The 508,243-nt window shown below is 38.1% G+C and overlaps 4 protein-coding genes and 3 long non-coding RNA genes across 10 annotated transcripts; 2 read left to right on the top strand and 5 right to left on the bottom strand.

The window, feature by feature from the left end:
• Nucleotides 1-17,008: 17,008 nt before the first annotated feature.
• On the bottom strand, nucleotides 17,009-45,681 carry YTHDF3 (YTH N6-methyladenosine RNA binding protein F3). Its single transcript, XM_054648471.2, has 5 exons — nucleotides 45,542-45,681; nucleotides 43,467-43,491; nucleotides 38,222-38,307; nucleotides 35,308-36,900; nucleotides 17,009-23,598 (listed from the first exon to the last, which is right to left on the bottom strand). The coding sequence occupies exons 1-5, from the start codon at nucleotides 45,563-45,565 to the stop codon at nucleotides 23,575-23,577; spliced, it is 1,752 nt and encodes a 583-aa protein (XP_054504446.1). The 5' UTR covers nucleotides 45,566-45,681; the 3' UTR covers nucleotides 17,009-23,574.
• A 12,279-nt stretch (nucleotides 45,682-57,960) lies between these two features.
• LOC129119607 (uncharacterized) lies at nucleotides 57,961-60,347 on the bottom strand. The gene is made up of 3 exons (XR_013185513.1): nucleotides 60,267-60,347; nucleotides 59,887-60,032; nucleotides 57,961-58,332 (listed from the first exon to the last, which is right to left on the bottom strand). It is a non-coding gene; the product is annotated as an uncharacterized LOC129119607 (long non-coding RNA).
• Nucleotides 60,348-64,981: 4,634 nt separating this feature from the next.
• LOC143695210 (uncharacterized) lies at nucleotides 64,982-66,850 on the bottom strand. Its single transcript, XR_013184261.1, has 2 exons — nucleotides 66,280-66,850; nucleotides 64,982-65,165 (listed from the first exon to the last, which is right to left on the bottom strand). It is a non-coding gene; the product is annotated as an uncharacterized LOC143695210 (long non-coding RNA).
• Nucleotides 66,829-83,244, top strand: TTPA (alpha tocopherol transfer protein). Of its 2 annotated transcripts, none has more exons than XM_054631711.2 (5): nucleotides 66,829-67,119; nucleotides 74,513-74,666; nucleotides 75,874-76,067; nucleotides 79,232-79,342; nucleotides 80,842-83,244. In XM_054631711.2, the coding sequence occupies exons 1-5, from the start codon at nucleotides 66,925-66,927 to the stop codon at nucleotides 80,881-80,883; spliced, it is 696 nt and encodes a 231-aa protein (XP_054487686.1). In that variant the 5' UTR covers nucleotides 66,829-66,924; the 3' UTR covers nucleotides 80,884-83,244. The 2 variants fall into 2 exon arrangements, with proteins under 2 accessions (XP_054487686.1, XP_054487677.1); XM_054631702.2 differs by having other exon boundaries at nucleotides 80,786-83,244.
• LOC129119626 (uncharacterized) lies at nucleotides 78,921-84,032 on the bottom strand. The gene is made up of 2 exons (XR_008534145.2): nucleotides 83,836-84,032; nucleotides 78,921-79,322 (listed from the first exon to the last, which is right to left on the bottom strand). It is a non-coding gene; the product is annotated as an uncharacterized LOC129119626 (long non-coding RNA).
• Nucleotides 83,272-98,049, top strand: GGH (gamma-glutamyl hydrolase). Its single transcript, XM_054631689.2, has 9 exons — nucleotides 83,272-83,641; nucleotides 84,432-84,546; nucleotides 85,953-86,003; nucleotides 89,145-89,229; nucleotides 91,547-91,685; nucleotides 92,521-92,627; nucleotides 92,732-92,822; nucleotides 94,010-94,147; nucleotides 96,273-98,049. Exons 1-9 carry the CDS (start codon nucleotides 83,287-83,289, stop codon nucleotides 96,392-96,394), a joined length of 1,203 nt encoding a protein of 400 aa, XP_054487664.2. The 5' UTR covers nucleotides 83,272-83,286; the 3' UTR covers nucleotides 96,395-98,049.
• Nucleotides 98,050-115,993: 17,944 nt separating this feature from the next.
• Nucleotides 115,994-453,964, bottom strand: NKAIN3 (sodium/potassium transporting ATPase interacting 3). Of its 3 annotated transcripts, XM_054635936.2 has the most exons (7): nucleotides 453,527-453,964; nucleotides 296,684-296,821; nucleotides 287,405-287,485; nucleotides 205,730-205,927; nucleotides 142,666-142,726; nucleotides 120,680-120,763; nucleotides 115,994-116,996 (listed from the first exon to the last, which is right to left on the bottom strand). In XM_054635936.2, exons 1-7 carry the CDS (start codon nucleotides 453,578-453,580, stop codon nucleotides 116,983-116,985), a joined length of 630 nt encoding a protein of 209 aa, XP_054491911.1. In that variant the 5' UTR covers nucleotides 453,581-453,964; the 3' UTR covers nucleotides 115,994-116,982. The 3 variants fall into 3 exon arrangements, with proteins under 3 accessions (XP_054491911.1, XP_054491927.1, XP_054491919.1); XM_054635952.2 differs by lacking the exon at nucleotides 120,680-120,763 and having other exon boundaries at nucleotides 142,627-142,726; XM_054635944.2 differs by lacking the exon at nucleotides 120,680-120,763.
• Nucleotides 453,965-508,243: the final 54,279 nt, after the last annotated feature.

Genomic DNA, 508,243 nt, shown 5'->3' with positions numbered 1-508,243 from the left:
ATTTTCTTCCTCTCACTAGTCAGTTTAGGTTTTCCATGAAATCCAGAGGAGTCTTTGGTGACAGGCACAGCAATACGTGCACAGACCTCAACAAACCTTCCTTGCACCTCTTTGAGTGCCAAAGTTCTATGCTGTTTACACAAAAAAATTGACAATGTGAGTGCTTTTTCATTTTCCCTGGCCAAAGGGTGGGTCAGCTGATCAATACAGATTGGAGCACCAGCAGTGAGTTTTCCTGTGCATTTATTTGGGATTAACTGATGAGAAGGAAAAACATTCAGTTCTGAAAACTCAGGCATCAGCCCCAAAAGCAGAGCATCTTTCAGAGGTCTAGAACTGGTTAAAATTTTTCAATTAAAAATTAAACTTTGTAGATAGAACAAAGTAATAATAATAGCAATAATAGCAAACAATTTACTGCCAATGCAGTGATGTTCTTTTAGGAAAGAATGTAGATTTTGTGATTTAATGAGTCTTCAGAATTTTTCAATAGAACAAGATTGCGCCTAAGGAAACAAGCAAAAAACCCCAAACAAATCTTTGTTCTGTAATCATTAATCTGTAAACTATAACTCTATAAGCTTTAATTTGTAAATTGACACATCTATATTATTTATGCTACAAGAAGATCTAGGTTATGGAGCAGGCTCCTTCTAGCAGTAGGACAATATCGGTAACTACAAAGCTTCCAAGATAACAGAAGAAGAAAGCACAAATGGAGGATCTCATCCATCAGTTGCCCAGGGAATCATCCTGGCAGCAATAGCAAGAAGTTTCTCTGAGCTGCCTGTGTGATTCACACCACAGAACGCAGCAAGTTGCCCTCATTCCTTGCCATGGGCAGCAGGCACGGATGACTCCTTCAAAGCAGGCAGCAGTATAAAGCCAGCTGAACCTCACCTTGTGGTGGAGGTAGGACAAAGACTTGAGCTGCCTGCCTCTGGTCAGCATCAGCCTTCCTGGTCACATCACCTAACAGTACTGTAAAAAGACAGAGGGAAAATAAAGATTTTGAAGGGGGGTACAGAGATAAGATGGCACTATGAAAAGAGAGTGATGGTATCTTTAAGAAAATTAAATTAAAAAATAGAAGGAGATTGGCACCTTAGGTTACTTCAGAGGAAGAAGTTGGTACAGTCACAGTGGAAGAAGTGGTGGGTAGGCTGGGAAGGAGCTGTGAAATGGAGTTTGTGTGCAATGTGCTAAAGAAGTGAAAAAGTCTAAGCAATGGCCTAGGGGAAGAAAAAAATCTTGACAAAGTTGGAAACTGTCCTGCACATTCAAATAAAGTAAGGCAGCAATTCCCATGCCAAAATAGATGTTATAACACACAACATAACAAATTAGAAAAAGTTATGTGTGCAATTGGATTGGAAATAAGAGGGAAAAATTGCAACAATTGGCTGTAACATGCAGGAGAGGCAAAGACAATACCCAAAAATATAGTGCCCTTTATAGGTCTGAAGGAAGGAAGAAAGCAGAGTTGCCTTGAAGATAAAAATGGGTTGTGGAACTGTGGATATATAACAGAAAAGATAGTTTGTCTTCTTTTAATATATTACTCATATCTTTATATAGATATGTGAATGAATAAAAGAAAAATATTGTATTTATAAAAATGCAAAGATTAAAAATATAGACCCTTTGGGGACTTCAATTAATGGTTGGCCATTCTTGAAGAAATATCACACAGGTGGGATGGGGGTGACTGGGAGGAGAAAGCAGTTTGACAACAGAGAGTAAGTTTACAAGTATAGAAATAACACCAGTCTCTGAAAAAATTTAAATATATATATATATATAAAAGAAGGGACAGAGGAATAAAAGCTGAAACTAGTCTGGATTTCCAAAGGACATGTAGTCAAAGTCAGTATTATCCCTGCTAGGAGCTAGAAAGAAATTATCAGGAGATCATGGGAGTTGCTTGCAGGGAATACAAGGGAAAGAAGCAGGAAACTGAAACTAGAACAGAACTAAAAAATAAAATGACAGCAGGTAGGATTTCCAGTGATTTTAGAGAAGTTAAAGTGAAGAGGGAAGGAAAAAACCCAAAAGCTGAAATCAACACTGATAGATCTACAGTCAGAGAGTGAGCAAGGGAAACAGAGCATATAGCATGTAGAGTGGGTAGTTGATGCCAAAATGAAATCTGAGGTATTAATTCACATTCAAGTCAGAGGAAAGCATGGCTTTCTTTTTTTGGCCTATGATCTAGGCAATCTCAAGAGATGAAGCCTTCTCTTTTCCCAGGAGCCCAGCTTCCATTATGAAATATTAAAGCATGTGTGTTATAGAACATAACTAGATAAATGAAACATCATAGAGAAGTAAACAAGCAATATGGCATTGAGCAGAGATCTTGCAAATGAGGGGAGAAAAATATCAGCACTTTCTTTCAGTTTGGGTCTGGAATCCATCGTGCATTTGAATTAAGCATGAAGATCAAAAGTGAGTCTAGTTAATATTTAAAGATATGCTTTGGGGGAAAGCCTTGTTTTTCTGATTATTTGTGACTAACTTTTAATCTTTAAATTTTTTTTATTACACTTTCTGTTGAATAATATTTTAAGCAGTGTATCTTCTGAAGTTCCCCTGAGCTCCAATTTGAATGTGATAAATAACATGCCTCGGAACTCAGAAATTATCTTCCATACTCAAAATATATAAACTTGAAAATGTTACATTATATTTTTTTCCTCCTCTTTTGTGCAGTTTCTTTTTCTTCTTAAAACTTTGAGGGACTTTTTTGGGTGTAATGGAGAGCACTATCTCACTTGCTGCCCATGCAGCTCTATACCTAATAGAAAAACAAGACTCAAAAGTGTAATAAACACTAAAAAGGCTTATCTAGATTAAATATAGTATTCTTTAACCCTTTATCAGCATCAGAACAAGTATGGATTATTGGTTGATTATTTATTTCTAACATCTTTCATTCAGAAGGATCAGCTCACTTCCCAAACTGTGAGGTGCTGCCATTCCCATTCAGAAAGGAGCTAATCTAAGGCCTTAAACAGTGAAGTAATAATGTCAAATCTAATGTAAAAACAGCATCTCATGACATGTCAACTCCTACTCTGTCCATTGGACCACATAACCTGATATCTAACATGATACAATTTACTAGAGGAGATCTTCTATCCCACTTTTTGGAAATTATTGTTTTACTATACCAGTAAAAGGTCCCTACATCAACTATTCAGGAAGCAGCCATCCTCATTGCATATCAACCATATCATTTTTCAAGCAAATAATATGAGATATCTCTCACAACAAGTATAACAGCAATAATTAATATGAAATGCATTATAAACTCCTCAGGAGTTACTAGTTTAGATCTATTGTTTGTTGTTAATCAGAGGAAGAAAACAGATCTCTGAAGGTAGATAGTATCATATTGTGCTTGGCCAACTGAAAGCCATTTAAATGAGAACTTCATTCCTATACTTTGTTTTATATCTATAAATTATCCAGTTGAAAAAAAAAATCATAATTTTTTTGAAGCCAGAATGAATCAAATTAATACAAACTTGGTTACAAGCAAATATTTCTATAATGAACTAACAGCAGACCCTGGGAGAGTGAACAGATCCAAACTCCATTCAACTGCCCCTGAAGTAACAATCAGTCTCTCTTAATAGCACTAAAGTTGTAGGATATAAAAAATTACATGGCCTGAGTAATAACCTCTAAGAAATGTAGTTGCAGGCATCAGTAACCTTTGATATCACTGGCACAGGGGAGCTCTCAGCCTTCCTAAGGAGCAGCACAGGTCTCCAGTCACCAGAGGAACATTCCCTTTCAGGCCTGAAGATCTATTTCAAACACCTAACAGCCAGCCACAGCTCAATATCCACAACAAGTGACATTGTTCACACACCAGAGAAGTGTGTACTTCCATGAGGGACCATACTGTGCAGTGGACTGGTGTGGGATCTCAGCACATCGTTCCCGATGTCCAGAGATGCCAGGAGAACCCTTGGGGGGGTCTCGAAAATCCTGGAATGTTGCCAAGAGTGTTTGGTGGCTTGATTTTGATCCATCCACAGAAGTAACAAGAGTCTGAGGACAAGAGAATCACTTTAGAGTACAAGGTGTAAAAGAGACACATTTAGAGGGTGAGATATAGACTTTAAGGTTTTTGGTACAGGGGGGTTATGGAGACAAGATAGAGAGATCAAGGCGTGTTTTGTCCTTCTTCTTTCTTCTTCTTGTCCTCCATCTCCTGTGATGATGTTAGCATTTGAAGATTAGTTTATAGTGAAAGTGCACTTACTAACATGGGTGAAAAGCATTGGGAAATAAAAGTAAATATTGTGTACGTAGATTTTAGTATAAAAAAACATGACCGCCCCGTAAGTAGTCAGAGAGTGCCTGTGACTGCTTGCAGATCAGACCTCTGTTGAGCAGACAGAAAATTTTGTAAATAAAAAATAATAAACAACCTAAAGACCGAAAAGCTGAAAAATCCAGACTCGTCCTTTGCATCACGTGCCACCCAAGAACCACTCTACCCGTGTCGGGGCAGAGACAGACAGCCGGACCCGACAGACTGGTACTTCTGTGTGTGACACCAAACAATGTTGTCACAAACACAGCCACAAGCTGGTTTGCTCAGCTGTTTGTTTGGTTTGTTGTTTCTTTTTAAAGCCTTCCCAATGAGCAGTTAAGTTGTCACAGTTCATAGAGTGACTTCAACCTGATGATCTCATGAGTGCACATCTGCCCGCAGGAATAAAAGTGCCAAGAGGATGAGTTGTTTATCTCTGGTCCCCAAAGGCAGAGTACAGCTATGAAGGTCAGACAGTACATTTGCAAGAAGTGACAGAGTTTCTGCATCTGCTTCATCATTTCAGCGCCCGTAACTGAGAACTCTCCAGACATGTGAATGGCAACCAGGAGGGCCAAGTGCACATGGGAAGCTGAAGGTTGCTATAGCATATAATACCACCTTGTCATGTGTGTTACTGCGTGACAGCTGGAACTTCAGAAGGTCAACCCATCACTAAAACAAAAAAATCTTGAGAAAGTAATTACAGTGGACAGACATGCAGGGTGCCCCTGCTTTCATTTGATGCTGTGTCTTGGAATTAAGAATGTCACTAGTGGATTGCAGGAAAGAAAGAATGATAGAAACAAAACTGAAGTGAAAGAGAGGTTAATATACTGCATACTGGAACTTTGTCTATTAACCCAAATGTTTTTAAAAACAGCAATCCAAAGTCCTTCACCTTCCTTTCTCCTATTTTTTTATTTCTTTTTAACTTACAAGCTTAAATTAATTGTAAATTCCTATCAAACCAGATTAATAGATGTTGGCATTTTAAACTCAGGAGCTGTTTCAAATCACTGTAAGGATCCATAAACAAAGAATGATGGTCATAATTTTTCTTGGAAGACACGAACATGTCCCACCTTCCAGAAATAAATGAAATAAATGGATAGTTTGAATGAATGAGTGGGAGCAAGAGTGAAAAACAAACCATAAGGATTGTATGAAGGTTGTTTTTGTATAAAACACACTCTTATTCCATAAACGTACAATATAAGATTAAAGGAAAAAAAAAAGTTTTTCTTTTGCAAACCTCATTTTATTAACATTAGAAAAATTTCAAAATAAAAACATTAAGGAGATTAGGAATATCTGTAATGACTCATAAAAGGTCTCAGTGACCTTATGAAAAAATATAATACACTTCTGAAATGATACTTTAATTCAGCCATTATGCATTTAAGTAAAACATTTATAATCTCAATTGAAGACTTAGCTGGTATAACAGAATTTGAAATGTAATTACAATACATAATGCAAATTTTTTAATTTTGATTCAAACAGTGTCTTAGGGTGCAGTTAAAAATATTATTTTTTAAACCTAAAATCTAATGTCCCCAGACTTTTGCACATCCTTTTGGAATGAACAACAGTGGAAAATCTGCTAAGGCAGATAAATTGTTGCTATTAGATTTTAGAAGGATCAGTCTTTAAAAGAACAAGAGCTAACTGTTCCTTCTTTGCTGTCCAATGCAAAATCTCATCAAGTTACAGCTGTAGCAGGTATTAAATTTAAAAAATGAAGGGAATACTCATTCTGTTTTACTCTAAATTTTGATAAGCCTAAATCACAAGCTATTGGTCGTTAATTAAATTTTTTTGAAAATTCAAAGGCAAGAACAAGTCCATGTTTTGATGTTTCAATTTCAGAGGAAATACCCAAGTTCAGGTAAAATGTAAGTCTATGCTTTTATTTTTAAGTCAGTGCCATACTTACAGTAACCTAAGATTCTATAAATGCTGCAAATCTTGCTTTTAATTGTTTGTGATTTCTTTACAGAGCTCCAACTGTGTATAAGATTTCTTCCTGGAAGCTTCATTTTGTTGTTTAGACCAAGGACTAGCAGACCCATCAAAATAAGAAGAATTTCTATTATTTCTGTCTAAAGAAAGCAGTCATTTTTTGTGAGTACAGAAACATTGCCGGATCATACCAAACAACACATGTCTCAGGTGACTGGAATCCTGTTGGCAAGTATGAATTTCTTCCCTTCTTGTGGATCTTTCAGCTCAATTAGCAGCTATCAAACAAGTTAACTTCTTAAGGGAAGAGATAAGAGGTTGAATGCACCTCAGAAACTGATATAAGCAGGACCAGATGCAGATGCAGCACATCACAGCACCACAGAGGCACAGGTAACTCTAAGAGCACCCCAGGGGTTGGGACTCTCCAAAACCAGAGACCAGAAAGCAGAGAAGGAATAAGACTCCAAAACTCTCCTCTTTTCACACCACCTCTGTGCAGCAGCTCATGCCTCATCTCATCTACTCCACAAAGGCTTTCCATGGACCTGGAAGTTGCAGACAGCAGATGTGAATACACAATGCACTTCAAAGAGCTCACATTCTGTATAAAACCTCTGGAAGCTTAGTTTACCATCTGATTTTCTATTTTTTGGGACTAGTGTCAGCACTGACAGGCAGGGAGGTGGCCACTACACAGAAGTGATGGGGTTGGCAAATCTGTCCCTGCTCATGATGGGTTTAGTTCTACAGATGGTAGAGGAGCAGCAGTGCTAGCATGAAAACAACATAAAGCTGCCTGGCTGCAGCCCAATTAGGGCTTCTAGCACATCCATGAACTCACTTCCATTTGTATTTGGTCTCTGGACTCTCATTTTTGTTTGTGTGTATAAGAGACTAGGTTTGCTAAATTGAGAACACAGCCTTTGGTTCCAAGTGCATTTCTGTGTTCAGCTAAACCTCTTTCCACAGATGCCTAACAACCTCCAGTTAAATCTATTATTATTAAAGAAGCAAAATGTATTGAACTCTTACAGATCTATACAGAATTTTGTGCACTGAAAAAATGGCTATGAACCATCATTTAAAGGACATAGCAGTTTCCACTCTTCATATCCAAAACTGAAAACCTTCAGCATCCTTTGATAAGAAGACAAATCTGCTTGCTCCCTGCCCACATAGGCAAATGTTAAAAAAAAAAGTGTGTTGAGGTCCAAGGTTCATTCCAATATCCATGTTTGTCAACAAGCATTCAGTGGCTTTAAAAAGTACACCAGAACAATTGTGAAGGTGAGATACTAAGATAAGAATGATATTAAAATCTCTCCTCAAGTACATGAGGAGTTCAAACATTGAATCAGCATTGCATCTTAGATGTATTCACAAAAAAAAAACAACAACAAACAAAAAGATAACCAAAAAAACCTCAAAACAAACAAACAGAAACCTCCAAAACACAAAAACCCCACCACACCTGTGAACTGAAAAAAATAGCTGTTTATAAAGACTGATGTGCATTCAGAATGTAACTACATGGGAATCATCATGAAGTGTAATGTGAAACTCCTTCTGCTGCTATTCAGTATCAGGTAACAGGTATTGCATGATAGCAGAGTCCTGGTGCAAACTAAATGCAGCAGGCATGGCAAATACAGGGGCTAATGCAAACATTATCACCTAGCTCTGGCTTAAAGCAGCTGTGATCCCTGGAGTAAAACCTAAACTGGCATTGTTCTGCTATAGGCAGCTCACTTCATCTTCCCCCCTCCACTTTCTCCTCCCACACCACAGTTTGTGCTGCACCCTTTGATTCAGGGACCACGTGCTGCAGTGTTTGTGCAGACACCATGTAGCACTGTGAGCTGTCATTTCTTCGTTGTGGTTTCCAGCAGGTAATAGGGAGAGTCAATAATAAGAATTTAAACTCATTTTTCTTCTTAGCCAATTGCCACAGCCTATCAGTTAACAAGATTTCTGAAAATACAGAAAAACATTTTGTGCATACATAGCTTGCTTTTGGGAACTTCTGTTAACATTCTTGCAAAGCCCACACAGCTTCAGGCACTGTGCAAACATATGGGAGTATACAGACTGAAGTAAACACAAAACAGTAGAAAGAAATATCAGTAGATGTAAAAAATGAGGCCAGTAATACAGATTAAAAATAACATGGATTTATAGTACAGATTGTAATAAATAACACTGCATAATCCAGTGGGGGCTTCATGCATTTGACACACTAAGGTTATTGCTTGCTGCACAGTTGTGTTCCCAGAATTTCCTCTAGGAAGGTGCCCAGAACATTAATATAATCAAATATCTGGAAGCATCTCATTACCACAAGTGGCACTAGAGTAAAATGGATTGAACTAGCATGGATTTACACCCCCCCCGTCCCCCCATTCTAATTCCATTAAATGTGAAGGGGAATAATGCTCTAAACTTGAAGTCCCTTTTTTTTCCCTTTAAAACAGAACCAAATAAACCAAATCTCAATGGCTCCCTCTGCTGTCTTGTCTTAGAAGTTTCATTATATTTGTAAATCCTTCTTAAAAACAATTTTTTCCTTCCCCAGTCAGTGAACATCTGGTATTTCCACAACATCACACAGCGTGCCAGCTTTAAAGAGTCAAAAAAACCTTCATCCAAAAGCAAATTTCTCAAAGTGCAATTCAATGCTTTCTTATCAAGGCTGGAATAAGTAGCATCCCTTCATGTTTGCATGGCAGCTACATGTAGCATCGTGAAAAAATGTTAAAGATGGTTTATCATCTTTGTAATCAGCTTTGGGTTGATCTGGATTTAACTGCATAGGTGTGGATTTTGACTCTAACAAAGCCAGACAGTTGCATGAAACAACTGTATCTTTAACAAAACAACTGTAACAAATATTTCAGAGCTGTGGGAACAGTCCCAGAGAGAGAACGTGTTTCTGATAAAACAGAAAATACTCCACAACACATTAGCCAAGCTGGAGAGCTGTACTGCCTCTGGCAAGCATTCTAGTTTGCTCTTTGCCAGGCCCCAGGGGCAGATAATGGTCATTACCTGGCACAGGTGAGCAGCAAAGCAGCAATATCAGGGTGTATTGTCACACAGCTGACAAGGATTTGTCTGCCTCTCAGCATCTCGATAGGAAGTTTAGCAACAAATACTCCATCAGAGACCTAACTCCAAGCCACAGAAGTCAACAGGTCACTCAAAAGAAGCAAAAGCAGACCCCAGGATCTGCCCTCCCACACATAAAGAACTCTGGAGGATATAATTTACTCTCAGCAACATACAAAAATGGAAGATAATAGAAATCTGCAGTGCTCAGTCAAAACACAGAGGTGTCAATTTAAGAGAGAAGCAAAACCCCCCAGTGCTTCACTTTGCAGTCAGTGGAAGCACCTCCCAGGCACAGAGTGTGTGGGGGCAGGCAGCCGAGCAGGGACATCCCCCCCAGCAGCGCTCCCCTCTCCGTGGCTTCCTGGCAGGAGCACACACTGCTGAATGACAGTCCCTCAGTGCCCCCTGAAAGCAGACTTGGTGCCTGAGCTTAATGGAATGACAGCAGAGAATATTTCCACACTAGCCACAGAGTTTGTCTCAATTGCCTCCGTCTTCTTTGTGCTCCGAACCCGATGCCTCTCAGACCGGGAGCTATATTTATCCCTCTCACACAGGGATGTTCTCATGGTGCTAAATTAGGCAGCTTCTGTCACGCCCAGGACCAGCCATAACCCTTCCCTATTGGTTCTCCACATCAGAGTTGTGGGTGCATTTGTGGAGCCCTGTCTAAGGCCAGCACAGATGTACACACCGAAATAGGCACCTCACTCATCTGGTGGTGAAAGCTGAGCGCGCTGGATGTCCCACACCGTACACGTCCACTTTTCACACAGGATGCATCCAAACTGCTGAGAGACAACTTCTTGAACTGCCAGGGTATCACTGATACCTACAGCTTATTCTGCCTAAAGATTACACCCACTGTACCTCAATCCCCTTCCTCCAGGAAACATGCAGAAACCCATCACATTTCCAGTCTTCCCATATTCTTGCCAGCATAAAAACATCCTCTAGATTTCAACTGTTCTTTTCTTTTTTACTTTTTCCCAGCTGGGCTTACTGTGATGGTAGGCTAATTCACCTACAGGAGGGAAGTTTAGTTTATTTTTTAGAAGACATACAAACACTTTATTACTAACAACCTCGTAGCTTGAAATGGCTTTGCTCTCATTTTGCTAAACTAGGCTCACACCTTAAATTCTACCTATCTAAATACAGACAATACGTATAACATCCCAGATTTAACTTGGAGATATACCATCCTAATCTGACAAAAGAAAATCTGAAAGGGTTTTTGAAATTTCCAAAAGTGAAGTTTGCCCAAATAATATTAAGACAGCTCCACATTTCAAACCTCTCAAATGCCTTCAGCTTACAATGATGGTTCTTTGCTATAAAAGTCCATACCCATTGAATGTCAGCCTGGTTTTATTCATCCAGATTGCAAGTATAAATTACTTAATCAGCTTCTTAGAGGCAGATACTGCATACCAGTATCAGGGAAAAAAGCTTAGCAGAATGTCCAAAAAACATTAAAGAATGACTCCTTGTATGGAATTTTGTGTTCTCAAAGACACAGTCATAAGAGTGATATATGTATTACATTCCCTCCAGATTAAATCTTTTTACTCTCATGTTTGCAAGAAGTTGGATCTTTCTTTCTTTAAGCTGGGCCCAGCTGCTACCAGCTTTCTGGTTTACTGGCATTACTTGTAGACTTTCCAGACTGAAGACTTGTAAGGAGCAATTTTCATACAAGAATTGCTGATTACAGAGGGGAAAAAATTTGGCACATTTAAACCTGTCACTTCAATGTATTTGATGCTGGAAAGCAAGAGGGTAGGAGATGAATACAATTAGTTAATGGGAGCAGTGATCAACCCTATTCTCTGTGCTTTTTCAGACAGGGGAGAGAACACAGCCTCCCAAAGCTCCTCTTGCATTTTTTCCAGACTCTGCCTACAGAGCTGGAATAATTATCCTGACTTGGGATCAACTAAGTGTCAGAAAGCCTGAAACAAAAGAAGCTTGTTAAACTTAACAGTATTTGCCTGGTCAATTTATTTCCTCACCCCTTCTAGGTAAAGGAGAGTCCACATTATTGTCATGAAACCATGGCATGAAGGTTAAGGGATGTTTAGTGTTCTACAGAAGACTGAGGCACCAAAAATCCTATCCCCTCCTTTTCTCTAATGCTGTTAATCCACGAATTTAAGGCAAATCTCATTTCAACCCCATTGCAGACACATTGACTATGTCAGATGCATCTTTTTGTTTGCCTACCCAGTGGATGTGAACTGATCCTGCTTTGAACTTCCCAGATGTGATCCAGCTGTGAGTCAGAAACTTGCAGCAGTCCAGGGGTGCTGCTGAGCTGGTTAAGTAGCAAAGCTCTGGGCCAGAACTATGCTGCAGAGGTTGGCACACAGGCAGCAGAGGTGCCTGACACAGCTGACAACTAGATGAGCACTTGCACAGGTAACAATCAATGACCACAATGTATAAAAAGGGCTTTTTCCATCCTAGCTGTTATTCTTTCACAAATAATAAACTCTCTATAGTGGCAGTAAAATAATCTGTGTAAATTACAACGCACTTGAAATTGAATCTCTTACAAAAGGGCTCTACCCTGAGCTGAAGAAAAAAGAAACATGAATACTCAGGGTAAAATCTGTAGAATATAAGAGGTAATACCCAGCAGCATCTCAGCCCTGCTCTGGGAACAGAAGTTCCTGGAGTGAAAACCTGGATTCCTAAGCACTTTTTACCTTATTTCAGAAAGTATTTTCTCAAGTAATTACTTGAGACAGCAAAGGACCCAACTTTCACCTGGGAGTAGGTTTTCCTATGCCAATACGCCTAGGCCCCCACCTGAGCATGATGTAAGGAATCCATAGGGAAGAAGAAACCCAAACCAGTAACTAACCTTACATCAAGTACATTTTGTCTTTGTACAGGGACAGAAGCACTTGATTCAGTGGGAGTGCAGCACCTGCCCCCGTCTAACTCCTATATTTAGTTCTCCTGTAGGTTGCTTTAGAATGCTTCCTCTGTAATACCAAATGCATATAAAGATGGAAACTTTGACCAAATGCTCCAAAGGTAACATTGCTGGAACTGTGAGGTATTTTTCCAAGGGAAAACAGAGTGTGAAAAGTCTGTGGATAGATCTTCTGGACACACCTAGTAATAGAAACTTTCCAACCACATTTCTCTCAAGTGCAGGCTAGATTTCATTTTGCAATGTAAATGTCATTTTGCCTGTAGAATAACAAGCCATTTATCATCTTGATAATTTTTCATATTTGGTTAAAATTTCTTTTTAACAGAGAAAAACCATGCTTAACTTTGTCCTTTTGAGAGAGTTCTCAGTGGACTTTTTTTGTTCTTGCCTCTCAAGTGAATCATATTGCTACTGCAGATGATACAACCGTTTTTTAAAAAATTACATTTTGCTACAGAATTTTCCTTCATTTAAAGTTTTTCTGAGTCTGTTCAAGCTGTGTTGAGCAACTATTTATGTAATCCACAAACATAAAGCAACTGAAATAATTCAATGAACTAAAAATCCAGGAAGGGTCTTGATTCAGAAAGTCTCAGCCAACAGGAGGTTAGGTAAGCATGCTGGAGGCAGCTTCTTTCCTTGCTCTCACACTGCTCCTCTTGTTCTCAAGATTGGTTGTGGTCAGAGTATCAAATTAGCCAGATTTTTGGTCCAACTCTCATATCCATTCCTATTAATTGTAAAAAAAAGGCAAAAAGGGCTGAGGTAGTTTTTAAAATATTTTTGCCACAAACTCCTTGAATTCGTTAAAACCTAGGACTGAAGTGTCTTTTCACACCTCCTGGATCCCAGCTCAGGCAAACAAAAAAAACAAAAAAGAAAAAACAAGACAAAAACAACCAAAAAAACCCAACCAAAAAACCAAACAAACAAAAACACAAAAACAAAACCAAACCAAAAGAAAAAAAAGAATGTCAGTTTTATTTACATATTTCATGCATCTATTTTTATACCCTTTTTTGAGCACAATGTTATGAACACTAAATAAAAAGTGTTGAAAGTAATTTGATTTAGAAAGAATAATAAAAAAAAAGTACGCTGTGCAATTTAATACATCATTTTTTCATCCAATGTCTTGGTGCATTTCTTTAGCTACTGCGGTAGAAGACTCCGATACAGGCATGGTTTTTTTGTGTTAACATTACAGGAAGATTTTAATTTGATCTGTACTGGATATTAGTCTTTGTGACATTACTGGCCAAGGACTTTGGGCTCATCATAAGTCTGTGAAGCTTTGTGATTAAAAAGAACACGGCCTCAAAACTCTCTGCAATATTAGAGCATTCTATACAGATGGTAAAGAGACCTACAAAACCAGATTCAAAACAGCCAACAATGAGCCTTTTATTATTCGTGATGTGAGCTAGATGACAGGGGAAGGCTAAAATTTAATCTTAAACCTCTCCTGAAAAATTTCATACTCAGAGGTTTAGTCTCCCTTAAGACTCAGCAGTTCTTCTCTTTGAAAAGCTGCACAGAGCTCATCCTTCTTTAAATTTTGCTAGCAGATTAGAGGGTAAATTACTTACCAGCCTGGATGTTTTCCTCTTGACTTCCTTCCTCAGGCAGAAGTGATTCGAGGTCAAGCTCTTACCTTTGTGAGGAAAGTTGCAACCAGCAGAGAACTGCAGCCATCCTGGGAGCATGCTCTGGTACTTCCACCTCTTCCCTCCTACTAGTGTGATGGAACACTTGTACTACAATTGTTTCTCCCAGATCAAACTCTAGACTCAAATACCCTTAATAATTATCAGTTTTATTCCAAGACCCCTTTGCAGCCATTTCTGCACATTCTCTATCATTGGCTTAACCTGTACCTGTGACCGTGTTCACAGGGGTTCTTGGATGAGGGAAGAGATGAGAATGTTGACTCCATGTTCAGAAGGTTTGATTTATTATTTTATGATATATACATATAACATTATAACTATACTGAAAAGAAAAGAAAGGAAAAGGTTTTCTCAGAAGCTAGCTAAGCTAAGAATAGAAAAGAAAAGAATGGTAACAAAGGCAGCTCTCCTGGACTCTGTCCGAGATAGCTCGGTCCTTGATTGGCCATTAATTATAAACATCCAAGATGGGCCAATCACAGGTGGACCTGTTGCATTCCACAGCAGCAGATAACCATTGTTTACATTCTGTCTCTGAGGCTTCTTAGCTTCTCAGAAGGAAAAATCCTAAAGAAAGGATTTTTAGTGAAAAGATGTCTGTGACATGTACCTTCTCATTAAACCCTTTTCAGTCCCTAACAGAGACTCCATCTTCATGGTCCTTTCCCTAAGATTTCCATGTATCCCACCACTACTGACTTCTATTTAACCCTTTCCCCACTACACACAGAAATAAAAATATTTGCTGTCAGCACATTCTTCTATCAATCCCCATTTCAACTATCCCCATTTCCTCAGTCTTATTTACAAGTGTTTAAGTTGAGTGACATCCATTTGTGAAATCTAAAGCATCTCCCCTTTGCATGTCCTTCAACTCTCCTGTAGAAAATGTGATTAATTATAATAGGATTATTACATTATCAGTTAAATATAGATGAGTTTATGCCTGCTGGTGGTTGACTAAGTGTAAGAATTACTGTATTACATTTGTGCATTCTAGTTGAGGATCTGTTTCTCAAAAAATACAAAGTGAAGAAATTTGTGCACACCAATGTTTGCAGAAATAAAAGATTTTAAATATCACGTTCAAGATTATCTTTTGACAGCCAAGTGAATATCAATTCCTCTATTAGTATTTTGATGCCAGAATTTAAGAAAAATTAGCTCTCTTATTTAAATAAATCTTATCATAATAAATGACATAAAGGCACAGTACACAGCTATTCTGTTCTGGGCACACCATTATCTCAGTGCTTCATTAAAACATTAATTGCCAGTCTGTAATTGGAGGGTGGGGTTTTTTTCTCCCATTGCTCAGGGAAAGCAAATACTCTGCAGCAGGGATGGTCTCACTTGGGGTCTCTAGTGTCTGTGCCTCAGTGGTGCCTTAAATTTTGAGAAAAAAATTGTAAAAAACACCAAGTTATTTGACCAGAGCTCTGACATGGGCTTAACCTGTTTCAAGTCTCCTTTCACAGGCTTATCTTGCAAAGTGAGCTGCGTTATCTTCTAGGGTCATGCAGGCAGCAGCACCTCAGTTTCAGCTTCTCTTTGCACATCCCTTTGTGAGCTAGGAGATTGCCCCTGAGTTCATGAACTCCGAGCTAATTGTTCACTTGTCTGCATTACACAAACTTTTTCCTGCACTGCTGGTAGGTATTTTTGAGGGATTTGAAGATGGAGAAGTAGGGAACTCTCCAACTTTAAAAAAAAAAAAAATTAACTTCTCCCCAGTGGAAAAAAAAAATCACCCAGATTTTTATACTTGGTAATCATTAGAAGTGTAGATTTAAGGTCAGAAACTCCTTCAATTATGAAAAGACCCCAACAAGCACCAAATATACCCAAAGCCCCTAAGAGAAACTTAGCTACATACTGAACCTTTACAAAAATGTATAGCAAAACTACACATCTGGACAGCATTTCCTCCATTTCCTTTTACCTTAGGCTTTGTTGGTGTATTTGCTCCCTGTAGTTGAAAATACCACAAAATTCATCTGTTTCCAATTTTTTGGAAAGATGTCCCCTTATCCCTCCCATTTGTTTCAACCAAATACACCAACAGCTTATTGCTCTTTTACATACAATAGTTATGATTAATTGAACTGCAAGGAATGGGAGAAAAACATCACAAGAAGGCAGAAAGTCATGGTGTTCTTCCACGTGGAATTTCTGTTGCAGACAAAGCAGGCAGGTTCACTGAATGAGATTTAAGTTCCTCAGCTGCCACCTTACTTTCAGATATAAAGACAGACAGGAAGTGAAAAATTCCCTCATGGTGTAATGCTGCAGAAAAGCTCTGTTTAACAAACTTTCTCAGTCCACCTAAAAAGTCTTGAACACCATTAAGACAGGTTTGGCACAGAGGAAACTAAATAAAACATGCAAGAAAGTTAAGTTGCAGTGTTCAAAACACAGCTTTGTGTGGGAAAACATCAGGTTTTTTTAATGTAAAGCTCATATTTTATTGTCTTGTCATTTAACCAGTATGAGAATAAAAATGATGCGACTCATCATTATAGCCTCCTCCAACTATTCTTCTCAGAAATGAACTAGTAACTGAGTAGCTTCTTCAGATAGCAACTTTTTACTGGAAAGCAAGGTAAGACTGTAAACTGATCTAAGACCAAGAATAAAATCATAATGTGAAGTAAAAAACAGAAGAGAGCTGAGACAAATGGGGGGGGGGGAAAAACAAAACAAAAAACCCACCACGTGCAGATCAGTTTAGGAGTTCAGCTGGACCATGTGAACATACTTAATTTTAATTCTTTGTTCAAAATATTCTTCCAGCTACACTGCAATGAGAATGAAGACCCAACTTTAAAACACTCTCTTGGCTGTTTAATATATTTTATCTCATACAGCTGTGAGTTCTCTTCAGTATTCCAGCACTTCATCTACTTCCCAAGACAAGCATTTCTGTCTCCATCTTTGAGTTTCAGTTTTCAAAAGAACCATCAATACTCATTAGCAACCCAAAGAGCAGATAATGATTGTTATTTATTAACATTTAAAATAAGCATAAATTTCAGTAACTAAAAAAATTCTCTGTTCTGTATGTGATATTCTTGAAATTAAAGAAGATCAATACAACTGAAAGACCAAGCATTATCATCAAATATAAAGTTGAATGGAATACAGATCAAGTTAATAGCAATTACATTACATTAACTTGAAGAAATTAAATACAGTTTTACACATTTTCTGATGAAGCACCACACTCACAAGACCCAGTGAAGCATCTTATGAGAACTGAGCTGCATATCAGTTAAGCATCTGAAAACAAACAGGCAGCCAATTTAAGTTAAAAAAAAATGTAAGAATTTAGTAGCCATTTTTTCCAGATAACTATCAGAAGAGAGGTAAATTTCTCATTCAATGTATTCCAGTCACACACCACAAACACCTGGATTTTAACCAATTTAACAATTCTTTATTTCTGGAAGAAGAGATCCCAGTCCTCTCACCACCTATTTCACAAAGCTGCTAATCCAAACTGATGAAAATCCCATTAGGATTCTTGGGTAACACTGAACAGCAGCTCCATATATTAATGCTTGCAAAATAAAATTTCAGCTTTTTTTTTTAAACAGTAGATCTACAATTACAGTAGATAATGAATGATCCACGACCTTTAATCTCACCTCTTTGCTGAAATGTAATAGCTTAGCTCAAACTAAAGCTAAACCTCCATTTAGCTTGCTCAAATGCTTCGTTTGGAAAATTTTATTCCTGGACTAAGCATGAAGGGAGGATTTCTTTTGTTAACACCTGAGATTCTTTCAGATGTTTGCAGAACAGGAAAGAAAGGATGTGTAAATTCAGAGCTCAAGATGAAAGTGTAACGCTTCACATAAGAGTGCACAAATCAAGAGAGCTTGTGCATATGGAAGTCCATAAGCTCAACCTAAATACAGTCATTGATCTAGAGTACCTTGTTTCATTTTACATGAACATCCACTTCATTCTCAAGACGCACATAAACTTGTGCAGGCAGATGAAAAGTTATGGTATCCCAGAGAGGATGAAATTCAAAGTAACAGTAAACAAAAATTAAGTTTCTCAAGAGTTACAAACTAATTTTACAGGCAAAGGATGTTAATTAAGATGACAAGTGCAAACGCACACAGGATATGCAAACAGTTTATAAACTCTCACTGTTAACACTTTGGTTATCACCAGCACTAAAATTCAGAACAATGTGGATCCTTGTTTTAATTACTGTGTCCTTAAATTCCAATGAAATACTGTTCCTGTTTCCACCTTCTGAATGAAAATGCTGCAGAGTTAACTTTAAAAGATGGCATACACCACATAGGAGACTGAATGAATCCAGTTATAAAAGCAGTATTTCTCTATTTGCATTGGGGCAAACAAGGCAGACTGAGACAAGCTTAACTCAGTCAGAAGAATTCCTCTCTCCAGAGAAAGAAATAAGTGAAGTCAGGAACTTTTTTGTAGATTGTGAAAACAGCACCCAAAGCCAGGCTTACCTTATGGGCATCCAAAGGAAACAGCTAGCACACATACCCAGTGGAGTTTTCACAGAAAGGGTAGGAAAGTGGAAAAGAATGCTTACGTAGATGGGAACAAGAAATTCACTGGCTCTTGAGCTTTGAACTAAGAACAGACTTCTGGAGGAAGATCAGTGAAGACCCACCCATCTGCACTCTGCCTGCAGTGTGGCAGAACAAGTTTATTGTGAAATACATAGTTAAATTGATTGGAGAAGACATCCAACTGGTCATTGACTCCTGTTTGTTGCATTTTCACTTGCAGGAAATACAAGGTCAGAAAAGAACAGATAACACAAACATTAGGCATCTCCTAATATTAATAAGCAGCAAATTTTATTATTAATATTTTGCTTAGAGAATCCTGGACATTGACAGTACCATTAATAAGAATGCTTTGTAATTATTATCAGAAGAGAAATACTGTTGAAAGCCTGGACTAGATACCGATTTAAATTTGTGAACGGAAAAGTTTGTCTTCATCATATTAAAATGCACTTTATTAAAATATGTAAAGTAGAACAGACAGTATATAACAGATGCTTTGAGGAAAGCCTGCCAGATGTACACCAGTATTTGTATATGAGACTAAACTAATTTACTTAGAATTCCTATGACCCATAGAGAAATTCTTTCCTCTCCCATGCTGAACTACACTAAATGTGTCTGGTGGAAAATAGAACAACAAAGGATGGGAACAGGTTGCTCCTGAGGACACTTGCAAACATATATAAGATCCAATGGTCAACTCTCATGTTAAAGTACTCTCATCTATGTCACCACACGGTAATGATACAAATAAAACAAAAAAATCTCACAAAATTGAAACCAGGTTTGCTACACCTAGATAGAAAAGAGCCACTCTCTTAATCTCTTTTAATTTATCAGTAAATTATATGGATCTTCACCCAACAAAAGGATAAAAAAGACATTGAAAAACTTTGTGTATTTCCTTAACTAAATAGAAGGAAAAAATAGTAGAAATGGCTTTGGAAAGCCACTCCTAAATGATGGTTTGCATTTGAATGCCTAGAATTATTCATTTAAAAACCTGTGCTGGAGAAAATTCAAAGACTCCCTCCACTGGATTTTCACTGCACTAGAATCAGGCAAAGTATGTAAAAATCCTTCTGGTGAAAGTCACCAGTAATTTTGAAAAATTAAGGTAACTGTGACTTCTAGAATTCAAAACACGATTGCTTCAACTCAGGTTCAGCTAGGGAAAATGCACTGATTTCATTAGGAATTTTCTAGAATGGCCCTGCTTGCACAGGGAGGTTGGACCAGATGACCCCACTGTGGTCCCTTTCAACGTGACCCATTCTGTGAATACATTTCAATTGTGCAAATCCTCCTATGGAATAGAAAGCAACTTCTAAATAGAACTTGGACTAAACAATGAAAAATATTTAGACTGCTTCCTCCTAAATATTACATTGTTTGCACTTGACCTCAACATTATCTTTTGTTTGGTGCCATAGATTTGTCTGGAATAAGAATAATTTTGGCAAGAGCTTTTGCATCTAAATTTTGCAGACAGTGGACATTGAAACTCCTGGAGTAGCCAAAAAGAAAAAAAAAAAACAGAGAAAGAGAATATGGAGAAGCTAGTAATTCATAAATTAAGCACAGAATGACAAAATACCTGAAGAAGTGAAATTTGTCTAGTTGTGAATGTTGACTTTTTCTCAATCCAAGCCGCTCAAAATAAAGAAGTGCTCAGGTCTTCCTTAAGCAAGCAATGCGCACTTTCAACTGACAGAAATTATTCCTGTCAATTATCAATTGCTGATGTTACAAAGTCAAAGATACCCAAAGGTGAGCAAAACACAATCTTAGTTTGCCCCACTTGTGTTGGTAGGACAAGCTTTTCCACAGCAACTTTCTATGATAATTCTTAGGCTTCCTCAGACTGGAAGAAGTAATCAAAATGGAGAACACAGCATTTCCTCTGTCCTCCTCGTATCACTAAATGTGTGACAACATCATATCTCACTTGTACACTACCAAAATCTTACACTGGAAACAGAATTGGTTGGTTTACCCCTGGGGAGCCTTTGCCACTTTTAAATATTCTGCTGCATCTCTGTCTCACCAACCCCAGGTGTGTAGTTGTAGTGCAGCTAAGTCTATTCAACAGTGGGTACCAGGTTCTGAAAGAACAAATCTCTTCCTCACCCTCCCACCATCTCTCTTCTAAACATCTAGCATCACAGAGAGCTGGCCAACCATTAAAGCAGCAGAAAATGGCTTGAACTGGCTCAGTTTGGATCACAGGAAAACAAAGGCTGGCACAAAGGAGGAGGCATCAGGAACAGAAAAGGGGCTCCACTGATTCCTCCACTAGCAAGTTAGAAAGCAACCATTGTAACACCTTCACCATATTGAAAAATCAGACCAAAAAAGGCATTTCTACATTTATTTGAGATAATAAGCACCATTCCTTTTCTTTCTGGAGGAAAAGAACTTGTGCATAAGGAAGCTGAAGATTAGAAGCTTCACATGTCCATTAACTAATACAGCACTCCACAGCTGATTTTACAATGTTATATACTATTTTTACAGTACTTTATATGCACATAAAATTCCTTTCAATTTCAGCTGCACATACTAAACTCTCAGCAGTCAGCAAATCGGTCGCAACATGACTAACACCATCAGCAATCAAACTCTTCTATTTGTAGATTTGCTAACAATCCTGGAACAGTGTAAGAACTGTCACAGCTCTCTAAATGTGATCACCTCCTTCTCTCACAATCCTGTCTCATCTTCCCAGCTTTCAAAGCCTGCAACAAAGTGATGAACCCACTTGATGCTGAACCTGATTCAATATAAGAGCAGTGCTCATGCTATTAGAATAAAAAAGGCATGGGGTAAGGCAGAAAATATTAACAAAGCCTGCAAAAATATGAATACTGCAGTGAAAGCAAACTAGGGTTGCACATGCAATCAGTTCCTGAATGCTTGACTCCAACATTAGCTTTCTGGTAACTGGGAACTTCTGGGAATTTTCATAAGATAGTTTTGTAACAAAGCAGCAGAAACATGCTGATACCTTGGGGGATCACAGACGAACTACATCCTTTGGACTCACTACACTGACCTTTGCCACTTCAGCTGATCAATGACAGCTGGAATAAATCAGTCCACAGAGGGAAACAAATAGCTATAAAACCTGTTAGCAAGGAACAGATACACATGGAAGCAGTAATTTTTGGGCTGAAGCCAAATTTCATAGGGATTGGTCTTGAAACCTTTGTCTCCTAGTCTCCTCTTAAAATATGCACTTTGCTTATACCTCCCTTATCCCACTTGCTATTTATGACTCATCTATCATTTAAGTGACATTGCTTCTTTACTCCAAAATACAGGAGTGGCCTCCCTTTTGAGCTTCCAGATAACTGGCAGTAAAAATTAAGATTCATATCTGCTACCCTGCAGTCTCTAACATTTAAAATAATGAGCAAGAAGTGTGCACTAAACTTCTTGCATTTGCATGATTGTATGAGTGCAAAGGGCTTAAGAAGAGAGAAAGCAAAAGTCAGCAAAATCATCTGTATTAAAGACAAACCTCTGCTATTTAAGCTCCAGAACTTTGACTGCCAAAATCTGTAAATGAAGGACTTGAAACACAATATAAACATCTGTGCTGGACAGTAAGACATGAAGCATGTTCAAATAATATGTGCTACTGCTATTTTAAGCTGTAAGATATCTGACTTCAACATCGCTGGTCTAAAAAGGGAAAGCTGTCCCTGGAGTTTGGTACAGGTTGTTCAGTAATTTGTACAGTCAATACACCCTCTTAACAGTTTTTCAATATTCTCTTCCAGCAGACAGAATGCGTTGCTATATGAATTGAAACAGAAGATATAACCTTTACAGGTTAAAAATTAGTATAGAATTGGCCCATTTAATATGTACTCTAGAACTTCTTGTCTCATGTTTCTAACAAAAATCATCTTAACACGGTTATCAACATGTCAACTCCATGGACCAAAGTATTCTTCTCAAAATATTTCCAAACAGGGGGAAAAACACCTCGATGTTGGCACAATGAAACAAAAAAATTTGAGAAACAGTATATGCTTGCTAAACAAGAATTATGTTTATTTAGCTAGTGAATCACCTAGAGGAGTAAATTTTCACTTTCATGATAGCAATCTGTCAGGCTTGCAAACACCCAGAAATAGGAATTAAAGATTATTTTAAATGTAGTTATAAAGGTCATAAAAAGTCTGATTTAGACTGAGGTACATTTACTCAAAACTGAGATTCATTGAGTGGTAGCAAACAAACAGTTCCTCAGACAAATGCACTTTTTTTCAGTATACATGTTACAGAAAAAAAATAAAGAAATGTGCATTAACTGGTGGTGTCCACCAAGCTGCATATTAATATTCTCTTACACCAAACAGTTTGAAACAAGGGAAATGTCATTCTATTATAATTTCATGTTACGATTCATTTGGCTAAACTGCAGCTTAAAGTTGCTTTGCCATATTAAAAGATTACTACAATAATTTTCACATGAACATTTAGACTTGAGTTTTACTCCAGGACTAAATATGGCATGATTTGCTTTTAATCTGTTGAATAGCTAAAAACTGACAATTAAAAAAACTACAACAAAGAAAAAATTAAGTTGAAGCAATGTGAATCTCACATCATTGAACCACTTCTAATGGTTAAATGTTAGTATTTAACAAATTCAAAGAGTTAATGAATCCTTGCATTCGTTCGGTCTCCTGTGCCTTAGCTAGGATGCATAAATACAAAAGACAGCAGATACTGGTAAAAGCTTCAGGACAGAAAGTGCTTGACGAAGGTACAGTTCTCAAGTGTGTTTGGTGAGAGAGTATAAGGGCAGATGCACTGATGAGAACCATTACAAGAAGAGTCAATTTCGTGTTAAAGTGTTCAAAGATGTCACCTTAAGCAGAAAAAAGCTTTAATAACGTCTTCTTAGACATATTAGGCATTTCCAGAGTCTACATCATTAGTGTTGTATTCTAGCAGGACATCTCCATATAGTTATTGTTTGTTTCTATTTCTCTCCTGAAAAAAACAAAAACAAAAAAGGACAATCATGTTAATACACACAGATCAACATTATCTGCTTTTATTTCATTACAGCATTTTCATTGCTTCCAATTTAGCTAAATCAGGCAACATACATTCAAGGAAAATGCTTCAATTATTTCCAGGAATATTAAATTATACAGTTTAAGTCAACTTCTTAAAGAGAAACACAGAAGTATACATCAAACTAAAAGGCAAACATGTTCCAAAAAACTGCTATCAATAAAGGACTTATGTCAGTTTTAATTCACTTACAGTGAAATATATTGCACAAAGTGAACTGAGCAAGGAGACCAAGGGACCTACACACAAAGCATGATGTACCCTAAATCTTCTGCTTAGCTTGTCAAAAAATGCTCTACTCTCTATCCATTATATCCCTGAAAAATATGGTATTCCCAGGTATCTCTATCAAAGCCCCATATAATAAAAAGTGCTTAAGATCAAAAGGGAAAGTAACTAGTTGGCCCAACACCTCATCCTCCATACAAATGCTCAAGTGGCAAGGAAAAAAAATATTTTTTAAGAAGGTCATGCATACTTTTTGTAGAATTTACTTTCAGTAACAAAATGAGAAGTCAGTGAAATAGGAATGGCGACAAAGAAACCTCACTTCAATGTGAGCCTGAGCCACAGTGAGGATCACATTAACCAGACAGCCCTCACAGCACTATGAGATGCCACATTAGGCATTTAGGGCTAAAATAACTAATGGCACTGTAACTATCAGGGACGAACAAATCTGCATTCTGTAGTACAGGTTTAACAGAATAAATGCACTTTATCATCATCCTCCATTTTCTCTACTTAGTTCAAGATAAACATACACTTTGGCATTATAACTACCTCCAGGAAAAAAAGAACTGATCAACAAACGATATATTGTTGCCTGCATAATACATCTTCTAGCCTGCATAAGGACACTGTTCAGTGTAAAAACTAAAACCTTATCTTTCAATAGAATTTTCCATAATACCTTTTTTTATATGTACAACTGAGCACATTAAAGAAATATACAAATACCTGCATGGAAGAGAGGTAGGTTCCCATCCCCATTAAAAGATAATAAAAAGTATAAAGTACCTCTCCATATTTTTATTATTATTGCATACTATAAATGGAACAATAACAGCAGGGAAACAAAATAACCCAGGAGGCATTTGAACAGCTATTTCAAAACCACATTGAAATTTTATTATGCTATATACTATTTAAGAAAATTGAAAATGAGCATATGACCCCACATAGATTCTTCCAAAAAGACAGTCTACTGAAAGAAGAAGGTATGTAACATTTATACTGGCTATTATTGGTGATCTAGTCCTTTCCAAGACAGATCTCCAAGTTGTTTCAAGGTGAAACCAAAACAATAAAGCCCAGTCTTGGTCTCAATGAGCAGCTCATGGTCCCAGCAGCTGTGTCTAAGCCTAGACATTAACCAGAGAAGAATATATTTAAAGTGAAAGCAATACTTGCACTACTCTGCTAGAAAATTATTTTTCCTAGTTCAAAAATACGTAACTAATATTTTCATAGTGAGATACTGCTTTTTAAGATTGATAGTATCAGTCATTAATACAAGCTGATATCTTAACAATGCACTCTTGGCTGAAAACAGATGATGACTGACCTCATGCCTCACTATGCATGTAAGGCATGTAAAAATAGCCTGCTCAGGCACATCTCAGATTATTCCTCTAATATTAGCAGACTTCAACTGCAACAACTACACAAAGTGTTGAAAAACACTCATGCAGTAATAAGTAGGGCCCTATGAAACTGCAGTGTTAAAATATATAACAATTTTAAACACAGCCTGTATACAACTGAAATCATCAGTTCCTGTTCATTTGCAAGTATTACACACATAAGCACTGACTCAGGCTGTCTAGAAAGACTCTCTGCATTTCAAACTGCTGTACTATAAACTGACCAACACTATGCTTTGTGAAGCTCTCAACTCAAAACACATTTAAGTTCATAAAAATTCAAAGTAGAAAAGGAATGATACCCTGCATATCCTCTTCCACCTGATGAAATAAAGGAGGTGCTGCAAATTTTACATCTGCTTTGAATTCTAGAGAGGAAAAAAAAAAGGCTTCAAAACATCAGCACATCTTTCCTATAGTCTCAAAATTACATTTTACTACATTTATATTTAAATATTTCAAGCAGACATACAAGCATGATTTATCAATGCAAGTGCACAGTACATTCTTCAAATACTGGTATTGGTGACATTTGGCACTCTGTACTGCAAAACAGAGAGAAAGAAGACCTGATTTACTCAAACCACAGGCAGTGCTATTCCACTCAAAACCAAACCCCTCCCCAGCTACAACATACCACACTCCTGGACCACTGTCTTTTACTATCTCAAAAAGTAGTTTTCCTGGGGGTTTTGAGCATTTTGGTTTTTGAGTTTGTTGGCTTTTTGGGTTTTTTTGTGGTTATAGACAAACTAACAGAAGAGTTTACCTCCAGAAGGTTTCCAGTACCAGAGTAGAAGTTTCCAGCATAACCGCTTCTCCTTTGCCCAATTAATTTCATTTCTTATATTCAGATAAGCAAAACTTTTATCACATCTCTTGCAATGCTCTTGGATGAAAACTTTCTCCTGTATATTTAAGTTCCCTGCTAAAGGTCAACTCACCATGGTCAGACTACCCAGCTGCAGGGGGAGTTTATGAACAGGACATGGAAATTAACTACCATTCAAATCAGGATGCTATGGGAACATACTGGTTGGTTAAAGGTACTTTCAGCTGCAGACCATATGGCCAGCACATTTCACACATGCAAATAACTTTCTGCACAAGCCAAGTAAAGGTGAATCTAAAAACTGCTTCAGCCTTAGAAATGTGCATCAATCTAGTACAAACAAAGCTATGAAATTAGCCTGGTCTGAACTGCTAAGCTGACTTACTTCCAAATTTTAGTTGTCTGAATTCAGAGCATTAATTGAATGATCCCATGCTGAGAAGTAGCTGCAATGTAATTCATCCTCAGATATAATGAAATCTGTGTGCTAACAAAATTTCAAAATTCAAAGCAACAAAAACATTTCCTAATCTGATTTGAAAGAAGGTACTGAGATGCACACAACCCTGACTTTGGGATTTCTATGCTACAAAGAAGGTAAATGAAAAAGCCTCATTTTAAGTAGTCTACATGTAAATGCAAATGTAGCCTAACAAGAAAAAGAAGCTACTACAGTCTTTGGCTGTATTTTTTCCCAACATCCCACAAAATGAAGCTCAAGGTGAGGAAAGGCAGATCTGAAAGAATGACTTTGGCTGATTTTTACAGTACTTGCAAGTGCAAGCATTTCAAGGTGTCCATTTGGAAGCTATCCAGGGTTGCAAATTTACACAGGCCAATTGCAGAGTTCCCACACACCCTCCAGCACTATCAGCTCTAATTGCAAAAAAAAAAAAAAAAAAAAAAAAAACCACAACCCTAACCAAACAAAGTAGAATTTTGCCAAACCTCTGCCTCTTACTGCAATGTTGAAAGTGTTCATGCCTGGAGCTGTCTACTCTGCCCCTCTCCCATGAGGGAGCGTTCTAACAACAGCTTCAGAAGCTGCTTTACTGCAAACTGTGATTTAATCTGCAACTTAGAAGCCCTGCTCATCTGCAATGTAAGCCAACATGTCAGACTGCATTCTGAGAAGTGAGGCACAGGAACTCATCTGCTCTGCCAACTGTGCTGCGTGGGCACAAACACCTGGCAGAGGCAGAGCAGGCAGCTGTAGAGGAGGTGAAAAGAAGCCACAGCAAAGCTCATGAAATCTCATTTACTAATGGCATCAGCCATAATCTGCTATTTATTTCGTTCCAGTGTACCATTAAAGCCAGGACAGCATAAGCATTGACCTTAAAGCTTGAGAACCACAATGAAAAACAGATTACTAGAAAAGTGAAAAATTCCAGAAATTGTTTACTCTGTTTATATCACTGGCTGGTAATATAAACTAGATTACTGAAACTTTAAAGTTGTGTAAAATATTTGTTTACTTCTCACTCTTGAACTCCGAACTAAGAGGGCACATCTCCTCAACACAGAAACTACCTAAGAAACAGATATATATATATATATATTTAAATACATTTCTCTGAGAAGCACTTCTGGGTAGAAGGGAGGGAAGGAATAGATGAGAACGGTCTCTAGAAGTCTTAAATTAACCTAGAAATTTTTCCTGTGCAGATGCCATTCCCTCCCTAAACACTAATTTTTTTCTATTCCTTGACCCAACATGAAAACCACAAGGCACAAATTAAAAATCAAAGTTAACATACAAAGTCGAATAAGCTTTTACAACTTCAGAGTAGCTTCTTCTCCCAGGAAGCTTTGAGAATTAATACTCATCTGAGACCCTGCTGCTGCAGATCAGTTGAACTATAGATAGTATATAAAGGTTCTCAAGTACATAAATATTAAGAAACTCTGCAAAAGCCAGAAAACCTAGACCTCTAATTTATTTATTCTTCCTACTAGTTTTGATGGCATTTTACTTAGTCACTGAAACATACTTGTAAGCATGTTTTCCTATTATAGGAAAAAATTACTGCAAAAAGGTAAATAAATTTAAATTTAAATTTGATCAAACTCATGCACTGTTAGTAGAACATGAACAGACCATATGATTTTATTATGGTAATGATAAAGGCAGTTAAGAAGAAGTTAATCCCCATCTGAAATTCCACACAGTACAAAAGGCAGAGGTGGAGAAAAAAACCCAACTACTTAAAGACACTGTATGATAACACACAACAATGAAAGGCTCTGCAGAAACCAAGCTTGAACTCTATGAGCCAGAAAAGCCTTCCAGTCTTGTCTTCCCAGGCAGATACTTCCAGTGACAGATTAGCTAATTCTAAATACAAGTAGCAGGTGCTTTGCTTCAGCATTGTACATCATTATACACTGAAATACCAGACTTTAATTATCTACAAGACAGCCATTTCAGCAAGATGATTGAAAAAAAAAAAAAAACAACCAAGCCTCCAGATCCTCACTATTATTTGTTAACCATGCTCAGAGTATAACATTGGCTTTTGAAGACTGACAAGAGATAGCTTCTGAGCAAATCTATAGAAATTGCATTTAGTGATGACCTCTGTCCCAGCAAAAGAAGCAGAAAGATGACTGACACCTGGGTTAGTTGTTCTCAGATGCCCAAGGGCAACAGGAACACATTACTTAATTGCTCTGCAAAGGAATTTATGGTAGCCTTGGAAGGGAAATAACATTCACTGCAGGGCTTACAAAATACACTGCAGAAGAATTTCTCAGGCAGTTTTTCTTTAAGCCTCACCACTCATACTCTTTGAACAGATGTAACTCAAACTTCAATCTACCATAAGGAAAAATGAACTTACTTTATCTTGGTTTCCTATTTATATGAAAATGCAGTGAACATGGAAGTTTACATTTACTTTTTACAACTGACTATAATCTGTATGGTATGGAACAAAACAATAATTACTCATCAATATTAACTACACTGCCAAACCTCTGAAAAATTCACAAAGAACCAGGCTTGAGAAACCCATCATCTGCTAAGTTTTGCAATGCTTCATTTCAGGTAGATGAATATGAAGTTTTAAGCAAATTGGTTCTGATATAAAACAAATAATCCTAGTTCAACCGAATCTACAGGAACAGCTTCAATAGACATGCAAGAGCTGTATGTTTTAAAGTCCCATTTTTTCCAGCAAACCACTTCCAGGAATCTCCACTGAATTACTGCTAGCTAGCCCATCTGCAGTATGAATCAATGAAGCAAGGCTGTGAAGAGTCAGATGGGTTGGGACTTTCTTGCAATACAGGCATATTTCTTCCCTGCAAACTGCAGGAAAAGCAGCACTGTTCTAGGCAATTTGTTGTTAATAGAGCACTGAAATCTGAGGAGATGTAGCAGGAAGCAGAAGGCTGCCTCATGAATTTTTACAGTTATATGTGTATACTTAAGGTTCTGCTTCTGCTCTGGAACAAGAGATTTAGAATTTCTCCTTTGCTTTAAAAATCACAACTTAAAAGACATAGCACTGAGAAAAGGTACAACTGTCACAGATCCAGCTCAATTCAAGTTTGAAGTCTTGTCTTAGCTAGGCTAGCTGCCTTAATATTTAAGCAGATAAAGTATTAGACTCCAAAAAGTGACTGGTCTCAGGCTTTGAAGTAAACCATTTGGTTGATATTCCTAGCTTTTCCAATAGGGGTCCCTATTTTACAGGAGAAATTGGTCTTTCCACTCCCAGAGTAAGAGAATCCACGCTGTAAAAAGGACCTTGTAGGCTTGATTTTCAGGTAGTGATTTCAAACAAACACATGACAAGATCTGTACAAGTGTTGCTATGAACTAAGACTGCCTGTGAGTTTAATTCCTTTCCACCTCTTTTATTCAACAGTCCAATATTGCACTTTCCCTCTTGCATCATCACTAGAGAAACACAGGCAACATCACTGCTCAAACTCTTACATGGTCACTCTGTAAGAAACCATAAACATCTCTCATAAACATCTCCCATACTCTTAAAGAATTCTAAACTATACCTTGGAACAGAAACAATGATTCTACCAAATGCACAGAAAACAGGCACACTTGAAATCCCTGTGTCTGTAATAAGAACATGAGGGTCATTTTTAAGATTTTCCAAAAGACTAATGATGCAAAAGCAAATAAATACACAGCAAATAAGCACATCATCATGGAAAGGAAATTCTGGAGCAGCATGCTCAAAATTATTTTAGCACCAAATAATCTTCTCCCATGACCAGGGGTACATATTCATCTTACAGCTAGCAAGAGAGGGGGAAAAAAAGTGTTCCCTGTTTCTACTTTCCCACTTCCAATTATGAAGATGACACTCTTGACAAATATGAAGGTCAAGGAAATTGAAAAATAATGTCCCTTGAAACTTCATCAAAAGCATACAGGAAATGAACATGTTTCTCAGAAGATATTAATTACATAACCCTCTTTTGGATAGTTTCATGTTTATTACATAAACCTCTTCTAAATATAAATACACAAACTTTTAGAAGTTGTTTACTACAAATATCTTTAAATTGCATTAAAAATTTTTGTCAATCACCTGTTTTCCTTAACTGAAAAAATGGACCTATATCTGTTCTTGACATTATATTATAGTAATTGATGTCTGGGAGTTAAGAGGAGGAAGAAGCAGCTACAGTTCACTCTTAATTGATGATTTCTCCCTTGAAGATATTTTTAAGAAATATCAAACCAATCACAATGTCAGCAACGTCCTAGAAAGGAAAGGAGTTACACTGCTTAACGCTGCAGTGTTAATGACATAATTACCAGGGAAACAAAAGTTACATTGATATCAGAATGAAGGGGGGAAAAAAAAACATCACTCCTTTTGAGAGTCAAGAAGTTCTAGCTATGTCAGCATTCCCATTACAAGATAAGTAATACAACAGAAGAAAGCTAAAATTTTAAATGCCTATTTATCTGCCATTTAAGGGCTTCCTGAAAAGTAAAAAACATTCCAAATGCAAATTAGATAAACACAAATATATACTAAGTTATTCTATCTTACCTCATGTATAAAAAGCAATTATTTTTGTGGACTATCACACTAAGAAAACCATCTAAAGCACTCTACAATTACATGAAACCATCACCTTTTTTCCCCACTATATGCTACAAAAGTAGAATTCTCCATCAAAAAGCACCAAAAGAAGTCCTAGGACAACTGGTAATAAGCCACCATCTGAAGGGCAAGGAAGTCATAATCTGCCAACAACTGCATTTTTCATCAGAGTCACATTATATTTTCACCCATATACGTACTGAAGATCAGATGCAAAGCTACTACTACAGATGTTTTTCTTTATTTTCAATACCTTTGATTTTCTAAAATGTAATTATGTCATCTTGAAAGGCATATTTTCAGATTTCTGTTTCATTCATTTAGGTATTACAGCTTTCCGTTGAAAGACAATCAAACATCTTTTTAAATAATATGCATACAAGTGCACATTTACACCACAAAGCAGCAGTTAACTAAGGACAAATGGAATTCCAGATTATTTCAATGTATGTCTGACAGAACTCATGAAAAGCATCACTCATTTCTCTGATCCTTTGGTAAAAGATCACAGCACTTGTTTGTTTAAAACAAGAGTCTGGAACCTGAGCTGGAAGAGAAAGGGAATGATTACTGCACAAGCCCTGCTATACAAGCCCTGCCTCACCCACACCAGGGTTACATCAAACACTACAGTTCTAATATTTATGCTTAAAGAGACTATTCTTTGTCATTTTCAAGTTACCTTTATCAAATGGGAAAGTTGCTATGTTTCGTGTTTATCAGAGACTATTCATTGTACTTTCAGAAGTATACTGCCATATTTTAATAAAACATACTGCTAGGCTATATTGGAAATGAATTATTGATCCCCCTGAGTTGTTAAGATTAAACTTTTACAACCAATTATTTTAAGATGAATTAGCTGTAATGATGAACAGTTATAAAGCAAATTAAATCCCTAAATTATTTGCTGTTTACAATATTTAGATTGCTGGCTGTATGAAAGTTTGTAACCACCTATGCAACAACAAAATATTAACTGAATTTCAAGGAACATGGAGGGGACTACTGCAGCCTGATGCATTTAATATTTTATTAACAGCTATAAGCATATTTTTTATGACCAAAACACTGGAAAAAAAGTGATTGCCACAGCTGCCAAAGGAAATAAACAGGAACTTAATTTACACAGTTCTACAGGCTGTAGAAAGTGCACATATTTAAATACAGCTCCATGAAAGCTTAGCTGGCACTAGGTAATAAAGAGCTATTCAATTAACCACAAACCAGAGCTTACAATACTAATTGGTGCATTTACAGACTTAAATCATAAGAGTTAACAATTGCATGTTTACAATTTAAAGACAGATTACTTGTACACTGTGTGATAAAAGAAAAACCACAGATTTAAAATCAACATTCAATCACAAGAGAATGCTAAAGTTAAACTCTCAGTAGATGTCATTAGTTTGATTTGAACTTCCTGTATTTTAAGTCTATATTAATTTGCTGAAAGCACACCTCAAAAATCCATCTACAAAGAGAAAACCTCATGACTAACCTACACATTCTAAAGCAATTTTTGATAATTAGTTATAAAACCAATTTGTACAATGCCTTAAAAGAGCCAATGGCCACTACTGCAAGTATCTTGACAAGCATGTTTTCTCTCAATAGTGTTGGGAAAGTTAACTATTTACAAAGAAACAGAGGGCAATATTTGAGCCATACAGATACTGAATGTTTCTCTGAAGATATTATTCAAATAGCAATGTTACTTTATTAGTCAAATACCCATCATCACAGTTATGTAGTTCAAGACCTACTAAATGCTGAACTCAGTACTTTGAATTTTAAGTTTAGCACACATAGAAACACTTCCACTAATCTACATTCCTCCTCTTCATTACATTTTGTGGCTTTTACCTACTACTGAGGGAACAAATCCACAAATAAAACAATTTTCCTGAGTTGCTAGGGCATGCCTGAATTATGACTTGTTTGTGACGCTTTTTTTCAACAAAGGAGATATTTTTGAAGCAAACCAGTTATTTATGAAATATCCCAAAATTCTGAAAATTTTGAAAACACTGAAGTGTGAAGGCTACAGAGATCCATTATACATTATAATCTCAGTCCTCCTGAAACATTACAAAATTACAACAAATCACAGAATCAGAACATCTGGAAAGGGCCCATGAGGATCACCAAAGTCCAACTCCTGGTTCTGTGTCCAAGAGTTGCACCATCTACCTGAGAGTATTGACCAAACACTTCTTGAACTCTGTCAGCCTTGGTGCTGTGACCACTTCCCTGGGCAGCCTGTTCCAGTGTCCAACCACCCTCCTTTCCTCTATCTGATGTACATCTTCCCTGATACAGCTTCAGGCCATTCCCTCAAAACCTGTCACTGGTCACAACAGTGACAAAATCAGTGCCTGCCTCTCCACTTGCCCTCATGAGACCATAATAAGGTCTCCCCCTCAGTCTCCTCCAGGCTGAACAAACCAAGTGTCCACAGGTTCTTCTCACATAGAGAAGACCAGACTCTTCACTATCTTTGTGCCCCTTCTGGATGCTCTCTAATGGCTTTATGTCTTCCTTATACTGTGGCACTGAAAACTGCACACAGGACTCGAGGTGAAGCTTCACTAGCACAGGGTAGAGTGGGACAATCACCTCCCTCGACTGGCCAGTGGTTCTGCCAAAGTCGTACCAAAGCCTGAAAAAGTCCAAGTCCTTCCCTTACACTGAATATTAGTTAGGAAAGAAGTCCATCACTCCATCATTGAGATACCATGAAATTTAATGATACTCATTTGGGGCATAATCCATTTTCTTTTTAGGAAAAAAATCCAAAAGGCATCACATACCTAACTGGGATACTCATCTAGCCTCCTAACAACAGAAAACTTTCAACATAACAATTTATTGCAGTCATGCAATAGAACTACAAAATTGGTTTGGGGTACACCTGACACAGTTCTACAGGAGATGCAACACACACCTTGAAGGATTAGGAATCTACAACAGGGGTGAAACCACCACAGTACTAGAAACCTAAGAGAAGTAAGCATTTCACCTGCTTCACAGCTTCTTTATGTGTCAGCTTCAAGTGAACAAATTCTCAAGGCCCTTCGTTAGCATAAACCCTAAACTTTTGGCGGCTTTTATTCCAGCGAGTGGTATGACATGATGAACAGAGAACATTAGCAAAAAACCATACTGATGGCAACCCTCATTTTTGTTGCATATCATCTGACTGGTAAAAACAGATCCTGAAATGTTTCCAACCATGAGACAAATTATATATTTACAGTTACTGGCAAGTCTGGAAAGCAAGTAAATATAGGAAAAGGAAATATTGTGGCCAATGGTGAGCACAAGTGTTAATGATTAGGGAGGGTACACAAGACAAAGTACCCAAGTACTACAAAACTGCTTTAATTAAATGCTTTTCCCTTGTCTGATGAGCATTTCAGGAAATGTCTCCAAAACTAAAGGTTTCTCTACAGGGTTATCACATTTACTCTTCCTTGCAGAAATGAACACTTTTTTTAGGAAATGAACTATCAGAAAGGTCAAAAAATTATTTCAACACTATTCAAGTCACCACTGTATCACTTCTGTTTTTCACAGTTCCACAAAAGATAAATTGAATCAAGGAGAAAACCTGCTCTTCACACCAACCGTGCTGTTAATGGTTCATTAAAGCAGAATTTGAATTAAAATGTTATGTGAAATAAAGTATGCTTCTTCTCTAATTTCTGTTCCTTTTTGTGACATCCAGAAACTGTAAAAATCTAAGCAAAAAGACTTCAGTTACGGATAATGGACTCAACTCAGTTCTCATTTGCATTGAAGAAGTAGAACCTGTCAGATGCCTGCTTATTCAGGCCTACCTTCGTCTTGTGTTTAAACAGATGACTGAACTAATAAACAAGTTACAGGAACTTAAATTTTTCCATTAAGAGCCAGTTATATCAAGTAGAGACTTTGAGCTAGAAGTACCACTTTCTGATTTAACACTTGCAGACAGAAATTCCAGATGAATGAAAAACAAGGTTTCTGAAAACAGAAAAAAAAGAGAGCTACTGTAATGACACTGATTTCTTACCCTACGCATGGCTTCCTCCTCCTCTTGACGCTTCTCGTAATGTGCAAAGTCATCAAAGATTGAGGTGGTATGCTTGAAAGTAGCAATTATTTTAAGCACTTGCTTGGCTTTTTCTAGGGGTACCTCTTGAGTGTCCCTCGAATTGGTAACTGGTTTGTTGTCATTGTTTTCCAAGCGAATATGTCGCAGTTGGTTATTGGGAACGTCTTTGACAAAGATCCATTTGACATCAAACTTCCCCTTCCACTTATCCTGAGACCAGACACCAGCATATGCATTGTAGTCCACAACAGACTTCATCTCAGCCACTCCGCAAAAGTGTCCACTGCCATTCACACTGAAGAGTAAATAGAGTGGGCCTTTGCCATTCAGGGACCGGTAAGCAGCATCCAAGCGCTTATTCCCATGCTCAGTACTACACCAGATAGAGTACTTAATGGAGCGATGAATATCGTCCTCTGAATAACTTTTGATTATAAACACACGTCCGTTCTTCAGATTCCAATCGAAGTCTTTGGGATTGTAGTTGTTTATGGCCTTTAGTTTCTCCAGCACTGGGTGCACTTCCACACCAGAAGGTGAGGAGCTGACGGACACAACACCTAAACCAAAGTTCTCACTACCAGCTCCATTGTTCTGGCTGAAGCCCACACCCCTATTACGAGGAGCTACCCAGCGGTTTTGCAGCTGTTGCTGCTGCAACTGGTGAGGCTGGGCCTGCTGCTGAGGTCCTTGTTGCTGTTGTGGTTGCTGTGGCTGAGGCTGCTGTTGAGGCAGTTGGCTTTGCACCAGTGGTGGTGGTTGAATTAATGGCTGAGGCTGCTGGATTATAGTCTGAGGAGGCAGTACTGGTTGAGCTGGGGGAGCTTTTACCACTGACCCTTTGTCATCCCAAGTTCCAATATTCATGTTGTGTTTTATAGGTGGTGGCGGTACAGCAGGGCCCCCAATGCCCACGTTACCTTTAGGCTTGAGTTTCGGCTGAGGTTTAGCAGGTTTCCTTGCAATTGCAGCCCATGAGGTTGGTTTAGGTGCTGAACTGCTAACTGGGGGCACGCTGTTAGCTGCAATGCTTGTCATACCTGTACTGCTCAGAGCTGAACCTACGGTTTTTGTTACAGCAGCGGTCATATCTCCACCAATTTTCAGTCCAGTCATGCCTTGCTCAATGCTGCTAATCCCAGGCACCTTGCTCAGAGTATCACTGCCAAATCCAGCCTGTCCATCTGCTATGGCTCTCCCAAGAGAACTAGGTGGATAGCCATAGCTGCTGCTGTAAGCAGAGCTTTGCGTTGATTGTCCCTGAGATCCACTTGTCCCCCATGTAGAGAAGTCTGCATTCCCAGGAAAAAAATTAAATCCATGCTGCCCAAGAAATGGAGGGGTATTTCCTAATGCCCCAGGTTGACTAAATACACCATCAGGTATGTAATGGTGTTCACCATTGCTCATCTGTCCATAAGTTGTCAAATATGGCATTGGAGGGTCACCTGCAGTTGACCATGCTGCTTCACCTAAAGAGTATGGAAATCCAATGGATGGAGCATAATAGCTAGGCATGTATGGGTCTGACATTGGTGGATAGCTGTTACTCTGCAAGAAAAAAAATTTTTAAAAAATCAGCAATATTGACAATTATGCTCAGGGGAAAAAAACCTGTAATACAATCCAAAACATTTTTAAGGGTTATATGAATGTATTTGTAACTTTCACCATTCCTCACAACATAAAAGATAAATGAGGTATCTGTCAGATATGGCCATTTCTTCATGAGACCTTCTCAAAGCATTAAAGGGCCCCCTTTTGCTCTGGAACATTATCCTCATGTTTAGCACCTAAGCTAGGTTTAAAATGCCTCCATGCCAACAGCATCAAGAAAATAGCAAGCTACTCTAAAACAAGTAGTTTTTTCTTTAGTTATAAAGGTACATAACTGTATCTTTATAAGAAAAATAGCTGCAACTATGATTTAAAGTTGTTGTATTCTTAGATTTTGTCATATTTCTCACTTCTAATTGGACACTCCAACAGACTAGTACAGTGAGATGGATGCAAGGATCCCTGTTTGTTTCAGGAGTAGCAACAAAAAACAGGTAACACATCCATGCTATGGAGAATGGGCATTAAATCAGTACTACTCCAGATAGACTCCTGGGAAATCACACAATTTATTTCTTGAGACATTTGAAGGACTACCCCTATACGATTTCTGCTAGTTTTTTGTAGAAAAAATTGCACATATCATCCTCTAGCTGATGCCTCCTTAATGCTGTACTTTTAGGGGGAAAAAAAAAGTGAAGGCAAGCAAAAATTCTTAGTCTTTTAATAACTTGCACTCTCTCTCTCTCTCTCTCTCTCTCTCAAGATCACTCCAGTTTACAAACTTTACATAACTCATATTAACTTTCAACTACAGAAGCAATTCACAGTTCTGGAAGTCAAGCCATTAGTGTCTTGGCAGAAGAGCTGTACCAAGCTGTAGTGATACTAAGCTTCCATCTATTATGGCATCAGCTGTGAGCCCACTTTTAAAGGAAACCATGTCCAAGTGGTTAATATATTCTCAGAGCCAATAAAACTGTTGTTTTGGACTGCATCCAAAATGATGATTTTGTTTTAAATGTAAGGGTTTGGTTTTTAGTTCAAGTTTCTTGTAACTGCATCTTTCTGAAGCTAGAGCAGAAGCACAAGAGACAGGGACATGAAAGCATGCTTTTTAACTGAAGCTTTTCCAGAATTCTTAAGAACACTTCATCTGCTTAAGATATCATATGATGAGACAAAGTATGACATAAAATTATATTTCTAGGTATATTCAGGCAAGTCAGTAATGGTAAGAAATATCCCAAAATGAAGTCTGGAAGTCAGCTGAATGTCAAAGTTAACTTCAAGGTACTAACCAATGTTCACTTACCTGATTTGTCTGACTACTTAGATATGGCTCAAAATCATCATCATTTACTGCATCCTTTTGATGAATCGAACCGTTTTGTACTGAAACTAAAAATAAATCTGTATTAGAATAGTCTCTGGAAAATCTATGCTGCACTTTTAATCTAGGTAACATTGCTTAATTGTCTGTACATTGAAATACATATTATTGTTAAGCACCATTCCAATTTAAACAAAATAGCTCATTCTACTGATCATGAGGATCAGATCTAGCTGCAAAGATGGCAGCTAGAACAGTCTACTCCTGACTATTCTTTCCTGGGATCCACAGACATGTGGATGAAGAACTGCAGGCACACCTTATTTGCACAGGCAGTAAATCCAGCATTTCCGGAAGTACCAGACTAAGTGCAAATGTGCAGACCAACCACATCTATAGACATATTCAATAGGTTCAGGGAAAGTTGCAACATACAGCTTTCTCCTGCCAGGAGGAAAGGCAGTTACCCACCAAGACAACCATGAAGGACACCACTACTCAGCTATTTAATCCTGTATTTCCTACATAACTGTACTGCATTAGTGACATCTCTGAAGCTCTGAGGTGACAAAGCAAGACAGAAGTAAAAGCTTAAGTCCCAAAGGGTGATTACAAGCCTTTCCCAACACATATGCCACTATATGCTGGAATCTCCTCCTACCTGCTCTTCTTGGTCTCCTATTACCTTTCATTTCATCTAAGGCATTACACCTACCTGGGATTCTCCAGCTGCCCAAATTACTTGAAGTGTCTCTCTACCATCCCCCAGGCTACTATTCAAACAAAGCCACACTGCACAAATTTCTGCTAAGTTCCACTGTTTCCCAGGGTTCAAAGCAGAACAGGGACTTAAACCAGCACTTTCAATTACACAACCTGAAGATGAAGATCTGTTCTTAAAAATAAATTTACTGGTTATCCAAATGCAACTTTTTTTCTTTTTGTCAAATATGTTCAGTGGGGGGAAAAAGAAAGTCTCAGGATGATCAGTAAGGTGCACTGAAAAATCATGACTGCAGAAGTTACAAGAAAACAGCAGATTTTCTGAAACTTAAAACTGAGTTAGGAGCCAATTTTATGGCTTCCCTCTTTTAGCAAAAGCTTCTGAAAAGCATATACAGCCATGTAATTAAATATTCAACTTCGCTGAAATTAGTTGTTAAAAGTCAGGGGTTTTTTCTTGCTTCATTGGGGGTAGGGGGGTTGCCACCCAAAATTCACATTGTAAGCCAAGTGGTGCTTGAATTTTTTTTCACATTGACTTCAACATCTCTAAAACAAAACTGCCTTCAATGAATGAAACTAGCTGAAAGAAATGACAAAGTAATAGATATAATCACAAGGAATAATCAAAATCCTGGAAAATTTTATTAACTTCAGAGAGCAGTAAAAAAAAGATAAAAATTCATAATTTAACACAGAAGGCTTTTTCAAAGCAATTATCTGGGAAGAAAGCAACCTGTGTCTTGACTACCTTCTTGACGTTTTAAAGGAACACCAGACACTTCAGTTATTACAAATTGGTACACTGCATTTCTATACTAGCAATAGTCAAATATGAGCAGCAATGCTGAGCACAATACAGTTTACAACTGGATAGAACAATATTCCTAATTAAACACCACATTTAAATTAAACATTAGGTGTTGGGGGTTCTTTTACCCCATAAATAAGAGTTTCAGTTCAGGTCATCTATCATCCTGAATTTACACACAATGGTAACATATTAATGAGCTCTCTTTATATTGGAATTCCTCTTTATATTTGGCCCAGTTACACACAGGAGGAAGCCTCAAAACATTTAGTCTATGTCATGTTCACTGCTTAGACTTAACCAAATAGAACAGACAGCACAACTTTCAAACACAATTTTATCATAATGAAAAACATGGGCAGCAGCATACAAGTTTCTTAAAAGCATGCAACCACAAGTAAAGGAATAAACAGATGTATATCAAGACTAGTATCCCATCAAAATTAATCTCCTCCTACTGACAGCTAATCTTCATAAAACATGCATCTGCTGTGTTTATTGTTCCACAGGTATCTAAAGGTCACTGAAGACAGAATTATTTTTGGTCTGACATTACAACTAACATAAAATATTCCTGTCAATGTATTTTCTTTCTTATTCATTCTGTACTGAGATACCAAGTCAGTGACACAAAATATTTCTACAGAGACGCTTTTTCTGGTGAAATAGATACATTTCCCAGTGAAATAGCATCACTGGGAGCACGTTTCTTTAGCTTTTCATTCTAACTTCACATAATGTGTTAATAGTGAAGAATGTAGCCCACACAGACATTTAAAAAGAGCAAATGAATGCCTCATTCCCAAAATCTCATGTTAAGTGTTCCAACTGAACAGGGCAGTGATGAAGAATACTAATTGAAACTAATCTACAGATACTAAAAATATCTGTATCAATATGATGCTAAAAATACTGTATGTTTCTGCAAACACTATGAAAACATACAGTGTAATTAGATATTGGGAAGAAGCAACTCATCAAATAGAGGAATTCAAAGCTGATATTCTTTTAACTGCTACTATCCTTGGAATAGCCACGCACAAAAAATGATACCCAAGGGTACAAGAATAACTTTTTCATTACAAGTCATCACACCTTAACATGAAGCATAAACACTGAGAGAAACATGAAATATTTCATTCTTGTTTTGAACTAATAATTACATTTAAGCCTGCTATGAAACAAAAAATTGTTACACACACAAGTGTAAAAATAAGTCAGCACCTTCCTATGACAGATTTGATACACTGCCATAATAAACAAAAGGGGGGAAAACCAAAAATGAGTCCCATGAGTGCCTTTCGTCTTCACACCCCTGTAAGTCATAATTTGATGGATGCCAGTTCTGATATTTTACGTCAACTGTACAGTAGTTGACAACTAGAATAAGTAAAGTTTCATGACAGGATGATTTACTCATTCAAGCCTCTGAAATACCAACACACATATCTGACACAACAGATAGATAGTTCTACATACTGGAACTTCAGTCCCACAAATTGTGGTTGAAGGAAACAGCACAGCAGTTTATGAGCAATTAGAACAAGGCATCCAAGGCACTTTGCTAGACAAAAAAAATCAGCTACCGACCAATATAATTCTCAGGTCTAATAGTTTTCATTTTAATATGAAACATGTATACACCCCTTTCACTGCTCATTCATTCTCTCATATGGCCCAAGCTCTACCAGACATGTGGACAGCTTTTGCCATCCTCCCTAACATTACTACTCTTCTCTTATGCACAGAACCACCTTCAGACTGGTTTGTTAACTATCTTCCCTCAGAGCTCCTCTAAGCTGAAACCTATCACAACAACTGAAACACTACGGGCTGCTAACATGTGGTCAGTAAGGACTGCTGACACTGACTAAATTCAACCACTTGAAAAAGCCTCTAGCCCAAAGCCAACAACTTGTGCTACAGTGAAGATGTTAGCACAATCTCCTAGACCTTTAATCTAATGCTAAGTCATAACTTAGTTTCACTAAGCAGACATTACACCAAATAATTTAACAGAACAGAGATTAATTGTTCTGTTTCACTATAGTTTTCACTCAGGTCATACTCTCACCAAGAGAATGTATCATAAGTATTCATTATTTAAAAGGACGAACTCCATAAAAATCCAAGTTCAGAAATGCAAAAATCTCTTCCTTACATAGCAGGCAGAGATGTGTTTTGATTCAAACATTCCACAGCAGTGACAAATTATAGAACACAAAAATATTCTAACATAAATAAGCCAAAGTAAAGCTGACTAGTGCATTTTCACACACTGTAACATAGCACCCAAATAGAAATGCTTAATACTTCCAGTCCAAGTCACATATATAGAGTACAGTTCAAAAACTACCTGTGTGATTCTCTAACAGATGCATCTAATTAACCTCACTAAAACTGAGAAACGATAATTCAAAGATTGTGAAGCCACAAACTATTTGCTACAATGAGTCTGACTTTTCTTCTCACTTAAGGGCAACATGGAAGGTTATAACCACAAACTATTTCAAAAACATGAAGTAGTTAATAAGTGCACTTTGGGCAAAAAAAAAAAAAGAATATGAGAGAACAAGTATTTAAGAATGACCAAACTAAGAATGTCTGAGGAGATAAACATGTTCCTTTTTCTCTGAATGCAGAGAAATTAAAAAGAACAGGCCAAACTCAATGAGATCCGGGAACCACGTGCCACCTCACAAGCAATACATGTAACAAGAAGCAGATAATCTGCACGTAGACAGAATAATAGAATAAGTATGCTGTGGATAACATTAAATGACAGCTCACAGAGACCAATTAAATTAGTTCAGATAATGAACTAAGAGGGGCAAAGAGTACCCAAGCTCAAAAAGAAGTTTCTTATCTGCCTAAGTATAACAAGCATATTAACACACAGAGGTAGCTGTGTGCATGCTACTCTATAGCTCAGTTTGCTGAGCAGCTAAGAATTAAATAGGCACAAAGTGGACTGTTTAGGCAGAAAGAAATTCCAAATAGAATATTAGTGAGAAAATAAATTCCAGAAAAAATACTGCAAGATATAATCTGAAATGCAGTTTACAACTGACTTGCCAAGAATTTTAGAGAGAAGAATATTAAGTAGTTAGTAGTTTCATCCTTCTGTGGGAAAGAAATCCCACTGAGTATGGTATTTAAAAACTAAGACTTTGACAGAAACATGAAAAAGCAGAAAAGCAGTACGCCTGTTACAAACACAGACAAAAAATCAGTTACTGGTGCTAAAATGAAGCAAGACTACAAAAATTCTGAGAATAAGGAAGGTGATGTTTTCTGCTCATAGATATGAGTAACTAGTCACATGGTTGCAGTGTAGCAAACTGAGGAAGCTGTTCAGAAGATTCTTCCTGATGATTCTACTCACTACACAGAAAGGCCCAAGGTGTACTGTTAAGAAGAGATTACACAAGCATATCACAAAGGCAGCTAAAAGGAAATAACTATTTAACTGACTTCTGACATTAATCTTTTGCAAAATAACACATTGTAAACTGATGTTCTGCTGTGCCACAGTAAAAGTGCTGGGAAGTAACATTTTGGCACACAATTTAGTGTCATTCTGCCCTGAAATAAAAGACATCCTATAGCTACAACATCTTGCTATGACTGTCAGACATTATCCTCCATAAAAGCAATATTACAGATTTATACAGAAATACAAGGTTAACTTACCTTTATTTCCCTGTCCTTTAGGTCTCTGTATATAGGAAAGTGGGGGGTGGGGGGGGGGGGGAAGCAAAACAAGTTCCGTTAGAATCTCTAATATAAACTTCACTGTAATTCTATTTATTTGCCAATTCTGCCCTTTCCAACTTAAAGATCACTTGAAAATATTACTAAACCATGCTATTATAAAAATGTTGTGACATTAATTAAAATAACATTATAAAATACTACAAAACCAAAACATAATAGAATTTTATTAAAAATATCGAAATAATCTAGGATTTAACAGCATATGAAGATTAAATGGTGATGAAAAGCCGAACAAGTGAATTTTAATTGCCCCGGGGCCTGAAAAAAACCTTTGCAATAAACAGAACTAACACGGAGTTAAAAAAAAAAGGTTAGTACCTTAAGATTACTGCCAATACCCAAATTTCATTATGATTTGTCATCTTTTAAATTGACTGACAGGTACTTATCAGAGAATAACATACAATGCCTTGCTTTTTAGATATACAAAGGAATATAGAGTTGTATCATATGCTGAACTTCAAGTTGTGCATTCCTTACCTAGGCAATTATACTGAGAAAATTATACAGTCTGTACAAAGCTTTCACACAAGGAAATAATTCCTTAAGGAGGATTTTTTTTGGGATTAGTCATTACAAAACACTGTTAATCTGTCATGCACTAAGAATCAATGTAACATTACAAGTTACAGTATCCTTAATTCCGCTACAGCAAGATAAACTAACTTCAAAAAACAAATGCTAGTCCATGAAAATCTAATTCACCTTCTCGTATTACTTTCAACTAAGCAGGAGTGGGTCTCCAGGCTCCATCATTCTCTTAACAATTTTTAGTCCTGAAGAACTCAGTATTCAGAGGTTTGAAATTTTAGGAGGTAACCACCTCCAAGTTACTTTAATGTGCATTTGTCTCAGAGTTACCATAAAACTGTTCAACGCTGCTTCACCTAGAAGTGCACTGGTTAGACACTGTGCTCTCCCAAAACGGGAAAAATCTCTGTAACTTGAAAAACCCCAACAACCTCATCTTTTGGGATGAATCTAATCCAGACACAAAGGCATGCAAAGGCCAACAAGAGACAGAACTAGAAAAAGTTGGGAAGAAGCAGCCTTCATAAAAGACAGAACAATGAAAAGCTAAGAGATCAGTGAGCTAGAAATAAATGCTTAAAGGAAACTGGAGAGCATGCACAGAGACAAAAGAAACAGAACATTAAAGGCACAGAGAGAAAATAAAAGGAGGCAAGGGACTGCAGGGCTAAAAGTTTTGGGGAGTGGCAGAAACCCACGGACGAAGCAGAGATCAAGACAGAATAGCTTCCAGCCAGAAAGAAAGACCAGCAGAGGCCTAGCAAAGGTAAAAAAACAACAAATTCTAAGCTCCGTGAAGGACCAAGTTTAAAAAAGTGCTGCACAGCGCAAAGAGAAAAACTGAGAACTACTGGAAGAAGCGAAGGCCGAGGGAAAAGAAGTCAGAGGCCCGAAGGGAGAAAGGTGCGCGAAGAGAGCGAAAGGCAGGACGAGAAAGGATGCGGTAACGGGGAGCCTGGCGGAGTTTGGGGCGCGCAAGGAGAGGAGCCGGCGCTGGGCGCCGCGGGGAGCCCGGCCCTACGGCGCTCCCGGAGCGAAGAACCGGGATCCGGGGGCCTGGCCAGGAAGGGCCGGCTACCGAGGAGGTCACACACAAAGGGGGCCGCGGGCGGGGGCCGGGCCGGCGGCGCTCGGGGCTGAGCGGCAGCGGCGGGCGCTGCGGGCGGGAGCGCGGGGAGGCGGAGCGGCCCCGGCGCGGCTCAGCGGTTATAAATAGGGGCGGCCGGGCCGGGAGAGAGGCCCGCCATCCCGGCGGCGATGGACAGCCGCTCCCCATGGCGGCGGGGAGGGAAGCAGGGAGCGAAGGAAGGAGGGAAAGAGGAGGCCGCGAACCGCGCCGCCCCGGCGGCGAGGGAAGGTGCAGGTGGCCGCCCTGCCGCCGCCCTCCCCCGCCGCGGGTAACGACGGGGCCGGGAAGGGGAGAGAGCGGGCGGCCGCCCCCCCCGCCCCGCGGGCGGTACCTGGTCGACGCTGGTGGCTGACATTCTTCACGGGGAGCCGCGATCCCCTCGCTCCGCTCCGCCTGGGCCTCGAGTGATTCCGCACGCCGGGGCCGCTCGCTCGCCTCCGCCGCCTCCTCCCCGCCTCCGCCGCCGCCGCCTGATTGTCGCCGCTGCCGCCTGGGCTCGCTGCTGCTGCTGCCGCCGCCGATCGGGTTCCCGCTGGAAGGAGCCGGCCGGCCGGACGCAGCGCCGCTTCCCCCCCCTTGCTCTGGGCTCCGCTTCCCCACAATGGCGGACGAGGCTCCGGCTCCCACTTCCGCTCCGCGCCGCCCTGACCTTCCGCTCCCCCCGCCGCCGGCGTCGCCGCTGACCTTTCCCTTCCCGTCCCCGCCTCCTCCATGTCACGTGCCGCTCCAAGCCGCGCCGCGCGCGCGCGCTCTCCCGCCGCCCAGCGGCTCCAGCGGCGCGGGGGGGCGGGGCTTGCGGCGGGGGTGCCAGTGCGCATGCGCGAGGCGGGCGGAAGGAGCCGGGACTGTTCCCGCCCCCGCCGGCCTGGGAGCGCGCGTGTGGCTCCCGAGTGCCCGGGGAGGCGGCGGTGGGAAATGTGGAGGGTTCTCTCCGATGTGGACGGTTCTCTCCGCTCCACCGCGGACCTGCTGGGGCAGGGCGGCGTGGCGAGGGCGGCGGGCATCCGGCCGTGAGGCGACCCAGCCTGGCTGCCCAGAGTGGCCGTTGCTGCCTGAGGAGGGCTCGGGCGGCCTTCCTGCAGCCGCTGCTGTCACCCATCCTCTCCTGGGTCACAGAATCACTGAATGGGTCAGGTTGGAAGGGACCACAGTGGCGCATGGTCCACACTGGTCCAACCTCCCTGCTCAAACAAGGTCATCCCAGAGCACATGGCACGGGATTGTATCCAGACAGTTCTGGAATGTCTTTAGGTGGGGCAGTCTGTTCCCGTGCATGGTCACCCACACAATAAAGAAGCGCTTCCTCATATTCAAGTCGAAGTCCTGTGTATCGGTTCCTGTCCATTGCCTCTTGTCCTGTTGCTTGGCATCGCCAGGAAGAGCCTGGATCCATCTTGTTGACACCCTCCCTTGAGATACACACTGTTAAACCCCCCTCAATGATCTCAGTCATCTGAGCAGGCCCAGCCCCTCAGCTTTTCCTCATGGAAGACATGCTCTAGACCCTTGAACCAGCCCTAGGTCTCCACTGGGCCGGCTCCAGGAGCTCCGTGCCGCCCTTGCACTGTGGAGCCCAGAAGTGGACACAGCACTCCAGGTTCCGCTGGCACCTGCACAGCAGGTTGTCAGCAGGGTCGAGGGCGCTGCCTGGGGTCAGAGCCCGCAGCTCAGAGCCCGGGCTGTCTGCATGCTCAGGCAGGTGAGCTCACTTTGACAATGCCTGCTCATGACCCTTTATCCTGTGTGAAAGATGTGTATTTTATGATTGGCTTTTCGCAAATATTAAAATGAATATTATATGTGTTTTGTTAGAAAGTTATGCTGTATTAATTTTCTTAAGTAGTGTGTTAAATACAGTTTTAGGTTATAACATAATGTTAAAATAGAAACTATGCTATGTAAGATACTTTTTTTAAAGCGAGGACTCGCACCGAGATAGCAGCCACAGTACACCCAAATCTTTCAGAGAAAATGAATTAATTGCTCCATTATCAGAAGAAATAACTTCTTCCCAGCTCGCTCAGCCCTGAGGATGCCATTAGGATTAATAGGAAGAAGTTGACACTGACCAGACAGAATCCTTTGTTTCAATGGAATTTGTGCATCATGTATGAGATGTATGAATATGCAACTGGCTATTGCTTTTAAGGGTTAATCCTCTGTTAATGTGTGTCCTTTTTCAGGCTTATTTTGCCCAGAAAGAGGTACCTGGACTGTCCATAACTCTTTGTTTTTATTGTCTCATATTGTCCTAAATCCTAATTGTCCAAATGTTTATTACTCTAATTATATTCCTATTTTTATAACCATTTTATTACTATTAAACTTTTAAAATTTTAAAAACAGGTGATTGGCATTTTTCACATCCTACAAACCCCCACTTCTCTGCTCTGCTCCTGCCCAGGTACCTGTGCTGTAGTACAGATTTGGTGGGAGAACACATAATGCTTCATCAAATGCAGTTTTTTTTACCTAGCTGCTTTCAACTCCATCATTAATGAATTACACTGTGATTCAAGTGATGGGAGAAGTTTAGCAATTGTGTAGGGGCTTCCTGCAGCAGCCATCTGTAAAATCCAAGACCACTTCAACAATGCTCCAGGGAGAATTAAGTATTTATAAACTTGAATCAGAAAAATCAGCATTGTAGTTAATATGCTGCTTAAGAGTATATTAGAGTATGATTAGAGTATTAGAGCTGATTAGAGTATATTTTCTCTGAGGGAGAAAATGCCTTAAGTCCAATACAATTGTGCAAACATACCTGTCAGAGCAATGGGAAGGTGCATCCCTCATGACTTTGAATCCAAGTCCCTTTTTAAAACTTGGTTGCATGTGTTCTTTCCTTCTCAAATTAAAGTGTTCTTTTTCTGTTTTGGCTTTTTTTTAACAATTGCACAAAGTGATCTTGAGGAAATAACACTTCTGGATGAAGAGTCAGTTTATAGTGGCAAATAATTTCTTAAAATTGTCAAAATAGGAACATTGTACTGGAAGTTTCCCAGGGTTTGTATATGTAAGACTTGCAGAATGCTCATTTACTCTGTTGCAGCAGAGTCTGTGATTTTGACCACTACCCATGTAGGAACACCCTACAGTACACAGGGAAGCAGCAAGCATGATGTAGGTCTGGATGTGGAAAATAGGTTCTAAAAGAAAAGACTGAAAGAAATGGCCTTGGTTGGTTTAGAAGGAGAAGAATGAGGCTGGGATATCATAAGAAAGTAATCAAATATTTTTATGCATTTCAAACATCAAGGATAAGGACAAAATACCATGGATTTAAATTGGAGCTGGCAAGGTTAAAGTTGATCTTTTATGACACCTGGATGAACTAGTTGGCCTTTAGTAGATCTGCAAATTTAACTTTGGATAAGACACTTAAAACACTATCTATAAGTTAGTCTGCACTCCTGCCTCTAGCACAACAGTTAAGAAGTAGGTGGAACCCTTAGATTCAGTCTTTCAAATCATATTTCTTTCTCTTTTTTACAGTTTTCCTAATCCATAGGCAGGTATGGCACGAGGGGATTTTCACTTCTTAGTGAAGTGTTATAAGGTACATACAGGAAGATTGAATAGGCAGAAGAAAAGTAAACAGTGAGTTTACTGTGAGTCAAAGGAGTCAAACAGAGCACAGGCTCTGGAAGGAGTGCCCACATTACACAGACTCCTTACTGATAGGCTAGGCATTCATTTCTGCCTTTGGTTTTCTGGGGTATTTTGTTGGTTTTCCTGGGATCTTCTATCCTTATTTCATTTAGCCACAGTGAAATAACTTCAGTCTTGGAATGCATTTTGGTGTCGTGATGTTAATACTGCTTTGAGAAATGTGGCTTCTAATCTCTTCCCAGTGATTAGAGAATTCAGATCTCAGCATTTCTTAGGTCATGGGGACTACTGGCCATGGGTACATCACACCAAGTTACATGATGAATATGGCACTGAGAATTCCAGTGGTAATCTTAGGGACCTTAAATTTGACATCAGTAACACTCAAAAAGAATCAGCCACAGAAGTCCATTAGGGAGTCTGGTCCAGTGAAACAACAGCCTTGGAACCATCTGGTTCATAGCAAATTGCCAGTTCTCAAGATTTTATCCTGTGATCCAGGAAATGTGGCTTAATCCTCTATTTTTGGAATCATAAAATGATATTAAAATGCCAGTGTTTTAAATGGTTTTGACCCTCCGGATAAGACAAAGAAGTCTGGAAAGCAAGCAGCCAAAAACTTTAAAAATGGGCATCAGGAAAAGAGAACTCAAATTTACTACTTAACATCTCATTGGTTTTGATCCAAGGCCACTTATTTTATGAGGCTGACAGTTGTTTTTGAATATTTGGAGTTTTAAACAGTGCTTCTTTTGTAGAAGTGCCTTTGAGATAGAGCTCTGGCCCATGGTGACTTAATAACATTTATTTAGTTAAATATTCAATGTAATAGGGAAATAAGTAAAAGCACTATGATTTTTTTAATTCACTTTATCATGGTTGCTGTGATTTGTATGACAAAAGTCCAACATGCTGCAAATATTTCCAGTTTTTGATAATGTTGGTGTCTGTGCTTGCAAGCGGTTCTACATTGTTCCTCCTTATCTATACCATTAGGAATGTGGTAGAGTGAAAATTATCCTTAAAGAAAGTGCAAGTTCAGCAGGATTCCAGTCTGCATTGCAAGCTTAGGCTCAAATGAACCTTTTTGATGGGGAATAATGCAAGCCTCTGAGGACTTACTGGAATGCTCTGTGGCAATTAGTTCTGTAATATTATAGTTCAAGTTCCGGCCTTATGTGGCTCTAGAGACTTTGGAAATATATGCGGTTCATTTTTCAAAATGCTTTTAGGCCTCTTTTTTATCCCCTCTAATTTTCCATCATCCAGTAGTTAGGTTCAGGAATATTGTTTGTGATCTGAGCTGCGATGGTTTGATTCCACCACGCTTTGCCATCAGATTATTGTACTGAAGGTCTGCGTCATCTGTGTGCATGACTTGCAGAGTTGGTGCCAGTGGAGCCATTTCTAGGCCACTCTGCTGGCAGTTTTCTGAATTGACTTAATTGGACAGGGAGTGCCAACCAACAGGAATATTTTCATCAGGACTCCATTTCCTCGTGGTTCTTTGAAATGCATATCAGATGGACATGTGTTCATGACCCTGGAAAGGACTTGGGGCCCTTCAAGAAATGGAGCTCTAGGCTGCAACAGTGCTCAGGAGGAGGACAGTTTTAGTTTGTTTAACCTTGAAATCAGTAGGTCCTTATCAAAGTCTTCCCTGTTACATTCAGCAAAACCTTTTGGATTTTCCCATTACTGCTTTTAGGATAGTTATTGTGCCATCCTAAAAGCAAACTTAAAGGATGACTGCATTTACCATTTTGAGATACCTTTTTCCCTTTAGCTTCACTGGACAAAACCAGAAGAAGAACATTTGTATTTTTTTAAAATTGAGGAAAACTTTATGGTAACAATTTCTTTGGGAATTTTTAGATTTAATACAAAAGTTCTGAAGTGTTCAGAAAATGCAGAGAAGTTTCTCTTCTTAACCATTAAAATGTATAAAAACCACCATGATTTTCTTCTACATCTCCAAGGTTGTCACTGGACTGTAAAACAGGTGCTTTGTCTAGTCTTGGCTACACACAGAAAGTGGCTCCAAGAATCTTAAAAACTAATATTAAACAACAGACAAAATGTAAATAGCCTGCTGCCTCTGTTTCTCAGTTTAGCTGAACTGTAGCTCAGAAGAATTATGAAAATATTTGTTAAATCAGTAGAAAATACATGCTACTAGTATTCTTCTGTTTCTCCTGTCTCAAAAAATATAAAAAATACATCAGTCCATTATGATCTAGTCTTGGTGATGGACCATCTCCAAACAGCAAGCTCAACTATGTGGCCTTCAGGAATCCAATACTTTTATTATTTTCTGTGATTAAGAAAATCTGTGAATGATTCATGAGACGAAGTCAAAGCTCAGGTTGGTGACTGCTGATGAACATGCCTTCCAGAATGTCCCAGTTATTAGCACTCCTCCAACTGTCCCTTGGCTTTAGCTGAGGTCAGAGATTGGAATGCCCAACTTCATCTGGCCTAAAGGATCATTGCATTAATGAAAGTACTCAAAACATGGGTTACAAAGGAGTGACAAACAGCTCAGCTGCAGATAAATAATTTCCCTCTGTGTGCATAAGACTTAATAGTTCTGAGCTATTATATGTAGGAATAAAGATTTTGTCATATATAATTTACTCAGTAGTTATTAAACAACTACATGTTCTGCTCCCTGTGAGAAATTCATTTCTATGTTGAAGTCAGGGCAGGTCTCAGATTCCATCAAGCATTCTTTCACAAGATTTGAACAGTTCTGAATGTATAGTAGCATCTACATGACAGGATGCATGCATATTTCAAAATATGCAACAGGCCTTCTGGAAAATACACTGATCATAAAAGTGATAAAATTATACAGTATGTTAATGTGGTTGACGCACTTTTTTGGGAATGAGGAAATACAAGTTTGCACTAAGGAAAGAATGTCCAGTAAAACTTTGTATGAAAGGACTGCAAAATTGTATGATAGACTGTAAATAATCATAGAATAAAATTACAATTGATGGACAAATAAATAGAAGGTAATAGCTCAAAGCTAGCATTGTGACAAAGTAAAGCAGCTAAATTAGTGTACACTCTCTTTAAAATAGAAATTGCTGCATTTAACCAACAATGTTTTCACCTCCTAGATACTTTGATTTTATTTCCTTTGTTATACAGTATGTTATTTTTAGTGGGCTCCATTATCTGGGAGCATGAGGCAAGACAGAAGCTTTTCACACTGGCAAGCTCTTCTCCACAGAGATACTAATGTATACTAAAGTATTGGTATATTGGATACCAGTGTGTGCTTAATGTTTGGCTTAAGGGAACATGTAACCATATCACAGCAGGCTGTGTCTACAACAATGATTAGTTACTGACAGATCTGCTCTCGTTAGTTCTTATGAAACACAGTCTTAAAAATTAAATATATATGCCCTTTATTACTTACATCCTCTCTGTGAAACCCTTCTGTCCATTAGTCTATTTTTTAGCTTAAGTATCACTCATATTTTGTGTAAAATTAATGTCTCTTACTGCCTTTGCTCCTAATCACTTAGAGCAATCTATCTTTTGGTGTACAAATTGCTCATCCTTATATTGCCAGCTTGAAGCTGGGCTCTGCCATCATCCTGACTACAGCCCGAGGGCTGCAGAAGGTTCCCAGTAGATGGAGTTTATATGGCTGGGTTACTTCTGCTCTGCGTCATAGCACTATTTGGACTGTACTTTTCCCAGTCCATTTGCAAACAGACAGTTCCTACCTGTCTCAAGATATTCCATATGCCAGATCAGAAAAAGCATGGAACTATTGTACAGACACTGCTAGATACCTCCCTGTTTGTCAAAGTATTTTTAGGTGACCTGTACTAAGAAAAGCTTCTCTAGTTCCATTTAGGCTGTGACATTTTTACTCCAGCACAGCTGCTTATATGTTTCATCCCTGTCTCAAGATTTGGCTTTGATGAGCTGTAGGTAAGACACAAAGCTAGTCTTTTAGGAGCCTCACATGCTAGCCTGCTTGCCTGAGAATATGCACAGAGTGCTATTCTCTAGTTTTAGTTTAACTTCATAATTTCCTGATGTTCAAGGAAAATTGTCAGGAACAATTCCATTATTATGTCAAAGATAAACTGTGTGATTTTCACCTCAGACATTATCTTCAAGAATAATCTTTGTAGTTAAAACAAAGTGAGACATAATGTGCATTTGCTGAGACAGTCACCTGTTGCATAATTTTGCTTTGGTACTTATTTTGGAAAAGAAGTATTAAATACATTATGGAAAGGGTGCACAATTTTACCACCTTAATTGTGATTTTTTTGTTTGCCGTGGTGGAAAATACCTGTAAACTTTTCTGAAGTCCTATTCTGCAAGTGACTGCATCATTTTAACTCCTGCACTCTTGATTATTTTATTAGATAAATGAAATGTTTTTTCCTGCCTGGTTCTTCATGTCACAGCAGGGCCCTATTTCTTTTTTCCCCTATAACCTTTACTTTTTTTTTTTTCAGAAATGGCAGAAAGTTGGGTCTTTTTCACAGGATTCTCTGGTTTTCATTCTTGCTCAAGAAGTCCTGCAACTTTTGTCTTTGGTAAAATTAGTGGTTTGGCTCTGCTCCCAGCATCCATACCACATCCCATTCCATTAATCTGAGTTCTAAACTTGGGAAATTTTAATCAATTTTATAACCTTACAGAACTTTCTAAAACCCTTCTCTCAGCAGTGCTTGCATTTTTTTCCTAGATGCCTTTTTGCTGTGAGGTTTGCTTAGCAGTCAGATTTAAGAGCCGTACAGCACAGTGCTGTAGTTGTCAGCTGCTAAGCAGAAGAAGAGGGACTGGAAGGTTATCTCCAGCACTAGCTCCAAGCTCACTTGCTCTGAAAGATCTGGAGAGAATTAAAACTATCCCTCTCTCCAAACCCTGTGTCTAGAGCCTGCTGTCTATAAAGGGATGTCTATGCAAGATGAGTTCTCTGTTAACGGTCTCAGAATGAGACCTGTGAATCAGAACATTTGATATTTTGTGTTTGCACCCCTCTAAAGTAATAAAAATCTGGGAAAGGGAGAAGTTTTGTTTTCTTCGAAATATGTAAGGCCTGCACCTATTTTGTCAGCACAGCCACTCAGCATCCCCAGGATTAAGGTATTTATACCACATTATTTAGGCACAAAATAAATTTATTTATATTTAAATATCCGGATATTTACAAAAGAATACCATGAACAAATAGGCACCAAAATGGGATTCCCCCTTTAGTGTATGTAGGAAGAGTGCAAGTTAAATTCTGTTTTAAAGCAGGGATATCTTGTAATGTACCACATACAGACCAAACCAACTTAGGCAATTTCAAAATAAAGATAAAATTGTGTTGATTGGTAAATAGTACATTCATCATATGTATTCAGTCAACCAATAGTAACTACATTTCCTCATTAATTACAAATGTCTGTTCTTTATCTCTGCTTGTAGCTCTGTGTTACTTACAAGAATGGATTTATTTCCAGTCATGCCTTCCTGTAAAATACAAAGTTAAATCTAGACTCTGAGTTCAGTGTAAAATGCATAAAAGTACTTTCAATATACCAAAGTTAGAACTAAGACTGTTCTTTTTCCCTATATATAGATTAATTGAATGAATAAATATAAAATACAGATGAAATAGCTAATTAGATGATGGAACACATAAGCCATTGGCTATTGTGAGCCATTTTTATTTCAACAGCCTCATCAAAGAGAGATATACAATCCTTGCTATATTTCATTCCAGATATAGAGGCTGTCCATATTTTTAAAGCTTTTCTTTAACTTATGTAACCAAAAGTCTGATCAGCTGCTGGACCAACACCATTAATTCTGGTCCACTCAAAAGTGTTTACAGGGAAGACAGCTCAGGATTATTTTTTTCTAAGCAGTGGTTTTTACTTTCAGTTACGTCACTGATTTCTGTTTTCAGCTGTTTTGATCTTTTGAGATCAGTACCTGCATCTTATAAATGCTCATTCTGATTCTGGCATGACAGGCTTTCTCTTACAGTGACACTTCACAGTATTCTTTCTATTTTAGTTGCCTAGTCATGGCCATTTCTATTATCTGATCTTAACTGCAAGGTCTGGAATTAAGCTCCCTAATTAGACAAGGCACTCAAGGTTTGGTCCCAGTCCTGTGTCAAGGTAAACTTAGTTTACTTTAGGCTGATCACCCATCACTTTAAAGATCCCAGTTTTTATTATTTTCAATCAAATCTCAGTTTCTTGCAACAATAATTCTGAGGTCTTGCAAAAAAATGCTTTTCATAGGTAATATGTAATGCATGAATTATATACATTAAGATGTGCTGCTCAGATCAAATACAGAATTTTAAATAAGTAACCATCCCTCTAAATTAAATCAGCAAAAAGAATAAAAATTTTAACAAACAGTGTATTGAATAATGTTATATTTGTTGTAGGTAATTGCTCAGATAGGACATCTATCAAGTGTCTCTAAGCTTAATATACTGCATTTTAAAAATTATATGCTTACATAATTATATGGCCACATTTGACTGCCTGGTGAACAAGATTAGAAGTACCTTCTTTCTTAGGTTATTTATTTTATTCTTTCTTAGGTTAGTTATTTTCCCGCATTAAAATAATGACTACTCAGTCTTTCTCACTTGCTTCCATTTAGAGGAAGAAGAAGTTTATTTTTCTTTACTCAATAAATTCTGAAAATTGAAGGACATATCCATCTTAATGTTCTGGGCATAATGAATTGGGAAGAGAATGTCCTACACTGAGCCCCAGTAAGAGCCAAATTTTGTGCATACTAAGCAGTACTTGTTCACTTGTATTAACTTAGTGTTTTTCAAGCACTAAATCACTGTTGTGACTTGCTATGAACAAGCAATCAAACAGCAAGTTTTAAAGAGGGGAGGCTGACAGCTGCTATTCATACCTTGAAAAAATATTTTGCTCCTTGCTTTTGTTTTGGTAGCGTTAAAATAGATCCACTAGGTGGTGCTTGAAATACAGGGGCAACTGGAAATCATTGTGACTAAGAAATATTAAATTATAATTCCTTAGTCAACACTCCAACACAAATATTCTTGGCAACAGAAATAAGATTGCTATCCAAATGCTTGGGCTCCTCCTTTTCCAGAATTGAGTTTTCTGTTTCAGAAGTAAAACTAGATGTTCACCATTATGGAAATGTACTGCTCTCCATTATAAATTTCAGTGGGTCTTCACCTTTGGCACCCTCAGAATAGATTGTTTTCCATTAGTATTTTTGGCATTTGAATAAAAAGTTTGTGTCCAGACTCAAAGTGATTTGGATTAGTTCTTTAAATACATTAAATAAAGACAAATCTTGGCATTGCCTGAGTGCTTCATCACTCAGAGGAGAAGTTTAACTTCCAACAAGGAATATAGGAAGACTATTGTGATGTTACAGCACACGGCCAGGGGAAGGGGCAGGAAAGCCCCTATGGCCAATTATGCAGGTGAATTATGAACTATGAACACTATTCCAATTTCCTTGTAGAGACCAAGGCTTGTTTTCTCAAGTTATTCTTTAACCATGTGCTGTGTAATCACACATTCTAATGTAAATTGGCTTTTTTGGAGCTGTAAAAAAAGTTCAGCTTCCCCAGACTTCTTGGTAAGCTATGCACCAAGTCAGTAGCCCAATAATTCTCCTACCTTGCAATCTGACAATAAAAGCTTCTGACAAAATTATTTGCTCCTAACACTGCTTCCCTGTCAAACTGCTGTCCGGTGCCCCAGTGGGAACTTGAAGTCCCTGCAGCTTGCAGGAGAAGCTGTGACACCTGTAGACTTCAGGCCACTCCGGCTTCCTTTCCTGCCTTGAAGGTGAAATTCTGGTGATCCAGGCCTCCCTCAGCATGTGGTTTTGAGGGAAGTGCCTTTAAAAAGGCATTTCTCTGTTTCTTGCAGACCCCAGGAGATCATACTCCTTTAATTCATATGGTAAGGGGAGGGTGGATGGAGGAGAAGGAGGAAACACACTGAACTTGTGCCTATCCTTTTTCCTCGCCTATGCACTTCAGGCAGGTGGCTGAGGACACTCACACCACCTGTTCAAATCTTGCCCAGGGAGTAAGTTGGCAAAGGTGACACCATGAGAGGGATCTGATTGATGGGGCAGGTCTAGGAGGGCTTCAGGTCTGGGATGAGGGAGCTGAAGAACTGAAGTGGGGGAGCCCAATGGGAAACTCAGGGTAAGACTTTGGGTGGGGCAGGAATTGGAGGTTCTGCACTAGGAGTTACTGATGATTAGGAAAATCAAATTAACCACAGCTGGAGTAGTTTAAGAGACACAGAACAAATTTAGAGTTAGTCAAGCTTCTGTTATTCATAGAAAAATTGTTTAAAATTACTATATGAAGAAAAAGCATCTGTGAATTGCCAATTTGAAGAGATTCTAGAGAGGCTGTTATTAAGGTCTCTTAAGGGTGTACATGTGAACCTGGAGAATTCAGACCTGATTACTGCTAAATGCCCTGCAGTGAGATTTCATCTGTCATTTAGGTGTAGCAGTCTGATTTGCTCATGGCCAAAGCGCAAATGCCCTTTTCACTACAAGGGTGGGAAGCAGAGTAAGGTGTACAAACTAGGAAGGGTGTACATGGGAAGCTAACCTTTCACCTTTACACGTCCACATCATGTAAAGTATTTTGCATGTTTAAAATGTAATCTATGAAGAAATAGCCTAAAGATATTTATCTTAAAGAAAATTAAGGATTTGGGTCACTGGAAAGCTATAGAAAAGAAATTAATCAGAAACTCAGCATTTTGTGGACAGATAATTTACAGGACGTGAAAAAATCGCTTAATTATCTGCATTGTATCTTGAAATAATGATGATATCCATAATCTGAAATATGTAAATTAAATGATAGTGCAGCCCTTAATTAATATGAAGTTGATTGTTCAAAAGCTTCCTCCCCATTTTCTTTGCTATTGTAGATCTTAAATGGATGTACATGTTTTATTAAGACACTATTTTCTTTCTTCAGTTTGTTGTTGCTGGTAAAGTTTATCACCAATTTTAGTTTTGTGCCCGAGTGCCTCCTTTTCTCAACTTGCCTAACTGCCAAAATCAAAGCCTCTCTTTTAAACCAGAAGTCATATTTGGGTAGATCAGGTTGTAGATTTTATTCTTTATTTAGCTTATTTATTCACTAAGTTTGTGGTGAGTTTTGACAACTTAGCTCTTATTTTACTGCTTCTGTTTCATTTTCTTCTGAGGGGGCTGATAAAATCCTTGTTCATGACCACGTGAGTCTGCTGCATAGTCAGGGCCAGAACAGTAGTTTGTCATCTCAGCAGAGAGCCAAGAAAGAAGCTCCTGGTTCTGTGGGTCCTCAGAGTAGGAAGGGAGCTACTCCCTGTGCCAGTCTCAGGATAAACCATTTTCAAATCAAGGTGAAGAAGGAGCATACTCTGATGATTTACCTTTTCAGTGTAAATCTACATAACTGGGTGATGTTGGTGTTTTAGAAACATTTTCTGGGGTGATCTGTAAGACAGAAAATGGTAAGTTTACAAAGAAGTCAGTCTGAAGACAGGACTGCCTTAATTGAAAGCCAGGACACACAGCCTTTGCAAATGGGAGAAAATAAGTTTCTTAACTTTTTAAAAAACTAGAGAAATAGCGGGTAAAGATGTCCTAAAAGCATAGTTTCTGTACTTTTTCACCAGGCTCTCTCACAGAATGAAGATGATTAAAGAGGATGAATAATCAAGGTGTTTGTGATGAATTAAACATTGAATATGTAAGGAAAACAAACAAGCAAACAAAAAAGCTGGAGTGAATGACTGTTTCTCCAGATAAAAGGAGGTTATTAACAGGCCATACTAGATAACTGCATTAAGACCGTATTACTTTTGTTTGGAAGCAAAACTTTTTACCCACTCAGTCTAAAAATAGTTTAATATGAGATGGAAATAACTGTTAGAAATCAAAGATGAGGTACCTTATTTCTTTGCTACAGGACAGAGATGACTAGTAACAGTTCTGAGATAGACTACAGTATGTGATCTGTTTTATGCTTGTATTGCCATGATATATATCAAATTATACCTGCCTGATATATGTCAAATACCATTTATTTCTATGCAATTGGTCATGCTTTTTTAGGGTTATCACATCCACTTCTCACTACCAAGACATTTATCTGGCAACTAATATATTTGTATGGCTCCCAGGCTTTCTCTGATGAATGATTAGCCAACAACCTCATCCTCACAGCTTAACCCTTGCTGCTGTGGCAGATGTCATTCTTCTGCCTGTCATTTTGGCTGTACCTGAACATCAAGCTCTTCTGTGTCTTCATTGCTAGATCATACCTTTATTTTTTTTAATAATTCACAGAGTGAATTATAAAAAAAAAAAAAAAAGTGTCCAGGATTGAATTTCTCATTTTCTTACTCACATTATGGTTGTCTCATTTATTGAGACCTTGTTCTGGTTTTGTCAAATTCAGTCTTGCCATGCTCACACCCCACCCACATGGCTGGTATACTGTGCACATCTGAAAGTGTTAGCTCTCTGTGTGTTTCTGTATACTCCAATTTATCTGTGACATCACACCTAAGATCCTTATCCTCAAATTAAAACACTTTTTACTGTGGCTATTTAACCTATGGCATCAGCATTTCTTTAGCAGTGAGTTAGAAACTGGTGCAGGGCAGCTTCTGCCTTACTGTTGGGAAAAGCTCTTAAAAACGAATCTGCTGCTTTCAGCCCCTCCTTGAAGCTCTCATCTAGGCCATTTCTAAGCTTCCCTAGAACTAGGCTGCAGCCATGCAATAATTTAGGCTTCTTATTTTGACTGTATGGTTCCACTGGTTTCTTGTCCTCTGTCTATAATTCTTTTTGTGTCTTTCTTATATGTACATATTGGCTGCCCAAGGCCAGAGACAAACTCATTCTGCATCTGCACAGAACCTAAGAGAACAGAGCAACATCAACCATAGTAGTAGCTCCATCAGTGCATATTATTCACCTTTTTGCATGCTTTTTTTTTAGAATCACAGGTATCTTTTCAGATTAACCACAGCACAGAACTACCTTTCAAGTCCTTCCATGCTCATGCCTTTTATTGAATTTCACTGACACGATGCCAGGTTCTCTTGCCCAGACAGCTGAAAGGACATCACAGGGAAGACTTATTTCATTGCCTAGGGACAGGTCTGTCCTCTGGCTACCTTCATGCACTAAAAGAAAGGAGAACATTAACAGAAGATAGAAATGGCTCACATTGACAGAAGATAGAAATGGCTCATGCATGCTTCCTTCAATGGTGCTGCATTGAGATTATGAATATGATTATTATCAGCAATATAGAAAGCATTCTTTTCTAGTTAAATTTACTGAAGAAAGTGAAGAATAAAAATACCTAATTCATTTATTAACTCATCTGAGTCAGTTAATACTCAGTGATTGCCCACCTGGATTGAAGTTTATATCTCACTGAAGGACTCAAATGTTGTTTCACTTGGCAGGCAAGGGTCAAAGTAAACAGGATTTCCCTGAAAGTAGCAAGAAATTATGATGCAATGTTATTTATTAGCTTTAGTTTTACTGTCAGGGAGATGGGCAAATAATACCCTAATGCTTAAAATTTACATGGGTCAAACTATTTGCACTGCTTAGACTCTGCCTAACTTCTTTATAAGTTCCTAGAGCTAAGCTTCTCAATAGACATAACTTTGAGAAGCCCTATATCCTCCTTTGATACTTTGTGCAAGTTCAAGCACTTTTGAAAATCAAGCCATTCATCTTGGTTTCGCAATAAAACTACTCAGAATAATTTCTTTGAAGAACATATTCCTCATTTAAACTCAAAGCTTTCACAGAGAATTACCAATCTGCATGTAGAGAGATCTGCCAGTTTGGATTGAATTTTTGTCCTGAAATGTCCAATGCTGATGATCTAGTCAGTGCAAATACAGTATCTAAATATCCATCTGACATTTTAAATTCAAATACAAATATTTTGACACAGAATGCTCTCATAGGTTTTGGGGTTTACAATACAAAATGAAAGCAAATTTTTTAATCTTGGAATGCAGTAAATGGATGGTTGCCCTCTGGACAGATTTATTTTCATTCATTATAAATAACTTGTTATTTGAAAAACATACAGAAGAGCCCTTGTTCACAGTTTAAAGAAATAGCATTTTAAAGTTAATTAGTCTTTAAAATCAAATTTTCTGTGAAAAAAAATCCTGAGAGTAAAATATTGGTCCCACTGATGAAATTTGCTTTCCATTTGACTGGGAGAAATTAATTTTGATAGTGAGTCATACCAGTCTTAGTTTTACATTGCCCAACAGACAAAGGTATTACATCTCTACTCCTCATCACTCTGCTTACTTTCATCTGCAATCCTTGCTGCAAATAGTTATCAGCCAGAATTTGCTCACAGGTCCTTACAGTGTCAGTGCACCTTATCTACCACAACATATGCCTCTTTGCTGCACACCCTGCACGTAAAAGTAATGAAAACCAAATGAAGGCCTGCCTTGATTGTGCCTTTGCAACATTTCTCTGACACACTGTACATTTTAACTGGCTATAGAAAATGAGGGATCTCTTACCCAATATTTATTTATTTTTACCACTGCGAAAACTTATACCAACATCGCTTCATCATTGCTGACTGTTTGTCAGCAATCTAAAGCTTTGTTTCCCCAGTGACATTTTTACCAGAGTGTGAATTAGGACACAATGTTGTGATTTTAATTTTTTCAAGGTTTTCAGGCATCATCATTGCTTTTATATAAGCTTTATGAAATGGTAGACTCTTCAAAATCAGTGCCAAAACTCCTATAATCTACCATTTTAAATACAGCAAGTGGGGTTAAGGCTAATCAATTGATACAGCAAATCCTATTAGAGTCATTTAGGTTAGACTTTAACTGTTACTTAGGTTCCTAATTCTCCTTTAATCTGAGTTAAGATGAGGTGCATAAATAAAGTTACCATGCTGGGTCTAGGAGCTTCGGAAAATCCCACCCTCCACCATACAATCAACAGTTTTGTGTATGTTTTCATTTATTCTCAAGGAAATAAATGGGATCACATTGCCTGGCCCTCTCTCTGTCTGTCAGTCAGACTCTGACCTGTCTGTCTCTCTCTCATAACTTTTGAACCCAAGCTAATGTTGACTGCAGACAGAAAGACGAGGGCCCAAAGGTATTTAGTCCTTACAAAGTATAATGCTTGGAGAAAGTCGATCTGCAGCACGAGTTCCACTGCCCTCACCTCTCTCCTGTCCACACAGGCTCACGGGTCAGCCCGTGTGTGGGTCCCAGCCAGCACAGCACCCCTGTCCCTGTCGCTGTCAGGCAGAGGATCTTAGCTCCAGGAACAACCCACACAGAGAAGGCAGCAGGCCTCCACCATCTGCCAAGGATGCTGAAGGAACTTGAAACACTGGTCCACTGGAAACTGGGCCACATTGATTTCATCATCTAAAACCTGTCAATTGCTAACTTGCAACAACCAACAACTGACAGTCACTTCTCAACACAGTTTCTGGAAAAACACTCTCGAAAACCACACATTTCCTCTGAAATTATATCAACAGGCTTTATTTAAAAGTAGTTGTTCTCTGGACTTCCACAACTTTGCTGTCTTGCAAATGGCAAAAAATTTTGACATATCCCAGTGACAGCAGCCATACTGAAGAGCTGACATTGGTGTCTACCCTGCAGAAAGTTTTCCACTCTAAACTGACTCTACGACATGCCACCAGCTGCAGACACATTATAATCCAATTTTAGTTCACACTGGGTAGTATTAGTTCACACTGGGTAGTATTTCTAATCCCTCAGGTTTACCTCATCATGATCCCTGGTGGTCAGCAAAGAGGATGTGTACAATTTCAGGAAGAGTAGAAATGTATCCACAGGCTAGGGTTCTAATGTGGCTTCTCACAATTGGGCTCTTTTGTAAGTAAAATATTGATGCCCAAGCCTGTGAAGCTTTATGCTATCAAGGCAGTGGACAGTGCTTTTACATGCTTATAAAAGTACTTTAGGAAATTCAGTGGAGATGATTGGCCTTCAGCTGGAAACAGAGAAGCTAATGTTAAATGAAATTAAGTTGTCTATGACTCATCTTAAAGTTTTCTATGTGTTAAGACAATACAAATTGCAGGTAGCATAGACCCATTTTTAATTCAGTATATGAAAGGAAAATTATGATAGCAGAGTAGGAGGAAGAGATGAGAGTTAAGGAACCTACACAAGTCTTTTCTCCCCTTATATAGAGTGTGATGCATATTATCACAGCCGTGTGACAGGGCTGGGTCTCTACCGAGTCCTTATTGCTTTCAGAACATGCTCAGACTTCGAGGGGATGTCCATAAACCTGGCAGTGAACAAGCATCACTTCTGCATCCAGTTTGGTGCAGATGATTCATACTCTTGCTACAGCAAGACAGCAGGAACAAAGACTTCATAGCTCAGTCAGTCCTTGAGTGACCCTGCCAGTTCCTGGCCTTCAATGTTTTTCATTATCTCATCACACACTGAGGATTGCAGTGTCTTACAGAGCAAAGTAGGTTTAGTTTAAGTAGAAGCTTGGGCTGTGCTTAAATTACATGTTTTTTTAAAAACCAAGGTGGCTTTGCAAATAGTCTCTTGTGGTGTAAAATGAAAGATAAGTTCTCTGCCCTATACCTACCAGCTGAGACTGCTGAATTACACTACAGAGCAAGACTTTCAGAGGCTGTTACTAAGTCACTGAGTCACCAACCAACCTTGCTACACAGTATGTTACAAGCTTTTGGTCCAGTACAATAGAAAAAGGTTTGACATAGTTTCAAACAATGCTATCAGCACCAGTGAGTAGACAAACAGGAGTATGGGTCATGGAGAAATTAAGACAGAAAATCAGAAGGTATATACTGCAACCAGACCTGCTACACTTTAGGGTTTTAGTGAAAGGCTGACATCTACAGCACTACTATGCTGAAGTATTCTTACGGAATGGATTCAGAGAAGGGTGACACTCCTTTTTGTTCATTTACACTCATTTTTGCTGTACAAATGGTCACCCTTCAGATACAGTCACGAGCTCTCAATTCAATTTTGCTTAGCTTGAAAGATTTAACAATAATATTCCAGTTCCAAAGTACTTTACATGAAGAGATTCCTATGACAAGCTTGAAGTGATATGACTGTCTGCTCTGGATTTCACTGGAAGTTTGCTTGTACAGGACTATTGGTTTGGAGGAATTTTGGATTTTTTTTACCTATACATAATAAATACAAGAGTGATAGATAATATTGTTTTTTCATGCACATGGAATGTCATGTCTCTCTAGTTAATAAATGTTATTGCAATTTGTACCAAATGCCTGTTCACCCTGGAATATGGGATAATCGTGAAGAATTAATACTTGTATTCTCTTGGGAGTATAGGGTTACTTTGCTTTAGCTGGTGTGCACTTCTTTGACTAGATAGGAAAGAGGAAAGAGCAATCTGTTTGGCACCATAAATCGACTCTCCCAATATTTATCTTGATTTCCTGACTCACAAGTCTGCATTTATGTGTTTTAAATATGTGAATTCTTAGTAAAAAAAAAAAAAAAATCAAAGACCTGAAAATTAAACATTCCATGATGTTCATGTTTTCTGCACAAGTTTAAGCAAGTTAACTAGAACATAATTTATAGAGATGCTAACATCCTGCAACCATCAATGTCTGGAATTAAGTGTTCAGCATTTATGTGATCCTAATGAAACTTGTATATTAATGTTAACTTAAGTGCATGTGCATGAAAGACAAGGTCTTTCTATTTATCCATATCATTCACAGAAAAAACATACAACTACGACTGTAGGATTGAAATTCAAAAACCTTTTACAGTTTTTATAGAATCTTGTAAAAGAAAGAAGCACAAGTGCATGTGTATGTTGCAGTCAATCTAAGACAGTTGCCTTCTTGCCTCTTGAGCACTTTTCACAGACCTGTTAAAGTATTATCCGGGTTTTACTTGGATGTAAATATTCTCTTGAAGGACTGCAAATTCCAGCTATCTGTTAAAAGTTATAGGGATATGCCAAAAGGAAACATCAAAGAGCTCCTGTCATTTTCAAGTCTTTTTTATAAGAGTAATCATCCTGGTCCAAGGACACAAACAAGGCAAAGTTTACAAACGGCATAATTTATTTAAACAGAACTTTCAGACACTTGAGCTCTTTTCCAGATGTAATTAAACAAAACAAAAACTTTACTTATAAGCTTCATCTTGCAACAGGTCTTAATTGCTCTTGTGAAGGGTCAAGTATACAACATGCTGGCACCTCTGAAGGAAGCCTTGATGATATCACATCTTCATTGTCAGAGAGAGGAGTTCTCATTAGTCTTACTAATGCAGCCTCATTTGAAGAATTTTCAACAAAACCCTCAAATTTACAGATATTTTTGTAACTGAGTCCTGAAGGAAATCATTGAAACTGCTTGTATAACTCACTTTGTTTATATATGAAGCCAAAATCACAATATGAATTTTGTAGAAAAGCGAGTTAGAAGCTATGAGTTGCTCAGCTGATCAGTCTAATGAAAAGTATCTGTATTCTCTTGCTCTTTTTGTTTTCACAGATGAAGCACTAAGTTAGGAGAATTCTGCGAAGGCAAAATAAGTGCTCAAAAATTATGAAGTGGTGTTTAAAATCGCTGCATGAACTTTCTGTGATTTAGCTTTGTTTGTCTCCTACCACCCATGGCTGGGTTACACATTTGCATGCAAATCTTTCCCATGGAAGCTCTGCCCAGAAACAAAAGGAGTGGTTTTTTTTAAACTTGTTGTTAGTGTCTCCTCCATATTCTGTTCTCTCTGTTTCTTGCTGTATTTCCAGCTTGCTTTTTCTTCTTCTTCTTGCAGGGTAAGCCCACACTTCCTCACACCTCCTTGCCCAGATATCCACATCTAAATACTCTTGACTGCACACCCCTTTCCGAGTTTTTATCCTTTCCTCCAATACTTTCTCCCTGCAAGCTTGTATTCTCTATTCAGTCCCTTGAGTTTCTGCCTTTTTTTTCCTTTTTTTTTTTTTTGGGGGGGGGGAGGGGGGGCAGCAAAAAAAACCCACCCTCCCACTCTTTACCTAACTGCTTTTAGCTAGGCAGATGTTTTTTCACATTTGGAAAGCTGAGGGGGATACCTGTAGACATTTCAGTAGTGTATGAGTCCAAGACATGGTTAGATATTAACAAAATGCTGGTCAAAAAGTAAGTATTAACTGTAGAAATCCAGAAAAGGGGAAAGTAATATGGAACAAAGCTTTGTAAACCTTTTACTAGACTTAAGCATGCCTTATTAATTGTATATTAGATGAAATAAGGCTTTTAGCATAAGTAGGCCAGAGAGATCTCAAAGGAAACCTAATACAAGGAAAAGGTGCTACTAAAAATACAAAATACAATAACAGCAATGAACTCTTTACCTTTCATAATCAAACTCACTGCTGGGCAGCAAAGTTAGACTAAGGCTGAATTCAATTTCACCACCCTTTCTCCTGGCAGAGTGAATATATTTTCATTACTGCATATTAACGTTAAGGATGAGGTGCTCCAAGGCAGTTTTGCACCAGCAGGGATTCCCACTTTACACTTAATTTCCTAGCTGCAATGAAGTTGCAGCATTTTACGATTTAGTACCTAAAGATGGATTATTTTTGCCAAAAAAAAAAATTAAAAGGGGAAGCCACGACCCTCAACACGTTCCAGGGGTCCAGGATGACTCTCCTGCGGCGGGGCTCTCCCTGCCCCGTGGGGCCGCCCCTCGCCCTCCAGAGGGAGCAGGTCCGGCTCACTTTTGGGGCTGGAAGAGAAAAACAGGAGATGGGCTTAAAGCGTAAAATGCTAAAAACCGGTCAAGTCCGTAAAAGTGGAAAAGACAAGCCCGGGAGGGGCAGGGCAGGGGAGGCGGCGCACCTGCCGCTCCCTCAGCCGGGGCCCGGGAGGGCGCTCAGGGGTTAAGCCCCGCGGGGGCGGGAGCAGCCGGGCCGGGCTGGGCCCCGCCGCCGCCGCCGCGCTCCCCTCAATGGGCCGGGGCCGGCGGCGGGGCTGAGCTCGGCTGTGCCGCGGGGATGTCGCAGGCTCCGCTGGCTGCAGGGCACCTCAATGACCTGCCCGACAACTCTCCGCGGGTGCGCGGCGCCGTGTCCGAGCTGCGGCGGCGGGCCGAGGCAGAGCCCGGCCAGCGCTGGCCGCAGCCCCTCTCCGATGCCTTCCTGGTGCGGTTCCTGCGCGCCCGAGACTTCCACCTGGACCTGGCCTGGAGGGTGAGGAGCGGCGGCGGCAGGTCCCGGTGCCCCGGGACGGGAGCAGCCGGGCTCGGGGAGCGCAGCCGCGGCTCGGGCTGTGGCTGCGGGTTTGGGCTGTGGGATGGGTCCGTGCCCTGCGCCGCCGGGTCGGGCGAGGCCGAGCGCGGAGTTCCAGGGTGTAACTAATAATTGCTTGTCACGCGTGTCCTCGGCGCGGCACGGAATCAATGTGCTGGCTCAGCGCGGTATCGGTGTGGTAACACAGGCTGTGTGTGGTAAGCGCGGTACAGTCACTCGCCGATACAGTAAGTGTGATAAGGTCACAGCTCCGATTAGGAAACAGTATCCTTCAAAGGACACCCTTGTCATGATTATCAGGCTCAGGTTACAAGCAGGCGTACTAGTTTCGCTACAGATTTATAATTACTCTAAAACGATGAGTATAAACTTCTTTTTGCTTGGAGTTTAGTCTTTTACAGCACTCCTTGCCGGCTTTAGTAAGTTGTGGTACTTTCCTGGCTCTTTGTATGCCTTTTTGCCACAGAGCAAAAGATATTTAGATATTTTTAATATCTAAAGGCACAGATTGTTATCAGTTCGTTATGTTTTTAAATGAAAGATTGATAGCCGTTAAACCTTTGGAACAGAAAGTATTTCCAAATCCTCCCAGGGCAAAAGCTTTGATTCACATGTGCCAACTGAAAGCTGTGTTTCCATGGAATTTTTTGTTGTTTACACTGCATTGCCCAACAGACTTCACCTATTGGTTTCTTCACCTATTAGTTTCTGACTTCTCTGGACTGTAGATTTTCGAAGTTTACTCACCATAAGAGATGATTGTTTGCATATGGATATATTGCAGGATCAAGGTAGCTAAAAAAGGAAACTGAGAAATCTAATTAGGCCCTTAATCATAAATAGCTTTAAAAACTGTATTTTTGTTCTTTTCATTTTACTCATGACATTTGCATCATAGCTTTAAACCTTTCCTCGTCAACAAAAGAATGACAAGTCAAGTCAGATTCCTTTGGGTTTTATGTATCTTACTTTTACTTGAAGTTCGTGATATTATTTATATCAAAGTTGTGCACTAGCCACTGTAGGACCGTGGTTTTTTGCCTTTTCAAACAAAAGCCATTTTTTTTCCTGTGTTCCATGGTTCCAAAATGCTTAAAGGGCTTAATAAGGACATATGGATTCCTGAATATCCGCTCCTAATTGCATTGTAATTGGTTGTTGCTGGTAATCCTATAGACAGGACAGTTGCACTTCTGAATTTGGCCTGTGTGTTTTTGCACTTTGATGGGATTGTGAGGTGTGTTAGGTAGGTAGGACTAATCTTTGGGAGTGTGGAATCTAGACAAGGTTTAGAGATGGGAGTCTATGAAGTAGCAAATTTCCTATGCTTCTCTTGGGAGTCAGCCCTCAACACTGGGGACCTCCTTTGAAAAAGCTGTATTTTTAAAACCTCTTTAGATTTTCTGGGTCTCCACAGGCTGCTAAGTTTCTGAATTTCAAACCTTCCTTTGAATTAAGAGATTCGGATGTTCAAAACCAACCCATGTTTAATGTTTCTGTCTAGAATTTCACTTCTCCAAGTGCTGTAGCCACTTGCACTTAATCTTCTACATCCTAGCTGGCACCATTTTCTAGAATACTTCTCTTACAGTAAGTGAAGAATAACAGAAGCACCTTTTTTTTTTTCCCCCACAGGAATGTATTTATTGCAATTGGTATATCAAGGCCAAAGAGAACTATTGTGCAAAAATCTCTCATGGTCCCAAGTTGCATATTCATCTAACCCGAGTGTGACTTCACGCAGAAGTTATGTTAGTACTTCAGCCTAGGCAGAGCCCTCCTGCCATCAGTCCTGAGAGTGGCTTTTCCCTCTTGTCCTGATCTGATGTTGCCTCTTGGTGTGGATTTCAGGCCAATAAGATTCTCTATGCCCACTGAGCTTCCATGTACTACTGCATAGTATTTGTAGGGCAGCTATGGGATAATCCAAGTTAATGGCCCTCTCAATGCATATAAGCAAAGGTTGTCCAGCATCTTAGTACGGGCTTATACTTAGGCTTAACTATAAATCAAGAGTCTGGCACCTGACCAGACTGCTTCTTTGATGCATTTCTGGTTAATAATTGACACAGATTTATCTGATTTCAGTTATCAACATTTGGAAATGCTTCAGAAAAGAATAGTCAGGTAGATTGTGTGAAGACATTCCCTTTCTAAATCCTTTATGGTGACTCATAACAGCAATTTTTTCCATTTTTCCAATGGCAATTCCAGACTTGCTTTTGACGATATATCGATATCTCTCATGCTAGAAGAAAATCCAGCGCTGAAACAGCTATCTGGACTTGAAGGACTTGAAGAAGAGATAAAACTGTCTTAATTTCTTGAAGACAGTGATCATTCAGTTAAGCTCAGTAACAGACTATCCTCACAGAATCACAGAATATATTGAGTTGGAAGGGACCTACAGGGATCATTCAAGTTCAGCTCCTGGCCCTGCACAGACACCCTGTCAGAGAGTCACACTGTGTGCCTGAGAGCATTGTCCAAATGCCTCTTGAACTCTGCCAGGCTTGGTGCTGTGACCACTTCCCTGGGGAGCCTGTTCCAGTGCCCAGCCATTCTCTGGGTGAAGAACCTTTTTCTAATACCCAGCCTAAACTCCCCCTGACACAACTTCAGGCCATTCCCTCATGTTTTGTCACTGGTCACCACAGAGATCAGTGTCTGCCCCTTTTTGACTGTACCAGCTGTGTGTGTATGGTTGACTTTGCTGTTATCACCAAAACCACTCTCACTTGGATTCACTAGGGATATGTGAAATCTGGAGAACTAGCATCTCCTTTTGGACATAAATGTTTCTTCCTGTTTTATTATGCATTGCATCCTATAACCCTTGTATAGGACTGACTCTCAGAGACTTTGGAATGCGATCTTTTTGTACCTGAAATACTTTATACTCTGGGGAACAGAAGAAAAGTGTTTGGCATTGAAACTATGCAGAGGGTTTTCATAACATACTATTGTAAGCATCACTTTTGTGACACTGAAAACTCTCTAAATATCTAGGATCCTTTTAGGAGTTCTGGTTGATACCAAGGTGTATAGCCAGACTTTGGTTTTGCATTTGACTTGTGGAGGAATGAGGATTTTCTGGTGCATTCTGCTGCAAGGAAGTCACTTAGGATGACTATGCTGTACAAGAAGTGTTGTTTTCTGTAGTGTCAAACACACTGCTGAGTCTCAGACATTATCCCTGAGGATCTTCACATCATTCAAATATAAATGCTAAGGTGAAATCAGTTACTTGGCTGCTTTTCTTCTATCAATACTGAGGAATTCCTTGAAAAGGATGGAAGAGCCCTTATAAGCTCTCTGAGCTGACTCTTGAGGAAACACAAATCAGTCAGCCAGGCTTCCCTTTGTGCTAAGCCAGCACGTGCCAGTCTTTTCCAGTGACAAGGAACTAATGCACAAAGAATTAGGAAAGTTCTGTGTCTCTATAAAATATTTTAATTTTTTTGTCTGTATATACTGTATGTTTAAATTCTGGGTACATTGGTACAGGCATATATAAAAAGCAATATAAAATACATATGTGTAAAGGTTTGTATTCTGAAATTTGAGCTATGGTTTCTCCTGCAAAGAATGCCAGTAAAAAACACTTTTTCCCCAAGTATTGTGTGCATTTTTACAACTTCTGACACAACAGAGGCCTAATTCTGCCTATCAACCACATTAATATAACTAAATAATTATTAATCAAGAAAAATATAATTAATTTACATATATAGATACATTTGTTTCTCTAACAAGCACAATGTGTTCTAGTTCTTTTGCTTCTAAGTAAAGTACCAAGTTCACTTTTGTTTGTAGGATCTGGATCTTGGTTTAATTGATAACTTTGTAATCTCTAATGTTCAGAAATCTGGAACTATCCCCAACAAACATCAGGGAAAAAAACATCTTAATTAATGCTGAACTAGACACACTGGAGTTTTTCATCCAGCTTTCCCCCCCTTTATCAAGTTATCTTGCATCTATTTTGAGATGCTGAGCAGATGCTAAGTAGGTTATTCCATTTGTAAACACAGATAATTATACATTGAGATGTTTTTCTTGTGTTGTTAAGTGCGTGAGCCATTTTTTATACAGGGGAATGAATGTGTCTGTTTTTCCTGAGATTAGGTTGTTTCATCTGTATCCAACCTGATTGTTATATGCAACATTTATGTTTTACCCTGCTGAAAAAGAATCTTACTTGAAAAAAATTTTACATGAATTTCTGTGCTTAACCAGTGTAAAACTAGAAAACCTCTAAATCACTGCTAGTGTTTGAATTCCTTTATATGTTTAAGGATTACTCTTTTAAGTGGCCATCTGAGACTTGACTATCTCCAGCTGTAAGAAAGGGGTTGCTTACATAAATAAAAATTTACAGAATATCTGCCAAAACTAGCTGTAGATTCCATTGAATATTCTCTAATGCTGATCTTTACTTCAGACTTAAATAATTTTAGGTAATTAGATTAGGTCTTCAAAATCTGAGAACTCTTCAGCACTTCATGATTTTCTTGCCAAGGGAAGCATGTTTTAGGGTTAGCCAAGTTACGTGTCTGAAAGGTGCACCACTTACTTGTGTCATGGAGAGTGTCAGAAGTATTCCAACCATATATTTTCTCCTTAATGGGTGTGCAAGTAGGTAACTATGCCTTCTGTAAGGATCTTGAGTGCATCACAAGCTGAAAATGCCACTCTCTTTCTTCCAAAGTCCAAGAACTTAAATCCTTGTTTCCAACTTAGAAAATGTAAATATCATGAAAATGAGGAGCTATCTGCATTGACTAGACAGGATTATATAGGGTAATGAATTAATGTGTCATTTTTATTCTCATCTTAGATTTGTCAGGGCGATTTCAAAGAGGTGTTTATATATCTTCATGATGTTGTGGTACCACAGATTTTAGAAGAAAAGTGGCAAATTACAAAGTGACAGATGTTTGCATAGTTGTTTTCAGGGTGGTTTTGTATTTTGCTGCTATTTCAGAGTCTGTTTTGGAAAGAGCAAGGAAGAAACATGTTGACATTGCTGTCTGGCACAAAGCAGTTGGGATTGCTCAAACGTTGCCCTTTGTAGACAGACAGACAGTCAAGTGCTGACAGAATGAGATAATCAGAGTACCTCAACAGGCCTATCTTTGCAATTGTAGTGAACTGTTCCACAAATTAACTTACTTTCCCTACTTCCTCCCTCTTTCCTTCACCTTGTTTGTTTTTTAGTTTTAAACCTAAAATTAACCTAGGCTAAAACTGATTGAATGCAGTCAAGAGACTTCTAATAAGATTCTCCTAATGGTTAAATGTTTCTTTCTATGGTGATTGTTTAGGATGAGGCTTTTATCTGGATTTTTTTTTTCACTGACAAATCAAGTGGGATTCTAGCATGGTATATAATTTTTTTTTATTTTTTGGATCTAAATATGTATTTTTAGGCTCTATTTCCTTAAAAATATAGCTAATTTCTAATCAGTGTACCTTGCATTTTTATGTAAATTTTGCTGATAAACAATAATGTTTTATAAATAGTTTCCTCATGGCAATTCACTTGAGAGACTTTCAAAATCATTCAACCTTAATCTGAGCAGAAAAGCATTAAGCTGAAGAAAAAGTATGTTTTATGTAAAATGATACAAGAAGCATAAAAATAGAGGGAAGGGTAGCATTAATTATCTGACATGAGCACGCTGTGAGCTATAAGATGCTGAGTTCCAGGTCTTCCTCTAAGAGTCTGTAGGGATTAATTCAATTTTACTGAAGTTCCTTTTGATCATTCTTCCAATGAAAATACTGAAGAAAATTATACTTGCATATATACAAGAAATTTTTAATTTTTTTACAGTTATATTCTATTAGTTGGACCTGACAGCTCTTTTAACTTTAGTATTTCTGTTGCAAAATATAGAGTAATTGATAAAGGAAAAAAAATTTTCTGTTAATACAAATTATAGCAAATAAAAGACTTTTGATTGATGTTTTCAGTGTAGTGAACACAATTTGTGAAACTGTGCTGAGGATCAGATTGGCTTTTCCTGTTTGATGAAATATAGAAGCAATTTTAAAAGCTAGGCTGTGCATGCCACCTTTAAGATTTAAAGCTACATTTTGGCTTGCCATGAAACAAGGTACTGAAAAATTCTTGTTCTCAGCTACTTTGAAGGTCTTGGGTTAGACCTCTAAGTCAGAGCCATTGAGGAAATTAAAACAAAATATGAATTACTTGTAATAGCTATCTCTCTACTTTCCAAGCTTAGTGATAACCTTAGCAGAGGTGATACAGCAGAGACAAATTTTAGTTGATGAGCAGAGAGGAAGCATTTTAGAAGACAGTCTTGCATAGCTTCCTACTTATGCACAATGTCTTAAATAAATTTTAGTTGCAGAGCATAGTTCATTTTCCCCACAACCACTTAGTTAATATTAAAGGAGAAAAGTAATTAGACTTGGAAGTTAGAACTACTGCATTACCAACATAATTTTTCACGATTCATCTCTAAGATGACCTTTCACAGTGCTGCCTGTAATTCCTCAACACAGATGTTACCTCACAGAGGAACACCTTTAATTGCCTCTTCCTTAGCACTAGTCCATGGCCTTTCAATACACAGCTCTTCCTGTAGAAATGCTGGTTATGGTGCTGCCTCCCAGCCTCGAGAACCAGGCTGACCAAGTCTCTGGCAACAGACAGGATCTCTGTTTTAACCTGACAGGATCTCATTATTTCCACTCTGTGAGAGGGAAATTGTCAAATGTGTAATGGACCCACTACTGTGTTGTATTCTCTCATTTCAGAGGGGTAGAAGAGACCTCAAAAATGTTTTGGGGTATGCTGATGAGCATAACTGTTTCAAATAGTAAACTGGAATTACTGATGACTGTGTAAAAAATAGGGAGGGTGGGAGAGAGTGAGTGAAAGAGAATGTTCCTCCATAAAATTTTGCACATCTAAATTTAAAAAATCCTGAAGGAGTCTGATGAAGTAGCAAAATGAACAATCCTAAAGGATTGTTAGCAGAAAAAAATTTGGTTTAGATGCATTTCACATAGAAACTACAGGGTTTTGTACATCCAGTTTTCTTTCTGACACAAAACGACAACTGCAGTCCATTAATGATTTCACTGGTTCTAAATTCATCATGGTAATTTACTTACTTGGTTGATCCAGTATAGCAACCTTCTGTTTCTAGAAGTGATTTGATTAAAATATACAATTAAATTATAGCTAATTTAATGAATTAAACCTGACTGTGACCACATTTGGAAAATATATTTTTAACTGTGCTCCTCCTATAATAGCTGATGCTTACCTGACATCCACATTAAATTTTTTTTCCAGTTATTGAAGAATTATCAGAAGTGGAGAATTGAATGCCCAGAAATAAGTGCAGATTTACAACCATCTTCTGTTCTTGGTCTTTTGCAAGCTGGCTATCATGGAGTCCTACGGTCAAGAGACCGAGATGGAAGCAAAGTTCTAATATACAGAATTGGTGAGTGACAAAATTGCTTGGAACAGTTTCACACCTGATTCTGACACTGAAGTTTTTGGCCTTTCTTTGTTTGCTTTGTTTCATTTTGTGGTTTATTTTTTTAATTAGCACCATTTCAGCAGCAAATCAAAAATATTTTATGGGTACAACTGCAGGGGTTGATAAAACTAGATCGTATCAGAATATCTTAACAAGAATGGTAATATGTTTATGTTCCTTGCTAGAAATGCATTTATGTTAATATAAAGGTGAATTTACTGAGCTATAACAATTAAATAATTTTACTTATATATTGGTATGGCTAAAGCTGTACAATCCCTTATGAAGAACGTAATTTTCTTTTCAGTGAAATTCTTGTTGCATCAAAAGAATCTTGAAGGTTAAAACTTGTAAGATTATGTGGGTTTTTTGGCTCTGAGTGTCCCAAAAATCATTTGACTTCATGTAAATTGTCAAAGCCATGGGCTAAGACTGTGGTGCTGATGCAGATGCAGCACAGAGTCAGGAGAACACAAACAAAGGTGTACACCTTGTCATATATCAACATTTAGTTTAGGCTGGGATGATCACCGGCCTTTCGTTGTTTACTTGTAGCGAAAGAGCCCTAGCAAATAACACTTGGAAAATGCTTGATGCAACTCCTAAAAGTATTTTCAAAAAGTACATAGTTAGAGCACCATGTCTCTTTATGTTTGTTTTGGACAGAGGCTTTATTTTTGCCAACTTTCAAAGAACTGTCTTATTATCATCAGGTCTGGTAGGCAGTTGTGCCCCCTAAAGCTTTCATCTAAGGCTCATCCCTAGATGAATGCAATTTTTCGCTCAGGCCTCAGAAAAAAAAAAGTGAGATTCACTGAGTTGTGCCAGAAAATGACAGTGCTGAAAAGCAATTCTGTTAATTGATTGGACTGATGATCTGCAGCTTCTGCTAGCATGAGTGTTACTGAATTGTACCTTGTACTGGGTCTGTGGCCATAGGTAGAGCATGCTACATTATGTAGCACCATCTACTAAAAGAGCATCAAAGATGAATGAGAGAGCAGGTACACAAATTAACTTCTGCACTGGCAAAACAGTTTATTTCAGGAACTTTGTTCTTGCTGATTAATTCTTTTTCCTGAGAAGCACATTAGAAGCCATAGGAAGAAAAAATGCAGGTGTATGGGATTTTCTCATGGTAATGCAGGGTAATCTATCTTCTCCTCAGGACAATGGGATCCCAGTTTGTTTACAGCATATGATGTGTTTCGTGTAAGTCTCATCACATCTGAGCTCATTGTAAAGGAGATTGAGACTCAGCGAAATGGAGTCAAGGCCATCTTTGACCTTCAAGGGTGGAGATTTGCTCATGCTTTTCAAATCAGCCCAGCAGTGGCCAAGAAAATTGCTGCTGTTCTCACAGTAAGTATGACATAATGCTTTATGCAGCTTCATTGCTATGATTTCCAATTTTTCATCTCTTCCAAGCTATAGTAAATTTTCTTTCTGTAGGCATTCTCAGACTATGCAATTTAGAGGAACAAAATCCTAAATCAATTACAAGTTGTGCTTGATTTTACCTAAATTTTATTCTTCTATACTGGTAAATGTCCTCTAACTTCTGCTATTTTATAAGAACTCCACCAACCTGTTACAACACAAGAATTTCATGACTGAAGGAGCAGATGAAGCTCAGTTTTGGAAGGATCTCTGTTTGTTATCCTTTTTCATCTCTTCTCTTCCATTCTTTTGTGCATTATCTCAATATTTAAAACATTTATTCCTGTCTCAGAGAATATTAAAAATAGCCTGCACTGTGAGCAATTAAGATCAAGACACTCCTAACTTGTTACCAGTATGGATGGTGCTTATGTGATCATCCATCTGCTAACAACAGAATCTGTTATATTTATGTTCTGCTTGCTTTCTTCCCCACAACATGAGCATTGTTTTGTGCAAATCACTGTTACCTCACTTCCTGTTTTTCACAAAACTTGTCAGGACTTTACTGTCTTTAAGGCTTATTCCTTTCTGCCAAATTCAGTTGAACTTTGCCACTGGATTTGAGAGAAAAAAAAATTAAAGTAAAAAGGGGGCAGAGAATTGACCGCAAGCTACAGTTGAGTCCTATAATCTTATTTTCCTTCAGAAGGTACGTTGAAAGTCAGTTATAATAAAACTGTTAGCCTGTGATGTGGAAATGAGCCAGGGAGATAATCTCTTGCTGTGATTCGGTAGGGTTCATATCTGAGATTCAATCAAAGCTTAGTCATTGAATTAATATCACCAGAACTTCAGATGTTCTTCCTTTCTGATATCTACTGTAAAACTTTATTGAAACCATCAGGTATTCCGAACTTTGCACATCTAGAATAAGAACTCCTGGTGTTATGCAATCTTGGGCCAGTTCTCATGAAAACAGGACTAGTGAGAGTGTTTCGGTTGATTTCTGAGGTAGTAAACATATTGCTGGTAATTTTATTAACCTTGAAATAGAGCAGAAAGGAGGCAGAATAGGATTTGCAAGTACATCTAAAAGTTTCAATCCATTATCTCAAAGCAGGAAATTCTTTGACTATGATATTTCCATCTTGACCTATTTCTGATTTTTTCAAAATTCTACATGTTTATTCTAGCTATGGAAAAGGAAAATTAAAAATTGTGTGTTTCCAGTGTTCTTTTCTAAGAAGAAAAAGAATTTTAATTTTTTTTGTCCCCTGATTCCTTTCCTCACTTTTAACTGGGTTTTTAGATTTTATCCAGAGATTATATTAGTGTTGTTCAATATCATTTAATCATAGAATATGTTAAGTTGGAAGGGACTCATCAGAATCAGCAAGACCAACTCCTGGCCCTATGCAGGACACCCTGAGAGACACACCATGTGGCTGAGAGCATTGTCCAAACACTTCTTGAACTCTTGTCAGGCTTGAAGCTGTGACCACTTCCCTGGGGAGCCTGTTCCAGTGTTCAACCACCCTCTTGGTTAAGAACTTTTTCCTCATATCCAATATAAGCCTCCTCTGACACAACTTCAAGCCATTCCCTTAGGTCCTGTCTCTGGTCAGGAGAGTGAAGAAATCTTCCCTTCCTCTTCCCCTCACAAGGAAATTGCAGACTGTGATGAGGTTTCCTCCTCAGTCTCCTTTTCTCCAGACTGACCAGACCAAGTGACCTCAGCCACTCCTCACACCACTTCCCCTCCAGGCTCTCACCATCCTCCTGGCCCTCATTTGAAGCTCTCTAATAGCTTAATGTCTTTTTTTATATTTTGGTGCCCAAAACTGCACACAGTATTCAAGGTGAGGCAGCCCCAGTGCAGAGCAGAGCAGGACAATGCCCTCCTTTGCCCAGCTGGACATGCTGTGCCTGATGCACCCCAGGACATGCTTAATGCACTCCAGAATATGCTTATAAGTAAAGAAACCTTAGTTTTAACCCAGTATTTTACTCAAGAAATGTGTCTTTAATGTGTCTTTAATAGCAAATTACTACACTGTATTAAGAACCAGAAGTTAATAGAAAGGAAGTATGTACTAAGGAATGGAAAACATAATACGAATAATAAGTGGCATTATCTTGAAAAATCTGATATCCCTGCAGAAAACTGTTCTGTGAAAATCGTGATAGTAGACTTTAAGTATATGATAACCCATAATAACATTAAGTGAAGATACAAGCTGATAATTTTAAGGTCTTTATCATATGTTATATTGAGAAGGAGTGGCACTAAAGAAATGTGTTAGCCTTGGGTTTTTCCTTCCTTAGAGCTATTGAACTAGTGAGGAGATGTGTTTGTGAGAAGTACCATTTTTATAAGCAGAAAACATCTCAGAGGTAGTAGCAGGTGGGATGTGAAGGGAAGCTGTACTTTCCCCGTTGCACAAAGCTTATTTTGAGCATTGCCATATTTTCTTTTAAATTTCAAAGATCTGGAACTTTTAAATGAATGCAAGTAGAATCCAAGCTGGTTTATATTATAAAGGCTGTATAGCAGATATTTTTTTCAATTTCATTAAAACAGTAATCTTGTTGTAAAGCTGAACTTCTGTCTTGGCCAAATTCCTAGTAATTTCAAGGCTTATCTCCAAACTATAAATTTAATTTATTTAACTTTAAATTAGTTTTCAATAGTTTCAAATAGTTTATATGTATTTATGTATTATCCTTCAGGCTGTAAATTGCCAATAAAAACACATAGCTAGATAGCATTTTGTAAATTAGTAGCAGAATCTTGTGAAAAATTGTACTTTAGAAGAAAGGCTGAGCACAAAGTTTGTGTACAATATTTATGTGCAATTTGGTGATAGTTTTATTTTTTGTTTTTCTGTTTGTTTTTAATATTCAATCTCACCTCCTGCTAAGATGAAAAAAATGGTGAGATTTTGCCCTCTGATGGGAGGAGCAAGACATGATTTTTCTAAATGTTGTTCTTAATTTACACTGCTAGAAAATGCAGGAGTTGGCAGGTCAGAAGAAATACTTTAACCTATGAACTAGACAGTTTTTACAGGCCTGTGCTTAGTAATAGAAGTGTTTCAATAATGTTTTCTTTTTCTTATTCTGTTTTCCATGTATGCTGACAGGATTCCTTTCCACTGAAAGTTCGAGGTATCCACTTGATTAATGAGCCTTTACTCTTCCACCCAGTCTTCGCTCTAATTAAGCCTTTTCTCACTGAAAAAATAAAGCAACGGGTGAGTGCACACAAATATTTCTTTCTGCCACAAAACCCTTATATGACAATCTGCAGCACTTTCCTTAGGCTCTATTACTCCTGAGTACTGAAGAGCATAAATAATTTTTGTTTGTTAGTGCCATACAGACATCCAGAATCTAACAGTAAAGCATTTGCAGTTATTATTAACATGAGCGTTGCAAGTGGTGCTGTTATCACTACTCTGAAGAGAAAAAACAGCAACACAAAGAGGTTAAATAATTTGCTTGAGATCACATAACAATTCTTCTGCAGAACTAGAAAGAAGTAGGTCCTGGATTTCCCAGCACTCTGCCTACAAATGATAGAGAAAAATGATCACTGAGCAGTGTTTCATGGTCCAAGCTGTGCAGAATTAGTAGAAAACAACTGTTTAGCTCTGACAGACCTCCAGATTTATGCATCAAAAATTGGTCAGACTTAATTTCTAAGTTTTTTTCCAAATAGCTCCTTAGTTGCTTTAAATAGTTTTGCAGTTAGAGATCTGCAAATAGATTTGTATTTGGGTGCAAAAGCATGCCAAGGACTATGGTTTGTTGCAGCATAGGAAGGATATTGGAGTTTTCAGCTGGCACAAAAGTGAAGTGGTAACAGCAGGACTAAGGTACAAAATAAGCAGCTCTGCCTATTGTTGTTCTGATTCTAAAGCCTCCTTTTGGTTATTTTTTGGTTTGGATTTTGGTTATTTGCATTAGCCAGTGAACGCCAGGACAGTAAATCCTAGAAAAGTATCAAACTGGAAGTAATGAACAAGGCTTCAAAATAGCTACAATAAAGCAAGAGGAGAAGAACCAAACCTACAGTATTGAAAGAGTTAAAGTGGAGCAGTAGTCCAGAATCCAGTTCCAGTTAAAACTGAAAGATAAGGACTGGTATATAGATTCTGTTGAGTATCTTCCTTGACACCTGTCTGAACCTACATACATACTACATAATCTTGTTTTTAAATACATGTGGCAGGACCAGATAGTAATGGCCATGAGCCAGACAGGGCTCTTTTCTTAGAAATTACTGAAGGGGAAGTACAAGATATCATGACAAAACAAATGACCGATATTCCCGTGGTTTAGCTCAGTTTAGCAGTTTGGATGTAGTGCGTACTCTCACCAGCGTTGCTAAACCAGTCTGGAACAAGTGTGTAGTTAGTTTTGGCTCCTGTGCTCACAGCTACATAAAATGCAGTTCTCAGGTCGTAGTCCATCCTTCACCAGCCTTCAGATTCAGAGGAGGACAGAATTTGAGTACCTAGGGGAAACTCACAAGGGTAGTTCCACCTTTTTAAGAATTAATTATGAACAAATACACTTCTTAAGTTAAACCAAGCTGGTGGATTCAGCTCTTGCACTGAGATGCTTTGCTGCCTGTTCTCACTCAATAGTCTAGCATTCATACCCAAGTAAATGCTTTTAATATTTTGGTTTAGGTGTACTTGCATGGAAATAACTACTTGCAAAGTCTGACCGAACACTTCCCCATCAGCATTCTCCCACAGGAATATGGGGGGAAGGAAGTCTCCATTGAAGAGCTGGCCAAGGAATGGACTGACTTCATAATGGCATCTTCAGATTATCTTCAGAGCATTTCTCTGGTTGCCTAGGAATAATCTTAATACAATATTTTATCAATTCTTGAACACTGGAATTGGAAATAAGTTTAATATGTAAATTTCCATTGTGAATGAAACCGGTATGTCTTTGCAGGGCACTCACTGAATGTTGTATTGGCTGCACTTTTGTACTAACTGGAGTCTATCAGTTTGCATGTCTGAAGAGATTAATGAATTTTACATGTTTGTCACACTGTTTGTTATTGAGTAACTTGTATGCCAGAAAGCTGAAGAGTGCATTGGCTATCAGATTGATACTGCTGCTGTTAGGTCTTTGGAGACAACTCATCTGTAATAATGTAGTCCAGAACCCTACACTTAGCTCTTGTATCTTAGCTTGTCAAGACAATACAAAACAAAGAATAGACTGTGCATATGGTAGTTTGTTGCAGAAATAAGACTACAGGGCTCATTTACAAGGAGTGAAGAGGCTGCTTTTTGGAGTGATTCTCAGGGAAAAAAATGCTGTTTTGTTAGTTTGTATCAAATTGAAAATTAGTGTGTCTTCCCTTTTTGTCCTAATTAACAGAGTAATCTTCAAGTTTTATAGAAAAACACCACGTACATATTCTTCAAAGAACAGTGTGCATCAGAGGGAGGAACTGGTAAAAGAGTCATAACAACCTTGAAAATTCTTATTTTCTTTCTTCAAAGTGATACTGTCTATGGACAAGTATAAGCAACTCAGATTATTATCCTTTAATCCCCCATGTAGAGGACTACAGAAATCAAGAGTTTTCAGCTGTTTGCATTATCTGTTTGTTTCAGAGGGTAAAGTAGGTTATCCTTTGCAGATCTGAGCTTTAGAAATATCTGTTGTATGTTTTAAGGACGCTTTGAGGTCACTTTGGACCTCAGCATGGGAGATGCTTGGTATCATCATTTTATTTTCAGTACAGTAACTGTTCTTAACTCTGTTTTGTTTTTGCATAAGCACTACATATTTAAGCATTCCAAATGAATTTTCCTATGAATCCATAAAAATGCTTTTATCTCAGGTAGTTAGAAATTGTAACTTCAGTTATTTTGTAATCTTTAGGACATTGGAATGGTATATCGGCATAGGGAAGAGAAATGAAACTATCCTATTATATTAGAAATGCCTTACTTTAGATTCTAATTCGTAAGGCATTATTGCAAGAGTCATTGGAAACTATTTTTATTAGCAAGAGGAACATTTATGAAAGACCCCTTAGAGTACTTGTTGGTTGTAGCTTCTTCTGCTGTGGTAAGATCAATGCTAGAAATTCTTTCAAAACTGACAGCAAGCTTTTTTTTTCCTTCCAATTTCCAAATTTCCTGAAGTGCCTTTTTAATTTTTCTCTTTCAAAATATTTTTATATGGGGCCTAAATTTAAAGAAACCTTATTCAGATACATGATTATATGAAAATGTATTTGATATATATTTCTTTTTCTCAGATTTTGTGATACTATTTTGTGATACACTGTTTTGTGATACAAAAGCTCTTTAAATAGAGTAGTTCAATGAACTGCAAATTCTTCTTTATAAGAAAATAGACCAAGTAGTCAGCTATCTGGCAATTGTTCAAGTGTATAACTCAAGTTCCAAATAATTTACCAGTTGGAGACCCAAAGCTATTGTCTTAATATTACAGTCCTTAAATTTTAATCTGTGAGTGTAAACTGCACAAAGGAATGAACCATGTTTCAGTGAACAAGAAAATTTAAACTTTTCCTATGAAACCAATTTCTGATTGCTACTGGTTTATGTAGCAGAAACCTCATTTGATTGCATATGTATATGCATATTTAGCTGGGGCTCTTTGATCTTTATTTGGACTTCACCAGCTCTATGCATATAAAGTCCTAAATGTCTTAAAAAATACCCAGATCCTGTTATTAAGTGGTAGCGTGTTTACCTAACTCAGCAGTTAGAGCACTGAGTGCAGTTATTTTTTCCTGAACTGTTAATTATTTTTTAATGTTTACATATTATATAGGAGGTGGGAACTCTTAATTGCCATTGTTGCTAATAATAGGGACACGCTATAATTGGAACATTTACATAATGGATAGTGAAGGTATTTGCATGATGTGCGGTGGTGTTGCAGCTGTAAGCAGCAGCCAACAAAACAAAGGTCCCTACGTACATTCTTTATAAACATCGGGAGTGCCTCTAAAAAAAATAAAGTTCCTGTTAAACGGTATAAATATAATTTACTACTGACTGTAAGCACGATGTAATGCCCAATTTTTAACGTTTTTTTCTCTGTATTAACATACGTTTAAATTAATAAACCCTTTCTGGTCGGACCAGCCTCGTCTGTCACGGATACGAGCGTCGCTTTGGCAGGGATGGGGGCGGCCGTGGGTGCTGTCTGCGGCGGGGCTGGGCCCGCGGCCGGGACTGCATTTCCCAGCGAGCCGCGCAGGGCGGGCCGGCGGCTGCGTGCGCAGGGCGGGCACCCAGCCCAGCCCAGCCCAGCCGGCAGCCGTGCCCGGCGGCGAGCGCTGTCGTGCCGTGCTCCGAGCCGTACCGTGCCGTGCCGGGAGCCGTTGGCCGTGCCCGCAGCCGTGGCCATGGGGCGCCCGGCAGGGCTCGGTGGCGCCGCGGCCGCCGCGCTCCTCCTGGCGCTGCTGCGCTGCGGCTCCGCCGCCTCCGTGGCGCGGCGCGACCGCCCGGCGGGGCGCAATGACAGACCCATCATCGGTAAGGGGCCGAGGGGCCGCGCACCTGCCTGGGCCAAAGGGGAGCGTCCCACGGAGCCGAGGTTTGGCTAGAGCTGGTGTAAGCAGCGTTAGGCTGTTTCCCTAAAAGTTAGGCTTGCCTGAGAGATGTTACAGTGCTGAGCAGTCATAGCAGGGAAGCCGAGTCTTAGTCAGGTAATTGTGTTTGTGTGGTACCTTGTGACGGGGCGCCGTAATTGATGTCCCGTTGTCTCGGTGCCTCGGTGCAGCTCCTCTGGGCAGTGAATGTATCGCTGCTAGCTGGAATATAGGAAATGGGAGCTTAATTAATTAATAGGAGCACGGGTCTTAGGAGGAGCGGCTGAGGAACCTGGCGGGGTTTGGGCAGGAGAAGAGGAGGCTCCGGTGTGACCTTATCGGTCTTTAGCATTGCCAGAAAAAGGCGGCTGGAGCCAGGTGGGGGTCGGGCTCTTCTCGGCAACTAGCAATAGGACAAGAGGACACTCTTAAGCTACCTAGGGGAGGTTTAGGTTAGACATTAGAAGAATTTCCTCACAGAAGGGGTGATTAGATACTGTAATGGACTGCCCAGGGAGGTGGTGGAGTCACTGGCCTTGGAGGCGCTTAAGGAAAAACTGGACATGGCACTTGTTTCATGGTCTGGTTGACACGGTGGTGTTCATTTGTAGGTTGGATTTTATGATCTCAAAGGTATTTTCCAAGCTAATTGATTCAGTGATTTTGCGACTTTTCTTTCAGTATGTAGCATCTGCCATTTAGATGGTGCTAATTTTCTTCCTTGGGCCCTGCAGGGATATTGTCACAGGAATGTCACTTTGATGAGTACCAGCGATTTGGAAGATCTTATATTGCGGCTTCATATGTGAAATTTGTGGAATCTGCTGGTGCTCGAGCTGTGCCTATAAGGTACATTTTTTTTATCTTTAGGAGTGGATAATAATTGCATTATGATGAATTGTATGCATGATTTTAGAGGCACAGAAAGTAGTTCTGCTGCTTTTCTGAGTGTTTATTGCTCCTCAAAGATGATTTGAAGAGGCCACAATTCTCAGAGTTCCAGAAATTAGAATAAAAGCAGAGTGGAACATATACTTTTTAATACTTCTACTTAAGTTGTTAGTCTCTCTTTGAAAAGTTCTAATTTATTTGTTTTTTACCAGTAAAATTGCCTTCTGTAGTTTGCTTGCATGTTTTTTTCAAGTTAGCTATATTCAGTGTACAGTGTAGTGCCCCGCAAACACACATAAATGCCTAGATACATAAATGTAGATATCTTTTTTTTCACATTTTGTAGCCCTGGAATTCAGGGAATCAAGGAGGACTATCAGTACTCCTTTCAGAAAACAAAGTCCAGTTCTGTTCAAACCATGGGTCATTATCTTCTTGTATTATAGTTGTTTGGTGAAAAGTAGCAGGGTAAGTAACAGCTGACAGTACTTCATATCAACGCTGAGCTATAAAATATTAAATGCACTGAAACCAGATGGTAAAATTATAAATTTCCGTTCTTAAAAACAATACTAATACAGCTGCAGAAAAACAAAATAGCATGTATCTACACAGTCCAATAAGAGCACCACTTAAGTGCCTGGATTAGAAGTCAGCATTCCTCATGTAGCTGCTGGAGCTTTCAGAATGTTTGCTGACCAGAAGCTTCACTGCTGAACGGATGCTTCTAATTCTGGCAATTAAGTTACTTGCAGCAAAGCTGAACACTTTCACTTACACCCAACTTATCACACCTCTACAGAAGTGTGGCCATCTGTGCTGGTGTTGGCTGGGGTAGAGTTAATTTTCTTCACAGTAGCTGGTGTGGGGGTGTGTTTTGGATTTGTGCTGAGCACAGGGTTGATAATATAGAGGTGTTTTTGTTATCACTGAGCAGGGCTTACAACAGAGCCAAGGCCTTTTCTGCTTTTTGTGCTGCCACGCTGGCAGGGAGGCTGGGGGTGCATGGGCGTGACCCACTGTTTGCAGCTCTGCCCTTCTTGGGAATCAGTTGGAAACCGGAGTTGCCGGTCTGCAGGAAATAATAACCGTGCCATTCATGTAAATAGTACCTTTTTCAGGTGTCTTGCAGAAGGGTCTCAGAGTACCTGCTCAGGAACTCTACCTGACAGGGCCCATTTATAGTCTTGTGGATTAAGCTGTTTCAAGTGAAATGTTTAGTTTGATTTGTGTCCATTTTACTCTGTTTAAAGCATGCCTTCTCCATATTTTCTGTCAGACATTTCTGTTCAACAGAGATTATATTTTTGTTGTCAAATATATGTATGTAGTATGTGTTCTATAATTATTTTTTGGTGTTTCAGATTGAATCTTACAGATGAAGAGTACGATAAAATCTTCCACTCTATTAATGGGTAAGTCTTGAGTACTGATTTTCTGTTGAAAGGCATGATGGTTCTGTTTTTGAGCTCTGCTGTGTTCTCAAGAACATTGTCTTCTTACTCTCTTGAGAGGTTGTGCTGGGCACTGCAGACATGAAAACAGAATGCATTATTTCATCCAGCATTGTGTGCTGCCTTTCCTTCCTTGAGGAACACAGATAATCTGCAACAGTGCCAAGGCTCATCTTGGCATTCCCTTGTGCTTGTCTGCAGACAGGGAGAAGTGGTATTATAGTATGAGCAATTTTGCAAGCGAGATACTCAACTTCCTCTTTCTTAATTTTTCTGTCTTCCTCATTTCACCTGTCATGTTAATTTTGATGGTTAATAGCACTTGCTTAGCATTTCACCCCTGTTTCTACCCTTTCTTCTCTCTTTCAGTCCATTTCATATCTTCTCTATTATAAACGTTTCTAATTTCCAGTCTCTTCTACTCTTTTCTCCATGTGTGCTCTCTCTCGCTACTTGAATGGTCTGTCTTGCCTGTTGTGACTCTGTGTCTTAGGTCTTTGTTAGAAAAACTTCCTGGTTTTCACAGGATCTGTGGAAACTGGCCACCCCTCTGTTCTTCCTTTTAAAGTGTGGGATAATGTGATCTTGCCTAACAAATTTTATTGTGGACTAAACAAGGTCAAAACCTTTTATGTTTTTTTAGCCTTGTGCTGAAGGTGCACTTCAGAAGAGCGACATCAGCTGATGCTACACTTCACAGCCATGGTGGTGTGTGAGGCCAGAGCATGTGATTGGGCTGCTTGTAGTCATGAGACGAGCATCTTAAACCATGAATACATTTGTTAAGCTTATGCATATAACTAGAATGTTAATCAGCATGAATAGACCTTGCAGATTTAGACTTTTGGCTGTCTGGGAAGTGCATTGTCCTCCTACATCAACATGCCCTGGACACTAAGACTTGGGTCTTTGCAGTCTTGTGCTATAAGTGAATGTAAGACAGTGATGCTTTTGTCTGCTGTGTTCTGTTGTGGGCAAAATGAATAATTTCCTCCCTTTCTCATGGCTACCAGCTTCACTTTGGTTGCCAAAAGGAAACCAAAGTGAAGCTGGTAGCCACGAGAATGATCCACCAATGGGATCTCTCATTGTTTCTACCTCATCACCTTTATCAATGCAGAAGAAAGTGTTTGGAAAGCAGATCCACTTTCTTAATCCTTCTATCCTTGCAGTCAGAAGTCAATTGAGTTTGTGTTATGTAGGTGAGTGAGGATGGTCTATATTTCCTCCTGTGGCCCTCCACTGTCACCTGTTGGCTTCCATGTTGAAACTGTGTGTAAATAACAAAAAGGAGCTCTGGAGGAAATTACTTATATTCTGTGGAAATTCAGAATAAGGAGGAGATACATTGATCTTTCACATTGTTCTTTAGAGTTGGAAATTATTTACTATAAGTGCTACCTTCTTAAAATAATGAAATTTACTATATTAAAAACATAATTTTTATGAATGTACTTCTGAGGTAGGAATTGAAATGCCCAGTGGAAATCATCAGCTCTAACCAGGCAGTGATACTGGAATACACGTAGTTGCATTTCAATCTGCTTATCACAATGTCAGGCCATTATCATTGCTACTTAATGGGTTATTTCCTTTTTGCATGAGCAAAAATGATGATCAGTTTTACTAATTAGTATAGTCCAGGTTTTGGTCTGAACAGGTAGAGGGAATTTCCTACCACTTCCAGGTAAAGATCACCGTATTTGTCTAATTAGATCTCTGAAGAAACCTATAATCTGGCCTGTTTTGAAAATACCTTCAGCTTCATTAATTTTCAGTGTTGACACTGGGAAGTAAAGTTTTTTGTATTTTTGTGACTACTACTTTTCCACCAAATACTTGGTGGATTTTACATGAACCTGTACATGATTCACTTGCAAAAAAAAAACCCCAGTCACAAGGATTTAAATCCATATTTGCTCTGCAAATGCTTGGGATCATTTGAGATGTTATTTGTTTCTAACTGCTTGTTATTATCTCACTGATTCAGATTGCCATTTTCAGAGCACAGACATGTAGAGAAAATCCTACATCTGTTTCAGTAAAAAATCAACAATTAATGGATATGACTTGAGTAAATCCATTGAGCTCCTTCAGCAGTGGATTAAGGAATGCTCACACATCTAGTTTTGTTGGTTCTGCAGGCACTGTTCCAGTTACAGCCAGGAGAGGCTTCCTTTATTTCATGTTACTGTTTCTGATGGTACTTGATTATTTTCCACGTCATCATGTGTACATTTGAATTCTCTGCTAGACTGTGCTGAAAGTTTTTCTTCTCTGGTGTTTTTTGGGGTTTGGGGAGCCACACAGGGAATTGCCATTCCTGATTATATTTTGTGGTGGAAAAAGCTTGTGCACTTTTTTTATGAAATTGTCCGTGAGATTGTCTTCCTTAGCTCTGTGGAATCCTGTGTGACCAAAGGTTATGGTCAAATGTACTTTTCTTCCTTTTTGATAGGAATTTTTTGATCTTTGCTGTCTCCAGTAAGAAGGTCACTATGCTAGGGCCACAATTCTATTTTTCTGAAACTGGACAGAATGAATCAAGATTTGGGCTGGAATTTTGAAGTGGTAGTGAGAGCCAGCTGAGAGTCAGGATAGGAAATGAGAGTCATGGCTTGTAACCCTTTTGTATACTAGCTGAAATCCGTGTGTTTTATGTATTTTCTGTTTAATTTCTTCTTCCATATGTTGCATTAGGCTTGATCTATACTTTGTGATACAGTAACCATTCTTCAGTGGAAGAACACTAAGAACACTATGATTAAGTTAAAGACTGAAATGCCTAAATTTAGCTGTCTGCCTGTCACTAGCTGTCCAAACTCACATAATTAATGGAATGCCAGCCAGTGGAGCTGACAGGGCTGTTCAACCTACCCACCACTCAGGTGTCTGCTCTGGAAGATCTACTTGAATCTCTAGTGACTCTCCTGACTAGATCCCTGCTGTCCATAATGGGAGCTTAGATGCCTGTCTGTAGATTTCTGAAACCTAGAGCTAAATAGTACCCTTAAAACTGCTCTCAGACATTTCTCTGTGTACATTGTCCAAGTTTTGGGTTGATCACTGTTGCTAATCATATTCTTGGATGCTGCCTTTCAGGGTACTTCTTCCAGGAGGTGGTGTGGATCTTAGGACTTCAGAGTATTCAAGGGTTGCTAAGATGTTTTACCACAAGGCCTTGGAGGTAATTACTAAAGAGCTGTTGATTCTTGTTATTATCACTGTTGAGAGATCAAAATGACAAGTTCATATTTTTCATAGTTTTGCATTGTTACTCAGTGGGTTAACTGTAGGCCTGAAAATAGGTAGCTTATTTCTTGCTTCTGCATAAAACTTCTGCATTAATAGCTTGAGATTCTGACTTGTGACACCCACTCCTGTTTTATGTGTGTTCTGATCTTAAACTCCTAAGTTCTTCAGGTTAGAATGGTATTGTTTGTTCATTGTACCTGAGGCTTTATGACTCTGTGTAAACTTGGCAATGAGGAATTGCTTTTCCACCTTTGCTGCTGACTTTCCAACAGCAGGCAGGGAAAGTGCAGCAGTGGCATTCATAGGACCAGTCAGCTGCTGCAATTCTGTAATTGAGCTCCCTTTACTCTTCAGTCTCTGTGGCACTAAAGTTCTTGTTCTTTCTTGTGTGTCTATTTGTGGTGAGTCTTGCAAAGACTGTCTCAGTTTTATGTGAGACGATTTCATTTGTCTTCCTGGAACTGCTCACTATGTGAACTGCAGCCTGTGCCTTGGTATGCAGCACTGGGGCAAGGGTTTCTTGTGGCTTGTTGTACAGTTAGGAAATTATGTTGACATTTCACAATGATGAACTGAATTGCCTGTGTCACTTTATGATCAGAGAGACAGGTTTATTAGCAGATATATGTACTACGAGTGACTGAAAGGCAGAAAATAATATTCAGTTCATCCTAGGTAACCCTTTATAACAAAGGATGGTTTTTCCTTGCTGTTTGTGATAATTTTGTGTTTTGATATTCATCTTTCAAATCTTAATTACTTTAAAATATTTCTAGTTTTACTTATGTAAGGTAAGCTACAGTAGTCAAGAGTATCTTTACAAGTACAGAATGACTGAATTTTATCTTTTGCTAAAACATGAGAGGTCTTTTTCATTTGCAAATGCTCACAATGAGAAATTACTTTGATCTGGCTCTGCTTTAATATGAATAGAGGATATGAAATGCTAATCCCCATTCAAGTCCATAAAATTTTACTACTTAGGCAAAAATCTAAATGAAACACTGTTTTTCAGCTCTTAAATTAGTTTTTAAAATGTGATGTCTTGAGTATTGTTTAATACATGCTTAGCCTCCAGGCCCTAGTTTATTTTAAAAAATAAATGTGGGGGGGGGGTGGGGGGGTGTGCAAAATCTTTGTTTCAGTTGTAATTGGTTTAAAATTGTAGTTTATTTTTTGCCTTCAGTAGTTTTAGTCCTCACTTGCAACTCCAATGTCTGTCTTTCATGTAAGTTCTGTGTCTCATTATACATTAAGGGTGGTCATGAAGACTCTGCAGCCCTATCAGCCTTTTTCCTGTACGTCTTCCTTGTTTTGCTGTGAGAAGAAGTAGCTCTGTGGGCTTTTATTACCATACTGTCAGTAATGCAGTAGGGGAGCATTATTATTCTGAGCCTGTCATTTTAGCTTTCTCAAAAATGGCTTTGAGCAGGAGTTCTTTTGGGGGTGGTGAGTGTGTTGTGGTATGCATAACTTAAAAATGTTTAGAAACAAGTTAAGAAAAACTAGTCAGATTTCACAAAAACAGGAGTTCTGAAACATCCCAGTCTCCAACATATGCTTACTATCAGGTATAAACCATTTAAAAATGCTGACTTCCACTGCATGTATGCACCATGCTTAATTAGGTCACAAGAAACTAGTTGTGTTTTTGGTTTTTTGCTTTCTTTTTTTCCTTTTTCCTATTGTTTTCACACTGACCTGCCAATTTTTATTCTTTTGAAAATGATCGCCACTTTTTACTCTTGCTTAAATGTACATTTTTTCTTTTTGGAACACGGGTCTAAACCTGCTAGCTAAACAATCCTGTAAGTAGGATTTTGAGACCACAGCTATGCTAGTAGTAGGATTAATGTTTTTTTAATACAGTTGTGTGGGCACAGACATTGCAAAGGTCCCTATGTGGTCAAAGTGTGCATTGTAGAAAAGTTTGAATTGTAATGAGCACACTTTCCCTCAAAATGGCGACAGACTCTTCTGTGTCCCTTGTGATGATGGCTTTTTTTTAGAGAAATGTTGCCATTTTGTGGTTTCTGTTTAGGCTGCTCTCAAAATTACTTGTAGAACAGAACAGTCAAATCAGTATCCACATTGGGCTTAGTCTGCTGCTTCAAAACTCATATATATCCTTTAGCCTTCATATATTCTCACCTACACAAAAGCAAGTAAAAACAGTAGGAAGTTCTTGTCAGTCTCTTTTCTGTAGATTTCCATTACTGTTTCCTTATGTTGTTGCTTTTATTTTGTAGGCTAATGATAAAGGAGATTATTTCCCGATATGGGGAACATGTCTTGGACATGAAGAGCTTACATATCTCACAAGTGGTGAAATTTTACTTGTTCACACCAAGACAAATGGTTTTTCACTCCCTCTGAACTTTACCTCAGGTGAAAAATTCGTTACATATCATGTCTGAGTTTTGGTAAGAGGTGTTGTGTTTTGTTCATGATGAATGTTATGGGTGAATGTTTGTGAGGTTCCTGCTGATTACCTTCTGTTAAATTCTGTGTTATTAAGTTGCATTGACTGTTTTTTGTAAAGTCAGTGCAGCTGTCACTTCTTAAGCAGAGGAATGAGCACAAGCCATTTGAAACCAACAGCAGTCAGCAAAAACTAAAGTTGTGGCTCTTTGAGTCATTTGAAAGTTCAGACCTACAAAATGATGTCTGCTTTTTGTTACCAAGTTCACAAAATTCACAGATTCAAAACCTATTAAGCTTGGAGAGCAGGTGAATTTAAATTTTTGAAATCACATCTTTCCTCGTGATGAATAGTAGCATTACTGTCCTATTTGAACAGTATTGAAATCACAGAGATTCCTTGAGATAGTGCTGTGGCACTTGGCAGCACTGGTAAAGTGTGGCCTCTGTTGATACTTGATCCTTCGTGAGTAATTAAAAAAAATGTAGCATTCAAAAATTCTGTCACTTGTGCTCATTGTGAGTGGATAGGCTGCTGAAATGAGTGTCAAAGAATGGTGCTTATTTTTTTCTCTCTCTTAGTGAGAACTTTGGATCCTCTCTGGGTCAAGACCAGTAGACAGTGATAACAGCACATTGGAAATCTATTGTAGTTATTTCACTGATATTTGTTGCAGGATATTCTAAAATAATAAAGATTTACTGCTGAAAATACAGCATTTTATTAAGTGTCTTCTGTCCGTATAAGTCCATCTGAGACCAGTTTTGGTAATAGAAAATACTTTTTTTCTTTTTGTAATAGCTGCAAAAGACAGTAGAATGTTCAGGAATTTCCCTGATGATGTATTGTACGCACTTGCTACTGAGCCATTGACATCAAACTTTCATGTATGGAGCCTCTCCATGGAGGTATTTGTTTTATTTCCTGCATACAGACTTTTTTTTTTGTTGTTAAAACTAGAAATAAATAAGCAAATAACACCTTTTCCCTCTTCCCCCTCTCACTGTCACAGAATTTCACCAATAATGAAAAGCTTCGTAATTTCTATAAAGTTCTGACCACTAACACTGATGATGAAGTGGAGTTTATATCTACCATGGAAGGTAAGGAAATTCATTTCCTTTGGAAACTATAACTGTAACAACCTTGCTCTTTAGGGCTGTTATGGCATGGATGTGAATTGGTATTGCAAGTTGTTCAAATAGCAGGGTGAGCATCAGCCCTGTCAGCGCTCTGGCTGTAAGGAGCATTTCTGTTTGCAGGGATATTTTATCTTTTGAGTGCTGTGAGCCTTACTATTCCTCCCACCCACCATTCCCCTTCCAGATATGCTGTTACACGTTAGCACTGGCATATTTGAGAGCTGTGCTGTGAGCTGTACAGCTCTTGTGCTGCAGTAGTTGGATCCCTGCACAGTGCCTCTGTCAAGCCATGCCTGCCAGCTCCCTGGTGCTCTCTGTTTGCTGTATGGGAAAAGCACTCCAGGCTGCTGAGGGAGCAGCAATATCCCTCATTACCTTAGCAACAATGCTGGTAATTGTCCTCCTCCAAAAGCCTTTTGCATGACTTGTTTTGTCTGTTTTGCACTGGGCTTGCTCAGCTCAGGAAACAAGTTAGCTCTTCAGGGAGTGTTTTATCTTCATGAGTGCACCACTAGCAGCCCTGTTGTAGGACCCAGCTGTCACCAATGGGATTCTTCTGTGTGACATCCTGGCTGGCCTCCAAAAGAGAAGAATAGCTCTTTGATCAGCAAACCTGATTAGGCTAATGACAGGCATCACCGTGCCTGCAAGCAGTTTATCACAGAGCAGTCATCAGCCGCTATTCCCTGGAGGAGAGCTAAGGACTGACTCCCCCAAAATGTATCAGCCTGGGAGCTGCCCTGGATTGACTGGGCGTTCAAGGAGATGTGAGGACTTGGATCTTTCCCATGGAGCTAGCATCCTGTATGGCTGGGAATGCTGTGTGATGCTGGCAAGAAGATAGGAAGCTTTGAGAGTGATATACTTCAAACATTATCTTTTAGTGTGTATATACATTAATTATGAAATTACTAATCAAAAAAATGATGTACAAATATTTTCTTTTGTGAAGTGAAACCCTTCTTTTACTGTATCTCTTTTCCTTCAGTTCTACTATGACTTTAACAGTGTTTCAACTTGCTGTTTAAGCTTTTGTGAAACTGTTAATAAGATATATTTGTAGCTTATCCTCTGAGTTTACTTTGCAGTAAGATTAATTACATGATTCTTAAGGCACACATCCTTACAAGCTTTGTGTTTTGTTGTAGCATACAAATATCCAATTTATGGCATGCAATGGCATCCAGAGAAAAACCCTTTTGAGTGGAAGGATTCTCCAGGCATTCCACATTCTCCATCTGCTGTACGAGCAGCATATTATATGGCTGATTTCTTCGTTAATGAAGGTAAAAAGTTTATTATCTTTAAATGTGGGGGGTGAGAGTGAAGCATTACTGAAAAACTTAGAAGATGACAGATTTCTTTTTCAGCTGTCAAAGTTCAGTACCTCGTAGTGCTTTCTGAGAAGATTATTCTGCAAGCTTTATAGGCTTATAAAACACCAAAGGATACTAGAAATAGAATGGCTTAGTGAAAGTAACATCAAAAGGCCAAGCATTCCACAAACTCTTTTCACTACGCTGGCTCTAAAACATTGTTCTGTGACTTCCTACCATTTCAAAATATCCCTGTAACATTTTGGCCTTTCTTGCACAAAGACAATAAAACAAAAAAAGTACTCCATTCTTAATTCTAGGGCCTTCTTCAGTTCCAAACAGACTTGCAGTCATTCAATGTGTTCTCAGTTTTGCTTGCAAAATGCATACACCAGGACTATAAACAGGGCTTGGACAGTATGGATGTGTCAGAGGGGTTCAATATGTGCCCTACAGTTGTATTCTATAGATTTGAATTTTACAGAGCTGCTAAATTTTTTTTGTTGTTTATACTCTAAGAATCTGGAAGTAACTAATGCATAACATTTTGATAGTTTATGACACTTCCCATCTGTTTGTTATAAATAAGCAGGATATAAATAGAGGAGTGTTTGAAGGAATCAAACTTTATTCCTTAATTTATCCCTACTTAATAATTCTGCTGGACTGTTTTATGAAATTGTCTTACCTCCTTGATGGAGACTATGAAGAACATAATAATTAAGCTGGTTGAGTTTGGTCTCTAGACTTGGTCTCAGATCAAAAGAGTCAACTTAATGAAGAAATAGATAATGATGTAAAAAATGCAATTTGTGCTGACCTGATCAGTGAGAGTGTAGAAATAAAATTTGCATTTCATACAAATTCAGGGTGCTTTTTTGCATAAATTAGTCCTATTCCTCTTTGTGAAAATATTACAAAACCATTTTCATATGGAACTTAGGGCCTGGCAGAATTGGGCTTCTGAGCAGCCTGGTCTAGTGAAATGTGTCCCTGCCCATGGCAGGGGGATTGGAAGAAGATGATCTTTAAGGTCCTTTCCAACTCAGGCCATTTTATGAGATGGCAGACTATGATAAAAACAAGGGGGAAACAGGAGAAAGTAGAGTGTAAGTCTGATTTTAATTTTGTAGTCTAATACTAGAAAGCTGTGTGTTCTCTGGCTTTGTTTGCTACTTTCTCAAGTGTCTGTCTGCAGACTGTACTCCCAATAGAAGCTTACTCAGGCCATTATCCAAGTTAAGTGGGGCAAAACAAGGGCCAGCTCTGCTTGTAAATCCAGTTGAGGTACACTGCCTGTGAGTTCTGTTACACAGGTAGGTGTGCACATCCAAGGAGCTTGTGCAGAGTGCCACACAGGTGTGTCACTGGCTTTTGGATCTACACGCCTACAATTCCAGTAGAGCAAACTTTCTTCAGCCAGCGTTGTCCACCCCCATCTCTTCTACCCAATCCTTAATTACTCTTCATGGCCTCCCCAGTCTTTTGGGGAGGTACTGAGGCATTAGCTGCTCTACTGAGTACTTCATATCATAACTTTGCAATGAGTAATTGACATTTTTAGCTAGTGTAAGGCAGAATATCTTCCCTAACTTTGAAGATAAACCACAAGATGAAAAATGTAAACTGTTTTCAGCCAGTAAAAATATACTCATGTGTGATCACTTAGTAACTAAACCATTCTACTGAAATGACATTTTTATATCCATCCATCATTAATTTTAACTTCTGTAGAGTTGCCAGCTTGATAAACCAGTTGAGAATTCAGTTTTATTGTCCTCATCAGCACAGTCCATGCAGCTTTCAGTAGGCTGATAGTCTCATGCATTTCTTTCAGAGTTAAAGGTTTTTCTGGTAGATACTGCCAGTATCTCATGGATAACTATTTTTTACAGTCTTGGCTTTAAATTCCCCCTCTTCAGTTATAAAATATGCTGCAACCAGCTTTCTGAAGATGTATCTTCACAGTTCTTCACATACCAGCTACTGTAATCCCATTTGTTGCTGTGCTACACAAAATAACTTACTTAGCCAAAATAAATATTGTTGAGGAGGATAACATTAAAATGATCTGTACTTTTATAATGTTTTACAGCCAGGAAGAGCATGCACCATTTCTCCAGTGAAGAAGAGGAAGCAAAAGAATTGATCTATAATTATAATCCAGTTTATACAGGAACATTTTCTGCATTTCAGCAAACCTATTTTTTTGATTGAGTGTCTTGTCAAAGGTGCAGTGTTGTTATTTATAAATGGAATTATTTGCCAGCACTGTGTAATTAAGCTGATATAGTGACAGAAAGCTAGAACAGTTTTCCTTTACAATGATTTATTCTGTGTATCTTCTGCACTATTGAAACATTAATATATAAATTTACATTCAATAACATAATAATCATCTTGGATCACACTTCAAGGCAAGCTACAGCAAAATATATTTTTCTTCCAGGAAAGAGGACTTGACTATGCTTATAAACTTTGAAGTAATCACCTTTGGTATAAGGAAAAGTTTTCATATATTTTGAAATATGAGACTTATCTTTGTAAAATGTTGTGGACTATGATAGCACTAGACTCTTCGATACATTGTGTAGTAAAATCCTGTCCTTTTCAAATGATTTGGCAAATGAGACTCTTGGATTTGTCTTAGATAAGTGTATGCAGCCAAGTTCTTGACAGGGACTCCTTTGTCATTTCAAAAACTGACCAAAATAGTAAGTCATGATAGCAAACAGATTTTTTTTTTGCCTAAGAAGTGCATTATGTCGCATTTGTGAAACTTTCTCTTGTACATTGAGCATTTTTTGGAGTCCTTATACCTTGTGAGGCCTTTGTATCACAAATACGATATAAAATAAGTAAGTTTGGAGGGCGTAGTTCAGTGCTGATTCCACTCTCAGTTCTTTTCAGTTCAGTTTTATACATCCTCCAAGAATTTGTCTTGTTGTGACTGGAGACTCCAGATATGAGATGCAGACACTTTGTATTTAAAAGAATGTAAACTTAATTTTTTTTCTAAGGTGTCCGGCTTTTCCCATAGCTGGGTAGAATTTTCACTTGAAGTCAAGAGGTAGTTTGCCACTGTATTAGTAAACAAGGTAGTTTCTTTCTGTCTTGTTTAATAGTTCTGTGCAGCTAGAATTTAAACAGCAGATGAATGTATATGAGAAACCTGTTAAAGGTGACACAATGTGATAATAGCAGTTGCATGCAATACACCGTTTTCTCTCTGCTTTGCTCCAGACCTGGTGAAAGTTTTGTTCAGTGGTTTTGTGTGTTGTCCAAAAAGGAACTAAGATTAGACAATCAAATGTAATTCTCCTCTCCAGCATAGCTTCCAAACTGTTGTTAACATTGACAAGGATTTGGAGTTTATGAAGAATTCAGGTTTATAAACTTCAGCTCTGTTTTGTATAACTTCATTCTCTCAGGTACCATATCTGAATAAGTCTGGTAAGTTTCTCAGGTTTTTCAAGTAAAACACTCTCTAACTTGTTCTTTATCATGAAACAACTGCATAACAGAATGTGAAATGTATCAGTTAGAAAAAAACTATGAGGAAACATTAACTGTAACTAGCAGAAAAATACTTCTAGGTAATTACAAGCTTAAACATGAGATATTTTTACATTTGTCATATCAGCCAACTTAGTAAATGGTTATCTTTTCTTGCAAGGGAAATGTCTGCAATGGTAGTAATTAGTTCCTAAATGTGTAACTATAAAGAGTATTATGTGTAATATGATGAGAGAAGTTTATATATGATGAATTTATATAATGTGTCTTTCCTTTATATGCTTTCTCTTGTAATGCCTTATTTGATGATATGCATGATTTTTCTGTTATACATGGAATAAACTTTCTTTCAAGCAGACTTGTATTTTTGTCATCTTTTAGATACCACCGATGAAGCACTGACAACAGTCATTGTTTTCTTGTTTCCATCTGTGATAGTCATGAATCAGGAGGTTACAACCTGTATCTGCCTTCTGTGGTCATGCCAGCAAGTCAGGGTCAGGATGAGTGAGATCCATGGTTTGGCACAGACATGCCTGGAGCCCAGGGCTTGAGCTTGAATGCCCTTTAATGTGGCTGCTGAGACAGGGGTAGGAGCTTTCAAGAAGGCTGCCCACAAATCATTCTCACAGAGCAGGCTCACCCAGGGGCAGTGTCAGACCTTGCTCAACACAGGCAGCCAAACCCCCACAAAAGTGGGAAGGAGCTGCAGCACTCTCTGGGTTCTGAAAGCTGTAAACAAAGAAATTTCTGCCTATTCCTTATAATACCCAATATCTTCCATCATGTTCTGCAGCCAGAAACTGCAGAAACCCAGAATTGTCTAGCAGTCACCTAACACCATTTAAAACTTTGTTTTAAGGAAGCCCTCCCCTCTGCTCTGTTGTACAATTTGCTTTTTCATTGCACAGACAGAACTCCAAACACAGTTTTTAGAAATGCTAGAGAAAGAAGAAGAGCCTGTGACCATACTCAGCTTATTGAGCCTGGTGTATGAGCTTAACCAACTTGTTGCTGTGTGGGAGGAACATCCACTGATCAGCAAGGTAACCCTAATATATGTCTTGCAGACCATATTAAATCATCTCTAAGAAAGAAAAGTTTGAAATAGTTTCCTCCTTGGAGTATTCTGCTCTTCCCACTAGATGGCCTCCAAGAACCAGTATTTTCTGTTATTTTGTTATTGGGTGTGGATGTGTCTCTCTAAAGTTGAGTAAGATATTTACTGTACTATGGTATGTAGTGGGATGTTTGGGATGTGGGGGAAGAAGAAGGGAGGAGACAATAGCACTGGAATCTTACTAGCAGAACTGGGCATATTGGCAGGATTCCATGAGAGGGTTTGTGAACATTGAATTAATTCACCTGGGATTAAATTTTGTTTCCAGTGAATATTTAAACCATTCAAGCATTAGCTGGAGGTGGCTGCAATTACATCTGTCTTTCCAGGTGGTTGTTCCTCCCCTTATCTATAGAATCTGTCTTGGTTCCATTTTCTGTAAATATGAAACTAGCTCATGCAGAACTGGACAGACAGTTTAGATGGGAAGAAATGAGAACTTGATCTTAGAAAACCTTTGCCTGGGGGGCAGGAAAGACCAGTTTGAATTCCTTCAGGTAAGGAAGAAACATCCTAAGTGCTGTAAGTATGGAGTTAAAGAATAAGAGGAAGAGCTTGACCCACAAGCTTCATTGTGAGAAAAAACAAATCACAAAACAACTTGCCCAAACCCCCACCACTTTTGGGCTGACAAGCTATGCAAAATTCCCTGGCAAGGTAATGAATCCAAAGCAGAGATTACTGTCCAAGCACTTCTATGTTGAATACCACATTTTTAGGTTAACTTTTAACCTTTACCCCTTTAGCATCAGTGCCACCATATTCATTGCTGTGGATACTGCTCAACCAAACAATATTGAAAGCTGGTCTGTACTGGGGAGATTTCTATAGAAAATAATGATTAATGGCCTGTTAGGTTCGGTGAGGAACCATCAGGAACAGCCTGATGGTTCTTGCCTTGGAACAGTGAGGAAAGTAGGGGGACAGTTTGAACAACAAGGAAGAACCATAAGGAATGATTTCCCATTTATGTGTTAATCCTGCATTGCCCTTATGAGCCAGCAGCCCTGAAAAAGGAATAGCTGTGTGTGTAATCAGGTAATCAGGTGGCTGAAGTCTGCCTGCCAGGGCTCAATCAAGAATGTTTGGGTTTGAGGTGGGAATATGTACACAATGTTACACTTTTATCACAGTAAATAATATTTTATCTGGGGTTGTGTGGGTTCTTTTGGGTTTTTTTTCTACTGTGAAGTTCCCATTCATGTAACTGGTGATGATGTTACCAGAAAAGCTATGGGAATTGGCTAGGGTCCAAGTCCACTAAGGTTTCTAAGTGCCTTTTCAAATTATTATGGTTTGAGTACTTATGTGGAAGACAGATTGAGAGATACTGTGAAGTGATTGATTACCTTTCCTTGTTAGCCTTGTGTCTTTCCCCAGGACAGGCCTCTTCTCTAATCCACTGCTTATTTATAGGGCAAATAGTGAAGTTTATCCTGCCCTGAGCCACCTGTTGATAAGGATACTGTTCCAGCTTTCATCACTTCCTCATTATGTTTAGATCTGTTTCATAAAGTAAGCAGTATGTTTTAAGAGCCAGCTTCCTCTTTTAGTTTTTATATAACCAAAAAATTTTCCAAGACAATTTCATCCAAAAAAAAAGCCTAGACCATTTAAAAATAACTGTCACTATTTGGAGGAGCACTTGAGCAAAGCATTCACTCCAGACTTAAGCAAAAACCCCGTGATTATCTGACTTTCAGAGATGTAGTGAACAAGCATCCTTGCAACTAAGCTTTCTGTATATGAAAAGCAAAAAAGCAGAAAACTCAAAAGGTTAAAAGGGGTAAATTCTAGCAGTTGTTTCTTCTGAGCATCAAAACCACTGGGTTGAATAGTGTGGGGTACTTTTTGGGGTAAAGTTTATTCTCTCCACATAGTTTGGCTGGGACCTTGTTTTGGATTTGTGCTGAACACAGGGTTGATAATTCAGGGATGTTTTACTGTTTTGATCTCAACCTATGAATTTTCTCAGTTTTACTCCTCTGATTCTCCCTGCCCACCCCTCTGTGGGAGGAGTGAGTGTCTGTGTGGGACTTTGGGGTTAAATCACAGCAGCTTGTGACTGTGTAGCTCCCAAGCTGCCTTTGATGATCTCTTTCACTGTGTGTATGCAGGTTTAAGAGCTGATGTCATATGTGTTTGGTTTCTTGCAATTTTCCTGAAGAATAGATCAGCAAGATCAGAAAGACTAAAATAGCAATTTTCTAACTGGAAACACATTAGGAAATTAGTTTCTCTGTGTGACTTCTTGAGGCACTGATTTAAACTGGTTATCATGACCTTAATTCAACTGCAGAAAGGGAAGTTTCAACTTCATATCACTGAAGTTGACCAGGATTTACTCAGCAGGTCTTGTGCTAATAATGCCTAAGGACCTGCTTTTTCAAAAGACAATGGAACATACTAGTCTGATTAATTACTCCATTACTATTGTATTAATTACTAATTTTAATACAGTATTAGTTTTAATTATTAATAATGTTGTTTGCATTATAGAGGAGGCACAAAATAAAGTGAACAGGCCACAGACGATTTCTGAGATTTTTTCCAAAGGAGCCATGTCAGAATGGAAGTACTCCAAAGTTTTTGGCCAAACCCATTCTCACCCTGGATGAAGTTAATTCTTTCCATTCTTGTAGACTTCTAAATTTATTGCTGGCATTTAAACTGTTGTACCACTGATGGAGGACATTTGCAGGATCTAATAGCAGATCTAAACATGTCTTGGGCTACCTGAGCAAAAGAGAGAAACCTGAGTGGCCTATTATCTGCTTTGCTTTAATTTGAGGTATTTGTACTGATTGTTTCTCATTAATATTTGCAACAAGCATCTCAGTCTACCACTTCAACAAAAAGGACCAGTAATTCTTTTGTTTCTGAACTTAAAACCAAAACATTTTCTATGTTCTTTATACCACTAAGCTGAACAGAACAAAATTTTCTCTTTCTAGGAACCAGGAGCTAATTCACTGTTCATTCCTAGGCTCTTAAACTTTACTTGGGTTTCCCATCAAATTCAGGATGAGTTTGTTCCTATCCCTGTAGGTTTCCCACTTAGGTTCTTGCAGACTGTGCTACCTTGTGGCTCCGTAGGGAGTTTAATTACTGTACCAGAATGTCGAGGCAGCAGTTACTACTTCTTCCAGCAACAGCTACCATAATCTTCCCAAATTACTGACTGTTCTGCTTCAGATGCCTGCAAATGGGGGAACTGGCTCCATGAACACACTAGATGTTTGAGCAAGCCCTGTAGCTGCCTGGCCAGTTTGTGTCAGCTGAAGCTCAAGCCATGCAGCCCAAGATGATGCTTCAACATAAATGTCTTTCATTTCCTCTTATTCTTAACTGTCAAGAACCTTGCCTTCCCTTAGTTGTGTTTGCAAAGTTTCCCTAAGAAATCTGTTCAGATTTTTTCAGAATCTGTCAGCTGTTTTCTCTTTGTTTTCCACACCAAGGGAGTCAGGTGCATGAAATTAATTCCTCTTGATTAATCACCAACTCTTTTAACAAAAAGTGAAAGTTGAGATGACTATATACTGTGGCTTTTAAGCTATGCTTAAAAGATGTGAGTGGGGAAAAGTTATCATAGAGATATAGCATGTATCTTTATGCATTCATTTTATTTTAAGAGAAGCTGAATTGTATAACATCAGCATGGGAAATGCCAGTCCCAACAATAACATCTGTTTGAACAGCAGGGCTTGCTGGGCATCTTTTGTTTTCCCAAATTTCTCACTTGCCCATTTTGACTGTAGGGTCCAGGGTACTGTATAATATCCTATCCTTTTGGCAGCCATTCCTGCAAATGCTCAGCATGGATAGTGATGGTCACTCTAGGACTTTGGTGCTAAACTCAGTCTCCCTCTGAGGCTTGGCTGTCTGTGGCAGTCAGGCCACAGAACTGCATGGGACAGGACTACAAGTCACATGCCAGGTGATGTTTGACAAGTCAGGGTTTCACAAAACACCACATTTCTGTCATGCCTCACTCATGTTTGGACAAATTAGGAGAGTTTTGATTTCCCAAGAGAAGAGAAAGCCTGAGGCTCATATCCTGCATTGCCACAACAGTGAGTGCAGACACGTGCTCAAACCATGCCATGTATTTTTGCTGTTCAAAAGGGCTTAAAGTGACATTCAGAAAGGCTATTAGGTGTCAAATAGGGCTCTTTTAAATTCATTCTTTATAAAAGAAAATTAATACCTATGTAACACAATGAAATTACTTCTATGTAGAAATTTTTTTTATATCCATGGGGAATGGTGGTGACCATGATAAACCTCCTGGGCACTATCTGAAATGGAATGCTCACCCATGCAGTGTCATTGCTAACAAAGCCTGTGTATATTTTGAATTCCCAACCTATTTGGTTTCTGGATGACATGAAGCAGATGTCTGCTGGGATCAGTTGAGGAGTGGGAGCATGTTTATACAGTGCCATTAGGGCTAGGGTTTACTGTGAGAAGAAAAAAAATCCTGTTTTAAAAAAAACAACAAAACTGTCTTCAGAACAGAGCTTGATTGTCCTACTCAGTTTTCAGTTACAAGACAGATTGATCCCATATGGTAAATGAAGGTCTAGACTGACATTTTTCTTATGAACTTTGCTGCAGTCCCTAAATCACTACCACACATCAGTTTTATTTCTTCAGCATAGTTTATCTCCTGCTAAGCTTGCCATGACTTCAGTGAAAGTTTTTTTTAACTCATAATGTTGAAGAATATAATGCAGACAGATGGATGATTAATTGTATGAGAAGTAATTAAAATGAAACATGATCTCATACTTTCATGTGTTGCAGAATTTTTGGTATTTGTCTTGTTCTGTGTCCTGCAGAACTTCCTGATAAATTATCATCTAGATACCAAGACTTCAAACCAGACAAGAAAAATTAAAGAGCTTCATTTATGCAATTTGAAATTAGACTGTGGCTCTAAAAAATAAAGGCAATTAAAATTTGGGATGTCTCAGCTGCCTGATTAAGCATCTAACAAGATGCATGACTGACACTCCTCTCCAATCTTTATTTATTTGTTTATTATTAAAAAGCTCCTCAGATGTGTATAAGCCATCTGCTGTTCTCAGATTCTCTGAGCCTTGGTATATTATGCATCTGTAAAGCATTTTCATTTGATGCCATTAACTAGGGAAATTTGAGAATGAAAACTTCCAGTAGAAAAAGCTGATGCTTTCTAGACATTTCTGATAATGGCCCAATCTTTCCTCTTTTGTCCCCAGCATCTTTATTTTGATCATTAAAGCTGAGCTGCAGACTGCTTTGGTGTGATGAATGACACCAGCCAAGCGACAGCAGCCAGGCTGGCTCATTCCCAGCATCTTTGGGCTACTATCCTGGTTATTTCCTCAGCTCAATGTGGAAGCTTCCACCTGGAGATGGGGCCCTGGCTCAGCCACAGGACTGCAGAGCAGCTGGAACCTGGGTCATGGTGTGTTGAACATCATGGTCTAACAGTGACAGGATGGACAGGAGAGCATGACAGCCTATGAGGAGTTTCAGATGGAGGAGGATGCTCTGTCTGTTGGTGTTGGTGTCAGACAACAGCCCAGGGAGGGACTTACTTGGGTGAGCATCCCAGCTGGCTCCCAGCTACACACCCCCTATCACAACTACAGGAAACTGAGCCATGCTTTAGCACTGCCCCTTCTCCTCTTGCAAGGGCAAGGAAAGCCCACAACCCTTCCTGGGCACAAGCAAGCCTGCAGACAGGTGTGGGAGGAAGCCCAGCCTGGGTCAGCTTCATCCAGACCTGCCACACAGCTGGCAGTGAGCTGCCACCCTCTCCTGACTCCTGCTGAAAGCCTTCAGCCTGCTGAAAGCTGCTTTACATTTCTGCAGTAATGAGCATGCTGAGCTTTGCTGAGACAGCTGCTGTAATACAGCAAACACATGGAAATGAGAAGGAATACATCAACACATGAAAGAAACTGGCCCTTAGCTCCTGGATGGAAGCTGAAGCAAGACATGGCAGCTGCAGCTGGTGAACATGGTGTTATTAAAGACACTGGACTTCCCAGCTGACCCTTGTTCTTGATTTGAGCATGTACCTCTGGCTGTCAGTCATCTGCCTGCCTGCCAGTGTCTGAAAGATGGAAATCTCAGCTCTGTGGATGAGGATGGAATAGTTATCTATCATTTGGCCTTCAGTGGTAGAATCTCCTTCCACCAGTAAAATTCCAGGAGAAATCCTGAACTCTGCAGCAGTGAGCCTGCTGTGTAGCAGCAATGCTGTGGGCCCTGAGGGAAAAAGTGGTGGTGAGAAGGCACCACTCTGATGAGTCAGATGTAATTCCACCATACCAGGCCCCATCACATCATAGAAATGTCTTTCTGTGGGGCATTGGCCCTCTACCTGTGCACTGCTTAGCTTCCCCCCTCCATCAGTCAACCCCCTTAGTCCATGGAGGGGAGGTCATTGGTGCCACACAGCAAAGATTTTATTTCACTGAAGAAAAAGGTGAGACTGGAGCATGTAACTTCTCATTTGTGAAGTAGGAAATAAATTTTCACATCAAACCCTGTATGACTTGGGCTTGTCTTTACCTACAGCTGCAGCAGGGCTTCCCACTCACCTTGCAGGAGTAGCCAGGACCTGATGCAGATATGTGGGGCAGAGTGAGCTAGACTCATGTGAAGAGGCAGGTGAGAGTTACAGAAGCTGACAGGTGTAAAGAATAGCTGTGGAGATTATCCAAATGTCTTGCTGGGTCCAGGTCTTGATTTTTATTACTGTCACTAGGGCTGGTTTCAAAGACAATTGCCTATAGCTGTCCAGGGCTGCCCAAATAAGAACATGCATTAATCATGCCATGTCCAAGGTACAGGTGCATTGTAGCATCAGACTTAATTTTACTGTACCAATAGTCTGTATATTCATACTGAACAAATCAAGGGTTTGTTTGCAGCTGGATCAAAGCTAATACTCTAATAGTAATAATGAACCCAAGTGGTGCCAAGCAGGTGCAATTTCTGGGTGGGGGGAAATGACCATGAAGTAGCCCTACACAAAGGATCTCCATAATTTAAATTCAGTTTCACTATATTATACACTTTACACTGTATTTTTTCCCCTGCACCTCTTTATTGCAGTGTGGTTTTTGGCAAAGTCTTTTTGTCTGCTTTGTAAAAGCATTTAATAAATTCTTCTGGGTTTTGTTTGATTTAGCAAAAATAATAAAAGCAAACCTACATAGCACTGAGTTTTTGGGAGGGCAATAGGATATAATGAGGTGCAACTGTAACTGTAATGCATGGAGTACTAGTGCTCACTTTTTGACTAAGCACTGTAGTGGATGCAAAGCTGGGGAGCCTGAGGACTGTGTCAGATTTTCTTATAGTGTTTTCAATCTGCTTTAGGTGTTTGAAAGCACTCTTAACTACAATGAGGACTAGTATGTTTCTTCTTGAATCTCTAAACCTATTCCGTGGGTGGTTTTGTGGCTTATAGTGGTTTCTGTTTGTTTGGGGTTTCAGCATTGTGTTTGTTTGTTTGTTTTGGTGGCTTTTCTTTTTTTTTTTTTTTTTTTTTTTTTTTTTTGTTTGGAAAATTTTTTTACCATCTCTTACTTTTCCCCTGAGGGAAAAAGATACATAGGTAAAACCCAGTCCTGTAAACGACAAGTTAATTTTAGTTCCTGAACTGTTCTATGCTTAATTAGTTCATGCAGCTGAAAATGAATAGGAAAACCCCATACCCTAGAGCTATATGTGTTCATGTATAGCACCTAATATCTTAAATCCCTTCATTTGTCTCTAAAGAACACCCATTAAAGCTGTGTGTGGAGAAAATGGCACAATTTGTTGCATATAATCCGCACACTTAAAAAAGTACAAATATTTTTTATATAAGTGGGCAGCTTCACTGTCAGCCTGCACACACCCATAACATGCCCAGAAATAGGTATCAGAAAACTAAATGCAGTAGAGGAATCTCATTCTCTCTGTTGGTTTCCTGCATACCCCTCTCTGCTCTCTTGTGTTTTCTCCTCTCACAACCCATGGAATTCATCTCTCTGTGACTGGCATATTTTTTTCTCAATTGTCTCTGCTCTCTGAATATGGAATATTCCCTTTCTTATGTCTTCTTCTCTGATGTGTTTTTCAAAATTCTTATCCCTGGCCTGTGCCAGCCTTGCCAAGACTCAGAGCCAACCTGACTGAAAACCATTCTGAGGAGAAAGTGGCAATGCCACAGCCATGGTGGGCAAGGGCTGGTGCCTGAAGCCCTGTCCTGCTCTGGGTGATGCAGAGCCTGACCAGCTGCTGTGCCCTCATCTTTGCCAAGCACAGCTTGGCCCTCCTCTCCAGACTAGACTTGGGGGAAAAGGGGAAAAATGAAGGAATTTGATGACAGCACAAGTTTGCTTTTGGATTGAGGTACAGCCTTGGTCCTTTGTCTTTGCAGCAACATGATCATCTGGAATCAATGGAAATTGAATCCAGAAGCTGCTCTGGGAACTCCCAGCATGGTTTCCATGCTTGGTAGTCAGCAGCTCTGCTAAATGAAATAAACCCAATTCAAGTAACATCCTGTTTCTATGAGCAAGTCCAACACAGCTATTACTATTCTCCTTCCCCAGAGTGTGATACCAAGTGATTAGGTATGACAGTGCAAGCCCCACGGTGTCAACAGCCACAACACAACGAGGGCCATGAGGTTGAGGCCTCACTCAGCAGCAGCAGCGCTGTTTCAGAGAAATCCCAGAGTGTCTGCCATTCCCTTAAAGTGTCTGTGGCAGATCTGGGCTAGTAGAACACCTTGCATTTTCCCAGCACAAAGAGAAAAGGCCTGCATTTTCTTCTTGGTTTTCCAGTTAGGCTTGGACTAACTGGTAACACAGAGTAAGAGCGGTGTTCGAATGAATAGCCACATCTACCAAGGAAGTTGAATCTTCATTCTTCTCCAGAAGGACAAAGACAGATGTGCATACCATTAATTACTGATGCAATGGCCCAAGAAAGTTTTCATCAGTTGTTTTAAATGTCATTATATATATGTCATTATATATAAATGTAATATATCTATATATATATGTCATATATGTATATGTGAGTGCTTTCAGAAGATCGCTTTTGGAGTGTATATTCCAGTCAGCTCCAGGAAGTCATCTGTATGTAATTTGGAAGCAGAAATTGTATTTATTAAGGAGTCCCCACTTCCAACATGCTGCCTAATGTTATGCAAAATTATATGTCACACAGAGCAGATCAAGAGTCATAATAGCTGCACTGGATGAACAAAAGAGACCTCAAAAGGCAGGAAGCCTGTCATGCAATACATTATTCATGGCTGGCCAAATCAGCTCCAGAAGCTGCAAGTAAGGGGAAAAGGGGTTTTAGCTTATTTAATGGTTTATATTATATATATTATATTTATAGCTTTATTTTATTTATTTATTTATTTATTATAGCCTTTTAAAATTTTATATTATATATATTATATTTATGGCTTTCTTTACTCTCCAAAAATTCTGACTCCAGGATCACATTTGCTTTGTGCATGTGCTTAAGCAACTTCTAGAAAGAAGTTTCAGGGTGATTAGATTGTAAGTTTAAAAGCTTACAATATTTTTGAACAAAACCATTTCTATTACTACAAAAACTTTATTAAATTGAAATATTTTGTTTTGCTGTAACTATCAATTGCTTGTTAGCAGGAAATAACAAGGGTTTTTTTTCTGATGAGGCTGGCATTTTAATTTATCTGCATAGTAAGTCATCCTTTAAGAACAGAGACTTTCTGGCAAGACAGAGGAATGAGGAGAATCCCTAAATGTATCAGTAATTTTGTGCTGCAGATTACTGCTCCAAGAAGTGCATTCCTAGGACAAGAGGGATAGAATCCATCCATAGCCTTTCTAGACATATAAATCAAAAGTATTTTATTATCTCTGAGTCTGCATCAAAAAACAGGGCACAGGCCTTTCTTCAATTACATTAATAAGAGTATCTGAATATTACAAATGCAAACAGTGCTAGACTTTCACATTAACTTTTACAAAAATTTTAACACATAAATCTCTTGCTGACAGATAATCCAGGTAGGGTTTCTCTATCACCTCTCAGGGTAAAAGACTGTGGTAGTCTCTTGAAGAGGAGTTTGAAGCTATGTAGTCATTTCTTATGTGTCCTGGATAGGTCATCTTGTTTGTGAGTTAACCAAGTCATAGAAAAAACTCTGAAGACCTAACTTTTTCATGCCTCATTTCCACTTCTCATGATGCCATGTGTCTGTGCCTAAGTAATAATTTTTCCTTTAAATATGCTTTTACTTTATCTCCATTTCCTCAGATGCTCAGAAGCTGACCATACTCTGAATTTTCTGCAGCCAAGTATCTTTCATTGAAAGATCAGGGAAGTAAAATCACAGGATTGGGAAGTACATTTGTTTCACATTCCTCTGATTTTGGGTTGGACTGAGATGCCCAGATTAAGAGCTTAATTATCACAAACTTCATATGAGAGCAAGAGAGATGCAGCTCCTCTCCTCCCGCTCCTTTGCTAATGTTAGGCCACTGGACTGCTAAACTTCAATATTTTGTATAAAGAAATGCCCAAGATTAAGTAAGATTATTTCTATTCATACATGAGCTATCTGAGTCTAACCCATTGATTTTAACAAACATTTTCTCCAAAGTAACTTTAGTGCAACTAAGAATCTGGCCATCACCTAACTGACTGTGCACTCCAGGTCACATCAATTCAGCTTCCATTTCCACTTTGTATAATTTATTCTAATGGAAAAATGTAACCTGGTCTTTGCATGTGAACTCTTGACTCAAGTGAAAATCATATTCTACTGAGGTTCTGGGTGTTTTTTATCTTAGCACTTTAAGGTCATGGTAAAATCCAAATTCAGTAATTAAATGTATGCTATATACATCCACGACTGTAATTTCATGTTAGTTATCCAGTTGTAACTAAACATTATGTCTTGTTGTTAAAGAGGCAAAGAGATACTTCCTGAGTGGATAACAGTGTGTTCTTCCAGATAATGGCAACCTTCTGAAACAAGCTAAACACAGAAACTCCACAGGAGGAGGCATTTATGGGCTAGGACCAGGTCAATATTGAATTATATGTTATGGTAGCAGTATATTTGCAGTAGAGGTGCAAATCCAGCTGTTAAAAGGAGATGTGTTTTACAGCACTTTGTCTTTATATATAATTCAAAGATTTGATTTAGCACTCTGCAATGATTGATCCCAGTGGGACTTCTGACATTTCAGCAATATATACCAACTCAGATGTGCTACCTTTTTTCCTCTGCTGTATTTCTGACCCAGCACTGAGTGTGGTGGTATTTCTGCCAGTAACCATGAGGTGGCATAACGTGCTCAGCAGAACAGCAGCCAAACCTTCCTTTTAATATTTCTTTTTACATCATATTTCTTGGCATATTAGGTTTTAATGGGGAAAGACAGGCTGTAAAATTAGTTGAGCTTTTAGAAACCCTACTCTATTAGAAAAGCAATGACAGAGATATGTATTTGTGTGCTTGTATTTTGTGGTGCTTTTCATTCTAGTAAATAATAACTTTGAAGAGGGTGATGTTAAAAATAAAGATCACTGATCTTTTCCCATTTTGTTTTTTGTTTTGTTTGCTTTCCACTGCAGAGTTCTGCTTTTAGTGTGCTGCCTCTTCTGATTTCTTTCTTTTCCCAATCTCTTTTTCAGTGCTTGCCTGTCCAGGCCTGATTTCTCCTTTCAGATTATTGTGATGAGGTTTGATGAGATTAAATTAGCCACAAGCCTAATTTCTTACTGACTAGGCAGATTAATAGAAGTGCCTTTAAAATCAGATACATATTATACATCTGATAAATATACACCTGTTTAGTATTTCCCCAAGCACACAGTTTACCTTAGGTGAAGTCCTAATTTAGATAAGATCGTATGGGAGTGCATGAATTTAATATTTCATCATCAAAAGCACATCAGGACTCGTTTCTTGAGATCAGCTTTTTGTATTTTGTTGTGGTCAGGGGAGGTCACTGTCGAGGCACAGACACAACCTCAGCACAGCACAGGTGAGCACCACAGCCCAGGACCAAGGCTTAAATGCAGCCCCACAGCACAGCAGGAGAAGTGTCCCATGAGGTTTCCCAGGGCTATTCCCCAGGAGGCTCTGCAGGGTGCAGAGCCCAGGGAGGAGACCTGCTGTGACAGTCACAGCTTGGATCTCCTCCAGAGATGCCAGCCAGTGGCACCAGGATGGGTCCTGGGGGTGCTCCCATGGGTGGGCAATGATCTCCACTGGTGTTATTCTCCAAACCCCCCAATGCTTGGAGGAAAACTTCGTGCAGCAGCCCAGATACATCCTCCCCTAAAATTCAGGAAAAAATTATTTATTTGAATTATAAAGTCATTAGAAACCAAGCCATGACTATTAAAATATATACGTGTGTGTGTGTGTGTGTGTGTGTGTGTGTGTGTGCTGCCAAGAGAAAACCCAGAAATTGCAGTGTGGATTATTAATATGAGATCAAGGTTGTTTAAACAAGCTGTTGTCTTGCATTTGCCCCAGCACTTGAGACTCAACCTGCTTGCCACCCTGATTCTGGCTATGCAGATACAGCAGTATAAGAACATCCCAGTGACATTTTACGAATAGTATGGGCCAACACAGGAAGCCGATTTCCTTGCTCATGTGTAGCAGAGTTCTCATTCCAAATGCATCACGTGCTAGGAGATGCTGTAATCCCTCCTTGTACATGATGCTCTACTAATTGGGCAGGTACCCAATGTTGTGGAAAATGAGAAATTAGATTACTCATGAATCACATGCAGCCAACTTAAAATTCAAGCTTCAGCAAGTCTGCTTGGAACTGACTTACAGGAGTGTTTTGAAAGCATGGTTGCATTTGGGTGGTGTGAAATAAATAGGAAACTGGGACAGAAAGCTTGAAGAAGTGATATTGGGTCTTAGGGGAACAAGCAAAACAAGGAGAATGTTTCTTGCATTCCTGGGATTATTTATGCATGGCTGCTGCTTAGTGAGACTATCTTCAGAGTCTGTTTCTGGTTCTGAGAGGCAATGGACCATGTAAGGGCAGCTATTCCACAAAACTGTCACATCCAGGACTGTGCTGTGTGACTGATAAGCAGGTACTCATGTGGAAGCAGGAATTAAATCCAGATGTTTATTTTGTTTAAAATCAAAGAGAATCATTCAAACTGTGGCTTCTGTGAAGGAAGTGGAAATTATGTCAAGAAACCGTCATTATAAGCAGATAAATAAAGATGGTTTGCCAGCCTGGGGAAAAGGCACAACTTATATGTAGCTGCCAAACAGAAAGCAGTACAGGCTAGATCTGTGTCCTTAGCTGCTAAATAATTATTTAGGGTCCTGAACAGCCTTGTGTCCCCTTACAGTGAAGCAGAGTGCTGCTGGTAATTCTGGGTGATCAGAGCTGACATCCTAGGATCACACTGCCAGCATTCAATGCAGACATAGCTCTAAGGGGCAAACACTGCAGCAGTAGTCTTGATATAAAACATCTTCTTTATAGGCAAATCTTCACAGATCTGCATTCCCTATCATCTATAACACATGTATTAGTTTGCTCAGGAAGCCTCTGCAAACTAACAAACCTTTCAGGCTGATCCCCATTTATGGTTGCAGGGATAGTCAGCTCCCTGGGCAGAGTTAGGAGAGAAACCACTTCTTTAGGGCAGCATTGTTGAGGGCACCCTCCACCTTATGCAGCCCTAACCCATCTGACATGATCTCAGGATGCAACCCAGCCACTCTGCTGTAAAAGTGCTATTGTGGCATGCAACAACATAACCTCATTACTGTGTTGGGCACTAAGAAGGTTTCTGTCAAAATGCCCAGAATAGCAGGCAAGAGATGAACTGATTTGTGAAAACCATCCTGCTGATATTGAAGCTTTAACATGGAAGGAACATTTTCCCAACCTGATTTTTTTTTTTGTCTAAAAGAGCTGCCAGGTTGTAATTTGTTATAATTAAACCAGATGAGGCTGATACTGGAAGGAGGCAAGACAATTAGTTTGGGATGTCAATTTTTGTTTTTCACTGTCAAAGTCTGTTAAAGGACCTTGATAGATTGCTGGGTTGGCCTTTTCAACCTGCTAATCCCCACATGAAAGACAGGCAGGCAGCTGGGTGCAGAGAAACATGTTGCAGTCAGTGTTGAGAAAAAGGTTACATCTGCCAACATGGTGCTTGGAGGTGACAATGGTGTTGCAATGCCTGAGCTGTGGAAAACTGGAGGAAGAGATGAAACTCAGGATCCAAACATGGAGAAGAGTCCTGCATGGCAGCTGTGAATGAAGAAAGCCTGCACTTGAAGTTGTTTGGGCTTAAATCTATTGCATATATTGCATATATTGCATATCGCAATAAATCTGTTGCAATTTATTTGGTGCAGAACCACAGGCTTTTTAGTGACCCAACTATGTGTTCTCAGGTTTTAAATAAGAAAAGTTAGTATTGTCTCGTGCTAACCAGCAACCAGATACCCTAGCTTCAAATTCCAATTTATAATACACAGTAAATACCATTGTCTTGAACACAGAATCAAATAGGTTGGAACAGACCTCTGAGATCATTGAGTCCAAATGTGACCAAACACCATCATGTGAACTAGAGCAAGGCATTGAGTGCCACTTTCATTCCTTCCTCAAACACTTCCAGGGATGGTGACTCCACCACCTCCCTGGCCAGCCCATTCCAATGTCTTATCCCCCTTCCTGTAAGGGAATTGTTCCTGATGCCCAACCTAAACCTCCCCTGGGGCAGTTTAAGACTATATCCTCTCATCCTATCTCCAGCTGCCTAGAAGAAGAGGCTGAACCCCTTTGGCTACAGCCTCCTTTCAGGGAGTTATAGAGAGTCATAAGATCACCCCTGAGACTCCTTTTTCTTCAACCTAAATAACCCCAGCTCCCTCAGATGCTCCTCAAAGACTTGTGCTCCAGACCCTTCACCAGCTTTGTTGCCCTTCCTTGGACAATGTCACCTGCATTCCTGAAAGCAGTTATTGGATAAAACCAGGCATCAATTCCCATGGGTTTAATTGAGAGAGGTCTATTGAATATTATCTATAATAGATAATATTGTATCTTCTAATAATATAAATAATCTATAATATCATACCTTAGCACTAAAAAAACACCCTTCAGCCAATCCAAGCTGTCTTTCATTTTAGACAGTTCCTTCAGATCAAAATTGAATTTCAAAAACCTTCAAATTTTATGTAAAAAAGTCTCTATGGGTATGAAAGAGTCCAACCAATAATTCCACAAATTGTAATATACAATCAAGGTATGTCTGTCACTGCACCAGGCAAAAATCTGTTAATTTCTTGCTACAGTTTTTGTTTTCAGATCCTCAAGACATCAGCCGCTCTTTTAAGAAACTGGTTCAATTTCCTGGCTCAGTCCTTAGTGAACATGTAATGCCATATTTCTGCAGTCTCATCCCCACTTTTACTGTCAGATAAAGTACTGCAGCAAATCTGATTCTCTAAAAAACTGGAATTAAACAGAAACTTGGGAGAAGAAAAAAAAGTCTAAAAGTTTGAAGGACAGATCTTCAGCTGCCCTAAAGTGTAACAGTATGACTCATTAATGCTACCAGAACAGTTTGTAGCAAGTGATAATCTCCAAGGTTTTAAGATTGTCAGCAAATTCTGTTTTGCAGTACAAACCTAGTCATTTCCTGAAATTGCATGGTTCAGTTAGGCTTAAGAAAACTATCCAAGTTTATTTAGAGAGTCAACATTTATTTCCTATATAGCTGGCTGATCTGGGACTCACCTAACACCCACTGAGAGTATGTTTTGCAAAAATAAAGGAACCACTCAAGGCTTCCTACAAAAATGTTCACCGATATGTCCTACAGGACACAGCAATTAACAGTCAAATGCATTTATTATTCTCAAGATTTTTTTTACCCGAACATGTACAGGTTGATTGATACTATTTTGGGTGTCAGTTTAGAAAAGAATGACAGTTTCCTTTGGCATTTCAGTCTGCATTTTGACTGGTCCTAATGAATACAAATTCTTCTTAATCAGGATTGTTCTGTTTGTTAAGTGAAACAGATGGCACACTCACAGTATTGGTAATGATTCTGAGATTTTAAGTGTATTTGGAATATACTGGCTTCTGTCCCCTAGCTAAAAAGTGATAGATATTTCAAATGGAAGAGAACTCAGGTTCTGTCTTTGCAGAATTTTTGTGATAGTTCTGAAGGACCTACAGAAAGACAGGTTTTAGACATGTTCAGACAAATCTGTAGAACATGGTCCAGCAGACATGCCTTGGCAGAAAATCAAACACACACTTCCAAAGCCCTGCCAGAACTGTGTGTTGAGCCTGTGCCATCAATGGGGGTTTGTAGCACTCATTCCTGTTCTTCCCACCTCGTCCTGAGGGCAGCACTGGGTTCAGCTGAAGGCTTTTATTTGTTGTTTATTGAGGTATATCCAGCCCAAGGAACACTAAAGAAGGGTTTTTCTCTAGTTGCCATTTCTTGTTGACTTCGTCTTAATACTTACATCATACTCAGTTTCAGGAAAAGTTACCAAAGTTCAGCTTGTGTTTTCTCCAAAGTCAGTGAAGTCTTTAAATTAACCAGCTGGAAAGCAGGTGGATGAACTACAAGACCCTTGTCACCTGAAAATATTAGACTCTACTTCCATTGTATTTATTAGCATCCCCAATAGCTTCATATTGGTAAATTACACTGATTTTAGGAGGGAAAGAATCAAGACATGCTCTCTTATAGCTCCCTCCTGCTCAGGGAGGGAAAATACACGATAGAAGAGAAGACTGAAAATTCAGGACCTTTTGATTCAGAATTTTGTTTAGATCAGCTGAAGATTTCTTAGGGTACCTATGGAGGAACTTTTTGGGCATCTGCTTAGCCTCTGGTGCGGAGGTAGAGAAATACACATCAGAAGGACCAGCCTTCCTGGCTGTCCCACCAATGAAATGTTTAAGTGAGAAAAGCACAAAACCACAAACAGACTCAAAACCCTCATGATGTTCAATGTTGAGGCACATATGCTCTGCAGAGAGACAAGACTCTCTGGGGCATAGAAATCTACACAGCACTTTATACTGTAATTAAGATGAAAGAAGCAAAGTGTTCTGTTAAAAAGACTGCCAGCTCTCCAGAGAAAATAGTTTTGTGTATCACTTTATGCTAGTGGTGACAGAATAGAAAACAAAATACCACAGTTACATACATGTTCTTTGTCTAGAAGTATTTACAAATAACTTTACAAATTTTTACAGGCATTTTTCAGTTTTGCTTGTCTACTTTTAAATTAAGAGAAAATTAGTCCCCAGAGGATTCTAAGGCTTCAGTTGGTGCCTTGTACTGTACATTCATGCTTGGCTTCTTCCTGGGAGAAGGGAGGAAAGGAGTTTAAAAATGTGCAAATCACAGACATCTAAACAGCCCTGGGTGTAAGGGTTCCTAGAGATGGGCATCCATTGAGCAGTCATCCTACTTCTCTTCAAATCAGAGACAGCTACTCGAGATGGGGCAAAAGAGATTAGGAAAGGAGGAGTCATATATGAATTGTAATAATTAGGTGAGTACATTAGTGCTTGAACATCGGGTAAGAAGAGTCATACATCAATCCCTGCTGCATTCAGCAGTTCAAAAATGCAAGGAGTGGACATTGTGAATTCTAAAGACAGCATTGAAATGATCTCTTGATCACTGTTAGGGTTTGACTCCTGCTGCGTATTTTGGAGTCAAAATTACTGTTTACTGACACAATCTTGACCAGGCACAGTATGATCTTCTCAGTCAAAAAATATTGAACTTTTGAGAAAGACGCACCCTCCTCCTAGTTTTCACAGGTTGTTTTGTTTTCATGCCTCAACACTAAACATTGTAAAAATACTGAAATTAAAAAAGAAAAAAATTTACAATTTACAAGTGTCCATATAAGTAAATTATTTAAAAATTCAAGATCATCTACAAGGATCTACGAAATAACAACGCTGATAATGACACTGAGCCTGTGGGAAGAACAATCCACATGCCGTGAGGAACAGATGTGGTGGGTTTCTTCCTGAATGATGATTCACAAGGTTGGTCTTTTTTTCTAAAATCTGTTTCTTCAGCTACAGCAGCAGAAGTCTTGAGTCCATGTTCATCACTTACTTCGACCTAAAAAGTAGGATATAAGAATTACTCACAAATGAAAATTTATTTTGTGTATCTTCTAATTTATAAGCTGTAAATTCATACAAGTTGAGAGGTTAGTAACAAATGAAGAAGTGGATAAATCTCACGTGGTCAATAATTTAATCAGCTGTGAGACTCACCTATGTGGTCAAGAATGAATGCTGGGTACAAAGCAGTAGCTTTGTACTATGCATACCACAAAATCAGAAAACATTTGGGAGAAGTCCAATAGCTGATAAAGCATATCTGAAGCTCATACAATATATGACATTGATATACATTATATATGATATGTTATATATATATGATATTATATATACACACTTATTCATTTTAGCATAATATATTTCAACAGCATGAGACATATTTTCACCCAGTTATAAAATTCAGATGTGATCTGATCACAAACATGAGCATTTGAGCTGGACTTACACTATTTATAGTCCTGACACATCTGCTGAATCTATGTATTCTCACATGACTCCCAGTAACCATTTTCACTTGTGTAATCTTGGAAGCTCTATGTGGTCTTTCAGAGCAATTTATAGGTGGATAAAGTCTCAGGAGAAGATACAAACAGGACAGGATCACACAGATGCATCACAGAGTGGTGACCTCTCCACTGGCACTGTTTCTCATACAGTGGATCAACTCCACAAGGACAAATTAGTATTGTTCTTAAAAAGGCTAGGGACACCCCTAACTGGAATTAGGGATTCTGGTGTCTGACCAGATAGAGTTGCTCAAAGCTGTAGCAGTTTTATTATATTTTATTATTATTACTACTATTACAATTATAATTAAAATTTTCATTATTATATTAGTACACATTGTTCTTATTACATCATGATTACGATATTACCTTATTAACATCTATTATAATATAATAATTATTAATAATAATAACAACCTCTAATGCAAGCCAAAATGTAGCTTCATATTTTTTCCTGCTAGCCACCATGCTCCTCTTTTTTTCCACACATCAGTACATGAAGAGTTTCTAAATATTACTGAGCGACCTGGCTGCTGATTCTTTGATTCCAACAGGCACAACAGTCTTCTCCATAGTCCATATGCTTTAGTCCCAAAGGACACAACACCATGATAATTTTTCTACTCCCCCTGTTGTCTCCTGCCTTACACACACCTTAATTCAAACTGCATGGCTGAGGGCAAAGATCCTGCTTCTCCTTGTCCCATAACCTAATGGAGTTACAGGCAGAACAAAGAGCAAACGGGCAAGCCATGATCATTCATGTTTGGATTAAAAATTGCTCCCCACGAGAACAAGTTCAAATTTGACTTCTTCTCAGAGGTGAGTAGGAAAACTAATCTTAGTCTTGCTAATCATTAATGATTATGGTAGCACTAAGCAGACATTATACTGAATGTGAGCACTTGATAAAAGCAGACTGTCTTCTGCATAGCTTGGATGAGACCACACAGCCTTGTATTTTCAGTGGGCTATGTTTTTGAATGAAATAAGGGAAATAAAAGGGATGAGAAAAATGGAAATATAGCCAAGTTTTCATCTATAAAGTAACATTTATAAAGGCTTCTCATGTATTTTTACAAGCATTATTCATGTTAATTTCTAAGAGAATTCTAACTCTCAGAAATGGAGTTTTGCACAACCTAGACACCGGAAGTCACTTTTTAGAGATACTAAGAATTTTCAGACTGTATATGACTGATACATACAGCAATTAACTTATCAAAAGAAGTCAAGAAGGCTAACATGCTGCAGAGAGATAAGCATCTGCAAAGTTCTGGCACAATCCACTGACCAAATTATTTCCAGTAATTTGGCTTTTAACTCAGATTTTGATCAGTGACATAATTTCCCTCCCAGCTTAGATAAAGGTCCTCTATATCTTTCAGTACATACAACCAAAACATCAATAAAAAAGGAGACCCAATATAATTTTTGTCCCAGTTTTATACTCCTTGAAGCAATAAAGAGGCCAGAGAGGTCTTCCCAGCAGTACAAGGATACACATTCATAGGAAATGGAAAGATAACTCTTATTCTCCAGTACTGTAAGATCACCAGCAACCTCCAAATCCCTTGAGCTACTTATTGAAAATCTCCTATCAAGAACAAATTATCAGATGCTGTGACTCTTCTACTGCAAAAAAATGCATATATCTTGCAGGAACGGATTTGTAAGTATTTAATGGATATTTCTTATATTCTCTTCTTTAATTACACTAGGTTTGCTAAGAAAGTACTAAATATTTATGCACTTGATGCTTAAAACAAGTCTGAATGCAGGTTTAGAGATTAAAATATTTTATGGAGAGGTGTAAATGCTGCAGGTGTGGCCTTCTTGCTCCTGAATATCAATTTAACTTTTTAGTCTAGCAGCTTATACAGAAGGTTCAAACCCCCATTTTGCAGTCATCTTTCCCACAGAAAATGCAGCAAAATAAACATTTAAAGAAATATTACTAAAGAAATGTAGACTTTAATGTAGAGCATGTACTTAGTCAAAAGTCAGAAGGTTCATAACTTTGTTTAGTTGTCTTAATGTGTAATTTGCTCCTGTTCTAATATACACCATAATTTTGGGCCTTCATATTCTATAATGTTTAGATAAATTTTTAGTAAAAATTTTTCTCTGTTTATTTCCACAAATTGAAAGCTGCATCATGAATAAAATATATTTTAAAAACCTGCAAAAATTAATAAAGTCACGAAGTTCAGGTGTCAAGTTCCAACCCCATACAATTTTTTACCAATTGTCCATTTTAAATTAAAACTCCTAGCACATGCATACATGCATACAGCAGGAAAAACCTTCAACCCATTCTAATTCTGTTAACTGATAAGTAAAATAGTGTCATTAAATCAGTTTCAGTCAATTAGCTGTGTGTGCATTTCATGGTGCATTTAAGAAGCATGAAAGGCCCAAAGGTAAATTTAAAGACAGAGAGCAACATCACAACAAGTTCCAGCCATAAAGAATTTCCAAATTAAAAACTTCTGGTTTACGAATTATACTTTGAAAAGCCATATACTTGAAGTTATGTGAGCTTCTGCCAAAATACATATACTTGTAATGTCATCCCATATCCTAATTTTTTCCAGATAAAAAGAATAGATATGCATTCAACCTTATTCATTAGGTAGTAAAGCAGGAAGAGTCTATGAAAATGATTTTTATGGTTCAAGCAAATAAGTGATGACAAAGAGATAATTAACTTCCAGTGAAATTCTACAGGTAGATTTTAAGTTGACATGTGTTTTTTCAGCAAAACTTTTTCTTTCAGTAGCTGGACAAATGTAAAAACTACTGCTTTTCTATAAATGGGTTAATCTCATTAAGGTTTCTGCAGTCCCAAAATCTCTAAACCAGCTCTTTTCTTGCTAAAAATTCAGCAAGAAAGCAATTCCATCCTTCAGTGAGAGCCTCTCCTTGCGTTAAGATGAGGCACGGCGTGGCAGACATGGTGATTTCTCCTAATCCTTGCTTTAGCGGATACACCATCAATGACAAAGTGTCCTCACTCCAATGTGTTATGTGGATTAATTTTTAATTAAGTTCTAATTAAAATATAATTAAATTATCAGTAATCTGATGCCCAAATTGTTTTAGGAGAAGGTTAGCTTTCAGTTCAGTTCAGTTAGAAGGATTAATGTGGTCCGTGGGACCAGAACCTTACCTACAGGCTTTACAGGCTTTAACTCAACATGTTCCTGGGGGGGCTGTCGGTAGGAGTATGTGTCAAGTCCACCTATGAAATCAACTGAAAATACAACAGTTCCAGAAATGAACAAATGGAAATGAAAATATGTCAACTGAAAAAGAAATGTGGACAAATTATGTTTTAAAAAAAAAAAAAAAAGTTCATGCACAGATTTGCATACAAGAAATAAAGCAAGTAGATAAAGATGCTGTGGAAACTGCCTACAAAAGGTTCCATGCTCTGTCTTCCTTGGGGTCTATTTAGCCCCATGCCTGGAAAGACAGGCAGCAGTTGGTTGAGCAGACATACACCCTCCTACCAGTGTGTGTGCAAAAGGAGCATTCATGGATGTGCAGAGCATGTAAAGAGAAACCACTATGGGGTAAAATAGCTGATTCTCTTTAGGGAAATATCAGTGTATATATACACACACACACACATATATATATATATAATATACAAAATTAGATAATCCCCCTTAAACTCCTTTGTAAGTGTTTAGAAATTTAGTAGAAACAGTTTAGCTTGTGAACCTAATTTCACCTAAACTCTTCAGCCTCAATGGACTTGTAGAAAAGCACAAATAAAAACCAAAGGCATGAAAGTTGAGTTAAGAACAAATAAGTGATCACTAAATACAAAAAAGCAGCAGCATCTTCTCTGGATGAACTCGTGGGGTCAGGACACCTTTACAGAATCCTTCTACTTTCTATGTCAGAAATAATGTGCTCTTGAGAAGTTTTCAGTCCCTTCTATGGTGATAATGATTTTTTAAAAAGACATTTTAGTCTGAGTCTTGTATTTTGTTATTTTGGTAAGATTTTAAGCAGCTCCAATAGGCCAAAATTTCGTTCTATCCTAGAAATCTTAAAAACAGGTTTGTGAAAAAGACTATTCTATTGATTTCAAAGGGCCTTTAGCAGACATGTGCAGAGCTGACAAATCCACAGTACGGTAGGATTCTTTGGTCGCATGGAAAGCAACTGCCTTCACTTGTTATATATATCTGCACATAGACAAATGTCCTAAGCAGAATTTTGATACTCATTATGCTAATTGCTGAATGAGCAATGAATGACAAAGCAGTCCTTTCCCAGTCAATGTGTGCACTAGGTAAACCAACAGAGTGCTTATCCAGGGTGAGGCGATTGGAAAATGAAACTTAGAGATTGACAGACTAATCAAACACCCACTGAAATCTGTGGAAATGCTCCTGTTGATTTCAGTTTGCTTCTCCTTCTGAGTCCAGAAATGGCTGAAAACTGAACTTGATCATACTGAACTGAACTTCAATCATACAGCATTATGCTTCCCCAAGACTGTTCTCTTAAAACTATCTGAGCAGGACATAATGTGCTGAAGACCTTGCCCAGCCCCAGTGCCTCCCCAGCCTATCTGCACCTCCTCTTTCTACTGTATTTCTTTCAGGTCACAGCTCTCTTTCAGAATGTTGTCGCTATACGCTGTAACAAGCATCAAAATTTACTTCAGCACTAGTGGGCTCAAATCCTTACAGAGGAAATAGCTGCAGATCAGCTGTTGTAAAAGTTGATTTTTAAACCACAGAATCACAGAATGGTTTGGGTTGGAAAAGACCTTAAAGATCATCTAGTTCCAACCCCTCTGCCAGAGACAGGGACACCTTCCACTAGAGCAGGCTACTCATCCAACCTGGCCTTGAACACTTCCAGGGACGGGGCATCCAACTTCTCTGGGCAATCTGCTACAATTTCACAATAAAGAATTTCTTCTTAAGATCTACTCTAAACCTACTCTCAGTTTGAAGCCATTCCTCCTCATCCTGTCAGTACATTCTTTTGTAAAAAGTCCCTCTCCATCTTTCTTTTAGGCTCCTTCTAGGTACTGGAAGGCCACAATTAGGTCACCCTGAAGCCTTCTCTTCTCCAGGCTGAAAAATTCAAATTCTCTCAGCCTTTTCTTATAGGAGAGGTGCTCCATCCCTCTAATCTACTTGGTGTCCATCCTCTGGACATGCTTTAACAGATCGATGTCCTTCATTTGCTGGGAACCTCAGAGCTAAATGTTAGATGTCTAATACATTACACATTTACTAAATAATTTTTTTAGAAGAAATCATGTCTGCAGGGTTTTTTTTTTTTTTTGTTTGATTGGGGTTTTTTGTCTTTTTTTTTTTTTTTTAATTGAGCACACATTAACAGAACGAGCAAAAAGAATGTTTTTGAGGCAATTCACCACTTCAGAACTTCACATCATTTGTCTCAGCAATCACAAGAATTATCTGCAATTGTAAGCAGGGAGAGAATTTAAAGTAACTAGCCTTTCTACCAACAAATCTTCTTGAGCAAGAAATGAAGTTGAGATTTATTAATGATTGACAATATAGACATGTCTTTGTTCTGACAAGGAGAATATATTTAATAGCACCATCCAGCAAGTGTGGAGATGAGCTGCTCCAGCCTGTTTAGCTGAGGCTTCCTCTTTTACAATCCAAGATATCTTATGCAGTATTAAAGCTGAAGTTCACCTTAAAATTTATGTGAAGCTCATTCTCAAGGCAAGAAGCTGTTCCACCACACAAGGCAATGGAATGTGCCATTTTTCATTATGCACTCTATTTTATGGCTTATAGCTTTTTAATATGAAGATTCGTCATCAATTATTTGAATTATAAGTTACTTCTAGTTTTAAAAATTAATTTTGATTTTACCTGGTATTTTCATCCCTTATAATTAGTAGTCTTCCAGGACTAAGACCACAAGTGGCCATTAAACATAGAAAATTTAATTTTTATTTTCATTGGAGGTACAGACAGTATTATGTACATTTCAGTGTAAGCAGGCATCAAACATCTTAAAACTTTACATTGAATGAACTTTTGGATGCATACAAACCTCTCTTGAATTGGCCAACAGTAAATAACAGCAACATTTATGTAGGTTTTCAAGAGGAAAACATTGGTTTAGGGATGGTATAAAATGGTTGGTTTTGTTTATTTCTGCCTGGTTAATGGATTATGGATAATTACTGCCATAGATTCACAGGACTACATTAAATAGCTTCAGAAAGTTGCATAAGCCTGGAAGAAAGCTCAATTAATAAAACATGTTCTATACAGTTTTATAGAACTATGCTTTAAATTAAAAAAAAAAACTCAAACCAAACCAACAACCACAGCTTGTCAGTAGTAGGGATATTCAGTCACTAAATAACAAACACCCCATACAGTCCAGTCATTAACTACAGTCATACAGAGAGAAACTTAAAATCCAAGGGAGAGGATTTTTTAGCATCCCACAGATAATAGCAGGTTACAGCAGAAGCTGGTTATTTTATCTGCAGCTGGCTGCAAAACATGATCCCTTTGCCCAGGGAATTGCTCTCTCCTTGTGTCACCTCAGTTTTGTGGTCATGCTGGATGCTTAATGGCCAGTGTGAAATGTTCCTTTAGAGTTCACTACCTGCTGTGCTTGGAAGTGCAAATCAGTGCTGGCTGTCCACCGCAGGCAGTCCATTAAAGTGATGTTCATTCATTCACGGGCCATATCAGAGCAACGGGCTGTCATAATCTGCCTGAGTGAGAAAAGGGCAGGATGCTGCTGGCTGAAGAAAGTGTATCCGCTGTCATCACTAATTTTGAGGGTTATTTTTTTCTAGACAGATGACATTTTGGGTTGCCATACTACTATTTATCCAGTGCATCCACCCATACGCAAGTTAAAATTTGCTTTCCTTTGAAGTTAGCGTAAAAGAATCAGAGCTCAGAAAAAAACAATCCTTTCTCCTTTTCCACCCTCTCATCTGGAATTCAGCTTCTCTGGCAATATCCCATTGACCTGCTGGCAGGCCCTGTGCATACAGCTGCCAGAGCTTGTCAGCTCATTGGTATATTACTAATTTCTTATTTCAAAGTTGGAAAATTCTAAGCATGTCTGGAGGTGCAGGGTATGAACCGAGCAGCAGTATGGCAATAGCACAGTTCTTAGGAGATCCTGCAGTCTCTTAGCCTGGAACACCTTCTATTCATGCTTGCCTCCCCATTTTATAAATGGGAGTAAGCCCCAAAGCTGATGGCTCGAATAGTTGGCACCTTCAGCTGTCCCTTTTCCAAGAGAGAGGCAGACTAGCAGGTGTTCAAACTTATATTTTTATGGAAAGAAGATTTTCTTAACCTCTGGGGTTCCAAATACTATTTTGCACTGAAGTATTTTCTTTGTACTGAGATTTTTTTATTGAATGGCAATATATCAATGCAATTACATTCATTAAGAAAAGACATGCAACTGAGGAGGGTGTAACTAGCAGAAAAGAACAAAAATCAATTAGGAACAGGAAGCAAAACTGGGGGATCGATGATAAGTCAGTGCTACATGCATGAAATCCAAACTTTGGACTTTCCAATGTTTGCACTGGTAGCTTACATAAACTTTCCAGACAAGCATGTTTTTTTCCTGAAAAAAACTGCTTTTTCAATTGCCTTTCCTCCTCAAGAGATCCACTGTCCTTACACCCTTCACTGCACAAGCCAGACTGACCCAGCTCTCTGTCTGGAGCCAACAGGACCCATTTTCCCCTCTTCATACTAAGCCTGAGCACCTGTCTCAAGCCATGTAGCAGAAGAATCACAGATTCCATTGCAGGATCGCAGGAATAGCTTCTCACTTATGTAGAGGACTAAAGGAGGGGAAATGTGTGCAGGACAATTAAGAAAGTGAGAAGAAGAGACATCAGTAATCCTTTGTGGCACTCTGATTGCTCCTCTGTCTCTATAAAGTACTGGCAGATGGTAATCAGGTTAAAACAGGACAAAGTGGTAGAAAATTACTAAGAGACAACCTTTTACTTAAGTTTTTATTACTGGAAGCTAGAAGGGGAACATTTCAATGTTCCACAGTAATTATTAAGATATTTGTACCAGATTTTCTTCTTAGTCTCCACTAGTGGGATAGATCATAATTTTAAAAACTGCTCTACCTTGCAACATATAAGTACCACACTTCTCTGCAGGGCTGCACTGAAAGAAGGATCCTCTCAGAAGCTGCCTTAGAAAGGGCACTGGCATGGAAATTTTATCTATGGTCTTTGCTACTGAACTCTCTCTCCTCACTTTACCAGTGATGTGACATCCAAGATATCAATATCATTTATCCTCCAGGGATATGACTGCCCAGTAAGACAAAGGAAGTATGAAGAAGACCCACAATGTTAGGAAGTGAAAATTGCTCAAACCTTCTTAACACAGACCTCCCCAGTCATTCCAAATCTGAAAGTATCATCCAAAAATCTTCTCTGTGCCATACCTTTGAAAGCTATTTAATACCATCCCATTACTGAAACTAAGTGGAAGGCTGCCTGATTATGGTGTTTGGCTGGGTTTTTTCCCCTAAAAGTAAGTATTTTTCAGTCACTTTCATTTCATTAAGGACTCATGGCCACTACTTGGTAAAAGCCCCTAGAAAAGTATGGTTATCACACATAAGGCATATAGGAAAATATTTACTATCAAGTAATATTTGCTACAAGTTTATTATCACTAATTCAGTATTAAAAAAAATTATATATTATATATATTTATATATATATTTTATATATATATTATATATATTTATATATATATACTTTACACTGCAGGTATGTACAAATTGTTTCCTTTAGGCCTAGAAAACATTCATTTTTCTTGACATGGTGCTATCTGCCAACCCACATTCAAAGTTTAAGTTGATGAGGAGTAGTTTTCCATTCTGCTTTAAAATGTTATCCTGTACTCTCTCTAAATACTTATCAGCTTGGGCATCAACCATCCCGTACATCTTAGAATAGCTGGCTGTGACTTATGTTATGTTTCAGCAATGCAATTCAAGTTAAGTATGATGATACATTTTCTTCCTTTATAGGTCTCTATATTTTTCTGTTCCTCATTTTAATGAAAATGCTAACATCCCTGTGAGAATAGTAATACATGGAAGTTGTATTTAAAAACATTTCAAACAGACAAAGCTGGGTTTTTTCCCCCCTGAGGCTTGTATTTAAAGATGTTATTGCTAGTTCTAGTCTGAGATTTCAAATACAGTGAAGGGTAGCTTTCTTTCTTCATATGACCAAAGTAAAGTGTAAACAATTCTAATTAAAACTTCCTAAATAATTTTTAATACAGTGAGAATATTAGAGATGTAAAATTGGTGAAAATTAGTCTTCACTAATTAATTGTTTTCCCCTTTCTGGTACCCTTTCTGATCTATTCTATGTACCAATTAAACCTGCAATGGAAAAATAAAACGCATAAAAGACATTAAATGTCCAGAAACTACATCTATCAACTACATTCACACAATACTGGGAGAGAAACAAGCCATTGAGTTCTATCCACTAATCCATCCAATCTATCCACTGAAATGGCAACTCAAATATTCCCAAGACTACTGTACAGAAGGCTGTTACAGCTTCAGTCACACCTCCAGACACGTGATCTTCACAATAAATGTGTCCAAGTTGACTTCAAAAGAGACACAACTCTGAATCTGCTTTTTGAAGTTATGCTTTGATCTTTTTTTGGTATTTCAATTCAGGAATCCACGCTATGTATTAGTGTGCCTTTATATTATTGCTGAGTTTGAAGCCATAAACTACAGCGTTCTTTCAAACATGTTCAGTGCAGATCTCAGACTGATTGGAATTGATCTATTCCACTTACAGTTCATCGCTAGGTTGCAGGTTAGTTGTTTTGTTCTTTCAAGTTGGTAGTTTGTTTTTTTTCCTACCAGTTGAGTCCCACAGGGCTCTGTTCCTGACCTGTCTTTCTTTGTATCCATAGAATTTCTTTTGGGTTCAGTTATTTGTCAGTATGATCCAATTATTTACTTTGAGTCAACACTGAAATATTTATACCTGCTTCATTATTATACAACCGAGAATACCACAGCTACTTTTTCTTACCTTAACTACAAGCCACTGATATTTTAGTGTGAGAAATGAATGTTCCCTATTTTTAAAATTAATGCTGAACCTGTTCAACCCTAATGAATAATTAAAGATAAAATTCCTAGAGAAAAGTATTTGCAAGATCAAATACATGACATATTAGAACACGTGACATTTGGAGGAAAGGATTTCTATGTACTGAAGAAAGTTCATGTCATCCATTCACAACAGAACATTAATTTTATTGTTAAAAAGTAGGTTACAGGACTGGAGGGATTCTTCTTATCACCGAGTGATTCTGGGTTTTCCCAGCTTCTCACCTTCCTAGGGATGAAAGGCTGCTTCTGAAACTTGCTACTATCACCCTCTAGGACATGATATTTGCTTCATATGTTTGTATCTTTGTCTCATAAAAAGTGAAGTGAACCGAGGACCTTCAGGAGAGTGTCCATGTTCAAGGCACAGCACAGGGTGCAAGCCAGAGAGGGAAGGAGCTGCCAGCCTGCTCCTCAAGCAGAGACTGCAGTGGGAGCAGCAAACCAGGCAGCCTTAAGAGATGATGGAAAGAACTTGGCTGGCAAGCAGAACACCTGCAAATCAAGAAGCCAGAGATTTGGCTGAGACTCAAATGATCCTCCAACTACATAGACATAGAAAACAATGAAGGAAATGCTATAAGCCCTTCATTTCTGTTCTGTATGATGCAGTAACTTTGAGTTTTTCCATTTTAAAAGCATGCTAGTTTATAATGAAATTAATTCTGCCTTTTATGAGTTTTGTGTTGTGGTATTCTCTGGAAGTTTTCCACAAAGGGAATCATGCACATCCACTTCAAAGGTCTGGCTGACTAAAGCTCTGTCACATTGAGCCCATGTTGCAATTTTTCTTTCCTTTATAACTGTTTTTTATTTGCTTTAAAATCTGCTCAACATGCCTGCCAGTTAATGTCTTTTGCTGTCATCAAGGAAGTCTCCTTCTTCCCTGCCCCCTCCTTTATTAGTAGCTGCCTTTGCTGAGATCCAGGTACAGAGCTACCATCTTTACTTCTAAAGACTTGATATATTGACCTGGCTACAGATGCTAAAACTTGTACTTCCAGTAGCCTGAGAGGTCAGTTGTCATCTTTTTCAAGAGTACTGACCTGATGCTATTTTGCACTTTATGACATCAAACCCATTAACACTATTTAACATTCACTATTTAACATTTTTTCCATTTCAGATGAGGCCATTTCCGTTTCCTCATCCTCCTTTTCATTTATCATCCTGCCTTTGCCCTCATAACTACTGTTGTAATAAGACAGCCATGACTCCATTTTCTTCATGCAGGAAAACCCCCATTTTATTGTATAGGTCATATTCTATAGAATAATCAGAAGGCATTGTGTCAGATCTTATTGATCTTATTGGTTGACAATACATTCACACTTAGTTCATTGGTCAGTACATGGTATTTTGCATATCTATCAAACCTCTGTATTTTAGTTAGTTTAGTTTACATATTTACATTTTAGTTAGCTTACATATTTTCTCTACTGATTCTCATGAGACAGAGCTTATTGTTTATACAGGTGCACTTAGTTTTCACCCTAGGAATAGATTGTTGTGCTAATGAACTCTCATTCCCAAGATTGTTTTCACATGGGAACTTACAAACTACTGAGGTGCACTTAGAAGTGACAGGCCAGCTACTAATTTAGCAGACCAAGGCCTAATTTTATGAGGCCTTTCTTGTATAATTTCTCTACCTGTCTGTGACAGACAACGAGTGACATTCTGAGTAGGAATCCTGCTTCAGCACATGACATTTGCTCCTCTTGGGGGGGGCATTGCATACATTCCCCACCCTGCATCTACACTGCACTCATAGCTACACCTCCCTTAGGGGTGGTCTGCTTCAATCCTTGAGGTGGCAGAACCCAAAGTTCTCTACCACAAACCTCCCAGGGTTTTAGTGTCTTTAGATCCAAATTACCATTTTTCCTCTGCTGTAGTAGTAAGGGACAGGCGTTCGGAAGATTTCGGGCTGTGACGGAAAATTACAGGAATCCTTCTACCCCCCTCCCCATAGATAAGGATCACCCTTAGAATGTAGCCAAACAGGTAGCCCCCCTAACCTATGGATGCCAGTAACTTTCCACTCCATACTAACCCTAGAAAGTGTAGCCAAACCCCTGTCTGACGTAGAGAAACCCCTTAGTCCATAAATACCCTTGAGACCCCTCAATAAACGCCTTTAACCGTCCACCACATTGGTGTTAGCGTCCGTTATTGGCCACAAAGGATCCCAAGGAGGAGATCGCAGTGCTGGACTCTGAAACCAGGTCATCGTGGCCTTCACAAGAAGGCAACACTCTGCTAAGCAGGCAATGTTTCCTCCAGCACCTGATGGAGCCCTCCTCTCACCCCAGCAGAACATCCTTCCCAGCAGAAGCCTGTGGTCCTACAGTGCCTTCTCTGAATGAAAGTCTACAGACTGCAAATGGAAGTGGATAAATCCCTTCAGTGATCTATAGATTCTCAATATCTTCTTCTTTTAATTTTTATCTCTGTGAATGAATACAAATCAACAAGCTCTAGTCTTCTGTTTCTTCTTGCTTTTAGTTTTTCAAAATGAGGAAGCCAGCAAAATAACATTTGTTGATCCAGTATCATGAGAGCCTTTTCCAGCCCCACTAAATGCACTATCAAGTTCTTCTATGGTACCCTCATTCCACCCCAGAATATATGGCCATCAAGCATTTTAGAGCCACTGTGGATATATCTGCTAAGTTTACTACTTAATCACATCCAAGTGTATTCATGAGTACCTATTTTTCTCTGTGAGTGTTTCTCTGCAAATGAGGAAATCTATTGCTCCTCATATTTTTATTGCTTTTTTTCCTGCTCTATCTTCACATTCAAGTCAACTTTCTCATCTCTTAATATTGCTTTTGATATTACCATCTCTGTTACCAACTCAGATTACCAACTCCTTAGCAACCCAAAATTTTTTTTTTCAGCTTTGAAAATAGAGCTGAGAAGGTAGAGTATCATAAAATGAGAGCTTACAATAACCAGTGGTCTTCTCATATATGATGGAGTGAAAAAAGAAATATCACATGTGTTAGAAAAAATGATGGCTAGGAAAATGGTTTTCTCATTGTTAGAAAGTGGCATCATTTCATATTAGGGGAAAGATGAATGTCTGCAGTAGAGTCTGTAACAGGATTAACACTCACTTTGAAGCCACCAGTGAATCAATCTGCTAACGAAAAAGAAAGATAATGCAATACTGCCTTCAATCATAAAAAAACTCTCCCTGAAGAAAGATAAAGTAAAAATACACTTTTCAGAAAACCTTGTAACTAAAATTTCAGTCCTCCAAAACAACAGATTTTTCATTATTAAGGAGGAAAAGAGAATGAGTAGAAATCAATGCCAAGGAATAGGAGCCATCATATAAATGGTGAGAGTCACATGCCACAATTTTGCTGTATCTAGTCTGTGATATTGAGAAAAACACAGATGAACTGAGAATGAATTTCTGCTAGCAAAACCAACTTTATATTTACTGATTCAAGGCAAAAGAATGTCAAATGAAGTTTGAAGTGAGTCCAGCAGTGACCCAAATCACAGAGCACTGGTAAAAGAAAGATTTGTTATGATACAGAGTTAATAAAGCACATCAGCAATACAGACTAAATGCAATAAATATAATGTAGTCTTTTTGAAAAACAGCTTTTCTAGGAGCAGGCAATATATTTTATTTGACCAACTGGCCCACTGGAAAAGCATAACAGCTATATCTCCTGATTTATTAAGACAACACCTCTTGCTCTAAACCTTTCTTATCTAATATACTGAAACCATTAAGGCTGTTGAAATAGCACAACTGGAAAATCTAAAAAGCACAACATATAGACAACAACTCAAAGTTTAAAACAGGAGGAATTAAAAAAAGGTTGAAGTTGTGATGACATCAGAAACACAGTAAAGAGAACTAAAGAAGAGGTAAGAATTTCACAGGATAAAGAAAAGTGTTTACTAGCCATCACCTAAATTATTTTCAATATTTTGACCACAAATCATTCTGAGTTGGAAGGCACCCACAAGAATCATTGGGTTCAGCTCTTAAGTGAATGGCTCATACAGGAATCAAACCTACAACTTTGGTGTTAATCAGCACCATGCTTTGACTAACTGACTTAATAATTTCTCCTTTCTCTTGCTCTTTGACTGTAGATCTTCTAAGAAATTCTTGTGATACTTGATTTACAAGGTTATTTTTCTTGCTTTGATATTGTCAGTAATCATTGTTTATCCCTTTCTCTTCCAAACAAAACTGACAATTTTTCTTGGTGGAAGATGCTGCTTGCCTTCAGATTTATGAGATTCAGACCTGAGATTTTCAAAGATGTATAAAGTGTTAGTTAATTCTTATTCAACTTTTTTCAATTTTGACACATTTTGAGAAAGTAACCGTTACCAAATAAAAGTGTCTTCAAAATTTACCTGACTATGACCTGAAATTCAGGGCTTGGTTCAATGTACTTCACTGACTGCTGGTCAGCCATCTCTTTTAAAATTTATAATACTCACTTTTCTAGATAGCTTGAATATCCTCTAAGGCTATAATGTATGATTACATACATTGGAACCCATTAGATAAAAAGGGACCCATTTGTATGATTTTTGTCATGGGTACTCCCTTAAAACAAGAAACTAGCAGCTTTGGCTTTTCTACTGCTGTATTTCAAAGCTTAGTCTTACTAGAATTGTGAACAAACCTTATCTTCAGGAAAAATCAGTGGCAGTCTCTCTACTCAGGTGGTCTGTATGTATCTGTTTTACTTTTGAGGCTATTATCTGTAAAGAAGAAGGGAGGACTTTTTTTTTTTTTTTCTGAGAAGAAGCCTCACCATCTCTCTTGCAGCCCAGGAATGAGCATAAAGAAAAGGCACTGAGAACTCTGACCACTTATGTTAGCGTTCAGGAACACATAATCATGAAATGATTATAAGCAGGTGCCTCTATTAAAGAGCTCTGGGTGTCAGGGGACACAGACCCAAATCTCATGCTGACACAGTTTCATGCCAAACATGTTTTATATTCTATCATTATATAACTTACATTTTAATTATTAAACTTACATTGTTCTATTGTGTACATTGATTTCATCCAAGCATGGGTTTCTCATGATCCCCCTCAAACCCCTAATATAGTTTCTCATGATTCTTCTTATGACTAAACAATAATTACATCTAATTACTAAAAAAACATCACATTGAACAATCATATCATTTATCATATACTGATTACACAGGTGCAGTTTCACATAATCTACAAACACAAGGCCTAACATTTCCCAGGGTTTACCTGGGAAAGAAAGCCTAACTTTCTTTCTAACTCCCCAAATTTTCTATGATTTTAAAATCTTTTACTATCACTAAAACTGCTAATTCATCTGCAAGTCTGCTGGGTCTGTCAAACAGGTTGAGTTACACATCATATCAGGAAAGCTGTGGGTATAGTTGTCTCAATGAACAGCTGTCCTAACTGTTCATTGCTCACTGAATTCCCAGATTCCTTATCAGTATATAATGACCTTTTACAGCCCAGTGCAGAGCCTGACTAATCCTGTGCCCCCCTTGGCTCAGCACTCCCTTTCATTATGGGGGCACATCATTCGCTCCTGGCTGATGCTTCCCACGCCAAAGGCAGCAGTTATTCCCAGACAAAGCTCTTAGACATGATTTTCTGACTGGGAAATTACCACTCAGGCAGCAGTAACAAGGAAATGGGTATTACTTAAGCTGAGACCCAAAAATTAGAATAACCTATCTGCATGACAGTTGAGATTTGGGAGAGATGGTGTTTACATAGAAGTGCAGCAGTCTGAAAAGTTTATTTTTAAGCTCCACAAACTAAAGCAGACACAAGGCTGCTGCCATTCAGAAATGAAGAAGTAAGAGGATTGCTACTGGAAGTGGAAAATGGATTTGAAAAGAGGTTTCATTTTAATGGAGCAGCTGGATGAAAGGTACAGACAGGAATGGGCACCACTTAGGCCTGTATGTGATGTTGAGTGGAAAGCTCAATAGAGCAACACTGGATGCTGGAGTAAGATTGATTTAACAATAGATGCAATTTAAGAGAAAAGGATAAGGTGCTGGCAACTGGGGGTTGGGATAGCATCCATTTAAGGACTGATTTAATTTCAACAGAATGGCCAAGGAGGTGGAAGGTGGAGATTAAAACAAAATCAATATTAAGTTTGGTTAGTAGAAACTAGAATCAAATGAGCCAGTTAAAAATAAAGGGCATACTGAATATTTGGGATTAAGGAAGCAATGCATGGATTCAAAGAACTATTGAGGACTTCTCATTAAATGATATAACCCCTAAAATCAGAATTATTATTCCATTTTAACAAGAATATTGTTTATTAAAGTAGTAAACAAAAAAAAAATCTTAAGGGAATGTATGATCTCCAGTTTAAAGAAAATTGCATGGTTATAAGTATATTCCTACTTAGAGATAATTCTCTTCTATCACAAAATCACAGACTTCTTGGGATTGGAAGTGACTTCTGAAGATTGTGAAGTCCAAACTCCCTGCTAAAGCAGGTTCACATACAGCAGGATGCTATTGGTGAATAACTGAAGAAAGAGACTCCACGGCCCCTCTGGGCAGCCTGTTCCAGTGCTGTGCCCCCCTTAAATAAAGGCTTTTTTCCCCCCTCATACTCAGGTGGAGCTACCTGTGTTGAGTTTGTATGCACTACCCCATGTCCTGTCACTGGGGACCACCAAGAAGAGTCTGGCCCCATCCTCTGGAGATATCTCCACCCACCCTTGAGATATCTGTATGCATTGAAAAGTTCTCCTCTCATTCATTTCTTCTCCAGACTGAAAAGGCCTGATCACCTCCCTCAACCTGCTGGCAATGTCCTTCCTAATGAGGCCAGGACACCTTGGGCCTCTTGGCCACCAGGGCATTGCTGGCTCATGGGCAGATGTTGCCCACCAGGAGCCCCAGGTCCTTCTCTGCAGAGCTGCTTTCCAGCAGGTCAGCACTCAGCCTGTGCTGGGGCAGGGGGTTTCTCTTCCCCAGGGGCAGGACCCGCCATTTGCCTTTGTTGAATTTCTACACAGTTGCACAAACGTGTGTATGTGTATACATATTTATATATTTTTTTAATATGTGATATGGCATATAATATTCATAAAATCACCGAATCCTAGCATATTTTGGTTTAGAAGAAATCTTTAAAGACCATCTAGTCCAATCCTCCTGCACTGAGCAGGAACATCTTCATCTAGATCAGGCTGCTGGCCTGAAGTTTTGTTTCCAGTGATGAGGTACCTGGCCCTTCTCTGCACAACCTCTTCCAGTGTTTTACCATTCTCATTGTAAAAAATTATTTCATATATCTAGTCTGAATGTTCTGAATCAATGGTGGAAATGCTTAACATTAATTGTATTTGAAAAACAGAAATTGATCAGGTAGTTGCAAACCACTCTCTACCTACCTTTGAAATCAATTCAAAGTTAAGGAGAATCTGTTCATATCTGTGTTTGAACCAAAATATATATATTCAACTACATACCCATCCATATGGATATACATACCCACATACACACATATATACACATGCATATATTTATCAAAACAGGTAAAATTGTTTCATGATGATAGAATACCAATCTGACACATATCTCTGTTCAGAAAATTGATTGTACTTTCTAAAAATAGTACATAAAATCTATTTCACTTTCCTTACAGATATTTCTAAATACTTTACCTGTGCTTCTGAAATCTCATTTAAATGACTACATATAATATATGTGCATATTTCTACAGTCAGAATCCAGAACTGTGGATGGAATTTAGTGATTGCAGCTCTGCACCTTTTGGCAGCTGAACAATCACACAATTCACTGGTATAACAGACATCTTTAAAAAATATTAAATTTTACTCTCCTGAACTCTTCCTCAACTTTTTTATAAAAAGGACATTATTGGAGAACTCCATCTTGACCAAAATTACCAAATATCATTTTAATGTATGAAGCAGAGGGGAATATGCCTCACCCACTGAGCTGTCTGTAGTGCCAGACAGCTGGCTGGCTCTTGGCACTTGGGATTTCCTCCCTCACAAAAGAACATTTCAAAACTGTACTGTGACTTAATCATGACTGCTGTGACCTGCTAATATTCTGGAGAATATCCAATAATATTATGTTTGCTAAAGTGATTGAGATTATTCTTTTCTACTGAATTTCAGGAAGAAATTTCTGACTTGTGCATAAGGGAGGAATTGTGGGAGTGCAGTGGAGGTACTCTTACTATTTGAGTGACTTATCCCCTTCCTTAATGAAAAATCAATGAACTGCTGGCTTGCATGCAGGTGTATTGATTATTATCTCCACAACCTATTCAAGCAACCCAACATTAAGAAATTAATTTTTTACTGAAGATGGACTAAAATATTTTACTGAAGTGGTTTAGAAACTCAAGGGGGATTTCCTCAAGTTATTTGAGTCACACCTTAGAGTAAACAATCTTCAACCAATGAAAGACTGGAATTAGCTTACACTTCATTTAGATGATGCCATTTCCTCATGCTTTGTCTGCACCCTATCTGGACAAACCTTACATGTTGTATCCCACATAAAACATGTGGTACTTTCAAGCAGGTAACCTCTGCTGCTGCTAGAAATACTCCACAGTTAAGACACCTCTTTCTGTACACTTTGCATCATGTATTATTTAAAGACCATCTCTTGGAACAGTGTTCTGCAACAGTCAATGGAGAATACAACTGGAAATGAAGACCATTTTGTACATTTTGCTAGGGGAATGTAAAAGCAGTTACATGAGTATTTTTTTTTTAGATTTGCTTTCCTGTGAGAGATTACTCATCCATGGTTGTTAAGCAGAAAAAAAAAAGGGGGATCATGTCTTTGCTGCAATTTTTTGCCAATAGCCTATCTAGAATCAAGATTTTTTTCCTAGTATTTGTATTTATATTGTTTATTGCTTTTATTTTACACCACCTCAAAGATTTTCCCCTTGGTTGTGTGCATTATATCTATGCATATGTTTCCATATGAATTAGAATAAATGCTTTCTCAGGCAATGCAAGATAACTGAATGTAAAAAAAAAAAGAAAAAATAAAAGAAAAAATAAATTGAAATAGTATGTAGAGGTAATTTAGATAGTGTAACATCCCTGCAGTATTTACTCCTTTATTAAATGCTTCAGAGTTCTTTGGGTTAGTTTAGTGTAGGAGTGAGCATGCATTTTCAGGTAATTCACACACTAAGGCTTGTGATAAATAAAGAGGACATCAATAGGACTGTAGGACCATACAATGTTGTTAAACCATAAAGTCTTGTTAGGACAGAGTTTTATCCTTTATATTTCCACTACAGGAGAAAGTGGAGTCAGGTATAAGTAGGGTAGTAAACAGATGAGTTGGCATCTAATCAACAAACTCCAGCTGGACAGACCTCTAGAGTCTACAGAAACTGCAACCTGACATTTATCTCCATTAAATGTCTGGTGGGACTGTCCTGGGCCACAGCTGAGCTGAGGAAGCCCCCTGGATATGCCTGGTGACATTTCTGGTCATACCACAACCTCTCCTTCAGTTTAGGGTAGGCATCTGCACGATGATCACAGAGGCTGCTGGTAGGGAAGGAGCCACGCTGAAATGTGGGCAGCACCTCAGTGCAAGGAGCAGCAGGAACCACCTGTGGCATTGGCTGGGCTCCCCGGCTTTCCAGATGTTACAGACCACCTTTGATGGTATGTTGGACACTTCATCTCTGCAGGAGATGGCCACTTTTTATTTTTAGAAAATTGTTCAGTTGAACCACAAAATACATCTGGTTATGAACCCACTACTATTCTATTCTGAACATGGCAAAAATACCTGATCCTGTTGTTTTTCCAAAACAGGTGAATTAAAATTCTGGGGTTTTGGGGTTCTTGTCCAAATGAACAGAAAAATGCAAACTGCTTTCAAGCCTTCGAAAAATACTGGTAGTCACTCCCATTTTCCAGAAATGCTAAAGTCAGGAGGATGCTGTCAATATGGCAGCTTATAGTGCTGTTTCTCTGCCTAGCAGTAAAACTTATTATCATTTTAAACATCTGTGTCAAGCATACTCATCCACTGGTCAGGAACAACACATTTTTTTTCCAAGTTATTATGGTTTAAAGGTGACAGTGGTGAGTGCTAAAGCCCAGCGATGACCTGTGCTGCTGTTTGACAAGTTTTGTTAAGTCCTCATTTTCAAGGAGATAATTTAGGACAGTTGTTGACTGGGGATGTTTGATTCTTGTATAACCCAACAGAAGAGTAGTGCAGAATTCTCCTTCTTGGTGGTCCTTGATATTAAACATTTTATCACAAAAATTCTTTTCTCAGAGTGTAAATGGACTCAACTGCATGTACAATTGCAATTAACGTAAAGATTGTAGTAGGTTCCCAAAAACTCCTTAGCTAAGGAAACTTGGATACTTATATATAAAGGTAATCAGATATTTTTAATATTAGCTATTGTTAGCTCGTTCTTCATTCACTTTGCAAAAAAATAGCATATTGATAAGAAATTTATCGCTGCTGGACCTACTGTGTAACTATAAATATTAAATTAAATGTGATATAAAATTCTTTTTCTCTTGTTTGATTACTGAGAATAGATGCTCAATGGTGTGTGTGACTGCAATGCCACATGTCAGATAAGGCAATGCAGTAGTTTTTCAGAGGAAGTAATCTTGCTTTACTTAATATCTTTCTAATGATAGCATATGGAGGGTCATATTGCTACCACAATATGGGGAAACTTGTATTTTGTAAAAACAAATTCATCTTCCTCTCTGTTCTGAAAGTACAGCTGAGCTGTGAACACAACTAGTGTAGAGGACAGACAAAAAAGAATCCTTTTTTTTGTTTATTAATTTTGTTCTTGTGTTTTCATTTAGGGGATAAATCTTCATGGTGAATGGAAGCCCTTTCCTTTATTTTTGCCCATGCACAAAAGAGGTTTAAGTTTCATTGGATTGGCTTTTTGGCATTTCAGCCTCATTTGTACAAAGATGCTGAAATCACAACTGCTGTTTTGTGGCAAACCTTCCCCTCTGATTTCACTGCTATTTCTTTATGTAATTTGTTAACAAATCAGTTTCCACTCCACAAAATCCAGTACACTACAGAACTATCACTTCTGACATGTGTCAGTGTCACATTTATGAACTAGAATTTAGCAGTAGTAGTACTAACAACTGTTTCTTAAAGAAGTCCAGAAACTATTTAGAGGTTTTTTAGGAAAAAAAAAATATTTAGAAAATCATGATTTTTAGCAATGTATTTTGCCTAGTCTCCAGACTCCACTGAATTAAAACAGTAACTCTGACAAGGTGGAAATCAGTTTCTGAGTTCATTTTTAGGAGAAAATGATTCACAAACAGGATAGTGACAGGCTTTTATGATTACAGATTTCACATATTCTACTCCTTCAAAAGGGCTTATAGAGATTGATAGATCTACAAAGAAAGAAATGAAAAAATGAAGGGAAGAGATATAAATAGACTTTTTCATTAGGATGAATGATGGAAGGTAATAACCCCACTACCGTAGTATGGCTTTTACATGTCCTTTTTTTTCCATTCCTTTTGACCTGCTACCATCTTCCTTCTAAGTAAAAGTTAACTACAGGATGAAATGTAGGTAGGGTGAGCAAAAGCTGGAAATAAATGTTTCCTCAAGCATTATTACTGTTCAGAAAAGTGTCCATCAACTGAAATGTCAGGCTCCAAATCCATTTAAGCACTGCATAGAGGCTAAACAGGCAGCTATTATTAATTTTAAGTCTGCTTGATGGGTTTTAGACCAAGAACTGGGGTTAACTCAATGCACTAAATATTGCAGAGTGTATTTAATTAGGGAAGCTTTGACACTCCGACGGCTGAGGATTTATTCTGTGCAAACTACTGCTTAAAATATGATGGAATAGCTTCATCTACCTAAGAAAAAGATCTGCTGCATCATATTTAAGTACATAAAATTGGTCTTAGTTGCAGGTTTTGGACTTTTTTCCTAATATAAAGAGTTTACTTTCAATATGTTTTGAAGCACCATTGTGCTTGCATCTAGAATAATTTTCTGTTCATTATGCTGCAAATTAGCAATGTGAATTTCTCCAGAATAAGTCCTGTTCTTCTCAGCTAATTATCAAACTAAACCATTTTCTTACTGTGATTTAAACAGACATTTCTTTATTCAAAACATATTTGTGGGATTCTTATGAGGGGGTTAACACTTGTCTATAATGTATTTATCTATAAGCATAGAGGGCTCTAAAACACAAATGGGCACTAAGACTCAAAGTGAGATATTAAAGGGCTGCTTATTTGCTTTTGATCCAATTGAAAATCTTAGAAGGTAATAAAAAAGTAGCAAGTCAGAAATTACTTCTTTCCAATTGTTGCAAAATCTCCTAGCTGCATCTATTCCCTTCTTTGCTCCTTTTTTGCATCTATTCCCTTCTTTGCTCCTTTTTTTCTGTCCTTTGTGCACTGCTCTGGCCCCTGCCCCAGGTCATTCTCTGCCAATAAAGAAAACCTATTCACACAAGAGTATAGAAGATCAAATGTAAAGATACAAGTGAAATGGGAAATTTGTCCATTCCTAACAAAGGACATTACACCATATTTTCCAAGACAAGTGAGGTGATTTTCACTTGTAACAGTAGAACACATTGCCATTGACAGTTCTGAAAGACAAGCAGAAATTAAATGCAGACCCCTGAGTCAGTTGAGGAGAATGGGAACTGGGTTAGATCTACATATTGGGTTGCCTTAGCACTTGATGTATTTTATTGGTTGATAAATATGTTACCTGTTCTCCATTCTCAGTGATTTAAATTTCCATCTGTATCGTATGGCTCAAAACCCTCAAAAGACAATTAGGTGGGCTCACCATCAGAGGAAAATGAAGCAGTCCCCATCTCTTCTGAACTAGACATGTTTTCAAAGTGAACAGGGCTATTAACTTGGAAAAAACCCTCTCGTGAGGCCTTTGAATGTGTAAGTCACATGTGGTCTGTAGCACATGACTGCAATTTCCATGAAGATGTATTCTTTCCTGGGAGTTTTGTCTTCCACACATGCCTAAAACAGGGAGTCTGAAGCACACTATAAAGGGCTAAGCAAAGCCAAGAGTAATATAGCATATTTTTGTAAAAAATGGAAGAGTCTGTCTTCCCAGGTATTGATGCACCTGTGCTGGCACGTGGGTGTGGATGTGCATGTACAATTATCCTTCAAAGGCATTGTAGTTTGTGTCTTCCTCATCTGCCTGCAGGCCTCCCCTAACACCTGATGTAGCCCCTCTGTTCCAGACATTTAGTAACTGTCTCATCAACAAAGTTTCCAGCTATCCCTATGAAGCCCTGGCCACTGCCCTGACTCATCACAGCCGTAGGGACAGGAGCAGTGTCTGGATTTCACTGAGCAAAGGCTGTGTTTATGCATCCCAAGCCACAGAGCCACTGTGCTGCTGTGCCATCTGCTGATGCCCTGTGTTACCAGTTCCTGCCTAACTGACAGTTTCCAGCTCTCCTAGGCAGCATTTTCTGGGCTTTTTCTCCCCAAGCCCTACATTTTATTTATGTTTCTTCTCCAAGTGTTCATATTTTTCCTTTACAGCATCCATCCTTATCCAGGCTCCTTTTGCCTTTCCACAGTACAATATGTGCACACCATGCTTATGCCTTACCACTCAATTTTATCTGAGAATCTCTTTGATATATTTTCTTCCTAATCAAAACCTGTAAATGATAGTGTCAAAATAGATTTGATACTAATGTCTGTTGCATTATGATGGAGAACTGAACATTGTACCATTTGTACCAATAGAAAAATATTTTGTTTATAGTCCTTCACACTGTTTTCAATGAAACAATCTGCTTTTCCATCACAGACATGAATTACTTGAATTATGTTTTCAATAAGATTTTCCAAATATTATCAAATACCTTCCTACAAACTTAATTAATTTCTCCTATGATATTAATCCACTAGGCCTATTCTGTGAAAAAACAGAACAACTATGTAAAGATTTATGAATAAAAATTTATAAATAAATATTTAGTTTCATGTTATTTATGCTATAACCATAAAATGCTATTGACATTAGCTCTTTTTTTCCCCTAGAGAGAGCTATTTTACTGTTTACCTCCTCATAAAGAAGAAGTAATTTAAATGATCACACGTTGTTCCTTTTTTTAAATTTGTTCTTGTATTCGCTCCTCTGCTCATCCAATATTTTTCCATTCTCTCTACTGCTTTTACGAATGGCTATCCCAGTCATGTGGGTATGGTGACATCCTCAGAGAATTCTCACAAACACTTTTCACACAGCATCCTACCAAAATGTTCAGCATATTCAGATTTTTCCAACACTCTCTTAATGACTTTTTGAGAAATACTTTCTTAAGGTGTGCACATTTTCAAACTTTTGGAACAACATGAGTACGTATAAAAGGGTTTTATTGACAAAAGCCAGTCAAGAATATGGGGTCAGCATTTTAAATACATGGTCTAGGTGCCTGTAAGCATAGAGCAGGTTTACCTAATTATTGATCAGAGTGATACTGCACACTGCAAATGGCTTGGTCTGTCCTCTCCATTAATTTTACTGCTGATAAAGATGTCATTTGGAAAAACAGATTAAGAGGCTTCAGGAGCTTTGATTCACATGTAAATGTGCATCCATAAAGGCATACATGTCTATATGTATGCAACATGGATCACATAATTTTCATCACTGTGACTGGCTCATGTAAAATGTTCACAAATTCCTATGAAGAAGTTCAGAAATTGCAATCCCACCTCAATAAGTTGTTAGTACCTAAATAAGTATGTCTTTAAGCATAATTGGTTGTGTACATGAATGCCAGATTCTGTCATTTTTCAAACTTTGTTCTTTGCCTTGGTAGTTTAATGCAAGACTAAGTTTCAGCCCAGGTACCTTGGCTCCAGGGATGGTGAGGTGTGTATCAGTACTTACAGCTGTCCTCCTCCTCCATGAAAATACTGATCACGTAACAGGCGTACACAAATCCAATCAGCTGTGTGAAAAAAGAGGAAAGGCCATTGTTAGAACACATTGAAAACTTATAAAGCTGCTACTACAATGATAAATACAGGCATCACAGTTAAATTTTAAAGATATTTACTTCTATTTCCCGAATTTACATATTTCAGTGCAAAGAGCTAAATTAATTTCCTCTCTTTTGTTCATGTTGCATAACTTATATTTTATATATAAATATGCATTTTATAGTTTAAAATATTTTCCTAGTCTCACTGGGATCAGTATTGTTGAATACTACTACTGAGTAATATTGGTGGAAAACATCTATACCTTGATGTTCAGTTGTTATTTACTTTTTGTTTGTTCTTCAATACCTCTGTTCTCACATGGCTTTTCCCACATGAATGTCAGCCTCTATGCACCTCATATGCTTACTAAAATGCCAAAATATTTATTGACTGCTACAGAATTAAGTCATAATAACGCTTCTATGGAATCCACAAGAGATGTCTTTTGGTGCTACATAAAGTATCCCAGTGATAACTGTTAGGCAAAATTTGAAATTGATAGGTGAATTGTCATGATGTAACTGAACAGTAAAACTGGGTTATGATTATTGACATCAGGAAACACCTTATTTGATGTAATTCATGTTAACTATGCTGGAAATGAACAACAAAATCTCCCCAAAGAACAACAACAGTCAAACCATGCCATTATTTTAATAGCAGCACCCATGAGAGCATCCTCCTTAACCCAGATCTGTGTCACTTGTGCCACCAAGAGGAAGGGATTGAGATCTTTAGGATCAAGAAATAGAAACCCCACTCTTTCCTTATCCATATAGACAAAATGTTTTCTTATGAACACGACCAAAGATGAAGAAAATCCCACTGGGCAAGAAAATCTATTAAACTGCACAACCAGACATGTCCAATCTTGAGAAAATATTGTTTGTGCAGCTGTGCACAATTCACGCCATCTGAAAGCCTTGAAAAGACTCTTCATGAGAGATTTCAAAAATAGCCCACAGATTAGTTTTAAGAACACTCCTTTTTCTCTGGTCCATTCAAAAAATCTAATTAAAATAGTTATTCTAAGGATGTCACAGATCAACCATCTGAGAAAGAGGTAATTTAATAGTATCTAGACAGGTATAAGCTCCTTCAGAAGCAGAAAAATCATTCCAACCTACTTTCTGCTTGGGCTGCATGAGGAGCTTTACAAGAAGCTCCAAAAACCTCTCTGCAGACAAAAAGCTTGTCCACACAAGGGAATTCAGGGAAGTTAAGATAAATTAATGAAAGCTGTGAAATCAATGCACATAAGATAAAGTACAATAAATCCCTGTGTGGCCTTTCCCATTCAGAACTAAAGTGGCCCTGGTTCACTGCAGCTTAATCCTTCTCCAAGGGATTAATCTTCCCATGGAGAATTAAGCTACAGTATGCTGAAGCTGAGCTACTTGTGAATGAGGGCTGTCACAGCTTCCTCGCCAGGGCATTCACCTCACTGCTGTTTTCACAGAGTAACTTTAATCCAACTTTTCTCTCATTCTAAGCAGATACAGTATCAGCAGCTTCCCTGACTGCTTTTTGGTGTCCAGTTTTCTGTGTGGTTTTGCCAGAGCCTCTCTCAGGTGAGCAGCACTGATGCTCTGAGCCAGCTAAACACAATCCAGCTCTGGAGGAGGCTGGGATGGATCCATGCCTGAGCTGCCCATCCCCATGAGCCTGGTGCCATGGAGGCTGCAGCAGGATGGGACCCACAGACATGGCAGGGCTCACTTTACCTGCTGAGAGTTGTGTGGGTGGTTAGGAGCAGTCCAACTCCTGCTATTAATGACAATGGGATTTTATGGATCAGCTGCCAGCACATCCAGGGCTAGCAGTGGCTTACAGACTCCTTGACAGATTAAGCACATTTTTTCCTTAAACTTCACAGTTTAGAGCACCTTTCAGGCATGACAACTAAAACAATACAATATAAAGTCTTCCAAGAGATCAAAAGAAAAATCATACCTGAGATGCAGCACTTGTGCCACCTGAAGGTTACATATAATTTTAAAATATTGCATTAGTACTGTGGAAAAACCAGAAGTCAGGTGATTTTCCATAACAGGATGTCACCTGTTTATTTGCAATGTTTCCTGATCACCATTTATGTTGTGCAATTTAACTTCATAAGTCACTTGGGTTTGTTTATTTTTCTTAAAAATGACTAAAATATTTTGAAGATTAAAGCTGCTGAACAAATAATGGACATGATAGGGATGAATTGTAGTACAGGCTGGGGGTTACGTGTTTGTGAAGGAAGATCAAATATTAGAATTTACTCTTTCCCATCATGTATTTATTTTTTCTTATTAGTAGTATTGTGCATTAAATTAACTTTATTTTTATAAATGCATTTCCTTCTTTATATGTACATGTAGGCTCTATATCCATTCATATTATATAAAAACATATCTCTGTAAGTGCTTCCAGCAGATTTCACAAATGTCTAAGATGCTGGGCAAGTGGATAAAGCACAGCAAGTCTCCCACTCTAACAACTAATAAATGACCTGACACAGAAAGTGCTCAAAAAAGTCTTCCAAAAAATGTGGGTCATGACAAGCCTGAGTTTTAACAGTCCTAAGAGTTTACATCCTGCTCTTTTAGTAGACCTTCTCCTTAATCTTTTCCTGCAAAATCAGCAGCCTTTCTCTACTTCTCAGAAATATATTTCTCTATATTCCTCAGCATTAGAAATCACTGCTAGCACTTATATCTTTGATGTATATTTGTTTAAAACACACCATTCCCCCATCTGTTTAGTTATTAATACCAAGAGAAATAAAAAAAGTATATATGCACCCTCTTTCAATTTTGTGGTCTTTTCAATGGGAAAAAAAGATGAGGTGACTAACCATAGCCCTCCATACTCCAACAATATCTTTCTGTAGTTAAAAGTCAGAATGCATTTTTCTGAAAGAATAAAACAACAAGGGGAAAAAAGAGCCCTTTAGCATCAATTGTCAGGTATTGCTGCTTGAGGGGTCAGCAATGCTTGGCTTGTAACTAACAAACAAGTAGTTATAGCTGGGTAGCTGATATCTAGAGCACCATTAACAAGAAGTGAGCAAGTGGGAAAATACTCTTTGACAGATGAGACTTGTTTCCACGTCCTTAAACAGAGTTACAGCAACCACTGTGTGAATATTTTTGTAAATGAATCAATTAAAGCCTCTTATTTTGCGTTATTGATGGGCATGTTACTAAAATATTTATTCCAACAAATTGCTTTTGGTATCTTGATTAACACAGCTGCTGTTTAATTAATAGTGTTATGCTCATGTGAACCCATCTAGCCACCAGGCTAATTGCCAATCTTGGTACTGGAAACGTTGGCTATTGGCCTGGCACCAAGTGATAGACTTAAACGTGTGTTCCCTGATAACCAAAGCAATTATGATGCACATGAGCTGGAAGATTCTTAATTTGGTCATCTTGAGTTGCAGTAATCATTCAAAGGGACTGATTAAGGGGTTGGAACAGGATGTCCAAAGCATCAAAGATCACTAGCACCTGAAAGCATAAATGGGAGCCTCTGTCTTGATGCAGAGAGAAGCACAGATGGCCAGGAGGCCTTGTCTTGACAACACTGAGTTCAAGGTGTGGAAACCTGGGATCCCTGCACTGTACAAGACTCCTTGTCTTACCTGGAGAGCTCAGGCTAGTTCAGTGGCTCAGAAGACACCTGGCAGTGTTATTCTGCAGAAAATCAAGTGGGAAATTGTGGGTAAAGGCTGCTGTCCCCAGCCTTCATCTATACAGTGGTTAGGCTACACACCTTTCTCTAGACAGAATAAGCAATGCATAAAATATTTCAGGGAATCACAGAAGGTTTTGGTTGGAAGGGACTTTAAACCTCTTCTGGTTCAACTCCCTGCCATGGGCAGGAGCATCTTTCACTAGGTCAGGTTTCTCAAATTTCATCCAGCCTGTCCTTGAACACTTTCAGATATGGGGCATTCACAGTTGGTCTTGGCAATCTGTTCAAGTGCCTCACCACCCTCATTATAAAAAATGTCTTCCTTAAATTCAATCTTGATCTATGCTCTTTCAATTTACAACTCTTACCCTTCATCCTCTCACCACAGACCATGGTAAAAAGCCCCCTTTATAAATGGAAAGGCCAAAATAAAGTTTAAATAGCCCCAAGTCTCTCAGCCCTCCAAATATTCTCATGGCCCTCCAAGTGGAGTATCATGAAAGCAGAGTAGAGGGGTAGAATCACCTCCCTTGACCTGCTGCCTACACTTTTTGTGATGCAGCCAAGGGTACAATTGGCTTTCTGGACTGCAAGTGCACTTTGTTGACTCATGTTGACCCATATTAAGTTTGCCATCCACCGTGATCTCCAAACTGTTCTCAGCAGGGCTCCTTTCCAGCCATTCATCCCCCAGTCTGTTCTGCTATCATGGATTGCCCTAAGCCAGGTACAAGATCTTGCACGTGGCCTTTTTGAAGTTCACGTGGTCCACACGAGCCCACTGCTTGGGCCTACCAAGGTCCCTCTGGGTGGCATCTCATCCTTCAGGCCCATCAACAGCACCACCCAGCTTGGTGCCCTCAGCAAACCTTCTGAGGGTGCAGGCAATACTGCTAGGTCAGTAATGAAGACATGAAATAACACTGGTCCCGCTATGGGCCCCTGAGTGATACCACTTGTTATTGAACATTGAGCCATAACTCTTTGGACATAACCATGCAGTATTTTCAGACCCATCAGAATTTTCCTACCAAAAATCTTATTTCTTCAATGACTAGCTGAGAAGTGTTGCTGAATTCTCCAAGTCATAGTGAAGAATAGGCTCAGGATGTGAGAAACAACTGTCAACTAGGCCAAGACCTCAGTGTGGAGTCCACAAAGGGATTTCTTATTAGTGGAACATGGGTACATTGGTATGATGCTATTATTAAGGCTTTTGATGCATAATTTATTTTCTGCTGATATCCTTAGGTAGAAATAAAGTAGTAGTAGTCTCTGTTATTTTTCTCCCATGCAGGCAGCAGATTCTCAAGAGGACCTTAATACTTTAGTCTAACTAAAATCTCCAGGCTTAAGCTATGGACATCTGCATGAAATGTAAATGCTAGTTTAATAGAAGTGAAATTAGATTATGTAATTGTCCATCATTAAACTGAGAGAAACTATTAAAACATGTAAGAAATTAAAAAACTAATCATTTGAGCAAATATATGCTGTGAGATATAATTGCTTTAATAAATGGATATTACTAGAATATATCCTATTAAAAATAAGAATCAAACTGAGTGCAAAAATGTATGTTTACTTGCTAATTAATGTATTTTAATAGTTGCTACTTAATATGGATTAACCTTTTCTTAGGAAAGCAAGGACAAATGCACAATAAAACTAGAGTGATGATTTAAATCAAGGCCATTTTCTGGAGACTGAAATACTTTTTATTAAAATTGATGATTTGGATAATTTTGCTTTAAGTCTTCCTGCTTTGCTTTGTCATCATCAGCTGTGGCCTTTGAATACACTCTCACAGTATGAGATTACTTTCCTACCAGCTTCACATACTACAGTTGCACTGGTTCACAGTAGATATGTGAGTCTTTCCTAAGTGTTTAGGATTACATGAAGCAGAGCCCTGGGCTATCAGGTTAATCTTCAAGGTCAGGTGTACAACAGGTCATTTACCACAGCAAGCAATTACAGCAATTAGAGTTTTGTAGAGATCTCATTGCAACAGCATGGAACCATTCACACAAACAAAATAAATGTACAGTACTCCTGGCTCCAAGAGGATGTGTGTTACAATGTAGGTAAACTAGATTTGGAAGATTTCTCCAACCTGAAAATTGGAGAAAATGGAAACTGTGCTTCACACCCACCCTTGTACACATCCAGTCCACCCACCCTTGTCATGGCACTGAACATGGCTTTTTCTTGACTTCTTTTTTGCTGATGAGAACTGAAAATCATTATTTCTTATTTATGTCTTGGGGTTCTTCAAAAATGTAACTTGGCAAACACAATTCCTTTTATTCTGCAAGATGTTTCACTATTACCTAATTTCCTACAAAGACTGAAGGAATATGAATGGAGAAGAAACTTTTAGAATGGAATCTTTATGCATTAAAAATTTGTAGGATACAAAGCTTGACAAGATGTCTTAAATTTAACTTATAAAATGGAAACTATGTAGCAAGACTGAATTTACTGAACAAAAAAGTAAAAATGCATTCAATTACAAAGCATCCTGCCTATTACCCTGTCTCCTGATTAGCATTTTCACAAGAGTTAACAACTACTGAGGAGAAGTTGAAACATGAGTAGTTAATCTTCTTAGCTACCTATTTGCCACTAACACTTTTATTACTCTGCAGAGAGGACTGTAAACCCTTTTCCTCCATTAAAGACTAGAAAAGTGCTAAATCAGAATGGGAGATACATAAGGGAAACAGGATATTATCCCAGTATCTGTGTGTATCCACGATTCAGCAAGATAGAAATATGAATAGGATTATCAGGCACAAAGAAATCATAACTCTACATATTTTAAGACAAGGACAAAGGAAAAAGATCCAGAGTAACAGCAGTATGTAGTTGGAGCATAATAATAACCATTTGCTACTATAGCATAGAGTTATCCAATTATATGACTTTATACAATTATGCATCCTATCTGCTTGATTATAAACATTTTACCAGAAACATATTGTAAAACTATAGATAATTTCAAAACTGAATGCAATTTTTAAAATAAAAGAACAGATAGTTTCAAAGGTATGTCTGCATTTTCCAGAATTATATTATGAAATGCATAACATTTTACACTGGCAGCAGGGGGAGGCTCAACCTGAAAGTACTCAGAAATCTAAAAGCATAAAAGTGCACAAACAACTGGAAAATTGTCCAGAAAACATAGCAGGAAAAGGTAGCAGAAATAGCTGAAGTACTCTATGCTGTCTGATTTTTTTTTTTTTTTTTCCTCTCCTTCATCTTCCTAAAATCTATTTGATTTGATTTGAATAAAATTCAGGCTGTAGGGGTATTGTCTACCAATTTAATCAGCACAGTACAGAGCTGGTCTGGTCCAACTGTGCCATTTGCAGATGTAGTGGAGAGACCCTAGAGACTACAACTCTGAGAGGCCTTAAAATGTGCTAAGGACTCTAAAAATGGGTGACAGGAACTTGTGGGGACTTTTGCTATATATTTACCATGGAGAAACAATTGAGCAGATACCAAAATGTCTGTTCTTAAAATACATAGAAGTTGTTGTTGGCTAATACTGCAGGAGACAATTCCTCTCGAAAACCATCTAGGTAGAACTGGGAGCCCAGGAGAAAGCTGGAAGAAATTACTTACAGCTGTTAGCTACTGTGCTTTTCGAAGTTCTACCCTGTATTTGCTGTTCTCAAGTCCTTGCTCCTACCATGTCTCTTGGGCTTTAAATTAAAAATTGTATTGATAATCTAATTTTCCCAGGCCAAGATCAGAAACTTTGTACTTGGTCTGGGAATTTATTTCTCCAGCAGCATAAATGGATAACTACCTTGTTACCCAGTTGCCCAAAAGACTTTACCAGTTAAGAGGAGGACTGATGTTATGTTACCAAAATGTGTTCCAGTTTTGTTAGGACTGAGAGCAAGAAGGGAAACATAGTGTGTTCTCTCTCCCCTCTTGCTCTTCAGCTTAGCTATGGGTTATTATCCCTCCTTTGTTTTCGCTGCAAGTCCTTAGAAATAATATTTTGTGTTCTGAGATCTGAAAGATGGAGGATTTTGAGCAAACTGTGTAATCCAATCCTGTGTATAATTACATAGATCACAAAATTTCACCTAGGTACTCTGTTAACACTATGATAATGTCAGAGCAACCCTCACAGACTAGGCTGGGGTACTGGTGCTCCAAGATGAGTTATGGTAACAGAAGTGATCTGGGAACCTTTGTCCTTTACTCAGAGAAGAGATTAGGAATAAACCCCATTAAGCATCAATTCTTATCTATTTCGTTGTCTATTGTGTGATAAAGATCTAAATTTCCTAGTTGGAATGAAAAGGAAGTCTCAATATGTAAAAACACTGAACACAGTATTTAAAAATGACTGGTCAGAACAGTGAAATATATTAATTGTTTGTTAATGATACAACTGGATACAGTGAAAGTCAAAAGTGCAAAATAAAGCCAACCTAAACGTTGAAAGTTTAAGAGCAAAACAATGGAAAGTGAAGGGGATGAGGGTGGTAAGAAGAAAGAGAAAGGAGATCTACATCTGAGCAAACTTAACAAAATCACCAAAAAAGAACTGGATAAACAAGTGAGGCTTTAGATCTAGCTTTTGTCCAGTGTGTAAAGAAAATAAAATTCATCCTAAGAACAGGGTCAGAGTTCTCATATTTAATTTAATAACTAATTAGTTTGTCAGCTGAATAACAAAAACTGAGAAAACCTTTTACATCCAATTTTAAAATAAGCAGGTGAAAAAATGACCTTCCTTCATTTCTGCCAAACTGACTTTGTGTTACTTGTTTTTACATTTTCTAAATACCTGCTTTTATTTGCATTCACCTTTACTTATCAGTGTTAAGGACAATTTCAGAGCTACTTGCAGATCACACTATGTTTCCTACCTTTTGATATGAAATTCAGGTTTGATGGTGTCTTGTAACCCAAAGTATTTCCTAAAGAACTCATCAGCTAATGACTTTATCTCCACCTAAGCTGCACATACCTAATGTCTGCCAGTGACTAAAGCCAATGTAAATCTCTTTGGCAAGTGACAAGGTACTTGGGAAGGTTTTTGAATCCTGGGGAAACTGATTATGCATGCAGGGGGTACAAAAGCAAACTGCTTTTAAAACAGCAGAATATTGCAAATCTTGGCCGTTTTTTATGCTAATACTCCTTTTAAAATTCTTTCACTGCTTATACTGCAATTATGAAAGATGTTCTTTGTTGATAGAATGCCAAAAGATATTTTTCCCTCCTTATTAGATCTGAAGGAACATACTGAGAGTATTATTTCCACTTATTTCTTACAACAGACACAGAGAATGTACTTTAATTCCAACAATGCATTGAAATCTGTAAGAATTACTTCTTTTCTACTGAATAATTTCTTTCCCTTCATGTACAATGTAAATAACACATGCATGAAACAATTATATTACCATAAGGCAATACCCATTTAAAGACAAACAAACTGTGACATGGAAAGAAAAATGTCTAGTTCAAGATTTCAGTGAATTATAACAGTCTGATCCCCACTATTAGCTAAGCACCTTTATAGATATATCTTAAATACCTAATTAATAATAGCTAAGAATGAACATAATATTATCGTGGCTCCTGTTAATCCATAAATATGGCTTAAAATCAAATGAAAAAAATTGCAAAGCTTTCAGTAACAACAGTTATGCCACAGCAGTAAGTCGAGGGAGATGATTCTCTTCCTCTGTTCTTGCAAGACTGTGTCCAGCTCTGGGGCCCCCAACATAAGAAGGACATGGACCTGCTGGAGTGAAGCCAGAGGAGGCTATGGAGATGATCAGAGCCTCTCCTGTGAAGACAGGCTGAAACAGCTGGGGCTACTCAGCCTGGAAAAGAGGAGGCTCTGGAGAGACATTACAGCACCTTCCAGTACCTGAGGGTGGCTACCAGAAAGATGCAGAGGGACTTTTTAGCAGTGGTAGGACAAGGGGCCTGTGTAAGAGTGTTGAGGCAGGGGAACAGATTGCCCAGAGGAGAAGTTGTGGATGGAAGTGTTCAAGGCCAGGCTGGATGGGGCTTTGAGCAACCTGGTCTAGCAAGAGGTGTTCATGTCTATGGCAGGGGATGCTGAATCTGATGATCTTCAGGGTCCCTTCTAATCCAAACCATTCTATGATTCCTCAGAGAAAAACAAAAAGCAATCCAAAAAATAGACCCAAAGCTATCACATCATCTCATACAGGAAATGCTGTATGATCCAATGAATGGAAAGTAAGAATTTAACCTCTACCCTTATCAGCCTTCTCATATTATTGACCCAAGTGGAACCTTCTGACCCAAGTGGAACTTACTTGCAGGAGTGACTGGCACAGAAATGCACCTCAGAAGTAATCTCCAAAGCCTGAATGACATGCAATAGCTTAGAACAGCCATTAATCAAATCACACAGTAATAAAGGCTTTGAATAATAACCAAGAGCTGGTTAAAATTCACAAGAGTGTAGAAATTCATATAAGGCAGCATGAGTGAGCACAGGTTGTCTGAAAACTTTTCTTATAATCTGGTTTGCAAGACAGGGCAGAAAAGTAGCATACAGTGTTTCTGTGGGTATCAATTCAAAAATATTTTTGGACATTGCGTAGTTCAGTGTTCTTTTTCTATTATTATTTTGTTTAATATATGTAGAGAAAATCACACCAAAAAAACCCCTTCTAGGCAAGACCCCCCCTTTCTTGCCTTTTTGGATGTGTTTGTTGAAATACTAGGGTGAACAATAGCAGATGACAGATAGAAGAGGTGGAGTTATGATGATCTTTCTTGATCATCCCTTTGTTTTTCCTAATCAATTTCCATCTAACAGCATATTTAGTAGATGATCTATCCCATGTGTTCTTTTGCTTGTGTATAAATATGCCAGATTTAAACCATAGAACAAATGATTCAGTATTGAGCCACAGTTGAACTGGGTTTCTTTGTCTTTGTAAGGAACAATGCTATAATTAGAAACATGGCAGAGTTTATGTGCTTGGCAGCAAATATAGCAGCCTCTTCACTCAGCACAAACTGTAATTACTCAATATGAGGACATGGGGACAAACATGACAGAATGGTGTAGGATGAAAGATGGTGGAAGGGGAAAGCCACGTCCTTGTTTGATCCTTCCCACTGTAGTTCTCACTATGGATAACATTGTTTAATTCATCCAAGCTGCCACCTGAATGTGCAGAGGGATGTACATAAACACACACACACACACACACACTCACGTCCTTATAATCCTTCGTGGAGTGGTCTGCTGTGATATGTGAGAAACAAGAATACCATAAAAGCTTCAATGTTATCAGTTTGCTCAGGTATTCCCAGTTAAACTGTGTGCTAAAAGGCTTTTGTGCTGGATTCCCACTGGGCAGAAAAGCTATCAAGGACTGCAGTGAAGCTTTGCTTTCTATCAGTGTCTAATGAATTTTCAAAGCCGCTTCTCCAGTCATGTCTGACCCAGTGTGATCTCTTATATCACATGTCCCTGGCACAGTTTATTTGATTGAAGTAGAAGGTCCCTGTATATATGCTGTGGCTTCATGTCTTGCTCACTCCTGTTTCTTCTCCTTTCACTTGACACCACACCCCACTGCTCCCTTGCCTTCATCTGGGCCTGATTCTGCAGCCTGAAGCCCAGGGTGAATCCCAAAGCAGTATTTCCTTCCCAAGGTATCTAAGCTCAGCCTGTAATCTGGCAGCATGCAAATACACAAGCTGCACTGCAGCCATTCTAGAAGGGACTTTTCTCCCTCTATCAGTACAAAACCACCACAAGCATCCCTTTGTGGCCAGTGAGTGTGTCCTCATGTTCCCCATATTTTGTGTGTATGGGAGGCATTTTCTTGTCTTGCCCCAGAGCCAAGTGTCAGGATGTTTTAGCATATGAGAGGTAGATTTGGCCCTAACTCCTGCCATGAGGCTATTCCTGCAAAGAAATGCAAATGCAGCAAGAGAGCCTGCACCTGGCAAAAGTAACTGCTCATTTGATGCCCTGAGTTTGTCCTGACTGGGGACAGGTTTCACATGGAAGTGTCTTTGGACTCCCTGACTCTGGCTCATCTAGGCTGAGCTTCTGGTTACAGTAGGTATTTTATTTCTGGGAAACAAGCTCAGATTTAATTGAGGACAGAGGTGACGGTGCTTATTTGGGTAATGTTCTGGCATGAAGAGAGACTCTGAATTACCCAGCCTGAAGGAGACTATGTCAGGAAGAGAAAATGTTAACCTACTTCTCCTTCTCCGTGCATCCAGAACTGGGATACATCTTTGCCAAGAAATCTTCCCCTTTATATGAGGGACACCAGAGCCTCAAGAGTAGTTTATTCCTCAGTCCTTGGAATAAACTTTATTATACTTGGGGGAATGTGGCATTCACATTCTCTGAAAAAATCCCTTCACCCAGGATTTTTCTCCTGGGAAGCTGAGAAGCCTCAGAGAAAAGGAAAACAATTCTTATCTCATTTGCTTTTACTGTGTTGTGCTCATGTGTGGAATGTGTTTGGAGATTGTTTACCCACAAGTGATTGTTTCATTGGATTCTGGTGTGAGTTGTTTTGACTCTTTAGCCAATTGGTGCCAGGCTGTGTCGAGACTCTGGAAAGAGTCACAAGTTTTCAGTATTATCTTTTTAGCATCCAGTAAGTATCCTTTCTGTATTCTTTAGTATAGTATAGTATCATAAAGTAATAAGTTAGCCTTCTGAGAGCATGGAGTCAGATACATCATTCCTGCCTTTGTCGGGGCATTCCCTGCAAATACAACAGGGGAAGCTGAAGGTATCACCAAAACAGGCACTTTGGGACATCTGGAATACGTTTCTAGGGTTCCTGTGCTCTTGGGCAGGGTGTTTGAACTCTCTTTCTTTTCTTCCTTCCAGGTACAAATAAGTTTAAGCCTACTAAACCCTGCTGTGCAGCTCAGACTAGCTGAATAAATACCTGGGAGGTTAAACTTTATGTCACTCTTTCCCCTGTTGAAACAATTCCCTCATAGTGTGAGCAGAAGTAGAGCTGGCTCATTTAAAGCAAACACACGTAGGTCTGTTTTAATGGCAACTCTCACAGTTCTTTGAAACGTTAACTTTTACAAAAGCCAGTTTAGACCAAAAGGAAAATTAAAGAGAGGCAGTCTGGCTTCTGTAATAAGCAAACTGGCACAAACTGCAATTATTCAATATGAAGACATGGGGACAAACATGACAGAGTGGTGTAGAAGGAAAAATAATGGAAAGGGAAAGCCATGTCCCATATTAAAGCCCTTTGGGGGATAGTTCTATTGATACAGAACACACCTCCAGAAATTTCTTTGACCAGATCCCTAACCACAGCTTCTCAGTAGTTACAGTAGCTGTCATGGAATAAAAACTGTTCATCTCTTAACCTCATAGATGAGAATAGAATAGGTCTGGGCTGTTTCAAATGGAAGGGACCTACAACAATCATCTAGTCCAAGTGCCTGACCATTTCCCTTCTGACCAAAGGCTAAAGCTCATTGTTAGGGGCATTGTCCAAATTCCTCTTGCACACTGACAGACTGGGGGCATCGACCACCTCTTTGTGGAGCCTGTGTCAGCGCTGCACTACTTTCCTAGTCAAGGAATGCTTCCTAATGTCATGTCTAAACCTTCACAGTGCAGCTTTGAACCATTCCCACATGTCCTACCACAGGATATCAAAACTGAAGACAAGATCAGCACTTGCTTGTACACTTGCCCGCCTCAGAAAGCTGGAGAGATTTATGAGGTCATCCCTCAGCCTCCTTCTCTCCAAACAAGCTGAATGTCCTAAGCTCCTCCTCAGAGGATGTCGTCCAGCACTTTCACCAGCTTTTCTGCCCTCCTTTGGGTGCAATCAAGGACCCTCACATCCTTCTTAAACTGCAGGGCTCAGAACTGCCCACAGCACTCCAGGTGAGGCCACATTGATGCAAAACCACAGTGGTATAATCACCTCTTTTGACTGGCTGGTGATGCTGTATTTGATGCACCCAAGGGTGGAGTTTGCTCTCTTGGCTGCCAGGGCACACTGCTGACTCTTCCAGAGCCTGCTGCCAACCAGCCTCCCAAAAAGGATAAGGGTATAAAAACCATGTATGATTTACACAATGCAACAAAGCAAAACAAAAGTCCACTGCAAAATGTTGTAGATGGATCTAAGGGCATTGAGTGACTGGGTGATAAAATTAGAGCTGAAATTCTATGTCAATAAATGCAAAGTAATGCACATAAGGAAAACCAACTGTAACTATACTCATACAGTAACAGCCTCTAAATTTGATATTAGCTCTCAGGAAACTTGTGAATAGTTCATTATAAACCTCAGCTCAGTGCTCAGCAGCAGTCAGAAAGGAGAATCAAATAGTAGAAAGGCAATAGGAAAGAAAGTAGAATACATCATTATGCCACCATGCAAATCCCTTGTGTCCTGCATCCTCAATGCTACACACAGTTCTTTCTCCTCATTTCAGAAAGGAAGTAGTTGAATCAGAATTACAGAGAAAAGTATCAAATATAATCAAAGATATGGGTGGGTTTAGAAAAGGGAGAGATTAGGCAAATTCACCTTTGGAAAGGAGACAATTAATGACAGAATCATAAAAAAAATAAAATCATGAATGGCTTGGAAATGATACAAAATAATTAATCCCACTTTTCATTACATAAGGACAATGGAAAATCAAACCAAATTATCAGATCACAGATTAAGTTGTTGCCTTTCATCGCAAAATGAAGGAAGAACATATTCCACACAAATCAGAAATAAACTATGGAACACAAAGCCCCGAACATGCTGGAAAGATCAGTCCTATAGATGGATCAAAAGCTGTTCTTTTCAGGGAAAAATGTTCATCAAAGGCTGTGAAAAACTAGACTTCAGATATGACAGGGAAGTCCCAGCCAATTTACCCAGTAGACATTAAGCCTTCATCTTTGCTGCACTGAACATGTCAATTTATTACTATTTACATTTGCTAAATTCCGCTGTAAATTTTATAGTTGGAAAATTAGAAGCATGGGAATCTAATGCACACAATGGGAAAAAGATTAAAATATTAACTATAGGTTTAATGTATACATTATAATTCCAGCCCAATATTTGTTGAATTGAAAGGAATAAATTGAAGTCCCTTGCAATCAGGTTTTGAGTTTCATATGGAATGGTTTAGTTAGGTGTGCTGCCTATTCCAGATGAAAAGGAAGACATGATGTTGATGCTTCCACATAAAATATTGAGAATATATATGAGTGATGATCAGCTGTTATGTTAGATTTACTGTTAGGATTACTCTCAGCAGCTCATAATCTAAAATTTCCTTGCAACCTCATTCATTGTGAAAAATATGGGTTGTAATTGGAGCTGGGCCAGGAAATTTTTTTTGTTTAATTAAGACTAAATTGGCTATTAAAAAATGTCAAAATACATAGATTTCATTCTGAAGTCTTTAAAAAGTTGAAAAGTCATATTAATCAGGCAATCTTTACAGTAATTAAAAAAATAATACTTAAGAACAAAAACAAGTGCAAGGAAAAAAACCAAACCTCTCAAATGAAAAGAATGATGTGCTACATTAGTTGTTACATTTCCAAAATACTACTCAGCTCAGTGTGGGACCCATTTTCACCACCATCTCTAAAACTGATGTCAGTCTGGCCAGTACTAAGCTATGAGCTCTTCAATTTTTTTTGATTTTTAATCCATTGTCTACTTACTAAATAAGTTGCAATACATAGCCAGGCTTTTGACAGTGTCACTCACAACATCCTCTCAGGTAAGCTTAGGAAATGTGGGTGAGATGAAGGGACACAGAGGTGGCTCAAGAACTGTCTGAATGGCTGAGTTCAGAGGGTTGTGATCAGCAGAGTGGAATCCAGTTGGAGCCCTGTAGTCAGTGCTTTCCCCAGGGATCAGTACTGGGTCCACTCTTACTCAATTTGTTTATCAATGACCTGGATGATCTACTTGGATGAAACTACCCTTCAGTTTATCAAATTCTTATATAGCTTCTTATAACTATTAAACCTGGCAATTTGGGGAACCCAGTGCAAACCTAATAGATGGGGTTTTTTGCAAATGTTAATATTCTTAGATAAATATTGTTAGCTGTTTTAGAGCACAGCCATTTTGTCTTATGTATGGTTTCCCTAAAAATCTGCATCACTGGGAAGAAAAATATGAAGTATATCTCACATTTCTTCAGAAGTAAGAAGTGCTACTACAAAAAAATTAAAATTTGTATATCCTATTCACTTCCACAAAGAAAGTCCTGAGAGAGGGATGAGATTTCCTTTTGATGTTGTAATACATAAACCAAATAATATCTACAAGAAATAACATTGAATGGGAAAACAGCTTGCTCTACAGCAGCCCTGAACTACTAGAGATGAAAATTCTGGGAGGAGAACAGTGAGACAAGGACATTAAACACCCAGGAACCAGATTGCAGTGATCTGAGATGGAAAATAGTTTCCAGGTCTGTGAAAAAGAGAAGTTCAGGAAAGTGATCCGACTGACTGGAAGAACACACACTGAACAAGTACAAACTTTTCCAAGCAGAAACATAGAAAATGATGGATTTTGCTCAATAACAGTCTTCTGGGTGACCTGCATACAGATTAGCAGAGAAAATATAAAATAACACCAGAAGTGTATAGGGATGAGCTCAGAAAGGTCAAGACAAGCTACAACTAAAAAGAGAATAAAGCATAATAAAAAAATACTCAGTGGCATAAACTAATAAAGGGCAAGCTCAAGTAATGAGCTGTCAAAGCCCTCAGTGATACAACCCTGCCTGAGGCTGCAGGTTCATGTGGCAGCAATAATTATATTCCAGATGGAAACATCTCCTCCAGGACTGAAGGCACAGGTTTGAGAGGTGGATGTAAGGCTTGGCTGTGTTCCACGGCATTGCCTTCAGTGGACTACAGACCTTAGGGTGGCAAAAAATCTCAGTGTCTTTTCTCTTTATTCCCTTTTTCAGCAGAAAGATTACCTGTGGTTGGTGAAGTAATGCAACTGACACTCATAAAAGACTCAGGTGAGAATAAGGAAGAGTATGTTATTGATCATCTGCCTAAAATAGAAAGATGAAAAAATTCAGATGTATTTGTTCTGGTAAATTCACCTCAAAGTATGTAGAAGTCTGGCTAAAGCAATCTCAAGCATGTTAGAACATATTTGTAACAATTTGATAAGAACAGGAGAGGCAAGAGATCAGAAGATCAAAGATTGTACCCAACTCTTTACACAAAGACAGGAAAAAAAGAAGGGAAAGAGAACACACAGAATTCTATCCCTAAATTAATTTACTATAAACTTCCTAAAAAAAAAAAATCAAATGATTAGTTTGTAAATAAACACACTAGTAGAAAGACAAAGTGCTAAGTACTGAATAATGGTATGGTAAGTTTGTTCCTTCTTAGGAGAGATAATAGGCTTTGTAGTTAGGGAATGAGAATCAGATGTGACAAACCTTGATTTTAGTAAGCATTTTGACACTGTTTGACATTCTTATAAGCACACTATGATTAGAATAAAGACTGAAATAGTGGCTTGAAAATTGCACTCAGAAATAGTTACTCATTGTCCTCCACCAAATTAAGAGACAGTTGTTCATGGGGCTCTGTGGAACTCCACCTGGGCCCAGTGCTACCCAGCAGTTTCAGCAGCCACTGGGTTATCTGCAGAGATACTGTGCCTTTCACAATTCCAAATGGAGTAAGCTGGCAGTGGACAAGATGGTGGACAAGAATAGAATTAAAATAATATTGGCAAATGAACCCAAAAACCCCCAAAATGGGTTTGGAGAAAAGTATAGTTCAAGTGAAAATTACTGTACTTGAGTAGGGACATGGAATAACCAATTACCTGAAGACAAAAAGAGGGTGAACAACAGGCTACATAGCAGTTCCACAGAATAATGAACCACACCCAGGCTGTGACTGCATAATATCATAATGTTGGGGACACAAACCTAGACATCATGCTGGGATGCAAAACTGAATTTCAAGATGAATCAGAAGTGCCCTGGAACACAGCAGCAGTGTGGCATCAGATGACAGGTTGTGTGTATTTTGTAGATTGCCCTTCACTAAAGAGAAGCAATCAGAGAAATTGCAGATGAGAATTATAAGGATGATCAAGTATCTAGAAAACATGATCTCTTTGGAAATCTTATGATACTAAATTACACACTCTTTTAAAACTTCTGAACTTGGGAGTCTGCATTTACAGTGCATTGTTAGTTTTTATTGTTCATAGAAAAATGAAGTGCAAAGGGCTTCTTCAGAATGCTGCCACCTAAACCACTCATCAAACAATTTTATTCTAGAAATAATAAGTTACTGTCAGAGGATAAAAATCTTAACAGAGCTTTTCAAATTCAATTAAAACATGAAACAATTACTAATATCAAAAGACTCAAGGCTTTTCTCATTAATATTTTAAAGCAGCATGACAGATTATTTTGAGTATGTCAATAATGATTCATACTTCTCGTTGAGTACCCATTGTAAGGGAGAATGTTAAGACAGTTGAACTGTCTTTTTTCAGACCAATATATGAAAAACATAATTAAAGTCGTTATGAATCTGGACAGGGTATAACCTTGTCTGACAGCTGTAACGAGAGCAGATGAGATGCAAAGCAGAATCTGATTGCTTCAGGTTTTGTGCTGGCTACTATATGGGCAAGATTCAATTATTATGAAAAAAAAATGACACATAGGAAATCTGCCCAAAGCTGAAAACAGAAACAAGCTGTGTGTGGGTGTATTATTCTCTGATGGTGAAGAGATACAACTCAAGATGGGATATTACCTTCCCAACAGGCTAAATAAAACACCACCGTGAACCAGTAAGCACCTTCAACATGAAAGAAAAAAAAGGAAGTAAATTACTGCTGGATGCTGGACTATACATGAGAATGATTCTGTAATTCTTTCTCAGAAACACCTTTGAAACATTGCCAGATAGATGTCCAAATGTCCACACCCACCCAGAAGGTAAATAGATACCTAACATATGCATCTACTATAAATTTATGAATCATAAATTGCTCTGCCAAGCCTCCAGCTGCCACTCCAGGAGGTTGATATCTTGTGGGTGTAACTTCACACCCCTTTACCATACACAGATATCTAAGGCATTTAAAATAGCCTTAGCATTTAAAATAGCTGAAATCTTGGTGGGATAGGACTATGACACTAAATACTTTAATTTAGAAGCCACAAGATATTTTCCCAATGGGGGAGAATTAAAAACTACTGAAACAAGCACACAAACAAAGCTGAAAAAAATAGTGTTACACAGAATGATAATATTTTATAATTGCAACATTTCAACCCAGAAATTTCTGAAAGCTGTATCCATCTCAGATTTCTACAATGGATCAAGAGGTTGCATGCACCAGCAAAATAACAATTGTCTTATCTTTTTGTTAGAAAATGAAATTGTCATTTTTGTAGTAAACAACAGTGAATGCAATTCCCATATAATGTTTTGTTCATTTTCTTATTTTCCCTTTTCACTAAATGCCTCTCCCATCTGTTTCGTAGCCCATGCTGTGTCCTATCTGCATTACAGAAGGTGAATAATCCAGATGGGAAGAATTTTCTTGGCTTATTTTTCTGTCCAAAACCCTGGGAAATTAGATATTTTGACTGATATTTCTAGTTTCTTTTACTGTTAGTTGTAACATTACATTTATCCCAAATACTTTCTAAATATGTTTACTTCTTCTGAAATTTCCTTAGATGAGTTGCACAGAAGGCCAATCATATTACAGTATGTAAAAACTAATTCCCACTGAAGCTGAATTCCTACCTGTGGGACACATTTAATTCAAAGAGAGATTTAATGTGTCTGAAAATCATTTTAGGTACTAAGCTACAAACAGAAACAGATATAAAAATATTTTCATTTGGGCAGTTAGGTAAGCAACTTGTCTAACATGCATTTCCTATATTTTTAATAACATCTTATTAGCATAATGAATCCTTTATGCTAATCAAGTGCTTTACAGATCAAGTTCCATCTATTCAAAATATCCTTATTTTTTAAAGCGTTGAACTAGCAAGAATAAAGAATTATGGTAAGTGCAGTGCATATGAAAATATAACTTTCTCTTAGGTGACTGGCTGCAGTTTGGTCTTCTGCCCAGCTTAGTTGGTTTAACATGACTAATACACAAGAGGCATTAACAGCTTAGCTCACCTTGTTTCCTAAAGTTTTTTTTTATATGCATGATGAAAATTGACAGAAAAAAGACGTATTTGGAAAGAAGAAATATTAAAATATTAACTGCCATGGGAAAGAAGAGATAGTAAAAGTGAACCAGAGGTTGTGTGGGAAAAAAGTCTGCCTAAACCAGAGCAAAATCCTTCATTATATTTTCTCATTCCTTGCTTGCAGGAGGCCAGCTGACTCCACAAAGGGCTATGGAAATAGCTGTGGATAATCTGCAGCTTAGCAAGGATTTCAGACTAACTGTGCTTTCTAATGCTATTGCCTTGCTTATTTTACCCTTCAAAGCAGGATCTACTGGAAAGTTATTTATTTATATTGCATATAGATGGCATGCTTTGGATATTATGGTTAGTATCTTCAGCTGCAGAGCTCAAGGACATACTCCATCATGGTGCTTAGCAATTTTCTGTCCTCAGCTCTCACAAAGATAACTTGTAGTCAAAGCAGCAAGTTAAGACCAGGAAAAGAGAGAGCCCAGGATTTAGGATTTATTTATCTAGATCACCCAGCAGTCAAAGCTCAGCTAAATTCACAGAAAAGCACTTAGGGAAAGCAATTTCTCTGCGTTGAAAAGACGCCTCACTCTAGGAGTAGATCAGCTTGGCAACTCTTAGGAGAGGCACACCTGGGGCTGCTGGGGACCTTGGGGCAGGACAACAAATCTCAGATGAATCCAGCTGCCCTGCCCTAGTGGCTGATTTATTAACAGAAGAATAGGTGACCATAGAAATTGTTTTCACACAGTACAGGAAAAGCTTTTCTATCCCTAAAAATGGTTTACATCTTCTTAAAGATGGTTTACAATGCCTGCTCAAAACCTGTTTGAGCTCTTACTTTTATAGTATATGAGAAGCAAGTGCTTAATAAAAATACAGCCTATTGGACAGTGAGTACCTCAGCGAAATTAAAAAAATAACAAACCTGACTAGATATTGCAGGTGTGGCAGCTGAAAGAGAATTAATTTCTTCAGTGAATAGAAGCCAATACTGAGATAGTATTTATTGGATAAACATGGTAGCATTCAAACATGGGTTTATTGAAATGTTATTCTAATACAGTTTAAGATCAAATGATTCCAGATGGTTAATCTGGAATCCCTGCAGATGGGCCTGTCAGATATACCAAAAGTTTAATCAGACTTTGAACAAACCGATGGGCTTTGAACAGCCTGGAGTCTTGGGGAGAAAAAATCCTTAGGAACAATCACGAAGAGATTGATGAAGATATCTGAATAATAGGCAGCAGCCATTAAGAGCATCAAGAGAATGCTTGAGTGCACTAAATTCAGGCAAAAAGTAACAGCACATAAAAGCAAAGCAACTGTATAATGCATAATGTGTTTCTGAGACAGGAAGCTATGCTTTTGATTTTCCCTACCTGGCTGAGACTTCAAATCTTGAAAAGAAAGACACATACATAAAGGATTAGCAAATACTTATTTTAATACTTTGAGCAGCCCTTACCTTTAGACCAAGATCACAGTAATCACAATCTCTAACACTTGGTTACTGACAAAATATAGCAAATGCCTGTCCCTGTTTTGCTATGGGCAGAAGCTGTTCAAACTAGAATAAGTCCAGAGCAGATACTTTGCCACTCCCTTCCTTTCACAGCAATGCAAAAGTCAATTCTACAAGCACATTGCTAATTAACCCTCATATGAGGTACATAGCTACATAGAATAGAATAGGTACATAGAGCCATAGAGTGTTTTGGGTTGGAAGGGACCTTAAAGATCATCATCCCATGGGCAGGGACATCTTCCACTAGACCAGGTTGCTCAAAGCCCCATCCAACCTGGCGTTGAAGAGTTCCAGGGATGGGATATCCACAGGTCTCTTTGGGCAACCACCCACTGTGTAAAGAAGCACGTGAAAGCACAACTACCGAGTTATTCCCTCCCACTGCCAAGTGTCACACAGAGCAAGAATAAGGACCAAGACCTAGCAGCTTATGCATTTCCATCAGCAAACCACTTAGAGCTTGTCCCAGCTGTTAAAAAGCACAGTGTGTTAAATGGCATCAAGTCAAATAATGGTAACTCATGAACAGAGTTTAGAGCTTTTTTGAGATAGAGGCTCGAAGAGACACAAGCTCTTAAAGTAATAAAAAAAAGCTAGATACTGGAGCTTAATAAAAGCATAGTAGAATAAGAGAAACATAATCTTGATCCCATGTCACATACTAGCCAACATCCCAAATCCCATGTTAGTTAACACAAGCAGGGTTGTCTGTGTTAACTAAATTAATTTCTAGGTGAAAATCAGATCTCTAACCCATCTTCACCTGTTTTTCTTTACTTTAAAATACTTTTGCTAGTACTTCACACTGAATTTTTCCAAAGTGAGGCAGACGACAATCTAATGTCATGACTAATAAAGACACCTCAAATAGTGTTTCTGAGTGGTTTGGAGATATACAGAATAAGAAGCTGTTCTGGCATCAAAGAAATTTGGTTTCTTTGCCCAGATATGCTAAATCATCCCACTGTGCCCTTTATGTTTCACCTATTGCATCAGCAATACCAAGTGAAAGGGTTCACCTCTCTCTTAGGGTTATATCATCCCATCATCACCTGAGGCTTTGAAAACATTTGTATCTCTGTTACTCCCTGAAAGTAATTTCCCTGAAAGAAAGAAATTCTTCTGAGAACAACAGTTCATACTGCTCTGAAAGCTTTGTCTAAGTACCACTTGCACCCAAAGGCTTTTAACAGCATTTTTGTGGCTTTCCAGAGGCTGATTTGAGGTGGTTCCACACCACCCACCTATCCCAGCTCCCCAGAGGAAAATCTCTCAGTGCAGGAACCGGAGCCACTGTAACACTGTACTCCTCCAAAGGCATTCAGGTGAATAAAGATGCATCCATCCCACAGGTAATACTGGCCAAGTTGATGTATCCAAATCCCTAATAACAGCATACAGATGCTGAAGCCCCACAGAAGCTCTCCTGCCCACTGGTAATTATTTCTGCTGTGGGTATTTCTGGCTTCACAGGGTGATTATAACATGTTCTCTCATTATTAGACTTTACAAGTTCCATGTCAGGTCACACCCTAATTCTCCCATAGGTAAAACTCATTCAGAGCAAAATGAGGGATCCTGTGTCATGACAATTACCATCTCAATTAGTGACATTATTACTATGTTCTAGCAAAAGAACAACTGCACTTTACTGCATTAACAGGTGGAAATTTTCGATTCCTAATTAACATTATGGGACAGAAAATTATTAGACTACATCTAGAAAGGTGAAATTAAAGGGTAAGAAAAGAACAGAACTATACTGTAATAACTGTAGCCAGGGAGCCCATTTAAAGTTGTGGACCCCTTTGCAAGGAAAGGAAAAGCAAAAAGCCAAAATCTCATCTCATGGGGAAAAATTTCTGACAGTATACGCTGTGTTCTTCTAAGAAATCAATACTGCATTTGTAGAACAAATTACTTCACAAATGCCAACGTGCAGGTGCACTGTTGGCTCCCTCTGCATTTAGAAACTCAGTCATAATTCACAGTAACAGAAAAAGCCTCCCCAAGCTGCTTTTTCATTGACCATTTAGCCAGTCATGCTGCAGGAATTCTTCTGCCTTTCAGACCCTAAGTCCTTCTATTATCTCCCTGGTTTCCACCCTCCTTACCCAAGGAAATATGATCTGAGGATGATTCACAACATAATAGAGAAGAATGCCAAAATAACAGCTTTTACACAGCCCTTGCAAATAGTGCTGAAACTTCAAAACACAATACTAGGCAAATCTAGAGTCTCTGAAATTCCCAGGATTCCAATGAACCTTTTCTTTTGCATTTTTTTTGGAGTCCAGTCACTCTGTTTTTTAACACTTTTTCTCTCCGTTATATTTTGTTTTCCCTAAGGATTATCTCATATAGTGTTTACAGAATTAGCAGTGGGTTTTCAGAATTTCACTAAATAGTGTGTTTGTGTGGAGGAATTAGTCTCATTCTTTAAAGACTGAAGCTATTTTCCTTTAATGAAGCCTGTTTTCATATTTTCAGTTCTCACAGCTTCACTGCAATGGAGCTAAACAATATGGTATTTCACATGCAAACTTAGCCATGGAAATCCAGAACAAAGTCTTCAAGCTTCATGTCTAGGAATCCAGCAGGTCAAACACTGAGAGGGCCTCAGGGCATTTTCCCAAATTATTTTGCTTTCTTTAATTATTTGTTTGTTTTCTATTTCAAAGCTGATTTAGATTGGAAACTCATCTTTGTCCAGAGTTATTGACAGATACTATAAATACTTTAGACACAGTGGTCAAATCACTAAATAATTATACATTTAAGAAGATTTATATGTATTTTGTAATATCTTGCGTCCTTGCAATAGACATTGCCTGCTCTGCTGAAAAGCCTCTATTGTTGATATGGTGCCAAAGCTGCCATTCAGATTTTGTGTGGCCTCATTGAAGTTGAGCACGAAAGGAGGACTAACAGCCAAGGGACAAGCACAAAAGGGAAAGAACACTTTGGGGATGGGAATAACATAAGACACTCTGTGAGGAGCCAGAATTAAAAAGAAAGTGAGCAGAATACAGTGTTCTGTACTGATTGCAACACTCCTGGCAGCAGACAGATGTACTGAGTGAAGAGCTTCTCTCCCTTTATCATTATTATGGTTATTATTGCTCTTGAAAGGAAATGGCCCCTGAAAATTTATTGGAAACTGATGTGCTATTTCCTTTTCATTAGGTGTTGTTAGTACTTAACCTAAATTACACTTATCACTTAAACTCTCAGCATTTTTGATTTTTAAATAGTATTGCAGAATGTGTTTCGCCTATGTGGTGAATCTGTACAAAAAATTTCATTTCTTGTTTAAACTTCTGTGGGAGTTTGGAGATTAATTGCACCAGGGCCAGGCTTTCATCCACACTCATAACTTCTCTCAGATTCCTCCTTCTTGTTATGCTAACAAAAGCAATTTCTAAAAATAATTTCCCATCTTCAGAAGCAGCTAACTCGCCTTTTCTTGTTAACTGCTTCTATTTCTTTTATCTGACAAGGGAACAAGAGGAGTGATTTAAAGACTTTGGTTGTCTTCATTTATACAGAAAAAAAAGGAAAACATTTTGCTTTTCAGTACCCAGAGTATTTAGCAATGGAGGCTGAAATTACCCAGCCACTTCCATCACCAACAAAGTGAACTCCTCAGCCTGAATCCTCGAATCCTCCTTGTTGTCTCCTGTTTGCCTGTGGCATGATCTGCTGCTCTTCTCTCACCTTTGTGCACACAGGCTGAAAGACTGATGACAGAAATGCTCAGTCACAACAGTTTCAGTTGGTAAAGACCTTTAAGATCAAGGTAAAGATAAGGTTAAAGACCTTTAAGGTCAAGTCCGACTAGACCACTCACTTAGCACTTTCAAGTCCACCACTAAACCATGTCCTAAGTACCACATCTACATGCCTTTTAAATACCTCCAGGAATGGTGAGTCAAGCACTTCCCTAGACAGCCTGTTCCAATGCTTAATAACCCTTTTTGATGAAGAAATTTTTCCTAATATCCAACCTTTTGAGATTTCTGAGCTTTTGAAACAGGTGAAAAAAAATCTTTAATAGACAGCGAAGAATATTTAAGGTATGTCAGCACAAGAATTTCCATCAATAAAACCTGGGGTTGAAGCAAGCTGGGTCAGAACTCTCCAAAATTGGTTTTCCCACCCTGAAAGCAGATTGCTATTGCTATGCCTGGAGGGACTGCTCCTGCTTGGAAAACTGTCCTGGTGTGTGGAGGTTGAGGGTCTCTGTCTGCACTGCACAAGCAGTGATCAGCCATGCAGAGCACTATTCTTGGATTTTCATTCCTTGTTTGTTAGTCATGACCTTATCACATTTTTTCTTTATGGAAACATTAACTGAATTGAAGATTTGGATGGACTTTGATGCTTGACTAATTTTTTTTTTTTTTTTGTCAAATCCATAGCAGATTTATCAATCAAAAAAATAGCACCATTTTCTCCTCTACTTCTTTTTATATCCATTATTACTCTGTTGACAGGGTAACCTGCAGTATTAACCTAAATATCTTTACTTTGAATTGATAACTTTTAGAAAGCACACAGAGATGCTGGAAGTCCTTATGTAAAGGGTACATTATCTCTTCTAATTTATCAGAGCTTTCCTTTCAAATGAAGGACTTATAACCTCAAACAGTCTTCAACCTTCATGCTTTCCTCCCTCTCTATTTTTCTCTACTAAAATATGGATTAAAATCACATTTTTGTCTGATGCTCTTTCATCATGACTTTGAATGAGTGTGAAACTTTCCATGGAAATAAATGATTGTGTTAATTTTCCAACAGTTATTCAGAAAATGAAATTGACTTCATAAGTCATGTCTTGTAGATCTGATTGAGAGTCTATTTTCAGGTAGAAGGGAACAGTCACATTTATTTCGGAGTTCCCCAGGTAAGGCTCTGTTTTTTTTCTCTCCTTAACTCAGGAGAGTTAACTATAAAACAAATATATGTTTTATAACATACTTACATGTTATGATACTTACATATCATATTATGTCATGATACTTACAGTGACTATTTTTAATCCAGTAGATTTATGCTCAGACCTCTAGAATCATAATGTTGCTTAGGTTGGGAAAGACCCCTAAAATCATTATGGTTGCTATTGCTGTTGAAAGGAAATGGTCCCTGAACATTTATTGGAGACTGATGTGCTATTTCCTTTTCATTAGGTGTCCAACCATCAACCCAGCATGGCCAAGTTCACCACTAAGCCATGTCTCTGAGTGCCACATCTACACATGTTGAAGAAGATGTCTCCAGGGATGATGACTCAACTATAACAATTTAATCTCTTGTGTGATGTATGCTTAGAATGGATATTGTACCTGTCTGTAAGGGAGCACACTTTGCTCCTAGTTTTACCTACAGGATAAAAGCAGTTTGGATTCCTTGGGGTTTTTTTTGGTCAATAAAGAAAAGCAGAAGACAGCTGCTTAGTTTTACAGCTCTTGTCTACACTAACATCCCCATTTGTTCTTATGGGAAGATTCATTTTCTTCCTTCCAATCAGAACCAGCGGTCAAATGCAAAATGTGAATGGCACATAACGAAATAAATAAGTCACTGTGTGAGGAGAAATTTGGTTGGTTAGAGCACAGGTCTAGGATATAAGGACAATAATAGAGCTCTAAAAGTGCCATATGGTGACTAAAAGGCTCAATTTGTTTCAGAAGCGCTGCATTACACTAGATAAAAGATCTTTTATATCAGCTTCTTTATATCTCGTCTTTGCAAATCGACCCTGCTTTATTCTTTCACTCATTTACATATTTTTCTGTTGTTAACAGCAAATGAAAGAAAGCTCCAAATTTCACAAGTTCCATAAAAAATCAGATTTATTCTTTACAAGCCTGTAAATCTATGGATAGTCTTAGAACTAGTAAATATATCTGTTACACTTTTGCCCACGACAAATGTAACAAAAGAGGCTGTATTGATGGTGATAAGATTTCTCAATAAAATCAGATTTCAGTAGCATAGCCCAGATGAGATTTTTAAACAGCTAGACTGTGAAATAAGTCACTTGCATTTTTTACTTTCAATCGACGTAATATCAGTTTCATGTATGCATGCTAAAATATGTGTTATCTATACTTCAGATTTACAGAAAATAAGGCAAACATGGTTTTAGGAAAGGAAATTAATATCTGCCTACAAAGAAAAAAAATTACATTGGTTTACTAGTTATGTGCACCCCTAATTTAACCAAAACAAGCTTTATATCTAAGCAATTAACAGGGTTTGCCAGCAACTAAGGACCATGCAGATGCTTGCTCACTCCTTCCTCTTCCCTGGTGGGGAGGAGAAAGGGAAACAAAAAGAGTAAATCTCATTGGTTGAGATAAGAACATGTTAATAACTGAAGAAAAATATAATACTACTAATAATACAAATGACAGCAATAAAATTAATAACAGTAATGATTTACTAGTATCACTAATGTAATACTAACAATACTAATGAGAGTAATAAAGTTAATAATAGTAATAAAAAGGAGAGAGAGGGCAATAAAACTCAAGAGAAAGAAGTGATGCCCAACACATTTGCTCACCACCTGCTGACTGACACCCAGCCCATCCCTGAGCAGGGATTGGTGGCTCCTGGCCAACTCCCCTGGTTTATATGCTGAGTATGATGTTCTAAGGTATGGAATATCCCTTTGGCCAGTTCAGGTCAGCTGTCCCAGCTGTGATCCCTCCCAGATTCTTGTGCACCTGCTCAGTGGCAGAGGATGGGAACCTGAAAAGCCCTTGACTTAGGGTAAACACTGCTTAGCAATAAGCAATTAAAAGAATAATGAGTTACCAACACTGTTCTCATACTGCATCCAAAACACAGCACTGTACGGACTACTGTGGAGAAAATTGCCTCTAACTCAGATGAAACCATGACAGTAATTGAATTCTTTGGGTTTTCATTTCTGTATAAATAGTAAAAATATACATAAAGCCAGCATTTGATATATGTAGGACTTTGCTTTAATCCTCCTTAGCACAAATCAAAGGTCGCTCAGTTAACAACACTAGAAATACATCAGTGTATGTGTGGAGTGAGAATTAAGCCATATTCTCCTTTTGACACAGCTTTTTGGGTTTTTTTCCTGAGGTGTAGTAGTATGTGCAGTTCTCTTGGTAGCAAAGACACTATCTTTGCCAAGGGAATCAAATATATTGTCTGGTACACCAAAAAACCCCTCATATTAATGCAGAATTTATGCTTTAGAGTAGGAATTGGTTTGCCATATACTCCTGAAAACCATAGTAAAGGATAATTGCTATTTCCATTAACTATCTCACTTACTGAGTTACTTGCAGTGGTTTAGAAAGCCAGCAACCTGGACTGATCCCAAAAATTAACAGATAGATGTTTCTTTGATACCCTGGTAGCCAGAGGCAATATTCAGTCCCTTCTGATAGATATGCAGTATATTTTAATGGGATGCTGGCCCTTCTTTATAAAGTCAAGCAAAAATCTGGGAAGTATCCAGGAGAGAAATGAAAACTGTCTGGGAAAATGTTTTGAGACAGAATTGTATCACAAGAACATTTAGAAATAAGTGTCAGAAGCTCAAGCACAAAAAAAACCAGAGTAGACCATAAGGGTACAGAGTATTCTATTCTTGAACAACCAGAGTTCTTGGAAAAAAGGGGAGGAATCACTGCATAGACTTTTGCAGTGAAAGCTGGCCAAAGAAAAATGAAAAAAGAAAAAAGGAGATGTTAAAGAAGACCAACAGAATGTCTCTTCCCTTCCTTTTAACTTCTCTCCTTCAGGTTCATTGCTAAAACAAAACAAAACATCAGGAAAACCTCGCTGTGGTGCTCCAGAAGCACACCCAGTGGAGAATCAAAGAGGGAACTGTTATGGCCTGGGGAGTAGGAGCTTCCCTGCACCATAAATAAATGAATGGACAAAGAGTCATAGAGCTATGTATTTTTCATGAGAGAGAAGATGGACACCAGCATGTAATGAGAGACTGACATTTTATAACATAAAATGTTCTTCTCATAGTTAACTAAAAAATGAGATAGTGAGAGCATTATATGAGAAATATAAAACACGGAGAATACACAAGGATTTTGTTTTAAAAATGCCATTTTTAATACATATATACATCTTGATTTGGAGTTTCCTGTATGCTCAAAAGCACCTGATTTCTGAAAAGACAAATTTTAGTCATTAGCCATAGTGCCTAAATATCATATAAAAAGATTAATTTCTGCCATATAATTTCAAAATTAAAAAAAAATGAAACCCTTGCACAATATCCATTCTTATTTTGTTAAATTCAGCCCAGTATTTTTAATCACAGATTTAAAGGAAAAATATTTCCCTAGGGTTTCATTAAGCCTTGATGCTTAATGCACTACACACACATATGGTTGCTGCCATGTGCTCTTGGCTTGTGTGAGTGAACTATGCTGCACTAAACTGTCATTCCTGACTTTTAATTCTTATTAGTAATTAAATGATTGATTACTTTGAAATCAAACCATTAGCAGTGGTGAAAGCAGGAACACACTGCAATTCATCTGGGAGACCTCTGGAGAGCAAAGGTTTGACCAGGTGTAGGGGAGCATTAGAAGAGCTGTATTTCCAGTGTGCATTACTGAAGTGCCACAAGCCATCACCAGCTTACCCTGTAATTTCCTGTGTTTACTTTGCAGATGTCTAACACATGTGACAGGGAGGTTCTAGTACCCTCCCACACTGGAAAGCTGAGATAAAGTTTCCTGAAATCAGTCAAAGGCATAGCATGTTACATCCATTATTATGGTAAGCAGAAAGTATGGGCTGCTAGGGAGCGCATTGAGTATTTTTAAGCGTTCATTCCAACTTTACCCATTCCCCTTTTTTCTGATGAAACAACTTAGAGCATAATTATCTTGATATATGAAAGGAGAAGGGCTGAACAGAAACAATTATTACTTGCAACACTTGCTTCATCTGCTAGCAGTGGGCTTCAACATCCTTCACTCCCTCACAATATCGTTTAATTCTTGTTTAAACAGAATTAACACTTGCATTTACCACAGTCATGGCTCTCAGTGTGATGATGGCTTTGCAATTTGCAGGCACCCATTCCAGACCTGTTTTCCTTCAAGTCTACTTTATGAACATATTTCTTCTCAAGTCACTATCCAGCATGATTAGAATATACCTAGAGTGGAATAAAAGTAACACTCACACATAATTAGTTTTAGAAGATTTTTCTGTCAGCTGCTGGCTCTCCTAATATATGCATTTATGTGATTCTCCATGTCTCGGCTTTTTGCTTTTGTTGTGCTAAAATACATTTGTATTGACGGACCACATTTGAATTGGATAAGTAAACCCTGTGTTGAAAAGAAAATCAATCTTGTTTGGATTCTGAACACATCACTTTTCAAATAGGAAAAAAATTTCCACAATTAAAGGTGTGCATGAAACCACACAGACAAAAGTACAGACTGATCTTTCAAAATCACGTCCTTTAAATATGTATGTAATAAAAATGGGCCAGTTTTTTCATAGCCACTATCAAAGTAATGAGAGAAAAGAAAGGGATTCAAAATGACCTGTTGAAAAGACGAAGTGATTTCAATTTTTCTGCATCTTCATTCTCTTTTTATGGTGATTTAACTAATTTTGCAGCTGTCCTATGCCTACCCCTGGATTCAAATCTAAGGCTTTTAGCAAGAGTTTAGCCTGTCAATTTTTATCAAGGGCTTCTGAAGTTGCTAATAATTTTTATCACTGGATGTAGACTGCTATTAACATTGAGCCTGGTTAAATGAAATATTCCTGAATTCTAACTGACCATCTCTAATGAGGCTATTATAACTCTGTATTCAGTAGTTTTGCATCCAGTATGCTCTTGATATTCCTAAGGAATTCATTCATTGTGGGCTTTCCATTCAAAAATTCACATGAAAATGAAAGCATGTTGAGGATAAAAAAATAACAGCACTCATTATGAATCAGCTTCAGGTCTACCAGCTGGTCTAATTTCCCTCTATATACCAGCAAATTTAGTTGCCCAGAAAAAATTTTAAACTTTTTGTTTATAATCCTCATTTTGTTTTTAAATGTCATGAACATTTCTCTGGCAGCTAGAACCATATAATTCAAATCTATGAACATAATAAAGGACTATTTACATGAGCAAAGATTTCTAGGACTGAGTCTTCAGCTCCTCAATCCCATCTCACACCTTCCATTGTGTGAGATGGGATTGTTCTGACTTTTCTTCTGACTGTTTCACAGTCAGATTAATAAGAATTATTTCAATAAAGCCTGAGTTTGAGCATGCCTAGCACATCCCCAGAGATTATAAAAAAGCACATCTTCTTTATTTCTTTCTCTGCAGTCCTGGATTACTTAACTCTTGAGGGAGCTCTGGGATGCATTTTCTGTCTAAATGTCTGAATAAAAGTTGCCACAGTGATGTACTGCTAAAGAGGAGAGAAAACATTATTCTTCAGAGCCAAGAGACCTCCTTACTCTGAAAATAGTCTTTAGACCCAAATGCAGTCCTGAGCCAAGATATCTCAGGGCAAAGAAGCAGAAGATAAAAGCTGTCATGACTCTTCCCACATACACTGTGGAGAACCAAAAACATTCAACTTGTTACTCAACTAAAATTCAAGAAAATTAAAGAGGGGCTGTCAAGAGAAACAGCATAGACACTGCTGGCTACAATAAAATGAGCATTTCTCTTCCTCTTCTTAGTGGGAGTTCTAAACATCACAGGCTACTGCCTTGTACCACTTTTCAGCCCTGTCCTTGTCAAAGAGACTCTGCACATCCTACTGCTGCAATCCTACTTCTTTTCTCTACAGCTTGCTGATAAAATGGATGATTCCATTGAGGCTGAAAGACAGAGACGGGGCATGTGTTCTTTTTTTTGTCCCACATTAGCTCCTTTTCTTCTCACAAGTTAACTATTTTCCTTTCTCTAAAAGTATGTGTTAGCTCCATCCTCTCTGCTCCATCCTCTATAACTTCGTACATCTCAAATCATGTGATCATGATGTCAGCTGCATCTTTGTGCCAAATTCAGGGTCTCAGTGTCACCCATACTGTTAAGTCCTTGCTTCTCCACTTGGTGTTCTCATGGTCTCTCCTTGTCCCCACAATTTCTCCTTTCATTTTTGATCCCCATCAGCCTCTATAGTCCCTTACATGCTGTCCACAGTCACAGTTCTCAAACACATCTCTTCATCTATAGTGTGACTCCCTGGCCATGTCACTTTATGTCTCTCTCTCTGTCCCCCTCCCCGTTTTCAGGAATGCTGACACTTCCAAAAGCACAACTTCTGCACCTCTTCCACAGAAAGTACTTTCATATTCCTTTTTTTCAACTACTGTATTATCTCAGTTACTTTGATATAAAATATTAAAGTTGGTTTTGATTAGCTTCCCTTTCCTTCCTTTTATGTTCATATCAGTATTCTTGCACACAAACTAATCTTCTTACTTCTCGCCTTATAACTGTTCTAAATTCCTCTGTTCTTCTCCACTGTTATCTGAAACTGTGTTATGGTTACAGCTTTATTTTTTCTTTGTGTTTTATCAGAACAACAAATCATCCTCTTTTTTTAGTCATCTTGGACCTCTTCTTACAACTATTTATAGGAACAAAAGTGGAGGGCAGTATCTAGAAGGGCAAAGAGTGCTTCCTAAGACTGGAATGAGTAATCTGTCACAGGACATATACAAGAGTGCACTCTCATTAAAAATGTATGTTAATTCCTCAAGCAATGTTCCTCATAGCCTTTCTAACAAAGCAATATTCCTCACAGCCTCTCTAACACAGCCTAAGCCTTTGACTCTTAGCTGGCACTTCTCAGAAAACAGATATTAACAAAGTCTGGCAGTAGCAGCAATGAATAAAAACCAGTAGATCTTTCAGCTCTCTCTGAAGAGAAAATCACTTTTAGTGGCAGAAAATTAGACCTTTATTCTCTCTGGTCCAGAGGGAACTTTCATTTATGCAGTTAAACAAATGGCATATACTTGTCTCCATTTATTGGCAGTATCTCTGCAGGCTTTATCCTTGGGAGACTGGCAGTATTATGCTATTTAAGATTAACTGAGCAAGGTTAGGAATTAAATTAATATGTTTTCATTAATATTTGAACAACATATTGCCACTGCCTATAAGATTATTTGTAGCTCTCTGTGCACCACAATATTATTAATATATAGTGTCTAAATGAAAAACTTCTATTCAAAATGTGTCTGATATTGTGAATTAAAATACATACTGCAAGGTGAATGCATGTAACAAATGTATTATTAAAATAAATGTATATGTGCATTAGCTAATTATTTAATTCACTCTTCCCACCTAGCAGCAGAATGAATCCATTTGTATGACACAATTCCATAAATTAGTCACACCATGAGTAAACTGACCTTGCTTTACCCCACTAAACTCTAGAAGGTTAAAAAACGTATTTTTGCTTGCTGAGAAATTCAATTACTCAACCTCCAAACCCTAGGCCTTTTTATAAAAAGAGATTTATTGTTCTGAAGTGAAGTCGTAACTTTAGTTTTACTCTGTTGGTCCAAAACCAGGCAGTAAATTGGGAGTAAGGCTGAGTGGACTCTCCAGATTAGCAACCATCCAGCCCACTCAGCAATGTTTTTTCAGAGGAAAGACCAGATTTGGTGGTGGTATAGAAAAAGAGATACATAGTTTCTCAAATTATCCACATTATGCTAAACTAGGAAAAGCTAAAAGCAGAGAAAAGAGAATAGCAAGGTGGCAATATGAGCAGGATTAGGAGCCTGAGCTTCAAACAAAAAGCAGCCCAGAACATTCTGAAAATAGCAATCTAAACCATAGCTTTTTCTGATGGAAATAGTTGGAAAGTAATAACCCTAGGAGAGACTAAAGGCATATACAGGTTGTAAACTGGTTGTGAATCTGTGCTGGGAAACAAAGACAGCTAGGATGATCTCATGCTGGATACCCACAAACAGTGTAGGCAAGGACACCAAGAGCCATGTTCTACAGAGCACTGACAAAACCACATCTAGAATCTTCCATCTCAGTATTGGAAACTGCCAGCAGAGAGACTATTTGAGGAAAATAAAGAAATATATGCAGGTAAGAAATAGACTTTTTATATGCAAAAAGATGAAATTCACGAGAAAAGTCCAACCAAGTCTCAAGAAATGGGAACATAACACTTAACTCCTAAATTTATGTCTCTATGCCTATATTTATGACTTACTTAATATATCTTCATTTGGCATAACATCAAGAATTTCTCCTTGACACCTTTAAAATAAAGCTACTTAATAAGAAAAAGCCAAACTTAACACATATTTAAATTTGGCAAATAAACCCACTTTAGTTTAATTTTCATTTTGAGCTGCTGGTGATAATGCATTGTTTAGATGTTGTGCTGACACATAAAAAAAGTATTTCAGTATGAAAAACATTGAAGAAAGAAAAATTAGAATTTTGTCCAAATATATTATGATAGAGTTGATAGAATTTCTTCAGGCTTTCTGCACTTCAGTATATTCTGAGCAAGCCTATGTTTTGCAATTCTTGCAGCTGTAGCATCTTTTCCTGGCTCCAGTGTGTTAATTTGGAGAGGATATCAGAATATTTTATATGCACGTATGTAAGTAAAAATACTTTTAAAACATGAAAGAACCTCAAAATATTTGTGATGGTGAGATGGAGTGAGAATCAGATTTTTTACCCATACATTAAACAATGGGAAATATTATAACCATAATTTAAAAATGGATTTGCCCTGTATCGATGTTGAACAAAAGAACTGGGGGATTTTTTTTGCATCTGTCATTTAAATTGACTGTTAATTTTTACCTTCTCTTGTAAGAGCAGTGACAGAAAGAGGGCAGGAGGTCAGAGCCAACCCAGCCTCTACTCAAGGCAGGACACAGCGAAAAATTGCTTAGATTCACCATTTCCAGTGTGAAAATCAGTGAGGTCATGAAGAGCAATGAGGGTTGCCTAGAATTTCCTGACAGTCCCAGTTTCCTCTGATGACTCTTTCTCAAGGACAGAAAGACACTGGGTTCTGTGGTTTCCCCAAGCACTTTTCTTTCCTAAAGGTGAGAGATTTGCCACAATTTATAGCCATGACCAGAACAAAATGTCAGATGGCTTTAGCCAAATGTTAGGTCATAGAGCAGTGCCTTGGATTTATTAAAGTAACTTAGGGGACATTTTCAGGTAGTGTCCTAGGTCTTTTTTGTTGTTTCTTTTTCATATCAAAGAAAATATCAACTAGGCAAAGTGGGTCCAGTTAGAAAAGCTGCCCAAGTAAAAAAAAAGTCTGATTAATATTGAGCTTATAGAGAATTTCATTTTAATGGCAAAATTTGTGTATGCTCTGAAATACAGGTAACATATTTAAATATAATAATATTTAATATAATATAATAATATTTAATATAATATTTAACATAATAATATTTAATATAATATAAATTATATTATATAAATTGAATAAATACATGAAAACAAACTGCTTGATATCTTGAAGAAATAAGTGTGGATTGCTGATGAAAAGAGCAGGTATTTAATTTTCATCCTAGACTCCTTCTGGAGATTTTGTTAGTGATACTGACTCTTGAGGCAAGTTAATTAGCTGATCAGAGATCTACCCCTTAAAAAGCCAGAAGCAAAGGTCACTTCAAAGGTTTTTCTAAATCATACTCTGGTAGATTTTCAAGGCTATCACATGTTGAATTTAATACTTCCTTTGATTGTTGCAATTCCAACAAAGATATTCAAATTGGAAAAAGAAGTCTTGTGAGATAAACTTGAATGATCTCACAGAAAAGATGCTTTATGAAAACAAGAGCGTGTTTTTGAGGATGCAGAGATGGCCAACACTTAGGGGCATCTTTATCCCTGTGATTCAGGGGTGTTTTAGTCAGTCTCTTCACAAAAACTTCCTGCAGACAATTTCTCTGTCAGTTTGGTTTGGGCAGTAACCTCTTAAATTTCTCCACAAGGTGTTGCCTTGACTGGCCTACACTGAGTTTCTCTTAAGGATTTGTGCAACAAGAAACTTTTGGTTCTTGCCTGTTTTCTGTCTTGACAACTTCATGCTTACAGTCCTTTACCTTCTGAAGGGAGCTGCACTGATCAGGGAACGGTGGCTGCCCTTGGGAAAGGATGGCTGGAATGGAAAGAGAGCACAGTCACACATGTGACAGCGAGTCAGTGGATGGGGAGGGCTAGTGGGAGGAGATGCCCAGCAGGCAGGTCAGGCTTTGTGCCAGCCCTGGGACACAGGGGCAGGTGTACGGCTGAACCAGGATGTCATTCAAATCCATTTGGAATGCACTGCTAAACACCTCTTGAGGTTAAGGTCAGAGGCTGGGCCTCAAAATTTACCCTTTCTTAAAATTTTATTTTGTGAAATTAATGGGTGTTTTTTATCAAACTGACCAAAGCAAAGAACATTTTTGTTTTAAGCATGTATATCACAAATTTACGAAATTTGCAAGTTTAGCAGCAGATGCTGCTCTCTGGTCCTGCTATACAGTGTATCGACACAATATGGAAAACATATTGTATCAATATATTTTTAAATACATGTGGTGTTTATTTGGTCAGGTCTTTTTAAATACTTCTGGTGATTATTTGAACAGAAATAGGCACAGAAAAGTCTGCTAATTTAGATGAAATAGAAAATTGCATTTTCAGCATATATGTTTTTCCCTTGAAAGCAATTTACCAAACTGACCTTTGAAAAAGTTCTCATCCAAAATTAAGCTAAAGAAACTTAATAACCCTTAAACTATTTATCATTTAAATGTCATATTAATCAACCAAGATGTGTAAAGATTATTTTGAAAATAAGATTGCATTAAGTATTTTAAAAATTTAAAGGTTTTCCTCCATTTCATTCTACTCAACAAGCAAACTACAGGTCATAATAATTCTAAAATTCTTGGTATTTTAGCCAGAAAATGGAGGATAAGTTGGCCAACAGAGTCACATTACGCCCTGTAGCAACACAAATATTTATTGTGATTAATTACCGTTGTAGCAAAGCAGAGTTTGAAATGATTTTAAGAAAATGATGTTCCCACTTTTAAAAATCTTTCCATAAGCCTAGAATTCTGAAATAATTGTACAAATGTATATTTTTATGAATATATATACACTATATATAATATTTATGTACCTATATTTTATTATATAATAATAATTTTTATGCATCGCTCTTCTAAGAACTCATATCTGTATAATTCAACCACAAAACCAAAACCCAGACAGAAGGAAATACTAGAATTTTTGAGAGCATATGTTCTTATTTATATAAACCATTTAGGTTAATATGAATTTTTTTCTTTCAACATTTTGGGAGCAGAATTCAGTTGGTCCATGAATCCTGCTGGATTAACCATTGAAACAACTCATGAGAAAGGGTGGCACTTTATAATACCTGCAAAAATATTCCTGCAGAAATTTGCTTTTCTGAGGAGGACAATAGTTATTAATGTCACATTGCAACAAAATTAGTTTCTTATGAAACTCTTCATTTATTTACATTGCTTCTTCTTTCCTGGAGACATATATCAGCTTGCAATATACTCAGGTTGTATAATCCGGTGAGTAATTTGAACATAACAAGCTGAGACATAGGTCGGCAAAGTGCAATGTCCCTCTCACTTTTTCTGCTTGTAAAAGCATTTTTTGAAAAGGTAATAAGGCAGAAAAGACCATAAATGTAAAAAAAGTGCCTGCATGCATGTGAATCACACCTCCAGATAGCACCAATATAATGAGACAAGTTCAAACTGGGATCACTTCCTGGCCTCACTTCCACCTACCTGCAGGTCTGCCTCAGACACTGGTCCACAGGTTCATTTGAAGCATGTAGGTGCTCAATTAGATGTTTTTATGCTGCCTATTAAATTATACAAGGTGTTCCATGCTCAATCCTGTGAAGCACTCATTAGCAGGTGTTATAATGGTGAACAGGCTTGATTGCAAAAGCAGAGGTTGGGCAGCTCGCTCACATTTTCTGAATCAAGCTGATTTTAATTGCCTGCCACAATACACACTTAGTGCCACTGCAATGCCTCCTCCTAATATGGAGAATTAAAGGCCCTGCCAGCTCTGCCCACACTTTCATCTCCCTTTCAGTAACAGCTTCATCAATGGGACATTGGACTGAAGGCAACCAAGGGAAGGCCAGTGCTCCCTGGCTCAAAGAGCCCCCTTAGGAACATGACCAGTCCTCCAGGCAGTGAGATCAGCACAGCTTCGTGCTGCAGCCCTGACAATAGGCTTGGCTCTCATATCAGAAACAGCCAGCTTGACTTGATTTCCCTAACTTGCTCACAGCTCTCTCTGTTGCTGCTTTGCAAGGCTACTTGAGCCTGCTGCAAGTTTTCAGCAGCCTGGAAGCTGCTCAGAGCTTTTTATTTCATTCCATATTTCTCTCAAGCACTTGTCTTCAAAGGGAATCTCAATTACTTCAAATCAGAATGACAGCTTGCCTGAAACACATCTGTGAGTCCTATGCCTCTGACTCACATCCTTGCCTTTGTTCACTATTAACCCTACTGTTATTTGGCTTTTCTTTTAGTGTCTACCTTTCTTGCAACTACCTGTGGCTCAGCAGTGAGCCAGGGAGGACACTGATCTGTGACTAACACCGTGAGCATGGTGGCATACTGTGTTGATAAGTTATGTCAACAGCAGAGAGAGGTCATAGGACTAAGGCACTTATTAACACAATTCTGGCTGCACAACGCAGCACTGGGAAGGGATGACCCTGGCAGTACCTCACCAAGGAAGAAAAGCCCATAAGAGACATCCATGGGACAGACCTCATTGTCTCTGTGCACATCTGGGGATTTTTTTGCTGTACAGCTCCTTAGGGATGTTACTGGGCTCCCTCTGCAGTCAGGTGCTGCTCAACCAGAAAAGCACGGCCCCACAGAGCAAGGGAGTGAGGTAGGAGGCAAACCATGGTGTCTTAGGGTGACTTTATGATGCTTGTATCCCCAGCTGTCTGTTCTGTTTATGCTGGATATTCTGCACCTTCAAGATTGATTCCAAGAGTGAAGGGGAGGGAAAAAGAAATGTAGAGTTTGTTTTCAGAAACTACACTCATTCCTCCACATTCTGTCTCCTATACTGTGTTGTCTGCAGCATGGATAGACAGTGGGAGGGAGCTTTTAACTTTTTTTTTTTAAACTAAAAAGCTTTTTTGCTTTTTAAGTGTTTTTTTTTTTTAGCTAGCTGAGGCAGTGAAGTTCCTCAGACTGTGGTTTTTCTTCTTGGAACTGTTCAAACCTCCTCTGGACTAAAAACCCAGAAGAACACCAGGAGCTCACACCTATGGCCCATCAGGGCCTGGGACGTGGCATTTCCAGGGCTGGAGGGACTGATAAGAGACTGAATGAGCTGAGCCACACTGCACAACTTTCTGAATTTGTCATCTCTTCAGAACAGTGAGAGGTTTTCTTGTTTAATATTAATTTTTTGTGCTTGTGAATACTTTGCTCTTTAAATAAACAGGTTTTTTCTACTTATTTACAAGGAAATATTTTTCCTGAACCGGTTGGGGGAGGGGTCGCTTGAATTTGCTTTCTAGAGGGACCCCATTCAAAAGTTTCCTCCTAAATTTGCCCTAAACCACAACACATGGTCTGCCTGAAGAGGGAATATTCCTGCTTCTAATCCACAGGGTAATTTCAGGCTACATTAGACAGTGCATAACATTTCACACTAATATTTACTAAGGGATGACTAAGGTGATAGTATTTACATATCTCTTACTGGCTCACAACTGTTTCTATTCCCACACTGACCTCCTTAAAAGAGAATCTATACCTCCTGCATGTTTCATTTACAGCAAAAGTAATTGAAAAATCATTTTGCCTCTTGCTGCTATGTATCATAGGGAGAAATGGCATTTTCTGGGATTGCTACACAATGCATCTTTTATATTAAGGAGTCTCTAAATGGACAAAGTGACTCTTAGCAATTACCTCAGTAGTAAAATAATATACACAAGATAACAAGATAACATCTGTTATCAAATCAGCTACTAGATATGAAGAAGGAATCACGTATCTGGAACTTTGTTCTTGCAAGCTACAACCTTTGGTCTGATATGTTTCCAGTGTTTTGTACAACCTTTGTAGGTACCTGGGCTGAAGTCCAACAGGTGCCAGCAGACAGATGTGACCAAAGATTAGACTGTCAAGACAGAAGAGGCCCTGACTCAGGGACACCCTGCAGTCATACCATAAGAGCAGAAGCAACCCATGAAGAAGGAAGGTCACTTTATCTATGATATAAATGAGGCTGAACTCAACCTACCATTTGGTGGGTGAAATTTTTAAATAATGCATTTTGGGAATTCAACACAAATATGACATCAGCAGTTGAAGACTGACATAGTTACCATATTTTCTGCTGGGCACCACATCTCAGGAAACACAGAAGAGGACCTAGAGCACAATGGCAATGATCACAGACTTGGCAATTGTGACTGAAAGTTGCAAGTGGAAGAATGAGTCCAGCTAATCTGGAGAAGAAAGGCTATTTTACATATGATAGTAGTTTTAAATATGTGGGAAAAAAAGAGAGAGAAATAGAAAAAAAATTTCTGTGATCTATTGAATGAAAAAAAGCAGGAGGAAAATGTTCTTCAATTTTAGTAAAAGACATTTAGGTTGGAAAACTTTATAAGAATATTTAACTAGGAAGACTGGAAATGCTGGCATAGCCAGACTTTGCAAACAGATTGCATGAACAACTATAAAAGATGGCAAACATTACTTGATCTTGCCTCAGTGCAAAAGCAAGACCCAGTGATCTCTTTGAAATACCACAGAACATTTTTCACTTATTCAGTAATGTCTTATTAAACAAATATTATATGCTAAATAAACAAATATTAAATTACCAATGGAAACATTGCTAGCAGTAGTAATTTTTTTTTCCAACAAACATATGCAGTGCTGAACCATACTTATAAACATTGCAGACTAGAAAAGGATAAACTGAGAGCAGATTTCTGTTTCCATGGCCGTATGTCAAGGTTGGTTGTTTATTTACCTGTTTTCCCCAGCAGCTATATCTGCTGTAAATTAACCCCACAGACTATTTTCTCATTGGAAAAAGATACAAAGAAGATAATAAGTCAATGTCCATTCATTGCTTTTTCTTAGATAATTCATAAACACCTATTCCAAAGGCTTTCTAGAATTTTGGGAGCTTGAGCAGAGTTTTGACACATATGTCTTTTTGTGAAATGCATGAAGTGTGTTAGGAAGCTAAAAGCAAAATCTGTACATGGTGTATGATAACAGGAGGAAAGAACTAAGGAATTCCTCCTAGGCTGTAGGTGCTAATTACTGCCTATGTGTCTCCCTGACCTACTGATGGATTGGTTGATGGTGGTAAAAAGGGTCTAAGCAAAGCAAATAATTCCTTGTGCATTTCTGAAATTTGTTGTTTCTTTGGAGGTGCCTTTCAAAAAAGGCACCAGAGAGCTCTTTGCAGAAAGGCAACAAGAAAATAGGGCAGGGTGGTTGTTGTTATTAACTCCAGAGCTAATATAGAAGAGGAAGGTGCAAAAAAATGGGAGCAGGATGAGGAGAGCTGCATGGCTGGGTCTGGTAGGGTGGGCTCCATGCAAAGACAACAGGACACCATGGTGTTCACTCTCATTCCTGCAAACCAACACATGGGGCATCAGACTAGAAAAAAATTATAAATAAAAATTGGACAACTCATCTTTTAGTACTTCATATCTGGTCAAAGTAGAGTCCCTACATGCAATTGCAAGACAACTCTCTTCTTTTCTAGTCTTTCTTTTCTGCTGTTGCCATAAATGTTCTTTTTTCCCTTGAATTTAACCTGGGCAGCCCATGAAGTCCCCTAACCCTGGGCACAGAGAAAAACATTTTTCCATACCTGTCCCATTTTGAGCAGTAGGTGGTAGCAGGGTGGGATAAGGAGTCTGAGAGCTCAGAAGGACAAGAAGACAATTAGAACTGTGCTGATGCCATAGTGCTCACCAACCATCTCTTTTAGCCCTTTATACAACCATGTCACTATCACACTATGCTGAATTTAGCCTCCTCTTATCTTTGGGCCTCCAACACAGGCAAGCTGGCAAGCCAGGTATTGTGGGGCACCCATGAGAAGGCATGGACACTGCACCTCACTTCTGGGCTGGGACTCACCAAGGCTTGCTAACAAGAAGGGCAAACCTGAAGTTTTCAAAGCAAGTGTGACAATGCTCATGGAGATGATATTGTAGCCAGATCCAGAAATTATTTATGAAAGAAAAACATGTCAATGAAAAGAAATCCTACCTCATCAACAGGAAATCTGAAGTTCTGACACATCTTTATTCCCACAAGAAATTTTCCTCTTGACTTCCTGAGAGAATCAAGGCTTTTGGCATTTCATCTTAATTGTCCTCTTCTCTATTACAGTCTTTTTTCATATAACTTGAGAACTGGGCTTAAAGCACAGGGCAGAATAACCCATTTCCAGCTAATAATTATAATTTGTACAGTCAAAAAGTTGTGTCTAAAATTTATTTATGTGGAATATTTCCTGAACAACTTTCTGTAATAAAAGCAAAATATGACAGTCTGTTCACATAAGATTTGTAAATGAGTGTGAGAGAAAACAATTTGTAATTACTTATGGCTAGTAGTTGGGCCTTCTAAATATTCTCTCCAATTTAACAGTCCCAGGCTGTGAGTGCACAAACATAGATATTAATGGTGGAAAAGAACCAGAAAATTCTCTTTAGCTGAATACTGTTGTCCTCTCTCTTTGTGATGTACTTCCTAACAAAAAGCCATGAGGAATTTCTACGGTGTCTGTGCATTCCTTTGATGCTTTGTACTTGCCCAGTTCCAAATCTTCAGCATTGCTTTGAGCATATCTGCTCAGCTGAAACTGTGTTAATGACAGCAGGTTTTTTACTGCTTACTGAGATTGATGCCTTCTTTGAAGGCTGCTTGCTCATTTAAATCTTTGCCTGGTAGTTAAAAAGCAGTAGTACATGCCTGTGTGACAGGCATCACTGCTCAGTCTGCTTCATACCACAGGTCTCACTGTAAATCATCACTCACAGACAAGACACTACTAAAACTTGAGTGAATGAATGCTCAGAGAAAATCAAAATGCCAATTAGGAAATGACAAATGCAATGTGTTCTTATTTATTCAGGATTATAACTTCCAAGAAAAATTCATTTCAGTATCTAAACTGTGAGGGGTTTTTGTCACTAAGTTATCCAGAAGAAGATCTGGTAAGTCTCTGATTACTACTGACCATGTCTTGTGCCTGCATGACAGTAGCCCATCATCAGGGAAACAGAGTGCTGAAAGCCATGACCCACTCTCTCCTAAACAGACTACTTATTTTCTGAAATTTATCACTGAGGAAAGCCTAAACACAGTGCCCAAGCAATTGCTCACTGCAAAAACGAAAATAACTAAGAGTGGGAAAAAATAGCTCACAGTATCCTGTGGTGCATACAAGGAGCTTGGCCAGTGCTGTATGGAGCACCCTTCTTCCAGGGCTGTCTCATTATTTCACTCACTGGCAGATGATGCATTTCTTTTTGCTAAGCACCAGCATTGTGCTTACCTGGACATGTAGAAACAGAATCACTTAGCCAACAGTTTCATATCAAAGAGTTCAGTCTGGGAGTGCTCATCACCTTCTGAAGTTCTTAAGCATTTTTTACAAAATCAGAAAGATGAGAGAAAAATTACCAAAGATACCACAAAGGAAGAAAACAATGATAGTCTAATTTGCCCTAGATTGTACAGTACATGTCACCAGAGCAGCAACTAGCAATGCTTCTTAATCTTTTAGCATCCTTCTTTTTTTCTTGAGAAAGAGTAAACAGCAATTAGTCCTAAATATGAACAGGTGTGAGACAGCCCAGTGTCAATTACTGCCTACATAAATGCATAGTAGAACAGTGAAGAGAATTGGAGTATTTCAAAATTGGTATTGAATTAGTAATGCTCTTTCACTTGAGTTCAGACACACTAACTGGAGCTAACACTTAACCTAGAAATGTCAGGCTAGGTTAGGCATGCACGACAGTTCAGGTACTGATATGGAAAGGTGCTTAACACTAACTCTGAAGGAAGGATCAAAATATGTACAAGATATAGAGCATCTGTACTTTCATATACTTTGTGCATGTACTGCTTAGAGTCAGCTTACATGTCTTCTCTAAAGAGCACCCCTGATGTTAGAAGCATCTTCACACATTTTTCACTTTTCTGCCTTCTCTGCGAGTCCTTGCTTACCTTGCCTCCTCACTGTCACCAGCAAAAGCATGAGGCAATGTCTTTTGATCACTCCTGGAGGAGCTGCTCTAAGAGAACAATTTGCTGGGCCTTTGCAATGCACCTCAGGTGTCAGTGCAAGATAACCCTAAGGGATGAAGCCTGCTCTGAATAAACACAGAGTCATAGAATCATTAAGGTTGGAAAAGGCCTCTAAGGTCATCAAGGTCAACCATTGCCTTGGCACTGCCAGGCCCAGAACTAAATTGTCTCCTGAAGCACCACAGCTACATGTGTTTTTCAAACACTTTTCTGGGCACCCTGTTCCAATACTTGACCATTGAGATTTTTTTCCTAATAACTACTCCAAGCTAATAATAATGATCAAAGGATAATCAGAGAATGAACGTGGCTTGTTTAAGAGCAGTTACTGAAACAGGATTCCACTGTATTTCTGTGTAGTCAAGAGAGCAAAAATACTGGACTTTCCCTCATCTCATCATTCCTGCAGACTTTAAGCTCCTGTTCTACAACAAAGATCCCCTTGTTTTTTCTAACTGGTACAATGGAATATTTATCTCAGTCTCATTGTCAGAAAAGTTTTGACAGCTGAGATAATTAAGCTTCAGGCATTATCATACTAGGGAAAATTTTAGGCAGAATGTCTCAAATTTGGTATAATTATATGAGAGCAGAGGACAGTTTGTAAAGCTAGACAGCCTTAATGACAATGATGATCAGGGATGTGCCTACACTAATTGGTCAGTGGTGCAGACCAACAGGCACAGAACTGTATAGTCAAACATTTGTACCTGAGAAGCTCATACCCTAGCTCCACACATACCAGGTTCTTCTGGTTTGATTTGCCTTTAATTTATAGACTGCCTCTTGTCTGATTCATCAGCTGAATGCCTGTTTCTCATGCCTCATGTGGCCTTCAGGAGTTCCTCTTCCAGTTCAGATTCATGCAGAAGAAACCCAGATCACGTACATGGAGATGTCCCCCTGATGTGAACCCCAGCAGAACAAGCTGGTGTGGTTGAGATGTGTCTTGTAAAAGCCAACTCTTGTCAGAAATGAAACACTAACACAAATACATGGTATCAGTACTAAGGGTACCATTGCAGGAGTTATACACCAAATGCTTTCCTCTTCCCTCTGCATAGGCTGGTGCTTGCTGTCATTATATTGCAAAGGTTCCATAGTACTGTCTCCTTATTACAAGAGTTTCCTACCTCCTTGATGTTTCTCGAGGGCAGCTCCTCCAAGCACTGACTCATCCTTCTTATCACAGCAGCCAACTGATTCCAGTTCCCTCAACCAACCAATCCACTCTTTCATAACACTCTCCTGATTGGCTACAGCTGTGGCCTGTTAAAGTCAGGCCTGCTCCTAATCTTTAAAATTAACCCAGCTGCAACTCTTTAGGAGGTAAGATTACTTTCTATACTACCTTTATTGACCTATATTATATCCCCCTAAAGTTGCTAATGATTTTTGCCTATGTCCACTCTTTAGAGTGACGTGACTGATGAGCAGAAGAGAGAAATATCAAAACAGGAACATCAGTGACTTAGCCCTCAGTTCAGAACAACTGACAAATGTAAAAAGAAAGTCCTAAATTTGACAGGTAAGAGAAAAGTGGGAAGGGAGCAAATGCCTTGCTCTGCAAAGAGAGTGAATTAGTCTACTTGATGAATAAAGGTGAATTATAGTAAGGTCAGTGATGGAATCATTGAAATTGCTCTCAGTTTAAAGATATTACTAATAAGTTTGACTTGAGCATAGTCCATGTGATAATATCAGAAATGAAATGAAAGATCCACTTCAGGAACAGAGCAGCTTTGCAGACCATAAGGCTCACAAAGTTGCCAGCTGGCATTCTTAAAGCCATTGTACCTATAAAAATCCAACCAATAAAGTCTAACTTGATTTTTTTTTCAGTTTTATTTATTTGTCTCCTTTACCTTTCACTATGATTATTGTTCAATGTGAACTACTAATTTAAAAACTACTAATCCACAGAGCTTAGCTGATGCTGCCTCAGGTTGAAATGCAAAGCAGTTCCTCCTACCTTACATCCTCTTCAATACATTCTGCATGTATTGGCTTTGAGAATTAGGTGGTCATAGCCTAGTTCATCCTGAATTACACCCCAAAATACTGTGTGTAACTGTCCAGAGAATAGGCATATGTGATGCAGAGCCATGCTGTTAGAAGTATTAAGTAGCAAGCAAAACATTAGGGTTTAGTTTGAACTAACATGGTGCACATTATAAAATCTCCACATGCTGGAAGAAAGAGTAAATCCTCTGTGGTTTACTCATAAATATTTAAAGGATTATCCAGTCCATTGTGTAGTGAATAACCAAATGCATTCTGATGTAAACCAGCCCAGCTCCTGTGTTTATATTGTCTGTCTGATGGAACACAATTACAAAACACTTTTTTAGCATTCAGATTTCTACTTGAGCTCCTTGAGGCACCTAGAATTTGAACTTGGCAATGTAAGACTGCAAATGCCCAGGGACCTGGCATCATACAGATTAGAAGTGCATGTATTCTTCAAGGACAAAACTATATATTGTATAGTTTATACTCACATAAATGTGTTCTTTAAGGGCAAATCAATATATTATAAATGTACATCCTATACTTTTGCTCCTGCTAGGGAATTCTATCACCAAGTAGAGCAAATCCACAAAAACAACTTAACTTTACACTTTCAAAAAAAGGAAAACTGCATTTGCTTTTTATTACTGTATTTTATGTTCAGAATGAATATGGCTCAGGTGTAGGCTTTGAGTTTCAATTTAACATATTCATAACTGGGGCAATTGGCAAGGTCTGATATTTCTGATGGATGTAAATAGTAAAGCTCAGACCTAAATGTGTCTTGTCTTTTCATTTTTTTTTTCTGCTTGTTCCCCAGTATTCAGTTTATTTGCTGTTGAAAGTTCTCTTTTATCAGAAAATCATAAACTGAGCCAGGGACTGAAATGCTGATTTCAGCCACAAATTAGAAACTGAAAAATAAGAGATGAAAGCAGTGGGAAAGGGAGCCTGTACTGTGCAGATGTACTTTCATTTTCAAGAGCCTCTGTTTCCTCAAATGAAAGGCAATTTGACAAAAAAAAAAAGGGGGGGGGGGTAATTCACCATGGAAATGTGCAAAACTTTTCAAGGCAAAGTCTTTGCATATGCTAAAGGCACAGATGATGTTCCATGTAAAGCATTACTTTTATCTTTATTGTTTTGAATATGTTGGATCATAAGAATGGACACACTGCAACTGCCACTTCAAAGCTCTACAGATAATCCCACATCCCACTTGCTTTGTTTGCATATTTAATTTTGCTCAAGTAAAAGCCAAATCAAAGCTCATACTTTCTTCTCTGAAAATTTTCTGTACAACCTTCCTTATTCCTTCAGCTCATCTAAACCAGGCTAAGTTACAAAAAGATTCCAAATCATTTGAGGATATTTCTATTTCCTGTGTCTCTTTCCCTTACTTTTCACGATAAAGTGCTTCAATTTCTCACTGAATGGAAGTCATCAATCTCCACCATGTTCAAAAATTCTTCCTCTGTAGATCAGGGGGCTTCTAATCTGTGGAGCAGGTGTTGGTGTTGAAGCAGGAGCAGCCAGAGGAATGAAATTGTTTCTGATGCATGAGACAGTCATTGTCAATCAGCCTGCATTGCAGGTGTCAACAAAAGCAAGGTCAGACCCCAAGGTGCAGGACATTTTTGTCTGTTCTGATCCATGAGACTGAAAAATGGGGCAGAGAGCAGGCAGTCTGTCCCCAGGTTTCCTATCACCTGTCTGCAGGCTTTGTGGGACGATGAGGTGACTTTCTCAAAAGAGGAAAGAAATAGCTGCAATTGTAAAATGCCTTCATCCAATGAAAAAACGTTTCCAGATGACAGGGAGCAGAGAAGTCCAGCGTCTCTTCATCTGGCAGTTTTCTTCATTCCCTCCCTGAAATCTTTGAATCTCCATTCAGGCTCTAAAGGAGACTCCAAAAGGTAGAGCTCTACTGCTGAAAGCCTTTCAACCCCAAGAAAGAGGTTGAGAATACTTATATGAAAGCAAAAGAGATGGTTTGGAAGGGTTTAAAGATCAAGAACTTTTCAATGTCATTTCTATTCAAAGCATTTCAAACAGCAGAAATATTCAGGTTAGGAGAGCTTTAAGTGAATAAAGCCTTGTTTCTGGATTACATTATTTCCTCATATGACTTGATATACAGTTAAATATGTAATTAGAAATAAATATATCATGATGATACTCCTTTGGTCTTTCATGAAATCTTGCACCCTACATAGCTAATGCATGGATTCACTCCTTTTTACCAGAGGGAATACCCTTTTCATTCCATCTGTAAAACCCTACAAAGAATTGAGTGTCTAGAAACACACTATCTATTGCAACGAGTGCTGTAGGTTCAACAAAATTGCTAGGAAACGTGATAATCCAGGAAACTGCAAAGTCTACAGAATCTTCTCCTTATTTATTGTTTCCTACATAAGTTCTTTATCACTGAGCACCTAGGGACTTTTTTTTCACTCGCATCCGCTTTACAACTCTATATTTCCATTTATTACATTGTAATTATTTCCGGTGAAAAAGGTGGTGTGTTTTAGTGGTGTTAGTTTACAATATTTTAATAAAAATGCATTACTCCCCTATGAAAAAGAAAAATCCCACATCAGCTATTTTCAAGCAGCACCTCTAGACTGAAACTAACGGACCAAAGGAGAAAACACCAGTAACTATAAAATATTCTTAGCCCGGAGGTATGAGAATCTGCCAATTTCAGATCATGAAGAAACAAGCACCTAAGAGATTACAGCCTTATTATCTTTTTTGCTTACAGATCTCCTGTGGAGTCCCATATCCATTGTCTGTGGACAAAACCCACAAATCATTAAAGTAAGAAGATTTTCTGAAAGGCTTAAAACCAAAAGCAAACACCTAACTCTTTCAGGCACTCTATTACAAGAGTAAATTGGACATCCCTCCATGTTTGATAAAGGAGCTGAAGAGTTTGTATGAAATTGCAGGCACATTACCAGGCAGTCGTGTTCCTGTGAAATTGAGTACATTTCCTCAGGAATTCCTGGTGGTGAAGTATGAATCCTCATTAATGTGGGGCTGTGTGTAATCTCACAACTGGCCAATGAAGCCTCTTTACAGTGGACACTGAAAACCAGACAGGCAGTGGGGAAAACAGGGGAAGAGGAATCAGAAAGACCAACACAGTCCCAAACCCAAAACAGCTTTTGTGACTGTACAAACACCATTGAAACGTCCCATTTGTGATGCTGAATCACAAAAAACCCAAGCAAAGAAACTCCACAGCACTTGCTTCCATGAAAGACATGGCAGGAGTAAATAAAATGGGCCAAGGCACAATCCCAGCCACCCCAGGGTAAGTGGTGTGTCTGCCATGGCTCACACCTCAGCACCTATGTTCTCCTTGTCTCTCTCCCAGCACAGACAAAACAGGGTGGGCTCACAAAACAGGCTCCTGGGCACAATCCCTGACCTGTGCTGTGTCCACCATTGGTGGTCAACACGGCCTTTTCAGATTTCAGTAAAGCTTTTGATATTGTCTGTCACAGTATCCTTCTGGACAAAATGTCCAGCACACAGCTGGACTCTCTGACCCTATGAAAAACATGACAGTAATATGCACACACAATGGGAAAAACAGAGGATGATGCTCAAACTCATTGTCTTGCCCTGCTGGGTTCATCAGTCCAGACAGGGCTACTGAAACTCTGCAATGCACACTGAGTGTGTTGTCAGCATGAGGATGTCCTGCTAATATAAGTATGACTGATACAGAAAGCAGAGCATTGGAGGGGAATGGCTAATTGTTCTTTCTAGGACTTTCATAATCCATTTTAGCTGCCAGTGGAAAGATGAGGAGATTAAAAATATTCTGAAGTCTTTTGTGCTTTTTTCCTTGGTATCTATTGACTTCAAACATATTGTAATTAGATAAGATTGCTAGGGAGAGTTATGGAAGTACTATTGTTTATGATATATCATATTATAATATTAATATAATTGCACATTGTACCATATCAATACAATTTTATATTAATATTCTAGCTTGCATTAGAAAAAAATTCCATGGTTAAAAAAAGTAGACTCTGGTATATTCTCTGGTATAACAAGCCCAGATTAAAGTATCATCTTTACATCACTATGTAGGATATGCACAAGAAAATAAAAAAGCTAAGGCAAAGAAAATCTTATAATAGGAATATTTCTCAAGATAATCACTAATTTTTAAAATTATTTCTATTAAATTTTCTGCTTGTAAGGACCTGTCCCACTTTATCTATTGATAAATTGTACCACTGGTTAAAGCTTGGTAGCATGAGGCTGATACGGTCCACATTACCAGTGAACAAGACAACCCAGATAACAAGAATGATTTTTGAAGACTGAAGTGTGTTTAAATGAGGCTCCAGTTTCAGCCCACAAATGAGCATGCTCTAAAAATAACAAATGGAGCACAGATAGTTTTCTTTTCTTTTCTAGTTGGGTTTTGGTCAAGAATCACATTGATGGTTCATTTTCTGCTAACATAGGCAGTAAACTCACTGCCTTCCACAATAAAGGGGAAGTTCAGAATGTGTGCTGAACTTGGTAGGTGCCCCTCCCTGCCCATGGCAGGTAAGAGGGAACTAGGTGCCTTCTAAAGTCCCTTCCAACCCAAACCATTCTATGACTCCAAAAACCTAAGAACCAACGACCCTGTGTAGGGACCGTGGGATATGACATATACATAGTCCCAGACGCTGTCCTGAATTTTGGGTGGGAAAAAGAATTTTGAAGTATGTGTACTGGGGAAGCTGAAGTAAATTGCCATACTTTTGTGCTTTTTTTTTTCTTAAGTAATCCTCTTCTCTATTTGAAAGTTTAAGGAAAAGTTAGTTTCTAAAGTAAGTTAGGTGGTCTGGGGTAGCTGTTATTGCTAATTAGGCCTAAGACCCTTTTCAGGCAAAACAAAATAAGCACATGCAAAAGAAGAGAAAAATCAACACCAGAGCCAAAAAAATTGCAACTGCACCTTCTAGCATAGCCTCTTATGTGTGAGATCAGTAGTGGGTAATGCCAGCATGGCATGGATTTCTGTAACTCACTCCCACTCTTGGACATTTGTATCCATAACAAAACGTAGCAAATTGATTTCAGATGCCTAAAGCAATGAGAGTCATGGCAGGGAAGGAAAATATGTCTCTTTTCATAGTTAAACCAAATCTCACTGAAAAAGTGGTAGAGAAAATAAGAAAAAGTGGAGAAGTAAAGGAAATGCAAAGCTTGCAGTCCAGTTGTGTTCTAGACTCAGCTCCTCTTTGGGCAGGTTTGGAGAGAGCATCTTTATGTGAGGTTACAGGTAGAATCATGGTCCCAGGGAGAGGAAAGGGAGAAGAAGTAATAACAAACCACTTGGGTCTTTCCAGTTCACTCCTGCTTGCCAAAGTAAAAATCAGTATCAAGGGAGGGAAGCTTGGCAATTCCTGGCCATTAGTGGTAAGAGATACCAAGATGAACTTTGTAAGAAAAACCTCCAGGCAATGACGAGGATATTTCAAACACCCACAAGACGTCACTCTTGAAAACTCTTTCTGGGAATCAGTATATTACTTGAATAAGCACTCAAGCTGCTGTCTGGTATAATTGACCAGGATGTAACTTTAGTTTTCTGTGTTGATCTTTATATTTTAATTTACTATTAAAAGATAATATTTTTATATTATGCATGTATGTGTGTGAAGATATCAGGTACATTATAAACTAAATAACAAGATAAAAAAAAATTAAATAACTCATACATAAAAATGGAAACAATCATGTTCTTTTAAGAGGCTGTTTAATTGCCTATCACTTTTTACTGTCATTCACAATGATTATCAATTAATCTACATAGCATTAATTTACATAGGAGGTAATGGAAAGTTAAGCTAGAAAGTTTCACATCACTGAGAATGATTTCTTGAAAAATCTTTACTTATAGTGTAGATTCAGACAGATCCAGCAGATGTATTTCACCACACCTGATTTATTCAATTATCATTTTCAGACTAACATCAGCATTATGGAACAACACTCTTATTCATCTTTCTTTTCCTTTCCTGGGGACAATTGTTTCAACTTAAGCCTTCTACATGGGTGAAAAGAAATGAAATTTGCTTCTCAGGCTTCTACTTTAACAAGATTCTGTCCTTTCGGAACAGTTACTGACATCACATAAAAACTTACAAACTGAAAGTAATTTACATCAGTCTCCCTTTCAAGACCTCTAAAAATCTTACCAATTTAACTCATAAACAAAACAGCAAAGAAATGCCGCAAGCATCCATTTCACTCAGTGTCTACCTATTCTGAACCTTCAGAGTACACAAAAATCCTTATAGTTACTTATTCCTGGACACACCCTCACACAAACTGTCCTTCTCATCTGTGTTTGTTGCTTTTCTTTTGATGGCAAGTCTTGCTTCTTTTGTTCTATAAAAGTGTATTAAAAGTGTCTAACTTGGGCAAGTTAGACCATCACTGAAAAATTTAAACTTAAAAAAAGGCAAATTCACTAGGTAACTCCATGTAACTTACTAATGTAATATTGTAAAGCATCATTTCTTAGGTTTTTATCAACATCCATCTTGCCTGCACTCATGTACAAACTTCTTATTAATCTGAGTATATTGCAGTGGCACCCAAACTCTGCTCCCTGGTACCTTGTCTGTAATCCCTCCCCACTCTCCTTCCTCCACATGGAGCTATTCACACCCCTAATCTGTGAATGAGGAGTGTTGTGGCAGCCATCTCCTTTGGCAGGCTCAGAAGCAGCAGAACTATGCCTGCATCACCATTGCAGCTCAGTGCCTTTTCCTACACAATGTGTCCAAGGATTTTGCATGAACTGGGCTCTTTCCATGCCCAGGACCTTCCACAGGAGAGCTAAGAGGAGCTAAATGTTTATGGCAAAGGATGGAACAGTCCCTTAACAAGTCCACCATGCCCTGTAGTCAAATGGGTCACCAACATGGGTGCAACAGGGGAAAGCACATCCTGAGCTAGACCTCACACTGCTGGTGGGATTCCCTGCTCTGCTTTGAAGAATAAAAAGGAACCAGTTACATTTTTAACAGTTTCCATAATACTAGATAGAAAACAAGGAATGGTCACAAGATGAGCAGATTTATTACAGAATTTGGGCAAGAAGACTTAGCTACAAAAGCTATGAGAACAACATTTGCAGAGAACAGGGCTTTTAAAACTTACTCTCCACTGCAATCTTCCCATATCAAAATCTATTTTCCTAGAAAACCTCATCTGTCTTTCTGTGCACAGCTCTGAGAGTGTAGTGGTTTTGGTTTGCCAATTTGAGATTTCCCAGCCAATGTACCAATTAATGTGATGGGTTCAATGTTGGCTGAATGTTATTCATTCTAGATACTGTAGGGCACCAGACAGAAGTGGGATTACAGGGAGCACACCATGCTTGATATGGTGAAGAAGCTCTCAGCAGCTCCTCTCAGAAAAAAAAAAAATCACATCTGTGGGTGGCTCCAATGGAAAACCAGCACAGAGAGCAAGTGGTTCCATGAGCACATATGCACCTTGACTTCCTTCCTCAGTGAAAATCAAATAATTTCCTCAAATCTTGAGGAGTATGGGTTGCTTCACTGCTTGTTTAGTGAAATCCTTCCCCTGATATCTCCTATTTCCCTAGGAAAAAACAGAGAGCATTGTAAATCACTGGAGACTGCATTTGAGAAAAGAATTCTTTCTGCAGTCCAGTCACATTCAGGCAACAAATTTCAGTGGAAGAGCTAGGCAGTGGATTTAGTACATGATTAAAAGAAAAATGTCCTGTCAGTGAAAGCTCACACAGAGATGGGTTTTAATCAGTGGATATTTTTCCCCCATATAGGAAAGTCTGGGCACATGGGTATCAACTACAATATTCAGAAAGAATCATGCTGCTGAGCAAGAGTGAGCACACATTTATTGGTGTTAGGCTCAGGGAGACTGCAGTGGGAGGGTCACCTCTGGTTTGCCCGTGTCTTTCACACTACATGTGCAGGCTAAGGAAAATAGTAAAACATCTTTACTTTAAATCATATCTGCATGTAAAAATCAGTTAGAGAACTGTGTACTTCGGAAATTAAAAAAACATAACAACATAACCAAACCAAAAAAATCCATCAAAGTCAAGCCTATCCAGAGCTGTCAGTCACCATGTGAACTCTTAGCCTAAAGAAGAAGATAATTTCCTTGGTTGGTTTATCAACTTCACAGCTGGAGCAAATCTGATGCAGCAAAGCTCTTTGCACTGAATTGCAGCTTGGCAGAAAGGCACAAATTTTATTCCACCTTCCAAGTAAACTATCATGCCCTGATTCCCACAGACAGCTGAAAGCTGGTGAGTTTCCTGAGAGGCATGAAGACAAATATCTTAGGAAACAATGTGCTCTGGCCTTTAGAATTTCCAGGATCTTTGGTGTCCCAGTAGCTCATCTAAGAGTTAAAGGCTTCCAACGATATAGTCAAGAAAATTTCCCTAAAGTTCAAAGCAAATACTGCTTTCACTTTTCTTAATGAAAATGTTTGATTTATGTGTTCCCTAAAAAAAGGTTTGGACTGGCAATCTCTGTTACACTTTTCACTTTATTCTCTTACAATTTCCAAATGCCTGGTGCAACATTCAGCATTCTGCTCAGCTCTAAAGATAGTATGTAGGCATACAAGTTTGCTGAGGCACTTTAACCTGTCTTTACCTCCTTCACCACCTCTCCTGCTTATTTGCAGAGGTACTCACTTGTATTGGAATCAATAATCACCATGTTTACTGTGCACTGGGCTGCTGCAGTTCCCTGCTCAGTGCTAGTTCAGGTTAACTTCAGAAATGAAGTCTCCAATGAAGGAAAGTAATCAAAATGAAAGCATCTATCTGAGAATTGCAGTAACAAAGTTGCAGACATTTAGTCTATGGCAGTGTTTCTACCATGGGTGTGGCAATTATGGGCAGAGGTTGAAGGAGGGAAACCAACTATTTTCCAAATCTCCTATTTACTTCCAGTTCTTCTGCACAACTTGCACTGAAATATTAAGGAGCTCCATAAAAATTAAAATAAAAAATTGGGTTTTATTTTTACTATAAATTCTTTTGTGTAAATAAAAGTATTTCAGAATTCCTGTACAGAATTTCACTAGCATTTTTGACAATTCAAAAATTGTCACAGTAATTTTCAATGTTGTGTAAAATGGCAAGCACCTCTATATCAAGTACTAGAAAATATGTAGAACAATTAAGTTCTCATGTAGATTGACTGTCAAGGTGAGAGCACTTATATATTGCTAATACTTGAACTGTTGTCTGCTATTCCCTCAGTCTCAGCCAGCTCTGGTGCAGAAGTTGGCCAAGATTTTTTGAAAAATCCTTATCACAATAGTTAACAAATTAAAATGCAAGTAGCTATAATATCATGGTTTTAATTTCCTTTTAAATGAGCTGCTTGAAAAAGCAGACATCCCTGGATTGACAACTGAGATGAAAAACCACAGATTTATCTTGATCCTGTCTCACATAGCTGCTTTATTGACCCAGACTGGTAATTAGACAAATATACTTGTGTATTTTACTATCTACACACTGACATGAATAATGATGTCTAACTAAATTTAGCAGAAAGGATAAGGCCTTTCAAGAATGTTAGAAAAATAGTGAGAGACTGTATCTGCACTTTCTCTTGGTTATCCTTTCTAAACGCCGAAGGTTTGTAAATGGCAAAGGTGAAATGGGCTGCATGCATCCCTGAACCAACACCACAAACAGTGGAGGAATTGCACAAGGCATAGATTATGATACAAACACAATGACACAACTACAACAAAGCATTGGAGGTAAAGTCATATTTGCACAAGCCTCTGTAGCCTCTTTGCAGTCTGTTTCAGAGGTTGACAACTCCTCTGTAATATTGCCCAGGCTGAAAAAATTCTTATTTTCAATAATCTGGTGATCTCACTAAACTTACTAATAAATCAGTGAGAAGCCAACAGCACCATAACTGTCTATTCACATGGTCAAGAGACAAGTGTTCCTGTAAAATAAACTATATTTTTGGGTTTATTGTTGTTGTGATGATGATGATTATGATGATGGCTGTAATGAAGAACAGGCACATCTTTCATACCCTTTTCTGAAGAAGTTTCGCTCTGCAGCCAATGAAAAAATTAATTTCCACACCACTTTGCAAATTGTTTATTATGAAAAAGAAGACAAACTTCAAAATGAAAAATGTGGAAAGGGTGTAAACTAAAATGAAAGAAAATATGTAATACCTTGAGGACAACTATATTTTACTCATGTAATTCCTGTACCTCTTAACTCTAAATTACCTCATGCTTTTTTATCACATGTGAATATTGACTGGCTTTCTGATTCAATCCCATGTCACTCAAGGAAATGGAACGGGAGCAAGGAACCTGCCTGAGTACTGGTGTCAGCCCCTACAGGGATTTTCTTTAGGGAGCACCATACCTGACATTCTTCCTGCATTCTTTTCTGTCCAATTATAAAAATAGTAGGGCCATAACTAATGGGAAAAAGTGGCTGCTGCAATGCCCCAGAGGAGCCACATTATATATTGATATCATTAAACCTTTTGTTACGTTTAAATAAATATGAACCAAACTGCAGATCTGGCTGACTGAAGGCAAGGGCAAAAGCTGCTTTGCAACCTCTTTTGGAACAATTCCTGGAGCTTTCCCAATGGCACAGAGAAGGTCATCTAAACATCAGGGATAGAGGAAGAGCCATCCAAATCAACCCAAAAAGCATTCAAATTTATGGGTCAGTAGTAAAAGCTTGGTGACCTGAAATACATAAAGCCACTCCAGCACTGACCATGATTATAGTGTCTATAGCTCATAGTCACAGTGTTCCCCTTGATTAATTATTTACACAAGACTCATAACCTCCATTTTAATGTCTGTTGTGCTAAATATCTTTTTAAATTAAATTCTATTTTTCTCTGATGATGATAAAAAAAAACATTTAGGTCTACCAAATATCATAATTAATTCTTATGTTAAACAATCAACATTTGGCAGATTCTTTGAAGACAGCAAGGCAGAAATAATTCACAAAGCAAGACAATTGCATGGAGTCAGTATGAGGCACTGAATGGTGACAGATATTCAGAAATTAAGTCAGATCCTTGCTTATCATTTCCCTATGGCTGTGATGCTTGTGCATACTGGAGAGAAGAAGAGAGATTAAGAACATCAGAAAACTGTGAGGAAAAAGTAAAAGGAATAGAGTCCTCAAAGACAAGAGGATGCAATGACCTTTACAACACAAATGATTTTATTATTATGAATAATAATAATAACTCAAAATACTTGTAATCATCATACCCGGTTAATTAAAGCAGGATAACCTTGCAAATGTATGGATGACAAGACTAAGAATACTAACAAGTAAATTTCTAAAAGTGTTTAGCATCAATTTATATCAATAATTATGAATCTTTTGGGCAGGTAGGGACCATTTTTATAGAAAATGAAGAAAGAGCTTGGGCTGTATAGGGCAGACTACTGCCATCAGATGAAGGGAGGTGATCCTGCCCCTCTGCTCAGCACTGCTGTGGCCTCACCTGCAGCCAGGTCCAGTTCTTGAATGGAGGGGGCAATGAGGATGGAGCCAGACTCTTCTCAGTGATGCCCAGCCCCAGGACCAGGGGCAATGGGTACAAACTGGAACACAGGGGTTCCCTCTGAACACCAGAAAACACTTTTTCAGTGTGAGGGTTATCAAGCCAAGGCACAGGTTGCTCAGGGAGATTGTGGAGTCTCTCTCCTTGGAGATATTCAGAAGCTGTTTGTTCACAGTCCTGGGGAGGCTGCTCTAGGTGCACCCACCTAAGTATGAGGGGGGTTGGATCAGATGACCTCCAGAGGGCCCTTCCCACCCCATCCCTTCTGTGTGATTTTTTGATACAGAGATTGGAATTTTTCTACTAGTGGTAGACATTTTACTGAGCATTCAGACACTGTTGGAAGTTGCTTTAGAAGCCTGCTGCCTCTTAGGGAAAGCATTCAACATTTATAAATTCATGAGTTGAAAGAAGCACTGGGAAGGCATTTTTTTGGGACGTACACTTTAGCAGATGGTGACTCTGCTCACAGTGACCACAGTATCCAGTTCCCAATTTGGCTACCAGGAGTGTTTTTTCTCATATTTCTGATATTACAACTTCATTATATTCTGTAGAAAGTAATGCATTTTTCTATTTTAATGTATGTTTTGTGCTTGGCAGTGTATGTGATAAGCTATCCACCACTGATAACTTTACCTTAAACAGATATGCTCACTGCTTTTTACTTCACTATGGAAAAATTTCAGTTTTGTAATCTCCCTGTATTACATATTTGTCTGAATTTATACATGACTTTGCAAGAGAGGGTTTGGTTTGTTGTTTTTTTTTTGTGGTTGTTCCTCCTCTGTAGGTCCAGCAGGCAGCCTGAGGGTTACAATAATTGACACTCATGAGAGGCAGCAGATGGACCCCCACAAAGTAAACCAAAAGCTTCCTTCAAAATATCCTGAATTTGCATCAACATGCCAAAGAGCTTGCATGTTTTGCATGTTTTTAGGCTTAGGGTTTTCACTTTCTTTGCTTCCCCCATCTTTCAGTGGTCTGGATTTTAGGTTATCCTTCTATACCTTGATGAGAATGGGAGGAAAGCTAACTTCACCTTGTCCAATGCAGCATTGAATGAAGGTAATGTCTCCTGGCCCAGAAACATCTAGTTGTGTCAGCCCATTGCTCTGCCAAAATTTATTAATTTTGCCTCCTCAGCACTGATGAAGTCATGTGGCTGCTAATTCCAGAGTTAGCACTGTGAACCCTGGCTTGGGGCTTCCTGCTGTACTGTGCTAATGTCATGTTAGGTTCTGGGTCTCACACAAATCTCTCTGCAATAACTTGGAGAACTTTTTAAGGTTCAGGCTGTTGAAGCCAGTGTGTGCCTGTCATTTAATACTCTCAGTGTGCATTAACTTTTTCCAAATAACAACAAAAATTGTATGAAGTGTCTTTCTCAAAGATGCTAAGCTGTCACCATTTTGACTGTATTATTAATTTGTTCCCTGAAAATTGAGGTTTCTATAATGATAATCTGCCTTGCATTTTAAAGGTGTTGTGCAGAAGAATTTATGCATCAAAATAATATATATTATGCCCTACAGCAAATAAATATAGATTTTTAAATACAAAATTGACTATAATTATTCTTTACTATTAATTGCATCCCATTCTCTCATACTTCTCTTGATTCTCCCTCAATTTAAAGAAATGTTTAACATCTTCAACTACGAATTACCTACATAGGCACCCAGAATCAGGATGAGATACAAAGTTACTGGCTCATCAATAAAAATATATTTTTAGAAACAACTATAAAGCAGATATAAACATAGCTTTACTGTGTTAAAATTTAATAAATAGCTGTTAAACCTATTTCCTGAAGCAGGGTTTAATGTAGTTGCAGCTGCAGTATTCTCTGCATATAAAACTCATTATAGCAGTTAAAAAAAAAAGTCACCTTTCAAAAATGCTGCTAGTGAGTTATATATCTCAACAGGTATCCAATACTTACCCCTCAGAGGTGTTTCTTCTTTCAGAGCCCTACCAAATGCAAGTGTTTGTATTCCCAGTCATCTGGACAAAGCTTAGCATGATAAAATGATTTGTTATGCCAATGAAGTTTTTTACACTGTAAAATGGTTTGTTACACTACTATTGCTACATAAAATGTTATGAAAATTTAGTAGGTAGTAAGGTCCAAAAAGGAATAGTCTGCTTTTGGGACTAGTTACCAGGAAAAGGTAAAAAAGAATTATCTCATGATCTACATACAGTTCCCCAGTCCTTTGAAAAGACAACCAAAATGACCTTTTAACTAACAACTGAAATTGGTACTCCAATTTGGAAAAGAAGTTATGCATCCAAAATGGATGGGAATTTCCTCAAGTCAGTAATATTCAGAAAATGGAAGGAAACAGCAAATTATTTGATTATCCAGGTGGTGACTTCCGTATTGTGGCATGGTACATGAAATGAGCCTAAATTACAATTCAGAATGGAAACTGAAGTACAGATTCATGGTATGTTAATCACAACATGTCACAGATGGTGTAGCAAGATAAAATAAATATAGATTTTAAATACAAAATTAACTATAAAAACTGGAGGAAAACCTTAGTTTTTGTAAGTATTTCAATTTTAGCATTGTTTATATTAATCAAAGCACTATCTGAAATAGAAAACTATTTAATTCACAGTCATGCCTCATATTAAATTTTAAATTTTGAATTTAATCAAAATTTTGAATTTTTATTTAATCCAGCACAGCAATCAGTCAGTTCTTTAGAAAGAGAAGGCCAGTTACATCTTAAAATTTATAATTATTACAGAATTTCTGTATTTTTAAATTTAGTATTTTTTAGTTTGTATATATTAATTGTGTTTATTCTAATATTTATATTTGTATTCCTGCCATTTGACAGAACTGTACTGCACTGATAAGTGCAGAGAAAACTTCCTGTGATCAATAACCAGCTGTATTTGAAAATAATTTCAAAAAATAATTTTAGATTTAAAAATAATTTTAAATTAACCAGTGAGATTTATTCCACAGATGCCTTTTACTTTCCAAGTGGTAGTATAAACCAGATTGTTAGTAAAACAGCGGCTTGAGGTACTGAACAGACCATAAACTTGCATCCCTTCTGGCTGCTCAGACCAGGTAGCTCACCCAATTAGCAGGTGTGGATTGCAGACTGCACCTCTTGTCCCAGTGTCTAACCCCAGGCCCCTGGTGGCCAGGTTAGGACCATCAGCCATGAGTATTTATGTTCCCAAAATAGGTCTGGGTATCTGGGGTGATGGATCCTGTGTGCAATCACTTAGAGTCAGCCAGTTGCACTGCACTACACACAGCTCTGAAGAGAAAGAGCTACCACTTGTAGGAGATCACACACAGCTCATGCCAAACAACCTGTTAACCACAAGCAGAAGCAACCAAGAGGAAAAACTGTGGCCAAGACTGGGCTGTTGCTCCCAAAGCAACTGATGGAGTCCCAGCACTTCCCTGCCCTGCAAGTTTATACAAATTCTTGTAATTGCATTTTTTGACTGGTGTTGCAACAAACGTGGACAATGGAGGTAGAGTGTTCTGATAATGCAGAGTTCAAGGAGAGAAAAAATAACATGGCTAAATATGAACACATACTTTAATTCCTAATGTTTTTTTGACCTTTTTTCAAGGATCAATCCATATCTCAACTCTGGGAAGAAACTTAGCTATGTATAATGTAAAATACATTTACAATCAGGGCTGAATAAACGGCGTCATTGACTGTGAACTACAGAAAGGTTTGGGTCAATTAATTTTGGGCAAATATGCTTTGTTTTGCTCTACATCTCAATGAACGAGAGCCAAGGACTCAAGTCAATTTCCACTTATCCCAACTGTAGCCAGAATGGGTATTAGGCCTGTACAGAGCTTGAAGAGATATAAGGAAAGAAAGAAGCAGTGCACATTTTAATAATGTGTATATAATTCTCTAATTCAAAACACAATTAAAAATCTCTGCTTTCACAGACATATTTTATGAAAAATCCTTTTGCTAGGATTTTCCTCCTGAGAAGCTGAGAGACTTCAGAAATGAAATGTAAACAATAACTATCTGCTGCTGTGGAATGCAACAGGTGCGTCCTTGATTGGTATCATGTGGTTGTTTTTAATTAGTGGCCAATCACAGTCCAGCCATCTCGGACTCTCTGGTCAGTCACAAGATTTTATTATCATTCCATTCCTTTCCTTTCTAGCCTTCTGATGAAATCCTTTCTTCTATTCTTTAGTATAATTTTAATATATCATTTTCTTTTAATAGAATATATATCATAAAAAAATAAATCAGCCTTCTGAAACATGGAGTCAAGATTCTCATCTCTTCCCTCATCCTGGGACCCTTGCAAACACCACCACACTCTGCAGCCATCCATCACCCACTACACCCCCTTTCCAGGACATGCAACAAGAGCAGGCCATGTGTGAAAGGACCGATGGAGTCCCAGTAGGAGAAGAACCGTGAACTTACAGAGAGGAGTATTTGGATGGCGCTGTGAATGACCTCTAGGTACTGGAAATCAATCATGCAGCCTGTCACAGAGACATAGGAGTAATCCTCCAGGATGCCAGGGGAAGAAGGACGCACCACCCTTCGTATGCAGCCGGGCCCGTGCTCCCGCCACCAGGAGCGGTGCATGGAGATGTTAAAAGTCATGAGATCCGTTTCCTGGGAGGGGAAAAAGCATGAACACATTTGAGTTTCCATATTTAAGGTAAAGAAAGGGGAAATAAAAGAACTTTTCTATCATAAGGGTAATGAGGTAATTATCCTTAATCCTCACCCCAGTAATTCTAGCATGAAAGTAGAACGTTAACGTGGAGAGAAGAAATGGCAAATATTCATTGATTATTTTGCCGTTGTGCACAGGAACTTCTGCCTGGTATAAGAACCATCCTACCAGGTACTGTACAAACACATGTTCCCTTAGACTTATCACCTGAAAAGCAATTTTAATGTTACCTTATTAGAATGTCACTTAAGGACTCTTTTTTTTTTTTTTAAACAGACAATAGAACCAGTTTTACCCCATGGTACTGGAGACAACCTAAATGAAATTTACATAATCATTGATGATTTCCATCACTTGATTCAAATGAGATATCTCCAGCCAAGCACCCTGCTGCTCTCTTTTCTTCCCTCTGCCCTCATGCAGATTACAAACTTCTCAGCTTAGAGTAAGGACCTACATTTGTGAACTGATGTGGGTTTAAAATAAAAGCAGTAAGTTCTCTTCACTCAAATCGTCTTCCAGATCAGATGTTAAACCTACCCAGATGAGTACTGGTTGCACTGTAACCCACACAGGATGTATAATGCCTGTGCATTTTAGTCAACATCATACCACTTCCACGTGGAGCAGTGAAAGCGGCAAACCTACTAATGTACTAAAGATTTTCTAAAAGATAACCTATGAAGTACAAGCAGGAAAATTCATTTGAATTAACAAAACATTTGGTTATTCAAGTCATGTATAAAAAAACCCACATGTATTAAAAAAAAAATGCACTCAAGTTAAGTGAATGACATTTAAATGCAAAAAACACCCAAGCCCCCTCACTGGATATAAATGAGAACTGAGTTATACTGATACTTTAAATAGTTAATTCAGATTTATGTTCTCATGTTTCCCATTCTGAACTCCCAGTAAAAAATGTCTGCAAAATTTTCAGCCATATGTCCACAAAATACCCCTGCCTTGCATACATGACAGTTTGTGAGCACTGCCATGACACCAATTTGCCCTTTGCATCCTACAATGTCCTACAGAATGTCCTGTCTGTGGCCATTTACTTCTACCCTGACCAAAGGGAAATTCAGTCCAGACTCCAGTTGCAGAAGTAGTTAATTTGTTATTTTCCTTTGTTAATTGCCTTTATTCTGGCCACACCTGAAAATTAACATGGGAATTAAATCCTGCCATCCTCACTATATCCTGGTTATCAGTAAGAAATCTGCCTTTGTGATCTGCTGGTCTTTTCTCCACCACTTCTCTACCCCTTAAATACAGAGTTGTTAGATTTCCAAATGCATTATTTCGAGCTGATGAGGCATTTGTCTTTTAACTTTGCATGTCAATCCTTGATACTGGTTCAGAAAATTTTCAGCTGCAACATGAAAACAGCTTGTGAAATAAGAAGCTGACAAACAACACAGTTTAATGAAAATATAATCATAAATATAGAGTCACAGGAAACAGTCAGGGAGGGCTTTCTTTGTACAACAATGCCAGAGATTGCAGTGTTATCAAGTGCTTTTAAAGACTGTCAACTCAAAAAATGCCAGTTGTCAAGCAGCACACACACATTCAATCTAACCTAGCTCAGAAAGCCTTTGCTAAGAAGGAATATGGATTGGTGGGTTAGTGTGTATCAGATATTGTGAGGTAACACTTTGTTATCACAACTGTGGGAATAAGTTGTGATGCCCATGGTGTTGGTGTCACAGCTTCCTTTGCTCTTGAAGGTTTATTTATCCTTTATTGTTTTTTGTCTTTATGTTTTCAAAATTATAGTCTGTGACAGTATTCATACTTGGCTAGTTCACAGCCAATGACAAAATTCCATAGGGAAACAGCTTGATAAATTTTGCCAACACGTGTAAAATGTAACATTTTGCATATGAATATTAGAAACCCTTTATAAATAAAGTCTTTCATTTCTGGAATACTGTTATGTGTGGCTCTTGGGGTGATTAAAAAAAATTGCTTACATGATGGTCATGTTCACATTTTGAGGCTGCTGGTGATTCAGGTAAAAAGGAAACAGAAAAAAAACCAACCAAACAAACCAGCCAACCAAAAAACAAATCAACCAAAAAGTCATCACAGCACTTGCTACCTTTTTAAAAATAAATTCTCATTCAGAAATTCTGGATAAAGTCTAAAAGAGGATATTTTCATAATTACTTTTCACTTTGTGTATTACATCCTGAGCTCTCAAAGCAGGTAAAAGCAGATAATGATGGCCCAGCAAGGATCAGTTTTAGAAATGCAAACAAAACCACTTGGTGCATTAGCTTGACCTCTGAAATATCACTTCACAAAATGGCAGCCATAAGCCATTCAAGCTGATAAATGTTAAGCTGCTAATCAATAAAAGAAAGCCTGACAACAGAAAAATCAATTTTTACTTTTTTTTTTTTTTAGCAGCTGAAACACATCTCACTAACTACTTGGAGATTCTTAATCCGTAAAGTGAGTCAAATGCAACAAGCATTTAAAACATTAATCTGTATCTTTATAGTCATTTACAGAACCATAGAAAATTCAAAGACTCTTTGCTGGGATGTACAGGTTTTAAATATCAGTGAACTCCTGACAATGTTTTGGTATTTGTAAATTCACAGCTTGGAAACTGAGTATGCTGAAAAAGCTGCTGCCCAAGTAGCTTATTTTCAGTTCTATGTTAGATGAAAGTGAAGATTTTTCAGAATCTGAAATCAGATGCCTAAAGTTTTTCAATAGATCATTTACTATCTTCCAATTTTTCATATTTAAAAAAAATTGTAGAAAATGTTTAATCATCAGTGACAACTCAAATGCTTATTTCTTAGGAAAAAAATGCTGCTGCTTCAAAGCAAGAGACTCAATTTCAGGCTCTGTACAAGGAAAACCAAGGTGTCCTTCTAACTAACCCAGCTGGGATTCATTTAAAAGTTGAAATTTCTATCATAAATGTAAAATTGCTCTTTTCTGAGCATGTATCTTGACTTTAATACCATACATCAGCATATAAACTATACTTCCTCAGCTGATAACCTCTCAGATAGACACCATGAACAGAGCAGAACACAGGTAACAGGTATTCCTGGTAAATTGTGAGACTTAGGAAAGTGACACAGGAAAGTGAAATCCCATCTCTACTCCTCCCTTCTTTAGTCAGCATTAAAGCAATACTCCAATCTGTGGTAAGAAGTTTGCTCCTGAGTATAGGATCAGCCCCATAATCATACTTTACTGATGTAGAGTCCCAATTCACTGTCTACAGCATTTTAAGCCTTTAAACTATATATAGGATTTGTGTTGGTTGTCAGCCCAAGGATTAATTTTGATTATTATTGGAAATCATTGCTATGGCAGATGCATTCTTTTAAGGTGAGATGTAATCCCTGTGAATCTGAGTAATGCTGTTTCCAAGTGCTTGGGGATAATGTTTGATTTCGTTATGTCTGCTTAAATTCTACATTTGGTTTCAAGTAGACATTTTCTATTGGGCAGGGCTTTGAGCAACCTGTTCTAGTGAAAGATGTCCCTGCCCCTAGCAGGGAGGTTGGTCTAGATTATCTTTGAAGGTGCCTTCTGATCCAAAGCATTCTGTTAATTTTTTTATTCAATTTTTAGGTGGTGAATCTAGGTAAAATTCAACAAATCATAGCATAAGATGGCTTTTTTTGAAACTACAGAGTAATAGCAGGTATGATGTTCCTTTCATTTATTTGTGTAAAATTTACACACAGTATCTATAACAACACAAAAAATTAATGAGAAATTAGGACTACCTAAAATCACTACTTTTAAGGAAAACAAAAAGAAGGCACTGAAAATCCAGGGAGAAAATCCAATGCACCAAGATTGCCTTGCATACCAAACAAATATTATGCTGTGACATGATTACCACCACACCTATTTGTTCTTTCAGTTCATGCTTCTGCTTTGTGACATGTTATTTTCTATTTCTTTCACTCCTTGCTGGCATTTAAAAATACACTCTTAGGAAAAGTATAACAAAAACAGTGCTTTGAGCAGGATGGAAGAAAATCCCTTTTTCCTTCAGAAAACATCAGTCAACACTTTAAAATGTTATAGACAAGTGAAAGAGCATGAAGGCCTGGCAAAACATAATGTTAGAGATCTTGACTTTGTTGTTGTTTGTGTGGTACCTAGCCCTTCCTAACCCTTTTTATTTTATTGATACATACGATATTGCTTATTATAAATGGACATTAGGCTAAGGCATTAAAAACTCCCATTCCATTTCCTAAGCGTAACAAGGATGCTCTGTTCTGACTTGCTACACATATTTTGTCTAAGCAGAAAGGAGAAAAGATTTTCAGTCAAACATTTGTTCAACAGGTAATAAAAGTTTATATGCATAATGCTAGAAAAGGAATAGCACATTTCCTTGCAATTCCCTAGACCCAATTATGTTTGTAATTAAGATGCAGGGTTCTTGGCAGGGACAAGGGACACACACATTCCTCAGTATCTAATCTCAAGGAGACCTTAATCCTCATTAGATACAAATGATGTGTCCCAGCATTAGAGTGGATTTCATTAATTGTGCAAGTACTTGGAAACATGTCCATCAGCTATTAGCCAAAGACCCTCACTGGCAGCATCACCTTCCTGCTTTTACTTGAAACAACAGGTTCTGATTCCAGCTTGCTCTGTGTGTGACCAGTTACATTCCATCTCCTCTCACTGCTGCTGAACAAACAGTTTTGAAGGCTTGGGCAGACAATATTGAAGAAGACAGAGGCCATTTCCCATTTTCAAATGGGGAATTTTGCATCACTAGCTCCCACATTGTCTTTATTGGGATGACAATTTTTGAATATTGACTAATTTTTTTCCTGCTGGTTTTTAATTTAAACTCTTGCCTCAATGTTACACTGATGGCTTTTACCTATTCCATGAGCTAGAGGTTGAAGGTAGCCCACTCAATAATTGTGGTAGCCCACTCAACTGCTAATGGGATAGGACAATGAACCATGCTGATTCCAGGCTGCTCAAGATATAACACATTCAGCATCTTCACCTCATCCTGAGCACTCTGGAGAATAAATGACATGAAGAACATTCTTAAATTGAAGCTTATGGGTAAACTCTATTGGGGCTATTCATCTGTCTGCACTGGATGTCAACAAGACATAGTAAATTGATCTCTGTGCTAGCAATGCACACTAAACCAGAGCAATCATGTGATACACTTAACTTTATTACCACTAAAAGAGAAAATTCACAGTATCAAAATCTTCAGACATAGACAATGAGGTAACTCCAGCACCATGGGCTGAGAATGGTTAAAAGAGGTACAGAGGCAAAGTAATTTTTGGTTGGTGTGATTAGAGGCTCATGGTTCCCACTGACAGAGATTAGTTCACAGACTGGCATCAGACCATGACTACAGAGAAAGATCTCCATTTTAAGCCGAATTTTTTTCCCCAAATCTGTCTACACTACAATACCTTTTAACCATTTGCCGACAGGCTACCCTCCACATCTACAATCCTCCAAAAAACATGAGTTAAGCTTACCAAGTACTACTTTCTCCTTCTTTTACTACTTTTATTCCTTTAACTGTGGAGAGTGTTGCCAGATTTAATTTTTTACAAATGAACATAATAATTTTGGAAAATTAATTTGGAAATTAGGCAGATGATCTACCTATATTATAAAAAGTTTCCTTGCATTGCTTTATTTACTACATGCTCAGGGATCTGAGTACTCTTTTGCAAAGCAAGCAATTGCAAAATTAGATTTATCAAATTTACTAGAAAAGTGGAATGGAGTGGAATGTCTTTAGAAAGCCAGAAGGCAAGAAGTCAACAACAGAAGCATACTGCTGTCTTCCTCATACAGTCTTAGTATCAGTTGCAAGAAGAAATTATGAGAACTTGCAAGGGGCTGTTTTTGAAGCTTGTTGCTCCTGAGGACGAGCTCCGATCTTTGGCAATATTCAGATCCATGCTCAAATCCCAGCTCAACCTCCCTTTTGTGGCAGTGTGTCTGTCTGAGAAACAGCCCAGAGAGGTAACAGAGAATGGCAGGAAAAACCCTCAACACACAAGGAAAAAGCGGCTTTTTGAGATGGGGGGATTGGATCAATATGAGTCTTACCTACTACTTGTCACAGGAAATTCAACATGAACACAAACAAGTTACAACTGCCCAGAAAAGCTGTTGTGCTTCAGTGGAGTCCTTGACATGTGATTAAGCTGAACATTTAGTTTGAAAATTGCTCTCACCTATTACCTCTGATGATCCAGAGCTATGACAGAACACAGATTTGGAGTGATGCCAAACTCTGAGCACTGCTTTGAGTTTTGAAGACTGAGAATATGACAAGGGTTTGTACAAAGCCAAAGGTTTGTGCAGATTGGTGTGTCCCTCACTCAAGCCATGCCTGATTTTGACTGAAATGAAGAGGCAAGGCAGGACTGAACTGTAACATAGTGAAGAATTAGAAACATCTTTGGCAAGCCATGTACAGCGACCTATTCCAATGATGTAGGAAAATATCTCAGGCCAGATAGATGGGAAAGGTTAAAAAGGCTTGAAACATCCTGGTGAAAAAAAATGGGTGAACAGTATAATATGGGCCATAAAAAAATCTGCCCAAAATGTTTATAAACTACAAGCATTTGAAAAAGGAGTTTATAACATAAAACAATTTCAAGGCTCAGCAAGAACATTTTAGCTTTGTTGTTGCTGTTGCTGGTTTTCAGCAAAATTGCTGAGATCCCTATGGAGTCATTCATACATTTGAAATATCACAAAATTAAAATTTGATCCCTCAAAAATAAGCTGCCACAACTCTTAAAGAAAACTCTTCCCCACACTATCTTATAAAATTTACAATATTTCTTATTATTCTTATTATTTTTCTTATTAAATATTTCTCATTAAAGCAGACAGGACCAGACTCATGTGCCTGAGTACCTCACTATGTTTATAGTCTCTAAATATTCAAGAAATACACTTCTTAAAGAAATGGAGAAGACTCTTGCAGTGTTGATGGAAACTGGATTTTTCTACAGTTAAAATGGAGAGGTCTGGCCTGGGCTGGTCATACTAAAAGTACTAATTCTTTATAGCACTTTTTCTTGTGCTGTGGACACCCAAATATTACAAACCTTGCATGGAGTTTTAGTTTGAATGTCACAATGAAATGCATGGAAATAGAGGACACAGTTTGTGCCAAAACCCCAAAACCCAACATAATCCCATATGAGGAACAGATGCAATGTAGCCTCTAGCTAAAACAGGATTTAACTTTGTTATTATCCAAATAACCATATTTTGTTCACAGTGGTTGTGAACAAAGATAAAACATGAGGATAAATGCATGATTAAGAATATAATGTTGTAACAATAGTACAGTTAATTTACAGTATTTCCCTTCCTTTCTGGTGGGTTATGTGTTTTGTCTGTCCATCTCAACTACAGGAATACAATAACATCTCTTGCTATGCAAGGAGATAAATTCTGTGCTGGAAATACACACACAAGAGCCTGGGTCCTAAATTTAAAGGTTTATCCCAGACTCTGATGACAGTAAAATGCACTATAAAAAGACTTTTAAAAACTCCCTCAAAAATTAAAATCTCTGACAAGAAAAATAACTCGCTGTTTTAAGACTAGCCAGAAAGCTCCTATCTGCACCCAGGAACATTTTTAAAGATTAAAAGGCCAGTTTAAGCAACTGCTGTTGTGTTCTCTGCTTTGCTTGTTCAAAGCAATGCAATTGCTCATGATATTGCCAGCTCTTCTTTTATGACAAGTCTGGTCATGTTCAGCATTTTTGCTAAAGCCTCCATTCCCAAGGACATGAAATTACAGTAAGAAGTTTGTCTTGTGAGAAAGTGAGCTGAACAGGAAAATCTCAAAACTCATGAGCTCTGCTCTAGGCACTTCCACTCTGTGCTGTAGTTTGCACTGTTTGCTGTTTTCCTTAAAGCTGGGTCCTGGAGTTTAGAAGGGAGGCTTCTGTGTCACAAGTTCAGATCACAGCTATCCAGGGCATCACCTGCCATAGTCTCCCATCTTGGATAAACATGGATACATCAGGTATAGGAAAGGGTCAACTTTTTTAATGTTTCAACAAAAGCAATGACCCAAGTACACCCTAATAACTTAAAAGAGGCAATAAGGAATATTATTATATAAATCAAACTCCATCATTCATGGAAATCTTGTAAGAAGATCCATATATTTGGTTTTTTGTGTGTGTTCAAAGGGCAATGAGAAGGATGTGCTAACTCACTCCATCTTTTGATTGAACTCTATACAGCTCATTGCATAAGACTGTCTGCCACAACAGACTGCCAAGAAGTGCGAGTACACACTACCAGAAGCTCTTCTGAAGACTCAGAATACAAAATGAGACAAGAAGCAATAAGCAGCAGAAGTTATTGAGCTGAGAGGGATCTGTTTTCTTACTTGCTTTCATTTCAAAGAAGCACAAGATGCTCTCAGAAAAATACCTTTCCTCATGACACTTTTGTTTCTCTATTTCTTCTCTGAGATAAAGAGTCGTCATATTTTTGCCAGTCCCTCAATTTTTGTGGTGCTGTTTGCCAATGACCTTGGCTTTAGCAGAGCAATCCTTTAATCACAGGCTTCATTTGCATTCTGCTGAAGCAATGACAGTCTCCAAAAAGAATTTGATAGCTTTTTTTTTTTTTAAACAGCAAAGACAGTCCCTAAAGAAACTTTCAGGTCAGATGATGAAACTTGAAATCCTCCCTTTCCCAGTAGAAGTGAAGTACCTATGACTACAGAAAAGAGAATCTGCAGCAGAATTCAGGTAATACAATTCATTTAATCATTTTACATTGTAGGTTCTTTGAAACATTTTCTACATTTACGTAAATATCTAAATATATGCATATAGTTTATTTTATTTATGTATATGCAGTATGCATATATTTATATAGTCATATTTAGCTGTACAAATTAATGACTGAACAGGTTTTCCCATGAACAAATGCCAACTGTGGTCAAAGGCAGCATTACCAATCTACTTCAGCACTGCATTTTCCCCTGATCTTAATCAGATTAATTTAATTTGCAGCTTAATCCACCTGCAAACCTCAATAACTCTCACAGACATTCACACAAAAGAGAGATTTTTTATTTGTTCTCTCAGGAATTTTCATGCTTTCAGAGAACTCTTTCAGAAACAAGGATCCTTTTTTTCTCTGTCATCACCTTTCTATGGGTAAGTCTATAACCATAATAATCAAATTTCTCCAATTCTTTTGACAAGATTAATCAAAAGTATTTGACAGTGTCCAGTAACTTTTGGACAATTTCAAGTTTTCCATGCCAAAGAAAATCAATGGGGTGCTAAACCTAATTTTTCTTTTTCTTTTTTTTAAATACTGAATAAATATCTCACAGAAACTACTTTAATCAATGCAGTTGACTATGATCCCCAGAAACATATTTTTAATTAAAGAGGCAACTATAAAAGTCTCCATTAATAACAAGTCTAGGTGGATTACTTAATGGTCCTTTAACAGATGTTCTATAAATCTGGTCACTTTAAGAGATGCATAAAGTCTCAGGGAAGCCTAATGATCCATTCACTCCTTAACGTCACAGACTTATCTGCAATCCTTCATCATGAAAGTTTTAATATATTCTCCTCTAATAAATAAGAACAAAATGAGACCACAGCAAAGATATAAGACCATATTAATATTTGAAATTATTGTTTAGTTTCACTGTCAATTTTGAAATAATATTAACAGACAAAGAGAAGAAAGATGAACATTTTTTAGATAGACTTGTGAATGATAGGAGGACACAACAGCAAAAGGACAAATAATATTAACATCAGTTTACATATTTACTGAAAACAACATCAAGACTACTATAAGACATTCCTCAAACACACACATATATATGTGTGTGTATATATATATATGTTTATATGTATATATAAAGAATTTCCAGTTTGCCTGAGGGGAAAAAAGAATCGAAATATTGTCAATATCAGGCATTTTTTCTGCAAACCAATGAGTATCAACAAATTCCAATACATTTTGGAAGTCATTAAAGTTTGCTATATATAATAGTAATTACTAGTACCACTAGAATTTTCCCTTTTTAAGTGTTTCTGGTTTTAAAACTGGTTTTAGGAGCAGTGATAAAGGGTGTTAGTGTGACTACAGGAGAAAGCTGAAAGCCTGAGAAACCTACAAAGCTGCAGAGTTGATTTGACAAGCCTGCACATGCATTATTTAATTTCAACAAGCATCTCATTAACATAAGGGATCTACATATATTTGCTGGATTAAGGCCAGCAAGAAAAGCAATAAGAAATACATGAGAGGTAAAGGACAAGAAAGATATGAACATGTGAGCATATTTTTATAGGCCCAATTGGGTATTTCTTGGAGATAATACAGAATTTCTTTTCAGTATAGCATGTCCTATATAGGGTTGTGTGGCACACTGAGGCATAGAGGAAGGTTTTCTTGAACAAATGTGGCATGTTTTGCTGTAAAACTCCAGTGAAGTCTATGAAAGCTCTCCAGAGGTAACTGTAGTGGATTTTAGAATTTCAGGTGTAACTGTTGCTGGTTTCAGAATATGGCTTTATATGTGAATTTCCCTTCCAGTCTCTGGGCAAGGAATATGAAGAGAGTAAATGTTTTTCACATTCACTTTATTCTTCATACGTAGCCAGCTAACATCTATGTGCTTGTGCTGGTTTTGAATTGGATAAAGTTAATTTTCTTCAGAGTGGCTGGTGTGGGGCTTTGTTTAGGATTTGTGCTGAAAAGAGTGTTGATTACACAGGAATGTTTTTGTCATTGCTGAGCAGTGCAAGTCCAGCTGTTTTCTGCTGCTCACCCCTCTCCACCCGTGAGCAGGCTGGGGCTGGAGCTGGAAGGGGACACACTCAGAGCAGCTGAGGCTGCTGCCGTGCTGCCTGGAGCAACTAAGCTCCATGACAGTGCTAAATAGAAAAGAGAAAGACAAATTCACTGCTAAACCTGTCCTGGGGAGATGTTAGATAGGAGAAAGCAGGGAAATCTAAAGATGTGGAGATCTTAAGGAGGATGGGAGAAAGTTTCCTGCCCTTTGATTGCTCCCTGGCTCTTGCAGAATTTCCCACTGCTGCTCCTCCACTAATTACCACTTCTCAGAGCCACAGACTGTGCAAGAGTTTTGCTTCTTAAAGCTCTGCTGAGGGCTGAGAGGATGAGAGGGGATGGCTCAGCTTTAATTGTGTGCTGGGTGGGCACAGGCTGTGGGCATCAAAGCACTGGCAGCTCAGGTGAAGGTGTCTGTGGGGAAGAACAGAAGTCAGCCCCGCCCAGGAATGCTGCCTGAGTGTTGTGCATTTGGATATTGTCTCACAAGGGCAGGGATCAGGAAACACAATGGAAAAGTCTCACCAAATGCCAGCCCCTCTTGGTACTCTTAGGTAATGCTCATGTCTTCAACATCTAAAGCACTGCAAGTCTTAACACCCACACACTTGGTTTTAAAAGCAAATTGCACAGCAGTGATTTGTTCAATCAGCCACTGGTAATGCAGAGCCTCAGGACTTCAGACAGCTTTGGATTGGATCCCTTTAAACATAACTGTGGGACAGGGAAGCACACACACCACAAAACCAGAGGGGTTGGAGATGAGAGCATAGCTACAGAGGCTCAACCTAGAAAACAGATACACCTTCACTGCCCTCCACTGACCTTTCCTGCTTGGCATCAAAATAGATTTTGCCAGCTTGATATGTCCTTTTTAAAAATACAACTACTCATGCAAACACACAGAGGGCATTAAAGCATTCATACACTGTAACCAGGCAGGTGTTTGCACAGCTGGCAGAATGCAGTGGGGAGAGAGTACTTAGCTTTGCAAGTTGGAAAACAAGGTACACACAGGCACACATCTGAACTTGGCAATCCTTTTAAAAACTGTAGCTGTTGTTTATGATTTTTTTCCCTTTCTAACAAGAAAAGTAAATATTATACAGTAAAAACTTAGGAACTGAACATAAAAAAGCGAAATATTGAAATAGAAAAACGTCCCACCCCACCCCTCAAAAAAATCCCTGGATGTTCACATTGTTCTGTTGAATTTTAAATGCATTTGAAATGAAGCAATTTTTCAGCTGAAAATGCACTTCCCAAGTAAAAGTACTATAACCCAGTAATTAAGAGACCATATGTCTCAAAGTTTTTCTCTGAACAGGCTGGCTTTGTAGAAAACACCTTATTTCTCAGAGAGCAAACAATTTGTTTTCCCAGAAATAAAAGCCATAAAAGCTGACAAACTTTATATAGGAATGCGTCAAATAAATTCTTTGGAGTTCTCTTAGTAAAACAAAAAGGAGGAAACATCTCTAAACAAAGAGGTTTGCTTACACTCACTTTAAATGCTGCCACAGATGATTCTTTGGACAATCTTTGATCTCTGAGAGCTCTTCTTGTGTGGATTGTACTAACTCATGAATGAAAAAAAAATTACAGAATCCTTACAGAACAAAAATTTCCTATTAATACAGTATCAGGAAATCATAGAGAAGTAAATCACACACTGTGACAGCCAAAGCCTGGTCACAGATAGGTACTTTTTCAGCTAAATTATTATGATTAAATTGTCATGACTTCCACCACCATAGAAACAATTAATAATGTTATAAGGGCATTTTAACCACCCTTCTTATTGTGATACAGTATGGAGAATAAACCATAACAAGATGAGGAGGCTTTGTAACTCACAGACATAATAATGACCAGTTGTGACCATACCATTTCAATAATTGATTTGAACTAAATTTAACCCCTAACTCTTGTGGTGGCATTGCTGTTTAGCCCAAGCCTTTACTGCCTGTAAAATGTAAGAGTTAATGGCATTTGCAGAGTAGATTAGAACTGGCCATTCACTGAAGGCATGACTGAAGAATTCTTCTGCACATGGTACTTACAGACACTTAAGGAAATGAGAAAGCCTGTTTCATCTGTACCTAACAGCTTCACCAGCAATCTACTGAATTCTGATAGTGATGTGTCAAGTTTCTGGAAATACTAAACAAACAACAAGAGCTCATGTGCAGAGGAACTCAACATTAAACACACATTGTGCAGATGTGCTGCGTGTGCAAGGTCAACTGAATGTTTGGAGTCAGTCATAGTGGGAAATGTTGGACTTATCTGTCTTGAATGGCCAATACTCACAGGTGTATAAGAAATCAGGTATGCTTTTTAGTCTCACCCTACCTTGTTTTCATTTGGTTTCCTAAAGAAAGAACTCTCACAGAATCTCAGGACACACCAATTTCTGCCTCTCCGTCCTTTGGGGCATCTTAGCAGCTATGCAAGTGTATCACATATACTAACTTAATCTCAAGATTTCATTAAAAGAAGAAATCAGAAAGAGAATAAGAACCCTAGGGAAAGTTTGTCTTTTTCTGGTAACAGAGAAATCATAAGAGAGCTTGATGTCGATGCACAAGTATAAAATGAGGCACAATTACTTCTGCTGCTCCGACAGCCACTTACAGTGCGCATTTGCTGAAGTTTCAATAATGTTAAAATTGAATGTTTTTAAGCAATGAAATTATTACTTTTTTGGGAGAATGGCCACAATAAATTGTGAATTGTTATCAAATTATCAAAATACATTATGTACCCTTTAAAAGTAAAAAGAAATTTTAAAAAAACTTTTAAAAAATGGCATGGAGAGGCACAGGCTGATGCATTCAGGCAGGATGTTTAGGGGCTGGACATAGAAGATTCTGTTAGAGCAAGCAAAGCTGAAACAAAACATACAGATTGTATCAGGTGAGAGGTTCAAAATCCTGAAAACTGCTCATGGTTGACCCAAGATCATGAGAAGTACATCTTCCTGGCAGGCCTGGTTATTGCAATAAGAATAGGCAGCCGAAGAGCACGTTGCCATTGAGTTTTATGGGTACAAAAGAATGTCTGAAGACTGAGCTGAAGAAGAATCCCAAAAATGGTTAGAGATAAGTTGTACTGAAAAGTTACAAGGGAGCTCCTCAGGTCTCAGCTTCTTTGTATGTATTCCCAACCAAGAAGGATTGGTAGTTCCTATTTCCCTTTTTGATACCTTAAGACACACGGAAAAAGAAATAGAAGTCCAATCTACAGTTTGGAAGGAAACATAAAAAAAAAGGAAAAAAAAGGAAAAAAAAGAAAAAAAAAGAAAAAAAAAAGAGAAAGGCTGTAAATAGACAATCAGACACAAACAGGTGATCTAATGAAGACAGTAGAGGAAGCTAGGAAACTCACTCCCAAACCTGTAAACAATGCTTGCTATTCTAAAGAGTATATGACTTCAATTTAAATAAGAAAGTGAAAAAAAAAAAAAGGAAAGAAAAAACAGTAGAAGTAAAACCAAGAAGCTGTAGGTTGGAGAAGTGAAGTATAAAGCAAAGCCTTAAAAAAGTCTGAAAAATAATCCACCAGGTTCTGGACTGTCTTGATCATGGGGAACTGATGAATGAGAAAAGAGAGAATATATACAAGAAAGCAGAAGTGCTTAGGACTTATCTAGTTGAGCTCTACTTAACAGCAAACACCCCTTCCTGCCCAGTTTGAAGCAGGGAAGTCATCAGAAGAGAGTTTCTGGTTTAACTCTTGTAATATTCACTTTCAGTATAATTTCTCTCGATTCCTACCATGACTTTTACATCAAACCACATGTATTATCATAAAGAAGCCATCTGGGTCTTCTGTGTCATTATATTTTTTAGATTTATGTCTTGTTCTAGCTGTTAATGAGCAATTATGAATAATTTATTCTTCATTGTTCTATTTTCATAAAACAGGGTTTTTTTGCATATTTTCATCTGTACATAAAACAGCTGCAAAAATTACATAAATCTGGTGAAATGCTGGTCTACTGAAACCAACATATGTTTCTCTGTTGATTCCACTGGGGCTGAAGTTTAATCCCAGATACATTACTTTTGCTTCCACCTCTGCCTAAATTTTCCACATACTATACTGACACTTTGTCCTTGTCTTCCAGACCCTTCTCATTCCCAACTCAGATGCCATGCTGGAATGGTTCTCCTATCACAATCTTTGTTCCCTTAAGTTTTGCCAAGAACCAAAACTAGGAGCTTTTTTCCTATGCTTTTTTAAAATCTAAAGAAGAATGAATGAAAACAACTCATCTAAAAATCAAAGTATTTTAAATATTACTTAAATAAATCAGAGAATTTACTTTCTACCATAGTCCAATATGCAAGCAAACTATATAGTTATGGAAATTACTGCTACAGAACATGACATGAGACTGGCAGTATGGAACAGTATCTCCAGGAAAGAAAGGTTCTCTCTAGGATATTTCCTTGCCTCTCTCACTAAATCTGCTAGAGAAAATGGGCAATTAAAGGCATGGATGCACCTGCACTGGAGTGAATGTGGGAAAGAACATTTAGCACACTAAGAATTTTGGTGTTGGAAATGTAACAGTCAGGGAAGAAGAGCAATAAGGCATGGGATTTTTGTTTGGGAAAGCCAGTAGTAAAAGAATAAGGAACACCAACAGCTGTGGATACTGACAGCATCAGCTGGGTAATTAGCTTCTGCAGCTGCAATATTCCAGGCATTAATGCCATTGCCATTTACAGCCATAGAGTGATTATTAAAAGTTTAAAAATCTCCTGTGAATGAGGTTTAATGTTGCACATTAGACTTCCAGTCAGATAACTACTGTCATCATGTTTTACAGTATTGTCTATTGCCACTAATAATCCAGGTGACTGAACTGAAAGATAAAGTGATCCCAATATGATCTTGTTAATATTTAATCCCTGCCATATTCAGAGAAGTCTGTTGTCCTTTTTGCTTTCAGCATTCAGAATACCATGGTGGATTCAGAATATTTTCACTATTTTTTTGAGAGAAAATACTTGAAATTCGGAAAATGTAAATAGCACAAACATTTCTCCTATTTCAGTATTTGATTTTGTAAAATATATAAATTACTAAGTCTGAAATCATGCCAATGTTGACCAGTTAATCCAGATTCTTCACAGCTCTGCTTATTATCCATTGCTTAGGTTCAGTTTTTATGTGCATTTTGGCTGTCTGAAAAAGGGGACAGTAGCTCTAATTCAGCCTTACTCTTTTGCCAGATCTTGATCAGACTAATTCAGTTCAATCTCTTTGTAGCTACCTATTTCACCAGCCAAAATAATCCTTTGTAATGGAATCTCCTGTACATAATGCACTTCTCAGAGGCTTTTTCTTTAAACTCTCAATATTACAAATAGGTGAGATAGGTGGCACCTGACAGACACCATCTGTACTGACAGGAACATCAGTAAGATGTCACAAGTAAAAAGCTGGAGGCAATGCCATCATTAACACCTCCCTCTTCAATTTAGGAATGATTTTTTTTCCCAGAAGCACAATATGTAAAATAGATTAGCACTACCAGCCAGGCAGGGAAATACCCTCAGTACCATCAGCAATCACATAATTACTCCCACTGCACTACCTCTCAGACATCACAGCAAAAGCCTAAACTTTCAGTTTTCTAGCATGTGGCCTGTTTGCACAGAGTAAATTTGTGCAACAGTAGTGGAAGAGCTTTCTTATTCTTTAAAAATGGCTATGGATTTCCAAGGAAGTGTAAAAAGCATTTGGATAACAGTGTTTGCCTCAGAGGTCTTTTGTGAGTTGTTTATGCTCTCAGTCCATCATCCAATGTTTTCAGTGTTGCCAGTGAGAGTTCAAGACAGAAAAAGAGTGAACACAGCAACTAGTGCTGAGAACCTCATTTTACAATGATTTCTCTGGAAATTTTCCCAGATTTCACATCTGCCCTGGCACAACAGCCTACATTTCAGAAAGTGAATCTCACTGGAGATGCAGTGAGAAAAGCTACACTTACACTCAAGTGGGTAGGCTGCTTTTCTCCTCTCCATTTGAAATATTGTGCCTGCTACTTATCCTTAAAAAAAAATAAAAAATCCAGCTAACTAGTAAGAACAAGAACACCACACTTTAAAAAAGCCACAGGCAGGTCCCCTTCCAGTTCCCAATATTCCAGTTGCAATACCAAGAGCAGAGCAGAAACAGAGCCCTATGACAGACAGAGCCCCAAAACAGTTAAGATGCTTTCTTTTGTTATCTCAGTTCTGAAATATTTTTAGATGTTCCCTGTGTTTCTGTCCTTAGTTGTAATAGGGAGGTGATAGTTAAGGTCAAGACACAAAAAGTTCAGTCTCTGACATTGATGTTTTGGATAACTTTTCTGTATTGCAAATATCAGATTAAGTCTTATAGAATCATAGAATGACTTGGGTGGAAAGGAACCTTAAAAGATCATCTGGTTCCACCCTCCCAGCCATGGCAAGGGCACCTTTCATTAGACCTGGTTTCTTAAACCCTATCCAACTTGGCCTTGAACACTACCAGGAATGGGACATCCAAAACTTCCCAAGGAAATTTGTTGCTGTGTCTCACCATCCTCTTAGTAAAGAATTTTTTTTCCAAAATCTCAACTAAATTTTCTTTCTTCCAGTTTAAAGCCATTCCCCCTAGTCCTATCACTCTATGCCCTTGTAAAAAATGCTTCTTCAGCTCTCCTGCAGTCCCCTTCATGTTCTGGAATGCTGCTATAAGGTATCCCTCTAACCTTCTCTTCTCCAGGCTGAACAACCCCAACTCTCTCAGGATGTTTCCACAGGCAACATTCTCCAGCCCTCTGAGCATCTTCAAGGCCTCCTCCAGACTCAGTCAAACAGGTTATACATTATTATAGATTACTACATAATCCTTGTTATGTTGGGAGTCCTAGAGATGGACATAGAACTCTGTGTGGGGTTTTTTCTCCCCCATGGAATTTAATTTTTAGAATAGCTCCATTACTATTACATTGTAGCCATGTAATATTAAAAAAAAAAGCCAAAGTAAATAATTGCATGACTTTACATAAATCTTTGTATTTATTCCAGACAGCAAAGAGGAATCACTGCATATATGAAGGATTTCTCTCATTTCTGACAAAACAAAAAACAAATATGCAAGGGTGTTTTTTTCTCTCAAAATGTCAAAGAACAAAAGGATACAAGCTATACACTAGCTATATACTAGCTTTATTTTGACAGGTTCTTAAATTAAACTACATAAGTTTGAAAAAAGTGAAAAAGTTAGAGTTTCCAAGACACTTGCAGTCAATTTTTCCTTCTGAAATCAACTCTATCTTTTCCTTCAGAGAAGATAATCCTAGTAAGAAAGAAAAAAAACAGGCACAACCCACAGAACATTTAAGGAAATCCTTGTTTATTGCAGAAGGAATTTTTGTGCTTTGCAGGGGACTACTTCATTATGTGTAACACAATGTGAGGGTGGCCTCTCTTTCTTTATACGGCTAACAGGGACACTGTCTCCATGGACAGCCCTTCCAGTCCTTTCTCTTCCCTGACTCCCCCCTAAGTAATCCTTTAAATGAAAGGCCCACTTCATAACCTTAAAAGAATTTCTAAGAAAACCTACCAAACACCAAATGCTGCCACAGACACTGTAAGTCTCCATCTTTGTCTCATGGTTATTAATTCTAAGTAGAAAATAACTTCTGTATTAGCAACGGGATTTGCTTTGTTCTGCACTCCCATTAAGGCACTGATTGGTGTGTTCCCCAAGGACCAGGGCACATCCTGAATCACTCATGGGCTCAGGTGTGCTGAAAAGGTTATTCAAGAGATCCCAAGGACAAGCACAGTCTCTTCATTCATGTACCTTTGGTCTCCAGTAAAGCTTCAGCCTGTTCATACAGTATGGGACATTATTCTTTAATATGTCTGAGATCTTCCTCATGTGCTGGTTCTGTGCTCTAAATGGCCCATAAGTCAGCCATGTAGGCTTCACTTTAATTTCCTTAAAGTCTTACAGATGACACTTGCATGTCTATGTTACTGTAAGAGCACATAAACCCAGTTGTTGGCAGGCAAAAGACAAGTAGCAAAAACAAAGACAAAAAACCAAGAAAAGTAAAAGCTACCATTAGTTCAAAGACTAAGAAAGGAAAAAAATTCAACATTCCTTTACTCAGCTGGAGGAAAACTGCTGATCATATAGACTGGGGACTAGGAGATTATTTGTTGGTAACAGCTGAAGATTGAATTATGGAAGTGGAACCAATGAAGAGAGTTACTGTTTGCTAAAGAAGTTCCACTTAGTTCAGAGGAAGGTACAAACAGTGCAACTGGGTAGAACAGAAAAAAACAATTAGAATTGGTGATCTGGGAGTAAGGTGTGAACTGTTCCTCATATGACTTGTAACAGAAATGATCAGCTCATATCATAACTGAGCCTTCCCCAATTAGAAGGCAGACTCCAGGGTACCAAATTTTGTGACAGCATGCAAGAAATAATTAACATTGCTACTGGAGAGCAGTGCCATCTGATTTCTGGCTTTCCAATTACTCTATATCAAGCAAATAGCCATTTTTAAAGATTTGAATTAATATTTAAATGGAAGGATCAACCAACACAGGCCTTCAATATTTTTCCTTGATAACAATCTTTTTACACTTAAATAAAAAAGTAGAGGAAGATTTTTTTTTTGTGGAGGATAACAATTTCTGAGTCAATTAATAGCAAGGAGTGTGACAAAGAAAGAATCTTAAGCATCTTAGAGGCAAGAGACCCAAAAAGAGAATTTAGTCTTTCCTTATCAGTTCATTGGTTTAAACTTATGCTTAATTCTACCAATTCTTACTACTTATTAGGTGAATCCAATTTGTAGAGCCATGCAGTCATTCACCACTTATCTAAAGTATTTCAATGGCACAGAGTAGGAGTTCTCTTTCAGGCTATTAAAAGGAAACTAATGAATAGGCTCTCAGGAGAAGAGATCAATCTCACCTATCTTCAGTAGGTCTATACAGTCGAAAAGTTAAGTACCTCATTTCACCCAATTGTCTACCCCTCCTGGAAAGTGAGATGTACCTCTAAAGGGCTCCAGGGTTGTTCCTACAAATGGGTATTTAAAAGAAGTATGATGGGCCTCTGGAGGATGTCTCTCCCTCTTCCTGCTGAGGGTGGAAGGAGCCCACATAATCAACCTAGACTAGTTTGAGATGATTAATCCTCCAAAGTGTTTTGAAATGTAAATCAAGACTTTAAATCCAGCAGACAGGATCTGCACTATATGCATTTACTTAATAAATGTCATTTTTTTTCATCATTTAGAGGCACTGATGAGGCTGAATCCATTTATATGTATAAGTTGCTTTCAAATCCTGGAAGATGGTGTATAATAAGGTGACTACTTCATATTTTTAAATAACATGTTGAAAAGTTGAAATGTAGTAATTTAAGAAGCAGGCAACAGCTTGGCTTTCTTTAAATGCAGTAATCATACCAATAAATTATATTAGCATTTATTAATAATAATATTTTCCTTTAATAAACCAGTTCATTCCAAGTTGACATATCTATCTTTTTTTATTTTAGTGGTGAAAAACTAATTCAATTTCCAGCCTAAAAATAATGCTGTTATGAGCTTTTTGGACTTTGAAAAATGTTGACAATTAGAGGATAAAGAGGAAGAGAAAGAAAATTATTAAGCAACTGAAAAGGCTGTTCTGAGGGCACATTGGAGGAACAGGACATGCTTAAATATTTTAATTAGCAGTTACTCCAAAGGAGGACAATATGTTCAAGTGAATAAACGGGGCTTGGAGACTTTACAGGAATGTAATAGGGTCCTGAGAAAAAAGCCAAAGGGTTTTTGGGAGCACAGAAAGAGGAGCATGCTGGGTAGCCCCCCAAGGCTGCAAGCCCTCCATCCACATTACTTTCAATAGTAACCACTGAAGATTGGGTTAATTTGTTCCCAGGAAAATAAAATGCTGAAAAAAACCCCCATGGAAATGTCATGTCATCTGTAAGAGAAACTTTATAATCCACCTTCACACAGAAAGGACAAAGACCTGAAATTATGTGATATCACAGGATGGCCATCCATCTGTAGTAGCAACAAAAATATCCCCAGTTTGTGGTTTAGAGCTGGTCCAACACCAGATCTCCAGTTCCTTTCAGATTGTTGCAGTGGACTGCCATTCCTTTCTTACCAAACCTGTTGCCTTCCATACAGACCTTACTTCTCCTGGTGTATCAAACATTTTAGAACCCAAAATCTCTGGGTTCTAAAATCTCCCCAGAAGGAGCTTCTGAAAGGAATGGTTTATATACATTTATATTTGTACCATGTGTAGGGGTAAAAAAGGATTTTTTTTGCATACTCAACAACTTATCAGTATCTACAGAATAGCCATTTCATAATTATTTGATTTCTTCCAAACTACAAAATGTGAAACCAACCTGCAATCCCAAAGTAGACATGATCAGTGTACTTCCAGAATAGCTTGGCATTTTGTAGCAAATAACTTATGCTGCATTTATCAAACTGAAAAGAACCTTTCCTCAGGGGTGCATAATCCCTTCTGCTCCTCGCCCTATAATAAACTAGATTTATCCCTAACCTTCTCTTCTGTATAGCATTTTGCAGACCTACTACATGTAGGTTTTAAACCAAACTTGCAAAGATACTGCTTTCCAATTTTCTCCAGAAAGCACTCCTAATGCTGTAAGGAAGTCACTTCCTACATTTCCTTCTTGTACAGCTTCCAGGCACAGAAATCACACCATTAATCTCCATAAAAGCAAAAAAAAAAAAAAAAAAAAAAAAAAAACTTCCAGTAGCCAATATTTTGTGTGTGCCTGTTTAATAGTTGCAGTTACTCTTGCAAGTAGAGTGCCTGAATTGGGCACTTAATGCCAGCTACAGAATTGTGTAAAATGTGAAAGTATAAACCCAAATAATACTCCATGCCTAAGAGTCAGCAATTTTCTCAGTGAACAGGGGACCTTGGATAATGTTAAGCAATATCAATGACAGTTTCCTCAAGTCCAGAGAGGAGTTGGACTTCAAAGAACATGCTACAGAAGATGAATACATGACAGAAAAAACCTTCAAACACTCCTTTAAGAACAGCATGGAAATAAATTATTCACTAATTCACTGCTTTCCTTCACTAACTTTTCATCACTTATAGCTTAGAACTTCCAAAGTGAAATTTGAAGAATGAATAAGGGAAACAATATTAATTTTTTCAATGAGATGCAGTTCTTTTCACTGCATAAGTGAAAAATATAAGTTATAAGCTAACTGAGTTAGCTTATAACTATATAAGTTAAAAGCTAACTGAGTCAACAAAGCTAGGTTGTCCAATAGTCAAACATGAGTTCTACTGCACTCAGACACAGTCAGAAATATCTATGAAACCAAATCAAATAAAAATTAATGTTTTTTCTTAACGGCATCCAGTCTTATTTGCATAGGGATAAAAACAGACATGCATCTGGCAAAATTTCTGCTCTCTTGTGGCAAAAAGTCACATTTTCCTAAGATAATAAGGGTACCAACAATAGTCATCCTCATTAAAAGGTTGCCTTGGAAGAATAAATGTTAAAAAATAATTACACCAAGATAATTGAACTATTCTTACAAAGCTTCTAGAACAGTTCAGAGAAAAGTTCTCATGCATACACAGAAAGATAGATATGATGTAAGGTTATGTTTAGTCTATTGAATCCAGCTCATGGGTATGAAATTGAAATGCAATAGCTATGAAATTGCTTGAGATTAAGTGGCATATATGGTCAGAGCAGTAGTGTATTTCTCATTGGAGTCCAGGCTGAGGCTAAAACTAGAAATAAATGTGGTTCTTTCTCCTATGATTTATTTAAAAAGATCAAAATCTTAACAAATTTCCAAATCAAACAACAAAAAGAGTTCTCGGTTAATTACAGGGAACACCTCATATGCTCCAGTCTGATGAGCGCCACAGCCTCGAGTTAGCTGGCTTTTCCTGGCAGCAGCATCTGTACTCACCATGCTGCTCTTGATACAGAGGCACAAATTGATGTAGTACCCTCATGAAAACTAAATCCTTCAATAATTTCATTAATAAAATAGGAAAGGTACACATTGAGGACTTATACATGTCCTCTTTCTTGATTGTCAGTAGTGAAGCAAAACTAAAAGAGGAGTTCCTCTCTGAGAAAGATGGACTGGAATTTTCCTATGGTTATAGTCAAGATGAGAATTTGACCTTACAGCTACATTCAAAAGAAACCTCTGGAAAACTTGCCCTCTGTTGCCTGTCATCAAAGTTTGAACAAAACCCACAAATAACTCTTTCCACATGGATGCAAACAGGATGATCACTGCAACAACGGCAAAACCCAATACCTGTTTTTTAACAAAAAACTTTCGCTGTACCAGCAGGAATTTTGAAATGAAGGCAAAGCAACTCTGACATCAAACATCAACTGAAATGTCCTTTATCTCCATGTAAATAAGTAAGGTGTAACTCCCTTTAGATGACAAATGACTGAATGAGTACATTGGCTGTAAAGAGTTGCCAGCAGACTTGTGTTCTCAGACCCGCAAACACAAAGTGATGAAAAGTGCCATCCTCAAGTAATCAGGTATATTTTGAAGTTACCAGTAGCATCTTTATATAATCAACACTGTCAGAGATGACATTTATGTAAATTACTTTCTAAATGGCTATTGCAATAAGTAACTGCTGTGCTAAATTTCAGAGAAATTATGGCTTTAATTTACATCACTTGAGAGAATTTTTCCTATCTATTTTTTTCAATGCATGCATAAACATGAAAAAAAAAATCTTCTATAATTCTATGAGAAATGTTTTGTACATCTTGGGGAAATTAACTATTTCTGAAGAACATTTATCAGGCACATATGAAATAATTCAGTTTTTTAGTGATTAATTATCACACAACTTGCAGACTTTAGATCTCATTAAAATGGTGACTTTTAGAATATAGGGAAAATAAAAAGGACTGATAATTACGTACCACTAAGGGTACCGTGTCATCAGTTTTTACAGTATAATTAAGATGATGCTACATTATTGTATAGCAAAGTAAGAGCTGACAGGCAGTGAGGCTGCACAATTAGGATGCCACCTCAATGTTGATGTCAGATGAAAGGCCAAAGAGTAAATAATTTCCTCTCCCAGAAAGATGCACTCCCATAGTGCTGTTTCTGATATGAAATAGGATTTAATTCAATGAGGGGCACCAGACTCAAGTGTCATTGCCCAGGCTATGACTTTTAGTACATTGCAAGCACCAACAAACATTGTGAGGGAGAAATATTTCACAGAGAGAACCATATAGGAAGGGGAATGCAAAATTCTTTTTGAGTACCTCAAGCTGGTTCTTACTTTCTAGCTACCCAAATCTTAATCCTCCATTTCATGACTAAATAATCTTGGTTATCAGGAGTTATTCTGAAACACTGAAGACATTCTGGAACACTGAAAAGTTTGGCTGACATTTGAAGGTGTGGCTCTAAGTCATTCAGATTCCCTCTCATGACTCTGTCTCCAAGAGGAAGCAAAAACTTAAATAAAAAAGAATTTTCCAATTTTCCAAACTAACTTCCTGAACTATGGGCAACTGCACACTAGATTTTTAGTTCAGAAAGGTCCACATGGTTATCTTTTAACTGATTCCTGTATCTATTCACAAAACCCTTCCCAGAGCTTTGTAAAAAAAAATGTAAGACCTGCAGTACAAAATACAAAAACTGATAAGGACATAACTTAGCAATTTTGAGTTAATCATGGCACTGATGTGATTGAATATATAAGTCTACTTGAAGAAATGGCCTTGTATCCAGATTCCTTCATCTTCCACATTCATGGAGGATTTCCCAAATCAAAATTAGGAGATCTTGTGCCATATATGCTATGTTCCTCTAGAGCACTCGGGGGGTTTTGTGGGTTTGCTGTTAATTTTTTATAGACTGTGTTATCAGAGCATCTTTCATTGTGTACTAGATGACACAAACAACATTTTTTTCCAATACAGTTTGCACATTTTTCCTTTCTAGCATTTCTTTGGGGAAAACCGTTTGACTCTGGATCCATACTGGCAAAGGAAGCATCAAAGCTATGTCCCTGTCATGCCTCCTGTCTCTGAAACAAAGATGAAGAATCATAAAGCCAAGAGCAAATCTACTTTATTTTATTGTATACATTAGGATCTCCCAGCTGGGCTCCTGGCAGGCTCACAGAGCAAACCTCAGCTGGGAGAGATTTGGGGCATCTGTGCCTCATCTCATTTATGTATTTATACCTGCCAAATGGTCCTGAAGGCTCTGACCCCTCCTGAAATAACACCCTTTGCTTGCCACAACAGAAAGGTTATTTTCACTTCCCTCTTGTAGCCACTCAGGTTTACTGGGGAGGCAGCCCAGATCTGAAACTGTTTCACTATCTCATTGAGATGACTGTGGATATCAGCACTGTTTTCTTTCAGGAACAGCATGAAACCATTCCAGCTCCCTTTTATAGGAAATGAAATAATCAATTTGGGAGTATTACAAAGGCCTATCACTCCACCCTTCCTGTAAATCCTACAGTTTTCTCTGTGTGCACCATAAGAGATGGAATAACATATAGACATCACTAAGTTTTGGGGCTAAGTGTGCAAATTTTTAATAGCTTCAATTGAGAAAGATAAAGCTGTTTTAAAAGTACAGCTAAGTAGAAAAGTGAGGAGGAAGGAAAAAATAATTGAAGAGAAAGAAGAGCAATGTCACTTCTATTCTACTCACTTGGGTTCTGACTCTTCAAAGTAACAGAATCAAATTAGAAGAGGAGAGAAATAAATGCGAAATAATACCAGGGCAAAGGAAGATGAATCGACGTAGTGGAAGGCTGATGGGATAGGACAGAAAGAGGGCTAGAGCTGAAAAAATGTCATTAGCAAGAAGGAGAACATAGCAGTAGCAGAGAAGTACACAAAAAATGACAAAGGAGAAAACAAAATTGGAAAGGGATACAGAGAGATGTGAGCAGGGGAGAGACATCACTACAGGTAATTCTGGGAGAGCAAATCCAGTCATAAAAAACTTCCTTACTTTCCATGCTCATTGAATAGTTATGAAGATCAGTATAGCTTCAAGATGGACTTTTTAAATCATCCTGCCAAGCACAGAAACACTTTTTCATGCTCTCCTATACTTGCTCACCTCTTCACAAAATTCCATTACTGACATTAGCTGTTAGCAAAAATGGTACTCAAAATTAATTTGTGAGCACATTAAGTTCTTCTCTGTCCTGTCTCTTCATTATCTCACTGCACTGAAGACTCTTCCATGGTGTTTTGTGCACACCTCTATTTGTCCATACTCAGAAAATTTTTAGATAGAGGACAATTTCTAATAGTTTTGGAAGCAAGACAGAAGTAGAATCATTAGCAGACTTATCCAAATTTAAACTTTCAATGCTTCTTTGACTTACTGCCATGTTGTAAAAGTGTATTTAATTTTCTCTCTTCCAGATCTCCAGCAGCAGAGAAGCATGTAATAAAATGCCAAACCCTCCCAAAGTACCTTTCTTGTAATGTAATTTGTCTCTGTAACATTTCATGTGTTCACTAATGATCTAGAAGAGATAGTTTGTTACCAGCAATAAAGTTCAGGCTAAAAGATGTTTCAAATTGCAGCATAGGAAACGGATTTATGTGCAGCTGGAGAGCTGGGAGTATCTTAGAAGGATACTATATAGGGGAGAGAAGATGAGAAGGGAACAAAAGGTCCTAAGAGGGACATTGGGACTGTTAGTCTTGGTCTAGAAGAAATGCAACACTGAAGGAAGAAGGAAAAGACAGATGCCAAGGGAATGCATTATCAGGTAGAGGACATGGCTCCTGCACAGTGGAGTGGAAGTGACAAGTGACATCCTTCAGATCTTATAAAACAGATAAGAAGAAAGGATAGGGGAAGAAAAAAGCGCAGTAGAAACCCACAAAGAGATGTGAAAGAAATTGAGGGGTGTCTCAGTTAAAAAGAAGCCTCCTTGAAGAGAAAGGATTTTAGAGTAAAAGACTAGTCAATCTTTCAAAAATAGACAATAATAGACCACAGATAGATAAATGTTTAGGGGGATCTGTGTCATACAGTATAGAAAGTGAGGAGATGATAAAGATCAGAAACCAAAGCCTAGATATTTATAATGAATTTATTATATAATGTAAATTCTAAGTAAAATGTCAGTCCTTCAAAAAGAGTATTTCCCTCCCTCAGCACATTTACCCAATCTGTGAATGTGGGAAGGTGCTAGTACTTGGCAGAACTTGAAAGGGTATACAAACTACCGGGTGAGAAAGAGGAGTGAAACAGAAATGAAGCAGTGAAATACCTTTTGTAGTGTTGCAGATTCCTAAGGAAAACTAAGAAAATTGGTTCTTAAGATAGCTATCTTAACCAAAAAAAAAAAAAAAGCAGGTCAAAACACTGTGTAAAGAATACATAATCAAAGACTAAGATGGACTGAGGACTTAAATCTTTGTTATGGGACTTGGCTTCTTGTGCAATTTTCATTATTTAATGTCCTCTCAATTTATGTAAGAAACAAAAGGAAAAAAGAAAAGCACTTGCATGCAGAGATACAGCTAGCATGTAGATAGGAAAGAACACAGTTCAACTGCATAAACATAAATACATGTAGAGGGGGGCTTTTTGATCTAAATTCTGGCTCATGGAAACCTGAGGGCTTGAACAGAAAGGCCATTTGATGACTGTCTATAAATTTAATTACTTGGACTTTTCTACTGTAATCTGAAATTTCTTTTTTTTGTTATTTTATTATGTAACTCCATGGTCAAGAACCACATTGCTTCCAAAGAACCAACAATGGCAGAGGGGCACATAAGGTAACAGTTTAAAGTGTGTGTAAACCAAAGACACTCAGGATAAAGGCAGAAAAAATACTAGGATTTTCTTGGCCACAGATAGCAGATCTAAACATCACAAAAAAAGTAACTGAAGAAAACAGAGTATTACCCATAGATGAAAACCATAATTATTTCAGTTTCTTCTGACAATACTGCATCTTCAAAGGCAACACGGTAACAATAATGATAACAGCAACAGCAATAATAATAATAATAATTTTGCTAGAAATTACATTGGAAATTCTGTATCTCTATTGCAGAGCTGAGTGCAGACTAACAGACAGAATCAATAAAAAAAAGAAGGCTGTAAATGCATTGTGCTCCACGAGGAATTAGCAGCACCACAGTGTAATTTGTGGCTGCCACAACAGCAATTGTTTCAGAGACCCGATTCTTGTTTCTTATTCAGAGAACAGAGATGAATTGGATCCAAGGGAAATAAGATTCTCTCTTAAACTAAGAGTCCCAAAACTAATAAACCACACTTTCAAACAAAATAATATCTTTACTGTATATTTTGAAGTCTAGGACTAGGCTTGCACTACTTTTTCCAATCTAGGCTGTGTTGCCCACACATTATTTAATGCACAGGTGGTTTAAAGCTCTGCTTTTAGGCTGTCATAAATTACAGATGCATTTCATCTTCTGGGCACTTTTACATACAACACATTTGTATGGTCATATACATAACTCATAGGAGTTATACACTCACATGTAGGTGACTTAGAGACTAAAGGTTTTGTTTGCCTGTTCATTATTTTAGCTGAAACACCCATAGATTTCAAATTTTAGATAAAAAGATCTTCCCTTTGAATAATACATGCCATACAAGCCTGACCTAGACTTCACAGGAAACATCCTTATCACAGGAAGCTATTTTCCAGGAAGATATTTGATTTACCAAAAGTCTGTCAGTTGTGTATAAAATTGATTAAGAACATACAATGGTGACAGACAGAAGAGGAGTTTGGTACTGCTGGAGTGAGTAGTCCTATGGCACACAACACTGAAACAGGATGCCAAGAAATTTCATCCTCTTTCTCTTTATTAGGTATAGGTCAGATCCCAGGAGGTTGCAAGGATTCATTTCTGTTTCTGTCCTCATGAAGTACAAAGACACTCTATTAGCCTTTTTCCATGGACAGTTTTATCCTGTTACTACAAAATACCAGAATATAGAAGTTTAGCAGGGATACCAGAGATTATAATGAATAGTGTCACCTATTAATAGCTGTTCTGGCAAAAAAAGTAGTATGATGGAGTAAAAATTTATTCTCTGGGGCACACCAGAAGTAAAAATATCTAAAAAAAGCCTAGAATCACAATATTAAGTGGTGTAAATGAACTGAATTTTTAGTAACAGATTAAATCCAATCCTCCCAAAGTCTCTCACTTTAAATGACAAATTTTCCATGCTATAAAATGACTTGAAAAGGCTGAGTTGAAGCAGGACCTGACACATTTTGGAGTGATTCAAAACTACTAGTGTAGAAAGGAAAAGGCAGCTATGATCCATTGGAGGGAATTTCCAAAGAAATAGGGAGGCTGTAATGCAGAGCACTGGTCAGGTCACAAATGTTCAGCTCAGACCACCTGAGCTCAAAAACTGGAGCAGAGGCAAAGATTTATGGGACAGCTCAGGGAAGATTGGAAGTACAGACTGAGAGGAGATCCATTGGAGGGAATTTCCAAAGAAATAGGGAGGCTGTAATGCAGAGCACTGGTCAGGTCACAAATGTTCAGCTCAGACCACCTGAGCTCAAAAACTGGAGCAGAGGCAAAGATTTATGGGACAGCTCAGGGAAGATTGGAAGTACAGACTGAGAGGAGACCAGCAGACTGGCATGTTTAGGCCAAGCAAAATGGAAACTAAAGGGTTTGTGCACTGATCAGGGAAAAAGGAAGGAGTGGAAAATGCTGGTGTCAGGGGCAAGGGGAGGGAGATATCAGCACAAACCCATCTCCACCACTGGGGGCCCTTTAAATAGTATTAATTAGGATCAGAACCCAGAATCTAGGGCCTAGAGAAGATGCACAGGAAGCTCCCAAGAACGCATACAAGCTGAAGATGGTCTGAAAATCAGATCCAGTCCTGGGTACCTTCCTCCCACAACCCAACCACAGGACAGCAACTTCAACTCTTACCATGAATAAAATGAGGCTATTGCAACCTAACACAGCTTTGAAGATCTACACATTACACACACCCCAGGTCACAAAGACTATCAAAGCAGTGAAAGGAACCACCTTAGTACTTTCTCTTTGCAATTATTCAATTCTACATTACAAGTAATGATTTTACGGATCTATATATTTTTAATTAAAAAAAAACCCAACAACAAAAAACCAAAAACCCCCAAAACCTGTTGTCATTATAGTGCAAGAGTTCTATTATCATTACATTGCAAGGGTTCCATAGTGTTAGAGTTTCATACCTCCCTGACATTTCTCGTAGGCAGCTCCTCTAGGCACTGACTCTTCCTTGTCCTCACAGCAGCCAGCTGACTCCAGATCCCTCAACTACCCAATCCACTCTCTTATAACACTCTCCTGATTGGCTACAGCTGTGGCCTGTTAAAATCAGGCCTGCTCCTAATGTCTAGTAATTAACCCAGCTGCAACTCTTTAGGGGGTAAGATTACTTTCTATGCTACCTTTATTTACTTAAATTCTATCCCCCTACAATAACCAAAAACCAACCAACCAACCAAAAAAAAACCCACACCAAAAAACAAAACCCCCAAACAAACAACAAACCCCCCCCCAAAAAAAAAATTGTGGATATATGAATCTAGGCAAAGGGCCCCAGAAGCAAATATACAGAAATCTTCTCAGTTTTTGTTATGGAAGAAAGAGTCATGACATTTCAGATAAAATTAAAATATATCACTCAGAAGACTTACAGGTTATGCAACTTCAGCTTTCCCAGAAACAAGAAGAGAATGAAACAAGGTATCTAAAAGGAAAGCACCTAGTGCTTTATTTTGAAATGTCAAAGTCATATGTTTTACATGGAAGAACCAGGAGAGGATCCATAAACCAGAAAATACTGTTGTTTTGTCCTTTCATGACACCGCTCTTCTCATTTCATTAAAGTGCTCAGAGTCTTAAGACTCGGTCTCTGTGTTTCACCTAATAATATGTGATACTGTCATGGACTCATTTTCCATCTGTGTTAGTTTAGAATGGCACTACTCATTTTTTGACTGAAAATCTCTGAGGACAGAATCTTTGTGATCTTTTTGAAATTATCTGTCTGATATGCTTAGCCTATGCAGAAGTGAAAAGTGCCTCTTAAAATACTTCAAAATCTGTATAGATTTTTCCCCCCATACGCTGCTTTATCATCTTGAAAAGGAGAGGTGAAGGCAGCTCTAACTTCCCACAGTACAGCCACTAGCAAATATAATCCACTGGCCCAATAGTTCAATATCCAGCTCAGCAGGACTTGGGATAGCTCCATCTATCATAGCTCATCTCTTTCCATGTGACTGTTCCAACCAAATGAATGCAAAATAATAATTGTTCTAAGCAGCCAAAGGAAAGAAGATAGTGAAAGCAAAATATAAACTCTCTGGACATTCCAGCGGTTCTTGGAAACGTTTCTCTTTCTCTGTCTGCCTCAAGTTAATTTATTTGCTACTCTTGCAATATTTATATCTATAGTAGAGACATCAGTGTGAACATTGTGTTGCAGGGAACACTAAGACTTTCTCCTCTGAACAGAGATTACAACACAGAAAACATGATTAAGCAGGACTGACAGCAAACTAAATGAATACAGGCAGGCAGATCTTGGTTTCTGATCCAACAGTTGTATGCATAATATTTTTTTCTTTTTCAGAAGATGAGCTAGGAAAAAACTCAACAAAACACTGTCTCTTAAAGGAAGCTTTAAAATGTTGCTTAAATTAATGCCAAAGAGAACGAGAGAACATAACCTTCTATTAAATCTTTTAAGTCTCAGAAATACCAGGGTGGAATATTTACATTTCATCCTGCAAAGGATACATTCTACAGAAAACATTCAGAGTTTTTATAAATTAATTTCACAGCCCCTGTGAAAGACCTGGAAGCTTATTTCTAAGTATAGGAAAGCAACTCCTAAAGCTGTGATCTGAGGTCACCCACAGCCTTTGAGTTCATATGTGATACTGAAAGGCAATTGAATACACAAGCTCTGCATGCTTTGAAGGGATTTATTTAAAAGAAAATCAAGAATATATATATATATATATATATATATATATATGTATGTATTATAAAAGAAATATAAATATAATGTAATATATATAATATAAAATAAATATAATATAAATATACATGTATATAATCAGCACATTTAGTCTAATACAGATGGAGCAATGCAATGATCAGTCTGAAACCTGGGGCTCTGATAGTGTCAGTGTATCTTCCAGTTTCATGAACACTGCCATTATAGCAATATTCAAAATTCTGTTTAAAGGTTAGCTGTTTTAAAGCTGACTTGCTAACTGCTACAACAAGGAGTTCAAGATCTGGGCCCAGAGACTCAGCACCAAACTGTTGTTCAGTTCAGGGATATGAAGGCTCTCAACACAATCAATTTGTATTTCACTGCAATCAGAAATCACTGACTGCTTTACTGACAAAAGATTACAATGATCAATTCCATGACTGCCTTATACAAGTATGCATAAGCAAACAAATAATAAATGAAATATCCAAGTCTTACATCACTAATATTTAGGGAAAAAATACTTTGCCTTTTCTTCTTTTTTGTTTCTCGAAAGATGTTTTACAAGCAGTATTTTCTCAATACAGATGGGACAGTGTTGAAGCCTTTCCTAAAGTTGCAGATTCTCAGCTTAATCTTATCAATTACTCAGAGTTTTCACCTCTTTTTCTTCCAGACAGCCTGTTTAGATGTCTTTCAACTTTGGAATTAGATACAGACACATGCAGAATGAGAATTACCTTATCTATCTGCTGTGTTGTCCAGTGCATATTTTATACAGTTTAAAGTTCAGCTGGGGCAAATTGAGAGTTTTGGAAAGGCAATGCTGAACTATTCCTTTTATAACAGAAAATCCTTGGGCTTGTTCATGTACAGAATCTGACGACCATGAGTCCATTCCAGGACTGTTTATTCTGAAAAGTTATGGATATGCAGAAACACTTTGTGACATCGGGCTGGAATAATCACAGAGAGAAGCAATATGAAAAAAATCATCCCATTCTCACAAGGGCAGCTCAGATTTGTTTCAGAGTTACAAAGCATACTTTCCTCTATAGGAAAGTTTTCCTTTCAAACCTGAGATGGAGTAGTCACAGCAAAGACAGAATTGATACAGGAATGAAAAGGACCAAACACATTAGAGGCCCATTGGCTGCACCTTGTGCAGGAGAGACCATGCAGTTGTGTCTTCCCACTTCTTCCCCTCTCATTTATTCACAGAAACACAGAACAAGTCCCAGCATCATGAGTGGGGTCCAGTAAATCCTTAATAGTATAAATGAACTAAAAAAACCCCCAAAATTCCTTAGAAATAATTAACACAATTCTACTAAACACAATCTTCTTTCTGACAAGAACTTCAATGTTCTCCATAGTGCTTTAAATTTCATAATCTTTAAAAAAAAAAAAATCACAAAACCAACACTGGAAGACAAGCAGAACAGCCATGACCTTCCCTAATGGCTTTTTACTTAAAAGAACTTAACATTTTATTGGAATACATTATTTTACAGCTTCTTTACTTACAGGTATTTGTGTCTGAACCATTTAACTGGAACTTTCTAGAAATAATTCAGATTAGGATGGTTCAGAGATCAGGTCTGGAAATGATGATCATAAGTAGTTTTATAAAAACAAATTGAACTTCCACTTTTATTTACAATAACTGTGAACAGCAGAAAAAGTGCTGAAATGTCATCAGTTTTAGTGGGGCTATTCAGTTGTTTTTCCAAACTGGATGAGAATGATCATCACCTTGGAACCAATTAACACATTGCCATGCTGCTACATAACTGGTATTTTTGGTCATTTATAAAGCCTCAGCCAAATGTTAACTAACTGAGGAATTAGGCCCTTGCTGCCTTGAGCTGACATTTTCTGGTCCCACCCTATGGACAGACAGGAGCTTTTGCACACAATGCAATCTCTCAGTGAAGGCTCAGAGGCTTTTGCTCAAATGCATCTAAGCATAAAAACTGTCACTTATTCAGCCAGAAAGATTCTACCCCTACGTGATAAAACGCAAAATTTCTGCTGGATTTTGATCCAAAAGCCCTAAGCATTGAGAAAATTGTGTGTGATGGCTTTGGGAAGGCACTGCTCCCCATTCTGTTCAGCAGACCATGTAAAGATATCCCCTTCATAAAGGGAAGCTGCTCATGACTGCAAGGAATATCTGTGCTGTAATGCACCATTAAATCAAATTAACCCAATCATCCACCTGCTAAGTGAACAAAATAAAAGAAAATCTCATTCTCAGCATGTTCCTTTGCTCACAATCAGCAGGGAATGGATGCATCATGTGAGGAGTTCCTTAATGTCACCAGTTAGCCTGTAGTTCTTTCAAAGCCAAGCAATGTACCTTGTTTCAAGTGTTTTAGCACATTTATTATGGCCAAATACAAGTTCTTTGTCAAAATTTACTGCAGTGGAAAACCTGTATTTCCTTTGAATGCTTTTGTCTGTTCGCTTGTGAAATGGGATGGGTTTATTTGTACAATAAATAAATAAATAAATAAATAAATAAATAAAAACTACCAAACAAATAGCCTTAAGCCAAAATATTTAATACTGAAGGTGTCACTATGGCACTTTTTAGTTTGCTAGAGTTGTGCCTTTACCCCACCTGGGCCTGGACTTCCATCTAAAACTACATTTTTCTTTATTTACCTCCTCTTCACATCGACATGCTGCACTGGAAACTCCCAAAATTTGCAGGTTCAGAGTGAGGACTATGCTTTTCTTCCTTCCTGACCCAGTATCATGAAAACAAAGCACTATCCAAGCTCTTTTTTTTTTCCCTGTAAGACCAGTTAGTGACTGAACATCAAGGGAATGCGTGTGAAATTGCAACAGGCGCATTATCAGGAAATAAACTATCACCTATGAAAATTGAATCCTAGTCCAGCTTCAGTTTTACAGATTGAAGCATCACATTTTTAGCCCTGCAACAGCATTTCTGTTAATGTGTTCTGACACCAGATGGTTTTATTATTCATATAAACATAGTACCTTTCTTTCTTTGGTAATTTTTTTTATCAATAACAAACGGTTTTCCTATCTGGTGGAAAAGAATTTTATTTTTATAAGAGAAAGGTCTTTTTTAAGGGGAGGGTAGGTGAGAGAAAAATCATGACATAGTGTTTTATATAGGAAAATTTGCAAGCCATTTTCCTATTAATATTGACATCAAATTATATTTGTATCTACACATACAGATGAACTTTCTTGTTTATGATGGTAAAATAGACAATTGTTTCAAAATACAAACTGGAAAAGTGAAAAGAAATCAGGACTGACTCTAGCTGATTTGACTTCCATTGCATTTATCAGGTAAGATTTTGGGGATTAAAATATTTGAAAAGCTGTGGAAGACATGCATTGATTGTTTTTATTACAGTAGAGGATGAAGAGAAGGGCTTTAGGCAGGAGGATAATTTAGAAGCACTGAAGATCACACCAGAATATCAAGTTATTTTTAATAAGATGAAATGTTTCTTGTGATCCATTAGTAAGCCTTGGTTTTGGTTTTGTGGCCATATGTATACATATCAATGAGAAGATTTTTAAAAAATGCAGCAAGGAAAATGGTAATTTAAAATTACATGCTAAGATTTCTGTTTAAGATTAGTTTTTTCTCCATCCTGGTCATTCTATTTTATAACTGTTGGTGATGCAGTAAATTTTGAACTTCAAATGTGGGATAACACAACTATACAGAAAATCCTGACATTCTACCATTATAAGTAATAAGGACATAATGCAAAAACTAATTAGAAAGTATCCAGTAAACAAAAAGTGAAGAAATGTGTGAGTAATAAACATTTTATTGCTCCTCAACAAACAAGAAACATTTGGCCTACATTTCAGCTAAGGAAAAAACATTAATAAAATAGGAAAAGGGACTAAAGTGTGAAAAATATTTAGTGGAACAATTTACTTCTTTTAACACAGGCTTCTTTAAAAATTTTGTATATTTTCAACAGTTAAAATTTTTGCACATACATGGTGTCTCCTAGGATGTGTGTGAAATTTACAGAGGAACATGTTTTTGTGATCAGTGCCGTGGAGGTACAGACTCTACTGACAAAGAAGCAAATCCTTGGCCCAAGGTGATCTGCTATAGCACTGGATAGCAGCATGAAAGGTTAGACTGAAGAACAACACTAAATCATCATCCTTAATGGCTTGAAAATCAGGAAAATGAAAACTGCACCTGAACAGCAATGCCCCACACGGACAGAAAAAGGCCAGAGAACAAGAAGCACCTGCTTTCAAAGAGCACATCAGTAGCCTTTGGTGCAATCTGGGCCACCAAGGACATGGTCTGTAGCTCTGACCTGACCTTTTTGAGGAGCAGCAGCAGGTGGGGCCAGTGTTTTCTGGGTCTGTGGGCTTCTCTGGCTTCCAGCAGTGCTGCAGTTCTTGCACAGTGTGAATTCTCTCCTTTACCCCTGAGCTGGCCTGGCACTCAGGAGTGCAGGTTACCCTTTCTTTCTCTCAGAGTTGTGCTTAGGGCTTGATCCAAAGGGGGAACCTGCTGCCCCAGAGCAGTGAGGTGCACATTCCTGCAGTGTCCAAGAGCTCTCCCTGATCTTAGCTGCTGGCAAACACCAAAGAGGTGTTAGGTACAAAGTTTGGTACAAAGGTTATAGGTACAAAGGTTATAGGTACAAAGTCTATTTTCCTTTTTTGAAGAGGCTGTAAGGGTGTTTGGGAACAACTTTTACATTATTTGTATCACCCAGACTGAATCCCTACAGGAATGTTTTGTCTACATCAAACCTTTTCCTGCAAGAGCAGGTTCACCTGCTTTTGCACACAGGTGTCTGAGATAACACAGGCTGCTTTCTAAAATTTAAAACTTAAGGATTCCTCTACATAAAAACAAGCCACCTGGGTTTTTTTTAATCCTAAATGACCAAGAAAGCTCACTATTTTTTTTTTTCTGCTTTTCAGCAAAACACTGAAGCAAAGGATTTCCAGAAGGTTCTTTGAGGAATGTGATTTTATTGCAGCATTCCCCACTAAGGACAAGATCTTCACCTGTGTGGCTGAAACAGCAGGATATTTGGGGGCTGCTTTTGAATCTCAAGCAGACAGTGCTTATGGATGTCCACACACAGAACTCGGGGAAAGGATTTCATGGAATACAATTAAACAGAGAACAGAAACAAAATCCTTGCAAATGACAGTCAAACTTGAGTAGTACTGGCAAAAAATAAATTGAAAAATTTTACAGAACTACCATCGGATATCTCATGGTACTTAGAACCTACCTGCCCTTTACTCTCAGCCCCTGACAAAAATCTCTCTTAGGATGTTTGAAGCCCTCCAAATAAGTGCAAACACAATGTGCACCTAAAATTTTTTAACTGAGGAAGAGCTTAGAAGTTTAAACTCAGGAGAAAAGACAAAAAACTCTAAAGTGAAAGACCAAAACTTGAGTATGAGCTTGACCAAGAAGGATTTCAGATGGCTCCATATTTGCAGGAATTACTTCCACATTTTCCACTAAATATATTTTCCTCTCTTTGTCTCTCTCATACATTTACTGTGTGTTTTTCATACCTCATAAGAGTCTAAACACATTCAAACTCCTTGCAACACAATAACACATAACACACAAAGAATTATCCTTTATAAAATTTCTATTACTGTAGGTGAGGGTGCTAATCAGCATATGATAGAGGTTGACACAATATTTTAGTTGATAATTAGGATAGAAGCTGGCAGCCAGGACCCAGTATGGGGCTGAGCTATGCTGAATAAAGCTGGATAAGACTGAATGCTGACTGGCAAAGGACACAATGGGCCAGCAGTTCAGATGAAGCTGGGTTTGTGAATAGCCTCCTATATGCCATCCCCTTCAAAAGGTCACTTGCAAGCTGGAGCTGCTCCAAACACAGCAAGGGTGTGCAGGTGATAATTGGTGGCAGAAGACACATGTGTATGTACATATATATCTGTGCACCTGAACTAGACATTTGTTTTTGTATGTAGCATGTAATGCCCTGCAATATATAGCATAGAAAGAAGTTTTAGTTCGTAAATGTTAGATTTCTAGCTCTAGACAGATAGAAATTTCTTTGTGATCCTGCTTCCTGAGGTATAACATAAACTGGGTTTTTGTTTTGCAGCTTTCTGTGTTGCTTTACAATCCTCCTGTTGCATTTGATTGGGTTGAGAAACCCAGCAGCTAATAATAATACCAATTATTATTAGCTTCTTGTTTGTTACATAATATATGGATTTCTGCCCAGCAGGAGGGGCAGGGGCAGGCATCACATGAAAAGACAAAAATATCTTACCAGACTAAGCTCCACATATCTCTACATGACAGGTGAACCACAGGGAAGCAAAACACAGATCCTGTGTGATAAGCAAACATCTCCCATCAGGTATAGATGCATAGATACAGAGATATATACAAGTTACTAGGATGTGCTGCTTTTGTTGTCTCAGTGGTCAAGAGCAAGTTAGGAGATCCCTGTGTAAAACATGCCTGAGCAGCAAATTAATCACAGGCCTCTGGCTCTAATAAATACAGATCACAGAAATCTTCTGCTAAACTCCAAGGATTTTCTACTTTCTTTCACTCCCAGCTTCACAATCAACTCAGCTGCAGGATGGATGGCATGAAGGAAGAGTTTAGAAGGGATGCTGAGCAGCCCAAACATCTGCTTGGGTCTGAGGAAATATGCTGAAAATATCTTCAACAATGAAGATTAAAAATTTAATCTTTGGGATGCCTCATTCTACTAAAAATGAAGACTCACAAAATCACTATGAAAACAGCATATATCATGCAAAGTTGGAAGAGACTTTAAAAATCATCTATTTCCAACCCCCCTGCCAGGGGCAGGGAGGTCCCCCACTAGACCAGGTTGCTCAGGGCCCCATCCAACCTGGCCTTGAACACCCCCAGGGATGGTCAGACATAGCTGTCTGATCAGATCAGTGAAAGCACTGGCAATCATGGTGGATTGTATATAAAAACTACTGAAAAAGGAGATACTTTTAAAATTTTCATTTTATTAATGGGTTTTTCCTATGAATAATTTTGACTTTCTGGAACAATCTTTGAAAGAAAAGTGGGACCTCTTTTATCATGCAAATGTCAATGCAAAAATGAGAACCAAAATTAAACTACAGGTTACACAAAGAAGAAAGAAACATATCAAAGTTGCTCTGAAAAGCTCACTTCTCCCTAGGGAAATTAAACTTGCAAATGTATTCCTTTTCTTTTCAAACATTTGTCCTTCTTTTTTCCCTCTTTTTTTTTTCCTTTGCAGGTGCTGGTGGGAAATCAGGGAAGGTATTCAAATGTAGATTAATTTAAAAATATACATCTGATTGGATACTGTATTTGCTGTGAGCTTTTACTGACTGCAATTCAAAGGTTCAATTAAGACAATAAGAAGAGACTAAGATGAGGCTCTTCTAATAGAGGTCTCTTCTTTCCACAGAGAGCAAAGATTGTTATTTTAAAAGTAAAGTCTTGTACAGCCAATTCCATATGTGCAGCTGAGACACAGAAATCTTTATTTTTAAATACTCTTCCATAAGTGATGAACAAACACATACACATGCACACACAGAGAGAAAACCAACATGTTGCAGACACACGAACATAATCCAATATTTAAATACATATATTCTGCCAACCTGATGCATTAAAATTCTGGCATCAAGTGATTGCAAACATTGGTAAGTATCCAAAAGGATTACTTGCTTTCTTCAACAATACTTACACTTGAAGTATGGGAGAGAGGAAAAAAATTAAATTGAAGTATGGGAGGGAGAATTTTTTTTTCCATTAAAAAAAATGGAAGGAAGAACACACAAAACAATATAGAGAAGGCAGATTTTTCCCTTCATACATTTTTGCTGTGGTCACTGCCTGCATCTCCCTCATCTTGCTGGGGTCTGTTTTGGGACTGACAGGTCTGTGTGCAAGTTCTTTAACTTTTCAACAGTATCCAGGGACAGGAGCTGGATCTCTGGAAGTGCACCCTCAGACAAACTGGGTGCATTGGGTCTGGGGGGTGACCAGATCTGGAAGTCCTCTCTCCCAAAGTGTCCCCAGCCTTCTAGTATGTAATCTGGTGACTCAGAACAGCACCACCACCCTCAGCATCCTGTCAGAGACTGAGTTACTCCTGTGGATTTATACAAAGTGCCACCATCAACATAGGAGAGCAGAGGATGAAAAGGAAAAGTCAGGCTATTGAGAGCCACAGCATTTCCAATGTAGAAATCCCCAAAGATAAAGACATTTTCTGTTTCAACAAGGAATGAGAGCAGCTCTGCACATTCATCTCCAACTGCTTGTCCTTCCTCCAGTGCCTTTCAGAAGCCACATCCACCTAAGAAATCCAGCCAAACAGAAGTCTCTGGAACCTACCATGTCAGCCAGGAATTGAACCCCTGACTTTCCTTTCCAGAACTCTCAGAGCACAGGGAATGTACATTTGAAGTGTCTTCATTTGCTGTGGTGGTGCAGGAGCCCTGAGAAGTGGGGCTCAGCAGCATCCCACCTTGAACCCTAAAGCTGCCTTTACAGCAAAACTCTTCCAGCTGGAGCCACTGCTTAGTGATCCCTGCTCTGTGCCAGAGCTGCACAGCCCTGAGCACCCTTCCACTGCTTCACTATAGCAACACAACTCCATTAAAAATTCACTTTCTAAGTCTCCCCCGTGCTGGTGAAAAGCATAAGACAAGCTAATGTATTCAGAAGTGATGTCTTCAGAGACTATGCTTAATCTCCAGGATTAACAATATTGAATTTCATTATTTTAGTTATATTTATACCAGTAGTTCTTATATTAGAACCCAATTAAACTGCTTTATTCTGAGAAAGGAATTATGAGAATGATGTATTCATAATTTTAATTCTGTTTTCATCAACACTTATTACTATAATGTGTTTTGTTTGTTATTGTTCTTAAAATAATTGGTCATGATGTTTTTTCAGCATCAAGTTGCTTTTCTATTTAGTGGCACTGTTTGTTTAAACCATTACAAGATATGCTCCATGTGCTACCAAGGAGAAATGTCACTGCTCTACATTCATGTGCAGTTGTTACCCTGCAGTTTTATTTTCTGCTACTGAATAGCATCTATGATATTTTTCAAATTACTTCAATTTTTGCTCTTTGGTTTTCTGCAGCAGATTTAAATTAAGAATAATTGGAGAAATACTGGAAAAATATGTTACTTGGATAAACAATTTAAAACTTTTTTTTTCATGTAATTGCCATTACCACAAGCAAGACTGCCACCCTTTCTTCCAGAAAGTCCATTGATTATCACCTCCAATTCAGCAAAAAACCCCCTCATAGAGGTTATAGGTAAAAAGGCAAACAATAATTTCTCTGCACAATGTGAGGTATCTGTGTTAAGGGAGATAATATCCTCTTACTTTTTTTTTATGTTCACAAATTTTATAATACATTTATATACATCTCTATACAGGTAAATGTACAGAAAATATACAGGAAAATATATTTCTATATACAGATAGATGCACATGGGTATCTATCAATATGTACACACATACATGTATACATGAGCCCAAATACAGTGCCTATCATGCATGTAACCCAGATGCCATGGGAAAAGTGTAAAACAACTGCTGGGGCATTTACAAGACAGCAGTGTTTGCCAGAAAAGTAAATAGTTACATGTAAAATGCTGTGCATAGAGGTTTATATGGTGTGTCTGAAAGGCCAAGCCAGGCCTGAGAATGAAAGCATGAAACTAAACTCACTGTCTCCTTTCTGTCTTTAAAGGTTTTACCAATTATTATTAGCTTCTTGTTTGTTACATAATATATGGATTTCTGGCATTCCTTTAGAACACTCTAATGTACATCTGAATTCCTATCTCTTGCTGCTACTTTTGCCCTAGCCATTATATTTTAATGCAACAGTTACTTATTCCAGGCTAAAAAGATTCATAGAAGCCTAGATTCTTCTTTGAAAACATCATAAATTAGCAACAGACATAGGTTTTATAACTTAATTTTCAGCTTTAAAGTTAAAAAAAAGGATTCTTGCTCTTGTTAGGGAATGTAGCTAATGCACCACCTCTATGCTGATGAATAGCTTTTCTTGTAATAGGTAGTTTACATAAAAATTACATGGTGTCTGTGAACAGTAGAATTATTCTAGAATGGAGACAGTTAGAGTTATTTTAATGCATTGGTTTAATACACTTCAGGAGCACTCCTACTGCATGTTTTCAACTAGGGAGGAAAGAGTGGGCAAATTTTAATTGCTCAAACCTAGTTTTAATGTAAACTGGCTGTGCTCAGCTGTACTTCATGACTCTATGGCCCCCTACTATGGTGGAACAATAGCATGTGATAATTACCAATTCTGCCAGAGCACACACAGTCAAACAATATACTTGATAGAATTCCATGACCTTGAGGCTACACTGTCTGTGCTCTCATATAAAATTGTAAATGACAGAAGGAGTAGGAGCTCATCTCAGAAAAGAAAATGACTGCTGCCAACAACTTGCCTCAGCAAGAGGTATGGCTCAACTGGCAATGCTCAGCTGGTGTGTTCATTTGCAAATGTAGACGCAGAAAAGCAGTGTTAGGCATCCTCAGAGAAAGGACTGTCCCGATCTAGGGTGGAAATATTTGCTCATGGCATCAGTGACCAGTATAATCTTTACAGTATAACCACATAAACCATTGGGTGATAGGTCCTCAGCTAAAAAGCATGTAGCCCAGGAGCCCCTCTGGTGTACTTTATGAGCAAGGTGATTAAAACAAAGAAAGTTGAATCCCACAGGAAGAGCAAGAGATGATTCTTACTGCAATGCATCACTGGTCTTACTGGTTATTTGCCAGCAAAAGTTAGGGACCACTGCTTTGGTATCTATGCTGCTCAGGCAAAACACTTTATCTTATTTGCTTGCTCTGTATTTGGCACACTTCATTGCTGAGATCATTCATCAAGGAATTCAAGAATGTCCTGGATTTAACAGTAACTCAGAAGTCAGGCATTTAAGTGTTTGGCTGAAAGACTGTCTATATGGAAGGCTCAGGGGAGACTTTATTGAAACTTTTCAGTACTTTAAGGGGACTTGTAAGAAACGTGAGGAGTTTTAGCAGTTCTTATTGTGTTAGGACAGGGGGTAGTGGTTTTAAACTGAAAGAGGGCAGATCTGGATTAGCTATAAGAAAAATTTTTACAATAAGGTTGGTGAGGCACTGTGGTAATCACATATCCTCTGAACAGAGAGACACAATTCCCTCCCAGGATTTTCCTTGGAAGCTGTGAGAAGCTGTGAGAAAACTCAGAGAAAACAATTCTTACCTTCACTTGCTGCACCTGTTGTTGTGCACATGTGGAACGTGTTACGGAGATTGTTTACCAAAGGGCAATTCTTAGTTGGACTCTGGTGATGGTGTTTTGATTGATTGACCAATTAGGTCAAAACTGTATTGGACTGTCTGGCAAGGGCAAAGCAGTTTTCATATAGTATAGTATATAGTATATAGTATATGGTATAGTATATAGTATAGTATATAGTATAGTATGTAGTAACAATAAAGCAATTGATCAGCCTTCTGCAAGCCTGGAGTCAATGCTCATTATTCCCAGTTCAGGGGCACACTGCTACTATAAGGTACTGCAACAGGTTGCCAAGAGAAGTTGTGGAAGCCACATTCCTGGAAGTGTCCAAGGCCAGGCTGGATGGGGCCCTGAGCAACTAGATCTTGTGAATGGCATCCCTCCCTATGGCAGGAGGGTTTGGAATTAGATGATGCTTAAGGTCCTTTCCAGCCCTAACCATTCTGTGATTCTATGCATAAGGTGCTACTCATATAAGCACAAGACCTGCAGTTGGTGTGAAATCTTTTTTAGAAGTGTAACAAGCATGATTGTTGCCAAGCTACTTATTTTTTTTCAAATGTTGGAAGAAACAAAGTATACAATGAGTCTTTTCTTGGATGATTGCTTTAAGAAGCAAATGATCATTTGGGGATTCCTGCTTTGTTTCTTTCATTTGGTTTAAGTCAAAGCAAAGCAATAAGAATCCTTTTGTTTTTCACAAGATGTTCAAGGAACAGCAATACAGCATCCATTTATAGGACTAAAAATCTTCACATTATTAAGTCATCCACTGTTTCTCATAAATGCAACTCTGGGATGTGCTGTCTTGTATTGGTCAAAAAGATTTACAGCAGCCAGTCAGTTAGTCTTACACCTGTAAGTGTAAGGTGTACATCTGAAAGTACCAGAATGCTCTTGCAAAGAGTATACTCTTGCAAGGCTAAAGATATATAAGGTAACATCAAGACAACAAGCATCTGAACAACCACATATTAGTAGGAAATACTATGTATTACACAATCACGGCTTTATCTCCCCCTATGGCCTATAAACCCAGTAATTTTTTCCCTTTAAGATCATAATGGTAAATGATCTTTCATTCATTTCCTCACTTTAAAGTTCTCAAAAGGAATGCCTGAAAGGGTGACATTACTTTCTTCTCCAATGCCTTCAGTTGTTGAGTTCCACATGATTCAAATTCTTTTCCATAGACTGGGAACCCCCAAGGAGGCAGCAACAGATGAAACATCATTTTACATAAATGCCCAAATCTGCATATTTTTAAAATAACATTAATAATTTTACTTTTCAGCTTCCAAAATCAATATGTGTAAAAAGAGGGTTTTAATTGTAGGAAATACTAAAATAACCTGGGAAGAGAGGGAGTATTTGAGCAAAATAAAAAGACAATCTCATTATTTTGCAGTGACCTGTCTCCACTTGATTTTTTTTGGGTGATGGGTACTAATGAAGCTGACAGTCGACTGAGGGAAAATATTCAGATGAAAACTCTTAAAGAAACTAATAAGAGATTATGATCATTCAAGAGTTCAAACTAGTCATAGCTTTCAGTATTTTGCAATATTTAACCAAACTCTCAATCTCTTGAGTTTTGATATTTTTTAACGTACAAAAATACAATGTACCATTTCAGCTGCAAATAAAGAAGTAGACAAAATTTTAATCAGGAGATTGGAGACTGGGAAGAAAGCAATAACAATGAAGGATTAATAAACCATAAATGATTGACACAGGCTTGGACCTGAAAATCAGACATTTCTTGTGTGAAAAACATTTTTTTTTAAATCCTATTACAAGAAAGTCACCAGGAAGTAATCTTTATAAACCTCAGAGGATGGAGGACAAAGGCTGTGCTACATTAGTAGCTCCCCTTAAAAGATTTTGCTACTTTTGCTTTAATTTTCATCTGAGTTTAAAGCTGGTAATTTCTTTGAGGTAATACTCAAATCAAGCCATTGACAAGAAATTTTAAAATTTAAGGATGAAATGCAGCTTGCCAATGGTGTCTCTAATGCCTCTCAGTAGAAGCACGCATACCTAAGTTAATGATCCCATTATTTCATTACTACCAACCAGAAACTTTCCTTATTGCAGCTTCAATAGACCTGTTGGCACTGTTTACCTGCTCATCTGGGAACACCTTCTGTGCTGGAAGTGCTCAGCAGGCAGCTCTCCTACTCTCTGGCACTTTCAGGGAAGGCTTCTGGACCTGGATGGCTTCACCCTGACACTGATGACAACAGGAATGTTTGTAAACCTTTAATTTCAGTGCTGCATTACAGATCATTGGAGCCTTGGAGCTGTCTGTGGGGTAAAAGTGTATGATGGCTGATCCATGCAATTCCTTGGTATCTGTGTCAATGTGGACAGGACTGTACTGTTGAGGCAAAATGAGCCATTCCCTGTCTCACCTCCCATGCTCTTTGTGATTCAGCAGTCATAAGGTACCTTCTTCTTGAAACTCCACTCTATTTTCTTTTCAGAAAGTCTGCTTATTTTAGCCCCCTGTGTAACCTCTTACCAGTACTTTATCAGTAGTTGAAACATTTATAATATTATTAATATATAATATATTATTATATTTATTCTATTCAAGTGCTCTGCTACCATTGCAGCAGAAGAATGCTTAAGGACTGTACCTTGCTCAAAATGCAAGGATTTATTCTTTGTTATTATAGACATTATTATAGAGGACATCTAGAGATGTGAGAAATCTAAAGGCAAATTAATAGAATTAATATCTTATTCAGAAATCTCATTATTTTTCTGGGCTTGATTCATTACTTTTGATTATCTAGGTTAGCAGTACTTGACCTTACCAATAATTCTGATAAAGTAATGGACTCAAGTCTTTTGAAAGATATCAAAAAACATCTAAATTAATAATTGGTCTTTAAAAATCCTTGGGTCTTTCACAATACAGAATGACAGCAGCATTGCCAGACTTCACTTAAAGGATGCACATACAGTCATTTCACATAGCACAGCCACTCAAGAATTATCTCACAAATGACTCAGACAAAAGCTATTACCTACAGAAATGAACTGATTTGGGTAACAGAGATTACACAGTGACAAAACGGGTGACAATATTGACCTAGTTGGACACCATTCCTTTCCCTGGCTCCTCTGGCTGCCTGCAAGGGGAACTGCCAGCAAGCAAAAGCACTGAGCACACTTAGCCACTGTGCACCAAGTCACACAGCACCTCTGGTTTCACTCTTCCTGAGCTCCCTGAACAAGGTCAGAGTGCTGCTATCAAGGAGAAAAGAAGCATTTGGTGCATAATAAACAGTGTTGTTAATCAAGAGAGAGACTTTCCCTAGCCCTTACCCAGATGCACAGGGCTATAAACAAGCACATGAGGAGTTTTGCTCTTTTTTGCACCCTGTGGGCAAAGCCAGGCTTTGGGGAAAGGAATGGCTGCTCTTGTATCAATTCCTGAAGTGTGAATTTCCCCAGGGGTGCCCTGGAAATGAGAAGCAGTGTTTCATCCCCAGTCCTGACTCACACTGGGGTATTGGGCAGCTGAAGGGAGCCTGCATGCTGTTATCTCTTTTGGGCAGAACCTCTCGTAACGAATGTGTACCAGCAAATATTGCCTTACACACAGTTTAGCTTTGAGATGCTGTGGAGATGCGGAACTAATCACCAGAACAGTCAGGACGTCATCTCTTCCCCACTCCCTGGAAAAAATCAATAGCACAGAATTGTGCTCTGAGACTAATTCAGTCCCATTAAACACCAGTGTAAATATCCATGCTTTTTCCATTTAAAATGCAATTCCAAATTAAATTCAAGCATCAACAATAATGCTTGGATACACAGTGCCCCTAGCAAATACTGCTCACAGCACATCTGCTAATTTTGCAGTAACTTCTGTCCTAACAGTTCTAATCAGCAGTTGAGCAGAGAGGTGAGCCAAGGAGGAATTATAAAATTGAACACTGAAACAATAAAAAATACGCAGATAATAAACTACTTGGTACTATCTGTTGGTCTTGCTTTGTAGGTTTAGTTCAAGAGCTCATCTAAGAAATGCTCAAGACAATTCTGACTGATTGGACCATCAGACTGACTGCATAATATATGGAAATGGGAGGCAAGCAAAATAAACAGTTGATGTCTGAATTTTTCAAACACTACATGAAAATTTGCATGCATATACCTTTTGTAAAAGACCTCCTTGTTAACTGATGATTTCTGTTAAGAAATACATTAAACTGATAATCTTCTGTAAGAAGATTATTAGCTCACAGAAAACTTTCTTTTTTTTCCTTTAGACAGAGTTACCAAGTGTGGCTTCAGTTTTCAGTTTTGCAATGCTGTAGTGACAAGGTTATGGGGTCTGGGTTGGTATTTTTTTGGGTGGTTGGATTTTTTTGTGTGTCCAACACCAGAAAAGAGGCTGTGGCTGGGAAGACCAGATTTCTAATTAAAATAATAATGAATTCTACCACCTGCAGTGATTGCCCTTTTTTTTGACAAGAAAGGGTGTAGTAAGTGATTATTTGTCAGTCCCATCTGATAAATGCATCCAAGAAAGAATGACACAATGCTCCCGTTTTCAAGTGAATTGCACAAATAGGCAAAAAATTGCCAGAGAAATAATCATTTGCACAAATATACATGTACACAGAAAAAAAGCATTTAAAAAAATTCTAGTAGCACACTACAACACAATCCTCTCTGTCATTGACACCTACCATTATTTATTCACAGTTTTTTTTACTATGGAGATGAAAGGATTGCTTTTCTAGCATCTATCCTTCAACAACTAAATCCACAGTAGCAAAATAGTGATAAATATAAATCTCTGAGAAATGTTGCTGTTTTAATTCATGATGTTGTATAATCCTGAGAAATCAGTCTCTATCTGAATATTAAGTTGGACTACATAGCATTCAAAAATCTGTTTCTCTGAGTGCAAGTTACACCTTCATGAAAATTCCTTTGGACCTTTTTTTATTGTCATTATTAACTGCTGGAACAATCTGATCTTTTTACCATAACTGAGTAGCTACTGTATCAATTAAGACTTTGAAAATTTGATTGCCAAGAGCTACTGCCCTGTTTACAAATTTTCCAGTGGGGTAATTTTCCAGATAAAGGAAGATGTTGTCAGTCACTATAAACTACATGGGACCTCATTACTGAGTACAGACATTCCAATTAATCTTAAATACATGCAGTGTCAAGAGAGTAATTAGCAACAATAAATTGCTGTGATTTTTAAAAATAACAATTGCTCCTACATATCTCATTAATGCTTCATAAAACCCAAAAATAGCAAAGTGCATTATTTACTAGTGCTATTTTTAAAGACAGTAGTTCCTTTCTGACATTCATCAGTGAACAACCTAATTTATGGTAAGTCTTTCTACCAAATCCTTCATAGAAGTCTAAAGCATCTCAATTTTGCAAAATCAAGCATAGAAACTTATTAAGTGCAAGAATTAAATTTGTTTAATAAGCCTTTACTTGGCCCCTTTGTGCATCTGCAGTTCGATACAATATTCAATTCTATGCACACATCTTTTTTTCCCCCTTAAAAAATTATGTACTTGATTATAAATATTTGCATAATTATTCACTCCTTCCTTTCATACCTGTTATTTAGCACATAATATTTACTGCAAACAATCTACTTACTTGTACTGGATGTTGATCAAGGAGGCATGCTTTAAATTTGTCTCCATAACTTCCTCGGGATTTGAAAGGGTATTATAATCCCCATTTTACAGAAGCAAGAGCTGATCAAGCAGGAAAAGATTAAGACCAATACTGTTTTCTGCTTTTAAAACCATCAACAAAAACATACACTTTGTTTGTGCAGAACTTCTCCCACTCTCCCTAACCAGTAAATGAGAAAAACGAGGAACATGCAACTAATGACTATTACAGTGTTTGTATCAGGAGCTGTCTCATGCTGTTCCAGCAACAAAAACGATTAGGAGAGGCTATTCATCTATTTGGATGTTGCTAATGGGTTACCCAGCAATAGGAAAAGGTTCAGGGTGAGATGGGTAGAGGAGGTTGCGACAGAGACAGTATTTCCCTGCCCGAGCCTGTCCATTATGGAGTAGCTGAGATATGAAAGAAAAATCTCAACTCTGACAAGGAGAAATCCCAGGGGGAGGTAAAGCTCTGTGCTCACCTGCCTCCAGAACCTTCCCTAGAGCTGCAGGGTGGACCACAAGGCTCATAGAGCCAGGTGAAAAACAGAGCAAAGTGCCAATTCTTTCACTGGTGGCACAAACACAGGCACACCGACTTCTCTGGCCAGTGCCGCAGGTGGTGACACTGGAAGGAAGCAGCACAGCAGCTCCAGCAGCTTACAGGAGCTGGGCAGCACTGCCATGGTCACCACTAGGTCACTTGATGGCCACAGTCAAACCCAATAATAAGATGTGGTTGAGGAGCCTTATTTTTTATTTTTCCAAACGACAAATTTTAGTTGCATGGACTGAGGCTTATGACCAACTTTACACTATTTTGAGGGGAACACACAAGCAGCCTGCCATGCTCTGACTCAAAAGCAGCTCATGGTATCCAGCTGTGAGAGTGGCCTTGCTAAACTGCCAAACTGGGTTGTGAGAAGAACGTCAGATATCACACAGTTAAGCAATATTTTTTTTTCTTCTTAATAGAACAACTGCAGAAGCTGGGCACAAGTAAAGTTGGGTAATATTTGGTGGCTTCAGGCAATAGACACTATTACACATCATCCTTTTTAATTTCCTCCTATTCAGTCACATCTGATCTTGTGGCAGCTGGGCTCTTGCAATTTTGTGAAGACTGGCCTAATGAGAGGCTGAAGAGCATATTTCACTCAATTGCTGAGAGAGAAACCAACCCACTAACCAAGAAATTGATTTGAAGCTTTAATCAGAAGAAATGAGAAAATGCTTCACATAGATGGGCCTATACCACTGGGACATGATTCTCCTATAATTTCAGATTGCTATAAGAGAAATTTTGCAGGCCTCAGCTAGTTTTTTTTCTTTTTTTTTTTTTTTCCTCCTGGGAGCATCTGAAGTCTAGGAAGAGAATACTTAAAATCACAGATGGACCTGTTCTTCCATGACAAATTTTGCGCAACAGAATCTCCAGGAAGTCCAGCTGGTATCAAAAGTATTTACAGAAGTCATTTTCTTAAACATGGCAATTAATGCTCTTCCCTTACTCCAAATTTCTGAAGAGACAAGGACAACATGAAGACCCATAGAAGCACACCTTACAAACTTTAATAATCAGACTGCAAGAAAGAGAAATTATGATAATAAATTAGTTATAGGATCATAGGATACTTCAGGTTGAAAAGAGCATTAGGGGTTCTCTCATCCAACCTCCTGTTTCTATCAGGGTCAGCTATGAGATCAGACCAAGTTACTCAGGGTTTTATACTGTTGGATCTTGAAAAAATCTGTCAAAAGTTTAAAAGATTCTCATAGTCTTCTATCTGTAGAACTTTGAAGTGGAACCCAGTATAGATCATTTAACAGAAAATCTCAACCTCTAACATAAGAGCGAACATTCCATTTGAGAGAAGCCTTCCATGTCTAAGATCTAAAATAGATGGAGGGGTGTGGGGAATATTAAAAGATAATACTCATAGAGCTTTCAGCTTCAGTTCCTCTTCTTCAACCCCGACTTCCCTAGAATAAAGAAAAACATCTTTGCACAGACTTAGGTTCCTACAGTGTTTGATTTGGTTACTTGTAGTAAAAAAAGTGCCAGAAACGAAGATATTTGCAGAAGCTGTTCTGTAGGCACTAAATTTTTAATGCTCATAACAGCTCTGATTTCTATTGCATAAACCCTATTCCATCCGCAGCAAGTCAGATTTCTTTAAGATTTGCTGAGTAAGCTTTGTGTTGTAGAATACAGGCTGCATTCATCTTTGCAGCTATCAGATTAAGTGAAAAAGGGCTAATCCCAACAATAAAAACTCATCAGTAATCCAGTAATGCCTAATAGCACATTTCCTTCTGTGCTGGTTTGTGCTAAGTAGCTTGATGAGAAAATGACATTCAGGAAAATTGGAATGAGACTTTATGCTACTTAAAAATCACAGGATGAAATTGTTAAACACACAGAAATATTTATTGAGAGAGTTAATGCACCTATTTAGCAGAAGCTGAAGGACTTCTCGGAATACATGCCTTTTCTTGGAATTTGCTACAATTTAAGTCAGTCTGCTGCTCACTATCTCATTTTGCTTAGCTCTTATTGTGGATATCAGTATGTAGTAAGTGAACTGAATTAATTAATATATATAAGGGACTCAGGATTTGCACAGTGAGTGTTAATATATAGTAACTAATATAAATTAAAATCTCAGTGTCCTCTGGGAATTTTCCAGGGCAGACTATAAGGGAAAGTTAGATTTGAAACCTGTGTGAGAATTAATGATGCAACCTTATACACTCTTCTTAATACTGTCAAAAAATCCTCAGATACTCAGCTAGAAGGAATATTCCTTGGCATGAATAACACTCCTTTTGTTCTGGAAGCTGATACAAAATAGTAGCTACTGTAGTGTCATTAAAATGTGAATCCTATGGCACTATAAAGCCTTTTCTAGGGTGGTCTCAGCCTTGCATATAATTCCCTTGCAGGCCATTCCTTCTTGCTTGCAGTGAAGTCAAAATAAAGGTGTATTAGAAAAATGTTTTACTGTGTGATTAAGTTATTTTCTAGACCAGCTTAAAAATTCCTCTGTTCTGTCTCCCTTAACTCCCTCTTTCTCTGATAGCATTTATTATTAACTGTGACTCATTTTTTAACACAGGATTTACTACCTAATTTGAAGGTTGAAAAACAGTACAGGGAAACAAAACAGCCACGTGGTACCTCTGTTTTACTACCAAATGTGACAGGAGATTTGTACATCTGACCCTTTCATGCAGTTGCATGATGACCAGGTTTTGAAGCAAAAAGGACAATTGACTCACCCAGTTAGAACAGTGTTATTGCAGCATCCCTCTTTTGGAAAGGGAAAGAGACTCCTCCCAGGAGCTGTTGAAGTATGAAAGACTATTTTGCCTTCATAAGGAGGCAGAAGAGGTCTAGTCATACTTGTTCATTGAAAAGGCACAACCATGTCTCACCAACTTCAACAATTTTCTTTCTGTTGTCTCATAGACTGTCTACTTTCTGTGCTTTTACTTCATTACCCAGAGTATCCATCCAGGAGCGACGCAGAAAATCTTCCTGCCTTTCCTTTTGGCTTTCTCCCCTGTTACAAATGAGGTACTAAATGGAATCAGCATCTTTATATATCTGTTTAGAGCTGAAATAATATATAAGAGCCAGAAAATAAGAAAGTGGCTGTTGAACCCAGCTTGAGAAAGGAGTCTGCAAGGCATTTGAATGGTGGCACTTAATCTATAACACAAATGAAAGATGTGATCTCCTGCAATCTTCTTCCCTCTCTGCCATTTGTAACAGCTGAAAGATAGTGCCCCTGCACTTGGATCCCTGGGAGACAGATCTTACTGACTGAGTGATACACAAGAGTGTCCTCCTCTGACACATAGTGCAGGTATGCCACAGCATAATCCACTATTCCCAGCTCACTAAATGGATGCTCAGTGTCTAGGGTGCTTGACATCTAATATATCTTTTTCAAAGCACACTAAAGCAAGTAGTCCAGTACAGCAGCAACTCTTTTTCTTCCAAAATCTGGGTTTGTATCAGCCCCTAGGAGGAGACCAGCTCCCTTTGGAAGGTTTTATAAAGAATTTGTATGGAATAAAAACATGGAATACTTCTAATTATCTGTTCTTAAGTTCTGTCATGCTGCAGACAGCCCTTGTGACCTAGGCAGTGCCACCTGTGCATTAGCAGATTACACCATGAGCCCCTTTGTCCCATGTTGTGGTTACTTACTCTGATCACTGGTGACTGAAAAAAAAGAAGACACATTTGCATCATCATTTGCACTTAGTTCATGAATCTAGAATGAGGAAGAAATCTCAAAAAAACCAAACTACTGAAACTTCAGGGGAGGTGGGGTCAGTCACGTTTGCTGCTTGATGGCTTTCAGGAAATGAACCTTTTGTTGGAAAAAATAAACAACACAAAAATTTAAAATTTGCTATAGTAGCTATCTGTGTCCTTCCAGAGCACAAAATAGTTCATTCCTGATGCTAAAGCAAGCTTATCTAACTGGCATAAGAGGAAGTACAATACACCTCTCACCTATTTAAGGCACCCCAGACTTCACCTGATGGGAGCAGTGCACAAGGGCTGCTTCTGCTTCCTATAAAGCAGCACTATATACCAGAAAATGGTATTAAAATCTTTAACACATCTTATTCTTTAAGCAAATTTACTAAATAGTTTTAACACATTAATGTTGTATTAATATAGTGAAAATATGTGTCTATGTGGATGATGTGTTGCACATACAATTTTTAATATTTTTTTCCTACTGTCTGCACTGGGAATTGTGCCAGTTAGTGCATTTGAAAAAGGACATTTTTAAAATGTAGTTCATTAGTTTTTGGCCAGTGTTAAAAATGATTTCTTAATGGCTGGGCTCTGTTCCAGCAAATAATGACTCTGTACCTAGTCACACTTCTGTAAGCTGTCCCATATGGATATGGATGATGTAAATAGAACTGAAATAAATAGATTGTTTACTACTTTAGCTTTATCTAGTAGTTTGGATAAATAAAAACCAAAGAAGGTGACAAAACTTAAACTGAATTGCATACAGAATTGTTCAAACACATTGTTCAAATAGCCCTGTTAAAATTGTTTTTATAGGGTGCTCTGTTTACTCCTGGAGAATGAAAAATACCTGTTCTTTAGTGACATTTTAGCCTTGATATATAGAAATAAAGTCACAGACACATAACTATCAGCTTTCTGATAACAATTTGGGGTGGAAAAGAAAGGATTCTGTAATATCATCTTGATATTAATGGCAACTGTACCTTGTTTCTTCTTCCTTCGGAGCACAGTGTCACAGTGGTTCAGCAAGAGTGGAGAACATGGCGCAATAAAGGATGTGTTCACCTCAGATCTCCACATCAGAAAGGAGAATCAGAGACACAAGGCTGTACTTTTAGTCCTGTGAGATGCTACAGAACACATCTGGGTCAAAATGATCAGATTTCAACTAAAGGTGCTGTTTCATTGGGAAATTCTTAGTTTTCGATTTACTTGTCTTGAAAACCATCAGTTACTCCTAAAGGTATTAGTATTTGCAGAGGTGCTTCTAAAAGGCATACAAAGCTCTGCTCATCATAATAAACACTTCATTTTCTAGAATATTGTATGAGATACCCTTACTGCAGCACTGAATTGCTGTCAATATTGCCTCAATTCAGTGTGATACTGAATTTATTTTGTAGCATGAATGCTAAAAAAATGATGATACAGTAGGAAAAACTCTCCTTATATTCCACATTTACGCTTCCCTCAACGAGGTCAGAGATAGAGCTGTAACCCAGAATGTACTTGATGGAACAGTATCACTTGGAGCTATATCTGAAAACTGTGGTCCCAACCATTTTGTCCACAGGCAACAGTACTGACACAGTGAGAAGCAGGCAACATCATCCTTCACTTCCTTTGAAAGCCCAGGTTTTATTTTTATGTTTTTAATTTCCTATGCCCACAAGCAAAGCTGAAAAGTCTTGTACGCAGCACGCTGTGTGTGACCCTAGGATACAGAACAGTGCTTCCAATATTTCCCCAACACCCATCAAAAGATCATTTGTGCCATGTCTTAACTTGCCAATTCCTCTTTGTTTTTCATTTCTCATCTCAAAAGTGATGAGCTGCAATTTTCCATATCTCTATTGTGAAAGAAGGCTAAGAATCAGGAGAAAGAATTAAAGTTATGTACTTGGAGCACTTCCCGCAAAGATACAGCTTGTAATTAACAACTCTAACTCAGTACTGAGAGTACTGAAAAAAGTCAATTTCTCTTGGTGGTTTGGTTACAGTTATCTCTGAATACAGAAAAAAAGGTGTTTTCCTTTACAGCAATGTAACACTTGAATAGTCCTATAAAACAATATAATTACCCTGGCTCAGCTGTAACTTTATCAGATCTATCTGCAGACCCTCAGTACAGTTAAATTTAAGAACAAATGACACACAACTATTGCAAGCACTTTTTGCAGAGTTGTGACCAATTGCTTATCTGAAAACGGATTCAGCTCTTTGGATTTTCTTTTTTTGTTGGGGTTTTTTAATGTTTTGGGTTTTATTTTTTAATTAAAGTTTTGTTTGCTTGTTGGTTGTTGCTGCTGGGTTGGGTTTTTTTTGTTTTGTTTTTTTTTTGTTTGTTTTTTTTTTGGTTTTGGGGTTGTTTTGCATTTCTTTGGTTTTTCTTTGGTTTGTTTTTTGTTTGTTGTTGGTTTTTTGTTTTTTTTTAAGATGCTCTATTGGCTCTTCTCTGGAAATAAAATTCTCAGCCTGTGCAAAGCATTCAGAACCACCCCCACTCTTCTGCTGTGCAAGGCAGGATGGTGTCCTGAAATTATAGAGCAGATGCCTTGGGTGAGAGCCTCTGAGCAGTTAGAATGCTGAAGTGAGAGAAGGAGTTAAAAAAAGAGACAAGGTGAGTAAGGGATTTTTTTAAGATCATAAAAAATACTTAGACTCAAGAGAAGTCCATCATCTTGTCCACCAAATTCAAAATTCACAACTGCAAACCATTATGTGGTCTGTAACATTTGTGTATTTTGTGATATGGCAAAATAACATAAGAGTGGATCACACAATCCCAGGATATGTAACAAATTGCTTAATTTATGAAGGAGATTATATGACAGGACCACAAGTTTGTCAAATCACTGCATGTGGTGACTAAATGTCTTTTATGTTCCCTTTCCTTAATCCAGCCCCCTTTTACTGGTTAGCTCACAAAATGGAGATACCCTTAGCAGGATGTCCCATTGGATGCTACTTGTCCCTGGATTATTTTCTGAGGTATCACCTGGCTGGCCTAGGAAATACCAGCTGGATGTGTCTCACATTGCCTGGGTCACAGCTAATGGATCTGTAATCCAAAGGCCTCATGATACTATACTGTCTCTGAAAAACAGGAAAAAAATCTTCTGAAAACCCTGAGGAGAAAAATAATAAAGCAAATACAGAAACTATGAACTCTGTAAAGATTCATTAAAAATGGAAAAAGCAATGCCACTGAGACAAAACTTTAAATGAGCAAAGTTACTTTGATAGACAAATATGAGATTTTTTTAAAATCTTCTAAGATTTACAAACAGTAAAAAGGTTTGAATGTGGAAAAAGCAACGTAAAATGTACAATAGAAACTTAGATATCATTACAGCTAAAGCTAGTGTGCAATTTCTGCTATAGCAACTTTAAAACAATTTAAAACTGAGGTTTGAGGGAGCTTATATATTCAATCTTTCTTCTTAATCATGTTTTTCAGAAAAAGTGAGCCAAGTATGGAAACCTATTCTTTCACTGTTCAAGGAAAGAATAAGTAGCTCATTTCATCACTTGAGTTGATAGACATAATATTTATCTTTGAGTATACCTACGGTCATAGGCTGTGAAAAATAATTCATATATTTTACAAAAGCATTTTCTAACAGATTCCTTTATTCTGAGTAGTTTATTTAAACTATGTTTGAATCCAAACAATATTTTCTACCCCTTCCAGCTGCTTTAAAATAACATAGTATCATGGATGTTTCCTAAAGGAAGATCACAATATCTCAGTAGTACGCAGAGGTGGGAATAAAAGAGTAATTTCAAAAATGCTTTTTTTATCTGTGTATGTGGCCAGTTATACCTACTGCACTTGACTGCATTCAGCTCTCCTGGGGGAGATTCAAAACATGTAATATTTCATGATGTAAAAACGTTTTCTGACTTAACACTGTAGAGGGATCACTTATCCTTCTAATAAATCCACTCCTGTTTTCTGACTGAAGCTTCTCCTCTGTTTGATTTAAATATCATTACTCCAACAAAAATCTGCAAAAATGAAGCAATACTCATTTTAGTGACCTAAAGGATGCAAATATGAGAGGGTAATGAAAGGTTACACCACTGAGTATGAACTGCAAGGACTGTACACAGCAGACAGAATGAAATGTCAACTCAGATGGGATTTCATCATTGATTTCTGAACTGATTACTTCTTTAGAATTTAACACAAAGCAAAACTATATTATTTATTTTTTTATCATAAAGTCACAACCTAGAAAATGTTACAAAAATAATTGTCTTCTAATTGAAGGCAAATGTCAAACAAGAAAACTAATTTACATCTAACAGAACTTCTTCCTCACAAAACACTTAACAAAAAGTGTATCTTTCATTGGCATACCTGCTCTGGCTCTCATTTCTTGGCTATGCCTGAATTATTTTAGACTCTTAGAAATAGTAAGGCATCTCTTCCATTGTTCTGGAAAAAACCTGCACAATCATCAGAGAAAACTAACTGTACCAAGAAAGCTGCATCAAAATATCACAATACAATATCACTCAAAATATTGCCTATACAACATAACTCAAAATATTGCCTGATGTTCAAAATAAAGAAAAAACACATAATTTTTCCCATGTAAGATATTAATGCAACTGTATAAAGCAAGAAGCTAAAGACATCCAGAGAAAAAGTGAATTTTAAAATCAGCATTTTTTCTTTTCTAAAATCTAACATTAAAATGATTACCAAGCACAGAATCTGTTTATTCCTCACATCATTAGAAGTATTTCCATGATAGGCATCTTTGCAAAAGAAAAACAAGCATGAATTTTAACAAGGCTGCTGTTAACTGTGCTGGAAAACCACTAAGAGATCAAAACCTTACTGCTAAAGACTGGCCTAATTAACCGGCCAATTTCATTACCACAGCTTTTCAAATCTGTGATATTAATTAAGAAACAAAAGGAGACAAATGGCCTGCAAAGAGCTGTACCTGCCTTCTGGCCTACAAATAAGCACTTGCAATCTGTGTAATCGATACCAAGAAACTGGCTGGAATTAATGCCCAACCTCAGAGCTCTCTGCACCAGCTCCTTCATTCACCTGACCTTTCAGGTAAATGTATCTCATGGTTCTCAAATGACTAACTTGCACCTTTCATTATTTTAGTCATTGACCCGGAAAAATGTAAATTTCAGCCTTTCTAGGACCACATTTTGACATATCCATAATTTCAGTATAGAAAAGATGTGTCAATAGCTTGATGGCTGGGAATGGCAACACTCTAGTGAAATTAAAATTATATTCTTCCCTCTCTTTCAGCTGTAACAATAGCAGGGCTGCTGCTCAGCATGCCCCAGAAGAAACTTTACACGTTACATCACACATTTTCTGATATAAAATACCTGAGTAAAATACAAAAGTTTCAAGTCTTCTAAAACTGATTGAACTTTCTTGAACTTCAAATCACCAGAAAAAAGAATGAAAACTTCCAGCAAAGCAACAAAAACAGCTGCCTTAATAAGAACTTGCCAAAAAAAGACTTGCCAATAGATTTTTCTGTGAAGACTATGAGCAATTCAGAAACTTCTCACTCTCAGTTAGTCACATCCAAAAAGCTACTTTTGACAGAGTAAATATAAGATACAATTTCAGATAAACTTTCCCTCTATGTTTCATATATGTAGATGTGTCTGTGAAGTGAGAGCACATCATTCCATTGATTCAAGTGAATCTAATTACAAGAAAACTATCAAGGCTCTTTCTTTTTTTGTTTGTTCTCCTGTTTGTGCGGTATTTTATTTGTTTCTTAAATTTGTTGTTGGATTTTGTTTCCTTTATTTGTTGTTTTTGTGGGTTTGCTTTATTTTATTAATGGTTCAGAGCTGTGCCAGTGGGGGTTTGGACTTGATATTAGGAAGCATTTCTTTACTGAGAGAGTGGTCAAACACTAGAACAGGCTCCCTAGAGGGGTGGTTGATGCCCCCAGCCTGTCAGTGTTTAAGAAGCTTTTGAAAAATGCCATTAGCAACAAGCTTTAACTTTTGACCAGCCCTGAATTGGTCAGGGAGTTGAACTAGGTGGTCATTGTAGGTCCTTCCCAAACAAAAGATTCTATTCCATTCTATTCTAAAAGTAAGCATCAAAATTTTTATATAAAATAAGCATTAACCCCTCCAAACACCAATTTATCATAACTGTAATATAATTAAGGAATTCTAACCCAAAAAATCCTGACTCTGGGAAAAAAGTTTTGAAGACATGATAGCTCATGATCAGGGACCACATTATAACCAGGAATGGTCTCTAGAGAACAATATCTTTAAAGCTTATGCTCCTGGCCCCTCAACCCCTCACAAGCCTGTTCCAGCTGAAACATAAATTTAGTCAGGGATTCCACTAATGCATCTTCTTGATCTTTCTCTCTTCTCCAGAATGTAATATAAGCTTGTTATTTAGGTAGAAAATGCCAATATTGTTTTAATTTTCTATGTAATATACTTCACATAGAAGTATATTACATACGACACTAAAAAAATTGCAATCTGATGAATTTATAGTGTTCTCCCTATCTTCAGACACATGCTTGCATTGTGTACAAAGATTACTGATTGGGCAGAATGAGCAATGGAATTCTTGATCAAGTAAATAACAAACTAAATTCAAATCACTTTATTTGATCACTTTCATGTGGAGTTGACAACCACCACCACATCCTGCTTTTCATTCATAATGTTCTCTTCCATTTTCATAGCAGAACTCCTGAGTTCACACAATGTGCTCAAAGGCAACACATGACAAAACTATTTAATTTCTTCATTAAAACATCTCCTAAAAATTCACTGTATATTTGGTTATTTTCATAAAGATCTTGTAATCCCAAACTACTGAAATTAGGAATATGCTTTTTCATATTTTTTCAGCAGTTTTTTACCTTTTTTATTCACCAAAAAGCATTTTCCCAAGTGAATTGACCCCAGATGACTCATGCCTCTAAAAAATATTTGATCGCAAGATGTCAAAGCAGCTTACATTTTCCAATACAAAAATTGATGATAAAATGCCAGGGTTGAGAGCACTCAAAGATTCTAGGGGAAGATATTGCCTGACATACTCAAACAAAACTCCACAGATAGCAGAAAGCAGTTTGTACAAAGCTGAGTTTTCCACAAAATCTCTTGTTCCATTTTTGCTCTTTTTTATGGAAGCAGATAAAATATGATCTTCCTTGCATCCACTAAAAAACCAAAACTAAAACAAAGTAGAATCAGAAGTTGACGGTAACAAGTTATAAATTATGTGTCACAGAACATTTTAAAGCATCACATTTTAAAACATTGATAGGGAATACCACAAGATGCTGCTCTATTTCTTAATTATGTACAAAAATCCAGGGATCTTCAAACACATCAGTAATTAATAAACATTCACTCATGATTTATTATTTTTTTGATTATGTTGTTTTGACATGTTTTCATTTCAAATGGTAATGAAACTAAAAGAAAAATAGCTTCTCTGCAGGATTGCATTTTATTACAGCATATTTTGAAGCTGTGGATTCCAGTATATTTTAAAAGAATGCTAAATTGACACTAAAAGTTGACTGCACCTTGCTCAGATCAAAATCAGATGTGGTGTGTGTTTAGATTGAGAAACATAAAAGAATCCCAAACTGTATTGTTAGGATGCATTTACTCACAATGCTACAGTTCACTTTTTTAAACCAAGTTCTTCTAAATAAACAGGTTTCAATCAAATTGGTTTTTAAGTCAAAAAAATTTTAAGTCAAATATTTATACATGAGGCAGGGCAATATGGTAGCAATTTAACTTACTGCTTTTTTTTTGTGGTCTTGTTTGGTACTTACAACTATCTGTTTAAATATCTTGTGTTTGTTCATGTCAGGTAACCAAGAACTGCAAAAGGCATTGCAAAAGATGAGAGGGACACCAACAACAAAGAGCTCAGGGATGGTTATTTGGAGAGACTTGCATTTGTAGAGCATCAGAAAGACAAAGCAAATGAGCTCACACAAGTGAACAAAGTATTTAATACTAATACAAAAATGTGTTTACAAAAGTTAATTTGGTCATCTCCCTTGTTTAGATTTAACACAGGAATTAGAGCTTGTTTAAAGGACTTCAAAAGAGCTAGAGATTTTAATTCAGTGCTTCTCAATGAGAAAAGTAGGTTTGGATTTTTTTTTAAGATTTTAACATAATAAGAATAAAGGACCTGTGTTTCTTCCCCTTAATTCAAAGCAGTGATTCTGTAATCCTGTCAGATCTTATACTTTGAAAAGAACATGCAGCCCAGATATGCTCTGTACTTGAGGTCTGCTGGTAAAATACTTACTTGTAGCAGACACAATTTAAAGCTGTCTTTCAATATTTGTGAAAAAAATCAAAAACTGATGGAAGATTTCACAGGCCACTTTGAACTAGTTGGTGTAATATTGATCTGACTTAGGAAATAACTCAGGTAATACCAGAATAATGGAATACCATTAATTTGTATTCACTGACCACTTCAGTTGTTAATTCATGTGATACAAATTCTAACATTTTCTGGTTTTGCTCATGGAAGCTAAAAATGTAAAGAGAAACAGTAATTTCTTAAAGAACGGCAACAGCTTTCCTGTTTGAGAAAAAACTGAGTGAAGGTTGCCATTCAGGCAAACCAGAGATGAAAGGAGACCCTAATTTGGAGTAGGCTGATTTGAAATGCAAGGGATAAAAAGTGATTCTAGGACACCTTCAGGCAGAGCTTGCTCATGCCTTGCTTATCCACAAAGGAGCATCACTGAATTCCCCAGGAGGCTGCATAACTCATACTGGCACCCAGTGAGGTGAATTCCTGTACCTAAGTGTGAGGCAGGAGAACAGCAGAACTCTGGATCAGCATTAGCACTGTGGTGGCTTTGTGTTGTCACAAGGTCTCATCCAGGCAGACCAGACTAACATTGCACCAAAGAAAACAGAACTAAGTGGACTGTACACCCACCTTACAGAAACAAAAAAAATAAAGCTTCTAATAAAGCAAGAGGGAAGAGGAGCCTTTCTGCATGTAGGCACGCATGTATCTGGGGTACTGGCACTGAATTATGAATCAAAGATGCATCAGTAAAATGTCATAGCAAGAAAGTGTGCTGTTAGGATTTTGCATTTTCAATAAATCAGGGCCTAGAGACTTTTTACTACAGAGAAAGTAGCTTGAATATCAGCTAGAGACAATTAGATCCTCACATATTAACTGACATTTTTTCAACACCCTGTCCAATCTGGTATGATGAATAATCCAGGTTCCCTCTGAAGCTAGACTTTTACTTACAGAAGGATAACTCCATTCATTCTATTTCCCCCTCTATTTTTTTCATGAATATTCTAAAGAATTTATTTTTAATTAAATATCCCAGTACCAACTACTGTCTGTTTCAACCTTGTTGGTTATTGTGTTCTTCCTACAAAGCTGTTTAAGAGTAAAGAGAACTGATTTCTTCCTTGATGCTTGCCTTTTTTGCCTCATCACTTGCTTTTTCCCCCCTCACCAAATTCTTCACAAAAGCAGAATTCCAAAGACAATGCCACACAGCACAACTGAAGAAGGCAATGGAATCCCAGCCTAGCTCTATTAATGAGCACTAATACAAATGGGCACTAATAACAATAGAGTGCATATGAAACACTGAATTCACTGTTAGAGAATAATGCCAGTATCCATTAATTCCATAGAAACAAACTCAAATTCCCTGACAGATGTGTTCCCAAAATGCCTACTAGCTGAAACCCTTCCTGCAGTAACAGGAATGGCAAGGCCTGAGGGTCACCCTGTATCCAGAAGACCAAACTGTCACCTGGCTGCAACAACTGTAGCTTGTCTGGTTTACAGGGAAGCCAATTTTTAAAAAAAATTCTTATCTCTGTTAGGTTTGCCACACATTTCCATTGTCTCTTGTAACCATTTGCCTATAACACAAGTGCTTATCAGGTCCTGGGCATTCCTGGCTCATAAAGGTGAACAGAGCTATCTCTGCATCTTCTCCAATGCACTTGCACATGTAATTCAGATAACAGTGGTCTGAATGTTTTCCTTTGTCTCTTTTTTATATGGTACTATCTGAGACCCTTTTCACAAGAGATTCTTCTGAAAATGTTGAACTTCCCCATTACAGTGCACTTCCTCAAATGTTCTCCAATGTTTATGATCACTTTCTGCTTTAATTTCTGAATCATATTGGTCACATGAGTTTCAAAGTAAGCAGCACTATGAGACATTATTCTTTGTGTCTGTCTCCTAGAAAAAAACAGTCTGGTGTATCCACAGAAATGGCAAAGGAAAGAGCCTCTTGTCAATATTGTTAATTTCTGGTTTTAATCACTTGGACATGATATTCACAATATTCCAGGCAATGCAATTTTAGGCTGACTAGCTTTCTTTCAACTGCAATGACTTCTTTACAGCAAGGACTTATCCAGAATAGCCTGCAAAACTGGCCAGGTGTGGCTGAGTGACTATACTAGAAAGTACTTTGAAACTGTTTATAAGACAGGGAACCTGAGCAGAAGTTATTTGATGTTAAAACTAAGTTCTGGGGAACATCAGGGTATCTAGATTAGTGCATGTCTGAGTGCATGTTCATAATGAAACTGCTCTCAGGATGTCAAAGAGAAGGCAGTGAAGAGAGTGATGAAAAATATTCTTTATGGCATGTACTGCATGTCTACATGCCATGGAAATGTAACAGGAACTAAGTTGGTAGGACAACTCCTAGTTTAGTTACTAATTAAAAAAAAAAGAAAGAATAAAGATGAATATTCACCCCTCTATCCCTACATGACATTCTGGAAGCCAGCAGATCATCTTCAGAAACTATTTTGCTAACCATTGCTTAGTAATAAAACCAATGAAGCCACTGTATATCACTATAGTGCACTATAGTGTATGTAGCACTTACAGTCAGATATGTTGGAAATGCATTCTGTTTCATGAGATACAAAATATCAGCACAGTACCATACACCATTACAGCACATGAATGGCTAAAAAGATAAGATCATGTATAACTTCCCTTGAAAGGGCTAATTTGTATGCATTGATACTTCAGTTGCAGTAGGAGGCCTACATGCTCTTCTCTCCCTGAGCAGAAATACAGTTCAACCTCAAAGGGAATTCCTCAGTAAACTTTATAACCTCGTTCCAAACTCTGACTGTCAGTATACAGCTTTTCAGAATGACAGTTTAAATCAAGAAAATGTCACATGTATAGTAACAGGCCCAATCTTTTCTGTAAATTGCTGCCTGTGATTTTCAGAAACACAGTAAATTGCTGGCGATTTGCAATGAGTCTCACTGCAAGGATAACTTGACTTCTGCACATTTAACAAAACATTCTTAAATTATTCATGCATATCATTCAATGTTTGGGCAATTTTGAGAGTCATTGATTTCAGGATCCTGTAGTGTGCCTTTTTACTATATAAACATAAATCTAATATTTGACTTATGCTTGTCAAGTGTAAAACTGAAAGTCTGGCCTGGTACCAAAGATGTGTAATATATCTGATCTCACTCATCAAAGGTAAGTGGAGTTTTTTCCAAACCCCCAACATATACAATTGTTTAGACTATGTTTGTATAGTACATCAGGTCATAGTATAGTTTGTATAGTACATCAGAGTCACAGGCATCTGCAACATGGAAATCCAGAAAACTACAGCACCCATGTCCTTCTTAAAAACACACTGAAGACAAGATTGTCTTCTATGAGTCAAGCACCTAAGCAATGGCTGTCTGGAAAGCAAGGGATAAAAGAAATATATCAAAAATATATTGATATATTTTTGGTGAAAAGCAATGGCATGAGTTGGTGGACAGTGCTCAATGGAAAAAGAACATCAGAGAAAACTTTCTTCTGCACTGGTAGATGGATAAGGTGGGACCGTAGATGGGAAGAAGTTTAGTTTATTTATGGAAAGGCATAGTAGGAGAAGTCCTGTATATACAAGATGCCTCTGGAGAGGCAGCAAGACTCATTGAGAGAGTTTCCTATAGTAGAGGATATGTATTGTATTTAAATATCTGTATAGAGGCTTTGCCCTAGAGGTCCCGGTTGCCCTTGATGGGCTGCAGCTGCAATGTCCTTAATTGGGCTGCAGCTGTGACCAATGAAGATGACTGGGATAAAAGGGGGCGGGTTAGCCAGTAGGGAGAGCCTTGGAGGGGCCCTAACCTGAGAGAGAACAGCATGCAGCAGAAGGAGTCAGTGAAGATCTCCAGCCATGAGAATACACCAAAGAGGTATGGACTTTAGAAATCTAATAACAATATGAGACTCTAGAGAAATACTAGAAGAACAACAGTTTCCTTCCCAGTATTGCCACTGAGGCAGAGTCTTCAAAGGAGATGCTCTGTCCTAGCCCATGGGAGGCCTGTGTGAAACCTGAGACTGCACACCTGAAAACATTTTGTAGATGTCAAGCTTTACATCACTGCCCTCCAGGGGCTTCCTTCTCAGAACAGGTAACAAACCCCACTCTCTCCTTTGGGGTTACTTTGCACACAAGTATCTTACCTTTCATTAAAGAAATGGCTGAGACAACAAGGTCAACCTGTAGTCTAATCTACATGATCAAGGCTTCAATGCATTTTTCTTTAGCCATGTCAGTTTATACCATCTCAGCAGAAAGCCAAGAACTCTGAAACTTCAACAACTCACAAAATTAACACCTGTGGGTTTTTTTCCTAAAAATGGTATTTACCAACAGCCCATACAGAAAAATGTGCAAGCCTTGGAATACTATATTTGGTTTTCAGTACTATGAATAACTATCATGTCATACCTTCATCATTTTGCAGCTTGTAATCTCCCATGCTTCTTTTCATCTACAGTGCAACCTGACTTAAGCATTCACTCAGTAGACTGAAAAAGCAATCTATTAAGGCAAGGGGAATTACAAGTAAAATGAAGTGATAATTCTGCTAGAAAGAACACAACCCCATGAAATATTAGGTCATACTTATTCGATGCACTAACTTATTTTACTGTTGGCAAAACATTTAAACACAAAACCACATTTATAGTTCCATGCTAATAAAGGGCCTCAAAATGCAAGTACTAAATTACAAGGCAATCTATGTCAGAAAGATTATTTATTAAGCTATTCACAACCTTGGTGATGTGGTGTAGCAGGACACACTGTAATGACTAAGCTGCAGAACATAAAAAGCAACATATTGTGCAGTCTTTTTCACACAAACCTAATACTAATCCTAATAGAATACAAATTTCTTCGCCTCTAAATCTTTTTTGGGTTCTAAGAGTGACTTTAACACATAGTGATTTTTTATTCTCCTTTATAAGGATGATTTGTCTTTTAAAATACTGAATGTTTCAGAAATGCACAAAAATAGTAAACTAAGGCAGATGTTTGCTTAAAAAGAAACATATAACACAAATTTCATATTTTTTCACACATATCCTTCCCTAATTTTTATTGACTCGAATTCATTGCATTTCTCTCACCTCCTATTATCTATTGGAAGAAGTTATAAGGCAAAAGCACAACAGAATCACAGAAGAGCTGCCATAATAATATATACAAGATCAATACAAGCAAATGCAACCTAGATTACTTGAAAAGGTTGTGAGGAGATACTATTAGGCAATATTGTAATGTGCATAATACACAAACAGAATGATATAGATAGACCAATACATAGCACTTATTTAACACATTGTATGTCAAACCTTGGAATTTCAACTTCATTGCTTTAGACAACATTTTGGTACCTGATAAATTCCTAGAGTTTTTTTCAGCTTTTATAATAAAGCCCCCGTCCCCTTCTCAAACTTTATATATGAGAAGTGGAGAGGTCTATGGATTGCCTCTTATTTTAATGCTGATCCTGCAAACTTAAATGCATGGTAAGCATGTGAGTAATTTTATCGAGTTTAATGAGACCACTCATGCATTTTAAGTTAATCTTGCATTTGAAGCAGCAGGAAAAGCCCCCACACAGAAACCTAGCAGTAGGAATACACAATGTGTCAGGACAATAATGACTGTAATTTGCACACACTGCCCATGTGCTTTAGGCTATAGCAGCTCATTGGAGGGGTGATGCTCTCCTTGCCATTCCGAAGCAGAGTTTGTGCATATTGAGAAGACAGGAAAGACTTCTCAATGAGGGACAGTACATTTGTCCAAAGAGAATTTGTTCAGGGACAATACAGGAGGAATGGCTGTGGAGAATTTAGGTGAATGGCACATGGAGGTGCAGGGGTCAGTAAGTTAAAGATTGTTCCAGATTCAGAACTAGAATGTTATGGATGACTGATAGGAACTGGGAAGGAATACAAAAGGATTTCATTCTGTTTTCCTCCACTGTGGTCTTCCCTCTGGTTTAAACTAAAGACAGCAACTATAGAGCTTCTAATGAGAGATTGCAGCAATGTTTCCCTTGGCAGCAGAATAAAAGTCCTTTTGCCCGCCCTCTTATGGGTACCTTTTATCATTTCTAAGAGCACATATATATTTGATTTAAAAATTTAATTATGAAACATTCATCCTTTGTGAATATTTCTGTCAATGGGCACAAAAGCTTTCAGTGTCAGACAAAACCCAAACAAATATACTGATTGTGTCATCCCGTTGCTCAAGAAACAAGAATAAAAATAGGAAAAATATTTCAGTCAACATAAATTAGAAGATATATGTAGATATATAGATAGAGAATATTTAAAGGTGAAGAAAAATAAGTCAGGTGAGATCCATGCTAGCAAGGTTAAAGGCAGTAGAAGGTTGTTCATTAAGCTTATTAGGAGCAAGAGAAAATATCGACCTTCTAAACAATGCTTACTGTGATATTTTTTTGAAAGAGGCAAAAGAAGTAGGACTTTTAATACATCCTTCTGTTCTTTTTTTTTTCCCATAAAGAATGAGGAGGAACAAGCATTTTCTAAACCACTAGTAAGAGGTCTATGGATTTATAACTCACATGCAATCTTTAGGCCTGGACAGCTAGCAACCACATAAAAGCTCTGGATATTGAGGTCCATGAATGCAAATAAGTTAATTTTTAATAAATCTCTGGAACTGCATGAGACTGAAAAACTTTAAAGCCTATAAAAGATACAGAAAATGCACATGCAATGGCTCAAGGATCATTAATCTAGCTTTAGTCCCAAAGCAAACAGAAGAAAAATGGCTTAAAAACATGCTTGAGATCCAGCAAAAGCAGTATAATTGATGTTAGTCAATAATATTTCTTAAGACATTAGGACCTGTTAAACAAACTCTATTTCATTGCTTCCAGAGGTTAAATGCTGAGTTGATAGGAGCTGCAAGAAGGTAATATACTTAAGAGATCTATAAGGCATTCACAAAACTTTCTTATTGAAAAAAGATTGAATGGCAATACATTTTAATGGACTGAAAATTAAATAGATTTAAAACTAGCTAATTAACATAGTTTTCAATGGAAAATCATAGCTGAAAAAGAATGTTCCTAGCAGGACTCCCTTGGGATTGATGCATGTTCTGATGTTATTCCACATTTTCATCAGTGATCTAGAAGTACATAAAAAATCCCTGTCTGCAGTGGATATATTTGTAGATGACAAAAGAGAAGGAGGAGGGTAAATAATGAAAAGGCAGGCAGCTGTACAGGGCCATCTGGACTGCTTGGTAAGCTGGGATCAGTGAAACAAAATCCATTAAACTATAGGCAGGCACAAGCAAAATTATAGAGCCTGGAAACAGGAAATACAAGTCATGACACAAATCTGTAAACTGCATTCTAGAAAACAAAATGTTTGGATAAAAGTTAATATGATCCTGATATGTTTAAGCAAGCTGCCTAGCTACAGATGTAAAAAGTGATTCTACTTAGACATTCAGAAATTAATATCCTAGGAGACAAAAATCTAGAAACATTTTACAGCTCTCTAAATGCCTTTTAAAACCATTTGGTTATTTTATGTGTTATAACAAGATAAATTTGTTAGCATATTGTATTAAAGTAAGAAGTTTACAAAGAAAATAATGCCACAAAATGATTTTAATTTTTATAGGGAATTGCAACTCTAAAACCATTGTATAAAGTATACTTTTAAAAAATCAGGTAATCAATTGATTCATAAGAATAAAATATATGCAATCTAAACCTAAAATAGATAAAAAACATCAAGAAGTATTAACCAAAAACTGATTATTAAGAAATTTTGACTTTTCTAAATTAACTGTTTACACTGATTGTGCTAATGCTTTCAGAGTACATAATATCCACATGCCTAAAACATTTTAGAATAAAAATAGCTGCCTCATGGAAAAACAAGACATAAGGATGGAAGATACCCTGAAGCAAACAAAAGTTGCAAATCAGGGTAGATGTAAAGCACATGAAAATGGTCCCAACACAGCATGAACTACTCTGAAGTTAAACAATGTACAAGTGTGTTTGAGATGAAGATTTAGTGAAAATCAGTTCCTTCACAGCGGGACATGTGCATAGCTTTTTTCCTCACTGACTATAGTCTTTTATCCAACGGCCCACCTTTGAAGTGGAAAAAACAGGAGCACTTGTGAATGCCCTGGTAACAGATAAAGAAACATCAATTTAGCCAAGATGACATAGATCAAAAGGAAAATAATCTGTCCTGGCAAGCTGGCCAGTAGTTTGGTCATAGCTGATCAAACTGAGGAAAATTACTAAACTGAATGAAAAGAAAGCTGACAGAAATCCAAATATCATTGCTAATTAACAGAAAATAAAAGTAAAATGAATCAACTGTGTTATATTTGCAAATATGTAATCAGGGGTTGAGGAATAACACCTCTGCCCCTTGAAGCAGAACTAGACAGACTTCAGTAGGCAGTTCAGAGAGTTTGAACTGTCTCAGCATAAAATCTATACAAGCCTTCAAACATTTTTGAGATAAACAACAAAAATTTTCAGCCAAAACTTCCAAATCAAAGGTGAGCTCTTGATCTACCAAGGAAGCCTTAAAAAAAAGAAAAAGAAAGAAAAAAGAAATGGCTTCCAAGCATGAGGAACAGCACAATAACACAGTGCAGCAATCCTCAGCAGATGGGTAGAACATATTCTCCCCCTGGAACAGAATACCTCATTCAAAACAACATTTTAAAGAACTTTTACATCCTCTCTGAAGATATAAGCAGAGAGGCAATCTAGGTGTACAGAATGCCATGCTGCTATGACACGGAGACAATAAAATTAATGACAAGCAGCCCTTAGAAGACAGTGTTAGTCAGGCACTATTGCCATCCCTGTGACTTCTCTTCCAACATTTCTGCCTTCCCCATTTGACTGAAGAGGTCAAGAAGACCCAGCATTATTCCTGCTATACTAAAGCTACTCAGACAATAAACCTCCTAGCAAAGCAAAGGGCAGGAGAGCAGCTTAATCCCCAATAGGATTCTCTCACCCTTTCCCCATTAATCCAAACTGAAGAAGTCTGCTCAAAGGAATTCTGATACTCATGAATAATAAATTCAGTCACACCATCAACATAAGCAAGGAATTTCCCTGAAGGACAGCTGAAAAAGAAAGAGAGTATAATAACCTAGACAAGGAACAATCCCTCCAATTCCCTTGTGCAATTGAAAAGTACTTCTCAAAGCCCATTCACCTTATAGAGGTTAAATAAATTATTAGATGGAAACCAGATTTATGAGGTAAACTTGCTCCAAGATTCAAACCACAAAGATTACGAGAATTCTTCCTATGACCTTACAGAATCAAAAATCTTCTTCTAATTAGGACAATTTAACATAATACAAATGGTAAGCATTCTACAAAAGAAGAAAAGACTGCTGAAACAGACATGTTGGAAATACATTTAAGCCCTACCCAAGGTTATTCTATTGAACTAGAGCTTTTTGTTTACTGAAGCCTTCAAAAGAAATTAATATGGGGAGTAAAGGCAGGGACACTGCCATATTGTCCACCAAGAAAGAACCACTTAATAGGAGCTGAAGGGCAAATTTTTTTCTTCCATTTGCTCTTTTGAAATATCTGCTGAAAGTCAGTTTCAGGTAGGAACACCACAGATACATAGGGCTTTTTTGGGGTTTTTTTGTAAAAAATAAAATGAAAAATTACAACACCAGCCTCCTGGAAAGAAGTAATTTAAGGAGGATGTTAACACAGAAAGTTCAGGATTATGTACATCTAATCACAAGACACTGGAAAAGAATGGAGAATAAGGAAAACTCTGAGCGGATATAGAGGACCAATGTAGTTAGGAAAAATCTCCTTGGTTGTCAGATGTAGATCTATGAAAAGTAAAACAAGATTTCTCCCTTGCTTTTCCACTAAATTAGAGTTTATGTATCCCAAAGGATGTAAGCAGTCACCTGGATGACATCTAGAGATGATAAATAACAACCTGCTTCTTATATTTCTTTTCCAGTTCAAAAATAAGTCCATGTTAACACATCTATCTAAGTAATATTTATAGAGGTATCTGGACTGGCTGGATTGATGGGCCTAGGCCATTTTTATGAGGTTTGACAAGGCCAAGTGCAGGGTCCTGCCCTTGGGTCACAGAAACCCCAGACAACTCTACAGGCTGGGGCAGAGTGGCTGGAAATCTGCCCAGCGGAAAAGGACCTGGGAGTGCTGGTCAACAGCTGACTGAAATTGAGCCAGTGTGTGCCCAGGGCTGCCCAGGTGTCCAAGAAGTCCAGTGGCATCCTGGCTGGGATCAGAAATGGTTTGGTGAGCAGGACCAGCGCAGTGATTGTCCCGCTCTACTCAACACTGGGGAGGCCAAACCTTGAGTGCTGGGTTAAATTCTGTGCCGCTCAATTCAAGGACATTGAGGTGCTGGAGTGAGTCCAGAAAAGGACAACAAAAAGCCAAAGAAGGATCTGGAGCACAAGTCTAATGAGGAGCTGGAGAAAAAGAAGTTCAGGGGAGACCTTAACATTCACTGCAACTACCTGAAAGCAGACTGCAGTCAAGTGGGGGTTGATCTCTTCTCGCAGGTAACAAGTGACAAAAGGAAATGGCCTCAAGCTATGCCAGGTGAGATTTAGATGGGATATTAGGAAAATTTACTTTAGTTGTCAAGTATTGGGACAGGCTGCCCAGGGAAGTGGTGGAATCATTGTCCTTGGAAATGTTCAAGAAATGTGTCCATGTGGTTCTTGGGGACATGGTTTAGTGGTGGACCTGGCAGTGTTAGGTTAATGATTGAACTTGATGACTTTGGAAATATTTTTCAACCTCAATGATTCAAGGATTTACAATTATGAAGTCCCATAAGAAATATGTAGCATGCTTTAAAACCCCATGAGATTCAGCATTACAATTTATGAGAATAACTTTTTCAGATTCTACTGTCATCAACAACAAATGCCCTGTACACTCATCAAAGTCTAGGACAGTCTCACGTGCAAATTACCACCAAAAAAACTTTCAGAATTACATTTTCTTCTTAACAAGCATTGTCTTCTAATGGAAGACAAAACCCCAAGCAAACAACCTATGAATCAGTGTGAAACTCCCTTCAAAACAGTTAAACAGTTTTCAAACTATACATCAATTAAATAATTAAATCTTCATCAGAAGACTGATGAAATGACAGACTTCCCCATAATTAAGAAGGAGTCCTTACTTGGCAATTGCTGGAACTGAAATCCCAAAGGATGCACTACAGCAGTAAAAGCACTGCATAGAAGTTTTTATCAAAACCATAAATTTGACCTTAGTGGGCAAGAAATAGATCTGGCAGTAGCACAAAAATGAGTATACTGCTTTAGATATGGGTCAAAAATGTCTGCACAGCAGTCACTCATCTCATAGTTAGAAGCTGCTGGATAGCCAGCAGATGTGGTTGATCTAATGCCTAAACAAGAATATGATTAAAGAAATAATCAAAATGTCTTTCACTGCAGTTTTATCAGAAGGACATCACATTTGCAAAAAAGAAAATGAAATACCAGCATCAGCCTTCCCATTTCTACAAAAAGAGCATAATAATCACTACAAAACATATCCAAACATCAAGAAGTAGATAAAATAATCCCCTGAGTAATGAGATCTAGGTTCACCCTTACCTGCAGTAGAGTGTGTCATACTTGTTTACAACCAAACCACAACTCAGGGAAATTTCCTTTTCTCACTCCATGAACAATTCAACTTATTTCAGAAACACAAGATTAGAATAGACGAGTAGATGCTCCTTCTTACTCTTGTATTCTCTCATTCCTTACTCTGTATGTTCTTGGCTCTACATGTAAATAGCCACAGCTTTTTCAGGCCTTTTGCCCTGGGCTTCAGCCACAAGCCCTAGGCATGCAGGATTTACCCTCTGCATCTCGAGCCATTGCAGCATGGATTCCTGAATCACAAAAATACTTTTTCATATCCAATGGTCTCATTGGAGAAATATTGCAAGAGACTTGAGTTACTTCCCTCCTTGCTGTAAGTTGACATTTTAGGTTTTTTTTCTTTTAAAAAACTTCAAGATCCTAGAAATTAAACGAATAAACTCAAACAAATATGACTGTGATCTTTGTATTAATAAATTTGCTTGTGCAGCTCTTAGCTAAGCAGATATTTCATACCCATTATTTCCAGAGGCATTTAATATTAATGGTATTAAATTGATTATTAAAAAAAAAAAAAACAAGGAGATATAACCTTAGTTATTTAAAGCAATGAAGAAGATGGTATCCTCCACTCCAGATATTGACATTAGAATTTTGCATTCATTAGGGGCTATAAAAGGAAACCAGTTTTATTTGAAACACCTATTTTAATGATGCTCATTGTATATAATAAATTGAACCTCTGTAAATGTCACCTGAAAGGATATAAAATTCAATTTTTGTACCATCTGGAATGTATTCCTGATTAAGTTGTTCAGCAACATGATCGTATCACCTAAACAAACTAATTAACATCAGAATGACACATTTTGCAGTTTCACTGGCATTTGTCTGTGTCCCATTTATTCTACATAAGTTCTTTCCCAGAATGACCTTATGCTCAAATAGTGCCATGAAGCTAGTACATGTTAATTCTCTTTTCAAGATGAAGCATATTTTTCATTAGATCTTACACAATGCAACACCTTTACACAGTAGAGTTAAACAGACTGAACAACAAATTAGGTTTGGAACATGAAATCTGGAACATCAAATTCTCTTCAGCTAAACAGCCACAAAGTCTCCTCAGCTACCATAGATTCACACCTCTTTGCTCTTCAGTTTCCTTCTTTTCCTTTCCTTTTTTTTTAAGAGAGCACATATTAAGTCATCTTTTCTAAGTCACCTTTTTTGTCTGAGAAATTTAAATTGCAAATAAAAAGAAAATTCTATTTTCCATAGCTTCATCATTATGAATTCACAGGTCATAGCTAATTCTTCTCTAACTTATCATGGAAACAGTCATTGTATTCTATACAGAAACTCCCACACAAATTCTCTGCTCTTGCACGTACTGGTGTCAGCCTAACACAACATCAAAAAATACTGTTTGCAAATACCATTGAAAGGCACCCCAACACCATGTTAATCTATGATTAACAGTACCTAACACCAGCCAAGGCCAGAGCCATTATTCTGAAGTGCTGAAGTGTTGTTGCTGTTCAATATTACACTGCATAACTTCACAGTAAATTGGTTTCCAGGTTTATTGCCAAAGTAATTAAAAATTCAAAAGGTTGCTCTTTGAGCAGAACATTATGGAAAAGTATTAAATACAATTGAACCTGGAGATTATTTCTTTTTATAGTGAGAGAGCAGCATGATGGGAGGAGCAACTTTAATAAGGAAGGTCATATTAGAAGTTCATATTTTAGCAAACACATTTCAGTGGAACTCCTACTGTAGGAAAGGGCACAAGAAAAACTAAAAGGAGGGAACTGTTTCTAAAACCTTTTTTTAAAAAACCAAAAAATTACTTCTGAGAGCTGGTTGAAAGAAAGGGTGAAGGCCAAGGGACTTAAATGGATTATATGACAGGAGCATGAAAACTTTTATTTGGCCTGGTTTTGCTTTATATTATTTTAATTCTATTTACTAAAGTACAATTTGATTAGCATTCCTCCTATTTTTTTAATGTCAGAGAAGATTCTGGAGCATTACTTACAAAAAAAAATTTTTTAAGACCCTTTTGGAATAATAAGGTAGAGGAAGGAGGAGAGGGTGAGAGGGTCCAAACCTCAAAGAAACAAACCCAACCGTTTCATCAAGTTTAATTTCTGCAAGTTGAATTTTACATGCTCAGAAGACATTATATTTAACTACTGCTATAAAATTAGTAATTTGTAATGTCTAGAAATTGCAGAAGGCCTACAGCCACATCCAGTGCATGATCCATCACTGAGCACATCTCCTCTGGTAGCAGCTGAAGGCATCACCTGGAGCAAACAAACACACAGCAGTGAGGAGAGTTAGAAGTTAAGGGTGTGTAGTCTCCCAAGAGAGATGGTGATCAAAAGGATGTGAAGATGAATAAGAGGTGTGTGGGAAGAAACTCTCAGTTGAGCTTACATGAATGTATACATTATGTACAGCAGTGAAGAAATGCACTGTTATCATTCTTGCTTTGCTCTCAGTGAAGGCAGTGATTTGTGTTCAACTGAAAATCCATCAATCGAACAGACAGCACAGGAATTTTGTCTGTAACAGAGATTTAATCTCTACCAAGAGTGAGCAGCAATGAGAGTGGTGTCTCCCTCCTGTTGTCACACAGCTGAACAGTAAAACCCCACCTGTGCACACCCAAAATCCACTGTCAGCCTCCCAGGAGACTTCACCAGGGTCTCCTGTCTTCTGTGCCCCTACACACCCTCTGGGGAGAAAAGCCAGAGACACCTCAAGCTTCCCAGCTGGGATAACTGTCATGATGAAATGTTTAAGACTCTTCATTAAGATAAGGTTTTGAGTCTTCAACTTGTACTAACTTTTTGAATTTAAACACTCCTACCCTAAAACATCCAAGGACACTCACTTGGGGTTTTATCTTGATGGAGACTTGTTTCTATTGATCAAACATAGTGCAGTAGAAGAGTTGTCCATTACTAAGGCATCATAACAGCTTTAGATCCTCTTCAGTGTCCTTATTATTAAAATGCTTCAGCTGACCTCAAACCAAATCTTTTTTGCCTCATGCTCAGCAAATTATTTCTTGCTCTTCTTCCCACTGGATATGAAAAAAACCCTTCCTCCACATAAAAATCACATACATGTGAGTAGATGCACAATGACCTATTCTCTGCTTAGACTAAGGAAGTCCTTTATCCTCCATCTATTGATTTTCCATATTGGTTTTATGGATGCTGCCAACTTTGTCCCTGAACTTTTTGGAGTGGGTAATTATATGGAGCTAATTACGACGATAATTAAACAAAAATAATGGTGTCTGTTTTGTCACTTACATCAGCACAAGTTAGAAAGAGAATAACCTTTTCTTTCATATTGTTAATGTAAATTCAACCAATGCTCTCATTTCAAATTAAAAAAAAAGACACAAGCCCATGCATACACCATAACATCTCTATTAATACAAATTAGCATTGGCTCTGAGCTTAACTTACTCCATTTGAGATGATTAGATATAATTGCAGAACAATTAAGGATTGACTGACATGTACCAGATGGAATAAATTTGATTTCACAAGTAGCCAGTATAAAGTTCACATAATTAACTCTCATTCTGACATACAACATTTTGTTTGGAAAAGAGCACTAGGTTTCCAGTCTCTCAGCATTTTAATAAGTAAATTATTAGTCCATTTTTTCCTCAGATGGAAGAAATCATTAATTTTGTCAGATAATTCTATCCTCCAACAACAGATCCATCCAATTTGGCCTACAGTTCTGTCTCCAGCTTAATAAAGGTAGATGGGAGCCCTACAAACTTTGATCATCCATTGACCAAAGTAAATATTTCTAGGAAAAAAACACATGAAAAAGTATTGTTTCATTAAATTACATAAGCAAAACTTCCTTTGGCTTCAGGGGAAAGGCTAATGAAGTTGGTGCCACGGGTAGATCAGAGAGCTCACATTCACTCAATATGTAAAACTAAGGACAAGGTAATAAACATAAGCTTTTAGAAGTAGTTTCCTACTGAATATATGACTGTGTGTCAGGCAAATCCTTGGCCAAGAAAATTACACAGAGCTCAAATTTTGAGAGCAAAACTTAAATCCAGAATGAGGCACGGTTCACAGCAAAGAATCATGCCATGGAAAAGCCATGCAGGACAAACAGAAATATCCTTGAAAAAGAAAAGAGCTCATCAATGTTCCCCAGCTGCATAGGTAAGGCATATGAAGCAACAGGAAAGGTGTACACAATACCACAATGCTTCTATACATTTACCAAATAAAGGCTTTAACATATGGAAAGAAATGCCAGTAACTCACAAATACAAAAGTAGTATAAAAATGGTCTAAAAAAAAATTGGAATAGCAAATTATAAGGATAAATGAATATAGCTATTTTCATACTGGATCTGAAATATTTGAGGGATGTAACAACAGAATTAATAATTGTACACTCTAAACAGATGAAGACTCCTTTGTACAGGAGTACATAACACCATGTATTGCTGCAGATGGAGGGCTGGCTTACACACATTAGAAATTATGGGGTCCATATTTAAGCAAAACTTCAGGAAAACAGTCTGTGTTTTTGTCTCCATGCTTTAATGCCTATACTCTGGACTGTGACAATTAGAACCTAATTTCATTTCAAGACAGAATGAGATCAAAACAATTAATGAGCTTATGTATGGATGTAGCAAACTGTCATCCTGCAGCGAAGAATTAAAGGGTCATGTTATAATAACAGCTTTGTTTCTCTCATATGGAATGGTTAACACTAAAAATTATGTTTCCAATTTCAGAAGAGTAGTAAATGAAAAAAGACAGGCAAAATTAATTTATTTCATATGGGTAGTTTCACTGCTGGTAAAATCAGAAAAAAAAAGAATACTAATAAAAAAGGTATATATAGGTATATTTATTTTATTTCTGATCAAATACAATTTCTTTAGCCCTGAAAAAAGCATTACAATTTTATTTGTGCATCTGTAACATAAGTGAAGAAGGATCTTGACCTCTATGTTGTTTATAAAGCAGTTAAAGGGGAAACAGTTGCTCATTAGATTTCTACTGACAACAGCAGCTGTGGGAGAGCTGTGTTTATTTCGCTTTTGCACCCAAGATGACTTGAATCTATATCATCCTTTTCCCAGGAAACTGCCTTAATCACCATAGTGCAGCTATTGGAGAGTGCTCAGTTTATCAAGAAAATTATAATTGAAGGTAATTGAAGGGAAAATGTTTCAAACTTTCACAGTAAACAGGCCTACATCACCTATGTCCTTCTTATTCTCAATCAAATTTTTCATTAACTGCAGTGGGACTTCCTGGCAGAATTCAAACAGTGAATATTCAAAGGAGATCCTCCTCCCCACTTCAGAAATAAGATCTGAGCAAAATTTCAGCAGTGGTAAGTTTCAACTATGACATTTGAAAAGTCTGTCTGCATTGTATGCCTACTCAATGGGCAGATATTGAATTAAAATTACCATTTATTATTGTACAAAGCTGGATTTTCAAAAGCATTTATGATTGAAGACTTAATAAACTCTTGGGACACCACCAAGAGCTATCTCATTCTGGTCAGAGCAAATGCAAACATGGTACTGCTTAAAAACAAACAAGCCAACAGAAATCAGTCACCTGCCAGACAGCATCACAATTTTCCCTGACAGAATGTCAACAGAAGTTTAAAATTGTAATCAATCTGTATTCATTTTGAGAGATACAGTTTCTTTTTCTTTCTTTAATGGGAAAAAAGAACAATAGGAAGAAAAAAAAGTGAATATTGCCTGCCAAGATTTCAATGCTGAATAAACAACCATACCTGGAAATGTTATTATGGTGTTTGATTTCCCAACCACACTAATGTACTCTGGTAACAGCATTTTTTATCATGTATGACAACACATGAACATATTAATGGAGGAAATTATTAATTTTTTCAACCAGCATCTCGGATAAAATATGGGTCCCAATTAAATTTGGTGTGACATATTAACCAAATAAAGAATACCCAGTACTTTTTACACATGGGGCAAAAAGACCTTAGTCTTTTGATAGCCTCATGATATCTAGCAAAATTTTCAGAACGACAAATAAATAGACCCAAAATACCGTGATGTATTGAAAAAGTTTCTTAATTCTGCTAAATTGGTCTGGATACTCATACCTTTGGCATAATTTATACTAAAGCAGCTAACTTCCACAGTACTAATTTTGTGTCTATCATCTTGTTTAGAAACACCTTTTAAATGTAATTATAAACCACAAGATAAAAGTTCCACAAAAACGTTGAGATTAACTGAAGTATACCCTAATAAAAGGGAATTTTGTCAACTGCCAGGTAGTATTTTTGCTACTATTTCTCTACATTGTGATTGTCATATTAAGTAAGAAGAGCAAAAAGTGAAACACCAAAGCAAAACTGGAAGATGAAGGATTTCAATTCAAACCTGTTGATTTATAAACCTCTTAACTGAGCATATGATCAGAATCACTTGCAAACAAATTCAAGGGTCAGACTAAAAGCTTTGCTTCACTTCCTAGACCCTTAGATAAATATATTCCTTACACATAAAATATAATAGTCACTACAAAAAACAGACGTGACCCAACTAAATAAAAGTATACAACCACTTTGTGTCATAAGAATGAACAATTATTTGGCTACTCATCTTTTCTATGTGTTACTCTTCTGTTCATCTAATAGATTTTTAAGTCAGAACATACCATAAGAATCACTTATTTTGATCCTCTATGAAGTGTACTATTTTCTTTATCAAGCCTGTAACTTCTCATGAGCTATATAATTGAAGGAAAAATAAACTGTTGCAGCTTTTCATTATGAAATTTTATCGCCAAAGGAATCTATCCTGAAAGCTTAAATTTAAATGGAATTTCTACTGAGTAAATGAAATCTTATTTCTTATTAAATTGGTTTCATCAGGTTTCTGATGGTTTGTTGTCAACCAAAAGCTAGGAATCCTAGCTTAATCCTAGCAAGTACATAGTTCATAAATGTTCCACTCTGAGTGAAGTAAACAAAAATTCATAGAATGGGTCATGTTGGAAGGGACGACAGTGGGTCATCTGGTCCAACCTCCCTGCTCAAGCAGGGTTTTCCCAGAGCACACTGCACAGGACAGCATTCTCTGAAAGCATTGCATGAATTAACAGTGATGCAGTTCAAATCACTAAATCTACAACCAGTAACAGTGACATTTATTCTATTAATAATGCTGGGATCAGCATGTGCCATGGGCATACTGTGCCAGGAATCATTTAAATGTGGCAAATGTGGTGAACCATGATCTGCATCATCTGTGTCCAACTGGAGGATAAACCCAGCAGGTGTTGTGTGAAATTCCCTGCAGATACAATGCTGAGCATAACCTATGCTAACATAAGTGCTACCTTGAACAAGTGAACATCTCTTGATGTGCCATTCCAACAAACATTTCTGCTCTAATCAGAGGATTGAATAAAGGATTAGTGACCTAAAACACTCAGTGTCATATAAAGGAAAGTTTTATTCAGATGTGACAAAAGTCACCCTTTGCCATTTGTTCTTTTTTATAAAGAATTAACATTCTCACTGTGAGATCAATTTGCTCAGCAAGTTATCACATTAACCTTAGTAATTTTCTTTCAAAGCAGTCTTGGAAATTCACATTTTTTTACACACACTTGAAAATTCAACCAAAATGACACTGCCTGCTTTTCGACAATCAAAAACGACCTCAAATTTACAACTGAATACCTTCCCACCTCTCACCTTGAGATGATACTTCAGAAGGCAACTGCAATTCAGATTCATTGCATTCATGTACTTCAAACCTGTGGCTATTTACTAGCAGGGAGAAGTTCAAACATTACAGTTCTTGTTGGAGGGAAATTCTGAAGATCAAATTGTATGTTCAATAACCACATTTTTCCTCTGTGGTTGCAGTCTTCTGAAATCTGAGTGTCCTGCTGTTGAAACTCCCTCCCACAAATCCAAAGAAGGGTAAGTGACCTACCTTAGAGAGCCCTCCTACTTCCAAATAGAAGCAGATAATGAAAACATTCCAGGTGACCCACAGGGCAGTCCACACCGTGTACTAAACACAAAGCCGGATGCGAGCAAGAAAGAGAGAAAAGTAAAATGTTAAGATGAAACGACTTCATACTGAGCAGATCAATAATAAAGAACTGATATCAATAAGCATTGTTCTTCTGGGAACAGCCAAGAACAGAGAGTTCAGAAAAGGAGCTCCCTCTGCAGAAGTCCCCTAAGAACCACCGGAAATTACAAATTCAATATTCATTGCTGTACTAAATAAATACCAATAAAACAGATTTATTTTTTTACAGTTTTACACTATCCTATTGATATCAATTAAGTACAAAATGCTGACTGGTTTTGAGACAAGTCTGAGTCATTTTTAAATCACAATTTAGCTCTCCTAAAGGAAATTTCAGATAAGCAAAATACCTTAAATAAGTAAATATTACTGAAATAACATTTAAATATTGTGAAGAAAGGTAGAAGAAAAAACCTCACCACCAAAAAACCCAGATCTATTGATCTGGTAATTTAGATTTTTTTTCTTTTTAAACAAATAGGTAAAATGTAAATCTGACCTCTTGAGAATCTTTCACAGTAAAGCATACTTTATTACATTAAAAATAGCTCACTACCTCTCCAAGCCTTTTGCTATGAATCTGATCCTACAAAGCACACTTAACAGTTTAACATACCCATACCTCTCCTGGGTTCTCCAGCATGGTACTGAACTCTTCCAGCACCCACAGCATGAATGGGATATTAATTCAACTACTTCAAATCATCTTTTGCATTTTACCTGTCAGCACAAGAGACTGGCACCATTTCTCTATGGATGCTCTGTTGACTGACATACAGCTGTACCCTATTCCAAAGGAACTCTCCAGGCACTCCACCTCAGGAGCATCTCATCCTTACGGGCCAAGTGTCCATACAGCCATGCTGGAGCAGCATCCACTGGAACAAATGCAGTGAGCGGCAGCACTGCCACTTCACATTTACACACTTGGAGCCTTCACAGTGGAGAAAACCACTGCTAAGAGCTTTTGCAAGTCTACTTAGCTGTGGCCAGATAAGGATTAGTACCTATTGTTTTCTTCAATATAATCATTAAAGCTCCACATCTTGAACTACAACGCATTGCACAGATGCCATCAGTTTGGCCTTCTTGGGCAGTTTTGGGTTTTGTTCCCTTCTTCGTTCCTCTCCCTGTCATGTACAATGAAAGGTTCAGGTAAAGAGGATTGAACTTTTTCCCTTCCTTGATTACTCCCCCCCTGCATGGGGCCATTTCTGTACATCAAAAAGGTCAACTGCTTTAATATAATTTCTTCTGAGGTATATAGGCAGCTGGGCAATGGTCCAAGAAGTAGGTCACTAAGAACCAAAACAAGAGTAACACTCCTGGGCCATTTCCTCTGTCTTACAGAGAGGGCAGCGTGGCAGCTGAAGGCTGGGTTATTATAAAATAGACAAAGCTGTTGTGGTCTGTGAGCAATGAGATCTGTACTGTTCATATGACTAACCTAGAGCATATCATGTTTTACTACATTTGTTGACTTTGTAGTAACTTGATGCCATCATCAACTACTGATTTTCTAGCATTTATATTTAGAACATTATGTGCAGAGAGTTCAAAATTAATGAACAACTCACACAATTCCAGTTGCACGTAAAAAGCAGAATTTAGACTATTTGGAAGTATTCTCCTTTTTAAGAAAGAATTTTTTATCTCTCTGTGAACTAAATCTGTCACCACAACAAAAGGAATTCTATTTTATCTGCCAGACCAAGCCAAATCTGTTAATGGCCTCATTCTGTCCCATAGGCACCAATGCTGTACTATTCAGGCAAAAACTGCCAGAGCCTGCTTTCCCAGGCCAAGCTATGCTGTTTTACAGAGTTAGGACCAGTTTGGCTCCTGCTCCACCATAAGGATTACTGAAAGAGAAGTGCAGGTGCAAAGCAGGTGTGCACCTTGAAACCCAGCTGCTGTGAATGGAGAGGCTCTTCCTACACTCTCACTGAGCTGCAGAGATCTAAATTTGATATCCATTTGCTTTGTAAACATAACAATTACATTATATTCAGTAATTAGTACTATATAATTTTTTTAAGTAGGAAAGTTATTGTCCTCTTGGATATTCAAGGAGCAAATTCTTCCCTTGCATAGTTTTATAGGTACTTAAGGATAGGTTATAAGACAGCAAAGGCAAGAAAGCAAAATTAGGAAATGTCAGAATTTGGGCTATGCATGCCAACTTAATTTTTCTGTTTTGTGGCTGTGCAATACAGTCCAAACATTAGTAAAATCATCATAGATATATTTTTATTTTAAAAGATCTTACCCCCCCTAACACATTTTATGAACAACTAGCTCAATACTTCTTTTCTCCTTGTGGCTCAGACCCTGCTCTGAGGACAGAATATTAATTTCCTCATGAGGTTTTCTAAGATGCTCATCGCTGTAATGTGTGACAGCTGCACAAACATTAACTAATTTATTTTATGTTATAAGGGAATGATACAGCTCTCAGAATGCAAATGATGTTCTGATACATGCAGAGATTACATTCAGAAATATTCATACATTATAAGCATCCAACTTGAGGTCCTTAAGAGTTCATTTTTCAGAATACTTGAGGTTATACACTCATTTTATAAACTCAGTGTTCAGCTCCCTGTGGTTAAATGTGCAGCACTTGTGCAAATCAGACCACAAGGTCTCAAGACAAGAATCCAGAATGCAAGGGGAAAACAAAGCATGTGACAGGTTTTGTTAAAGTGACTCACTTTGTGTCAAAATAGGTTTCAGTGAGAGAGCAGAGATAAAACTCAGCTACTGAGTACAGCCTTCATAGCAAAAGCAATCCTTTTTTTCTTGGTAGCATGTGCCTCACTCTTCCCATTGTCTTCTGCTTTCTGTGAAATCAGGTTTCTATTCTACATTTGTGATCACCAGAAAATCCCCAAATGTCTATCCTTTCTACTGAAACTGAGGCAAAATATAAGAATTAGTAGGTGTCTATCTAGTTCAAATCTGCAAATATATAGAAGAATCATCCTAAGACTGCAAAGTAAGACTGAAAAGGGCTTTGAAAGCAACTTTTCTAAATTTTGAGTATTTCTTTCTGAAAAAACTGTTATACTTTCTGACATTATATACATTGAATAAATTCATATGTATATACCTTTTAGGTTAAAAAAACCCAAAACCACCAAGCAATATTCCATTATGTGGCATCACACTAACACCTGCTTGAGTCATTAAAAAAGGTGTAACTTTTAGATCCATGATGCAGATTTCTTATTTTTGCTAGCAGAGCAACAGTCTGAATTCTCTGTGGCCATCCTCTGTGTGAAGGGGAACTTTATGCATGCTGGCAATTTTCTCTCAGTGTAGGAATGGTTAAGGTCTGAGACACCAGGCCCACACTGACCCTCAGGTTTCACTTCCCTCCCAGGCACCTAACCTGTTTCATGATCTGACCTGCCATTTAACCTCTCCCACTCTGTGTCCTGAACAGTATCCTGTCCATCCTGCTGGGTCTGCCCACTCTCACTTCCCCACACCCAGCAATCCCTGCCTATTTCTTTGGCCACCCACATCCTGATCACCCCAGCTCAGCTGGCCTCATACTCAGAGTCACAACCCTCACCACATCTGGCATGAAAAAGGAATTTTCCACACAGGTTGAATCAAAAAACAGAGTTGGTATTTTTATGCTATATCCCAAATGATGCACCACTTAAAAATCACCTGGACATTCTTGTAACAGTTTCCTTCTAGAGGAAGGACTTAGGACCAGGTCATAATCCTTGCTTATTTCTCCCCATGATGCACTACATTTTTTTCTTGCTCTTGGCCTTTTGCACTAATGACTGTATACTATTGTGAGGAAGCATTTGAAGTCTTACTAATAAAGTGGAGGGGGTACTCACTAAACCTTATAGGTAAAACATCTAATAAACATCTCCTTTCATAATGTCAGCCTCTCTACAACAGTGAGATTTGACTCTACAACCTCTTGACTCTAGAATCATATTGAAACCAATGCAGAGATGCATTTAATATATCCGTGAAATACAAATATTTCTAAGTTAAAACAATTGCATTGGATGGACACAACGTCACAAGAACAACTGGTTAAGGAAAACAAAAAAAGGGAATTTTATAATTTGAATATTACAAGGATTGTGGGATAAGTTTAGCTTTAATGAATAAACTGTCTCAAGTGTACATTTCAATCTGAAGTGCAGCAACTACTGTGACAGTGTCACTCATGGCATTAGAGGGAATGAATGTTGGCTTGAGGATACTTCAAGGGAAAGGAGCAACCACTGAGTTGTCAAATCATCCCCCTGTATACCTGGCATCAGCACTTGCAGAGCCTTATTAGCCATATTTATGAAAGATGGCAAGGGAAGTGACATAAATCAGCATGATGGAGCAGTAACAACACAGGACTTACCAGGAAGGATAATTCAACAAGTAATGTTGGAAGCCTAAATATTTCACATGTGTTTTCACTGTTTGTATAACATTTGCTTGAATATGGAATAAAGTATCCTGAACAGCCTTTCTTCTGCTGTTCTGTTTTTTCATTTGTTTGGGGTTTTTTTAAGAAACTCTTTCCTGACTTTTCAACTATATCCTTTGCCTATATACTATATTTATTTAATGGAATATATTAAGGCAAGTAAAACAGAGATTTCCACCATAGATTCTCCCTATTTAAATGTATTATTTTCATCCCTTGCTATTTATTAACTTTTTTTTTTCAGCTTTGAGCCTGGCTTTTGCAATTTTAGCTATATGACTCATCATTCAGAAGCCTTTTGAAGTCCCATATCAGAAGTAGCAGAGGGAGAAGATCCCCAGCTTTAACAAGTATCCTGCCATCATCATTAATTGATTTTAACAGAAAATCTTGCTGGTGATAGCAAGATATGTTAAGAAAAGAAAAGCATGAACAAGGAAACAGATCACAGCAGAGCTCTGGAGCTTCATGACTAGAGTGCAACAGCGTAGCTAGAACTGAAATTCAGCTGTTTCTTTCTTCTTTGCAAATGTTTGGGTAAGTTTCAAATGAGCTAATGTGGGAAAATTAGGAATCAGCTCTGCACTTTTATGCCCCCTGGGAACTTGGCATAGATTTAATTCAGTCACAAAATATTCAAATACTGAAAATAGCACGTCTGCTTAGTGACAGGACAAATTGTTCACAACATTTATCTAAATTACTAATTAATACAAAACCTATTAGAAATAATTATTGGATTTAAACTAATTAGGACACTTGGAGTCAATGTTGTCACTCCCTCTCTCTCTCTGTTTCCTAAGCTCTGAGGACTTGGTATTTTAAGTATGAGCAAGTGAAATTCCAGATTTATTTCAGAATCACCATCCATATAGTCCTGTATCTGAGGGACTGTATGCAGTGAACATGAATCACTATCTTTAACTACTTGGCATAAGAATTCCATCTCAGCAGAGAAGCAGAGATGCCTCATGTATCAGCCACTGCATGCTCTTAGATAGTGAGACTTTTTTTTTTGGTAGAAAGCTCTCATGACAAATTTTATATCACTCAAACTAATTTCTTTATTCAGACTTTAAATCTACAATGACTATATTTATGGTGCCATAGTGAACATATTTATGTGGTCACTAAATCCTAGTGATAAACTGGCCAGCCTGGGTTCAATGGCAGTGGAAGAGCCAGAGGCATGCAACTGCTATTGTTTTTATCAGTTTCTATTGCAGTCCTCACTGAATCTCTTGGCTCTATGTACCTCCAACAAAAGCCTGCTCAATTGTGCCTACAGAAGCACTTTCATATTTGACTGCAGTATAGATGTGCTTCAAATTATGGCCCTACATGTATTACATTTATTCACTTACTTTCCCATTCCTTACATATTTCAAAATTTGAGGAGATTGAACACGACATACGCAGCATAGGATGATGAAGTGAAAGCTTTTGTGTAACTTCACTTTTCAGGGAAACCTTCAGGCACAGACTTCATTGCACAGAAGATAGATTAAAAACATTCTCTTGAGGTTAAACAATGGCTCTAGAGCTGGTCACCTGAAGTCAGGATCACCATCAGAGTATGACAGATTATCATGAGGACAATTTGTATGCACACATGCCAGATTAATTTTGTGAAGACAGTTTACAGAAGTAAACCATTGTGTCTGACATGATTCTCTCTTTACTTCAGTTTTTTAATATTTTGATGGGATCATCTGCATTAGTGAAGCTGATTTCCAGGGAAGTCATCTGGAAAAGACAATGGACACTAAGCATAATTTTCTTGAAGAAATTAGTTACTTTTCCAGTTAAACTGGATTAAATTTAATCTAAATCAGAAAAGTACATAAGAGTACATAAAAGCGTGACTCAAAATACTTCTTCAGCCACCAACATAGTACCAAATTCTTGGGATGCTAAGCCCTAACAAATCTAGGGACTTAGATGTGGCTGAAAGTGGACCTATGAACATGGAGGGCCATGAATCTTCTCCATAAATGTGAAGCCTGATTCACTACTCAGAGCCTTGGTAAGAATCTCTCCACATTGTGTTTAATACTGAAATTCAGGACACTACTGAAGATTTGCATTAAACAGACTTTAAAGTCAGCAGTAAAAATTTACAGGTGGGCAGTCACTTGTGCCTTAGTGAATACAGCCAGTATGCAGCTGGCACTGGTAAGGGTCTTTACTGTCAGTACCACTGACTCCTTCTGGGGCTTTTGGGGACAGTGGACAAAGCTAAACTGTGGCTGGCACAGCCCTAGGAAGCCCAGTTTCTGGGGAGCATGTGTTGATCTAGACTGGAAGATCCTCAGGCTATGCTCAACAAGAAACTTGAAGCTGTGTGACCCTGCACTGCTGTGGAAAGACTCCATGCACTTCTCTCCTTCCTCTGGCTACTTCTTCCCATTTCCCCTCTCCCATCTCCTGGAAAAAGCAAAGCACATTAAAGAGCTCACCGACACTTAAATTAACACCAGTAAAGAAAATAGGTGCTTTTAACTTGGATCTGTTCTGGTTTGACAGTTTACCAAGTGGCTGAACTGGTACCTGTACTGGTGCAAGCAGAGGAACAACACAGGGACTGAAGGCAGCAGCTGAGCAAAGGGAGTTTTGCTTATGCTGGCTTGAGGTATTCACTGAATTCAACCTGAGGGCAAGGCTAGACATGAGGCTGAACTGACAAGTTTGGAGCTAGCAACAAGAGAAGTCTTGCTACTCCTCCTTTCCTCTCCACCTCCACATGTTTGCTGTTCATAAACATGCAGTCCCAATCCCTGCCTTATGCCAACCTTGGCAACCATTGGAACCTCACAGACTGGATTCAGGTCACCAGTTTAGCAAAAAAATCTCCACTTTTTGCTAGGTTGGTTTTCTGACAGCTTAGAAATGGAACTGACTTACTGACAGATCCAGTTAACTCCTGCCAGAAATGGGGGAGAGGATCTGGGGAAGTGTTCAGTCAGGGAACAGTGGGAACAGGAAGATATGACAGCCACCCTATTCTGCTGGTGTTGAGTTGTGAGATCAGTTAGAGACACCTCATGTTACAGACTCCCTTCAGACTTCAGGATTTGGCTCAAACTACTCCTACTTCCCTGTTAACCCTACGGTAGTAAGGATATAACCACAGATCACTCAGGGAGGTGGTGATGGGATGAAGAAGTGGGTAATCACAGGACATTCTGAGCTGGAAGGGACCCACAGGAATCATCAAGTCCATCTCTTAAGTGAATGGCACACACAGGGATCAAACCTGTGACCTATGGCATTATTAGCACTGTACTCTGACCAGCTGCACTCTAAAGCCTTGATCTCCCCCAGTAATGAGTATTGGTGCCTGCAGTAGCTAGAGCTCCTAAATATATGTTTAAAGATCAATCAGAATATGAGTTCATTTGAAGCAGCATAAAGTACCTTGCTGGGGAGGTGTTTCTTTCTTTAATTATGACTTTTCTACCTCTACTTTAAAAAAAAACTTTTGTATAACCTAAAATGTTCAATTGGAAAAGATATAGAAACAGTCAACATCTGTTGCATTTCATTTGAAAATTTAAACAGAGCTTGCATCATTGAACAGCAGTGATGAACCTGAGGGGCAAGAAATTTTGTGGTGTTGCACTTCAGACATGAATTTCCCACATAATTTTACAGATGCTTACACTCGGTTCTTATGCATAAAATGGAGAGCATGAAGCAGAAAGGTGAATCATCAATTCATGGATGCCCAGCTTTTCAACCACAGCTAATAGATAAAAGTGCTGGTTTTTATATCAATCCATTTTCAATTCATTATAGTCTGCTTGTAAGCTTAGCTAACATGAGTGTAATCTTGGATGCACTTTTGTTCACTTTTTCTTTTAAGACATGACAAAGAATTACATGATACCAGGCTGGACTAGAAAAGATGAAGCTTTTAAAGTATTTGTTTAACAAGTTTTCCCCAGCAGACATTTATTTCATTCCTTTGTGAGGAAAAAGATAACTTTAGCCTCTTAAAATCCATTACTGACAACACAACCAAAATGTTCCAAATACAGCCATTACCAGGTAAATATATAATATTCTTACATTCAAAAATGAACGTGGGAGAGGAACAGAGATTTTTTTTTGTTAGCAGTTTACTTCACAGCTTTGAAATTTCTTTTTATTCCTGGCTATATTGAGAACATGGGGAAAAAACAACTGAAAAGCTTCAAGTTAAAAGCATCAGAGAGAATTTACAATAATTTAGGGTCAAAGCCATAAATACAGGTCTTGACAAAATTACATGTAAGTGAGAAGGAGACTTCTTTGGAACCCATGGTTCACAGGACCAAAGAAATTTCTACAATCATTGCTCCTCTCTGCTTAAGAGAAAGATGCAGTCAAATATAACTTGGCCATTGCAAATTTTTTTGTAATCACCATCAATTCTGCTTGTCTGTTACAAAAAGAAGAACAGTTTTTACTTTATTTATTTATCTACATAGCCTAATTGACTTGTACCATAGTCATAGTTTTGGCAGCACTTTCTCCAGGTTACCTGTTTTTGATAATGTCCAAAATCTCAAAAAAAATTTACTTAGTAGTCCTAAATTTGCAAAAAGACATGGAGATCTGTACAGTTTCTACAGAAGTACCATCTGGTGTTTTGAAAACAAGAAAATTCTGCTTTGTAATATGACAGGTTTTGGCAAAAACCAAAAAGTAATATAATAAATGAGACTTACCACGACTATATATCGAGGCCTAAACTGGATGGTTCCAAACAAACCCAAAATGACAACTATTATTTGTAGGAAATTGCCAAGGATAGGAGCCCACTGGAAACCCAGGAAGTCAAAGATTTGTCTCTCTAATGCTGCCAGCTGTAAGAAAACACATAAACAGAACATCCACTTTTCAATTACGGGTTGGACAAAACATGATATTTTCTTATTTGCATCAGGCTTCACCAGTGAGAGAGCAAAGCCATGCAAACCTTGCTGTTGCTTCTGAAACACCATCACGCTCCCTCCCTTCCCCATGCCTTTGTTTTCTTGCACTCCTCACAAGACTCGAGTGCAAGTTCCTCAATCTGTTCCTGAAAGCCCAAAAGGGCCGAGCAGGCCCAGACAAGTCCCAGACGTGGCCACTGTGATCCCAGGGGTTCCCTAATGCAGGAATCAAGGGACACTGCTGGGGCTCCTGAGGCACAGACGGAGGCTCAGGGGGTGAGAGGCAGCAGAAAATGTTGGAAGACCTCAGAGCAAACTGCTTCAAAGCCATCAGCCAAACGAGCCATCTGTGCTCTTCTAAAGCTGCTACTTTACTTTTGGGCAATTACAAATCAGAAAGGAATGGTGGCATCCCAATAGCTCTCCTCCCACTGCCATCATGCCATTTTGGGTCTGGATTTAGTTGGGGAAAGGAGGAAACCAAGAGGCATCAGCCTTTATCTTTGCATCAGCATGTGGTTCATAGGTAATTCTGCATTTCTGAACATTAGACAAAAAAGAAAAACAAAAAGCCAGATATAAAATTCTTCTGCAAACACATTTGCTATTCATTTTTGACAATCCAATCCACTGTCCTAAACATAGAAAATCAACTTTCTTAGCAGCATTTTTGTTGGAGTTTAAACTTAGTTCAATATTTTTTGCAGCTGTAGCAAGATAATCTTGAGCACTAAATAGAAACCTACTGAGAAACAACTGAATTTCTGTGCTTGCTAGAATTTATTAACATCTACTTGATTTTACTACATTGTTACAAACTCTAAAATTTACTGAAATATGCACTTACAATATTTATAACTGAGACAGATGGAGCAAGCATGGCTCTATGAATACCAACCAAATTATTATCATATGTGGGTATTTCACATAAACCATTTCATTTTACTCATTTTGGCCAGATTCAATCTTCACCTGCAAGATGAGGCTAGGTGTCACTGAAAGCAGAATCCATTTTTTCTGTACAAAAACTCTCCATTACAGCAGACATGAAAACCATATTCTCTATGCTGAGCTTAATAAATATGATAAATCTAAACAATGAAATTAATAAAAGTCGAATCATCAACTTGGTGCAGCTCCTTTGCAATCAGTGGAGTTTTATATATCTGACTTTTATCAGCTAAACATCTGACCCAGAATAGATAAATGAAAAATCACACAGTACAACACAAGGGTGCCCCAAATCCCATGTGCAGGATGGTAAATAAAGAGTTTTGAAAGTTCTTTGGCACAGTCAGAACTTACAGTTTACGGCCTAGCAACAACATACTGAGAGTCCTGGATCACATAGGAAGGCATTTATGACATCCATGACCAGAGCCTGAGACTTTTTCATTCCCATTACAAGTGGAAATCTTCTGGGTCAGCAAAACAGCTAAAAAATTTAAGAGACCACCAGTTTCAGAGACAATGTGTTTCTTCCTGAAGCCCTGACATTAGCAAGCAAGAAGAAGATGGAGCTGGCAAATCAGACAAGGATTTGCTTAGAGTCACCTCTGCCCTGACATTCACTGAAATCTTCCTGCATCTTTGGTCTTCACTTGCACCAATAAATTGAATGTGTCCTATCACACTCTCAGCACTGAAGGCAGCTGGCTTAGCATTGTCTCCATTAAGGTGTCCTTGGCTCTGAAACAGGGCAGCTGTGTGCAGACTATACCCTTACCTACTCAAAACAACCCTTGGCCATGGTTTCTCTCTCTTTGGGAAGGCCACTGGTCACAATAACCCTGCTTAATGTGACAGAAAACTTTAATGGTTCACTAACATCCACAATGTCACTGCCTGGCTACCTCCCCAGGCACAAGAACATGCTGGTGTCAGGAGCAGAGAGCTTGCCCAGAGTGGGTACTGAGGAAATTCACACTGGTGGCTCACGGATGCCATTATGCATTTTATGTAGCTTTGAAACACTCAGAAAGATATCTGAAAGATAAAAGCCTGCAGCACAGATATGAATGAAGCTGTTTGATATCTGTCCCTTCTTAAACCGACCCTTGGGATAAATTTTGGGATCATCACCTTAAATGCCTGAAAATATAATACCGGAACATAAATGAAGGCAACCACTGCACTTTGCCACCAGATTCATGCTAAAAGGCTTTGTGTTCAGCTCATGCCTAAACTGGATCAGATAAAAAGTTTGCCTTCATGTGCATCTCCCTGATATCTGCCAAGCAACTTCTGAGTACATCCATCAGGCAGGTCTGGGCTCCCACAAAATACCTCAGTGGCCACAAATGTACTCCCAAACATAAGGGTGCACATGTATATATTCACCATAGACAGAGTTAACGCATGAAAAAAAAAATATTAGCCTTTCCATGGATTACTGTGGTTAAGGCACCCACCCCAAACACAGAGAAATAAAGTTCAATTTCCTCTCCTGCTGCCTACTGAGTTATTCATTCTTCTCCTCCCATTTCCTATCCATTAGGATACTGAGGGAAAGAGCTTCTCTTTGAAGCTGTGTCACAGGCAAAAAAAGAAAATTGTATTTCACAAGTCAAAAAGAGAGCACAAGTAGAAACACGAGGGTACAGTCTATTGCCTATGGCACTTGTACAAAACTGAGAGAGTTGCTCATGTTTCTTGCCTGCAGGGCTCACTCTTTATTTTATATACAGTGACAGCACGAAACCACTGAAGGAGCCCTGGAGGCAGGATGCCAAGCATGCAGTACCATTCCTTCCCCACTAAGAAGTGCTTTCACCATCAGGCTATGCAGAGAGACCTTCCTGCACAGCTAAGTCTCATTTATCCTGCTCTTGTCACCAACACAGAGTAATTTGTCTCATCCCCAAAGCCCACAGAATACATCAGCACGGGTGGTGTGGGGGCAAGAGGAATCTAAAGAAAAGAAAGAGGTAGGAGGCATGTCTTTCCTCCTCAAATTGCTACTCTCTTCTGAATTATAACACCTTGCAGGCAGCACAGGCAGAAGATAAAAAGCTAGTAATTCATTATCATGGCAGAGGAAACATATTAAGATCTGTTTTCTTTATACCATATGAGCATTCTGGACTGAATAGAGGAGACATCTAAGTGCTGCTGCTCTCATGTCTGTTAGAACCCCCAAGAAGCAGGGAAGGCCACAAAGATTTTAGCTCTGTGCAAACGAAAAAGCAATCCCTAACATAGGCTGTGATTCAGGTAATTGATTTGACAGAAATCATCGGAATAAAGGAGAGGAAACAGGCACCTGTGAACATTTACAGGCTGGTCTTGCACAGATATGAAGAGCCCATACTGTTGATGTTCGCTCAAATCCAAAATCTCTGTGTCCATCATTGGCCACCAAACTAGCCTAGATTCTGTGAAAGATGGTTTCACTTGGATTTAGGTGCATGGGAATACTTCAGAATGTTATACCAGAAATATTCTGATTATAAGGAGGCTGTTTTTCACAAGAAATTTTCCCACAATAATTTATAATTTCTTCACCATTTTCAGATTCTTCTGAAAACAGCCTAAAAAACTGAAACCTAAAGGGAAGGGAGAGGTTCCCAAAATTAGCTGGCTCAACTTCTTCCATTGCTAGAAGACAGACAATCAATTTAGTAGGGCAGAGGAGCTCAAGGCTGCAGCTGGGGTATGCTCAATGTGACTGAGGTCCTCTGGGGTTTACTGTCATATCATTCCCTACTAAGTTGGGAGAGGCTGCACCTCCACTGCTTGTGACAACTAAAACAACAAAATTTGGGACTGTCCATAATAAATTGTTGTTTGATACTTTTTAAAATGAGCATTGTAGAAGTGGAATGAAAACCCAAACCTTTATTGCAAATAAAAGAGGAGAGTTTGTTTCAGCAACTTAGATATTAGGTGTATGTTTGTAATGAAACCTATGTCCAGTTGAGTGAAATATTTTCATGAGAACTTATAAAAATCTATCAAAGATTTTTAGGGGGGATGGGAAATAATGTTTTCTTATCATAACAACACTTGGAAAAGGATGCATGATATTTCTTGTTACTGCTGGCAAGGGAGTGCTTTGTTATTTAGTCATCATCACCACTGACAATCTTGTAATGCAAAGTGCAAGACTCAGGAGACCAGGACTAGCAGTAAAATGCTCTAGTGGGACAGTAGCACTTCACTTAATGAAGTCTTGGGTTTTTACCTCTTTGTTTCACTAAGTCTTCCAACATTTCCCATTTCCCACTTCCTGCAGAGCACAGAAGGAGAAGCTGTAAGATGGGGCTTCAATAAAGTCACTCAGGGTGAACTTTCTCTTCCAGCCATGCTCAAGCCTTTTTTTTATTAGGAACAGCAAAAACTTCAGGTGAACTAATCTGTTTGAATTCTGAGCAGCTTCACCTAGAGAGGTCAACCAGATGTGCAGCACAATTGGAACCTCTTGAACAGAAAAAAGAGTAGCATAACTAGCATAAATGTAGCAACTATAGTAAAATAGTAGCAAAAATAGTAGCAACTGTAGCATAACTGTTTTACAAGCAGTTTAAGGCAAAGGAGTAGCAAAATAAAAGGCAATGCTGCATAGGATCTGCAGAAAGAAATCACCAAGATATTCCTCATCAATAGAGAAATCAAAAAACGTTTTTGAGAGAAGGATTCAACAGGGTGCCCTGTGAATTACACCCCTCCTCTAAATTCTCAGGTCCTCTTATACTTCAAAATATAGATCAGAAGCTGTCTGAGTGATGAGACACCACAGCAGAGTTATAAAGTCAACTTTCAAATTCGTGTTAAAACTCAATTTTCTCTTCTGTCAGAAACATCAAGGAAAACAGTCAGTTTTACAGTTTAATGGAAAAGTTTTATAAATGACATGTTAGTTTGAGATTAATAAATAGAACCAAATCCATAACAGAAGAAGTCACTATACCAAGATAAAGTTTTCATATGTAACAGATCATTTCATACAAGAAAAGACCCAAAAGTGGCATGATAAAAATTGAAGACAATAAAATTGCTAAATGTAAAAATAAAAGGTTAAAAGATATAGCTGCAAATTTGCTACAGTGTAAATTATTAAGTTTAAAAAAACTGGGAAGTGTAATTTACTCTGAATTTGATACTAAAAAATTGCTTCACTCTGTCATGTAAAACAATACCTAGAAATTATAAGAAACACAAAAATATCAGTATACCTAAACCACTTGTATTTGAGAAATCTAAAAAAAAATCAAAGAAATATTTAATAACTGTAGAGCTGTAAAACTATATAGCTTTGAAATCCTTTTTGAAATTAAAACAATTTTACAAGACAGAGAAAAAAAGGAGAAAAATTATGACTTCACAAATGGACACTGTTACTGTTACAAATGGACTCAGCTTTCAAAAATTAAAATAGTGTACAAAAAATGGTGAATAAAAAAATTACAGTTCATAGCATTCATTTTCTAAATTCAGGTCAGGAATTATCTGTAACATTTGAATTATGCATGCAAACTCAGAATTGGCTGGTATTGCTAAAATTTTCACAGGAGAAATTCCAGGGCACAGCACATCATCCACACTAACTGCTGCTCCTAAGAATAAAGATGTTTTCTTCAAAATTCTCATCTTCATCTTATGATCATAAATTTAACCTTTGGCATCAGGAAGAGTTTCCTGGACATGATGAATCTCTGAGGACTGTTGGTCTTTTTACCATTATCACTGGTTCCAATGTTCCACTGTTCCAACTGAATTACAGTTTAGTCCAGTTTGGAAGATGCAGCTGTTAAAAACTGAAGTGGTTCCCCAGCCTCCTCCAAAGAAACTCCACCTGCAGTTTAAGCAGCCTCTGTTCTGAAACCCCAGGATACCTTTGCTAAGCTCAGCAGCGCAATCACCTTTTCCTCACAACCTATCCTCCCATCCCGTCCTGTCCCATCCCATCCCCTCCTTTCCCTCCTCCCTTCTTTCCCTCCCTTCTCCCTTGGTTATTTGGTCCCCAGATTGGTGGGCATTCCCAAAAAGCTACACACCAACACCAGGGAGAGGGCAATGGTGAGGCAGGAGAGGAGCAGAAGGAGCCTCCTACACCATCCTGCAGCCTTTGCATTCGGCTGGAATAGAAAAGACCTTGGATCAAGGTCACTCTTAGCACTAGGCACATTTGCCTTAAAGTCTGTCTTCACATTCCAGGGCTCTTAGGTGTGTATTTCTTTTTCCTTGACAGATGTTCCAATGAGAAAACATTTTTGTAAAACCTTGGGGCGAACGCTCAACGCTCACATTTGGAAAATATGCATTTTCTAATTTAAGGGGAAAAGACATCAAAAAGCTGCCAAGCTACTGTGGATAAAACCTCAGCATTGGACAGTAAAAGATTGACTTACCACATGCTAAACCCCAGGATCTCCAACAGGAAATTAACAGGTGATGAAAGAAGAAGGTTAAAACAAATAAGTAAATAATTTCATCAAAGACCAATGGTAATGCATAAACAACTTTTTATACAAATTTTTTACTCCTGCTCTGATTTCAGAATTTTGCTGACAGGCTTGACTTCAGTAAAAAGGGAGATAAGATTTAACACCAGAGAAATGCCCTGTTTTTAATGCAGGGGAGAGCATTTAAACCTAAAGAGGAAGGGAAGTGCGAGAATGATCACTCTTAGCTGAAGAACGCTATTTAGAAAGTTACTGTTCCTCAGCTAAAGATTACAGCCTCCTTATCTGTAACTTACCATCTTTCACTACAGGCTTCATTACCAAAAATGAATGTAGTCAGCGTCCCAATTAAATGTCTGACTTAGATCACTACTTCATAACTTTGGTGACAGCTAAAGGAATTATCTGACCACAGAACAAACTCTCATTAGATTTTTAATGATCTGCATTCACTTGTCCAGGTGAAACACTAGCTTTTGGGTGATTTTAGGTTGGCAATCCCTTATAACAGCTCACTAAATACATTTATAAGACTATGTGTCATGGAGGTTATTGAATGTCAGGAAAGGTTCTGAGTAAATCACAAATATTTATAGTGAGTTTAGTTTAATGGAGCAAAAGAGAAACTTAGCTTTCTGACAGGTAATTGTCAGAGAAGAAAAAAAACCCTGATGATCAAAAGTGTCTTTGCAGTCTTGGTCAGATAGATAGGTAATTGGCTGTCACTTGAGTAATTTTAAATAAAACATGAAGCAAAAGAAATACATGTGCTGAAGGAGCTCGATAAAAGAGCAATAGCCAAGATTAGTGAAGGCCAAAGCATAAAAACAAAGAAAAGAAAGGCAGGTTCAGTAAGAAATATGTTGTCTTTTTAAGACAGCCTGTGCTGCTTTTCAACAGCAAATGATATTCTTATTCAGCTGTTCAACTCATATGGAAAATACTCAGAATTAAGTAAAGTTTTTCCCACCATTCTGGTAACTGCTTTGGTGAATGAGTTCAGTGGAGGGTGGTGGTAGTGACAGCACATAATATTGCTGAAGACATGATATTTTAACAAAACAAAACAAAAGTTTTTGAGAAGAAAAAAAATTCACGCCTCAATACTTTACCAGATGTTCTTTGATAAATGTTTAAGAATAAAGACAGATAAGGAATGAGCAGTACATGTTCAATGATTTTTGAAAGCCAATACACTGCTCTAACAACTCAGAACCAAAAGACCCCACTAAATGAATGGCAAAGAAGTTGATCTCATTAGGTAATTTGGACCCTAGTATAAAAAGGAGAGATGGTAAATGCCAGATCTTTAACATCTATAAATGTAATTAGAGGGTGCTGAAAAGATTCTTTTGTCCACATTTTAACAAATATATACATATATTTAATATCACTATTTAACATTATCAGACAGACACAAAACAAAGGTAATTCTTAATACAAAACTGTTTTTCTAATTATGTGTACTACAAAAATCTTGCTACTACACTGGTGATGTGCAGGAAGATTTTGAGTGATGGATTTGATATGATATTGTGAGGTATTCCACCAAACTGAGCCCAGCCCTCTGGTTTTGCCTCTGACAAAGCTCACACAAAGTCAAAAGAAGCCATGACTGCATCAGGGCTGCAGGATCTGCCTCAGAAACGCAATAGCAAATTATTTAAGAATCTCATCAGCATGAGAAGAAGAGTTTGTTAATGTTTATTCTGCAGGGTGACCTGACTGCAGTGATATAAAATGTGGCATCAGACAGTTCCAGTTCCCAGGTGCCAGGGTGATATACCCAAGGCTGATGGCTACATCTGTACCAAACAGAGCCCATAAAAATGCAGTTCCAGGCTGTGGGTAGCCATGAGAGGGAAGAAGCCAGCTATTGTAATAAAACCCCACAGCACCAACTGGTTACAGCACAGTGATTTAAGATTGAATTTCAACCCTCCAATGAAGCTGTAACTGATCCCAAAACACTAAAGTCAAGCCCCTTGGCTGCTTGACCTATAAAATCCTGCAAACATCTGGAATGAACATGCTTATAATGGCATTTAAGACTCCCTTGGTTGTTTCATTTAAATGCCAGCCCACATACAGCAAAAGACATTGTAAAACTTGGCTATAGGTTAAAAATCTTTAAAGATTTCTATCTTGCTATGAATGAAAAAGTCCATGTCTAAAGATACTAGAGAGAATGGAAAAGCAAATTGTAATTGACTTCTTTATAATTATATCAAGCTGCATATAAGGTGGATTTAGTTCAAAAGAAAGTTTTCATTTGCCACACCATTAAATCCCTTCACATCTTCAAACACTAAATTCTTGTAATTGTTTTTTTTATTTATTTCCACATTTGAACACATCCAGTAAACCACTATACCTTTACAGCCTTCCTCAATGCAGAGGTTTAAGACACAGAGAAGTACTTCCTGACTAACAAAAGTGAGAATTGAACAGGTTTACTACTTATTTGAATTCTCAAGGCATAGCAGGCAAGGTAAGGAGGTGACAGATAAGGAGGCAACTTGATAACCATGAAGCTGATAGCCCTAGATCCCTGCTAGATCCTGATGCCTAGGGGATCCACTTAAAAGAAAGAAAAGTGAGAAAAATGAGAGAAAAAGAAAAGCTGGGAATTTATGCTGCAGGATCTGTACCCAACCCATCCTCAGCATGAAGAGTCTGACTGTGAGGGAAGAGATGCTGAGATGGGCACCCAGACTACGAGGTGAAAGAATTGAAATCCCTGTAAGGTAAACAAGTAAAAACAGTATTTAGAGCCTCTCGTAGATGAATGTCATGCTCCTTCTTGCCAAAGAACCCTCTACTCTTGAAATAAGTCTTTTATGACTCTTTAAAACCCTCCAACCCTGTGTTTTAATGCAGGCTTCAAAGAAGACAGAAATTAAACCAGTTGGAGCTCTTCTTCCATGACTAAGGAAGATACATGTTCAGAGCTCACATGGACCTGGACAAGTTGGACAGTTAGAAGTTCAAATTTAACAAACTAAAATAGTCTGATATGAGGTTTTGGCATGAAATATCAAATGGCACAAATTGATTCGTACCAGATCTTGAGAAACATAAGGTTTCCCACAGGATGGTGCATCTTATGTTTAGTGTGTGGTTCCAAAAAGGCAGTGTATCTTCAATCACCAACTCTCTTCAGGCAAAACAAAGTAATAAGCCAAGCAATAAAAATCATGTGCTGGCTGTTACCCCTAATTTGAGCCACAGCACAGAGCCTATTTCCACAGCAGGCAGGAGTTCAGATGTCTGCCTGGAAAATCTTTCCTTTTTTTTTTCCCAGAAAACTTCTCTCCAATGCATCTTTCAAATGCCAGCCATGCAAAAATAGAAGAATGAGAGACTGCTTATATTTGACAGATGCACAAGGGGAAAAAAAGCAGTTTAGCACCAGCTCAGAAGTCTGACAATGAGTCTAAATAGGTCCCTGCACTGCAGGCCATTCACTTGCTCTCAAATGCCAATTTCAAGCATAGTAGCAACACTTGTGGATCCTTTAACTCTGTCATTTCATGTGATGAGACTGCATTGATGTTGCCGTTGATGTTCCATTGATGTTGCCATTGCACTGACAAGAAAACTCTCTGATACTGGATCATTTCCTGTTGTCATGTAAAATACAGAAATATCCTTCTTTGTTTATAGCATAGCAAAAACATCCCTCCACCTCCTGAGTTATTTGGCCAGGAAGAAGGGTTGGAATAGGACTTAATAGCAGCATGACGTATTTTGACCTCATGTTATCTTAAGCAATTCATCAATAAAGTTTATTGTATTAATAACTTCCAATAGAGGGCTATATGGGCATTTTTGTCTCATTTAGACGTGCAAGTATGTTTTGATTAAAAAGAATGGGAAGTCTGAGATTCTTAAACATGAAAGAATACTGTAGTTAGAGGTGGGTGACAACATAGCCATATCTTGCTTTAAATCTCACTCTTTTACAGGTATTCTAAGATCTGGCCTATCTCTTGTAGAAATAAAGCTCCAAATTCACACTATTTTCTGTGATTTTGTAGCTTCCTCACACAGAATGGAGAATAAAGTTCTCAAATTGTATATATAACTACATGTATGGTTTACTAGAGAGTTGTCAACAGAAACACTTGTTCTGGAAAATTATTGTTATAGAGCTACAGGAAAATAAAAGATATCTTTTGGGTTGTTTAAGCTAGATTCTTTGATACCAAAATTACCTCCACTCTCAACTCCTTTTAAGGAGTTTAATTTCTACATAAACTCTTGATTCCTCTAACCCTTTTGGAATGCCATTCCAAAATATCATCATTCAAACAGCACCCATTTCACTTGAATTCATCTTCCCTGAACATGTGCAGCCAGCACTCATCTAGATGTGTAGACAAACTCCCACGTGTTCCTTTTCCAATGGAAATACATATTTTCATTTGGATCAAGTAAGAAGACCTTGGCTTTGGCTTGTTACAAACTAGTAATTCATTGTTTTATAAGAGAGAAAGATGAATTATTATCTGAATTTAAAACAAGTATTTAGAAGTAGGGATAATACCTTTCAGAGCCATTTTAAAAGTCAAAGGTATACATATAGAAGTGTAAAAGTTTTGTGTATGTTATTTATTTAGATCTCTTTCATAAAGTAAGTGTTCAAATTGTTTTATCTAAACTTTTTCTCTGATTTTAACAGAACATAATTAATCTCTCAATTACTTACTTCCATTTAATCCTCCAAATTTTGCTTTTTCTCTATTGCAGTTGGACTGCAGTGCTTCAAAAAAGTTTATCTAGCCTTCTCCTTGCAAACCACAGATAAAGTAATTATCTCCCTTTACCTTCCCAATTCTTGCTATTATCCACTAGCCCCACTGCTCATATTTCAGTATGCACTACAAAAAGATAGTATCTAGTGATATTCAGTGGAGCTCTTCACTTATCTCAGCAGTGGTCTCTCTATTTATCCCATCAGTCAAACCTTCTCCAGCAGCTCTTTTGTCCATTCCTAGGCACAGCCAAGACATACCCATACTTGTCAATCATCTCTCAAAAGGCTTGGAGCAGAGCAAACAAGCTGAGGAAAGCAGGGGGGCTACCAGAATATCACAAAAGACACCAGTGCTCTACAAAGGCTGGAGGTAATTATTCCTAATTACCTAGAGATGCTCAGCAAGTCTGCACAGGCAAAAGTGAAGACAGAGACTGATCTTAAGTCATACAGTATAATAGATTCATATGGTAGAAGATTTCTCCTTTGGTTTTCAGAATACTGATCCCCAAGATCTGAAAAATTCCTCAAATGTTTGTCAGTTTCTGTTAATGCTATGTACGTAATGTTCCTACACAGCTGAGGCAAGAACAAAGCAGCCTTAGTTGCAAAGTATGACACCTCTGTGAACTTGCCCAGGAAACATCAAGAGATTGGACAGTTTAAGAGAGAGTTTAAGAGACCAATGTTTAAGTTACTTCATAGGTCCTCATTCAGCCCTAGTAGAGCAAAAATGGTTCACGGAATGGTAAAGGTGGGAAGGGACATCTGGAGGTGACCTGGTCCAAGCCCCTTGCTCAACCCAGGCCACCTAGGGTCATTTCCTAGACCATGTCTAGATGGCTATTGAATATTGAATATCTCCCAGGGTAGGGACTCCTCTCAAGGAGACCTGTGCCAGTCAGTACTCAGTCACTTTCTCACAGCACAAGCGTTTCCTTTTTCAGAGCCTTTCTAGTGAATTCATCAGATGTGCTATGACAGTCTCTGTGGAGAAGGGGGAACTTTTAGAAAATACAAGAAACTCCAAGGCATGTTTCTGTCTTCAAAACATGCTGGTTTCATTGCAGTTTCAATTTACAAATTTATAAACTTGAGCAAGTTAGTTTTCATATGGAGAACAAAAGGAGACTGTACCAAGTAAGAAGGTAAGACAAGTTTAGAGCAAAGGCTCTGACAAAACTCAGAACCTTGGTTTCATCAGTTACCCCAATTAAGCCAATAGGGTTCTTTAGGAACACATGAGCTACAGGATGACATCAATGATTGAACAGTAAGTGGGCTAAATGGTAGAACTCAAAATTCATCATCAGCTCTACGAGATAAAGGAAGATCTTTATAATGTGTCTGGAACTTCACTGCACTATGAAATTGCCTCTATTGAATCATGAGGTTAACTTAAGCAAAATGAATGTCACATGAATCAGAATCCGATTACAGATACTTGCAGTAAAGAAAATTGTAAGACCAACCAATCAATTGATAAATGAATAAACATATCTCAAGCATCTATAGAAGGAAGATAGTCTTGCTGGCTCCATGGCTGAAAAAAAATTTACACTTGGGAAAAGCAGTTGTAGGCAGAAATCTCCAACATTTCCTACCACAACTATTGGGACCACAGGCCACTGTGAGACTTTTGGAAAATATTACCTAGAGATACTTACTATGCAACTATTGAAGTTCATATTACTGACAGCAAAAGCATTTGGAACACTGGAATGCCATTTGTCTCCTCTGTGAGCATGCCATTAAGCATGCCTGAGGACATTTTTTTTGCCTGCTTTTCTGCAAAAGACACAAATTGCATGTATGTACTTTGCAGTGCCAGAATATATTCTCACCTGCCCAATACATACAAAGCTGGAAAACATATCTCTACCAAATTTGATTTCACTAAATTCTATCTACTTCAAACTTTCAAGAAGTTGTACTATTTATATGATGGCAGATTTTTGTCTACCATTTCCCCAGAGAAGGAGAGTTGTGGTCTCGAAATTTCAGTGGTATGACTTAATTTCAAGGTTCAGGAAAACAAAAAAAAAGAAGGAAATTATTCAGAATACTCCAAAATCTTATTTGAACACAAATATTACCAAAAGTGAGAAATTATTATGACCAAAACTATGGCTATCAAATTGGTATGTTTCTTCCTTAGTATATTTATCTGAAGGTCTTACTGCTGTGAAAGTCATTCTAAAAAGTTAGCGAAAAGAATCTTTAAAAGACTGAGTGGATAAAAAAGTTACTTGCCTTCCTCCCTTACTCACATTTTATCTACCCTAAATAGATGGATTAGTACAAAATCTGAAGGGAAGCCTTTAAACCCAGGGAAAAAAATCCTGCTGCAGACCTTCTGCCTCATTTAATTTTACTGTGCAAGTTCAGAAAGGGAAGGCTGTGGAGACAAAATGCTAGGTGTCTTTGTGAATACCAGTAACCACATTAGGCTGTCACAGACTTGTACATCCAGTAGATTTCAGTCACTGTAGACTTACTCATTCCAGCTATACCTCCCTGGAGAGAGACACCTGTTTTCAGCAAGGCTAAGCAATCAGTCTATGACAGGAAGTTTTCAGACCCCAGGGAAGGTGTGCTTTAATCTCTTTTTTTATCACTGCTGGAATAGGCATAAAGACAAGGTGAGCCTGCCTTATCTGATGCCATGGCAAGAAATGATAAACATGCATTATTATCTTGCAGGAGTTTGGGAAAATCCACTGTCAGAAAAGAAACCTCCTTAACCCAGTGATTCAGCAGATGGGAGTTACATGGAAGAAGCTGATACAAAGAAAACCCACCATATTTCTCCATGTGGAGGCAAGTCCCCCACATGTCTCCTTTCCTTTGTAACTTCAGAATTGGAGAGGCAGAAAACATGTTTATTCCTGCTTCTGCTTGAGCTGTGACACTTCTCATTTTGTGCTGCCATAATGCTGCCTTTGCGCATTCACACACCTCCCCAGGGACACTTTGCTGTCCACCAAATCCACAGGTCTCCCTTCCAGTTCTTTAGGACCAAAGTATCTCCTGTATGTCTCCAACAAACTCTTTTGTAAACTCTTAATCATAATGACTTCTGCATTTTTGTATGGCCTGGAGTATATCCCATCAACTGGTGTACTAAGTCTTTCTAATGGATTCCCACAGTTTGGGGTAAACCATACACACCTTAAGGTGTTGGTGGATTTATGTTTGTCAAACAAAAAGGACAGCAAATATATAGTATAAGTTATGTTTTGATACTTAATGCTCAACAAGGTGACAGATTATTTGTTCAGAAATATGCCACAGCATGGCCACTGACCATTAAATTGAAACCTTATGGATTTTTTTATTCCTGGCCTTAGTAAGAGTTGATGTCTAGCTGTTCTGCTCTAGGGTTACTTTGGAGACAAACAGCAATGATGAATTTTAATGGCATGCCTCTACTTTCAATGAAGAACCAAAGGGAACCACAGGAGCCAGAAAAGATGCAGTTTATGTTGTTTTTTGTGCTCTTTGCACTCTGCCATCTGTCCATCCTTTATCCCATACAAGAGAAATGTGGGGAATGAGATGCTGTTTCGTGCTCAAGAGTCAGCTACATTACATGCTAAGAAAGGATAAATTTTTTCTTACTGCAATTCTTTGGTAAAATTAATTAAACAATTACCCTTTTTGATTGTAAATGGGCAATATATTAACACTGAGTCTCTGACTGTCAAAAGCATCTCTAAAGTCCCTGTATGTTTCTTGCATGGTTTCCCTAAATATGTCAGCACTGTTTCAGGCAAGAAAGTGGACTACCTAAGTATTTGCTCTCATTCAGTGTGACCACACTCACATTCTTGAATATTCTTCAATTCCTGGGAGTAGATTATTGCATTCTCTTACTACTTCCAAGGCTATTGCAACTCAATGAGATGAGTAAAATATCAACCTTTATTTCTGTTTTCTACTACTTACAAAATACAGTGAGAGGCTATCATCACTACTTTCATTCTCCACTGTAGACTCATCAGATTTCCTTCATTATAATGTATTCTTCTACAAAAGTTAGGAACCTGCTGCTCCAATTGAAAAACTGTTTGTATTCAGATGAGGATGTGGAAGCATGCAAAATATTTATACAGTAAATAGGTAATTTCCTCTACACAAAAAAGGACAAATACAAAATCCAAATTCACTTTCTCAAATGTAATTCAATTTTCTCATGGATTACTTGCTCATGGCAGTTGATTTCTAGATCCACTTTTAAAAATATCTTGCACACAAGTGGCCCCAGGAGGCTTTTGATTTTCAAGAACTTCTGCTTACTCTCATGCTCAAACTCCCTATTTCCCCTACCACTGGTAGACAATAAATGCTTATCAACCTCTTTAATGCTGTAAAAACACAACTCTGAGATGCTGCAACGCAGTTTGCACTTATTTCAACTTTATATCTTGGAAAAGAAAAAAACACCTAAAAGAGCAGTTGTGGTTTTGCATCACAGGCACACCACAGAAATCATAGGGTAGCCTGCTATTCCCTTCTCTCTTTGAGAGTATGGCTGTATCCTGTGTTTCAGTTCAATTTGTACTTGCAAAGCCTTTTACTAGGCTTTTAAAATTTTTAACGTAATATGCACAATGCACACTAAGATAAGATAACCAGGTAAGATACCCATCTTCTTTTTATTTTTCTCCAGAGTCAAAGCAAATCCATGTCTTAAAAGCAAAATAAAAATAAGAATGAGAGGACAGAGATAATGTACAAGGCACGTATGTTCTCAGGTACACAGGTTAATCTTATCTCCATTTTGACTGTCTAATGAGCCAACTTTGGTACATTTTCTCTAATCCTAAATTCAGGACCCTACTCCCGATGCACAGTATATAAAGTGCCTTGTGGTTTAAAAAATGCTTGTTCTGATAAGCACTTTGTACTGCCCACATAAAAGAACTGAATGCAGGGCTATAAAAATGTCTCCAAGCTCAACTGTAAATTAAAGCTGTCAATTGATATTGAAAGCCTGGTGATGCTTCATGGCTTTAGGAACACACAAGGAACCACTACCTTTCTATCTTCTTTTTCTCTTCACGTACTATGTTCCTGTCTTATTGCAAGCATTTCTTTGGGAATAATGATCTTCCAGTTTGTTTTTAGTGAGGATTTATTCTCATTACAGGAACATAGGATTACACCATAAGGCGAAGACTTCAATCATAAATCTGTGAAAAATGCTGAGTCTGTCTACTGGGAATGCTAAATCATGACTGTGATTTTTTTTTTACTGTTTGCAAAGTTTATGTAACTAGATTATGTTGTTGCATTACACTTTTATCTACGTTCAGTGTTAATTTCCTTTTTTCCATGGCATTTGAAGTTACCATTTTGCATTCCCCATTCTAAATTTGTAAGAAGCCAGGGAAATAAAAGTATATAATTTATCCCAAAATGTTTTATTGAAGTCATTCAATCAAGTCTTTGAAAGAGCTGGATGCAGAACAGAGTTCTTTGATTTCTATTTCTAAACATTCCCTTCAATATGTCCTAAAGTATTCAAATCCTTTTCTAGTTATTAAGGAACAGCCTTGTAGTTAAAACAAAGGAGACACTTACCGAAAGGGCCTGCCCTTCTCCCCATAAAGTAGTGTATAATTTAAGAAAGCTGACATCAGACATGAAGCAAAGTCATTTATGCTCATGCAAATAACCAAATGTGCAGGGAGTTAGTTCATAGCACATACTTACACAAATTATATATATAAACATATATTAAAATATATGTATACGTGTATGCATGTATACATACATTTATATGTGTGTGTGTAATTAATTCAGCATCCTTAACTCTTTGGAGAAACAAGCAATTACATAGAATTCATTCTGAAATCTGTCCAAATCACACATACAATTTATCTAGATACAGAATAATTACCTTTTCTGAATAAAATAAATCTTGTAAATGTTGTAAATATGAAAATTGTAAGAGCATAACCATAACATAATTTAACCCAAAAGCTCTCCCCTCAGAAAAACTACTAGGTTCAGTAGAGGATGTACTTGTGTCCTGGGGTGACATTATGATGATTGTATCTCCATTCGTCTGTTTAGCCCAGAAATAAGTTTTGCACCTTTAAGACTGGTTCCAAGAGCGAAGCAGAGTGCGAGAAGAAGCACACAGTTTGTTTTCAGAAAATGCACCTGCTCCTCCACATCCTTCTCCGGGACTGTGTTGTCTGCAGTGGGCAGCAGGAGAGAGGTCTCCTTTGCTTTTAGTTAGTTTTTAGCTAGCTGAGGCAGAGAAGTTCCCTGGACTGTGTTTTTTCTTTTCCTTGGACCTGTTCAAACCTGCTCTGGACTGAACACCCAGGGGAGCACTGGCAGCTCACACCTGTGGCCCACCAGGCCGGGCCTGGGCCGCGGCATTTCCAGCGCCGGAGGGATTGATAACAGACTGAGTGAGCTGAGCTACAGCCCAGGGAGGGGACTTTCTGAGTTTGTCATTTCTTCAGCACAGCAAGAGGTTTTATTGTTTAATATTGTTCAATTTTTGTGCTGGTGAATGCTTTGCCTCTTAAATAAACAGGTTTTTTCCACTTTTCTCCATGGAGATCTTTTCCTGAACCAGCCAGGGGTGGGGCTGCTTGAATCTGCTTTCTCGAGGAACCCTTTTGGAGATTTTCTCCCAAATTTGCCTCAAACCAGGACAACTCGTGTGAGGAAGGCAGGATTATGTCTGATGTCTTCACAGCAGCTCTCATGCCTGCAGAACCACCTAGAATAATCAACATGGTCCCCACACCAACACTGAATCCATTCATCTGCTGTGAGGGCCTTATTCCAGTGGAAGAACAGCCTTGGGGCTTGTCTCCATCAAGCACTGGGACAAACTCACTTATGTCAGTCAGTGCCCACAGAATCCAAATCCTGCAGATTGCCACAATGCCAGAATATGGAAAAGGTGTGGGCAGGAGGTGGGGACCAGCCATTCAGGGAGCCCTTTCTCACCATAACTACCTGCACCTCCAAGTAACTTCATACAGCTGCAGTCAGCTCTGCCAACAGGGCTTTTTGGCCTGCTACTGTATTGTATTGCACTGGCCATAGTTATTGTAAAGACTGAATTCTTGCATCAAATACAACTCTTTAACTATTTTGTGAGTTTACCTGTTCAATATGGTTTTTTCTTGTCTTTTTGCATTTCACATTAACTTGCTTTCAGAAATATATTTAAATTGGCTCATATTTGGTAAAGTCTAACACTGCCTGATTAAGAATTAAGCTCCTGTATTTGAAATAAATGAGTCTTTTGAAAGCAACAAAGTTTATCTACTATACGTACTACAGTAAAGGCCTTTCATTGATTAAATTAGGGTACAGCATTAATATACTAGAAGTAGTTCTTTTCAAAGAACTTAATGGTGAAGTTCTTTTCCGAGAATTTAACATTCAAGTTCTTTCTTAAGAACTTAAATATCCACTTTGATGTGAAGAAATATTTACTAAACTTGGAAAGTCTGCTGCTTCAGATACAATGGTAACTTGGCATAAGGCAATTACTCGAAACTGCCACATCAACTTTTCCTTCAAGATGTTTTCTTTTACTGAGCAAAAGTACTGTAATTAGCCTCATACCACAAGATTAAGTCCTTCTTGGACAAAAGCATGTCAGACATAGCAAGCTAGAGTTCTTCTCCCAAGACATGATAAACCCATTTCAAAAACCACTGCAATTAAGTGGCTTTTTTTTCAGTAGACATGTGAAGGTATCAGGTCATCAAATCATGCTAGTTTTTTTAAAAAGACTCAAACTCAAGCCCTCATGATATAACAGTTATAGAATTCTAAATGCTTTGGAGGTTCAAGGCTTTTTTAAGACAAGAATACTAGAATTTCAATATTTATATTTTTATTTGCTACTTCCCTACCTCTCCATTCCTGTAAATCTTCTAAATTATTTTATTACGTAACGCTATAAATATTATTATTCTGTTGGTCATTGCTGAAATCTTCATCATCAAAGGACCCAAAGCACTTATACAACCATCAGGAATTTAGCCTTTAAACACAATATCCTTAAACAGAAATATCTGAGAAGTGGTTACATTTGGAGAAGTAGAGATAATGGATTATTAGTGCATTTGAGGAATGCCATATAATTTCCATAACACTTTTACTTTTTGATTGAAATTTCATAAGGTGCCCAATTAAGAACATTGCTAAGCACTGAATATAAATAATACAAATAATTTCCTTTATGACTCCTTCTAAATTATTATCCAACATTACTCTCTTCCAGAACTTCTTTGTTGTTCAAAAAAATGCTGAAAATGAAGATCAGATCCTGAGAGAATTCCTCATCTACCTAACTCTTTCAAAATCTCTGAATGAAAGACAAATGCTCTCTTCAAAATGTCTATCATTTTAATATTTAGTACTAGGCATTCTCTCAAATTATCACAGGATCAAAAAAGGTTTTATCATCATTATCTTTTCAAACACCCCTATCATTTACTTCTTTCATTTTTTTCCCAAAAATGGAGAAGAAATACTAAGAGATCACTTCTGTCATTTATACATTTTTAAGTAATTTGACTATTCTATCATTGCTCAAGAGATCTGAATCATTGTTAAGATCATTTTTGCTTCAAACACATTAATACTTATTTCTGAGCTCTATTTCCATTGCCACAGTTTTCTTCATTGTCCTCTTTTGATGATTTCAGCAATCTTCTGACATATTTTTCTGCAACATACTGGAATATGCATTGATCTTTTCCTGATGTACTTTCATTTTCCTTTCTATGTATGTTTAAATACTATCATTGGTTACAATAAATTTAATATTTCTTGTGTTAACATTAAGTTAAGTGAAGTGGGTTATTTCTTGAAACTGACCTTCATTTCTTGAGTTTTAAGGGAAAAGAAAAGGAAGACAATTCTTTTTCCCAAGGGCTAAGATGCACATTCTGTGGTTTAGACAAAAGCCCAATAAGTTCTATAATGTGACCACTGTGTAGCCACTTGGGTTTTATATGTTGTACATTTATTAAACAAAGGAAATTAATCTGAAAACTTTCAGTCATTTCTAGGTATAGTGTCTTGGTCATCATAGCATATCACAATGACAGATACTTTTAGAAATGACAGATAGTTTTAGAATTGTTAAAATCTATTCTGCCCTATAATTATATAAAATAACTGCAAAGGCAATCTACTAGAGCATTACAAAGATACTGTGCTTTGCTCTTTCCTCATTATGATCCTGATGCATTTCTTAAGCTAAGCAAACTAAGGAGATGCAATGGAAAAAAAGCCCCTCTTATATAAAGCTATTGCTTCCTCTTTCCTTTTCAGGCAATTTCCTTTATTTCCATTTAAGTGAAATGGCTACAGCGGAATACCAATCACTAATCAATGATGAACCAAGCTTTTGGTTGCCACAAAGAGCTTTATGCTAGCAATAATTCTGGTCATATATTTTATTGTGGGCCTTATGACACAGCCCAAGGGAACTAAACTACAACAAAATCTCTGCTTGTATGAATATGTGTGTGAAGAAAAGGGCAGACAGGGTGAATAATAAATAGCTGCTGTTAAAAAAATCATATTTAACACTATGAGATATAAAACTATAGGTTTCAGAGCCTATATTTTTATATTTTACTGCTCTGCTTTTTAGCTGCTATGGAAATGCAGTAAAACATCAGACAATATTTACTAAGCAAGTACCTGAATCATAGTTTTGAAAGAGGAAAATAAAGGAGTTTAAGGAAACACATTACAGTCAAATGCCTCCATTTCAAGCCAATTATTCTTCAACTGACATGGATTATGAAAATATTATAGGACCTCGATACTGGTCTAGTATCTGTAAAAACACCATATGTAAATAAATTGGTCCTGTCACAACGATATAAGAGAAATCAAAGCTAGTGATGAAACCAAGATAAAACATTTAATCTAAAGACCAAACCTATTGAAAGGTCTGCATCCAGTCTCAGCTCATTTTCTATCAGAAAACAGAATAGCCTGATTTATTTAAATGTTAAAATAGAATGTATTTAAGTTCATGGAACACTTGTGTTTGTTTAAAGATATAAATTCCATCAGTGACAAGAAACTTTATGCCACCAGGCACCACTTGCAATTAGTTGCACCCCTGGATTTCAAATTGGGTAATTGGGGTTAAAGATAAACAGATGACACCTCTCTTTCCTAATGCCCCATGATGAAAATAAGAAAGTTCTATAGAAGAACTGCCCAGATGTGATGAGATCTCAGAACAAAGTCATGTTGAGATGGCAATATCAAGGAAAAAGCACCCAAGTCCACTCCCTTCTTCATGGGAATAAGACATCACTACTGCTCTTGGCATTATTTATCATATATTGAAATAAGTACATGGTGTGATGATGAAGAAAAGGGAAAATAGTTACTGTTCAAGATCCCTCTGGTGACTGAACAACATTTTGTAGCAGTTGACACTTCCAAAAGGTTGCGGTTTGCTAAAAATCCTTTTTCTCCTCCATGATTGTGCAAACTAACTTTGGCATGTCTGTAATTACCAGACAAGAACACTTTGATCAATAAATTTTAATATTATAAACACTTATTATGAGAATTTATAGCATTCGGCTCAGCAGACCATCATCCATTACAACTTAACTCCGATTTGTCAACTTGCAGAATTACAAATCTGGTGCTGATTGAAGAAATGAATATGAGCATATTCATCTGATTTCTACAATGGCATCAATGAAGATGGAGTTGACAGGGTAAAGGAATGCTATTTTCTGGGCTCTAATTTTAGAGAACTTTAAGTCTATGTTAAGCCTGATGTGCAATCAATAAATTTCAATTTAACTGTATATACTGGAACAGCTATTCAACCTGAGCACCAGTGTGTGTCCTGTATGTATTAATTTTCAAAAAGTCAGGATGAGCTTGGGAGCAGGTGTGGAATAGTCTCAATTTCCTCTAGAATGGGGAAGATACTCTTTACAATAAAACAGTATCAGTATCACAGTTGTTATGTTGAAAACCGTTAAAAGGAAAGCAAAACAACATAAAAACCCTCAAGAACTATTTTGGCAAGCCATGCAAATGGCATCTGTTACAAGGAGATTTTACACTGGTGCACTTTGGACTGCAGGGGTTAACAAGAAGTTTTGGAGGTTAAACCAATAGAACCACTCAAGTTGAAGGCTAATTGTGTTCTCTCTTTCAGCCCAGTTCTTAAATGACTCCTACTGGGTCATGTACTTATAAGAAATTAGACTAATCCAGTAAGTGTATTTCTGTGTGAAATTACAAAGGGGTTAAATATGACTATAATGATTCAGGGATAATATATCCAATCTTATGACACAGAGTGACACAAGCTATGAACTACATGAAGTTCTTAGACTCTAAGCTTCCTATAGTATGGAGTTCCACCCCTTCCACACGAACAAATTACTGAGTGTTATTTGTATTGAGATTGATTCTCCTATATGGGAGAGGATGCTTTACACCATCATGGTATTATAACATAAACATGGTGTAAATACATTTTATATATTACATAGAATTGAGAATCAGTGTTTCTTTAACATTTTAGGGGTATGAATAAGTTTCATTTTCTCCTCTCTACAAATGGGGAAGGACAAACAGATCATCACGGGCTGCAGTTTTGCACAAACTTCACATGGGTGAAAGGAGATAAAAATTACAACTTTATATGTTTATGAGAGATAAAGATTCCAAATACATAGGAAGCAAGTAACGACTTGCATACTCTGCATCAAATAAGGAGTGAGTGATATGAAAGCTTTAGCAGCTAAATGAAGCAGATGAGCAAGTGAACATTTGTGTTAGGCTTTCTGTGCTGATGTTTAGTAGTTTTACTACAGACAGAGGTAAGCAGCTGATTATTATCCCCCAAGAGCAAAAGGAAGCCAGTAGGCAATTATTCTGAATTGTGGTATGAGACACAATGCCTCCCAGAGCTATTTGTAGGCTGATGTAATTTACATACCACTGTTTGCTCAAGCTTGTGCTTAAAAACACTGTTTATCCAAGGTAATATTGTTGTGCATGAGCGGTCAGGTCTGAAACCAAACAAGTTTTCTTGTCTCATCATCTCCTTGCTTGCTTTCAGAGATAGTCTGCAGCTTTACTGGTGGAAATGGAAGATAGATCATCTCCTTCAAACAAAAACATTGCCAGAAGGAGAGGTGCTGTTCCTGGAGCGCTGGTGGGAGACAAAAGAAGATGCGCACGCTGACTGTTATGGGACACTAAGAAGGGAAGAAATGTACCAAGTTTTTGTCATGCTGATGGAAATGAGGCAAAACAGAAAATCTAATTGCATTCCTGAATAATAACCTCTAGTATTTGAAATACTTTTTCATTTTGAAATACCATAATATTCCCTTGTTCCTGCCAGGACGGAAATTCCTTTGGATTCCAGATTCCTCCTGAACTAACACACAGAAAGGGGTCTGGGCGAACAGATGTAAACAGGCAGCAGTTATCTCATATTGCCAATGGAAACTTCTTAGACTTCAGTGGAAATCTCTCCAAACAGTCACATTTAATGCTTCTTTTTCATTTTTGTTTTCAGAAAAGTTTTAACCAGCCTTCAAAATCCAAATGTTAATGGCATCTGCTTAATAATAGCTGGCTCAATCAAAATCTGTAGTCAAAATGTGTTAATATAACTCCTTGAAATGTGTGAGGTATGTGAAAAAATGCAGGTAGGAGAGTTTGTACATATATAGATATCTGTCTGTATGTAAGTAGATCAAAAGGTAAAGGTTATAGCAAAGATGGCATACAAAGCTAATATGAAGACTTCTTTTATATACCTAATGTGTATTTTCTTTGGAAATAATATAGAAATTTTTTGACCTATTATGTGGCAACGTCCTTTAAATTCTCATTTTCTTATTTTGAATTTTTCATAAAAGAAAAGCAAAATGTAACAACTATCAGACTATTTTCTGTGTTTAAAAAGCAGGTCTGTTTCTGTAGTCTGATACACAAAATGTGAGAAGTCCAGACTAGCACAAACATAATGGCATGTAAATTAATTTAGCCCTAGAAGAATGCATTTCATATAAATTATTTCATATTTATACATTTCATATAAATTATTGAAGCATCCATACTGTGATACAAGGGTACATTTGGCAAACTATATTATTTTAGACAAAAACAGCTGCAAGCAAAACTGGAATGAAGAGAACAAGCTAAATTAAATTAGAATAGGTGATTTGGGATGTATGCAGGGCCAGCTTTACAAGGCATTCAAAGTGAGCCCAGGTGTTAGGCTCATCTGACTCTGACAAAATGTCACATAGCACTCATGTCTTACTTTAAAGCCAGCCCATATTTCTAACCCTGCAGAAGCTGAAGTGCAGGTTGCCCCTATCCTATGGTTAATCAGAATCAACATCTTGCTATGAAAGCAAGGAAAAGGTCACCCTGATTTTAGCCCATCAGTGTGGCAAATCCATAGTAACCCCTTGAAATGTTAAGCATGGTTAAAACAATGTAAATGAGAGAAGAATTAAATCCCAGGAGACAGGTCCATGCCTGGTGTAAATATCACAACTTCAAATTAAAGCAGTTTTATGTATGACATTACACAGTGAGTGAGAATTTGCTTACATGTTGTTTCCTGCTGTCCCCCCATCCCTCAAATCATTGTATCTTATACATATATCATTTGTCTCCACTCTAAAAAAAACCCTACTAAAATAATCTGCTCTTTTAGTTAAATTTAGGACAGTAGAAGCTCTAAAAGGAAGTATATGGAGGAGAGAAGGGTTAGAGGGGAAAAGAAGACTCAGAAATTCTCTCTTCACCATTGTTTCACTTGTTCCTCATAATTAAAACTATATTCCTTGTCTGTTAAGACATAATTGTATTTTTGCAATTATTTCCTTCTGCCAGGAGACAACCTGAGAAAAGACCTCATTGTCTCATTATTTGAAACATACAAAACTTCATTAGTAAGGTTGCTTCCTTCTCTTTAACCTATCTAGTGAAATTAGGCTGCCTAGGTTGCTAGTCTGCTCGAAAATCATCTTTGCCCTGTTCTGAGGCTCATGATGAATCTTGCATGAACCATGCCTGTCTTGAAAAAGGTATTTTTGTTCATTTTGTGATTATTTTATTATCAGCATATCTGATTTCCTTTAAACATGGGTATTATTTGGAAATAATTTTGATAGTGGAGATCCTCAGCACAAATTTTGCTGAGAGACTCACCACTGCAGCTCATTAAGGTTAAAACCCAATTTCATCTCCTTCCACTTTCTCAGGGTTGTTATCTTCTGGGCTGTCTTGAATGTTAAATCAAGGAAGATGTATCTGAATAATATCCTCAAATACTCACATTGTAAATAACAAATGTTTTAAGCCAAGGAGATGTTCATAATGTTTGTTTCAAACTAAGATCAACAACATCTCCTCAAAGCAAATCATTCATATATGAGAGCACTGTCTATTATACAAGCACAGAATTGATTGGGTTGTCTCCCATAAAGCCATTGAGCAATAGTTATTTACTGAAGTAATCTGAAAAGAAGCACTACTCTATGAACTTTAAACATTTTTTGTTTTCTGTATGCTAGACCATGCACCTTGGCAAGAGAAAAAAGTTAAAATTTTCTTGTAAACTCTATTCCTCAAACTCTTGAATAGAAACAGAGTATGCACAGATAAACAATTGCACAGAAGTTCAAAATGCTTGTCATGACCCTGCTCCCCCCAGCTGGTTAGCAGAAGAGCCTAAAATAATCATAAAAATACAGGGTTGGTGTTTCAGAGATAGTCCATAATGCTTTAATATCTGGGGATGCATTCAAGCATCCCTTAGGTGCCTTAGTGCATTAACTGTAAAATTCTACAGGCAACTCTGAAACTTGAGTTCTTGCTCACTAGAAAACATACTATAGACACAAAGTGAAGGGATTCCTTTGATTTAAATTAGATTTCCCATTTAAAATAAAAAGATTATGACTTGAGGTTTTTTCTCTCACTAATGTCACCGAGACACATTTAGCAGCTTTTTACTCTTTTATTCTGCCTTGAATTACAGTTTAGAAAATCATCAGAAGTTTCTGTACTTGTGTTCTAAACCATGTTTAATAAATAGATGCTTGGTTTCAGCTATTTTCAAATCATGCAAGTTTTGGGGGTGGGTTTGTCAGAGTCTCATTCAACATATCATTTATGTACCACATTTATGGACTATTTGACTGTGCTTTATTTGTGGCCTGTACTCCTCCCCAGTTCAAATAATCAGCCATGGCAGTTCTGAGATGTCCTCGAGGGAATTGAGCTCTGTTCCTCTGCAAAGGGACAGAGGGAGGAGTTTCTGCATCATTAAATTTCAATTTAACCCTTCAGATAAGGCTCGAGTAAGAACTGAAGAGACATAAGCTAACCTTCTCCAGAGGAATGAAGTTCATTCTACTTTGATCAGCCTCTACTGTGTATCTGTACACACCTGTAACTCAAGGAAGTTACACCTGTAACTTACAGAATGGAAACACCATTCTTAGCACAATGCTTTAGACAATGCTGTTAAACATTTCAATTTTCCTTTTAATAATATTGTGATACAAGGGGTCATTGCCTTTGTGCTGTTGGGCTTTTGTTTTTTTTAAAAGGACTAACTACTGTAATGAACTTTGTAATGAACTATCCTTTCCCATAACATTAACAGTTTAATTCAAAGTTCATCTTCCATGTATATGCATCAAAGCATTAGTATAAAAGCACTTGACAACTAACATTTTAGCTAAAGTCAGCTGCACCACTGTAATTTGACTAATTCTACTGACAAGTCACAAAAATACATGTCTTAAAGAATTCCATTCAAAATACAAAACTAAGACACTTTTTTGGTTTTTTTCAGGCTGAAGGAGACAGATTCTCTGCCTAGATCAATTTTTACTTACATTCAACTTTTTAATAGCAATTGAAAAATAGATAACGAATCATTAGCATCACAAAAAAATATTAAAGAATATTGCAAAATCCATAATTCTGGCTGATTGTAAAAGTGAGTGAGCTTTTCCCTCCTCTGCTTCTTTCATTTTTCTTGCATTGACACATATTCTTTCATGGCATGGTTAGAAAGAAATGCTAACCTGATGAAAGCACCATCACAATATATTGTATGTGTTCTGTGAAACAAGTATTTTTCACAGCCATGATGGCACAGGCTTAAAAAAATGCTTTTGCTTTTCAAAGATACATGCTGAAAAATGACAAATGTCAAAATGCCAGTATAATCAGATGGGACCAGAGAGAAATCAGGCACATATCCCAGCTGCCTGCCTAAGAAGCTGCAGCAGAGATCCTTATTACTATTTCAATTGCAGCTGAAATGTGTTTCCATGCAGACAAATTGTCAGAGCATGTGCATGGCACTTAAGTTCTGCTTTAGCATCCTAAGTGAGGCTTATTGCTAGAGCCTCTCCATTTAGGTTATTTTCACCATGAATGGAACATGCTTTATATAATTCAACATATGGCAGTACAGACATATCAGAGAGGTTTACAGTGATGAGTCTGACAAGAAAATTATTTCTGAAACGAGCTTAAACACTTGAGTAAGGTACTCTGAGTTAAGAATTGCTATTACTATTCTAGTGGCATAAACATCCAATGCACATACAAAGGAAGAAAATGATTAGGAATCATTGAATCATTCTGCTGGAGCAGACCAGCAGCCATTCTTCCTATTCACACAACTCGCTTTGTTTTGCCAAGACTGTCTCTCCTGCATGCAAACAACCTACATGCTATGTACTAGACACACATATATAAATATACAGATGCACATATTGATCAGTCACAGCTAAAAAAGCTACGTCAAAGTACTTTTATGTCTTAAAAAACTAACAAGGGCTATACTCTAGAAGGTAGCACAAACCAGCACTGTGATAAGAGCATACCTATTGCACTTTGCATGAATAAACTCTACATTTTATACTTCAGCATCAAATTTTTAATACGATTTGCTAAGGAGATGTGTGCAATCACCTTGTTCACAGGCATGTTTTTGTGCCCATTCTCTATCTCTTCTCCCCATTTCCTTGCATGGTCTATTTCAAATGCTTGTTGAAATACGAGACAGGAGCAGAGGTCTCAAAAATTCAAATACCTCAAAGATATTTCAAGACAATAAGGTAAAAGAGACAGCAGTAGAAGTCTAGAAAAAGTCCCATTTTGAAAAACAGGGGGCAGATCTTACAGCAAAGCCTACACCAAAGTCAGTTAACTGGAAGACAAACCTGAAGAAAACCTGGTTCCTTCTTCCAGAGCTCATATTTCTCCTTGCAAAGCCTGGAAAAAAGGAAAGATGCAACTCCTCCATTTCAGCAGCTGGGCAGAGAAAGGCAAGACAGCTCATCTGCCTGACCTTGAAGGAGGTTGTGCTTATGAAGTTGAGTTTGTTCCTTGATCTACACCAAACATGCAGTCTGTGAACTGAGACCCAGCATCGAGCACAGGTGCTGAGAGAAGGATGCAAAACAAGAGTCATGGCCAGGTTTGTGATGAAAGTATTGGCAAGCTCAGGCTGCTTAAGAGATGGTTTCCAGTCTCTGGAATTGTGTTTAAATAGAGATGGGTGGTTTTTCATGTTTTATGTATTATGGAATATCTCAGTTGTTCTAATGTATATGTGACATTCCAGTATCCCTGTAGAAAGAGGAACCTTTCTTGCACCTATAGGCCTAAAAGTGTTAAGCAAAAGAGGCCAACTAACACTTAACCTCTTTAATTAGTCCCAATGAAACAGTGATTTGGTATAATAAGGTGAAAGTTTATCATGTGAACTAATAAGAGCATTTTGAGATCTGCATTTAATGTCAATAATAGGGAAAAGTGACTGTTATATGCAAAGGATAGAGAAGATAAAGATATTTGTTCAATGTCTCTGTTGGCTTGAATTTCACTAGCAGAAAGTCAACAGCACAGGTCAATGAATGGACTAAAATTTCACTTTCAACATTCTGAGTTTTACTGAAAGGAAGTTGTAGAATCTGAAAAAATACTGGGTTGTTTGATTTATATTCAACACTACTACTATTAAGTGATTCATACTGTATATTATAATCAAAATAGGTACTTAATAATTATCTCTGAAAGGTTATTAGAGAAAAATGTGTTTATGCAAATACTAGCATATTGAAATATGAATATTAAAATGACACAACGTGGCAACAGCAACAAATAGGAATAAAGGCATAATGTTTGACTATTTATAAAGTAATTTAGCATATTCTAAATATTCTTTGGAAAGATGTTTTGTTTCTTGAATGCATATCCACAAGTAAATGGTAAATTCACCCATTTTAAAATATGTCAGCCATGTTTATGGCTGACAGAACTGTTCCTTAGAGTTACATTCAGGACTTTAAACTGCAAAATTGCAATGCTTAGCCTGTTTGATGTTTTCCATAAAATCCTCCAAAGACAAAATTCTGTCCTATGCTTATTCCACAAAGTGTTACACTGCACTGCGGAAAATAGTCTCAGGCAATCCTATATGAATCATCAGAATACATTACACACACACATATCTCAGACTTGCTGATAAATATAAGTTTGCTTATATAAGAGAGTATCTTTCTATTACAGGTATTTAGTATTTAAAATATTGGAAAACTTGGTGACCATACCACAAGCTTTCAAAATGGGAAAAAAGGAAATTATTGCAAAATACATAAGGTGCCATTTTGCATCAGGCAGTTCAAGAAAGAGCTATTTTATATATTTGTGTGTGTGTGCATGTCAAACAGGCTATTCTGGGGTAAAACAAGTGAATAGAGCAATTCTTCTGCCCCAGGCTGTATGATTCTGAAGTTGGAATTAAAGGAGAAAGCATGTCTCTGTTAAGAACATGCACCCTGTGAAGACCAACATCCTTGATATTCTGAGGTGTACACATCTACCCAGTAAAGCATCAGCCTTGTGACGTGGTGGTATTGGACACAGATGTGTTTGTTTAGAGTAACAAATGGTCTGATAATATTTCACTAAAACACCCACAGCAGTCCCTGAGTATCTGCTAAGATAGCCAGCAGTGAGAAACATAATGATTGTGAATACTGGAATACTTTTTTTTAGTAGTACCACCTCCATGGTAAAAATGTTGTCAATTACCATAGCAGTGTATGGTATAGGAAAAATACAACTACACCTACAACCACAACCAACCACAATGGTATATAATTACCTGTTCACAAGATGTATACACACAAACCCTTGGCAGTGTTGCACCTAATGAAAGGTGTTGGGACCACCTCCTTCCACTGACCACTGTGAGGTACCAAGGCCTGGCATCCTTAAAAATCAGCCTTAAAATGCCTAAGCCATATGAGGGCAGAGCTAAAGCAGACTGTGACAGGTGTGAGGAGGTCACTAAGTGTTGGGCATCCAAATGTGTTTGACTTGGAGAATACATTTTTGCTCAGGTATCACTGTCCTCCTTTCTGCAAATGCGACCCTTTAAATGACCCCCTTTTCTTGAATATATCTTCCTCCTTTCTTTCTTCTACCAATTATTCTCCCCTCCTTTTAAGCCCTTTGCCCTTACCTTTCCCTCATGCAGTTAAGCCTGATATTTAAAGCAAAAAAGGAGTCCTACTTAGTGCAGTTTAAGTTAGCAGAGAGAAAGGAACAGTCCTTTTTCTATATTTTCTTTGCTATTGAGACAATGTCAGAGAAGGTTAGTGGCTGAGTCCCACCTAAGAGATTCATAGGGACTGAGTCAAAATTTTATGGGGAAATCAATATTGCATTAATAGGATATTATAATATTACATTAATACAATATGATAGAAAAACCAGCAAATGAGCAGAATCTTTCTTACTGGGCAGGATGGAAATGTTTAAAGGTAGTTTTAAAGGTCTTTCTTTCAAGATCAGTGGAAAACTAAACACAGTGTGTTTTCAGAATGGGTAGTGTCACTTGGAGAAAGAAGGAAAAATCATTGCTCATCAAGAGAGTGCCCTCTGTGAAATTCCTAATGATGGCAATGGCAGACAAGTGAGAGCATTTCTTACTCTTTATAAGAAATATAATTTTTTTAAAAAAGTAAAGATGTTTTTGAAAAATGCTTGGAGAGAATAGGGGTCAAAGCATCCATGATCCCGCTCTGAGCTTTCTTAAATTATACTACAAGTAGTCCAACTTTGTTCATAATCTGTATCTACACAAAGTCATTCATGGAAATTGAACAAGCAGTTGCTTCACTGTAGTGCCTATCTATATCCAAACACTTAATATTACCGATCCCTAAAATCATGAATATCTGACCTGTCATCTATGAAAAATTGGTTCACACATTAAAGGAATCTTTATTGCAATATTTACATTAGACAACAACTCCCCCCCAAAAAAACCCTGGCAGTAACAGACAACAACAGCCACCAGCCAGTATCACTCCAAATATGCTTTTTCACTCTCTCTCTCACCTTTCCTTTCTGTGTGTCTGTCTTTTCTACAGACTCCCTCAAATAAATTTTATCACATCAAATTTTACCCCTTTATCAGTTGGAAGTCACACAACCTAGACAAATTTTCAAGAGCACATCTCTGGCATTAATGTTAATTGTAAAATCTTGGACACTCCAGTCAAAGGTCTACACCTTGCAGGAGGCACTTAGAAACACATCACAAGACAATGATTTCTGATGCAAAAAGCTTTTCAGCATGATGGGATTTGCTGTATTAACCTTTGAAAAAGGGGCTGGATTCACTCAGAAAAGAGTGAATCCAAAAATATCACTGCAAAGCTACTACTTTGCTGTGGTGGTCAAGAAGGACAAACTCAAAGCAAAATGTTCCTTCTCTTCTGTATGGTGAGCAGGCAAGCAGATCACAAAAGCACGAGCATACTGCACTCTGAAGAGCAAAAAACTAGCTAGGTGAAGAGGGGGGAATTGGATTGATGTCAAAGTTCACAGAACAAAATATTTATTAACAGTATCCAGAGAATCACCATATTTTCATTTAGAGGCAGAGGAAGGTATGAATATATAATGGGTATAAAACCACCTAGCAAGAAGGTCTGAGGTATATTATTCCTCATGTAACCTAAGAGAGAAATTTATTCAACTTACACTTTAGAGAGACATAAGAAGTCACACTCTCACTCAATAAGTGCTCAAATCACAACAAACTTGTGCTTTGGCAGTTTTTCAACAAAGGTCGAGCATTTCTTGGTACTTCCTGGGAGCATGTTATTTACATACTTGCAATCTATCACAATTCAGCTTACCAATGATATCTTGAGAAGTTTTCTGCATCATCCTTTAAGTAGTTTTGTCATTGAACAACATAGCTATCATAGAGTAGGATTCTGAACACTTCTGCTCTTATATCTTGATAAAAAGCACCTTTCTGTGGCAAAACCACAGATAATAAATCACTCAAATATTAAACTATGTTGATAGCACATCTGTTTTAACAGTATGCAGTGTCACACAGTGTGCTGCAGAATAAACAGTGCCTCTGGAAGAGGCTTTCACATCTGTAAAAGGACCTTTGCACACATTCAGATGAATTCACATTTCATGTTCCAATTTTTTTTCTGAAATTGTACCTGCACAAAAAGATCCAAAATCTTAGGAACGAGTATGACTGGGATATAGTACAGCAAATTTGAAGAGTAAAGATACAGTATTCTTTTTTTTCCCTCTCCCTCTCAATAGGTGAAATCAGCAGGAAATCAGGGGAAAACTCAATGATGGGAGTTTAAAAGGAGGCCATTATAGACCAGAAATGACTTTACAGGAGGCAGAGAGGGAAACAGCAGGAATCCAGAAAACACAGATATCAGCTAAGTGGAAAAAAGTACTGGTCCTATCAATGATATGTTAAACTTGAATTCACAGAAACCTCTTGTTGATTCTGAGCTGCTGGTACTATGTCCTTCCATAACCTCGATCATATAATTCTACCACTTTTCATCTACACTCTGGAACAGATGACATGGGGACTAACACTTTCCTAAGTACCCAACAGTAGCACTCTGCCAAGATAATGGCAATAATGACTAGATATGTCTAGGCACTCAGAAGGACCCTGTTCCCAAAGTCACAGAACACTAAAACCTGAGAGTGGCACTAAGAACAACAGGAGGGAAAAAAAAAAAGTAGTACAGGTCTCAGCAGAAGCCAGAACAAATAAATAAAACTCACTTTATTCAATCAGTCACTTTGCAAGTATATTCCCTTAAGAAACGTCAGTTTTCTTCCTGAGCTATATTAACTAGCCCAATGATATTCTACTTAGACAATGTATTTTCTATTCCTTTTGTAAAACCCTTTTTCAGAACTTAAAAATCTTCTGAAAGTCACCCATACTCAGATGAAGCAGTTGTTTCATTCGATTTTGGCAAGAAAGCCCCAGTATTTCATGTTTAATCACTCATTAATTTAACTCTTTAGAAGTCTTAATAACAAATTTAATCCCTACTAACCATGACAAAGAATAACAGGACTGTCTTGTTACCTTCTCACTTTACACAATCACCAAACAAATGAAGCATAGGCATATACAATGTACTCTGACTCACTGCATATCATCACCCTAAAATGTATGGAAAGGGAATGGGGGAAAATACCAGTGCAGGCCTTGTTGTGCTAACAGGTTTAAAAGGAGTATTCCAGATGGCTGAGTTTTATATCAACTGTTCACAGAGTGAAATGGGCTGGTGCTGTGAGTGATGTCCCACATTAGTAAATGTTGGTCTTTCCCATCACATAAATCATAAGTTATCTATCTTCCTGATGCTATCAGTCCTCTCAAGATGCCTCAACCATGACAAGAAATAATGAGAGATTAATTGAACTGTTAACCTGTTCTATAGTACTAGCCATTGGGAGAGGGAAAGACAGTCCTTTGTGGAGAATCCTGTCACCACACCATACCTTGGAGAAAAAATGCTCTGAATTAGCCCAGGACTCTACAGAAGATATAGAATTAGCAAAAATGACATTTTAAATAATTTTATAAAAGAGGGTTTAGGCTGCTGCAATTACAGCTCATGCATAAAATGATCAACAGCTTTGAAGGTTATAAATGATGACAACCTTAGCAAAGTTGAAGGTATCCCTTAGGCATCTGATAAGTTCCCAGTCCATGCAATATTTTCCAGGACTAAACATATGCTGCAGCAGGCAGGGACAAAAGTAAAACAATAAGGCAAAGCTACTTTATTCTATCAAGTACTGAAAAAATCACACACAGAAGTATTGGCTGAGATTGGGAATAAATTACTTCTGTTCCTTGTAAAGAAGAATACTTAAAATAATGCATCACCTTTTCCATTTGCACTCATTATTAGAACAAATAAGCTTGTGCATACAATAGAAGCAACACACAGCAAACAGCGCAGTGTAGCAGAAGCAAGTGTAGCATATGGGGGCAAACTTTGAACTAATCTGCTATCATGGAATGAATGTTCCTGGTTTATTTTCATTTGGAGGAACCCTAGTGCATGTAATCAATGACAGAAAGCAAGTGCAGTCAGAGCAAACAGGATATTCCCTCCAGAAGTGCTAATGCTAATACTGACACAAAAGTTTACTGTCAGTGAAAAAGAAAGAAGCATAATACATAGTTAATCAGTGGGAGTTTTTACCCATAAGAATGAATTAGATCCTCAAAAAGAAACCCCAAAATTATAATTCAATACCACACACATGAAAATCCATACTTCTATGCACATAAGTCTGTACAGGTTGGCTTCAGTGGGAAGAAAAACAATTCAAATCTGTCTTCACAGTTACCTGCAGATATCTCCCTTCATGCTTTCAGCTGAGTTACCTGAGAACAAGGTCCTGAAAGACTGGTCCTATAGAGCAATACAAAATCCCATGTTGATATCTCTACGTGAATCCAGCAGTACATATCATTCCTGTTTCTCCAGTTCACTATGCCAGGACTGTCTGCACTTGGCTGGATAAACACACCCTTCATTGTCAAAAGGACAATGCTTGGCTAAATGGATGCTTTAAGATTCATACCTTAAACAGTTCTGAGCACTGCAAGTCAAGCAAAATGAAGGGGGAACTATGGAACAAAGAGTACATCATCAATTGATAAGACAAAATTATTGCTTTAAAGACTTGATAGTACTAGATATAATTTTCACATATGTAAATAATACAATCACTTGCATTCACATATTTTCTGTCTCTGTTTAGCTGGAATTCAAAATTTGGTATAAAAGCCTGATACAAACAGCTCCTTGCTATTTGCAGATGAGTACTTTGAGCCAGTTTCAGGGATCAGGTAAAGATGATGCATTCAAATGAAACAACATATGAAAAACTTAAAGAAACTTCCTTACCAGACTATCCACTTTTCATAGGACAGTAAGTGTAGCAAGGGAAATGACTTGGGTTTTTCCTACTTGAAAAAGACGCTGAATCTATGCCTTCTTAATTGTAAAATGTATTAAGAGTTTTCAGAAATGACATTATTCTCTAATGCTCCTGTCCATTAATGGAGCAGATTCATTGTACTTATTAAGATGGTGAAGAATCATTAGACTTGTGGGAATGAGGGAAAGAAAATTGAAACATTCCCTGCTAAGAAACTAATTTAACAAAAATATGACAGGAAGTCAGTGGAATTGAAAAGCGGGAGATGTTAGAATTAGGTCTACTCATTTGAGTCAAGTTTGATGCCATCAACAAAGACTGCTTTGAAGAAAATCATCCTGGTCCTCCTGCTCTCAGTGTTTTTCCACAGAGTACTCCCTATTCATTCTACTGTCTTCAGACAGAACGTCTGTGCCCCTGCTATATCCTTTGTAATGTTTTCTGAAACAGGGACTGAACCCTTCAACAGTGCTGGTGTGTTCACACTGCACTGCCTCAGATGCCTTTAAAAGGCTAAAGCTACACTATGTTATATTCTGGATATATAAATTAATTGCAATCCTTTCAGTTCACCAATGCATATGAAATGTTGATCAGGGCTTGGAATGCACACATGAAAGGCACAGATAGCAGGAACGCATGCAGCAGTGCTAGGAGGGAAATACTTATCCTTTTTTTTTAAATTTTTTTTTTTAATTTCAGAATGTTCTATATCCCTACTGGAAGCACTTGTGCTCATTCTAGTATTTTGGAAAAATCCAGGGACGGCAAATGCTGTGCTAGTGGTCATCTAGCAGCCTGGGAATTACCCTAGGATATGAGAGCTGAACACATACTTAGATTTGACCTGATTCAGATTCAGGAACTACATCTTGCTGTTCTGCATCCACAGGAACTGTCCTAACACATATGAAATACATCTGTGGTATGGCACAATAATTTTTTTTTATTTTAAATGGAAAAATAAGACATAAAGAATATTCTAAGTTTTTAGTTTGGAGTGGTGGGTTTCATGCAGAATACTAAATACTGGTATTTTTTCCCTAGTCCTAGTTCCTAGCACTGAGCATCACATGCCCACGTCCTGTCTGAATTTTCCAGGCTCCAAATATTCATGGGGTCTTGGGTTTCTTGGCCTTTGAGGAAAAAAAAACCCAAACAAAAACCCCAAAAAAACTACCCCTCACTTTTGGAATGCAGTATGCCTTTTCCCAAAACGGAAAACAGAAAGGAAAGAAGCTCCTACCAAAATGGAAACCCATTATCATAAGATTCCTCACTAGTCTTGGTAAAACAGTAAATAGAGATGATTTCCAAAACAAAGCCTGCAGCAGTCTCAAGTCTTCTAAAGGAGTAAGGTGGTTGTTTCACTGAATTTTGCTGTTTCATAATTTTGCAGCCCAAATTGTTACTACAGAAGTGAACTATAAGACTGACTGCACCTATGGGACAGCCCCCACCACAACACAAGGACACAACTACTAGAATTATCTTTTTCACATTTTTAGAGATAGGGGCCCAAGAATGAGCAAACTTGAGTTTGTAAATTGGTCAGCACCAAGCAGAACCTTGGTGATGCTTTATCCTGTTTCTAGTGTTAACCGGCAGACCTATGATCTGAATCAAAACACAGTAGAACAGGGACAAGAGAACTCATCTCCCATTCACTGTTTGCTATTTTAAATCCAAGAATGACAGCAGCAGTAGCTGCAGAGCTGGAGATGGGGGGAATCAGCCCAGGGAGAACAGCATTAGCATTGGCTTTAGCGTGCAGGCTGCTGGGAGCAGAGGATTCAATATGTGGGTTTGGGCAACCAGGGTGTTTGGGGAAGGGAAATCAAGCAGGTGGTGAACAGGAAAGCTGGATCAGTAAGTGGAAAAAAGCTGTCAGGGGAATCATTAGGAGCAGTTGCCTGGCCAGGTCCCATTTAGAAGCAGCAGCTGTGCCAGGCTGATGAGGGGAGGGGATCTGCTCCACGCCAGATGTGCACAGCGTGAGCACGCCGCGCCGGCTGCCAGACACGGGCAGGAATAAAGAGGGAAGCTGCAGGGAGGGTGATGGGGAGAAGGAGGGAAGCAGCTGCCAGGTTACTCCAGGAGCCAGATGCTGTGCAGAGAACAGCATGTATCACTGCTGCAGCTCTGTGATCTCTGAGCAGTTCCTGCCTAGGAGTAAGGGGTTAAATAAAAGTCCAGGGGAAAAATATTTCAGAGGCTGTAGGTGCTGATTAGGCTGATTCCATGCCTCTGTGATCGCTTCCTGCAATCAAGATGAGCTGGTATTTTCTGCTTGAACTACAGCTTAATTTTATCACTGTAGAATACCTAAGAATTATTTCTTGGACTAGGCACTGGTTTAAAATTGCAGTTAAGGATATTAGACTTTGTTCTGCCAACTATCTTACAAAGTCTGATTTTTCTCTTCATCAGTTCAGCTGTATTTCATGAATTCACTCAGAATGGACATGTCTGACTCCTTCTGAAGCTGAGCTGTGATGAACACCACAGAACCCAACAGACTAAAAGCCTCAAGACAGTACCTTGGGATTATAAATTTTTATTTCAACTTCCCCTTTTGGTGCCATGTGTTGCCTCTATTCTGCATTCTCATTTCTTTGCCCGTCTTTTGCTGAAACTCTTGTAACATATGGTAGAGATTATATTTCTGACCATATGGGGAGGTCTGAGCTTTAGCTGGAATAGCAGAATCCAACAAAATATTCTGTCTCTTCTCCTTCACTACAAAATTTCATTATTTCATACTTTATTTTCTGCATTTTTCATTAAGTTCCTGTTTTACCCTACTTTCAACTGTTGTACCAGTAAAACACTTACTGTCTGTTCAGGACAGCCTCAATTCCATTTAAATTGTAGTTTTTTATACCTAAATCTTTCAAGCAGAATTCTGACAACCCATCCCCCTATTGTTGCTCCTGGCATATAAAAGTACAAGCCTCTGAACTGAGCTAAGCTAAACCAGCATTTTCTGTACTTCTACTTACATTACAATTCATCAAAGGGAGCATATCTGGTTAATGGAGCTTCTTTGTGCCTGTTCAAAAGTCACAATATAAATAAATATCTATTTTTATTTCTCTCAGGAGATCTAAGCTAACTGCTCTAATATATAAAGAAAGTATGAGCATGTTTTATGCAACAGAAAATTCTATCAACAATATTGTACAATGAGAAGAATGAGACAAATAATTCATGGTGATTATACTGTTACAGAAGTTTAATCTGTCTATTGTCTAAGGTACCTGTACCAGGAGACCTCCAGCCTTTTAAATGTATTCAATGTTTATGCCATTTTTAAATGTCTAAAGGGATAAAAACAGGCACATGCAAATACTTCCTGGTTATTATTCATGGATTGAGTAATATTGTAATTGGTCAGAGAGGTTGTATAACATACATTTTGGATCTGGATAGAAGCTGCATAGAAAAACATTTTAAAGCAAAAAGATGCATGTGCAAATTCCAAATATGTTCTGCTAAACTGGGTACTTTGATAGATTTTCTTTATAGTCCAGTAAAAATATAAAAATAATAGAAATAAAATTATTATGATTATTTTTTTTTCAACTGTTAAAAAAACATGGAGGAAAAAAACAAGCATTGCCATAAGTTTTCTTGTGATATTTTTACACAGCTTTAAAGAAATATTACATTGTTCAAATACTATGGACTATTTGTATTTATGCAGACTAACACTCTAGTGATCCACACATTTAGATAAAAATATGATTCTCTGCTGTAGTATTATGATTATTAATAGCGTTGTTGTTGTAGCAACCACCTCAGAAAAGTTCTATAACCACCTTGTGCTCCAAACGCAGATCTTCAGTACAGCTTAAATTTTGTCTTCAACTTAAATAAAATCAGTTCTTGAGCTTATAGTCTCAATTGCTAGCATGAAATAGAACAGATCAGACTGTGGTCCCAGCTCATGACACCTGGGTAAAGAGTCCTTTGTGAGTTTGCATTCTGAATTAACAACAGCATTCACAAACTTCTCACTTTCACGTGACTACGACAAAGCTGGAGAGAAATAATGAAGGCGGATCACGCGCCATTAGTCAAAATGAAATCTGCTTTTCTAGCCAGTAAGTCATTCTTTAACTGCTTACTCCACCCTGTTAAAACCCCCACAGAAAAGTTCTTTTCACCTGGACACCAACCCTCTCTGACTGATCCATTGCCTTCCTTTCTCCCTCCTATTCCATATATAATTAAAAGTAGGCAATGAAAGACTATAAAATCCTTGGTTGAAGTTGATGGGTGTAGTACAGAGACCAGCATCAAAACCAGAGGACAGGATTCCAAGACAGCTTAAAAGCAGCATCATAATTGAGTTCATCATCAAATGATGCTGTTGGAATTCCTAGTATTAGACAATATTTAAGAAGCATAACTTGTTTTTCACCAAAATCAGTATTTATATTTATGATAATAGTTATCATGTGCTTTTACAGAACTTAGTCTCTACTTAAAAACTACAGTGGGGTGCAAATATATTTATTTAACTATAAACATATGATAGAAAGATGTCCAACATATTTGGACAATCTAGGCCTGATATAGACAATATTTATTCAGATGCTTAACCACATGTAGAATACACATGGACTCAAATTTTCTTCTTTGCCTTTATTTACATTTAAGACTTGATCACACAAACTGCAGCTCACAAGGAATTTGGTTCACCAACATATACACTGAGGTCAGCACAATGCACTTAACAAGTATTTTCAAGCTTAAAATGTTGCCTCAGCTCTCACATGCACCACAAAAAGGGGAATTGCTGTTTAAAGTGGGGAACTGAGACAAGCCACTAGACCAGAAACTGTAAAATGAAAGAAGCAAGTAGTGCAAACCTTTCTCTGCCTTTATTTATCAAGATGAGATGGGAATATCCTTGTTTCAGTGAAATTTGCATAAAGTATCTTTACCATTTCATTCCAAATCTAAGGATGCTTAATATAAAAGCTTACACACTTTGCAATAATCCCTCCCACTAAAAAGAAGATGATACTATATTGTAATTGTCTTAGATAATTCTGCCAATTATAATTTTAAAATAATGTTCTATTTTGTTCTGAGAAGCTCATATCAAGCTTTAGTCAAATTGTGGTCAATAACATTCCTCTGATGAATTTCTCATCCAAAATAGATTTTTATCTATTTGACTACCATCACACAGATAGAAACAACTAAATGAGGAGTCTGTGTGAAAGAGGAAAGGCAGAAACATAATGCCTGTACTCCAGGCTCCTTCATCCAGCACTTGAATTAACACACATCCTCAAAGTAGCTCAGTTTCCTATTTTACACATTGTTTATATCTTGTTTTCTGCAAATAATCGGAGACTTCCATGGAATTAACCCCATGACACACTTAAATCTGACTTGTCAGTCTGACTTAGCTTTAGGAGCAAATAGGAGTCAGTCAGAGAAGAACCTGAAGCACAAGACTCAAATATTGGCATCACACAAAATCCTTTTGTGAGAAAGAATTTTGAGTTTTTATTCTTAATCAGACTACAGTATGCATTCCAAACTCATTTTCTGCAAGTATCTCCTTATTATCCACCCTTTACAAGAAAAGATACTTCCCTTGGTACCCCCTCTGCTATAAAAGACAGCCACATAACTACACCTTCTGAACTCATGTTGTGTCTCACCTCAGTTAAATACAGTGAGATGGTAAATTTACACATTATCTGCCTCTCCTTAAACTCAAAACCCCTTTGCATTGGCCCAACAGGAACTGCAGTAAAAGAGATCTTATTTTTTTAAGCTACTCAAGCCACTGATAAACGTTGTTTTGTTTTTTCCCAAAAGTTGCCTAAATACCCATAAGAACCTGGCTTTGAAAATTCTGCAGGAAATACAAAGATTAATTTAGTTTTCCTTTTTCTTCTCATTCTCACCCTTTGCCTAAGAGCTGTCTTGGTAGTTCTCCTCATTTGAACAGTAATTTAGTACATATGTTTATTCCCTCTTGTATACTTAAAGCATTTTAGAGTTCCTAATTTCCTAGTTATAAGATTATACCCTCTGATTTCCATGGCTCCCTGCCAAATATAACAGTTCATTCTGTATTATTGAAAACATATGCAGAAGCTTCAGCAAGCCTGATTTCCCTTCCACCTTCTGTTTCTTTCATAAACATTCTTTCTGAACAGACTGATGCCTCAGACTTTTTGCATTTATTTCTTTTCTTCATGGACTCACTGCAGTCACACCATCCCCTTGCAATATTAGCTGCTTCAGAAACTGCTCACCAGGCATTTGGTAAAGGTGGCAAACTCTGAGCAGAAGTAAATTGTGCAGATGGAGTTCCATGAGAGTTCAGCTGCCCCAGTGGTGTTGTGGGCTCACCTAAATTTCTTTGCTGAGCATCTTAATACAGTAGAACCAATCTATACCTTAACTTTTATCTATAGCCTATCATAGCTACTATAATTACCATATTCATGTTACTATTCTCCAATCACTAAAAGTTAGTACGTTACAGTTTAAGCTAGAAGACATTTTCAGTTTTCTTGCAGTGGAAAATTCTGAGATCTTTTTTCTACTTGCAACATTTGCTGACTTGTTTGCCTGTGCTATCTTTCTGCTTGGTAAAAACATCTTGTTTGAGGTGGGTTTATCTTTTGCTCTAAGTCATAAAAACCCTTCTAACTAACATACTCTTTGCCCTCCTTGGTTATCCAGTAAAACTGGCTCAGCAATTCTTTTCTTCTATAGCAAAACTTGCTTTCATTTATATTCCTTCTTCAGATTTTACATTCAAAAATCTTTCTGCTAAGCATACATATATGTGAGACTTTCTTGTCAAACTTCCATCCTTCCCAACAGAGGAGGCTTGGGACTCCAAGCTCCCCCAGCCTGTGAAAGGCACTGTGATATCTGAGGATCTGCAGACTGATGAAGCAGCTGCCGTGGTTATAACCCAGCACTGCTGCACTTATGCCCAGCTGAGAAACTGTTTGCTCTGGGTTTTGTCTTGCACATCACCCTTTCTAACAAATTTCTCAATCTATTTAATGCAGTGATAATGCATCACCTAACTCATAGCTATCAGAAACGTTTTAAAGGTTTCACACAGCTCATACAAATCATTTCTCAAATTGTTCCCACTGAAATCCTACAGGGAACACTACAATTTTGACTCAAAGGACAGTTGAACATGTCTTCTGTGCTTAGTGTCCTTAGCCTTCCAAAAGCCTCTGCCTCCATCTGCATAAACATTTCCTAGTCTGCCTTTTTATTCTGCCCTCAGAGATCTGTAATAGTTCCCTGTGATTGCTCTTATGCCTTTCCTGTGCTTCACTTCAATCAAAGCTGTCTCAGCACTGGTAGCCAAACCACATGTCATTTCATCCTTCCATCAGAGTGTTCTTCTTTGTCTCCCAGAGCAGTGCTGCATTCCATTTTAAAGTGTCTGCGATCCTGTTAGACTGCACAGGGAAAAAAAAAAAGGCACATAATGTGTAATCATGGAGAAAAGGAAAAAAAAAGATGAGACAGAGGGAGGAAAGGATTAAGTTTGAGACCTTCTACTTTACCTAGTAAGGCAAAGCCTCCACCACCTGCATAGAAAGCCTGCCCATGGAAGGAAGCTTGTGTCCCCACAGGACAATCATCCACCTTCCCATTCCCCTCTGCAGGTCACCACAAAGGCACAGGCATGCTTTTGAAATGCCATTCTCACTAGAAGGAATACTGGGAATAAAAACAGAGGTAAAACTGTCCTGGGCCATGTAATTCAAATAAAAGCACCTGCTGGTTTTGGGGCTTTTTTTTTTTAAGCCAGACATATTAATGGGACATTTCACCATGATGCCCCCACTCCCTTCAGCAGCTACAAAAGGGGGTCTGAAGAAACATCTGAATTTTCACTGATCACACAGTGATTTGTCCATGTTTTCTTCCACAGTTCCTTGCCATGCTCAATTTGTATCTTAAATCTAACTGGCTGAAAACTTCACTGAATTTATTTTGTTTAACTAATACCCAGTTAAAACTCTAGTTATTGACAATCATTTTGTGCAGAACTAACAATGTGAACTGTTTGAGCTCCCCAGCTCTCTGTCACCCACAGCTGACCTGCACCCACACCTATCCTGCATCTCCATCCAGTGTGGCCATGGAGCCCAACCTGAGCAGTACAAACATGCCTCCTGGAAAGTAATTCATGCTGAGCTGTACAAACATGCCTCCTGGAAAGCAATTCATGCTTCTCCAAATGCAAAACATTCTTCCTATGCCATGCAGATAAAATCTAACAGCTAATGAGGTAACAGGGAATAAACACCACTTGTAGACATCCATTGATTTATGGGGGTTTTATTATAACTGACTTTCATCTCTGATGTGGTCAGGATGAGCTGAGTTTTGAGATGTACCCCAGAGGGTCTCAACTGTGGCACTCCAGGCCAGCTTCAGCAGCAAGTATCCTTAAAAATGTTAACAAATATTTTACTTATGTTTTGAAGAAGAGATCGGGAATAAAAAGCATGCTTGCTATATTTTATACAATAATTTTGTTTGGAAAAGAATAATGATTTGAGTTGGAGTGACTAAAATTAGCATGTTGGGAAAGACAGTAGTTGAAAAACTTAATCTGTAAATACTGCAAAGTTATTTGAAATGACTACTGTTTGTGAAAACTAATTTTTCACACTGTATTGTCTTTCTTGATCAAATTATGTGACATTGTTTTCTCAAAGAAACCTGAATTGCAGTGAGGATGGAAGCAATGAGGGGAAGTCAACCAGAGATAATTCTTAGACAAGGTGACCAAAATTACAAGAATGCCCACAGACTCAGAGTCTTTATTCCTGGATTGATTCTAATTTCATCAAAAGGCTACAATGGCAGATCTAAATAATAACAATAAAAAAGGTTTACAGTTTTATTGGAAAATCTATTGGTCTGTCAAGCTAATTATCTGGCACCACTGTTGCAGTACATTAAATTCTGCAGTAACAAGGCACTTGGCATCCTCATTAGTTGCTACATGACTCCTTGGGAGACTGAACATTTGCTAAACAGCAAGCTATGAGACAACAGCACTTTGGAAATTCCTGCTTCCCAGGATCCATTTCCCTCTCTGTGTCCATACACTGTGCTTCTCCCTGTGCACACCATGCATCCTACATGGGGAAAGAAAAATGAGATAACAAGCAGGTGGAGTAAACTACCTTTCCAAACTGAGGTGCCCTGGGATTTCCTGTAAAGGAGAAAAATCACATTAAACTCCCCCACATCTAGACCAGTGTAATCCTCTTCTTTGACTAAGTTAACTTTGCTTGTGTGCTGGTTTACAGTTAGACACAGCCATTGCAAACATGACACTCTTTAAAGCCTTGTCACCCCCTGTGCAACACGCAGGACAAAAATCACTCAGGGACATTCACTGAAAGCTTGTTGGGTCTCCCCTTTGCACTCACTCAAGGAACAAGACTGATGAAAGAAAAAGCATTGTCTAATACCTTTGTATTTCTCAAGTCTCACAACTACCAGAAAGAAGGCTACAGGGAAATTCTCTTCTGATTACTTGGGTTGGGTTTGATGCTGCTTCATGCCAGTGAAGAGCACTAAAGCTACCTTAAGTGCACTGTGACACAGAGCTGGGAGCTTGGGGCTTCACCCATCTCGAGCTGCTGTAATATTCAGATACCTCCAAATACCTCAGTTACAATATAAGCTAGTGTTAAGAATCAATTTAATGTCAGAGGTTGGACAGGAGGAACTCTTTAAAATTTTATTTGGCAATTTGTTTCTATAAAACCCCATTTTATATTTTCAGTGTTTTCACTATGTTTTATAACCTTGCTAAGCTCAGGTACAGGGAGAGATGATGAGCACAAAGCTTGCATATAAAATGAATGAGCTTTTCTAATACTTGCTGATAAAATAAAAACTTTCACCTAAATTAGGTTGAAAAACACATCTCTTCTCCTGCATTTATGTGGCTTTATTAAAGTGCCTCTTTGTACTTCAGTGAACAATTACAAATCATTTTACCAATTTCTTCAGACACTCAGGCATGCCAAGAGCTAATTAACTAGTGTGACAATTGCAAGAAGAAGCAACATAATTCAGTTTTTTAAATGGCTGGAAGGTATTTAATTTGAATAAAAGAGCAATTAAATAGCAGGAGTAATAAATGGTATTGACAGGTAGGATGCACATATCAGAAAGGTCACTAACAAAGTACTTGCAGGTACTTTCAGAAACTCCTCTTTGGAGTTGTGAAATTAGGATTAATTGGCTGGAGCTGTTTTATAGACTATTTCACACATTTAATACCTTACAATCTATCGAGGTAATCAGCCATGTGTAAAGAACAAGTTTTGAATCGATTCCCTGATTAAGTAAAATACAAGGTTCTTTGTATGCAAAATGTAGAATGTTTTTGCAAGGTTCATCTGGCACAGTGGAATACAAGTAGGAAAGACCTTTTCAGTATAGTAAATCCCAGAATCTATCAGAATTTGAGCATTTGTTGGCACAGCTCAGAAATAACTCCTGGTTTCACTGTGGAAATTTGGCAATCGCTAGTCATGTAGACTTTTATTTTGTAACAATATTATTCTACATCCACCATTTTTTGCTTATTTAGTAAATAGCTTTCACTGTGTCTTCTAAATACCAACATTTACTAGTGGGAAAATATTCTCTTTTTCCCAGTACAGTAAAAAATACAAGAATTAGTAAGCTCCACAAGAAGCTTGCAAAGCAGAATACAGGTAATGAGCTACAAATGACATTGCTCAGAAACACTGGCCCTGTGGGAATTGGATTTTGCTTGACATTCCACCTCAGCTGTCACTGTCACATTATGGACTCCAATTACTCTCTTTCCAGGGAGTCTACAATTCCTGCTTGCAGTTTGTGAGCTCCCATTATAGTCCCTGCCTCAAGTTAAATATCCTGTAGAAGCAAAAAAATTTGGATAAAATGCCTGATGGATTTGAAGGAAGGAATAGTTGCCCACCAGAGAAGGTCAAATAAGTTCGGCAAAGAGGATCAGTCAGATCTGGGGACCACTATCTCCACCAGCAATGTGCTATGAAACCCTAGATCCTCCTAGACATCCAATAGTCTTAAGAAGATATTTAGTAAGCTCTACATAACTTGATGACTTCCGGGCCTCCCCTCCCCACATCTGTGGTCAAAACCATGAAGGACAAATGAAAACAGTTACAGTGTAAAGAATCCCAACAAAGTCTTTGTCCATGTTATGTCTTCATTCAATATTTGGTAGATTGACCCACTGAGGACTCACAGACCAGAAAGTAAAGATCGGTTTTCACCTGAAGAGGTTTAGGAAATGGGCAGTGGGGATCTTAGATCTGGGGGACCAGCCTAAGTCCAGCCTAAAGGAACAGACGTCTTCTATGGCTCAATGGAACAAGACTTAGATATTTATATACACGTAAATTCTTTTTCCTAGCTGTTCACTTAAAAATGGTTAGAGGTTAAGAAAGGCAAGTGCAAATTCATCTCTGTATTGAATTAGATGAGAAGGATTTTTATGTACTAGCTCTTGCCTGAAACAGATGGGCTTGATAACAGTATACTCTAGTTGGGCAAACACTTTGTGCCCCTGTTCCTACATAAAGTATCAAACATTATTTAAATTCTATGTTGGGAATGTAAGCACAATATGTTGTTTAACCAGAAGTAAAACAACAATCTTTACATTTCATTGTTATAGAAAAATCTCATAAATTAACATTAGAGTCAGCTGAATTTTTGCTCAACTGTCCTTGATCATGACTCCTTGCAATAAGATCAATACTCAAAAAGATAATTCCTTATCTTTTGGGGATATACTCATTTACCACAAATCTCCTATTCCCTAGTCTGGCTGGTATGTGTCTCCAGGGAAAAAGAGCAACAGCTTTGAACCAGTTAGCTTCTCAAGAGGGTAAGTGATTTATTAAGAATAAACTTGGAAATATTCTGTATGTTGGACTAGGCATCACAATAGGAACATAATTCTCTATCTGAGGGGTCGACAGTGTTGAAAAATATTTTTCTGGTTTGTTTGGATTATTATAGAACAAACTTACTAATAAATTCATCACATACTATTACATAATAACTGATTTTGTTACTAAATACTTCCCTGTACTGTTCCACTGATAGCATGTTCTTTACAGCCTTTTACTCATTAGCCATCCTTTGATCTCTAAGCTACAGCTGTTTGTGTAACAAGCAAAAAAAAAAAAGCTGTTTACATCATGCATGACCAAAATATACAACTTTAAATCTTCAAGTATCATAGTTAACTCCATTTCAGCTTAAGAGCCTCCTAAGAACAGTTCAACCTCTGCATTAAAAATGAAGCAGTCATGTTTCTTTAGAATAAAATGCAGACTCTGCTGGGACGTCAAGTCAATAAAGGCAGTGAAGATTTTTTTTATTATTTTTTTAAGAAAGTAAGTGCCTTGGTAATTTTTTTTTTGGACAATTGTCTTTCTCATAACCTGGACTGCACTTATAACAGATTTTCTTGCTCTAGTTTCAAACCTTGATTTCCATCTGCTGTTTTGCATTCCCCATTCAGAAACAAGAAGCTGGAAAAGACAAATTAATGATGGGACACAGGAGTAATTTGATCATTTTTTTGTTTCTTAGATGTTTGTTCTCTTTTATTTTTGTAGAAATATGATAAATATTATGAGCCATTCTACCATATCCCTTTTTTCACACTACTGGAGCTCATCATTACTTCCTTCTTGGTTTTTAAAGACTGTCTAAAAAGAGAGAAAGACTTCTGTACCATGAGGAAATTCCCTCAGAATGAAAATATATGGATATATTCAACCCTGGTGGCAGCGTCCTAATACATACTGAATTTTCTCATAAGTCAACTTACTCAACTTTTGACTAAACCAGACTGAAAGAAGAAAAATCTTTTAGGCCCAGGAGAAGTCTCTCTTATTCTTTTCATTTAGGCTAGAGTGGGATAATATTACAAATCTATGAGGAACTGAAAATGTGCAGTTAGAGGAGATTGAAAGTAATTTTCTTGTAATATTCTTCTTTTACTATGTCAGCCATATTTTCTGCTTCAGTAGGAACCAAATTTGCAAGAGATCCTCTCAAACAATTAGAAAATAGAACTAGCAAGAAAGAAAACCAAACCAAACCACATTTAAATTTCAAGAGCTAAAATTCTGATGAAAATACTGTAGAGATAAGAAAAGCCACACAAACTTTTCCATATTTTCATATGATGTGACCTTGCTTAATCTCACAAAGTACTGTGCAGCAGCATGGAAAGACTCCCATAATTTCCCTAACGAGGTGATGTGCACTTCATAGAATAGACAGTTGTTGACCTATTGTAGTAATTGTTTGGTTTCCAATTACACAGCTTGAAAAACATGTGGCCCTTGTGAGAGTATGTAAATATTATCAGTCAAATGCACCTCTTATTACTTCATTGTAGTCAAGCTATTCTAACTGAATTATATCATAAATTGATTTTACCCAATGTATAATTTATCTAGTGTATTTTTTTACAAAAGAAAGTCAAAATATGAATTAGCTGTTTTGAAGAGAAACAACAAAGAATATTGCAAAGGACATCCAGTTTCATTTTTTTTAACTTTGGATGCTAGCCAAATTCCAGAGCTCTCTAAAATGTTTGCATTTTGAGGAGACATTAATGGAGGGGTCTGGTGTGTTTAATGTGACCCTACAAAGACTATACAAAGACTGGTTACTCTGAATTCAGAAGGCAATCTTTTGCTGATGGCTTCAGCACTGTTTAATTAAGTGTTCAGTTCAAGAGCTGCCCCTTTAAGTTCCCTTCTCATTTTCCTTCTCTGACAGCAAGTAATGAAGGGACCAAAGAAGACGCAGCAAAACTCTGCTCAGTGGTGTCTAGTGGAAGGACAACATGCAGTGGGAACAAATTAAAAATTAAGAAATTTTACCTGAACCCTGAACACTTTCATAGTATGAGAGTGGTCAAACACTGGAATAGGATGTCTGGGGGAGTTGTGGAGTCCCCAACTTTGAAGCTATTAAAAAACCAGCTGGACAGTGTCCCAAGAAATCTGCTCTAGTTGATGTTGCTTCAAGCACAGGATGGAGGGTGGGAAAGATGAAATGATGTGCAGACATCCCCTCCAACCTCAAATGTATGATTCTATGATTTATATGTAATTTAGGGTTTTTTCTGAATTTCTTGTTTATATTCATAACCAACAAGGAATTCCACTTTCTGAATATCCTTTACCTTTTTAACTCATCCACATCATGCTTGCTGTTCCCATACATGTCTCTAAGAAACACTTTTCTTCATTACATCAGCTTTCCTTGTGACTCTCCTCTGCTGCTTACCCTTCTCTTCATCATCTGCTGCAATATTCCACATCCCCATTTCATGACTTCTCCCTACATACTGATAATTACATTCCAGCTCCAGAGAAATTCTTTGTTCTTTAATTCCTGATTCATGTTACATTATTAGGAAAAATCTTGGGAGCAAAGTTTTCATCTGCATTTCTCTCTCTGCTATGATATATATTTGTCCACCACCCTTGCTACAATCTTTTTCCATGAAAAATTCCACAAAAATACAGTAGGCATCCTTCAGCAGCAAAGCACTGACCAACAATAAATTACAATACCCAGGAAGCATCAACCACCACAAACAGACTTGTTATTACAGGCAGACTGTTAAACCATTTCTCATTCTGACCACTTATCACACAACCACTAGGAAGAGTTCTCATAGAATTTCTTAGATGCAGATTTAGCCTACAACCATGAGACACCTTCATTCTGCTTCAAAGCCTTTTGAAACTTCTTTTGATATTTTGTAGCACCCTCTTCTCTTATCATCCCTCTCTGCAATTATACTTTCTTACTGAGGGAGTAGTAAGAACTACCACTTACAGAGTAAAGAACTCTTCTACATGATTGGACTAAAAGACTTGCTAGTCATTCAGTGAAATAAAAAAGTATTAACAAGAAAAGCAGAAAAACAAACCTGAAATTAAGATAATAAGAGAACTCTTTTTTTTCTCTTACAATAAAGTAAAGAAAGAAACATTTGACCTATGTATCAAAGCATTTATTTTCAGAATGCAATTAAGAAAGTGGGAAATTGCAAAGATACATGGTCAAATGTGCACGCAAACATATTTCCCAACATTTTCTTTAGCATTTTCAAGCCTTTTTCAAGCAACTTTTTAAGTACTAAAAATGTAACATTATTAATATGTCCAGATTCCCTCTAAACAAGTTGAAATAAGTCATAATAATAAGATAAAAAAATGTGATAAAGCTCTTGCAACAACACTTGCCTTTCCTTTACATTGCCCTTCAAGCTGTCAATTGATGATTGATGTAATTCTCCCAAGAAACCCAGTTCACTTAGAACTGGATGGAGGAAAAGTGGCTCACAGACTAAATTTGAATCTGCATCAAATTTTAAGGAACATTTAGACAAGAAAAAAGTGCACAAAAGGAAAAACCCATCACTAATACGTCAGCAGCTGTCTCAGATCAAGCTGTCTCAAGGTTTCAAGGTGTGAAATGCACTTCTGTGCACCTTGACAAGGTGATTGTGGCTGGTCAAAAATCATACCAGGAGGCATTACCAGAAACCTGAGAACAGCAGGATAACTACATCTCTGTACATTGGCACCCCTTACAAACACCATGTCCACCAACTCTCTGATGTTAGTACCCTCATATTTCTCTTTAGCCTTTTTCCTACCTGAAATATGAAATCAGTGAATGACACAAAAATGACACCAATGAAGAGCAAAAAATAAAACGTGACCTTATCTTGTCAACTTTTAATGGACAGAAAAATAAAGTTTTAATTAAAACAATCAAATTTGAGTGCACAGACAGATCCAGATACAATTACTGAAATCTTTTTACAACTGCCCTGGCCATAAATGGAGTTAAATAAATGTGGTTCATTGCTAAACTTCTCATAGAGATATAAACCAAACAAAAGGGACAGAAAATCATATATGATCAATAGTGAAAATCCTGCAGTTATTCAGGTGGTTTCTGGACATTTAAGGAAAACTTTTTATTGTATTTATAAAAGAAATAGAAGGTAATGTGCTAGGTTTTAAATATTTCTTTGGCCTATGTAAACTGTAATTCCTTGGTGAAAAGAAGAATTGGTGAAAAAAAGAATTGGTGACAAATTCTTCCTGCAACCAGTGTATGAAATACAGCTACAGTGAGGAGCAGAGACTTCTTAGTGAGAAGGACAATGCAATTTTTATGACAAAAAACACATCTATGAAAGTATTTTATTTTGTTGGATGAAAGAAGTCTTGCAGTTCGCCTTTACATATATACATATATATAGAGCTTTATCTTTAGCCAAAACCAGACCTGTTAAGAACAGATCTGAATAAGATAATAACCACATTGTCCCAGATATGGGACAAAGGATGCAGAGTATTTCAATGAAAGGTAAACTTTCTTTAGATATTTTTCAGGAGAAATAAGTCTAAGTCATGGTGTGCTGGCAAACAAGTCTTTCTAACAAGCTGTTGCTGTAAAAACACTGTGATTCTGTCCTAATGACTCACTCCACCATTATTTTGTGTTAAGCTAAGATCCTTTTCTGAAATAATATCTTAGTCATTTCAATAGGAGAAGATATTCTTCTAAACAGGGCTTCTTTTCACTAGCATACAACTCAAACTGACAAATATGGAACAATCTATTCCAAAGTAATTATCACAAAAGGGGCTATTGACTATATGTTGTTGAAATATGAAGGCATGTTGTACTTCATACTCAGGTAAGTCTAAAGCCAATGGCTGTTAAATTACAAGATCAAGAAATGTCTCCTCTTCACGTCTGAAACCAGGCCAAGAAATGTTGCAAAGTTAATCAACTGCTATGCTCATTCTTGTATGCTGTATGAAAGTAGCTCAAAAGCAAATTTCTTTGCAAGAAAATGTGCAATTAAACAAGACAGAAAAATTACAGCAAAAAAAGCTTAATCAGTGAAGCAGCTAAACAAGCTTTTCTTCTGTTTAAATATTCACACATTTCTGTGTCAGAAAATACCAGGCAGTTCATACTTGCTCTCAGAAAAAACAAAAAACTCCAAAAAACCCCAACAACCCAATACAATAGAAAACAGCACCTTTCTCCATTTTTTCTGCTTGAACTGCACTACTCAGGAGAGCGAATGAATGATTTATATAGAAGTTCTCAAGTATACACAATATGCTTTGATTTGCACCTTCAGTAATGTTACTAAAGCAAATTAGCTCACCCAAGGTTTTGGCTTTTACCTTCAGTGTACAAAAAATATGAGATTCAGGTGATTATATAATGAATAAGCAGTACCTACACAGAAAAAAGCTGGCTAAAAATCCAGAATTGCTTTTTCACAAAACACTTATGTTTGTTCAGAATTTGTTTTTAATCCAACTTGAACCTTTTTTTCCTTGCAAACAATTTTCCAGTGAACTAGAAATTCTGAGAATAGCCTTTTTAAGCAACAAAAGGACAGACCATGCCTGCCTTTTTTTCAGTTCTCACATATGATCAGTTCTTATCTCAGGTAATGATGAAATCAGAAGACAGGAGGCTCTCCAACAGTAGAAATGGTCACAATGCTGAAAAGAGTTGTCCATAACATAGGACTAAATATGAATTTTTGCAAGATATAAAATATCTTAATTTAATTTCAGATGAAATTCCACTACTGTTGGCAGGAAAGTCTGCTGATAGTTTTACAACCCAAACAGTCCAACTTTCATTTCCACAGTCCAGCAACCCATGACTGCAACAGAGTTTCCGTGGAAATGTGAAAAATGTGTATTTTATGATTGGCTTTTTGCAAATATTAATATGAATATTATATGTGTAGTGTTAGAAAGTAATGCTATATTAATTCTCTTAAGTAGTGTCTTAAATATAGTTTTAGGTTATAAAAATGTTAAAATAGAAACTGTGCTATGTAGGATTTTTTTTAAAGAAAGGACTCACAGTGACATAGCCACAGGACACCTAAATCTTTCAGAGAAAAAGAATTTATTGCCCTCTTATCAGAAGAAATGAACTTCTTCCTGCCTCGAAGGCGCTTTTAGAATTCAGAGGAAGAAGGTGATGATGACCAGACAGAATCCTGTCTTTGAATGGAATTTATGCATCATGTATGAGGTGAATGAATATGCAACAGGCTATTGTTTTTAAGGGTTAATCCTTTGTTAACAGGGGTCCTTTTTCATGCTTGTGCTGCCCAGAAAAAGGTACCCAGACATCTGTAACTCTTTGTCTCTATTGTCTCATATTGTCCTAATTCAATTTGTCCAAATTATTATTACTCTAATAATTAGTATTTTTATAACCATTTTATTACTATTAAACTTTTAAAATTTTAAAAACAAGTGATTGGCGTTTTTCACAGGAAATTTCCAACGTCCCTAGTTAGGACCTATGCAAAGGGAGCAGAACACATCAGTTTGCATTTGAAAAGTGACAAAGCCAGTTATTTTGCAGGGCTGGAAGGAGGCACACACCTGGCAGCACAGAGGAGAAATGCCATGGCTGAGGCACTGGGACAGCTCTGAGAACCACTTCAGTGCCATCAGCTCTCTCAGTGATGGCCTGGATGAGCCAGCAGCAGGCTGCAGGTCCTTCAGCCCTCTGCTGACATTCCCATGGATGGTAAAGGTGTAAGAACCTCTGCTGGCACCTGTCATTGCACCTTCACACTATGACTGGAACAATATGGATTTACACCAGTTGAGAGTCTGGCCTAGCAGCTGAGCCTTCTGTGAAATGGGTAGAAAGGACCTCATTCCCGCAAACCCCTGTGCTGAGACAGTCCCAACATCCTCTCCCACATGTTAGCACCTCCATGTGTGCAATCTGGCAGCTACAGCTGAGCTAAGAGCTTCCCTAAATCAATTTCCAGAAGAAACATGCTGGAACTTCCACTGTGGGCTCACAGGAGATTCAGTCAAGTCAAATATTTATCCTTTGACCTTCTACATTAAAAAGGGTAATTGAAAAAACACCAGCAACAAAAACATGAATGTGCACATCCCTACAGTAGCTTCAACATACTACTTCATTAGAAATGCAGAATATTACCCAGGAAATCCCAGGCCAACTGGCACCACGGTTATTAAGGAATAAAAATCCCAATGGCTGCAAAGAGCCTTCTTTATTAACAATATTTTCTATTACAAAATCTCATCCTTCCAATAGACTAGTTATTAGTAGTGGCACAGGACACATATTCTGATTCATTTATTGAACCCTTTGGTCTTCTGCTTTATTAATAGGGGACTTCTCCAGGTTGGTGGGGCTTACTACAATTGTGTTTAATTCTTCTTCATTTTTCATTATTAAACCCTTACATACTTTAAGCTACTACTTTTTTCTGTTTTCTGAACTCCAGGCAACTTGGCCCAAAGAGCCAGTACAGGAGGAGATTGCAGATAAGGAAAATAAAAAGCTACAAAATTCTAAATATGCTTAAACTGGACACGTACTGGGGAGAAACTTAAAAGACCTTTTTATTCAAATATCCTCCACTTCTTCCCTTGGGACAGTAATACTCTCTTTATTCTGCAGCTTATATACATACCCTGCCACACATTTCTGCTAGTCAAAGCTTTCAGGCTAAGCTGATGACAGGTGGCAGTCCTAGCATGAGAGGACCACATGCTGTGGACATTAATGAATTTCCTTCAGGCCCAAATGGAAGTCTTATAACCTTAGGTTGACTTACTCTCCTCTTCAGTTAAATAAAAATATTTCCCCTCATACAAACAGCTCAGCAAGATATAGAAACAGCAAGAGCCAAATGAGTAGAGGGATTTAGAGCTTTTCCAAGGTGTTCTTCCAGTTCAACCATTTTCAGTCACTCATTATGGAATGCAGTAAATCTCTTATGCTGTTTTTTGGAATCCAACATGCATTATCCAAGAGCAGGTGAGAATGGAAGTCTGGGGCAGTAGAGGATATTCCAAAGTTTAGTTTTACCTCTGTTTGGGACTTCACTGAACTACAACAAAACAGCTATTCTGACTATGGATAAACTCAGTGTAATGTCACACCTATGGAACAGAGCATCTTGGAGTTTGCAGTGCCTTACAGGTTTTAGATATTTTATGCCTTCTGAATTTGTTCATGCTTCCAGGCTACATATAAAGAAATCAGAATACAGGACATTGCCTAAAGCAGCAGATCATAAGAGCAGAGAGGACAGAAACATTCTTAGGAAATAGAAAGTTTTAATTGTAGATTAATGGACAGAGGTTTGCCTTTCCTTCATTCAGCAGTACTTTTGAAAAACTTCAAACCCATTAATTCAAACCTTCGATGGAAGAAAATAAACATGATTTCTGCTAATAATAATCTGCTTTATAACATGCCTGAGAAAGGAAAAAAGCAAAGTCTGTATAACAAAGTGTTTAGCTCTAAATGGTCTGCCATAAGTACTGGGAATATAGTCTCTCTCATGGTACTAATAATTCGCATTTATTGATGACCCCTGGTCTCACAGTGACCATAATAGAGATTATGATGTTGAAATCCAGACATAAGAATGTCTGGAGAAACAGAATGTGTATCAGAAAGGTAGCACTCTGATACTCAAAGAGTTTTAGAAAGAGTTTCAGCTTACTGCAGGACATCAGAGAGCAACTAAGTCTTTACATCTATCTACTCTATCTTCCTGTTTTAAGTACCTCACACTGGTTTTTAGGATAAAAAGAATCCCAGCAGTCTTCAGGTGAAAACAGTAACCTGGACTGGGATTTAAATGAAGGACTTTGCAGTGAAAGATTCTCTTTTTCATTACCAACCACATGACTCATAACTCATTTATCTTGTCCTTTAAAATAAACCACTTTTCCAAAACTGTGTCTTGACATCTCTTTTCCTTCAGTATGACAAATGCAAAAAATTGTACAACATGTATTTCTTCTCTGACTGACAGCTTATACAAATTATTCCTTTATGTCTTGGTAGTTTCACATTCAATATTTTAAATTCCTGAAATTGCATATAGTTGTATTGAATCCCATTAGGATTCCTGAGATTGTCAGAGTAATAATATATTTGAGTTTTTGAACTTCAAACATACTTTATTTCATTTACAATAGTTATGTTAAAAAGTCCAATTTCTCCTTCTAAACCAAGTAGTGAACAAATTCTAATAATTATCCCATGAGATCATGAAAAATTACTGTTTTTCTATCCATAGTTGAAATAGTCTTTCAGGGAGGGTTGCAACACATCTACTAAAATGATATGCAACCACCCAAAGGCCTTTCAATAACTTCCCTAGTTCCTGTGACACACTCAAGCTTACCTCTCAGCTTTAAGAACATGGATGCCATTCAAATGGCCCCTTCAATTAAGCCATAAGAGATACTCCCTACTGCCCTAAGAAATAAGGGAAATTAGACCCTAAAAACTACAGGAAGAAGAGGAAATAAAACTGTACACTAATGTTTGATAATCTGCATATCAATAATAGAATATTTTTTTACTCGTGCTCCCAATGTTAAATAGAGCTACTTAACTAACAAATGCTGGAAAGGTCATTCAGCCAATTTCCACTGGTTACTGGATGATCTTGCAGTAAATACCTACTTGGTCATTTAAAACTTTCAAGGTCACACATTGCAATCAGTCTGAATGCTGAACTTTCATGCATTAAGTGTGAGAATGCACCAGATATATTTAGTCAGGAGCTGGAAACTCTATTTTGTATCAAGAGATGTTTGGCATGCACATTATGAACAACAGATATGGAGGCTTTGAGAGAAAGGGCTTTTTATAATAGGCATAATACATGGACATAATATATAAACATAGCACGTACCAGGAGTAGATCAGAAATTAAAACTGCTATAAATCTGAATTCCTATCAGCAAGGAATAGAATATTTGAATTATGCATAATGTGGGGAAAAGGAAAACAGAGCAGTGCAATGCACACACTAAATTACAGGATGAATATCAGAGTCCATCATATTTCATCCTCTACCTCCCCTTCACTAATAAACCCTGCCAATGAAATAAGACTCAACAAGTTTTTCTCCTGCTTTGTCAGTTCCTCTTGTTCATTGCACCCTACATATCATACTGATTTGCTGGTCTTTTCATAGCCCATCTCGCCTGAAGAATAATTTTTCCACAATGCCCCGAAGAGGCAAACAAACAGCACATACTAAATTTCAAGACATATTCGTCAGCCTTTGTAGTACATTCTGCCTTCCTGTGTCCTCATTTAGATTTTGATTACCACAAAAGGTTACAGATTTCATTGGTCTGCTAACATGTACACTGATAATTAAGAAAACCTCAATCACTGTGAAAATCAGCTCCTTGTGGTGGCAGCCAGAGGCTAATGCTAAGTACAGGATATATTGCCCAATATCCACAAGCTCATACAGAAAATTCATGTATATTAATGTATAAACTCAATAGAAGACAAGACAAATCTCAAAATTGTTTACAGAGTAAAAAGTAAAGGCAGGCATCAGGCTGCACAGAGCAGAAACTGAGTCTCCACTGTGGCAAAGTAGGTGCAGGACACAACCAGGGCAGGCAGAAAGGTGGCCCTGGCCCTTGCCTGCAGCTGAGGTTATCCCACCTGAGGCAACTGCCCTCTGCTCCACTTTTAGCCAGATACTTGTAAAACCATTCTCATGAAGGTGAAGGGAAAAAGGTAGGAGAGACCAGGGCGAAGGGGAGAGAATATGTCTTGCTACAGGAAGCTTGGATGTCCAAGGGGACAAAAACCTGAAATTCATCATTTTCCCTTCTGCCTTCCCCACCCACTCAACACAGTGAGTGGATTGTGAAGTCAGAAGAATATTTAGCATAGTTTAAGCAGCTGTTAAGCTCTGTGTGGGCATCTCCCCATTGTTCACATGGACATAGCTTTCACCCAAATGTCACCTGCAGGAGAACAGGCCCAGACAATGCAGCTGTGACCTCCAGTCTCTCCCAGCATGGCCCAGTCTCTGGCACCAATGGCCTTGCTCACATTTGTCCATTTATGTCTAAATGTTTACCATGTCAAAATAATCCCGGGTTGATTTTGAACACATGCCTGACCAAATCATGACTGGTAGGTTTTGATCATATGGACATACAGTTGAGCATTATACCAACTGTCTCCTGGTAAAAAGACATCTGTGTAAGAAATTTCTTTTATACTTTAGCTTTTTGCTTGTCCTTGGGGATCATGTCACTATTGATTAGATGCAAAATTAGATCATAACCTAACTAAATAGAATTTCCTTTCATATGACAGTTCTTTGGTCTCTGCTTCCCATGTCACTTTATTAATCATCATGCAAATGATATTAAAATTTTAATTTTCCTTTTCATGTAAAAAGAAAAATCAAGATATCAGACTGCATCCAATTTACATCTATCATTCAACGTGATAGAACAAAAATAAACCTGTCTTCACATAACAAATGAGCACTGCTTCACAGTTTTGATTATAAAGATAATGTGATCTCTTGCGTAAAAAAAAAACTCTAAACATGCTTTCCCACTTCTCTAATTCTACTTTTCACTATTTGGCAGTTCCTGACACTTAAAGGGAAGCTGTACTTTGTTGCCAAGAAGAACCTTATCCCAGAATAGTATAGTGTTAGACATCTTGACTGAATTGTCTTCACAGTATCTGACTTTGCATATAATAACAAATAACATCCATAAAATAACAAATCCTGGCAGAAATAGGTTTTCCATTAATATAACTCTGTTCTGCATCACTTTTTATCCCTGTTTATCATGCTGACTGATACAAACATTGCATGGCAAAGACCAGCAACACAGAAGATTTCAGGTCAGATATTCAAAAAATGTATTTGACATATCATAACCATTTCTTACAAACAAAGCATTTTGAAGTCAGGTCTGAGTCAGACAGCAAAGTCTTGTTTAGTTGGAAAAGAGTGAACAGGCTGAGAGAACTTCAAAATATTTTTAACTCAAATTCTGAAGTTAAAGTTTAGGTGAAAATTCCCACGTGATACCATTGCACACAGCCTTACAAGCTCTGCCTGTTAGCCTCCAAGCAGCGTGAAACCCTGGGCCTGCTCTGAAAGAGACTTTTGGGAAAAACAAAATCCATAACAAATGGGAAGAAAATTTAGCCTCTGAGCTGATTAAAAGTCAGTTTTACAGGGGAGTTGGGTTTTAGACATGAGCATGTCTACTAACATGCATATCTGTAATGCATAGGCTTGTCTTTTTTGACCAGCTAACATACTGATCAGCTACAGATATGTTAAACAACTAAAGACTGTGTTGGTTTCCTCACCAAATCCACCTGAATGCCACAACAGTAACTAAGGTACAGAGGAATGAATATTGTTATCATCTTTACATGACAGCGAAAGCTGGAGAAAGAACAAAAAAGTTAGGGCTTAAAGAAAAATCTAAAGCAAAACCTGAAGGAAGCAGAGAAATTATAAAATTGAGAATCAGAAACCACTCCACAGAGTAAGCCATCCTAAGCCTGCAATTCAAGTCATACTTGAAAGGAGAAAATATACCTTTGTACAGAAAAAGAACAGTCTAGTCACTTTTTAAAATCCCATGATCAGACACATGATGTCAAAACAGAAGGAGTTCAGATATTTCTGTGCTTCTGTTTCAGTTTTAATAGATACCATATCCCCAAGAAACAAGAAGAAAAAAGGTCAGCTGAGCTAAACTGCATGAGGGAAAGAGTAACTAATGGAGGGAAAAGGAAAGAAGTGATGAGGAGAGAGATGTACTGTAAAGGCAATACCTTGGGAACAGAGAAACCTACTTTTTATTTCTCATATTTTGTCCCTGGCCCATTGTACAAATATCAGCAAATCACCAAATCCCTTTGCAAACCTGAGACAAGTTGTGCTTCGAGAGAAGAAAGATGCAGAGGCAGAACAGAACAACTCCCGTGGCACTGCCGTAATGAGATTTCTCATATCACCAGCAAATAGTCCCAGCAGAAGATACTTTTTGCTGTTGGGGCTGAATTATTTATTTTGCAGATGCATGTAAAGGCCACCATTGGGGCTTGCTTAGTTCTTTGGTGTACTGCAAAGCAGACATATCATGGAAAGGTAACCACTGCACCAAGGAGGTAACAAACCATCCCTAAGGTAGGAAATAGCAGATGGAGGCTTCCAAAACCTGTGGGGCAGCACAAGGTGAGCACAAAGAGTTATAGTTAATGTCACTTCTCACCAACTGCCAAATCTTCACTGACTGTTCCTTAGTCAAAAATGCATCTATTATTACTATGTTAGCCACAAAACTGACAGAGATGTGACTCCCTCTCCTTTGCCCTGGGAGACAAAACCCAGCCTACCCTCCAGCATGATTTCAATGCATGCAGGACTCACACCAGTAAGTATCCAGGGCTTGCTTTCAGAAACATTTTCAAAAACTACTTACAGAAAGAAGCCAATGTGATAAAAATGAAACTCTGCAAAAATATGAACTCCATTTTGTTGAGATTTTTTTCCAGCTGCGTCCACAGCAGGGTTAGAGACAAATTACCCGACACAGCCATTATGATAAAAATTAAAAGACTCCCCCTGAACATGAAAATTTGTGCAGCACAGGACTACAAACTGCTCAATTACTCTTCAAGGCCCATGGGCATGTATTTAGAGTCAAGTTAGTGGTCATCATGGGTGGGGTGACCTGTTCCACCTTGAATGATTAATAAGCTTCACTGGGGTGGGAATATGACTCTGGTGTACCCACATGCCTATTAATTGTGACACCCTCTGGACCATGGTGCCTGTCTCACCTGCTGTAATAGTAAAATGAAAATGTTTCAGCTAAAGACAGTGAGAAAGTGAGGTCTCCTACTGTCTGGGACTATGGAATTCCCTGTCCTGGTTTCTAGCTTTAGTCAGTGTTTAATTATTGATACAAAAATAGATGGCTATAAACAGTAGAGTCTGAGGATTATTCACCCTTGCTCCTAATTCAGTGGGTAAGTAGGTAGGAATTATTTGAGCCCTGGATTTCCAGTGTGAACTTTTACAGCTACATTGCTTGCTCTGAGGGGAAAGGACATGCCTCTTCTCCCTTGCATAAGAGGTATGCAAGACAGAAAACACCCAAAAAAGAAAAAAAAAAAAAAAAAAAAAAAAGAAAAAGGGAAATTGACAATTTCCTAGAGAACACTTAACACATTAAAAGCATCTTTTCAGCCAACTCCAATTTTGGTGCTAACACATGGTCTAATTTTCAGAAGTATTCACAAGTGTCATCTACCATCCATGTCAGCAAGAAGGGAATTTGAAGTGAAGATGAGGTCATGAGGCTTTAGGATTTCTTCCAAATGCAGAAGAGTATAATGCTTAGCTTTGCTTTGCCTGGCTGCTTGGTTTGAGGGGAGGCAGGAGATAGTGTTTGCTTTGCTTGAGGCTTTACCAGTTACCTGAATAATATTAAGTACTTTTAATCAGCTAGAAAGACTCAGAAATGTAAAATTTTCAACTTTTACTCTTCTGAGCCCCATTGGTGACCAGTAAAGGAGGATAAATAAAAGGATAACTAAGTTTTCCCAAATGAAGAGAAGCTTGTAAATGCTTAAGACCTTACACACCTTTCAGAAAAGGAGCTTCCACACTGCCCCCAGTTTTTCTACTCTCTAGAGCTCTAACTCAACACTCAGCTCAGGGGCAAGGAAGTATAAGAAGATTCTTTCTATAAGATTTAACTAAAGTAAACTGTTGCTTACTTTACAATATGAAGTTGGCAAAAGTTCATATGAAGAGAGGAACATAAACGTCAGTGAAGATTTTTGTTAACAGTATTAACAAGCAAGTCTAAAATCTGGAGGCAACCATATGACTTGAATCTTTCACTGCAACAAGAGAAGAACAGTTAGAGAATTGGGACTACTGTAAACATGCCAGAAAGTATTGAGTAACACTTCCTTTGTATGTAGCAGTTTGTTACTAATCCAAACTTTTAGCATGAACAAATACCTTCTATAAGAGTGGGATTTTTTTCACAATATCTCCCTAAAATTTCTCTTCATTCTATCCATTTAACCCCCATAATCCTAGTAATGCTTTTTTTTCCTTTTTCTTTTTTCTTTTTATTTGGTTTTTCCTTTTTGTTTGTTTTTTGACAATCTTTTTCAAATTTAAGAATAGTAAAGAAGATTTTTAAAAATAAAATTTATTGACTACATTCTTCTGCTTTTTTCTTTTTCCAAAGAATAGATATAAGCCCATATATACAATTATACAAAATGTTTCTAATATTTTTTTCTAAAATAAGATAGCTTAGTGTATCATTTATGTGAAAATACAACAAATGCTTATGTAATGTTATTAAATTTACATCTTACTCCTCACAATGTTATTCACATTTGCTATTTGTGCTTTCATATTGCTCATTAAAATGACAGTACTGTATCTCCTGACACGATGACAAATTACAGTTCTTACATGTTCTAGCAGGGACACATTACTGGACAGGAGAAATAGTATTCACATATAAATGAGTGCTTCTTCATTTATGAAATGTTCCCCATGCTTTCATGTTAACTTAGTCAATGTTCATTAATATTTTAATAAATTCAAATGACTCTTCATCCATTCAAAAATTTATGAACAATGACTGAGTGCGGGATTTGAAAACTCATTGAGCAGATTTCACTGTTTCTATTTATAAAAACATTCATGGATAATGTTCTGGATATAGACACCATCTTCAGCTCTCACTGGGTAAAGGTAGGATTTGAAAAAGGGTGTTCTTACTGTTCTTTCATCTGCAGGCACAGATGAAAGCTAGGCTCCATTTCAAGTCTGCTGGAATGGTATAAATGAGCATATAAAGTGAAAGAGGACCCCAGCACCAAAGGTGAAAATTACAGACAAAAGGAAGGAGAAGCACAAAATCAGGAGAATCCTGGGAATAATTCTAAGGAGTTAGATGTGCTTTTCTTGTAATTAATTCTATGCAGTCACATAATAAATGTTGTTGTTATCCTGTATGAAGACAGAAGATGAAGTTATCTAATATCAGTCTGAGCACACTTCAAAACTCAAGGAAGGAACAGTATTAGCAGTAGGATCAGTATCAAGACACTCACTGATAAGGATGACAGGCCTTGCAAAACCTGGCACCCAAGAGCCCTGTCTTACCCACGCTCTTGGCACTCCCATCCTCTCACTCCTTAAGAAGCCTGAGAAGCCTGCCAACTCTCCATCTTAGCATCTCTTAATTCCAATAATCCCAGGAACACTGTCTTCAAATTCTAAATAAATTTAATCAAAACCAGTAGTAACCTTTCATTGATTTGGGTAAGAACTGGTCAGGCCTTTCACCTGGGAGAAGCATGAGGCAGGAACTACGCATTTCTTCATGCGCTAATTGTATAATAATTAATAAAAGTAAATTAGATCAAATGTAACTTAGAGAAAACCACTCTCCTGAATTATGGCTGTTGAAACATAGCCAGAGAAGCACTTTCAGGAGCCTGCTTGGCTGTGCAGTGCTGATTTAATTATGATGTTTAAACATGGTCTGCTACAGAGGTACCCGCTGTAGCTTGCAAGCTACACCAGAGCTCAGACACAAGTGTCACCAGTCAGCAAGACAGAAGTGCAGGGAAGAAAAAGCACCATTATGTGAATGAATATGGCTTTCCTTTTAAAGGTTTGTCTAGACTGTTTCTTCAGCTTGGACCCAAGAAAATTCAAACAAGTGATTTAAGTTTGAATTCTAGGTTTAAGAGAAATTTTGTCAAAACTCATCCTTGCACAGTTTTTCTGCATTAAAACATTACTTACATGACTTTACAGATTCTCAACGATTTGGACATAAAATCCATCAGTCCATCTAACTAACTCATCAGGTACTACAGTCTTTCATCCCTAAAGCTTCTTCCAACATACAGCTGTGGAGATGTAGCAAAGAGCTGTAGGATCTACTAATAAAAGTTCAGCATTACAATCTCATCATTTTAACAAAGTAAATAAAGACTGCTCACTGTTAGTAATAAGTGCTAACTTTATTATACATTTTTCTGATCTCAGGAAATGGAATCTAAAAAGCAACCCAATTTTTCTTTCCTACTACTGATAAGGTGTTTTCTTTTATTTTTCTGTTTTTTTGAGATTTTTTTTTTAACTAATGAAAACAGGCAATCCTGTATTTTGTTTCACAGTACTTCCCTGGGGCAAAGATAAACTTCACTCTTATCTGTTCTTTTGCTGTTCCTAGAATGATTGCTCAGTTCATTATATTGTTTGATGTTGGCATCTCAGCTTTCCAGTGCTTGATTTGTTCACTTCATTCTCAAAGTTATTAAGCTCTTCATTCTAAAAATAAGCTGATTTTCTCATTTAAAAACTAATGTCATCTTTGTGCTTCATAGATTTACAGTTCACAACAATAATAGATCATGGAAACAGTGACATAAAAGATTAAATTATGAAAATATATTTCTCTTGCATAAAAAGGAAACGAGTGATAGTCCCATATAAGTGAGTATAGATCATTACCACACAAAGATCATAATCAATAGGTACCAATAAGGCACCTGAGTAACAGCCCTCAAGTTCACAGAATGCTAAGAAACAAAATCTGACCTGGTGGATTATGAGATAGAGTGTACTGGCCACACTCTACTCTCCCAGAGGGCACCCACCCAGCTGCACACTGAATTTACCTCTGAGCTGGGAGTGATGATGACTAACTCACCCACTACACCTGTGCATATGGATTCTGGACCACAACAGGAATCAGAATGCTGTTTCTAGCATTTTGAGTGATCAGTCCCTTCCAAAACAAATAAGACACCACCATTTTGGGGGTTTGTTTTAAAGAATTTTATGTATCCCAAACCAGCATTTCTCAGGAGGACTTATATGTGACAATCAAGTAAAAGTATGGTGGCTCAGCTGTATTTTGACTTGAACTTTCAAAACTGTAAATTTTCTTCTTGAAAACACTCCTCCAGACATCCTCTGCAATGGTAAAAATAAACAAAAGTCCTTAAACTCTTTCGTAAGATATTTTCCAAGTATAAAAGAGAATTGCTGATAAAACAAAGCTAACAATCCCAAAATAAAATCTCCAATCTGCTGTTATGTGTTAACATATGGGTTTTCTTATGTATCTTTAAATACCCACCAGAAATAACAAGGAACATTGGGATTGTCTTTTACAATGCAATCGTGATGTAATGGCTAAGCTTCAATTTCATATGGAAGAACATAGCACACAAAATGCCACCTAGCTTTGTCTTTTTAAATGCTCTCCACAAACCCTACAAGATCATGAGTTCCCAAAGAATGCATCAGTAAAGCTCAGAGGCCAAGATCCATGCTGCCTTCCTAGGGTAAAGGAACTTGAGCACTGCATGTGGAACTTGTTACACCAAGTTTGGTCTGTGTGCACACGGCATGCCAGTCTGCTGCTTGGCTGTGTAGACAAAATCAATGCAGAAGGAAGGCCAGCACATAGTTCTGCAACATTTGGAATTCCAAAAAGTCAGTATCAAGGGGTTCTCCACTACCATTTCAACCTTCTAGTAAAGATACCACCATGAATCCTCCTGCCACTTGAATTAGCAAGCTGATACTTACAGACCTGCTGAGAGCTGCTGATTCCCAACTAATGCCACAGCCATCCTAAGCATGAATATGGGCTGAGCACACAGGACTGGCTTTAGATACCTGCACACCCACAGCCTAAGGCACACTCAGTCCTTTCCCTGGGTACTTACGAGCTAATGCTGCTCTGATATACTGTGAGCTGGTCAGTTCAGTGAGTTGGCATCAAACTATGATGTTGTTCATTATGGGGAGTTAATTCAATGCCTTATCAGTGAGCTGAAATTAGTTCCTGCTGCCAAAATAGGAGTAGAGTTCTGTGCTGTTCCTACTAGAAATGGGTAGGCTCTGTTCACATTTGCTACCTCATGTATATTGTAGGTCCACAGTACAAAAGTGGAAAGAAAGGCACCTTCCAACCCAAAATATACAAGGATGTCTAGGTGGGCAGGAGTAGGAAAATAAAGACATCAACTGCAAATTGGATTGGAGGTCAATTCAAGAGCATGAAACTTGAAAATCCCTCTTTAGAACAGTGCCATAAATGCTTATTAAAGGAAAACTTGCAAGCAACAACCATCCTACCTATCTATGTCTGATTAAAGATCTTAAACGGCAGGAACAGGTCAATCATCTATAGCTGACATTTATTCAAATTTATAAATATCCATTCTGTAATTTCAGCAACCAGAAGTATGCACTTCTACAGAAATGAAAGCAATTTTATCCTGGTTTGCAACACTCACACTGCATACATGCATTTCCTTTAAGGATGCTCTTCCCAGCCATGAACTCTGCTCTCCAGAAAGGATCAGAGACAGAATGAAAAGTATGAAGTCTGAAACTATTATGACAAGGTATCAAGTATCATGTTAATATGCAGTGTCTGTCACAGATTAATTTTAATGCATGAGCCCTTGGGTCACATCAACATCACAGAGTTTTCTGGGTCACCAAATTAAAAGGCATGGCATCATCTCCTTTTGACACAGAAGCAGTTCATTAAAAATATTTGCAGAGATATAGGAAAGTAATCTTGGTCAGGCATAAGCTTTGATAATTCCTCTTCAAGTTATGCTGGCTTGAGTAGAGACTTGAACAGAGACGTCTTCTGGGAAGAAAAGTCAAACTTGAAAATTAGACTAGAATAAAGTTCTCAGCTGGACTTTGTTCTCAGAGGTGAACTACACTCTGAGAATGTATAAATTCCTGGCATATCCTGTACAGACCGTAAATGCTGATTTTTTTTAGGAGTTTCTGAACCTACTGTAACTCCGATTTATGATAAGAACAATACTAGTGGTCATTCAAGAATGATTAAGTTTTATCTCTAAATAGTGCTCTATTCCAAGTGTCAATTTTGATGAATAGTCTATCAAGTCATGACACAGTCAAAGAGTTGAAATAACTCTATCATCACATGGTGTTTGTCATTAAGAAATCCATTCATGAGCCTCACATTCATTTGCTTCTATTTGTGAGTAGAGCTACAAACATATGGGAGTTTCCTGCATTATATAAGCAAATTACTTGCCTACTATAGCCCAAAAGTTTATATGTTGCAGAAAACATTGACTGACTCCTTTTCATAAAAGTTTTTTCAAATATTTTTGAACATCTAGAACAAGATAATTAGAGCTCAAGGCACTACTTCTGTCAGTCTTCACAATAATCACCAACAACATTAGCGGAAAATAAATGAGATTCTAGTGTCAAGTTACCTGAATACAAAAAATATTGCAGCTGATAACAAAAAAGAAACAGAAAAAACAATAAATATAAGACAAGAAAATAGTAATTTTAAGTACAAGACTACGGAGAGGATGATCACAGACATCCATCAGACACCTTCCAAAGCCTTTACTGTATCTGAATGGAGACTACACTTGCACATTAAGCTGTTGCACTCTTGCCTCTTACATGTCAGCAATGGCAAACTCAATGACTCAGTACAGAGCTCGGAAGTTGACCAGAGTTGGCAGAGAAGCTTGCCTTGTATGTGTGACACAGCCAAAAGATGACAGAAAATGTTACTGAAATGTTTATTTAACTGTAACAATGTTTGAGAACATTAGACAGTTTATACCAATTTCGCATTGTTTTGCCATTTTGTTTTACTTTTCTACACCCTTTGCTTGCTCCTTTTATGTCAGTGTCCTTAAAATTGAAAGGTCACCAAATATTTATACTAGTCTATAAGTGTATTCATAGAATTTTAACTTTAGACACTTTAAAAGGTGAAAAAAAATTAAAGTGTAGGTACATTAGAAATCATAACTGCATGCTTAAAATTAAAGAAAAAGCAATTACTTTCATCAGCCATTCTTTGAGAGAGAGGTTGAGATGGCATCTAAAGTCACAGCTTTTCCACACAAAGTCACTGTCAGTATAAATTGTGTTGCCAGTACCTTGAAACTGAGATACATGGCAAGTCAGGCATTGTCTATTCTTCTTGCACCCATTTCTGTTGGGCTCTGTTCTTAAGAATAATCCTGATAGCAATAAAGTTTGCACATTCACTTCATTTTCTGAAAGTACTAAACACACCTCAAAGTCCTTGTTTGTACTTTGACAAATACTACTTTCATTATTCTTACTATCAAGCTCCAGAGAGTTGTGGTGATTTTGACTTAGTTTCACTGTTCTTCCCATAGCTGACACCTATGAGTGGATAGAACAGCCTAGCAGTCACCTAGATAGGACTCACTAATTTTGCTGGTGATAAAATACAGTTATCCACACCATATTTGTAATAGATCACCTAATTAGTGACATGTAGGAGATCCCAAGGGATAAAGCATTTTCCTACATTCTTCATTGCTCTTCTCTGGCTAATGTTTGTCCTTCTCTCTCCCAAAAAAAGAAATCTGTTCTACCAGATGTTGAAACAGCCCACACACCTTCAGAGAACACTAATACTCAGTAATTCTGAGCTTGTGTGACACAACAGTTTACTAGCACAATTATAGCAGGATGCTATTGCAGTATATTGCAATAGCATCCAATCATCTTTTAAAATTTATAGAATAAAAACCAAATAATAAAAGTCTTATCAACCATTTACTTAAAAATTATGGAGTAATTATCTATTTCAGAGCTGAAACAGAATTTTTAAAAGTTATCTGTTTACAGACATATAAAAGTTCTGTTTAAAGCCATCTATTTTTCAGTTTGTCCCCGAGAGATTTCCTTTCAGTTCCATCTAATTGAAAAGCCATTGGGATGCTTGGACAGTTGGATACAGTTCTCAGCTATGATCCTCCCATCAATCCCTTCCACTGACTGAGGACCATCTCCAAATGGATTTATAAGTATATACCCATTTTCCCTTAGGAATTGCTTTTTGTAGTCACACTGCCCTGAGGACTAACCATGATTCATACATGTGATAGTTAATTACAATATCACAATATTCCTCCATCCAAGGCTACCAGTTGACCCATAGCTTACTCTAGAAACACAAATATCCCTTGGGAATGACTAGGTAGAGATATCTCCTATCTGGACCATAAAGAGAACATGCAGATTTCAAACAGAACAGATTTCACCAGTGGGTAACTCAATTAATGAACATTTATCTGAGTGGCTTGCAAGGCAGTGTTCAGGCCTCAGCCTGTACCTGACAGACTGAGAATGATGCCATACCAGCATATGAGTAAGAGAGAGAAACCAATCCAAGTTGCTCAATAGTAGCTGTGGAGAGAGAACCCTAGCTAGAGTAAGAACCAATGTTTCAGGTAATAATGACCCTAGGATTAGTGGTGCATTGATGTAAAACCTCTTTCACAATAGTGGATTGGAGGGAACAGGTATCTATAGAAAATAAATAGAAAATTAATCAACCTTCTGCAAAATTGTAGATGAAAACACAAGTGTGAACTTAAAAATGGTTAGGAAAGAGTTGTGCTAGTTAGTTATGCTGCAGTATGTCTCTGCATCCATATAAATTCCTGCCTTGAACCTTTTCCAAACACAGGTGCAGGGATAGTAATTGAAGTTTTGAAAACTTCATTCATAATAGTTTTTGCCTGAAGAATTTGAGGTCAGTACCTCAAAACCTCATCTTCCTGATCCAACCAATATTTCCAGCTAGGTTAGAGCAACAAAGATAAAATTATTTTGCATCTAGAATGATTTTGTCTTTGCTATTAATATGACAGACAGTGACACTGTCACAGTCAGCAAGACAGATACAAGAGTGCTATGTTCTCTTTGCCAAGAGCCAGCTTAAGGCTTTGAGATAGATAACACAAGCCTGCCAGGAAGGAAGAAGCCTTATGACCTGGGTGAGGACTGAGCTATTCCTCTTAGGCAAATGGTTGTTGGGAACAGAGAAGAGGGAGAAGCAGCAGGTATTTGTTGGAATATAAAGGGTAACTGAAGTAACCTCTGTGAGGATCTCTGTCCCTCCTTTAGCAGTAGGTTCATTCATCCATTAATTGAAGGTAATGGTAACACTAGCTGACAACCTGACTTTTCAGGGTTCCTGACTGGATAAAGTGATCTGTCTGCTTGGCTCCACCACAAGCACTGTGCCTAATTTGCCTCTATTTAGAGGCAGGCCAGTCCTTTATTATCTGATAAAGGAAATCATTCTGATTTCCAGGATTGCACTGCTGTCATATAGCAGAGGCTATGAATCCATCAACCAGTAATGATGCTCCACTCAAACATAATTTGTGCAAGTATGTGGAAACAGGATGAAGTTGTGCCATTAAACAGTCCTACCAGCATCACATAGCAGCATCCAAGCATGCACTTTGCAGTGAAATAATAGCCTCAGAATTACTTTGTGCATTGGAAGTGCTCCCTCTTAAGTCATGGGCAGTTCACCACTGCCAAGAGTCCAAAACTGTGCACACAGGTTTTTCACTTCATTTACTTGCTGCTAGCAAAACACTCTTGAAAAGGCACAAAGTATGCTGTATTCAGTTATGACATGAATAATTACAAACACTTAGCATGCTTCTGGATGGACTTAAACAGTTGTTTTCAGATTCCCTAGTTTGTAAGCTCTGAGACCTCTCACTTTTTTCCACAAATATATGATTACAGCCTAAAGACAAAACCTTCTCTCCAAATTAGAAACTGTTTCAAGATTTTTAGTAGATTATCTGAAACCCAATAGTCAATTGTGCTTTATAAGTACATTTAACAGTCTACCAGACAGGTCTTGATAAAGAAATGTGGAGGAGGAAGAGGAGGGGACGTAAGAAAGAAAAAAGAAGAAAGAACCAACGTACTGCATCTTAGTTCAAAGGCAAATAGAGGTTCAAAATGGATCAAATGGTCAAAAAGCCCTTTCTTTTAAAGGCAACAAAAAGCATTATTTTCCCTTTTACATAACTGGTCTGTTGTTAGCTTTTCTGTCACCATGGAGACTACCATTGCTGCTGCTGCTGATTTTGTCTAATGGTCAGTACATGTTTATATCATCACCTAATATCAAGCTGACTTTCTGGTAGAGAAATTTATATTTATTATGAATTATTGTCAGTCTAAAAAAAGAAAATAATTTGATTTGCTTGTGTTGATGTTTTTATATTGTTGCTTACTTTATATCATACACAAATTCCTATGAATTTACTTTCCTTAATCTCTCTCAAACACAATTTCCAGGACTGACACAAGCGTAATGAAGGGACTGCTGCTTTCACTGCAGGTGAAAGCTGTTTTTATTCCTATCTTCCATTTATCAAATCCTATAGAAAAAAAATTACAAGGATTTAGTGTGGTCAGCTGAGAATGTGATGTCTGAATGCCTTCCTCAAAGTAGTAGAGACAAGACACTAAATCTCACTGAACCTGCATTCACTTTCTTCCTGGTAAGAGCAGAGAATGATACAATATCTGATATTCTCTAACAAATACTGGCCAATGAACTTATATTTAAATATCAGAAACTATTATCAGCTATATTTAAATATCAGAAACATTTATTCTCAAGTAGCAATATTTACACAGTTATTTATAAAATAGTAAGAGTCTTAGAAGTATCTTTTCAACACCAGCAACATGAGAATTTCTGGTTTTCTTTTGGAACAACTTCAACATTGACAGTAGGGACTTCATTCAAAATTTTTGGATGTTCAAAAATGTAAAATAACTTGTGGACCATTGCTTTTCATAAAATAACAGTACTTTTTCATACTACTGTTTTCTTCACGAGAGGAAAAAAGTACAGATCTCTGAAAAGTTATAATGAGAGCCTAAATTATTTGGAAGCAGAGAAGGAAAAGTTTTAAGGTTTCCTTGCTCAGACCCCTGAATGAGACTGAAAGAGCAGACACTACCTTGGTTACCTTTTCAGATACCCAATCCTGGTTTCTTTCCTGAAACTAATGTCCCCTATAGTAGAAAATAATGTTTTTCACCTTTCCTAGAAACACAGGATTGGCCACTGTACATGGATGACTCCTGACATGATTCATGTTTCTCACATTTTTATCCTTTCTTGTCTGGACCACAGTAGGGAGACACAGATGGATGAGCCACCCTCACTGCTCAGCAGTTGCCAACTAGTAAAGATCACCACAACACCTCTCCTCTGCAGAGTATGTTACTATGAGATAATCAAGCTTTTTCCTTGTTGTCTGTTACTGATTTCCATGAAAATGCAAATCAGGTGCAAGGTCTTGTCTTATCTCTTCAAGTCTAAGAACTTGTAACACTGCAAAATGCCACTTGTGCTTAATGACAGCATTGGAGGTGCTACAAGAGAAGGCTGAGGAGACAAAATTGACCTAGACTGGGAATGTGGTTTGGAATCTGGGCATGAACTTTCTGAATAGCTACAAAAATTCACAGGTCTTGCTACTTTCTCTTCCTAGAGCAGAGGTTACTGCTTTTATATCAACTTGTCCAACACAGACAACATTTCCTTTTAAGGAACCTAGTTAAAAAACAAAACTAGCAAGCTTCAATCACCAGAGACAGTGAAATGACTGAGATATACTGCTGACCCCTTGCTTCATTAGCTGAGGATAAAGGATCCACTGAGGAAATATATAACAAACATTAGCTATGTTGGCTACTGAAGAGAGCTCAGATATTGATGATGAGCAAAAATTACACAGAGTGCTGACCACTCAGCTGAACTTCAAAGAAAAATGCTTAATTTCTCCACTGAGAAAGCACAGAACAAAAACTTTCCATTAACACAGCAGAATAGAAACAAAATATGCCCTTGCTTAACTAAGACTTTGAATAGGGAGATGCATTTTACTACCTGTAGAATGCAACTTTTTCAGGAACAACAGCACAGAATATCAGCCATTAGACTGGACAAATAATGATCTAACCCTGCAGCTTCTTACACTGGCAAAATTTTGTTGTGTGGATCAAGAAATTTGTGCTGATCAAAGCTACAAAAAGCATCATCCCTCACCCCAGGCTATTTCTGCTTTCAGCCTTAGTACACCCATTCTGGGTCTAAACTCCCAATCTCCCTCCTCCTGGGCATGTATCACTGATTTATTTCAGATCCAATGATACAACACCTGCTGCACAGTTATGCAGCTTAAACAGAAGGGCATTCCTCAGTCTTCCTGCTGTAGCCCTTCAAAAAAAAAAACATTATCAGAAGGGCTTTCATCAGTCTAAACAACACCCTAGAACCTGCACTGATTACTCATCTGAAATGTGACTGAAGCCTCCTCAGCTTGATAGAATGTTTATCTCACCATTGAGCAGCCTAGCATGACTTGTACAGACAGATTCTTCCCTACAGATAACCCACAACAGCCCCTCTCAAAATAATGCAGTTCCTTGGTGTACACAGTTCCTCACCACACCTTCTAGAGATCCTTCATGGGCTCCTGCTGTCAGAAGCATACTGGAGGACGTAACTTAACACAAAACATTACCCAGAACAGCAAAAGCTGTTAAATTTACAAGCAGCACAGTGAGCCCCCACTTTCTCTCCCTTCAAACAGACTTTCACCAAGAGTATTCTAATCTGCAGACAAGTACTGTGCCAGCTGAAGTCAATAGATAATTAAATGAACATCCCTGACTAGATAAATTTGTTTTTTCCTCTAGATATTGGCTCTTGCACAAGTAAAGACTAAAACTAGTTTTGAAGTCATTAACTTACTCAGTTAATTCATATTTCCACTACATAACTTTAGGCACTCTTAAAAAATAGACTACCACCTTAAAAATGTGTGAATCTCTCAGATGGATATTGCCTGCAACTTCTCACAGTCTTTATTCTTGGGCTGACCATTCTCACCTTCATGCTTTCCATCAGGCCCTCTAGCTGAGGAAGAAAGAGGCAAATCTATTTATTATGCTAATATTTTAACAAAACCAAAATCTCAAAAATTTCTATGTTCAGTCGAAGATGTACTTTCAGTTAAAAACTACATGTGTTGGATTTTGAGGATGACTTAGAGACAGAAATCTACTGAGCTGGATGTGGTATCTCGGCCTATAAAAAACCCAGCTCAAAGAATATTTCTGGCATTTTTTTAACTAAGTGCTTTCAGTAGAGTAATTGTCCATTATTGAAGTAAACTGTACAGAAAAAAGGTGCACTCAAAAGAGAAGAAACCACATAGAAACTGTATCCACTTTAGTTCTGTAATTAGAGACAGCCCAGGCCTGATCATACCTTCAGGCCTTTCAAGTAAGATTCAGTCAGTTCATGAATCATGGTAAAGTTACCAACAAATACTCACCTACTTTTTGGTAGGGTTGAGTTTTTACTTTTCTGGAGTTGGAGACTTCAACTATACAAGAAACAAGATCATCAACTCTGCTTCCAAGTGAAACAGCTCACATTTGAAACCAAAATAGTTCCAGTTGTAACAAGACTCTAGACTAAGGAAAAACTTCATGTTAGCTTCTGTTTGTGGACAAATACACTGTGCAGGTATCAGTCTCCCAGACCTAAGACGTAATTGAGACCTCATCACACTTTTCAGTCTTTCAGCTCAGCTTCCTTTTATGCAAGTATTTAATAAAAATAATTGCAGAGGTTTCAACCTATGCCAAACACTATTTTTAACTTATATACTGGATAAAGCACATTTTTCTACTCTCTTAGTGTCATAACTATTTGAACTTCCTCCACAACATTTAAACTACATTAAAGATTAATATCATATTCTCCTCAACATCCCAAATCAAGTAAATAACCCATAAGAGATAGCTTATAATCATATTTAAAAGTCTTCTTCCCTGCACTAATCTCATTCTAAAACATTAAACCTAAATTTTCTTTAATCTGATTTACTTCTCATGACATAGTACGTGTTTATTTTTTACACTTTGCTGGCTGAATCAAGATTTGTGCAATACCAGTACATACTTCTTAAGGTATTTATGTGGCTTAACTGACAAGTATTATTATTTTTATTTCTCCTTCGCATCACTCCTGGCTCTTTTCCTAATTCAGAAAGATTGAAATATCAACATTCTAATGAGAAATTATTGCCATAATCAGCAAATGCATTTGAGACTACCCAGTTATATGTGCATAACTAAGCAATACATATGAAACTAGAAGAGACCCCTGGAACTGCTTTCATTTGTCTACAGCTATTTCTGAATGTAGCAAGACAAGTCATTGAATACAGGCAGACATTTGCAACTCAAAGCTCAGGAATAAAAGTCCTGTCCAACAGGTCTTTACAGACCATGCTGCTGGTAAATTTAAATACTTCTGTCAAAGCTGATCACTGAAAAGACAATGAAGGCTTCATTTTAAGAATTTTAACAAGCCTCTTCCTTGCTCAAAATAATTCAGATGGTTCCTAGAACATTCTCTCCAAGCTCTTAAGCTGAGAATTTTGGGGATGTACCTGTAGTCCAGGGCTGGCTTTCCCAAAACTGTAGTATTTGACATTTCCACTTTATTGGACACAGAGTGAATGAAAACACTTACCCAGGCAATGGTGACAGTTCAGTGACAGAAACACATGACAATCAGACTGAGAAAATCTAAACACTAAATCTGAACATAAAAAAAACCCCAAACCTGAACACAGATGCATAATTTCAATAGGCTAATTCTACATTTTGATCCACATTCCTGATATCTTATACATGCAGTGTGTCACTCAGATGAAGGGAACTCAGGGAGAGACTAATAACTCATTCAGACAAAAAACATAGTTAGAGGGGGCTGGGAAGTGTACAAGAAAGAAGCCTGTCATGTCTTTCATTCACAGGTCTTCAGTATTTCATCTTCTCTGTTTGACTTTCTAGCACAAAAAATCTTTATATCGTTATTTTGCCTTTCTTTTTGCATAATGTGTAGCATTACACCAAAGGAAAATAGAAAAAAAAAAAACCCAGACAAATATAATATTCAGGTCAATCGTATCTTTACAAGGCTGGCAAGACTGAATAGGAATTGACCTGCCCTTATTAATTTCAATGTATTTCATATAAACAGCAACACTGTAAAATTCATTTGAAATATTACTTAATTATTAGCTTTGCATATTCCAGAGTGGATTCAGCACATTTTATATTTTAATTGTAGTTGAGATGAAGAGTGATTGGATTAGACACAATTTATGTGTAATTGAAATTAATGAATTTGCTAATGAAATATTTATAGGTGACCTTTCCCTGAATTAATAAAAAAAAAAAAATCCTGTTTTGTTTAAAATATCTTTGATATTTACAGTCTGAGGTTAAACTTAAATTATGTCTTTACATAAAAAAGGCTCAATAGACATCTGTTATTCCTGTAGATTGGCAAAAAAATCAGCCATATTGCAGTTTTCTCCTGCCAGACACATTTAGTATTTCTTGTCAGGTATTCAAGTGCCATTCCCAAAAGTTAAAAGTCTTATATAAAATCATTAATGAACTTGTTTGTATGTGAATAATTTATTCTCATCTTGGTCCAGCCACCAGTTCTAGTGGCATTTAGATGTGATCTGGTCTCAGGCATGTCGCCATTAATATTAAAGTAATGTGAAACTAGGACACAGGCCTGTGCCACATTAATGATATTCTCATCAAGCTGAAGTATGTTACCATTGTCAGAATTAGCAATGCAGAAATGCTAATGTGATTCTCCATGGGTTACAGCTGCATATTCCACTTTGTTAGAACTCTGGTGTTATGATGACTACTATGAAACCCTGTTTGCAAAATATTGAGCTAGCAACTTGGTAAACTTTGAAATAACCAGCGTACTTATCTCTACCTAGCCAGATGTGAAACTATATTAAATTAAAATCTGATATGAAATTGCATTAAAACTCTCTCAATGTATTTTAAAATGTTGAGATGACATAAAATGATAGCATTTATTGAAGTCAGAATCGTGCATGCCTTACTCATGCGATTAGCCCAGTGCTGTTTGATGGACCACTCGTTTGAGAAAGGTGAAAGACATCTGGCCTTGAAGAGCTCCTCTTTCCCTTCTCCTGCTGCCAACAGTTTCACCTTGCCTGGAATGCATAAATGAGGACTAGCATCTTTGAGATTGATTCATTTTGTGAATCTCCTGCCTACCTCTGCATGGGTAAAATCTGTTCTGGAGTGCTGCACAGTTTTGAGCATGGTAGTTCAGGAAAGATGTGGACATATCAAAAGGTATTAAGAAACCTCAGCAAGAATGATCAAATCTAGAAAACTTGATGAAAAAAAAAATGAGGAAAATCAGGACTCAGCTCAGACTGAAGGGAGGCAGAAAAACATTCTTCAAATATACCAAGGGCAGTCATAAAAAGAAAGGTGATGTTTTAATCTTTCTAGGTGCTCTGAATATGGAAAGAGAAGGGATGTCTTAAAAAGCATCAGGGGCCAAGCAGAAAAGACTTGAGGGGAAAATACAACTTGCCAGTGACAAGCACAGACTTTATGAAAGCTTTGTAGAATTCCCACCTTTGGATGTTTCCAGAGTACACTAAGCAAATATCTATCAAGAAGACAGTAAGCACACTTGGTCTTGTATCATATCAAATCATTTTACTCAAGAGACTAAGAGGATGGAGCCTTTCAATTCCTCCTTGCCTAATTTATGATTCCACAGACTCACATGGGATTCTTTCTAAAATCCAAGTCTCTACAGTAGTCATTTCAAAGGCCAACAGTTTGCTTTCATACAAAGCAGATGAAACTAGCAGTGACCCCACCTCCAACACATGCATATCCCAATTCACATTGGGGTACACATTATACTCAGGATTAGAGCATAAGGGCAATATTTGATACTCCCAAGGCTTTACTGAAGCAAAACTCCTCTACCATTAGCTTTATAACAGTCAGATTTCAGAGAATGCATGACAGAAAGGCAAATAAAGAGATGACAGCCTTGTGCAAAGAAGTAAAAACAAACAAAGCCTGTGCCCTGCCAAATATGCTTTCTAGAGGACTTAATGTTTACTAGTTTAGGAGGCTTCATCAGAGGGTTAGATGGATTTAACTCTTGGCAAAACATTCTACGACAACCACTTTGCCAGCTGTAAGTTATAAAAGTGCTAAGACATATGAATATGAAAGCAAGAAGGGCCATTTGAAAGCCTTTAAGTGTCCATTTATATACCTCCTGCAGTGTTTATCTCTTCATTTTCTTCTTTTATGCTTTTAATGTGTAGATAATCACTGGTCCAAATATCTCTAAACACAGTGCACTTTAAAACTGCACATTATCTTCATAATAGGGAATTTCAGATAAACAGTTCTTGGCTGGTCTCTAGAGATATAAAGCTCACTACAAAGAGCAAAATCTAAAGCAACAGAAGCAAAACAAAGAAAACATTACACTCACCATTTAGATTTACAGTAACAAAAGTTATGCATTGCAGACTGACAAGAGCAGCATTGTGTGAATAAATAAAATAAGGAAGATGTCAACACACATTCTGCAATAAGTTTTTCCTTACATTTTTGTAGCTGGGGATTGAATTTTTACTTTAGCACAGGGAAACTCCAAATCCAAAGCTAGTAAATGGGAGCTTCTACCCTACTTGCCCACTTCCTTGTTTTATTTCTTTTAAGAGACTCCTTTCACTGTGACATGGGAGCTCCCATTTACAAAGATGAAGCTATAGCTGTGCTCACTTCTCCCCCCTCTCTGCCCTTCCCTCAGAGCAGAGAGTGCAGAAGGCAGAACAAAGAAACCTAGCTTAGGGGAAAACTGCATGCAGAACCATGACAAAATGTATTCCCACACATACCAGACATTAGACCTTTTGAAACTCCTCAGAGGAGAAAAAAAATGTATTCTATTCAAACACAGCCATGAACTGAGAGGGAAGACTGCCAGATTTCACAACACCCCGGACCAACACTGTAGGAACATGACAGGTCTGTGACCCCAGGCAGGATTACTGATACTTCCATCAGCTCCAGAGTTGTATCCCATCAGTAAGCTGGGAGCCCTAAAACACGTGTCACAAGGGTTGGGGGTGGGATTTGGAGCCTCCTGCTCCAGAGCCAGAGTTGAATCTACAAAAGCCATCTTATGGAGCTTAGGCTGACCCAGATTCCCACCTTCCCAGCTCAGAAGCAGACTAGAGGCTTAAAATTAGAGGCAATGCATCCTGGAAATTAGAAACTAGAAAGTTCATACTTGCATTTTACTGAAAGTTTGTAAATGCATGTAAATATTTAGGCTTCAATAAACTGGTGCCTTTCAAGACAAGACTTTGTCAAGGAGTTCCTGCCCACCTCCAAATATGGTTGACCATTCCAGTAGGAAAACAGTGATCACTTGAAGACTTGATCACTTGCTCACAATCAAAATACAAATGAAATCACAAACACAGCACTTTTCCAGTGTTTTCTCTTTCTACTTTCTCTAGCTGCACAGACACGCTGCAGCAGTCACAGGACAGACAGAATAGCAACTGCTAAGAAAATTAGGATATGGCAGAGTGTTTATTTCTAAATTTCAGCTGCTAATCAGTAGTGTTTACGGCATCATTATTATGCTGAGAAAATATACAATAATAATTGTATTAAGAAGCATTCAATCTGTATTCCCTGTGTTTGAACAGGTATTGACAGCCTGAATAATGCACAAGAGTCCTCTTTTCCTTCTCCTTTGTAAATCTATGGCTTGGAAATTCTGCATCCATCACTGTTGCCATGGTGACAGCCCCATGAGTCCATCCATGACCTCCCAAGACACTTGGCACCAACCCATAATTCTCCAAAATCCACATCAAAGAGAACTAAAACCAATTACCATATGGATTTGTAATTATTATTTTAGTAATTTAATATCTATTGGAACATACATGTGGCCTAAGGAACTGAGCTCAGACAAGAGGGTGAAGAGATTGAATTCTGCTCTTGGGTTGTTTGACTAGTTGGTCAAATTTGAGTTTCACTGGCTCACTTAGAGCTCACCATGACTTCATGTGGAACTCTAAATGCTCCACACTCCTAAAATCCTCCACCCTCCTCTGTCCTTAAATCTCTGGTCTTTCAAAACAATCACTTGCACAAATAATTTCGTTGTTTCTATTAAAAATGAACTACACAATTGCACAGTATTACTTTTACCCTTAATAAAGCACAGATTGTATAGCAATATAATCCACATTTTTATTATTTTTCAGAGATGCATAATGTTCCCAGTCAGAAATTATTTTATTTCTTTACCAATACTGAACCTTTAAAAAGAAAATGAGAAAGCTTGGAAACTTCTTTTGCAAGGCACAGATAATTCCTTTACTAATTACCATACCTCTGCCTAATGAATCCTTACTTCATTAAGTCTGTTTGGGGGCTAATGCATATCTGAAGCGATAAACTCAGTTAGATTTTTGTGTCTGTGTATAGTATCCTGGGTTTCAGCTGAGCTAAACTGATAAAGTGATAACATTGTACCTTCCCAGGTGATTTTTAAGGACAGGATTTGCAAAGGTGGGGAATAAAACAGATATTGGAGATAAGTTAAAACATGCCTGAAAATAAGAGGCACACTCATACAGCCAGGTTGTAGGTAAGCTGTGGGCAAGTCTTTCCTGGGCTCCTTAAGAGTTGTTAAGGACCATTAGTATAAGAATCCTTAATATAAGGATGGTATGTATATAAATATATATATATACACACTCAAGCATGAAGCAGCTGGATAATGAAGATTAAATATTCATGAAGGGCCACATTCTTCATTGCTCATGCCCATGCCACTTGTTTTAACAAAAACAGGTTTATTGCTATGTCTATAAATTCATCCTGTCAAGATTACCTGAGCTAAGGCAGCTCCACAGCCACACTTAAGTCTTCCTGTTTCCTCAGAAATTAAATACTTCAACCAATGAAAATGGTGAATTTCCAGAAATTAATTCAGTCGTCTTCTTCCTGCACAGCTGCAGGGATGTGCAATGGTCCCTCACCAAGGCAGCATACCACACTGTGCAAAGGTAAGGCCAGATGCAGCTCTGTACCTCAGAACATCACCCCCTCACACTTGTACACCACTTCTGCAGCTATAAAAATCCCTCTAGGTGAACAGGAAGACTTCAGGACTTGTGTCTCAAGATTCCCATCCACCTCCCACCAGCAGCACAATGTGGCATCTCAGGTTAGAGAATGACCAAATCACAGACTGTGTAAGGGCCACAGTGGGTCCTAACATGAATCTGAATGGTAGGATGAACCCTTTTACAGGATCTGAATCCAATTACTTTCTTTAATAAAGACAGACTTTGAGCTATTTCTACCACTAACGGTTGTTTAATCATCATGGAGTTAATTAGGCCAAACCAATAATCAATCCACCACCATCCTCCCCCATTAACACCAACAGCCTGGTTTCTTGTGGAATGCAATACACATGATTTGAAACAAAAGAAGTTCACTGCATTAGGAAGGAATATTGTGGTGACTCAGGAGTTAAGGTGTAGTGCAGGTGCATTAAGAGAAGGTTTCAACATGAGTTAAGTTAGTACTAACCACATCTCTAAACATCCTTGCCTAATTTCCTGATAGTATTCTTGCTGTCACTCAGAAGGATCATGCACTTAGCATCAGCTGCCCAGACTTAAGAACTGGTATAGCAAAAGGCTCGGGTAAATTACTTTTAAATTTAAGTGAGAGGTGAAAGGATTTAAATTCAAAATCCATATTCAATTCTCCATTACACTGGTGTAAATCCACAATAACACTGTCAGAAAAGTTATTTCAGACTCATACTTGCTTAACTGCGATAAGAATCCACTCTTGTCATTTGAATTCAGTTAAAGCCAGATATGGAGCTGTGTGCTTTTTTTTTGTTACTAACGGATTAAACTGTGTCAGGCTTTTTACAATGTATTGCCGTTTCAGATTGCCGACCTAGAACACGATATAAAAACATTCAGTGTCTCTCCAGTGCTCTCTCATTTTAATTCAAAATATATGTATTAGTCACACCAAAAGTTCCTGGAATGCAAAGGAGTTACTGACATCATGTATGTAAGGCTTAGCTGCAACAAGATATAATAGGAATAGGAAAGCTGTCTACTGTAATAAATGAGAAAGGCAAGGGAGCTGGGACTCCAAAGCACTCACCAGTTAGGATCAGAACCTGCAGCAAAGTAGAATCACTTCACTGGGGGCCCAGCCTGCTCCCTGCTGTGCTTCAGGTGTTCCATTAGCATTGCACCAAAGTGCAACAAGAACTCAGTAGCACAATGTGGTGCAAGCCAACAGACATATCTGCTATTTATTCTGAAGCAAATGGATTAAAAACTCTTCATACTCAGGAACTCCACTACTCTTCTCAGAAACAAAATATATAAATGAAGAAAGCAGCAACCCACCACACCCTCCTGCCTGATGTTACATATTTCTCATTTGCCAAAGCATCAGTCCATTCAGATAGAATTGGGAGCTGCGATCACACTGTTCCATTTTGTTCATTTATACTGAGTGCAGCACACATTTGGCTGTTTCCTCTACTACTTCTGTATGTCTGCTTTGGCTCTACAACCTCTTCTACAGCTCTCAAGCTAGCAAACCTCTGTGTAGGTCGTCAATGCAAACATAACTTATTACACCTTACCTGTTATTCCAAGAAAACATGAGAAATGAAGAAGAAATAAAAATTTTTGGCAGCTAACTAGAAAATATTTCATGGTATATCATTACAAAGGATAGATGCATGTTTCCCATTTATGTCTAAACTAACACTTTAAAGATTATAAGCACATGAATCATAATAAAGCCCAAATAGGAAGACTATTATTGAAAAAACCACTCACCTTGACAAATAGATATGGCATTTTGACAACAAGTCACCCTGGGCTTTTCCCTCAGTATCCACCCAGGCTTCATGCTGACCTATTAATTTTAATCACTTGCTGCACTCCATTTAATGGTTCAATGAATATTATAAACTGGAGCTTTTCTTTGCATAATCAAGAGGTTCAATAAGCAGCATAACTTTTTTAATGTAACATAAAATGTTTCTGCAAATGTTGTGTTTCAACACTTTATTAATAAAACTTTATCTAAATTATTTTTAAACTAAGCTTCATGCCTTTCAACAGACTTCTGAATATATTACCTGCTCCCAACCATGCCAGATCTGAATTCACTTTCAGTTTTCAAGATGCATATCCTTAATAGGAATAAAGAGCCTAATCCTGTGACATGCTGAAAGACTAAGCTCTTCTTTTTCAACCTCTTACCAACATACTCAAATTGCACTCTCTTTGGAGCAATTCATTCTTTTCAGGGATCAGGTTCTGTTTTCTGAAAGTCTGATGAGTTTAGGACTATAATTAATCCTACAGTAGATTGAGTGCTAAAATCTACACTGCTTCATAACTCCTACTGCAAAGAAAAAAGTAATTTACTTCAGCTGAGCAATTTCATGGGCTTCTAGAAAAAAATGTATTTATAATGCATATTCTTAATACTTTCTGCATTCAGACAGATCATACATATGTTTCTTCCACCTGAACTACTATGATTCCTTTGCACATTAGCCCTCAGCTGGAAGTCAGAGAGAAATTATAAAACTCATAGCAGAAAGATACAGAAACAAAACTATTACTGCACCTACAAGAGCCAAAGAAGAATAAAATTAAGTGAACTGAATTTTAATATAAAAATCAATGTAAAAAAGGCCATTTATTGGCCACTTTAAAGTTAAGAAGGTGATGAACAGGTAATTACAGTAAAGCTGCTCAGAACCAGATCCTCAGGTTCTCATCATGAAAACTACAAACTCAGGAATTTTCAATTAGCTAGTTGATCAAGCCCTTTTCTCTTTGTTAGGATGGCCAAGCCTCTCTGAAAGCTCCATAATTTTCCTCACTCCTATATTCATGGTAGCTAATCTACAAATCATAAAATTGTCAATTTAAGTGGAGCATCTTTGTGCCTGCAGCCTCCCTGCTGTGAAGCTTTGATTCAACTGGAATTTTGCTAAGAGCCAGGAGCCAAGATCTATGCAAGGCATGAATAGCCAGCTTTGCCAGCCTCAGCTCTCTGATCTCACAGCAGCAGCCCACAAGTGAGGGACTGAATGCTGAACACTCCACAAAGCAGCCCTGAGCATCCTAAACAATTAAAAAAACCTCCATAACAGTGGGACCAGAACAAAATTTAACTAAGATATCATTCCTGACTATTAAAAGGTAAAATTTAGGTACTTCCTGATTTGCAAAGGATTATAATTAGCTAACATTCAGCCTACAGAAGTTCTTTGACTGGTGGTCTTGAAGACCAAGGAGCTCCTCACAGGCACAGAGTGGACACAGGATGGAACAGGAGTTGAAGTGTGCAGTATCCCTGACCTGTTTCCACATTTTAGAACCAGACTCTGCACTTCATGGAAACTGGATGAAGACTGCTTTTAGCCAAGCTGATGTGGACATTCAAATACTGGCAGAGGACTTGGACTGTCTCAGCCACTGAGCAGCCATGAGATGATAACACATTTTAATCACTTTTACAGCAGCTGGACAAGAGCCAGCAATCTACAGATAAAGGGCTACAAGTGACTTAATGTACACATTAAATATGTCTTATTGTTAGCAGTACTGAAGATTAATGAGTAAAATGAAAATGAAAAGATAATATTGGTAGGTGCCAGTTTGACTTAATCAAAGAGCCTCTGGGGCCTGCAGAACTATATCAGGGCCATGAGGATTTACTTTCTTCCTCATTTATTTAGACAGACCTATTTTGCAATGTTCATATAGAGAATCCTTGTATTTACACTAAACAAAAGCTGTACTAAAAGACAAGGGCAAAGGTCTCATACTAATAGTTCCAGCCCATGGCTGGCTGTCAATCTGTGCTCCTCACAAGCAAGCCAGTTTTTGGATTACTTGCTGATGCAATTCAGGCATTAAGCATAGCTAAATCTAAAGGAAAACAAGACTCCCTCTGCAATCAATGGCAATAAGGAAGTACATAATACTAAGTTTAATTTGCACTTAGCCACTTCACACATTAAATATAATAAGTTGTACTATATCTGGAACAACTAGATCTCTCATTGCAGTGTAACAACTAGATCTCTGGTTACCCATTGACAGGTGAGTAAGATTTGACTTTTCTTGCTGAAGCACTTGAGCTAGGTGTTAGAGTGTAGCACAGTGGGTACAGAAGTGGACTACAAAGCAGAGATGCCAGCTCAGATCCCAGAGCAATGTAAATCCATTAGCCAGGAGTCTGATCCTTAACAGTCTGTGAAATGGGAATAACTATATAATTAAACTATACATATGAAACAATATTAAAATTTTCAGTCTGTGAGCATAAGAAGTTTCAAATCACTGTGTGTTAAAAAAGAATGTTAAAAGCAATACACAGAACTTTAAGAGCACTTGAATTAAAGGATATTCTTGGAAGTAACAATGTAAATTTTTCAAGGTCATGACTTAACACTTTCAATGTTTGGTATTCAGATGAAAAACTCATAGGTTGCATATTATTTAAATAACAAGAAATTTCCAACAGAAAAAAAAAATGGAAAATAACGCCTACTAAAGGTTTGTCAAAAGAAATCAGTTAATATTTTTAAGGCACTCACAAGGCAGATAAGTGCTCTTGAGAATTCCCACAAGGAAATTAATAACCACATATTGAAAAGAACTGAATACTCCTTGCAAAAGGTCTTTATTAGCATGCTGCCCTCCATTACACAGTTGTTGACTATCTGCACAGCTACTGGATCTTTTGTCTCTTAGCTAAATTTAATCAGACATGAAGGACATGAGCCCATACTACGGGTCACTGCCTGAAGTTCACCAAGCAACAAAGCAAAGCAAACTATTGAAAGTCAGTGGAATTAGATGCTACTTCCTGCTATAGGAAGGATGAGACTCTACAGAAAGAGAGATCAGGTTCTGAGTCCTAGCAGAAACATCCATAGGGAATCAAAAATCCCTTACAAAGGAAACTGAAACATGTGTTAGAAAATAAGCTTTTTTTCAGCATTCAAGCAGCTGCAATTTGATTTAACTAACAACCCAGAATGGTTCCTTTGGCAGGATTATTCTAACTACTATGAAAGATTAAAGCCTGTAATGGTGATTCCAGAAACAATAAGTAGATTTCTCAAATGGTTATAAAAAAAATTACAATGATTATTCAAATTTACAAGTAAGCATTTAGCAAGTGCCCCTTTTTCCCTTTCTCTTAAAATGGCATATAGAACAAGCTTTAAATACTAGGTTCCTAGTGAAAAACACTCAAAGTACCTGCTTTTTCTGGAAGCATAAAGCATTCACAGCAAATTGAGAATATGCACTTACTAATTTGGAAAAATTGTACTCATTCATGCCCTAGTTCTGTATTATGAAGGCATTTTTAAGTCATTCTAGGAACTAGTAGTTGAACAGCTTAAAATTAAACTTCTTAACTAGAGCATGTTACACCTGGGAAAAATTCCTTGATGAGCAAAGCTAGCTGTTAAATTGGAGGGGCAATCACATTGATTATGGTCGTGAGTCCAAGACAAGCTTAATTAAAATTATTGGAGAATTTTCAAGTGAAAGAAAAAAATGAGAGCAGCAAAGCATTCTCTTAAATATGTTATGGAAATTTTCTCTAATTGATACCTGTCCCATGTCACTAGACCTAAAGCAACCTACAGATCTCAGCATATAAGTATTATTTCACAGTATCAGCCCTTGAGCTTAAGTAAGAGGTGGCCCTTTATCCTTTCTCTACTCTCTCCACTGACTTCTGCCAGGACTGGCAGCCCTGCTCAGCTTTTCTTTGGTAGCTTTTCTGCTTTTCCTGGAAACTACAGGTGGTGTTCCAAGACAGGAGGAAGAGCAAGGGGCAGCAACTCTATCTGTGGCTTTTTCATTGATTTACACAATCTGCCTGGGTATGACACTTATATTGTTATTTCCCAGTATTGAAGTGTACATGATTATTCTTTAAATGTTCAAGACATTGCTCAGAGAGAGTGCCAAACACTGGATATTTTTACTCACATGCTATCCAAAAAGCTTTAACTAGATTTAAAGAAGAATTAGAGTCCTACATTTCATATTTAATCTCTGGTTTTTCACAACTAGCTGCAAGGGCTTTCCAATGCTGAGCAAGCCAGTGTGACTAAAAGCTATCCAGTGGTTCTTGAGGAATGGAATGGCAAAGTACCAGAAGTGCCAAAGTCATAGAAAAGACCAGGACTACCACACAGATACTAACTGCTACCTAGTGCTCATGTACTTTAATCTCTTGAGTTTTTGATACAAGAGTTCTTTGCATTGATATACCTGTTGCACATACAGCTGCCATCTTCTCCACAAAAGGTCCTACAGTCACAACTGCTGCTATTGAAATCCATCCAACACTTCTTTGAGACACTTCTGCTTATTTTGTTCTGCTCTGTGCCTCCTCCTTTTCCCCAGTTTTTGACCTCTATCCAGTTCAAAACCCACAAAAAGAAATTAAATCTGATGTCTCAAGTCAGGGCAAAAGACACCTGCATTAAAAAAAAGTGACTAGGATTTAAAGCCTGTTGTATTCCTTATCCAAAGTCCAGCACAATCTGGATTATTAAGAAGAACATAGTCTAAAATTTCACTGGGACTTTCAATATGGTAGCACAGATAAACCCAATTGTAAAATTATGAAAACCCTTGCACTGGTCATCTTTTCTTAAGGGAAGAACTGGTTATTAGGCCCCAATGACACAAACCCTGTGATTCTACTGGTTGACAAACTAAACCCTGCTAGTCTCATGACAGCTTCCTTATTTTTACTTCCAACACAAATTATTACACACACACAAGCAGTGTTGCTGTGGTCAGGCTGGTGTTAATTTGGCAATCATGCTTGATACTGCACAGCTGATCAGAGGGTGGTCTTTAACAGATTGATACTGGTGTTATAAAAATCTCAAAATGGCAATAAAGATGGTGCTTCACCCTGTTAAAAATACTTTAGTCTGCTTCATTTGACCACTACCCCAAGTAAATATTCCTTTTTTTAAAACCTCAAAAGGCCCAAATCTTAAGCTGACTTCAGAGAAGTATTCAGCCTAATGTACATGATAATAGCAAGGCCAGAATTCTTTCCATCTACACTCATTACATGTATGGTAACAGGACACTAATTAAACAGCAAGTCATGCACAGCTACATTAATTACTGTCATAGTCACAAAAGAGGGGGAAAATTCCCACACAGTCTTGTTTTCTTTTTTCCCTGTCAGGATCTCTAAACCTGAATACCCCAAAAACAGAATGGAATAAAGTGTTAGATGCTTTGGTAATCTTAAAGGAAATACTAGAGGTAGCAATTATTTTAACAGCAGAGCTATCTAAAAGCTCCAGCAATAACATTGCCAAAAGCCACCCATTTATATACCAGGTGATAGAGAAGATCTCATATCTTAGAGGCAGTTCCAAGTCTCTCAATGGACCTCTTACCCAGTGTTCTTATTTCTCCAAGTAAATAGCTATAAGGTGAAATCAAAACTCATGGTAAGTTATTACAGATGTAACAAAAACACTGAACTCTGCAGAATTCCTCCAACACAAGAACTTAGAATGAGGTAAAACTCAAATGGTTTTACTGCTGACTGATTTAACTTAGATTAAATGTTCCAATGGTGCAAGGAAACAAAGAAGATTTATTGTACAAAAGTACTACACCTTGCAAAGGAAAGCAAGAGTCCTCAACACAAAGAAACCAGACAACAAAAAGAGAAGAGCAGGAATCCTTGAGATAGAGAACACTGGTCTGCATTTGAAACAAACTCTTGAACGGAGAGAAAATAAGATAGTGAGTGCAAACACATCCCCCAAAGGCCTTGAATGAAAAGCAATACCAGGCTCTCTAAAAGATTATATTTTTATGTTAAAGGAGGAAAAATACATTTAATTAGCTAGAAAAATGCAGTTTTACTCCATTTGGAGTAATTTTCCAAAGCATTAACTTTTTCATCAGAATTCAGTTTTGTCTTGTTAAAGGAGCCACTTCAACACCTGTGGCATGAAGAATCATCTGGAAGGTGTGTTGTGCCCCAAATGACTGCAAATAAATGAATGCAACTTCTGCACAGTAACACCAAACAGTGGGGAGACAAGCCCAGCCCGACTGAGCAGGCAGCCAAGACAATTAGCAGTGTCATTCACATGCCAACAAAAAAAGACCCAAACAGAAGAAAAAAAAACCACAACAACAACAAAAAAACCCCAAACAAACAAAAACAAACAAAAAAAAAGCACACCCCTATTTGGAAGTAGTGATTGAATAGTAGGAAGCAAGCCCAAATTGCCACCACATTTTTTTCTCCTGTTCGTCTTTTTTTCACTCCTATCCTATTCCATATTCTCCCATGTGGCTGCTCATACTCAGCAATCTTACACAATGAAATTAAATGCAACACCCTGTTCTTGTAATTAATTTTGCAATTAAAAATACTTTGCTCCATCAGTGCAAAGAGTCATCTATCTACACAGCTTATGCATATGAAATAGCTACACTAGCAAAAAATACTGTTCCATAGATGGTTTTGGTTTTGCACAACCTGTAGACAAGTCAGTTTATGTTACACTGGCACAATCACAAGAGTTTGATGCTATTTCTATTTAAATCACCAGAATGTCAGGTCAGGGCTCAGTACAGCCCTGTTCAGTTTCTAATACAGCATTACTACAATTTACTGAATCACTGTGGTACTTCTGGAGCAGAAACATATCTGACAGACAAGTGATTATGAAAAATAGGGACAACTAGGCTAATCTAAATCTGTGTCAACAGGAGAGGCAAAAAGGGGCAGGTTGTTTACCAATGTCACTGTTCACAAATTCATGTTGTTTGCACTTCTTCATCAAACAGCCAGTTCAGCTAGGAGAAGCAACCATTTTATTCAACCACAGACTTGAAAAAACATGTTCTCTCTATTCTCTGGCCATAAAGAAGTACAAAAACATGTTCACAAAAAATGTTTGCTATTTCTAAAGACAGCAGCACTTGCTTGCATTAGCTGAGACGCTATACTGCTGATCAGTTTTTAGAAACTTAATCTCATCAATAACTCCATGCACTGCTCAGAGAAAAAGGACTTTGTTCTTTTAAGTAAGTCACTACCTCTGATCTTGAGGATCCACAAAATTAGTTACAGCGATCTAAAGCTATAATCTATAAAAAAAACATGAAATCAAAGAAAAACAACTGATATAATTCTACCTAAACTCAAAACAAAAAATTAGACAAACAGAGGTTTGGAAATACCAGCTCCACTTCCAAGCCAAAACAACCCTCAAGCTAAATACAATTTAGGAACAATTTCACTGAGTTTAACCTAATTATGTTAATCATTTAGATAACTGATTGCAAGAAGAGTATGGCTAGCATCTGTGAAGCAGGGCAAGGAGACAGATGAAAAGCTTGCTTGTCCCTGTGGGACAGGGAGAAAAGAGAGAGGCAATTACCAACTGTAACACAGGACACTGCAGCTGGGAGAAGGGCACTGGGAAATTGTATGTGTACAAACAACATTTGTACTAGGTTTATGGATTTTAGACTTGTTTTTTGAAGACATTTTACAGATCTCCAGGCAAATGGAGTTTAAGGTGTCTGCCAGTAAGGTGTCTCTTATTTCCCTGACTCTGAAAGCAATACAGCAATTATCTATCTGTTGACAGGCTGCTAATTCCCTGTTCCAGAAAAACCTGTGAGGGCCCAATGACTGTAGAGATGGTATAATCTCTTCTGTTTTATCATCTTGGTCTTTATTATGATAAGATGCTTTAAAAAAGGGGGGGAAAAGTATTAACTGATTGCTAGGTTTTATTCAAAAGTAAGTGCCACTGGAACAAATTTTCAGAACTGCTATCAATTTTAGTCTGTCATTAAGTCTTCTTTCTTTTTAACTTAAAAAAAAATTAATAAAATTCTCAGTTTCTCTCCAGGTGGTCCAGCAATTCTAGTTTTACTCAGGTAAAGAAGAAGGAAAGTCTTAGTAAGATCTTCTGATGTATGGCTCCGTTTCATATCTTCATATTTTGATTATTATTGTCCTTCAGTATTTAGGTGCTGTGAGGGAGCTTTTCAATACAGTGCTCCAGCACTATGAGCTTTCTTCTATGTCCCTCTGTTCCTTCAGTGCCCCTGTGTAATCAACAACTGGTGTACATAGAACATGAGAACCACAAAATTACTTTGGTTGGAAGGGACCTTTAAGATCATCTATTCCAACCCACCTGCCAGGGACATTGACATCTTTTACTACAGCAGGCTGCCCAAAGCCCCTTCCAGTGTGGCCTCCATCCAGGGATGAAGAATCCACTTGGGCAGACTGTTCCAGTGTCTGCCCACCCTTACTGTGACAAATTTTGCCCAGTGCCTAATCTAAATCTGCCCTCTTTCAGTGTAAAATCATTGCCACTGCAGGCCTTGGTAAAAACCTCTCCATCTGCCCTACAGAAACTGTTCTGGCCAAAGTAAGTGTCCCTGTATCATCTTTGTGTTTTTACTCCTCTGTTCATGATCCAGCCTCTACTTTACAGTGCAGCTCTCTTTGTTGCTTGGATTCTGTACTTCACAAAGCAATTTTAAATATTTAGGATATTAGACTCTTCTAGAGATATTCCGTTCTCCTTTATTAAAAAAAAACTCACAAAAGGTCAGATGTATTTTTTCCCCACTGAAAAATATTCAGCCACATAATCACAGCCAAAATTGTTTCCCTCAGAACTGCATAGCACCTTTATGAATGAGACTGGTACATAATTCTAGTCTATTTTTCTTTCTCCCTTTTTTCCCTTCTGTATTGTAACCACACAAAAAGTGCAGAAAAGGAAAAACGCCTATAAAAATTAATTCTCTTCCATATCTAAGCACAGAAACAAATGTCAAAGAAAAATTGTATTTGTCCTTTAGGACTTGTGGGATGGCCAAAATCTACCACAGTGCACAAACTCTGAATGCATTAGGAATCAGGTATTTGTCTCTATACACATGCACAGCAAGAAATATATACATCTCTTTCAAAAGTTCATTATAAGTAATTCTTCAACTTTGAATTTTGCATCGTCTTGTTCCTTCTTGATGAAACTGCATGGCTGTTTGCACCTCAAGTGACTTACATCTCACAACCTTTTCTTTTCACAGGTCACTAATATTTGTGCTGGTTGAGAAGGCATTTTAACCTGCAATTTGGTACTGGCAGGTGCACCAACTGCATGTGTAGTATTTGCAGGTGAGATTTCTTCCCATGCAGACAGTGCTACAGCAGTTCTGAAGGCAGCTAGCACCAATCAAGCAGCACTGGGTAGGCAGGGGCCATTCATTTAATCTGATAGAAGCAGCTTTTGGAAGAACCTTAGCAAGAGTCTGGCCCAAACGGTGTCCTGATTACCACAACTTTGCTTATTAGCTGCATAAGGGTAGTTATTATTTAACATCTAACAATGTTCAATCTGCAGCATAATATATCCAAGTTTGTAATCCTTTACAACTTGCCAATAATCCTCATTTTTTGGGTCAAAGTGCAAAATGACATTAGGAACTTTCAGAAAACAAAGTTCTGCCCATTTTTTCCCTTTGGCAGCAGAGATATTCTTTGGGTTTGACCCTAGAGACTTCCCCAGAGGTGCAGAATAATGTAAAAGCACTGTGGAGTCTGACATGCCTTTCAGTTCAGCTCTCAGTTCAGTGAGGCAGGAGCAGTGCTACATAGCTAGAGCTAATTAATTTGATTCAGTCTTTTGGAAGGCTCTCACCTTGCACATAAAACTGAATTGGAAGGGATTTTCAGGGAGCATATTTGCCTTAAAATGGTTCATTTTATAGCACCACATCTTTAAAACCTGGTGATGAATACACTGCTAAACAAAGGCTGCATTTTCAAAATTTAAAAGGCTTTATCATTCAGGGCTATGTTGACAATACATACATTACTACTGCACTGAAAATATACTTAGTAAGCAAACCCTTCATGATTGAGAGTGGCTGATTTGAGAACAGATTAGAATTCCACCCTGCATACAAAGGGGGAATCTGTATGTTCTGAAGGACTGTTGTCATTGCTCTGTAGAGGACACCAGTGTTTGGTTTTGTTATAAAACATGCTGTTTGATCTAAATAAACATTGTGCATGCTTAGTCTGTTAGTGATGCAGAAGAAATGGAGTCAATTGGATTTTCTCCCATGAATACTGTGTCAGTGGTTTGTGGATTATTTGAGAAGAGGTTATATGTAAGAATCTGGAGAGCAGGCTGGACAAACCATTTCTAGCATGTGGTTTTCTTATAGCTATTGTGCCACACTATTGATCAGCTAAACTGCATGGACTGGAGAGAAAGTGTTATTTAAAGGCTCAATGAGGGGAATAAAAAAAATCTCAGAATGTCTTTAGGAGCAGAGAGGACTGCTCCCAGTATTTCAGAGCAGAGAGCAACAGGACATCAAATGAAACGCCATCTACAATGGAAACAAAACTTCAGAGGTGATGCCAACAACAAGAGAAACAATCTTCAATATGTAAACAGCATAAAACTGTCTTTAAAAGAAGCCAAGTAATTGGGCAGACTAAGAAGGAGAGTATGCTCCAGTTCAAAAAGGCTGAAAGCAAGTAAAATGTATTTGTTTTTAAAACCCTAAGAACCATGAGTAAACCATTTTGACTACCAAGGTTTCTGAACAGCTTCTAGGGGAAACACAGGAGTAATAGAAGCATCTAAGACCTGCTATTATGTGCTCTAGATGACAGACCTACTTCAGCCCTAAGACAGACTTCCCAGGCCAAAACTATCATATGCAGAGTAAGACAGGCAACTATCTGCCTCTTGCAACAATTAGAAATATCTATTTTTCTAAACTCTGTTTTCAAATAAATAACTCCTGTGAGTAAAAAGAAAGGAAAGCGAGCATGAAAAACCATTAATTCTAAATCTGAAAAGAGAAAAAGTAAACATGGAGACAATTAAGTGTAAAAGGGCAATGTAAAAAGGGCAAATAACTCCATTTATTCTTTCTAGGTCACAGTTCCATTAAAGTACATTCTGAATGAGGAAGGACAGAAGGAAGCAGAAATTCAGCAAAATACTGAAGCAACTGGGAAGAATGACAGAATATAGATAAGAAAAGTCATAAGGAGACCCAGGCAAATGAAAGAAGGAAATACCAATAAATACAGGAGACATAGGACATTCATGCCAAAATCCATTCAAGGTAATGGAACAGCCAACAACAAAGCACCTTCATTCACAGTACTTCAGTGAACCTGACAGCACCACAGCAGAAATCAGAAAGATATTGTGAAAAAAGAGAAGGGGAACAGTAAAGATTTACACTAGGCTCAGAGGGTAGAGGAGTGCAATATACTGTGTTTCTATAGGTGAGGGGTGCCAATGAAAACCAATGGTGTAAGAAGTCACATTTTCCTCTGATCTCCTCCAGAGGCTCTGCTACCAGAAGAATTGAAAATGAGGTATTAGCTGTACTCAGGCACCTGCCTTAAGCTTAATTAGAAAGCAATTCCACAAGAAAGACTTAATCAAAAGCTCCACTGCCCATCCAACTTAAGCACAGCTCAGATTCACTAGGGAGGCACCTGTGACTTTGCTGCTCCCAGCACAGTCCCTGACCTTGCTGCATTCTTATTGCTCCAACAACCATTCAAACATAAAAATATTTTTTCAAACTCCTCCTGGGGAGACTCCTTTAGGAAGCCTCCTTCTTTGTTTTGGGTGCCTGGGTAGCTGGGCCAAGACACCAGGGCAATTCCCCTGCCAGCCTCACCGCCCATGGAGCAGCACACAAGAACGACAGACATCCCCCTCTCACAGCACCCCTGTGAAAGCTGTCCCACTGCAGTTGTACAAGGAACAGCTGGCTGTGGGCAGCCACCTGGGCAATACTGATAAGCTCTAAGTGTAGCCCATGATTTCATCCACCTGAGCTGACAAGCAAAGGGAAAACACTGAATGGCTGTATAGCAAAACAAACTATTTTGCTTTTGGGTCACTAGAGTGCAGTGGCAGAAGACAGTAAAAGCCCAGAATATCTTCTACGTGGAAGCTGTCTGATGATTTGTTACTGATGTAACAATGCTTGCTTTATTCCTGATAATGGAAGAAAATCTAATTCACACCTGGCAGCCCTGCTGGAAACCTCAATGAAGAGGGGAGAAATTAGACAGGTATACAAGGTCAAAACAGTATTTTACCTTGCAAAAATGATCTTTCTGCACTGAAAAGCAGAGTTCAGGAAAAGTATGTAACCACTGAGAAAACCCTTGCAGGTCCACTTACATAGCATCAAATATTCAGGCTTGGTTACTCCACATCCTTCTACGATGAGGAGAAATGTATAAACAGAAAAAATTATGTTACATCAGAAATTCTGCTGGCATAAACTGGTTTAGTGCTCTTAAAAGAAGAGGATTTTTCCCACTTACAGTAGCTAGCTGTTTACATTTTATCAACAGCCTCTGAGAATATTGTTTTTCTCTCAGTCAGATAAGATACTTTCAACATGCTTACGACATGTTCAATTTTCTTACTTAAGAAAACATCATTCTTCTGAAAGCCATTCAGAAATAAAACCAGGAGGAAGGCCTGCCTGATGAGCTAAAGTCTACCAGCATTATAACTAAATAAGTGTACAGCTTTTTCAGTGGCATGTGATACATATATAAAGGATTAAGGACACAATGGTAAAAGCATAGTTCTAAATACAGGAATGATGGTTCCAAAATGCAATAGAGCATGACACATGTGGGAAACTGGTGAAAAGATGGAATCAAATGCAAAGCCCTAGCCCATGAAAATCTGACAGACGTTACATCTATTTAAGGAAAGGAAAAAGTTTCAAAAAAATATACATTAAACTGGGGAGGGGTGGGGGGACAATTTATTCTACCAAGCAACTTTTTCATCCTCTCATAAGTAAAATAACTGGTTCTATGTTCAGGGTACTTTCCCAAGATAGAGAAGACCACAGCACAACCTTCCACTCTGATTAACTCCAGCCAACGTTTTGACAGCATCTCCCACGCCCCAAGAGAGCACCTCATCACAATTCATTCCATGTGTAGCCTCACAAGAGCAACTGTGGCTTGTATTTGCTGGAAGACAACATAGTTTGAGCAATGCAATCTTCTTCTCATTCCAAAGTATCCATATTGTGAAATTCCTAACCAGATTTAATTACTTACCTAAGGTAAAAAAAAATAAAGAAAACCTGCAAGTTAACTGTATTAAATTTTTTTTGGATTAGGCCCAAGAGAGGGTGAATTATTCCAGGCAGAAAGTGACCCAAGTCTAAACAATAACTCAGGTGACAAAGACTTCATGCATCATGAGTAGAATTCCTCCTAATCATAACTAATAATTTTAGACTTAAGGTGATAAAGTGATTCATAGCAGAAGTCAGAAATATATTCTTCCATTCAAGTACCTGCTGATCTTAAAAAGCTATCAACAAAATTACCTATATTATATAAAACACTGAATATCCTGAGTATACTTAATTTCTGAAGCAATTTCACTCAATGAGGAAGGCAAAAATTAACTTCTGGATTACCAAAGCCTATATCCTCTTTGCAAAACTGCATTTCAGATGTCAATGTCAAAGAACAAGTACGGATCACAAGGGCTGATGGCAGACACAAAAAGCAGTTTTATGCTCTTCAGATGATTTGTAAATTGTTTTTCTTCCCACTTCTGGGCCAAGACCCACAGGCCAGCAAGCCTTAAAACAATGCCCTCCTCAGGACACACATTATCCATTAGATGCAATGAACATACCTTTCAGTACTCTTCTGCACACCAGTCCCTCACAGTATGTACTGATAACACTACAACATATAAAGTCCATTTCATTATTCCATTTCATACATGAATAAACCACCACAGATACAATTTCATCTCTTCATTTAGGCTAACATGGTACTGTTAGGATGACAGTGGAGGCACAATCAACACCAAAGAGGGCTTCAAGCATCTGCAGCTCTTTATTGATCTCCAGTACAACCTTTTATACTTGTCATCCCACATTCATTACACCTGTGTCCCCTCTTTTTGTGATTGGTCAGCACACCTCAGCACTCTGTGTCTCATTACCTTCAATGCTGTTCACCTGTCCTGCACAGCTGTAGCCCATTGGGATGAGGCTCAGCCACAATCCCACTCCCAATTACCACAAACTGTGTGCCTGTAAGATGGTACAGCTTCCTGCTGCTTCTACTAACAGTTCAGATATGGTGGTGTTTACAGCAGAAAAAAATGAAATTGCCACGTGCCTGGCACTAATTCAGTATATTTCAATAGGCACTGCTGTTGCTATTCATAATTTTGCACAGGTGACATTTTAATTATTCCTACTGTTTGTGGAGCACTTTTCTTCAGACTTCTGCCATGTACAGTCTCCACAGAGAGACAAGACTAAAGGTTGCATAATGGGTAACTGTCAAGTAAATCTCTCTCTGTCTCTTTCCTTTCCATTTCCTCACACTTCAAGCCATGAGGTTTGTGACAGGATTTTGTACAACTCTGCCTTCATAGTCTAGCTAAAGTCAGAGTGGAAGGAAATTCAAGAAACAGCACTTAACTGAATGCAATTCAATCTGATTTGTCAGACAGGACCATTGAAACACCTCTTGGAAGACAGCAGCTCTTGGCTCAGTACTCATGTATTTTACAGGAATATCAGTATAACAAATTGACTTACTGAATTTCCTGATATGACAACTCATTCAATCAAATCCTTCAGACAAAGACATCTGCAAAGACAAGCATACTACACCAAACTGTACACTCTACAAACAGTAATGTCTGCAAATAGGTTTATATGAGTGCACAACTCCACAGCCTCATGATGCCACAGTGGGGAATATGCTAAAAACCCCCAAATATTAAATAAATAAATATGCACAGCTGGTGTCTTGCAATCAAAATCTCTCCCTTAGATAGATTTCCTGTACAGGTCGAAGAGGTATAGTAACCATACATTACTGGCTTCGAGTCTTATGCTCAGGAAGCACTTTGCGTGTCAACCAAGGTAATACATTTTTAATTTGCACTCTCATTTACAAAGGAAAGGCAACATAATATATATAATCTAAAAATTATTATCAGTATCAAAACAAATCTATCCGTTTTGTGACAGACTCTTTACACTTATGCCTTTAAACACATTTGCTACTACTATAACTGATTTCTCTCTTGCCACTGGAGCTTGGACAGGCACAGTGTCAGTAAGTGCCTCTAAATTTTAAGTCCAGTAAGACACAAATCAAAGTTTACTGTTGATTTGCTTTCAATTTGTTAAACTCTATATTTCCTCATTTCTACATGAATCCTTTAGTCTTTAAGCTTCCTTGAGCACAGACTGTTTCTTTATATTTCTGTACAACTTCCACCATAAACTGGAGTTGTGGTTACAATAAACATTAATGATGAACAGACAAGATAGAAGCAAAAGTTTTGACCAATTAATTTTTCTGCACATCCATTACACAGTAAATATTTGCTAAAATTATTCTGTACAATGGAAAGAAGCTACTTTTTTTAGTTAAGTGCATTCTTAATCAGGCAGGCTGCCTTTAGGATTTAAATTTATACATAAAGAACAAAATTTTCACTGAACACCAAAAGCCTGCCTTAGAACAGCACCAACACAGAATTTTAAATAAAAACTTACATGCACACTGGTATGAGGAACATATACCAGGAACTGTTGTCATTATATTACAAGAGTTCTATTGTCACTACATTGCAAGGGTTCCATAGTGCCAGAGTTCCATACTTCCTTGACGTTTCTCGTAGGCAGCTCCTCTAGGCACTGACTCTTCCTTGTCCTCACAGCAGCCAACTCTGACTCCAGAGCGCTCAACCAACCAATCCACTCTTTTATAGCACTCTCCTGATTGGCTACAGCTGCAGCCTGTTAACATCAGGCCTGCTCCTAATCTTTAGTAATTAACCCTGCTGCAACTCTTTGGGAGGTAAGATTACTTTCTATACTACCCTTATTTACCTATATTCTATTCCCCTACAAGGAACAAAGGTCTTAATACATATATATGAACAAACCACCACAGAACAAATACCTTTTTTTTACAGATCCTAAAATGCGTTTTAAGAAATGTGCTTTGATTTAGGAAAAAATACTGGGCTTCAAAATGGAATTGAATCATGGAAATTCCCTATCTTCTGTATGCAGGATATTTTGTGGCTAGGACTCACAACATTTAAAATTCTGAGTCCTTGGGAAAGCAAGAGGACAACTCAGACTGAAAAATACACTGCTGACTCAGGTACAGTTTCACCTGAGATCGTATTCAATACCACAGGAATCAAAATCAAAGCAATGAATCCTCTCCCCAGTTTTTTTTTTCCTATGTGGACTTTTGGTAAATACTGTCCTAAGTCAGAGAGAGCCTCATCTGTACAGCTGTTGTGAGGGAGGACCACACACCATGCTCAGGCTCTGAGCATGCCCCTTGGACCATCTTTGTAAATGTCCCCAAGCAATACACTGCCTCTCTCTTTGAAAGGAAACAGTGCTCAAACAAAGAGTTAAGAATATAAGACAGTAAATTTTAAGGTCACATTCTAGAAGGCATTAGGCCAACCTGATATTTCTGAAAACAGACTTTATACACATCCAGAAGATAGTTAAAATCATATCAGTGTGGTTCATGTGTAAGCTTAGTATGTTACATATGTTTAGACAAAACCTGCCAGATTGCTCAGATTACATTAAATTCAAGCTCCCAGGCAGCAATTTTCCTTGGAACTATGGTATGAGTTGTATTTAATATGAAAATGCCAACACACCAATAAGGAAGGCACTGCTAGCAGCATGACTTCAGGCTTGCTAGACCTTGCCAGACCTTGGTCACCTCAGAGACATTCAGCAGTAAGTGATGGTGAGCATCTGCACTTCCCTCACACTGAAGGGAAGAGGCTGACTGTCATGGTTCCTGGGAGAACTGGCATCTTGTCACCTGTGTTGCCTGCATCTCTGAATTTGGAGCCCTCAGTCTCATTCTGGAGCCAGAAATGTCTTTGTCCCTAGCACAAGGTAAGAAAAAGGAGGTAATTTCTAGTACCCAAAGGCAAGAGGTAAATTTTGCACCTAGTACGGGGTACTCCTCTGGGTCTACCCTTCTGGAATCACCTTCCCTGCATAAACTTCATCAGATTTAATGAGGATGGACACTCAATTAAGCCTTTAGAAAGCAGTAATGAAGGAAGAGACCTTTAAGGCACATATAATAAAATGTACTTGTCATGGTTGTTTGTTTGCCTGTATACTTTGATAATGATTTGAGGACCAGGAAGGATTTTTGTTTTTTTTTCCACATTTTCCTTTTTATTAAAAGCTCTCACATTTCACCTTTAAGGTATTATTGCGAATTTTATCTTGTTAATTGACTGCTCATATGGCAATAATTTTACACCACATTAAGCAATGTTCTAATTTGTTTTAATGTCCTCACTTGACGGGGAAAAATGCATCATACATAGAAATAAACTCCTTTACATATCCAGTATATATACTTGTCATCTGGTTTTAGCTAAGTGCATGTCTACAGGAGAGAGAAATACAGGAGGAATGTATGTGCAGGAGAGAATGCAAAAGGCAACATAATAAACTGTCACTTTGAGAAGAATGGTGAGAGACCAATCCATCAGGCATCAATTCCACATTTTTCTGTACATGATGAATGCTTTCTGCTGCTTCAGTTGGGCTGAAAAACAGCAAGATAAAAGTAAGAACCTGATTAAACACATGACTGAATATACCAGCAATGACAGATTCAATAAATATGTTTCTTTCTATTTAGACAGGGGAAGCATCTTTACTTTGTGTGTATGACTTGTAAAAACTCAGAAATGGTGGAAAAGAGACTGTTGGAGCTGCATGCCCATGCAGCACAGGGACTCCCACCATGGCCCCAGCTCATCCACAGAATCCACGAGACCCCAAAGCAGAGGGCATTCTCTCTCTGACACATTCCTTCTGCTTCTGGAGGGATCTGACTCCATGCTGGCTCCATTATAGTTCATTGAACTGTAAGTTAAGAGTAAAAAGTAGTAAAGGACCCATGCCGCAAATACTCCATGTTTGCTGCGAAATCTTAGGTTTGGAAGCCTTTTGTATCCATTCAAAAGAAAAAAAAACCAAAAAAACCCCCCAAACATCAGCTCAGGCCTTTATATATAATATTCCCCTATAAAAACCATAATAAGAATGTTTGTCCTACTTTTGTACACTAAACTATATTAATGACTGGAAATTGAATGGCATAAATTGAACTCCCAGCTGTTTGTATTCTTCTTGATGGCTCTCAGTATTCCCAGAGGTACCATTTGGAAACTTTCCTATCACTCGCTACTCTCCTCCAGGAGGTCCAATGAACTGCATAGGTCAGCTTTCTGCTCTTGAATTAGAAACAAGATCTAACATCTTCTCATCACCTGATCTGATTTTTGTTGCTGTAGCATACAGTTACACACTGGACTTTGAGAGAATTGTGTACATTACTGAGACAACAAAACACTGTGGAAGGACTGAGATAAAATAAGATAGAGATTAAAAAAGTTAAATTATATTTTTTTTCTAAATCTGCTGACTGTTTCCAGTATCAAACTGTACAATATTTAGAAGCAGGTGCCCTTTGGGTAAGTTTTTAATTTAAATTGCTGAATGGGAGCCTGTCCTATACACAGAAAATGAAGGCATCAACTTGTTTCTTTCTGGAAGTTCTCAAAGATAAAAAAGGGAGTTTTATTGTACTCACAGTTAAACAAAACTTGTTAAGAAAGTTAACAGTTCATCTTCTCAGTATTCTTCAAGTGTGATGTCAACCAATACACACCTGTCACAAGATAAAAGCAGCAGCTGTGCAGAGAAGGACCTGGGGGTCCTGGTGGGCAGCATCTGTCCATGAGCCAGCAGTGCCCTGGTGGCCAAAAAGGCCAAAGGTGTCCTGGGCTGCATTAGGAATGACATTGCCAGCAGGTTGAAGGAGGTGATCCTGCCCCTCTCCTCAGCCCTGGTGAGACCACGAAGAGATGACTGAGAAGGGACTTCATTAATGTGTATAAATATCTAAGAGTAGGTGTCAAGAGGTTGGAGACAGGCTATTTTGGTGGTGCCAACCAATAGGAGAAGAGACAATGGGCAGAAACAGATTCACAGGAAGCTCCACCTGAACATGAGGAAGAATTTCTTTACCTTGCAGATGACTGAGCCCTGGAACACGTTGTCCAGAGAGGTTGTGGAGTGTCCCTCAGTGGAGATATTCAAGAATTGCCTTGATGCAATCCTGTGCCATGTACTCTGGGATGTCCCTGCTTGAGCAGGGAGGCTGCAGCTAATGACCCACTCTGGTCTTTTCCAACCTGACCCATTCAATGATAGCACAATCCATAAACTTGACCCTGAATATACAAATCACACAAGTCTTTTACTAATAACACTTAACTTTCCTGTTAAGTGCCCCCTACGAGTGTAAAAGGTACTCAAAACAGGACAAGAACTTTTTCATTCCCTTTGTCTCATATTTGTCACTAGCCAGTAACATGATCTCCTCATTACATGCACCAGAAAGGTCCTAGGAGGAATGTATTCTGCTCAAACACAGTTTACACATGATCTATTTCTCTAGCGAGGAAAGGCTCCCATGCAACAATTTAAATTAAAAACCTACCCAAAGGGCACCTGCTTCTAAATATTGTACAATTTGATACTGCAAACAAGTTTTCTTTTCATCGGTATCCTGATATCCCAAGGGCTGGAAGTCTCCCCTTCCTCAGCAGGCTACTGTTTTCAGTTTTCATTGCCCCTCAAAAATGGCAAAAATACCATTTTCCACAACAAATGAGAATTTGTTATCCTTTTCTCTCCCCATAGTGACTTCCAACACAGCCCTTTCAGAAAAAATGTATGTTCTAAGCACTGGAGACAAGGTAATACTAAGGAAAATGTATTAGAAACAGCTGTTAGGTGGAGAAGTTGAAGATGCTGGCAGAAAAGTCCTTTCTCAACATTCTCCAAAATACCAGGTTATACTTACTACTTTCATTTATAAAGGCTTCTTTCACTTGAGATACTGAAAATGTTTCATTTGCAGGGCATGAATGTCCCAAATTTCAAAAACTTGTCCGGAAAAGACAGCACACAAATTGTCTTGAAACTTTTTTGCTACATTTTAAAATTTCTGTAACTTTTTTGCTACTGTTACTGCAGAGCATGTCCATACCATAGCCTATATTTGACATCAGACTGTATTGAAGTGCTTCATGACACAAACCTCAGGCACAGCCGAATACCTTTTGGCAACAGAGAAAGATGGAACAAAAAGTAGGCAGCAAAACATAAAAAGCAGTTCAATTTAAACTTAGAAAAATTAAGAAACTGGGATTTCTGGAAAATAATTTGACATGGTGTAGCATTGTTAAAAACTGCCTTTCTTTTTCACCTCAGTGCAAAGTAGAAAATGACAGCTCATTCCTGAAAAGCCTAACACACCTCATCATGAGGAGATGCTGCTGTCAGCAGTAGTTGACTACTCGTTGTAGCAACTTACAGAGAGTTTCGGTCTCTTTTAGCTGGAGTATAAAAATGTAACTCTATTTATTCCTACATATTTAATATATAGTGGAAAAGAATCTCTCTGTCCAGCTTACTTAGCACTTTATCATCTACCACTAAAATGCTTTAAATAGCTCAAAAAATGGTGCCCACTTAACCCGCATGGTATCCCAGCATTTCTAATTATCTGCAATTTGTATCTAAATACGAAACACAGCCTAATTATCAAACTACTAATTTGAGGCCTTTGGCATACTAAAAAAAAAGCAGATTAATTAGTTCCAACAATACACTTTATGAACTTCAGAAAGTTCAGCATGATATTAACATCAGAGTATGTGCTACAGTTTATCTAAGTTTGAAAGTTATTTTGCACTGCAATCCTCCACTTAGACTAATTGGGAAGGGCTATACTGCACATTGTGCATCCACACAGTTTTGCTACAGCTGTCTCATGCATTTCTCTTCTTTTGCACCCACACAAATCTCTAATTTTCCCAAGTAAATATAACCTGCTTTGGGGGAGGTGCTAACAGTAAACCTCTGCACAGCCACCGCAAATTATGGAGCTTCTATTATTATTGGGGTGGCTTTTCATGTATCTTCTCTCAGCCTTTGAAATTTTCATCAGATTCACACAACCTTTATCCATGTTATGCCTTTACCCATCAGAAGGCAGTGTCACCATTGTTTTTAAACTCCTCTTGAGCAGTATGGTCCATGAACATAACACTTATCCCTGATGGACTTTAACACAAGTGACACAAATCAACAGTGACAGAGCCTGGTGGCTTTTGGTTCTTCACAAGGCTCTCACTTAGGGGCCACAGAGGGGACACTGCAGCCCACAAGGGTGGTTCAATTGCTGTTCCCAGCATTTTCACAACTCTCATCCAATCCCTTCACTCTCTTGTAGAGTTATGCAGAGCTATGCCAAAATGATGGCTGTTCACCTATTTTGGCATCCCACTGACTACACAGCTGGAACAAAAGACAGCAAGAAAGTCCTGGACTTCAGCACAAGTTCAAATGGTTATTTGGCAACTCATATGACATGATGTCATGCACATGGGTCTTGCAAAGCTAGAACTGCAAAAAACAGTTACCATAAAGAAGAGGTAAAACCAGTGAAGCAAGCCTGGTTAAGCAGTTAATAAATAAAATAGTAATAGAATCAAAAGCTAGACAGTTTTGAAGTGGGTTTGTATCTACATCTAACTTACAGAACAATTTCTTCCAAATTTGAACATTTGTTTCAAGAAGTGTAAAATTACAATGCAAATAAAAGAAGACAGTATAAATAAGCAATATACATTCAACTGCCTTGCAACGTCCAGTTATTTTTCCCAGTTACTTGGCAACTTAGCCTACCTTGCTCTTAAGTATTTACTCTTCAGGCAGGTATTTATAAAAATATTCCTATGACCGCTTTCAGATGTGAATGCGTAACAAAAACAAACAAACAAACAACAACAACAAAAAGTTCCTTTTTTTGATAAATTAGGATTTTTTTTACTGACCATAAAGTTGGAATAGAATGCCATCTCTAACAAATCAACTAGAGAAGCTTACATGAAGACATCTCCTATTATTTTATAACACACTCGATGCTGCCCTTGGCTTTGGGAAGGTAGTACTGCAGAATAAAGATGAAAAATGAGCCACATGAGTTTTCTTGTATTTGTCATTCAAGTAAATTGTGTCTCTCCTAAACTGACTGGCCTACCTATGTTTGCAAGTGATTAGGATAAAAAGGTAGAAAGACTTGACAAAATTACTAGTTTTCTCAAATATACCATCTAAATATCATTTCAACATGAGGGCAGAAAGGAAAACAATGTAAAGTGCAGAGAGAGGTATATTTATAGCAGAAAGAGTCTCATTTGGGAGTGTGAATTACATTTGCTTTTTCTCAAATGCAATGGACTAGTTTGTGATTGAGGTTAGTGAGTAAGGGTAGCAGTGAAAGGATGGAAATTAAGTAAACTTCATAGATAGATACACAAATGTCACCTTATTGAACACTCAGCAGCTCTCTCATCCACACTCAGAGCTTTGAGGGAGACACAGATAATCAAATGGGACAAATAAAATTAAACGATTGCACAGACAGCACCATACAGTTTAATTACTGAATCTATCAGATAGGCCAATCAGGGAATATACAAGATTTACCTAAAAATTCCTCAGAATAGCCCTGGTACTCAGGCAATTAATCAAATAACAATGGGAAATTACCATACTCACCATTCATAAGTGGCACTCTATGCAAATACAAACATAAACATTTTGTGCTCATGTGAGAGAAGAATGCTGACTCCAGCATCTACCCAACAGCCAGGAGGTGCCATGTATCTTGCCCTCCCTCAGGCCAGGGAGGCATTTTAAATCTAGGGTTATGGAATAGCTCAGTCTCCCCAAATATATCCCCAAATGTCCTCCTGCTAAGCATCTTAACCACCAAAAATCAATGACTGTGGATAACAAAGTTGCTGCAAGTTCTTCTTAAAAACTGGGAAGGGAAATCACACCAGGTGCTCTACAGGAAGTGGAAGAAATGTGCTGTCATCAAAGGCGGAAGTCTGTACTTTTATAGTTACATAAATTTACTGCTGGAGAACCATTCAATTAAAAATAAAAACTCTACACAAAACCATCCATAACAAATAATTCAGTCCTCTCCTGCATAAATATATTTTTGATTTCCGTCACCATGGTTGCACTGAAATAATTTGGGCCAAACTCCTGCCAAGTTCCTGGAACTCAAATCTATTTTATAATACATCTAACAGAGGTTTATAGTGATTCCTAGACAGTCTGTAACCCCCTTTTTTAAAAAAGTTATCTTAAATGTCACAGAAAAGCCATTTTGATTTTCTTGACTCGCCAATATTTCCCAGTGGCACTAACAGTGCAGAAATTTAGGTTGGAAAAAAATTCCAGAGACCAAGATTTGCAACAATTCACAGTGAAAAACAAAACAAAAAACCACTAAGAAAATCCTCATTTTTAAACCCATTCTTCCATCTGACTGGGCTGAGATAGCTATTTCATATCTCCACTCACTCTCTTCTGATTTTTGATGACCTCCATTACTGGACTACATGAAATTTTGTGAAAGTTCCAGAGGGATTTTCTTACTTACAAAAAAAATTATAATTAATCAGAGAACCATATCTGAATATTCCTAAAATTAAGCAAGACTGCTCATGACAGACCACAGGAAAGATATATGCTCTTGTGTAGAATTCATATTCTCTGAACATGATTCCTTCACACAGGGTTCTTCTCCTAAAAGGCTGGAAGGCAGCAAGAAGCCTCAGATAAAAGAAAAATAATTCTTATCTCATTTGCTTCTCCTGTGTTGTGCTCATGTAGAATGTGTTTAAAGATTGTTTACCCAAAGTGATTGCTTGATTAGACTCCGGTGTAAATTGTTTTAACTCATTGGCCAATTAGGGCTAAGCTGTGTTGCAACTCTAGAAAGAGTCACGAGTTTCCATTCTTATCTTTTTAACATTCAGTAAATATCTTTTCTGTATTCTTTACCATAGTATAGTATAGTATTCTTTAATATAATATAGTATAATATAGTAATAAATTAGCCTTCTGATAAGATAGAGTCCTCATCATTCCTCCCTTTGTCGGTAGCCCTACATTTACAATACTCTTGCAACATAATTTTTTGATATTTCAACTAAAAGCAATAGCAAACGAATCTGGAGTGCAAACCATATCCACATAGATGATAATTTTGTCTCCTTTAGGGGAGAAAAAGTACATTTATACACCTAACTTACTATAGGTGTATAAATATGTATTAATATTATTATGTATTAATATATATGTGGGAAAGGTAGTTGCATTAGTAATATCTACTAAACTCACAATAATGCTAATTTGAAATAGCTTACCCAAAGACTGGTTTTCTCTATGCTTGCAAAAAATGACTGTAAGTCTTCTTTGGTCATTTCTGTGCCCCATAGGAGTAAATTCCTTAAAAGGTCCAGGATAATTCATACTAAGACTACAGATATTAAAGAGCTTATGAAATGCCTTCAGAAGAGTTATTACTGGCAGAGTCACTGTGTGATTTCAGTAAAAACTATGTGATGGGAAAGAAAACAACTCCAGAATTAAAGCTTACAGAGATTTTTGAAAATATTAAATACTCTTGGATAGGTGTATCCTATTTCACAACAGCAGATGATCCATGGGGTAAGTTTATCTGATTTTCAGAAAGGTGCAAATCAAGCTCAGCTGTGTCACCCAGCTCATTGATGAATCCTAAGTGAGGTCTCTGGTCTGTTTTCTAATACAGCCTGTAGTTTCTCTTGACACCTCTGCAGAATGTTCCCTGTGAATAAAGCTCAGGGGACAGAGGGGAGGTGACTTTCCGGCCCCACTCTCTCCAAACAGGCTGCTGAAGGATTCACTGGCAATCCAAGCCAACTGTTGACTCTGGTAATAGATTCTTTTCAGGCTCTGTGACAAAGGATGTAAGCAGACAGTGCCACTGTAGGCTGCGGCTGATGAGATAACCTCTCTTTCGTTGACAAACCCAGTCCATCAAGAAAAGAGGAGCTGAATAACTGTGCCACTGGATCATGAAAATGAAAAGCTCTTGGAATTCCTTTGTTCAGCAGCCTCCCTACTCCAGCATCTGTGAGGAGCCAAGGGGCTTCTGCTATGCAAGGGAGGGGGATTCAAACCCCTTCCATGAATGCAGAGTGCAAAAGAATGAAAAGCTCTGTTACAAAAGAAAAGCAGGAGCATTGCATGGATAGCTCAGCTCTCAGGGGAGGTTTTGTCACCTCTGCAATGGATTTTATTAACTGCATCATATGTTGGGCCTCAGCAGCAGAGCTTGATTGTATGACTGCTTCCCTTAGAACAGCAAGAATGAAACTAATACTGCTAATACTATATTTACTATGTTTACAGGTAGAACTCCCTTATTGACAGGGAGATTTGTCTTCTTGTTAATGGTGCAAAGAATAAGGTGAGCCATCATCTCTTCCTATAACTGAAAAGCTAAACATAAGTAAGTGTTTCATTGCTCATTTTCCCAGCAAACATGAGAGATGTTACTTAACTGCAGAGAAAGTGGTTTTCCTAATTTTCTGCTGACTGGCATCTTCTGCTTGCTTATCAACTGGACAGAACAAGGTTGGTCATTCTGCATTTGTTTATCTACATGAGAATGGTGGCAAGGCATGAATTGCACTTTGCACCCTCCAGGAGGCAAAGTGTTCTCCAATGAGACTGCCAGATGAATTTCATAAGGAGAAGAATTCCCTGAATTGAAAAAGATTTGGCAGACTGGGGTTTGTTTAAGCGCCTTTTAACTTATGTGAAGTCCTACTCAAAAGTAATTATTAGTGATTTCAGTCAGGAGTATCAGACATTCAACGTTGCTATTTAACAATTACATTAAGGCATTTGTTGCTTCTCAGCAAAGAAAGAGCAGGTTCACTAGCATGAGGTTTTTCTTACTTCTCAAAAATGGTGTAACTTTCAGTCCACAGACAGAATTCAGTTTTTAACTGCTTAATTCCACAGAAATCAGGTGAACTGTCCTTATTTATATTAGTACTGGTTTATATTTCTAGAAAGATTTTTTCAAATAATTTTATTCTGATTTTTTTCAGAATTTGGGGCAGTGCACTGCTGCTTCCTAAAATTTCTGAAAGGAAAACTGCCTCTATTGTCCAGAACAATTTTGCTGCTTGCTTGTTTTGCTTATAGCTGTTTAAAACATTTAAGCTTCTTTAGAAATAACAGAAAACCATGGGTTCATTAAGCAAACAGACCAAAACTGCGCATGGCTCAGAAGATATTAAACTATCCCACCTGTCACTGGATTTGAGAATAACATGGAAGATAACACTGAGCTTAGTGAAATGTAATTCAAAAAACTCCATTAGTATAATAATAGGTTTGTCTTCTGGATCTGTTTCCCAGCTGCAGTGCATTAAATGACATTTAACTGTTCCAATAAATTCAGGCTCATAGCTGCAATTGGTAAGCAGGAGAATGGAATAAACTGGTATAAAAGATAGATCAATAGGCAACATGAAGATGTAATTAGCAGTTTTTGTATATATTCAGGATGGAACCAATATAAAAATCATTATAAGTTAATTGTTCTGAAATTTCAGCATTCAAAAAATGATCTTCTGAATTAATAGTTAATTTATAGTATGCTGCTGCTACAAGTCTCTTGCTCACTTTCAAATGAGTTACAGCTACAACTTATTTAGCAAGAGGAAGGAAACATTTGCAAACACAAAATTGTTCCTGTCAGATATAAACTTGTAACAAGATCATTAGTGCTGTGCTTAAAGAGAAACAATTTCCTGGGATTTTCTGGTTTCCCTGCAGGAAAGGAGCACAGCAAGAAACTGCCTTGTGTACCATCAATGCAATACAGCAGGGAGAGTTTATCAGGAGATTTATATTTTCACAGCTGACTTGCCTACAAATAAATATTTCCAGATCAAATGTTTTTTGTTGTGTAGTCCAATTTGTTTTCCGAACAGCTAAAAGAAGAATTACCCTCAGCCACAGTTCCCGTCAGTGCCTCAGCACACAAATACTGCCAAACACACTTTTAGCCACAGGTGCCAGAGCTCCTGTGCTGGATCCTGTGCAGCCTTCACCAGCAGGGCACTGCCACACACAGCCACACTGCTCACCTGCATGGCCCCTGCTGCTGAGGGACCAGCCACTGCACTGTGCTTTTAAACTGCACCGTGGCTTTAAACCTGCTCTGCTACACCACTGCTGAGTCCGTGATTTTAAGCCTCCTTACAGGCTTCCCCAACCAAGTTAGAATTACCTGCTGTTCTTCAGATGAAGGAAAGTCAAACCTCAGAGAAATGTATTGGAAATCACAAAAAAATCCAGCTGCCCTAATCAGAACATGGCACAGAGCTCCTCACTGCAGAGACACTGCTCTATGAGACAGATGCTCTTACTCAAAAATCAAATCACACACCCCACAAGGCAGGTATCAAACAGGCACATGGGCATATTGAGAAACCTGTCAATTTATTTCCATTTTATTTCTGATAGATAGTACAGCAAGAAGAGAGATGACAATGAAAAGAAACTGGAAGTGAACAATGGTTCCCAAGTACCAAGTCCTTAGGCTTGGATTGGAGGGGAACACTGGATCAGGCAGCAGTGCCTTCATTCTGCAGCTGATGCAAGATGTTGTTGTTATGTCTCCAAAAATGGGACAAGAATTATTAATTCTGAAAATCATTGTGCAAAGGGTTTGTTTTGTCCTAAAGTGACAATCATAAGGCCAAGAATCTTCCTGTTTCCTGCTTTTTTGCAGACCTTGTTCATTGGAGCAGACTGGGAATGCAATCATGCTGCCAAGCCTGCTCTGCTTCCCTCCCTGCAGATGGACAGGCTTGGCCATTATCTGGACCACAACTTGCCCAGCTGCAATAGAAATGTCACTTTTTCTGATCATGCTGTCTTCTTCATTGTCAGTGAAGGAATCACTAAGGCCATGAATAATCCTTTCCACTTACATTTAGCCTTTCACAAATAACACGATTCTGCTGTAAATTTGTGAGAGAACTGAACTATGTTTCAAAAAAAAAAAAAGAAAAAAAAAACCTATGGAATATTTGTGTATTTCAAAATTTGTGTATTTCAAAATATTTCAAAATTTATTTATACCTAAATAAAGCACCACAAGCACAGATAGTGGTGCTGGGGAGAGACTGTATTGAGAACAGCCCTGAGGAGAAGGACTTGGGGTGCCAGTAGATGAGGAGCTAAACATGATCTGGTACTTGTGGTCCAGAAGGGCAGCTGCACCCTGGGCTGCATCACAAGAAGCATGGCCAGCAGGCCAGGGGAATGGATTAGTGGATTCTCCCTCTCTACTCCACTCTCATGAGACCCCAGCTGGAATGTTCACTCCAGCTCTGGGGCCCCAAAAATAGGACCATGGACCTGATAGAGCAAGTCCAGAGGAGAGCCACAAAGATGATCAAAGGGCTGTAAATCTGCTCTGAAGCCAGGATGAGAGAGTTGGAGGTTGTTCAGCCTGGAGAGTAGAGGGTTTCAGGGAAACTTTATTGCAGCCATTCAGTACCTAAATGGCTGGAGAGGGACATTTTACAAGAACAGGTAATGAGGAAATGGCCTCAGACTGAAAGAGGGTGAGGTTAGATACCAGGAAGAAATTCTCTACCTGGCAAGTGGTGAAGCACTGGAACAGGTTTCCAGAAGTTGTGGATGCCCCATCCCTGGAAGTTTTCAAGACCAGAAGGGATGAGGATTTGAGAAATCTGGTCTTGTGGAAGGTGATCCTACCCACAGCAGAAGAATCAGAATTAGATGATCCTTAAGGTCCCTTCCAACCCAAGCCATTCTATGATTCTAAAACTTTCAATTTTTTCTTTTTAATTTTTCTTTTTTTTCAAAATAGGACAGCTGCTCATTAATTGGCTGGACTTATGATGCATGCCCTGTAAAGAAAGATTCAGTCTCTTCTTTGCACTTAGCAAAGCATAATCCTGATTTTCACACCTAAATATCACTACAAAAATTAAAATAGTACCAGTAGTAATAATACAGCTTCTCATGGACATCACCTTTTGAGATTAACTCTTCACTTTGGGAAAGCTATACAAGGCAAATGGTAACAAAAAGGGCCTGGCATCTCCACTATGGCTAAGTACTTTTCTCAGTCAGAACTATAATCTGTGAACTAGGTAATTATTTCAGGAAGGTCTTTTTTCCCACACATTTGTTCAGTGAATGAGCAATGTTGAAATAAGTAGGCTTGAGATTAATTATTTTCCTCAGGAGCCCCAGCAGGATACAGTGGGAGGTCTGTTGCAGCAATTTTATTAACTGCTTTGAGGATTTTTGATCTGAATTTACTTTTCAGGGTGACCAAAACTGTGCAATATAGGCGACCTTCCACTGCTTTTTAAACCAATGAGAGGGAACATGTGCAAATTTGGAACAAAATAAGGGGAAGACATGCAACTGAGAAGTTGTGTTTCCCTAGATTTTTCTTTTGTTGAGGCAGAGGCAAATCAAGTGCCCCCTCTGTGACATTCACACAGTCACTACCTGCACTGAGGGGTTTTTATGAGTGTTTCTCTACACTTTCCAACACAGGAAGAGAAAGTCAAACATGGGACCAGCAGGCACATGTGAATGGATGGCTTCACTCCTATGCTCCAATGTAAGCATGTCAGCAGGTGCAGCTTCTCATTTCCCCTGGTGGGCACACATTATGTCTGTCTTGCCCTTCTTCTAAAAATTAGCATATGAGATACCTAGTGATTTTCAAAACAACCAGGTAAACTGAGTGGCCCAGTCATAGAGCCAAACTTGATTCCCATTTCTTCCATGTATGGTGTGGCTAGTTCTGTGACACCAGGTTTGAATCCTGGTTCTGCTACATTTCTTCCAGGAGCCTTGTTGACATTTCTCCTGTCTTATGAAAAATTACAGAAAGCAGCACAACAGCAGCTATCAGAATTCATCTAAATTAATTCAGTTTTGTGATTGCAATTTTCTCAATATCTCCCATCTGACTGGAATATTCTCTTCTTTAACTATCCCCAGTGATCCATTAACCCTCTCTTGAAGCATCATCCCCACAATTTAACACATTGCTCCACTTCTCCATTCTTTTAACAGGATGAAAAATTACATCAGAAAAATCAATTATCAACTGATAAAGCATATCTCTTTCTGCTTGGAAACATCAGCTAAAGCACAGGATGCTACAGAACCCATGAGCATCATGCTAGAAAAGCATGTGAGAACATGCACAGAGATTCAACAAGGAATGGCAATAAAATAAGGTGGAATTATTTAAGAAAGAGACTAATTTAGTATAAAGGGAATATTCACAAAGTTTCATAGCTCATCTTTATTATTAAATTCTGCCAGGCTTTTACATTTGTCTTAGGAAATACACACTTTTGTGATACTGAGGTCCAAAAATGCCTCACAAGTCTTTTTACATAAATTACACAAAACAGACATGGCTTATTTTTTCCTTCAGATACAGCATAAAAAACTTAGGTTCCAGGTGCACTTCTCTATGCTACCTTAAAAACTAAGACCTAGAAACCTCGTTTTTTAACAGGACTGAATTTATTGACTTTATACTTTCTCAAAACAGTCAAACATGTCCACAGTGGCCAAAGCTTTTGATAGAGAATGCTGGACAGAAAATTGGAGTTCACACATCCCTGTAGAAAGTCTATCAGCAGCTGTTGTTTTTCAGGGTTTTTTTTGAAGGTATGTAAGCAGAAAACATCTCCTTTTTAGTGAATACAGCTTTTCCTATCTATGAGATTCCCACTGGTGAGATGTAATTTTTCACCCTTGAGCTGTTAATAATTAATAATCATTCTCATTAAATTTCTGATATACAAGTCCTTGGGCACTCACTTCCTAAGCATATAGAAACTCTTGTCTTACAATTATGAATAAACCCCCCACAATGATAGCTAAGTGTCATTTGTGTTTAAGTAACAAAATAGCTGAACAACAGATTTTTTTCTCAACTTTTCATGAGGAAAGTAAAGCTCCATGTTAAATAAGGATTATTCACTTATAAATCTCCAATTTGACTTCAATAAAGTGACTTGTCAGAGTGATTTACTATATCATTCACACATTGTAAAAATTTTTGTTCAAAAAGTAAAAGTTGACTAATGACTCATTTTACAAAGAAAATTTCTCAGCAGCAACCTGTACAGACACTGGTACACCTCAGGATGCTTCTTAATGTTTCTGCTCTAGGTTTTAAAATAAATACATGCAATAGACATTTTATGATCAGCTGCAGCCTTTAGTCAGACAAAAAGTTCCTCAGTATTTTCAGATGGAATAGGCAATGCTCTCAAACATAGTGAAGTTAATTTGAGGGATGTTCTTAAAACAGTAAAAGTTTTTTAAGCTCCTGTGAGTAGCGAAGCAGAACTTGTATTCTATTCAGCATGATGGAGCAAGGTCAGAGTTTGTTGATGTACTGTTCTGCATATGTTTGATTGCTATTTAAAGTCCATTAAAAGGAAAACAGTGTATGTTTTCTGGGCAAGTTGCAAATTACACCACAGGACAGCAGAAAGAATATGCTGATGTGCTAGGTGTTTCATGCCAAAAGTGTGTGAAGAAAAACTAATATGAAGATAGAAGTAGAAGATTCCACTTCATTAAATACCAACAGTTTCAAGAGTGTTGCAAACTGCTTAAAACTGTCAATACAAAGATGACTACTGCATAAATAATTTCACAAATACTACAGAATATGCTGCTCACTATTTAAAGTGATGTACAACTGCATCATTTAAAGTGCCTAATGGCAAAATAACCCTTTGATAATGACAAAAATACTTCTTTTTCAAAGTAGAACACAATATACTGAAAAGGAACTTGTCAAAAGTACTACATTACATTAAAAAAATAATGTTTTGTAGCTGCTTAGGAAAAAAAGGTTTATCCAGTATATATTAAAGACAAAACTATACCACTCACCAAGTTCTTAAAAAGAATCTACCTACAAATTGTCAGTGAAAGAGAAAATACATCTCTATCTACAGATATCTCTATCTCAGTTATTCCCAGGTACAAAATTCAAAAAGAAGTACAAGCAGTTTAGAGCTGCAATGCCTTGGGGACTGTGTGGGGGTGTTTATTCATCTCACTATGTGCTTGATACAAGAAGGCTCCCAAAGTGTGTCCCACCTGAACCTGCAGTAAATCCACTTTCCCTAGAAGTTCTTCTGGTAATTCAGGCATTCCATCCCAGCCAAGCAAAGAGAACACGAGAAACTCAGTAGATGACACAAGAAATTGCTGTACAGCAACAAGTAACAGAGTGAGAAGATGACAGAAGTTACAGATGGTGCAAGGAAGGATGGTTGAATTGCATGGTTAGCTAAGGAGAAGCTATGTGAGAAATGGCCAAACTTTGATGAGAAACACTTCACTCTGATGTGAAGTAATATCACCTCTGAAGTGAAGAGTCTTGCAAGGCCAAGAGCACTAAGGTGGCCATAGTAGTGATACCATTTAAGGCTGAGAAGACCTAGGTGACACTGTTGGTGACATCAAATTTGGTTATGGATGTGGTGAAATTGAGATTAGCAGGAGGAAAATAATTAGGGAAAGGGTTTTTTTTATTTGGGAAGGAGACAAGTGTGTGGGGGAAGGAACAAGCAGGGAAAATGGAGAGAAGGGGAGATAAAAGGGCCCAGCCAAGTGTAACCAAGGTGCCAAGCCCAGCACCTGATCACTGCTCTTCCTTGTCTTACTAAATTCTACCCCTGTTTCCTCTTTAACTATGCTTAAGTGTGCCTTCTGTTCTGTGTGTGAGACATTAGCAAACTTCATATTGGACTAGCCAACAAGTAGGGTAAAAAAGAAAACTACATACAATAGCCAAAGATGACATAGATCTTCTTCAACACAGCCCAGCTTGCCACCATTTCTTTTTCATTTTTTTCCTACCTCTCAACCCCAACTCTAAAAATGCCAGAAATGCCTTAGCCAAATACATACCTTACTCTGTGAGACAAAATGTCATATCTCCCATTTTTAGCCTACCTCTGAATCTAAAGGGAAGAGGTTATATTATGTTCAAAACCATATTCCTGTAATGTAGAACTTCTAGCTGACCTTCTCCTCTGACCACTTTGACCTCACACTCAGCCACTCCCTCTTCTCATGGTGCCACACTCAGCCCTTTTGCTGTCCTTCATACTTCCCCAAATGGGAAGGTCATGCTTTTGTTTTCTCCTCCTCCTTTGCCTGCAATTCAATCCTCTTCTCCCTTCTCAGACACAAAAGCAATTTATCTCCTTAAATCACACCTTAAAGCCTAGTTTTGTCCCTGTGGTTTAAAAATAACTTCCTTCTGAACCATTTTGTGACACTATGTATGAATGCTGCTATATAATATAATTTATCTTGTTTTAATCTGCTGAAGCTCCATAGTAAATTAAGAGATGCAAATAATCATGCAAACATGCACATCATTAAACACTTCCCTTAAAAAAAACTCATTTAATTAGAATATTCTCTTCCTCAAAATTGCAGCATTGAATGCACAGTGTGACTGAGACAGAATGCAAAATTAAAGCATTTCAATCAATACTAAAACATAAACACTATAAAACACTAAACACTAAAGCTCCAGGCAATAGGGTAGACTATCATATTCCATCTATTATTACGAAGTCAGAGGGTTTTCTTTTTTCCTGTTTTATGTAACTTTCCCTGAAGCTTAGTGTCTCTCAGTTACAAGCTGCAGTCTTCTCTAAGTCAGGCATAAAGCTGTATGCACAATGTGTAGCATGCAAGTACATGAAGGAGAAAAAAATTACTCATTTGAATGTCATCAGCTGATAACTCTTTATTCAGAAACACTGAATTAAGCAAGAAGAAATAACAAATGAACTGTAAGTGCCAATATTCCATCAAGCACTACATGCTGGTTTATTCAAAATACTGCTTGTAAATGTATATATACATTGCTGAGACATCAATTATTGAACAAATGTTGCTGCATTCACCTTTTCTTTGTGAACAGTAATGCACTTTTGTCAAGCCAGAAATTGATATAAGAACTTTGAAATGAAAGGAACTTTATGGATCATCATGTCCAGCCTAGTGCTAGTGCACTTTTTCCCTAACTGCTTATAGACATCTTTTAGCAAATGATAAAATAATGGCTTTTTCTTCCTCAGCTATTTGCAACTAAGTGGCTCTATGTTAAGAGCAGTAAATCCCAATACCAGTTCCTAAATACAAGGTCTTGCACTTTGCACTGTTGAGTTTCAGCCCATTTCTCCTGTTTCTGTCACCCTGCCTTTGATTTGACAATGCCTCGGGGCTTCATCAATCACATTTCTCAAGTGCTACTTCTTATGCAAGGTCATCAACATGGATGCTAAAATTGGTTCCAAAACCACCCTTCAAGGCATTAGACCAGTATCCTTGCTCTAAGTCAACAATTCCACACTCAAAAAAAGCTCTCACTTCCTCTATCACACAATACTTAGACCTTAAAAAAAAACCAAAACCCAAATATTTCCTACGCAGAATCTTTGGGGCTTTAACCATAGGATGATTTCCAAATTTTTAAAAGAGTAACACTCCACCTAAACTCACCTAAACTTAGGCTATTTACATGCTTTGGTACTAATTTTTGTTTATTCTATCTAGTGAATATCCAAACCTGAAGCAGCATAATGTACACATGTAATTAGAGCCACATAACCTGAAGGAGAATTCAGGCTTGAAAACTGGACATAAAGTTTATGGTTTTTTCACTCTACCAAATATTCCAATCAGAACCAAATTAAAATTACACCATCAACAAACTTTACAGTATATTTTTTTTTCTTTTTTGTAAACAGCTGCTAACTTTATATGCCATAAAGTTATTTATTTTAATGAAGAAGCACCTAAAACAACAGGGGGTCCTGCACTGAAGCTATTACTGAAACAATCAGCAATGACATAATACTTGCAAGTTTACTAAGATAATGTACAATATCTATATATATACATGTATACATAACTGGTGAGAAAAGGAAGGTGTAAAAAGAAGTACTAAAGTCTTGAACACAGCTACAAGTCAGTGAAAACAACATAGGTTTCAAAACACCTGTTTTTACAGTGTATATGGAATATGTGCAACAGCATTGCATTAGTTTAGTTTCCAAGCAGAGTAGAGAGAATTAGTAACACATGAAAGCAAAAGCCATCCATTTGGTTTTACTCAGTTAGGGACCCATCCCTGCTGAACACATTAAACTGCAAATCCTGAAAAAGAGACACAGTTTTGCAGCAATGTTATCTGCAATTTAATTGCAAGATCCCTGCAAAAAACTCACTTGGGTATTTTGAAATATAGTGACTTCCTTCCAAATACCTAATTTATTTTTTTGTACAAACCATATTAAAAAAACATGATGTAGGGGTTGAGTAAGCTGGAAATTAGACCTGCACAAATAGGCTATATTTCAAGACTCTTGTGATAACCTTAGCAAATTAGAAGGGAAAAGATCTACTCACATTGGTAAGCATGATATGGCCAGTTTTATTGTGCTGAGACAGAGATAATTCAGAACTTCTACACATTTCATTTTAATCGTCACAGAATTAGTCATCAAAGATTACAGCTGCTTTCAAAGGAAATGTTAAACCAACAACTGGAAAAAATGTATTTGAATACATTTTCCCAACAAATGCTAATTCACTTTTATTATCAAGTTTTAGCCTGTGGCATCCTTAATATGCATCAAAAGTATGACCACATAGAAATTAATCTACTTCAAATCCTGATTTCTAGTTTATAACTTTGCTGGGAGGCTGTCCTCATCTTCTGTGTCCTTCCCTTCCTCTGTCCCTGAAAGAACCACCAGCAACTGATTGAGCCTGTCCTTGTGCACAGTGGTGGCAGCACAACCAAGACCACCAGCTCAGGGCTATTGATTGCTTTTCTAGTGACTCTAACTCACTGAAGGTTGGAGAAAGAAAAAAATTCAAGAAGAAACTGTGAGACTGGCACAGAACAGCAGGATATGACTTTGGTCATGAGCTGGGTAGGGGAGCATGGTCTGCTGAGGACACTGACAGCCACAAACATCCTGTCAGGAGGCCAAATGAGGAAGATTTTTTGGTAGACACCCATGATCTTTTAGTGTCTCTTGTGCTGTGTGCATGATAGAGTGCACATGGCTTAGACTGCCATAAGACCCTTCAAGGTGAAATAATGCAAAAAACCCACAAGCACAGAGCTCTGGAGGGGTATTCATACCCTCCACAAAGAGAAACTGACTTCTCATTGATCTTTGATCATGCAGCACCCCATGGGGAAGTGCAGTATTCTACAGACATAAGGGCAGGTACTGAATATTCCTCAGCTTCAGTCATCTTGAGATACAGCCCTGTACACATCCACATATATACTTGTGGATTCCTGGTGAGCATCCACAAGCGGAAAACAAGCAGAAACATGACTGTAACAGAGATTTTATAGCAGTCTTATGTAAATAACCTGATTTCAAATTCAAACAGTTCTCTCAGAAAGCAAAATGCAGTGTAAGATTGGCAGGTTGCAATGTACTCTTAAAATCTGAAGTACTACATGGCACCAGAGCGGAAACTAAAGTAAGACTATTACAAGTAAGACACATAATAAACACATGGGAAGAACAAAAGCAGCTTGACATATCTATCACTCTCTTTTATTTTGATAGGTTTCTGTTCTAACAGACTCTGTGTCTGCCATCCCTCTGAATCAAGTCCATAAACACTGCCATAATCTCTGACCTTGTCCATGCACACATGAAAAGCTCCATTAAATTGAAAAAACCCCAGTAAGTAAAGTCAACTCCTCTGTGCTTCCTTGTTGAATGGAACCACCTCAGGACCAGAAAATCATAGAAGACTCCTGTCAAGGAGCAAATTACTAAATCCTTTTCCCCAGTTTCCGCTGGTACATGTACATAAATACTGGGAGCTTTCCAGCCCTTGGAGGTAGCTGTCCTCTGTACAGCAGTGAAATGCTATGGTCATGCCAGGAGTGCTCTTGTGACATTCTCCTGGCAAAGGAGATAAATATAGAACGAGCTAAGCATAAACCATAAAAGAATGATACTACAGTTTGTCAGTTGACACCTGTATCTTTATTAGAATTATGTTTTTATTTTTCCTAATTTCTACAAGCTCCTATTCTTTGTGAAAAGAATGCATATGAAAAATTGAAATAATTTTTTTTAAGTGTCGCAGTTACTCTGCAGCATTTGTTCTCTCTTTTAGAAGCAGTCAAAGTTCTATCAAAAAATGTAACTGTTGTCTTAACTATGTGCTAATAGGTACATTTGTAGGGGCGGAAAAAGAATTTCAAGCAAAAGTAAAAGAATTACAGGAGATTTTATGTAATCTTGGAGGAAAATAACTGACTTTTTTATTTAGTTCACAATGGTACATACCTTTCAGGGAAATACTAGTGCTGGAGTACCAAATCACTATTACTATCAATTTAAAAAACAATATGCCACAGTGACAGTGTAACTACTAAATAGTCACAGGGTAAGCAGCAAACTGCAAAAAGAACCATAGCACTGTACAACCAACATGCTTGTTAAACTTCTAAGCAATTTCTCCTCTGGTCCCCCCACTCAACAAAATTCTATGTCTTCCCTGCCCTTGCAGACTCTGTCACACCTTCACAGACTACACTGACAAGAATTTAAAGGTAAATACAGCAATGCCCTAATGTGGAGCCATTGCAAAATGAAGCAATGTTGTGTTTTTTAGAATGACTGACTGTACTTCAGACAATACCATTTCCCTCTGTTTTTTCACACAGTCTTTGCCAATGCTGGAATCAAGAGTGGATTTGAAGTAGTTATGCCTGCTCTGAGTGATTTCTGAGCCTTCTAGGCATGCAAGAGAGACAGAAAACTTCCTAAGGTTCTTTAGTGCTTGGTAGGTAGAGAGCTTAGACAAAGAATGGCTTACTGCAAGGTTGACTAGTTGATCAAAACAACACTTCTCAGATCTGATGAACTGAATGGATAAATAGACAGAAAGGAACCACTTAGGACTTTCTCCCAAGGGAAAACCAGATACAAAGATTTTAAGACAATATTGGCAGACTAAATCGTTAATAAAAAGCTTTCAATTGGAAAGCTTAAGTAGGAAAGTGTAAAAGGCATTCTGTATTCCTGCATGCACCTTTGTTGTCCACTCTCATTGCTAAATGAAAGCCCAGAAGTGAGTTTCTGCAACAGCATGCATGTGATCCATGTGTTTGTGTTCATTCAACAACACAGCAGAGAGAACCTCTGGCTTCTCAGCCAACAGCACAAGACAACAAACAGGCTGCTCAGACTGAGGCTCATGAACACTATTCTGCTACTTATTCATTTGAAATATTTTCAAAGCATTAGAAAAGAAAACTTTTTTTACCACTTATTTTTTTAACTCCAGCACAGGAATTTTGTCTAAGCCAGACTCTTTCTGCAAACAGGTGTGCTTGTGGAGGTGCGACTGGCAAACCTACTTTTTCAGGAGAAATATTATACCAGAAAATGCCTCAGGATCCCCAAACACATAACACCGCATTAAACTTGAGTATTGTCAAGAAGAAACAGCAAATAGCAATAGTATCTTACTAGGAACTGTGCCTCAGAGTGCTGCCATCCCTCCTTAGGTTACCTGCTCCATGTGTAGGACAGCATCCATGCCATTTTGACACATAGAATGCGCTGTGCTTCCTTCCTCTCTGTAACAACTAGGCACTGATTCCCTCAGGACATGCTAGAAGGAGTCATAAATGAAAAGCTGCAAGGGACAAACAAAAGATGTCCAGATTTCTTTGCCCCCAGTGGACAGGCCTGAAGATCAGTTGCAAACAAATCAGACCATGTGCTATCTCACATTGCACAGCTCACAGTAGTAAATTTCCACTTCATTTAACTCAGACAGCACACATGAGCACACTTGTGGTTTATCTAGCTGTGCTTCTGTTAACATTAATATCATTTAGCTCACACAAGACCACACTTTAGTTACTACATGCATTATAATGATACAGAATCAAAGATACAATCGTAGAACTGAAGTTTAAATATTGCTTTATGAGAAAGGAATACAGGGATTTCTAAAAAAAAAAACCTATAGAAAATCTGTAATAATTATTCCACATTTAATCAATTATAATTTTCTCATTAATAAATTCACAAAGGAATGATGAGCTAGCTTATTCCTTGCTAGAGCAGACTGAGGTAACAAAGTCAGCTACTGTGAGAAAAACTGGTTTAAGCTGACATGATACTGAATTAATGACTATGTCAGACAGTAAATGTGGTTTCAGTTCTGAGTACACTAACTCCATGTCTTCCAGAAAAAAAAAAAAAAAAAAGAAAAACCTACCCAGTAAAATTATGTTTTGGATAGGAGACTGTTAAGAAGGTAAAATACAACTGGTTAGTTTTGGACAAAGCCATCACCATAATCTTAGTTTTGCTTTGTCTGTGATAATTACTGGGATTTCCTTGATGGCAGATGAGTGAGAGGGAGGAAGAAAAAAAAAATCAGTGTGTGGCTGTAAAATTCCATTTTGTGCACTGGATTTTAACTAAGGAATGCATCAGGTCATCAGCCCTGAACTGCTTTCCAGTTGACTGACACAGATAAACTGACTGGTTTTTTTACCATAGAATGGTTTGGGTTGGAAGGGCCTTTAAAGGCCATGTAGTCCAACCCTCCTCCAATGGACAGGAACATCAACTAAGTCAGGTTGCTCAGAGCCTCATACAACCTGGCCTTGGATTTATCCAGGGATGGTGCATCTGCAACCTTTCTTAGCAACCTGTGTCAGTGTTTCACCACTCTCATTGTAAAAAATTTCTTCCTTAGATCTAGTCTGAATTTACCCTATTTTAGTTTAAAATCATAACCCTTACCCTACCATAACAGGCCCTTCTAAGAAGTCTGTTCACCCCTTACTTAAAAGCCTTCCTTTAAGTACTGAAAAGCCTCAACTGAGATCTCTCTGGAACCTCCTCTTGTCCAGGCTGAACTTCCACAGCTCTCTCATTTTCCTCTCATAGGAAAGGGGCTCCATCCCTTGGACCATTTTTGTGGCCCTCCTCTGGACCCACTCTAAGAGGTTCATGTCTTTTTTGTACTTTCTCTGTAGTTTTGATGTATTATTGTCAAGACTGAAAACCAGAAGCTTTAATAACAGATAGGTAAACAACCCTTGCTTAGATCAAAACACATGGCTGTGCCAATTATTGACTAAGCAAAGAGCAGCATGAAAAGTGGTAACCTTAATTGCAGCCTCAAGTGTAGAGCCCGGCATTCTGCATTTTCTGTTTATCCCAAAACAAACAGTAAGTAGCTTGCCACATGTCTCTCATGTCTCCAAGGACTAATTAACACTGGCCATCCCTGTTTCCAACCACCTGAGTATCGATTGAATCTCCCCGGGTAAACATTGCTTCCAGCCTTCTTTCACTGATGTTCTCTGTGACCCTTTGCTTCTTTTGTGTAGTAGTTCACTATTAAATTTTGCCTGCTAATTTAGCAGAACAGTGTTGAACTGCAGCTGTCCCATTTATTTCAGTAAAGCAGTAACTTACTGAGCTACTGGAGTTAAACATAATGAGTCCTGCTGACGATTTCTTCAAAGTTTCTGGTAGCAGCCTCAGCATGCTTCCACCTTTGGCTACCACTATCAACTGCACACTCAGTGTCCTGTGCAAGAATCACAGATTCCAAAGTGTTTTCTGAAGGGCCATGTCTCAAACTGGACCTCCCAAGCTACCCTTGAAGGTTCTCCTTAGAGAGAAGCTGGCCCTAGAGAAGCACCTCATTAGTAAGAAATCACCAGGGTACTGGCACTCATAGTAATTACTGCTAAGTACCATGACAGTTCTAGCTGCAAAGACATAAGTGAAATGATAGAGCCTCCCTCAGATTAAAAAATAAATACATAAAAAAGAGCAAGGTTGTTAGAACTACTTAATTGTGTGGACACCACAAATTTAGATCCAAGGCATCTCAAATTATCCCTTCCAGTTCACATTGTTTTGCATGTATTTATAATGAACCACTCAGGCTTTCATGACGATGAATTCCATTCACTCTTTCTCAAGCCTGAATTAAAATGCCCAAATTATTTGCAAATGTGCTGCAGATGACTGCTAGCCTCTCCATTCTACCAGCCTACTGGCAAATGCTTCCAGCAGCACCTCATCCAAAGGAGGAATTATGTTATTATATGGCTGTCTCAAAAGTCCTTCAGATGCCACACAGCAACTCTTTATATCCTAAATCATGAAGATTAGACAAACAGTATTACTAGCAACTAGTTCCTCCTAATTGATTTTAATGCTACTGAACAACAAAAGAGTGCAAAATAAGTACAATGTATTTTAATAATTCCAGATGAAACCAAAAAAGCCTCAAAAAAGCTGTCAATTTAAATATCTTGTAGAAATACATGAATAACACATGACAAGGGGAAAACAAAGTTATTTTCACATACATATATACTTAATGTGCAGGGTAAGGATGAAGTCAGAATCTTTCAGCATCCTGCAAAGAAGTTGGTTTTTTTGTAGAACATTAAATCTGGACCATGATGAAAGTTTAACTAATTCCTTTGTATAACAGAAGACAAGGCATTACAGGCAGCATTAGAAGGCTTTTCTTCCCAGTGAGATAGAATGCAGTGTTTTACACAAGTGATATGAGTTCTCTTCAAGACTGTAACCAGTCCATTTAGTTCCTCCCATAGGGTGGCATGAAAATCTTCATGAATGCTTTTCCTTCAGATCTTCATGAGCTAAGTTCAACTACCATGTTTGAAAACCTAGAAAGTTTGATTGTTGGGGATTCACTTAAAGGAAGATCTTGATATCACACCGAGAAACCCGGCAGCTGTGAGTAGGAATCTTCTTGAAAGGGGCCAGCATGGAGCCATGACTAATAAAATAACTTCTTCCCTAAAAGGAGATTCTCTAATTTCAGCTATGAAACTTATGGAGAATTGTATCTAGACAGCCTAACTTTGAAAGTAGAAACAATATTTTCTTTTTAGGAGAATAAATGAGTTAATGGAGGGTACTCTTAGAGAGGAAGCTGCTTCCCCTTCCATACAAAAATGGGATGGGTGATAGGAAAGGGTGAAGCTCAAGCAACTGAAAGACTTCACTGTGAGACATTGCTGAGGAGGCCACAGTGAAAACAAAAGGGACAGAATAGGAAAGCAACTGTTTCTATATATACATCACAGTAACATCAAGCCCAAAGTAGTTATTATGTGTTAATCTTCATTGAATATCATCCCATATTGAGATGACGGGGGCTTGTTACTTGATTTGTAACATATAACATTTATAATCTATTATACCACTTATACATATTTAAATACAAATGACAAAATCACAATGACAAAATCACATGAAAAAAACATGAGCTTTGCAATTAAATCACTTCAGTACATGGTATTGGGCTCCTGTAAAATGACGTGAGGTTATTGTTCTTCTCAGTATCATTACAGAAAAAGAGCCCACAGTTAATGAACAACAAATTAGCAATACCAAACACCTTTGCTGAATAAAAATGCACATGTATCAAAAGACAGTGTTATCATTAGGATAGTAGAATTTGCCAGCAGTAAGCAGTAAGTAAGTAAGTAAGTAAGAGAAATATCAGTATCTTTCTACAGAGGAAACAAAGTTCTGAGATCCAGGTAACTTTATTTGCAAGGAGTAATGATAAAATAAAGTTCATTTGCGTGGAAATATATTGGAAATGGCATTCCAGATCTGAATTCATGCCTGAAGAGCACTGCACATTGATGGCATCCCAATCAATCTCCCTAGGATGCTGGTCTGTTTGCATGGTGGCAGAGGACTCCATGTCACTGGGCCTGTCGCCTCTGGTAGGAGGCACAGAGCTAATCCATCATGAATCCGTTTGCTGTGAAACAACAGCATCTGACAGCTCCTCAGTCTCATTGCTCTATCACACTAAAAACCTCTGCTTGGCAGAAATACTCAGTCAATTAAGGGAGATGGCTGCTAGGAACCAAAATGTGAACGTATTTTTCTTCTGTAGTTCTCTGCTGGGTCTAAAGAAAGAAATTTAAAATGTTCCAAAGTAGTTGACAGCGCTTGTACAACAGGACTTCTGAGCAGCCACTTACTGCAGCAATTGTCAACATTTTCACATGTGAAAGATAATTGCCCCTCTAGATCATTTAGGGAACAAGCTTGGCTCTCAGCTTCAAAGCTCCAAACAGTTAGTGTCTAACTTTACTTAGGCATGAAATGCCTACTCTTGCATACTGAAGAAAAACAACAGTAAACAAGTTCTTCTTTATGTTTAGGTGGAAATTCATGCACATCAGCTCCTTCCTGTTGCCTCTTGTCCTGTTGGTTGCCTCTTGTCCTGTTGGTTGGCACCACCAAGGAGGGCCAGCTCTATCCTCTTGACACCCCCCTGTTAGATATTTATACACACGAATGAGGCAACCTTGCATTCGCCTCTTCTTGAGGCTGAACAGGCACAGAGAGAGATTGTACACACCTTTGACCAACTCAGTAGATCTCTGCTGGAGCTGCTCCAGGAGCTCCATGTCTCTCTTGTGCTGAGGAGCCCAGAACTGACACAGCACAGTGGCCTCACCAGGACTGAGGAGAGGGGCAGGATCACCCCCTTCAACCTGCTGGCAATGTCATTCCTAATGCAGCCCAGGACACACCTTTGGTCTTCTTGGCCACCAGAACACTGCTGGCTCATGGACAGATGCTGTCCACCAGGACCCCCAGGTCCTTCTCTGCACAGCTGCTTTCCAGCAGGTCAGTGCCAGCCTGTGCTGGTGCATGCTGTTGTTCCTCTCCGGGTGCAGGGCCCTGCATTTGCCCTTGTTAAACTTTGGAAGGTTCTCTCTCTCCACCTCTCCATGAGCATCTTTTCAGAAGAGATCGTCCATATTATTTTTCAATACTTGGAAAATGGCAGCAGGACCAACAAGAACAACAAAGACACTTTTCCTGGTTAGAATTATTTTGTTTTATAAGTATGGGAAAAAACAAATAGCCTACTTATAACCCTGAAAACCATCCTCCATATCATACAAATCATGCCCATTTAGTAAGATCAGTTTTGCCTCTGCCCCAGCTCAGCTAAAGCTATTGGTTGGAGTGCTTAGACAAATATATAAATATACATTCCATATACTTAAAATAATAAATAATTGTTCTGTATATCTTTTAGCTTCAACTTCTGATTTCTTTCAACCAGTGTGTGCAATACAGAATAAAAGTATAAATAGTTTCTTTGTATTTCAGGAAACTAAACTCCTGTCTTTTCTAAAGATTACATGCATATCTGATATATAGAAAGTATTCTTCCAACATAAAGCACTAATTCTCTTCATGCATTTTAAACCCAACACACGTTATTTACTGAAGATTTAAGACGAAATTTCTATTCATAGACAATAAATGTTCAGGACATAAAATGCCTACTGACTTTCTAAAAAGCAAGAAAAAATGCAAAGAGCTTATTTAATAGCTTCAAAACTGAAAAAATGAAAACTTGAAAAGTCAAACTATTTTCTTTACAGACTTCTTACATATTCCAAATAATCAATTTATGCTTGTAACAAGAACAAGTAAATTTTTGGCAAACTAAGGAAATCAATTGGACTCTTTCTAACCTAATTGTTTTCTCCCAAAGGGATAAACACATCTTGTGACAGGTTTTGCTCTAACAGTACTATTTAAATTTATTCTCTATGCATTTCAAATCCAAAGATCAAAAGACATAAAGATAGGGAAAAACCTCTTAATCTGTGCCCCAAAGCTGCAAATGTGTTAATATTCTCATCTTTCATGTTTGCAAGGTAATTACAGTAAAGAGCTCCATATTGTATATTTCAGGAAGGAACTTCACCTCTGATAATGGTGGACTTTGAAAGGAGACAGTATTCCCCTTATTGCAGAAGAACTTGTTAGATATTTCCTGGGTTTAAAATTGAAGTCTTTATACCCACTGTGTTTGCAAACACTCAAAAATGTTTTATCTTTGGAAAAGCAAAAAGCACATGCTGTTAATTGATTTTGTTACTTTTAGAGAACATAGAGATAAATAATACTAAAAGCTTGTGCAATGTATGCTCTAACTCAATTTAACACAAAACTGTTCTCAAACTTTAAGAAATTCAGATTTGTAATACAAATTTCAACCTTAATAAATTAACTTCTCCCCACACCCTTTTTCTAATTATAAATAAGAATTATTCTGTTCATACTTCAGAAACAAGTTGTGATGACAAATGGGCAAAAATCTTTCTTTAGCTAGCTTGGTTGACGGTTCCAATAAATACATACATGCATTATTATTGCAGATCACTATAAAAATAATTTTCTCCAAATTTTTATTGGAGAAAAATTTAAAAAAAAACAAACAAACCAGTTTCTTGTTCAGCAATTTGTAACTGTACTAATAAAAGCAAAGACAATTTAAGAACATAGAGTTGGATTAAGTGGCTTTAGACACCATTCACAGAGGACATTAATTAATAATGTCTCATGTAGTACATCTTAATAATTAGGAAACTACATAAACCTAAAGAAAACTTGAATAGAAAAATTTCCTTGGCCAGATATGGAGCTTTCATACATTAAAATTCTTTTCAAAGGGCACCTTCCTATATAATTTATCATTATGCTACAGTCTGCATGGGCAGAAACTGACTTCTAAATTGTTTGAGTACACTTGATCAGATTTCAGCAGCCACTGTGAATGTTTTGGATTCTTGTCTTGCTGACTTCTATATCTCTCAGTGAAAAAATAAATGGCTACAATTTACAGGGCATTTTTAACTGTGCTCTCTTTGTAAGAACTTTCTAACAGCAGACTGTTTCTTCTTACTACATTCTGGTTTTGTATTTGCTTTGGGGGTCATTAATAGCTTCTCCAGATTTCTTTCTTCTCTGTTTTTGCATTTTTAAGTCTATCTTGAATATTAAAAAGCACAGAAACATGCATTTCAGCTCAATGAAAATCTGTTAATCAAAAAAGTGTGATGTCCCATGTCACCTATATTCCTCTCATGGCTCCTCAGAGATCAAACAGATGACAATTCATCTAAACAGAAGTCAGTTCCCAAAATGTTACATCTACCTGTGCTAGAAAGACAGTAATGATTCCCTGAGAGCACCATAATAATCAATAAACCTTTGTCTTGACAAACATCAGCAGCTTATTTCTGATAAACCTCAGGAATTAAGTCAGACAATAATACACACTTGCGATAGCTCACGTCCACCCACTAACTATTTAAAAAGCACGAAAAAATATTTCTTAATTCTTTCCAAATTTTCTTAAATGTTCTAAAATACACAGGTATCCACATGTAAACATACTGAATTCTGTAAAAAGCAAGAAAAAAAAAATCTTATACCCTGATGCACGTTCCTACCTGATGGCATGTATGGACCACATGGCTTTTACGAGTGATCAAGAAGTTTTGTGCTGCAGCTCTTGGACTATTTAATTCTGCTTTGATGTAAATCTGCTTTGATTTTTAGGCCTTATTTTCTGCAACGCATAATTGCTCTAAGCTTAGAACAGGAAACACAGCTGGAAAGGAGCAAATAATGGTGGGTCCTGCTCTCTGTGTTCACACTGGTAAGCAAGTGACTTGACATGGAATTTACTTTTGTATATAAAGCATACAAGTAATTGCATACATAGGTAAACAACAGAGTTCAGAAAAGCAGTTTACATGGCATTTTAAGGATTAAGAATTAGGGAGTGGGTGAGTGGTACAAGTATGGCTAAGAAATAAAGGAAACACGCACCTTGTGGGTACATACACCCTGGTGGACAGAAAGCAAATTATAGTTTATGTTGGGTTTTCTTAAGGCAAGGTGGGTTTTTGGAATAATGCAATGATTTTGGGTGTTATGAGAGAGCACCCCAGGAGAATCATGGGAGGAAAGTACAAAGATGACATAGGACAGAAATTCAGAGTAATAGAGAATCACAGAATCACAGAGTGGGTCAGGCTGGAAGGAACCACAGTGGGTTCTGGTCCAATCATCCTGCTCAAGGGTCATCCCAAAGTACATGGCACAGGACTGAGTCCAGAAGGGTCTTGAATATCTCCAGTGAGGAAGACTCCACAAGCTCCATGGGTAATCTGTGCCAGTGCTTGGTCCCACACACAGGAAAGAAGTTCTCCCTCATATTGATCAAATTTCCTCTTCAAATCTTCTCATATCATAGTCCTCATTTCTTGGGAGAAGATCCTAAGGTCAGTCAGAGAAGGAAAACCACCCAGTCCTTCTCTCAGATTCTGAACTAGATTTCATTTCAGTCAAGTTTGCACTGCCTTTTCATTGCTGCTACATCATTGCCATTGATTTTTTTTTTGGTTTTTTTTTTTTTGATCCCAAGAGCTCTGAGGAAACATTTAAGGCTAAAACTGATTTCAGTAAACTAGTTTTATGAACTGCTAATCCTGATATCAGACCTATGATCCCCTGAAGATCCACTGTGTTCAAAGGAAACATCTTAAGAATAGGAAACCTACTAGATCAGCAGCTCCAAGATTACAGACTAAAAGGGCTGTGAAGATTTTGATTCCAAACTCTGAACCTGATAAACTCTGCATTGTTGGGAATAATTAATGACTATTGCCATCTTCAGTTGCAGCCACAGTTATGTCCTTAGGTCTCCCTTGTCACTTTAAAATGTAATTTTCTGCTTTATGCCAAATTTTTTTTAAAGAGGGAGGGACTGTTTAATATCTAGTTCATGCCTAAATCAATTTGAATCCACAAACAAAGGGGATCTGAAATAGCCTAATTTGGACACTTCAGAGTTTTCACACTTCTTAGCAGCACATTTTTAGAGCACCATCCATCACTAGGTTTTTTTAAAGCATCCTGTGGAGTACCCTGCTTCCTCTCCAGAGCAGTAAGAGCACTTGCCTAGGTAATGGAAGACAAACCCAATTCCTCCTTCAGCATTCCAAAAGCCAAACCCATTACCATAAACACTAGGTTGCCAGCTTAGTCTGACTCCAAGAGTGAGTGTATGAATTGAGAAGAGAAAAAAGGTTCGAAGAGGACAGGAAAGGAGGGGTATCTATTTCACTCTGCTTGCTGGGGACAGAGAATAACATAAAACCATATTTCAGAGCTTATCAGACCACCTGGAGTTTGGGCTCTACTCCAGGCTGATTGCTGTATTTTGGCAATTACTGAAATATATAAGCAGACTTGAAAGGACATCCAGAACTCTCTTCAGTCTTAACACACTTATTCATAGCTGACAGGATAGTGTATCTTCAGTTATCATCTCCAGTAAATGCCTCAGTGAAAAGTGACCACTTCAGGAGGTGCAGGAAGTTTCTCCCAAAACAGCTTCTGGCAGTGCTGTCCTAGCCAGGGCCACTCTGTTTGAGGAAATCAGTAAGGTCAAACAGTAGTTAATGAGAAAAGGAAAGGTCACTGTAGTTCTTTGTTACATTGCTTTGTCACTCCTGCATGCACAGTAGGGTTCAACCATCATTGCTAGGAAGCAAAGATAATCCCCTGTGACCTAGACAACTGATCATGTAGTTCTGATACCTGGAACAATCACCAGGAGTGGTTTACAAACAGACATGAGCCTGAAATACATCCACATAAATTGATTAACCACTTACCCTGACTAATGCATACATATGTAGAAACTCAGATCTATATGTGCAGTATTTGCCTCTACCAACTGTAAGAAAATATATCTAATGTGTAATGTTGGCAGCTCTACTGCAAACAGCAGGCATCTTCCATGCTGCTTACATTAAACTCTAAGTGAGTAAGGTAAATGACATAACTTCTGGTCTAAGTCAGCATTTCCCATTACAAAAGAAAAAAGATCAAAACCTTGCCATTAATCACATCTTTGCTCGTAAGCAGCACCACACCATTACTCCAAGATAGGTTTTCAGTAAGTAATAAAGTACTAACAGGATAATGACAGTGGAATAGCAAATGAAATCTGTTCTTGCTCACATTTGTTCCACTTCTTTGCACTGATAGTAAAAATACATAAAATGGGATACTGAAGATACCCATATGCAATGCGTTAAAATGAAGAGGAAAAAACACCCTAGTGGATACCACTCTCTCTCATGCATCATCAACTACTTTCTGCCAAAGTCATACTAAGCTGCTAAGAAGCAATAAAAAGCTGCAACTGGAGAGCTACACAAGATTCAGGGCATGTAAACATACACCAGCCTAAAAAAATAACAGTTCCCATCCATAAAGATATCCCTATTATCCATCTTCTTTTATGTATTTTTCACATCATCTTGAATGAGAATTTGTATTTAGTCAGTGATTGGATGTTCACCCCAAAACATTTCTAACTTCAGCAGCCTGTGAGTTTAGCAATACATTCCAGAGTCAAAACCTTACCCTGCCAGTCTGCACCCCATTCAACATACTGACTTCCCAAAAGTTTTCCAGCAGACCAATGTGAAGGGTGTATATGTCCTATGATCACTTTGCATCCCCATATCCAAATCTACCTCCCTTGCTAGGTTGTAGGGAAGTGATCAGCTCAAGAGACCAGTTTGCCATTTGTACAACACGATGAGACTAATTGTGGAGACACTCCTCCAGGCAGGAATCTGTGCAGAATAACAGAGGACTATATTCACAGTGGTTGTATGAACACCTCTATCCAATGCATCAAATCCTCAAATACCCAACATTTCATTGTAAGGAAGCCAAAATTTAACCGCCCTAAGGAAGTATATCCCACCCAAACATGGGATGTGGAAACTACAGCAAGTCAGCAAAGCATGTTATACAGACAGTAACCATGTGATTATACATTATATACAAACTAACAAGAAAAAATGAACACAAAATTCTGCACATGCTAGCCAATACCTACATGACAGCAAGTAATGGTATGAACCATAAAGTTAATAAATGTGTTTATTTGGAAGAAAAGGATAAGGAACTAAAAAGGAAAGAGCATATTTATCTTATTCACTTGACTAAAATCAATTTTGGTAAGAAATACAACTACATTGCTACTATTCATGAAAAAATGTGTTTATGAAGTAATTCATATTACATCATGACATTTTCATTAGATGCAGTGCTTTTTCTCAAAGAGAATACAGTACACTATCAAAATGATTGCCAGCTGCTAGCTCTGCTGTCTTGAGTTCAATTAAAGAACATGAAAATCAGCTTTTGATTTGCAGTGTTTTAAATATTTTCCAAAAAAAAACTTACAGCAAAAGCAAGAATGTGAGTTCCTCCTTAGCACTACCTGAGACCTTATGCACAACTTTCAGTTACCAAGAAATAGTTTCAAACAACTTGATTGCAACTTGTGGAACAGGAATGTAATAATTACTATGCAAATGGTAAGTGCATATTAATGTAATTAGAACAAAGAGATAGCACTTGTCAGATAAAGACTACTCATTTGAATTCTTTTGCAAGTGACCAGAATTTGGCCATGGTTGGATCCCCACGTACAGATACAGCACTGCTTCCTTGCCACAGCTGTAGATCGGATGTAACACCAGCAAAGACTGAATTCACACACTGAAAAACATTACAGGATGTGATCACATCCTCCAGCTCTTCTCCTGTGTTTCACTGTTTATCTATTGCAGTGAATCTCTTCCTATTAGATTTAATTACTGTATTTCTGAATCCTTCTGCCTTTATTATTTTGAAGCTGATTATCAAAGTACAACACGCAATGCTTTCTTTCTCCATTCTTCAACTCAAGTAACTTGTGTTCTTGTCTTCAAGGAGGTACAAAAGAAGCACTATCTAAACTAACAGGGTAGTCTTGACTAAACCTGCCTTGGAGTTTTATACTATCCCAAATGTTTCCTGAAGAATAGTTCCTGAATAACAATACTGAAAAAATCATTTGAGAAATAGTATGTATGTCCTTAACTAAACCAGAAGAAAGAGCAGTGTATAAACCCTCAGGTTCTGTAAGCTGCTTTAAAGACAGCTAGTTACAAAGAAATTGGGTCTCCAGTGCCAACCATGATTTGGCTCTATGCTGTCCTTATGTTTGACCAAGTCACACATTGTTCATTCTAATTTTGTCTCACTAAAGAGGATATATGGTGCATTTGTACACCTTATCCTTTCACAATTTCCACAAATGATAATTCATGCTGGGAATCTGCTCCACACAGAGCAAGGAGAACACAATTCGTCTGCAATTTTATGAGTAGTTTCAGCTTCATAAATGTACTCAGCATACCATTTCCCGCTTTTGTTTTGACCTTATTCATAGTTCCTAGTTTATGATCTTCTAATATTGCATTTCTCTCACACCTGGCTGCTCTGGAAACGTCACTAAAATACAGTGTACAGCTAAAATAAACTCTGTTGTGACATTTCTATTGTTAATAAACCTCATCATTATTTACAACATGAACACATTTGCTCTGTTAGAACCATGTTAGCAATTGCATAGGTGGTGGTTCAAAAGGCAAAAGAAAATGGTTTTCAAAATAATTAGGAATTTTTTTTTGCTTAATTTTATGCACATGATCCTCTACACATAAGTACACAAACAAGTAAAACCAGGGAAAATAATTTTTCTCTTTTTACCAGGTATTCAATGTTATTTTGAAAAATGACAATTGTGGTAACACTCTGCATTTTCAAGCCTCTTCAGAAAGGAAATACAGTCTTCTGATTTAAAAAAAAAAAATTAAAAACTGAAAAAAAAAAAAGGGAGACACTGGACTACCTGTCAAGGTGAGGGAAAAAAAGGCTCAGGAAGGTTTGGTCAGGATAGATTTTATGAGAAGAGGGAAGCTACTGTTATCACATATCTCAAATCTGTACCTTACTAGTAGGCATTTCCCCCATGATGAAATAATTACTGGTCCTGACCCAGAAGGCACAAAATTTCAGATAAATCATTTCCATCTCTGCACAGACAGCACCTGCAGCCAACTGATCCCTGAAAATATTTTCATGGGTTTCTGCCACATTTAAACATGCTTTCTGAACATCTATTGGGCAAGAGTTAGCACAAATTTTCTATTTAGTGAAAGGCAGTGGAGAGAACAGTCAAGTCAAAGGTTTATGGAAGGAAGAAAAGCTATCTGTTTAAGCATGTAGCTGTCAGGAGTTATTTTATGGGATGTATGAAACCTAGCAAATCACATTCACATCAAAAAGAAACTACATCCAACACTGACTCAAATACATCCCCTTGCTGTTGCTATAGCCTGAGAGTCTGACCTTCACATTACATTTAATAGGAGACAGAAAGAGTGAGAGCCACATATAGGAGACAATAATCTGTGAAACCTCCTAAAATAAATATTTGAAAGTCCTAAAAAAACCCAGTAAGAAATAAGAAGTACATGAAAAATTGTTTATGAGCTCAAACATTAAAAAGCATCCTTTTTCATACACATACAGATTAATTCCTTTGCAGAAAGAAGAGGAAGACTATGTGAGCATATATCAACAACATAGAATTCCAACAATTACTTATTTTTTATTTCCATCTATAAATATGAAAATGCAGTTGCCAGCTGTTCTGGTGCCTAGTGTAATTTTCCTGCAGTCACTAGTCTCCAGACAATTTATGATAAGATTGATACATAAGTATGAAGTGGTTTCTCTATTTGCTCTTTATGTCACATCCAAAATTTACTTATCAATCCCTTTCAGTTAAAATAGGGGTTTATACTAATATATATATATATATATATATATATATATAATATATATATATGTAATATATATGTGTACCAAATAAAATTGGTATGTCACAATTATTGATAGCTAGAGCCCAGTCTTAGATACACTCTTGAATACATTTAATGTCAGCTATATGAATCTGTTTAATTTTGTGCCTGTCAATCTAAACAAAACAGAAGAAAACACTAGTTTGTTCTTCAGTCTGGGAATATTTTCCCAATATACCTATTTCAAATTCTGAATCTACTCAGAATTAAAAGCAACCAAGCCAAAGATAGCTGAAACTCACATTTCTTTCAGAGGAAGACTTTTTATCCAAAAACATTCATTCAACAGTAATAAAACTATTCTATGAAAATCCCTTAACTGTTAGAATAATTTAAAAACAAAATAGGTGGGCTTTCTACAAATTCAGAACCTCAAATTCCTCATGTCACTGCTTTTCTGGATTGACTGAACAACTTCTCAAGGATTAATTTCTTCCTGAGAATCAAACACACATGGAGGTAGGCAGCAGGAAGTAACCAAAAACTGTGTTTGCACACAAACACACGCTCATACACAATACACACTAATTTATTTCATTTTAGTCACATTCTTCTAAAATATTTCTATTTTCCTGTTCCACATATATATGTGTTCACATTTTTTACAGGGATGGCTCAAATTTCTCTGTAATAATGGCTGTATCACAGACTTTTTGAATAAACAAAAATTTCAACATTATGTGAAAATTTGACTTTTCAGTTTGAAATAGCCGGCATAAAATTCAAACAAAATTAATATGACAGTGCTGTTTAATGCTTCTTGGAATTTTTTGTGCAGCTTTGTCTTCTTTCTCCTAGGTGCTTTTCACCTGTACTGTATCTCTCGTTATGCATTAAAACTAGAGATTTGTATCATTTATTAACAAAGAAAAGTATGTCATCTTAATCTAGATATCCACAGAGAAGACTGAAAATACATCAACAGGTGTCAACTCTCAGAGAGGCACCACAGTAGTATTTCTGAATAAAGGTAATGTTCTCTGTGAAAAATTTCCTACTGAAGGGGGTTTTGCCTATCAGAAAACCTAACCTTTTGTTTCTTTACTAGTTCTGATTTTTTTTCAAGTAAAATTGCACCATTTTATAGTAAAGAAATATGTAACTGGTAACTATGGAATATGTATATTTCACTCGGTAGGGCAACAGCATCAATAGTTTTAGTTTACATTAAAAAGAAGATTAAAAAGATATTGAGAGATCTGTTATCAGTAGTTCCCAGAACTCCTGCTGTTTTTCTAGCTGTAAAACATCTGTCCGAACAATGAACTTGTTTTTACTATATTAATACTCAGTGTCAATACTGAGCTCTCTCCCAGAGAATATATTTTATTTTATAGCTAGGAATAGGTAACAAATAGTGTAGTCTCTTTTTAAACCAATGTATTAATGGTTACACTCCACAAGACAATCTATAAGATTTTATCTTTATACCTTACCTTTGCTGATTTAGAACCTACCATTATTTTGCATACCTTAGATGCTTATATAGTTCATGGACTCTAATTTACAGGAGGTAGAAAACATTATGAATTTGGTATGGATGTGCCTCAGTCTTCCTTTCTTTCGGTGCCAGATGTTGTTCAAATGAAGAGATTAAGATTTAAGGAGTAAATTGTCAGTTATCTGAAACAGGGCTCTCTGTACTCCACTGGCTGAACAGAATGATCTAAATTACTGGGATGATAAAGAAGAGCACATGCAGTCATTTATTACTTTGACCACTTTATGGTTGTTTTTTCAACAGCCAGGAAAGCAACAGAATCATGTATGAACCTTTGATCCCAAAGAAGCCATAGTTCCAGGTACATTTAACCTGGTGCTTGTGACAGTCCTTGAAACAGCATCACTGTTTGTTTTGTAGGCCCACAGGGAGTGGATGCTGGGCTACAGGCTGACCTGAAAGTCATTAACAAGATGATGGTCTTTTTCACTTGTTTGTAAAGAACAGAACACATCCTGGAAACAAAGAAATAATGATAATTGAAAATACACCCTTACATATTTTGAAACTCCAATAAGCTTTGAGCATTCAAAGAACATCAACAAGTAGAAGGCAATATCAAAATGTGATGATTAATATGCAGAAAAAAAAATCCTAGATCATTCAGCATATTTCCAAGCTTTGGATATATGATTTTCAAACTGAGTAACTGTGTGACTCCACTTCTCAAAAATTAGGATGAGGCATTAGTGGAAAAAAAAAACCTATGAAAATGTTAAGTGCCAAGATTTTCCTTTAGGAATTTACAGCAGATATGTAAGTCTTAGCATGTTTGCTCTCCATGACAATATAGTATATTATCAGCAGTATTCCCATTCCAAGAATTCCCATTCCATTCCCAAAATTCCAGCCAAGAGGAAGATCTCTCTCCTGAAAATTACTTTTGAACACAGAACATAGTTCTATGAGGATTTACTAGTAGATATTCACTAAGCCACCAAGAGAAGACATTAATTATAAATTGTATGGTTTCAAAAATATTTGTTTAACAGCCTAAGGTGAGGACAAAGAAAAAAATTGCACAATTCTCAAGATTAATCAAAGTCTAGACTGCCATTCAAACCACTTTGTTTCTCCACATATGTGGGTTTTTCCACTAGCAATATCCACTTGAACCACTCCATTGTTCACTCACCAGTTACAGTCATGGGCAAAACAGACTTGACTTTGTGAAATGAATTCTATTTACTACAAGTCCAATCACAGTAGAAAAAAGAGAAGCAGAACTTTTTCCCTCACATATCCAAACTACTGGATACAATTACTTCTGCCCAATAACTTTTTCCCCTTCATATATATATTTTCACAGAGGCATTACTACTGCTGCTGACTTGCCCAGTGACAGATCAGTCTTGGAGTCAGCTGGAATTGGCTCTATAAGGCATAGAAGCTTCTGGCAGCTTCTCACTGAAGCCACTCTTGTGGCCTCCCTGCTACCAAAATCCCGCCATACATACCAAATATACACATTAAAAGGGAAAAGAACAGGAAATCATTGTCTTACATTGAAGTAAATGAGAACTAAAATGCACCAGGACTGGACCTAGCAGCAGTGTGAATGAGCAGCACCTCCATGTCATGCATCCAAAAACTTTTTATGAGAAGGGGATACTTACCCCACCATTTCCAGGTAAACCTATGTCTGCAGAAGTCACTGGGACATATTTTCTAGTTGTAAGGAAACTTAAGCAGTGGAAAGATAAGATTTCAAAAATAGATTTTTTTAATAAAGAAAGATACACTGATAATGCCCTGAGGCCTCAGTAATGGCTTGTCTCAGTTTTGATGGTTCCTCTAACTTGAGTTCTTACGGAATCATAAAATCATTTAGGTTGGAAAAGTTCTTTAAGATCATCAAGTCCAACCATCAACCTAAAACTGCCAAGATCACCACTAAACCATGCCCCTAAGGCTCACATCTCTACTTCTTTTAAATACCCTCATGTATGGTGACTCAACTGTTTCCCTGGGCAGCCTTCTCCAATGCCTGACAGTCCTACTCAGGGAAGACATTTTTCTCAATATCACTTGTTGGGAGAAGAGACTGACCCCCATCTCACCACAACCTTCTTTCAAGTAGTCATAAGACAGCAATAAGGTCCCCCCTGGGCCTCCTTTTCTCCAGGATAAATGGCCCCAGCTCCCTCAGCTGCTCCTCATAGGACTTTGTGCTCCACACCCTTCACCAGCTCTGTCTGCCCTTCTCTGGACACGCTCCAGCACCTCAGTGTTCTTGTAGTGAGGAGCCCAAACTGAACACAGGATTTGAGACGTGGCCTCACCAGTGCTGAGTACAGGGGAACAATACCTGCCCTGGTTCTGCTGGCCACACTGTTTCTGATCCAAGCCAGGATGCCATGGGCCTTCTTGGCCACCTGGGCACCTTGGCTCCTGTTCAACTGGCTGCTGACCAGCACCCCCAGATGCTTCTCTTCAGAGCAGCTTTCCAGCCACTCTGTCCCCAGTCTGTAGCATTGGATGGGGTTGTTGTGACCCAAGGGCAGGACTGGACCTTGCTGCCCTGAATTGATAGCAGTTCAATACGTTTCTCACTTTTGCATAAGCAGGTACTATGCAGTTTATAGAAAAAAATTGTTCCATAGCTGCCCTGTACTTCTCTTAGCTCACATGAAAACTTTAACATCACAGCTCTCTGCTCTAGGATGGCAAAGCCCCTGATACAGACATGGCTGCATCAGTGGATAGATGAGAGCTGTCTTAGCCTAGTTTATACACTTAAAGAGGTGTCATAACAGCTTACAGAAAGAAAGAAAATCCTGTTGACATATGTCACATCTAAACCAAAAGACTCCTGCAATGAAGCTCTGCTAACAGTGCTAAGACTGCAGACCACAAATTAGAAAAAAACTAAGCATTATGTAACACTACAAAGTTTTTGTTACATGGTCTTTATATCTGACTTCTACTGCAAGTCCTTTGTGAGTTTAATTCAGCCTGTGCACTTTTCCTTTCAGCCATTTCTGAAATCAGGGTCAAAAGCAGCCACAAGAGATCATCTGCCTCCAGACAGAATCAACTGTATAAACAATACATTCTTAATCAAACACCCCTGTAAAAGGACCCCTAATCCCTGAGAAATTTTTTGGTTTTGTAGAGAAGTAAAGATGGAGAAGTGTTTAACCCATACAGTATATGTACTTTGCATGTAAAAATAATTCCTCACTGAGAGAATGGGGAAAAAATATGCACCATTCAAACCAGAATCATAACCCTTTTGGCACAAAATTCAGTGAGAATATTTCTCTTTTTTTCCAAAGGGAATAAAACTAAGCCAATGCTTTCTTCACCTGCATAAATGAAAAGGTGTACCTGTATCTGAAACCATCTTTAAAACAAGGGTTTGCCTTTCTTGTTGCTACAGGCTGCCCAGGGAGGTCACAGAGTCTCCCCCTCTGGAGGGATTGAAAACCCACCTGTGTAACCTGTCCTAGGTGACTCTGCCTTGGCAGGTGGTTGGGTGAGAAGCTCTCCAGAGGTCCCCTCAACCCAAACAATTCTGTGATTTTGTGATATTCCCACTGGCCCAGTTCTTACCACTCCTCGAGAAAAGAACCCAAATTACATGTATTTCAAGAATCTTGTCTTACATTATCAGAAAGGTGACCATTTATTATGTTTTCTTTCCTTCTAACATTATTTTAGCATGATGCTGTGGAATGTATTGGTTCCAGCCCTGAGTTACAGCTTTTGCTCACAACTCTTCCATTCCTCTGAAAGGTGAACAACAGCATTAATAATGTGTCTCTCCTCACACCTCTGGCAAGGTCTTTAGATAACGATTCCAGCCACAATAAAGTTCCTACCCTATCAAGTAGAAGTGCTAAATGTGAAGAATTCTGTTAATGCAATGTTATGATTGAGATTTTCAATAAACCACAGAGGGGAAACCTAATTTTGCCTCTTGCAGCAACTCTAAAAACCACAGTTAATCATCTCCAAACTAGAGGAAAACACACAAAAAAATGAAGAAAACTGTGCATGGCTGAATACAAAACCTGAAATTAGTGTGAACATATTTGACTGATTTTCAATAGGTTTTATATCCCATCATTTTTGCAATTTTTTTTCCTTCAATATTAAAGAAGGTAATGCTATTTCCTGAACATACTTGTGTGTATGCTGGCCATATTTTCAGCTTCCTTATCATCATCCCTCCATGCTACTTCCAAGGAGATATAAAAATATGTTCTGGAAAGGTCAGAAGTTACAGACTGTCTGAGTCTTCCCTGTAACAATAGCCTTCTACTAAAAACTGTGAGGAACTTTACACTTTCCAAAATAGGACAAGGATGAATGAAGACAGTGTGGATAGACATAAACCCCATAAAGACTTGGTGATGGTATGAGAAACTACCACTGGCACCATTATAGTCTGAAACTCTACAAAGCATTTTACTGAAACAGGAGGTAAGAAATATTTTTAAATATACGTTTAATATCAAAGCTTTTTTTTTTCAAATATGCAAAGAACATTTAAAATCATGTATTTAGCTGTTATCTTTTAAAACTCATATTCAGCAAGTATAAATGACCAAACCTCCACTGATATTAATGGATTTACAGCGGCTAGAGAGCCACAGAAAGTGAGTTTTGAATGATCTAATAATAGAAAAAGCAAGGGATACTGACCTCATTTGTACCATCAACACACACCTTGCTGATTGTAAATACACCAGCATGACATGATCAAAATTTCCAAGGAAAAATCTGTATTTGTGCATTGAAAAAGCATGAACACTTCAATTTCCAGGCAATCTTTTCAGAGAATTTGAAAGCATCAGACAAGAAAAGCTTATAAAAGATGAATGGTCATCTTGTGCTTAAGACATGAGCCTGAGTTTTTTCCCTGGCTTTGTCCCAGCTCTCTATGGCCTCGAGCAAAGTGTACTAGCAGCAATGGCAGTAAAAGGCTACAAACTCACTTTTGAGCACAGCTCTGAGAAATAGTTCAAAGCTCCCTAAAGATTAAAACTAACGTGCAAGAAGGACAGAAATAGATTAACTAAGCAGGAGGGGTTACTGGTAAGATTCAAAGCCTGCATTAGGACTATTACTGGTAAAGTAAAAATCAATCTGGAAATTAACAGAATAAAAATGGCACACTTAAGGTGATGCCTACATCAGCTAAATGATTGGGGGAAAGTTTATTCTACACTAGGTCTTGTGTACAGTTTTAGGAACCAGAACTCCATAAATCAAAATAGCAAGAGATTTGCAGGGGAACTCTCAAAAGTATGATGCAATTTCCAACACAGTTCTGAGTATCTGGTCCTGTGCTGAGCCTCAGTCATGGGGGAACAAAGGCAAAACCATTCCAGATGACCCTGGCCATCAGCAGCAGGTTATTAGTGCAGCACTGAGATTCTGTCTTCTCTGCCATGAGAGTTCTCAAACTCTCCCTGCTAACTAACTTCAGAGCTCCTAGGTGCACACTGGCTTCCCTCTGGCCACCTCCAAGCAGAATAAACATTTCACTGCCTCCATGAACTTGTGTCAGCAAACACAATACTACTTCTCTAACTTAAGTGTTCTTTGAATTCTCTATGCATGCCAAATAATAACCATTATAGGAGAAAGTCTCACATTGTCATGCAGCCAATATTTCTAATGCAAAACTGGAATTGTGTATGAATATGCACTCACATAGCAAAAAGGGAAATATTTTATAAGAACAGTGCATGAGTCTTAAAGACATTATTATATAAGAAAATGGCCTCTGAATTGGGTGCATTTTCTTGCTTATTCAGATATATTATATGCTTATTCAGCATATATTAACTCCTGACATTTGAAAACCTTTTGTTCACAACTAATAGAATGAGAGCAGAACAGACCTTAAAAGCATCTTAAAGTAATGGAAGATTTAATAAGAAAATAATATACTTTTAGTCTAGCAAAAAATGTGAGCATATTAATAATAGATGACCAGCGCTACTCAGCATGATGTAGGGATCCACAAAATGTTACAGGGCTAAGTCTCATGCTGGTGAAATGCCAGCTGGTAACCCTGATAGAGTCACTATGTGTGAAAGAAAACTTCCCCTGAGGATGTCCAGTGGGTATATTCTCAACCACAACACTTTTCAGATTAGAAGAGGGTACTCATTTTTGCAGGCTTCCTAATGGTTCAGTGACTTCATCTAATGGCACCCTCTAATAGTGCTTGCACTCACCCAGCCCAGTCAGTAGCACAGCTGCCTCAGTTCCAGCTCCATCCCTCTGAGCAGTGGTGCCACTGAGTGAGGATGCCAGCACCTGCAGCTCCTGCTGCTCGCTGTGGGAGATGAGGTTACTCAGTCAGACAGAGGAGGTGCTCAGCTTTTAGCACAGTCAGACTGCTGTGCCTCTGATAGTTTATGTTCTTTAAAGTCACAGAGATTAACCCTTAAACACCAGCATAATTTATTGCTTCACTTTTAGAGGAAGAGGATTGAATGTGAGCGGGCTGCCTTGGAAATTACTCTTCTGAATAGACAGCTGGGATTAGATGTGCATTTGTCATTCAGAGAAAATGCAACAAGTAAGGTTTGCCACCCAGGAGATTTGGATTTCTTCTTGCTATTGCAGTGAATATCCTGTAATTTTTTAGCCAATTCCTGTCACCAAAAATTGGATTGACCAAATGAGTTGACAAAGTATCATAATAAGAAAACCATGAACTCACAGTCCTTTTAGTACAAATTGAACAGTGCTTCTATCACCAGAAGACTTAAAACTGCCCCTTCCCTGTATACAGACGGCCAGTTCCAGTATTCAGGGGATACTTGTTTATTTTCCTGTTATCCAGAATGTCCATAAGAGACTGAATCTTGTCTTCCCCAAGTGCCTGTGGCCAGAGGTGACAACAAAAGGGGGAATCCACAAAGAAGCATCCCATCAATGCACATGTAGGTATTTGCAAGTCTCATTCTGCAGGAGAGCTAACTGTGTAGAGATCAACTCAAATCTGTCACCTCCTGAAAATAATCTTTCCAGAAGAGAATCCATGCTTACTATGTTCCTCCTGAAACAGAAAGAGATTTTTGTCTTTGCAATAATTCTAAACCTCTTTGCAAAGAGTACACAAATAAAAAGTAAAGTGTTCTCCAAATTATGAGCAAACTTGAGTATTGAAGTGTCAGTCACATGTGGCCAATATAAAAAAGGAATAATCATAACTGTATATAGAAACATGAAGAACCACCAAGCATAAAACCAGCCTGAACTACGACTTCAGAGACTTTCTGTAGAGCGTAAAGAAAAACATTTGCATCTTTTTCTGACTCCATTATCTGTTTTACTTTGTAAGTGCTGGAGGCAGGCTGTATCTCAGACACACATCCTGTTCCAGAACCAACCTCAGCTGCACTGCACTTCAAACGATGTCTAAAAGGGCAAAGGCAGCCCTGAACTTGGGGCATTATTTACTTCAGCTTCTCAACAGATGAATACACACAGTGAAACCCCAGCAGGATTGGAGCCCTCCAGCATGACTGGCATGTGGACCAAGTACAGTCCAGCCCAGAAATCTCAGCAAAAACTAAGAAATTCACACAGCCAAGAATTTCATGGGTCAGATAAACGAAGAGAACCAAATACATAATAAAGCTAAAAAATAAATAATTAAATTAATACAACCCAAAGGAATATACCAGAATGTCAGTTCAGTGAGATCTTGGGTTAACCTGGACGCTCTTTTGGCCACAAGGCGCTGCACAAAAAGTTCCTCAGCTTTCAGTGCAAGTAAGTAGCACATACTGACTAAAACACTGCAACCTGGAAGCTTTCATGGATACAAAATTGAAATGAAATTGTTTGACTGGGTGTCAGTACCATCCTGATGAGGCTGTTTCACACCCTGCATCACCTCTGGGCAAGGCAGCACACCACACCTCAGCTGCACAGGCTACACTTTGAAATTGAATGAACATCAGAGCATTCAATTGATTACAGTTGTACAGATTTAACAACTGTAACTGGTTACAATTAAAATGTAAACACGCATATTCATGATGTCTAACTCATGAAAAAAACATATTAGAGAAATGAGAGAAATAAAGGGCTTCATAATTCAATCCAATTTAAATAAACTTTGGCACCTTGTGGTTACTTCTGGCACAACTCAGCTTTGGCTTTCATCAAACCACTATGACTAAATTATACATTAGTAATATACAACTTAAAGTCATTCATGGCATCTAATATATGTCAATGTATTCTCTTCTGATATTTGAATGAAGTTTGGATATAGGCTACTGCCATTCATATGTCTAATTTTTCACTGTAAATCCAGGCTTGGAAGCATTATTTCCAGTCCATCCTAACACTCCCATTCCAAGTGCTCTAAACTGCATTACAGTTGATGGCACTACTAGTTCATCTATCTGTTATCACCACATTCTGGTTCACATTTCCTTCTTTTCTGAACTAACCACACGTTTTCATAATGCTATGAAATCAAGACGTGAAGAACCACAAATAACTGTGGCAACTATACAACTAAAGAAAATTTATGTTGTATAGTTGCAAAACACTTATATAAGAACAATGTACAGGGTCCATTTACAGCCACAAGTGAATTTTAACAGTGGTGGCTGGTTTGGGGAACAGGGTCTGAATCTCACTATGACAAACAGATGAAAATCAGAATTTGGATGTTGTTCCGAAATAACTGGGAGAAGAGTTGAGAACAAATTATTTGGCTCCAGAAAAAAAAAATAAATTATGAATGTGAAAATGGAAATAGTGTATCATTTCACAGCTAGGCACTGGAGACAAGATTTCCTGTTGATGTAAACAGAAATGGATTATCAGAAGAATGAGGCTGAGCACAAATCTGTGACTAACCAACATAAGAACTGGAAACAGAGGTAATTGAGAAAAATTACTCCCAAATTTGGGCATTTTTTAGGCTTCCTGAATGCCCATGTTGGTGGGGACAGTAAAACAGGTGTTTTACAAATTACTATAAACTAACTGACCAACTATAGTGAGTCTCACTGACTATAGTCTGACAAAAGAATCTTCAGTATCTATGGGGATCTCCATGGGAAGACATGGAAGACATCTATCAGTATTCTGAGTAGCTCCATCTGCATTAGAGGATGCAAAGGGTTTTCAGGTTTCTGTGATGCAAATTATTCAATCAGTAGGAGCAACAAGGCTTGTCTTCCAGTTAAAACATAAACATACTTACCTTAGTGATGTCTACTTAATTCATGAAACAAATATATATTAGACAAATTAAACACCCTGCTTTGCTTACTCTGCAATAGAAAGACACAGTAAACTTTTAGCAGGAAAAATAAACATCTCACTGGCAGAGAAAATGATATATTGTTGTGATGTCATTCCTTACTATAATGCACTACAGTTTCCAGCTTTAGAATTCTTCAGCTTTTTATTTGTTGATTGTGGAGACTAAACTTCCAGAAGAATGCTTTTCTGTGCACTCCATTTTAACAGAATTCTGTTTCCAAAATGCATTTAGAAATGAGCTTTTTCCAGTCCATCTAAGAAACTACATTTAACTGGGAGGTTTTTTTGGGGGGGTTGGTTTGGTTTGGTTTTGTTTTCTAGGCTGATACAGATTTACATGTCTACTTATTTCCACTGTGACTTGTGCTGAGCTTCACTTGAACGCTCCTAAGCTCCAGAAGCACTTTCCAAGGAGATTCCAGGAACTGCCAGCAGGGAAGTGAAGTTGCAGCATTCCCAGGAGAACACAGAGTATTCAAGGCTCAACCAAAGGAAAAAACTATAGCTGGATGAGACCCATGCCAGTCATTCCAATCTCCCTACGAAGCATCATCATCATCATCATCATCATAATCATCATCTGATTTTGCTCCCCTGGGATTTTTTATTTAAAGGGTCTGACATAACACAGTAACTTTATGACAGAATAGTGAGAAACTGGCAGAGCAGCAGCAGTATGTTAGAAAAGATAAATAAAAACCTTTTCCTTAAGATCTTATTTTCAGTGAAACCTTAGGCAGGATTTCCTCCCACACACAGAGAAAACTTTCATCTATCTGATAAAGAGGGCTTCCACATCCCACTTTTTTTACACTCATCTAAATACACCTTTCTATACTTTTCATCCCATGCTCCCACAATCTCCTTAACTATAAAAGCATTTCAGGATCCTCCTGCTCATGCTTCATCTCCTAAAGTATTATTCTACTTTGCTATGTCAGTAGTTCCTTTGGTGTGTGTCAAAACCCTCTGCAGAGAATTCCACTGGGCTCATTGTCAAGCATATACCCTTTATATATATTTATACTTACTCTCAGCCAAAACTTCTGTACTGATGAAACTGAACACAAAAAAAAAAAAAAAAAAAGAGACTTGTGGAAGAGACCTATGGAAGAACTTCAATTTTATTTCTTTGCAGCATTCACTTCTGTAAGGGATATATTACTCCTGTAAGGGATATTTTTTCTGGCTGAAACTGGCTGTTGTATTAAGTAGAAAATTTTCCTTTTTCCTTTTATTTTACTGTACTACTGGCATTCACCAGGTGGAAGGGGTTCACTGCTGCCTCTGCTTGAACCTACCATTATAAAGAGCCTAAATGTAAAAGAATGACTTTCAGCAACTTTAATGAGAGCTGTAGGGCATTCAGCAACTTGTAAGAACAAATCCCAAATCACCACAGCATTAAAAAATCCATCTGAGTTGAGATTACATGCAAGATAGGGCTGTGTTTGAAGAAAGACAAGATGATAAGGAAGTATAGTAAAAAGTTAAAGGTCTAAAATAAAATCTTTTACTACCATTTCATTACCAGAGTCTTAAGCACTCTGTATGTTCCTGAGATCAGAGTAGAGTGATAATGCTTCCTACCACTGTCCTTTACAGACCTACCAAAGGCACAGATCCATAGCAAGACACAAAGACTTCACTGGTCACACACAGAAGAAAAAAAACCAGCCCATGACACAGTAAAACCTGTCATAGTGCTGCTGGCACAGCTGTGTCAAGGAATTGCAAGTCTCACTAAGCGTAGGAGTGTCTGATCCAAAACCTGCTGGCATACCCTTTAGGAGGTATGCAATAACTGCTCATGACAGAGGAGAAGAAAACCATTTCATCTTGGACAGAACTGAGCTGATTCAAGATTCAAAGTGAGACACTTTCCATTTGCTACTGCTTGAATTTTGTTTTCAAGATAAATTGTACTAAATAAAAAGCAGTAGGAAATGTTCTTTCTGACCAATAAAAAAGATTACATTTACACAAAAACAATGCAATTAACATTATTTTTCATTTTAATTTAATGTCAGTTATAAAGCTTACAGAGATATCATGTCTAGTATGAGCTAAGACAGTGGTGCAAACTTCATTGCACTACCATGCTAGCACCCCTCATAAGCTGACCTGAAGAAAACATTGGCAAAACCACCATTTTGGTCTTCATGGTGCCATGCCCACCAACCTTCACCCTTCTTGTACAACATAAAAGGTGGAAATTAGGACCATTCTCTATATTAAGATGACATTTTTATACTGAGGCTATAGCAAGACCAGTATCATTTAATATAAAGATTTCATAATGATGTTTGCCCTCATCTCACCTGCAGTGAATTTCAAAATTGGCCTAGAGGTGAAAAACTCTGTATCATGTTATCCATTTCCCAAACCACACAGTAACTTATTACTGCTCCTTTATATTAGTCATCTAGAACCAAAAAATATGCACAGTTCATTTCCCTGTACAGACAGAAATACCAGGCTTTTTGTCCCAAAATGACTGCTTAGCAATTAATTATAAGACTGACTGAATGAAACATATTTTGCTTCAATATTAATGAGTTCAAAAGATCTGATATACTACATTGTATCGCAGCATTGTTACTTATGAAACAATAAATCTTAAGGCAATCACAGGTACTTCTCATTTACTTAAACACCAAAATTTGACACTAACAGATACAACAGAATACTCTAATTGTTACTGCCATATCAAGCCTATTTCCACTGCACTATAAACACAACAAATTAAGAAACTAATTATTTCAAGATAACTCAAATTACTGTGTATTTTAAGTACCCTCCTAACAAAGAATTGAAGAACTTTATTCCTTATGCTCTGGTAAGATCATATAACCAAAGGATAACCTAAGTTGCAAGAAGTCTTTAGAGGTCATCTGATAAAACCTTTATTCATAGCAGAGCCAATTTTGACATCAGCTAAGCTTCAGTTAGATTAGGTTTTTGAGAGCTATGATTAGCTCAATTTGAGTTTATTCAAGGATGGAGTTTCCAAAACTTCTTTCAAAAACATGATCCAACAATCCCACTATGATATTTTTTTCTAGTATTCAATCAGAATTTCCCCCATGTTGCATCCTGGATCCTTTGCCTCTCGACTTCACCGAGCACATCCAAGAAGTGATCATCTTAGCAAGTATGGAACACATTCATTTACTCCAGTTCTAATCAAGTGAAGTACAAAACCTCCATTCACTTTTCTTGTACAACATCAGGGCCAATGATTGATGTGACTGGTTTGACTCTCTCTTTGGTCATCTAACCAATTAAATTCATATCATAGAAGGGCCAAAATACAACACCTTTACCTGAAAAATTAAGGGATTGTGATTTTACAAGTTATTTGTAAATTTACCAATTGGTCCTGAAACTAAAAGAGCCTCTCTGCACCTATAATATCCAAGTCAGATACAGATTGAAAACATGAGCTAAGATTAACTAGTCTTACAAGGTTTTATTTTAGATCCAAACTTCACAAAATTGGCAATATTTAAACACCACCTAAACGACTGCAAGTGCAATCAATCCCATACGATCTCCAAAAAATAAGCCCTCAAAGTACTCAATTTCTGCAAGTCCTACCCAAATTCCATTTAGATCCAACAATACTACCCTGAATTCCAATGACTTTCCAAACCACAGTATTTGTTTCTTAGTCCCAAGAATGAGGTCTAGGTAAAATGTAGCAGATCTTGAAATAGAAGCAGATCAGCAGCATAAATGAAAGTTCTTACAATAACTATTTACAAAACTTTCTGGTCTTATAGACAGGAAGAGCAGCTATGTAATTCAAAATTTTCAGTGTATTAATTGTCATTATTATCATTGAAATCTTAACTCCTTCACTTCATCACTATAAATATATTCATTAAATATTTATATTACAATTAACCGTCCCTCAGCCATAGAGCAGCCAGGAATTGCAGAATGGATGGAGTCTAAAACTAAGCAAGAGCTGCATGATTCTTCCCACAAATTTACCCAGTTCAGAAATTTCACAGGGCTCCGAAAGTTCATGTTTCCTCAAGTTTTGAATTTCTAACTTTGGAACACTGCATAGAGGAAGTCTTACATGCAGCTTTGACAGGAGGGGATTTCACTTCTGAAGCTGAATTTCTGGTGCATGGAGAGGTTAAATCCTACAGTGTTGATGAGCTCAGAATGTGTGTTTTAGCAACAGATAACTCCCAACAATTTTGAAAAATAAAACAAAAACACAAAGTGGAAAGCAGTGTTAGTTTTTACTGTCTTGCTCCTGATGAGAGAGATCCTAAAACATATATAGAACCATATATTTTTTGGATTGCAAATATTTAACTTAAGTAGTTCTACTGGGTGCAGTGTATTACTTCTAATGTTAAGGTCAAAGGCAACTATACGCCCACATTACAAGTGTAATGTGGATGTACAGTTGCAGCCTCTCAGGTATAGCCACCAACAATGGTTACATGTTTTGGGAATATCATAGGAGTTATCAGAGGAAAACACCATTCCCACCTCAGCTGTTGTAACAGAAAGTGCAACATCCTGCAACCAGGGCATTGTTCAGGGCAACAACCCCAAGCTTTCTCCATCCTTGCTAGTACAATAGGCACTCCCTCAACTTCCTCCTCTTTTATCAGTGGACAGATGCTTCATCTCCAGATCAATGGGCTGGTGATTCTTTTATCAACATAAAAAGTGGAGCAATTTATTGGTTCAAAGATTTTACTTTCTCAAATTTATCAATTCCCTTGAATCCCTGAGCTGTTAACTGAATAACTGGTATCTGTCAGTTCTAACATACAAGCATCAGGAGTCAAAGTCATAAAGTTAGAGTATTCAGCTCTATAAAGTATTTAAATATGAGATGAAAATATATGCATGATATATACATATATCACTTCCCCACACAACTGCTGAAATTCTATTATGTCCAGCAACAAATGATGAAACAGTATTGCCATTCTAATGGATATAGTCTCATCTCCAAATGTAAGGATTTACACACATCAATATAATTAATGTTAATGGCAACCATAAATATAAATCTTCTGAATATCGAAAGGGATTAGGCTGTTAAAATGACTGACTGCCTTCCCAAACAAACACTAGACAAAACATTAGTACATAGAAGTTGTGTCTCTACTGGAATAATTTTTCCATGTGGCCTGCTGACACTTTCATTATTTGGAAAATAACAGGTTAAGTAGGGAACAGCCTATTTTACACTAGCTACAACTGGGTAAACTATACACTTCTAAATCAGGACTTACAGAATGAACACAGTGCAGAGGAGCCCAAGGATAAACACATGAAATGAGACTGTCAAAGTCATGAAGGGACTTGGTCACACACTTTCCATCAACCATCCCTTCACCACTCTGAAAATTCCATTCCCCATCCCTGTATTTAGAGGTTTTTGTGTTTGTTTATCTATATATTTCTACGTCCCAAAAACTTCCATTTATTGTAAGTGTTGAAACAACATTATCCTGCAAAGGTAGTTTCTCAGAAACACATTTTCAAAGCAGCATGAAAGTTTTCACTGTGTGACATTTATTAACACCAATTGGATTCACACAGCTAAATCTTGCTGTAATTCATTGTCAATTTACCCCTTCCAGAATTTAATATTTTTTTGAATTTGTTTTATTTGCCAAACATTTTCATCTTTCAGTGTTTTATGGCATGGTGTCTGCAATAGGACAGGCACAATCTCTGCCAGCTGGTTTAATTTTCTAGTACAGACAAGGCCAATGTCTCAGATTTCTAGTGGCATGAGTAAGAATTATGGCTGCAATCCAAAGGATTCATATGTCCTTATGATATATTTCCCCAATGTATACATAGCTCCTAATAATCCTAATGACATATTTATGCACAAAAAGGTACACATACACTTCATTGTTCTTTGCTCAGACACCTTTGGCAATGACATATCACAATGCTTCAGTCAGGAAGAGAAAAACAGAGAAAGATCAAGGAGGGGTGGTGGGGCAAGATGGTTGTGGGGCAGTTCTCCTTACACAAAATTTCCTTGGTTTTCAGAAGCAGAATTCACCTGAAGGGGTACAATAAAACCCTGAAAGTGACTAAGAGCTTTTCCTGAATGTGTGCCACATACACTTCCGTCTCAATGGTTTTTTTCTATTATTTTTTATTATGTTACACATAATGATATGGATTCCCATTTACAAATGAAGTTATTATTAAATGATAGAAGACTATTTACAGACTGTCCTTAGGATTACTGAATGAAACATTTATTGTGTTCATTATAAAAAAGTAAAAGGTATCAGCCAAAAACCTCCACTTTCATGGATTAAAGCGTAACTGAAAATCGCTATTATTGCCATTTTATGGCAAACATCCCCTGACAAACAGCACTGAAAATTACAAGCAAATCTTCTTGCAGTTAACACACTTAGTGGGTTAACATTAGAGAAATGGCATTTTATTCACAATAATGCAGTAACAGTTTTCCTCTTCACTTTTGCCTCAAATGTTCCTATGTTGCTGAGATAAAGAAGGCAAAAGTTAGAGAAGACTAAAGTTTTAAAGAATGAAGAAACAGTGCCTTAAAGACACTGAACAGTGCACTCTTCTTTAGAACAAGAAGCAAATCTTGTTTATGAACATGTCTCCGGGGATTTGGCTGTTTTACTTTCCTTCTTATACAGAAGAGAATCTACATAGTACACACATGCTATGAAAGGTGTTGCCAACTGTATTTCATTAGATACTTATTTCTCAGGTAATATCTAAAGCTTAATCCTAAAGCTAAGCCTGAGCTGTTGCCCTTCTCAGACATGACCAGAACACAACTAACGTAAACAACTTCTTCTTTTAAAACATGTGCCCATATCTTTCCTTTTCAAAGTTTTTCCTCAAGTCATATAAATCATCAGTACTTCTGAAATTCTACAAGTTAGCACTACAAGTGCTTGGATTTTGCAAGATTTAATCTAAATTTTGTCTACAATCACACCTCCATAAGTGGATGCAAAGTGGATGTAAAATAAATCTCAATGAGAGTAATGTCCAGGGATGCAGTTTTGCTGCATATGTTTTATATTCATCACCTCCTAAGATATTAGAAAAATATTTAAACTCTATGTGGTGTTAATTTATTCGTGTATAAACTGAACACTACCACCACTGAGATCATGGACAGCATCTGAGCTCTAAGTTCATGTGTTGTGGTTCAGGAATGATACTCCCCAATTTAGTTCTCCCACTGATACTTTCCAGATCATGCTGCCACTCTCCTCCCTCCTTCAACCCCCTCTTCCTTCCCCCTCCAGGTTCCTGGAGAGGAGAATTAGAGGCACAGAAGGCAAAGATCATGGGTTGAGAGAAGAACAATTTACTGGAAACAGCAATGAGATCAGAAAAGGAACAGCAATATCAACAATACTGATAACAAAAACATGCTAAAGAGATGGAAAATGCTCGTCCCAGCCCCACCAGACCCCAGCCATGCAGCCAAACTCCCCCTGGCTTGGAAGCAGGGCCACCCCACTGCTCTCTTCTGCTTGGGACTGGTGCCACACTACCCCAAACAGAAGGAGCCCATTTTCCCTGGAAGAGAGTCCTTTTCCTCCACACCTGGAAACGATGTGAGGTAGTATAGGATAACCTCCAGGTCCTAGCTATGTCCCCTTCAGGCTACTGCAAAAAAAAATAATCCCATCTTGGTTGGAGCCAGGACATAATATCTACTAGATTATTTCTTGAATATGAAGACTTCCATTTTTAAATGGAAATAAACTAAAATGACAGCATTTTGCCATACAGACATTTATCACCACCTGAAAGATGTAGATATGACAGTGGAATATCACTAGAAAACATGTAAGAACAGCAGAAAAAACTATGCATTGAAGTAATTTTTGAAAGTTGTTATATCATCTGATAGGTCTTTTATAAAACACGACTCTTCCTGAAAGACTTTTTATTAATTTCTCTAGAGATTATGGTGGCCATTCACACTTTACTTCAATTTTTATAGACTCCCAGTAATTCCACAGAATAGTAAATACAGTTATTATAATCCTCATAACTGGCAAAGAGATATATTTGAAGAAATAGGGTTTGTTTCCCCTCCCACATGCATGATGTAAATCAGGAGCAATTCTGCTGCAGTCGTTAGCCTAAAACTTATACAAAACAAGAATAAAAAATAACAGCAATATATACAGAACACTTTCCTTCACCAAGAGTGCAAATCATATGCCTCCTCTGTTTCTGGGCAAGGGTCTGCCGTTGAGTTACTTATACCACACTAAGTCCATCACTCTATTCACATGTGAATAAGGTCCAGGCTCACACTGGAAACAATGGAGACACACCAGTTTACACAGGCTAAGAACCTGGCACAAAGCCTTGAAAACTAAAGGGGATTTTCAAATAAATGCAATATGTACAATTACTTCTGGAGTATTACCTCTGAAACAGAAGCGATTTCAAAGTGCTGTAAGCGGAAAATGGAAAGATAGCAAAGGATTACAAATACAAACAACTCCCCCCGACACACACACTAAATGCATTCCACTTTTCTTCTTTACAGACACACACACACAGACAAGGAACTCCGCTCATTTTAAGAGAGATCATGTGGCAAAATGATGACATTGAGTCACCAGAAAAGAGAAAAATCTTTTAAAACACTCTTGGGACCAGGGACTACCGTTAAGGGGAGAGCATTATTTTATCGTCCTAATGAGCCAGATGAAGGATTATTGTTGTTTGGCGGTGATTTATCTCAACAACTCTTTTCTCTGAAATAAATATGCCAACTCCACTAAACAAAGAGAAGAAGCGGCACCGTTCTGTTGTTTCAAATCCGCGCTGAGGAATACTTAAGCCGAGGAAAGGAACCCCAAGAAAAGTCACGGGAGAGGGCCGGCACACGCCGCTTTTATACAGGTTAAGAAAAATAGAAAAAGAAAAAGGCGGCGATCCCGGTCCTCGCATCTTCCCAGCGCGCCGGCAGCGCCCAGCAGTGTCCGGCCCCACCGCCGACCCGCGGGCAGTGACCGGGGGCACCGTCAGCCTCATTCTTCTTTGGGCAGACGGGGAGAGCCCCTGCCCGGGGCCAGCGGGGACTCACCCCTTCTCGAAGCGACACCGGGGCGGGGAGCCGCTCTCCCTCAGGCGGGGAGCGCTGACAGCCGCCCGGGCTGGGGCGCCGCGGCAGCCGCCTCAGGTGCCCGGCCCGCTCCGTCCCCCAGCCACGGGGCCGCTCCGGTCCCCCGCCGCACGGCACCGCCAAACTCACGGATCGGGGCGCGGGGGCGCGGGGCGGGCGCGCCGTCGGGGCGGCGGGCGCGGACAGCTCCGCGGCCGGGCCGGCGCCGCTCCGCGCCCCCGGCGGCCGTGCCCGGGGCGGGGGAGACAGCGCCCGTCCCTGCCCAGCCCCCGCGAAGGCGAAGCGTGCCCCGGCACTCACCAGCTGCAGCGAGCAGAGGAAGATCAGCGTGCAGCGTCCCGTGCAGCAGCCCATGGTAGCAGCCGGAGAGCCGCCGCCGCTGCTTGGCTTCTTCCCTCCCGCACTGGCGCGGCCCCGGAGGCGAGCCTGGGGCTCACCGCATCCGGACGGAGCGGCCGGGCGTGCGTGTATCCCCCGCCTCCTGCTGCCTCGCTCCTTTGTGGAGGGGCTTCTCTCCGGCGGCGGGAAGTAGCGCGGAGGGGTCGGCGCGGCCCCAGGGCTGGGAGCGGGCGGCAGCTGAGGCTCTGCCCGGCTCTGGCTCTGGGGAAGGGGCAGCGGCCGGGGGTGGGCGTTTGCGGACCGGGGCGGGGTGGGCAGAGGGAACGCGGGTGGGGAGGCGGGGGGCGCGGGTGGGCGTGCGAGGGAGGGCGGGAGCTGTGCGAGGTGTGAACGGGAGAGGAGCGGGGGCGGCGGCGGGCTTTTCTCAGGCGCCCTGCCGGGGGTCCCCGGGCGGGCAGTTTGCAGGGATTTTGGAGGCTCCGAGGGCAGGCTGTGCTTGTGGGGAACTTGCCGGGCGGGGCGGGGGGCTGTGCGGACAGCGGCAGCCCGGCGTGGGCCGCTTGTTGCGAGCGCCCGGGGAAAGTTCAGGGGACTCGGGCGGCCGAGGCGGGAGGGGCGGGGAGCGGCGGCCGCCGAGCGGCGGGGCGGGCCCGGAGCAGCCCGGAGGGCACGGAGCAGCCCGGCCGTGTGGCGGCCGGGGCAGCCCGGGGGCGGTCGCGGGCCATTGTTCGCCGCCCGCGCTGTGCCGGGGTCGGAGCAGGCTCCGGGGGCAGGGGAAGCATCCAGGATCCCGGTCCTGGGAGTACTGCTGGCAGCGGCCGGGTGCCCACAGGCGGTACCCAGTGAGCCCGTCCCCGTCCCGCCGCCCCAGCCGCGGGCAGCGAGTGTCTCGGGATGTTCCATCCCCTCCTTGTCCGCGCACCAGCCGGGCTGCGGGAAGGGGTTTCCCTTCCTGGCAGCGCCATTGTGCCAGGAGAGCCCGCCAGCTCCTGCTGCCCCTCGCGGGTGGGAACTGGGAATGGGCTCCGGGAACAGGGACTCGGCTCCTCCAGTCACCGCTCCTGGCCATGGTAAATCGCAAAGTGGTTTGGGTTGGAAAAGATCTCAGATCGTCAAGTCCAAGCGTCAATTCAGCACTGCCAAGTCCATAGCGTACGAAGAGATGGATGAACAAACAGTGCTCTCCAGGGGCCTCTCCAGGGGCAGTTGGGAGAAGCAGGATCGGTGGAGATACTGCGCTCCCTACATCTATACCTGTCGTTTGGTCATAGACAAGTGACCTTCTGGGGCGGGATAATAAATCCGAATATACCCACCGTCTCTTAAAAATACGGTGTGGGGATGATGTGCGGATGAAGTGTTGGCTACTCTCTTTTTTCCCCTCTCCAACAAAGTATAGATAAATTAGACTATTTTTTACAGGCATGAAGGCATGTTCCACTTACCAGACAGCACTTTCCTACAGCCCGTTACCAGCTGCTGTTTAACAATGCAGAGACTTCTGCCACAAAACATTGAAGCTTGCCCTGGGGGGGGGGGGGGGGGGAAAGAAAAACAAACAAAAGAAAAACAAACAAACCCAAAAACAAAACCCAGAACTAAAACCCTATCTTCTACAAGGCATTTTAGTGAGTTACCTGATTACTGTGTCTGTGAAATACACAGTATTGTATCCTCCAAGTACATACAGCTCTTCATTTGTATATTAAATAGTAGTGACAGTAATCAAATAACTACAAGACAACTGTAAAACAATATTGTGTCAGATTAGATTTGGAAAGCTGTGTTTTCCTACCCTTTTCTTTCACCCGTTTAGGTAGGAAAACATTAAGACAGTTTTAAATACCAAACCGAAGGAGCAAAAGGAAGACAAGTAAGAAGCAGATTCTGTTCATCCAGGATGTGTATTTGACCAGGTATGTATTTGAGGAGCACAACATAAAACCACATTGCACAGTATACAAAACTTTAATAAAACCACCTGAGATTTATATTTCTATGTATGGCTTTTAAGACAAAATTCTACCTGGGGCTGAAGTTTATTAAAGTTACATGTTCTGAGAACATATATATTTGGAAGGGTGAATACCTGAAGATATGAAAGTAAACTGAAAAGATGATAGTTACAAAAAATACAATGTTCTAGGCTCTGTGAGCTGGTAAATTTTATGGATAACTGGTTTTCCATAGAGAAGACTTAGAGAAAGCATCATCTTTCTGGCCTTCACTGAAGTATTTAGTAGACTACAAAATCTTTTTAGTTAAAACAAATAATACAGAGATTAATAATAAAAATGGCAGGATGGGTAAGGAACCAGAACAATGAAATGCTAAGAGTTAGTGCTGAAGAGATTTTACTTGTACTCACCATATTCAGGCCCTGCTTTTGCATCAATGACATGAAGTCCATAACTTTCCACTATTTCTCCCCAAGAATAGTGCTCTTCTGAGAGGTAGCTAAATCTTATGGAATTAGGGGTGGGGAACGCGATAGTTTTGGCTGCAATAGAGTTAATTTTCTTCTCAGTAGCTACAATGTGACTGTGTTCTGTATTTGCACTGAGGCAGGGTTGATAATTCAGGGATATTTTAGTCACCTCAGAGCAGAGTTCACAGACCCTCAAGGCCTTTTTGTTCTCACCCCTCACCACCAACAGGGGGGCTGGCAGTGCACAAGGAGCTGGGAAGGGACACAGCTGGGACAGCTGACCACAGGGATATTCCCTACCATATAACATCATGCTAAGCACAGAGTGCTAGGGGAAAAAGGAAGAGGGGGACATTTGGGGTGATACCATTTGTCTTCTTCCCAAGTCACTGTTACACATGACAAGGCTCAGCTTTCCTGGGGATGGTTCAACACCTGTCTGCCCATGGGAAATAGTCAATGAATTCCTTGTCTTGCTTTGCTTGTATGCATGACTTTTGCTTTCCTTATTAAACTGTGTTCATCTCAACCCAAGAGTTTTCTCACTTTTACTCTCTGAATCTCTCCCCTATCACATCAAGGGAGGGTGGGGGAAGAGTGAGTACCTGCATGAGGCTGCATTTTCAGCTGGGGTTAAAACACAACAAGTGAGAGTTTTTTAGAGATTTATGAATCTCTAATATTTTTCTCTTTGTTTTCCCATGTTCCTGAAGCATTTAGTTATGTCCTCTAGCTAGTAAAAATTGACTCCCCACCCCCCCAAAAGGGATACTTGTGATAAGAATTATCCCAGAGTATAAGGTTTCACAAATAAAAAAAATTCACAACAGAATTCTGTTGAGCATGACTTCCACAGGAGCAAAAGGAACTAAAATAATAAAATAACCCTGCACTGCAGCTGAAAGCATTGGACAATAAGAGAAGTATGGGAGAAAGAACCTGCATCAGAAGAAGGCTAAAAATGAATTATGGTTATGAGAAAGCAGAGGATTTCTAGAACATATCAGAGAATGCAATATAAGCATAAAATCATGTACAAAGCAAATAGGAAGAATTGTATTTTACAGATTTTTCTACCCACAAATTGGGTATAGAAGCTGATAGTCAAGTAACCATAGAAAGTAATTTCCAGCTATATAATGAAGTCAGCCCTCATTCAGCACCATGCATGCCAAGTAGGTGAAAAAATGGTCTAAGTTCTAAAGAGCCCTGTGGACTCTTAATGCCCAACAAGATGTGCAGTATGGATGCAAATTCAGTGCTCTTGAAAAGAAAGCATGTCCTCAAAAGCTTTATGATATGTCCATGTACACGTGGCCATACCCTCACATAAGTGTATGATTTCCTATGCTAAAGCTGTAATCGTAGGACATCAAAACTTGTGTTTCTTATCTGATTGCACTCCAAGCAGAAAACCAAGGTAGTTCACATTCATAGAAATACAGCATGACAGATAGCAATAAGAGATATTACAAGTATGTCATAGGGACTTCTAATTCCTACAGGTTTATGCCTTGTTAGATTATAATCTTCAGAATCAAAGAAAGGAAAATTTTCAGGTTGAAGAACTAAAAACATCAGTAAAAGATCTCATATCAAGAGGATAAAGTGAAAATCATAGTATTTGACTGTCCTTGTAGCTCTTTAATGGCATATACTATTTGTCTAATGAGCATTTACTTGTCTGTCTCTCCTGGAGTTTTCCTCAGCCTGCACCAAATTATCCTGTCATGGACCTGGCCTTAAGGAGGTGCATTTTGTTCACTCTGCCTACTGGAATAAAGTAATAATCACAGATGACAGCAGAAACACTTCCTTCATAGTTTGACTTTTCCATTCTTCATCATGAATATTAGTTAGAGGAAATTAGCAATGAAAAAAAGTAACCGTGTCAAAGGATAATCCTAATCCTGGAAAGATTTCTGTATTTACTTAATTTTTAACACCAAGCATAGCCTTTTATGCTGGGCAGAGATTAGGCAAATACATTTAGGGTCTGCAGAATCAGAATTTAAGAACAGATTCTTGTGGCCTCAGATTTCACCTTTCATTTTGGCATTTGATCCAGAAAGATTGAGAATCAGAAGTTTTGTAATTGCTTTTCAAGCTTTCCCAGAATGAGGGAGGATACAGGGATCCAAACACACCTCCATAAAGCTATCAACAGGTCACACTTCAGGCAGACTTACAGTTATGATAGCTTAGAAAAACATTCCACTGTGTATTCCCCAAGCAGCCTTGAAATACCTCAAGCAAACTAGAAACCCCATGAAATTTAATACAGCTTTAAAGACAAATGAGGGTTTCAAGATATTATCAGTGTTTTTAGTAAATCCTATTTTCAATTTATCCTTCTGAAAGCAGATACACAATATAATGATCTAATTTTTCATTTCGATGTTAACACCTGCTGCTAGGAAACTGCATTCTTCATTAAAATGCAAGTACTTTATGGAATGAAAATATATGTTCATTTTGAGTAGCTTTTTTTTTTTTATTTTAAAGAAGTGTTTTAAATGATCAGGCTCAGTGTGGGGAACCATGGTGAGGCACAGCCCCTCAGTGTCTGGGCAGATCCATGGGGAAAGGAATGGGGACTGATCAGTGTCAGAGACACAAGACATCAGCCCAGGCTGGGCTTGTGCCTGGGGAGGCAAAGCTGTGGGGAGCTGTAGATCAGCCCTGCTGCTGAGGCAATGCTGGGTCAGGGACTGATGGCCCTTTTGGGGCTGAAATGGGGTCCTGGGCTATGGGCAGGACTGGGGGAGCCCAGGGGGTGGGCGGGAACAGGCAGGACTGGTGCTACCTCTGGGACCCTGACAGTATGAAAGCAGTTTTAAAAACAGGAGTGTTTTAAGTCCCTATAACTCATTCTGGTTTGTCAATGATAGACTTCAGCTCAGCTTTGGGTTTGTTTTTTTCTGTCTTTAGCTCTTCTTCCCTTTTTTAAATTCTCTTTTGGTTTTGGTACAATGCATAATGTACGTCCCCATAGCTAGGAACAGAAAAACTGGAATAAAGCACAAGGTCTTTGTAACTGTCTCCCACAATAATTGCAGGAACCAAAAAGCTGGTAAATGGTACAGATCTAAATACAAACCTTATATATTTAAATATAAAGATATAAATATTCCAGTCTCTTCACTCTCCATAACAGAACTTAAAGAAATGGCATGAAGCTGAGTCAGGGGAGGTTTAGGTTGGATATCTGTGTGAAAAGATTTTTCACAAAGATGGAGGGTGAGTAATGGAACAGGCTGCCCAGAGAACTGGTCACAGCACCAAGCCTAACAGAGTTCAAGAACTGTCTGGACAATCACTCAGGTGTGACTCTTGGGGTGTCCTGTGCAGGGCCAGGATTGGAACTTGAAGATCCTGACACTATAAGGCTTTCTCTTTGCAGATCAGTATCAATTTTGAACCATTCCTTGTATATAAACATTGGTACAAGCCTCAATTTTAATATGGAAAAACTTGACAAGAAAACTGACATACATATTTATATAGAAAAGTCCTTCAAAATACAAAGCTGAATTTGTAGCATCTGAAATGGAGTATAGAATGGATTGTTTTTCTTTGCTCACTGAGGCTTTTGTGTTAGACTTGAAAAGATGGCACCATAAAGATACCAGCTGTGTTATTCACAACCAAGGATTTTAGATGCTAGGTTGGTCTGAAATACTTGTGACATTTGCTGCACTCAGGCTCTGCTCAGCTTTTGTGACCTGGTGAATGAGATTTTGGATCTGGGGATAAGTGATAAACCACCACAGGTCACAGCAGAGGTTTTGCCACAGTGGGAAATGTGGACAGTACTTCTTGTTCTGGATCTGTTCAGAACTCCCACTAAAGTCAGTGGGGGTTTGGGAAGCAGTGAACATTGCTAAGGCCTGAATAGGGCTGGGAAGGTAGGCTGAGAGGTTTTTCCATGCAATTGTTCTAAAGTTTCTGTTGTTGGCAGCATTTTCCTCCGAGTAATTCACACTCATTTCCCATCTATTTTCAGGCATTAAATGTCAGCTTTCAATAAGAAAGGCAAAGCTGACTTGCCCACTTCATTCTAAATAACAAAATTTACCTGAATTACAGTTATTATATTTGTAGTTTAAAAACCCTTCTTTTGTTATGATTATGAAGCAGAAATATTTTACCTGAAGTTTTCTTTCTACATAAAGTGCAAGGCTGTTATTTGGACCAAGCCTCTGAACAGATACACTAGGGGAATTTTTGTTCAGGAAAACTGTACATTGACTGACTGTCAATGAAAAAGAGACTGGAAAAGGTAATCTGTTTCAAGACTTCTTGGAAGCTTGGAATATGTGGTAGGGGGTGGGTCAGACCTTGCTCTGGTGAGGGGGTGCCCTGTTCCCCATATCCCCCATCCACACAGTGTCTGTCAGTCATGGCTCACTGGAGGCAGCCCCAGTTGTGCCGAACCCAGTCCATGAGTGGCTGAGAGACTGAGGAAGTCCCTCCTAGGAGGAAGGCCCAAGATGGGCCAAAAAGGTTTAAGAAAGGTCACTACAAGGCAAGCACACTGTCCTTTAACCCTACCTTCATCTTGGAGTTTCGCATCACTGGAAGCAAGGAGCTGGTAGCTATATGCCTGTTTTTCTACATCTTTTCTGGTTTTCTCTCTTTCTTCTTCTTCCTCTGTCATCTCACAGAATGTAACATCTAATGGATTTTTAGGTTTTCTGTGTTCAATGGGATAAGTCTATGCTGTGATAAGTGATGTTATTGTAGTATTTACTCTTTTGCCAATGTTCTTTAACTGTCTATAGTTTGCCAGTGAGCTTTTGTGTATTTTAACCTCAAGAATATTGGGTTGGAATTTTCTCCTTTACATCTACCCAAAGCAAAAGAACCTGGGTTTAGCCCTAGGTTTGAGTGACTGGGGTGTAACACTGACAGAATTTTTAACCCTCTGGAGCCAGCTGTATTCCTCAAAAGAAGGGTTAAGGAACTGCATACACATCTGATGCAAATTTCTCTGACTCCATTACTGCCAAGTGAAATGCAGTGATAGACCCAAGTGGAAGATATGGCTGCATAAAGCTGCCTTACCATTACACAATCAGCAGTCAGGGTAAACAACTCATGTCTTTTTGTGGAAAGCCATCAGACTAGGTACTGGTAACAATGAATTCCTGGGTACATGGCTTAATTGTTGTTTTTTTCTAGAAGTCTTTTCTGCTATGTTAATTTTTTTTCCTTTCAGGGAGCTGATAGTACAAACAATAACTTTCTAGGATGTAATTGTCTTTCAGTTTTTCATCAGAACAAATTTCTGTTTGTTAAATCAGCCTGATTTACTAATTAAGATCTAGATCTTATGTACACACTATGCACACACACAATAATACCACAATTATATTATATTAGCTTTTTAAGGGCTCATCTAATTTTACTCTATACATAATCCTTGAAAATTAGATTTGCATAAAGTAATTTAAAATAGACAGGGCAAACTAGAGGCATATAATTATATGTAGCTCTGAAATAAATACATTTTCAGTTTTCAATTTCCATAGCTGAGTTCATAATTTAGTCCCTGAATACCTGAATATCTGAATTAATAATAAAATGACAGTATTCCCTGTCATATATGTACTTACACAGAATTTACAGACAGGGTCTCCTTTGTTATGCTTAGTGGATTACCTATGGGGTGAGTAAAGCTTGACCCTCCTCTAGAAGCTGGAGGAAAGGGAGAATCTGAGAGGCACTCTCCACTCTAGTCTGTTAAACAACTAAAGAGACTTTGTCCTATTAAGATTTCTACTGGTTCCAATTTCTACTGGCAGAACTTAGGGTCCTAAACGTGGTTCTCTACATTATATTGAAATGTGATGCTTGTAATAACCTTAAGCCTACAACAAAAGCACCTACCTACCTTTCAAAGTGAACCTTTTCTTCAGACTCACTGTTTGTCTGAGACCAGCCTATGAAATTACTTTTAGAGATTTTAACAATTCTTCACAGAGGGTTCATAATGATGGATTTGTATGATAATGATCTGTGAGGCACAAGGAGGTAAATACATTCCTTCTTGGTTTTATCTATCAATTTTCTACACATTGCAGATATATTTCTGTAACCTACTTATTCTGTTGTAGACTTTGAATTGCCAGTACATAAACATACTTTTTGATGTCCATACATACTGGCAATACACATTACCACTTATGATGATGATGATTTTACCATCTTTGCTAATATTTGTTAGTTGTATAAGGCCACCTCCAGTAGTCAAGTGTTTACACAGGAAACTTAGTTTGCATAAAGAAAAATAAACTGAGTCTTCTCCATGACAAAGTAAAGCTGTAAAGTGTGTGAGGATAACAACAATACATTGGTTGAATGGAAGCTGAAGCAGTTCCAGAATTCGATAGCACACACTTGACTGTTAAATGTAATAATGCATCTGTATGCTGATCAAGAAGTTGGTGCTGATGAATTTTTAGCTTGGATGACCAATACTGTCTGAGAAGCTGGGTACTAGTTAATTATTTTAACACACATAATGTAGTCTCATAGTTTTGCATTCATTTGACATTTGTTAAAGTTACAGCCCTATGCTTAAAGTTAAATACGCTGTTGGAACTTTTTACTACTTCATCAAGCTCTGCACTTGCTTTTAAAGGGCTCTTAAAGGAAAGAAACCTGCAGTCCCAGGATTTGAAGAAGAATGTGGGAAGCAGTATTATGATAATGACTCTATGCTGGGAATTAGAAGAACTCCAGCCAACAAAGGAATGAGATTCTAGAACAACTTTCCCAAAGCTATTCTGAAAAACAAATTAAGCCAATGAGTTTTTAGACTGAGTTGAGAAATTAATGAAGGGAAGTGGATGACACATAGATACTTGCAATACCAGGACCCTAGAGAATACCAGGGAGTCCCTTTGAATTATAGAAAGCTGTCAAAAATTCTACCACAAAGACAGCACGAGTAGCAAAGGGAAGGAAATGTGTCAGAGATAGAGAGCCATCATGACAGCCAGGATAGTTTACAAAGACTCTGGACAGCATGGATGCCCCTAGGCAACAGATCCTGCCCTAAGTTAAGCAGTCCTCCAGGACGTTCAAAAGAAAAGGAAGGCAATGTTAAAAAATTTACTTGAATCATCCCCTGAACAAATAGCAAACTATGACTGGCTCATACTTGAGAAAAATGGCCAGAGTGAGCAGCTCAGGAGCAGTGCATAAACTCTAATACAGCTGCATAAAGAACTCACTGAACAACTCTGAATAATAGGATAGCACATAAAAATCAGACTGTTTGCAGATAAATTTCAATAGGAAAAAGCAAAAAATGCAAGGTTACATTCTCTGAATAAATGCTTTATTGCAAATACTTTTCCCAGCTCTAATGAGGAGAGTTTGTTCTAGCAGGAGAGAATAGGGCTGTGATGATAGACGATAATTTACTCATTTAAAGCTGCAGGATATTTTCTTCCATACCTGATTTTTATCCATAAATGAAAAGGACATCCTTAAGACTATGGCCACCCAACAGTGGCAGGAGCAACCTCTTCAGTCCTGGGCATCAGGAGAGGGAGTGGTGCAAGTCCCCCTTTCCCTGCCCCATTGCCACTGCAGCTGCAGCCCAGCTTAAGCCCTTAAGAGTAATTCCAATTTGACAGCTTGCATGGGTGTGAATATATTTAAGTAAAAAGAAACCCTGCCAATTTTAGATTAATTAAACAACTGTGACACACACTGGGCCAGATTATCTAATGCACCACAACAAATTTACAACTGTGACTGTGAACTGGAGTCCCAGTTCATTTTTTAATACTGTAGTTAACAAAGCTGTATACAGATGCAGTGATTGCTATAGAGGTTAGAATGTTTCAGTCTTTCTGTCTGAGACTGCTTTTTGCAGTGGATTTTCATATCACATTTTAAAAATGGTAATCTGGATTGAGGGCCATATTTGCACGTCTAGTATCAGAGTCTGCTATTTATCCTTTCAAAAGTTTCCTGATATGTTGTGATACACACATACAACACTTCTAGGCAGAGACTGTGTTCCACTAACTAATCTCTCTTTGACTCTTAATTAATGTCTCAAAGAATGTTTCCATGGTAAACACAAAAAACTAAACTTCAGAGAAGTTTTTGTGGTTTTACTCTAAAAAGCTCATACTTTTTTTTGTTTATCCACTTACCTAAGTAAAACAAAAAAGGTGTTAAATTTTGGGAGCAAATAACAATTTGCATAATGTTTCTGCAAAAGCCAATGAAATCTAAAAATATATGTGTCTGTCATTTGTTTGCTGAATCAAATATTTCAGAAGAAATGTACTATGTTAGTTTTAAATTTTCAAACGTCAATGTTCAATCGAAAATGTCATATTTTCAGCCGGAACATGGAACTTAACAATAGCATAATGAAACTGCAGTGAACTTCTGGGTATGAATTTGACCTACCCGTGGTTCATTCTTCATGCCTGTGAAGAGTTCTGGTAGCCTTGTGGAACTGAAGGGTAATGTGAGCCAGGCTGGAGACACACAGGGACTCTGGAGTCTAGCTGTGAGGGTACTCCTGTATTCCAAATATTAAATATTGAAATCTAAGAGAAATCTCTAAAATAAGATTAAATGTTTTGCTGTCATGTACAGATGTTTTCAGCTTTGATCAGCTCTTTTTTTGCAGAAAAAGAATTATTAAGAAAGTGGTAACAGTGAGGCTGCTGTTTAAGTGATGGCATTTTTTTATTTAACAGGTTCTGCTCCTCTGGGTGAGGGACTACGCTCATTAATCTTTCTTTTGGAACAAGATTTGAAGCCAAGTACCTAAAATCTGAGTGGTAGAATTGTGTCCACATATCCACATTCTTTATGTCCACATTTTTTATGTCCACACATCCACATTCTTCCTGATTCCAGTAATACTATGCTCTTTTAGATTAGGTGCATGTCTGGAAGATAAAAATAAAGGAATGGTCCTTGCTTTTTGGTTAAGTAGGTACTTACCAGGAAACCAATGTCTCTGAACATGCAAGAGATGTTCTGTTCCTACTTGTCCATACAGGAGCTTACACTATGGTTGTTCCTCTGAAAAGAGAGTTCCATACAATGTACATTTTCTATGTTATGTATTGTCAATAAAAATGTTTCCGTTATTGAACATTGGTAGCATCAAACCAGGAAGAAAAGCACAAATTAAACTTCAGATGACAAGGGCCAATAAAAACACCTTAATGAATGCTTTTAAAAAGACCTCAAGTGAGGACTGAGAGAAGTAGAGTAATAAGAACAGAATAATAGTGTCATTTTCAGGGCATTTGAGAACAGGATCACATTTTACCCCATTTCTGAGAAGTGTAAGCCAAGAACAGCAGCCTTGCCCTTCATTTGCCCTCTCAGTTGCCCTCTGCTTTAGGCTGACAGAGGCTTCTCATTACTGAGCAGCAAAACAGTTTGAATTAATCTGGATTAAAATTAATCATGACTATTTTTTCTTTTGAGCGAACTTTGAAGTGGACCCATTCTCCCATTTAGCTCATTGCTTGGCAATGTAAATACTTATACTGGCAGCAGGCAGGGAGCAACAAGGGGACAAGAGCAAGCGTTTGGGAACAGAGAAAGGGCAGGACTGTTCTTTTTGGCAGCAGTGCTGTACTGCTTGCAGAATTGCAATGTTAAAGCATCCCATCCCAACTCTGTTAGGTTATTTCTGCTTATGCTAACAGAACCAGAGCAGAGCAAGCTACGCTGGTGGGAGGTTTGAACAAGACAATCAAACCCCACACTGTTACAGCAGCCAGGGTGTTCATTGCTAATGAGGGCTCGAGTAGTAAATAGTTTAAAAGCCAACAGTGAGCAATCAGTCATGTAGCTTTTGTGAAGCGATGTGGAGACCAAATTCAGATTTGTGCTGCAGCTGGTTAGCACTGTGCTGCTGACACAAAGCAGCTCTAAAGCCAAGGTAGCCAATTAATGCAGGCAACTGGCACAGCATGTCTTACACCATTGCTCTCCTGGCAGCTGGTTACTTCCCTGCCTGAAAAGGGACTGTAGTCAGATCATCCCTGATCTGAGACTCTCCTATCAGTCCCAGGGGCTCTTATTTGTTGGTAAAGTCCTGAGCCCACATATCTTATCTAAAATTGCTGTAAGAATGGCATAGGAGTGAGTGTTTACACCTTCAGGCTGCTTCTGCTCTGAGTGAGGTGTGGGATCCTTAGCTGCACAACTTTCCTGGTTCCACAAATAGGCTCTCTAACAAACAAAACCAGGAAAATTAAATACCTTCCAGTAAAAGAAAAGTATTCTCTTTATTGTTTATGTATATTGGAACGCTTGACAACTGATAGCTTAAAACATGCATTTGATGGCAATGAGGAATTGTTTGTGATTTGGAATACATAAAGCACTTAATAGCTATCTGATCATCAAACAGTGCATAGGAGGTTCACTTCCTAGTGATCTCTTGGCAGGACAAGCTACATAGCTTGTTAAGGAGGTGCTTAGAGCATGTAATTATCTCATCTTTTTCCATGAACAGAAAGCATCTTTCACATGATCAAAAAGCCACCTCTATTATGCAACGGATGCTTTTTCAGTCATGAGTACAGGAATACCATGCTTTGTGGTTCCTAGTGTGATTAGTGGTGGGATGAGATGTGTGCTCACCTGAGCCAGTGTCCTGGCAGGAAGCCCACCACGTTGAGAGAAATTCTTCTGTGGTGTCACAGGACTGGTAGAAGGTTCACCAAAGAACTTCTGGGAGGGTGCACTGACCTGTAGCCTGCTCACATCACTGTGGTTCCAAGAAACAGGGAGAAGGCCTGAGACTGGGAACTGTTTTCACTGCTTGTGCAAGTGATCAGCACTAGAGAGAATTCATAATGCAGGATGACCTTAATGTTTTAATTACCATTGTATAATATTAAGAGGACATTTTTCTGAGGCAACTAAACACCTGTAGATCATAGGGACTCCGCGTGTTACCAATCCATGAACCTGAGCAGCATTCCTTACACTTGTAAAATCATATTGTTGGATTGTCACATCTGGCTAAAAGAATTCACTGACAAGAACTGATGAAGAGATGTGTTCCCTATGTGCTTGCTCATACTGATGGTGATTCTGGGTTCATGAAATACGTAGTTCAAGGTGCTCTTTCTGCAATCAACATGCTGCGGAAAACAATGAAACTGAAAAATTTCTGCTCATTCCCCATTCCAGCCTTAGAACCAAATTTTGCACTCAAGAAGAAAAATGTGCAGTTTCCTTTGTGCAGCTTTTAATCATATCTGTATACATGAGAAGTGTTCAGAATTATTACAAACTTCTACTTCTTGATTACCTCAAGTCTGTATTGCATGAGAGGATTTTTTTAAGGCTATGGACCCACATTTCTAGCAAAAGTCTTTGTATTTAAAATCTACCAATGGCCTTATATAGCATCCTTTTTACACTTTTCTATTCCTTCAGCTTTTCTACTCATCTGTTACAAACAATTAAATCACTGGATTTTTCATTGTTTGAAATAACTGGTTGCATTACCATCTGGAAACAATACATTTTAAGTGCATAATTACGGATGTTTGAAATCCCAGGAACCCAACTTTATGTGCACAGGACTAGGAGGCAGCATACTCAGAAATGGGAAATGTATTGTCAGCTGTGTGATGAACAGTTAAGAGGAAAGGAAGAGCAACTCTCTCCATGCCACTAGCCTGAGAAAGCTAAATTCAGATTTGACTGCAGAGCAAAAGGGAGTGTTTTAGACTGCTCTCACTTGCACTGAATTTCAATGATTGCAGTGGCACAAGGGGACCCTAGTTGAGCTGTAGCCTCTAAATCCTCACCCTTCTTATTGTGAGGCTGGAAACCTGACTGTACACTAGTTTCCAGCGAGTGCAGAGATGAGGCACATTACACGACAGAACTGTGGAGGATAACCATGTGCATAATAACTTCATGGTGGAAAATGTTTCATTATTCTGAAACAGAAACTGCAATATGGGATTGTCTGCAGAACCAGCATATCTCAAAGATACGACAGTTAGTCGAAGCTTAGCTAAAGCACTGGCTATTAGCTACATTTTTACTAATCTAAATGACTGACTCTGTTCCTCTTTCTTACCCCTCCTTTCCCTACATATGACCTATTTCACAATATATTCATTTGCCACAGTGTATTCCAACTGAAAATAGTCAGACAGGTCCTCCAGCTTCACCAATGTCAGCTGCAGGCCCAGCTCAGCCTCAGGAATCACATTAGAGCAAGTACTTCATACTGCTGAAAAGGTATCAAGCAACCAAAAAAAAACCAACCAAACAAAACCCCCCAAAAACAAACAAACAAAACCCACAAAAACAAACAAACAAAACCAACCACCACCACCAAAAACAACAACAACAAAAAAACCAAAACAAAAACAACAAAAAAGAGTTCATTACATACAGGCCCAAATATACCATCAAGTGTAAATTGTATTCAGCTTTTATTTCATAGTGTCTTTATTCCCAGTTCTGCATTATCTTTCTGAACCCATTTTTCCCTAGGATTACTTTGCTTTGAAAGACATTTGGCTTCTAGTTCTTTCAAGTTACTGTCTGACAGGGCACCCATCCCTCCATTCCCCTACTATCAAACTGCAGTACTAGGTGGCTGCAAAGAAAACTTCAAACCTCTGACCTGCATAAATGTCTGCTTGATTAAAAGTACTCCTCCTAAATCAACAAGTTAAAATCCAAAAAATCCACCTTTGTGAAATTTACTTCTCCATTTCCAAATCAGTTTATTTCAGGGTAATAAATCATGCCTCTTCTGTTCACTTTTTTAATGCACATATCATTTTTATTTGAATTAATGTATAAAATGTACATGCAATAATCAATATATCACATTTCCTAAAACCCACATGTAGAATTAGCTTTTCACACCAGTAATTCACACACACACCTCAGCTTTGCTTTACCAACAGTTTGATTCAGGTATGTAAAACTATGCAAGAGTACAGTTCATTGAAAGATATCATAAGACACATGACAAGAAGGCCTTGACATAGTGAATAGAAAGGGACTAATGTATTGCATTAAAAAGAGAATAAGGCCTATTTTAAAATAAAATTCAAAAGAAATCCCTATTTCAGTTGAAAAACCCCAAAGCAAACAGGCCCAAGCATCTGATGGAAGGACTAACTAGCTAACTTAATATATTGCTAAAAGTTGTATATAATGCCAGAGGTTTCTAAACATTTTTAAATACTTGTAGATATTTTCTTAAATTAAAAAGATTCAAAGAAAATCAAAATGGGAGAAACAATCAAACTGAATAAAGGCATTCCTTTTTCTCTTTGGAATAAAATAAATGGCATCTATTGACTCATGATATACTGACTGAGACACACATAAGAAAGAATGTGATTAAATAGCATCCATTTGGTGCATTGTTTATGTATTCAGCTCTGATTATAATGTTCCAAAGACAATCAATCATTGATTTTAATTTACTTTATTGTGCTGAAGAAACAAGTAAATTAAATGTAGAATTTATTTAGCCTTTCTCTTGTATTCTGTAATAATCCAGATGGAGCATATACATTTTCTATTTAATGACACTAGCATGATTAAGCATTAAGACTTAATGAGTAGTGCATTTTTTATGGTTCATTAATAAAAGTTAGATATAGAAAAGATGTATTGGTCATCAGCTTTATCTCCTTACTGTGTTTGTACATTTATTAAACAGTCAGTAAATTTGTTTATATGAAATTGCTTTTGGGAGAGGGACCTTCACTGACTTTAAACTGCATGAGATCTTTCTATCCTTAAATGGCTCAAATTCTAGGATGTGTAATTCCTGCAAGACACAGACTGGATCTGGCACAGATAAATGAAGGAAGATGACAGTCAAGAAGAGTAATGCAGGAATAATTTATGGAAGAAACAGGTTTGACAGAAGAAGGAATTATATGTTAAAAAGGCAAAAGATAATCCTGCAACAGGAACTAGTATAGACTGATTTTAAACCAAAGCAATATACAAGAGAATGCACACAGAGAAGAGTGGGGTATCTGGGAAAGGACTTGTAGTGATTCAGCTGGTTTATTAACTTGTTTCAATGCAAGGATGATAAATTACACCAAGCTTTAGACTTAAATATTGTCTAGCTACAACCAGACAATGGCTAAATTACAGTTGTAACATAGGTAAATGCATTTTCTCAAAGTGCATTTTGAAATTAAAAAATATTAAATATTGATATTGGTGGTTTACTTCTCTTAAAACTACTTCTGAATACAGAAGAGTATCATATGAGAAAGGGGGATATCCCAGAAAAGCCCACATACATAATTTGTTTTCAATGGGCAATACATTATGGCTATAGCTACCCCAACTGTCTTCTCTCCTGAAGACAAAAAACATCATAATCAGATACATCATGTAGAGGCATAGTAAAATAGTGAATGGTAACACAAAATAGAAAAGAAGCAGCAATTAAGGGCTTTAAGTTGAATAAGTTCAGATAATATGTTTCTGGTTTAAATGATTAAATGAATTCAAATTATATATTTTTACATATCTCTATCCTTACCACTTAGCACTCATACACTCTCAAGCCTCCAAAGTGTCCATCATTTTGGACCGTTGTAATTTGGTACAATATTTGTCCTATTTTAAAGACAATCTTGAACAATGCTGAGTAACAATGAGAGTATGAGATTTTACAGCTATGAAAATGGAATCTTGAAACTAGAAAAGAAAATTTTACATCCCATGTGGCATTAGAGTTACCTGCAAGAACTCTCTGCTTGGCAGATTTCAAAGAGCTTCATCCTACTGCCTCCTCCCAAATATAAGTAAAGCACGTTTAGTTCTACAGTTGCCACTCCTTATAGTGCTCCCCCTGGTGCAGCTACTGGAGCTATCCATACTCCTGATGGTTTGTCTCTGGCCACTACACCTGGAAACAAAGCTGAGACAGAGCCAGACAACTGCAGCACTGAGGATGTGCATCAGTGACTGCACTATTTTGAAAGCGTTTGCTTCCCCAGTAAACTGTGCGCAATATTATTAAATGTGTAAAACTTGCATTAATTTGTTATTTTCTTTTCCTGTTCATGAAAGAGTCAAATAGCTGGTCCACAGCCAGACTCACTCTCCAAATCTCATCCAAGCTATATCTGGAGTCTCATTTTTAATAACAAACCCCCTAGAACTTGTCAGAGGACAAAAATATAGCCTAAATTTTCAAGCCTAGACATGCAAATCAGGAGTATGGCAAGGGACAGGCTATGGTGTGCTCTACCAATTGTTACATTGTATCTTCTGAAATCATTAAACCATTTCAAATATTCCTGAGTTTATTACAGGAGTACCAAGGGGATCCAATCATGTACAGAAGTCCATTATGAGAGCTGATATACAAACACATTTAATTAAAATTTGTCAAGACTTGTATGGACAAACAAAGGGGAATTTTTACACTCACAGCTGTTCAAATTTGCCAAGCCACATTCTGACAGAAACTGAATCAGTGTGAGAAAACAACTCAGAACCAAAAAATATCTCCTGATAAAAAAAAAGATTAAATTGAAAAATTTTCTCAAGATGAAATTGAAGGGAAGGGGAAGGGGAAGGGGAAGGGGAAGGGGAAGGGGAAGGGGAAGGGGAAGGAGAAAGGGAAGGGGAAGGGGAAAGGGAAGGGGAAAGGGAAGGGAAGGGAAGGGAAGGGAAGGGAAGGGAAGGGAAGGGAAGGGAAGGGAAGGGAAGGGAAGGGAAGGGAAGGGAAGGGAAGGGGAAAAAGAAGTCTATGGTTATATAAATTTAAAAATTCAAAACACTTTTGAAGATCTCTTAAAAAATCATGTTTATGTCATTTATATGCAGATTACTAATTCAATCTTTGTATAATTATTTTCTTATACTCTCCCTCTTGAAAACTTTTTTTAGTTTCAGGAACATTATTTCCCATACAATATTCTAAATTTTTCCATTTTCAGTTTTCAGCAGCTTCCCTAAAGTTATTTACTTATTCAATTTCCTTTCCCTTTAGCACATGCAGCATCTTGAGTAATGACTCACCGTTTTCTCTTGGGCAGGTAACAAAACCCTTCTATAGATTATGGGAGCAATGAAAATTGTGACAAGCTGCAGTAAATGTATGATAGTTATTGTTCCATGTTTGATGGTAGAATTTCAGTACATATGGGCTCATTCCTTCCATTTAGGTAAATGTACCAGCATTTAACTAGCAAAAAAATTGTGTTGATGGGGCACTCTCTTCTCCAGCAGTAAGGAGGATCATTTCTCACTCTTATCCCCTGCTACCTATCAGAAAAATAAGCAGGTGCAGAGAAGAAAAATCAAGTCAGGCTATACTTTAGTTACAGCAGTGTTGTGGGAATGCAGAAGACTTAGGAGATCAGAACATGCATTTTTGTTGCCAGTGGCAGCAGCTGTAACAGTGCTCATCTATTAGTATCACCACTGCCAGTTTAGAGAGCTGGTAGCATTTTCCATATATAATCCTTGGGGTCTTTCAAGGTGAGCTGAAAGATGAGTGAAGAGAGAAGGAGAGAAATGTTACAGCCAATGGCAAAACAGCTGGGGTGAGAGGCAATAGAGTACTCTCACTTATTGTCCTTAGCTTGTAAACAAGGCTTCACTCTTACTGTTCTTTGTAGTTATACATAGTTACAAGTGTGGGAAATTATACAAGCAGTTGTCAATGCCCCCTGCGTAGTTCCTGCTACAATAAATTATTTATCCCATTATTCAGCCTACAACAGTGCCTAACAGTATCGGCCATAAATCAGGACCCTGCTATGTTAGCTGCTGTACACACACAGTAGAAGTAAATCCCTCTGCCAGTGTCTTTGCACCTGAGGTAAAATAGCATGAACTTGTTGCCAAGCTGCTTCCTGCAAAGCAGATACACATTTTGAGCAGTGTCTAGAAAGATAAATTGGATTTCATCTCATTTGGCCAGCTTTCAGGTGTGAGGTAGGCCCATAAATAACTGCACATTAGCACCATGGAGCCTGGCTTCACTGGGAAACTGAAGAAGCAGCTCGGACATCTGGCACAGCTTGGAAGATTGTCTCAACACTACAGGACACAACTGCCATAGAGAAAGCAAGATATTGCACTGGCTTCTGAAAAGGACTGTTTGTCTTTTCCTTTCACACACACAGAAGTCCTGGAGATTTTTTAGGCTGTCTCCTGATCAATTGAATCCTGAAGTGGAAACTTTAAATGGCCTTATTTACATAATATCCACTTGTGGGGATGAGGGCTAAAACTCTAACACATGCTGAGAAAGTCCAGTATTTTTTTCCTCTTTGATAATAATATGCATTCTAAATGTTGCTTAATGATGCCACAAAATCAATTCTACATTCTTAAAGCAGTGAGTATGAACCATAAAACCCCTTCAGCATCTACTAAAACCTTCCTTCCTCCTCTTCTTTCCCCTCAAATGCCCAGGAAAGGCTAGTAAGATTAAACATTTCACCAAGGAAACCTGTTAGATTGAGATGGCTTTCTTGAAAAGAGCTGACACTATTTCCAAACAAGGAAAATAGAAAATAACAAAATCTTACACGTTAAATGTAAAAATTCCTTAAGGCAGGCCAATAAAAATCTCACAAGCATTTCTCAAAAAGCTTTGAAACTAAAAATAAGTCTTGTTCAAATACACAAGGAAGAAGAAGCTGACCAGATAATCTGTAAGACTAAGAGGTGATGAAGAAATAATGGAGCACATGAATTAAGGCCACAGCAGAAATTTAGGTTAGTATTTCACATCCCTCTTTGGCATGCAAGACTCTCTTCAATATCCAGGCAGAGTCCCACACTGAAACATGACAGCAGATGCACCACAGTCCTGTCTCAAATTAAAGTGTGAGCTGGAAACATTTTTGGCCAGATGGACATAATGGATAGTAACAAAACTCCAGGACCAGGGCTAAAGGAACTTAACTCTGAAACAGCTGAAATGAACATTGTAGGATGTAACCTCTCACTTAAAAATGCCTCAGTAATTGCTTTCAGGAAGCATCCAGGAAACATCAGAGTGATAAAAACACTGTAGCAGGGAATAGAATCAGTGGGCAACTGGAGAAACCCTGCTAAACTTTTAGTGGTACATAGAAACTCTGCTCAAAAACCATGACCCCATTATGCCACATAGTGCAAAAGCACAGAGCAGATTGCTTCTAGGCCAAACAACAAGCAGAAAAAATAGACAAAGACTGATAAAGTAAGTGCAGCAACATATATTGACTTTTGTAGACCTTTCAGATGCATCTCTGAATTCTTGTACTACAGTTTGTAAGTGTAGCATACACAGGCAAAAATAGAAATGCCAGGAGAAGAAGAATCTAAGGGGACAAACATGGGCAAGAAGAGAAGCTAACTACAAAACATTGCATCTGCTTGTCTTACTTGTGTTAAAGAAGCCTTACACTGGTGATGAGATGCCCCAGGTAGCATCCCTATGGCACCATCTTCTCCTGAGATCTGTAAATGTGACAGCCTCACAAGTCGCAACTTAACTCTGCTATTTGAATAATATTTAGTACCTACCATGTCAGGGTTTCTTGAAATTTTAAAACATGTTAAAATTTTATTATTACAATTTATTCCCTTCTGTTAAGTTTAAAAACATTTCATTATTTATATAGTACCATGATATTAAGATTATTTTGTTTTCTTTGGAGTGCTGGGAACCTGGTTTTCTGCACCTGGTTCAGAGTCAAAACTACAAAACATTTAAGAGCTGATATGAATTTCATGAAGCAAAGTATTGTTTCACATATCCGTGCCAGTTCTGTGAAGGAGTCAAGGAGAGGTATGTCAATCTTGTGAATATAACTACTTAAGCCTCCAGAAAAAATGTCATGAAGACCTCTTGAAAATCTCCTAGGGAAAAAAAAAAAAAAAAAGCTGCTTTGGAATAAAGGGAAGCTAACTGGCTGACTAAAGGGAACAGCAAATGGTTAATTTTCACAAAAGAAAGGAGTCACCAATGGAGTCTCTGTAGAGGACATATACTCAAGCTGATATGATTTGTCATATTCATAAATGATCATGAATATCAAAGTGACAAAGTTTAAATCACTCACAGAAGTAAAAATGAAGACTGATTGAGTTGCAGCAGTACTTCACAATACTGTGCAATAAAATACCAAATGAAATTCAATAAAGACAAATGTGAAGTAATATAATGAAAAAAATGACAATTCTAACTTTATAAAGTGAATGTGAAGCTCCCAGCTGGCTAATACCACTTAGAAACAGAATCTCAAGGTCGTAGTAAATACTTCTATAAAATGTCAACTCAGTGCCTCACAATAGTAAAAAAAAAAAAAAGATAGGCAAAAATGACCAATAATTTGGTGAGAAATGGGAAAGAAATCCAAAAGATGTACTGATGCATAATATGGTGGCATCATTGACCAGTGATAAAGATGGCTGTCAGGCAAGGAAGAAGTCAAACTAAATGCCTTAAACTGGAAAGAAGATAAGTGAGAGGACTATGACAAAGATCTATAAAATCACTAGAGATGTAGAGGAGGTGCAAACCACCTACCCAAATCCAGGGAAGAGACTTCAGAACATTATGTACAGCCAACATTCTTGTTTTAGGACATCATGGATACCAAAAGTTTCCAGGGTCTCAAAAAGATTATTATGTATTTGTATTGTTAAGATTATTATTATATTATTATGTATTTGTCTTTTGTAAGACAAATACATGAAGTAAAGATATTTCACTGAATAAGAAAATCCCCATGATCAGTTTCAAAGGCTGGGAGATCACACCCACAACAAATGCTTTACCAGTTGCTAAGATAATTATAACTTTTGAAGTTGCTTCTGACACAGTTCTATATTAGAGCAAACTTACAAACTTAAATCAACAAACTAATTGAAAAATCAATGGAGCATATTTAGGTATTCAAAGGTATGAAAACTAGAATCAGTCACAATCATTCTCTAATTGTACTACATATAAAATTTCAATGTAAGTGGGAAGAACTATTTTCATTAGAAACAAGCATCCAGGATCAACCAAAGTAAAAACAAGCAAGGCTGACATTGCTGAACTGCATATCAACATATCCACACAGACAATGCCTAAGAGCTGGACATGCATTCAGCTTTACTTCACCTGTGACAACATCCATTGCTCCTGTATCAGACACAGATTACACCTGACTAAGCAGTGAAAAGCAGAAAACTGCATTGTGCCAAGCTGTTGGCAGGTACTTGCAAAGACACTGTGAATATATTCTATCAAGACCAGAGATGGTCCCTCCAACTGTAGAACATTTCATCCACTGTAAGAATACAAGTTCATGTTTCCCCCATTTGCCAAAAAAATACTGAATTTCAATCTTTATGTCTGCCAATAACTAAACTTACATATAAGTATGCTTGGGCTCAAAAATGAAGTATTGTTGAATGACTTTGAAAGTGCAGATGAGAACAAAGGCTTACATTGTTTTAGAAAGCCAAGCTTCTGAAAAAGCACTGATTTAGCGTGGGTTCATGGAGGAAATGAACCAGGCTTTTTAGCAAGAGTTTCAGGTAGAATTGTTCTATGGGACAGAGAAAAATTCTCTTTCCTGGCACACTGTTTCTGTGTTGCTGTGCAGTCAATCTAACACTGAAGGAAGCTATGTACTCTGACTCATATAATGGAAGAGGTGCACTGGTTCTGTCTTTGCCCTGCTTCCCTCCAAGGAGGTTCTGGCTGCTCCTCCTCAGGTGCAGGACTCCTTTCCTTGCTCCAGCATGGGGTATCTCTCACAGGACACAGTCTTCCACAACCCTCTCCAATGTGAGTCCTTCCCACAGGCTACAGCTCTTCCAGAGCTGCTCCACCATAGACCCCTTCTATAGGTGAAATCCTTCAGGAACCCACACTACTCCAGAGCGGGTTCCCCATGGGGTCACAAGTCCTGCCAGCAAACCTGCACCAGCCTGGGCTCCTCTTTCCAGAGGTCCTGCCAGAAGCCTGCTCCAGCATGGTCTTCCCATGGGGTAGCAGCCTCCTTTGGGCACCCACCTGCTCCAGCACGTGGCTCCTCTGCAGGCTGCAGGTGTCTATCTGCTCCTCCATGGACCTCCACTGGCTGCAGGGGCACAGCTGCCTCACCACTGCCTGCACTGCAGGGGGATCTCTGCTGTGATGCCTGGAGCACCTCCTCCTTCTTCACTGACCCTGTGAGGTCTGCAGAGTTGTTTCTCTCATGTATTCTCTCTCCTCTCCCTGGCTGCAATTGTTTCTGTGCAGTAGTTTCTTTTCCCTTCTCAAATATGTTATCCCAGAGGTGTTCTCAAAATCACTGATGGGTTCAGCGATTAGGTTTACTTAATGGGAGGTCTGTCTTGGAGCCTTCTGGCATTGGCTGTGTCAGATGTGGGGAAAGCTTCTGGAAGTTTCTCAGAGAAACTGCTCCTAAAGCCCCACCACTACCAAAAACATACCACACTATCCCAATATAGCATTCCAGAGGTGGAAAGATCAGAAAAGGTGGTCTTATGGCAACAAAGTGGGTGTGCTTACAGGGCAGTGCAGGTGCCGCTATTCATAATCTTAGGTTTGAAATAAACATAGAGTCTTGCTACCTTCCAAACCTTTCTCCTCTTTTATTTCAGAAATATAACTATTACAATATTCCAACAGCAGATAATACCAACAGCACATAATACCAAGTCAAGTATTTCTTTGAAATGCCAGTGTTTCCATTACCTAAGCTGTAGAATTGATTTGCATAAGTCTTCCCACAGCAGAACCGGACAAATAATTTGGGAGAGTCATCCACATATTCCTATGACTAGGTGGAGAAATTGCATCTGGAAGTCTCTAAAATGCCAGACTTCCGCTTCAGGTCAAAGCAAAAAATAACTGTGCACAACATACAGTGCCAGTAAAGAAACAACCAATAAATAACAGGTACAGGCATGATCAGTACACATCCTAAGCAAAGTTAATGGAAGCATCTGTGGAAAAACTATAAACAGAGAAAAATTAAATCCAAAAATGAGAATGTTGTCTTTTAAATAAATAAGTCTTGTGTAGAAATAAGGCAGTGCCAAAAGGATCAGTCAGAGAGGATGAGTGAGGGGCAGGAGGTGGCAGTTTGCCATCCAGCAGTAGGGCTGCATAAAAGCACTGCTCTGGGTTTTCTACTATCTACTAAGGCTTTTATGGCCACTTATGTGCCTAATTAAAAAAGACTGCAAAAGACACCAAAATGGGAACACTGTTCCAGGCACACTTGAGTAGGCTAAAAGAAATAGTAAAAAAGCCAAGAAAAAAAGCTGATGTCTTCTTAAGCCACAATCCTCAAATTCTAAAATGAATGCAATTTGTCCCCCTGTTTCTACACTTCCTTTTCATTCATGGAAACTCTGCCAAATCACATGAGAAAGTTAATGGCAAAAAAGATCATCTGTTTCTTCCAACTGGTTTGTTGAGTATTTTAAAGATTGGCAGCCTGGAAATGTTTCAAGCCAGAAGGGGAAGTATTCATGTACCCACACATCAAAGTGTTTCTAAAGACTGAGCGTACATAGTTCTGAACATTTCTCAGGTGATCAAAACAAATGTGTGTCTAAGATGCTGCTGCTTGAAATATAACAGGCAGTAGGTCAGGGACCACAAAACTGGTTGATCAAACTGAAGCTTTGACTTTTCAGCTAAATAAGAAGTAAAACGAGTTCTCTGAAGAGCTGAGAGCAGGAGGAAATATTAGTTGGGGAATTTATTGGTACTATAAAGAGCACAAGAGTAATCTTGCTAAAAGATATGAGTTATAGTAAGAAACAGAGCTATAGAGCTAAAAAACCCAGAAAAATAGTTAGGAAGAATTAAATAATCAGCTGTGTGAGATAATTTTTGTTGTTGTTTTAAACTTAAGACATTGCAATTTATCTGCAGACAGAATTAAGTGATCTTCTGAAATAGATGTTCACATAAGGATGGTTTGTCCCACTTTTCATCCTTACAAAATTGAAGCCCCAAATTAATTTGAATGAAAACTGAGCCCCAAATTAATCTGAACATTTATTTTAATCTGAGGTTGCAAAACTGCTAACTATCAAATTGTCATGTATTCAGAATACCATGCTTTGTCTTTCACATGCTGCTTGCTATGTTCTGCACTGAGGGAAGTTTCACCCAAGTATATTCTTAGGAAGACAACAGCTTCATAGCTGGCAGTGAATTAAAATTTAATATGTTTTGAGAAGATTCCCTTATCTCTCCTTTCTCTAACTTTCATTTCTATTGTAAAGCTGTAACTTATAGTTACAGCTTTACAATAGTGATATCCAGCAGTGATATCCAGCATCCTGTATACACAGATGTCCTTTTGGAATCCTCTGCTTAGTGGAATAAGGGTGCCAGGATGCAAAGCCACCACATGCTCTTCAGGACTTCACAAACATTTTAGAGGATATGAGACAGGTAGAACAATTCACATGTGCTAACTTTGCCCAACAATCCTTACTAGTGCATATCAGCCTGTAGTGAAATAATACAGCATTATGTGAGACAATACTTACAGATCTCTCCTATGCAGCCATCCAAGGAAGTAGACATGATAGAATTGTTTTTATTATCAGATTATTCTCCTTTCTTCTTATCATGGAAATACCCTGGAAGTGTGATAGAACCTTGATTGACTCAATCTCTTACATGAGAGTCATATAAGCAGATTTGCATTGGCCCTGAGTGTTCTTTGGAGACACTTTAATTCATGAGTTTCCAATGTTTTCACAGTGCAAATGTTGAGTTCCAAAATGAGCAAACTGAAACAAGTAACAAGGACCTGCAGTGTCCTTCTTCATGCAAGACACACAACGAATGTATGCAACAGGCTTATCTGCATCACTGACATTGGAACTGTGTTGGTAGATTAAGAGACAGAAAGAGAAACAAGAGTTGAGTCAGCTTTGCTGAGAACCATGTGAAAGCAATACCATGTTAACTCTCATGTGATGCACTGATGATTTAAATTGTTGGTAAACATTGTTTTCAGAAATCAGAATTGGTCCCAGACACTGCTCCTTAGATAACATTTAACTTTCCTGCATTTTTAATATCAGGGGAATTGAACACCTCAGAAAACAGTCTAAAAGTGGTCAGAACAGATCAGCAGAAAGAAGCTGATCAGCTCAGTTTGTGTTTCCATTTTTTACTGGGGGCAGCAATGGTGCTCCAAGTATCATTCAAATTTTAGTGCTTTTGTACAGGTAAGAATAGGTGCCATAAGCAGCACAAGGAAAATATTATATCTAGTGTGCTAGTAGTGAAGAAGAAGGGCTCTAGAGTGAAATACAGAAATGGATCCAAGCCAAACATTTCACATCCAAATTGCTCCAAATGTTGTAGGGTTTTTGTTCAGACTCAATGGTTTGAGAAGCATTTGCCTCTAGACAGCTATTAAAATGAAACAAAATCATCAAAAAGAAACTAGTCTGTGATGAATTTTGTGCAGCTGCCTAGGGGTAGATGGTGCTCATACATGCAAAAGAAAGAGACTGAACAAGGTAGCAAGGTCTTGGACACACGTAAAAAATTATTTTCTTAAAGGAGGCTCTTCTTTTTCCAAAGGCAAGTGTGTAATAGTGGCTCTCCCCACAGTAGAGCTTCAGTGTATTTCAGAGTGTTAGAAACCTGGGACAATACAAATCATTTTGTTGGTCAGCAAAGACATAGTAGGGCACAACAGGCATATTGGAGTTTGGTGCCTGGTCAGTAGTGATGTTCTCCAGGGCTCAGCATTGGGCATGGTCCTGTTTAACATCTTTATCACTGACCTGGACAAGGGCATGCTGTGTACCCTCAGTAAGTTCACAGATGATACTAAGTTGGGTGGGAGTATGGATCTGCTGGAGGGCAAAAAGGCTCTGCAGAGAGATCTGGACAGGTTGGATCAATGAATTGAGGTAAACTACATGGTGTTCAACAGGGTGAATGGCCAGATCCTGCTCCTGGGTCACAACAACTCCAAGCAGCTCTACAGCATTGGGTAAGAATGATTTGAGAGGTCAGTGGGAAGGGACTTTTGGGGGTTCTTGTCAACTTCTGACCAGATATGAGCCCAGGTGGCTAAGAGGGCCAGTGGAATCTTGGTCTGTACAAAGAATAGTGTGGCCAGCAGGACCAGGGCAGTGGTTGTTCCCCTGTGCTCAGCACTGGTGAGGCCACACCATAAATCCTGTGTTCAGTTTTAGGCCCCTCACTACAAGAACATTGAGGTGCTGGAGAGTGTTCAGAAAAGGGCAATGGATCTGGTGAGGGGTCTGGAGCACAAGTCTTATGAGGAGCAGCTGAGGGAGCTGGGGGTGTTTAACCTGCAGAAGAGGAGGCTTAGAAGGACTTCATTGCTCTCTGTAACCCCCTGAAAGGAGGCTGTAATGAGGTGCAGGTTGGTCTCTTCTGCCAAGTCTCAAGTGAAAGGACAGGACGAAATGGTCTTAAATTGCAGCAGGGAAAGTTCAGATTAGATGTTAGAAAATAAAAAAAAAATCATTTTAAGAATGGTTAGGCACTGGAATAACTTCCTCAGGGAGGTGGTGAAGTCACCAGAACCACCACACTGCTGGTTGGACTAGATCATCTTGAAGGTCTCTTCCATCCTTAATGATTCTGTGATTCTTTGAGATAAGAACACATTTGACATATCCTAAAGTACATTATGGTCTGTCCAGTTATAGAAGGTACAGAGCTAGAACTTCAACACACAATTCTATTGTACACATTCATTTTTTTGTTCTTCATAGACTAAAAAAAAGTATAGGGTAAGAGAGCTAGCAGGCATCAGATATCCCACTTCATTTCCTGCCCTGGCAACTTTGTCACAATTTCCTTCAGCTGAACCCTGGTCTGAGACAGATGGCCTGCAGAATTGCTGTCTTCACCTAGCAAGGGTAGTGTGGTTTGCTGAGGGGAAAAAACCCCACATGATTTTTCTGTTTCTCATTTATGGCTGATGGTTATGCACCAGGGGGTTAAAAAAGCAGCCCTCATCCCCAGCCCACAGGCAGTAAGAATCCTATGACTGACGCCAACAGCCAGTAAAAGCTGTACTAATGCTGCCTTCAGGCTCTCATAGGACCGCCTCCTCCTTCCTCCCTTCTGCCTGCTGTTTTGTGCAGCTTCCTGCATATCTCCTACATGATCTGCAGCAGAATATGTTGAACATGCTACAGTTTATCTGCAAGCATGCAGATAAGGCTGTTGCATATATTCATTATGTGTCTTGCATGGAGAAGGACAAAACTGGACAGTGAAAGGTGTTGTTGTTTTTTTTTTTTTTGCTTTCTTATTTGCAAGACAGTGACTCTCACTCTTAGGTATTATCTTTTAATGTTTGGGATGCAGAATACTGTAAAGTAATGTTCTGTCTAGGTCTGAGTTGGTGGAAGAAAGTGACAGAATAGTTAATACATACTAATACATGAGACAGGTCCAGAACACCAGCTTGACCATTTCTGTACAATATTATCTTTTTATTACACATGCAACCAGAGATTTGTCTAATGGGCATAACAGCAATCCCAGAACATGAGAGCTGAAACTACATTTTATTTGTTACTAGGAAGGCTTTGCTCCACAGGACCTGTCTGTCTAATCTGTGCTAGTGCACAGATTAGACAAGTTCATGCCAAACAACAGTGGGGTGAAACAAGCACCAAGAATGTCAAATCTTTTCAACCTGACACTGAAAATTTTTCCCCATCAACAGCTCTTTCAGTTTTTTCATGTGTTGGAGAGGTACAAGACAAAGGAAACAGGTTTCAGTACCCTACAATATTAGTGAGCCTATGAGGTCTGTATCCTTTGCTAAATCTCTTCCTTTAGAAAGAGGAATATGGGAACCAGCTCTGTCTGTCCCACCATTGCTTTTCCCATCAAAACAGTGATGGGTGAAAAACTAGAGCAGACTTTCCCTTGTGCTATTGAAGACTCATGAAGAAACAGGTGAATGGAATGGAAATGATGTTTTCCACTGCCTTGTATCCCTCTTTTGTTATCTGGCCCACACATGCATAGACGGTGCAAGGATTTTCCAAGGTCCATACATCACCCCTGCTGTGAGGCAGGAAAAAGTCAGGTTCTTGAGCTTTCAGATCCTACTTCCCCTGCAACATTCTAAACGAAGCAGTTTTTCACTCTCTGAGTCCTTGTAAACAAGTTTTATAGTGCTTTCAACTTGGCTCCATTCTGTGTTGCAGAAGAATTGCAAGTATTTAGGATTTAAACCCTTTTCTCAGAACACCAGGCAGGAAGAATGAGTAAAGGCTTTATCTCTAAAAGCTTTCAGAACCTTCCAAAACAAAGCTCTTGCATCTATCAGTATGAGCTGGCATGAGACACCTGGTGAACAAATTGCTCACTCAAATGAGAAAAGTACTTTTGTACAAAAGTACAAAAGAAAAATGAATAGAGAGTTTTTAAGTTCTCTGTTGCATATGTCTCTCCACCTACACTCTTTGTTCATAATTGGAAACACTTCAGGCACGGACCCATCTTTTCATATCTGCACTAAGGGCCCAATCCAAAGTGCACCACTACCAATGCACAAGCTTCTGTACTTCAACAAGCTTCAAATTAGACCATATACAAATAGCTTTATACAGGAAAGCTCCTGCCAGAATATTTGGAAACTTTGCATGATTATTGCACAGCAATCCTTTCTGCTACCACCAGGCTATTTCTTCCACCTCTCTCTCTACCCTCCCAATGCATACATGGGTCATAGCAGCATCCCCATGAAACTCATTGCAAAGGAAAGAGGCACTGACTCTAGGTTCACAGGTGAGTTGGGGGCTTGGCAGGAAGTATGGAATAATGCATATTCTCCAGCCAAAGCCCAGGAACCAGTTCATTGACTTTGGGTCTTAGGTAATGCAAATATGTTCACAGCCCATCCTGCTGAATTTTGTTTTGAGAACCACTCATTTGTACTTCTATTTATGGAGCTAGAATATTGTATTGGAAAATCAAATGAACTCTATAACCAAGTCTTGGAAAAGACTGGGCAACATTTGGAGGCAAATGGCATTTCACTTAATCTGGCTCCTTGGACACTGAATGGGGACACCACACCCAGGTGACTGCCAGACTGGCAGTTTGTGTCCAAACTTGCAGTTCTATGAGGAATGAATCAAGACAAGCATCAGTGGCACAAAATCTGCTGCACCAATATCAGTACAAAACCTCCTAGTGACCTAAAGCACTCAGACTAAATGGACATTTTGAGAAGAGTGTATTCTTATTTACTGGGACTTAGCTTCTCTCCAGAAACAGAAACATTCCTAGTGTGACACCTAGTGTCAGGAACAAACACCTTATAGACACAGATACAACGGAATAAGGAAATAGCTAAGTCAACAGAACTGAAAACTCAAGCAACAAAAATTACAACAAAACATCATAAGTGTGAGATAACATCTAAACCACAGAAAATTCTGAGGATAAAAGGATTTTTTTGATAAATAAGTCCATTAAAATACATACTGCTCATCCTCGGTACTCAAAGCCAAGTCTGAGTTATTACTTCTTTGGACAGCTCAGTATATTTTGTTCTCTGGACTCTGCTTATACAGCAATTATCACAGTCCAGGTTTATGGAAGTATTTCAGGAGTTGTTGTGGAATGTAAACCATTCCTGAGAACTTCAAAGGGCTAAAAGAAACTATGGGGAAGCAGACTTTAGAGGTCAACATAATGACTTGAGCTATTGTTGCGTTTGTAGGTTTTTAGGTCCTCATGAAATAAATTTTAAAAAAAAGTAAAGATAATACAAGAATTAGGACACGATATTCAAAGAAGTTAAATTCTCTTCAAAATCAAGTTAATAGTACCTCAAGAAAGGTGAGGGGAAATCTCTCCAAATAATTTTGAACTCAGCAATTCAGAGAAGTGATTAATTCTAAATAGTAAATTACAATTGATTAAGATCCAGCACTTTTAGGCTGAGATATGTTTAAATTCAGAGGATAACACTGTTGGAAAGTGGACTTCATCACTGATGGTATCTTTTGACCAATATTTTTGTAAATGCAGGCCAAACACAAAGGGAAACATAGGTTTGGTGCCAAGTTTTTGCAGGCTGAAGGCTAATCTGGCAGTTAGGCCTCTGGAGGCAGATTGATGGCTGGATTTCTTGATTTAGCAAGAAAGATTTCTTGATTTAGCAAAGAGGAATTATGTTTTCAGCAGGCACAGCGACATTCACTGCCATCTTCTGGAAATGCCTCTGAAGTACTCAGGCAGGAGACATTCAGAGCAATGTCAAGGACTTTAAAAAGTGTTAAAACCATAAATAAACCACTGAATTGATGTCAGCTCTCTTTCCAACCCAAAACTTCCTCCCAAACCAGTAATATTCCTAAACAAAGTTTTCCTTTTTATAGAATACACTTTCCCACAAAAGATAACTGCAATGGCAAATTCCTGAGTACTTACAAGGATCAGCTCAATTTCTGAGCAACTATACAGAAAGCTCTTACAGCAGCAGACTTACACCCATTCTGAAAAGTTCTGTTGATAAAGGCACCTGTACAAAAGCTCATTGCCAGGATTATATTGATCTGACCATTTCATTCTATGAACAAATGTAATTACAGTGTAGCAAAAGCAGCAACACCTACAATATTTCTACAAGCATTATATAAAAGGAAAGAAGCAAAACATGTCAAATTTGTAAGTTACATACATTAAATAAATAAATAAATAAATAAATTTATATAAAAGTGGATAATTTATTTTAACTGCCTCAATGTCAGGCCATTATTTCCTTGTTAGCTTGCTAAATTCTTATAGGGATCGTGATTTTAAAAGACCAGGAGTAATAAGCTCAAGGAAGCTGTTCTAGAGATGGAAATCAAGGCTGTTATTAAATATATTTGTCCAAAGGAACCTGTGGATATAAAATCTATCTGCAAAATATTTGATAATGACAATATTAAAAATTATGAGAGCAAAATAAAATCTCATATCCTGAATCACATGGAGTTCATTTCTCTTGTACTAAGGTAGACAGAGACTACATGGTCATTGTTCCCTTCTCACCAAGGTCCTTTTTTCACATGTCATACAAGATCCTCCTCATGGATCTGGTTTTCTACAGCTACAGAAAGCAAAGCAAAGCCAGGATAAAAAGTATCCACACCGTCCACTGCTACCAGCCTGTGAGGAGTCCACCAAAATGACAAGACCCAGAATCAGTCTTTTCAGCTTACATTTGCATGAAATTGTTCTTTCCTTCTGCAGGAATCACACAGGTTAGGCAAGCCATGGATGTAGGATATTGCAGGACTCTGGAGGGCCCACCAAGTGATGGGAGAGGAATTGGGTATCCTCACACATATTGCTGGTCCCCAGTACTGACAGAGCTATCCATCGCTATGACAAATGGGAGTATGAGAACTTTTGTCTCCTTCAGTGTACTCATCACTTAAGTGTTAAAGAGGTTAGGAAAGATGTAAAACAGGGCATAAAGAGATCTGTTTTTACTGGTTGTTCCCCATAGGTCTTATTTCATGAAACCTTGATTCCAGCCAAAACCTCTTATTTAGCTGTAAGAGAAATACAGATATTCAGTTGAGAAAATTGATTCCCCCCCCCCAGCTATTTTAATTAGATGTGACTTCAAGAAAGACAGAACTCTAAAAATATTTTTGGTAAGCTTAAGCTTACATCTGTATGCAAGATGTTCAGCAGAAATTAATTATCTCAATTTATTAGGGGGCCATGGGTAATCAATAACGTGTCTACTTCTTCTGTGTAACAAATTTAATGCCACTGCATAGTTAGTGTGGAACACATTTACTCTTTAAATATGGTTACAACAGACTTATTCTGCTGCATCATTGAGTAATCAGTCATCTGTTATCTTCATGCATTTGAAATATTTCTGTGACTAGTAATGAAATCACAGAGCAGAAAAATAAGGTCACAAAAGGGTTTGTATATTCTCTATAAGTTCATTTTAAGGATTGCGAAAGGTAAATTAATTCTGACTTGAAATATTTCAGTATTTTAAATATTTCCATAGGTAACTTCTAATAGAAAGTATAGCCAATGTAGTTTTTAAATGTTTGGATGCAAATGTAGAACCCAAACAAAGAAAGAGCTCAAATTTAATTTTAAAATCCATCTTTCAGCAGACAGGTAGTACTTCAACATAGAACATTTCTTTTGAGAGGTCTTCTTCCTAATAAAAAAAAGAAATTCCCAAAGGAAAGGCTTCAGTCACAGGAATGCCAAATGTGAAGAAACATGTTTTCTAGAAATTATACATGCATTAATAGTGAGTAACTACTTACAGTGCTTAGTATGTACACACATTGAAGCCCCTATTTCAGTCTAATGCAGGCTGAAATATTTTCTTAATTTTTTTAGAATCACTCATTAAAATCAGCATTCCAGCTTTAACTGAATAAAGATGCTCCATCATGTCCCTAAAACATATGATTACCTCTAAGAGTATGTTTAAATCTAATTAAATGTTCTTTAGAATCTACAGGGTGGGTAAAGTGTTCAGCTCATATAAATATAAATAAATATTCCTGACATTTTTCCTGGCATAAATATTGCCAGAAAGAATGGAATATATATTTTACTTTTTTGTATAGAACTTAAGAAAATTGTTTATTCAAAAATACAGTTTTGAGAAACAGTATAAAACTTCTGTACTTTTCAAAATTAAACTTTTCAACTTCTTCAAATATTTTCATCATTTTTTCCAAATACTCCTCTTCCCCAAACTTGACATTGATCCTGAACAATATTGCCCCTTCCCAAACAGCATTTTTCAAATGTTCAAATGAAAAGAGTTATCCAGTTCTACGGGTATTTTAAATTGGCTCCAATTTGACTTTTCAAAGTACAGAGATTTATTTCAAAAAAGTTTAAAGCACAGGAGCAGAAAACTACAAAGCAGACCTAAAAACTACAGCTTTGTCTGTAACACTGCAGGAAATTTGGCATAAGGATGACATAATATCCTAATAATTGTTAGGATAATATCCTAACAAAAGACCTTGTTGACTTGATACTTTAGTATTGCTGTGATATGATTGTACTTCCTACTTATGATCCTGGGACCCTGTAACCATCCACAATCCTCCATACCTTCCTTTTGAAGGGGGGAATTTTGTATTGGTGAAATGCTCCTCTGTGAGCTCTACTTCCTTGTTCTTCAGTGCCATAAAAACCCTTTTCTAGAAATTCTGTGAATCCTTGATACTAGAAGGGTCAGCTTAAATGGAAATGGACAAGAATATTAGCATTCTTTGATTTTTCACTTTCTCAAACACATGGGGTTATACAGCCTACCACTGCCCCTACACATAATTAAGCAATAGTTCAAGAGGAAAACTTGAAAGTATTTCCAACTGTTGCATTTCAGGTATGGGTCCTGGTTGCTGCATGTTTTAGTGCATCTGGGCTGTTCATCATAGTTTGGTAGCAATATGGTTTTAGTCTATCCCTGCTCGGTGAGTCAAATGCTGTTCCCTTTTTGCACTGTTGAAACTATGAAATCATAGCATCATAGAATATGTTGAGTTGGAAGGAACCCACCAGGATCATCAAGACCAACTCCTGGACCTGTTCAGGACACCCTAAGAGACACACCATGTGCCTGAGAGCGTTATCCAAACACTTCTTGAACTCTGTCAGCCTTGGTGCTGTGACCACTTCCCTGGGCAGCTTGTTCCAGTGACCAACCACCTCTGGGTTAAAAATCTTTTCCTGATATCTAACCTAAACCTTCTCTGACCCATCTTCTTGCCATTTTCTCCAGTTCTGTCACTGGTCACAAGAGTGAAGAGGTCAATACCTTCACCTCTGCTTCCTCTCTTGATGTTGTTGAAGACCACAATGAAGTCTCCCCTCAGTCGTCTCTTCTCCAGGCTGTACAAACCACATGACCTCAGTCACTCCTCCTTAGGTTTGCCCTTCAGACTCGTTAGCATCCTCATGGCCCTCCTTTGGATACTCTAAAATAGCCTGATGTCTTTTTTATACTGTGGTGCCCAAAACTGCGAGGCTGCCCCGGTGCAGAGCAGAGCAGGACAATCCCCCACCTTGCCTGGCTGGAGATTGTTGCAGACATCTTTTATGAAAAATCCTTTCCTTAGGATTTTTCCTCCTGAGAAACTGAGAAGCCTCAGGAACAAAATGTAAACAATGGTTATCTGCTGCTGTGGAATGCAACAGGTGGATCTGTGATTGGTCTCATAGAGTTGTTTCTAATTAATGACCAATCACAGCCCAGCTGGCTCAGACAGAGAGCTGAGCCACAAACCTTTGTTATCATTCTTTGCTATTCTATTCTTAGCTAGCCTTCTGATGAAACCTTTTCTTATATTCTTTTAGTATAGTTTTCATGTAATATATATCATAAAATAATAAATCAAGCCTTCTGAAACAAGGAGTCAGATCCTTGTATCTTCCCCATTCTGAAAACCCCTGTGAACACCATCACAGGAGATGCTGTTCCTGATGCCCCCCAGGACACACTTGGCCCTCCTGGCTGCCAGGGCACTTCTGACTCACATTCAGCTTGCCATCAACCAGGAGCCCAGGTCCCTTTCCACAGCCTTTGTCTCCAAGCTCTTGTTTCCCACACTGTTCACACAACCAGGGTTACCCCATCCCAAGTGCAGAATCCAGCAACAAATTACTCAACAACTACATTCCTCCAGGACAGATCAGAAACTGCCCATAGGGCTTGCTGGTTTACACTTTGATTGTGCAAACCAAGATACTTTCAAACACTCTTTCAGATGTAGATGTCAATTTTTGATCTGAGGAAGAATTCAGTCCGAACAGTTCTGTTTCAGAATTAGTCCCAGGACAATGTTTCTGATGCATGTGTGTTACTATATATAGGCAGTAGCCTTTGCTCTGCTCACCAAAATGCCACCTGACTTTTGCAGCATGGCCTGACAATCAATTCTGCACAGTACTTTGTCCTTTCCATCTTTTTTACAGCTTCTTTCTTAGGGGCAAAGATGTACCTTTTGAGCTTTCAGAGAAGGTCACACAACAGCCATAAAAGAAGACTCTCTACATAGTATGGGCCTGTGAAAAGACTATCCAGAGTTTAGCCCACAATGACTTACTACTGGTTCTTTGAGATTGTCAATATATTATTTAACTTTTGCCCACTTTTGTACAATCTGTCTTTACCACAGACTAGAATATACAAAATGCCTTTAATCCTGTACCAGAAACTTTTATGGGGAAGGAGCATCCCCCTCAGATTCTTATCAAGGCTAGAGCCAGCCACCTGTCCTTCACAGAAACAATTATTCATGAAAGAAAAATTAAATGGCTGTTGATTGAGAGTTCACCTAAGCTAATGGTGTGATCAGACATTAATGTGACTAATGGTAATGGCCCCTCTGGATGAGTTACATGGTAATAGTGTTCCAGCTGCTTTGGCTTTGCAGAAACCAGTCAGATGACTAAGAATAAGCTTTCTGGTCTTTCTTCAATTAATCTCTTTTGACTGAAATAACAAATTAAAATTATGAGCAGTTTTGAAACTGCTGGGCAGAGGGTTATTACTATTTCTGTAAGGCATTAAAAGATACTTAGAATCTCCTTGGCTACTTGAAATTCAAATAACCACTTAACAGCTTCTCAGGACTTAGATTTAGCATTGCCGCTACCTGAAACCATGGCTGATACGGCAATCCTCATTCAGTAAAAGGCCTTTGTAACACAAGAGTTGTGTCATGAACTTGTTACACAAAACAACTATGTCTCAAACCCCTTTGCTGTTACTTAGCAATGTAAAGGTTACAAATAGAATCTGCAAGACTATTAAATTTCCAAGTCATTATATTGTACTTCTAATGTGCTCTTGATTATTTTTAACAAAATATTTTGAACCAAAACTGCCTATTGCTTCTCACTGCCCCATATTTCTGGCTAGGGTGTGGGTTCTTAATACCCCAAAGTTTCATTTGCAAAAAGTCTTTGTCCTCAAATTCTTGAGTAAATACTTTGACAGTAGAGCTTCTTTTCAGAGATTTAGGGAACCATGAAATTTGGTCTAAGGTACAATCATTTGGTAATTGCTATGGTGTGAGATGCTGATGGTACAGATTACCAAGAGAAATACTTTGCTTCACAGACAACATAACAGATGTCTGAACAAAACTTTGCAGGGCTACAGTATAGATGAATGCCATGTTATGATATGAAGTTGGTATATTTTGATATAAAATTACTGATTTTTCTTTTTAATTACCAAAATAGTTAGTGGACAAATTCCAGTACAGTTTGGGAAAAGTGTCTCATTTTCCAAAATGTGATTACTGAGATTAAGTCTGAGTGTAGTCTGATTATATACCTTGCTACCTTCATGTTCAGTAGAGTGGTTTTGAAAGAAAAGAGTGCTTGCAATGACCATGCTATTGTCTATGCAGAAGTATTCATTAACATTACATGCTAACTCCCTTCCTGAACACAGATGAAAAAGTGGCAACAGAGTTAAGATAGACCTGTGCAGGTTTTCAGAAATATAACTAGAGACAGAAACAATATGTGGTACAGCTATAGTGTAGTACAAAACATGAAATACTGAATTTGCCAGTTTTTCCATAAGTGATGAAAACACAGGAAAAAATTACTATAAAAAAAGTAAAATAGAAAATATGTTCAATGGTCTTTTTATTTAGGCATCTTAACTTGCCATAGACAGTTACATAATAAAGCAAATAGGAAGATACCCAAAGAAATACCCTTTCTGGTTTCCTTCCATTCCTTTTCTGCATGAGAATTGTTTTGCCTCTGGGTTGGGTCTTACATTGTGAAAACCTGTGGGAAAAAAATAACTTTTGTTAATGCAGAGTGTTCTCAGATCAGGATTTTCAACATTTTAGCACCTATAACACCATATTACATAGATTAAAGTACCAGCAAATTAGAAGGTAGGAACGAGTTAGGTCCATTGCACACTTGTGGTGTTAGACCATTGCTCTGGAACATTTCCTGGAGAGAAGACCAGTACAATTGCACTGAACCAAGCACAGACTGCCTGGGAAGCCAGAGCAGTTTTTAGTATGACTTTAGCAGTACTTGGAAGTTACAATTCTCTGTCAGATCAGCATGTCTTCCCTGTTGTTTCACTGAAAGAGAAATAAGGATTATAGTAGAGGAAATGTATTGTATTAGAATTTCTGTATAGAGGCTTTGCCCCAGAGGTCCCGGTTGCCCCAGAGGTCCCAGTTGCCCTGGGTTAGCCAGTCAGGGAGAGCCTTGGAGGAGCCCTAACCTGAGAGAGAACAACATGTAGAAGAAGGAGTCAGTGAAGATCTGCAGCCATGAGAATACACCGAAGAGGTATGGACTTTAGAAATCTGATAACAACAATATGGCACTCAAGAGAAATAATAGAACAACAACAAAGGATAAAAGATCAAAATATGTTATAATACTCTGGAAGTTGAAATCTAGCAGAGAAAAAAATTTCCCCCATGCTTCAATCTAGGAAATAAGAGTAACTAGAGAACATACATCCTCTACAATTTAAATAAATGCAGCTCCATGCTGCCATGGCCAAGTGCTAGGACTGTCCTCCTCTGCTACATTAAAGCAATATGGGAAATTTCTACACTACTCTGCAGTTACTTCTTTTGTGTGTGCAATAGAAGCATGACATGATAAAGATACTGAAATTATGTTAAACCACCTTTATGCCTTTTTGCTCCTTTCTCTAAGTCCTCATGAGAAGAAAAAAACAATAGTAAGAAAAACAAACATTCAAGGAGACTGATGAGCAGAACAAAACACCTCCTCTGCTGTACCTGCTGTTCTCTTTCTCAAAGCAGCCCTGGACTAGGGGAATCAAAATGCCAATACAAATCAATTTCAGTCTAGCTGGCTATACAGGTCACACCTAATGGAGCAGAAAAACTGGCTTTTTATTTGCTGAATTAGCCTACTAACACTTCAAAGCTCAAGCGACCTGGACTCAAAACACAATGCCCCATCATTCTTCACCATACAGTACCCAGAGGTTCTGCCCATGAACTTGAAGACATGCTGGGGACAGCCAGCTATTTTAATACCTATAAAAAATTGGGCCCTTACAGTATCTAAGAGCATTCTTTGCTTAGGCAAAGTCTCCAAAGTCTCACAACTGTGCCATTACCTACTAGAAGGGAAGAGAAATGAGAAGGAGACAGAATTACTTGATAATCACAGGGATTTATTTTCTCATTGCCTCACAACACACATGCACTACATGCAGTAGAAAATGAAATAATTTTATATATTATTTTTTCCTGGGAAGGGTGCATCTCTACTTCCCTAAAACCAGGTATGGTTGCATCTTACCTTTGAGGTCCATCTGCTGGGTCAGATCCCAAATATTTATATTATATTTACTACTTCCCTGCTAGGAAACTTCCACAGGTTTAAACTTTCATCTTAGGCAGTCTTCCAAGGAACAGGAGCAATTCCAGAAGCTGAATATACATACAGTCCCTGAGATTCTTTCAAAAATGCAGTTGATCTTCACTTACCACATTGACTTTACTACATCACTTTAAAAATATTTATGTTCCTGGGAATAACTATCTCCTATGAGAATTGTAGGCAGAATATGCTAAGGGATTTCCTGGTAATTCAATCTAAACAGGTAACTCTGTACTGTCCATCAGAGAGAGATTCAGTTTTGAGTGTCTGATTTCTTTAGGGATTTTCATGTATTATGTTTAACACAAGTTCATATTGCAAACAGAAAGGACTCCATTGGTTTCACTCCCGAGATTAATGTGATTGCGACCAGATAGCTTGGAAAGGGCAGTGGGTGGAGATGGTTATATATCCCTGACACTGATGAAAGGAATATTCTCTTTTTTAAAGGCAATTGTAACTTTCAGAAAAGCCATCAAGAACTATATGTTTGATTTCAGTAGGAAAGAGCCCATCTCCTTACCAAGCTGATAGCATGGGATGGAGAAGATGAGGAGTGATGTTTTTGGATTCTTAGGGGCACCCTTTTTATCTTTACATCAAAACCTAAAACTTCCATAAGAGAGAGGCACATGTTTGTGCTGACTGATTGTGATTTTTATTGTTATATGTAAAGGCTGAAATGCTGACGTGAAGCAGCAAAACCTGAAAAGGGGATGAGGAAGGAAGATGTTAAATGCAGAGACTGTTGGGAGCAGTTTATGAGGAACTGCCTTGGCAGCAGTTCACAGTAGATCGAGTGCTGAAAAACTGTTTTTTGAAAAACTGTCTCAGACCATGTTCAGAAAGCACCAGAATGTAGTAAATGTGTCTATTGATTTTGCATTATTAAATCCAGAAAATAACCTACCTTTGCATGATATGCAATTTACTTGATTTAGTACTCTAATAATTCTGTCTCTAAGACCAAAATGAAAATCACAGTGATTCTTCACCCTGAAATAAGATGACTACAGAGGAATTTATTTTTTTTCAGATTATGTAAATTACTGAAGAATGTTTAAAAGCACTGGCTTTAAACTGTCAAACTGCTTCACCCTTTTTACCAGTATGAACTGTTAGTCCCTTGGGTTATATTAAGGTGCTAACGAAAAAGGTGGTAGGAGGCAATGGAGTCTCAACAGTGGTAACACTTGGGTTGGAGCCATAATGGGTCTTAGAGGAGAGGGAAGATGGGTCTTAAAGATACATATTGAAACTGCAAGATCAGATGTCCCTTCAGGACATCAGTGACCAAGTGAGAGTTACATTGCATGTATTTGTGATTTGACATCCACATTAAAATACAAAAGAGGCCATTAAAAAGTGAAGTTTTAAGATAGCTCTCACCATATTCCAATAGCACTGATTAGTCAGAAATGAAGATGACAGTCACTGTCCTTAAGGCAGCAACGTGGCTTTCTCTCATGTAATGTATCTCTTTTGGGAAGCATACTGAGATAATTGTTACACATTTAGTTTGTCATTTAAATCTGTTGGGTTTGCCTTCAAAATCATCTAGCGTGCATTGAATTCCTGGGTACTCCACTAGAACATAAATATTACCAAGGACTTAATTACTTTAATGTTTTTTCCAGTGTTCATAAACTGTATTCTCATTCATTTTAACACAAAATCTTTTTTAAGAGACTGTAATTAAATTCTACATCTGGAAACCAGATTCTTTTTCCTGTCTCAAATCCTGAACAGAAGGTACCGACCGAGTCTTTTAAATGCCTGCTGAACTATTTTTTCCATCGTGCTTCACTACTGACCTCTAATGAGCAGCAAGGAAACTGCCTGAAGTTCTTAGTCCTTTAGGGAGAAGAAATGTACTTCCTAATACGGGTTTATCCTCTCAGAGTAAGCAGGAATGCTCACAAGAGTTGCTGGGTTGAATTCCTGTGCTATGCTTCCTAAGAATCCTCTGCTTTCCAGAGGAATAAATTATACAACCAGGAAATTATATTTTTTTAACCACTGTAAGTTAGTAAAATGTCCAAAATACCAGCAGATTAAAATAAATCTGCAAACATGGTACATGATACTCAAAGTCCACAGTGCTCCTAAAATCAGGTTTGCAAACCCCATGTCAATACAGTGAAAGCTGAGTATTTTGAGAAGCAGCTTTATTGTATATTGTTAAAATAGCACACCATTGAAATAGTCTCACACATCTCACTCTTGGTATGTGCTTGACTGGTGAGGAATTTTACTCCTGAGTAATACCAAGTACTGTGTCAAGCACATGACATTGAATATGATGTAAGACTTTGAAAGTAGTTTATAGACTTCAGATGGTTAATGTATTTTTATTTTAGCATTTATATTAAATGCCTGTCAATTGTATTAAGGTATTAATAACTCATCCTAGTTCACAACATAGTTGATATTATATAATTTGACTGTCTGGTAAGAATGCCTAAGTTAACAGCTATTACAATTACAGTAATTACAGTACTTCCACCTTCAAACAGTCTATTAAAGTTATCATATTTTTTTCACTTTACATGATACTAAAAGAGCCTCCATGTAAGGATAAAAATAAAGCAGAAATGTTTCCACGTCCCAAACAACTTCAAATATCCAGGGACTGACAATGTTGTCTAATTGTGGGAATTTCTCTAGGACTTCTACATGTTTTTATCCAGGGTTCCAGGAAAATTTCAGTAGTTGTAGTGTTTTTAGCAGTCCAGGACAGAATTTCTATTTCTAGTTACTGAGCAATTCAACTCCCAGGAAGAATACAGTATACCTGAAAATTGCTACAATATATTTTCTAAATTGTTGACAATAATAACATTTACAGGATTTAAGATAAAAATAATAATTAAAAAAAAAAACTGGAACTTTTAACAGTTTCAACTGCCATAAAAAAAAAAAATCAAAGGAGGACATAATATTACTCAAAATAGTCTGGTGATAATTACTAGAACAAGAAGCTTTTTTTAATAAGAGACAGGGGAATACCAGCACAAGCGAATGACAGGGTCAGTTGTGTGCTATGAACTCCCACAGAAAATATTGTGAAATGAGGGTAAAGTTGCACTCTCTCCCAGAGGGCTGCAGCCACAGTCCCTTTGGCCCTGTAACACACAACAGGCTTGACCAAAACCAGATACTGCACTAAAATCCATTTTGCAACAGCCTCAGTGGGGCTCTGCATGCCATTGTATTCTGGAGTAAGCAGTCATAACAGGGTATTATTCCAGAAGTGCTATTGACTTCTCTATGCCACTGCATAATAATTTCCCTCTACTGAGGAGGCTGTAGGCAGTTTTAAACTTATGCACAGATTGGGAATTGGTAAAAGTCATGGGAACAGCAGCATGTTACTTGCACCTCTGGGAAAAGGACAAACAACACTCCAAAAAGACACATATTAATGAGCTCTCTGTGTACACAGCACTGAAACACACACTGAAAAGTGCTGAATCACTCAGCAGGAACTCAGAGCACTCTTTTCCCTTGCTGCCTGTTTAGGAAGCACAGAAAGGCGTGGACAGAGAGTTTTTTCAGAACTATCACTGAAACTAATGCTTTCCAATAAATGCCGTGGTGTTGCACTGCACACCTGCAGCAGTACACTACTGCTATGGCCATTGTGTCATGGTCTCTGTGCTTCAACAGCAAAGCTTCACCAACACTTCACTCAAGTGTTTGCTTCGCCCCAAGGTGGTGGTAGGCTCTTACCTACCCACTGAACCTGGGCGGGAACTGAGTACTGAACTCCTCCAGGGAGGAGCTTCAGGAGCCACCAAGTCGGCAACCTCGCTGCGCTTAGCAGGAGCTTAAACTGGCCAAGAGAAACTCACACTTTTCCTCAGCCTCAAATTGAGTATTGCAGTTGGGTAGAAATCTCTTCAGGAAATTTTCTGCCCTGGATTAGTTCAGCTAGAAAACAAATGAGCGGATTTATGGAATGATAATTGTAAATGTACAACCTTTAAAATTTGAATTATATTTTTTTATTCCCTTGAGACAAAACACACATTCACAGCAGAAAACCAGCATGGTTGTAATTACTCTCAAAAACCTCAGCAAAAACTGGAAAAATTAACACAAAAGAAGTGTTGGCTATGTGCAAAATATCTTATAATTATGATACAAAGAGGATACAAACTTCTAGCATACTTTTGAAAATGACAGAAAAATAATTCTGCCCATACTACAAATAACAGCTGCGTGACATGTGAGAAAGATGTAACTTGCGTTAGTGTTTTCCCAATTATCTAAATATATCATGAAAAACAAAAGTTAATTCTCCTTTTGTTTTTAGAGACTATTACGTTTTTATGTATTTCTCCAAAGCTCCACATTTTGTCAGTAGTAAATGTAAATCCTTTATGTTAATTAATCCTAAAAGTATTCATATTAATATATAAAAAAAGCTCTTGATTAATAGTCTTGAGCAAAATACTTTTCTTTTTCCAAAATAAATAAAATTTCAATCATACTCTTACAAAAGAGTAAGCAGCACTATGTAGGTGTTCTAAAAAGTAACGACATGCTCAGCTAGAATAAATGGACTTATTTGTTGCCATAGAGGCAAAAGACTAACTCCCAGGGTAGTGTCTCAGGTCTCAGTAAGACACTTGAGAGTAGATGAGATGTTAAACTTCCTTGGAGGAAAAAGGAAACCCAGGTGACAGATTAAACACTTTCTTATATTATGTAAGAAGAGCATAGAATGTACCTGTGAATGCAAACACAACTCAAGGATTTCAGTTCCTGCCCCATGAAGAATATGCACTGTCTGTTAAAGCCCTTTGTAACTTACATCTGCTCTAAGTTCAAACTAACTCGTGACACTAGTTTTGGGAATTGCAACCAGAAATCATATAAAGGAGAATTTTACCCCAGGACAGAGTTATGGGGTACAAGCTGAGCACCATCAATGGCCTCCTATATAGTGGGATAGTATATAAGTCCCTAGAGAAGCTGGGGTTGAAAAACCCTCTCTGCTCTCAGCCTGTAAAAGATACAAATCTATTTCCATTTTCAAGGTATGAAAATTGGCTTTTCAGTTTACAATCCCATTTAGTAGTCCCTAGTAAAATCCCAAAAAGGCACTGCCATTATACAAATCAGAAATAAATCTGGTAAAGAGGTGAGTTAATGTTTAATTGACAGCAGTGTCAGAACATTCTTCAGATACAACAAAATGTAAGGCATTCTTTCTCTTTGAGAGCCAAAAGTGGTCATACAGACTGACAAATACTTTCCTTTACCAGAGTGTCCCCATTGTCAGTCCATGGTCTATGCTGATATCCATCCCAGACAAAACCTTCTGCATTCTGACAAGCCTTTTTCTGATCTTTGACTGTAAGCAGCTCAGATGACCAACATCATGTAAAATGAATTCAAGCCTCCTCCTTTTTCTAATCCCAGTTGAGTCCTAAGGGAGTTTCTTAAGAGAACCATAGAAATCATTCTTAAGCAGAAATCTGAATGTGTCAGCATAACATCTTTAGCAAACACAGAAGTCTTTGGGACACTGCTGTGGGGAAAGTTGTGTGCAAGACTTGGGCATCTGCATCAGAGTTCTGAGTCTGAGACAGGAGACAGCCTGTAGACTTCTAGCACAAAGGCCACTGTCTAAATTTGGACTGAAGCAAAATGGAAATCTCTGTTAAACCTTCACTTGCCCCATCATGATTTTCTTTTCTTGTAAAACCCTTACTAACAGACACAACTGAAAAGAAGAAAGAGCATATCTAACACAAGTGTTCAGTATGTGATAATTTATTCATCTCATTATTTTATTTTGTCTCTCTTAATGTTATAGCATAAGGGTAATTTCTTGACAGATGAATTACATAAACATTGATTTAAAAAAATTCATTTCTCTCATTAAATTGCATTTATCCAATTACCCATTAAAGTGACTTGTAATGCGAATGCACATTTCTCACATGACATTCCAAAGCAATGAACTGGAAAATAACACCTTGCCAAAATGGCACATTCATACATCTGATAATAGAATTGAAAGACAAAAAAAAAAAACAAAAACAAAAAACCCACCCCAAAAAACCCCACACACAAACAAACAAACAAACCCAAAAAAGCCACAGGAAAAAACCCCACCCAAAACCAAAACCCAAACAAATCCCCAAATTATTGCCAGCTGTTTATAGCAGGTTTTGTCACTGTCTTTTGTCACTGTCACACTGAGTTCAAATGGTGTTTTGAACTCACATTTATCTAAAATTAAATATTTTTATTTTTCAGCAAATGGTGGTAAATCAGAAGCTTAAAAAACACTCTACTTAGTGCCCAAAAAGTAGTTTGGAACTAAAGGACTTCTAAAGAGCAGAAAAATAAGACTCATCTAAGACTCATTCAAAGGACACTGGAAACAATCTCCCAAATGTCTCTGCACTGGTGGGTGCAGACAGACCTCAATGGGCTCTGACTGTGCTGAGCATGCTGTGGGCCCAGCATTCTCACAGGAATCTAAGAACAATGGGCCAGCTCCAGGCCACGGAGCAACAAATCTGCATTAGTGCAGCTCTGTGCCCCAGTTACCGTGCAGTAGCAAGAGTCAGAGCTCATTAGCTCAGGAACTGTGCTAAGCTCATTTATACACACAGTGTCTTCAAAACTGAGCTGCTAAGTCTGTGAAATGCTGAACAGTATTTGTGAACCTACTAGGTCAGACTGTATCTGTGCACTTTGTGCCTCTTCTCAGCAAGAAGATTCTTCTCTGACCTCAGCCATGGTCTGAGGCAGTGCAAATTGACTCTAGAATCTAAACATCACATACACAGCTATACTTCAGAAAAAAACGTGACCTTTTATCCCTATGCATACAACAGGCCCACTTAAAACATTTCTACTAATACAAAACGTGTGACTACAATTAGTCTTTTTCTTTTTTGTGTGTCAGTATGGGTACTCAAAATAGTCTCTCAAAAAAGACTCAGACTAAAGTGTAGTGTCTCACAAGAGATGAGGCATTTTAAATACAAAGGCTGAGTCAGCAGTCATATATGCAGGTATTATTGTGCAGAACTTATGTGCTGTCTTTTGTAGATCTTTTCACATTTCTCTCAGTGACCTGACTGTATCTGCTTTATTTTAGCACAAAAGAAGAAATTGCTCTTTGGTGCTCAGCTGTACCAACAGTGAACTAGAGATTGTTCTCATTTATCACGGCCTTCTGAGTATTGCTTACAGAGTTCTAAGCAGCCCCAAATCTTCATGCTACTGCAACTGTCTTCCTGGAGCTACTCTTTGTTCATACAGGTGCTATGGTTAAATAACACTTAAGAAGGTCTATACTATTCCAATCCTATTGGGATTGAATCTTCTCTGTAACACTACTGTGTCAAATCTGCTTTGTACCTCTAGGCACATACAGGCCAGCCAGGTGATCAGGCCTATGCTTCTGGATTTGAGAAGCTAAACCACCTCCCTGTTCACCTTCTCTTTATTCTCAAATCCAGAGAGGCTTTGTGAACAGGGAGCCACATATTTGGTTGGTAGGCAACTGCTCAGAATATCTCTGGTGACTTTATCTATGTTATCTAGGAGGTGGTTCAACCACATTATTGGAGGCAGAGTCATCTGAACTGCCCCATGGAGGCCAGCCATGTTCTGAAAGCAGTAGAGCCACACCTTGGTTCTCTGGTTTCCACGGTCAGTGAAGCTTTTTCCTTTTTCCAGTCATATCTTGCATTACAGATTGCTGGATTTGCTTGCTCATTAATTACATTTACTCTGTTTCTGCCTATCCAACCCCTGAAAAACTGAGATCTGATATTATGTATGAAAAAGGAGTGAAGAAAGAAGACACACAATTGTATTTCTATTAAATGTGCATATTAATGAGCAATACACTCAATAAAAGGAGCAAAATCTACCATATGACAGAAGTATGTTCATACCATTATTCCTAACTCTGTCAGGTTTACTGGGATACAGTTTAGCCACAAAAGAATTGTGCCCATGGGTCCACTGAGTCATTATCTCAAATTAGCTCTTTTTTCACATCTGTTTCAGTCAAGCAACACATGTATCAGACAGTTCTGCTTCAGAAGGCTTTGGCATGATTAATTTCTGTGACACAAACTCTACTGTTGCTGCCAGGTTTGTGGCATTCACATTTGTGCTGCCTTTTTGGGTCAGAGAAAGCATGAAATCTCTGAACTGCAGCACAGCTACAATTGACAGGACTCTTCCTACAAATCAGCTTGGCATTACCATCAGGCAACTATAATTCTTCTTCCTGAGCCAGCCAAGGAAAGTCCCTCCTCTGCTGCAGTAACTGCCACTATTTCAGCCTGGCCCCACGCCACTCCAAACCTATAGGATCTCACAAACCACATCTTTTCCCATGTCCTCAAAATGAAGGATTTGGAACAAGAATGCTAGACTTGCTCTTGTGTATTCAGAGAGCCTTTTCTAGTTTCTTTGACAGAACTACTGATACTTCCCTCAAAAGAACAGAAAATCTTTGGCTGGAAGGGAACTTTGGAGGTTATAGTGCCAAACTTAAACACCGTTCTCAATTCACAATTCCCTGCCTATTACGTCAGGATGGCTCTTAACACTGAAACAAATTAAAAAATTTGGATTTGTACTACCATTATTACAAAATATTAACTTAGCAAGAAGATTTAAAGCAGGAAGAGAACAGTACTGTGTGGAACCAGGATAAATGACAGAATGAATTATGTAAATTATGTTAGACATGGTAGGTTGTTTCTCTTTGCCTGTGGTGCCAAACAGTGAATCTTCCCTCCCAGCTCTGACGCTTCTAATGCCCAGAAGAATTGAACATATTGATTTACAAATGTCTTGAAAACACTTAGAGTTCTTTTGGTTATGTTAGTTTAAAATAAGTAAATGCTTGACAGAAGCAAAGACCAAAAATAAAGACAGTAGAATATCAAGATTGTCCTAGAGTAGAAAATAATGAATAGAAGAATATTTCTCTCTAGGGAAAGAAAAGTTGTATTTCTAGAGAATTGTGAAGTTCTTAATAAAAACAAATTTCTGTTTTGTGAAATTAGAAGTAATTAATCACCTTTCTAATAAAGGACATGCCATTTAACATAAAACAGATTTATATTAGTACCATTACATTCCCTATGACATGAATACAGCACATACAGATTGCTAGATTTTTAAAGGGGCTGGATGATTTGTCAGCAACTCAAGAATAGTCACTTGCTGAGCCATCTGAAGGTTATGTGAGCACTCCAGGGTCCCATGCCAGGGCATAACCTGATCACCTACAAAGATTAGAAAGGAATGTTCCTCACATGTGCAGTTCTGAGTAGCTGGCTCTGTGTAGCATAGATCTTGATACTTGTTTTTTAACCTTTTCCTTGAGCAGAAGCTTATTTCTGTTTCTAGACTAGGCGCACAACAGAGTTGATTATGTATAGTAAATCTTGTTCTCTTATCTTTTTCCTGTTATAGGATTCTTTGATGAAAAAGAACAAAGTCCTGTCATGTATTATATTTCAATATGCAGATGACTTCCAAGGTAATTTCATTTACATTAAATATTTTACTTCCAATTTATTTTCATGGTCCACCAGGCACTGCAAATGAGAATGTGATACAAAATAAAAATGCATAGCTTTACACTCAAGCAAATAAACTCAGCATCATAAAGTTATTCAAATTTATAAAAAATATGGAAAACTTCCTTGATTTTAACTTGCAAGTATGTATTTTTACACTGTTTAATTGATTATACTTACTAGATAACATGATTTAAAAACCACCCTTCAATTCTGTAGGCATCACTGATAATATTTTAATGGTTTCAGTAATACATAAACAAGACAATAAACACTCCTCAGACCAAATCACATTATTCAGTAACAACGTAAAGTAAACAGATCCTCCTACTCCCCAGACCCTCCATATTGCCACTGGCAACCCCCAGTGAAAATCCAACTACTCAGAGTCATGGGGGTGAGCAGAAGGGCCTGCTCTGAAGACAGTCTAGGAAGCTCAGATATTTTATAGATATTAGAAAAGAAAAGGAAAAAAAAAGGAATACTTCACCTGCCACTTTCTCTTCTTATTCTAATTATGACTTAAGTACCTCCTTTGGCAGTATAGCAGTATAGGCTAGCATGGGATGAAAAACATTCCAAGACACACCTTGGCATATGTAGGTCAAAATAAACTCTTTAGAATTATTTTTAAAACTTGTAAAGCTCTATGAGAAAATAATAGATATGTATACACATATTTAAGCTCACACACAAAACCACCTCATACAAACTCATACATTAGGACTGCATACAAACTGTGTTTGAACCTGAGCTATTATATCTTGTACAAACAAAAAGGTGGTATTTATATCCTACATTTGGAATGATGTGAACAAAAGAGAGAGAGCCTAGAGTGGGCTGCATTGAAAGAAGATGTGAAGGTGACAGCAAAGACATTTACTTTGCTCATTATGTCTTGAGGTACACCTCTTTCACTACAGGATCCTGGGATAAAGCAAAGATAAAAGTGTCCAGAACCACCTTAACAATGACACTCCAAGTATGCAAAGGAGTTTTTTATTTGACTTGATCTCTGTGCAGGTTTTCCCCATGGGGCAAGAATGGTCTTCCAGTAGAGATGCATTTGATTTCCTGCATCACAGCATTACAGTAGGGCAGTTCTATTCTCTTCTTTTTCATTAATGCAAATGGAAGTGGCAGCCTGCTATGAAGAAGAGAAACAGACTTAGCTGGTCTAAACTTGGATACTACAAGTGGAGAAGTGGAGGAGTGGAGGAGTGGAGGAACTACACAATTAGAGATTCAATACATGCACTCCGCTCTGTTGTGGGGATAACCCATCACCTGTAGGCTGCTCTCATTTGTGATATGAAATTATGCTGAGAAACAACATGGACTTCTGGAGTCTTGCTTTTTGTTAGAGCAATATCCTCCAACCACATCATTGATGGCCAGTGATGGGTCTATTTGTCTAATGGAATATTAATTCATAAAATCATAGAATATCCTGAGTTAGGAGGGATCCACAAGGATCATCAAAGACCAAATCCTTAGAGTAATTAGCAGCTTATTAATACTTTTGATTGGATTAACTAAGCACAGTGCCATCAATCTACCTTTCTTCTCAGCTCCACTGCACGTGAACTTCTCAGATGCCATTTCTTTGGCTTCCACACTCCCCTGAATATCTCAGTATTTTCCCCTTTCAAACAACCATCTCTTCCCCAAGATCATGTTGGACACACCATGTTTGCCAGCATTACATTAATTTCAGGTGTGGGTATGTTCTACACCTTTTCTTAGTTCTTAGGACATGTCCTCCCCATGTAGAGCAAGCTCTCAGTGATAGGAACTCTCTGCTACCTTGTATTCTTCTGGTAATGTCCACTGGATGCCTACATTATGGCTTAAAGTTAGATGTTTAAAATATGTAATTAAAGATAGTTGAATCAATTTAGTAAAGTACATTTGAATTTAAGGAATTAATATTTTGTTTGGGTCATGGTTACCCACCTGAGCACATGAAAATCCCTAACTGTACTTGCCACTTCTCACTTGTCCCTTTCCTGCATCCCCACCCTTCTCAGCTCCATCCCAAAGTCCAAATACCTTTTCATTACTAAAACAATTTGTTTCAAATGTACCAGCATGCAAAAGGTTCACAGGCTGTTTTTCTAAATTAACATTAATGCCATTTTAGTAGCCAGTCATGAGTAAAGCAAACAGAAATAAGATCTCTTCTTTACAACATTAGGCTCAACACTTCATTACTTCGGTTAATGTGTTGTGATAGGTGTTGTAGGTTCATATTACTATCTTCCAGTACATCTGCAGTGAAGTCTCACAGTGCAGTGTAATTGGACCTTCACAATGTCACCTTCCACCTACTGGCAATGCATGATGGCACAGTTTGTAAAACACCTTACTACAAAGAATGTAGTAGCCTGATAAATTCAGAAAGATAAAGAATGATTTTGTAAATGGAAGAAAGCATCAGAATTTTAAGTCTTTAACCAAGATGAAGATTTAATGGCCTTAATTAATTTAAATTTCAAGTTTGATCTTAGACTCCACAGGCAAGTATGTTCCAACCAGATAACATAATTTGAGGGCTACATGCCTAAGGCCAGAGAATTTACAGTGGCAAATCAGTGAAGTTTACTGAAACCAAGAGAATTACAGTTGGTATAATCCAGCTCTATGTGCCATTCAACACTATCTTGGAGCCAGTATAGGAGCTGTGCTTATGAATTGCACACAGGAAACAAAAAAGCAACAAAGGGAAGATTCCGTTGCTGGCACTGCTCCATTCAGCCATTTCTCACTTCCACTGCTGTAGCAGCTAAGATCAGAAGAACTCTACCATCACCATAAAAGACAGGCTCCCCCTTCCAGCAAAGGAACACATCCTGTCAGTCAGCACAGAGGACCACAACTGGACAGGCAGGGAGTACTAGGAAATGGTACCATCCCATTGATTACAGTGCACCAGTCCTCACCATGAGGTTTTTTTTGGTTTTTTTTTTTTGTGGCCAAGAGTTTTAAGGTGGTGTGTGAAGAAGAAAGAACATAGAAGGAAGTATACCAGTGCTTATTATAAAATGCAACATACTGGCAAATCAAGTCAGCATCTTAACTGATGAGAAACAATAACTTTAATCCTGATATGGAAAGTCAGATGTCAGACAAATGACAGGCATCTGTCAGTTTGTGGAGCTGGGACCCACTCATGCTCTGAATGCCAGTCTGCTATTTGCGACTTTATAATATACAGAACTTGGCACCCTGCCTCCATTACACACAAAGCAAGGGAATGAAAGCTGAAGGCCCTCAAAAATGCAGGAACTTTTGCATGTGTAATGGTAAAAGATTCTGCCTGAAGATCCTTTTAGCTTTTTTAAAACTTGCTATTTTGAATGTTAGCTTTCCTGGACTTAGCCTTAACTTCAACTAGCTTGACTAATCAGATAAAAATAGGAGCAGTTTCAAAGTTCAGAATCATAATCATCTGAATGATTAACAATGAACAATAACCCTTCAATGTAACTGATCTTCCATAGCCACAAACCAGAAAACTTTCCATTGGAATGATAGTGCACTTTCATGGCAAAGTAGTCTCTCCCCATAATATACAGGATACACTATCATGACCACCACACCTACAAGATACCCAAAGGAGAATTACTACTACCTGCTCCCCAGAGGAAAACATTAGCTCATATCTGACAGATGGAACTGGCAGCTGGCAACTCAATGCACCACAGAGACTTTATGGAAATAGGCTCTTAACAAATGGGAATTCCGGCTTCCTGCTCCCACTCCATTTAAATCTAACACCACTGACTCCCACTCCCTACCTTGGCTGGCTCTTGGACTTAGCTTTGTTCCTGCCTAGTCCAGACTGCTTCGTACACACACACACAGACACACACACGCACTTTTTATTATTTACATATTTTATCACAGTAAATATTAATTACATGTATTTAATCAAAGACATTTCTTCCACTTTGCTTGCAAACAAACCTGCTTTGGCTGCATCGTGTCAAACAAAAGAAGTCACATATTTCTGTGTCACAGACTTTAATCTTTTGATTGCCAAATACATATCCCCATCCTCTCACTGTGGGAGGACAAGATTAATAGCACAGCAAGTACATATACTGCTGCCCTGAATGTTCAGTACTGCCAAGTGTTTTCTTAAGTTAGGCTGCACCTAAACAAGAGTTAGCATGCTTAACTACTTCAAATAAATGAAGCAATTGCTCTTTCAGTTTGAAAAGTTTAGCAAAAAATTGGCTTTTACTTGTCATTAAGTGCAACCATGATTAAACATCACTAGTCCAGTAACTTTCTAATAGAAATTTCTGAAACTATTATAGTGAAATACTCAGAAAAAAAATAATTAAAAAAAAAACCCCAAAAATAACCCCAACAAAAACCCCAAGGGCTATGTAAACAAATAGCAAAATGCACCCCTCTTGAAAGTGTTCTGCCCCAGTAGGAGGGAAGACATACCTGTGGAAAACTGGAGCAGATCTAATGGAGACATTACAGCTGGCAGAAAATGCTCACTGCAGAATACTTTAAAAATACACAATTTTTAAAAAAAGAAGCATTCAAATGCATTATTTACAGTACGCAGTAATAGCTAACCAGGCAGAAAATACGAAGAAATTTCATTATCTAAAGAGAGTCAAGAAATGCAGTGAATTTTAGACCAACTCCTCTCAGATCTGTCCACATCCTACTCACATCATCAAGCTCCAAAGATTAATAAATAAAACAAAGAACATTTTATTACTAAAAGTCACTTGCCTAATGAATGTAGGATACTGAACATGCCAGGATTCTATGACTAAGTTACATTTCTTCACTGAAAAGTGAATAGGCTTAGAGAGAAACAGAAATAGTTTGCTTTATGAAAACAGCAACTTTAAGCTGTACTCTTTCACCTTGTAAAATGAAGGACCAGGTGAGGGTTTAGAAATAACTGGTAACTAAGACTTTGTCTCTATACTAAGAAGTCTCATTTCTTGTGGGTTTTGGGGCATGTAGATGTGCTTACCCCAGGCAGAAGTAGTTTCCAGAGGCTGGGAAAAATTCTCAGGTGTGAGATCTCATGCTACAGGTTATTCCCCCCAGAATTACTTGCAAAGAAAGAACATGACAGAGTTCTAGCATTTGATCAGTTCTAGTTTACTGAAAAGTGTAATTTTGAAGTGAATACTATCATCTTATTTGCTGCCTTGCCCCTTTACGACAGCCAGACTGACACTAGCTGGGGGGAT

This window comes from Agelaius phoeniceus, chromosome 1 (genome assembly GCF_051311805.1).
Source record: "Agelaius phoeniceus isolate bAgePho1 chromosome 1, bAgePho1.hap1, whole genome shotgun sequence".
Lineage (NCBI taxonomy): Eukaryota > Metazoa > Chordata > Aves > Passeriformes > Icteridae > Agelaius > Agelaius phoeniceus.
This window is presented reverse-complemented; position numbering and strand designations above follow the sequence as displayed.

What these genes read in the sequence shown, in the direction of transcription:
- TTPA (XM_054631702.2), top strand. Translation starts at nt 66,925, where the DNA reads ATGTCGCAGGCTCCGCTGGCTGCAGGGCACCTCAATGACCTGCCCGAC. An exon ending in ACCTGGACCTGGCCTGGAGG is followed by an intron (nt 67,120 to 74,512) that starts GTGAGGAGCGGC and finishes TTTTTTTTCCAG; the next exon opens with TTATTGAAGAATTATCAGAA. An exon ending in AAATTGCTGCTGTTCTCACA is followed by an intron (nt 76,068 to 79,231) that starts GTAAGTATGACA and finishes GTATGCTGACAG; the next exon opens with GATTCCTTTCCACTGAAAGT.
- NKAIN3 (XM_054635936.2), bottom strand. Translation starts at nt 453,580, where the DNA reads ATGGGCTGCTGCACGGGACGCTGCACGCTGATCTTCCTCTGCTCGCTG. An exon ending in TCCTCTGCTCGCTGCAGCTG is followed by an intron (nt 296,822 to 453,526) that starts GTGAGTGCCGGG and finishes GTTTTCTTACAG; the next exon opens with CTGGCAGCATTAGAGAGACA. An exon ending in GGCCTCGATATATAGTCGTG is followed by an intron (nt 287,486 to 296,683) that starts GTAAGTCTCATT and finishes CTTTGTGTTTAG; the next exon opens with TACACGGTGTGGACTGCCCT.
- YTHDF3 (XM_054648471.2), bottom strand. Translation starts at nt 45,565, where the DNA reads ATGTCAGCCACCAGCGTCGACCAG. An exon ending in CAGCCACCAGCGTCGACCAG is followed by an intron (nt 43,492 to 45,541) that starts GTACCGCCCGCG and finishes TCCTATATACAG; the next exon opens with AGACCTAAAGGACAGGGAAA. An exon ending in AGGAGGAAGCCATGCGTAGG is followed by an intron (nt 23,599 to 35,307) that starts GTAAGAAATCAG and finishes TGTTTTTTTCAG; the next exon opens with GAGAGAAATAGAAACAAACA.
- GGH (XM_054631689.2), top strand. Translation starts at nt 83,287, where the DNA reads ATGGGGGCGGCCGTGGGTGCTGTCTGCGGCGGGGCTGGGCCCGCGGCC. An exon ending in TTTACCACAAGGCCTTGGAG is followed by an intron (nt 89,230 to 91,546) that starts GTAATTACTAAA and finishes TTTATTTTGTAG; the next exon opens with GCTAATGATAAAGGAGATTA. An exon ending in TGATTTCTTCGTTAATGAAG is followed by an intron (nt 94,148 to 96,272) that starts GTAAAAAGTTTA and finishes AATGTTTTACAG; the next exon opens with CCAGGAAGAGCATGCACCAT.